The 576,716-nt window shown below is 34.6% G+C and overlaps 11 protein-coding genes, 4 long non-coding RNA genes and 2 pseudogenes across 41 annotated transcripts in view; 9 read left to right on the top strand and 8 right to left on the bottom strand.

The window, feature by feature from the left end:
* Positions 1-187,806, top strand: part of LOC106620796 (nitric oxide synthase) — a 263,001-nt gene extending 75,195 nt beyond the window's left edge. For 2 of the 3 annotated variants that reach the window (XM_070106373.1, XM_070106375.1), the window contains 17 exons: positions 2,425-2,561; positions 6,636-6,798; positions 22,064-22,155; positions 28,133-28,274; positions 37,552-37,691; positions 87,338-87,512; positions 92,900-93,081; positions 133,299-133,508; positions 140,550-140,694; positions 141,386-141,490; positions 142,984-143,048; positions 160,473-160,637; positions 176,053-176,227; positions 176,331-177,473; positions 178,830-178,954; positions 180,189-180,255; positions 184,063-187,806. In XM_070106373.1, the coding sequence (XP_069962474.1) occupies positions 2,425-2,561; positions 6,636-6,798; positions 22,064-22,155; positions 28,133-28,274; positions 37,552-37,691; positions 87,338-87,512; positions 92,900-93,081; positions 133,299-133,508; positions 140,550-140,694; positions 141,386-141,490; positions 142,984-143,048; positions 160,473-160,637; positions 176,053-176,227; positions 176,331-177,473; positions 178,830-178,954; positions 180,189-180,255; positions 184,063-184,170 (3,339 nt within the window). In that variant the 3' untranslated portion in view covers positions 184,171-187,806. The remainder of the gene's footprint in view (positions 1-2,424; positions 2,562-6,635; positions 6,799-22,063; positions 22,156-28,132; positions 28,275-37,551; positions 37,692-87,337; positions 87,513-92,899; positions 93,082-133,298; positions 133,509-140,549; positions 140,695-141,385; positions 141,491-142,983; positions 143,049-160,472; positions 160,638-176,052; positions 176,228-176,330; positions 177,474-178,829; positions 178,955-180,188; positions 180,256-184,062) is intronic. The other variant, XM_070106374.1, reaches the window with a different exon arrangement.
* LOC118683874 (uncharacterized) lies at positions 174,107-175,554 on the bottom strand. Of its 3 annotated transcripts, none has more exons than XR_011395117.1 (3): positions 175,356-175,554; positions 175,113-175,295; positions 174,107-174,534 (listed from the first exon to the last, which is right to left on the bottom strand). It is a non-coding gene; the product is annotated as an uncharacterized lncRNA (long non-coding RNA). The 3 variants fall into 3 exon arrangements; XR_011395115.1 differs by having other exon boundaries at positions 175,113-175,277; XR_011395116.1 differs by lacking the exon at positions 175,113-175,295.
* A 41,121-nt stretch (positions 187,807-228,927) lies between the features above and the next one.
* Nos (Nitric oxide synthase) lies at positions 228,928-262,639 on the top strand. Of its 4 annotated transcripts, XM_036378298.2 has the most exons (19): positions 228,928-229,160; positions 229,241-229,667; positions 230,264-230,400; positions 230,805-230,967; positions 231,433-231,524; positions 240,275-240,416; positions 242,406-242,545; positions 242,997-243,171; positions 243,311-243,492; positions 243,771-243,971; positions 246,299-246,443; positions 247,393-247,497; positions 247,771-247,829; positions 250,758-250,820; positions 250,921-252,217; positions 252,336-252,460; positions 256,529-256,595; positions 262,218-262,366; positions 262,438-262,639. In XM_036378298.2, the coding sequence occupies exons 2-18, from the start codon at positions 229,329-229,331 to the stop codon at positions 262,323-262,325; spliced, it is 3,540 nt and encodes a 1,179-aa protein (XP_036234191.2). In that variant the 5' UTR covers positions 228,928-229,160; positions 229,241-229,328; the 3' UTR covers positions 262,326-262,366; positions 262,438-262,639. The 4 variants fall into 4 exon arrangements, with proteins under 4 accessions (XP_036234191.2, XP_014095409.3, XP_036234036.2 ...); XM_014239934.3 differs by lacking the exon at positions 262,438-262,639 and having other exon boundaries at positions 229,316-229,667; positions 262,218-262,369; XM_036378143.2 differs by lacking the exon at positions 262,438-262,639 and having other exon boundaries at positions 262,218-262,369.
* Positions 262,640-280,940: 18,301 nt separating this feature from the next.
* On the top strand, positions 280,941-435,740 carry LOC106622250 (serine-rich adhesin for platelets). 13 transcript variants are annotated; one of them, XM_070106365.1, is made up of 11 exons: positions 280,941-281,906; positions 309,290-309,393; positions 311,964-312,134; positions 363,691-364,497; positions 386,105-386,261; positions 425,583-425,753; positions 426,034-426,147; positions 430,977-431,060; positions 431,224-431,325; positions 431,585-432,532; positions 432,933-435,740. In XM_070106365.1, exons 5-11 carry the CDS (start codon positions 386,171-386,173, stop codon positions 433,970-433,972), a joined length of 2,550 nt encoding a protein of 849 aa, XP_069962466.1. In that variant the 5' UTR covers positions 280,941-281,906; positions 309,290-309,393; positions 311,964-312,134; positions 363,691-364,497; positions 386,105-386,170; the 3' UTR covers positions 433,973-435,740. The 13 variants fall into 13 exon arrangements, with proteins under 13 accessions (XP_069962466.1, XP_069962469.1, XP_069962468.1 ...); XM_070106368.1 differs by lacking the exon at positions 309,290-309,393 and having other exon boundaries at positions 311,970-312,134; XM_070106367.1 differs by lacking the exon at positions 309,290-309,393.
* LOC138855974 (uncharacterized) lies at positions 333,348-341,266 on the bottom strand. The gene is made up of 2 exons (XR_011395111.1): positions 340,392-341,266; positions 333,348-335,123 (listed from the first exon to the last, which is right to left on the bottom strand). It is a non-coding gene; the product is annotated as an uncharacterized lncRNA (long non-coding RNA).
* On the bottom strand, positions 372,588-375,693 carry LOC138855972 (uncharacterized). The gene has a single exon (XM_070106363.1). The coding sequence runs from the start codon at positions 375,598-375,600 to the stop codon at positions 374,536-374,538; it is 1,065 nt and encodes a 354-aa protein (XP_069962464.1). The 5' UTR covers positions 375,601-375,693; the 3' UTR covers positions 372,588-374,535.
* LOC138856405 (uncharacterized) lies at positions 395,316-396,294 on the bottom strand (annotated as a pseudogene).
* Positions 435,741-445,376: 9,636 nt separating the features above from the next.
* On the top strand, positions 445,377-447,845 carry LOC118683742 (uncharacterized). Its single transcript, XR_004979632.2, has 3 exons — positions 445,377-445,489; positions 446,241-446,393; positions 446,488-447,845. It is a non-coding gene; the product is annotated as an uncharacterized lncRNA (long non-coding RNA).
* A 660-nt stretch (positions 447,846-448,505) lies between these two features.
* On the bottom strand, positions 448,506-481,675 carry LOC106622251 (uncharacterized). Of its 3 annotated transcripts, none has more exons than XM_070106364.1 (2): positions 481,524-481,675; positions 448,506-448,972 (listed from the first exon to the last, which is right to left on the bottom strand). In XM_070106364.1, exon 2 carries the CDS (start codon positions 448,933-448,935, stop codon positions 448,648-448,650), a length of 288 nt encoding a protein of 95 aa, XP_069962465.1. In that variant the 5' UTR covers positions 448,936-448,972; positions 481,524-481,675; the 3' UTR covers positions 448,506-448,647. The 3 variants fall into 3 exon arrangements, with proteins under 3 accessions (XP_069962465.1, XP_014096851.2, XP_036233109.2); XM_014241376.3 differs by lacking the exon at positions 481,524-481,675 and adding an exon at positions 449,289-449,379; XM_036377216.2 differs by lacking the exon at positions 481,524-481,675 and adding an exon at positions 449,193-449,216.
* Positions 477,118-481,084, top strand: LOC106622252 (ribosome biogenesis protein WDR12 homolog). 2 transcript variants are annotated; one of them, XM_014241378.3, is made up of 6 exons: positions 477,118-477,409; positions 477,468-478,090; positions 478,152-478,216; positions 480,268-480,514; positions 480,588-480,717; positions 480,784-481,084. In XM_014241378.3, the coding sequence occupies exons 1-6, from the start codon at positions 477,351-477,353 to the stop codon at positions 480,944-480,946; spliced, it is 1,287 nt and encodes a 428-aa protein (XP_014096853.1). In that variant the 5' UTR covers positions 477,118-477,350; the 3' UTR covers positions 480,947-481,084. The 2 variants fall into 2 exon arrangements, with proteins under 2 accessions (XP_014096853.1, XP_014096852.1); XM_014241377.3 differs by having other exon boundaries at positions 477,123-477,409; positions 480,585-480,717.
* A 6,280-nt stretch (positions 481,676-487,955) lies between the features above and the next one.
* Positions 487,956-489,217, bottom strand: LOC118681513 (uncharacterized). The gene is made up of 2 exons (XR_004977234.2): positions 488,531-489,217; positions 487,956-488,285 (listed from the first exon to the last, which is right to left on the bottom strand). It is a non-coding gene; the product is annotated as an uncharacterized lncRNA (long non-coding RNA).
* Positions 489,218-489,405: 188 nt separating this feature from the next.
* Positions 489,406-491,878, top strand: Ubc2 (ubiquitin conjugating enzyme 2). 3 transcript variants are annotated; one of them, XM_014245614.3, is made up of 4 exons: positions 489,406-489,648; positions 490,209-490,944; positions 490,999-491,083; positions 491,146-491,878. In XM_014245614.3, exons 2-4 carry the CDS (start codon positions 490,314-490,316, stop codon positions 491,156-491,158), a joined length of 729 nt encoding a protein of 242 aa, XP_014101089.1. In that variant the 5' UTR covers positions 489,406-489,648; positions 490,209-490,313; the 3' UTR covers positions 491,159-491,878. The 3 variants fall into 3 exon arrangements, with proteins under 3 accessions (XP_014101089.1, XP_014101091.1, XP_036222228.1); XM_014245616.3 differs by having other exon boundaries at positions 490,999-491,878; XM_036366335.2 differs by lacking the exon at positions 489,406-489,648 and adding an exon at positions 490,000-490,145 and having other exon boundaries at positions 490,999-491,878.
* Positions 491,879-527,298: 35,420 nt separating this feature from the next.
* On the bottom strand, positions 527,299-527,845 carry LOC138856025 (DNA-directed RNA polymerase II subunit RPB1-like). Its single transcript, XM_070106474.1, has 3 exons — positions 527,840-527,845; positions 527,670-527,699; positions 527,299-527,622 (listed from the first exon to the last, which is right to left on the bottom strand). The coding sequence occupies exons 1-3, from the start codon at positions 527,843-527,845 to the stop codon at positions 527,299-527,301; spliced, it is 360 nt and encodes a 119-aa protein (XP_069962575.1).
* Positions 527,846-538,098: 10,253 nt separating this feature from the next.
* LOC118683662 (uncharacterized) lies at positions 538,099-541,746 on the top strand (annotated as a pseudogene).
* A 7,168-nt stretch (positions 541,747-548,914) lies between these two features.
* On the bottom strand, positions 548,915-568,606 carry LOC106623912 (uncharacterized). Of its 3 annotated transcripts, none has more exons than XM_070106361.1 (8): positions 567,654-568,606; positions 564,666-565,205; positions 564,482-564,600; positions 564,330-564,407; positions 564,039-564,243; positions 550,669-550,953; positions 549,713-550,149; positions 548,915-549,606 (listed from the first exon to the last, which is right to left on the bottom strand). In XM_070106361.1, exons 1-8 carry the CDS (start codon positions 567,928-567,930, stop codon positions 549,247-549,249), a joined length of 2,301 nt encoding a protein of 766 aa, XP_069962462.1. In that variant the 5' UTR covers positions 567,931-568,606; the 3' UTR covers positions 548,915-549,246. The 3 variants fall into 3 exon arrangements, with proteins under 3 accessions (XP_069962462.1, XP_069962463.1, XP_036232687.2); XM_070106362.1 differs by having other exon boundaries at positions 548,915-549,603; XM_036376794.2 differs by having other exon boundaries at positions 549,713-550,146; positions 567,654-568,605.
* Positions 568,607-572,031: 3,425 nt separating this feature from the next.
* Positions 572,032-572,784, top strand: LOC138856024 (uncharacterized). The gene has a single exon (XM_070106473.1). The coding sequence runs from the start codon at positions 572,032-572,034 to the stop codon at positions 572,782-572,784; it is 753 nt and encodes a 250-aa protein (XP_069962574.1).
* Positions 572,785-574,777: 1,993 nt separating this feature from the next.
* LOC138856023 (uncharacterized) lies at positions 574,778-575,221 on the top strand. The gene has a single exon (XM_070106472.1). It carries the CDS (start codon positions 574,778-574,780, stop codon positions 575,219-575,221), a length of 444 nt encoding a protein of 147 aa, XP_069962573.1.
* Positions 575,222-576,716: the final 1,495 nt, after the last annotated feature.

The raw sequence follows: 576,716 nt of genomic DNA, 5'->3' as shown, positions 1-576,716 counted from the left end.
TAATAAATTAACATTGTTTAATATTTTTTAAAAGAAAGTATTGTATTCTGTTATAAAGTCGTCTTGTTTTAAATATTGTATTTTCCATTTAATAGAAATAATGGAAGAATTTTTTTGGGATTTGGGAATTCATTTGCTAGGTGTATTCAGATGCATTGCTTTTAATTTACTGTTTTTTTTACACCTTTTTGTTTTTTTTTTACATTTTTTTCTCTTTGTAGTGTCTAACTCAGCTGTGATAATGTGATAAATTTCCCTATTGGCAAACAGATGTAACTGAATCAGAGTCGCACAAAGAGATTTCGAGGAGATTAGCTTCAAATCTCCTCGGCGACGAGATTAACAAGTGCCATTTTTCTATTGTGAAATCTTGCTAAATCTAGTGTAATAGTTTGATAATCTACTCAAAAGCCTAAATCTCGGGATTAAATGTCGGTCGGAACATTTTATTAGTTATACATAAAATTACTATTATTAATTTACCTGTGAAGGGCATTACATCTTTTGTGCAGCCGAAGTTAGGTTTATCCTGTTGTTCAGTATTTTTGGAAATTTTTTTGGGTTTTCTTTTCTTTCAGATTGTAGCGATATCACAACAGAGTTTAATTGACATTCTAAGATTACATTTTTATGCTCTTGCAACATGTCGCTACATAGCATAATAGTTTTGGTCACCTAACGGTTGTTTGTATCACCTGAAACTAGGAATAGGGTCATATATATGATCAAGATGAAGAAGCGTGTTGAAATCCGGGTGTTGAAATGTACGCCTATCTGTGCAGCTGTATAGATCGCATTGAAACTTGATATATGCCACGTTTACAAACGTCTTTAATCGAAAACTTATAAATTGCCATAACTAAGCCGCAAATTAAGATGCGAAACTGTAATTTGGTACAACCAATCGCAATAATGAGGGGCAACTGCGGTTTGACAATTTTTAAAAAGTGGGCATGGCCGAATACGAGGTTTAATGTATTATACTATATATTTCCCAAACCATTCAAGTTGTATCGCTTAAATTTGCATAGGACAAATCATTGCGATACCTCTTCCGACAGCGGTAAAAGTGTGATAAATCAATAATTAAAGCGTCAGAAACATTAAATTTAACATCCAGGATGGCACCAGAGGGCTTTCTAGCAGCCGCTGTCAAAATAAGACGCTGGGCTTGGCCCTAATTAATATAAAACTTTGTACGAATAATGCCTTTTAGTAATGCCACCTCAGGTCTAAAAATAGTCACAATCGGACCATAACTATTCATGTTCCCAGCCACCGGAAGTGTGGAGCCCAGAGCCTATGACTAACTTTTTACCAAAATAAAATCGGTCAATGTGTGAGATCTTTTTCTGATAATAGTACCTATGTCTGCACATCCAAAACGGTTAAGTCGGTTCAATATTCTTTAACCCCCATATTCCTAATTGAAAGATTTTCGAGCTTCCGGCTGACTTAGACCCCATATATAGGCCAATATGTGAGATATCTTAATTAAATTGAGTGAGCGTGTCTTTCTCCTAACGGTGCACCTCTGTGCCTAAAATAAATAAAATCAGATGAAAAACTGCCTTAGCGACCATATAACTAATATCAGGATTTTCAAACATAAGGTTGACTACAGTTCTCATATATTGTTGATTGTATGTGAAATGCTTTAATGAAACTCAAAGCGCATCTGTTTCTGTTAATAATATGTAGTAATGCCAAAAATAAGACATCTTAGCAAAAGTAACTAAACGTATAATATTGGATATATGTACTTTAGTTTGATGCCGAAACTATGTGAAATTATGTTATACTACATATAAGAATTTCCGTTATTCTAACAAATCTTATTATATTAATGGCTTAACATAATTGAGTTGGTGTAGACCTTGGTTTTTATCTCATATCATCAATTGCGATCTTCTGCTTGACGTTTTGCACATAAACTCTATACTTGTATATAAAATATAGCCTCTTCGGTTAAGTTAGTATCAGATATATCTCATTTGAGGATACTTTTAATATAATTTGCGCTGACGGGAATTAAAATATAAATATGAAACTAACTGACTCAATGACCTATGACACCTGAAGGTATTGGATACTTGTCAATAAATCTATTTATTCTTTACCGCACAGCCTTCATGAAACGAACTTCATTATATACCATAATGTGTAGGTATGTTTGTTACTTATGCCGTTTCTTGAATACATAAAATTATTTGAAGTCGGCTGACGATGAGGTTTCAAGGTACTGTAGAGAAAGAGTTTGTACATAGAAAAATTTGTGTGTAAGGCTTGGAAAATATCATAAAGCTGTTGTACAAGTATATACCCCTCCAAATAATCACAAGGTCTTACAAAAAGCGAGGATGTAAATAATGAATTAATAACAGCGGCATAAACTTTTTAAATATCGTATGCTTTTATTTTTAGTCACTATCGTGTTCGAAGGCAACATGTATGAGCAGTGTTATGGCCCTGGGAACGGCCCCAGTTGAAGCAAGAAAGTCTGATGTAGTTATGGAACATGCTAAAGACTTTTTGGATCAATACTTTACATCAATAAAAAGGTAGGCGCTCAATATTTTAAATTTAAATTCTAAAACATATAATATTATGTTGAAAATTATTAAGAGTCCAAGAACATAAACAGTAAACTTAAGTATGAGTATTACTTTGCAGTCCAACATGTAGGGTAGGTAAATAGTTTATTGAGATTTAGCTGATTTGGGTAAAATTCTGCCCTTAGAATTATCATCCATGGTAGAGTTTAAAAATTAGTGAAATCGGAGTACAAACATTTTTACTTTTTATATAAGGCCTTTTTGTATGGAATAGCTAATTTGAAATCCTACCGTATTTTTGATTAAATTTAAATATTAAAATGATGTGTGGGCTCTTGAGCATACTATAGTTTTGTGCTAAAAATTAATAAAATCTTTTCACATTTTTTCATAGGCCTCTTAGTCACAATATATAGTTATCTCATTGAAATTTTATAGATATATTATACAAAATGTGAGTATAGGTTAATGACAAAAACATCTTTCAGACCTTAATTAAGTTGCCATGTATGTATGATATATTTCTATAAATATGGTGCTAAAATGGTGATACTGGTGGAATGGTGGAATCTTAGAGCTCAATTTTCACCGGTTTCCAGAAGTCTGATCAACCTGAAACTTTGTAGACGTGTCAGGGACCGATGACAATGCAATAGTTTGATAACAGTTTCCCTTTATTTTACTTCACTTATTTATTCCAAATCGCTAAAGCTAACTCAACCAAATTTGCTGAAAGGAAGCCCTTTTAGCCCTCTTTCATACGCTGTGAAAATGGGCAAAATCAGATAATAACCACGCCAACTCCCCATATTACATTAAATTTCACAAACAAGATGGTAGGGAAGAGCTTTATAGGAAGAAGTGTAAAAATTCCTTTAAATCGTGTATTTTTAGTATTTTTAAACTATTATTTATTAAATCCTTATTTTCATTTTACATTACAAAAATCAGAAAACATGAACAATATTGGAGATATATTTATAATGTGAGTTTTGGTTTGAAAAATAAGAAATAGAGAGAAAAATGGCGAAAACATAAGTAATATTTCAATTAATTAGCGTGTCTGTTATAATTTTCCAGTTGACAATTTCTTTTTAAGGCCATCAGAAATCTGCCATGATGTGGCGACCTCAACAACTTTGATATTTTTCTTCCATCACTTTTAGATCCTGGTGAAAACACTCTCTCTTTTATTTTATTTCACCGAAAATGTATCCAGATGATTGCGGAGATTATCTCACTTGATACTCATATTTTTTTTGGAATCTGAAAATTGTCAATGTGTTTTTCAATATTTTTTCATAATTTGATGCTTTATGGTAACTGTGAAATTTTTGAAAATCAACACAAAACTTTTCCAAGCTTCAATTTTCGGAACAGTCAAAACCTTGCTAAAATCTTTATTTTTCATTAATTGCCGTATTTAGGAACCAACAAATATTTCTCCGTTCAAAAACAAGTATGGAAGGGCTAATTTTATGCTCTTGAAACTTTCAAAGATCAATGTCGAGGTAATACCTTCAGGTGTTGGTAATATTAAAATATGTAGCGAAAGGGTTCAACTTCATTGTTCAACAAATTCGTGAATGGATTACAATAAAATTTGGTAAAAATATATTAAAATCATCCTCAAATGAAATATATGTGATATAAACTCAACCAACAAGGCTAATATTTTAATATATTGAGTTGATGAGAAAAACGTTAACAAACAAGAAAGGAACTTATTGCATTAGGGATACTGATATAATTCTATAATTTTTAATAAAACGTGTGCAGTCAATTTCATTAAAATCAGATGGAAAGTCGAAAATCAATATACAGGATATTATTGGGGCAAAAAAATGGAAGCGCTGACTACATAATTTTTGATATTGGTCAGATACAGTTATTTTCAACAAATTTTATAAATATAAACATATACAGGGTGGCTTACGAAACGTGCTACAAAACAAAAAAACGTAATAACTTTTTTCCTGTGTTAGTAATCGACCTACTTTTTTTTTTATTTGCCAGGTTTTTATTTAATTTTTCTAAAAATGAACGGTGTAACAATAACTGTCAATGGGCACCGTTATTTAAAGATTTTGAATTAGTTTTTGTACCCAGAATTGCGCCGAAACCGTATCCCTTTAAATAGCGTTTGATTCCAGCAAGGTGGAGCCAGACTGCCTATCCGGAGCTCCAACGAAAATTTGAAAACAAATTAATATCAAGAAACTCCACTTTCTGCTGGCCTTTAAGGTCCCCTGACCTGATTGCACCAGAGTTTTTTATGGGGTTTTGTCAAGTGTATGCCAAGAGGTGTACCAAACAAAACCCAGAAATTTGACTGAACTAAAGTAATCCATTAAATCGATAATTGGGGTAATCCCAACTTCAACCCTTCAGGCCGCATTGAATAATTTTCTAATTATGTGTCGCATATGAGCATGGAGGTCATTTACGGTCCATAACTTTTATAACTAATTAATTATATAAAATAAAATAAAATTTTCTATACAATAAAAAAATATAAATGTAATGCTTGGATTAAAAAAAAAAGTTATTACGAATTGTTTTTGTAGAATGATTCGTAAGGAATCATTTTTGGCACAAAGATGCTCTATCATTAAAAAAATACACTTTCTCAATTTCATTAAAATAACCCACATATTAAAATAACCGATATATGTGGTATAAAGTCACCTGGCAGTTCGAAGATATATTCATATTAGGAATATGAGGGTGAAGAGAAGTATTAAGCTTCAACCCATTTTTGACAAAAATTTATCAAAGAAACATTTTTTTCCGAATTTCATTAATATATCTCACATATTGACCTATATTTTCGGCAAAAAGTCAGCTATGCGTACTGGGGTCGACATATTCGGTATGTGGGGACTTGAACAGTTATGGTTCCATTTTGACAATGTGTAGACCCGAGATGGCATACCGAAATATTCATTAGAACTTGATTTGTGTACTAAAATGTGAAAGAACCAGATGGAATTTAAAATTGTGTTACATAGGACACACTGCAAAGTCATAGCAATACAACCCACCGGACATAGTTATGACATTTTGCGTCTTAGTTATGACATTTTTTGGGTTTTCGATTAATGGCGTTCTGTAGGCGTGACAGTAGTCTAATTACACCCATCCACGAACTCGTTTTCACCTTTTTGCTAGGAAACACGTATACCAAGTTTCATTAGGATGTCTCAATTTTTACTCCAGTTATAGCTTGAACAAACAGACGGACGGACGGTACGGTCATTTATATATACATACATAACTGTATATGTAACAGGATTATTTTTGGGTGATACAAACAACCATTAGGTATATCATACAAGGAGCAACATGTTGCAAGAGTATAATTCTTTTACCTCCAACGATTTAATAAATTGCTTTGCGATTCCTAACTTTATCTCGTATAAAAACGTTGAGTTCATTTTGAGAAAATAACTTTATCGTAGATGTTTCACCATCCCATTGACTCTCACTGGTAGATTGTACCGACTTCTATGCATTTTTCGACATCATTATTTCTGAGAGCATGCGAATTACTTTTGATACAAAAGCGGGCTTTTCTGTGAGGAAAACATTACAATTTGTAAGCTGTCACCCTTGTCCACATCTAATTTTTCACATATTATATTTTCGGTAAGAAGCCTGAGAATGGGGTTCACACGATGTTTGTATACGTGAAAATGGCCCCCAGAATCCTACTCATGACCATGAAACATAAACTTTATTGCTTACAAGCCGATAATTGATGACAATGTAAGATATGCAAAAATCTTAAAAATAAGAGCTCTTTAATACTGTTATGAATAAATTCATAAGCTGTGGAATTTTTTTTTTTTTTTTGTTTTTTGTAGAGCTTTGTGATTACTTTCCTCATTCTGTTCGCAACAACTAACGTAATGGACGGAGGTTTCTGTTAGTGAGGTCGATTTTAAGATAGTATGTCAATCGAATGTACAATCGGTATAATTTCTAATTCATATGAACATATGTATGCAATTTTTAAATAATTTTATGTATGATTTCATTTCATTAGCCATACAATTCTTCTCCATTTAACATTTTTAGAGCTTCAAGCGTCGCTCACGATACTCGATGGAAACAAGTACGTCACAATATCGAATCTAGTGGTTCTTATCAACTTACAGAAACCGAATTGATTTATGGTGCAAAATTGGCTTGGCGGAATTCATCACGCTGCATTGGACGCATACAATGGTCCAAATTACAGGTGACCCATTATATATTACGTTAAAGATAATAAATAAGTATCAATATACAAAATCATTAAACCTATAAATGTGTTTATGGTAGTGAAAATTAATTTTGATAGCAATTTATCTGATGTGTGACGAATACAATTATATATAATATATATAATTTGTAATAGAAATTGCTTGCATTCTAATATTTTATAATATATTAATACCAAACAAGTAAGGAAGGGCTTCGGATGTAACCGAACATTTTATACTCTCGCAAAGTTAAATGGTATACACGTTTCTTTATATTGTATATTTTAATAATTAGTAGTAGGAACTGTTGCCTCAGTTATTTACATTCACAGTGAAATTAATTAGAGCAATTTGTAAACTAAATTTACTCAAATTATGCGAAATCGTTCTTGTGTTTTTTGTATACGCTTATAATTGATTTTATATAGAATGCATTACAACTGTTTTTTGACTATGAACAACATTTTTTATTTATTATATCGATATTATTATACATGTTTAGCTTAAAAATACTAAATATTAACAACTTTAGAAATTATATTATTATATTAATTTGTATATAATATTTACAATATTAAAAATAAATTTTTATAGAGATTCTTATACATATATCCAAATTATTTTCTTTTCTCCTTATACTATTTAATTTTTATAATATATTTACACAATAATGTTTTATATAATAACAAATTATACATACAATAAAATTTTTCTTAATTAGATTATTTACATGTTTTTGTAAACTGAATTAACTCAAAATTTTATTATATTAATTCGTTTATAATATTTACAATATTAAGCACACATTCTTATAGAGATTTTTGTACATATATCCAAATTATATTTCTTTTCTCCTTATACTATTTAATTTTTATAATATACTAGCTGACCCGGCAAACGTTGATCTGCCATATACGTTATTTTTTAAAAGTATTTGTGTGTTGGGGATGTAAATTTAATTGAAAAAGGAATGAAGAGCTGTAGACGATTAAAGTTTTTTTTATTTATGTTAATAAGTTTACTTTATTTAAAACAAAGATTAATTTCCCAACGAAATCGAGTAAACAATATTTTTGCTCAGTCCGTACTTAGCTAATAGAAACAAACTGGAGGGTTTGCCCACTCGAAAACATGTCACAAAGATTTGTCCGTGGGAAAAGCATATTGTATCCAAATCTTAGCCACAAACAGACAACGTTTGGACTTGTGACTTATTGATCATCATTGCGAATCTATATCTAAAGTTAAGTGCAAATATTTTGTGAGTTAATGAATGTGCAAAAATTCGTCGGTAATTTTATGCATCCAGTATTTTAACGAATAGCAATTCCTCCATTGACAATATCTAACAGTTGTTATAAGAAGTTTCGGCAGATGAATCTTGAAGCATATGAACGCGCAAGTTTACTGACTTATGTACTTTTTCAATATTACGCCATAGTCGCGATGATTTTAAGCTAGCGTTGATTTCATTTGCATACGTTGAACGTGGAATAACGGGAAGCATCTGTCTGAAATCACCTGAAAGAAGTAAAGAGTTCCACCAAATAGTTTGTCGTTGTTTTTTATATCTTTCAAAATTCTATCCAATGCCTCAAACGAAAGTTTGTGTGCCCTAGTGCATTCATCACAAGCGACCATTAGCGACTAAACAGGGTGAGCTAAGATGGCGCCATCTATTTGATTCATGTAGCCGCACAGGTGCACGTTAATTAGAGACGTCAATCTAAGATATAGGTTGAACAGGTGAGTGAACTCGCTTTGTCATTCATTTCACGATATGGTGCTGGAATTCCTAACCTGATTAATAAATTACCGCACATGAGGTAACACATACCTTCTATCAAGAGTAAAGCACGATTATGTATCTCCTCATTCATCTCAATATCGTGATTTCTGAAACTGACACGAATTTGATGTAAAATATCTTCTGACGTATTATCCTTGTATTTGTGCCACAGGTTACATGGGTTTGATGGAATAACATGTCGAAATTATGATAGCGAATAATGTGCGTATCTGACTTGGAGATGCAGAGATAATGGCTTCAGCGATTGTCGTATCTCAATGACTATCGTTTTCTAATAAAAACCAGACAGTATTAACTGGGTTATAAATACTTTTTTCTATGGGAGAGTAGAGTTCAGAATTAGCAAATATACTACATAGGTACCAATAGATAAAGTAAGTTATTCTTTAACTACATTCTATATAAGTACAAAAATGTCGGATTAAATCCTCGTTCTTCGATAATATCTGCCCCAAATGACGTCGTCTGGAAACAACCATTGTATTTTTGAGTATTTGCAAGCAAGTGGCGTGATTCTTGTGTTTCGCCACAAAGCAATGAATACAATGGCTCGTATTGAAACGCTGCTCGATTCAAATCAGCACTTGATAAATATCTTGTTCTGCCTCGCAAATTATCTATTTGTTGACCTCTGTTGTTCGCTCGACGATTCTGCATTGCCAACCGAGCTGTTTCGCGGGCTGCTTCACTTTGTTCTCGTGATTGAGAAGCACGAAGTCGAACCATACTATGGCGGCGCTGTTCACGTGCAATTTCTTGTTCTTCTTCAGTCCTTCCATTTGCAGTATTTTGTATTCTTCTTGGATCACGGCTTTGTTGGGAAAGATTCGATCGTCTTGGTCGCGGCATTATTAATTAAACTTCACTTCACTCAAACTCAAACTCAAATTTTCAACCATACCGAGTTTTATAGTACACTTCACATTTTATACGAATGGGAAATGGCACTATCATTATAATTGTTAATTATTTATTTAATAGAAATAATTTTATTATTGATTTCTTACAAATATCAAATTGTCATCCATACGTCATTACATAACTGTCATTTGCGTTTTGTTATTCCAAGTCTGATTCTTGTTTGTTATACCACGTTTTATAGTGACTGACGTTTCATGTCAAGTCACACGGGAATGCTGTCGATCGGGATAAAAAGTATTCTATGTCCTTCTCCTGGCTCTAAGCTACCTCCCTGCCAATTTTCAGCTAAATCGGTTCAGCCGTTCTTGAGTTATAAGTGGAGTAACTAACACGACTTTCTTTTATATATAATATATAGATTTATACAATAATGCCTTATATTATATAATAACAAATCTATATATATAAAAATGAAACCCGTTTTCTGTTGTCACGCCATAACTTGAGAACGGCTAAACCGATTCGGCTGTTTTTTTGGTGTATTTTTCTAATACTCTGTAGAAGGTTTTTACGGAATTTAATTTTGCATATTTTAAAAAAACGGGTGTAACGAATGTCATCATCATTCACAGCCATAGACTATATTGAAAGAGCATCGTTTGTTCAGAAATGTGGTTACTTAATTAAATTCTATCACACTAATTTTTGAAAATTACTCGCCACAATTACATGTACCGACTTTGACGGTAATATTAATAATACCAGTGATGATTTCATTTTAATGTAAGTATTTAATAATAATAAAATATGTATAATATGAGTTAGATTTCAGAATAGAAGTTAGATTTCATATACTAACTGCAACCAAATACGAAATGTCCCCAACTTCCAGCCAATTTCAGCTCTATTGTACACGGACAAAATTAATTAATTGCCCGTTTTTTCCCAGTCGCACAAAATAATTATTTAAATCATAACTGGCTCGGTAACTGAGCTATATAGACAGAGAAATATGCTGAAATTAGTTTTAATAATAACATTCTACTAAATTACACTGCTTACTCAACATAATTTAATTATACTTTAGCCACAGCAAGGCGTGGCCGGGGTCTTCTAGTCATACATATAATTTAAATTTTCCTAATTAGATTATTTACATGTATTTCTTAAAATTTTCTCAAAAACTACTGTCAAAATTGGTATTCCATTCTAAAATTATATTTAAAAAAAATTCAGAACTATTACACTAAGTCCGAAAACTTTAGTTCGAAATAGAGACAAAAGTCATGATAGCTGTGTACTGTCTCAAAAGTAATTGCATTAACATGGGAAGGATCCATGTTTGAAAATGCCCAATCAATTTGTGTGCCGTCAGGTGTAGTTGAATATTATACACCAAGCAAGGAACTAAAATTTTTTTGTAGAGCAGATTTCCTATTGTAGTCCCTGTAGACACTAAACAATTATTGAAATCTCCAACAAGTAGCACATTTTTATTGCATAACACAGAAGTAAGGACTTCCTGAAGTTCTACAATTAAATGCCTGACAGAGAAAGCTGAATTTCTGTATAAAACCAGAATATTAATATTGAAACATTCAAATAAAACCGCTTCTAAAACTTTGCGGCCTGAATGCATTTTCTTTACAGAGTATTGCTAGCTCTGCATATATTATAATGCCTCGTTTATTTCTATTGCTTATTTCCGTGCTATCTATCCTCAGCTCGATAATTGGAGTAAATCCTGGTATATCAAAACTTTCGCAAGGATAACTCCAAGTTCACACAGTCTTTTTTTATATCATTAATGTGAACGTGAAGACCCTTAACATTATGAAATAAAATTTGATATCCTGATGTTCGGGAAATCATAAAATTGAAAGTTGTTGTGAGAGCTTTAATTGTGTTCAATTCCCTCAGTTCCCTAAATACAGGATCCGATTCAGAAAATTTGTTAGGAGGAGTGAAATTTCCTATACTGAATATAACTTCTGCAGAAGTAGCTCGTCTACAAGCGAAATATGTATATTAAAGCTCTAGGCATTCTGGGTCGAGTATGAACTACAACTTTATTATACCTATGTACCCTGACTTATATAAATAGTTATTCGCTCAGCCGGGACAACCGGAAACTGATTTCTTTCAATTAAAATTTGTTAATTTCTTTTATATTGAAAAGATTTTATAAACACACAAATGTTGTAAAAGAACCATGGAAATCAATTTGCATAAGTTGTCCAGCTACTCCATTAACCAAGCCATCACACGTGTTTATATTCACTGTAATCATATATTTGTCGGAGGTTTTTAGTGTCAATTCATAGGGCAGTCTCTGCGTTTCAGAAGTTGTAAAAAGTTTAACTTTTTCCAAAATATTCTCATTTTCACTTATACCAATTCCTTTACTTGAGTCTTTTCCAGTTGAAAAAATAACTTCAGTTGGGATTCGACTGAGCTTGAGGGCATTGAAATCATTTGTTCCTTTCACTGGACCAAAATAAATGTATGGCATCATCGGGAACTTCCTCGATATTAACTACTCAAGTTTCAATGCGTGATATGTTCTCATTTGTCATAGAACCAGATGCCATATGGTTCAATGCAATTGCAAAGGCCTGAACAAACTAAAGTGCTGTATGCATCATTGGGATTATGAGGGAATATCCACCTATCTCCAACAGGTGAGAGTTGCGTCAAATCACACAACACTATGATCGGTATAACACCGAAGGGGCTGTCTGTTTTGAAAATTTGTTTTACTCTCGCATCAACAGAGCTAAACATACGAGCGCCTCTAATGGATATTTCATCAATTATGATTAATTTTAAATCGATAAGCCTGGAATACAATAAATTAACTGTGTTATTGCTAAGTGGCCACAATTCTCTATTCAACCGATTAACAGGTAAAGAGAATATTGAATGAATCCATCCATTTCGGATGCTGCTTTACCCGCAGGTGCGCAAAGAAGAACTTTTAGGTAACTTGGTTAAGAGCTTGATAAATTGCAGATATCAAACGACTCTTTCCTACACCTGCACCGCCGCTAATGAACTCATAAAGTTTGCGTTTTGTTTTTAGCTGGTGCATCAAATGTGTGAAATAGGTCTTTGCTTAGTATTTAGACTTTGAACTAATGAAAATAATTCCTCAACTGGAATTAAAGGAGGTAGTTTAATAAGGCTAATGATACAAATCAGATTCAGTACTATTGTCTATTGAATCTTCAACATGCAAGTCCAGCAAATTTATATTTAGGCTTATATCTGGAAGTGCCAACACTCCAAACTCATTTTCCACGATAGGTAGTTCATTTTGAGCACCTTCCTCTAACTAGAACATTTTCAAGTTCTCTTTGCCCAAAAACATCATATTTTCTTTGATTTTCCTCAATTAGATTAGATAGTGTTATGCAAGTCTGTCTGTTTCCAATGAGATCTGGCTGTTCATTCCGCCATGGATAGTAACGCATTACCATTTCGCGGAAATACTCAACTTTGACCAAATCTGGGTTAAACTTTCTATACCGAATTATTCAAGTTTTGGTACGTTTTTTACGAAAACCGACACCGTCTTTAAGAGGCATGACAACCCCGTAAATTGTAAAATGGTAAATTATCGTCTTCCCTCTCTTCTTCTTCATGATCACTGTCTTGTGGTTTTCTACTAGATTTAAAATATTATATTTATACATAGATACAAAATCAGCTAAACGAAGAGTTTCTAACTGATCGGATTTTTGAACGCAACGGTCTAAAATTCCTTCAAACCTTATATTAAAAAAATTTTGAGAAAGAATTAAATGAAATCGTGATTAAATTACAATCAAATTTAATATCTTCTTGATTTATATTAAAGGCTAGAGACTAAGCTAGTCTCAGTTTTATTGCTTGAAGTAAAATATACATATGTATGAATGTGATATTAACTCGACCAAAGTGGCTAAATTTTATATTATAAGCTTATGTGGCAAACGTCAACCAGAAAATCGAAATTTATTGTTAATTAAACTAATTTTCCTAATTTCATTCTAATTCAGCATCAAACCACATAATTTAAAATAAAATCGTATCCACCTAATTTCGTTAAAATATCACAATGCTACAGACTAATGAAATGCTCCCACTGTTTTATTAAGGTACCTCACATACCATCACCAATCAAATAGAGTAAAGTCAGACGTATGTTCAAAAATCCTTAGTTACATGAAGGCTAGGTAAAATTTTGACCCGATTTGATTCATTTTAGGCACAAGGATACCTTGTTATAAGTAAAACACGCTCTCTTATTTTAATTGAGATAACTCATATATTGGCCAATATATGCGGTATAAAGCCACCCGGAAGTTCAAAAATCTTTATATTACGTATATGAGGGCTATAAGAAATATTGATCCGATTTAACCCATTTTTAACACAGAATCATGCTATTATCGAGAGTTTCATTTATTTAATTTTTTGTATCAATTTCAATTATATAGCCTACACATTGGCCAATACTTTCGGTAAAAAGTCAACTATAGGCACTGGGGTCCACATATTCAGTACCTAGTTGCTGGAAATGTTTTGGTTTGATTTAGAAAATTTATGGTCACAAGATGGCATACTTTAAACGCGTTATTCCTGCAAAGTTTTACCCCGATACAATCATTGTTGCTTGATTTGCACAGTGGAAAGTGCAAGAATCAGCTGGAATTTAAAATGGTGTTATATGGGAAGTTATAGAAGTTATAATCCGATTTCGCCCATTTTCGCACTATAACATACAAATATAAGAGGAATCCCAAGATATGGGTTTTCCCCTAAAAGTGGGCGGTGCCACGCGCACTGTATAATTTTGAGTACGCTTCGTATAAAGTCATCTCATACCATCCCAGAGATAAAGTTTAATATCTTTTAGTAGTATTTAACAGTACCGTTATATGGGGAGTGGGCGGGGTTGTCACCCGGATTCACCCATCTTCCCACTGTCAATAGAGATTCTAAAAATATTTGCCCTCAGTGAATTTTGTTATTATAGCTTTAGCGGTTTAGGCACAGTAAACGTATTAGGGGCGAGATCACGCCCACTTTTAAAAACATTTTAAACTGCAGATGTCCCTCCCTAATGTGATCCTGTATACCAAATAACATTTTTGTATCTTATTGTGGCGCTTAGTAATGGCAATTTATTTTTTTTTGATTAATGGCGTTTTATGGGCGTGGCAGTGGTCCGCTTACGCCCATCTGCGATTCTCACCGTCTAACGGTACCAAAAAACATGTGTATCAAACTTCATAAAGATATCTCAATTTTTACTCAAGTTACAGATTGCACAGACGACGGACGGACGGACAGACAGTGACCCGGATTTCAACTCGTCTCTTCATCCTGCTCATTTATAAATATATACATAACCCTATATCTAACTCAATTAGTTTTAGGTAATACAAACAATCGTTAGGTGAACGGAACTATTATACTCTGTAGCAACATGTTGCGAGAGTATAAAAATGTATGAAAATGAATTTTTATTTATAAAAAAAAAAAAAAACGTTTACTTCGGTTGCACCGAGGCTATAATACCCTCCACAAATACAAAGGTTCCTTACAAGAACTTTATTCGAATCATTCAATTTGTATGGTAGCTATATGCTATAGTCATCCGATCTATACAATTTCTTCGGAGATTGCATTATTGCCTTAAATAAGAATTCATGCCTAATTTTGTGAAGATACCTCGTCAATTGAAAGAGTTTTCCATACAGACATTTGATTCCGATCGTTCAGTTTGTGTGGCCGCTATATGCTATAGTGGTCCGATAGTGGTCCGATATCGGCCGTTTCGACAAATAAGCAGCTTCTTAGTGAGAAAAGGACAGATGCAAAATTTCAGATTGATAGCTTAGAAACTGAGGGACTATGTATATATTTCATAGGGTCTCCGACGTTTCCTTCTGGGTGTCACAAACTTCGTGGCAAACTTTATATACCCTGTTCAGGATATAAATATAATACAAGTATATAATATGATATAATTTGGAGTTTGTGGTAAATGTATTTACGAGTTTCCAATTTTTGCAAGTTAGGTTTACACAGTTATGCAGTCTGCCATCAAATTGTATAGTATGTCAATTTTCAGTTTGAAATTTAAATCAACTTGAAGGGTTAATGCTTTAGTTTGAAGTGGGCGTGGTTATTTCGGAAGACTATTAACCGAACTTATTGTCAACTAGTCAGTCAGAGCATAAACCACATATTAATGCTTGCCTTAAGCGCAATAACAAAGAAATTTTAATTCATTTGAGGATAGTTGGTAACTTTTAGGCAATAACTAACATTTTAAAGTACTTGTAGTTGAATTTACCATTGCGCTTATATTCTGCTTTGGATACCATCATATCCAATGCTGAAAGCGGTGAAACTACATATTTAATGTGAGACATTTTTGATTATATGCTAAAATATGTTTAGAATGTGTGCATCATCAAATTGCGACGTACATATAATATTTCATAGGTGCAAGTCAAAATTTATGCTGAATATCACAAAACAGCAAAATTATGGCAATTCATACAATTTTCACTAGTACCAAAATACTGTGCAATAGGAAGAAATTCAACGAAATAGTGATTACAATTTCAAATTTTATCTTTATAGAGATGGCAAAATTTTTGTAAACAACCCTTTAATCATTAAAAAAACGACTAAGAGACAGGGTTCGTATTTGCACATAAATACAAATACATATACTTATATGCGAGCATTTCAATATGAAGCACCTTTCAAGGAAAAGATTTTCTACTACTACGCAAGCAAAGGCTATAAAGAATATAAATTCACCGGTGGTGTGCCACAGGCATTTGTACTCAGACCGCTACTTTGGAACATAATGTAGCATGGAGTACTGCGGCTCAAAGTAAATGTTCACATCATTGGATTTGCAGATGGCATTGCTGTTGTGGTGATAGCTAAGCACGTAGAAGAAATAATTACGATAATCAGAGCAACAATATCGCTAATTGGTGATTGGCTTAAAGAATAGAGTTACCTTAGCTGAGAGAAAAACTTTCTTTCTGCTTATTACTGGCAGGAATCTCCATGAGACTGCTACATTAGCATAAAAGGTGTTGGTATAACTACACAACCAGTCCTTAAAAATGAGGGAATTGTTGAAAAAGCTTCATATACTTGTATTATATATATACAGAGCTTAAACCCAATTGATGCTTAATACCCGTGTAGTATGGGAGCAAGCACACGAAATAAAATCTTACTGACCTGGCCTTTCTTCCATTTATGCCATTTGTGCACTCAGAGTATGCTCGGTGTTTCGTACTATATCGAAAAATGCTGCGGGCATACAATCATTGTATTTCTTAGCCCAAAAGATGAAGATGTCTGTAATGAATTTGCTACCCAGAACCCTAAAATGAAATACTCGAGAGAGACGGTGAAGAGCAGTCAGCCGAAATGGACGTTAGACATTCCGACTAACATTGAGTCATGGCTAAGGCGTGGTAGACAAATCCTCACAGGACACGGCTGTTTCAAAGTATATTTGAAACGATTCAAACACGAGAGTGATGACATATGCGACATTTGCGGTAGAGCTGCAAAACAATCGATGGGTTATCTTTAGTATCGATAGTTTATTTTGATTATCAGCGGTTTATGCCCTAATCTAGATCAACAATTTTTATAAAATAGCAACATTTCACTGAATATAGCTACATATTGATACAAGTATAGTCTGGTAAGTGAAGTCTAATTTTGGATAACATCGTACCACTTAAATCATCTCTCAATTCTTGGCTTGTGGTTTAAATTTTTTAAAATAATATACAAGTTGTTACATATAAATATTTTTACACGTTAGAAAAAATGTTGCAAAAACATTCACAATTAGGTAAAAGTTTCTAATATTCTGAAATGCCAGCTGCATATAACCCCACTTAGCCATACAGAATCAGAATTTTTGACTCAACCTAAAGTATATAAATATAAGTTTCTTAGTCCATATTACATTGAGCTAGTGTATAAATAAATGTACCTCTTTATAACTCGTCAGAAGTTTATATAGATGAAAAATTTTATATGTAACGCTATTAATTTTTTTTCATTCTTTTGTTATGGTTCATGCTTTGTTTTATAAATAAAGCCAAATCTTATTTCATAAAAATGAAGAGTACAAAGCCAAAGTCTCTTAATTTAAACTAGCGAAAAGTGGATTTCCAAGAGAAAAACTATAAATACTATCGATAGTATTTATTTTTAGCTATCGAAACTATTGAGTGGTTTGCATACCAAAATGATTATAGTATATGGGACAGGTTCATTAGAACATAAGAACTTTAGAAAATATGACTTGACTTCATGATACTTTATATGCAACTAGAAGACCTGACCACGCGCTGCTGTGGCTAAGGTGTATATTAAATTATATTATTATAAATTATTCAATATAGTAAATGGTATTAATGAATAAAGACGAAAACGTTATTGGTGGTATAGTACCCATGGAATACGTGACAACAGGACCATTTTTCCATTAATTTTTAATGCATTGCGTATTTGGTTATAGTTTTATTATACCATTCCCAATTTCTAGCAATTATTCGGAATATATTTGTGGTGGTTAATTAATTTGCAATTGCATACGCATATTTAAGGTCAATCAAATCATCTCAACACTTCACCATAAGAACGATTATTTCAACTTTTGTTAATCTTGAATTTAGAAAAGCGAAGAATCATCAAACTCATTCCAAATTATGATTGAATTTTTTTTCTACACTTGAGCTATTCCATTAATTTTTTATTTTACACGAGTTTGAGATATACATATTAAAATCTTGATAATGATGATTTCGATGACGGTGCTCGATATGTTATATAAACATGTACATAAGTATACAAGTATGTTCTTTAATGTTGTAAATCATACTTGTATTTTTATTCTATCATCAATAATTTCCGCAACGCATGCGACGAAAGACGTTTTAGGGAACTTTTTTACACCTTGGGTTACGTTACTTAAGTTTTAGTAAAGATCCATAATCTTTTTTAGCAATAAATAAAGCCTATGTTACTCAGGGTGAATGTAGCTTTCCAATGGTGAAAGAATTTTTAAAATCGACACAGAAGTTTTTGAGCTTATTCATTACAACCCTTCCACTTAATAATAGTAGTGTATATCAAAGTGTATTGTACAAAATGAAATAAGTATTTGATTTAAGCTTATTTGACAATAAAATAGTAAACAATTCATGTATTTGACTATATTAACCCGTCTGTGCTTTTTATTGATCTTAAACAACATGAAGCCACTTGCTTTATATATGATAAATAAAAACGTAATAGAGATAGAAACCACTCTGTTGGTTCTCAACATTATAATGAATTCATATTTATTTTACAAATAATTACATACGTGTATAAATGCAACACTATTTACAAATATTAATTACTACTGTTTTTATACTCTCGCAACTTGTTGCTACAGAGTATAATAGTTTTGTTTACCTAACGGTTGTTTATATCACCTAAAACTAATCGAGTTAGATATAGGGTTATATATATATAAATGATCAAGATAAAGCGACGAGTGAAAATCCAGGTGACTGTGTGTCCGCCCGTCCGTCTATCTTTATGAAACTTGGTACACATGTTTGTTTGTACCATTAGACGGTTGGTATTGCAGATGGGCGTAATCGGACCACTGCCACGACCACAAAACGCCATTCATCAAAAACAAATAAATTGCTATAACTCCGCAATAAGATACAAGACTGTTATTTGGTACACAGGATCACATTAGGGAGGGGCATCTGCATTTAAAATGTTTTAAGCACCTCTACCTACAGTGTGAAAATGGATGAAATCGGGTGACAACCCCGCCCACTCCCCATATAACGATACTGTTAAAAACTACTAAAAGCGCTATAAACCAAGCATTAACCACGCCAGAGACATTAAATTTTATCTCTAGGATGGTAAGAGATGATTTTATAGGAACCGCGTTCAAAATTAGTCAGTAGGCGTGGCACCGCCCACTTTTAGATGAAAACCCATAACTTTTGATCTGCTTAACCGATTTTAGTCAAATTCGGTACATAACATTATTTTCATATTTCTAGTTCAGAGTGCGAAAACAGATTTTTTCATATCCCAGTATGCAAATCAAGCAATGATTATATCGCGGTAAAACTTTGCGTGAGTATTACATTTAAAGTATGCCACCTTGTGACCAAAAATTATCTAAGTCGAACCAAAACTGTTCAAGCCCCTGGGTACTGAATATGTGGACATTCTACCGAAAATATCGGTCAATCCACAAAGAAATCTCAAACGAGTATACCATTCGTCTTTGCGAGAGTAGAAAATGGTAGGCTACATCCGAACTTAGTGCTTCCTTACTTGTTAACTATAAATGTATGTGCATATGTGGCTACCAGTACCGCGCCAAAATATTAGAAACTCTATACAGTTGTCTAACCAACTGTTTAAATTATTAGTTTAAAAATTAGTTACTGATCAATGGCGAAAATGTAAAATTTCTATTTATCAGAAGATGAAGGTTTCTTGTTTGTTTTTTTCAATATTGGGAAGTAATTTCAATAAAGATCCTACATCGAGGCGTAGTCGTCCTCTTAGAGGGAGATTATTTCCCCCGCTTTAAAATGTAGCCCACCTATTCTTGATGACAGACTGAGTTTCACGCAATATATTGTACTTTTGCCCATTTCTCTCGTTACGAGTTGTCAGTTGGAGCGCAAAACATTCTAAGTTGCTTCCATAATTTGTTTTGCACAATCAGCAAGTATTCGGCATTTTATTTTATTTATTTAAAAAACAATTTGTTTTTCGTTTTAAAATTTGGTTACTTAAATTGCAAAATTTAAATTTTTGGATAAATGTAAGGGTTAAATCAATGACAGAAAAATTAAATGTCATATAGTTATATCACTTTGTTGAATACACTTTGGTGTAGATTAATTCAAAACTTGAATGTAAAAAAAAACATATTGATTTAATTATTGTTAGCAACCATTTTTTAGTGACTTCACAACATCTTTTTGAAGTGGATTATATTATGTTGTTAATACCTTGATATGGTTTGTGTGATGGTTTTTAGGCATAAAACTATTGATTGTCAATTTATTTGTCCTTTCTGTCTATCTCCATATTAAGTCATCATCATCATCATTTGGTTCTGCAGCTCTTTGCGAGCTATGGCCTGCTGAACGATGGGCCTCCATACTCTGTCTTTTGCCATATCTTTACAGTTTTTCAGTTGCAGTTTCTTCAGATCTTCATTTACTTCGTCCAACCATCTTGATTTTGTCCTCCTTCTTGCTTTGCTGTTGAATGCCTTCGTACCCATTACTTTTCTTTGAGCTCTTGAATCGTCCATTCTTTTCATATGACCTAACTATTTTATTAAGTATTCTCAAAAGGGAGGAAGGTTTTGGTAAGTTTACATGCAGCAAGACTATAATAACGTACCTTTTGTACACAATAGCTTTCCAAAGTCATCAAAAATATTGCAGAATAAACTCAAAATCTTCTGGTAGTAACGTGAACTCTGACAGTATCATTTTTTTTTTGTTTGACAATTGATACGGTCAACGGAATTTCCTAGGTCGCTCAAGACTGATGCTCCGTAGTTCGAAGTTCATTGATAGGAGAATTATTTTCGAACTAAAAACGCTAAAGCAGTGAAGATGTGAATTGAAGCTACTTTCCTTATTTTTTATTTTTGGTTCATTAAAACGATGTATTGTATTATAATTGTTTGCTAGCATTTGTTAGCTGCATTATTGCTGGTAATGACACATTAGTTTCCATGTCCGTCTATCTGTATATACGTGAACTAGTCCCTCAGTTTTTGAGATATCGATCTTAAATTTTCACTCGTTGTTTTCCCTCCAAGAAGCTCTCCAACGGAACCGCCAATATCAGACCCCAGTAGCATATATTATACATAGCTACCATACAAACTGAACGATCGAAATCATGTATTGCAATTGTATGGAAAACTTTTTGCTTTGACGAGATATCTTCACGAAATTTCGCATGAATTATTATTTAAAGCAATAATGCAATCTCTGAAGAAATTGTTTGGATCACTATAGGATATACTTAGCTACTACAAAAGCTGAACGATCGGAGTTAAGTGTTTGCATGGAAAGCTTTTTCATTTGACAAGATATTTTGTTGAAATTCGGCATGAGTTATTGCCTAAGGCAATAATGCAATTTGCGAAGAAATTGATCGGATCCCTAAGCATATAGCTGTCATACAAACTGAACGATCGGAAGTTCTGATAAAGAGCCTTATGTATTTGTGAAGGGATTATAACTTCGGGCCAACCAGAACAAAAATATTCCAGAACTACATTAAAGTGAAGGGAAATTAATTTGATTAAATTTCTAAAGCCACAAATTCAGATTCATAATGATTCTATCAAAAAAATTTCAGTAATAATACTCTATGGTTAATAGTAATTGCTACTAAGAATATTACTTTGAAGTTTTGATTTTCTAGTGGTGCATTAGCATTTTCATAGCAATTTTTATATACTTTATTCTCTCTCTATTTATTTACAGGTTTTCGATTGCCGTTATGTTACGACAACCAGTGGTATGTTTGAAGCTATTTGCAATCACATCAAATATGCTACCAATAAAGGAAATCTCAGGTAAGCTGATTTAATAAGAAGATGTTATTAGTTATAGTACAGGGTGAGTCCCGAATCGTGCTACAAAAAAAAAATAGTAATAACTTTTTTTCATGTAATACATTACATTTTTTGTTTTTTTTTTATTGTATAGACAATTTTATTTTATTTTATATAATTAGATACTTTTAAAAATTATAGACCGTAAATGACCTCCATGATCAGACATGCATATGCGTTCAATCAGATTTTTCATATATTATTATATTCATATATAATATATTATATTAGGTCCAGTAAAAGTTTTTTATTGATTAACTAAAGATGATAACCTTGTGTACATTTATCAGATTTAAGCGCCGTTTTGTTCGTAAACTTGTTGCCAACTTCATTATATCCCTCTCGTAGAAGGCTGTTTGCAAAAAACTCGGAGAGCCAATTTTCACAGTCTTCTCTTAAGGCCAACTTCTCACCATTAATTCGCGCTAAAAGTTTGTCTTTGACAGTTTTTCGATTGATTGACTCAGTACGTTGTGAGCGCTCGTCAAAGATGGACACCAGCAAAGAGAAAATTCGCTATGTCAAGGCGAAAAAGCAGCCAAAGCGGCTGAAAAAATTAATTTAGTTTATGGGCCCGATACTGTAAACGAACGTGTAGCACAAAAGTGGTTTACTAGGTTCCGTTCCGGTAATTTCGATGTTTAAGATGCACCACGCGTTAGAAGGCCTGTCGTCGAAAATTGTGATAAAATCATGGAAATAGTGGAAACAGACCGTCACGTGAGCACTTATTTAATTTCTGAGGAACTAAAGATAAGCCAGAAAATCGTTTGGAACTATTTACACATCCTTGGATTCCAAAAGAAGCTCGATATTTGGTGCCACACGAACTAACGCAAAAAAACATGATGGACCGAATTTCCATCTGCGAATCGCTTCTGAATCGCAACAAAATCGATCCATTTCTGAAGCGGATTCTGACTGGCGATGAAAAGTGGGTAATTACGACAACATCGAGCGCAAACGGTCGTGGTTAAAGCTTGGGGAAGCGGCCCAGACGGTGGCCAAGACCGGAGTGACGGCCAGGAAGGTGTTGCTGTGTGTTTGGTGGGATTGGCAAGGAATCATCTACTACGAGCTGCTCCCCTATGGCCAAACACTCAATTCGGCCCATTACTGCCAACAACTAGACCGCCAACAACAGAGGCCGTATTGTGTTCCATCAGGACAACCAGAAGCTCAGGGAGCTCGGATTGGCGGTCCTAATGCACCCACCTTATAGTCCGGACCTGGCACCAAGTGATTACCATCTTTTCCTGTCCATGGCGAACGCGCTTAATGGTGAGAAGTTGGCCTTAAGAGAAGACTGTGAAAATTGGCTCTCCGAGTTTTTTGCAAACAGCCTTCTACGAGAGGGATACAATGAAGTTGGCAACAAGTTTACGAACAAAACGGCGCATATTTGACTTAAATCGGACAAATGTACACAAAGCTATCATCTTTTGAAAAATAAATAAAAACCGAACGAACTTTTTACTTTACCTATTATATATCTTTGACTTTCCTCCATAACAGAGGAATATAGTTTAATTGCAGTGCCCATTTAAGAATGGTTACTAGGCCTTGAAACTTCTTATTACCCAATATTCATTTCTTTCTGACGCTACTTATATCTACAGGAATAAAATCTGTTTCGATTGCGCTTAGCTGTGTATACTCAACCGTATGATTTTCAGAGCTACCTGGGAAGTGGGTATCCATTAGTAGGCCCAAAGACTCTTCACTGAATACCGTCCAGCTGTGGTCTGGCTTCTGAATGTATCGGATTGTTGCATTATTTTCCTAAGCCGAGACGGTTCCGCGGTATTCTCGAGCTCATTACAAAAATATTTCCAAGAATTTTTTTTTGCTTTCCTAAGAACCTTTACTTTGTATGTCCTTAAGAAGTTGTAATATCTATCCCACCCATCTTCGCCTTAGGATAGTTTAGCTAGATTAAACTGCTTCCTGCAATTATTTTGCAATTGTTTGTGTTCGGAAGACCACAATGGCCTAATTCTTCCCCTTCTACGAGTTATTGGACAAGCCACATATAATGCTGGCCGACTCGATACGGTAAATTGATCAACGGGCATGTTTAGGTCCTCTTTGTCTTTGGGTTAGAATGGGGAATCATAGGAATACGTTTCTTCAGCTCTTGCAGGTGCACTTGCCAGTTCGTTTTTCTATGATTCCTCAAATTTTCTACACTGCCAACACTTTCTTTACATTTGCATTCAATGGTGATCCGAAAAGGAGTGTTACTCAAGAAATCTCCAATGGGTTATTTTAACTATTAGTTCTTCCGATAAAAGTGTTATGTCTAATATCGAGTATTCCAAAAGGCATCATGATCTGTAATTTTTTTTTGCATTGTATTCACTAATCTTTACGATTTCATCATGGAATGGATATACGCAAAAACAACGTTAACAAAATATTTAATTTTATTATCAAAATAATTGTTCCCCAATTGCAACTTTTCATGCCACTTTTGCCATTTTATGGTCGTTATGGTTATGGTAAGTGGTACGGTAAATAAATAAAACTGTCGATTCTGGTGCGAAGAAACCCCACAAATTATTCATGAACAACCATTACATTCACCTAAATTGACCGATTGGTGTGTTTTTTGGTCTGGTGGAATCATCGGTCCGTATTCCTTTCGAAATTAAGCTTGTGACATCGTTACTGTCAATGGAGAGCGGTATAGATCGATTATAACCAACTTTTTGGTTTTCGAAGACAATCCTTTCCTTATAATATTATGTATGTTTGTCAAAAATGGATTGAATCAGGTCAATACTTCTCTTAGCCCCCCTTGTATCTAATAGAAAGACTTTCGAACTTCCGGGTGACTTTATACCGCTTATTTCGACTAATATGTGAGTTAACTTAATAAAAGCTGGCGTGTTTTCTTTTTCTGCTAACAATATATGGTAATACCAAAAATACATAAAATCGTGTTTATATCACCCTTATCTCCCTTACACATAATACTGTATATGCTATAGTTTAATCTCGGAAAAACAAACCTTGGTCTAAACCTCATATCCCCAATATAATGAATACTTATCCTCTGGTTGTGGTTTTTCACATCATCATAATATATTAAATTCGGTTGAGTTAATATTACATCTTATATATCACATTTAAGGATGATTTTAATGTAATTTTAGCTGACGCGAAGTAAAATATTTAAATAAAACTAAGTGAGTTTATTACCTATAATATTTAGTACATAATATTCTCATGTCACGTTGTTTGTTCCCAAACTCCTCCGAAATGGCTGGACCGATTTGGTATAATTAACTTAAATAAAGTATACTTTAATTATCTACAACCCTTCATTTGGCTTCATTTGTAATTACATTCCCCAAGCACTTTAAGTGTTAGTTATTTTGAAAAATATTTCCTAAAAAAGTATTCGCTAAAAATTACATATGCATATGGCAAAACAACGCTTCTACAGACCGTACGGTAGGATATCCGCAAAATTGGATTTTTCCCGTATTAGCGAGTGAGCTGAGAATAAAGAAGCAATCTCTTACAATGCAGGGTTGTCAAACTCGAAATTTTTTAGTAATTAAAAATAAACTTGAATATATTTGAAATATTCTTAAAATAGTTGGATTTTAGTTTTGCGTTTTTACATTATGAAAAATTGTAACCAAAAAACTAAATGTGTGAAAAATATATTCAGGTTGATTTTTTAATTACTACAAAATATCGAGGCTGGTAACTCTGCGTTGCAATAGAGCGATCAGCTTACTCGTTTCTACGGGAAAGATCCAATTTTCGCGGATGTCCTACTGTACGGTCTGTAGAAGCGAACATGAGAAGCGGTGGTGAGTGTTCATTTACTTTGCTCTATCATAAGATAAGTCGTATTAGCTGATTTGGTCTACGGTTTTGCGTCGGTGACTGTTTCCAGCATGATAACACATCAAACGTTAAATTTTTTGAAAGTGTATGCGTGTGGAGAGCGACTCAATTGTCCCAGTCGTACGTTTAACTGATATTTTACGTTTTTCAGTTCACGTGTAATGGGGCCATCACTGGTTTCCTTTAAATTGTTTTTGAATGAAAATTGTGTGCTATATATTTTCTAAGGCTGATTTTGAAACTAATGAAATATTGTATATAAATATAGCAGTTTTAATTAGGAACAATTAACAATTGATATATCAAAAAATTACATATCTATATATGTAAATATTCGACATGAAAAAAAATTAAATTCTCACTCAATATGAGAGCGCATATAGAACCATTGATTTTTGCTTCATACATACATGGGTATACTTTCCGCGTGCGTCTTGCTCGCTGCGTAGTCAGACCACCAACACACGCAAAAATGGTCCACTTGGTACGGGTTGCCTCAAAAATTCTACAACTCAAGTTACACTTGGTACCGGTTGCCTACTTATATTCTACTACTAAAGTCACACTTGGAACGGGTTGGCAACTAATATTCTACTACTAAAACGTCCAATCGACTCAAATCTAAACACCCAGAAAAGATCGGTAACGCCGCCTATATTGCAACCTCAGAAGTGATGAGGAAAAGCAATAAATATGTATACAATAACCTTTTGTTTCGAAAATATTCTTGAAAGTATTCATTGATATTCTCCATTACAAATACATGTTCACAAAAAAGTTGTTAAACTACATTCCTTTTATTTACATCTCTGTGTCTAAAAAAGGCAGAGGTGATCTCAGCTGTGTCACACACATAGGAAAACAGCTGATTCTTTGGTTACTTGTAGGCTTAGACAATGGTCAGAAAGTAACTGGCACTGTCATCGTTTCTACGGTATAATAACTGTTGCAAGTCTGTGTGAAACACACGTATATTCAAGGCTGTCGATCATTGCTTTAAAGGAGAGAAAACATTATATAAAATATATTGAAGCATTGACCGATTTAATCAATTTTTAAATTTCACGTTGCTTAATATATTACGGAGATATGAGTAATACTATGTGAAGCAGACAAATGGGTTTGCAACAGTTAAGTTGAGGAATCTCAGAAGCAATTGAAAAACCAGGGAGGTATTCACAAAAAGAACTGACTGTAAAAGTCACAAAAATCTGTAGTTGTTTCTATTTTAATTTAGTCCCTATTCCTTGTTTTTCCCTGCTACCAAGTTTTTTTATACCCTGAACAGGGTATATTAGGTTTGCCACAAAGTTTGTGACACCCAAAAAGAAACGTCGGAGAGCATATAAAATATAATTATATATACATGATCAGCGTGATGAACTGAGTCGATTTAGCCATGTCCGTCTGTCTGTATATACGTGAACTTGTTCCTCAGTTTTTGAAATATCGATCTGTAATTTTGCACAAGTTCGTTTCTCCTTAAGAAGTTCGTTTCTCCTTAAGAAGCTGTTCATTTGTCGGAATCACCGATATCGGATCGCTATAGCATATAGCTGCCATACAAACTGAACAATTGGAATCAAGTGCTTATTTGGAATATTTTTTTATTTGACGAGATATCTTCACGAAATTCGGTATAGATTATTTTCTAAGGCAGTAATGCAATCTCCAAAAAAATTGTTCAGATCGGATCCCTAAAGTATATAGCTGCCATACTAACTGAACGTTCGGAATCAAAAAACCTTTTGTATTTTTGAAGGGTATTATAGCTTCAGTGCAACTGAAATTAATGTTTTTTTTTTTTATTTAATATAACATCGGATTCGTTGTCATACATTCTGCATTGTGAAAACTTTGTATTGAATAAAACTTTTGAAGCTTGACTATCCGCAACAAATTTAACTTGTTTATTGAATGTAGCTACATACATATGAGCGTTTGTGTTTACATTCACATACCTATATGTAGATAAATAAAGGTATCTCTTTTAATGTCTACTTATTTATGTTTATTTCATTTTCAAAAGATTGCTGATTTGTGATTTGCAAACTAACTTCTTTCCGGTTTATAGGTCGGCAATTACGATATTTCCGCAGCGCACAGATGGTCGCCACGATTATCGCATTTGGAATAGCCAGCTAATTTCCTATGCTGGATACAAGCAAGTTGATGGACAAATTATTGGGGATCCTATGAATGCGGAATTTACCGAGGTAAATGAGACTAAATGTGTATTTGTATTTGGTAAAAATAATTTGAGCTTATTAAATTCAGGCAAACTGTAAATACGTAATAATGGTTAAAGTCAGTCTGAGTGGTGATCATTTGGTTCACTCCACATACTCGGCACTGCAAACTTAATTGCTGTCTTTTCACCTCGTTACCAGCTGTCAAAAAAACGTTACATATTATAACCTAATGAATGTTATTAAAATAGTTAAAAATTATTATAAAAGAAAAGAAAATAAACTCACCACCCATAATATATCTGGAAGAGTTACTTGACACAAGTGGATCCCATTTTTTGTCCTCGCAAATCTTTAAATTTGTACTTAAATCATACTTTTTCTCTCTCATTTTAATAAGTTCGCCGCAAAAAGAGCAAAACTCGTCAGCGTATCATTTAAAACTTCTGGAGGACATTTTGAACTGGTTGTAACAGTGAACAAAATTATCAAACACGTTATTCCCCTGCAATGTGCATACACATACCAGGGATGTCCAACTTATTCCAGTGTTAGAGCGCCTCAAAATGAGCGCTTTGTATAATATTTTCCTATGTAGTCAGATCGGGCAAAATATTAATTTTTAGGCATTTAAATTTAAATACCCAACATTTAATAAGATGAAATATTGTATTATTATTACATGTATCCATTATGGATATAACATATGGAGAAATAATTTAAATCCTTTTTTGTGATTTTGTGATATATTATAACAACAGATTTTTGAACTTTAAATGCTTAATAAAGTGAATAAATGGAATAGCACTCAATTATTAAATGTGTTTTATTATTTTCAATTGAAAGTTAATACTACGAAGCATGGCATCACAAAAGATGTTATCACATACATTTCAATTTCGCGTTTTTCACATATTATTTGGGTAGGATTTCAATCTGGCCATTTCTCTCTTTCCAATTGCGTGAAAACCTCCTGAACTCAACTGTCAAATTTCAGGAGGTTCTGACATTAAGCAATTCCTCTTTCATTTAGTGACCGATGAGTTAGTCATCTCATTACCTCTGCACATACTGTCGTATACAATGAGCGCTGTAAGCAACACTACCTTCCTCTCTTTCGACGGAAACCGCGCGCGATCACCGACGCGAAAATTAAAAATGGTCGAATCGCTATAATTGCTTAAAAAACAAATATTTTCGATTTGTAATCGTCCTTTCCCATATACATATCTTTGCTTATAAATATAACCAGAATATATAATATTAAGTAAAACCCATGCTCAAAAAAAAGAGTTGTTTCTCCTGAATTAACGCCAAGATTCAGTACCAATTCTAACACTTAAGTTTACAGTATACTTCACTTTGAATGAAATACGAGCATACGTTAATAAAGAGGACAACCTTCAATTTATGCAACTGTGAAGTTTTTTATGCGATATTAAGTATTCCCGAATCTTATTATTTCATTATGTGTACGGACCAACGCACTATCTTTTGTCGTTGGAGCTTTCGTGTCCGTTCAAAGTGATTGTAGTTTTTTATTTAAATTTGGCATAAATCACGGCCAGGTGTAGCCTCACGTTTTTCACATTAAGAAAAGCTCAAGCTCATCATTGAAAACTTTCTTATAAAGTTTAGTTAGTTTCAATATGGTCGTTAATTATATGATCAGATGTCTCATTTCATCTACAGTACTATTATAAAGAGGAAAGATTTTTGTATATGTTTGTAATAAATAAACTCAAAAATTACTGTGCCGATTTCGAAAATCTCTTCACCATTCACTCTGAGCAACATAGGCTATATTTATTGCTAGAAAGTATTAGGGATCCTTACTAAAACTTAAATAACAACCCAAGGTGTAAACAAAAATTTGCGTTGCGAAAACTATTAATGATAGCCCAAAAGTATGTTCTACAATATTAAATTGTATATAACATATCGAGCACGGTCATCCAAATCTCTATTATCACTATTTAAATTGACCATATTAGGATTTTTACCCACTGTGAATACAAAAATACATAAAATAATTTTTAGAGAAAGTAAACTTTTGACCGTACTACCATGAAAATGTGCTTGAATATGTTTAACAATATAATACTCACTCTTAAAGTTGGTTTAGTTAATTTAGTATGAAATTTTAGTGTATAATTTTTGTTAAATAATAATATTATGCTAAAATTTAAGGTTTTAAAGTGTACCATGCATCTCAAACTCGTGTAACATAAAAAATTACCGAAGTAACTCCAGTGTTGCTAAAAAGTTTTATTGTAATTATAATTTGAGATGAGTCTATAATGGCTCACAAATGTTCTGGTTAAACGGCAACTGTCTGGTGATTTCCGACAGATCGGTCAATCTTCACTTTTCTAAATTAAAGTGTTGAGATTATTTGATTGACCATAAATATGGGTATGTAATTGCAAATTAATCAACCACCACAAATATATTCCGAACAATTGCTAGAAATTGGGAATGATATAATAAAACTGTAACCAAATACTTAATGCATTCCATTACGAGACAAATTCTTCTCTACTGTTCACGACCTTACTTAAATTCACAACAAGCTGAAAATTTGTGAGATCGTTTAAGATATAATTATAAATAAAATTTCAAAGTTTCCCTGTATGGAAAAAATTCTATTCAAAAAATAAATTTTTTTTGCGATTTTTTGTGATTTTCAGCAAAACGGTAGGTAGGTAAAGTGGCTGTCTTTTGACCCACCTAGGCCTTTAGGAGGCCCATTGTGATACCACCGGGACTGTGGTCCCCTCACTCTATTGGTTCTTCTCTGAACCACCCCGTACTTCTGATGAACTTCATCAGTGAGACAAGTTTTATCCGTTCAACCTCCGAGCCGTCGTTAAGAAACCCACGACCGATGGCTGCGATTCTTTTCCTATATAGCGCTGCGCAGTCACAGAGAAGATGTTTAATGGTCTCCTCTTCTTCTATTTCCTGACAGTTGCTACTTGTACAATAGTCGTTATATGGCGTACCAAGTCTATTTGCATGTCTGCCTATTAGACAGTGACCTGTTAGTAGTCCTACTAGAGTTTTTATATCATTCCGCTTGAATTTTAACAGTTGGGATGTGCGGCTAATATTCCATTAATGCCACGTTTGCCAGCTAGTTGAGCAAGTCAGGGACTAATTCCACTGACGCTCGGCTATATTAATGACATGTTTGTCGATTAAGTATCTACAAGTAGCCAGAGGCATATATATCTCCTTACCAGGATCTAGTTGTAGGGTGGTGCCTGTTGTGGCTAGTTCATCTGCTACACAGTTCCCGGGGAGATCATGGCATTCTTTCACAGTCTTCGACAAAATCCTATCAGACATCAGAGATTTCAAAGCTGTCTGTATATATAGATATATTCCTTGTTGTGAGCACACTCCTTGTCAGTACAAGAAGACTTTCTTTAATTTTGGCATCGATCAAGGGATTCTTGGAGCTCTTTTGTGAGCTTCTCATTGGTTGGAGGTTGCAGCTCCACCTTCCTCAGCAGGTATACAACGTGTCGCTTCTCTGCATACCTTGCCTTCGCTGGGTCGTCGATCCTAAAGGTAGGCTTTTCTCTGGCTGACCCACTACCGGCAGCATCACTTTTGGCATCTCCCGCCTTCCCCTGCTTAGCAGTCAAGCCTTGGCTACAGGGGTTGGTATGGGCTGCCTCCGGTTCTATTGCTATACTGGCGCCAGTCGTGGCTTCTGCACCTTTAGTGTTTGGCTTTGCTCCAGGACTGGTTCATATTTTGAAACCACGAGTGTAGGGGAAAGTATGTCCGCTTGCGCATAGTCCCGCTACACAAGTAAGGCTATCTTATTACGGAGGGCGCCAGGTATCCATAAGCTCCGTGCGTGACTTTTTTTTGAGGGCCCCCAGCCACCACACCACACCTTGATCCAGCCCTTTACACACCTCCTACCATAGTAAGACCTCCTATATGGATGCTGCACTATTGAAGAGTACCGAACACCCAGATAGGAAGCCTGACATTAGCTAGATACCTCACTACTGCAACAGGTGAACTGCTGCCAGCTCGTCCTTGCCTACATCGAGAAACTGTGGTATCTATTCCCAGTCGGCACCCTCGTTAAGGTTCAGCTGAGGATTTTTGCCAACCCAGCAAAACGGTAAATTTTATCATAAAAATATCTCAGACCAAAATTGTAGATCATAAAATTATAGATCAAAAAATTTATTAATATTTTTTTCTTACGAGTTACTATTTCGAAGACATAACGATTCAAAAATTTAGAGAATTTGTAATCGTTATAATATGCATGAGTTCGCCTCGTACAAGTTTATACATCTTCATCATCAAATATCAAATATCAATCAAAAAATTTATTAATATTTTTTTTCTTACGAGTTACTATTTCGAAGACATAACGATTCAAAAATTTAGAAAATTTGTAATCGTTATAATATGCATGAGTTCGCCTCGTACAAGTTTATACATCTTCATAGTTTTAATACAGCAGAACCTCGATAAGTTAGAGTCCAGGGGAAACACAAAATATTTTAAATTGTAGAGGTTTTAAGTTATCAAGGGTCTTTGTTAGGGATAGGTTTATATAGAAGTAGGTATGTACATATGTATGCATGTTCCCTTGTTCCTATTTTTACTCGAATGCGTCAGAAGGATTGGTTTAATAAAGTGAGTGTTGTTAGTTTTCTTTTTGAACTAATTTTAAGCCAGTTTTATCACACAGTAGGTTAGCCAATGTTTCCAGGACATTGATCAAAAACTTATGATTATGATCCACGTAAGTTGTTGTCTTGAGGCTAACCACCGCAAGGCTTAAAAGAATTTCGAAGAATCAAACAATAGGTGATATATGCATTGTTTACGATACTTAAAATATAAGATATTATATATATATATAAGAATATCAGGTAGTAAGCCACCCAGTTCCTTGAGTTATATGCCATTTTGACCCTCAGAGAACTTCTGTCTCCTGTTCAACAATATGAGGGCTATCTTTTGACTGCTATGGCAAATGAAATACCGCCAGTCTTGAAAGCTACGCTCTTGTGAAAACACGTGTTTATTCTAACCTACAAGTGCGTTCCAAAGTAAACAGGATTTAAAAAAAAAAGACAGAACAAATGGTTTTATCGGCAAAATCAATGTATTTTATTCAAAATAGTCTCTTTCTGCTTTAATACAGTTTTTCACGGTCCAAAAGCATGTCGAACGAGTGTTTTAGCTCGATGACCGGTATGGCCGCCAGTATGCCGGTGCAAGCCTTTTGAAGGGCCTTCACGTCTTCATAACGGTTTTCTTTCATCGGCAAATGCATTTTTCTGAAAAGGTAGAAGTCGCACGGTGACATATCAGGTGAATAAGGGGAGTGGTTGATTGTTAAAATGTGATTTTTGGTCAAATAATCGGCCACAAGCGTCGATCGATGAGACGGCGCATTATCGTGCAACAAATGCCAACTTCCGTCTTCGCGATATTCGGGCCGAACACGTCGAATAAGGCGCACCAAACGCTTCAAAACTCCAACGTAGAATACCGCATTAACGTTTTGGCCGGGTGGAACAAATTATTTGTGGGCAATACCCTTGGAATCATAAAAACAAATCAGCATTGTCTTCACTTTTGACTTCTCCAGGTGCGATTTTTTGGGTTTCGGCTCGTCCGGCCATTCCATTCAGCACTCTGGCGTTACGTTTCGTGATCATATTGAAAAAACCACGTTTCGTCACCAGTCACAATCTTGTAAAGGTAGTTCGGGTATTTTTTTGCCTCTTTAATGATGTCCTTTGAGTGTTGAATTCTGAGCAATTTTTGGTCGTCAGTCAATTTGTGCGGAACAAACCGTGCACACTTTTGTAAGCCCAAATGTTCGGTCAAAATGCGATAAATCGATGTTTTGGAGATGTTCAATTCTATTTCCATGAATTTCAATGATGATTTCGGCTGATTTTTTATGAATTGAATATGAAACATACTGACACTTAAAGCGCAATAACTTCACTTCCAATGGATGAAATGTTATGAAATTTTTACTGGAAGTCGATAAAGGGTAGCAGATTCTAACGCACTAGTCGACATATAGATGGCGGCACTAGATTTTACTTTGTTACTTTTTTACTGTTTACTTTGGAACGCACCTTGTATATCGTGGTGTTTTGAGTTTTATAATAAAAAGGTCTGAATATTGTTTTATTTGTGCTAAACTATTAGGTGAAAGTGAAGAAGTAACTTTGTTGAACGGGGTATGAAGACATTAATTAATTCAAGTATTAAAGGAACTGATGAATTTTAGGAATATCTAAAGAATCGGAAATCTGTGACAGTACATGAAAGTAAAAATTATACTGGGAAGTCTTCTATTGCTGCCTGTAATAAAATATAAAGTGAAGAACAAGAAGCCAGTACATCTACAGCAAGTTCACCTCGTACTAGATCACGTGTCAGTAATTCAGGTTTTTGTTTTAAAAAACTGTACTTGTTTTGTGGCCAGGGATCGAATGAAGAATATGAGTAAAAAAATCATTAGCTTTCCGCCGTTGAATTTAAAGATTCAATTATGAAAGTAGCTTGTATTCGTGCCAATGCTGCAGCAAAAGCTATTGTCGCTCGAGTCGAATTTGAAAATGATTTAGTTGCAGTTGAAACCAAGTATCATCATGATTGCTGTATTTCTTTCTAGAAACCCTCCATTGGAGGTAAAGTCGGTCATCCAAAAGATGAAGCTACGGAATAATTTCAAATTAAACAGGATCATAACGGACAGATGGAATAGGCCTACTGGGGAAACCACATTAAAACTCGTTAAGTACACTACCTAATAGATTGCGTGGAAACGTGTGCATATTATAACGATTACAACTTTCATACATTTTTGAATCGTTATATCTCCGAAACAGGGGCTCGTAAAACAAAAAAGTATTTTTTATAGATAATTTTATAATCTACACTTTTGTTATGATATATTTTTATGATAAACTTACATTTTTGCTGAAAATCGCAAAAAAATCATGTATTTGACCTTTGATCTTGAATAATATACAGGGGAAAGATGGGGAACTTTAAAAATTTATTGAAAATTATATTTAAACGATCTCACTAATTTTTAGATTGTTGTGAATTTATGTAACTTCAAATGTATAAATTTACCGGACTATTATTAATTAATAGTATTTTTCCGGATATAAAAATTTAAAAAATATAAAATTACTTGGATCTTAACAGACTCAGTAATCGGGCCACAAAGCGGCTACAAATGTAGATTTATTTCTATATATGTATAATAGTTGTTGCCAGGTGATCTGATGTTTTTTAAAGCATTCGCTAATTTTGTTGACGGAAGTAAAAATGAAATAAAAAATGCCAAATTGTGTTTCTTATTCTTTAGATATACCCGTAATGGCATCACATAATTCTCGGTGGAAAATTGGTTCACCCGTTATTATTTACAGTAATTGGAATCCAACTCGAATATGCAACGGTACACGTTTTTGGAAAAATTAATAGAAAAATAGTCCTGTTGTTATCTATTCCAATGGTATACATCTAACAATATAAAATTATTTGACGAAGAAATTGAAATTACTCTTAATATTCTTTTGTTACTTACGAGGAGACGAGAACAAATATTGAAAATCGTAATCGAGCGGTATATTTTTTAAATAAAATTTGACGCTCGGAACGCTATGAGAAATAAATTCATATTGCTTAAACTAATTGCGAGCAGTAAAATTTGCTTACGGAATCTTAAACATAGTTAAATAACGCATGTTAAAAGTTAATTAATAATATGGAAATAAAAAATTATTTTAGTTATTAATATTTTATTAAAATATAAATATTTTCCGACAAATCCTGAAAATTTCACTAATTTATTTTTAACGGTTGATTTAAAAACTATTTTTTAAAATTAAAAGTACCTAAATATTCATTTAAAAATAAATGATATTTAAAATTAAAATTTTTAAAAATCGTTTGAGGATACATTTTTCACTGCAGCTACTTATGGAAAATATACATGGACTTAATTTTTATGATCAAGTGGTTCTTCGTTATCACTTTTATCTGGAATGGTGCACAATGTAGTGTCATGGCTAGTGGGAGCCCTTATGCACAAGAATTTGCTGTAGGCACTTTACTCGACATGGGAAGGTCTTCAAGAATGTGCGGCCGGAGGAGGTGGTTAAAGCCCCGGAAAAGTTTGAGGTATAATTGAACCCCAGGCACCTCATATATAGTCTTCTTTGCGCGAGAACGGTCATACTCGAGTGGTGTAGTGCAAACACATCCTGAAAGCTAAATAGGGACACCCCGCAGTGTGAGGTATTTTCTCTACTGCTTTGGATCTTGGTGGTTAACGATCTACTTAAAGAACTCGTGATAGACTACGCTGACGACGTTGTTCTTATGGTTAAAGGAAAAATTATAAATATTGTCTACAAGCTAGCCAAAGCATATCTCAACGTGGTATCCAACTGGGCATATAGAAGCGGATTAGTCGTCAACCCGACTAAAACTGAAATTATTTTATTTACCCTAAACATCCGTTTTAGAGCATGTCTTTTAGATAACATAATTTTTTAACTCCGTTTCCAAGTTTTACTTTTTATGAAGTAATACTTAAATGTATAATTTTTTGTACTCACCATAAAATATCGCAATAAATTAAGTGCGTTTTTCTGCAATTCTTAAATTACTTGACAGCTTTGTGATCATTCTATGTTATTGTTTGGTCAATAGTAAATTTAGAGGTAACGTATTAAATTGTATATGAATGCTTGATTATGGTGATAATACCAAATATGCATTTGTAAATAAACATATTAATAAATATTATGTGGATTAGTACTTTAACTACTTACGCTTGACGGATATACCTGAATATATTATATAATACTACTTGATATGTTCCGTAATTTTCTAGCGGTGTTTTGCAAGCAGGATACAAGAAAGCACAATATTATAAATTATTGTTAGTGAAATTTATTCTTTGTTTATCACAATTTTATATGCAAATTCTGAAAGACAGAAATTCTAAGAAACCCTCTGTCTCACGCTAGATATATAATCGGTAGTTTTTCTGTATTCTAAGAATATTTTTTCGATGAAACCTACTATTATTTCTATAACTTTACAATCCATGGAAAGTTATATTTTGCTTTAAACATTTTATTAAATCACGAACTCGTATTTGGATTTTTTTGCATACTTTATAAGTACTATAGTCTATCCATATATTTGAGTTTCATTGTTAATTTTTAAATACCATATTTAATAATAAATATGTATCTGTCTTTTTACATAGGTTTGCATAAAATTGGGTTGGAAAGGTAGAGGGACAGAATGGGACATTTTGCCTTTGGTTGTATCAGCAAATGGCCATGATCCGGACTATTTCGACTATCCATCAGAATTGATATTGGAAGTCCCATTAACTCATCCAAAGTAAGTTCATTCTAAGTATATTGTACAGTGGCTCCAAACGATGACGTATTCCCATAAACATGTATTATATTTTATACACTCTACCGAGAAATTGCAACAAAATAAGTCTAAGTTTTCATATTACTATTGCATAAATAGTCAGAATAAAATTGTATACATTAAAACAGCGACAACAACACTCCACTCATTTGATTAAATCAACATTTACAACTCCAAAAAATATCTCAAAAGTCATATTATACTCTCGCAACATGCTGCTACAGAACATAATAGTTTTGTTCACCTAACGGTTGTTTGTATAATAGAAAACTAATCAATATAGACATGGACTTATATATACATATATAAATAATCAGGATGACAAGACGAGTTGCTTTCCGGTTAACTGTCTGTCCGTCCGTCTGTCCGTGCAAACGATATATATGTACATATATATCTTCTTTAGCACGCAAGAAAGGTTATTTTTGCAGATGGGCGTAGTAGGACCATTTTCTCGCCCACAAAACGACATTAAGCGAAAACTTATAAAGTACTATACCCAAACTACAAATTAAGATTAAAAACTGTTATTTAATACAGGGGAGAAGCCACTAAGGGCTGAAAAATTTAAATAAATTGGCATAGGACCGCCCCTAATTTATTAATGCACATATGTATTTATCTTATAAATTATATATCTACTTTAACCAAATTTACTCAGAACAAATCCTTTTGGTACTTGACAGTGTGAAAATTAGTGAAATCGGATAATAACCACCCGCGCACCCTATTATGACGGTTATGTTGAAATCTACATAAAGTGAGATAAATAACCAAATAAATACGTCAGAAGTATTAAATTTCACAGTTTCATCGGCCCCAATATACAAATTGGACAATGGGCGTGGCACCGTCCACCTTCAAGTGAAATCTTATACCTCAGGAGGTTCTCTACCCAGTTTAACTCAATTCGGTGGGCAATATTATATTGACATTGATACCTTACAGTGTTAAAATGGGCGGAATCGAAATACTACTACATTTACATATCAGAACATTTTAAGATCTATCTATTTCCTTCATTTTACAGTATACAAATAAACTCAAATGAAGTTATCGGAAGAAAACTTTATACAAATAGTGCCCCTAAGGTATGATATTTAACGTTTCAAAATGGTCGAAATCTAATCATAATTTATCAAGCTCTCGGATACCGAATATGTGGACCTGAGTGCCTATGACTGACTTTTTACTGAAAATAATAGTAATAAAAATGTATAAAATCGGGGGAAACTAACCTAAGCCCCATATAACTAATTTATTTAAACATTTATTTAATTTTTGCTGCTTATCTCATAAAAACATTTACATAAATCTCTTTAAGTATTAGAGATTTAGTTTTGTATTTCTTCATGTCATTTGTATGTACTTAGGAATAAAACAAACGTTTGATGAAATTATGAAATTCATAATATTAAAACCAAAGCACTAATAAACATGACGAACAAAACGCAAACAACTAATACACAGAAACTAAATATATATGTACATAAGCCAGACCGTACATGTTCATACAAGTACATAAACACGAACATATAGTAAATATATCATAAGCAAGATATCAAAAAACTGCTTGGTAGAAACACAAGAATAACACAGAGAGGGACAAAAGGTGGCAGCTGAATTTAATAGACTAAGAAAATATTAGGTAGGTAATATTAACTACCGATATAATCATTGTTGCTTGATATGCATATTGGAAAGTGAAAGAATCAAATGGAAAGTCAATGGTGTTATATGGGAAATAGGCGTGGTTGTAGTCGGATTTCGCCCTATAACATAGAAATATGAAAAGAACGTTATGCACCGAATTTGGTTGAAATCGGTTAAGCAGATCCCAAGATATGGGTTTTCACCTAAAAGTGGGCTGTGCCACACCCACTGTCTAATTTTGAACGCGGTTACTATAAAGTCATCTCATACCATCCCAGAGATAAAATTTAATGTCTCTGGCGTGTTTAGTGCTTGATTTATCGCGGTTTTAGTAGTTTTTAACAGTACCGTTATATGGGGAGTGGGCGGTGTTGCCACCCGCTTTCAACTATTTTCACACCGTCAATAGAAGTGCTAAAAACATTTGCTTCTAGTGAATTTTGTTATTATAGCATTAGCGGTTTAGGAGATATGCACATTAAACCTATTAGAGGCGGGACCACGCCTACTTTTTAAAAAAAGATTTAACTGCAGATGCTTCTCCCCAATGTGATCCTGTGTACCAAATAACAGTCTTGTGTCTTATTGCGGAGCTTAGTTATGGCAATTTATTTGTTTTTGATTAATGGCGTTTTGTGGGCGTGGAAGTGGTCCGATTACGCCCATCTGCAATACCAACCGTCTCACGGTACCAAGAAACATGTCTACCAAGTTTCATAAAGATATCTCAATTTTTACTCAAGTTAGAGCTTGCACGGACGGATAGACGGACAGACGGACGGACGGACAGACAGTCACCCGAATTTCAACTCGTCTCTTCCTCCTGATCATTTATATATATATAACCCTATATCTAACTCGATTAGTTTTAGGTGATACAAACAACCGTTAGGTGAACAAAACTATTATACTCTGTAGCAACAGGTTGCGAGAGTATAAAAATACACCTCTCGACAGGGCACTGGTAAAACAATAAGTAAACATATTACTACATACAAATCACTTAGTTATATACATGGTCTGTTCAAAAAGAATCGCTAATTTTGTATTTATAAAAAATTGTTTATTTATTCATGAATGTCTATTTTGTCCCCTTTGTGATCTTGTTCAGCTCTTCCTTCGATGCAGTTTTTATCTCCTCAATGGTAGCGTAGCGTCTTCCTCTCATGGGCTTCTTTAGTTTTGGGAACAAAAAAAGTCACAGGGAGCCAGGTCTACAGAATACGGTGGCAGCGACGTCATTAATGTGTTATTTTTGGTCAAATATGATGTTTGTTCCAAAACTATCGCGAATTTTGAATTTTCGCGAGCTGCGTGCATCTCATCTTCACCGATTAACAATATTTATTTTTTCCCCTTCAAAGTAATCCCCCTCGGATAGAATACACTTGTGCCAACGCGTTTTCCAATTTTCGAAGCTCTGTCTTTAATTCTGACTTGATCTCATCAATTGTGGCAAAACGCTTTCCTTTCATTGGTTTCTTCAGTTTTGGGAATGGAAAAAAGGCGTAGGGAGCAAATCTGGTGAATAAGGTGGTTGAGGCATGTTTACGGTATTTTTTTTTTGACACCTGAGCGATACTAATGCGACATTGCTTTTGCTGAAAACATAGCAATTTCGGAACAAACTTTGCTGCCACACGTTTCATGCCAACATCCTCTGAACAAGAAGAACATTTCAAGAACATTTTTTTTCACATTTTTTGAGACAAAGTGGACTCACCGATTGCCACCGTCAACATTTCAAGTGCCTTGGAGCACTTCATTTCATTTTTAACGCAAAATTTAATACATATTCTTTGATCCGCTTCTTTCAAAAATCAAAAATCGATGAGCAAACAAAAGTGTGACTAACCTTTTCTGTTGTCAAAAACAAACTACTGATCGCAATTGGCTTCTAATGCAATCACATGATAAACTTATATGTCCGATTATAACAAAGTATCGATAACCGAATGTACTCAGCCCGCGAAAAATTAAAATTCACCTTTTCTTTTGGACACACCTCGTAACTTAAGAATTTCCAAAAATATAAACCCCACCACATGAAGCAAGTATATACTAGAGCCACTAAACAATAATATGTGGATGATAATGATACGTAAGGTTTTCTGGTGAGATCAAGATCAAAACATATACTTATGTATTTTCTTAAAAAATACAAACATCAGCTACATTTACAGGCATTATTTCTTAATATACAATAGAAAAAATACTTCTGATTTTCAAGAGTTTTTGCCTTGTTGAAGGTCTTTTTTATGTTACTAACAATAATCTGCTAGCATTCCTGCCCTTAATTTCCTTTGATAGCGGTTTTCCATGAAGGAAATGCCTTAATGGAGCCTCTCGCCGTGTTCATCACTCACAGCACCCGAATTTGCCGGAAAATAATACAAATGAGAACCCAGCATATGTATTGTACTTTTAAGGTCCTAATATGACATTTTAGGTTAATTTTTTTATACTCTCGCAACCTGTTGCTACAGAGTATAATAGTTTTGTTCACCTAACGGTTGTTTGTATCACCTAAAACTAATCGAGTTAGATATAGGGTTATATATATATAAATGATCAGGATGAAGAGACGAGTTGAAATCCGGGTGACTGTCTGTCCGTCCGTCCGTCTGTCCGTCCGTCTGTCCGTCCGTGCAAGCTGTAGCTTGAGTAAAAATTGAGATAGACATGTTTCTGGGTACCATGAGACGGTTGGTATTGCAGATGGGCGTAATCGGACCACTGCCACGCCCACAAAACGCCATTAATCAAAACCAAATAAATTACCATAACTAAGCTGCGCAATAAGATATAAGACTGTTATTTGGTACACAGGATCACATTAGGGAGGGGCATCTGCAGTTAAAATTTTTTTTAAAAAGTAGGCGTGGTCCCGCCTCTAATAGGTTTAATGTGCATATCTCCTAAACCGCTAATGCTATAATAACAAAATTCACTGGAAGCAAACAGCACTTTTATTGACGGTGTGAAAATAGTTGAAATCGGGTGGCAACTCCGCCCACTCTCCATATAACGGTACTGTTAAAAACTACTAAAAGCGCGATAAATCAACGCCAGAGACGTTAAATTTTATCTCTGGGATGGTATGAGATGACCTTATATGAACCGCGTTCAAAATTAGACAGTGAACGTGGCACAGCCCACTTTTAGGTGAAAACCCATATCTTGAGATCTGCTTAACCGATTTCAACCAAATTCGGTACGTAACATGGGCGAAATCGGACTACAACCACGCCTACTTCCCATATAACACCATTTTAAATTCCATCTGATTCTTTCACTTTCCACTATGCATATCAAGCAACAATGATTATATCGCGGTAAAACTTTGCGTGAATTATACGTTTAAAGTATGCCACCTTGTGACCAAAAATTGTCTAAATCGAACGAAAACTGTTCAAGCCCCTAAGTACTAAATATGTGGACCCCAGTGCCTATAGTTGACCTTCTACCGAAAATATCAGCCAATCCACAAAGAAATCTCAAACGAGTATACCATTTGACTTTGCGAGAGTATAAAATGTTCGGTTACATCCGAACTTAGCCTTCCTTACTTGTTGTTAATTAATTTTGTAATTTTCCGATTTATGGTTTCCTAAATCGTTTTAGACAATGTTCAAAGAATACTTTTGAAAGTTTTTCCTGATGATGCAGTTTTTCTTCAAAACTCTTATTCCTTATAAGTTCCCGGATTCGTGGAAATATAAAGATAAGTGTGGAACTCAGGGACTGCATCGGTAAAGCTATTGCATAGAATTTTTTTTATCAACTTATGCAATTATAATTATTTATTTATTTTGTATGCAGTAATTTTTTTTTTCATTGATATTAAATAAGTTTTTTCTTTGATATTAATTCAAGTTACACTTTGTGAGCGTGGTGACCGATAAGAAAATTTTTTTTTTATTGAAAAAATAAGAAGTTAATATTGCTTAAAATATTTGTATAAACTTACAATATATGTGGGTTATTTAAAAAATTCCCTATTTAATTTTTGCCTCGCTGAGTTGGAGGCATTTCAGAAATTCAAATTCACTCAGGCCTAGCTGTATGTGGAATGGTGGTAAAAGAATGTCATCAGGGCGCACTAAATGATCATTTTCAACATTTTTATGGCCTGAAGTGAGTGATATACGCTTGGTACATACTTTCATTGTATAGTGATTTTTATTATATGATCATTTTTATGGCCTGAAGTGAGTGATATACGCTTGGTACATACTTTCATTGTATAGTGATTTTTTCTGTCTCTACTATTTATGGGAAGTCAATGAATAATCGCCGGTGATTTTGATAATTTTCAACATTTAACAAATTCATCAAACCCGGAGAGTTATTACAATATACTAAATTACCTGCTTTAGAAAAGTAAAGTTTTATTTCATTCAATCCAGGATTCATCTTGATTCCTCACAGCAAAGCCAAAATAATCTAAATAGCTCAATTAATGACGTGAAATTACGAATTTGAAATTTAAAAGTTAATTCTCCCCACACAACAAAAAATGTCGGGGTCATTAGAACATTTTCGTGGCATGCTTACAATGTAACGAACGTATATACAAGTATGATGTAAGTTAGTCAAATTGCAATATTTACCATATACAGTTGCATAAATGAAGTTATTTAGAACAAGTAAGAAACGGCTTAGTTCAGGTGTAACCGAACAATTCATACCCTTGCAACTTGGCAGCATTACAGCCTGGAAAATAACTTCAGGTGTTGGCAAAACTGTATTTTAAAAATGTCGCGAAAGAATTCAATATTAATATTTCGACGAAATCGTGAATGGATTATAATCAAATCCTGTTAACTTATATTATACGTCATAGACTAAATTAGTTTTATAACTGTATAGGGTATATAGGGGCATAAAAGGTCTGGGCTGATTCACGAAATTTTGACATTACTCGGATATACTCAAGAACATATTTTCAAGCAATTTTATGTAATATGTAGGTATATACCTCATACACTGACTGACATAATCAGTTAAAGGTTTGTTAGGTATAAAGCCTACCGGAAGTTTAAAAATATTATATGGTTGCCCAGAGCTCATTTATTTATAAATTTTATTTATTTTCTTATCTTAATTCATATGAATATATGATACATCCATTGTGACCAGAAAGTTTCCGGAAATTGTAAATAAAACGAAATATGTTTAATCTTCATCAATATTTATTTTGTTGCCTTTTAAAGCGATACATATATGCGATTTTTTCTAATCATCGAATCGAATCGATCTTTTACGGCCTCAATCGATTCGAAACCGGTTCCATGGGTGGTAACTTGAGTTTTGGAAACAAAAAAAAAGTCGCATTGGGCCAAATAAAATCGTTTGCAACTACAGCTCGGTGCGGTATTTTTGCAAAAAATTCAGCTCTTTTGGAACAAGTATTGACGCGTCTCATGCCCAAATTATCAGTCAAAATCAAACAAGCTGCTTCACGGCCGATGTTTAGCTTACGTGCTATCTCTTCTTCACTCGCATGACGATTTTCGAGCACGTATTCTTTCACTTTTTTGATGTTTTCGTCAGTGGTAGGCGTCGAAGGACGACCGGAACCAGGCATATCGTCGACAATTTCTCGACCATCCTTAAAGGCTTTGTATCAGTCGTAGGCTTGGGTTTTCGATAGAATATATTCCATTTCCGGAACCTTTCTGGTATAGTTGTGTTATACATATACATATCTTAATCCTGTACATCTTTATACTGTACCTAACGGCATTATTTACACATATCTTAAGCATAAATGTTCTCAACGGCATAACATAATTGTTTGTTATCTTTTTATTACTAATTTATGATCATTTGTGATCCTTTACATAGCCTTTACATAGCCAGTGCAATATTTAGATTATATATAATAAATACTACAGTCTCTATCCAATATACCCGAATTGAACATTAATTTCAAGTGTTGACAGGAATGGGTAATTGATAAATACATTTATGTACTTAAGAGTACATTCGAATATGCTGGCGACAATGAATATAACTATTTTTAATATGATATCTGTTTAAGTACAGATTTACAAAAATATCTAATCTACAATTGTAGCCTTTTAGAACTGTTCAGAAATCTGAACATATTGGCCGCCTTGAAAAGTTTTTACATTTCAAAATAATTCAAACATATATAAATCATGGGCATTTAAATTAGATTTTCTTTTTCGTAATTATTTTCTTAAACATGCTATTATTTTTATTTTACTATATTTTTTATTTTTAATATAATTCTAATTGACTAATATTAATAACTTATTTCCAAAGATATATCCTTCGACCGAATGTACATACGTGCCTTACTACATTACAGATACATTGTAGAATCATTATTACGATAATTCCACCAGTAATTAACTGGACTAGATTCGTAGTACTCATCCCGTAGTGCACCATATGATGGCATTCTAAATCCAATGGAAACCCCCAAGTAGTAGTTGGTCTCGGAATGTCAGCTATTTTGAAGGCCTGGATGAATCCTTTTAATTGAAAATCCTTTAGGAGAGGAATATGTGTTGTAAGATTAGTTCCTGGTATTTCAAATTCGATTAGGGAACTTTTCAAATTGAAGGCCCAAAGTTTTACGATTTCTGTTTTTCAAACGAAATTGGTATCTAATTTTAGGATACCTTGTTTGTCCAAGATGACAGTTTATTCACTAACATTGCAGTGTATCTATCTATCTTTAATGGCATTGAAAATATCCATGCGTTAAATGAAGATAGCTGTAACCAAAATTATTGCATTGGTATAATATTAACTTCACAGTTAAGTGAAATGCCTGTTTTTATACCCTGAACAGGGTATATTAAGTTTGCCACGAAGTTTGTAACACCCAGAAGTAAACATCGGAGGCCCTATAAAAAATATATATAAATTATCAGCATGATTAGCTGAGTTGATTTACCCATGTCCGTCTGTCCGTCCGTCCGTCCGTCTGTAAATATGCAAACTAGCGCCTCAGTTTTTGAGATATCGATCTGAAATTTCGCACCTGTCCTTTTCTAACAAAGAAGCTGCTCATTTGTTGGAACCACCGATATCGGACCACTATAGCATATAGCTGCCATACAAACTGAACAATCGGAATCAAGTGCTTGTATGGGAAACTCTTTCATTTGACGAGGTATCTTCACGACATTTGGCATGGATTATTATTTGAGGCAACAATGTAATCTCCGAAGAAAAAATTCAATTATTATTATTTATGAACAATCGGAATGAAGTGCTTGTATGGAAAACTCTTTCATTTGACGAAATAGAACTAATCGAGATAGATATAGGGCATCTTGCAGGTGCAATATTCGAAAGTAGTACTATCGTGGAACGGTTTACTCAGAGAAGTATCAAATTGTGTTTTAAAAGGGAAACAACACTTGTCCAATTAAAGTTCTTAAGTTAGCATGGCGCAGTTGTAAAATCTCTGTTCGTAGTCGATTTGCATCATCGACTGAATCAAATAGTGATTTTAATATAGTCTTACGACTATTATTTCTATTAAGAACTAAAAAGGTAAATACAAACTCATCGAAAATATGATTAACGAAACATACAATTATACAACCTTAGTACGAAAATGAAAACGGTGAATGGAGAACATATACAATTATTTTACAATTTTTAAGTTTATTGGAAAGTCATCGGAAACCTTCTAGAAATGACGTTTTAAACTAGAAAAATTTTCTAAATTGTGATCATAAAAATGGTCTTCTATGTGTTTATACATATGTTCCACAACTTTAAAACTTCTTCCCATAAAAAAACTACATACAAGTATATTAAATGAAAAGAAAAGAATAATGATATTGTATATTGCATTATTGCAAAAAATGTTCAACATATCTGTCAAATTAAAAATTCCTAATATTGAGACAGTGTATTATTCTATATATATGTCATCAAATTACAGTATATATGTTTATATTTCCGATTTAATCGAAAATGCTTAAATGAGACCATACGTTTTAGTAGGCCTCATACATCCAATATAATGACTTGTTCACTTTACACTGGAATAATGAATAAATAGTTTCTAAGCGCAGATCTGCCTCGAAAAATTTCAATGGCTGGCTGCGCTCGCTTACATGTTAATGTAGTTTTTGGCGATCGTACATGACAAACTGATTGTAACTTGAATAAATAATAACATCTCAATTGTCATTTGTCATAATGGTGATAACGTTTTTCCTTTTTTTTAAATACTATAACTCATTGATACTTGAATAAATAATAACATCTCAATTGTCATTTGTCATAATGGTGATAACGTTTTTCCTTTTTTTTAAATACTATAACTCATTGATATGGCGTAGTGCACATGGGCTCTCGGAACATTTTGCATCAAGCCTTATGACTCATTAACCGATTTGACCTTTTTTCAAATTCATTGTGAATTCCATTTTTTCAAATTCTTTCGGTGAGCTTCGATTATGTTATTTCAATATAAAATGTTTAATACAAACGCGTTAAATTATATTATTGTAAATAATTCAACACAGTAAAATGTTATTTATTAATAAAGACAAAACGTTATAGGTGATATAAAAATGGCATTTTGAACACTACTTCAAAATTTAAAAATGAATAATAAAAAATTTCTTTGAGTTGATATTAATCAACTTAAGATGTTGAATTTGTTTTTATTAATTTTATATTCAAGTTTGTAGCAAATGCGTTATTTCTAAAGTTGTTTGTTGATAGCATTAAATATAATAAAAGAAATAGGTAGGGCAAGTTATGTTTAACTTTTAATAAAAATATTTATAATTTTAATCCGCAAACTTACATTGTTTGGCTTTGAGACTTATTTATACCAGCGACCGTAAATAATGATTATTGTTGAGACTTTTAAATGAAAAAATCAATAACTTAGGATCGTCATACAAACAAAAAAGCACAGATAATGTCATGTAAGTCCTTTTTCGACGATTGATTGGTTAATTTCAGATTTTTATAATTTTCTTCACTGCATATGATATATTATAATAATTTTTGAGCAAAAAAATAAAAAAAAATAAATAATGATTCTTTAACTTTACAGTATACAAATCGAACATCAATATATATATCAGAATCTTACGTCCAAAATATAAGTATGTCGAAATCGCACTACAACTTATGCCAAAAATGGGTGAAAGCAGGTCAACACTTCCCTTAGCCCCATATACCTAACACAAATATTTTCGAGCTTCCGGTTCACTTTATACCGTATTTATTGGTCAATATGTAAGAAATCTTAATGAAATTCAGAAAGAATCTTTTTCTAATAACAGTGCATCCTCCTTTCTTAAATGAATGAAATCATGGCGATACTTTTCTTAGTTTGAGTTTTGCCTGAAGGTGTTCCTCCGCCTTTGTTCCGTGCAAGTTGCAAGAGTATGAAATGTTCGATTATACCTGAACTTACAAACCTTACTTGCTTTACTTATGAATTGTTATACTGTTAACATAATATTGACTATCTTATCTTTTAAGTTGGATCAAACTGAATACAGTGTGTTAAATTGTACTAAAATCGGTTTAGAAGTTAAGGAGTTTACCCTGGACAAACAACGCCCAAAAGAAGCTTTAAAACATGGTCAAATTAAGAAAATGATGTGTTAGAAATTGATATTTGTATATGGCATAAATAAGTTATCAGAAGAAGTTATATCGAATTTATTTTTATTTTATATTGTCGAATTGATTATTTGAATAATGATACGTTTTCGAAAACAGTTGTATATATGTATGTTCGATAACTTTATTTGTGTTTCTTTATAACGCCACCATTAATTTTTTTGCCGTTATGGTTCTATTTTATTTTTTGTATAAATTTTCTATTTACTAGAAAGTAATGATTTAAAATTTTAGTTGTCACTACAAAGGCAAAGAACGAATTTACAATATTAATGCATAAGAATAATATATGATTCATTGAACCTGGCGTTTATATTATAATATAGCTCTATTTAACGGACGCTCTATTATGAGGACATCTTCAGATTAACAGTCTACATTTGCCGGTTGCAACTTTTTTCTTATAGTCTTCATACACATGACGTTCTAATAACAGGACGCTCCTTTGTACGGACGCGGACACGAATTTTCTTAGGTAAAATAAGCTCAACATTTTTATGCCAAATGGGCGTTCTTAATATATACATATGTATGTATTTTGCCTCAAATGTATAATTCGGGGAATTACTTCAAACTCGTATGCATTGTAATTATAGAAATCATTACTGCCAGTACGCTTAAGTAACCTAAAGAAACATGAATGGATTGTAATAATGTGTTGTCTGTGAAAGAAAAAATTGAAGTTATTAACGCTGCGGCTAAAGAAAATTTGTCAGTTAGAAGTGCAGTAAATAAATTCAAGATCAGTTTGTATGGCAGCTATATGCTATAGTGGTCCGATATCGGCCGTTCTGACAAATGAGCTGCTTCTTAGGCAGAAAAGGCAAAATTTCAGATCAATAGCTTGAAAACTGATGGACTAGTTTGTACATATACAGACAGACGGACATGGCCAAATCAACTCAGCTCATCATGCTGAGCATTTATGTATATATTATATAGGGTATCAGACGTTTTCTTTTGGGTGTTACAAACTTCGTGGCAAACTTAATATACCCTGTCACCTCAGACACGTGATTTATACAGTATTGATTTTCAATACAAATATACAAAACAAATTCGTTCCACTCAAGACCAACAAGAGCAAATTTAATACAATTTAATAATAATAAGTGGAAATATATTTAAAACAAGTAAGAAAGGGCTAAGTTCGGATGTAACCGAACATTTTATACTCTCGCAAAGTCAAATGGTATACTCGTTTGAGATTTCTTTGTGGATTGACTGATATTTTCGGTAGAAGGTCAACTATAGGCACTGGGGTCCACATATTTAGTACTTAGGGGTTTGAACAGTTTTGGTTCGATTTAGACAATTTTTGGCCGCAAGGTGGCATACTTTAATTGCATTATTCACGCAAAGTTTTACCCCGATATAATCATTATTACCTGATTTGCATAGTGGAAAGTGAAAGAATCAGATGGAATTGAAAATGTTGTTACATGGGATGTAAGCGTGGTTGTAGTCCGATTTCGCCCATTTTCGCACTATGACATAGAAACATAAAAAGAACGTTATGCACCGAATTTGGTTGAAATCGGTTAAGCAGATCTCAAGATATGGGTTTTCACCTAAAAGTGGGCTGTGCCACGCCCACTGACTATTTTGAACGCGGTTCCTATAAAGTCATCTCATACCATCCCAGAGATAAAATTTAATGTCTCTGGCGTGTTTAGTGCTTGATTTATCGCGCTTTTAGTAGTTTTTAACAGTACCGTTATATGAGGAGTAGGCGGAGTTGCCACCCGATTTCAACTATTTTCACACCGTCAATAGAAGTGCTAAAAAAATTTGCTTCTAGTGAATTTTGTTATTATAGCATTAGCGGTTTAGGAGATATGCACATTAAACCTATTAGAGGCGGGACCACGCCTACTTTAAAAAAAAAGTTCTAACTGCAGCTTTCCCTCCCTAATGTGATCCTGTGTACCAAATAACAGTCTTGTATCTTATTGCGGAGCTTAGTTATGGCAAGTTATTTGTTTTTGATTAATGGCGTTTTGTGGGCGTGGCAGTGGTCCATTACGCCCATCTGCAATACCAACCGTCTCACGGTACCAAGAAACATGTCTACCAAGTTTCATAAAGATATCTCAATTTTTACTCAAGTTAGAGCTTGCACGGACGGACGGACGGACGGACGGACAGACAGTCACCCGGATTTCAACTCGTCTCTTCATCCTGATCATTTATATATACATAACCCTATATCTAACTCGATTAGTTTTAGGTGATACAAACAACCGTTAGGTGACAAAACTATTATACTCTGTAGCAACAGGTTGCGAGAGTATAAAAATTCATAAAGTATTAGAAACATTCCTGCAGGGAGGGGGCCCCCACTTTTTACCCCCGGACCTGGTTTTTCTCTTGACTGCCCTGTCTATATGTAATTATTATAACATTTTTTGTTCAAGTCCGAATAGTGCCGCCGCAATTCTGAATATTTAGAATAGTAGACAGATAAACTAGCTTCATTTAATGTTACAATTATTATATTCAAACCATTAAACACTGTACAATATAATCAGCACTTTAATTAAATAACAAGCAGAGATGCTGGCCTACATCAAAATAATTACCGCATGGTTCAATTCATTTGCTTTTAAAAAGAGTTGATAGCAGCTTAGTTAATTAAGTACCTAAGTATCTGTGCTCATTTGTTAAATAATTTGCATTTGGTTATTTCTTAGTAACACCAATTTTCATTTCATTCACACGTACGGCATTTATTAGTTATTAAGGAATACTGAAACGCTGCTGAGGAATCTACTCTATTGACCATAGAATATCTAATTCTTTTGAACGCTTAATTAAGCCGAATAAATTTAGTTTCAACATAACAATCAGCCAAACTTCCCTTGTTATGACAAGTGATTAACTTGACCTTTTTGGGCCATTTGGCACATATTTTGTTATATTCAATATTAATTTGCCTCTTTCCTTTATTAAGTCTTTATTTGGTCACAGGATAAAAAGCAATTGTTTTTTATGATTTATAGCGTTTACATTAACACAGGAAATTTGTCTCTTTTAAAAATTGACACTTGCAGTGCGTTCGAAAAACAACGTTTTTTCTTTGGGCGATCAGTTCGCAAAAAACTGTTTTTATTTTTTTGCAAGTTAAAACATGCAAGTTGAAAAAAAAAAACACTGTTCAGTCTAAGGGAAGTTGTTGTTTATGGATATATGGACGTAGGAAAACAAAATCGTGATTAGAGCAATGTAATACTTAGAGATTAATCAATTTTTGTATTATTCAACCCCTTTGGCTAAGAAAAGGACAAACATTTATTCAAAGGTTTGGTAAGCACCCCTAAAGGGGTTTATAGATGTTACTCTGCTCATGGATTTGGGGTTTTGAGGTGTTTCGCAGAAAATCTGAACACCGTTAGATACTGCAAGACAATGATTAAAACATAGGGGTAGACTAGATACTCAATGGAAACAAGAAAACCATATTGTTAGTTTAGATTGATCACAGTCACCAGCCTCCAATTCAATAAAAAATATGTGGGCCTTAATGAAAGCGAAAATATCAAGAAAACATTAGACGTCAACAAAAGATTATATTCGGTTACACCTACATACCTGGAGGTCGCTTCCTATGGAATATGCTGAAAATTTAATAGCATGTTTCATCAAAGATGCCAGACTATAGTAATAGTATTGAATAAACGTTAGCTATAACAATTTGGAAAACCAAAACGTTATTTTTTGAATTTACTGAAGTGTATTATTACGATACTAGTTATTTTGACAACAAGGGGAGACTTTTTCGAATCTATGTACTGTTCGTATATAAAGGTTTAACAAATTGTGGAAAACTGAACAGCTTAAAGCAAAGTTGTCAAATTCAAAATGGCGTATAAATATAAAAGATGGTGTGTGTCTACATACATATATGTATAATGAGAGGAAATGTCTGCATCTCATCATTTGTAGGGAAAATTAGAACATTTCTTCAACCTATTCAATTTGAGAATAACAATACACTTTTTACAACATTTGAAAGATATACATTTTCTTAAAGAGAGCTCGTCAAATGACAAAACTTTCCATACAAGCACTAGATTCCGATAGTTCAGTTTGTATGACAATTATATGATATAGTAGTCCGATTGACAATAATCTATGCCGTATTTCTTAAAGATATCTCGTCAATTGACAAAGCTTTACATACAACCATTTGATTTTGATCGTTCAATCACTGGAGTCCCTGATCGTTCACTTTGTATAATAGCTATGTAAATCCAAAGAAATCCGATCTGAACAATTTCTTCGGAGATTACATTGCTGTCTTAGAAAATTACTCATGCCAAATTTTGTGAAGATATTACGTCAAATAAAAAAGTTTCCCATACAAGCACTTCCGATCGTTGAGTTTATATGGCAGTTATATGATATAGTGGTCCGATATCGGCGGTTCCGCCAAATGAGTAGCATCTTCGAGAGAAAAGATCGTGTGAAAAATATCAGGTCGATATCTCAAAAACTGAGGCGCTAGTTTGCATATATACAGACGGACGGACCGACGGACCATCGACGGACGTGGCTAAATCGACTCAGCTTGCCCCGCTGATTATATTATATAAAACTGTGTAGGGTCTCCCACGTTTGCTTTTGGATGTTACAAACTTCGTTGTAAACTTAATAAATACTGTTCAGTGTATAAAAAAGATATTTTAAATTTAAAAAAATAAAGTGTGTTTAGGACATAAGAAGGTAAGCTTACACCAAATTTCGCCAAAGATAAAAAACCCAAAAATATTTTTATATAGGATTCGTAATTTTGCCGGAAAATAAAATAATAAAATTGTAATAAAAATCTCAAAAATGTACATTTTTACAGCGCTCTTTCAAACTAAATTGCTTGCTACTCTGTTCAGCCACAGATTCCACTGCTCTACTCTTTACATACACACATACTATACTTCACTTTAGTTCACGTCACTCATTACCGCACAGTACCTCATTACAATTACAATCGGTTAATTGTCTATTCTGCATCTCCAACTCAGCTTTTGAAATGTGATATTTCGTCGACAGGCTTAATATTGTTATTAGTGTCTTTATATTTTGTTACTATTTATTTCCCTTTATAGTGTGGTTGTTTTTATATTTGTTACACATTTTAAACGACAATTGAAATGTTGTTGTCATCGCAATCTCTGCTGACTACTATGTTGTATCCAAACACACAAGAATTGTTACCGTCATTTGACGACTCGTTCCTCTACATACTCGTATACCTCCTGTTAGTGCTTAGCTTCTGTTTATAGAGATCTGTACTTATATTATATTATATATGTATAAATGTAAAATGCATTTGCGTTTGCCCACATTTATTGTAATTACTTTAATTCGATAATTTCTATCTTTCAACATTTGTAAAACAAGGCAGATATATGTATGTGTGAACTAGGTACATTATAGGGGTACATGAGGTTTTATGATTTAAAATAAAAAGAAGGAACTGCTAGTATTTTGAAATCTTATGATTCTACATAAATAATTCTCGAATTTAAGTCACTCATGCGTTTTTCGTTCGGAGCAGGCAATTTTAATGTAAGTATTAAACACTGCTTTATAATTGTCTACTAGCTTCGTTATTTCAAAGTAAAAAACAAGTAAGGAAGAGCTAAGTTTGGGTGTAACCGAACATACTTACCTTTGGTTACACACAGGTATGCCCGAGAACACATTTTCAAGAAATCTATAAATAAATTACTCACACACTGACCGACATATTCGGCAAAGGTCTGTTAGAACAAGCAAAATCATTATAAGTAGCAGAATATAGTTTCACATATTTTCAGCATTAAACTATAGTTTTTCCAATATTATCCGTTCACTTAATTTTTCTAAGATATCTTAGACAGATATATTGTACTAATACGGTATATGGTAAAGCTAAACGAAAGTTTAAAAATTTTATATTAGGTATATAGAGATAGGGGTAATATTGACCCGATTTTACCTATTTTTGGCACTATTACATACTATTAAAAGAAAAATATGATCTTTGAGCTTAATTAAGGTATCTCAGATACCATCGCTAATATATAAAGAGTAAAGTCAACCCAATATTTGAAAATTCCGATATTAGTTACATGAGGGCGAGGGCAAGTTTTCCCGCGATTTTATTCATTTTAGACACAAAGACGCACCTTTACTAGAAACAGACGCTCACTCGATTTTATTGAGATAATTCACATATTGGCCGATATATGTATGTGATATAAAGTAGTTTGAAAATCTTTCTATTAGGTATATCGGGGCTAAGGGAAGTATTGACCTGATTCAACCCGTTTTTGACATACTATTGTCAGGAAAGGATTCTATCCTTATTTAAATTATATATCTCAAACATTGATCGATATTTTCTGTGAAAAGTCAGCCAGAGGCACTGAGGTCCACACCTTCAGTAACTGGTGGCTTGAACAGTTATGGTCCGATTTTGACAATGTTTAGACTTCAGATGGAATACATTTAAGGCATTATTTGTGCAAAGTTGTATCCCAATATATTCAATAGTATTTGATTTCTATACTGGAAAGTGAAAGAATCAGATGGTATTCAAAATTACTCATCCGATTTCACCTATTTTCACACTGCCGTAAAAGGTGTCGAAATAATTTATTCCATGCAAGTTTGTATAATAAAGCTTGAATGATTTGGGAGATATATACATTAAACCTATTAGAGGGCGGGCGCACGCCCAACTTTTAAAGAGCTTTAGGCAAGAGGTGCCCCTCATTAATGCGATTCGTTGCACCGACTACAGTTATATCTTAATTTGCGGCTTAGTTATGGTAATTTATAGGTTGTCAATTATTGGCGAATTAGTGCCAATGACAGACAGTCACCAGGATTTCAACTCGTTTCGTCATCCTGATCTTTTATATATATTGTGACGAACACTCATTATAGAAAAAAATCAAATCGACGATAAATTGGCAGAAGCAACTAGACAGCGACTTCGTAGTTGCCAGAATGTTCTCGATACGAAGTTTAGTTAAAGATCTACTACATAAGGGCTGCCAGATTGTGCAGCAAACACAGTTCTAGTTAGTGTCTTGTCGTGTTAAGAGCAATTGAGACATAAGCGAGAAGTTGTAAGCTCGAATAACGAGCAATAAGTGTTAAGTTGTTGGAATTAAAAATAAAGATAGGTATATAGCCATTAAATTCGGACTTTTATTTAACAATCCTGTGATCGAACTCAAGTGTGGTAGACGATTTATCGATAAATCCGTTACAATATATAACATATATATGTATCTATATCGGTTAGTTTTAGGTGAACAAATAATCGCTAAGTGAACAAAACTAATATACTTGTACTCTGTAGCAACATGTAGCAAAAGTATAAAAAACACTTTTATACATAACAGGAAATTCAAACACACTCCATTCAGCCAATTTAAAATTGTATTAGAATGTGATTACAATATATTTCGTGAATTTAAATAACTACTTACATTTGCAAATCTTCATAACCGTCGCGTAGCTTGGGTCTCCGACAATGGAATTTAGGTTACATTTGGCACAAACTAATATATAAATATAATCTCCCATAACTTCAATATATTTATTCCAATGATAATAATATATAATGACTTTCCCGAAGCTCTGCAAAATACCTGTCTATGGCGGTAATAGCTTCTTCATTCGAGGAAAAACGCTTTCCACGAAGAAATTGTTTCAGATTTCTGAAGAGGTAGTAGTTACTGGATTCTCAAGCAATTCGTACTTTTATTCGTTGAATTTTGTCATTGTTAAAACATCTTTGTGAGCAGCTGCATTGTCTTGATAAAAAATGATTTTTTTGAGTTGTAAATCAGGGGTTTTCTCAGGAATCTAGCTGATCCAAAAAGCTGCAATAATTTTCAGAGTCGATTGTTTTACCTTTCTGCAGATAATCAATCAACAAAATTCCTTTGGATCCCAAAAACTGATGGCATAACCTTCTGATCGTTGTGACTTCACCTGCTTTGGAGCTGAATAACCAGCTTCAGGATACTGTAGACGTGCTTATTTCAATTTAGGATCATGGTGGTAGATCCAAGTCTCATCCGTAGTTATAAAACGACGCAAGAAATCTGTTTTATTTTTTTTAAAACGCTCCAAATTATGCTGAGAAATTTGTTATCGATCCAATTTGAATTTGTTGAATTGTTAACATGTGCGGCACTAACTTGCCAAACAGCTTTTTCATAAGTAAGTCTCCATGTAAAATATAAAGTAATCGTTCGTCTGAGATGCCTATGGCATTAGCAATTTCACGCTTAGACAAACTTGGATCTTCACTAACAACTTTATGAACTTGCTCAATAATTTCTGGTGTGGTTAACGTTTGTGGTCGTAGTTCGCGTGGATCATCTTCAAGCCTAGTACGACCACGTTTAAATTCACCTACCCAAAATTCAACAGTGCATTTTGAAGGTGGGGTCTCCTTATAAACTTCTAACAATTGTTCATGCATTACCTTTGCTTTTAAACCTTTCAAAACAAAGAATATAGTCACTGCGCGATATTAAATCTTTCCATATTAAAAACATGACAGAAAGTGACTATCTCCGAATTGTAACAATATATCTCACAGATTGACCGTTATTTCCGATAAAAAGTCAGCATCAGGCACCGGGGTCCCCATGTTCGGTAATTGGGTAACTATTTCTCCAAGACACTAATTGTGCAAGGATTTATTCCGATATATTTATTGATTCTTGATTTGTATACTGGAAAGTTAAAGAATCAGATGAAATTTCAAATTGTGCTATTGGGAAGTAGCCGTGGTTGTAGTCCGATTTCGCCCATTTTTACACCGCTCCTTTTAAATCTTACAATAATGTTATGTACCGAATTTGGTTGAGCAGTTCCGGAAATACCAGCTGTAATTTCCCCGCGGTGCCACGCCCATCGTCCAATTTTGACACCGCATTCTATAAAACGTCCCTCTACCCTCCCGGATGAAAAACTTAAAGTCTCTGACGAATTAAGTTATTGATTTCCCGCTCTTTTAGTAGTTTTTAACCAAACGATTTCATTCGATTTCACATATTTTCACACTGTCGTAAGAGGACTCGATAAAGATTTGCCATGTGCAAAATTGGGTCATATAGCTGGAATGGTTTGGGAGATATATATTAGGGGCGGGGCTACACCCACTTTTTAAGTATTTTCAAACCACAAGTGTCCTTACTTAATGTGATTCGTTGTACCAAATTACAGTTTTCTATTTTAATTACTTCTGGCAATTTATAGGTTTTCGATTAATTGCGTTTTGTGGGCGTGGGAGTAATCTGATTACGCCCATCGATGTACAAAGTTTAATTGCGATATCTCAATTTTTACTCAAGTTACAGCTTGCACAGATAGACAGTCACGCAAATTTGAACTCGTTTCGCTGTCCTGATCATTTATATATACGTATGTATGCTAGAGACCCGTCCCGGCTTCGCACTGTGCAATGCTGATACACTACAGAAAAACTGTGAACGTTGTTTATAAAAACATAGCAGCCGGCTCTGGCTTCGCATGGGTATAAAATATATAGCCTATGTCACTCACTGAAAAAATTATTAAAATTGGGCCAGTAGTTTTGATTATTTAAGCGGAAAAAATGTAATTATTTACGACATCACATTAGAAAATTCAAAAAACAACAGTATTTCTACTCTTGAATCTTTTTATCTATTAAAAAAAACCGCATAAAAATCCGTTGCGTAGTTTTAAAGATATTTAAGCATACATAGGGGTATAGGGACAGAGAAAGCGATTTATACTATGCATTGATACATAAATCTATACCTATCTCGTATGACCTTGTCTGTCAACTGTTTCCCTTTATCTTTTCCCCGCATATCCTTATCTTTCAGTTCTGAGTCTGTCTTTTCCCCTACAAGGTCCTGAATGCAGGGAATTTTATCCTTTATTACTCTGTTAAACATTGTTCTGTCGGCGGAGCGCCCGTGGTACCATGTAGAGTAACATTGTACATTAAAACTAATTTCTGAATTTCTTTCTTGTAGCTATCGTTGTTTGCAGGAGCTATCTTTAAACGTTTCACTAGAAACATGTTCATATTCTCTACTTCACCGTTAGCCTGGGATCAGAGTGGGAGCGTAGTCATTAGCCGAATGCCGTTGGTATGGCAAAAACTTCTAAACTGTGGAAATGCAAATTTTAAAAATAGCTCTTTAATTTCATAAATAATGGTTTTGAATGATATCGATTATTTCTCGTAATTTTCGTGGGATTATTATTTAGTGCCCCGTAATAGTATGACACCAACTATTGAAAGCTGGATGATATGGGCTTAACATGTTCGCTTAAAAAGCGTCTTGTATCGCTTCGTCTAAGATAGTCATCTCGCTAAACTGTGATATGGAGAGTGATTTCCGTATAGATGTTGACCCCACTCGAAAAATATGCTCCTCCCAGGCTCAGTCATATGGATCAGCGTTATTTTCTTGTACTCTAATAATAATAAAATTTTTCCACACCTCATACGAAGGTCTGACTTTCATTTCCGGTTTGTGAATATCTTTTTTCAACCGGTGAGAGACTCTTACTGGCAACTGAAATGATGCGCAAAGTGTTTGCTTTATCAAACTTCACTAGTACGGCACCAAGGGCCACCGTGTTATTGCAATTAAACACGTTTTGTCCTGTGGGTTAAAATATGAGAGTTTCGGTACCGCCGAAATTTTCGCTTTTAATTCTTGAAATGCTCCTGCTCTCTGCCCAAAAAAAATGTGTATTTGCTTTACTATATACTTTCCTTAGAGGGTCTGTGCTGACTGCCAAGTCAAACTTATCCACGTATGTAGCTAAACCAAGAAAACTGCGTACTTCTTCTTTATTTTTGGACGCTTTGAATGCTGTGATAACTTTTACTTCTTCGGGGTCAACTTCGATCCCCTGATCCGATGATGTGACCCAAAAATTTTAGTCTTGAGTTTTCATTTTGTATTTCTATTCGTTTAGCAAGACATTATTAGTTTTCAAAATTGTCTTTACCATTTTCACTGCTTTGTCATGTTCTTCAAGGTTGCTTCCAAAAATTATTACATCGTCAATTTAGTTCAATGCATTTTGGCGAGGAGAAAATAGTTCTTCCGAATTCACCCCATATATTAAATGTTTATAAAATAATAAATATAGTAATTTTACTGCGGGACTCAGCCAACTCCAACTGATTATAGAAGTTTTTTAAATCAAGCAGAGAGAAATAGCTGACTCCCCTAAGTTTGGTCATAAAGTTGTCAAAAATCGGTAACGGGTAGTTTTCTCTCTGTGATGCTTTATTTGGCTGGCACATATCTATCATACCCGAATATCGCCATCATGTTTAAAGGCAATCACCACCGGTGATATCCAAGCACTTGAGCCAATTACTGATTCGATGATGTCATACTTTAAAGCCTCTTCCAGTTTCTCAGTTACTTTTCTTTCAGCGCGGAGGCAGCTGTCTCATGGGTTGTTGAGTTCGATAGTTGTGCCCGTCCTAACTAAGGATGGCAAAAATTTTTTTTTAATGATTAATTGCAAGAACAAAAAATTAATTTCAATTAATTGCAAGAAATTAATCGATTTATCGCCCTTTTCGATTATTTTTGTTTTTAATTTCAAAATAATGAAATAACTTCATTTAAAATTTTTTTTATTAACTAAAACCGCATCCACATATTACATATGTATATCACTTACAATAATTTTTCAAGTACGTTTAAAAACAATAGTTTTGAAAGCTTTTTGGAAATAGACGTTCCGCGTGTACTGATGTACTCGTACCAAAAACGAATATTTGTAGGAAAGCAGATACAATTTAGAATAAACAACCTTCATTTCTTTTCATGCCTCGGCAGTGTTTTGTTTCAGATCTAAAACTTCCCAATAAAGTAAAAACTTAACTTGTATTCAGGCATTATTCTGCCTCTGCCTTTTGCTATGAACTAATGATTTTTGAAAAGCCCATAGGTCTTAATTATTTTCATGTTTCTCTTCCACTTTCAGTTTCGTCTGCATCCTCCATTTCATTTCCCAAAAATCTAATTGTTCAGGCAACAGCTTTAGGATTTGCAAAATGTATTTTGTTAAACCGAGGATCGAGTTGAGTTGAAGATACTCCCTAAAAAAAGTGTTCGATTTTCCCAAATTCATCACCATATTTTTAATGGCTAAGCTCTATATGTTGAATTATAATGTTTGCGTTATTGGAATACTTCTGAATTAGACAGTGATGTGCCTTTACATTGAAATGAGTGATGTCACTTTAAGAATTGACTGGGTTCACGAGCAGAGATGCCGGATTGGTCAATTTTGAAGCGAGATGCAGCCCGAATTTCGATATAAAGAAAATGTTGCGATTAATTTAGTAATTAATCGATTAATGATAAGATTCATTAGAACAGGAAATACGATGCAATCAAATCACTTTCTGAAAAAAATACTCCATTAATGCTAATCATTTGAATAATATTGCCATCCCAAGTCCTAACAGAGATTGTTTACCATTTCCGATTGTATAAAAAGTAGTAATCAGTTCTGGACCGTTTTCTATCGAAATAGGGGCTTCAAAAACTTGAAATACCGTGAGTAGGCGATCTGAAGTATGTGCCCGAAATTGGTTCGCTGATTCCGTACGTGAGTCAAACATAACTGCATAATTCTTGATAATCTGATTGGCTAATTAGCTTTAATTTAGAGCCCGAATCGATGATCATAGTATAATTGTATATCCTCCCATTTTTCACGAGACCTCTCCCTCTTGCGACAACTCATCCCCTACTTTAACTAGCACAGTTTTTTCAGACCGTCGGGTACATTTATAATTTCCCTACTTATACTATCCGTAACCTTGTGCGGCATTTTCGATTAAAATGGCCAACTCTATCGCATTTCCTGCATTTCAAATTTCTGGAACACTTCATGCAATTTTCACGATGTCCTTTTTTACCACATCTTCCACACTCGAAGCCCATCCTTTGAAGTACTATTTTGTTGAGCTGCTTGGGTTATTATGATGGGGGTTATATACTGTGTTTAATTGTTGACTTGCTCATCAATACTACATGTTTTTATGACCTCATCCAAAGTTAGTTCGTTTTCCACTAACCATTTTTTTAAACCTAGCCGAGCCCAGACGTGCTGATTTTATCTTTTAAACAGATTTCTTAAATATGTTCTTTGGTCTCGTCAAATGAACATTTAGCTATTTGACGGCGTAATCTCATCAAAAACTCGGTAAAACATTCTCTCTCCAGCGGCGTTACAGAAACAAGTGCCTCTCAAAAGCAGAGTTCCGTTGTGCCGAAAAATACTCATTTAGTTTGGTTACCAAAGGCGTAAACACGTCGGTCTTCACTTGCTTGTCGTACGGTACTAAAGGAGTTCTGTATACCACTGCCTGGAGCTGGGGTCCTTAGAAATGTCGGAGTTTATTCTATTATTTCTAAAAGAGGGTTTTCCAATAAGAGTGATATGATATGATATGAAAAAAACACACTTATTGTTAAGGAAATTAAAATTTTATTATTTGATGTGGAGTACAATCGGTACAGTTAAGTTCTGAATATAACATCATTCAAACGGCTTTCACAACTTCTTTAGCAGTAACTAATGCCATGGACCCAATTTTCGAGTACTTTTTCCACTAAATCAAGTCGTATGTCATGTCATAGCATGTTCAATATTGACTTTTAAAGCGTGAAGAGAGTCTGGTTTATTGCTAAATACCAATGACTTCAAATAACCCAAAATAAGTAGTTTAATGGTGGTAAATCTCAGCTTCTTGGAGGCCATTCAATGTCACAATTTCTTGAAATTATCGAATCTCCAACTATTCTCGCAATAATTCGGTTGTTGCACGTACTGTGTGACACTCACCTGTTGGAACCAGATATTCTTAAGAACAACTTCTTCCAATCGCGGCTATAAAAAGTTGGTTATCATCTATACCGCTCTCCATTGATGTAATGGTTGTTCATGAATAATTTGTGAATTTTCTTCGCACCAGAATAGACAGTTTTGTTTATTTACCGCACCACTCAGATGAAAGTGAGTCTCAACGGAGAAGATTATTTTTTTAAAAAATCGTTACCGTTTTCAAGTTGTTCCAAGGCAAAATCAGCAAATTCACGACGTTTACGGTGGTTTCACTCCTTGAGAGAGAACAGTTCACCATAATAAATTCAATTTGCATAAGATGTCCAGTTGCCCCATTAACCAAGCCACCATTGTTTTTAGGTATATTCACAGTAATCATATATTTGGCAGTGGTTTTTAGAGTCAACTCATAAGGCAGTTTTGCAAAGTTTAACTCTTGGCAGGTATGGCATCATCGGGAACTTCCTCGCAATTAGCTACTCGAGTTTCAATGAGTGATATGTCCTCATTTGTCATAGTACCAGATGCCATATGGTTTAATTCAATTGCAAAGGTCTGATCCTCCCGTTGTCTCATTATTTCTGCTAATTCAAAGTATTTAAATAACTCCGACAAAGGAAACCAACTAAAGTGTTGTATGCATCATTGAGATTAGGATAGAATATCCACCTATTTCCAACAGGTGAGAGTTGCTTCAAATCACACAACACTATGATCATGATAACACCGAAGGGGCGGTCTGTTTTTGAATTTGTTTTAATCTCGTATCAACAGAGCTAAACATACTAGCGCCTACCATGGATATTTCATCAATTATGATTAATTTTAAATGGAGAAGTCTGGAATACAATAAATTAACTGTGTCATTGCTAAGTGGGCTCAACTCTCTATTCAACTGATTAACAGGTAAAGGGAATATTGAGTGAAGTGTCAACCCACCTATTCCAAATGCTGCTTTACCTGTAGATGCGCAAAGAAGAACAATTAAAGAGCTTGGATTGGATACAGGTGTAGAATTGTAACGAATGTTAAGAGCCTGATATCTTTCAGATATCAAACGACTCTTTTCTGCACATGCGTCGCCGCCAACAAACTCATAAAATGGGTTTTAGCTGGTGCATCAAATGTGCCAAATAGGTTCTTTGCTTAATATTTAGGCTTTGAAATGAAATGATGAAAATAATTCCTCAAATGGAATTAAAGTGGGTAGATTAATACGTTTAATGTTGCGATCAGCTTCAGTGCCAATATCTGTTGAATCTTCTCCATGCAAGTTCAGCTAATTTATATGTGGATTTATTTCTGGAACACTCTGAACTCACATTCCACCAGAGGTAGTTCATTTTTTGCATCTTCTTCTAAGTCTATTTCATTATAAAGATTTTCTAGAACATATTCAAGTTCTCTTTGCTCAAAAACATCATATATCCTTTGATTTTCCTTAATTCGAATACGATGTGTTATGCAAGTCTGCTCATTGTCGTTTTCAATGAGATCTTGCTGTTCATCGCCATAGATAGTAAAGCATTACCACTTCGCGGAAAATCTCAACTTTGGCCAAATCTGGTCTACACCTTCTATGCAAAGTTTGATACGTTATTTAACAAAACTGCGTCTTTAAGAGGCATGACAACCCCACTTTCCGGTAAATTGTCATCTTCCTAATCTTTTTCCTTATGATCACCATCTTATGCTCTTCTATTGGATTTAAAATATTTATACATAGATGCAAAATCAGCTGAACGAAGAGTTTCTTACTGATCGGGTCTTCAAACATAACGGTTTAAAATACCGGCTACGACTATTTCAGTCGAACCTGAAGGAAGGTTCTAAAGTTCCGCTCCAGGTTTTACCATTCGATCACGTTTCTCTAGTCGAGAGGCATTTATAAATATTTCTGCATTACTTGCTTTCGAAAGATGGAGCCCAAAGCAGCAATATACTGCAATCTTGTGCAGATATTTCTGCGCCTGATATGAATTTGTGATCTATATGTTTAAGTTTTTGCTTAACAGTATAACTCCCAGCATTTACTTCTGATATAGCTTCATTTAGGAGCCTAGAAAGGCATTGATGATATGTTGTACCTAAACGACAAAACTGTTGTCCTCTTATTTCCATAGTACAATACCAACTATGGTTATGATTTTGATAACCCAAATAACTTTCTAAGTGGCTGACCGAACCACCTGTAGGAATGTAATTGTCAATGAAACAAATGACATCAGTGAATGTTTGAGGACCAAGGAATACAATTAAATTAAAAGTTAGGGTCGGAAGTCTGTTCCGTATGAAGGGATTGAACTAATCTGGCATCCTCTGCAGAAGCAACAAAAACTTCTTCGTTGTTAAGTTCTGAAATCCAGTTCTCATTAATATGTAAATTGTGCTCACGATACAGAGGGGTACTCACCAAGAATTGCAAAGCTTCGATAATCTTTGCAGGGCGTATGGTATCGATCATGTAATTATGATTTTATTCCAAATGCCTTCTTAAGTGAATTTGTATCACATGAGCCTCATCAAAGGACCTTGGTAGAGATGTCACAATATTGCTAATAGAAATTGGAATATTAACAACAGCACCTTTAAGCAAACTCTGACCTTAATATCCTCAAGAACGGATTGTGGAAGGCAATCGAGGCATTATAAGGCGTTCTTTAATTGGGGTTAAATCTTTCAAACAATTCGGTATATCAGGAATGTCTAGATCGTTAGCTAAAGGTTAAAAAGAAGGGGGATTCGGGTTGCTTTGAGTAAGAGTTTCTAAATTTTATTTGCGTACTTGGTGTGAAAACCATAATCTCCGGCAGCAAATACATATTTCAGTAGGTCCATTCTTTATATTTTTAAAATTAAAGTTTTTGAAATCTTTTAAATTGCCCCTATAATTAGTTATTATAACATTATTTTTGCTTGTTAATCGGATACGTTGGGACTACATTTCGTTTTCAATTTGCCTATTGACCGGGTTATCTCTATGAAGGCGAACTTGCCTTTGTCTAAGACGTCTCTGATTCAAAATTTCTTTCCTTGCCTGTTCTCTCACGTATGCGCTCTAAATTCCTATACTCAGGATTTCCTGCGCGAAGATCTCTATGTTCCCTAGTGTTCCTACTTTACTTTTCAGAACTAACCTCGGGATTGTTTCGCCGAGATCTATGTCAACTAGTATTTCTCATTTTCACTCCAAAGCGAATTTGGGGATCTTGTCGCCTTGTCCAATATTGAACAGTATTAACAACTTGTTCAACAGGTCGTACCTCGGCATTTTCATGCCGAGATCTATGTCCCCGAGTATTTCCAATTTGCTCCTTAGGGTGAATTTGGGAATTTTGCGGCCTTATTCTATGTTGAACAGTATTTAAACTTTGTTCAATAAACCAAACCACGTAGTATTCCCGTCGTGATCTACGTTCTCGAGTGTTACTGATTTGTTCTTCAAAACGAATTTGAGAATTGCAGCCTCCATTCTATATAAAAATGTATCGATATTTTGTTCGGTACTTCTGTCCGGGATCTAATCTACGATTTGTGTGACTTTCAGTGTTCCTCAAATGGAATTAAAGTGGGTAGATTAATACGTTTAATGTTGCGATCAGCTTCAGTGCCAATATCTGTTGAATCTTCTCCATGCAAGTTCAGCTAATTTATATGTGGATTTATTTCTGGAACACTCTGAACTCACATTCCACCAGAGGTAGTTTATTTTTTGCATCTTCTTCTAAGTCTATTTCATTATAAAGATTTTCTAGAACATATTCAAGTTCTCTTTGCTCAAAAACATCATATATCCTTTGATTTTCCTTAATTCGAATACGATGTGTTATGCAAGTCTGCTCATTGTCGTTTTCAATGAGATCTTGCTGTTCATCGCCATAGATAGTAAAGCATTACCACTTCGCGGAAAATCTCAACTTTGGCCAAATCTGGTCTACACCTTCTATGCAAAGTTTGATACGTTATTTAACAAAACTGCGTCTTTAAGAGGCATGACAACCCCACTTTCCGGTAAATTGTCATCTTCCTAATCTTTTTCCTTATGATCACCATCTTATGCTCTTCTATTGGATTTAAAATATTTATACATAGATGCAAAATCAGCTGAACGAAGAGTTTCTTACTGATCGGGTCTTCAAACATAACGGTTTAAAATACCGGCTACGACTATTTCAGTCGAACCTGAAGGAAGGTTCTAAAGTTCCGCTCCAGGTTTTACCATTCGATCACGTTTCTCTAGTCGAGAGGCATTTATAAATATTTCTGCATTACTTGCTTTCGAAAGATGGAGCCCAAAGCAGCAATATACTGCAATCTTGTGCAGATATTTCTGCGCCTGATATGAATTTGTGATCTATATGTTTAAGTTTTTGCTTAACAGTATAACTCCCAGCATTTACTTCTGATATAGCTTCATTTAGGAGCCTAGAAAGGCATTGATGATATGTTGTACCTAAACGACAAAACTGTTGTCCTCTTATTTCCATAGTACAATACCAACTATGGTTATGATTTTGATAACCCAAATAACTTTCTAAGTGGCTGACCGAACCACCTGTAGGAATGTAATTGTCAATGAAACAAATGACATCAGTGAATGTTTGAGGACCAAGGAATACAATTAAATTAAAAGTTAGGGTCGGAAGTCTGTTCCGTATGAAGGGATTGAACTAATCTGGCATCCTCTGCAGAAGCAACAAAAACTTCTTCGTTGTTAAGTTCTGAAATCCAGTTCTCATTAATATGTAAATTGTGCTCACGATACAGAGGGGTACTCACCAAGAATTGCAAAGCTTCGATAATCTTTGCAGGGCGTATGGTATCGATCATGTCATTATGATTTTATTCCAAATGCCTTCTTAAGTGAATTTGTATCACATGAGCCTCATCAAAGGACCTTGGTAGAGATGTCACAATATTGCTAATAGAAATTGGAATATTAACAACAGCACCTTTAAGCAAACTCTGACCTTAATATCCTCAAGAACGGATTGTGGAAGGCAATCGAGGCATTATAAGGCGTTCTTTAATTGGGGTTAAATCTTTCAAACAATTCGGTATATCAGGAATGTCTAGATCGTTAGCTAAAGGTTAAAAAGAAGGGGGATTCGGGTTGCTTTGAGTAAGAGTTTCTAAATTTTATTTGCGTACTTGGTGTGAAAACCATAATCTCCGGCAGCAAATACATATTTCAGTAGGTCCATTCTTTATATTTTTAAAATTAAAGTTTTTGAAATCTTTTAAATTGCCCCTATAATTAGTTATTATAACATTATTTTTGCTTGTTAATCGGATACGTTGGGACTACATTTCGTTTTCAATTTGCCTATTGACCGGGTTATCTCTATGAAGGCGAACTTGCCTTTGTCTAAGACGTCTCTGATTCAAAATTTCTTTCCTTGCCTGTTCTCTCACGTATGCGCTCTAAATTCCTATACTCAGGATTTCCTGCGCGAAGATCTCTATGTTCCCTAGTGTTCCTACTTTACTTTTCAGAACTAACCTCGGGATTGTTTCGCCGAGATCTATGTCAACTAGTATTTCTCATTTTCACTCCAAAGCGAATTTGGGGATCTTGTCGCCTTGTCCAATATTGAACAGTATTAACAACTTGTTCAACAGGTCGTACCTCGGCATTTTCATGCCGAGATCTATGTCCCCGAGTATTTCCAATTTGCTCCTTAGGGTGAATTTGGGAATTTTGCGGCCTTATTCTATGTTGAACAGTATTTAAACTTTGTTCAATAAACCAAACCACGTAGTATTCCCGTCGTGATCTACGTTCTCGAGTGTTACTGATTTGTTCTTCAAAACGAATTTGAGAATTGCAGCCTCCATTCTATATAAAAATGTATCGATATTTTGTTCGGTACTTCTGTCCGGGATCTAATCTACGATTTGTGTGACTTTCAGTGTCTTGATTGATAATTAAATCCTTATAATAGTTTGATGCTTTTAAAAATTTAATCCTTTTTGTGGTTCTGATACAGTTCGGATCTTTTAGAACATATCTTTTAGACGTGTATCTTATCACTAACGCTATATGTATAGTAAATATTATTATATATAGTTACACTATTTGAAAATATGGTAATTACTTCTTTACTGTTCTAGAAATATAGCGTAACTAAAGATTTAACAACAGTATACTCATACTTACCATATAATATATAATATAATATATTTGTACACACAACATACATACGTATTTTTGAATGTATCATGTAAATACATTAGCATAATAATATGTAATATTTAATATATGTATATGCATTTCTTAAAGATTAGTATTATATTCTTCATACATTCATTATATATTAACATACATTTGTATATATGTATTATATAATTAAAATTAGGTACTTAAAATGTCATTTTGTTTAGGCTACAGTTCACCTCCGAAGTTTATCTATTATCGATTTTAAATGCAGGGTTTTTAATACTTTTGATAATGCACGACTAATATTTTTCGTTAAAATTTCTCATGCATTTTAAAATAGAGTAGGATTTTAGATCTGCTAAGAAAAAAATGTTCACCCTTTTCAGAGCTCGGTAAACTTAGAAATGTTATAATATAAATGTTAAATAAATAATATTGCGTTTTAATATACACCACTTAAAGACAGCCAAAAATTCTGAAATATCATGTTAGGCATATGAGAGCTAAGAGAATAAAAATACCGTTTATTACCAAATGTTATTAATATGGTCTTCATACTGACTAACATTAAAAGTTATTTCTTAACAGATTTTGGCACTAAAGTTCAGAATATTTAGAAGTTTGAAATTCTTACATATGTAGGGTAGTATTGGCTCGATATCTACAATAGTTTAGGCATCACGGCATACTATTATCAAAAAATATATGCTATCATTTCCGCACAGATTGGTCTATATATAATATTCAAACATTGTTGATCTTTATATTTATTAAGTAAATGGGGCTATGGGACGCGTATATTTGATTTACAAAGAGACCGGGATATTTGCTTAATTTGGTTAAAATTGGTAAAGTAAAGCTCCTATGAAGGCTTTCACCTTCATATAGGATTTGAAATTTAAAGCTTATGGTGTATTTAGTAGTTTTCAATATAACTTTTATATGGAGAGTAGGCGTGGATATGATCCAATTTTACCCATTTTCATACCGTTTGGGGAAGTGCTGAAAGGAATTATCTTCAGCAAGTCTGGTAAATAAAGCTTAAGAGTTTTGTGAGATATATACATTAAACCTATTAAAACTTAAAGTCAACCGAATAAATGAAAATCCGCATATTAGGTACATGGTACAATTGACTATTTTGGGAACAGGGATACACTGTTGCTAAAAAGAGATTTTCTCTGAATTTCATTATGATATCTTTCGTACTTACCGATATACTTGTATGCGATTAAAAAGTAAACCCGAAGTTCAAACATATTTATATTAGGTATATTTGGGACTAAGATAAATATTGACACGTTTCATCCCATTTTTGAAATTCAGTTATACCATTATCAGGTAAGGATTATCTCCAAATTTGTATTATATATCTTACACATTGAACAATATTTTCGGTAAAATATCAGTTTTGGGCACTGGGGTCCACATCTTTGGTATCTGGGAGCTCAAACAGTTATGGTCCAATTTTGAAGACTAAGAATGTCATACCTTAAGGGCACTATTTGCACAATGTTGTATCCCGATATATTAATTGGTGCTTAATTTATAAGTTAACAAAAGTTAACTAAGCTAGTCTTTTGAACTGCCAAAACTGCAATGTATGCTCGCGCATGATTCAAATGAACTGTATGACCGACAGCTACCACTCCCAACGCACATAAATATTCAAACATAATTCAGCGGTAGCCGACAACACCGTCGCTACCGAATAAAGTAACAGTAACCGATTATAAAAAAAGGTAACTGGCGCCCTACGTGAAAGAACAGCTCGTGAAAAGTGCTGTCAAAAAAAAAAAAAAAAAACCCCATCGTTATTGTCCCGGTACATGAATTCATTGTTACGAGAAAAGTACTAAATTATTAATCCGCAAATTGTCATTCCAACGTGGAAAAAAGAAGATTACAATCAACGTGGAAGAAGGAAGATCGCAACCAAGGAGGAAGAAAGAAGATCACAATCAACGTAGAAGAAAGAAAATCTCAATATAATTATGTAAGTGAAACCCCTTTTCATATCTGCCATATATCGACTCTTTAGTAGTATTTGTATTGACTGTAACTGTATGACTGTGTAATTGTCGATTTAACTAACGAATCAAACGTGGGCAAGAATGAATGAACAGCAGTTGCAAGGTATTACTTGTATATATGCGGCCGTAAGCGCCGCACTGCAGATTCAAAGAAAAGAATTCGAAGCCAGGATAGAGCAGCTTACAAACCAATCAACAACTGTGACAGCCCCCGAAATCAAGGCCTACGAGCCAATAAAAATTATAGACGGTATCGAATGTCACGAAGGGCTGGATGCAGTTAAGTCGGTTCTAGAGTTCGATGGCTCACCGGAACTATATGTGTCCTGGCGGGAGGCAGCATCTCAAAGAATGTCTGATTACAGACGCCAGAGCGTAAATTATTTGACGCAAGAAAAATATGATGAATCTCAATACGGTTATGATGCAGCGGCAGAAATAGAAGCTGAAAACGAAGCCGGCTATGAAACAGATGCTCTTAATTTGTTAGCGGAGAATCCCTGCTTAAAAAGCCAGTATGACATTGACATAGTGAATGCACCACCGCTACATAATACGTCGAATACAAAGGTGGAAATATTCCACAGTACCCTTGTGGAGATCGCCAGATGTCTTAAACTGCAAAGACAAATACAAGACGAAGTGGAACTTTTTCTTCAAACGGCCGTAGAATATAATAGAACGTTCCACTCTGTGATGGGCAACAAGGCGATTGAGATCCTCCATGCCAATTCACATATTTTCCCGAATATTGCTGCGAAGCTAGAAAAAGCCCAACAGGGGCAAATAGATCGGAGCGTCGCTTATCGCCAGAATATGAAGACCATAGTGTTGGAGAAAAATCCAACAAGAGCTTGAGCGACAAGGTCACCCATCCTAATAGGAACAACCGTTCTTATTAAGAGGAGGGTGGTTCACAAGGACAACCTCAAATGAAAAGTTATTTTGATACAGTTTCTCTAAATTAACAGACGGTACTCCTGGACGGTACTGCAATAATTTGGAACGAGACGACTTATATACGGCATATATCGAACTTAAACCAATATGGACAATACATACAAGAGATCACAGAATTGATTCATGTCTTTCCACAATCGTTAGGGACTTTAGGAGTTCACCATAGACATTCTTGGAGCTTACATTTTTTAGGATCGGCACTAAAGGTAATAGCTGGCAGCTCTGACTTTGATGACTTAACATAGACAATGGAATTACAATGACCTTGTCAAAGTTTTTTATAGTTTTTTATAGTAAACCCTGCCATTATTGACGCAAATGACTTGGATAGCTAGAGTTAAGGGTTTAGCGAATAAGGAAATAATAATATTTGTAATCAGCTTCCCTAGATCTAAGTTATTATGTGAAAATATTGCCGTTTTTCCCGTATCGCATGCTGGCCGTATATCGCACTTGTTAGAAAACACCTTAGCTGACTGTGAAGATAGCATCACCGTTGACACGCCAATGGTAACGTTCTGAGAAGGCGTAAATGGAACCTGCGCGCACTCTGGCATCGTAGCTCACTGTGCCACCAGGTCCAGTGATTTAGCCCCCATCTCTGTCATAGACGACGGTATAGTGGTCGTAAATGATGCGCTGGTCGAGGTGAGCGTAGATGATGGCCCTAAAGTGTTTGTGAACGGCACTTACCTTGTTAAGTTTAAACGCACCAACTGGTGACTTCAGCGCGGCTCAACGTAACCTACCATCATGCCCTGCTAAGCTTACCATTTCTTCACAAGTTGCGCGAAAAGAACTTGCAACTCATCTCTGAAATACGCATACGAACAATTGCTACACCATTCGCTACCGCCATCGTCGCAATCACAATTGAATTAATCGTCTTACTGACGCGTAGGCGACGAAAGGAAACTTCGGTGGATGTGCGGCGAGTATTGGAAAGGTTGGATATGGCCGAGGACGCCCATGTTTTGAAAGAGGGAGTAGTTAACAAAAGTTAACTAAGCTAGTCTTTTGAGCTGCCAAAACTGCAATGTATGCAGTTTGATCGCGCATGATTCAAATGAACTGTATGACCGACAGCCGCAATTCAATACCTTGCAGTAGCCACCAACCGTGTGACCGGCGGATGTAACGCAATACCTTACACAGTCTTAGGCGTCAGCAGAAATTTAGAAAAGCAGCGTCAATGGCAGTAGCGGCAATAGTAAGAGTAGGTCATAAATAAGGGAAATGTAATTATATTAAATCAGTTTTAGAACGGAACTCAAATTGTGTTTATTTAAAATAATATAGTTCCGTGGTAGGCGACAACACCGTCGCTATCGCATAAACGGAATATTAATTAAATAGTTCGTGGGTAGTCGACAACACCGTCGCTACCACTCACAACGTACATAAATACTCAAACATAATCCAGCGGTAGTCGACAACACCGTCGCTACCGAATAAAGTAACAGTAACCGATAATAAAAAAATTATTTACTTTTATATTAAAAAGTGAAAAAATTCGGTGGAATTTAAAGTTGTGTTATATGGGAAGTAGGCGTTGTTGTAGTCCAATTTCGCTCATTTTTATGATATGATCGGATGAAATTGGTCGAGCAGGTCTAGAAATATGTGATTTCGCCTAATTGTCTCCCTGACGCATTTAGTTATTGATTTATTGCACTTTTAGTAGTTCTTAACCAAACCGATATTTGAGGATAAAGGGTTGAAAATATTGACCCTTTGGGTTATATATCTTGAGTGGTTTGTGAAATATAAACATTAAACTTATTAGGGGGCTGGGGCATGCCCAATTTTTAAAAATTTTCAAATCACAGTTTCCTCTTGTTATTGCGATTTATTGTACTATATTACAGTTTTGTATCTCAATTTGCTGCTTAGTTATGGCAATTTATAAGTTTCTGACTAATGGTGTATTATGGGCGTGGCAGTGCTCCGATTACGCCCACCTACGAACTCGTCCTCGTTTTTTTCCCAACGAACACGTGTACCAAGTTTCATTAGGATATCTCAATTTTTACACAAGTTAAAGCTTGCAGAGACAGACGGACGGACGGACAGACATACATTCAGATTTAAACTCGTCTGTTTATTCTCATCATTTATATATATATATTTAACCCTATATTTGTCTCGATTTATTTTAGGTGATACAAACAACCGTTAGGTCAACAAAACTCTGTAGCAACATGTTGCGAGAGTATAAAAAATTATACGTTTCTTTATTCAATTAAGCTTAATCAGCTTAATAAATTTTATCACAAGAGAAATAAATTATCTCTGTCATTAATACAAATTATTCTTCTCATAACCTAGTGCTTATACATAAATGAAAATAAATCAATCACTTTACCCTCGTTTTCAACGTGCTTCCATTTGGAATATAGTCTCTTAATACAATGACTAATTTCATTATTATTTCCTTTATTTCATTTGAAATATATACATATGTAAATGTATGTACCATATATTCTGTTTATGCGAAATCATAAACATCCATTTCGCTCTTACCTTGGAATGGACTCTTTACTCTTTTTAATTTTTTTTTGTTTTGATTTTCTCAAATAATTTTTCCAATTTTTCCCAAATTTGAATTTTTTCACGCTGAACAGGGTATTTTAAGTTTGTAACGAATTTTGTTACACCCAAAAGAAACGTTAGGGACTCTATAAAATATATGTTTTTATAAATGATCAGAATGATAAGCTGAGTCGGTTTAGCCATGTCCGTCTGCCCGTCTCCTCTCTGTATATATACGATCTAGTCCCTCAGTTTTTCAGATATCGATCTGCAATTTAGCACCTGACCTTTTCTCACCAAGAAGTTGCTGATTTGTTGAAACATCGACATCGAACAACTATAGCATATAGCTGCCATACAAACTTAACAATCGGAATCAAGTGCGTGTGTAGGAAACTTTTTCATTTGACGAGGTATCTCCAAGAAATTTGGCATATGTTATTATCTAAGGCAATAATGGAATCTACCAAGAAATTGTTCAGATAGAAACACAATGGCATATAGCTGTCATCCAAACTGAACGTTCGGACCTAAGTTCTTCTTTTGTATTTGTGAAGGGTATTATATCTTCTGTGCAACCGAAATTAAGACACATATGGTTTGCATACTACAATGTGTACTATAAAAGGTCAGGAATTCATGTATCAGCATAGTGACACACATGGTATTCTATGAGTTTGATAGTTATCAAAATGATGATGAAAAAAAAATTAAATCAACTAAAACAAAATAAATATAAAGCCGGAAAATTACCAAGTTACTTCTAACCGCAAGTAATCTTAAGACATTTCATTACCTGTGGAGGAAACGGATATATGTATTTTACATTATCTCTGCGGGCATTAAAATGGACCAAGCAATATGAAATATTGATATTATCGACAGTTTTACGCTTGAAATCCTCTTACTTTTCGCTGGTTGTATTAAGACTTTGTACACTTCATTATTTAGAAATAATTAATTTTTGTATTTTTTTATGAAACAAAACTATAGTTCATGTTTTGGAGAATCCGGAATTTTGGAGGACACAAACAAATAATATAGTTACATATACAATTTTTCCTGTTACTATATAAACTGCTTTAAGAGCTGACGAGTTACAAGAAAGTATATTTTTTATCCATTTACATATGTAATATGAGATCAAGTAATTTACCCCTAAAATATCTTTCGAAAGACTACTTTGTTCCTTAATAATCCACTGGTTTTTGTTTAGTTTGCTGACCTTTTTAACCTATAGTGCCGTTCTCCTATCTGATATTAGCAATCCAACCGGGCTAAACATTCTCTCCGATTCGGTAAAATTAAAATCAATTAACGTTATATTCGTTTATATGCTCTGTAGACAGACTAATGCCTCTGGATGTATATAATATATGAGTATGTATGGTATGTACAATATACTATGAAATTCGATCACAACAGATGTTCAAATAATATGTTTCAATTTCATAATTTTACTCTCCAAAATCAGGAATATTAAATAAAAGGGTTCTAAATTATTTTATAATATTATTAAAATACTGGAAAGCCGGGCCGTCATAAATTCTGAATTGCGAGTGCATGCATAAATAACTGGGGTTATGTTATGTGCATCCGATATTTTAGAACATTAGAAATTCTTACCTAATTGTAATTTAATATCTCCGCAACATTCCTTCTAGGTAGGTAGGTAAGTAGAGTGGCTGTCTGAAGACGCTCCTAGGCTTTTTGCAGGCCCATTGTGAAACCCCCGGAACTAAGATACAAGGAAAAAAGTTTTATCTCGATGGTTCCGATTCTATAATCTTCTCCTCTTCCACCTCCTGACTGCTTCTACTATAGTCATTAAATGGCATTCCTAGTCTAGTGGCATGCCTGCCAATTAAACAGTGACCTGTTAGTACTCCTATTAGAATTTTTATTTCTTTTGAAATTTATAGTCAAAATATGCGGCCCATATTCCATTCATTCTAACGCATCAACCACCTAATTAAAGTTTTAAAAATAGTTAAATTTAACAGTTTGTATATTATTATATATTATTTTAACAAATTTCTGTGCTTACGAATTTGAAACCACATGCGCGAGTTATCAATGCTAATTCGGATATGCCAGTGTATCGATTCAGGGTGGCCTCTGTGATAGCATCTCAAAGGGAGTTGAGATGATAACTCGCGCAACTTGAGGCTATCATCACTGCGAGCAATCTGTCTGTTAAATCACCGGCTAATTACCCAACAGCCCTATCAGAGTTGCCCGATGTGCATGTGGTAGTTTCCGCGCTAATTCATTCAATGTATTGAGTTTCCGCAGCCGTGACTTGCTGTGATGTTATCCAAAATTAGACTTTACATTTGATATTACCAGACGACTTCATTAAGCAGCTTTATTAAGTGACCGTTTACAATTTTATGAAAATTTATAGTAAATCTAGTTAAGGCAGTAACCATCGATAGTCAAAATAAACTATATATAGCTGCCACACTAACTGAACGATCGGGATAAAGTGCTTATATGGAAAGTTTTTTCATTTGACAAGATATCTTCAAGAAATTCGGGCTGGATTATTACCAAAGGCAGTGGTTTAATTTCTGAAGAAATGGTTCAGATCGGATTACCACTGCCATACAAACTAAAGGATCGAAATCAGGGGCCTGTATGGAAAACTTTTTCATTTGACGAGATATCTTCATCAAATTCGGCTTGGGTTATTGTCCAAAGCAGAGGTGCAATCTCTTAGATGTGAAGGGTATTAAGCTTCGGTGCAGCCGAAGTTAACATTTTTTTGTTGTTAATTAACTTAACCAAAATACCTGTATGAATCTATGCATGAGCGTGTGTGTGTGCTTAGATTTGCTAATCCTGTTTGAATTTAAAATCTTATGCGGCCTTTCCGATGTTAATTTTTAGTATTTTTAAATACTTCCCTATTATTCTCGTCGTTAATGTAATATTCTCCAATTTCCAAATTTATTATAATTAACGGATATATTCATACAAATATTATTACTAATTAACAAGGAAGGAAAAGCTAAGTTCGGATGTAACCGAACATTTTTTACTCTCGCAAAGTTAATTGGTATACTCGTTTCGAATTTATTTATATATTTTAATAATTAAAAGTAGGAAATGTTGCCCCAGTTATTTACTGACAACACCATTTTTTATATGAATTTCAATTATATATTTTACACAGTGACCAATATTTTCGGTAAAAAGTCAATTATAGGCACTGGGGTCCAGATATCCAGTACCTAGGGGCTTGAACAGTTTTGGTTCGATTTAGACAATTTTTGGTCACAAGGTGGCATACTTTAAATGCATTATTCACGCAAAGTTTTACCCCGATACATCATTGAATGAATCAGATGGAATTTAAAATGGTGGTATTTGGGAAATAGGCGTAATTTTTATTCTGTAACATAGGCATGTCATGTTAGTGTTGTTACCAAATTGGATTATACTTGTACTTGTAATCAGTCAAGTAAATCCCGAGACATGGGTTTTGCGCCCAAAGTTGGGCGGTGCCACGTCCATTGTCCAAATTTTGTACTGGCTCCGATTGAGCTGAATTAGTCTATGTGTAAAATTTAAAGTGTCTGATTTGTTTATTTAATGAGTTATCGCACTTTTAGTAGTTTTAAACCGTTATATGTTGAGTGTTTGGGGTTATCACCCGATTTCACTTATTTCCACACTGTGGGTAGATGTACCAAAAAGATTTGTCCTGGGGGAATTTAGTTATTATAGCTGTAGTGGTTTAAGACCAACCGTTTGACGGTGCCAAGTCTCATCAAAATATCACAAATTTTACTTAAGTTACAGCTTGCACAGACCGACGGCCGGACAGATGGTCACCCGGATTTCAACACATCTCTTCATACTGATCTTTTATATATACATAACCCTATATCGAACTCGATTAGTTTCGGGTGATACAAACAACCGTTAGGTGAACAAACCTATTACACTCTGTAGCTACATATTGCGTAAAAACTGAGAATAATCTACCCTACCTACTTCTTTCATTATATTAAATACAAGGTGGGTTCCAAAGTAAACAGTAAAAAGGTAACAAAGTAAACTCTAGTGGCGTCATCTATATGTCGACTAGTGCGTTAGAATCTGCTACCCTTTATCGACTTCCAGTAAAAATTTCATAACATTTCATCCATTGGAAGTGAAGTTATTGTGTTTTAAGTGTCAGTATGTTTTTGTCATCGGTACGAAAATGAGCTTCGAACAAAGAGCCAACATTAAATTTTGTTTTAAATTGGAAAACTTTTACCGAAAAGTTTCAATTGATGAAACAAGTTTGTGACGATGATTGCCTATCCCGTAGCAGAGTGCACTTGTGGTTTCAACGTTTTCAAAGTGGTTGTGAAAACATAAATGACGATGAGCCGAAACCCAAAAAATCGCGTCTGGAGAAGTCAAAAGTGAAGACAATGCTGATTTGTTTTTATGATTCCAAGGGTATTGCCCACAAAGAATTTGTTCCACCCGGCCAAAACGTTAATGCGGTATTCTACGTTGGAGGTATGAAGCGTTTGGTGCGCCTTATTCGACGTGTTCGGCCCGATATCGCGAAGATGGAAGTTGGCGTTTGTTGCACGATCTCATCGATCGACGCTTGTGGCCGATTATTTGACCAAAAATCACATTTTAACAACCCGTATTCACCTGATATGGCACTGTGCGACTTCTACCTTTTCGGAAAAATGCATTTGCCGATGAAAGGAAAGCGTTATGCAGACGTGGAGGCCATTCAAAAGGCTTGCACCGGCATACTGGCGGCCATACCGGGCAACGAGCTAAAACACTCGTTCGACATGCTTTTGGACCATGCAAAAAGCTGTATTAAATCAGAAGGTGACTATTTTGAATAAAATTAATTGATTTTGCCGATAAAACCATTTGTTCTGTCTTTTTTTAAAAAGTCCTGTTTACTTTGGAACGCACCTTGTAGACTAACAACTTTCAATATTATTCATTTGAATGCAAGGTTAATAAAATAAAACAAGTAAGGAAGGGCAAAGTTCGGATGTAACCGAACATTTTACACTCTCGCAAATTCAAATGGTATACTCGTTTTAGATTTCTTTGTGGATCTTGTTCTATGTTGACCGATATTTTCGGTAAAAAGTCAGCTATAGGCACTGGGGTCCACATATTCATTACCTAGGGTCTTGAAAAGTTTTGACTCGATTTAGACAATTTTTGGTCACAAGGTGGCATATTTCAAACGCATTATTCACGCAAAGTTTTACCCCGACACACTCATTTTTGCTTGATATGCATAGTGGAAAGTGAAAGAATCAGATGGAATTGAAAATGGTGTTTTATGGGAAATAGGCGTGGTTGTGGTCCGATTTCGCCCATTTTCGCACTATAACACAGAAATATGAAAAGAACGTTATGCACCGAATTTGGTTGAAATCGGTTGAGCACATCCCAAGATATGGGTTTTCACCTAAAAGTGGGCGGTGCCACGCCCACTGACTAATTTTGAACGCGGTTCCTATGAAGCCAATTTATACCATCTCAGAGACAAAATTTAATGTCTCTGGCTTGTTAAGTGCTTGATTTATCGCGCTTTTGGTAGTTTTTAACAGTACCGTTATATGGGGAGTGGGCGGTGTTGCCACCCGCTTTCACCCATTTTCACACTGTAGGTAGAGGTTCTAAAAACATTTGCTTCCAGTGAATTTTGTTATTATTGCATTAGCGGCTTAGGAGATATGCATATTAAACCTATTAGGGGAGGGACCAAGCCCACTGTATTTTAAAAAAAATTTTAACTGCGATGCCCCACCCTATTGTGATCCTGTATACCAAATAAGAGTCTTGTATCTTGTTGTGGAGCTTAGTTATGGCAATTTATTTGTTTTTGAATAATGGCGTTTTGTGGGCGCGGCAGTGGTCCGATTACGCCCATCTGTAATACCAACCGTCTCACGGTATCAAGAAATATGTCTACCATGTTTCATAAAGATATATCAATTTTTACTCAAGTTAGAGCTTGCACGGACGGACGGACAGACGGACGGACGGACAGACAGTCACCGGATTTCAAATCGTCTCTTTATCCTGATCATTTATATATACATAACCCTATATCTAACTCGATTAGTTTTAGGTGATAAAAACAACCGTTAGGTGAACAAAACTATTATACTCTGTAGTAACAGATTGCGAGAGTATAAAAATACAACTTCAAAGGATTTTCGAAATTCGAAAGTTATTGTTATTTATACTTTTTTGCATGATTTTGGTAAATATTTATTTTTTCTTAACACGCCAGACCTATTTCGCTTATATTCGGTAGGATTGGGAGTAAAAATGTGGTCCTCTCCTTGATATTACTAATTTTTGCAAAAAACAATGTTTTTACAATAAAACAATTTTCTTAAACAAATTTAATTAGAGTCAACTTTTGAATGGATTAAAAATTTTTCATAACGTATTATTTTTTATTTAATGAAGCACCATACGCAAAAAGAAAAGTATTATATGAAAACTCTTTTGCCGCGCAGAAGTAAATATGTAGACTACTTAGAAGTATATATTTAGTACACCGAATCCGTTGAAATGAAGATAATACAAAACGAAATATGAATTAATATAAAGTTGTACTTCAGATTCGATTTTAACGAAAGATACTTATCGGATGTTAAAAAAGATGCAAGATTTGTTTTGGTTGTTTAGCAGAGCTGATTCAAAAAAGGCTTCCAGATAACTTGTGAATATTAAAAATAATTGCTGATACACATCCAAAAGTTTCTTCATCTCAAGTAAAAACTGATATGGAACCAATATTAAGTCATATTTAACGAACTCATATCTATGGTCATAAATATTACGGCAAGTAGGAGTGGAACCAATTAAAAATTAAGCAATGGTCAAACACTTCTAAGTCAGCAGAATAAAATTTTGCGTAAAATTTCTGTAAGCGTATCAAAACAGCCGGTTTCACGAATATTAAGTTCAATTTAATTTTAATATTACGTATATTTAACTTTGGACTTAAGCTCTCTGCGTTTCAACATTATTCATATTTGACATAATTTCGTTAAATAATTAAAAGAATTTTACAAGCTTTCAAAGTCGGTTTCTATTAAATGTTTTCTATATATATTGTCATTTCGACCTAAAGATGAGATTGTTGGTACCTCACCGGGGTTTGCATTTTTAACAAAGGTGTCATTATTCATCGAATGCACTGACAACGATTATTGCATTTCCGAACTTGCCTGCCTCAACTTGGCTAAATACTCGTGAATTTTTCACTATTATTGCGTCATGGGACGATCTTGGCCAAGGCGCTCCGATATCTATTATGAACAGTTTGCTGTCACAAAACGTTTGAACATTAAATAAAAAATAGTTTTTTCGGTCTTAAAATAGTTCCCCACCTAACTAGTTATTCATTTCAAATAATCTTCAATTAAATTATTTATTACCAGTATACTGACCTGGTTATAGTATTCTTATATGTGTGCAGTGCATAGTCGCTAGCACACGCGGAAATTCGGCTATTTTATAAATTTGTTTCTGAATTTCCCTCTGACTTTTTAGTTCCGTGGGAATGGTTAAAAATTGTATTCTTAACAATGCAATGTTGTGGCAAACTCTTTTTATTGCGGGATAGAAATAACTTTATGAAACGCCACATAGGTCTCCGTCAGTCCTTGGTATTCAGCCACTAATTGGAAGTTATTTTCGCCCCCTTACAGGTTTAATGTGCATATATATTAAACCGCAAAAGTTATAATAACGAAATTCCCTGAAAACGAACGCTTTTAGCACTTATATCGACAGTGTGCAAATGGGTGAAATCGGGTGACAAGCTAGCCCACTCCCCATATAACGCTACTGTTAAAAACTACTAAAAGCGCAATAAATCAAGCACTATACACGCCAGAGACATTAAACATTATCTCTGGGATGGCATGAGATGACTTTATAGGAAGCGCGTTCAAAATTAGTCAGTGGGTGTGGCACAGCCCACTTTTAGGTGAAAACCCATATCTTGAGATCTGCTCAACCGATTTCAACCAAATTCGGTGCATACCGTTCTTTTCATGTTTCTATGTCATAGTGCGAAAATGGGCGAAATCGGACTACAACCACGCTTACTTCCCATGTAACACCATTTTCAATTCCATCTGATTCTTTCACTTTCCACCATGCAAATCAGGTAACAATGATTATATCGGGGTAAAACTTTGCGTGAATAAGGCAATTAAAGTATGCCACCTTGCGGCCAAAAATTGTCTAAATCGAACCAAAACTGTTCAAACCCCTAAGTACTAAATATGTGGACCCCAGTGCCTATAGTTGACCTTCTACCGAAAATATCAGTCAATCCACAAAGAAATCTCAAACGAGTATACCATTTGACTTTGCGAGAGTATAAAATGTTCGGTTACATCCGAACTTAGCCCTTCCTTACTTGTTTTAATATAAGGTTTTGCCACAACTGAAGGAGTTTCCTAACCTTTGATTATTAAAATTTGCAAGGGTATAAAATTCTCGGTTCCGCCCTAGTTCCCATTATAGGGAATATATTGACCCAAGTTTCAACAAACGATATGTCAAAAGTTCAAACTTCCGTTTGGCTTTATATAAATGTAAGATATTAGATATACGATAGTTTAATGCCGAAAATGTAGGTCCCCGAATTTCCCAAGCTCACATGTACTACTTATGGCATAATTTTTTTCGTTAATTTGATAATTTAATGAAATTAATTGGACAGTTTTTCTTAAAAATTATGTGGTTTATCGCTGCATATGAATGAAATTGGTCTAGACCATTGTTTAAACCGTATAAACCTAGCTGCGACCCTATCGGTTTAAATGCTATTGTCTATTATTTCAGTCTTGCGACACATTCTATTTTGAAGATCATGAGGTGAACTGTAAATTCAGAAAATTACATTTAAGTTCATTTTGGGATTTATGCAGCACCGTTGGCAGCTTATAAAAGGTTTAGATATTAAGACAGAAAGAAGAAAATCTACATACCTGCTCTACATATGTGTATACCATACTTAATTATATGTAAGTTATTGTTAATTTAGCCTTCATGAGCAGAGCTTTCAAAATAGGTACCATAGATCTCCCTGTTTTAAAAAGCGTTTGACAAAAGCAATTTACGGATGGCAAAAGCAATACAATGAAATAAACTACTAATTTCTAGAATATAAATATAACTAAATATTATGTATTATTATGTAATATAAAGGTATACAAAAGCACGTAAGCTATGTGTATAAAAATATACCATAACAAAACTATTATACTCTGTAGCAACATGTTGCAAGAGTAAAATAAATATCAAAACACTGTGTTTGTAGTTTCAGGTACACTAGATTTCTTGACCAGCAAAGTGCTTCTTTCAAACTAATTTCAGTGTACTAGTTCGCACTTAGGATCCAACTTTTTACACCCGGACGGACGGAATTATATAAGTATTTTATTATTAATTAATTATGCCTAGATTAAGTAGAAGGTATAAGTCGTCTTCAGAATAGAAGACGTATGAGAGTTCTTCGTGGAAACTCTTTATATAGAGATAGTGAGCAGTCACAAGATACTGTGAGTCACGCTAATCGTAGATTAGATTCCGATGTACGTCTGTCCAAAAAATTATCAATACAAATCAACATAGAACCAGGTGGGAAAATCTCGAGGTACGGTCCTTTGAACTAAATTTAAATACTGTTCAACGTTGTTGTTCATGACGTCAAAATCCACAAATCAGCTCTGATGAGCAAAGCGGAAAAACTTGAGGACATATGTTCGGCGGGAGAATCCCAATATGTTCGATATGTTGAACTAGTTGTAAATACTGTTCAACATAAAGATAGATAGATAGATTCACAAATCCACTCTTAAGAGCAAATAAGGAATACTCGAGGTCATAGATCTCGGCGCGAAGACCCCGAGATTCGAACTCTTGAGCAAGTTGTAAATATAATACTATTCAACATAGAACAAGGCGGCATGATCCACAAATTCGCTCTGAAAAGCCAATAAAAGATACTCGATGTCACAGGTATCGGCGGAGAAAATCCCGAGGTACGTTATCATGAGCAAAGTAGGATTACTAGGGATTATAGTGAACTTCGCGCAAGAAATTCTGCGTATAGGAATTTTAGAGTGCATTCGTGATCAAATGCAAAGAGAACATGGAAGAAGAAATTCTGAAATAAGGAGAGAGGAGCGTGGTAGAGAAACACAACATCAACAGCTTAGTAGGAGGGGTGGGAGGGGTATGAGAGATGAAATTTTAAATTAGATCTTTTAATGCAAAAATTTCCTTCGGTAGATGGCAATTAGAATTTTTGTGCTACTTGCAAAAATGCGATTGTTAAAAAGAACGAATATGTTTAGCTACCGGTCTAGACTTTTTTGAAAATTGGAAGACTTATAAAACTACCCCCTTTAATTGAATTGGCCCTATGAATTGCCTAGAGCTTCAATTTATGTCGCTAGTAGTCGAGCTACTACTGCCGAAGGTCTATTCATCACAGGAAATTTTATTCCTCCCAACAAATTTTCTTAATCGGATCCTGTATTTAGGGAGTTATCCTTGCGAAAATTTTGATATACCAGGATTTACTCCAATTAACGAGCTGAAGATAGATAGCACGGAAACAAGCAACAGAAATAAACTGGCCATTATAATATAATATATGCAAAGCACGAATTTGTTTAAATGTTTCAATATTAATATTCTGGTTCTATACAGAAATTCTAGACAGCTTTCTCTGTCAGATATTTAATTGTAGAACTTCCGGAAGTCCTTACTTCTGAGTACTGCAATCAAACTGTGCTAACTATTGGTGATTTTAACATTTGTTTAATAGCCACAGGGACTACAATAGGAAATCTGCTGTAAGGAAAAAACTTTAGTTCCCTGCTTTGTGTATAATGGTGCTGGTACACAAATTGATTGGGCATTTTCAAACATGGCTCCTTCCCATGTTAAAGCAATTTCAGTTGAGACAGTACACAGCTATCATGACAGTATTTGTCTGTGCTGTGTCTCTATTTCGAACTAAAGATTTCAGACTTAGTGCAATAGTACTTCATTTTTTCTTCAAATATAATCGAATTAAAATGGTATAGCAATTTTGACAGTAGTTTTTTAGAAAATTTTAAGAAATTTAATTTTATAATAATTTGGATATATGTATAAGAATCTCTAAAAAAATTATGTTTAATATTGTATATATTATATACAAATTAATATAATAATATAATTTTTAAAGTTGTTAAGATTTATTATTTTTAAGCTAAACATGTATAATAATATCGATAAAATAAATAAAAAATGTTATTTATTGACCAAAAACAATTTCTTTTTATAATCCTCAAAACAGTTGTAATACATTCTATATAAAATCAATTATAACGTATACAACAAAACACAAGAACGATTTACAAATAGCTCTAATTAATTTCACTGTGATTGTAAATAATTGAGGCAACAGTTCCTACTTCTAATTATTAAAATATTGGTAAAGTAAAAAGTTCGTTCGGTTTTTATCTAAGAGATGGCGTTATTGTCCATAGTATTAGTGTTGCGTGTCGCATCATGTCATACTATACGGCGCTGAAAACGTGTTTATTCGCGCTAAAAGTTTGTCTTTGAGAGTTTTTCGAGCTCGTCAAAGATGGACACCACAAAGAGAAAATTCGCTATATTTTACAATTTTTCTTCGATCAAGGCGAAAAAGCAGCCAAAGCGACTGAAAAATTTTTTTTAGTTTATGGGCCCGATACTGTAAACGAACGTGTAGCACAAAAGTGGTTTGCTAGGTTCCGTTCTGGTAATTTCGATGTCAAAGATGCACCACGCGTCGGGAAGCCTGTCGTCGAAAATTGCGATAAAATCATGGAAATGACGTGAGCACTTATTTAATTGCTGAGGAACTAAAGATAAGCCAGAAAACCGTTTGGAACCATTTGCATAACCTTGGATTCAAAAAGAAGCTCGATGTTTGGCTGCCACACGAACTAACGCAAAAACATGATGGACCGAATTTTCATCTGCGAATCGCTGCTGAATCGCAACAAAATCGACCCGTTTCTGAAGCGGATTGTGACTGGCGATGAAAAATGAGTCACTTACGACAACATCGAGCGCAAACGGTCGTGGTCAAAGCTCGGGGAAGCGGCCTAGACGGTGGCCAAGACCGGAGTGACGGCCAGGAAGGTTTTGCTGTGTGTTTGGTGGGATTGGCAAGGAATCATCTACTACGAGCTGCTCCCCTATGGCCAAACGCTCAATTCGGCCCTCTACTGCCAACAACTGGAGAGGGGTATAATGAAGTTGGCATCTCGTTGGCAACAAGTTTATGAACAAAACGGCGCATATTTGACTTAAATCGCATAAATGTACACAAAGTTATCATCTTTTGAAAAATCAATAAAAAACCGAACGAACTTTTTACTTTACCTTATATATTAGGTAACGAGTAGGTATACCATTTGACTATGCGAGAGTTCGGTTACATCCGAATTTAGCTCTTTCTTACTAATGATTTTTACTTTTTATAATAATATATGATTATTTATAGTAATATATATTATTATATTTGAATATATAACTTATGTAACAATAATTTATTATTTATTTTAATAATTATTATTTTTTAGGAGATTTTAGGGGATTTAAATCAACTGTGTGATTATATAACTATTTAGTTGATAATTTTGCTTTTTTTCTTACAGATTTGAGTGGTTTGCAGAATTGAGTCTGCGTTGGTATGCTGTACCAGCAGTTTCGTCGATGCTTTTTGATGTTGGCGGTCTTCAGTTCACAGCGACTACATTCAGCGGATGGTACATGTCAACGGAAATTGGCTGTCGGAATTTGTGTGACATAAATCGTCGAAATATGTTAGAGGTGAATACTGAAGATAATTACCTATTATATTGATAAATCGTTGCGTAAATGTGTTAAATTAATAAATCATCGGTTACAACTTGAAATAAAAATTTTTAAAAAAGGGTGTGAAGCCGAATACTAAGCACTCTCGTAAGTTTTATAAATTAAAGACTTGTAAAACAGTTCGAGATGACCGAAGAACGTTATTATAAAAAGTCTTGCTTATGATAAATCGACATAATATCATCAGAGTTTTCACACATCAGAAGTCAAATATAGGTTGTAAATGTAAAAAACCTAGTGACAATAAAAATGGCATTATATGAAAAATAGTAGTGATTGTAGTGCAATTTCACCAATTTTAAACATAATATTAATCATAAGGATGTGATGGAAATATAATTAAAGTTTAAATCGGATCAGCTTAGAGATATAGGTCCCTATTATGAGTTGCAATCGATCTTTGATCTTCGCTTTTTGATGTAGCAAAGTGTGAGAAAATTACTAAAAATGTAATTTTTTTGCTTTTGTATTTAGTTTTGGTAACTAAGCTCTAGATTAATTGATTTTTTATTAATTTCATGAAAGTCTAAAGTCGTAAGTACACCGGAGCAACTTGAAAAGTTGGTTTCACTGATGGGAGAAAATCCCCAATTAGCTGAAGGCATTTGCTCAAAGGTTCAGGGAAAGAGTTCACGCCTTAACTTAATTGAGTAGGACCACCTACAAGACCGACAGCAAACAAAAGCTCAATATAGAGTAACAGGTGGAGGACTAAATGTATACACCAACTTTGAAGAGGCTATAATCGGTATACAGCTATACAGTTCGCGAAAATAAAAACGGGCGTGCACGAGACAAAAACCAAAAAAGTGCTTCAAAGCAGAGAGGCTAAAGTTGTTAGAAGTACAGACCAGTGCTCAGAACAATTTTTATGTAGAGCTAATTGCGAATGTAGAGGAAATTAAAAAAGTGTTACAGAAACACAAGAATGTATTAATAACAAGTAAGGAAGGGCTAAGTTCGGATGTAACCGAACATTTTATACTCTTGCAAAGTCAAATGGTATACTCGTTTGAGATTTCTTTGTGGATTGACTGATATTTTCGGTAGAAGGTCAACTATAGGCACTGGGGTCCACATATTCAGTACCTAGGGGCTTGAACAGTTTTGGTTCGATTTAGAGAATTTTTGGTCACAAGGTGGCATACTTTAAACGTATTATTCACGCAAAGTTTTACGCCGATATAATCATTGTTGCTTGATTTGCATAGTGGAAAGTGAAAGAATCAAGTGGTATTTAAAATGGTGTCATATGGAAAATAGGCGTGGTTGTAATCCGATTTCGCCCATTTTCGCACTATGACATAGAAACATGAAAAGAACGTTACGCACCGAATTTGGTTGAAATCGGTTAAGCAGATCTCAAGATATGGGTTTTCACCTAAAAGTGGGCTGTGCCACGCCCACTGTCTAATTTTGAACGCGGTTCCTATAAAGTCATCTTATACCATCTCAGAGATAAAATTTAATGTCTCTGACGTATTTAGTGCTTGATTTATCGCGCTTTTAGTAGTTTTTAACAGTACCGTTATATGGGGAGTGGGCGGAGTTGCCACCCGATTTCAACTATTTTCACACCGTCAATAGAAGTGCTAAAAACATTTGCTTCTAGTAAATTTTGTTATTATAGCATTAGCGGTTTAGGAGATATGCACATTAAACCTATTAGAGGCGGGACCACGCCGACTTTAAAAAAAAAAGTTCTAACTGTAGATGCATCTCCCTAATGTGATCCTGTGTACCAAATAATAGTCTTGTATCTTATTGCGGAGCTTAGTTATGGCAAGTTATTTGTTTTTGATTAATGGCGTTTTGTGGGCGTGGCAGTGGCCCGATTCGCCCATCTGCAATACCAACCGTCTCACGGTACCAAGAAACATGTCTACCAAGTCTCATAAAGATATTTCAATTTTTACTCAAGTTAGAGCTTGCACGGACGGACAGACGGACGGACGGACAGACAGTCACCCGGATTTCAACTCGTCTTTTCATCCTGATCATTTATATATATATAACCCTATATCTAACTCGATTAGTTTTAGGTGATACAAACAACCGTTAGGTGAACAAAACTATTATACTCTGTAGCAACAGGTTGCGAGAGTATAAAAAGCATCAATAAAATGAAAAGACAATCAAAGAACTGTTGCTGTTACAACTCAAAGTTGCGCTCCTGGAGATGAAGAAAAAAAGCTGCCAAGAACGTAACTTTATAATTTAATTTTATTTTAGTATAAGTGCCATGAAGGAATTCAAGTGACGTTTTTTTAGAATTATTTATTACTATTAGAATTAGGACTTTTTAAACTGTAAGAGAAATGATTAAGTGTTGTTTTTTTGCATGTGATGAATTTAACAAGAATTTGAAATTTTAAGTGAATTTGTGATAGTTGTTGTTATGAAATAGCCTGTATGTAAGAAACCAAAAATAGTTATTACTTTAATAAAATAAAATCTGGAGTAACTACTTCTGAATTTATTTCAATATTGTTTCTATCAATTTCTTGAAATTTCATTTCTAATATGTTCTGCTTCTGAGTTGTTAACAGATTCCATTTCAACAACTTCACATCATTGTCCTACATCGGTAATTTATACATAATAAATCAAGCACAACCTTGCAAAGCTGTATACTCGTTCATAATTTGTGTTGTTGCTGAATGAAGTACCTATAGCCCCCGGATTTTTCGCATTTACATACCGCATTTTCATTGTATGATCGCATACCTAGAATAGGCACATTTCAACATTTGCAATCATAAATTAATAATACATATGCGCATATGTAAACTTACAACCATAGCATTAATGCTGAAGAATTCAAGATCTCAAGATCATCCAGCATTTCTGGTAGCACGAAGCTTAGTTGTCGTACAAGTGTAGCCAGTTTCAGTATATTTGGTATGGATTTGGCTGCGTACCATGCTGCAGCATATCCTGTGTAGTGGACAACAAATTCACAAAGGCCTTTTTAGATAAACGAAACTTTTTTATAAAACTAAAAACAAATTTTCCTGAATGCTGTGAATGCTAAAAAAATTTGAAGATTACATTTACGCAGTCGAATCCATATCTATAGGTTGGAAGTATCCCCAATCGTTTTCTGGTTCTGGCCAGCTCAAACAAGCTTTCATCGTCTGATGAATCATCGAAATATAACTCCGTCGTACTCATTTTTACCTACATTTTCGTCAACAGGCTTTCTTTTCCCTTTATTTTCGCTTGCTCATATAGTAAACAAAAAGTCCCAGCTGTTAGAAATTTGCTATTGCGCACAACTCAGACATATCTGGGGACGTGCTCGACCGCTTTCAACCAAATTCGGTAGGTAGCATTATCTTAGCTGCGCGAAAATTGGTGAAATCGGACTACAACAATATTTTAAATTCCATCTGATTCTTTTTCCTTCTAGTATGTATACAAATTAAGCACCAATAAATATATCGGGATACAACTTTGCACAAATGCTTCCTTTGAAGTGTGCCAGCTTAACTTTTTATCGAAAATGTCGGTCAATCTGTAAGATGTATTATAGAAACTCAGAGAGGATCCTTATCTGATAACAATATGCCGGTTTGCCAAAAATGTTTTGAGAAATTCAATCATTCCATAGTCCCCATATACTTAATAGAAAAATTTGAGAACTTCCGGCGAGTTATCTTAATGAAATTCAAAGAGCGTGTTCTAATAACAATGTATCATTGTGCATAAAATGGATAAAATCGGGTGAAATTTCGAGATAACTTTTTCTGTTAATAATATGTGGTAATGACCAAAATAGATAAAAGCGGTTCAATACTATCCCTATCTCTCATATACCTAATATAAAGTTTTATTTTACTGTCAGTAACTGTATGTATATAAATCAATTAAGGCCTACTTCATAAAATTTATAAGATGTTTGCCTGTCTGCCAAAGTATCAACGCGTTGTAACGTTGTTGTTGGGCATAGCTGGTATAAAATCATCTGAAGTGATATACTGTCTATATCGTATATCAAAAGGCATCAATCGATATCAATATCATTTATTAATATTTCTCAAATACTTATTTACCGATATATACTCGGTGTAGATTCAAGTAAGGCATCGACTGTTCTCATTTTTTTAGGAACTTACGAAATATGGTTTGTAATGGGTAGATGCAGTCTTCTCGGACTGTACAGATATAAAAAAAAACAAGTCAGGAAGGGCTAAGTTCGGATGTAACCGAACATTTTATACTCTCGCAAAGTCAATGGATTGACTGATATTTTCGGTAGAAGTTCAACTATAAGCACTGGGGTCCACATATTTTGTACTTAGGGGCTTGAACAGTTTTGGTTCGATTTAGACAATTTTTGGTCACAAGGTGGCATTCGTTAAACGTATTATTCACGCAAAGTTTTACCCCGAGATAATCATTGTTACTTGATATGCATAGTGGAACGTGAAAGAATCAGATTAAATTGAAAATGGTGCTTTATGAGAAATAGACGTGGTTGTAATCCGATTTCGCCCATTTTCGCACTATAACATAAAAATATGCAAAAAACGTTATGCACCCAATTTGGTTGAAAGCGGTGCCACGCCCACTGACTAATTTTGAACGCGGTTCCTATAAAGTCAGCTCATATCATCAAAGAGATAAAATTTAATGTCTCTGGCTTGTTAAGTGCTTGATTTATCGCGCTTTTGGTAGTTTTTAACAGTACCGTTATATGGGGAGTGGGCGGAGTTGCTACTTGATTTCACCCATTTTCACACTGTGGGTAGAGGTTTTAAAAACATTTGCTTCCAATGAATTTTGTTATTATAGCATTAGCGGTTTAGGAGATATGCACATTAAACCTATTAGGGACGGGACCACGCCCACTTTTTAAAAATTTAGCTGCAGATGCCCCTCTCTAATGTGATACTGTGTACCAAATAACAGTCTTGTATCTTATTGCGGAGTTTAGTTATGGCAGTTTATTTGTTTTTGATTAATGGCGTTTTGTGGGTGTGGCAGTGGTCCGATTGTGCCCATCTGCAATACCAACCGTCTCACGGTACCAAGAAACATGCCTACCAAGTTTCATAAAGATATCTCAATTTTTACTCAAGTTAGAGCTTGCACGGACGGACGGACGGACGGACGGACAGACAGTCACCTGGATTTCAACTCGTCTCTTCATCCTGATCATTTATATATATACATATAACCCTATATCTAACTCGATTAGTTTTAGGTGATATAAACAACCGTTAGGTGAACAAAACTATTGTACTCTGTAGCAACAGGTTGCGAGAGTATAACAATAATTATCAGAACCGCTATTAATTTCTTATATTTATTCATTGTTTGTACGTTTTCCGTTTCAGACCATTGCTTTGAAGATGAATTTGGATACTCGTACACCAACCTCACTGTGGAAAGATAAAGCTGTCGTAGAAGTAAATATAGCCGTGCTGCATTCTTATCAAAGTCACAATATCACAATAGTCGATCATCACACGGCCAGTGAAAGTTTCATGAAACACTTTGAGAATGAATCAAAATTGCGGTAAGTTTATCTGTCAATATACAAGTGTTATGTTGTATGCACAATTCTGCTACTTAATTGTTTGCAAAATGCATAGCAAATTCAGTTTTAGGCTTAGTTTTTATCAACAGAAATAAATCTTTTCAGTTTTATTTGTTCATAATACTATACGTGAATTTATCTGCTTAGGGTACAAAAATTTCAAAAACCAAAACATAAACTTAAAACAAAAAGAAAGAAGTTCGGGTGTAACCGAACATTTTATGCTCTTGCAACATGCAATTATCATTGTCGGCTAAATACCTTAAATGGTTGGCAAAACTTTATATTAAACAAGTAAGGAAGAGCGAAGTTCGAGCGTAACCGAACATTTCATACTCTTGTAACTTGCAAGGATCAAATACGCCTTCAGCTGCATAAGGGAAGTTCCCACCCTATTTTATCCTCTTTCAATTTTATTAGGATAACTCACATATTTACCGATATATGCAGTATAAAATCCACCGGAACTTCGAAAATCATTCTATTAAGTATATGGGGGCTGAGGGAATTATTATCCGCTTCAACCCATTTTTAACAGACAGACACACTATTATCCCGAAAGGATTCTCTCTTAATTTCTATAATATACTCACCGATTGAACGCTATTTTCGATAAAAAGTTCGCAATAGGAACTGGGGTCCACATATTCGGTATATGGGGCTAAAATAGTTTCGGTCCGATTTGGACAATTTTTGGTTATAAGGTGGAACATCTCAAAGGGACTATTTGTGCAAAGTTTTATTAGGATATATTGATTGGTTTTAGATTTGTATACTGGAAAATGAAGGACTTATTGTATGCATTTTAGGATAGAATTATCTACCGAATTTGGTTGAAATCGGTTGAGTAGCTCCCGAGATATGGGATTTCATCTAAATGTGGGCGCCGCTCCGTCCATCGTTCAAATTTAACACCGCCTCCTATTAAGCCCTTTTGTACATCTCAGGCGTAACATTTTATTTATAGTTTTTAACAAATACGTTACATGGGGAGTTAGCAGGGTTATAATCTAAATTAACTAATTTTCACAGGATTAGGATACCAAAGAGATATGCCCCGAACGAATTTGGTTATTAAAGCTTAAACGGCTTAGAAGATATGTACATTAAAATTATTAGAGGTGGGTAATCTGCAATACCAACCTTCCCTGAGTGCCAGGGAATATGTGTACCAAGCTTCATCAAGATATCTCAATTTTTACGCAAGTTATTGCATAGACTGACAGACGGACATAGAGACAGTCACTCGGAATTTAACTCGTCTTGTCATCCTGAGCATTTTTACATATATATACGAGTATAACCCTATATCTAACTCTATTATTTTTAGGTGATACAAACAACCGTTAGTTTTGCTCACTATTATATGCTGTAGCTACATGTTGCAAGTAAGGACGGGCTAAGTGCGGCTAAATATCTTCAGATGTTGGCAACCTTTTATATTAAACATGTAAGGTAGGGCTAGGTTCGGGTGTAACATTTTATACTCTCCCAACTTGCATTGAGCCTTGGGGGAACTGAGTACCACTGAAAACCAGTGAGAAACATTGAGAACTAAAGATAGTCACAGAGAACCAGGGAGGGCCACTGAGAACAAGGGTGTACCAGGGCGAACCAGTGAATACCAGGGAGAACTAGTGAGAACCACTGAGACCATTTAAATCCCAGGACTCCAGACCAGAATTCGGAAGAGCTACCGATAAATAAAAATTATATTTTATTTCTGAAATTATGTATTATATTATATACATATACAATTATATCTGAATTAAGATCCTCCGAATCCGTTTTTTTAGTTATAGTTTCAAGTTTTTAGATTTAGTTATAGTTGCTATAGGAAATACTCCTGTGAAGGGTATTATTCATTCGGTACAGTCCAATTTTAAATTTTTCTTTCCTCTTGTACTCTTGCAACATTTTTTTTATAGTTTTGTTTACCTAACTCTTGTTTGTATTAGCTAAAAATAATAGATTTAGATATAGGGTTATATTTATATATATAAATGATCAGGATCATGAGACGAGTTGAAATCCGGGGGACTGTCTGTCTGTCCGTTTGTCCGTCCGTCGGTCTGTCCGTCCGTGCAAGCGATAACTTGAGTAAAAAGTGAGGACGAGTGTGTATATGGACGTAATCAGACCACTGCCACGCCCACAAAACCGCATTAATCGAAAACCTATAAATTGCCATAACTAAGCAGCAAATGAAAAACTGTAATTTGGTACAACTTTGTGACTTGAAATTTTTTAATTAATAGGTTAAATGTATATTTCTCCCAAACTATTCACGCTATATCACCCAAATTTGCATAGGACATATCATTTCAACACCTTTTGCAACAGCATGGAAATTAGTAAAATCAGATGATAACGCCCACTCCCCATTAAAAATGTTTTGTCAAAAACTATTAACACTGCGATAAATCAATAGCGAAATGTATGGAAGCTGGGTAATTCATGTATCGATATCGCACATTTTCAGCATTATACTCAACATATCCAATATTATACTTTTACTTAATTTTGCGAGGGTATCTTATGTATTGACATATATCGGTCAATACGGTATAAAGCCAACAGGAAGTTTGAAATTTTTATACATATTGTTATATATGGTATGGGAATATTTTGCTCCGATTTTATCTTTCGTAATTTTGGTATTGCAATATATTATATAATAACCAGAAATAGAGGCTTTCTGAATTTCATTAAGAAACCTTAATCCATACTTTAGGTATGTTATGGTATAGAATTATTCCCTTGATTTCTTCCATTTTAGGCAAGAGCCTACACTAACCAAAGATACTCCGAATTTCATTAATATTTCTTACAAATTGACCGATAGATGCGAAAGTTCGAAAATATTTATATAACGTTTTTGGAGGATGAGGAATATATTGACCCAATTTCACCCAGGGCATGCAGTCATCACAAAAATATTCTCTCCGACCTTTAATGCTATAACTCACAGATTGACCGATATGCTCGGTAAAAATCAGCCAATTGCACTGGAGTCCGGATATTTAGTGTCTGGGTTTTTGAAAAGTTATAGTCCAATTTCGACATGTTCATGCGTAAGATGAAATACCTTGCGTGCTCTATTTGTACAAAGTTTTAATCTGATAACTTCATTGATGTTTGATTTTTATGGTATACTGTAAGGTGAAAGAAACAGAAGGAGTTTAAGACTTTGTTTAATTTCGATTTCACCCAGTGCATGAGGAAATGCTAAAAAGAATTCTTCTTAACAAGTTTGGTTGATTTAGCTTCAGCGGTTTCGAACATATGTACATTAAATCATTTATTGGACGAGACCATGCCCACTTTAAACATTTTTAACTCACAGGAGCTCCTCGCTAGTGTGATTCCCTATACCACAATACAGTTTGGTTTCTTAATTTAGTGCTCAAGAATCAATGCAATCAGCCTTTCCATTTCTCTATCGCCGATATACATTATATAAAAGCAAGTGTACTTAAGTTTTGTGCATTAACTTAAAGTTTAAATATTCGAATTTTGGTGTCGAGTCATCTTTTGTCTTGAAACCCTGTCTTGGTTTTGAACTTTAATTAAAACTTATTATTTTTATGTTCGTTTTCAATATTATTTATTATTATTAATATTATATTAATACACTAATTAATTATATATCTACTAGATTTTGTTTTACTTACTTTTTTATTTAATATTCTTTTAATCTTTCTCTAATCTAATCTTTGTTGTTTATTTTGTCGTGTAAATTCCCCAACTGAAACATTATAGGCGAGTCAGATCAATACGTTTCATGCTGGCTTTGTGATGGGCTAGTCCATATTAAATGTGCTGGACTGACAGGTAGGGACTTAGATTCTATTGACGACTGTAAGGGATTGCGTTGGTCCGGTTTAAATTGTAGATCAATTGAAATCGATATAACCCTCATCGTAAAATTTAGGCACTACCAAAAATTGTTCAAATCTTTTTAGTGCCGAATCCTTCAAACCTGCCCCTAAGCATAAACATCCTTTCAATGAAGTAATACTTAGTTATTCTGTACAGAAGAGTACGTCCACTCCAATTGACCATATAAATCTCTGTTCTCCTTGCCCTCAAGGTGATAAGCCGTCAACTTCCAAAGAGTTCAATTCCCAAAAAGCACTACAAAATAGTAATAAGTGCCTTACAATTCCAGAGGCTCTCCTTAATTACTTATTAGCATCTGTTAAAAATTTGGTGGTTATTCCACCTAAAAAATCTTTATTTATTTCTAGACATGCCTTCACCAAGGTATCCGTACATAAAGTCTTACATTTCGTCGCGCTTAAAATTTGATGATATCAATATCCGTTAGTTTAACTTCAGTTATGATAGAAGTATATCATCGTTTAAAATAGATCTTAGATAGCTCATTCTAGCCACCCGTGGCTTTTGTACGTGAATTTAAGTCTAAACTTAGAAATCATAATGAGGAAAACATTATTAAATTACCGAAACCACACATATAAAAAACTGATTGGTAGAAATTCGCTGAGCATTTACTATCAAGAGGTTAGAGGTCTTTATACAAAACTAACCGACTTGTACTTAAACAGTTCCAATTTTAATTTTCATAGAATTGGATTTCCAGAAACATGGTTAACACTTCACATTTTTGATAATGAGATTTTAAACAGCGAATTTCAAATATTTAGATTTGATCGACTGAACATTTAAATTTAAATGTATTAGAGTCTATAATAATAGTTGCTTTATTTATTTAACCCTATCTTTTATACCACCCCATTAGGACTTATCGGTAACCCGATAACCGTTTTACAAGATTTAAATTTACCGTGTGCCTCATGGATAGCTATATATGTCGTACCGGTTTCCAATCGATCATATTTTAATGAGTTTTTGGAAAAAATTTCCGAGTTGGGTCTGAACCAATGGTAAATTGGTACATGCTTAGATTTAGTATACGTTGATACCTCTTCAAAGTATTCCGTTATTCAGAGTAGTCCACTTGTTCTACCAGAAGACTCGTATCATCCGGCTTATCTCTCGAAATCAAAGGCAATGTACGGGATAGTAATCATCAAACTTCTAGCTTCTGTACTCGGTTTAACTTTGTCAAAGTTAATTTTAACAAGTAAGGAAGGGCTAAGTTCGTACTAACCGAATATTTTATACTCTCGCAAAGTAAAATGGTATACTCATTTGAGATTTCTTTATATATTTTAATAATTAGAAGTAGGAACTGTTGCCTCAGTTATTTACATTCACAGTGAAATTTATTAGAGCTATTTGTAAATCGTTCTTGTGCTTTGTTGTATACGCTTATAACTGATTTTATATAGAATGCATTACAACTGTATTGAGGAGTATGAAAAGAAATCGTTTTTGGACTATGAATAACATATTTTATTTATTATATCGATATTATTATACATGTTTAGCTTAAAAGTAATAAATATTAACAACTTTAAAAATTATATTATTATATTAATTTGCACATAATATTTACAATATTAAACATACATTTTTATAGAGATTCTTATACATATATCCAAATTATATTTCTTTTCTCCTTATAAAGGGTGTTTTTTAGAGGTATAGAACTTTAAATTGCAATAAAACAACGATGGATTATTCGATTGACATAAATTTTATTTATCCGAAAGATAATCTTGTGGCATTACATTTTAAATATGATTTCTGGCATATGACCGCCACGGCTGGCTCGGTTGTAGTCCAATGTGGACGTCCAATATTCGATGACTTTTTCCAACATTTGTGGCCGTATATCGGCAATAATAGGAGAATGTTGTCTTCCATATAGTTAAGCGCTTGTGGCTTATGCTCATAGACCAATGACCTTACAGAACCCCACAGAAAGTAGTCTAGCGGTTTAAATCACAAGATCTTGGAGACCAATTCACAGGTCCAAAACGAGAAATTAAGAGGTCACCAAACGAGTCTTTCAATAACTCGATTATGGCACGAGCTGTGTGACATGTTGCGCCGTCTTGTTGGAACCACAGCTCCGGGACATCATGGTTGTTCAATTCAGGAATGAAAAAGTTAGTAATCATGGCTTTATACCGATATATAAGAAGTACACGGACCAATGATTCCATCAGCCCATAAAGCGCAAAAACAGTCAGTTTTTCTGGATGTAACGGTGTTTCGACATACACTTAAGGATTAGATTCACTACAAGTGCGGCAGTTTTGTTTGTTGACGCAGCTATTCAACCAGAACCAGTGGACGAGAAAATGAATGTAGTGCGCGATACGTATTCCGCACATAACCATTATTTTCGAAATTGCACTATTAGCAAGCTTTGTTCAGGCGTGAGTCTATTCATGATGAATTGCCAAACCAAACTGATAATAAATCACTTGACAGCTGTTAAATCGGTTGCCATCTTGAAGAGTAATGCCAACTTAAAGTGTATACCTCGAAAAAAGACACCCGTTACTATATCATTTCTATCATATATTTATACAATAATGTCTTAAATAATAACAAATAATACATATAATTTAAATTTTTTAACTTAGAATTTTTATATATTTTTCTTAAAATTTTCTTAAAAACTACTGTCAAAATTGCTATACCATTCTAATTCGATTATATTTGAAGAAAAAATTAAGTACAATTGCACTAAGTATGAAAACTTTAGTTTGAAATAGAGACACATCACAGACAAATACTGTCATAATAGCTGTGTACTGTCTCAACGGAAATTGCTTTAACATGGGAAGGAGCTATGTTTGAAAATGCCCAATCAATTTGTGTACCGGCACCATTATACACAAAGCAGGGAACTAAAGTTTTTTTCTTAGAGCAGATTTCCTATTGTAGTCCATGTAGCTATTAAACAAATGTAAAAATCTCCAATAGTTGCACAGTTTGATTGCATTACTCAGAAGTAATAATAATAACCCAACGATTACCCTCCTCCCGCCCAACCGACGCGAGGGGCGCAATCCGCATACGTGCGGAATTAGCCGAGTCAGAAAAGGCAAGAGAGTTTTTTAAGTGTTGAGATCTAAAACTGCTCAGCTACAGAAGCAAAAATTTCAACAGCCAAGATTTAAAGTTACAATATAATAAATTGTTACATTTTCATTTATTAAGTGAAAACAATAAAGTCTTTTTAATTTTGAAAAATGAGTCAGATAAGTCGAATGTGCTGGAATGAGAATTAAAATCATGACATATACAGCGGAATGGCTCGTTTAGTTCAAAATTTGATCTACAGGCTTTTAGCAGTAAAGGTCTAAACTGCCTCGAAAGGCGAACTGGGATATTAAATTTAATTTCAGACAGGAGAAAAGAACTACAAACTGTTATATTCAAAATTTTCACTAAGAATATTATGCCAAGCATTTCCCTACGACTAGAAAGTGTAGGTAGATAAATAAGTTTTAAGCGACTAGTGTATGGAGGTAGACTTACCCTAGAATCCCATCGGAAATGCGCAAAGGCGAAAAGTAAAAATTGTTTTTGAACAGACTCTAACTTGTCAGAATGGATTTGGTAGTTAGGGTTCCATACAACAGAGGCATATTCCAATATAGGTCTAACCAAAGTTGTATAAAATGTTTTAGTAATATACGGATCTTTAAATTCTTTAGACCAACGTTTAACAAAACTGAGGACAGCTTTTGCTTTCAAGACCATGGTATCAATGTGAATACTAAAATTAAGCTTAGGGCCCATATTAACTCCCAAATCAACATAATTAAAAACTTGCTCTAGAATATAGTGTTTTATTACATAAGAAGAGTGGTTCACAGATCTACGGGAAAAGCAAACCGTTTTACATTTATTGAGATTTAATGGCAAATCATCTCTATCACACCAAGCAACCAAATTGTTTAAGTCTGTTTGCAACAGACACCTTTCATCAGTTGAAGTGTATGATTCAAAAAGCTTTACGTCGTCAGCGTATAATAAAATTTTTGAGAATTAAGGAACAATTAAATATCTGACAGAGAAAGCTGTCTAGAATTTCTGTATAGAACCAGAATATTAATATTGAAACATTTAAACAAATCCGCTTCTAAAACTTGGCGGCCTGAGTAAATTTTCTTTACAGCCTTTTGTTCTAAAGAGCTAGCACTACCATGCTATGCATTTATTATATTATAATGGCCAGTTTATTTCTGTTGCTTGTTTCCGTGCTATCTATCTTCAGCTCGTTAATTGGAGTAAATCCTGGTATATCAAAATTTTCGCAAGGATAACTCCCTAAATACAGGATCCGATTAAGAAAATTTGTTGGGAGGAATAAAATTTCCTGTGATGAATTGACCTTCGGCAGTAGTAGCTCGACTACTAGCGACATAAATTGAAGCTCTAGGCAATTCATAGGGCCAATTCAATTAAAGGGGGTAGTTTAATAAGTCTAATATTACAATCAGATTCAGTGCCATTATCTGTTGAATATTCACCATTAATATTTGGGTTTATTTCTGGAAGTGCCAACACTCTGAACTCATTTTCCACGATAGGTAGTTCATTTTGAGCATCTTCCTCTAAGTATATTTTATGACAAAGACTTTCTAAAACATTTTCAAGTTCAAGTTCTCTTTGCTCAAAAAAATCATATTTTCTTTGATTTTCTTCAATTAGAACACGATGTGTTATGCAAGTCTGCTCATTATCGTTTTCAATGAGATCTTGCTTGTCATTCCGCGATGGATAGTAAAGCATTACTATTTCGCGGAAATACTCAACTCTAGCCAAATCTGGGTTAAACCTTCTACAAAAAATACAAGGTTGGGTATGTTTCTTAACAAAACTGCTACCGTCTTAAAGAGGCATGACAGCCCCACTTTCTGGTAAATTATGAGCTTGCATCTCTTCTTCTTCATGATCACTGTCTTGTGCTCTTCTACTGGATTTAAAATATTTATACACAGATGCAAAATCAGCTAAACGAAGAGTTTCTAATTGATCGGATCTTTGAACGTAACGGTCTAAAATACCGGCTACGAATATTTCATTCGAACCTGAGAAAAGGTTCTGAAGTTCCGCTCTAAGTTTCACCAGTGCCTGATATAAATTTGGGACCTATATGTTGAAGTTTTTGTTTAACAGTATAATTTCCATTATTTATCTTTGATATAGCTTCATTTAAGAGCCTGGAAATTCCCCTGTTAGACTTGTTAATATAATTAACTATATATGAACAGCAATGCATCCGGTATATATTGGATATCCATATTTGCTCAATAGAGGTCCAAAATCAGAGGGTTATAAGCATTTATAAAACGGACTTGTTATTTTCTTTTTAGAAAAATGTTGGGTTTTGTTAAACTTGATCTATGCGCTAACAAATAGTCATCAAAAGACGTATTTAATCTACTATCAGACAGGAAATGTTGAAAATCGTTTAAATTAGAAATGTCTTCTGTAGTCATATTTGAATTTAAAACGTTTTAAATTTTAAAAAAGCTTTCCTTGTGTCTTTCTGAACTTTGACTTATTTCTGTAAGAGGTAACAGTATTTACGTTGAAGGCTTTGGTGGAACGTTTCTGCCCAACGTACATACAAGTATATTGTTTCATTTACCTGGCGCTATAACTAAACGGTTAAAGTCCAAGTTTTATACAGGCATATTGACCAAAAGAGTTTCTTGAGCTCCTGGACTTAGCTCTGAAGGTAAAAGACTCGTGCAAATATAATATTATATTATTACCTGAGGTTGTTATCATGAGAAGTTTGTGCCGCATGAAAAGATTGAAAAAATCGGGAATCCTCTGAAGATGCAACAAACGGCACTTCTTCGTGGTCATTAAATTCTGAAATCCAGTTCTCATTAATATTTATATTGTGCACCTGTATGGTATCGATCATGTAATCATGATCCTCATCAATGGACCTTGGTAGAGATGTCACAATATTGTTAACAGAAATTAGTAGAAGTATATTAACAACAGCACCTTTAAGAGGACTCTGATCTTGATATCCTAATGGGCGGGTTGTCATAAAAGGCAATCTGGGCATTATGAGACGATCTTCAATTGGTGTTAAATCTTTCAACTAGTCCGGTATTTCAGGAAAGTCTAGACCGATAGCTAAACATATTCGTTCTTTTTAACAATCGCATTTTTGCAAGTAGCACAAAAATTGTAATTGCCATCTACCGAAGGAAATTTTTGCATTAAAAAGACGTCTCTGATTTAAAATTTCATCTCTCATACCCCTCCCACCCCTCCTACTAAGCTGTTGACGTTGTGTTTCTCTATCACGATCCTCTCTCCTTATTTCAGAATTTCTTCTTCCATGTTCTCTTTGCATTTGATCACGAATGCAACTTATTTTTTAGCCCAGCCGCGAAATGTTTTTAAAAAAACAAATTAAGCTGATGAAATTCTTTAACCTTGAGTCTATTGGATTGCGATTTTGTTATTATTGAGAATTTAATTACCGAAATCTGTTTACAAATAGTGATTGGCGATATTTTGCTATTGCTTAGAGTTACTTTTCAATTAAACTATTATGTTTACTCTATAGTTAAGTGCTATGTGTGAGCGGTGGCGTTAACTCCCCCACCTCTAAGTCGAAGCGTCCCGTCTTCGAATATAATGCTGTTAAGTGGTTGATTTGATTTGACAACCTCAATAAATTTTCTTATTTTTCTTTAGAATTTTTTAATTTTAATAATTTTCCATCGCTTTGTGCGCCAGCTATTGCTTTAAATAATTTACATATGTTTTTTACTTTTGGATATTTAATGTAAATAACTATTAAATTGTTTTTTTGTGCAATTTTTAAATCGTATACATCCATAAGATCTGATATTGATACATTAACTTTTTCTTAGTTTATTATTTCTTTTATTTCTGCCATATCTAAAATTAATGGATTTAATATCCCTACTTTTGACAATGCAATTGTTTCTACTGTGTTTTCAAGTTCATTTATTATTAGTTTATTCCTTTGTCTTAAAACAGTTTTTTCATTAGAGCTACCTTGTAATTGTTTTAATATTTGAGTTAATGGTCTTAAATAACTGTGAATTAGTTGTAAATTGGTTTTATACTCTCGCAACCTGTTGCTACAGAGTATAATAATTTTGTTCACCTAACGGTTGTTTGTATCACCTAAAACTAATCGAGTTAGACATAGGGTTATATATATATAAATGATCAGGATGAAGAGACGAGTTGAAATCCGGGTGACTGTCTGTCCGTCCGTCCGTCTGTCCGTCCGTCCGTCTGTCCGTCCGTCCGTGCAAGCTCTAACTTGAGTAAAAATTGAGATATCATTATGAAACTTGGTAGACATGTTTCTTGGTACCGTGAGACGGTTGGTATTGCAGATGGGCGTAATCGGACCACTGCCACGCCCACAAAACGCCATTAATCAAAAACAAATAACTTGCCATAACTAAGCTCCGCAATAAGATACAAGACTGTTATTTGGTACACAGGATCACATTAGGGAGGGGCATCTGCAGCTAGAACTTTTTTTTTAAAAAGTGGGCGTGGTCCCGCCTCTAATAGGTTTAATGTGCATATCTCCTAAACCGCTAATGCTATAACAACAAAATTCACTGGAAGCAAACAGCACTTTTATTGACGGTGTGAAAATAGTTGAAATCGGGTGGCAACTCCGCCCACTCCCCATATAACGGTACTGTTAAAAACTACTAAAAGCGCGATAAATCAAGCACTAAATACGCCAGAGACATTAAATGTTATCTCTTTGATGATATGAGCTGACTTTATAGGAACCGCGTTCAAAATTAGACAGTGGGCGTGGCACAGCCCACTTTTAGGTGAAAACCCATATCTTGAGATCTGCTCAACCGATTTCAACCAAATTCGGTGCATAACGTTCCTTTTATATTTCTATGTCATAGTGCGAAAATGGGCGAAATCGGACTACAACCACGCCTATTTTCCATATGACACCATTTTAAATACCACTTGATTCTTTCACTTTCCACTATGCATATCAAGCAACAATGATTATATCGGGGTAAAACTTTGCGTGAATAATACGTTTAAAGTATGCCACCTTGTAACCAAAAATTGTCTAAATCGAACCAAAACTGTTCAAGCCCCTAAGTACTAAATATGTGGACCCCAGTGCCTATAGTTGACCTTCTACCGAAAATATCAGTCAATCCACAAAGAAATCTCAAACGAGTATACCATTTGACTTTGCGAGAGTATAAAATGTTCGGTTACATCCGAACTTAGCCCTTCCTTACTTGTTCTAATAACGTTTCTATCATTTGTATTTCAAAATCCATATTCAAATCTTCAAATAATACTATTTTCTCATCGATTCTATAGTTTTTTATAATGTTCTCGAATAGCGATAAATTAGTCAAATGATACAGTGATCCATAATTTTCAAAAATTGCTGCATTTTCCTCCTCTATTAGTATTTAGTGTTCCCTTGTATAATCAATTATATCTGATGTGATATGTGTTCCCATTGTTTCTATAAAATTATAAAATTACACTTTAATATTATCCTTATGAATAATTCTGTTTCTGCTTTGTATTTTAACCCTATTTCCTAAATCCTCTATTACTATTTGTTTTTTATATTTGGGTTTTAATTTATTTCTTTCCCCATATATTTTTATACTCTCGCAACCTGTTGCTACAGAGTATAATAGTTTTGTTCACCTAACGGTTGTTTGTATCACCTAAAACTAATCGAGTTAGATATAGGGTTATATATATATAAATGATCAGGATGAAGAGACGAGTTGAAATCCGGGTGACTGTCTGTCCGTCCGTCCGTCCGTCCGTGCAAGCTCTAACTTAAGTAAAAATTGAGATATCTTTATGAAACTTGGTAGACATGTTTCTTAATACCGTGAGACGGTTGGTATTGCAGATGGGCGTAATCGGACCACTGCCACGCCTACAAAACGCCATTAATCAAAAACAAATAACTTGCCATAACTAAGCTCCGCAATAAGATACAAGACTGTTATTTGGTACACAGGATCACATTAGAAAGGGGCATCTGCTGTTAAAACTTTTTTTTAAAAAGTGGGCGTGGGCCCGCCTCTAATAGGTTTAATGTGCATATCTCCTAAACCGCTAATGCTATAATAACAAAATTCACTGGAAGGAAATGTTTTTAGCACTTCTACTGACGGTGTGAAAATAGTTGAAATCGGGTGGCAACTCCGCCCACTCCCCATATAACGGTACTGTTAAAAACTACTAAAAGCGCGATAAATCAAGCACTAAATACGCCAGAGACATTAAATTTTATCTCTGAGATGGTATAAGTTGGCTTTATAGGAACCGCTTTCCAAATTAGACAGTGGGCGTGGCACAGCCCACTTTTAGGTGAAAACCCATATCTTGAGATCTGCTCAACCGATTTCAACCAAATTCGGTGCATAACGTTCTTTTTATATTTCTATGTCATAGTGCGAAAATGGGCGAAATCGGACTACAACCACGCCTATTTTCCATATGACACCATTTTAAATACCACTTGATTCTTTCACTTTCCACTATGCATATCAAGCAACAATGATTATATCGGGGTAAAACTTTGCGTGAATAATACGTTTAAAGTATGCCACCTTGTGACCAAAAATTGTCTAAATCGAACCAAAACTGTTCAAGCCCCTAAGTACTAAATATGTGGACCCCAGTGCCTATAGTTGACCTTCTACCGAAAATATCAGTCAATCCACAAAGAAATCTCAAACGAGTATACCATTTGACTTTGCGAGAGTATAAAATGTTCGGTTACATCCGAACTTAGCCCTTCCTTACTTGTTCTAATAACGTTTCTATCATTTGTATTTCAAAATCCATATTCAAATCTTCAAATAATACTATTTTCTCATCGATTCTATAGTTTTTTATAATGTTCTCAAATAGCGATAAATTAGTCAAATGATACAGTGATCCATAATTTTCAAAAATTGCTGCATTTTCCTCCTCTATTAGTATATAGTGTTCCCTTGTATAATCAATTATATCTGATGTGATAATTGTAGCATACAACATCAACAATAAAATTTGTTTATGTGTTCCCATTGTTTCTATAAAATTATAAAATTACACTTTAATATTATCCTTATGAATAATTCTGTTTCTGCTTTGTATTTTAACCCTATTTCCTAAATCCTCTATTACTATTTGTTTTTTATATTTGGGTTTTAATTTATTTCTTTCCTCATATATTTTTATACTCTCGCAACCTGTTGCTACAGAGTATAATAGTTTTGTTCACCTAACGGTTGTTTGTATCACCTAAAACTAATCGAGTTAGATATAGGGTTATATATATATAAATGATCAGGATGAAGAGACGAGTTGAAATCCGGGTGACTGTCTGTCCGTCCGTCCGTCCGTCCGTGCAAGCTCTAACTTAAGTAAAAATTGAGATATCTTTATGAAACTTGGTAGACATGTTTCTTAATACCGTGAGACGGTTGGTATTGCAGATGGGCGTAATCGGACCACTGCCACGCCTACAAAACGCCATTAATCAAAAACAAATAACTTGCCATAACTAAGCTCCGCAATAAGATACACGACTGTTTTTTGGTACACAGGATCACATTAGAGAGGGGCATCTGCTGTTAAAACTTTTTTTTTAAAAAGTGGGCGTGGGCCCGCCTCTAATAGGTTTAATGTGCATATCTCCTAAACCGCTAATGCTATAATAACAAAATTCACTAGAAGCAAATGTTTTTAGCACTTCTATTGACGGTGTGAAAATAGTTGAAATCGGGTGGCAACTCCGCCCACTCCCCATATAACGGTACTGTTAAAAACTACTAAAAGCGCGATAAATCAAGCACTAAACACGCCAGGGACAATAAATTTTATCTCTAAGATGGTATAAGATGACTTTATAGGAACCGCGTTCAAAATTAGACAGTGGGCGTGGCACAGCCCACTTTTAGGTGAAAACCCATATCTTGAGATCTGCTCAACCGATTTCAACCAAATTTTCTTTTTATATTTCTATGTCATAGTGCGAAAATGGGCGAAATCGGACTACAACCACGCTTACTTCCCATGTAACACCATTTTAAATTCCATCTGATTCTTTCACTTTCCACTATGCAAATCAGGTAACAATGATTATATCGGGGTAAAACTTTGCGTGAATAATGCAATTAATGTATGCCACCTTGCGGCCAAAAATTGTCTAAATCGATGTTCAAACCCCTAAGTACTAAATATGTGGACCCCAATGCCTATAGTTGACCTTCTACCGAAAATATCAGTCAATCCACAAAGAAATCTCAAACGAGTATACCATTTGACTTTGCGAGAGTATAAAATGTTGGGTTACATCCGAACTTAGCCCTTCCTTACTTGTTTCATATATAACTTCCCCTCTATGATAACTTTTTTGAATCCGTTTTTTATTATGGTACTTCAACATTTTTTCCTGAGCATTGTTTAATATTTCTCTCATATTTCCATGTGTTTCTTTGTTAAATAAAACATTATAAGGTTTTTTATCTGTTACCGAGTGTACTGTTATGTTATACTGCTGAACTGCCCTCATAATTGATTCGTAATCACTTATCAAATTATGTTCTTTCTTCAAACATCGAGAAATCTCCACCAGTGTCGAATGAACCCTTTCTACTTGTCCATTGCTAGTACTGGGACGTGGTGCACAATAATAAATTTGTATATTAAATCTTTCCATTAAAGACTTGAACTGTATCGTACTAAACCCCGGTTCGTTATCTATAAATATACTTTTAACATCTGGAAATGTCTGCAAAAGTTCCAAAACCTTATCTTCTAAATTTAGTTTATCTTCAATACACTTGATAACCAAATATTTGGAATAAGAATCCAAACACGTAATAAGCTTTAATTTTTGTGCAAAAAATATATCAATATGGAGTTGCTCTCCTTCTTTTTCTGGTATTAGTGCTTCACCTATTGGAATTAATTTCGGATGCCTTTCATACTTATTACTATTACATATATTACAATTTTTCGCATATTGCTTCAATTGTTTTACCATTAACGGCCAATAATATTCTTGCCTAATTTGAGCCATATTTTCTCTATAATTTCTATGTGCTCTATTATGCGTTTGTTCAATAATTGCCCCCTGATCATCTCTATTAGTCACATCATTAGCGAATAACTTTGTATAAAAAAATTTTATCGCTGGAAATGCTTCCCTTAACAGATTTTTTATTTCATAAAGCACTTGAGATGTGCAGTGTATTCCCGTAACTATTTTTGGATTTATATATTCTTTCAAAACACCAATTATATTTTGTGGTATGTCGTACTCGATTAAAAATCGCTTATTATTAAAATAAGAAATCGTCTCCAAGACTGTTATTCTTGCTCCATCATTAATCAATATTTGCTGTTTAAAATGATTTAATGGTTTCTTTGTTTCGTGAATGTGATACTCATCACTACTTTCTGCTGAATGTTGAGTATTCGTTACTGAATCACCTGAACGATCTGACTCCTCAGGGCTAGTTATGTTATTTAGTATCTGTCTTGACAATGCATCAGCAACGACATTTGTTGCCCCTGGCTTATAAATAATTTTTGGTGAAAATTCTTCAATAAACGATCTCCATCTTTTAATTTTAATATTTGGATTCCTTTCAGAAACCGCAAATGACAAAGGTTGATGGTCAGTGTGAATTTCCAAATCACTAACACCGTATAGATAATTTCTTAATGTTTTTAGTGCCCACACTATGGCAAATAATTCCTTTTTATTTGTTGCATAATTCATTTCTGTAGAATTTAATGTTTTTGATATAAATATAATGGGCTTACCCTCCTGTGATAACACAGCTCCCAAAGCCACATTCGACGCATCAGTAGTTAGAACGAACTTCATATTATAATTAGGTTGCGTTAATTGCACCTGTTGAGACAATAAATTTTTCAATCTTTCACAAGCAGTTATGCCACTCTGATCAAGATCAACACTTTTCTTCTTTGACAAGTATTGAGAAATCTTTCCATTTTCTCCCTGTAAATATTTAGTTAATGGCTTCGATATTGCCGCATAATTTTCTATAAATTTCCTATAGTACCCTGTTAATCCCAAAAATCCTCTCAACTGTCGTAATGTCCTTGGTACTGGGTAATTTTGAATAGTTTCAATTTTTTTTGGATCTGTTTTAATAATATCCTTAGCTACTACATATCCCAAAAATTCAACTTCCATTTGATAAAACTTTGATTTTTCAGACGATATTTTCATGTTTACCCCCCTTAACATTTCAATTATCAAATTCAAATGTTTTTTGTGTTCTTTTAAACTTTTTGAAAAAATTATAACGTCATCAATATACACATGACAGAACTTCCCTATATATTCTCTCAACACATTATCCATAGCTCGTTGAAAAATGCTCGGCGCATTCTTCAATCCGAACGGGATTCGTAAAAACTCGTATTTTCCATTATTAACCGAGAATGCCGTTTTTTCTATATCGTTTTCTTTCATTAATATCTGGTAAAATCCAGACTCCAAATCAATTGTGGAAAAGTATTTTGACTTTCCTAAATTTGTCAGTATTACTTCAGGGTTTGGCATCGGGTACCTATCCGATATTGTTTTCTCGTTATTTTTTTGAAATCGATCACCAATCTCAATTTTGGACTTCCGTCGTCATTCATTCCTTTCTTTGGAACTACCCATACTGGAGAGTTGTATGGGCTTTTACTTTCCCTGCTTATTCCCTTTTGCAACAAATTTTTAATTTCCTCATTAACAAATCTATTCACTGACATTGGATAAGGATATTGCTTTGACCAAATTGGTCTATCCTCAGTTATTCGTATTTCCGCCTTTACATCAGTACGAAAAGGCAGATCTAAGTTTACATTCCTATGTATTTCCAAAATTTCCTCAATTGCTTCATTTTGCAATGTTTTTATCATTTTTCTTTCATCATTCAATGCTGATGGTCGTCCGATCTTTGAAACTTGATCGGGGTTGTTAATCAATAAATTATGTAACACATGTCCGCTTTCGGAAACATGCCCAATTTCTTTTTGGTTTATTTTTTTCCCAAAATCAGCCCTTAGTAAGCGTTTTGTTTTTTGTTGCCGGTATTATCGTCGGCGGGCGCCTTAAGATTTTTGGATCCCAAGGGGTTTAAAATTTTATTTCTTTTACTTTTATTTTCACATTTTTCTTTTCCGTGGCCGGTATTTACATCGGCAGGCGCCTTAGGATTTTCGAATCCCAAGGGGTTTAAATTGTTTAAATCATCCAGAAAATGTATTTTTTCTATTTGGCTATCACCATATAACAATACTCGATTTGGAATATCAATTTTGGCCTTGATTTTATTTAAGAAATTTATTCCAATTAGGAGATCACTCTCTAAATTATCAATTTCATAAAACCGTTCCTGAAACCCAAACAGATTGACGTTGTGGTAATATTGTATGATGGTCGAACCATTAATGGTCCTTACCCTCTTCTTAATTGCTAAAATATTTTTATTAGTATATATTCCCGCCCGTATATATGAACTGGTTGCCCCCGTATCTATTAATATTCTAAATATTTGCCCCGTTTTTTTATCCGATTTAATAATATAGGGCAAATCGAGATTTACTCTAAAAAATTATTTTCGTTTAAATTATTAATCCTTTGTACCTTCTGCTGAGGTTGAGAGCTGATTTGAGCACTATCATTTCCCCTTTTTGGTACGTTATTTGGTTAGTAATTTGTCTGATAATTACCCCTATTTACCCTTACCTGCGACTGGCTTGTTCGCATTGGGCTAGGCCTATTTAATATATGGAAAGACTGATCCACGTCCATCGGTTCTGGACAATTTTGTGTAACTTCATTTATCTGTGGCGTCCTTATTGGATACCTTAAATTATTTTGAAAATTGTGAGCCCTCTGATTTCCCTGTGAAGGACCCCTTGAATTTATCATGTGACTATTTCTTGAAAAATGCAAAGCAAATTGTGCTCGCATTTGATTTGAATATAATTCTTGCGCCTTAGCAAGAGCGTTTGGCAAATCTTTTGGTGCCAGCGTAAACAGAATTTGATCCAATGGGGGATTAAGTCCCGTTATAAAAGTACGTAGGGGTGTATCCCTATTTTTAATATTCAATTCCTTTGTTATGGCAGAATTCGTGCCATGAGTCATAATTGTTTTGTTAGTTAATAACGTTAATTTTTTATTTACCTCGTTATAAAATTCTATTAAGGTCCTGGAACCTTGTCTTAGTATACTCATCTCCTGCTCTATTACATGACAGGGTTTCTTATCGGCATATGCGAAGTCCAATCGACTCAAAATAGCGTCGAAGTTAAGGACAGTGCCGTGGTTTGTCAAGATGTCATTGGCATCCTGCGTTAATTTATTTCGCAGTATTGTTAAAGCTGCGAAGTATTTTTTACTCCCCCTGGTATAAAGCGACATAGAGTTATTGGCGGCTTCACGCCAGCTAACGTAATTATTTATTTTTCCCTTAAATTCGGGAAGAGATTTTATGACATCTAAACTTTCATCACAATGAATGGTCGAGTCGATACTCTCAACCGAATATTCAGTTACATTATTATTAGATTCCTAAGCTGGAGCCTAACTTGCTCCAATTCTGTTCGCAATGAAGCAGTACTAGCTGCTATTAACCTAGACACCACATCCATATTCATCGAATTATTACCGTTATTTGCCAAGGCCATTACGGAAAACTTTTTTGTTACTTCTTCCAGTTTTTTTTTATTTAAAAACAAATTCTTTTATTTATTTATTTATTATTATTTTTTCCTTGGGCACTTGGAATGATTGTGATTGTCCCTACACTTATCACACTAATGTAGTCTTTGGTATCCTAACTTAGAGGGACTATTTCCCATTAGTATTTTAAATATATGACATTATACTTAACTATATTTATTCCTGGTTGCTGCCTGGTCACTATCACTGCTAATAATTATTTGTTATATCTCCTTGTTGATGCCTGGTCACTACCACCGTTAATAATTATTTGTTATATCTCCTTCACTTTCAAAAGTTTTTTTATTTTTTTTTTTATATTTTTTCTCGTATTATTTTATTCACGATACTTATTTCTTGTAATTAAGCAACTGGAGATTTTTGTCTCCTTTATTTGTTACTCAGTTTTTTCGGTTTTTGTTTTACTTTTCTCGTATTTATTACGATACTTTTTTCTTTATTTTGGACAACTGGAGATTTTTGTCTCCTTTTTTAGTTGCCAAAAAATTTTTTATTTGAGTTCAAGAGATTTTTTTACATCTCCTGGCAGGATCGCCACTTATTTTTTAGCCCAGCCGCGAAATGTTTTTAAAAAAACAAATTAAGCTGTTGCTTCAACTTTATTCTGTCATCTTTCCAGAAGGCCTTCTTACTTAAGCCTATTTATACTATTCATTATTGTTGTCAAAATTGCTATACCATTCTAATTCGATTATATTTGAAGAAAAAATTAAGTACAATTGCACAAAGTATGAAAACTTTAGTTCGAAATAGAGACACATCACAGACAAATACTGTCATAATAGCTGTGTACTGTCTCAACGGAAATTGCTTTAACATGGGAAGGAGCTATGTTTGAAAATGCCCAATCAATTTGTGTACCGGCACCATTATACACAAAGCAGGGAACTAAAGTTTTTTTCTTAGAGCAGATTTCCTATTGTAGTCCATGTGGCTATTAAACAAATGTAAAAATCTCCAATAGTTGCACAGTTTGATTGCATTACTCAGAAGTAATAATAATAACCCAACGATTACCCTCCTCCCGCCCAACCGACGCGAGGGGCGCAATCCGCATACGTGCGGAATTAGCCGAGTCAGAAAAGGCAAGAGAGTTTTTTAAGTGTTGAGATCTAAAACTGCTCAGCTACAGAAGCAAAAATTTCAACAGCCAAGATTTAAAGTTACAATATAATAAATTGTTACATTTTCATTTATTAAGAATGGAATGGAATGGAATGAGAATTAAAATCATGACATATACAGCGGAATGGCTCGTTTAGTTCAAAATTTGATCTACAGGCTTTTAGCAGTAAAGGTCTAAACTGCCTCGAAAGGCGAACTGGGATATTAAATTTAATTTCAGACAGGAGAAAAGAACTACAAACTGTTATATTCAAAATTTTCACTAAGAATATTATGCCAAGCATTTCCCTACGACTAGAAAGTGTAGGTAGATAAATAAGTTTTAAGCGACTAGTGTATGGAGGTAGACTTACCCTAGAATCCCATCGGAAATGCGCAAAGGCGAAAAGTAAAAATTGTTTTTGAACAGACTCTAACTTGTCAGAATGGATTTGGTAGTTAGGGTTCCATACAACAGAGGCATATTCCAATATAGGTCTAACCAAAGTTGTATAAAATGTTTTAGTAATATACGGATCTTTAAATTCTTTAGACCAACGTTTAACAAAACTGAGGACAGCTTTTGCTTTTAAGACCATGGTATCAATGTGAATACTAAAATTAAGCTTAGGGCCCATATTAACTCCCAAATCAACATAATTAAAAACTTGCTCTAGAATATAGTGTTTTATTACATAAGAAGAGTGGTTCACAGATCTACGGGAAAAGCACACCGTTTTACATTTATTGAGATTTAATGGCAAATCATCTCTATCACACCAAGCAACCAAATTGTTTAAGTCTGTTTGCAACAGACACCTTTCATCAGTTGAAGTGTATGATTCAAAAAGCTTTACGTCGTCAGCGTATAATAAAATTTTTGAGAATTAAGGAACAATTAAATATCTGACAGAGAAAGCTGTCTAGAATTTCTGTATAGAACCAGAATATTAATATTGAAACATTTAAACAAATCCGCATCTAAAACTTTGCGGCCTGAGTAAATTTTCTTTACAGCCTTTTGTTCTAAAGAGCTAGCACTACCATGCTATGCATTTATTATATTATAATGGCCAGTTTATTTCTGTTGCTTGTTTCCGTGCTATCTATCTTCAGCTCGTTAATTGGAGTAAATCCTGGTATATCAAAATTTTCGCAAGGATAACTCCCTAAATACAGGATCCGATTAAGAAAATTTGTTGGGAGGAATAAAATTTCCTGTGATGAATAGACCTTCGGCAGTAGTAGCTCGACTACTAGCGACATAAATTGAAGCTCTAGGCAATTCATAGGGCCAATTCAATTAAAGGGGGTAGTTTAATAAGTCTAATATTACAATCAGATTAAGTGTTATTATCTGTTGAATATTCACCATTAATATTTGGGTTTATTTCTGGAAGTGCCAACACTCTGAACTCATTTTCCACGATAGGTAGTTCATTTTGAGCATCTTCCTCTAAGTATATTTTATGACAAAGACTTTCTAGAACATTTTCAAGTTCAAGTTCTCTTTGCTCAAAAACATCATATTTTCTTTGATTTTCTTCAATTAGAACACGATGTGTTATGCAAGTCTGCTCATTATCGTTTTCAATGAGATCTTGCTTGTCATTCCGCGATGGATAGTAAAGCATTACTATTTCGCGGAAATACTCAACTCTAGCCAAATCTGGGTTAAACCTTCTACAAAAAATACAAGGTTGGGTATGTTTCTTAACAAAACTGCTACCGTCTTAAAGAGGCATGACAGCCCCACTTTCTGGTAAATTATGACCTTGCATCTCTTCTTCTTCATGATCACTGTCTTGTGCTCTTCTACTGGATTTAAAATATTTATACACAGATGCAAAATCAGCTAAACGAAGAGTTTCTAATTGATCGGATCTTTGAACGTAACGGTCTAAAATACCGGCTACGAATATTTCATTCGAACCTGAGAAACGGTTCTGAAGTTCCGCTCTAAGTTTCACCAGTGCCTGATATAAATTTGGGACCTATATGTTGAAGTTTTTGTTTAAAAGTATAATTTCCATTATTTATCTTTGATATAGCTTCATTTAAGAGCCTGGAAATTCCCCTGTTAGACTTGTTAATATAATTAACTATATATGAACAGCAATGCATCCGGTATATATTGGATATCCATATTTGCTCAATAGAGGTCCAAAATCAGAGGGTTATAAGCATTTATAAAACGGACTTGTTATTTTCTTTTTAGAAAAATGTTGGGTTTTGTTAAACTTGATCTATGCGCTAACAAATAGTCATCAAAAGACGTATTTAATCTACTATCAGACAGGAAATGTTGAAAATCGTTTAAATTAGAAATGTCTTCTGTAGTCATATTTGAATTTAAAACGTTTTAAATTTTAAAAAAGCTTTCCTTGTGTCTTTCTGAACTTTGACTTATTTCTGTAAAAGGTAACAGTATTTACGTTGAAGGCTTTGGTGGAACGTTTCTGCCCAACGTACATACAAGTATATTGTTCCATTCACCTGGCGCTATAACTAAACGGTTAAAGTCCAATTTTTATACAGGCATATTGACCAAAAGAGTTTCTTGAGCTCCTGGACTTAGCTCTGAAGGTAAAAGACTCGTGCAAATATAATATTATATTATTACCTGAGGTTGTTATCATGAGAAGTTTGTGCCGCATGAAAAGATTGAAAAAATCGGGAATCCTCTGAAGATGCAACAAACGGCACTTCTTCGTGGTCATTAAATTCTGAAATCAAGTTCTCATTAATATTTATATTGTGCACCTGTATGGTATCGATCATGTAATCATGATCCTCATCAATGGACCTTGGTAGAGATGTCACAATATTGTTAACAGAAATTAGTACAAGTATATTAACAACAGCACCTTTGAGAGGACTCTGATCTTGATATCCTAATGGGCGGGTTGTCATAAAAGGCAATCTGGGCATTATGAGACGATCTTCAATTGGTGTTAAATCTTTCAACTAATCCGGTATTTCAGGAAAGTCTAGACCGATAGCTAAACATATTCGTTCTTTTTAACAATCGCATTTTTGCAAGTAGAACAAAAATTGTAATTGCCATCTACCGAAGGAAATTTTTGCATTAAAAAGACGTCTCTAATTTAAAATTTCATCTCTCATACCCCTCCCACCCCTCCTACTAAGCTGTTGATGTTGTGTTTCTCTACCACGCTCCTCTCTCCTTGTTTCAGAATTTCTTCTTCCATGTTCTCTTTGCATTTGATCACGAATGCACTCTAAAATTCCTATACTCAGAATTTCTTGCGCGAAGTTCACTATAATCCCTAGTAATCCTACTTTGCTCATCATAACGTACCTCGGGATTTTCTCCGCCGATACCTGTGACATCGAGTATCTTTTATTGGCTTTCCAGAGCGAATTTGTGGATCATGCCGCCTTGTTCTATGTTGAATAGTATTATATTTACAACTTGCTCAAGAGTTCGAATCTCGGTTGCTTCGCGCCGAGATCTATGACCTCGAGTATTCCTTATTTGCTCTTAAGAGTGGATTTGTGAATCTTGTCGCCTTGTTTTATGTTGAACAGTATTTACAACTGAACAACATATCGAACATATTGGGATTCTCGCGCCGAACATATGTCCTCAAGTTTTTCCGCTTTGCTCATCAGAGTTGATTTGTGGATTTAGACGTCATGAACAACAACGTTGAACAGTATTTAAATTTGGTTCAAAGGACCGCCCCTCGAGATTTTCCCACCTGGTTCTATGTTGATTTGTATTGATAATTTTTTGGACAGACGTACATCGGAATCTAATCTACGATTAGCGTGACTTACAGTATATTGTGACTGCTCACTAGCTCTATACTTGTATAAAGAGTTTGCATGAAGAACTCTCATACGCCTTCTATTCTGAAGACGACTTATACTTTCTACTTAATCTAGGCATAATTAATAAATAATAAAATACTTATATATAATACTTATATAAGTTCGTCCGTCCGGGTGTGAAAAGTTGGATCCTAAGTGCTAACTAGTACACTGAAATTTGTTTGAAAAAAGTATTTTGCTGGTCAAGAAATCTAGTGTACCTGAAACTACAAACACAGTGTACTGATATTTATTTTACTCTTGCAACATGTTGCTACGGAGTATAATAGTTTTGTTATGGTATATTTTTATACACACAGCTTCCGTGCTTTTGTATACCTTCATACTACATAGATATTCCCTAACGTAATAATACATAATATTTAGTTATATTTATATTCTAGAAATTAGTAGTTTATTTCATTGTATTGAAACTAAGTGCTCGGAAAACCCATCCTTAAATTGCTTTTGTCAAACGCTTTTTAAAACAGGGAGATCTATGGTACCTATTTTGAAAGTTCTGCTCATGAAGGCTAAATTAACAATAACTTACATATAATTAAGTATGGTATACACATATGTAGAGCAGGTGTGTAGATTTTCTTCTTTCTGTCTTAATATCTAAACCTTTCATAAGCTGCCAACGGTGCTGTGTAAATCCCAAAATGTACTTAAATGTAATTTTCTGAGTTTACAGTTCACCTCATGACCTTCATAATAGAATGTGTCGCAAGACTGAAGCAATAGACAACAGCATTTAAACCGATGGGGTCGCAGTTTAGCTATTACCACATAAAAAGGGCCTTTAGCCCTTTTGTTACTGCACTTATAATATTTATTTCATGCGATTTTTCCTAGAAAGATATTTTTGCTCTATACAAAGTTCAGCACTTTAAAAAACTTTTTGATATTCTTGTCTTTGATATAAGTCCAACATGATAGCAGAGAAAATATAGCTATCCACTGATTATTGCAAAATATAAGAATATTTGTATATAGAAATCTATATCTATATCGATTAGTTTTATGTGATACATTGACCGATGTTTTCGGTAGAAAGTCAACTATAGGCATTGGGGTCCACATATTCATAGGGGCTTGAACAGTCTTGGTTCGATTTAGACAATTTTTGGATACAAGGTGGCATACTTTAAACGCATTATTCACGCAAAGTTTTAGCCCATTTTCCCACTATACACACATAGAAATATGAGAAGAATGTTATGTACCGAATTTGGTTGAAATCGGTTAAGCCGAACCCAAGATATGGGGTTTCACCTAAAATTGGGCGGTGCCACTGTATAATTTTGAACGCTGTCGATAGAAGGGCTAAAAATATTTGTCATCAGTGAATTTTGTTGTTATAGCTTTAGCGGTTTAGGAGATATGCACATTAAATATATTAGGGGCGAGACCACGCCTACTTTAAAATTTTTTTAACTGCAGAGGCCCCCCCTAGTGTGATTCTGTACACCAAATAACAGTTTTGTATCTTATTGCCGAGCTTAGTTATGGCAATTTATTTGTTTTTTATTAATAGCCGTTTTGTGGGAGTGGCAGTGGTCCGATTACGCTCATCTGCAATACCAGCCGTCTTATGGTACTAAGAAACATGTGTACCAAATTTCGTAATGATATCGCGATTTTTACTCAAGTTGCAGCTTGCACAAACGGATGGACAGACAGTCACTCTGTACTCTGTAGCAATATGTTGCGAGAGTATAAAAAGTGAAATAGAGATCTTTCTATGATAACATGGCCTGACTATAATGGTGACATTGAATTGAGTGCCTCGCATTTTAATAATATTATTACGAAATTATTTGAAAATTATGTTCCAATAGTAGTTGTTAATAAAAGTAAAAGTACAAGTCCGTGGTTTTCAAAAGAGTTATATAAGTTGAAAAATTAAACATTAAACAAGTAAGGAAGGGCTAAGTTCGGATGTTACCGAACATTTTATACTCTCGCAAAGTCAAATGGTATACTCGTTTGAGATTTCTTTGTGGATTGACTGATATTTTCGGTAGAAGGTCAACTATAGGCACTGGGGTCCACATATTTAGTACTTAGGGGCTTGAACAGTTTTGGTTCGATTTAGACAATTTTTGGTCACAAGGTGGCATACTTTAAACGTATTATTCACGCAAAGTTTTACCCCGATATAATCATTGTTGCTTGATATGCATAGTGGAAAGTGAAAGAATCAAGTGGTATTTAAAATGGTGTCATATGGAAAATAGGCGTGGTTGTAGTCCGATTTCGCCCATTTTCGCACTATGACATAGAAATATAAAAAGAACGTTATGCACCGAATTTGGTTGAAATCGGTTGAGCAGATCTCAAGATATGGGTTTTCACCTAAAAGTGGGCTGTGCCACGCCCACTGTCTAATTTTGAACGCGGTTCCTATAAAGTCATCTTATACCATCTTAGAGATAAAATTTAATGTCTCTGGCGTGTTTAGTGCTTGATTTATCGCGCTTTTAGTAGTTTTTAACAGTACCGTTATATGGGGAGTGGGCGGAGTTGCCACCCGATTTCAACTATTTTCACACCGTCAATAGAAGTGCTAAAAAAATTTGCTTCCAGTGAATTTTGTTATTATAGCATTAGCGGTTTAGGAGATATGCACATTAAGCCTATTAGAGGCGGGACCACGCCCACTTTTTAAAAAAAATTTTTAACAGCAGATGCCCCTCCCTAATGTGATCCTGTGTACCAAATAACAGTCTTGTATCTTATTGCGGAGCTTAGTTATGGCAAGTTATTTGTTTTTGATTAATGGCGTTTTGTGGGCGTGGCAGTGGTCCGATTACGCCCATCTGCAATACCAACCGTCTCACGGTACCATAAAACATGTCTACCAAGTTTCATAAAGATATCTCAATTTTTACTCAAGTTAGAGCTTGCACGGACGGACGGACAGACGGACGGACGGACAGACGGACGGACGGACAGACAGTCACCCGGATTTCAACTCGTCTCTTCATTCTGATCATTTATATATATATAACCCTATATCTAACTCGATTAATTTTAGGTGATACAAACAACCGTTAGGTGAACAAAACTATTATACTCTGTAGCAACAGGTTGCGAGAGTATAAAAAAAAACCGGTTCACTTGTCGACTATTTTAAATATTCTGTATTGCGTCGACAGTATTTTGACCTAAACAAAAAATGTTATAATATTTACTTAAATAAGGTAAAAAAGAATATTGTACGTAATCTAAAATCGTTTTACGATTTTGTTATTTCTAAACTCAGGATTTACAAATTTCCGTCGGCGATGAAATACAAATCTATAATTTCAAGTGACAATGACGTTATATCCAATATGTCTGCAGAATCAGGACAAACTACTGTAGTAATTCTCCTAAATTTTTTTCCTTTCAGCACGTGTTGTGTCCGAATAATTTAATTAACGCTCCAATTATTTCTGAAGAAGACGTCCTACTTAATTTAAATAAGTTGAAACCAGCTTTTAGTTACGGCCCAGACATGATACCCTCATGCTTCCTTAAAAATAGTGCCAAATATATTTACTTGCCTTTATATAAATTTGATTTTCTGGTCTTTCAGCCAAGATTTCTTTAATGGGTAGCTTCTTATCTTTATTACAAAACACAACGAGTGATATTTGAAGACACTCTTTTTAATACAATGAATGGCTCTTCAGGTGTTCTGCAAGGTAGTCGTCTTGTCGTTTCTGTTCTTGTTGTTTATTAACGATATCTTTTCTGTAATCATTTTATTATACGCCGACGACGTAAAGCTTTTTGAATCATACACTTCAACTGATGAAAGGTGTCTGTTGCAAACAGACTTAAACAATTTGGTTGCTTGGTGTGATAGATATGATTTGCCATTAAATCTCAATAAATGTAAAACGGTGTGATTTTACCGTAGATCTGTGCACCCCTCTCCTTATGTAATAAAAAGCCATAGTCTAAGGGAAGTTTTTAACTTTGTTGATTTTCTGGATAAGCTTAATTTTAGTCTTTATATTGATACCATGGTCTAGAAAGCAAAAGGTGTCCTCAGTTTTGTTAAACGTTGGTCTAAAAAATTTAGAGTGGATCTCTATTTTGTTCAAAAACAATTTTTACTTTTCGTCTTAGGGCATTTCCAATGGGATTCTAGGGTAAGTCTCTCCCTCTATGCACTAGTCGTTTAAAACTTATAAATCTACCTAAACTTTTTAGTCGTAGGGAAATGCTTGGCATAATATTCTTAGTGAAAATCTTTCCTCCTGTGTGAAATTAAATTCAATATTTTATCAGTTTAGACCTTTACTGTAAAAATCTCGTAGATCAAATTTCGAACTAAACGAACCACTCCGTCATATAAGTCATGATTTTAATTCTCATTCCTGCACATTTGACTTACCTGACTCACTTTTTATAATTAAAAAGACTTTATTGCAAAATTTATTAAATCGTAACTATAAATCTTAGCTGTTGAAATTTTTCTTTCTGCAGCTGAGCAGTTTTAGATCTCAACACTTAACAATTTTTTTTGGACTTTTCTGACTCGGCTAATTCTGCACGTATGCGGATTGCCCCCTCGCGTTGGTTGGGCGGGAGGAGGGTAATCGTTGGGTTATTATTATTATAATAAATTGCGACTTTTCACCTGATTTTAAACCGTTTAGGTTAGTCTTCAAAGTTATAACATTATATTAATGGTTTAGCGCTCAAAATAAATGGCATTCGCCATGGTCGAAACCTCATATCCTTAATATAATGAATTTACAGCCCGATTTGGACAGTTTATGCGCATAGGATTAAATACCTCAAGGGCACTACTTGTGCAAAGTTTTGTCCCGTTAAATTCATTCGTGTTTGATTTGTATTCTGGAAGTTAAAGAATAAGATGGAATTTAAAGGTATGTTATATGGGAAGTAGCCGTGGTTGTTGTTGAAATTGGTCGGGTAGTTCCTGAGATATAAGATTTCACGTAAGGGTGGGCGGTGAAACGTCCATTGTTAAATTTTTACGCCTTTATTCAGTGAGTATATGGGAAGTGGGCGTGGATTTTACCAATTTTCACAGCGTATAAAAAAAAACGTGTTTCCAGCAAGCTTGGTTAAGTTAACTTAAGCGGTTTGAAAGATATGTACACTAAACCATTTAGGGGCGCCCAATTAAAAATTAAAAATTGTGCCAACAGGTGTCCTATGTTACCTCCTTTGTATAAAGTCACAGTTAGAGACATATCTTAATTTGCCATAACGCACTTTATAGGTTTAAGTTGAATGGCGTTTTTCGGGCGTGGCAGTTGTCCGATTGGAACAAATGTACTAAGTTTCATAATATATGTATCTCGATTTTCACTCAAGATGTCGTTTGCAGCAGATTGACAGTCACCCGGATTTCAACTCGTTTCGTCAACCTGGTCATTTATATATATATATATAACACTATATCTATCTTGTTTAGTTTTAGGTTACACAAACAACCTTTACTTTGCTTTATATTGCGAGAGCATAAAACTAAGTGAATCTATATACCTTCAATATAAGTTAATAAGATACCAAATTTGATTGTAATTCATTTACGACTTTGTCCAACAATGAAGTTGAACTTACATTTTGAATATAAAGGTTTGCCAACACCTAAAGATATTTAGCCGGCTTTCGGCTGTATAATTATTTGTCAAATCTTCATTTGTTTTGTTGGCGACACCAATAAAACTTCGACCGAAAATATTTGAAGTTCGTAATACCAAAAAAGAATGGGTTGGTCTAAGCTTGAATTACTTCAACTTCAATTCAACTGAGGGAAGCTTAAAACCGTAAAAGGGGTATATATGTATATACATACATTAGTTGTAAACACAAATTCCACTTCACTGTCTTTTCAAAACAGCAGCTTTTTTAAAAACTTCTTTACAGAAAACGATTTATGTAGCTTTTTAATAACATTTAATCTTAAAACTTCATAAGATTATTTGAATTTTTTTAATTTAATACAATAAGTTGTATAAGAGATGCTACTTTAAATCAACATTCTATCTGATAAGTTTAAGGATTTATAAGTAAGTCTAGCCGGCTTTGTTATACCGTATGTTACGATCTTAATAACATGCATCTGCGTCCTTATGCATATACTTCTGTAGCGCAGCCTTTAGTTTCAGTGATCCACATACTTGTAGATGCTTTTTATTATATACCTTTTACGTATTTATTTAACAAAAACGTTTTTGAAGCTTCTTTATACATCAATCTTTGTACATATATCAGGGCATTTACTATATAAAAATATATAAGCTTGTCCAAAATTTGTCATTTGAATTTAAGTTGTCTTCTTCTAAACAAAAAGTAATACAACAATAAATAAAAACTACAAATTTATTCTCAATAATGTTTTGCTACTTCAATTATCTGTTGTTTTTACGTCAGCGTATTTTTCAAAATTTTAATGATGCCACGAGCAACTCCTACTTTTTTTAAGCAGTTTTTAATTAAATGGTTTTAAATGCTCTTTTACTACTTCTACTGCGAATTGGCTTCTCCGTACAAATCTTATCTTTCCATGTGCCAGCCGTTGACTTGTTAATGATAACCTTCAGTGCCTTAAGGTGGCAGAAGTACTTACAGTTTAATGTATTTTTTTGCAAAATTTAGAATTTTTTTCATATATACCGTAATGAACAGAACTATTGGCACAGCGAAATACCAGATGTTTATTTAATACTAATTATAAAAGAAAATAACTACTTATTATAGCGAAACAAAATTATTGGCACACTCCATAAAATCAGGCTATTTCGTTTACATTTTATTAATCGTCGCAACCCTTTTTAAAATCCCGTTGTGTTTACATAAGCAACTGCGTTGTCAAACGGTATTGTATCTTTATTTATAGTTAACTTTGCTTTACTTTTATTAAAATGAGCAGCAAAAAATATGAAATCAGTGTATACCGTACGCTGAGATTAGTGAAATAATGGACAGAAGCCGATATACCATACGGAGTATTGTTAAACGTTTTAAAGGTGCTGCATCTTTGCAAATCAAAGATAAAAAAGAACTCCAGCATATTCCACACAAATCCCTACAGAAGTTAAGGAAGTGATGAGAAAAGATATTGATCCAATAACGGTCCGGAGAGCACTGCGTGAAGCCAATTACAATTCTCGCCTAGCTAGACGCAAACCTCTCTTTTCGAAAGCGAACCAAAGGAAGCGTTTAGCTTATGCGAAGGAATACCTAAGCAAGCCAAAGGACTTTTGGGACTGTGTACTCTTCTCAGAAGTTCAATATTTTTCAATCTGACGGTCGGCAAACTTTGTGGAGAAAGCCTAACATTTAATCACAAAAAAGGAACCCTGCTGCTACTGTAAAATATAGAGGTGGAGGAGTATTGTATGCAGTTCTATGCCCGCTGCAAGTGTCGGAGAGCTGGAATTCATAGATGGTATTACGGATAAGAAATATTATATGGAAATTCTGAAGAGAAAAATAAAAAGGAGTGCCGGAAAATTTAAATTGTCAGGGTTATTCACATTTTAACACGATAATGATACCGAACATACTGCTTATGATGTACCGGATCCGCATCAATCGCCCGATTTAAACAAAATAGAAAATTTGTGAGCAGAACTAGATAGGCACGTTAAGAAGGAAGCAATATTAACAAAAGCCAAGTTGAAGGTGGTACTAGTGGAGGAATGGCAGAATATTGGGGCAGAAACGAATTTTTTGGTATTCAAAATTTATTTAATATGTGGTAAAAAACAGTGGTAAAGTTAAAGTATTTTCTGTGCCAATAGTTTTGTTCATCACTGTATGTATGCATCTGTTCTTATGTACACACATACCTATGTATATACATACATATGTGGGTATGTAAATATTTATATAGCTAATCAGCTAGGCGGTCTTTAAAATGAGCCGGCAGTTAATGGAATTTAGCCTTTATTCTCTTCTTGCGAGACCAATAAGAGTGATATGATTTTCTTTAAACAAAACACACTAATTGTTAAGGAAATTCAAATATATTTTATTTAGTGTGAAATATTTTATAATCGATACAATTATGTTTTGAATACTACATCATTAAATGGTCTTCATGACTTCTTTTGCAAGAACGAATTCTATAAACTCAATTTTCGAGTACAATGTTACAATTTCTTGAAATTATCGAATCTCCAAACATTTCTCGCAATAATTCGGTTGTTGCACGTACTATGTGACACACCGTTGTTGGAACCAGATGTTGTCAAGATCAATTTATTCCAAATCTGGCCATAAAAAGTTGGTTATCATCGACCTATACCGCTCTCCATTGACAGTAACGGTGTCACCAGCTTCATTTCGATAGAAGTACGGACCGATGATTCCCTAGACCAAAAAGCACACCAAACTATTGTATTAATTGTTTATTTACTGTACCACTCAAATGAAAGTGAGCCTTAACGAAGAAGATTATTTTCTTAAAAAATCGTTTAAAAGGCAATTAATAATATTTATATAAATATAATAAGTAATGAAGGGCTAAGTTCGGTTGTAACCGACCATTTCCTACTATAGCAATTAAAAAAAAAAAATGCCGGGGACATATTTTCAGGCGTAGCCAAAACTTTATATTAAAGAAGTAAGAAAGGTCGAAATTCGAATCAGACCGAACATTTTATACTTTCGCAATTTACGCGGTGAGAAAATAACTTCTTGTGTTAGCAGAACTTTATAATATTATAGGTAAGGAAGAATAAATTCGGGTCCGAACATTTCATAGACGTTGGCAAAACTTTATATTAAACAGTTAAGGAAAAGCTAAGTTCGGATGTAACCGAACATTTTATTTTCATGAGACTGGTAAGGACCAGGAGTAATACTTTCAGGTGTTGGCAAAACTTTATTTAAAAACTGTTGCGGAAGAATTAAATATTCATTCTTTTCCGGAATCTTAAAGGGATAACAATCAAATTTGGCATTTTATTAAGGGGGTATTCTAGTCTTGAAGCCCGAATTTTGAGCGTTTTTTTGCAATTGATAAAGAAAAGCATTTGATATTTATACTCTCGCAACATGTTGCCATACTTAACTTGACCCAAATTTGCACAGGACAATTGTTGTCAACCCTTCTTACGATAGTGTGAAAATAGATGAAATCGGAAGATAACCCCGCTCACTCCCCATGTAACGATTTTGTTAAAAACTACTAAAGGTGTGATAAATTAGTAACGAAATGGGTCAAAGACATTAAATTTTGCATCCAGGATGGCACAAGAAGGCTTTATAGGAACCGGTATCAAAATTGGATACCGGGTGTGTCACACTTAAGGGTGAAATCACATTTCTCGGCACCTGCTGAATCAATTTCAACTAAATTTTGTACATAACATTCTTTTAATATTCCTATGTTACAGTGCGAAAATGGAGGAAATCGAAATTGGACTAAGACCACGCCTACTTTTCATATAACACAATTTTAAATACAATCTGATTGTTTCAAATTCAAGTATACATATAAAACACCAATTAATACAACAGGACAAAACTTTGCAGGAGTGCCACCTTATTACCAAAAATTGTCAAAATCGAACTATAACTGGTCAAGCTCCTAGGTACCGAATATGTAGACCCCGGTGCCCATAGTCGACTCTTTGTTGAAAATATCAGTCAATGTGCGAGGTATATAATTAAAATTCGTAGAGTAACCTTTCCCGTTAACAGTATATCTGAATGTCAAAAATGGGTTCAATTGAGTCAATTCTTCCCTGCGCCCCCATATACCTAATGTAAAGATTTTTGAACTTCCGGCTGACTTTATACCGCATATATCGGCTAATATGTGAGTTATAACAATGAAAATGAGAAAACGTGCTTTATTAGTAACAGTGTATCTTTGTACCTGTAATCCAGCATTAGTATGTGGCATGTTAATAGCATGTAGCATTAGCAAAAACTCCTCACCCCCTACTCCCATATACTACATATAATGATTTTCGATTTTATACTTTCGCATCATGTTATTACAGAATAAAATAGTTTTGTTCACCTAGAACTAATCGAGATAAATATAGGGCATCTTGCAGGTGCAATATTCGAAAGTAGTACTATCGTGGAACGGTTTACTCAGAGAGGTATCAAATTGTGTTTTAAAAGGGAAACAACACTTGTCCAATTGAAGTTCTTGAGTTAGCATGGCGCAGTTGTAAAATCCCTGTTCGTAGTCGATTTACATCATCGACTGAATCAAATAGTGATTTTAATATAGTCTTACGACTGTTATTTCTATTAAGAACTAAAAAGGTAAATACAAACTCATCGAAAATATGATTAACGAAACATACAATTATACAACCTTAGTACGAAAATGAAAACGGTGAATGGAGAACATATACAATTATTTTACAATTTTTAAGTTTATTGGAAAGTCATCGGAAACCTTCTAGAAATGACGTTTTAAACTAGACAAATTTTCTAAATTGTGATCATAAAAATGGTCTTCTATGTGTTTATACATATGTTCCACAACTTTAAAACTTCTTCCCATAAAAAAGCTACATACAAGTATATTAAATGAAAAGAAAAGAATAATTATATTGTATATTGCATTATTGCAAAAAAGTTTCAACATATCTGTCAAATTAAAATTTGCTAATATTGAGACAGTGTATTATTCTATATATATGTCATCAAATTACAGTATATCTTTATATTTCCGATTTAATCGAAAATGCTTAAATGAGACCATACGTTTTACTAGGCCTCATACATCCAATATAATGACTTGTTCACTTTACACTGGAATAATGAATAAATAGTTTCTAAGCGCAGATCTGCCTCGAAAAATTTCAATGGCTGGCTGCGCTCGCTTACATGTTAATGTAGTTTTTGGCGATCGTACATGACAAACTGATTGTAACTTGAATAAATAATAACATCTCAATTGTCATTTGTCATAATGGTGATAACGTTTTTCCTTTTTTTTTTAAATACTATAACTCATTGATATGGCGTATCAGTAGTGCACATGGGCTCTCGGAACATTATGCATCAAGCCTTATGACTCATTAACCGATTTGACCTTTTTTCAAATTCATTGTGAATTCCATTCTTTCAAATTCTCTCGGTGAGCTTCGATTATGTTATTTCAATATAATATGTTTAATACAAACGCGTTAAATTATATTATTGTAAATAATTCAACACAGTAAAATGTTATTTATTAATAAAGACAAAACGTTGTAGGTGGTATAAAAATGGCATTTTGAACACTACTTCAAAATTTGAAAATGAATAATAAAAAATTTCTTTGAGTTGATATTAAATACAAATCAACTTAAGATGTTGAATTTGTTTTTATTAATTTTATATTCATGTTTGTAGCAAATTCGTTATTTCTGAAGTTGTTTGTTGATAGCATTAAATATAATAAAAGAAATAGGACAAGTTATTTTTAACTTATAATAAAAATATTTATAATTTTAATCCGCAAACGTACATTGTTTGGCCTTGAGACTTATTTATACCAGCGACCGTAAATAATGATTATTGTTGAGACTTTTAAATGAAAAAATCAATAACTTAGGATCGTCATACAAACAAAAAAACACAGATAATGTCATGTAAGTCCTTTTTCGACGATTGATTGGTTAATTTCAGATTTTTATAATTTTCTTCACTGCATATGATATATTATAATAATTTTTGAGCAAAAAAATAAAAAACCATAAATAATGATTCTTTCACTTTACAGTATACAAATCGAACATCAATAAATATATCAGAATCTTACGTCCAAAATATAAGTATGTCGAAATCGCACTACGATAACATTATTTGTGTTTTTTTATAACGCCACCATTAATTTTTTTGCCGTTATGGTTATATTTTATTTTTTGTTTAAATTTTCTATTTACTAGAAAGTAATGATTTAAAATTTTAGTTGTCACTACAAAGGCAAAGAACGAATTTACAATATTAATGCATAAGAATAATATATGATTCATTGAACCTGGCGTTTATATTATAATATAGCTCTATTTAACGGACGCTCTATTATGAGGACATCTTCAGATTAACCGTCTACATTTGACATGACGTTCTAATAACAGGACGCTCCTTTGTACGGATGCGGACACGAATTTTCTTAGGTAAAAGAAGCTCTATTAAGTGGATGCGGCGCTCTTTTAACCGGACAGACACACTATTAACGAACATTTTTATGCCAAATGTGCGTTCTTAATATATACATATGTATGTATTTTGCCTCAAATGTATAATTCGGGGAATTACTTCAAACTCGTATGCATTGTAATTATAGAAATCATTACTGCCAGTACGCTTAAGTAACCTAAAGAAACATGAATGGATTGTAATAATGTGTTGTCTGTGAAAGAAAAAATTGAAGTTATTAACGCTGCGGCTAAAGAAAATTTGTCAGTTAGAAGTGCAGCAAATAAATTCAAGATCAGTTTGTATGGCGGCTATATGATATTGTAATCTGATATCGGCCGTTCCGACAAATGAGCAGCTTCTTAGTGAGAAAAGGACAGAAAAATTTCAAATTGATAGCTCAAAAAGTGAGGGACTAGTTCGTATATATACAGACAGACGCACAGACAGACGGACATGGCAAATTCAACTCAGCTCATCATGCAGATCATTTATGTATATATTTTATATGATCTCCGAATTTTCTTAATATACCGTGTTCAAGGTATAAAAAGTATTGTCTCAAATTGAAACAATGAACGTTTGAGAGGCTTTCTATTTTATGAAAAAAGCTTGGAAATACTTGAATACGAAACTAACTACGGGATTCGTAAAAACTGAGTGGTTGAGTACTGATTCTGCCAAAGATTTGCCATTGGCGCAAATAAGACGAGTTTTTTTTGATCCAGAAATTATTTCCCCTGCTGAAGAGATACTAAAGCTATACTTCAACAATTTGCAAGAAATAACTATCAGGGCTTTGAGCAACTGAAAAATATTGAGTCAGTTTACCAATCTGAACTTCTAAAGCAGCAAAAAGTAAAAACGCTTTAAACAAAAAATTACAAATTTCTTCTTAAATAAATATATACATATGTATGTGTATATACTTGCAAACATTTTTTGAACATTATTAAATAAACAAAATTATTTAATTTTAATTTAATTAATATAATATATTTATTAAGGACAATCTATTAAGCGAACAACTCTATTAACAGGACAGAAAGGCTGGTCCCGTCAGTGTCTGCTTATGGGAGATCTTGCTGTATATATAATATAATATATTGTAAATTGATTTTATTAAGTAAAGTTTCCCTCTACCATATTTGTATGCTTGCAACATGTTGCTACAGAGAATAATAGTTTTATTCACCTAACGGTTGTTTTGAATACCTAAAACTATAGATATAGAGTTATGTATAGCAAGTTAAGGAATGCTACTTCTTTGCATTAAAATAGCTGACACTAAAGGAACACCTGCATTTTTTTTACAAAAAAGGTCACGTAGTAATCCGCAGCAGCATTTTTGGCGACAGCAGCAATCAACTGCGTAGGTTAAGCTAAGAATATACATGTAAAATAAAACCAGACTCAATTTGGAGTTCAACCGAAACGGTTAAGAGCACTTTCAATTCATTAAAAACGGTTAAGTGCATTATAAATTAATTTACCATATAATACATATTATATAAACGTTCAGAATGATGCGACGAGTTGAAGCCCGGATGACCGTACGCCCGTCTTTCTGTGTAAGCTGTAACTTAATGTAGTTTTGTTAAAAACTACTAAAAGTGCGATAAATAAGTAACTAAATGTGTCTGAGACATTAAATTTTACATCCAGATGGAGGAAATCGAACAACAACCACCCATGTAACTCAAATTTACATTCCATCCGATGTTTCCACTTTCAAGTATGCAACCCAAGCACCAACGAATATCTCGGGATAAAACTTTGCAGAAATAGTGCGTTTAAGATATGCTGTCTCAAGTCTTAAAATTGGTAAAATCGGAACATAAATGTTCTAGCCTCCATATACCGAAAATATAAACCGTAGTGCCTATAGCTGAAAATTTAAACCATAGATACCGCTTTCAAATGTAATTCGTTGTACTAAATAACAATCTTGTATCTTATTGTGAAAGATGCACGTCCATCTGCAATACCAACTCTCCTTGGGTGCCAAGGCACATTATATAAATATTTAACTCATACACTGACCGACATATTTAGCATAGGATTTGTTAAAATAACGGGTAATATATGGGGGTTAGGATAACTCGTTGACCAAAATCACATATTTTATGCATTAAACGATTGTATATTATGTCCAATATTAAACGGTTAGTTAATATGCGAGATAAAGTCAAACGGAACTGATATTAGTTATATGTCGGATAGGGCAGCTTTTCACCTGATGGTGGCCCATTTTATGTACAAAGATAGATTGTTATTAGAAAAACATTTTGTTTCAATTTCATTAAGATAGCTCAAATATTGACCGATATTTGCGGTATAAAGTCTACCGGAAGTTCGCAAATTTTTCTATTGGGTATATGAGGACTAAAGAACTTATTGATCTGATTCAACCCATTTTTGGTACACGGGCATATTGTTACCAGGTAGGGATTTTTTCTGAGTTTCTATAATATATCCCACAGATTGACTGATATTTTTGATAAAAAATTCACAATATGAACTGGTATCGATTTGGTAAATTTTTGGTCATAAGATGGCGCACTTTAAAGGCTATATTTGTGCAAAGTTTTATCCCGATACATTCATTGGTTCTGAAAGTGTATACTGGAAAGTGAAAGAATCAGATGCAATTTATAATTTTGTTATAGAAGGAGTAGACGTGGTTGTGGTCCGAATTCGCCCATATTCGCAGGTTCCGAGACATAAAGCCCTCTTCTATGATCTCGGGTGCACAATTTTATGTTGATGACGCATTTATTTATTGATTTATCGCGCATTTAGTAGTTATTATAAGAACCGTTATATTGGGGGTGGGCGGGGTTATCATTCAATTTCATCCATTATTACAGTACTTACAGGGGTGCTTAAAGGATTTGTCCTTTGGTTATAATACCTTGATGATGGGCGTGGCATCGCCCACATTTAGGTGAAAACTCATATCTCGGGACCTGATCGACCGATTTTAACCGAATTCGGTAGGTATTATTATCCTAACATTTTCCTTTCACAGGAAAATACAACTTTGCACGAATAGCGCATTTGAGGTGAGTTATGACTAAAAATACCTATAGTTGACTTTTTACCGAAAATATCGGTCAATGTTCGAGATATATAACTAACATTCGAAGAAAATGCTTTCCTGATACTAGTATGTCTGCATGTCAAAACTATGTTGAACCGGATCAATAATTCCCTTAGCCCCCATTTACCTAATAAAAAGATTTTCGAGCTATCTGTTGAATTTATACTATATGCGGTATGAATATGAAATCTTCGGTTACACACGAACTTAACTCTTATTTCTTTTTCTAAATAAGGTATTTTATATAGTTACTCAATGACTCCTTTAAGAGATATAGCTCGTTCTAACCTTGCTTTCACTTACCTTTCTTTTCAGCAATGGCTGTCCAGCTGATTGGATATGGATTGTACCACCTATGTCTGGTTCGATTACGCCTGTCTTCCACCAAGAAATGGCTTTGTATTATTTAAAGCCATCGTTTGATTATCAGGATCCAGCCTGGCGTACGCACATATGGAAGAAGGGACGCGGAGACGGCAAGAGCAAAAAACCGAGACGTAAATTTAATTTCAAACAAATTGCAAGGTGAGGAAAGGATTTCTGACTGTAAATATATGTTGATACACTTCTACTGGCATATGTATAAATAGGCATAAGGGAATAAAAAGGAAAAGCAAATATGAGGAATGAATTCAAATTAAGCAATGTATGCACGGAAATGACGACAATAAAAGCGCGAGTGACGATAGCAAACTGCCGTATGTGTATATGTAAGATTGTCATAAAGCGAGCGCAAAAAATTGTTCTCTATTGGCAATGGTAATTACTGGTTTGCTTTGTTTTCATATTGTCGTATTTACGCATCGTCACAAACGAAATCTCTGGTGTTCTGTTTGTCGTAGTCCCACATTTGTTTCAGTGACACATTCGTACATACATATGCTTGATACTGGATTAACTTAAAGAACGCCATTCAGTGCAGTTTATTTACAAATTCTTACAAACGAGTAAGCCATTTCTTCTGCCAACAAATTTTATTTGTTATAATATGTTGTTGTAATTCAGTGATCGTTGCGTCAGTAACTCGAAAGTTTATTGGATTAAATTGACAATGCAAAATGTGTAATATTTAAAGTGTGACGTTGTGCGACGGCTGACAATCGTATTATCATAAACCCACATATGTATGCAAATGAGTCCTTATTTGTGTCGCATACAAAATGCGAACCTTAGCACTATTGTATGTATGAAGTGTAATCAGATTTAAAGTAACATTTAAAGTGTAAATGTACATGTGTTTGGACTCAGAAAACAACGGGCCTTGGTTTGATTTAACATCTACAGCAATGTCGCGTACGAACTGCACATACCTTATTTTTGTTTCTTTAATCCTTCAAATATGAATAAGAATAAAAAATAGATCTAAATTTACTTTTATGTATAAGAAATGAAAATACAATTAAATAAAAACCAGTAAATTCCATTGTTTAATTTAAACTTTTTTTATCATTAAAATCATTGAATATGATGAGACGTTCTATTTTTGTGTATTGAAGCAGATGTCGATGGCAAATCAGTATAAAATATTTTCTTAGAATTTTTAACTTTGAGTGATTTAACAAGGCAAAAATATAGTTAAACAAGTAAAAAAGGGATGTAACCGAACATTTTATATCAGTGGTATAGGAGATATGCAAATTAAACTTATTAGGGGAAGGGACCACGCCCAATTTTAAAAAAATTTAAAAGTGCAGATGTCCCTCCCAAATGTGATGCTGTATACCAAATAAGAGTCTTGTATCTTTTTGTGGAGCTTAGTTATGGCACCTTGTAGGTTTGCTTTTAATGGTGTTTTGTAGGGCTGGTAGTGGTTCGATTACGCCCATTTGGAATGCAGGCCTCTCTTAGGTACCAAGGAACATATGTATGTAGCAAGTTCAAGATATCTCAATTTATACTCAAGTTATCGCTTACACAGAAAACTTTACAAACATACTACAACCATACAGGTGAAACTAATAAAAGCTCCTCCGAATTCTCGACTCTGCAAACTTCATTTCTTTGTTTCCCCTCAGTACGGTAGTAATATAATATAAAACGAAATATATTATGACTTAATTCACATATCTGTATATCTGCAAACTAGTCCCTCAGTTTTTAAGCTTTCGATCTGAAATTTTGTACCTGTCCTTTTCTCACTAAGAAGCTGCTCATTTGTCGGAACGGACGATATCGGACCACTATAGTATATAGCTGCCATACAAACTGAACAATCGGAAGCAAGTTCTTGTTTGGGAAACTTTTTTATTTGACGTAATATCTTCACGAAATTAAGCAGGAGTTATTGTTTGAGGCAACAACGTAATCTCCGAAAACCTTGAACAGATCGATCAACAATGAAATCTCCGAAGAAATTGTATAGATCGGATGACTATAGCATATAGCTGCCATACAAACTGAACGATCGAAATCAAGTGCTTGTAAGGAAAACTCTTTCATTTGATGAGGCATCTTCGCGAAATTTGGCATAGAATATAATTTAAAGCAATAGTGCAAGCTCCGACGAAATTTTACAGATCGGATGACTGTAACATGTATCTGCCATATTAACTGAACGATCGGAGTAAAATCTTTGTATGGAAAACTCTTTCATTTGACGAGGTATCTTGACGAAATTTGGCATGAATTATTTTCTAAAGCAAGAATATAATCTCCGTAAAAATTATTTAGATCGGATCGCTATGTCATACTGCTATCATAAAAACTGCTCGATCAGAGTAAAGTGTCTGCATGGAAAATTTTTTATTTTTTATTGCCGATTCAAGAAATTAGATCTAAATCAAGTTATGGTAAAGAACCTTTGTATCTGTAAAGGATATTATAGCTTCGGTGCAACCGAAGTTAACGTTTTTTCTTGTTTGTCCTGCTTTTCAGCAGGTAGATTAAAGTAAGCTTGATATGCTTTGCAAATCTTTAAATTTTTACTTAAATCATACTTTTGACGGCAACAGCGCGCGAAGACCGACATCATATGGACGCGAAAAGCAAAAATGGTCAAATCGCTATAAATAATTGATTAAAAACAAATATTTTCGATTTGTAAACATCCTTTCCTATATATATTTGCTTATATAACCAGAATATGTTAAGTAAAACGCATGCGCCAAAAAATTATTTTTGTTGACCAGTGTATTTTCTTCTTTCTTTTTTTTTGATGCAAATACTATTTAAACTGTTTTATTTTTGAATAAACCTCAATGAAAAATTGATAGCATATACCATTATTAATTCAATAAATACCCTTTAAATTTATAAGTCAATAAGAATATTAAAATATTTGTATATAGGTATTGTACAATGTATAGTATAGGCGGATTTAAATTAAAAGTAGACATTTATTATGTGTACTTATATAAGTATTTGGATATTTATTATAATTAGTATTTGTGTACACACGATTCCTCTGCATGGCCATAAGATTTCGCGTTTAATATAAGTACATTTAACGCCAATACTTTGACAAAAGTGGATGGTAAAGTTTTTAATTGAATCGCCATGCATTGCATGGTAAAAATTGGAAAATGCGTTATAGTAATATTAAATAACGGTACATTATGCGCATCATAAAATGAAGACAATACATACATAAGTACAATGCAACGTAAATTATGTCCTTAACAGGGTAAATTAAGTTTCCCACGAAGTTTGTATCACTCAAAAGGAAACGTCGGAGACCTTATAAAGTGTATCCCATACAAATGATCAGCGTGGCGACCAGGGTCGATTTAGTCATGTTCGTCAGCATGTCTATCTGTGTATAGACGAACAAGTTCGTCAGTTTTTGAGATAGAGGTCTGAAATTTTGCGCACGTAACTTTCCTCTTAAGAATCTGCTCGGATATCGGACCTATGGTGGTCATAAAACACACCGATCAAAATCAAGTTATTGTATGTAAACTTTTTATTTGACAAGATATTGGCATAGAATATTGTCCAAAGCAACGCTAAAATCTCCGATCATATTGTTTAGATCGCACAAGCCGTTGAAAATCAATCAATCAAAGATCGGTTTATACCCTATATTGTAAGCTTGGGTGCAGTCGATTTTAACGTTTTTTCTTGATAAAATAAAATAACAAATAAGAAGGTATTAAGTTCGACCGAAACCATTTTGTTTCGGAATGTGATTTTAGAAGTTCTCAACCAATGCCTTTTTATTCCGTTAACTGATTTCAATAGTAGCTCACATACGAACTAAAATGAAAGTTATTTAAGACACAGCCAACAAAACTAACCGACTACAAAAAGTTTCACTATTCCAGTGCATATGGAGTATATACCATATACGGACATTTATGTATGTGCATATGCGTGTATGTAGGTATATTTTGTAGGCAGACAACCAAATTGGAAGCGAGCTCCAACATCAAAGCAAACCATTGCGTATTGTTGTTGTACAAATATTAAGGACAATAAATGAGCATCAGTTTGGTGCAGGTGAAATTGAAATTCATAGCTGATATAGCCGGTAGTATACATATACAGTTCCGCACATGTGCAAAAAATGCAAATTCACTAAAAGCAAATAAGTGTAATTGCAAAGCGTCAGCATTTTGATTGAGAACGCTCGTTTGTTGAATATACTCGTATATATTTTTTTAATAAAATCACTATGAAAATGTGAAAAATTAAATTCGTCAACATTAATGACACGACCGGATAGTAAAAGTACGGTACACCAACAAATGCTAGTATTAATACATACATATGTACATTTGTACAAAGATACGTTTTCATGCGAAAGAGATGTCTGATGCAAAATCAGAATGACAGAATGGGAGCACATCCAACAATGCACAATGCATGAAAATCTAACAACAAATGAAAATCAGGGCTGCTTTAGCGAATAAGAGGGAAACAATACGACTCACAGTCGGCGACAAACTAGCATGGTCGGCGAAGTCAGTACGCTACTGCTTTTTAGTTAAACTCTGGCAACATGTTGCAACATAGTATAATAGTTTTGTTCACCTAATGGTTCTTGTAACAGGTAGATATAGACTTATATAATATAATATATGTATTCATACATGATCAGGATGAAGAATGAGCTCAATTCCGTGTAACTGTCTGTTGGTCCGTGCAAGCGATAACCTGATATCTCGGTAAAACCTGGTACATGTATTCCTTGACAACCTGAATGGACGGAATCGGACAATTGCCACGGCCACAAAAGGCGTTTAATAGAAATACAATAAAGGTCTACAACTATGGTCAAAATTAAGATACAATACAGCAGTTCGGTACATAGCATCGAAGTATTAATATGCATTTGGGGCTTAAAACTTTTTAAAAAGGGGCATGGATCCGCCTCCGCAAACTATATCAACCTAACCTAACGACTGCAGCACTAATGTCAACTAAAGTTGGTGAATAACATTACCCCGACATTCTTATGCACACATGGCCAAACAACTGTAACCACGCTTTCGATATACCACAATCGTAAATTTTATATGATATTTTAATTCTTCAGTATATACATATGTATAACAATCCCCACCAAAGTTACCACAAGAAAATTTTGCACAACTGACTGCCTTTCCGTTCGTTCGCTCGTAGGTCCGTGCAAGCGCACGGATATCTTGAGGAAACTTGGCGTTCTGGGAAGGTCAGTATTGTGCGATGAGACCATTGCCACGACCAAAAAATGCCGTTAATCTAAACTCTCTAAAATACTATAACTAATCCGTAAATTAACATACAAAATTGTAATTTGGTGCAGCGGATCGCATTTGGGAGAAGCTTCTGCAGTATAATATTTATTGGGCGTGGCCCCCTAATAGGTTTAATGCATCAATAATATAATTAATATATTTCTTTGTGTGACTGCGATATGCTTATAAGAAAATTAAATTAAAATTAAAACGCGCTTTTCTTTATTAAGATATTCTTTTATCGTTCTTTTATGCTGGCCATTTAGTATTGTCATGTTAAAGACAGTCGATGTTTTCTTTTAATTTTTCTGATGTTGTATATGATAAAATTCAGTTTAAGGTAAAAAGCCGTGATTGTTTCGTTTGAAAACACAAATTAAGGAAAGTTGTAATTATTTCCAGGTCTCTTAAAATGCAAATATGGCACTCACTGAAAATGAGCATCAGCAGAAACTGCCAACGTCTCACCAAAATAATATTTTTAAGGTTACCGATTCTTTTCTTCTAATATTTTTCATGCTTTAATGTTTTTTTCAGAAATCTTAACTTTGAGCTTCTCAACAGAAGTGTTACAAAATTAAGACATTTGAGAGCTTAAGGTTAAATTCATGAAAAAACGGCTCTTTACTGAAAATTTCAATTGCATACAAGTTTACATGTATGTACATTTAAGTACAGAAAAACTTTTAAACTCGCTTTCCGTGTGAACTGAAAGTTTAAAACTTTTTCTAGCAGTAGCTACAGGGCCAATTTGTTTCACTTGACTTTGTCATAGATTTGCTTCAGTAACTGTTTAAGTTTTTTTACTTGGTCTATTGAATGCTGTTTTTTACTGTTATTACAATATTTTGTTGTCTATTGGCCTTAAACGCGATATGCAAATCCGGCGTGTAGATTTAATCATATATGCATATATAAAAAAAAAGATTATATATAAGTAGATACATATGTTTACATATACATGTATATATAAATACATATGTATGTAAAATCAGATATATACTATCCATACATATAATACATACTCGTAGATATATATGTATATCAGAAATCAAATTTTTTCTTCAAGTTGCAATTTTATTAAAATTATGCTTTGATATTTCTTTCTTAATTATACCCAGAACAGGGTATATTAAGTTTGTCATGAAGTTTGTAACACCCAGAAGGAAACATCGGATAGCTTATAATTAGCCATGTTCGTCTGTCCGTCTATATATATACGCGAATTCAGTTTTTAAGATTTTTCACCAAGAAGCTGCTTATTTGTCAGGACCGCCTAAATCGGACAACTATTGTATAAAGTTGTTATACAAACTGACCAATCCAACGCTAGTCTTTGTACAGAAAACTTTGATTAAAATCAAGAAAAAGTGCTTTTAATATATTCTTTATTCTTTTATGGCGCGTTTCTGTAATAATTTATACTAAGGTGAGAATAAAATATATTTTAAGTGAGGTATGGCATAGCAAATTGGTATTTAATGTTCTCTAATGTTTTCTCTATAGAAATTGGCGGTTGGACAAAAAACAGAGAGTCCAATAACGTGTATAATAGTCATAAAATTATTTAGTGATACATATTTACTTCATCCAAAACATGCTATAAGACAACTAGAATGAAAGTTTTTAACATACTTGGCTTACGATTCATATATATTGTTCAGTTTAACTTGATGCTACATAGGGATCTACAAGATTAAGCGAAAGAGTAATGACTTTAAACTTTATAATCATATATATTTCATATATAATCATATGTTATTCAGAAGTTTTTCCATTGCCTGCCAAGGATTAGTGTGCCAAAGTTCAAAATTAAAAAAGAGTTATTGAAGTATTTATATAGACCACATGTCGAATTGCAATGATCAGTGCATATGTATACATATTTCGGTTTTTCTTCCATTTACAGGGCTGTGAAATTTACATCGAAATTATTTGGACGCGCTTTGTCAAAACGTATTAAGGCGACTGTTTTGTATGCAACCGAAACTGGCAAGTCCGAGCAGTATGCAAATCAGTTATGTGAATTATTGGGACACGCGTTCAATGCACAGGTGAGTGATAAGTGAGATAATATCTTGAACTTAACTACACGTTGTACGAGAAGAAGTTCTGAGTTATTTTTGAGGTTCCTTAATCTTTCTTGGTCTTACCAGTATATTTAGGCATAATAGAGTAGCTTTGAGGTCACCCCTTGAAACTATCCCGTATAAAATTTTAGTCTACCTATTTAAATCAATATTCGTTAGTACCAGTTAGTAACAACAAATAAAATTAAGCAAATACTTTTTTATAATATAGATTTAATACTTTCCGATAACTTTCGAAAACCGAAAAGTTATACGGCTCACATTAGGATTGAAGTTATCGGGCTATAAAACTATATTTTATTAAACGTGTTTGTGAAAGCTATCTATGGTGGACATGGCGGAACGGTTTCATACTTTTTATATCCATACCATTTTTAAGATAATTTAATTATATGTTCTACCTAAAATTAGTACTTTAGTCCAAAACTCAAAACTTTCAGAATTGAATAGACTATTTATTTATGCCAGGTTTGTATGATGTACTATGATTTGTAATCAACATGTACAGAAAATTGAAGTTGGTTTTATATTATATATTGTAATTAAAGGAAATATACGAAATTCGAAAATTTAACATGCTGCAAGACTTTGATAATCATTATTAATTTTGCTCAATATATTTAATCACAATTAAAGCTCTCGACCATTGTTTCAGATTTATTGCATGTCAGATTACGATATCTCTTCCATTGAGCATGAGGCTTTGTTGATTGTAGTAGCATCTACATTCGGTAATGGAGATCCGCCAGAAAACGGAGAGGTGAGTGCTTACGCATTGAAAAATAAATAAATAATATGGAAAGAAAGATAACTCAAACACGTTTGTATTTGGTATATATTCGTATGGAAAAATAGCTTATGTTGTATATGGGAATTTTTTTTTGATAAACAATTGAATTTATGTAAGTTACTCTTCCATGATACATAACAATATTGAAATAAATTAAAGGAAGTTTAATAACCAAATATACATTTTTATACTCTCGCAACCTGTTGCTACAGAGTATAATAGTTTTGTTCACCTAACGGTTGTTTGTATCACCTAAAACTAATCGAGTTAGATATAGGGTTATATATATATAAATGATCAGGATGAAGAGACGAGTTGAAATCCGGGTGACTGTCTGTCCGTCTGTCCGTCCGTCCGTGCAAGCTCTAACTTGAGTACAAATTGAGATATCTTTATGAAACTTGGTAGACATATTTCATGGTACCGTGAGACGGTTGGTATTGCAGATGGGCGTAATCGGACCACTGCCACGCCCACAAAACGCCATTAATCAAAAACAAATAACTTGCCATAACTAAGCTCCGCAATAAGATACAAGACTGTTATTTGGTACACAGGATCACATTAGGGAAGGGCATCTGCAGTTAAAACTTTTTTTAAAAAGTGGGCGTGGTCCCGCCTCTAATAGGTTTAATGTGCATATCTCCTAAACTGCTAATGCTATAATAACAAAATTCACTAGAAGCAAATGTTTTTAGCACTTCTACTGACGGTGTGAAAATCGGGTGGCAACTCCGCCCACTCCCCATATAACGGTACTGTTAAAAACTACTAAAAGCGCGATAAATCAAGCACTAAACACGCCAGAGACATTAAATTTTATCTCTGAGATGGTATAAGATGATTTTATAGGAACCGCGTTCAAAATTAGACAGCGGGCGTGGCACAGCCCACTTTTAGGTGAAAACCCATATCTTGAGATCTGCTTAAACTTCCTACTTCAACCAAATTCGGTGCGTAACGTTCTTTTCATGTTTCTATGTCATAGTGCGAAAATGGGCGAAATTGGACTACAACCACGCCTATTTCCCATATTACACCTTTTTCAATTCCATCTGATGTTTTCACTTTCCACTATGCAAATCAGGTAACAATAATTATATCGGGGTAAAACTGTGCATGAATAATGCAATTAAAGTATGCCACCTTGCGGCCAAAAATTGTCTAAATCGAACCAAAACTGTTCAAACCCCTAAGTACTAAATATGTGGACCCCAGTGCCTATAGTTGACCTTCTACCATAAATATCAGTCAATCCACAAAGAAATCTAAAACGAGTATACCATTTGACTTTGCGAGAGTATAAAATGTTCGGTTACATCCGAACTTAGCCCTTCCTTACTTGTTTATGTTATATTTGTGTGTTTGTTTTTTTATGTACTCGTTCTTAGAACCTACTGTTCTCTTATTTGCAATTTTCTCTGATTTGGTTTGATGTTTTTATTTTAATTTCATGATTGCAGCTTTTCTCACAGGAATTGTATGCATTGCGGGTACAAGAAGGCAGTTGCGATGGTCACGACTCCAGGTGAGTTCTTTTTGAGAAACAATGTATAGTAAAATTTAATCGCTACCGATAACGAGACTAATGAATATAATTTTGGTTGTATTGAAATTTAATGCCATCTGTGTTTAATGCATTTAACTTGGAAATGTTATTCTAAATCTTAGTTTGGCTTACAAGTAATTTCATTTGGTATTTACTGTGTTATTGAGTTTTTCCCTTTACATTTTTATACACTCGCAACTTGTTGCTACAGAGTATAATAGTTTTGTTCACCTAGCGGTTGTTTGTATCACATAAAGCTAATCGAGTTAGATATAGGGTTATATATATATAAATGATCAGGATGAAGAGACGAGTTGAATTCCGACTGCCACGCCCACAAAACGCCATTAATCAAAAACAAATAAATTGCCATAACTAAGCTCCGCAATACGATACAAGACTGCTATTTGGTACAAAGGATCACATTAGGGAGGGGCATCTGCAGTAAAATTTTTTTTTAAAAAGTGGGCGTGGTACCGCCCCTTATAAGTTCAATGTGCTTATCTCCTAAACCGCTAAAGCTATAATAACCAAACTCACTGGGAGCAAATGTGTTTGGTACCTCTATTGACGGTGTGGAAATGGGTGAAATCGGGTGACAAGCTGGCCCACTCCCCATATAACGGTACTGTTAAAAAATACTAAAAGCGACATTAAATTTTATATCTGTGATGGTATGAAATGACTTTATAAGAACCGTGTTCAAAATTAGTCAGTGGGCGTCGCACCGCCCACTTTTAGGTGAAAACCCATATCTTGGGATCTGCTTAACCGATTTCAACCAAATTCGGTGCATAACGTTCTTTTCATATTTCTATTGTATGTTGTAGTGCGAAAATGGGCGAAATCGGACTACAACCACGTCTATTTCCCATATAGCAAAATTTTCAATTTAATCTGATTCTTTCACGTTCCACTATGCATAGCAAGCAACAATGATTATATCGGGGTAAAACTTTGCGTGAATAATACGTTTAAGGTATGCCACCTTGTGACCAAAAATTTTCTAAATCGAACCAAAACTGGGCTTGAACAGTTACTAAATATGTGAATCCCAGTCCCTATAATTGATCTTCTACCGAAAATATCAGTCAATCTACAAAGAAATCTCAAACGAGTATACCATTTGACTTTTCGAGAGTATAAAATGTTCGGTTACATCTGAACTTAGCCCTTCCTTACTTCTTAATATTTCATTGCTTTTGTGTGCTTTGTAGCAATGTGCTTGTGTTCTTTGCATTTTAAATTGCGTTGTAAAAGGTACATAGATATTAGGGTGCATAAATTGTTCTGCAAATCTAATTTTGTGTTTTCTCCTTTTTCACTTCTTTCGGTGCTCCGTAAACAATAAATGTTTGCACTATAAATCATGAAGGATTATGCAGCTTTATTGTTTTTCATTAGTAACAGTTCGAAAAAATTCAAATTTGCAACTTGAAAATATTTGCTAAGGCCATCAAAAATGAAAATCACAAAATTAGTTACAATATGCATTGTGCGTATTATGCAAACTGTATAAGCCCTGCTTTACCGCAACTTTGAGGAGAACAATATGAAACCGAAGCAATAAATACGAATATATTTAGGGCTATTGTTGAAATTGTGCTATCTGAAAGTATTAAAAACGAATTTCAATTGTAATTTTTTGACAGCATTTATTATTATTTATGAGCAAACAACAAAAAAGCGATACAGATTTATTTACAGCATTTATTTCTGTAGTTGAAAAATTTTTTAAGTGTTTACTTTTGATTTCTTTTCGTACTCATACAAGAATTTCTTCGAGTCGGTCACTTACATATGTATGTATGTATGCGCGTTCTTCCCAAATTTCCATCTGCCTTTATACTTTATCGACTTCTTACTAATAAAAATTTAGTTTTCTAGTCATGATTAGGGTTCTGCGCATCTTTTTTGTGCATACAAAAATCACGTGATCTTCACCCTCAGGCTCCTTACCGAAATTACGCGAAAAATGATGTGGAAAGTTTTAAGGTTTTATTAAAAATCAATTGTGGAGATATCTAGAAGTACAGTATATAAAATGTTCTGTTTTACTCAATTAAAATTTAGCTTTCGTTTTCAAAGTAATTTGCACTCAGAAACAATGATGTCCAAAATTCCCAGATATCGGTACAGTCTACAAAAGTTATTTTCCCAAAATGAACTCAGTGATACGTGGGCAAGTTAGGAATGATAAAACAATTTGTTAAAGCATTAGACTTGGAAGGATATTCTTTTAGTGAAATTTGTAGAAAATTTCCGAACTTAGTGTGGAAAAGCTTAAAAGTGGAATATTCGATGCAGCAAAGAAATGAAAGATACAGATTTTAACAAAGTTACGACTGTTCTGGAAAGTGAATCATGGAAGAGTTTTATGTTGATCATCGAAAATTTTCTAGATAACCATTAAGTACCACATTATAAAGAAATTGTGGGAAATATGCTGGCAAACTGTCATACTCTAGGAGTAAATTTAACTATTTCCGTAATCAAATGGATACATTTTACGATAATTTTGGATATTATCGCGAGTGTCAGAGAGAAAGATCCAATCAGGATCTAGAAGTTTTTGAAACAAAACTGACATAATAAATACAATACATATGTTATTTGGTTGCAAGTTTTATGATTTTTGTATTGTAAAATGGAAATGAAGATTAAAAAAAAACGAGAGCAAATCTTGCAAAACCATTGATAGTTTCATGAACTGTAAGCACATATATATTCAAAATCGATCTTATATCAAGGGCAACAAAACCATTGTAGAACAGTGTAATATACCATACATAAACTTATGTACTCTATATATTTCTTGCTATTTTGTGTATTTTTCATTCGTTTGTGACATGGAGAAGCACACACGGTAAATTTTAATTTCCAAAATCTTCAGGAACTCAATGATATTTTCAACAGGTTGCTACCAGGCATTTCGATCGATCTCTTCTTACAATCAATCGTCCCAACGAATTTTGTCGATACTTTGATGTTTTTGACTGAAGCAGCTTCAGTTCAGCATCCGTTGGGTTCTTCTGGTTCATCGGTGCTCATATGACTTATTCCTGCAAACTACTTACGAATCATTACTGCGCCTAGCGCTGAGCCCGTTTAGTACTGACAGAAATTTTCCATAAAAAATATTGTTGTGACATAAACATAGTATTGTCATTCAGCTACAGTGACTTTCAGACTGATTACTTAATGATAACTTAAACAGAAGAAATCATTTAAACAAATATCAAAAGTACTAAACCTGTAGAGAAGACAGTAATAAACAGTCTCAGTTTGAGTTTAACTACGAATTTCTTTCTTTTTTAGTTAATGGCAATCAATTTAATTATTTGCAAATCTTATGTATAATCAAAGTACTTGAAACTTTTGTCATAGAATTTTTAATATTATAAAAAGAAGACTCAAGTTCAGCTAGAACTGAATAAAGAAATGCTCTCGAAAGGAGTGTGAAATATAGTTAGATATCTGAAAGACTCTATGTATCTGAAGTAAAGTGTAAACTCCCATCTCTTATTAGTGAATATATTCTTGCGGCCACAAAATTTTGATATTTTTCTATAGAACGTTCTTAACCAAATATAAGCTTTCTGGTAAACGGACACGGACAAAGTACAAGCACACGAGTTTCGAGCTAAGCGGAAAGAGTCATTTATGCAAGCGCAGTTCAATTTTAAAAGTGTTTATGTTTTATTCGTACCGAATTTCGTCCATTTAAGAACATTTTGCATTTTAAATATGAAACCATTAATATGAAGTTGGCATAAGGGGTCCAGTTGTTGGTGGCCATCCATGCCCGTTTATAAGAGTTTTTACTGTACTTACGTGTTTTTGAAGAACACAGTTTTCGGGAATAAATATGGCCTAATGCTTTCTATGATTCATGATAAAAAAACAAAATGAAGTTAGTGAAAATGGAAAATGTTTGATATAGGTACTTATGTCTGTTGTGAAATAAATTGTATTGTATATAATTGAACATGCATACATGCATGCAGGTATATTTGAAATGAAGTTAGTGAAAATGGAAAATGTTTGATATAGGTACTTATGTCTGTTGTGAAATAAATTGTATTGTATATAATTGAACATGCATACATGCATGCAGGTATATTTATATTAATATTTTAGGTAAAGGGTGTTCTTTAGACAAGTAGTTGTCAAAAAGAAATAAAACACATATAATTAATAGTCAAAGATTTAGCTTTATTATAAATTTATATTGGTCACCGAATCTATTTTGAACCCCGCAAACCAAGATCCTTCCGCAAAATCTTCCATAAAGTGTATGGGTACAGCTCCAATTATTGCGCGCGATCGTGGATGGACTCATTCAGGTATTCTTTGATACTCTGCTCCACAGCAACAATAGAGTCTTCGGTGCGCACTGTATGGCGTATCTGAGGATGCGTATTATCAACTAGAGTAAATGTGTAAATTACCGACTATGCTGAGCGATTATGTCGACCGACTATTGAACGCAGGACGCGATGCGTAGAGGGGACCGAACCATTGTTTTAATAATAAATTTGCAAACGTTGTTCCGGAGTAAATCTGTGCATTATGAAATGGCAAACCAAACAAAACAGCTGTCGAACATACCAATTCCGAAAAAAGTTGTGCCTTATTGAAAACCACACGTCTAAAAAACAACCGATATTTACCGTCACCTGAAATGTAAAACAACGTATCATCAAAAAAATCGAAATCAGGTTTTTGTTTGATTACAATTGACTACATATTTCCAATTACACATTTTAAATTTTTTGCTATCAGATGTAACCAAATTCAAAGTGTAATTCAATATAAGTTATTATACTCTTTCAACATGTTGCTACAGAATATAATAGTTATGTTTACCTAACGGTTGTTTGTATCACCTAAAACTTATCGAGATAGATATAGGGTTATGTATATACAAATGATCAGGACGACGAGACGAGTTGAAATACGGGTGACAGTCTGTCTGTCCGTCTGTCGGTGCAAGCGATAACTTGAGTAAAAATTGAGATACATAACTTGATAAAACTTTTTACACAGATACCTTAGTCCCCAAGTTGGTATTGAATATGGGCGGAATTGGACCATTTCCACGCCCAAAAAATGTTATTAAACGAAAACTTTTAAAGAGCCATAATTAATCCGAAAACTAAAGTGCAAAATTGTAATTTGGTAGAGGAAATCGCAGTATCTAGGGATACCTGTGGTATAAAAACTTTTTAAAAGCATTGCTCTGCCTCTAAATAATTTCATGAACATATCTTCCAAACCGCTTAAGATATATCAACCTAACTTGCTGATACCGATTTCAACTAAATTTGGTGTATGAGGTTATGCAACATTCCTATTAGACACTTCAAAAATGGGCGGATGACAATCACGCCTAATTCCCATATAACAAATTTTTAAGTTCCGTCTGATTCTCTCACTTTACAATATACAAATCAAACATCAATAAAGTTATCATAATCAAACTTTGCACAAATAGTGTATTTCATCATATGTGCAAAAATTGTCGAAATCGCACTATAATTTGGGCCAAAAATGGTTAAAAGCAGGTCAATACTTGGCTTAGCCCCCAAACAAAGTGTGTTCAAAGGAAAAGGTGAATTTTGATCAATATCTATTTTGTCCCCTTCAAAGTAATCCCCTTTGGATATAATATACTTGTGCCAACGTTTTTCCAATCCTCGAATCACTTCTGAAATGCGCTTTTCGGTTGGCCATCAGCTCTTTCTTAGTTTTGGGAATAGGAAAAAGTCGCGGGGAGCCAAATCTGATGAATACGGTGGTTGGATCATTGTTGACGTCATTCAACAACTCCTAAGCGATACTAATTCGACATTGCTTTTGCTCAAAATTTAGCACTTTCGAAACAAACACAGTCAACACTTCATTCCATTTTTACCACAAAATTTAATACATATTCTTTGATCCATTTCTTTCGAATTTCAAGAATCGAAGAGCACATAAAAACGTGACTAACCTTTTCTGTTGTCAAAAACAAACTACTAATCGAAGTTGGCTTTTAATGCAAGCACATGATAAACATATGTTTCCAATTATAACAAAAACAAAAAATCGATAATCGAATGTACACAACCCGCCAAAAATCAAAATTCACCTTTTCCTTTGAATACACCTCATATACCAAACATACATATTTTCGAACCTCCGGTTCACTTTATACTGCATCTATCGGTAAGTATGTAAGAAACCTTAATGAAATTCAAATATAATCTTTTTCTATTATTAATAGTATACTCTTTCCTTAAATGAATGAAATCACGGCAATACTTTTCTTAGTTTGATATAAGGTTTTGCTAAAATCTGAAGGTGTTCCTTGCAAGTTGCAAGAGTATGAAATGTTCGGTTATACCCAAACTTAGCTCTTCCTTACTTGTTATTATTATGTATCGTTTTTTCCCTCTCCACTAAACTTATTGCATTTCATATGACGTGAGCATACATGATTTCTTTGAAGTCATATACATGATTTCCTTGAAGTCTGAAGCATTTATGTGTGAATGTCACATTGAAGTCATGACTAAATGAATGTACACATTTTTCTGGCATAACACTTACGAGTAATGAAAACTCGCTCTGTATACACAAGCAAATATACCTTTTTAAGGCCTTATTTGTATGCACTCACTCCACCACAGATCCATTTGCTTGGAAAGTTATGAGCAATGATTTAGCAAGAATGAGGAATTGGGAACTTGCATTTGTTAAAGCAAAGAATTTTTAAGTAGGTTGATATATTAATTTTAAATATTGTAGTTACACTCTAACATTCAGAGTCCTGTTTTGTACTAAATATGTATGTTTCGATATACACATATGAACAACAGCTGTTAAACTTTCAATCCAAACTTAAGAATATCCCACGGAACCACCGGTTAAATATTACTTCGTGAGTGTTAAGATACAATATTTTAATTTCCTCTATTTTGCGGACTGACGGACGCCTAATCTGTTGAAAAAAACTCAGTTTTATCATTATGAAAGCTGACAGCTTTCCATTTCTCAGTGGACCGACACATGAGTGTCGTAAAATTTCCACCGTAAAACTTCGACCGAGTGTAGTTATTAGTTTTTCCCTTGTATTTAAAAAACGAGGGTAATAAAACAATACATGTGTGAAATCCTCTATACACCAATGTCGTTGCGGAATCTATGGCTCATGTCCACTAAGTATTTCAGTCAGTTGGAAATTCAATCCCCCATGTCGTCGGTCTACCCATGATTGGATGTTCGGTATCAGTCTGTGGGTCCAGCGTTGTAGCTTTGGATGACTATTGCCTCCGCTGGTGCCACATTTTGATGCTCTTGTTTCTCTTCTCTGTCTATGTCGATACTGTTTTAGGTGCTGATATAAATGGCTCGAGTTTTTCTCCCTGGACGTCAATGGGCGTCATAATGGCTAATACTTTAGCAGCGTCTGTCCGTCCGTCTGTCTGTGTAAGCTGTAACTTGAGTTAAAATTGAGATATCGTAATGAAATTTGGTACACGTGTTCCCTGGCACTCAAGAGGTGTTGGTATTGCAGACGGGTGGAATCGGATGGGACTGCCCCCGCCCCCTAAAAGGTTAAATGTTCATATCCCTCAAACGATTCAAGCTAAAATAACCAAATTCGCTTAGGACTTATGAGCAATCCTACCGAGACTGTAAAAATGGATGCAATCTGATGATAGCCCCGCCCACACCCCATATTGACCAAAAAATATTTGTTTAATTGTCAGAAAAGCGGAATGGTTTGTGCCATATTTTTCGTATATCGAGCACATCACACTTTTCTCACAATTATACAAATATTTTTCGGTCAATATTTATGTCAGTTTATATAAGGAATTATTTTTCCTTTTTAGTTTGAAGTGGTATAAGAGCGTGTTTTTTAGTATTTTAAAACTATATTTATTTATAATTACAACTACAAGCATAATTGCAAGTACAAATGGGTGGGCTGTAAATATAGGTCGAAGACCTTGTCCATTGAGTGTGGAAGGTGGTCGGAAGCGACGGCAGTAAATCTCCCGCAGTATATTCTCACAACGCCACACTTTCTTTTAGTATTACGCTTTTATTTTCTGCTTCAGTATTTAACGTGAGTATTTCTCTGCTGTCAGGCAGTTATCCAGCGAATCGTACTATAGCAAGCTTGTGACGCGGTGAGCTCCTGTGTCCTAACATATATGAAACAAAATAATAAGCATTTTGTAAAGTTCAGAGTGTGCAAAAATTTAATTCGAAGGGTATTATACCAAAAACATGCTTTTAAAGCACATTAAACTAAAAAGTGAAAAATAAATATAGTTTTAAAAAACTAAAAAACACGTTTTTAAACCACTTCCAACTAAAAAGTGAAAAATAATTCCCTATATAAACTAAGAGAAATATTGACCAAAAAATATTTGTTTAATTGTCAGAAAAGCGGAATGGTTTGTGCCATATTTTTCGTAGATCGAGCACATCACACTTTTCTCACAATTATACAAATATTTTTCGGTCAATATTTATGTCAGTTTATATAAGGAATTATTTTTCCTTTTTAGTTTGAAGTGGTATAAGATTGTGTTTTTTAGTTTTTTAAAACTATATTTATTTATAATTACAACTACAAGCATAATTGCAAGCACAAATGGGTGGGCTGTAAATTTAGGTCGAAGACCTTGTCCATTGAGTGCGGAAGGTGGTCGGAAGCGACGGCAGTAAATCAATATAATAATAAATCAATAATTTAACTTAACCTATACACTGCTCTAATAAATGAACAGCGTCGAAAAAGAGTTAGAAGTTGTAGACAAAAAATTTAGCTCCCTTAGTATAAATAAAGAAACAATAATGACTGAAGGAAAAGATAAGCGCGACCTCGTCATGCAAACCATTAGGCTGATTCAACCGTTTGACGGCAACATAAACTACTTAGCGTTGTACATCGGCAGCATCGACAGCATTGTACCTCGGTACACAACAATCTCTTTAGAAGAGGCTGCATTTTATTTCAACTGCATTACCTGCACTCTAAGAGATTCTGCTCTGGATATTGTAAGCCGGGAGCAACCATGTGATTGGACAACACTACGACAAGTGCTCATTGATGAATTTGGCGAACATACACCTGTGTCCACTCTTATTTTGGAAATAAGTAATATAAAATTTAAGAATAGCGTAAAATTATTATATTTGATAGACAAAAAACCGCTTTTTCTACTTAAAATGGCCACTTCGAATTTTTGAGAATGCCATTCGGTTTAAAAAATGCACCAGCCACTTTCCAAAGGCTCATGAATACAGTTTTGGAAGGTCTAATTGGGAAAGATTGCATGGTTTATTTAGATGACATAGTAGTTTTCAGTACATCTCTGCAAGAGCACATCGAATCGCTCGATAATGTGTTTCAAAGATTAGCTGAAGCGAGTCTAAAAGTACAGCCGGACAAAAGCGAATTTTTAAAACAAGAAACCGAGTTTCTTGGCCATGTTATTACCCCTACTGGCATAAAACCAAATCCAAATAAAGTCGTGGCAATTTTAAATTATCCAATTCTCAAAACGGAAAAGGAAATAAAACAATTTTTGGGTTTTAGCGGGATTTTACCGTAAATTTATTCAAAATTTTTCAAAAATAACAAAACCTTTAACGAATTGCTTAAAGAAAGGCAATGTGGTGAATAGTTCAGATAAAGAATTTATCAGAGCCATAGAAACTATTAAGTTATTAATAACAAAAGAGCCGATCCTGGCGTATCCAAATTACGAGAAGTTATTTACGTTAACGACAGACGCCTCTAATGTAGCATTAGGAGCAGTGTTAAGCCAAAATGGGCATCCGATCTGTTTCACCAGCCGTACACTTAATGAACATGAGTTGAATTATTCGACAACAGAAAAATAGCTCTTGGCAATGGTATGGGCTACGAAATACTTTAGACCGTATTTATACGGCAGAAAATTCTTAATAAATAGTGATCATCGCCCTCTGCAATGGTTACATAATTTAAAAGAGCCAAATGCAAAACTGCAACGGTGGAAGATTAGGTTGAATGAATACGATTTTGATATTAAATACATTCCAGGTAAAGAAAATAATGTTGCCGATGCGCTATCTCGGGTTAGAATTAAAGAATGTAACGTTAATGAAGAAACTGCTTCGAATGTAGCCACAATCCATTCCGCTGACGAAGACTCCGGCGAGTTTATTAGAATTGCCGAAAGGCCATTGAACTTATTCAAAAACCAAATTAAGCTAATAAGATCTAACCAAAATTGTACTAACACATGCAAAATATTTTCTAACAATTTTACTACTATATATTATACGGAACTAACAACTGAATATATAAAGGACTTAATTAAAACTCATTTGTTAAAATACAACAATACTTATGACCGATGACGACGACTTTGTACAATTTCAAAACATTTATAAAACTCTGATTACTTCAAACAGATTTAAAATTTACCGAACGATGAAGGAATTAGAAAATATTGAAGATTATTCTGCCTTCAAATCCAAAATATTAGAAATTCACCTCGAAGGACTGCATCAAGGAATCGAAAAAGTAGCAAACTGTTTCAAGCAAAAATACTATTACCCTAATTACCTTAAAGAGATATCTAAATAAATTAATGAATGTGAGTTATGCAACTATTGCAAAAACGACCACATCTCGAACAAATTACCATTTAAAGTTACGCCTCCTGTGTATGAGACTCGAGAAAAGTTTGTAGTAGACTTTTGGAAATGGGATGATGAAAATTATCTAACATGTATTGATTTGTTTTCCAAATTTGCGACAGCTGAAAAAGTATCAGCTTTAAATTGGTTAGAAACTAAGAAAGCCCTCCTAAAGATTTTTAATTTTATGGGACCTCCGAAGATATTAAAAATAGGCCAGGACCAAGGTATCAATAATGTTAGCATAAAGCAGTGGTGTCAACAATTGAATATAGCAGTCGAAGTCACAACTGGGAAAACTGGTATTGGTGACATTGAGCGGTTTCATAAAACAATGAATGAAAAATTGCGAATTATTTGTAGTTCTGGGGATAAAGAGTTGAAATACCTTCAAATTGAACAAGCATTATTTACCTACAACCATATTATTTCTAATTCCACTACAGGTGAAAGTCCGTATAATATATTTTTTAATAGAAAACATCCAAAAACCAATCCCTAATTAATTAAAAGAAGAAGGATAAATAACATAAATCAAAACCGACAAGAAAAAGAAATAGATACGAATTTTGTTAGCGCCGAAACCTCTAGGAAAAGATTGGATAAAATTAGTAACCCTTATAAAAAAGTGCGGCTTGTTCAAACTGAATCTGATGGGGAACATCATGTAGTAAAGTTTACAAACAGGAAAGTAAGAAAATATAAAAGCCAATTTAAAAGAAAGAAAAAATATGTATAGCTGATTTATGTTTATAATTAATAGTTTTAAGTATTTTGTAAAAACAAAAAAAAACCAATGGGTTAAAGCATTTAGTAATATTATTGAGAATTATATGAATTTGTTAATTTTTTTTTTTAATTCTACAAATTTTGTAAATAATAAAAACAAAAATCTGCAATGAGGACATTGCAATATTTTTAGATGGGAGGAGTGACCTTGCTACACTCACTCAAATAATAAATATCTCTAATACGCTCTCATACAATATGAGTAAAATCAATCAAGGTAGAAGTTGTTATCGAGAGTTTAGTTTAGTTCTTAAGCAAACATTCAAATGAAATAATGTAAATTAAGCATACAATTGTTAATAAATATAAAATTAAATCGTATAGTTTAAAAATATTACTTGTATATATAAATGTTTCCCTTTAAAATGAGAATGTCTAATTCTAATGGAATTTATGTCGAATATGTCGGTCAAATTATGTACTGATAAATTTGATTGGACATGTTTCCTTAGTCCTTGTAAATACATACATATGGTATACGGAAAGGAAGGATCAACGGATATTCAAATACTATTTAATTATGGTCAAAAGTGCTGCTCAAAGCAGTAAGTTCAATAAAAAGAATTATTTAAATACGCAAAGAAAGCACGTTTTTTAGTCTCTCTATATAACATCACTATTCTTCGTCGTCGAATTGTCAAATTAATTGATTTCATCATTATACGGCAAATGCATGTGCGATTTTTCTTGAACCGCATACACTTCTGCGCTATACTGAATTCAAATTAACAATTAGAACAATTTAAATAAAAATACTAGGATCAAAATTTACAAAGGAAATATATTTAATCCATGAGAAAAAAATAATTATATAAAATAAATTTTCTAACTTTTCGCAATTTTCTATTTCATTTTGCTTCCCAAAAGAAACACATAGTCGCCACATACTTGTGGCGTTTGTATTGTAATACAGCCGTCAATGCTAAATTCACTAGTGTCCTTAGTACATAATTGTCGTCTATGGACTTACTCCAAATGAGCACGACTTATTAGAACTGTATTCACCAAGCTAGCATATAAAATAAAATCAAAATGTTTTCTTTGGAAATGTGATTCCTGCAATTTGAAAGTTAGTGTCGTCACACTGAAAGTGACGACGATGATAGCATTACCATGAATATGCCTAAATGTCTGCTCGACGACCAATGTTTAAAGCTCACCACGTCATTTGAAAATAAATTCAACTGTCTTAAGTCGGCCATAGAAATGAAAATCATAGATGTTAGGAAGGATGTCACAAACTTAACTCATCAGAACAAACACGTAAGTCGAATTTGTTTATGCTGAATATTAAATAATCTAAGAAGCAGACGGTAAAGACCATCTCTATGAGGGTAGAACCGTCATCCAGACTATACTGTCTCCTGATTTATTTTCAAATATACACAGTTTTAAACTTTGTCGCCTAGGTCACTACTAGTTAAGGCTCCACCTTCTTCTGTTGCTCGTACAATACCAAAGTTTGAACCGCCGAAACCTGTCGATGGATCTGCCAAAGTGATTTTTAAATCTGATCTTACTGCTAAGCTGACACATCTCAAGAACCTCTGCTCTCAGCTAGATACACTGGTGAAAAATAGCGATACTTCTAAAACAATAAGATATGTTAACGGTGTTTCGAAACTAGTTGGAAAGAATTTTCGTCCGCTCAATCAAAAGAAAAAATTCATTAACAGACCGTGAGAGAACTACGCACCAAATTCGGCAGTTTTCTAACAGCGACAGCAATCAGCAGTATTGATGCTTTATGCATCACTGAATCATGGCTCCGCCCAGCCATCCATGCTGGGGAACTTTTAGACGACTCATTTAATATTCGTTAAGAAAGTTAGAAGTAGTTCCACAAGTAATATCGAACGTCGTGCAGACATCCATTGGTCTAATCTGTATTAATCACTTTTCCTAGACAACAAAATCAGAGTCTTCTATGACATAATTCAGGAAGGTATCTCAATTTATGTTCCAGTTCATACACAAAAACCTAGTCATTTTCCTTACTGGTTTATTAATGAATTAAAACATAAAACACTCCACCTATAAGAAAATCAATCAAACTAAATTATATAAAATTTAGCGAACTTAGGCGAGAATGAATAAAGCTCTATATTCTATGTGTATTTTGGAAATTTTTCAAAAAAAAAGAAAAAGCAATAGTGATATTCCATCCACTATGTCCTGGCAGACTCGGGCATCGAGATTAGCGATATGTGTGCATCCTTCTTCAAGAGTGTGTGCAATCAAGATTCTCTTTGCTGCCATTAGTGAGCTGTCTCTGAATACGAGAAAGGGCGCTAGTCCGGATGGCTAGCCAAATATCTTCCACTAAAATTGCGGTACCAGCCTCAGTGAACATCTCACACAAATATTAAGCTTTTTACTCCAAAATGGTACATTCCCAGCTACTTGGAAATCTTCCTACGTCTGTCCTATTCACAAGGATGGTCCAAGGTTTGATATCTCCAACTATAGGCCAATTTATATACAATCTGCTCCGTCAAAACTCTTCGAAAATATATTTTTTTCTCAATTCGCTGCATTCTTTAAGAATATTATCACCAGCAAACAGTACGGTGTCGTCAGTAGGAAGTCCACTACCTTCAGCTTGTTCATTTATGTTAATATGCTGCGGGTAAGGAGTTCATATCGTCTACACGGACACGGCAAAGCATTTGAAAGGGTGGACCATAGTATCCTTCTAAATAAACTAAGCAGATACGGCATTCAAACTAACGCACTGTGTTGGGTCCACTCATATCTAATTGGAAAGCAATTTCAAGTTAAAGTTGATGGGCGTCTATTTACCAAATTCGAGGAGTGACCCAAAGATCACATCTGGGTCCAACTCTCTTCAATTTTTTTGTAAACGATATTGGTCATACTTTCTAAGATAAGATAAGATAAGATCTCCAGGCTTTGAAAGTGTTAGGTTTTATAACTAGAACTACCAAGGATTTCACGATTCCCAACTGATTACTACGCTTTTTTTCATCTCTGGTTCTTCCAGTTTTGGAATACGGTATCGTAATTTGTTGTCATTTCACCAACACCCCAATAAAACGTATGGAAAAATTACAAATGAAACTCTGTAAGAGCGTGGGTTACCGTTATGTCCTCTGGTTAAGATGCAATTGTCACCTAAAACCTACAAAAACTACCAAGAACTATGTATTCGACGGCCCTTATATCCGCGTTGCCCAGCTCGATAACACTCTGCTCTACGAAGTGGACTTTTGTAATGGTTCACTTAGAACCTTTATTCCAGAAATCAAATTACGTTTATTACAATACCCCTAGTCCCATGATCGAATTAATTACAATAATTTAGGTCCCCAGGGAATACCAGCATTATTATCATTGAACCAGTATATTTTGAGGCTAACCAAAAACTCATTATACAAAAAATTTAATTTAATAATTTTATTTTGTTCGGTACGAGTTTATAAGTGCTATGTTTTAAACACCTTTTAAAATGTGCTAAATTAAGGCGAAATGTAAGAGTTTGAAATCCCACTAGAGAAAAGGTGTTATAGGGTATTGAAAACATCGCCCTGTGAAGTAAACACAGTTTTTGAGAATTGCAATACACTGTATCGCACACAGGCATTTTGCCCTGGATTAGTATGTTTACTAGCCAACTAACGGGATGACGGCCAAGTTGTAGATTTTTCTCTAAATACATTTTAAAAACCGTCCGCACGTGAATGCGTGCCAAAGGATTTGAAATACTCTTGGAAACTGATTTGGTTATTGTTGTGCCGCATTATTTTTTTGCTTGAAACCTATTCAACAATATTTATTTATTGGTGTTTTTTTCTCTTTGTACGTGGCCCTTATATCGCGGTAATAGTTCTCCTTATTGTGGATGCGAAAATATTGTATGTGTAAAATGCCATTGAATTGTTGCCTCAATAGTATCATTTTCTTTTTCATATTTTCCAAACTTATACACACCTATAGCAATGTTAAAAATATCACAATGGATTAATGGTATTGGAGTTAAGCAGAGCAAGTAAGGACCAAGTTGGCCAAGTGACATAAATTTATAATGGAGTATTTTATGGTTACTATATTATCGCTTAAGTCTTTAATTTAATTGAGATATATTATTGATTTTGAGATATAATCAGATATTACCTCAACCAAAGGGTATATGTAGGAAAAGAAACTGCAGATACCGTTATATTAAGGGTTGGGAGTTAGACTGATTTTATTCAGAGATGTGCTTTCACTCTCCGATGCCCTGTACCGAATAACCGTTTTGTATCTTAACTTTAGGTTTAGTTATAACATCTAGGTATATACAAAATACCGTCTGTGGGAAAGTTAACATAAGTTAATATTTCGACTGCTCGAGGATTATCATTTTGGAAACTTAAATGTTCTTTTTTTTTTTTTGTTCTTTCTTCATTTATATTCATCATTAGAGCTGAAAATATGGGGATATGAACAGCAAGCAAATAAATATTCAGTAGATATTTTAGATTGCACCGAGAGACTCATTGTTAACCAAAATAATTCACTCATTCCATTCGTTGAAAAATAATATTACTTGTTACACGAGTCATTCCCAAATGACAAATTTGTTCAAATTGGGGTTTATATGATTTTAATTGTAAGGGTATAAACTGCCTGCAACTGAGAATCAAGCTAGATTGAACTGCAAATTGATGAATTTTGAAGATCTTAATGACTAGCAAGTGTGGATAATAGAGTAAACGACTATTATGGTATATGGTGAAAAATTTAATACAGAATTACATCGAAAAGCCCTGTTACTCTCAACAATCTTTATTATAAATCATAGTTAAGTACCAGAGATATACATATCATTCCTATCACATCAAGTAGCTAGAATGTTGAAGTCTGTTTGCAACACAAAACCTTTTATGTGATTTTTGAATCACAGAGGAAGCATCGGACCAAACGAGAGCGATATCAATTGAATTTGATATTTATTAGATACTTTATCTTTAAATGCCATTATTTTATTTAAGTAGGAAGATATTCAATAAAATAAGAAACTAAGGTTTATGAATAAGATTTGAAAGATTGAAGTCTTAAATAATGTGCTATATATTATATCAGTATGCTTATTATCTTAAAAACCAATATTTTGGCACGAGATCTTTAAAAGGTGAAAAGTACATCCAGTTGCCTCAGTTTCCGATGTTTCAATAAATTTAAGTAAGAACGTTAGTATTAACACAACGTTGTTTGATGTCTAAAATGGATGAAATCTGTTCCCTTATTCCACCTTCACTCAAGGACCCCATATAATAGATTCCCTTCCCTTGGTTGCCTTATACCGCTTATATCGGTATGAGTGAAAGATATTTCAATAATTAAGTGAGCATATTTAATTAATGAGATTCGGTCCATACCTTCTCCAACAATAACATAGTTATCCTAAAATTATAATTGACACAACTTATAATATTACTTAAAAAGATTAAAAACATATAAAAAATGAATAACTTTAACCGCCAATAATTGACGAAGGTTCGGGTAATCAAATAGAAAAAGCACTATTAAACTGTTTTCAAAAGAGTAATTCATGTTGTAAGATATTAATTTTTATTATATTTACAATTGCTAATTTAATATTAATGAAAACGTTAAATTTATGCGTGCCTCAGGTTAAAAAGTTGTTCTATTTGAGTGTACTAGAACAGGATTTTTACTGCGGTTGATATCTTTATACCTTGTGACAATCCTTAAATAACCTAATTTTTTCTATTGGTCCTATCGCCTTTTTCTCAACAAACACGCATTTGACGTAAAGTATACGAGCACTTAAGATAGCTGAACCCAGTGGGCGAACTATTTTATTTTCTATTTTCAATTTTGTTTTCGTAAAACAGCCTTTTTAAATTCCCATATGCATTTCCAAAGTAATTTTTCCACTTCAATGCGTATTTTCAGCATTGGTGTTAGCTCATCAAAATCCTTTATGAAAGCCAGTTCAAGGCAAGATTTAATCAAGTTGCCTTTACAGCAAGTAAGGAAAATCGATCGCTGGGATTCCCTGCGAGGGTCGACATCAGAAACTTTTACGGAGGAAAATTTCGGGCCCTTGTCAAATGTGAGGTATGTATGTCATGATCCTTTATACCCATATGAATGTTTACATAGTTATATACTTATACTTTATAAAACAGGGTAGACCAAAGTTGTTTAAATTAGTGATAAAAAGAAGAGTAAGTGGGATAATTATGCCTCATGTAATTAAGTATACATATATTTATATACAAGCGTATTTAAAGGAAAACGAAAGTTTAACGAAACTTACGTACTGCACCGTTTTCTAAGGAAAATATATCTAGCAACACACAAATCAATAATCACACTAACTAGCGAACAAATTTAAAGAACTGGTGTCAAAATAATAATTTTGTAACCAATAATTTGACCTACGATTGTACTTGAAATAGAAGACAACAAACATTTTTGCTAAACATATAGTAGGTACCTATTTCTAATAGTAATTTATTATGAAATCACTTAAATCACAAGTCATGTATATTTTTTTTTTGAACCTAAATTCTGAGAGCAGACTAATAAAAATTCTTCTTCTATTAAATGTTTTCATGAAGATAAAAAATTATTATTAGACAAATCGGCAGCAATGTATGACGAAGTAGGTTGACTAACAAGAAGCTGTGATAGTAAGTGAAAGTAAAAACGCTGCATACTCGTACATGTACTGGAAATTGCTTTCATAAGCTTAACACTAAGCCTTGTACTGTTGTTAGCAACCATGAAGTATCTCTAATATTTTACAACCATTCCTTTTGTCGTGTTTATGCAAAGAAGGAGGAGGAGCATTTTTGAACATTGAATTAATCCAAGCTTAGTGAATATACACTTGTTTAATCAGCATAATGTACAATAATAAGTTTATAACTTCCTTGGCTTACAATATTTTAAATCTTAGAAATAGAATAGTCTTAACAATTTCATTATTCAGCTTTTATATTAAGTTTTACAAAATAAAAATAAATGGTGTCAAATTACTTTAAACAAGTTCTTGTTGTCTGGCTCAGTTGACTAAAAAATTCGGCAATTTCGAGTGCCTTTAACTTAAGCGTTAAAATCTTAGCATCTTTCTGAGTACTAATCATACAGTGACTACAAAGTCTGTTTCTATAAAAAATTGTGCTTACACTAGAATGCCTCACTAACTGCAATATACGTTTTTATGTGAAAGTATAAGAAATATATAAAGGTTTGCAATCAGTGGTCCGTGAACCATCAGTGGTACGCAGAAGCAAAAATATGGTCCGCGAATGATTGAAAGTTTTTATATAATTAAATAACAGGCTGTGAGCCGTTGGTCGCGCGAAGTGAGTGAGAAAAGCGAGGGTAGTCGGGTGGGGCCAACCACTCCGGCAATGTTGGGATCGCGATCCCGGCTGACAACGTTAGTAAAACATAAAAGCCCTAATGCAATAACAACGCACTTTATCATATATCGCCAGGCATTAGCTTCTAAGCTCTTCCTGGATACCTTAATGATACACTGCAAATGGCCATACAAGTTGTAAATGTTATCAAAAGCAGCGCCTTTAATATATTATAAATGGATGATTTCTTGAAACAGTTTACTAATCCAGCATATCAGATGAATTTGGCTTATCTTGTGGATATTTTTACACACTTAAATAAAATGAATATGCAACTACAAGGTTCTGGATATAAATACTTAGTAAACCTTCACGCTTCTAATTTAAAAGATGAATTGTTCTAAGAATATTATTTTTGCTTTCTGTGTAAATTATTGTTGAGTTCATAATTGAAGTTTAAGATTGATTATTACAGTTTTTTATTATACATACATTGTGTGCCCTACTAGCTTGAATAATATTAAAGTGGTCACTGACCACGGAAAGGTTGGGATACCCTGTCTTATACTGACACTGGAGCGTCGTAAATCAATCTAACAGTATTATACAACAACCGATTTGATAAGCTATTATTGGGAATAATTATACATTATTTATATCGTAATGACTCCATTTAATAGTAATAACACAATGAAACAACCCCTTCCACAATGATGGTGCTAAATGCAATGATATTGAAATACTTCCGGTAGTCAAACCGAAAAGCGGAACCTTTGTTGATTCGACACCAAAGTTTCTAATATGTTTCTGCACTCATTAATTACCAATACTTTAATCAAAGTAACTAAAATTTCCACTTGTCTTAGGGGTGCCCATAAAAATCTGAACGCATCCAAAGGAAAGTTAACGCAATTGTATCCGCATCAAGAAAACTTTACGAATTTCCGGAGTATTTACTAGATGTATGTATATAGACTATAACTGCTTTCGATACTGTAGTGAACTTATTCAACGTCAAACAGCCCATACATTGGCTGAACGAAATAATCTGGCGTTATCCAAAGCATTTATAATATCGTTCCATCTACCTAAACGTTTTAATCCGATCGGCATAGAATAATATATCCTACGATAGTATTAGATATTTCGACTTTTTCTCGCTTTTAGTGAATATGCCGCAATTATTTTGATATGAAAGTACATACGTATGTACCAAAAACATATGTATGTATAATACTTATGTGCCAAATACCCTTAATATCACGTGTTTTATAATTAAGTACGGGAAAATAAAAATACAATTTAGAAACTGAGTGCAGCACTATCAAAGTTCTATGATACAAAATTATTATTACTTTCAATAAGTTTAATTTACTGAGATGGAAATGGCGTCCAACAAATCGATCACCTTGGGAATGCCGAACGACAAAGAAAAACCAAGACGAGTATGCGTAAATTTTAAAGTTAATTTAGTTAATAAGTCATAAATACATAAATATCATCGCCTCATAGGTCTTCGTACTAACTAGTATCACATTCTCATTGACAGTAAATATATTTTACTTATAAGTAGCAGTGAATCCACTCAAACCACTACGATGTCTAGACATTGCCGCTTATTTTGCCAAGAGAAATTTCTATAATGGGTACATGTTGGTGCAAAACTTGTATCTAAAATAGAAAGAAACTTAAAAATGGAAACGGCTTTACCTTTATGACTTTCAATCGTTAACTGACTGATTGAAACATATTATAATATATTGAGTATAAAATACTTGTGGTGTTTTAGTTTACACAATAATAACTGTGATAGAATTCTACATGATTTCACAGCTCTACAAAAACAAACATTTTTTGTTGCCCTGAATATTGCAAATATTGATTCTTTCAAGTGTCCAGATTATGACTTCTAAATATCGAATGTGCTCTTGTTTTTAAGATAATTGTATATCTAATATTTTGATAATTATCAACTTGTTACTAGTAAAAATTTAGTTTTCTAGTCATGATTGCACCTCTTTTTTGGGCATACAAAGTTTTTCTAAAAATCACCGTTGATATATCTAGAATTACAGTATATAAAATATTGTGTTTACTCTTTGAAAATTTCGCTTTTGTTTCAAAAGTAATTTGCATTGACTACTCAGAAACAATGATGTCGCCAAATACCCAAATATCGGTACAGTTATCAATAAATATGACAGGGAGGGAAAAAATCTAAAAAGATATTACCTCAAACTGAACTCAGTGATTTAATACGGGGTCAAGTTAGGAATGATAAAACAATTTGTCAAAGCGTTGAACGTGGAAGGATATTGGCTAAGTGACATTTGTACAAAATTGCCGAACTTAGGATAGAAAAGCTGAAAAGTGGAATATTCGATACAGCAAATGAAAGCTACAGATTTTATCCAAGTTACGACTGTACTGGAAAGTGAAAGAAAGAAAGAATCGTGGAAAAGTTTTGTGTTGATCGTCGAAAATTTCCTACATAACCATTCAATACCAAACTGTGAAGAAATTATACAAACTATGCTGACAAATTGTCAGTCTCAGCCATGTATGTGCATGTTCAGACGAAGACTCTTTTTGCCGCGCAAACCGGTTTTCGGGGCGAGGGGATGACGAGAAAAGACGAAGTGATCGTTCCGCTCGTGCTCGGGTGGCACGCTTTGTCTTCCTTTCTGTAAAAGCTCGCTGCTTCGCAATTCGGAACTCCTTTTCATTTTGAAATTCCTTTCATGATAGCAACAGCGCTCGGTTTCATAGGAATATTTACATTATATTCGTAAATTAAAAGGTTATTACCCCTTTTTTTAAAGTGAAACGTTTATTACATCGTCACAAACTCTTTCGTCTGTGTGTTGCATTTTCTCATTTAACAGTGAAAATGTCCCGTTCTGCTATTTTTTAGTTTTAGTTACCATAAAATATTGGTTACATTTAAAAACTTTGAAACTCATGATGAAAATGGAATTGATAATAGATTTTTATTTAAATGTCTATAATGTGAAAACAAGTTTCATTTTTAACGTGGCTTCATAAAACCACACAATCATTTTATTTTTATGTTAAATTTAAATTTTATACTTTTAATTCAGTAAGAAACGATTAATAGTTAGGGTAGGGGATAACAAATAGTACCCTTGATATCTTAAAAGTTCAACCCTGGTTTTTAGGGTATTTCAAACAAATATTTGTGTTTGTGAGGATTTTTTTGCAAATCTTAACGTAATTAATTGTATAAACATATTTTGTCTTAGGGCATAGTATAGCTCAGAGATTTGTTGTGAAAAAATTATCTAATTATATGTAATGTTGAATAACAAAAAAGGTTTTTCCCATATTAATTTTATGAGATACTAATAGCGTTTCCTTTCTAGATGAAGTTGCCTCACTTTGTTATATGGCAACAATATATTAATGCTCCATTACACCTTGTAAAAATATTCCAATTATATTATACCTATATAATACAGGAACAAAAAATCTGCCAACCAACTCGTTCGCTATATTCATTATGAAACTTAACAAAATTGACCGATTCATTACAATTAGAAGAAAAGCTTGATTTGAAAAAAAAAATTTGAAATGTCTATCAACCAGTGAGGAAGGGCCAAGTTCGGGTGTAACCGAAAATTTTATACTCTTAACAAAATTGACCGATTCATTATAATGAGAAGAAAAGCTGGATTTAATAAAAATATCTATCAACCAGTGAGGAAGGGCCAAGTTCGGGTGTAACCGAAAATTTTATACTCTTGCAACTTGCAAGAATCAAAGCCCGAGGTGCTGGCAAAACTTTATATAAATAATTTTGCGAAAGAATTAAACATCTATTATTCGATGAAACCGTTTCAAATTTGGTATATTCTTGACTTATATTGAAGCCAATTAAGGTACACTTAGTTTTATTACTATATTCTGGTTCGCGTCAGCTAAAATTGTACTAAAAACTAAAACCTTCAAATGAGATGTACTGTATATCATATACATATTATTCACTCGACCAAAGAGGCTAAATTTAATATATTGAGTGATGTGGAAAACGTCAACCAGAGGATCGGAATTCATTATATTAGAGGTATAAGCTTTAGACCTAGGTATAGACTAATTCCATTCTATTTCAGCGCTTAACCACTTAATTTTTAGAAAACTTGTCCCCGAGATATGTTATTTCACCTAAAAGTGGGCGGTGCCACGCCATACGTCCAATTTTGACTCCGGCTCCTATAGAGTCCTCTCATACCATATCGGAGGTAAAATTGAATTTCTCTGGCGTATTTAGCCATTGATTTATCGCGCTTTAACACTAAACCTACCAGCATTGCATGTATAACTATTCCTACCATGAGCGGTCAAATGACGGATTTTGAAATTACTTATATCTCTTAATATAAAATGAAGAAAATAATTATTTCATAATTAAAAATATAGTTTCTTTTATTTAAAAATAAATCATCTACATTTTATTCCTTATATACAACACTTTTTACAAATTATAGGCTTCTCAATCGCACATTTGCCGCATACGTACTTTTTACATTTTAGACAGAATTTGTTTGTCTTATTTTTTTTGCAATATCTTATCTGACATGTTTTCCGATCACTTGTTTGTGCACTAATGTTTCTGGCTGCTTTTGCTGGCTCTTCTTCCTTGCCTGGCTGTTGCACTTTTTGATATTCGCTTATAAGTTCTTCTCCCAATTGAAATAAAAAGTTTTGCCTTGATATTAGACTTCCCGTTGTTTCTTTATATAATATCCATGCATTTATCCCGGCTAAGTCTAGGATATTGAAAAATACTTGTAGTGGCCATCTCCGAGATTTAGATTTTACAGAGTATTTTCTGGCCATTTGGTCTGTAACATCTACACCGAATTTGGTGTTATTATATAATCTTATTGTCTCGGGTATACAGGCATCATTTTTTTCAATTTTCACCGAATTATGCATTGAGCTAAGAATCAATACCTTTTTATTTTGTTTAGCCTTATAAACTGTCAGAGTACAATTATTTGTCCGATATAATTTTGTTGAGAAACGTGTCATATTGTCTTTTTTCTGTTTTGCCAATTTTGGTAACTCTCTTTTATTTGCTCGAATTGTTCCAACAACCGTAGTTTTTTTTCTAAAAAGTTTAGTCGCTATCGAAATGCTTGTAAAAAAATTGTCCATGGTTATATTTCTTCCCCGACCTGTATACGGTTCTACTAATTTCAGAGCGACAAACTCCCCAAGGGGAACTGAAGGATCTCTGCTTCCATCTTTTCCCAAATAAGGAAAGCCGTTTATTATATATTTGCTATTTACATCGGACGCTAGCCAGAATTTGATGCCAAATTTGTCGGGTTTATTTGGCATGTACTGGGTAAATCTGCATCTTGACTTTGTTGGAAACAATTGTTCATCTATAGTAATATATGCTCCTGGTTTATAACAGTTTTGGCTATTCTCTACGAATTTGTTCCAAACTTTAGAAATCAAAGCGAATTTATCGGTTTGTAAGCGATGACTTCTTTGATTTCTTTGATCAAACCGAATAAACCTCATAATTTCCGTAAATGCATTTCTGCTCATAGTATTTGAGAAAAATGCTGGTCCCCATTTTTTGTTCCATAGGAGTGAAATATCTAAATTTCTTGCCTCATATGCACCTCGTGCATACAATAATCCGATAAATGCATATAATTTTGCAGTAGATAGATTCCATTTAGTTCCCAACACTCGAAATGCCTCGGCTTCCGTGCAGTTTCTTATATGTTCGATTGTATTATGATCAACAATAAGAGAAAATGCTGTAAAAAATTTATCTTTCATAATAGTTCGTTTACAATGCCCGGTTGGGCCTGATGTTTCTCTAAAAATATTATGCATCTCTGTTCTTCCAGGATTAGACTTCTTTTATTTCTTGCCATTCAGTTCCGTCTATAGCAGTTTCGGTTAGCTCTTCTTCATTCTCACTTTCGGAACTAATTACAAATATCCTTCTCTTTTGTCTTCTACGTATGTTCAAAATGTTTTCTTGGTCACTATCGGTGTCAGAGTCGTTGCCAAATAAATCAAAATCATTTTCCTCTTTGTCATCTTCATTATCAGAAAATTCCCGTTCATCTTCCGAACACTCTTCGTCAATATTATTTATATTCTCTAATAATTTGATATTTATCGAATGCCTTGACATTTTTAGGCTGATATAGATGCACACAAATAATGAAATAAAAACTAAAAAATGTGGTTCGTTGAAAGAGTAATTTATAACATCACTATTTCCACTATTTCTTTGGTACGCTCCAAGTACCATCCAAATCCTTTTACAAACAACTGAACTCAATCTTATGCTAACTTATGCTTATATAGAAAATTAGTATGTAAGAGAACTGACGAAAATAACAAAGTTGTTATTGCATACGGCAAAATGGCCTGACTAAACAACAGTAGAATGGTATGATATGCCAAAGCCAAACGCATCACCTGATAATGGTGATTCCTGTCTGTTCTTCATTCTTCACAATGGTCTGACCCAAACAACGGTAAAAATGCCGAAGCTAAAGTGCGTCAGCTGATAATGATGATGCCAGATTGCACCTAGAGAATGGTGCTGCCAAATTGTATAGCATAAATCTCTCAAGTTAATGGAACTTATGATGAATCGTTAACAGTATCTATTTTTTAATTTCAGATTTGAGTTTTCGAGAGTATTCTATTACAAAAACATATAAATCGTTCAGTCGGTCAAATGACCGCTCGTGGTAGTTAAAACGGTCTACATAGTTATCTCAAAAATCAAAGAATCGAAAAAGTAGTAAATATTAAAAAAACAATTGTATGCATATTTTAGGAAAAGTCATGAAGTTTAATGGCGGTATAATAACGTGGTGCTTAGAAAATTTTAAAGAAAATTTGAAAACGGTCATTTGACCGCTCGTGGTAGGTTTAGTGTTAAATAATTTTTAACAGTACCAGCGGAGAGTGGGCATTGATTTCATTCATTTTTACAGTATCGGTAGTGTTACTTAGGGGATTTGTCCCGAGCGAATTAGGTTATTTGAATTTGGATGGCTTAGGAGATTGGTACATTAAACCTACTATAAGGCGGAGTCAAGCTCACTTTAAAAAAATTATAGCCCACAGATGCCCTTGCTACTGCAATCCCTTATACCAAATTACAGGTTTATATCGTAATTAAGTGCTTAGTTATGGCACTTTATAGATTTTCGTTTATTGACGTTGTGGACGTGGCAGTGGTCTGATTACATTCCTTACGCCAAGGAATAAGTGTACTAAGTTTAATTACGATATTTAAATTTTTCCTTAAGTTACAGCTTGCACAGACAGGCGGACGGACGGCTCAGAATTCAACTCGTCTCGTCATCCTGATCATTTATATATACATAACCCTATGTCTATCTAGATTAGTTTTAGGTGATGCAAACAACCGTTAGGTGAACAAAACTATTATACTCTGTACATGTCGCAAGAGTATAAACAGATTGGATCTTGAAAAAAAGGCCCAGTAAAAAGAGAGAACTATCTCCTCAGCTTATGATTCCGGCGCCAGCAAATTTTATAAAATGAGACGTCAGAGATCAAACAGAAAAGAAAATCACACGACTTAAACCAATATCGAGGGACTGTGAATACCAAAAAATTTATAATAATGGGGATAACATAACGAAGCAAATAAAGGATTTTCTATTAACCTTTTAAATAATAACACATATAAAATCAATACATCAGACGCTGATGATTATAGAAAGTTAACCAAATTTTATTTATCCTGAATTTACCATGGTTTTCTAATAAAAAATAATAATTTAATAAAAATAATAATAATTAGATATGTTTCTTCTTACTTTCAATGCAACTGAAAATATTAATAACATATATGGAATTAAAACAATATTACATTCTGTCGTTGTCACTGAGGCTGTAAATCAGTCAAAGATCATACTACAGTACAAATTGGGCCAATCATATTGGCATTCTCACAACTACTGTGGTAAGCAAGCAAGAGGTCTGAAATATGCAGGAAAGCATAAGACCATAGAGTATCAAAAACTAAATCAATTTATAAATTATAACAGTACCGTTATATGCGGAGTGGACGGGCTTGTCACCCGATTTCACCCATTTTCACACCGTCATTAGAGGTGCTACAAACATTTTCTCCCAGTGAATTTGATTACTATAGCTATAGCGGTTTAGGAGATATGCACATTTAACTTATTAGGGGCGGGACCACGCCCACTTTTTAAAAAATATTTTAGCTGCAGATGCCACTCCCTAATGTGATCCTTTGTACCAAATAACAGTCTTGTATCGTATTGCGAAGCTTAGTTATGGCAATTTATTTGTTTTTTATTAATGGCGTTTTGTGGGCGCGGCAGTGGTCCGATTACGCCCATCTGCAATACCAACCGTCCTGCGGTACCTAGAAACATGTGTATCAAGTTTCATGAAGATATCTCAATTGTTACTCAAGTAACAGCTTGCACGGACGGACGGACAGACAGTCACCCGGATTTCAACTCGTCTCTTCATCCTGATCATTTGTATATATATAACCCTATATCTAACTCGATTAGTTTTAGGTGATACAAATAACCGTTAGGTGAACAAAACTATTATACTCTGTAGCTACAAGTTGCGGGAGTATAAATATAACTCTCAACTTTTATCTGAAAAGTTTATCTAACGATCATAGGAATAATTATTCTCTTTGGAAGGTTTGGTACAAAAATCTTTTTTCGACCCATAATTCAGCATTATCCAATCATAAAGACAGATCAGACGTGGACTAAAAGCAATAAGGAGAAAGCAACTGTTTTTTCGAATTGCCTTGAAAGTGTCTTTAAACCATATGACACATCTAATGCAGCTGAAATGGATCCTCATGATTCCGACAATTACACCGAAATCCCTCTAGTAACTAACTAGCGCAGAAATAAAAAAAATGATTTCTACAAAATCACCTGGGTTTGACCTTATTATCAGCGAATACTAAAACAGATTCCTCAAAATGTTATAAATAAAATTACTGCTATAATGAACGCTACTCTTAATCTACAATACGTATATATTTACTGGAAAACTGCATGATATTTTAGCTTGAATGGTTTGAGAGATATGTACATTTAACTTATTAGAAGGCGGGGCCACGCGATTTTTTTTTTTAATTTTTATCCCACAGGTGCCCCTTTGTCCTGCGACCTTTTGTGCCAAATTACAGTTTTATATCTAATTTTAGTGCTTAGTCATGACACTTTATGGGTTTTCGTTTAATAACATTTTGTGGGCGGGGCAGTGGTCCGATTACGCCCACCTACGAACTCGTCCTTACGCCAAGGAATACGTGTACCAAATTTCATTACGATGTCTCACTTTTTACTCAAGTTACAGCTTGCACAGGAAGATGGACCGACGGACGGACAGACAGCATATCTCGTCCTTTACACGATGTCAACACATTGCCACTTACTTTGCCGAGAGAAGTTTATATAATTGATGCTTGCTGATAGGAAAGTTGCACGAATAGCAAGACAAAATTACATAATAAAATTGAACTTAACATGATGACCTACGCGATGTGAGTGAGTGGTTAGCATTCTCTCTTTCTCTTCAAGCAAATAAGCTAAACTAATATATAACAAGTCAGGAAGGGCTAAGTTCGGATATAACCGAACGTTTTTGAACTCTCGCAAAGTCAAATGGTATAATCGTTTGAGATTTCTTTGTGGATCTTGCCGCCTTGTTCTATGTTGACCGATATTTTCGGTAAAAAGTCACCTATATGCCCTGGGGTTTACATATTCAGTACCTAGGGTCTTGAACAGTTTTGGTTCAATTTAGAAAATTTTTGGTCACAAGGTGACATACTTGAAACACATTATTCACGCAAAGTTTTACCCCGATACAATCATTATTGCTTGATTTGCATACTGGAAAGTGAAAGAATCAAATGGAATTTAAAATTATCACCCGATTTTACCCATTTTCACACTGTAGGTAGAGGTGCTAAAAACATTTGATTCCTGTGAATTTTGTTATTATAGATTTAGCAATTTAGGAGATATGCACATTAAACCAATTAGGGGCGGGACCACGCCCACTTTAAAAAAAATTTAATTACAGATGCCCCTCTTTAATGTGATCCTTTGTACCAAATAATAGTCTTGTATCTTATTGCGGAGCTTAGTTATGGCAATTTAGTTTCACACTCTTTGAGGAAAATCAATACTTTGTATGTGCACATTTGCCTTCTGTCACGGGTTGCTGTCTTTTATTCATGGAATGCATAGAACTTTGTATAAATTCAGGAGGTATATTTGCCCATATTTCCTGAAGAGCATCCTTAACCTAATTTTTATACTCTCGCAACTTGGTGCTAGAGTATAATAGTATTGTTCACCTAAGGGTTGTTTGTATCACCACAAACTAATCGAGTTAAATATAAGGTGCAGTTTGAAAATTTGTTAAAAAGAGGGCGTGGTCCCCCTCCTAATGGGTTTAATGTGCATATCTCCTATACCACTGAAGCTATAATAACAAAATTCACTGGGAACAAATGCCTTTAGCATCTCATACTAAAAGCGCGATAAATCAAACACTAAACGAGCCAGAGACATTAAATTTCATCCCTGGTATGGTATAAGATGATTTTGTAGGAACCACGTTCAAAATTAGATAGTGGGCGTGGCACTTTTAGGTGAAAACCCATATCTTGGGATCCGCTTAACAGATTTCAACGGAATTTGGTACATAACATTCTATTCATATTTTTATATTATAGTGGGAAAATGGGCGAAATCGGATTACAACCACGCCTACTTCCCATATAACACCATTTTAAATTTCATCTGATTTTTTTACCTTCCAGTATGCAAATCAAGTATTAATGATTATATCGGCGTAAAACTTTGCGTGAATAATACGTTTAAAGTATGCCACCTTGTGACCAAAAATTGTTTAAATCGAATCAAAACTGTTCAAGCCCCTAGGTACTAAATATGTGGACCCCAGTGCCTATGGTTGACCTTCTACCGAAGATATCGGTCAATCCACAAAGAAATCTCAAACGAGTATACCATTTGACTTTGCGAGAGTATTAAATGATCGGTTACATCCGAACTTAGCCCTTCCTTACTTGTTTCTTCTAAATTTCCGCATTGTTTGAGGTCACCATAAAATATTCGTTTGCTTTTGAGTTGTAGAAAGAAAACGTTTTGAAAAATGTAAGTATTTTAATAATTTTCATTAGATATTATACTATAGATAATAAGTTTAAATACAAAATTATTTTCAATAGGGGCTCGACTAGCAAAAGACAGCATACAAAACAAAGCCAATTTGAAACCATTGTCGAATTTATGCAATCAAATCCAAATTTGGTGAGAAGATACATAAAATGTGCAGATGCTAAACAAACAAGTAAAAATTTGTAGGGGCGGTTGAGTAAAGAACTATAGGTAATGGCTAAAGGTAACTTTCTGTGTAAACCAAATAACTTTAACTATTATAGGTTGTAATGAAACACCTATGAATTGATTTTTATTTATTTAGCTTGCATTTAAGATTGAGGCGGATTACAAGACTCACCTTAAGGCAAAAGCTCGCAAAAATAAACCTCATATGTCGGGACAGGTAGTGAGATTGCAAAAGTTAATTCAGTCGAATTAAAGGCATTCGACTTATTGCAGATAAATAAAGCTAGATGGAATATTAGGTGTTCAAAATTACGGTGTATGAACAACTAAAGACACACTAAGCTACAAATGTGAAACCACAGCTTCAAGCAATCCGATCGACATACATAAGTGATTTGCAGAATCTTGAAGAATTATCACTATTTACTGCACCTTCTCGCTCCCTAACGTCACCCAAATGTAGCACTGTGTTTTTCCGAACCAGATTCAAAAACAATCCTTCGAAAATTCACGTAGATGGTCAAACCAAGAATCACAATAATTGTGATACGATCTAAAAAGACATTAATTACAATTTAAAATCGTTTACGAAGTATAATAAGAAATTTGTTGAACAAATGGAAGAAAAAACATAACTAGAAAGACAAAAACTAAAGTTTGAACAATTAAAACATGAGTATGAAATCAAAAGCGAAATGGAGAAAAAAAAAAAAGAATTTCCGAACTTAAAATTAGGGAAAAAATGTTAAATGTTAATATTCCTTATAGAAATAAATCGAATACCATATAATCTTTTGTTACTTTTTTGTCATTAATCAGATTAATTTCCTTTGCATAGTTACGAACACAAGCTTATTTTAAATCGGTCTCGAATTGTTTGCGCCATTCGCGAAAACTCGTCTTGTTCCATGTTGGGTATCGCTAAATTATATCGATGTTCGTCAATTTCAATACCTGTTCGTACTTCAACGTTGTATGCAAGGCAATTGGTATGCAGGGCACAACAAGCGTTCAAAATTCTAATAACTTTTGGTACATAGTGAAGCTCTCTTTCAGCAAGCAGGCATCGAAAAAGCCTTATCAAAATTCCAAACACACGCTCGATTATTGATCTTGCTTATGTAAATTTTTCATTATACAAACTTTCCAGTGAATTTTCGTCTACATTACGGTAAAGTGCAGGAAGCCATGGCTCCAATGGAAGTTCAGGATCACCTTAAAAAGAGAATATAATGAGTATATAAAAACTCGTGATAACCCATATGTTTGTGAATATAAAACGTTAAGTATATAACCAATAAGTATTAGGTAATTTATAAATACAAGTACAAGTTGTATGCATAAAATCAGGGACCAATTATCCATAAATATTTATCTTCATTTTGGTAGTTGGATAGCATATATTGTCGTTCGTTTGAAAGGCTCCATACGTGGGTATCATGCGGCGTTCCACAATAGACTCAGAAATATAATCATAAAGTAAAATAAACAGGTATGAATAAAAACTCGTAATATAAACTGACTACCATAGCATTGATGCTATGCTTTAGCTTTCGATTAAAAAAGATATGTTCATCTTTTACTGGTCTAACCATCTGGATGTGAGTTCCATCAACAGCACCTATTATTCCTGGTAATCCACTATTTGAGTAGAAATACTTTTTAGCTTCACGCTTTTCTTGTGAGTTCATTTCAAATTTTATATGTTTCGGACACAATGTTTTTTCAATCGCACTCAATACTTCTGCAATATATTTAGATGTAGTGGATTGTGCTAACCCTGTAGTGCTAACCCTGCAAACCGGTCTTGCCCTATTTGATGCTGATAGCCTCCGTGGCCAAGGAATTTTAAAGTAGCAGCAAGTTTTACAGCTGGACTTACTGCCGTGGATCGTATAGACACGGTTAGTTCCTGATTTATACTTGTTAAGACGGAATCAAATGCTTCCATGGATAGCCTAAAGTTTTGTATGAAGCTGTAGTCCCAAATGCAAAAGCAGTTTATAATCGAAATATATATGCACTTAACAAATTACCTATTTTGTGATTATGCCATAATATTAAATTAATGTCTTAAAGATCTTCTCGCAATCTTTTCCTCAACAATTTCTCCGTCCTCCACCCATAATTCAACGGAATCAATTCTTTTGAAATGTACACTTATTTAATTTTATTTTGATATTTAGCATTCGTAAATTTTGTCACAGGGTGGTACAACTTTCGGATAAATATAAGCCTAATGCGAAATTTGTACAGAATGCTGAAACATATTCCAGTCGAAAAATTAATTAGAATAAATTTTCGATTCGAGTTACAGAATAGGGCCTCTGGGCCGCAGTGACTCACTCGAAAGTTACTACATTTTCGTATTCATTTAGTGCCGACTGGCACTGGCTAGCATTTACTTAGCTTTGGTAAACATTATTTTTTTGTTAGTTCGGTAGAAAAAGAGTTTTGAGTCGAAGTACATCTGTAATTTTTATAACTATGTACTTATGTTGTAGTAATTTTAATTGGTGTTGTTTTCGTGTGGTTCCGGAGTTAAATTTTTTGGTCACCCCTGATGTTTAGCGTAAGCCCAACATACACCAAATTTTTGTACAGTCGGTTCTCCTTTTCACGTGATAATGGACAAAGGTTTTGTACGCGCAATTTTGTAATAAAGATACTTTGAAATACAAATTATAAAACATATTCACACATATTTACATATGCTCAATATTTACATTTCAGATTTGCGGTATTTGCATTGGGTTCTTCCGCTTATCCCAATTTTTGCGCCTTTGGCCAATATGTTGACAATGTACTCGGTGAGTTAGGCGGTGAAAGATTGCTAAAGATAGCATATGGTGATGAAATGTGCGGACAGGAACAAACTTTCCGTAAATGGGCACCTGAGGTATTCAAAGTAAGTCATTATAAACTTTATATTAGGAATTTCTAAATTACTTACATATGTATTATGAACTTCAAAACTACAACTTGGAACAAATTTTTTAATTCATTTAAAGCTCGCTTGTGAGACGTTCTGTTTAGATCCAGAGGAGAGTTTGTCGGATGCCTCATTGGCTTTACAAAATGAATCATTGACCGTAAATACCGTGCGTTTGGTTCCCTCGAAGCCTCGTGGTTCTTTGGAGGAGTTGTTATCCAAATTTCATAACAAAAAAGTTTATTGTTGTCCTATTAAAGAAGCCCCAATTAATCTTACCAATATTGGAAATGGCGAAAGGACTACTATTCTTCTGAAGATTAGTGTGCCCGGATTGGAATATGAACCAGGCGATCATGTTGGAATATTTCCAGCAAATCGGGAAGATATTGTTGATGGCATTTTAAAACGACTCACTGGTGTAGAAAATACGGAGGAGGTCTTGCAACTGCAATTGCTTAAAGAGAAGCATACATCGAATGGCATTTTCAAATTATGGGAATCCCATGATAAGGTGCCACCAGATTCAGTTCGTAATTTATTGTTGCGTTTCTTCGATATAACCACACCACCAACGCGTCAAATGCTCACTCTTCTCGCTGGATTTTGCGATGACAATCAGGACAAGGAGCGTTTGCAATTGTTGGCTACTGATTCTTCGGCATATGAAGACTGGCGACACTGGCGCTTGCCACATTTACTGGAAGTTATGGAGGAATTCCCTTCCTGTAAACCACCTGCAACGCTGGTGTTGGTTAACTTAATGCCGCTGCAAGCTCGATTTTACTCGATTTCCTCTTCGCCACGAAAAGTCAACAATGAAATACATTTAACGGTGGCCATCGTTCGATACCGGTCAGAGGATGGTAGTGGTGACGAGCGTTATGGCGTTTGTTCAAATTATCTAGCCGGCCTAAATAATACTGACAAATTACATATGTTTGTGCGTAGTGCACCTAGCTTTCATTTACCTCCCAATCACGAACGCCCTATTATTTTGATTGGGCCAGGTACTGGCATAGCACCATTCCGCTCTTTTTGGCAGGAATTCGAAATGTTGCGTGAGCTTAATGCGGATGTACCGCTGCCTAAGGTTTGGCTCTTCTTCGGGTGTCGCAATCGAGAGGTTGATCTGTATTCGAACGAAAAAGATCAGTTGGTGCGTGAAAACATATTAAATCGCGTTTTCCTGGCTCTTTCACGTGAGTCTAACATACCGAAGGTAAGACCAAAATAATGACTTTTCTCCTATTAAGTTTATTTTTATAACAACAGAGAGTATAACAGTTTTGTTCACATAGCGATTGTTAAGTCCGAGTGACTGTCTTTCTGTTCGTCCTTGCGAGGCTCTTCTTAGATATCTTGATGAAACTTGGTGTACAAGTTCGTTGGCGTTCATGAAATGTGAAAGTATAGTTTGGTACAGAGAAGGACAGTAGCGAGATCATCTGTTGGTCAAAAATTGAGCACGCCCCAGCCTCCCAATAAGTTAAATGAACATGTCTTATATACCACTTAAGCTGTATCAACTACTTGTAAATTTGCTCAGAAAAAATATTTTAGGCACTTGCTTTGACATTGGGAAAATGGGTGATGGGACGATTGCCCCGCCCACTTCTCATATAATGATTATGGTCAAAACTACTAAAAATGCGATAACTCACTTAATTGTCGAAATCGCACCACAAATTTTCAAGCCGAATATGACTTTTTACCGAAAATATAGCTCAATTTGTGAGATATACCATAGTATTGAAATTTCGAGCGAATCTTTATATGATAACAGTTTGCCTTATGACTTAAATCGATAAAATCGGGTGAATACTTCCTCTAGACCCCCATCTAATATCAGAACCTTTAAACATCCGGTTGATTTTATGCCTTATATATATTTGTCAATATGTAAGGTACATATCTTTATGAAACTCGAACGGCTTTCTTCATAGTGGCAGAAAGTGGATAAATCTGTAAATTCGGTTTATATAGCTTCAGTGGTTTGGGAGATATGTGTATGAACAATAAATGTTTTAGGGGGTGGGAATACATCTGGTTTTCAGATATTATCAAACCGCAAGTGCCCCTCCCTCATAAGATTCGTTGTAACAAATTACAGTTTTGTATCTTAATTTCGTCTTAGTTATGGTACTTTACAGGTTTTCGATTAAAGGTGTTTTGTGGGCGCGGCAGTGATACAATTTCACTCATCTACAATACCGTACTTATTATGTTGCTAAGGAAACCAATCTTGTTAAAGATGTCTTAATTTTTACTCAAGTTTGTAACTCAAGTTACAGCTTGCATGGACAGACAGACGACGGACTCATCTCGTTGTCCTGGTCATTTATTTGTACAAAACTGCATATGTATATCGATTGGTTTTAGGTGATACAAACAACCGTTAGGTAAACAAAACTATTATACTCTGTAGTAACATGTTGCGAGAGTATACAAATATCTCATCTCTCATTTCGATCAAAGTGTATCCATTCCTTACCTGTTCGGCGTTTATTGTTTCTACTCTTACGCTTAACAACACCGATCGCATTATTGAATTAAACTTCGCATATCTTTGATATAGACTTACGTTCAGGACCTGATTGAAAAGGAATTCGATTCACTTTACAAGCTGATTGTCGAGGAGCAAGGTCACATTTACGTTTGTGGCGACGTCACAATGGCCGAGCATGTTTACCAGACAATCAGGTAAATGCGAAAAAAACAAAACGAGCGTCAAGTGCTCAAAAGATGGATTGTTCGAACTTTTTGGTTGCAGTTGAAAACACGATTAATCACAGACTAAACCTAGTTCCTATAAACAAAATTGTATGTTTGTATTGACGTCAACACACTGTTTTTATGCCATACCGTTATATGACAAATACATAGCTTGTAGGCACCCACAAGGGACTTTCAATTGACTGCTCCCTGATGTATTGCTGGTTTTCTAACTAACGACCTACTCCAGGAACTACTTCAGTACCAGTAATACAGTACAAATAATAGATTAAAAAATAATTGGATTAACATATATTAACATAACAACTAATTTTGTTTGTTTCGTTATCCCAAATACGGGATAAAAAATTTTTTTTGGAAAATTTGGATTAAAAAATAAAAATTTAATTTTTAATTAAAACATCGGGATTAACAAATAAAAAATTAATTTTTAATCCCAAATTTTTGAATTAAAAACTTCGTAACCCCTTTTTTAATTTAACCCGCTTCTAATTAAAATCGCAAGTTAACATGTTGACATGTAGATTTATGTTCAATTGAATTCACACAATAAAGGAGTTACCTAAAAATAGTAAACAAGACCACCTTCAATTCTAAGCTTCAGCATTACTTATACTTTAAATACGGCTGCATATGTACATACTATGTGCTTACTGCAATAAACATATCAATTGACACAGAATATTACACATAAATAGAGCTGCCACAGCGGTTACCACAGACTTGGAGAGTTGTTGACTTTGGTTAATCCTTGACACATTTCATGTACGCTTTGCCTCAGCGAGGGTATATAATACTTAATTTTTCCAAGCACGTAATTTTTTAGCTTTTAAGTGAACATGTATTGTACCTTAGGGTGTTTGTCAATTCCCAAGTTGATTTTTTTTTGCAAACGCCACTAGAAGTTTTAGTTTTTGCTCTAGAAAACGTATCCAACTCAAACAAACTCTTTATTTTCAATTTAAACCATCAAATGTAGTGACGCTTAGTAATTCAGTAACTAAGCATTCATACAATCCATTTGAAAAATAACGGGCACCCAAAAATAACTGTACATACGTTCATACGAGTGCATTTATATTATATTTTGACATACATTCACACACACAAGGACACATTTGTTTGTAACATTTTTACAACAATTTTCACACCTTTCATATGTAGTTTTCATCTGGCATTTCTGAAATTCTCATTTTTGCAGGAAGTGCATTGCCGTAAAAGAGCAAAAAACTGAAACGGAAGTTGAGACATTTATGCTCACATTGCGGGTAAGTCAAAAGCAAGTATGCATGCAAGGACGTAAATGTGAAATGCTTTCAATCGTGCAGTACGTGAATGTGCCTTGGAACTAAAACAAGTACATATGTATGAGCTATGTTTGAATTAGAGGTAAATATGAGCTGGTGTGAATGTACGAATTTCGTATTACGTGGCATTGCTGTTCTTTAGTGTAATTTAGCTGGTGGGTATTTTGTCGACCGAAGTGCGTAGTTTCCAAAAATTCATCTGTTTTGAATTGTTCGCGCATATGTATATGCATATGTACGCGCATACATAGCACATGCAGAAATGTACGGTTTTATCTGCGAGTACTTTAAATTGTTCTGTTGCCCTACTATTCCACAACAGTATGCCAACAAAATAAAAACTTTTCACATTGTGTGTAAATATTTACGGTTGTGAACCTACTACCCACAATAAAGTTGATATAAATAGAGCACGGCACTGATAATAAGTTTAAAATGTGAAGATGAAAAATGTACTTAAATTGAGAATAGAGTAAAAAAACAAAAAAAAATATCACGGGTTTAGATCGGTTAATTTGTATGGTAGCAATGATACAGGGTTCCGATCTGAACAATTTCTTCGGAAATTGTACTGATAAATAGTAATTTCAAATTTGCTTAAGCTATCTTGTCAAATTAAAAAGTTTTCAATACAAGGACATGATTTTGATCATACAGTTTGTATGGTAGCTATATGCTATAGCGGCTACGACAAATGAACAGCTTCTTTGGGAGAAAAGTACGTATGCAAAATTCTCAGATCGATATCTCAAAAATTGAGGGACTAGTTTGCGTATAAACGGACAGACGGGCGGACGGATAGACACATAGACAGATAGACACGGCTAAATCGACTCAGTTTGTCATGCTGATCATTTATAAATCTATTTATAGTGTCTCCGACGTTTCCTCTTGGGTGTTACGAACATCGTGACTAACTTAATATACCCTGTTCAGGGTATAATTAAGATATTCTCTGAAACTTCGTAGATATTGTAACTCTGGTTAAACAAATTTAGGAAATTGGAAGTAGTCTCGACCCAAAAAAGATTTTATTTGGGCATCTAACTATAGCAGTAGTCAACCAAACTATCTGGACAAATTTCTTTTAGCACCTTATCATGTTGTGTAAAAAAGGGTCGTATTATACGGGGTGGGTGGGCGTTATGGTGAAAACTGGCCAAACAGATTTTTCATAAGAAATTCTTCAAGTAAAATATGAATGGCATTAGCAAGTTCACGCTTAGACAAACTTGGATCTTCACTAACAATATGAACTTGCTCAATGATTTCTGGTGTGGTTGCGGTGTTTGGTCATTTTTCGCGTGGATCACCTTCAAGCCTAGTACGACTACGTTTAAATTTACCGGTTCAACGGTGCATTTTGAAGCTGAGGACTCCTTATATACTTCTAACAATTTTTAATAAATTTCCTTTACATTTAAACCTTTCAAAACAAAGATTCTAATCACTGCGCGATATTAAATTTTTTCCAATTAAAAAAAAATACTCTGTCACGTCAATTTCAAATGGCTTGTTAACAAACCATTAATTGACAGAATGACTTGTAACTTTGCATGTGTTCTCACGACAGATGCACCAACTTAAAAAAATTTTGAGCTAGTAGTGCGTTTTCTCTTGGTGAGAGCAAAAACTTTGCAACCAACCTGTATTTGCCCGGCATTGCTCTATTTGTATTGTGTCTCAACTAAGTGATATTGTATGCATAAATCATTTTTACATAGTGCTCTTGAAAAAGGTTCAAAAACTGTTGATACATGTACTAATAAAGCTATAAGAAGAACCCTTGGTTGTATCACCAAACAGAAGTCTCTTTGGCCACAGTATGATTTGCAAAGGTATTTCGACTTTCAGCTGCCAATATACCTCGGTACCGCTAACGATTCGCTCTTGCCTATTATGGCTTCCACTTTGAAATTGTCGATCATAAAGAGCTGATTCCAAAAAAAATCACCAAAACATAATAAAAGTATTCTACACTACTAAAATGCAAAAATAACACGGCCATCTTTTTACAGACCAATGGAGGAGGTTTTTTGGTACCCTTACAAAATATTTGAAATATTGTTAATATAGTTATAAAGCACAAATTCGGGTTTCGTGCAAAATATGGCACTGTTATCAAATAAATAGAGCTGCTATCGAAATCCGAATGGCATTCGAGCACAGAGAGTACTGTTTGGCAATATTCCTTGCTGTTGCCTTGATAAGGTGTGTTATGAAAATATAGGGCAACGTTCGAGAGTAACCGAACATTTTAAAGACATGCGGAAATACTCTTAGGTGTTGGCAAAACTTATAATAAACATTTATGTAAGGGTTAAGATCTGGTGACACCGAACATTTTCGCAATATGTCGGTGTAATATTTTCAGGTGTTGACAAAATTTAATCCATACTTAACAATACATATAATATTATATTATAAATGTTAATGTAAATTTTTGTTATGCTTTCATACCCAAACCACTTAACCGAATATTATAAAACTTTGTACACAAATGTACTTAATTTCATCAAAATGTCACACATTTTGGCAAACCGTTTATTAATGTCATGTGGAAAGTGCTATATCAGGCTTAAAATTAGCTAGAAATTCGGAAATTACTATTTACCCACATTGGTATTAAATTAACTTTTGGCATTATTCAAGTCTACTCGATATTTCTTTCTACCCACTGAGAAGACTCACACAGTGACCGACATATTCGGTATAAAGTCTTAATAAAATAACGAAAATCCAAAAATATATGACATATGTATGTACAATTAAAGTTAATTTGGTTGATATTAATATAAATATCCGTATAAAATGGTCGGATGCACCCGAACTGTGAAGGCCTACATTACTTGTTAGATGGTAATTTGATACATATTGATAAGTTTATATGTATATAATATTAGCTTTACCCGCATTGAATCTCTTAATTATATATCAAAAATCATATATGTATGATACAAGGTGCGTTCAAAAATAAACAGTAAAAAAGTAACAAAGTAAACTCTAGAGGCGCCATCTATACAATATGTCGACTAGTGCGTTTGAATCTGCTATCCTTTATCGACTTCCAGTAAAAATTTCATGACATTTCATCTATTGGAAGTCAAGTTATTGCGTTTTAAGTTTTGCAAATTGCTCAGAATTCAACATTCGAAGGACATCATTGCAAAATATTATTATTAATAGCATTTTCTTTCCTCGATGAAAATGGTGCCTCATTATATGGTAACATTATATAAATGTTCTATTTACATGACAAAATAACAAAAAAATGCCAATCAACTCTTTCGCAATATCCATTATTGAGCTTAACAAAATTAACCGATTCATTATAATTAGTAGAAAAACTTGATGAAAGAAAAGTACTATCATAAACGAAAAATAAAAATCGCCTGGGCTACTTCCACTCTTGCACTTTTTTCTGGTTAGAAGGCAACATTTTGAGAAAAGAACACACAACTTTGACAGCCCGGGTATAGGGCAGAATTAATGCAACATTTTTGTGAGGAAAGAAAACGCTATAAGTACATATCCTATGGGCTTTCTAATATCATTGGGAATATGTGTACAAAGTTTCAAGACGATCGGTTAAATGGTTTCGGCGAGAAAGGTTAACAAACAAACTTGCATTCACATTTATAATATTAGTATGGATTAGTATGGAGATATGTTCATGTTGGCTGCGTGTGGTATGTTTGATCTTTAGTAATTAGTAAGTATATTAGTGCAAAATGCTTTAAAAAAATGTGTATATTATATTCTTTAAAGGATGCAAATCGTTATCACGAGGATATTTTCGGAATCACGCTACGCACCGCGGAAATACATACGAAGTCTAGGGCAACAGCACGTATACGCATGGCATCACAGCCATAGATGGAAAATATATACAAATACGCAGGCGCAAGGCCATACTAATAATTTATTGCCGTAAAGTTTAGTTTAATTTTTTAAGCATACTGTTTATTCATATATGTACATCTGTTAAGCCGTACTAGAAGACAAACAAAACCTTTTTCAAATTTGAATGGGCCATAGAATTGCTCGAGAAGATGCTATGAAACTTAAAATAATTAATTATATAAACCTTATATTCAAAAAATATGTAAAACAAATCAAAACCCTATAACTAAAATAAAGTACTCTCACTAATGCATACAGTTACATTAATTGGTAACTATCTCGAATAAATTACCATATTTTTATTAATAGTGCATTACAACACGTCGTTCGTTATATATGAGTAGAAACACATCATCCCCCCCCCCCATTTTCCACTTGATTATCGAATTTGAATATGAGTATTTTTTCATAAAGCAGTCACCATGAACAAGTAGTCTCCCGCTCAGTTTTTTTTTAATTTTAGTTTTAACAACAATTTTTTTTAATTTAAAAGTTTTACTACTTTTAGTTAAAAAATTAATATATATTTAAAAAACTATTGGTGACTTTTTAAAGAAATTTTGAAGAGTTAGAGTTTAATACTTGAACTTTGAAGACATAAGTATGAATTAAAATTTTTTTTTCATATTGTTTATTAACTTTTAAGTTAACAAATAAAAATTTTAATGACTTTTCCATCAAAATATATAATGAATAGATAGATAATAGAATAAATGCCCTGAAGTCAACAATCCTGAGAAGTGAAATGATGTGATCGAAAATGAGGAAGAAAAAGATCCTACTCTTCAATGCAAACCGGTAGATAACAAATTAAACATTGATAAGTTTAATAAATTATTAAAGAAAATTGGTGGAACTCCAATCAATCAATCCAAATCAAGAGATTCTAAAGTGATGTAGAATGTTACAAAGTTGTGAGTAAATTTACAGATAATATTAGGTCAAGTGAAAGTTCGTTCGGTTTTTTTTTTTTGATTTTTCAAAAAATGATAACTTTGTGTACATTTGTCCGATTTAAGTCAAATATGCGCCGTTTTGTTCGTAAACTTGCCAACGAGATGCCAACTTCATTATACCCCTCTCGTAGAAGGCTGCGTCCGTATTGGCAAAAAACTCGAAGAGCCAATTTTCACAGGCCTCTCTTGAGGCCAACTTCTCACCATTAAGCGCGTTCGCCATGGACAGGAAAATATGATAATCACTTGATGACAGGTCCGGACTATAAGGTGGGTCACCAAAGACGTGTGTGGCCTGGAGCTGTCCTGATGGAACACAATTCGGCCTCTGTTGATCAAAGATGGCCTCTTTTGGATGAGTTCTGCCTTCAAGCGGTGCAGTTGTTGGCAGTAGAGGGTTTGGCCATAGGGGAGCAGCTCGTAGTAGATGATTCCTTTCCAATCCCACCAAACACACAGCAAAACCTTCCTGGCCACCGTCTGGGCCGCTACCCCTAGCTTTAACCACGACCGTTTGTACTCGATGTTGTCCCATTTTTCATCGCCAGTCACAATCCGCTTCAGAAACGGGTAGATTTCGTTGCGATTCAGCAGCGATTCGCAGATGGAAATTCGGTTCATCATGTTTTTTTGCATTAGTTCATGTGGCACCCAAACATCAAGCTTCTTTTTGAATCCAAGGTTATGCAAATGGATCCAAACGATTTTCTGGCTTATTTTTAGTTCCTCAGAAATTAAATAAGTGCTCACGTGACGGTCTGTTTCCACTATTTCCATGATTTTATCGCAATTTTCGACGACAGGCCTCCCGACGCGTGGTGCATCTTTGACATCGAAATTACCGGAACGGAACCTAGCAAACCACTTTTGTGCTACACGTTCGTTTACAGTATCGGGCCCATAAACTAAATTAATTTTTCAGCCGCTTTGACTGCTTTTCGCCTTGATCGAAGAAAAATTGTAAAATATAGCGAATTTTCTCTTTGCTGGTGTCCATCTTTGACGGGCGCGAACTTTTAGCGCGAATAAACACGTTTTCAGCGCCGTATTGTATGATATGATGCGAGACGTAGTAACACTAGTACTATGGCCATCTCTTAGATAAAAATCGAACGAACTTAACCCAATATTAATAATATAAATAATGAAATTGATCCAAAAGAGCTTTTACTCAATAACTTTAAATCTGATAAAACTAGTAGAGCTGCTAAAATTCAGGGTTTGACTACGCTTCCTACAGATTGGTCGATTAAAATGATAAGGAGAGAGTTTAAAGTTTCAAACGAATAGAAACAACTCTAAACAATGTAACCCTCGATAGTATTGAAGCGTTTTTTCTATCCGATGATGATGAAAAGAGCATGTGATGGTTTGGCAGGAAGTTTTAAAATCAAGCATTTCGTGCAAGTCTTCAACGGAGAAGCGATACGCACATAACCAATGCAACTTCATTATTTGAATGGGGTAAGAATAAATTTAAAATAAATAAACTTTAGTTTTTGCTCTCAAGAAGATCATGACTCCCATGGGAAGAAGTTTAAATTACGTTATGACCGATGTGTAACCATTAAAAATACACGCCAATATTAACATTACAAAACTCTTAATAATACATGATTCGAGTGCAAAGTTTTCGCCAAAGACATTAAAATCGGTACCAATAAAGTTTAAAAAAAATTGAGATAAAGCAATACATATAAGTTATAAGAATTAATTTAAAAATTATTTAACTTCTTTGTTTTTTATTTATGAAAAAATATTTCATTTATTATCTGTCAATTGTTATTATATTAAATTAATCATAAAATAACGACATTTTTAATTAAAACATTAAGTATTATTCCTTCTTTATAATTACTAAGTAAATCTGAAGATAAGTCAATGACGCGCGGCAGCGCGCTTTACCGGCAGCGATTTCGTTACTTTCATGTTTATTGCAAAATATTGAAAAAAAACTAATTTTCTGAGGGAGAAGTCATTAAAATTTTCCTTTGTTAACATAAAAGTTGCTAAACAATATGAAAAAAAAAAATTTTTAATTCAAACATATTTTCTCAAAGTTCAAGTATTGAACTTTAACTCTTCAAAATTTCAATTCAATTCAATTCAAAAATCACCAATAGTTTCTTAATTATTAATTTTTTGACTAAGGGTAGTAAGAGTTTTCAATTAAAAAAAAATTGTTGTTAAAATTTAAATTTAAAAAAACTGAGCGGGAGATTACTTGTTCATGGTGACTAGTTTATGAAAAAATACTTACATTCAAACACGATGATCAAGTGGAAAATGGGGGATCCACTTGACGTGAATCACATTCATTTTAAATACATAAAAAACTAACTACAACTTGTACTAAACACTAATACCACACTGTTACAAAATGTAAAATATTTAAGATATTTAGTTTCAATTTTAGAGCAATAAGCATTATTTAAACGCATTCTATATCAAATAAATTCTTATTAAACTGTTAGTACCTTTGCACAAATGTAAGGAAAATAGTAAACACAATGACATACTGTTATCTATATTTATCTATTAATTACAGCATACTTATACTTAAAATATTGTATTTATTAGTTACAAGTATTTTACAAACGTTTGAGTAATATGTTGTGTCCTCCAAATGATAATAAATGTTGCAATACTTGTATGTGTTTGCACTTTCATCTTCATGTTGCCATTTAGTAATCACTTCTGCAGTTGGAGATATTTACTATAATTAATTCATTACTTTAAAATCATGATAATCGTAGGGAAGTAGTGTACATTAACTTTTTCTGATCATAATTTAGGTTAGCAATGAGTTAAAAGTACATACTTCATATGCGTACAACCGCTAGGTGGGTATGTATGGTATTTACCGAATTTTGCAATGTTAACCAAATACCAACACTATTTTATTGCTCTCATTCAGTTTGCAATACAATCGGAATCGAAATACCTTTGTGCTAGTGTAGGTGCATTTCTGATCAGTTTGGATTTATATATAATATATACATATGTACGTAGCTCTGATTAAAAAATGGACGTGGTTTTTGATACAGAAACTGAACGATCGGAATTAAGTGCATGTATGGATGTCCAAGGCAACGGTGCAAGCGGAAAAAATTGTTCAGATCGAATTGTTATATCTTACCATAGTCATTAAACTTACCGATCAAAATCAAGTTCTTGTAAGGAATATTTTATATTTGTAAAATGTATTATAGCTTTGCTGCAACCGAAGTGCACCTATTTTTCAGGAGAACATAGCACAAAAGCTTTAAAAAGTAGTTAACTCGAAATTAAATTGAGGACAGGATTATGTATTTCATAGTTCGATTTCGGCAGAATACAGATTTCCGTTGCCACAATTAAACTGATTTAGTTCAGTAAGCAATCAAATCATATTTGAAATAGAGTGTAAGTGGCATTGAGCTATAAGAATGTGTGATTTGACATTTTTATTTGAAATGAGCACTACTCCTAAGGTCTGTAACTCTTAAAATATTATAGTCATGATAACTTTGTGTACATTTGTCCGATTTAAGTCAAATATGGACGAGCTCCCTGACGCGTCCCCAAAGATGTGTGTGGGTGGCCTGGCGTTGTCCTGTTGGAACACAATTCGGCCTCTGTTGATCAAAGATGGCCTCTTCTGGATGAGTGCCTTCGAGCGGTCCAGTTGTTGGCAGTAGAGGACCGAATTGAGGGTTTGGCCATAGGGGAGCAGCTCGTAGTAGATGATTCCTTTCCAATCCCACCAAACACACAGCAAAACCTTCCTGGCCACCGTCTGGGCCGCTTCCCCTAGCTTTAACCACGACCGTTTGTACTCGATGTTGTCCCATTTTTCATCGCCAGTCACAATCCGCTTCAGAAACGGGTAGATTTTGTTGCGATTCAGCAGCGATTCGCATATGGAAATTCGGTTAATCATGTTTTTTTGCATTAGTTCATGTGGCACCCAAACATCAAGCTTCTTTTTGAATCCAAGGTTATGCAAATGGATCCAAACGGTTTTCTGGCTTATCTTTAGTTTCTCAGAAATTAAATAAGTGCTCACGTGACGGTCTGTTTCCACTATTTCCATGATTTCATCGCAATTTTCGACGACAGGCCTCCCGACGCGTGGTGCATCTTTGACATCGGAACTACCGGAACGGAACCTAGAAAACCACTTTTGTGCTACACGTTCCTTTACAGTATCGGGCCCATAACCTAAATTAATTTTTTCAGCCGCTTTGGCTGCTTTATCGCCTTGATCGAAGAAAAATTGTAAAATATAGCGAATTTTCTCTTTGCTGGTGTCCATCTTTGACGAGCGCTCACAACGTACTGAGTCAATCAATCGAAGAACTGTCCAAGACAAACTTTTAGCGCGAATAAACACGTTTTCAGCGCCGTATAGTATGACATGATGCGACACGTAACACTAGTACTATGGACAATAAAAATTAAACCCGTTTCCCGTTGTCAGGCCATAACTTGAGAACGGCTAATCGATTTGGCTGTTTTTTTTGTAGTTTTCAAATACTCTATAAAAGTTTCTTACGGAAAAAAATATTAAGAAAATGTCTCAGAAAGATTAAAAAAATACATTTAATTTTGCATATTTTTAAAAATGCGCGTAACGAATGTCATCGCTATTAGCTATATTGAAAGAGCATCGTTTGTTCGGAAATGTGGTTCTCTAATCAAATTCTATGGCACTAATTTACTAATTTTTGAAAATTACTTTCCACAATTAAATGTACCGAATTTGACGGTAATATTAATAATACCAGTGATGATTTCATTTTAAGGTAAGTATTTAATAATAATAAAATATGTATACTATGAGTTAGATTTCAGAATAGAAGTTAGATATCATATACTAACTGCAACCAAATACGAAATGCCCTAAACTTCCAGCCAATTACAGCACTATTGTACACGGACAAATTTGATTAATTGCCCTATTTTCCCAGTCGCACAAAATATTTATTTAAATCATAACTGGCCCGGTAATTGAGCTATATAGACAGAAAAAAATGCTGAAATTAGTTTTAATAATAACATGTTACTAAATTAAACTGCTTACTCAATATAATTTAATTATACCTTAGCCACACCTTGGACTTCTAGTTTTATATAAATGTCCTATAAATAAGTAGGAAAATTGGACAATTCGAGCCCTTCTTTCGTACAACGGTCTTAAAAATGGTAAGCATGCTAAAATTCTTTGTCTTTTTTTAAATCATTCATATGTACTAAAATATAAATTGAATTGAGGGCATGGTACCGCATACTTTTGGATGAATATTTATTCATCACCAATAACTACTCATGGAGGGGCCCATTTAGTCAACACCTACAATTGGCAAATAGGGTTGGTAATACGAACATACAGTCTATGCCTCCCAATTGTCAACCTCGCCTTCACGTGTCACCCCATGTTTAATAGAAACGATGCTCTGACGACCGAGTATTAATTCCGACAGATTAATGACGACCTTCAGCAAGAAAAAGAGGATTACGCTCATTACTAGAACGAACCGAACTGTCGCGACTATGCAAAGAGTTCCAGCACTACCAACTTTTCGTGCTCGGCTCTGTGAAATCAGATGGGCTGACTCGAGCGAAATCACAACAACAACTGGACCAAAACTTCTTTTTTCTGGTAACCATCCCAATCAAGAAAGAGAATATGGCGTAGGATTTCTCCTCTCCAAGTCTGCTGCAGCACCCTTTATATAATAGAAAGCGCACGCAGTTAGGAACATCTCGGTAAGATTGCGTACAAAAGCAAGGACATGACAATGGTCCAATGTTATGCAAGGACGAATGTTACTGATTTTGCAGCGAAGGTTGCATTTTACAGCAGTATTTTTAACCGACATCAACAGAGGTGACATAGTTATCACTATGGGCGACATCAACATTTTTCACCACACATCTGGATGAGAGCGAGATAATCAATTGCGATTAAATCGCTGAAAAACAACAAAGCTCCCAGACCAGACACCATCAACCCGGAACTACTTAAAGCTGACCCTAAGATAAGTGCTCTGATTCTGCTACCCTTAATTAAAAACGTTTAAAATTCCGGAAAAATATCATCTGAGATTAAAAAAGGAGCTATTACTTTTCTTCCGAAGAAGAGTAACCTATCCGAGTGCAAACCCTGTAGAGGTCCACGTTGCTTAGCACGGGCAATAAAATCATAGCGCATGTTATTCACAATCGGTTCTCCAACTCGCTGGTGAAGGGGCTACGAAGAGAGCTGGCTTTTGCCCACGTTGCTCATAAAAGCACCTTGAGAGTAATTGCCGAGCAATTCTTTGAGTAATAGCGTCGAAATTCAAACTTGTGTAAGAAAAGGCTGTGTTTTATTACCGCTCTTATTTAACTCAGTGCTTAACCTTGTAATGCGACACCTGCGCTGTAAACAGCGGTATTTCCAGGGGTTTGAATGGCCACTTGGAAGATTTGGACTATGCTGACAACATCTGTCTGCTGTCATATAAATATTGAGATATATTAGCAAAACTTCAAGCAGTAAACCACGCTGCGGAGTGAACAACAGACATAATATATGAATAATAACTATCCTACCAATTTTTAAATTTTCATTATGCATATTATGTGTATGTAATTACAGCTATTTGAAAATTAGTTAATTCACCCATAACGGTCACATTAACACAAGCAACAATGAAGGCATAAACCAAAACTTGGGAATAATTTCTGGGACAGATATCGGCAGCCCACAGCCCATCGACCACCACCTAGGCGTGCCCTTAAACAGTATACAACGGTCAATATGTGAATTACAATTCGAACTAGTAGAGCGCTTTTGAATAATAATTATAAGCTTTATACCGTATATATCGGTCAATATGAAATATTTTTTAGCAAAATGAAATGAACGTGTAATGTCGGATATACTACAGTTTAATACTGAAAATATTTTAAATCAGTCCGCGAATTACCCAAGCTCTCATATACTACATTACAACATTTTTGTTATTCTAGGTGACCTTATTACACGAATATGTCGACCAATGAGTTATCTTCACAAAATTTTCTCACTATACTTGATTAATGCGAAAAATTAATGCAACCAGCCCAAACCTTCCCCTAGCCCCAATATAACATATATAGCAATTTCCGACTTTACAGTTGAACCGGAATAGTGGTTTCCGATTTTCCATCTAACCTTAAACCCTTTGTGTTGGTAAAAATGTGTGATATTTTAGTGAAAGAGGATATGTTTTCTTAAATATATTCGGTTTGGCGCTAAATGTGAATGAAAGTCATCTAGAACTTGGTCTAAACCTAATATCCTCAATATAATGACTTGGTTTGCCATTTCCATGAAAATAATAACATATATTGGAATAAGAACGAATAGCTTAAACAAAATACGAACATGTTATTTGTAACTTAAGTATAACATAATACATGTGTGGTTTATAAACATACTTTTTTTATACATGTTTACATACATAATTTCTCCAACGTCTAAATTTAAAACTCTCCTGAGTTTAACATTAAATCAATTTAAACGGAGTGTTGATGTTTTCCTTCAAATTTTTTGTATGATTTAAACTATTTACATTTTGTAAATTATTAAATATAAATTTAGGTTCATTTTTATGTCGTAGAGATTTATAGTTTTTAATATATCCTTCTAGAGGGTTATATATTAATGATCAAGATGACGAGATGAGTTGAAATCCGGGTGACTGTCCGACCGATCGTCTGTCCGTGCAAGCGATAACATGAGTAAAAACTGAGATGTGTTGATGAAACTTGGTATACATATTTCTTGCCACCCAAGGGAAGTTGGTAATGGGCCATTGCCACGCCTAAAAAACGCCATTAATCGAAAACGTATTTAGTGCCATAACTAAGACGCAAACTAAGACACAGATCTCAAATTTGGCACTACGAATCACATTTAAGAGGGGCATCTGTGATTTGAAAATATTTAAAAAGTGGGCGTAGCCCCGCCTCTAGAAAGTTTAATGTATATATCTTCATAACCAATAAAACTATATCACAAATTTCCACATAACAAAATCTTTCGACCCCTCTTACGTGTGAAAATATATAACCCAATATCTAACTCGATTAGTTTTGGATGATACAAACAACCGTTAGGTGAAAAATCTATCATACGCTGTAGCAACAGGTTGCGAGAGTATAACAAAGGTACGTTTGTAAATTAATTGAAATTGAGATCTCTTATAGAAAACGTATTTGCACATACAAACAGTCATATTTTTATCATAATTTTATTTGGGTCAACTATTATAAAGTATATACTTTGTGTTTCCAATATATATTTTGTAACAAGAAAAACAATATTACTTAACAAAAAGAAAACATAACGTGAAGGTACGGTGTTTATGGTTAGATTTCGGTACCTCTAAGCGCTAGGCAAAACATCTATCTAAAATCTAAAAATATTTTTTTCAATTATCTTGTAATGAAATTAGATCGGCTCCAGCATTAAAAGGGTTACTGCAGCAGAGAAAGACGTCGGCTACATTGTGAATAAACGTAAGTGTTGGATCTCCGATCACACATGGAACCTCATAAACAAACGCAAAACAGTAAAAAAAATTAGCTAAATTTCGCGTAAGCCCGGTAGTCTAAGGCAGAGCTGCAGCAACAATAGCCAATGCCAAAACTGATAAATAAAGAAGGAGTGACAACTTAGCAAACAAATCGCAAGCTGCCGCCAAAACACAAACACGAGATCTTTACCGCACGGTAAGACAATTAACGAGCACCGGCTTCAAAACCAATAAGCCGCTTAAAGATAAAGATGGGAAGTTAACGGCCTCCAAGGACAAGAAAATTTACATCTGAGAGCAGTACTATATACCAAGTTGCTTTCACCGCCATCGTCGCAGCCCATCATTCGTGCGACTGCCAACGCCACACTACAAGACGTGAAATTTTCACCACACATCTGGATGAGAGCGAGATAATCAATTGCGATTAAATCGCTGAAAAACAACAAAGCTCCCAGACCAGACAACATCAACCCGGAACTACTTAAAGCTGACCCTAAGATAAGTGCTCTGATTCTGCTACCCTTAATTAAAAACGTTTAAAATTCCGGAAAAATATCATCTGAGATTAAAAAAGGAGCTATTACTTTTCTTCCGAAGAAGAGTAACCTATCCGAGTGCAAACCCTGTAGAGGTCCACGTTGCTTAGCACGGGCAATAAAATCATAGCGCATGTTATTCACAATCGGTTCTCCAACTCGCTGGTGAAGGGGCTACGAAGAGAGCTGGCTTTTGCCCACGTTGCTCATAAAAGCACCTTGAGAGTAATTGCCGAGCAATTCTTTGAGTAATAGCGTCGAAATTCAAACTTGTGTAAGAAAAGGCTGTGTTTTATTACCGCTCTTATTTAACTCAGTGCTTAACCTTGTAATGCGACACCTGCGCTGTAAACAGCGGTATTTCCAGGGGTTTGAATGGCCACTTGGAAGATTTGGACTATGCTGACAACATCTGTCTGCTGTCATATAAATATTGAGATATATTAGCAAAACTTCAAGCAGTAAACCACGCTGCGGAGTGAACAACAGACATAATATATGAATAATAACTATCCTACCAATTTTTAAATTTTCATTATGCATATTATGTGTATGTAATTACAGCTATTTGAAAATTAGTTAATTCACCCATAACGGTCACATTAACACAAGCAACAATGAAGGCATAAACCAAAACTTGGGAATAATTTCTGGGACAGATATCGGCAGCACACAGCCCATCGACCACCACCTAGGCGTGCCCTTAAACAGTATACAACGGTCAATATGTGAATTACAATTCGAACTAGAAGAGCGCTTTTGAATAATAATTATAAGCTTTATACCGTATATATCGGTCAATATGAAATATTTTTTAGCAAAATGAAATGAACGTGTAATGTCGGATATACTACATTTTAATACTGAAAATATTTTAAATCAGTCCGCGAATTACCCAAGCTCTCATATACTACATTACAACATTTTTGTTATTCTAGGTGACCTTATTACACGAATATGTCGACCAATGGGTTATCTTCACAAAATTTTCTCGACTATACTTGATTAATGCGAAAAATTAATGCAACCAGCCGATATAACATATATAGCAATTTCCGACTTTACAGTTGAACCGGAATAGTGGTTTCCGATTTTCCATCTAACCTTAAACCCTTTGTGTTGGTAAAAATGTGTGATATTTTAGTGAAAGAGGATATGTTTTCTTAAATATATTCGGTTTGGCGCTAAATGTGAATGAAAGTCATCTAGAACTTGGTCTAAACCTAATATCCTCAATATAATGACTTGGTTTGCCATTTCCATGAAAATAATAACATATATTGGAATAAGAACGAATAGCTTAAACAAAATACGAACATGTTATTTGTAACTTAAGTATAACATAATACATGTGTGGTTTATAAACATACTTTTTTTATACATGTTTACATACATAATTTCTCCAACGTCTAAATTTAAAACTCTCCTGAGTTTAACATTAAATCAATTTAAACGGAGTGTTGATGTTTTCCTTCAAATTTTTTGTATGATTTAAACCATTTACATTTTGTAAATTATTAAATATAAATTTAGGGTCATTTTTATGTCGTAGAGATTTATAGTTTTTAATATATCCTTCTAGAGGGTTATATATTAATGATCAAGATGACGAGATGAGTTGAAATCCGGGTGACTGTCCGACCGATCGTCTGTCCGTGCAAGCGATAACATGAGTAAAAACTGAGATGTGTTGATGAAACTTGGTACACATATTTCTTGCCACCCAAGGAAAGTTGGTAATGGGTCATTGCCACGCCCAAAAAACGCCATTAATCGAAAACGTATTTAGTGCCATAACTAAGACGCAAATTAAGATACAGATCTCAAATTTGGCACTACGAATCACATTTAAGAGGGGCATCTGTGATTTGAAAATATTTAAAAAGTTGGCGTAGCCCCGCCTCTAGAAAGTTTAATGTATATATCTTCATAACCAATAAAACTATATCACAAATTTCCACATAACAAAATCTTTCGACCCCTCTTACGTGTGAAAATAAGTGAAATCGGACGATCACCCCGCTCACTCCCCATATAACGGCTTTGTTAAAAACTACTAAAAGTGTGATAAATCTATAATTTAATGATCCAGAGACATAAAATTTCACACCCGAAATGATATGAGAGGGCCTTATAGCAGCCAGTGTCAAATTTGGACGATGGGTGTGACACCGCCCACATTTAGGGGAAAATGCATAGATCGGGACTTACTCGACCGATTTCAACCACATTCGCCTGTTTCCCATATAACACAATTTTAAACTCTATTCGGTCTTTCACATTCCAGTATACAAATCAAGAACCAATCAATGGATCCTGGTAAAACTTTACCCAAATAATGCCTTTGAGATGTGCCACCTTATAATCAAAAATTTCCACATCGGCGCAAAACTGTTCAAGCCCCCAGTTACCGAATATGTGGACCCCATTTCTTATTGCGAACTTTTAAAATATCGGTCAATCTGTCAGATATATTACAGAAATGTGGAAATAATCATTTTCTGATAAAACCATAACATTAAATCAATTTAAACGGAGTGTTGATGTTTTCCTTCAAATTTTTTGTATGATTTTAACTATTTACATTTTGTAAATTATTTATTTATTTTATTATATGAATTTCAATTATTTATCTTACACATTGACCGATATTTTCGGTAAAAAGTCAATTATAGGCACTGGGGTCCACATATTCAGTACCTAAGGGCTTGAACAGTTTTGGGTCGATTTAGACAATTTTTAGTCACAAGGTGGCATACTTTAATCGCATTATTCTCGCAAAGCTTTACCCCGATACAATCATTATTGTTTGATTTACATAGTGAAAAAGGAAAAAATCAGATGGAATTTAAAATGGTAATTTTTAAAACGCCCATTTTGGCACTATACACACATAGAAATATGAGACAAATTTTATGTACCAAATTTGGTTGAAATCGGTTAAGCAGGTCCCAAGATATGGGTTTAAACCTGATAAACTGTATGTAAATGCTAAAATTCCTTACCACTGGTGGGGGGCAATGATAGTCTTACATTCAGTGAGAATAAATGCATTCTGACTTTTGTTTAATTTTTGAAGGCTTTATATACAATTTTTAAAACTATCTTAACTAACTAAATATATGTGTATGTGTGTATGTGAATATGTATATTACTCATTGTATATGTTACGTGATAAGGGTTGTTGTCGATGCACACAAGCAATTGCCTAAATGTATTTTTAGAACCAATTGGGTACAATGTGTACATATAAACATGTGCATGATCTTATCTTAAACATACATATTGCATGCGTATTTCATGTGTATTGCATTTTATGTGTTTTTTTTATGTATAAGTGTCTTTCACTGCCTTGGCATTGCCGATGCTAAAAATAAACATGTTCAAAGATATTTGAACATATTGCCGAGGGAAAGAAATTAATTATTTAAATTTAGTGGACTGTATGTGTTTGTTATGAATATTCTACTAGTGATTAGGAATATTTACAATTATTCTGTCAGCATGATTCGCTTTACAATTATAACGGCAATATACTATTAAAAGGCATAATATTGTAATTATTATTAACACTAAAGAGAGGTGTCCGCTATGATTTCTTAAATTTAATTCCCTTAAATTTAGTTCGTCGTTGGCGATCTTCGCAATGCCTTCCCGTAGCTTTCTTTGATCTTCTTTGTTGATTACACTGCTTATTTGAAGAGTTGTTATGTGGTCTTCTGCTATTTCCTTTATAGTTGTCACAATCGGGTCCAGCTTCGGATTTACGTCGCTCTGCATCTTAAATATTTGCATGCCGAATATGGTGATACCTTCATATCTTGCTGTACAGCCCGCTTTGATTGAAAGAATCCCTTGTGGTGGAATATTCAATATCTGAGTTTTGCCTTTTTGACAGTCTAAATGGATGGTGGAATTTTTAAACACCTTAAAGATCCATGTATTTTCTTCAAAGAGTTCTGTCCAGATTATTGATTTATTTACTTCCTCATATTTGCAATTGCTATGTCCGCTTTTTAATAATGCTGAAAGTTCGCATGTTTGATCTAAAGCAGGTTCCATGGTGATTTTCCTTTGCATATTAAATGGTTGTTAAGACTTTTTGAACACCTGTTTACTTCTGCTTGTGATATTAAAAAGTATGAATTAAGTCCAAAGTTGTAGACTAAAAATTCTTTTCGTAGTTTTGCTTTTAATATTCTTCCATTGTATTCATATGGAATTACTATTAATTTGTATATTTCTGATGATTCACTTTGTATTAAAGGTAGTTCCGCCTTTATGACTAATTTTTTGTCCACAATTAATTCACGTGTTTTCAATAAATTATATACATCCCTTAGTTGTGTGTTGGTTTGTTGTCCAGGTAATAAGAGCTTTACTGGCAATTTGTCTTTTATTAACATCAGTTCTGTTTGTAACTGCGTTGGAGTCAACAGCGTTGGATTTATTCTTCCGTGATTTAAATCTATCAGTAATTCTATTACTGCTTTTTGTATTTTTTCACATTCGTTCATTAATATCGTGATTTGTGTCACTAACATTTAAAATTGAATGGCCAATTGGCCATTGAAATGCCTCTTCAAACTGAGATAAAAGCTTGCAATGATCTTTTATTCTAACAATGCAATTTGGCAACATATTATATTGCTCGAAATATGCATTGAGATCATAATATATGAGCAAATCCCAGGTAGATGTAATTACATCCATTTTTCCTAGTGAGTCAAGGTAAATTGTAGTATTTTCAGGAAGTTTACTGACTGTTGCACTTCTTTCTTGGGAATAATGTATGTTCATACCGAGAGTATTTGTTGTCATGCAAAGGATCGCGAAGATTAAAAATCCAAATCTATTTATATGTTGCTTCTTTTTAGGCTTGATTGTGGTTGTTGAAGTTTTTACATCTTTACTCTCTTCGTTATTGTCTGTCTGTTTGATAAGAGGACATAATTTGTGAATTGGTCTTTTCAATGTGTTATTGGAAAGCTTTAACGTTACCACTCGAACATGACCATCACTTCCTGGATGTGTTTTTATGACTTTTCCAAGAGGCCACCTGGTAGGCTGTGTATTTTCATCTTTTATAATTACAACATCTCCTTCTTTTATATTATTTGTTGGAATTTTCCATTTATTTCTTTGTTGGAGTGTGTGCAAATACTCATTTTTCCACCGATTTAAAAAATCACGATGAATTTTTTGTGTTAATTTCCATTTATTTAGCGTGGAAACGTTCACATCTGTTCCCGAAGACGGGGTAGATATTATTGGTTTTCCTATCAAGAAATGTCCTGGTGTTAACGCGTCTGTTCCATTATCATCGTTTATCGCATATAATGGACGCGAATTTAACGAAGCTTCTATTTGAGCTAGAACTGTTGACATTTCTTCAAAAGTTAGCTTAGTGTCTCCAAAATGTGGGCCTGCCGGGGGCGAAAAATGCCAAGTTATTTGTTCATTAGCCAAAATAGATGATACTTCGTTGTTTTTTTTAACTGCATCTTTAAATACTTTATCAATCCATCTATTGGCTCCCACAAAATTTGTTCCGTTATCAGAGTAAATGTGAAGACTTTTTCCTCTTCTGGCAAAAAATCGTCTTAACGCTGCTAAAAAGGCTTCTGTGGACAAATCACTTACAGCTTCTAGATGTATTGCTTTTGTTGAAAGACATACAAAAACTGCAACATATCCTTTGAATGTTTTTTGTCCGCGGCCTTTGGAACATCGCATCTGGAACGGCCCAGCATAGTCAACCCCGGTGTAGGTAAAAGGACTTGATGGTGATACTCTGAAGTCAGGTAAGTCGCCCATCATTTGTGTTGCTGTGACTTGGTTGTATCGTATGCACTTGCAACATTTCCGTATACAACTTTTGATTGCATTTTTTAATCCTATAATCCAATATTGTCTCCTTATTACTGCTTCTGTTAATCTGTTTGCACCATGTAGAGTGGAAGGATGAGCATCTTTGATTATTAGCGAACTCAAATAGGATTTGCTTAGAATTACAAGATGCTTCTTGCAATACGATAACTCTGCGTTTGTTAGTCTTCCTCCAACTCTCATAATGCCATTTTTATCTAAAAATGGATTGAGGTTGATAATTTGACTTGCATTGCTTATGTGTTTGTCATTCACTAATTTATTCATTTCGTCTTTGAATAACTGCTTTTGAGTTTCTCTAATGATTACGTTTCTTGCTGATTGAAGTTCTTCTGCAGAAAAATTTACGGTTTGATGATTTCTTTGTTTTTTCTCAAATCGTAGTATATACGCTACAACTCTTTGCAGCTTCAACCAATTAGAATATCTGTTAATTAAATTCTCCATAAATTCCGATGTTTCATTATTTGTCGTTAACAATGTTTTTGTTGCGTCGTTTGTTTTGATTGTTGGCCATTGATTTTCAGATAATTGAAGCCATTTTGGACCATACCACCAAATGTCTACATTCAGTATTTTGTCTGCGGAAATTCCTCTTGATGCGATATCTGCTGGGTTGTCTTTAGAGCTTACATGTTTCCATTTTACTTGAGAAGTAAGTTGTTTGATATCTTCAACACGATTTCGTATAAATTTGTCCTTGTTCTTTGAATTTTCAATCCAACCCAAGGTTATAGTAGAATCACTCCATGCATAGAGTGTATGATTAATAGTAATGGTTTTTGTCACTTTACTGATCAATTTAGCTAATAAGTGTGCTGCGCAGAGTTCTAATTTCGGAATTGTTTTCCGATTTTTTAGCGGGTTTACTTTTGTTTTTGCTGTTAAAAGTTGAACACTGTTACCTTTTTTTATGTATATTGCTGCTGCATAAGCCCTTTCTGAAGCATCACAGAACCCATGTATTTGAATCTGAGAATCCATACAAGTTCCTATCCATCTTGGAATCTGGACGTTTTCTATTAAACACAATTTTTCAATGAAGTGCATCCATTCCTTCTGTAGATCTTCTGTGAGTTGGTTATCCCAGTTGGATTGCAGAGACCAAAGTTTTTGAATATATAACTTTGCAACTATAATTATTGGTGAAAGCCAACCCAGTGGGTCAAATATTTGTGCAAGTTGAGAAAGAACACTCCTTTTTGTGACACTTTTTGAGTTTTTAAAATTTATCTTAAATTGAAATTGATCTTTTGGTAGGTCCCAATGCAGTCCAAGTGTTTTTACAGCTTTATTTTCTTTTATTTGTATGATTTCATTGTCTCCATTGTTAGAAATGTTATTACTGATGCTGTTGTGATTTGATAACCACTTCCTAAGATGAAATCCAAATTCTTCAAGGTGTTTGCTGATGTTTCGTTGGATGTATTCACATTCTTCTACTGAATCTGCGCCTGTCATAAGGTCATCCATGTAGAGGTCTTCTTTTATTATTGTTTGCAATTTTTCAATTGGACACTTATTTGCTATTTCAATTAATGTACGCACAGCTAGATATGGTGCTCATGCAGTTCCGTACGTCACTGTTGTTAGCTCATATTCATCTATTTTTATACTCTCGCAACCTGTTGCTACAGAGTATAATAGTTTTGTTCACCTAACGGTTGTTTGTATCACCTAAAACTAATTGAGTTAGATATAGGGTTATATATATATAAATGATCAGGATGAAGAGACGAGTTGAAATCCGGGTGACTGTCTGTCCGTCCGTCTGTCCCTCCGTCCGCCCGTGCAAGCTCTAACTTGAGTAAAAATTGAGATATCTTTATGAAACTTGGTAGACATGTTTCTTGGTACCGTGAGACGGTTGGTATTGCAGATGGGCGTAATAGGACCACTGCCACGCCCACAAAACGCCATTAATCAAAAACAAATAACTTGCCATAACTAAGCTCGGCAATAAGATACAAGACTGTTATTTGGTGCACAGGATCACATTAGGGAGGGAAAGCTGCAGTTAGAACTTTTTTTTTAAAGTAGGCGTGGTCCCGCCTCTAATAGGTTTAATGTGCATATCTCCTAAACCGCTAATGCTATAATAACAAAATTCACTACAAGCAAATGTTTTTAGCACTTCTATTGACGGTGTGAAAATAGTTGAAATCGGGTGGCAACTCCGCCCACTCCCCATATAACGATACTGTTAAAAACTACTAAAAGCGCGATAAATCAAGCACTAAACACGCCAGAGACATTAAATTTTGTCTTTGCAGATGGTATAAGATGACTTTATAGGAACCGCGTTCAAAATAGTCAGTGGGCGTGGCACAGCCCACTTTTAGGTGAAAACCCATATCTTGAGATCTGCTCAACCGATTTCAATCAAATTCGGTGCATAACGTTTCATGTTTCTATGTCATAGTGCGAAAATGGGCGAAATCGGACTACAACCACGTCTACTTCCCATATAACACCATTTTAAATTCCATCTGATTCTTTCACTTTCCACTATGCAAATCTGGCAACAACTGTATCGGGATAAAACTTTGCGTGAATAATGCGATTAAAGTATGCCACCTTGTGGCCAAAAATTGTCTAAATCGAACCAAAACTGTTTAAGCCCCTAAGTACTAAATATGTGGACCCCAGTGCCTATAGTTGACCTTCTACCGATCAGTCAATCCACAAAGAAATATGACACGAAAATGTAAATAATTAGGAAAATGATATGAAAATAAAGTTAAAATGTCATATATGTCAGTAAAAATAAAAAAGAGAATAAAATAATATCTTTGATAGGAATTAAACTAAGGCAAAATATTTCACGTTCCAATAAGGATGTGTGCTATACAAGCAGCACTACAGACAGTATTTAGATATTTATGTGTGGATGTATGTCCCTCAATACGCCTTTTATAAAAAATCAAACATTCATGCAAGCGACAAGAAATCGCAGACGCACCATCATTGACCGATATGATTCGAGCAAGCTCGCGCCATATTTTCTAAATATTTCATATAGCAACGACAACAAATTCATTCATAAGAAACGCACGTATGCTACAAAACGAAGTGCGATTGTTTATAGCTTAATTTATTAACATTCTCTGATCCTGGTTTTCGGGCATACAAAATCCTACTCGTACAATAATTGAAGCCGAACCAGAGAACTTAAAAGAACGAGAAGGTGCAGGTTCGACAGGGAACATTAGTCAAATTTCAACAGAGGAATTCACCCCGTGAAATATTAACATTGTTTTGATTTTAGCATAATGGAATCTGTAGACTTACAGCTTTGTCAACATGATCGATCAGATGATGATCAAGATTTATAAAAATAAAAAATTATAAAAAAGTATATACTTATAGTCGGATAGGATTTAAACTTAAGAAAAATATTTGATGCTGCAATGAGGAATTGTGCAATACAAGCAGCACCACAGATAGTATTTAAACATGGTAATCTAATGTGTAAGCTCAAACAGCTATCGTCGTCTACTTGATCAGCATAACGAGCTAAGTCGATTTACTTGTCCGTCTGTCTGCATATACGCGAACTAGTCCCTCAGTTTTCATACTCTTGCTACAGAGTATAATAGTTTTGTTCACCGAAAAATTGTTTGTATCACCTAAAACTAATTGAGTTAGATGTAGGGTTATATATGTACATTGTGACCAGAGAGTTTCCGGAAATTTGTCATTTAAAGTGCCCGCACTGAATATTGTTCAACACCTATTTTTGTTAAGTTGGTAGCACTGTTCTTAACTACTTTGCCAAAAATAAGCGCGATCTCTCAATCAGTTTGATTGCAGCAGCTGTTGAAATCAGTCGACTTCAGTAGTGTTTTGCGATTTTTACAATGTAAAAAAATATTGAACAAAGAATTTGCATCAAATTTAGTGTTGCGAACCAAATTTCGTGTGCGGAATCGTTGCGAATGTTAGAATAGGTTATTGTCAATGTATTCTATCGAAAACCCAAGTCTACGACTGGTACAAGGCCTTTAAGGACGAGAAAGCGTCGAAGAGATGCCTCCTTCCGGTCGTCCTTCGACGAAAATCGACATGCGTGTGTTAGAGAGCTAACACGTAAGCTAAACATCGGCCGTGAAGCAGCTCGTTTGGTTTTGACTGATAATTTGGGCATGAGACACGTCAATGCTCGGCTTGTTCCAAAAGAGCCGAATTTTTTTGCAAATAGACCGCACCGAGCTGTAGTTGTGAACGATTTAAAGACCAAAAACGATTTTTTTTGTTTCCAAAACTCAAGTTTTCGTCTTATTTACAATTGTCGGAAACTTTCTGGTCATAAGTTATATATAAATGATCAGGATGAAGAGACGAGTTTAAATCTGAGTGACTGTCAATCCGTCCGTCCGTCCGCCTGTGCAAGCTGTAATTTGAGTAAAAATTGAAATATGTTGATGAAACATGGTACACATGTTTCTTGGTACCGTAAGAAGCTTGGTATTGTAGATGGGCGTAATCGAAGCACTGCCACGCCCACAAAACGCCATTAATCGAAAGTTAATAAATTGCCATAATTAAGCTGAAAATTAATATACAAGACTGTTATTTGGTACAATGAATAAGTTTAGGGAAGAGCATCTGCAGTTTAAAAAAAATGTTAAAAGTGGGCGTATTCCCGCTCTCTAATAAGTTTAATGTGCATATCTCCTAATCCATTTAAGCTACAATAACCAAATTCACTGAGGACAAATATTTTTAGTATGGGTATCGACAGTGTGAAGATTTGGTCGAAATCGGGTGGTAACCCCACCCACTTCCCACAAAACGGTTTTGATTTAAACTACTAAAAGTACGATAACTCATTCAATTAACCAGTCAGACTGGTTGAATTTTACAGATAGGATGGTAAACTTGAGATTTAAAGAAAGCAAAACCAAAAATGAACAAGCGGCGTGGCACCCATACCTAGGGACCTGCGCCTACTTCCATACAACACAATTTTAAATTCCATCCAATTCTCTCACTTTCCAATTGCACATCAAGCAAAAATTAATGTATCGGTATAAAGCTTGCTGAGTAACTTGACTAAAAATTATATATCTCGATGAAAATACATGTTTCTTGGCAAAAGGAACAGTTCATCAATGGGAGTAGTCGAACCACTGCTACGCCCACAAAACGCCATTAATCCAAAACGTATAAAGTGCCATATCTAAGCCATAAGTTAAGATACACAACTCAAATTTAGCACAACGTATCATATTAAGGACATGCATCTCTGGTTTGAAAACCTTTAAAAAGTGAGCTTATCCACGTCCTCTAATAAGTTTAAAGTGCATATCCCCTAAACCGCTAAAGCTATAAAAACCAAATTCGCTTATTGCAAAAGTTTTTAGCACTGAGTGAAAATAGATCAAATCGAATGATAATCCGGCCCACTTTCCATATAAAGGGTTTGTTGAAAACTACTAAAAGTATGACAAAATGATAACTAAATGATTCTTTCACATTCAAATTTACAAATAAAGCACCAATTAATATAAAGGGATACAACAATAGTGCTATTAAGGTACGCAATCTCAGGTCTAAAAAAGTTCATAATGGGACCATAACTATTCAAGCCACCACATACTGTAAATGTGGTAAATACTTTCCGTAGCCCCCATATATCTAATATAATATTATATAAAGATTTCCGAACTTTATACCGCATATCTCACCAGTATCTGAGATATCTCAATAAAAATGAGAGAGCGTTTTTTCTAATAACAGTGATCTTTGTGCCTAAAATGGATAAAATTGGGTGAAAATTTTACCTAGTTCCTATATAATCTCAGAATTTTCGAGCATCCAGCTGACTTTATTCCATATATTATATGTAGATTGATGATGGTATGTGAGGTACTTTAATGAAACTCATGAGCATTTTATTAGTATGTGGAATGTTAATATTATTTGGTATGGCAAAAATGAATAAAATTGGATCAACTAAGATATACTACTATTATGATTTTCGTCGTTCCAACAAAATGTATGGCGAATATGTCATTCAGTGTGTGAGCTAAATATTTAAAAAGTTGTTTAAAACTATGTTTCCAAAAATATCTGAGCAATATCCACATTAATGCAATCAGCTCGTCCCAATAAACCAAATGAAGATTTCAGTCTTTCCACCTGACTTTAAACTATTCATTTTAATAATATTAAATGGACAAGTTTACTTAAAAATTATGGTTTAGCGCGGAATAAGAATGAAATTGGTTTATACCTTGACCTAAACCTCATATTCTTAATATAATGAATTCCGATCCTCTGTTTGACGTTTTCTACATCAATTCAATATCCTTGTATATTAAATTTAGCATCTTCGGTCGAGCTGATATCTCATTTAAAGATGTTTTTACCATATTATTTGCTGAAGCGAACTAAAATATAGCAATAAAATTAAGTCCAAGTTAATGGCCATCAATGTAAGTTAGGAAGATACTAAATTTCATTCTAATTTATACACAATTTCGTCGAACAATGAATGTTAAATTCTATCGCAAAATTTTTTTTTAATATAATGGCTTTGGCAACACCTCAGGGTATTTGCCGGGCTTTTGCAAGTTGCAAGAGTATAATATGTTGGGATATGTATATGAAATGGACGTGTTGTTTTCACTATAAGAATCTGCTTATTTGTCGGAATCACTGATATCGGACCTCTATAGCATATAGCTGCTAACGTTAGGTTTTTAAGAGGCCCGTTGATGCATATTTCAGATAGTCTGTTGCTCACTGACTAAATTTCTAAAATCTTTATTCTCATATTTGCCTTTATCCTTTGTTTTGTTGGTTATTTTAGGTTAATATACGAGGTTTTTTGCTGCTTTCATAACAATTAATTATCGCCCAGAAGGTTGTAAGCCGTACGTCGTAGGCTGAGGTCTAGCCTATACAGGTAGCTTGTTATACCTCAAGCTGAGATTCATTGACTATATTCTTGATTTGCTTATAATCAGAGACCATATGCACTAAGCTGAGTATCTCAACATTTCTTTAATCCATATGAAACGTGAATCTTCATAATAATCATCCCATTATTTGAGATCGCACAATCGGACCAGCTGTACGTAAATTGCTATTATAAGTTTCCAGAGTTGGTGAATATTATTAATTTAAGTAAAAACAGAAAAAATCCAACGAAATCGTGATTATCGAATATGCAATGACCTCACCCACAATATTTACATTAAGATATTGTTTGTCGCAGATTTTAAGCGACTGCCTATTTTTTCCATCTGTTGATCATTATACTTACTTGTATAGTTTTTTATACCCTGAATAGGGTATATTAGGATTGCCGCGATGTTTGGATCATTCCGAAGCAAAAGTCGGAGACATTATAAAATATATATAAATGATCAACATAATAAGCTGAGTTGACTTAGCCATATCCATCTGTTCGTCTGTTTATCCGACTATCTATACGCAAACTAGTCCCTTTTTTCTTGTTTTGACATACGATTCAGTAGAACAATTTGTGGCGTATAAGCTTCGACAGTCAACTAAACCAAAAAATTTTAAAAACTGAAAATGCGCAAATGCTGCTGAACGAATCAGTGTTTCAGATATGAATCGAATTTATTGCACCTGTCCTCTTCTCACAAAGAAGCTGATCATTTCTCGGAAAGGTCCATATCGGGCCACTACAGCATACAAAGTGAACGATCGGAATAAAGTGCTTGTATGAAAATCTTTTTCATTTGACGAGATATATTCAAGAAATTTGGCATGTATTGTTGCCTAAGGCAGAGTTACAATTTCCGAATAAATTGTTCATGTCGGACTGCCATAAGATATAGCTGTCATACAAACTGCCCGATTAGAGTTCTTGTAAGGAATCTTTTGTATTTGTGAAGCGTATTATAACATCAGTGCAAGCGAAGTAAACATTTTTATACTCTTGCAACAAAGCATAATAGTTTTGTTCACTTAATGGTTGTGTGTATCACCTCAAACTAATCGGTTATGTATACACAAATTATCAGGATGTAGAGACGAGTTGAAATCCGCGTGACTGTCTGTCCGTCCGTCCGCCCAAGCCGTGCAAACTGTAACTTGAGTAAAAATTTAGATATCTTGATGCAATTTGGTACACATGCTTCCTGGTACGGTAAAAAGCTTGGTATTGTAGATAGACGTAATCGCCATCTGCCATACCCACAAAACGCCATTAATCGACAACCAATAAATTGCCATAACTAAGGTCCGCAATAAGATACACGACTGTTATTTTGTACAACGAATCACATTAGGGAGAAACATCTGAAGATGGGCGTAGCTCTCCCTTTACATATCTCCTTAACCACTTAAGCTATAATAACCAAATTCACTCAAGACATTACAAATGGGTGAAATCGGATAACCCCACCCACTCCCCATATAACACATTTGATCAAAACTACTAAAAGTGCGATAGCTCATTAAATAAACTAGTCAGAGACGTTGAATTTTACTTTTAGCTTGTGCAAGCCCCCATATACCTGTTCACGCGCGCACTAACCAAAAATGTGGACCCCAATGTCCATGGTTGACTTTTTACCGAAATTATCGTTTAATGTATGAGCTAGTTATTGAAATGAGGAGAGAATACTTTATTGATAATATTTTGCCTGCATGTCAAAAATGGATTGAATTGGGTCTTAACCCCCATATACCAAATAGAAAGATTTTCGAACTTCCCGCTAACTTTATACTGAATATATCGGTCAATATGTGAGTTATCTTAACAAAATTGGGGCGTGTTTGTCTAATGACGGTGCATTTGTGTGCCGAAAGTGGATAAAATCGCATGAAAACTTGCCGTAGCCCCCATATAATTAATATCAGGATTTTCAAACATGGTATGTGAGGTATCTGAATGAAACTCACGGAGTATTTTTTTCGTAGGAAATCTGTAGTAATTCCAGAAATAGATCAAATCGGATCATTACTATCCCTATCTCCATATGTACATATAAGAATTTTTGTACTTTTTACAATCCTTATACAGAATATATCTGTGTGAGTTATTGATGTGTAAAATTATTTTAATATATGTTTATACTTTAACAATGTCAAAGGTTGATGCAACAAGCTCAAAAATTTCTCTGCCCCCAATAAAACCCGTATAGTGATTTACAACTGTGCAGCTGACTTTAAACCGTTTAACTTTTTTTTATACTCTCGCAACTTGTTGCTAAAGAGTATAATAGTTTCGTTCACCTAAAGGTTGTTTGTATCACCTAAAACTAATCGAGTTAGATATAGGGTTATGTATATATAAATGATCAGGATGAAGAGACGAGTTGAAATCCGGGTGACTGTCTGGCCGTCCGTCCGTGCAAGCTCTAACTTGAGTAAAAATTGAGATATCTTTATGAAACTTGGTACACATGTTTCTTGATACCGTAAGACGGTTGGTATTGCAGATGGGCGTAGTCGGACCACTGCCACGCCCACAAAACGCCATTGATCAAAAACAAATTGCCATAACTAAGCTCCACAACAAGATACAAGACTCTTATTTGGTCCGTGCAAGCTCTAACTTGAGTAAAAATTGAGATATCTTTATGAAACTTGGTACACATGTTTTTTGATACCGTAAGACGGTTGGTATTGCAGATGGGCGTAATCGGACCACTGCCACGCCCACAAAACGCCATTGATCAAAAACAAATTGCCATAACTAAGCTCCACAACAAGATACAAGACTCTTATTTGGTATACAGGATCACATTAGGGAGGGGCTTATGCAGTTCAAATTTTTATATGTGGGCGTGGTCATGCCTCCTAATAGGTTTATTGTGCAGATCTCCTAAACCGCTAAAGCTAGAATAACAAAATTCACTGGAAGCAAACGCTTATAGCTTCTCTATCGACGGTGTGGAAATGGGTGAAATCGGGTGACAACCCCGTCCACTCACTATATAACGGTACTGTTAAAAACTACTAAAAGCGCGATAAATCAAGCACTAAATACACCAAAGACATTAAATTTTATCTCTGGGATGGTATAAGTTGACTTAATAGGAACCACGTTAAAAATTTGACAGTGGGCGTGGCACCGCCCACTTTTAGGTGAAACCCCATATATTCGGGACACAACACTCTTCTCATATTTCTATGTTATAGTACGAATATGGGCGAAATCGGATTACAACCACGCCTATTGCACTTTCTACCTGACACTGTTCGTTAAGCTGATGAAACTCTGAGGGCTGCGGTGCGGTATACTATTGCAAATACTGCTGGATTTGTACCCAGAAAGTTAATCTGGGGTCCAGTCTAACGCCTACGTAGTTGACTTCTTTTGGTGTCCTTAGGGTATCCGTAGTCGTTTGCATACTTATTTCGAGAGGTATGTGCTTATTTGTTAGCAGTAGTAGCTCTTTTGTTTCTGTAGCGAGCTGGAGGTTGTGTGAGTCAAGCCATGCTTGCGTCCGTATCATGACCTGGTTTAGCTTCCGTCGCTCATATTTTGTGTCTCGGGCTGTAATTACTGCTCCGATGTCGTCCGCGTAGCCAATTAAGTACGATTCGTCTGGCATTTCAAATTTTAGTATGGCCTCGTAGCTGATGTTCCACAAGTCTGGGCCTAAAATGAATCCTTGTGCGGCTCGTAACGTAATCGCTATCTGTCTGTCCCTCTCTGGTTTGGTACAGCATTTTTCTATTGCTGAGGTAGCTCCGCACCACAACTCTGAGGTAGTTGGGGATTCTAAACCTTTTTTTGAGAGCGTCGATCATATCTGTCCATCTAGCGCTGTTGAGGGCAATTCGGTCGTCTAGAGTCGCCTACGCTCCTCCAGCTTCGATGATGGCTGCTTCGAGTCTGGGTTTAAGTAGACTTTCATAAAGCTTTCCGGTTGTGTCGAGCATACATAACGGACGGTATGCCTATGGTAAGTTGGGTTCACCTTTTCCCTTACTGATTAGCACCAGTCGTTGTTTTTTCTAAGGTTCAGGGAATATTCCGGCTTCGAGGCAGGCGTTGTACATATTCAGAAGTACTGCCGGTCGCTCTGCAGCGATTTTTTTAAGGATCTCTGCTGGGATCCCTTCCAGGCCGGGTGATTTATTTGTCTTGAGCCAGTGGCCAGCTGCAGCTCTTCGAGGGTAACTGGGGGATTTGTGGCAGCGGTTAAGTCAGGTCATGAAATATATACATAAATGATCAGCATTATGAGTTGAGTTGATTTAGCCATGTCCGTTTGACTGTCCGTCTGTCCGTCCGTAAAATTCAGGTTAAGAAGAGGCTCGGGTGTGTCCTTGCTTCAGAATAATCTGATTTCCGACCTTGACGTGGAGAGGGAAGGATATCTAGGAAGCAAGAGACTTCTAGAGGACAGGGTTGAGATAAGGTGGCAAGACCGTTGGGACAATAGCTCTAACGGTAGGGTGACCTATGAGTACATCCGGTACGTTAGGTTTGTAGAAGAAAACCCAGTCTTCCGATTCTGTCTGAGCCTGGGTTTTCTGCTTACGGGGCATGGTCCTCTGAACGCATTTCTGCATCAGAGGCGCCTTTCTGAGACGCCTGAGTGTATGTGTGGGGCGCGTGTTGAAGATTGGGCGCATGTTATTGCGCTCTGCCCGATATACTTGGACATTAGGAACCTTGAGGGAATGGGGATTAGTTGGACTAATGGATGATTAGATGTCAGCAGTGTGATCTTCACTAGTCCAAATACCGAGCAGTTAGGGTCGTTTGATAGGTTTGCGCGTGAATTGTTTAGGCGGCGGAGACAATTAGCTGAAAAAAGGGGTTAGATTTCTTGGGTGAAAGATGAGGGGTAGGGATTTAATCCCTGGTCACCAGTACAGAGCAGTATGGAAGCTCAACTAGTAGTAGCTTCGACTACGAGGTGTGACCGGAGACTTAATTTTGGTACCACGGGGAGCAGGGGCCCTTGGAGTTCGCTCCAACCTGCTCATGCGGACTGGCCCTTCGGGGAGTATCGTGGTGGTTGTGGTTGATGCTCAAATGCGGGAAGAGTGTTTTAATCACTCAATGTGGAGTTGCACTGCAACCGGGTGCCGGACCCAAAGTACAGCAGAGGTGTTAGATAGGCCTCGAACCCCACCAAGGTGTGTAGTGTGTCCATTCCACACTACCAATCGGTACTGAAAAATGCCTAGCATTTTCGGGGCGCTGATCAACGCGGACGTTGTCCGTCCGTAAACAGTGAAACCTGGTAAAGAGAGAGTTCAAGGGACCATGATCTTTTTCTCGCTTATAGAAGTTTCTCACTAACACGACAACACGTTGATTTTTCATTTAGACATTATAAGTTGTTGTAAGAGCTGTACTGTTCGTGCATGAGTTATTTTCTAAAGCAACAATGCCAGTTCCGAAGAAATTGTTTACGATCGGAATCAAGTGCTTGCATGGAAAACTCTTTCATTTGAAGAGGTATCTTCACGAAATTTTCGTTGAGCTCTGCAATAATCGGTCTGGCTATGTGTGCAGTTGCCCCATCTTACTGGAACCAAACTCTATTTATGCTGGGCCGCATCAGACATAAACAGGCAATTTATCAAGTTATTGCCTTCTTCGGCCATTTCAATCATTTCTTCGTGAAATTCCAGTCGCCGGCTTCTTATTTATCCGTTGTAATGACCGTTTGCTAACTCCAAGTTGCGCCGGTAAGTTGCGAGTCGAAACTCTTGGATTTGCCTGAACTAACTATGCAACAGCCTCGATTGTTTCCTGAACTCAAACATACGGATATCGATGGTATGCTCTTCTTGCGATACTTCCAGATTCGGCAAACATGTTTACCAACTTCATAATGGTTCATCTACTCGGGGAGTGTCACCAAAATCCCGTCTGAATTCCTTTTAGATGGAAATGACGGGCTGCGAAGCATGGTACCGCCGTTCAAACCTTCTTTTCAGTATCCCAAGCAAGCAACACTAATTAAGGAAGAGCTAAGATTTGGTCAATTATAGTTAAAAGTGCATGAAATATTCCTGATAAAAAATAAGTAAGTAGTAAAATTTAATCAGAAACATTTAAATAATACTAAAATATTTGTGCTACTGAACATGTTTCAGGTTGTCTGCAAGAATTTATTATTCATCATATTTCGTGTCTTATTAACTTATGTTATAGGTCGTAGACTCACTTAGTTTCGTTACTACATTTTGCTAAATTTCTTACCCTTACAACTTTCAAGGATCAAAGCCGTGGAAATACCTTCGGGTGTTGTCAAAACTTCATATTAAAAAAGGTGTTGCGAAAGAGTTTAACATTCATTACAATTTCCAATAAAATTTGGTATTTATTAAGTTATTTTATAGGTCTTGGACTCAATTAGTTTTATAACTATATTTTACTTCCTGTTAGCGAAAATTATATTAAAATCATCCTCAAATGAGATATATCTGACATAAACTTGACAGAAGAGACTAAACTTAATATATTGATTTGATGTACAAAATGTCAACCAGAAGATCTGAGTTGATGATATTAGGGACTAAACTTAATATATTGATTTGATGTACAAAATGTCAACCAGAAGATCTGAGTTGATGATATTAGGGATATGAGATTAAGACTAAGGCCTAGACCAATTCCATTCATATTCAGCGCCAAACCATTACTATAATAAGGTTTGTTGGAATAACGGAAATTATAATAGGTAGTACAATATAATTTCACATGTTCGGTATTAAACTAATATATTATATAATATTATATATCCAATATTATACGTTCAGCTAATTTTTCTAAGATATCTTACATATTGACTGATATATATGCTATAAAGCTTTTAAAGGAAGTTTAAAAATCTTTTATTAGGTACATGGGAGATAGGGATGGTATTGAGTCGATTTTATCTATTTTTGGCATTACTACATATTATGAAAACGGATGCTCGCTTAGTTTCATTAATGTACTTCACATAACGTCTACATTACATACGGAGTAAAGTCAACCGGATATTTGAAAATCCTGAGATTAGTTAGACGGGGGAAAGGGCAAGTGTTTACCCGATTTTATCCATTTTAGGCATAGAGATGCACCGTTAGGAGAAAAACGCGCACTTAATTTAATTAAGATAACTCATATATTAGGTAAAGTAAAAAGTTCGTTCGGTTTTTTATTGATTTTTCAAAAGATGATAACTTTGTGTGCATTTGTCCGATTTAAGTCAAATATGTGCCGTTTTGTTCATAAACTTGTTGCCAACGAGATGCCAACTTCATTATACCCCTCTCGTAGAAGGCTGCGTCCTTATTGGCAATAAACTCGGAGAGCCAATTTGCTCAGGCCTCTCTTGAGGCTAACTTCTCACCATTAAGCGCGTTCGCCATGGACAGGAGAAGATGGTAATCACTTGGTGCCAGGCCCGGACTATAAGGTGGGTGCATTAGGACCTCCCATCCGAGCTCCCGGAGCTTCTGGCGCGTCACCAAAGACTTGTGTGACCTGGCGTTGTTCTGATGGAACACAATTCGGCCTCTGTTGTTCAAAGATGGCCTCTTCTGGATGAGTGCTGCCTTCAAGCGATCCAGTTGTTGGCAGTAGAGGGCCGAATTGACCGTTTGGCCATAGGGGAGCAGCTCGTAGGAGATGATTCCTTGCCAATCCCACCAAACACACAGCAAAACCTTCCTGGCCGTCAATCCGGTCTTGGCCAACGTCTGGGCCGCTTCCCCGAGCTTTGATCACGATCGTTTGCGCTCGATATTGTCATAAGTGACCCATTTTTCATCGCCAATCACAATCCGCTTCAGAAACGGGTCGATTTTGTTGCGTTTCAGCAGCGATTCGCAGAAGGAAATTCGGTCCATCATGTTTTTTTGCGTTAGTTCGTGTGGCACCCAAACATCGAGCTTCTTTTTGAATCCAAGGTTATGCAAATGGTTCCAAACGGTTTTCTGGCTAATCTTTAGTTCCTCAGCAATTAAATCAGTGCTCACGTAACGGTCTGTTTCCACTATTTTCATGATTTTATCACAATTTTAGACGACAGGCCTCCCGACGCGTTTTGCATCTTTGACATCGAAATTACCGGAACGGAACCTAGCAAACCACTTTTGTGCTACACGTTCGTTTACAGTATCGGGCTCATAAACTAAATTAATTTTTTCAGTCGCTTGGGCTGCTCTTTCGCCTTGATCGAAGAAAAATTGTAAAATATAGCGAATTTTCTCTTTGCTGGTGTCCATCTTTGAAGAGCGCTCACAACGTACTGAGTCAATCAATCGAAAAACTGTCAAAGACAAACTTTTAGCGCGAATAAACACGTTTTCAGCGCCGTATAGTATGACATGATGCGATACGCAACACTAATACTATGGACAATAACGCCATCTCTTAGATAATAATAATATTATATATGGTTGATATATGGGGTATAAAGTCAGCCGGAAGTTCAAAATACTTTCTATTATAAGTTACAATGTGGCACACCTCAAAGGCACTATTCATGCAAAGTTGTATCAGGATATATTGATTGGTTCTCGGTTTGTATACTGGAAAGTGGAAGAATCAGATGAGATTTAAAATTTTGTTATATGGAAAGTAGGCAAAGTCTTAAAAATGCAACGTATATCTCATTGAAAAGCTGAGAAAAAATCGTAAGCAATGGGCTGTCTAGTTAATGAAATAATTTTCTTCGTATACGCAAATGTTTATAGGTACGTTTATCGGGCTTTGAAATTTTGAAGCTCCAAAATTTTTCACATTGAGTCGAAATAAAGAATACATGTCCAATAATTTTCCCCAAAGAACACAAAAAAATGTTTTATCCAAAAAAAATATGTTTAATGTAAATTTTCGATCGAATATAATTAGTATATTGGTGCTGGGGTAATTTGTAATGGGATTTCACAATTTTCTGCATTAAACTATAATATATCCAATATTATACGCTCTCTTAAGTATTATGTTATTAATACCAGAAAAAGATGCTTTCAGGAAAAACATATTGACCGATATATACGAAATAAAGCCAATCGGAAGTTTGAAGTTTTTAATTAGGTATATGGTATATTTTTATATTTGGTATCGATCATTAATGGTAATTATTTGCGATATTTTTATAAAATTCGTTGACATATCGCATACAAGTAAGTCAGTATGATACCAGGTATTATATGCCTTTAATACATTTTAGCCTTCAATGTCACGCTGGTGCTTAAGGACTTCGTAAGAATGGCTATAAAAATTTTAAGACGGGGTTGGCATCACCCACTTTAAGGTGATATCCTATATCACAGGAATTATTCGACCAATATCTACCGATTTTAGTGCATAAGTTTTTCGACGTTCCTATGCTACATTGTGAAAATGAAATCGGATTACAACGACAGCAACTTGCCATATATCTCAATGGGGAAACTTTAGTATACTCTAACACTTCACTACAATGTTTCTACATATTTATTTTATATTAATTATTTAAATATTTGCTTTAAATAAGCATTTTATTTTTACGTATATTTTCGTTATACTTGTATGCACAATAACAAATTGGTTCCATGTTGACAGATAATAATATCTAAATGAATGAAAGCAATCAAAATAAATAAAATACAGAATTACTCTCTACAAAATATTGTGAACGAAATTTTGCATTTTAATAGAATAAAAAGGTTTTATGGCTTATGTGTATGTTTTATTGCATGTATTGTAATGATTTTATAAATGGATCCTTATGCCGATTTGCTATATTTTTCCTCCATATGTATTCATATATTAAATTTGAAAAGTCTTCGCTATTATTATAATTATCTTTGATAAAAAAGTGTCACTGGGACTCTATCCTTTGCGTATGGGTTCCATCCTCTGCAACAAACGGATTGTCTAGGTCGCTATGATTAACGCATCGGTGCTAATACCCGTAACTGAACAGGCAGTCGTACGCCTTTCAGCAATCAGTACATATTATGGGACCTTGTGCCATGTATCTCTGTATTAAGGGCATCAGCCCTTCAGCAGACCTCACATTTTCAGGACACCCTTCCAGCCGAAGGTCGTCACCCCATCCTCTACCATCCCTAGGACCCAGTGGCCTTCCACTCTCCGACCTAAAATGAAAAAAATTAAATAATTACGTATCAAAAATAAACAATAACGTATTTATTTTGTTGTATTTTCGTTTAACGAATTTGCTTTCGCCTATTTGAACAATTTTACCGGAGTTTACCTACCGGTATAAAACTGGTCACAAATGGTAGCGCTAGATAAAATAGGCTCCCTGAACTGTTCTTTCGCACTTCCGCATGCGACCTATGTGATGCAACCGAATACATTAAATAAAAAGCTTGCGGCAGTGGTATATTAATGTTTTCGAACCATGTCCCATTCGACCTCGACACCGCAGTTCGTTTATGGCAGGCACCTTTCCGGCATCGGAATACACCAACCGAGCTATTATCGCTCATCGATACCAACATAGGCATTCTATGCGTACGACATAATTTTTTTTTTTAATTAATCCTTCCTCCTCAGCAAATGAAACACATTTCTCGCGAGTGTCGAAGTTTTGTATTATTTTAGCAAAATTCCACATTTGATTTCGGACAACATTCGTTTTTCTTACCACACTACGGCTGGTTGACGGTTCGTTAAATTCTATTCAAAAGTCTTAAGTAATATTTGTAACAATTTTGAAAGAATGAAAATAATGATAAAACGGACAAAAAAAGAAACGGTACCTTGTTTAGTTGTAACAATATCCATTATAATCCGTTATAGAAAATGAAGTTTAAAGAGAGCGATATACCCTCTTTAACATTACTTTTCTTTGGTTAGATTTCCTATTTGCATTGGGGACCTTTGGCCGCGCTTTAAAAAAATAGCCCTGGCCGAACCAACACCATGGTTTATCAAGAGAAGGGAATGAACAAAATTATAGTTCATGTATTTGGGGTATAATCCTCCTTGTTCGTTTGCAAAATATAAATATATATATATCTATAATAGATATGGCAACACTTGTTATCTGTCAACATGGAACCCATTTGTTATTGTGCATATAACGAAAATTATGTGAAAATAAATATGTAGAAACATTGTAGTGAAGTGTTAGTGTATGATAAGTGCATAATATAAAAGAAAAATTAACTATGAATTGAGAAATTGTAAGATAAATTTGTGAAAGTTTCAACTTAAAATGCAAATATCTCGAAAACTATACCTTTTCGGCGGCAATATTTTATTTAAACATTCTTGATCTGTAGAGTCTCCTCTATCCAACCATACCCATTTTAACCCTAAAATCGTAGGATGGTATACTAAAGCCGACCCATCTCAATTTTAAATTCCATATGATTCTTTCATTTTACAGTACATACTTGTACATCTATGAATCAGCAATGAAGCTATCGGATTAAATCCTTACAAAAATAGTGCCTTTAAGTTATGCCTCAAATCTTAAAATATTCGAAATCGGAACATAACTTTTGAAGCTGGAATACGATTACCTCAGGGCCTATGGTTGACTATATACCGCCGATTTGCGAGCAGACGGCCAATTCGCAAAATATCTTAATGAAATGATCTGATACTAAAACTTAATAATTTTTCCTTGTATAAAATATATGGTTTATGTCGTTAAATATGTAAGATATCTGAGCAAAATTGTAATCATACATATGCTATAGAGTGGTACGAATCTGAGTCGGTCAAAAGAATTACCTTAGCTCCCATATACCACATACAATGAATATACTATACGTTCAGAGAGTTGCTATAGAGTGGTACGAATCTGAGTCGGTCAAAAGAATTACCTTAGCTCCCATATACCACATACAATGAATATACTATACTTTGCGCGATAACACATGTTAACCGAACAGCTTATACTCTTGCAACTTGCAAGGATCAAAGCCATCGAAATGCTTATAGGTGTGGGCCAAGGTAGGAAGGGTTAAGGTCGGGTGTAAAAGAACGTTTTGTACTCTTGCAAGTTTTGTTACGTATGACGTGTATGGCTTTACGACATATTATTAACAGAAGAAGATGCTGTTTGAGTTTCATTAAGGTACCTCACTTACCATCACCAATATATAAGGAGTAAAGTCAGTCGGATGCTTCTAAATCCTGAATATCAGTTAAATAGGGGTTAGGGCAAGTTTTCACCCGATTTTATCCATTTTAAGTGAAAGAAGCAGTATTATTAGAAAAACACGCTCCCTCAATTTTATTAAGGTAACTCACATATTTGCGTCAGCCGGAAGTTCAAACATCTTTATATTAGGTATATGGAGGCTAAAGGAAGTATTGATCGGGTTCAATCCACTTTTGACATACAAGCATAATATTATCAGGAAAAGACAATTTCCGAATTCCAATAATGTATTTCACAGATTGACCAACATTTTCGGTAAAAAGTTTACAATAGAATTTGGGGTTCACATATTCGGTAGCTAGGGACTTGAACGGTTGTAGCCCGATTTTGTCAATTATGGGTAATAAAATGGCGCATCTCAAAAGCATTATTTGTGCAAAGTTTTTTTCGGATACATTGTTTGGTTCTTGGTGTGCATACTGGAAAGCGAAAGAATCAGATGGTATTTAAAAATGTATTGTATGGGAAGTACCGCGTTATTTTTGTAAATTTTCACTGTAATATAGGAACTTACTACCTGCCGAATTTAGCTGAAATCGATAGAGTAGGTCCCGAGATATGGGTTTTGGCTTAAACGTGGTCGGTGCCACTCCCATTGTCTTAGTTTGATACTGGCTCCTCTAAAGTTCTCTTGTACCATCTTATGTGTAAAACTTAATGTCTCTGGCGCAGAGGACGGGGTTATAATACGATTTCCATTTTCACACAAAATTTGGTTATAGTAGCTTTAGCGGTTTAAGAGATTTGTACATTAAACTTATTATAGGGCGTGGTCATGTCCACTTTAAAAAAATTATAGCCCACAGATGCCCCTTTCTACTGCAATCCCCTGAACCAAATTACAGGTTTATATCGTAATTGAGTGCTTATTTTTTGGCATTTTAGAGGTTTTCGATTAATAGCGTTTTGTGGGCGTGGCAGTGGTCCAATTGCGCCCATCTTTCTCACATTTTTACCAAGGAATAAGGGTATCAAGTTTCATTACGATATCTTAAAGTTTACTCAAGTTATCGCTTGCACAGACGGACAGACAGTCACTCGCATTTCAACTCGTCTCGTAAGCCTGATTATTTATATATTATATATATTTAACTCCATATCTAGCTCGATTATTTTTAGGTGATAAAAACCACGGTTAGGGGAAACATCTATCATACGCTGTAGCAGCATGTTGCAGGAGTATAAAAATATTGCGAAAGAATTGAACATTCATTATTCAGCGAAATCGTGAATGTTTAACAATAAAATTTGGTATCCTATTAACCTACATAGGTATATTAAAGATAATGAACTCACTTAGTTTTATTAAAATATTTACAAATTATTAAATTATATTAAAGTCATACTAACTGAATTATATGATAAGCTCAACAGAAGAGGCCAAATTACATTTGTATATTGAGTTGATATAGAAAACGTCAACCAGAGGATCAAAACTATTTGAATTATGAATATGAGGTTTAGACCAATTCCATTCATATTCAGTTGTAAAACACATAGTTTTCAAGGAAATTTGTTCATTTAATTTCATTAAAGTATCCTACAATTTGACCAACCTAAATGGTTTAAAGTCAGGTGGAAATTCTAAAATCATAATATACTTGTATGCTATATTAGGTGCTGATAATAAGCATTTATTTGGACATTGCAAGCAACTTTATAAATATATAACTCACATACTGAACGGAATATTCGTCATAAAGAGTGGGGATACGTATTGCATAAGGCCAACCGATAGTTTGAAAATTGTATGTATGAGACGTATTGACCCGATTTTATCTATTTTATGCAATATTTTATGAGGTTCATTATGGTACATTTGCCATCACCAATATATGTATGTACATACCTATATGCAGTAAAGTTAGCCGGATGTTTGAAAATCGTGATGTTAGCTATATAGGGGCTACGGAAAGTTTTCACCCGATTTTATCCATTTTAGGCACAAAGGTACATTGTTATTAGTTAGTCAGATTGGCCGATATGTTCGATAAAATGTTCACTATAGGAACTGCAGTATTCATATTCGGTACATGGGGGATTGAATAGTTTTGGTCCGATTTGAACAATTTTGTGTCACAAGGTGGCATACTTCACTGAATATGGAAAATAGGCATGGTTGTAGTCCGATTTCGCCCATTTTTTCACTGGAATATAGGATAATATTACGTGGAAAATTTAGTCGATATCCGTCAAGTAGGTCTTGAGATATGGGTTTTCACCTAAATGCGGAACCGGTATATGGGGAGTGGACAGGGTTATCATCCGATTTCACCTATTTTCACACTATCGTAAAAAGGGTTGAAAGTATTTGTTGTGTAAAAATTTGGGTGATAAAGCTTAGTTGATTTGGGTTATATATTCAATAAACTTATTAGGGGGCGGGCCACGCTATTTTTTTTTTTCCTTACTTGTTTTTGTGTAATTTTGTGGATACTTCAACTATTTTCTATTTATTTCGCTTAAAACAACAAAGGCACTTAAAATTATGTCGTTTTTAGTTTTATTAAGCTATTGAATAAAATGTATGTAGACGAGAGTCCAAACAAAAGTGGTGATCGAATTAGCTGATGTGGTGATGACGTATGCATAAAACAGCGTTAACGAATTGGCTGTCTAAACGAATGAGATGGGCGCGATGACCCAGTCCTGTTTATTGCTTGGTGGTGTCGGGTGTCGTCGTGTTCTGTTCTCCGATGTTGAGTGGGATGTTGTGTTTGTGTGAGGTGAGATACTTAACCTTAAGTGCTGCTCTCCTATCAGATATTAGCAATCCAGTCTGGCCAAGCATTCTCTCCGACTCTGTAAAATTAAAATTAAGTATCATGATATTCGTTTATATGCACTGTAGGCAGACTAATGCCTCTATGTATATTGTGAAATTCGATCACAACAGAATGTTCACAGAATATGTTTTAATTTCAAAATGGCTTTACATTTTTTTTTCACGGTTCTAATTCTTATTAAAATAATGGAAAACTGTGGCGTTACAAATTCTGAATTGCGGCTGCATGTATGAATAACTGAGGTTATGTGCATCCGGCATTCTGGAATATTGGAAATTCTTACCTAAATGTAAATATTTCCGCAACATTCCTTCTAACGCATCCATCACCTAATTAAAATTTAAAAAAATAGTAGAATTTAATAATTTGAATATTATTTTAAACGTTTTCTGTACTTACGAGAATGGAAAAATGGTTTTGAGGCTACCGTCACTGTAAGCCACCTATCGGGTAAATCACCAAGTAATGACCCAACAGCGCTTTAGGAGATTTCTGTTAAGTTTCCTAAAATTTCTAACCGAAACTCTTACGTGTGATCGTTCATCCCTTTCTTACGCATTGGGCTTAGGAGTTGCACGGTGATGTGTGTGTATGTGTCAGTTTCCGCGTTAATTCCGTTATTAAGTAAAATTATGTAAACAAGGGACTACTAGGTAACATTAAAAAATAATCTGGCTCCGTCAGCGACTAAACTGAATTTAAAAGGTGGCTACTGCTTTATTCAGGATAATGACCTGAAGTTTTGGTTGTTAAGGAATGTTATGTACGACGTGAAAAAAGTGCTGTCACATCCTCCTCATAGTCCAGACTTCAATCCCTTTTAACATCTGTGGGCGTATGAGGAGAGGAAGTTACAAGGGGGCAAAGTTAATAGCCAAAAAGGAGGATAAGACTGTTCTTCAGGAAAAGTGGGCAAGTTTACTTCCTGAACTTACACAAAATTTGGTGCATTCTATGAATAACAGACTGCAGACCATGATAGATATCAAAGGTGCACATATAGAGTGTTGAAATGTTTTGCAAATGGGCTATTAAATGCACTGTCGCGTAATTTGTTTTGACAACTAAATACCTGCGAAATTTTCATTTATTAAATATTTCTCTACATCGTATTATTCTTATTCACAAAAATAAATCGGTAGTGTCGCATTGTCTGTAACAAACATTCGAGTTCTATATGTAATTAACTATAGCGTTTAAGCTAAGTAGTACATTGCTTTCCAATATACCGTCAAAGTAATGGTAATTCGAAATTGACGACAAATTGATTTTTTTTCCGAAATTCTTTAAAAAGTAGTACGCCTAACCGTATGTTCATTGAGACATTAGCCTGTAAAACTTAAATGACCGTTTGACTTTATAATTTCAAAAGCTTCCTTTGAATTGTTGGGTTACGATTTGCGATTACGCTTTTGACAGGTTCCGGTAAACCGTGTTTAAAAGAATTTAGGGCGATTCTGCTATTCCTTTCACTATTAACTTCAGGGCTTATTTGCATTGAAATACAGTGCATTGTTGAACCGACACAATTGAAAAGTCACATCCACATGCTCTTATCTTGTCGATTAGTTCTACAACTGAATTCTTCTCGCCATAAAAGTCGATTAAAACTTGTTTAATAAATGGCTTAAACAATTTGGTTGCATGGTGTGATAGAAATGATTTGCCATTGAATCTCAATAAATGTAAGACGATGTGCTTTTCCCGTAGATCTGTGCACCCCTCTTTTTACGTAATAAAACACCATATTCTAGAGCAAGTTTTAAACTATGTTGATTTGGGAGTTAATATGGACCCTAAGCTTAATTTCAGTCTTCATATTGATACCATGGTCTTGAAAGCAAAAGCTGTCCTCAGTTTTGTTAAACGTTGGTCTAAAGAATTTAGAGATCCGTATATTACTAAAACACTTTATACAACTTTGGTTAGACCTATATTGGAATATGGCTCTGTGGTATGGAACCCTAGCTACCAAATCCATTCTGACAAGTTAGAGTCGGTTCAAAAACAATTTTTACTTTTCGCCTTAGCGCATTTCCGATGGGATGCTAGGGTAAGTCTACCTCCATACACAAGTCGTTTAAAACTTATTAATCTACCTACATTTTCTAGTCGTAGGGAAATGCTTGGCATAATATTCTTAGTGAAACTTTTGAATGGAACTGTTTGCAGTTCTTTTCTACTGTCTGAAATTAAATTTAATATCCCGGTTCGCCTTTCGAGGCAGTTTAGACCTTTACTGCTAAAATCCTGTAGATCAAATTTTGAACTAAACGAGCCATTCCGCCGTATATGTCATGATTTTAATTCTCATTCCAGCACATTTGACTTATCTGACTCACTTTTCAAAATTAAAAAGTCTTTATTGTTTTCTCTTAATAAATGAAAATGTAACAATTTATTATATTGTAACTTTAGATCTTAGCTGTTGAAATTTTTATTTCTGTAGCTGAGCAGTTTTAGATCTCAACACTTAAAAAACTCTCTTGCCTTTTCTGACTCGGCTAATTCCGCACGTATGCGGATTGCGCCCCTCGCGTCGGTTGGGCGGGAGGAGGGTAATCGTTGGGTTTATTATTAAAAAAAAAAAAAAAATCTACAATAGATTTCCGTTCATTCGACGACACCTTCTTGCGCTACCCGTAATTATACCCTGAACAGGGTATATTAAATTTGCCACGAAGTTTGTAACACCCAGAAGGAAACGTCGGAGACCCTATAAAATATATACATAAATGATCAGCATGATGAGCTGAGTTGATTTGGCCATGTCCGTCTGTCCGTCTGTCTGTATATATACAAACTAGTCGCTCCGCTATCGATCTGAAATTTTGCACCTGTCCTTTTCTCACAAAGAAGCTGCTCAGATATCGGACCACTACAGCATATAGCTGCCATATTAACTGAACCATCATAGTAAAGTGCTTGTATAAAAACTCTTTCAATTGACGAGATATCTTCAAGAAACTTGGCATGGATTATTATTTAAGGCAACAATCTGATCTCCAGAGAAATTGTATAGATCGGATGACTATAGCATAGAGCTGTCGTACAAACTGAACAGTCGGAATCAAGCGCTTGTATGGGAAACTCTTTCATTTGCCGAAGTATCTTCACGAAATTTGGCATGGATTATTATTTAAGGCAACAATCTAATCTCCGAAGAAATTGTATAGATCGGATGACTATAGCATATAGCTACCATACAAACTGAACAATCGGAGTAAAGTGCTTGCATGGAAAATTTTTCACGAAATTAGGCACGAGTTATCACTTAAGGCAACAAATTATTCTCCGCAGAAATTGAACGTTCGGAATCAAGTTCTTGTTAGGGGCCTTTGTATTTGTGAAGGGTATTAACGTTTTTTCTTGTTTAGTTTTTAATGTTATCCATTAAAAATACTTTATATTCGGCTGGAAATCACTCCAAAATAGGCACCATTAAGTCGATTCTTTCAATAAAATTAAGAAGAGCGCCTCTAATAATTTTAATACATAGTAGTAATACTAATAGAGGTTGTCATAATATTTACATAAGTAGAAATAAAAGTATACTAGTTGTTTTCCGTGTGCGTATCCCCGCTGCTGTCTTTCCTTGGCGTTGTATTTTGTTGTCGCTGTTTCTGCATGAGATATCTTCCCTTTTGAGTTTCAAGTTTTTTTGCTTTTTAACTTCCCGCTAAGAAAATTGAAAATTTTCTAAAAATCGGGAAGATATTGGTTTCACCCCATTTTGCAAAAATCGAGTTCTCAACAGATCTCGACGTTTTTAGGGTCGAGGAAGCTTCCCCGAACATTTCTACGATGATGTCCGTATGTCTGTATGTATGTGTGGATGTATGTGTGTGTGTGTGTGGATGTATGTGACCCTCTTATAACTTTTAAACGGCTCAACCGATTTGAATAAACTAAACGGCATTCCAAAGGGTTTCATTGCACTTGAATTTCGTGTGAGTTTGGACCCAATCGGACTAGTAGATGTTGAGAAATCTCAAAAATAATTTTGAAAAATCGTTTTTTTCGAATTTCTTCCAAACGACTTGACCGATCGACACCAAAAACTAATCAGTTCTAAACCTTGAAAAAACACATCGTTTGCCGCAAACCGTCAAAATCGGTTGATTTACTTGCGAGATATCGAAAACGAAAAATTTCGAAAAAATCGTTTTTTTCGAATTTCTTCCAAACGACTTGACCGATCAACACCAAAAACTAATCAGTTCTAAACCTTGAAGAAACACATCGTTTGCCGCAAACCGGGTCGAAATCGGTAGATTTACTTGCTAGATATCGAAAAAGAAAAATTTCGAAGAGCTCAAAAGCAGTGAAAAAAGCGAAATTTGAACGTTAGCGTATGAAATTAGAGGGAAGTTGCAGGGATGGCCCTTGAGGCCAACCGTTTTCCACATTTTTTTTCAGGTTCTAAGTTTCAAATTGTGTGTTGTGTTCGGATTTTTCCAACTGCACAATTGCAAGTGTTTGTTTTTTTTCTTTCACCGGCGTCGTTTTCTTGACACATTACTCATTCAATTGTTCTATATATTTTCTTGGTTTTTTTTTCGCTGATACTTATTTTGTTTGCATTTCAACAGTAACCCGCATATATCACGTTAGCGATACCGGTACATTCAAATGGTACAGTTGCATAATTTTGCACAAATAGTGCATGTATGTACATACATACATATGTAATTTCGACAAAATTTTCAATTTAATTTCAAATATTACTGTAGTTCGTGTAATTGCTTTTTGTTCTTTCCGATTTCCGCTTATTATTTTTTGAACAGTCACAACGGTTTTATTTTAGTTCTTTTTCACTTCTCATATTTTTCATTGTATAAAATCAGCTCAGGAGCTTACCTTATTTCATTTTTGGTCCGCACAAAACCATTAATTTTTTCTCACTGGTTAATAAACAACTTACATGAACCCTTGCCCACCCGCATATTTTCACTTCGGTCACTTTCTATGTTCACGAATATCCAATGTTCACTTTGAGTTATGGTTATTAAAATATTCGGCTGTTCTGTGTTAATAAAATATTTGATCTATATCAAACACTCAAGGTAACAATACGTCGATTTTTATGAAAATACATTCTCCAAAGAAATGTTTCCAACTTCACTAATATTCTCGACTATGCACTCATGTGCAGTTTTTGTGTTAGCACACGCGCCAACATTTTTATACTCTCGCAACATGTTGCTACAGAGTAAAATAGTTTTTAATTTCGCGTGATTCGTTGCCGTCTGCGCCAGTTACCATAGATTATATAAATAAGTTCTTTATTTGTATGATGTCAAATTTGAACTTTACCGTCCGTCGAAAGACTCATAGCCCAATACGAATGGCGGGTGGAGTAGAAGAGTCTTCGTTGTCCGTAAAAAAAAGTTTCGTGTCCGCTTATTATAAGTTTTTATACTCTCGCAATCTATTGCTACAGAGTATAAAAGTTTTGTTCACCTAACGGTTGTTTGTATCACCTAAAACTAATCGAGTTATATATATATAAATGATCAGGATGAAGAGACGAGTTGAAATCCGGGTGAATGTCTGTCCGTCCGTCCGTCCGTGCAAGCTCTAACTTAAGTTTTTTGAAACTTGGTAGACATGTTTCTTGGTACCGTGAGACGGTTGGTATTGCAGATGGCCGTAATCGGACCACTGCCACGCCCACAAAACGCCATTAATCAAAAACAAATAAATTGCCATAACTAAGCTCCGCAATAAGATACAAGACACAGGATCACATTGGGGTGGGGCATATGCAGCTAAAATTTAAAGTGGGCGTGGTCATACCTCCTAATAGATTTAATGTGCATATCTCCTAAACCGCTAAAGCTAGAATAACAAAATTCAGCTTTATCTCTGGGATCGTATGAGATGACTTTATATGAACCGCGTTCAAAATTAGACAGTGGACAAGTTTCACTTTTAGGTGAAAACCCATATCTTAGGATCTGATTAACCGATTTCAAATTCGGTACATAACGTTCTTCTCATATTTCTATGTGTGTAAAGGGCGAAAACGGGCGAAATCGGATTGCAAATCAAGCAACAAAGATTGTTTCGAGGTAAACCTTTGTGTGAATAATACGTTTAAAGTATGCCACCTTGTGATCAAAAATTGTCTAAATCGAACCAAAACTGTTCAAGCCCCTAGGTACTGAATATGTGTACCCCAGTGCCTATGGTTGAATTTTTACCAAAAATATTGTACAGTGTGTGAGATATATAATTTAAATTAATATAATCAAATAAATAAATGAATCTCTCTATAATAGTATGTCTTTGTGTCAAAAATAGATTGAATCGGATCAATACTTCCTTTAATATAAAATTTTGCTAAGACCTGAAGTATTTCCGGCTTTGATCCTTGCAAGTTGCGAGAGTATAAAATATCGGTTACACCCGAACTTAAAACTGCTTTACTTGTTTATACAAGTAGATAGGTTCACTGTATATTCTTCCTTAATACCTTCGTATTCGCTCTGTATTTGTATTATATTTACTATATTAGAAGGCTATGCTTTTTGAACTTGGAATTTATTTCCCTTTCCATGGTCATTTAAGTTTAAGCGTCTTCTATAGCTTCGTATTGTTGTTTTCAAATTGCTTATCTCGCCAATACATAGCCGAACAAACAAAAGTCCATAAATATATGATAATATACAATCACGTGCATTTGTTGTTAACCATGTGACAGGAATGACTATGAAGCTATTTTGTTGTGATTTCAAACATCAAAAAGTGAACTCAGCCGAAGCACGGTCTTATCTTTGTTGTCGGTTTTTATGTTATTGTTGTTTTTGTGCTAAGCCTTGACGCATGGTATCAACAGCTAGCAGAGGCAGACAAACAATTCGCAAGATGTGAGAATTTACATAAACCCTCGGCTCGCGCAACCTAAGTACAGTCGGTGCGGTGCTGGTCGCCAAATAAGACAACATTTGCCAAATACGGACTTATATTAATTACATATTGCACAAAAACCGATGCATTAAGCACATTGCATTACTATTACTAGTTGCAGATGGAGTCCTGTATTTAAACGCAAAGTTAAAATAATTATAATTAAAAATAAATTAAGCCAATTAATGAATCGTCAATAATTTACAGTGAACAGTTAAGGAAGCAGTGCTTCCGCGAATACAAAAACAAGGTAATTATCCAGCTCGTGTAATTGTGTAGTGCCTTCAATGATCGTTTCTGCAAATTAATTCAAATATTCTTATATAAAAGATATTAATTGAAAAATTCCGAAATCACAAAGTTCCAACCGTAAAAACTGATTAAAAACTTGTCTCAAATCAAAAGTCCTTTGTAATATATGCACCAATCGAAAATGTCGTTAACAACTTTGGGTAAACAGAATGACCTCTCTTTGGTTATTGATGAAGGACTCGCTTTGCAACTGGCCGAATCGCAAGTCGATAAGGGAGAAGTGCTGGCAAACCGCTTGGAGGATATTAGCGTTCATTTAAAGCAATTGAATCATCTCAATCAGTATATAAAATTAACCGAAGAGCTGAATGAACACAAGAAAAATGACGCATGTCCATCAACATCAAATGGCTGTCCGATTGCGTACATGCAACGCCCAATTCGTTTAAAGAATATTGAAGGCAAATCGGAAGTATATGACAAATTGCATTTGAAAGGACAAAAGGTAAATAGAAGTGTGAAAATATAAAACATTTTTTAATAATATCAAAATACCAAAATGTTTTAAATCAAGAAAAACGTCAACTAAGTAATTTTAAGTTTGACCTTGAATGTCACCTAAGTGGTTAAGATAATCAAAAATTTTCTAAAGACTTTTTTGATACAAACATTTGATTATGCTCGTTCAGTCTGTGTGGCCGCTATATGTTATAGTGGTCCGATATCGGCCGTTCCGTCAAATCAGCAGCTTCTTAGTGAAAAAAGGACAGGTGTAAAATTTCAGATCGATAACTTAAAAACTAAGGGACTAGTTTGCATATATTATATATATATATACGGACAGACAGACGGACATGGCTAAATCAACTCAGCTCATCATGCTGATCATTTATGTATATATTTTATAGGTTCTTCGACGTTTACTTCTTGTTGTTACAAACTTCGTGGCAAACTTAGGGTATATTAAGTATAATTATAATAGTAAAAATTTTACTAAAAAAGTGGTTTAAGCTTTACATATTTTTTAATTAATTAATTTAAATAATACAACTAGAATTTTTGAAAAATATAGTAATTAATTTTTCCTTTTATTTACTAAAGAATTTATCATGCTCAAAATCGACATGTATGAGCAGTGTTATGGTGTTCTACACAGTTTCGTCAGAGCCACGCCCTCAAGAAGAAGTGCTCGAACAAGCTAGAAACTTGCTAGAGCAATATTTTACTTCAATGAAAAAGTAAGTACAAATATATTGAATTGTATTTACATATGTATGGTGCTATACCGTTGATAACTGCGGAAGAGTCTGGTTTATTCTAAAAGCTTTTTTATTAAGTAAGGAGAAAATAAGTTTGTATGTTAAACTTCTATATCTTCTTTCTATCTCATATTCTACATATATATATGGTAATTTCCGATTTCCTAAACAAAGTTTAACAAATTTTGTAACACTTTGAAGCGTCGGTCAATATTTCATGTGTATGTTCAGTATGTTATATCTTTGTTAAAACTTCAACTGAACTTATAAATTAGCTATGCGACTTTAAGATTCAATGGCTAAATCATTAAAAGCATTAAACACTATAACTCAAGTTTGCAATGTAAATTATATATGTTCCCATAAAATTTGCATTATTACAGGGCATCTAGTATGCGGCATGCGGCTCGCTGGAGGGAAGTGCAGTTGAGTATTGAAGCAACTGGTGAATATCAATTGACCGAAGCTGAATTAACTTTTGGCGCGAAGGCGGCTTGGCGTAATGCTTCCCGTTGTATTGGACGCATTCAATGGTCAAAATTGAAGGTAAAATGCCACAACTATTTAGAGTTAAAGAATCAGTAATCAGTAAATTTAAAACTACTAACCGGTTAACGTGGAAATGGAAACAAATAAACTTTACTGCCGAAAAACTCAAGTAACATAACACATTACTGGTTGCTCTTTACAGACTTTAAGTAAAAAAATACCTAGAAAACTGCCCTTATTCAAACTTAGCAATTTTTGAAGTTCAACTTAATACACTTTTTGGTTGGATTTTTAAAATATTGCAATGTTAACATTTGTATTGGGTAGCTAACAAGTATCTCTTCTCATTCTAACATTCGATTATAATTGATAATTATCCGTTTAAAGTATATATTTTGTATATTTATAGAAACAATTATTTACAAAATTTTTTACCAAGATTCATTCAATTAGATTCTTTAGTTTATTTCTTAAATGAATCAAAAGATGAATGTACATTTTTTTTTTCTTATACATTTATAGGTATTTGATTGTCGTCATGTGACCACTACAAAGGGCATGTTCGAGGTCTTGTGCAATCATATCAAATACGGCACAAACAAAGGTAATATTCGGTAAGTAAAATTATTGTGTTAAAATAAAAAGCTTAAGTATTCAATCATAAAAGTGGTTGCCATTAATTCGTTTATATACGCAATAATATTTTACATATCATATAAAAATATGTATTTGTAATGCCAAATTTTTTTTATAAACTATGTGTGTAGGATGTTGTCTCTAACAAAACTCATGTTTACCTTGTATTGGATTATATTGGGACAATAATACAATCTACAATTATATGTATATATATACTTCCAACCACCTCATTTGCAATCAGTCAGTATAACGAGCTTAATTTAAATACAAGCTAGCAACTCACTATCACATGATATAGAAACGATTAAAATAATAGCGATTGAAATATATGAATACTAACTAAAAAATAAATAATAAGCAAATTTAAATACTATTTTTAAGAGATTTTTCTGAATATGCTCATTAGCAATTAGCATTATAGTAAAATTGAAAATACAAAAAACATAAAGGGTGCGATACCAGCAACAGCCAGGAATAAAGAAAATAGTTTTATGTTATTATTCCAAAATTTCCAGGAATATATGTCAATCAATCTTCGCTATGTTTTTAAGACGGATAATTTATATGTGTAGTCAGTGAAAACCTTCAAATTGCGTTTGAAAAGCAGTTTTGTAGCGCCATATGCATTAGGTTATTATATCACCCTGTGCTAAACACACTTTTGGGTTACTGCTTTATTAATTGAGGTCAATTACAAAATTAATTTTTTTTTATTTATAAATATTGATCTTTGATTACACCAACGAATACTTTCGAATGAGTCAGTAGAGAGATGGCAAATGATGAGATTTTTCTGTAATCAAACGTCCCATCAAATTGAATAATTAGAATAAGAAATGAAAAAGTTTCAATGCGGGAGTGGCCCCGCCCACAATTAGGTAAAACCACATATCTCCGGACCTACTCAACCAATTTTTATTAAATAAATATCACTATCCCGATGTCCTAAGATATTGTAAAAATGGATGCAATCGGACTACAACCATGCCTACTTACCATATACATATGTAGCATAATTTTAAATTCCATATGATTATTTCACTTACCAGTACACAAATCAAGCAAAAATTAATATATTCATATTGAAACGTTGCACAAATAGTGCATTTGGGGTATATCATCTCGAGTCTAAAAATTGTTAAAATCGGACCATAACTCTTCAAGCCCCCGCATACCAAATATGTAGACCCCTGTGCGTATGGCTGACTTTTTGCCAAAATATCTGAGAGAGATACCTTCTGCTCAACGCAAAACGAGACTTTATCCATAACTCGACCAGGACATGACATATGGCCATAATTTTTTTTGCTTAGGTTGGCAGGACTGTTATATAATATGTTTACATGTCAAATTTGAGCGCGATCTGTCACATAGTTTTTTTTAAGGCACTATAAACAAGTCAACCTCGAGTGTGTTTTTCGATTTTTACTATGGAAATTAACGTTGAGCAAAAAGTTTTTGTTTGAAATTTTGTTATTCCAATGGAATAAGTGCGACGGACGCAATGAAAATGTTGCAGAAGGCATATGGGGAGTCTTGCCTATCACGTGCACGTATTTTTGATTGGTATAAGTCATTCAAGGACGGCCGTACATCGCTGGAGAACTTGCGCCATAATCGTCGTCCAGCAACGTCAATAAACGAAGAAAACGTCGAAAAAGTAAAGAAAATTGTGTTGAAAAATCGTCGTGTGACTGAAAGAGAGATAGCTAGTGAGCTCAACATATCAAATGGATCCGCTCATAGCATTATTCACGATGTTTTGGGCATGAGACGTGTGTCTGCTCGACTTGTTCCAAAATCCAGCTCATACGTCTCGTCTTGTACGCGATTATTTGACCAAAAACAACGTAAATATTGTTCCGCAAGCACCGTATTCAGCCGACATGGCACCGTGTGACTTTTTTCTTTTCCCTAAACTCAAATTACCGCTTCGTGGAAAGCATTTTCAGTCGATTGAAGTCATAAAAGAGAATTCGAAGAAGGAACTGAAAGCTATACCTAAAGCGGCCTACCAGAAGTGTTAGGAAGATTGGAAAAAAAGGTGGCATATGTGTATCGCCTCTAATAGTGACTATTTTGAAGGGGATAAAATAAATATATCGGGTCAATACTTCTCTTAGCCTCATATATGTACCTAATGTAAGGATTTTCGACCCTCCAGTTGACTTTATACCAGAGCTCTTGGTAATCGACATTATTCGAATAACTATTATGATACAATTATTCGAATTTTTGTGTTATTCGGTTAATATTCATAGAAACGGTTACAAACCAGATATTCGAGTAATCGGTTCTTCGAATAATTTTAATAGGCCTACTTTGTACCACATACATATATCAGAAATGTGGGAGTTATATTAGTAAAATTACTATCGTGTATTTTTTTAATAACAGTGTATCTTTGTGTCTAAAATGGCTAAAATCGGCCGAAAACTTGCCTTGACTGATATTCAGGATTTTGAAACATCCAGCTAACTTTACTCCATATATGTATGTATATTTATAAAATCTCTTGAAAATATGTTCTCAAGTTTACCTGAACAATGTCAAAAATGTATGCCATTCCATTTTTATGCGCTTAATCATCCTATATAAATATTTCCGACTTTCCACCTGACATTTTATCGTTTAAGTTGATCAAAATGTGTGATATTTTAATGACACGTTTTATTAAAAGTTATTATATAATATTAATGGCTTGGCGCTCAATATAAATGGAATTAGTCTTGGTTTAAACCTAATATTCCTAATATAATGTGTTTAAATGACTATAAACTCCCCTTCCAACTACACCGCTTCATCAGGGTAAATAATGACACATCCTAATACAACACACCACACCTTGGAACACAACTCGCACTCACAACATACACGACCACACTGCACACGATGTCACCACAGAAGTTGCCACCATACACGATGACACCCCACACAATCAACCATAAAAGAGGGATTGGATCTTCAATTCACCACATTCGAAATAATTCCGATCTCTTTTGCGCAAAGTCACCGTGTAATCGCTATCTCCGCTACCGACCTCTTTAAAATCTTGGTATTAACTTTTAGTTCAAAGGTTGTGAAAAATAACATTTAATAAAAAAAATAAAAAATAAACATTTTTAATTTAAACCTAAAAAGAGTGTTTTATGAAAAGAGGGAAATAACGTGTCTTTCGTGAGTACTAACATTGTAGCATAATTATTCATTGTCCTTCGAGCCATAGTGAGAGGCACTATGGAGTGAAAAATCATTAAAAAAAAAATAAAAAATTTAGTTACATATACACAGTGCGGTGACCAAATACGAACCAAACAAAATAAACATAAACATACATATATAACTTATCGAAAAGTTTGAAGTGCTGTGACAAAAACCAAAAGTGCGGTGCACAATAATAAATACATATATTTACCAAAAACAAATGCGGTTAATTTAAGTTATTATAACAATAAAGCGCAAACGAAAAATAATATATGTACATGCATGGCTACATAATTATTGTATGCCTATAAGCTTACCTTTTTGTTTTCAAACACACATATTCCACCAACATAAAAAACGAACACATAATTCAAGTATTTACATGCAAATATTTTCCGGCAATACCCCTTATTTTTTACAAAAACAGTAAGCAGGATTGTCTAAAATAAGTAAGCAAAGGCACAAACATATAACAAAAATTAAAAGACAAATAAAGAGAACCAAACAAAAACGCATTGATCTCTCTATCGAGCTCTCAATTACACACAAACAAAAATAATATTTAAATATATATACATATTAAAACATAACAATTATAAATGTACATATTTTCAAAGTCCACAATTGGCATGCATCCCGCAATACCCCTTGTAACAAACAAGCAGGATTGCGTACAAAAAAGTAAAAGCACATTGATCTCTACAACGAGCTCTCAATTTTCCTAAAAAATAAAAATATTACATACGCACAAACAATTCGTGCATACTTATGTACAAAGTGTATTGATCTCTTCAACGAGCTCTCAATTTCACGAGCACATAAATATATACATATGTACACACAAGTCTGTGTATTAGGGTGTACCTAAATACATCAACATAAGGACATAAAAGTATTGTTAAATTAAAAGTGTGATTCTTAATAATTAAATTAAGAAAATTTAAATTACACTCACAACAAAATATTTAAAATGAAATAAAAATTAAAAAATTTATTTCGCATTTAAATATTTATCTCGTCCGAAAAAAACTCGTATATACGTAAAAGAGTATTCGGTATTAATTATCATTCATTGCTGCGTTTAAATCAGTTTACACTATATAGTAATAAATAACATAACAAAAATGGTTAATGACGATAAAAATCAAATTACCCCTGCAGAAGCTACACGCGCAAGACAGGTTACCATAAAGCAAATAAGAGGCAAAAATATTTGTGCCACCAAATTCATTTCTGAGAGTGACAGATTAACACGATACTGCACTCGATTTTCATCTCAAATTTCAAGACATCTCTGAATCATTATTGGAAATAAAAAAACAAAATATTGACAATTTTTGGACTCGTCTCCAAACGGCTCATGACGCCATAGTAGATTATGACTATTCAGATCTACCACACGATTTTAAATCATCGCCTTACGCACTATACGAAAACTGCTTAGACTAGTACGAAGAAACAAAACCTATGATTTCTGATCAATTAAAGCTAATAAAAGCGATGGCACCTACTCCACATCCGAGAGTAGAGCTGCCACAAATTCAAAGTCAAGAGGCAAGTTCAGCCATCCATCTCGAGGTGCCCGCATGTGACACGGAAATATTTTATGGAGGTTATGAAGAATGGCCGTCCTTCCGGGACATGTTCACTGCCGTATATATCAATCATCCAAAATTATCAAAAGCACAAAAATTGTATCACCTCCGATACAAAACAAAAGGTCAAGCAGGCGTCATAGTCAAACAGTTCGCACTAAATGACGACAATTTCAATTTGACTTGGGAAGCTGTAAAATCCAGATATGAAAATGAAAGAATATTGGTCGATAACCAAGTAACGGCACTAAGAAACTTGCCTAAGATTCAAAAAGAAACCAGTGAAGAGTTTATAAGACTACAATCCACTGTTTCAAACTGTTTGTCGGTTTTATCGACATAAAATATTCCCACAGACAGCTGGGACCCTATACTGGTAAACATAGGCACTGCCGCATTACCAGAAAAATCGTTACTTTTATGGGAACAATCGCTCTCATCACGAAAGAAATGCCCCACGTGGCAACAAATGAAAGACTTTCTAACTACCCAGTACGAAATCGCTGAAAGGGTAGACAAAAAGCTAATTAAAACCAAAATTGTACAACACGACCTAAAAAGAAGCTTCAATAGACCCCAAGCTAGTAGCAAAAACAAATTAAACAGAAGCTTGTACAAAACGCAATCGTTCACTTCCGAACAGAACAATCATACGTCATGCGAACTATAATGCTACACTACAGCACATTTCCCAGCTCACCCCAAAAGAGCGCATATATTAGTATAAAAAGAACTTCGGGTTTAGTTTCAACTACAAATCCCGAAAACCACAATACCGAAAATTGTCAAATGACACCATGGTGCTCAAAGGCACAAAACACTCAAACGCTACACAGCGAAATACAAAATAGGGTATTACTACCCACAGCAGTCATCTCCATCGAACATCGAGGAGAACTCTACAAACTTAGAGCCCTAATAGACCAAGGATCACAACGATCTTTCATAGCGTCTAGGGCACAAAATAGGCTACAACTGCCAACAAAACAAGCCAACTTTGAAATTACAGGAATAGGCGGAAGAGTATTTCAAAACTCTAATAAAATCTGCCCCATTACCATATTTTCCCCGCAAGTGGATAAGAGAATTAAAGCAGAAGCTATAGTCTTACCGCAGCTAACAAATATGCTTCCAAGCTATCATACAAATAGCAAGCATTGGCAAAAGGTTTCACACCTGAAGCTAGCAGATCCCAACTGCAATACCCCCGCTCAAATAGATATAATAGGAGGCAGCGACCTTATACCGCAAATAATACTTGAAGGCTTTAAAAAAATTCCAACGACCCTTCTAGCCCAAAATACTATATTCGGTTGGATTCTAAGTGGACTAGTTACTGAACCAGTTTCCACATCAACAACTCAAGTTGACCAAAATTCAAAAGAATACCTTAATTCACAATTAAGGAAGAAAAATGCTTCCTCATATCAATTACAACCCCAAAAGATCAGTATTGTGAAGACTTCCACAAAGCCACAACTACTCGATCATTATTGGCCGGTACGTCATACGACTACCACTAAATTCCCAATGTTCCAACACTTCACGAATTAGCAGAAAAAACCAACCGCCCAAAATACTATATTCGGTTGGATTCTAAGTGGACTAGTTACTGAACCAGTTTCCACATCAACAACTCAAGTTGACGAAAATTCAAAAGAATACCTTAATTCACAATTAAGGAAGAAAAATGCTTCCTCATATCAATTACAACCCCAAAAGATCAGTATTGTGAAGACTTCCACAAAGCCACAACTACTCGATCATTACTGGCCGGTACGTCATACGACTACCACTAAATTCCCAATGTTCCAACACTTCACGAATTAGCAGAAAAAACCAAGTCAGAGTCCCTTCTGACAAGATCAGGTTTAAAAACACAAATATGTATTTTTTCGACCCCGCAGGATGGCTTCTGCTAATAATGATACAAAAATCCTGCTTCAAAAATCTTGAGTTATGTGGGGTGCTACTACTTGCCAAAATCGCACTTAACATAACATATAACAAAATTGTCCTAAGAAAGTCGAAAAATCGACACATCTCTTACTATAGTGCCTGATAGTTGACAACATTTTCATAATGTATAAAACTTCAAAAATAAAGTTAAGGGATCACCATATTTACAATGTGATACACCGACGCACCCAGACTTACAAAAAGCAAAGGTCGCACTTATCGCAACTATCTAAGCGCTCATCAAACGGGTAGTTTATGGGAACCACTTGTAAAAGTTGTAAATCTCACTGCAAAAAGTGGGAGAAAATCATAAATCTTACTCTCGCAAGGTCCCTCTTCAAAAGTTTGAAAGGAGCACCCATTCTGGCCATATGAGCCAGGCGTGGAGTCGCTATCCTATAAGTATAATACAGAAATAATAAATAACCGCCAATAAATATAATGTATCTAGAAGTATCACATAATAATAAGTCGTCAAGCCAGAAAACTCATATTAAGGGTATATCAATATGACCCCCTTACGCACAATAAAGCTGCTTATCTTATCTAAGCACTAGTACCAGCATAAAAATACAAAATTTGATATAAAACCAAATTCACCTATGTTATACCTACAGATAAATATGGATATACAATTACTGTCTTATCATGCATACCGCGCCCTCGGCTACTCCAACTGCAGTACGCCGTGATACCTGGGACATTTACAGCATATCTGTATTACAAGCAAAATATTCGCCTAGGGGGCCCAGGATGTTTAAATGACTATAAACTCCCCTTCCAACTACACCGCTTGATCAGGGTAAATAATGACACACCCTAATACAACACACCACACCTTGGAAGACAACTCGCACTCACAACATACACGACCACACTGCACACGATGTCACCACAGAAGTTGCCACCATACACGATGACACCCCACTCAATCAACAATAAAAGAGGGATTGGATCTTCAATTCAGCACATTCGAAATAATTCCGATCTCTTTTGCGCAACGTCACCGTGTAATCGCTATCTCCGCTACCGACCTCTTTAAAATCTTGGTATTAACTTTTAGTTCAAAGGGTGTGAAAAATAACATTTAATAAAAAAAACTAAACATTTTTAATTTAAACCTAAAAAGAGCGTTTTATGAAAAAAGGGAAATAACATGTCTTTCGTGAGTGCTAACATTGTAGCATAATTATTCATAATGAATTTCGATTATTTGGTTAATGTTTTTGACATCAACTCAATATATTAAATTTACCCTCTTCGGTTTATATCACACATATCTCATTTGAGGAAGATTTAAGTAAAATTTTCGCTGACGGGTAGTAGGATATAGTAACAGTGAGTCTATGACCTTCAAAATAAAGAATTTGATCTCTTCACGATTTTGTTCAACAATGGAGTTGAACCCTTTCGCTTCATTTTTTAATGCCAATTCATGAAGCTATTTAGCCTGCTTTGATCCTTTCTAGTTGCTAGGGTATGAAATGTCTCTGTCGTAAGTCAACTTTTGTCTTTGATTTTTAAGTCTTTATATTATATCATGTAAGTTAATTTGATTCATACTAATATTTGCACCTCTTAGAAGACACACACACACATCAGTTCAATCGTTAGCCGTTAACGGCAACTTTCGAATGACATTGTTTTTGGGGATATCTTTTTCTTACTTTCGTTTTTTCCCTATAAAATTATTACATTTACACAGGGGAGGAATTGGCATATAGAAAGTTCAAGAAACGATAACTGAAATATAATAAAATAAAATAGGGCTGAACCAAGTAATCTGTGAGTGTTTGATATGCTATTCAGATTTACTATTATTACTATTATTTGTAAATTAAATAATTTATTTTGGTTTAGTTTTTAGTTAGTATGTTATGTTTTAGAGAATTACTGAACTTTTATAATGTTTCTTAAATGTTATTGTGATTTTAAAATAAATTATTATTATTTAATTTTGATCGCAGTTCTGCAATTACGATTTTCCCTCAACGTACGGACGGTATCCACGATTATCGCATTTGGAATAGCCAACTTATTTCCTATGCTGGTTACAAACAAAGCGACGGCTCGGTTGTTGGTGACCCCATGAATGCTGAATTCACTGATGTAAGTTAATGATGCTATAAATATATATAAATAGATTTTGCTTTATTTTTCTTAACCAACAAAATTACAACATTAAATGTTTAATTCATCTCTTAAATATATTAAATTATTCATCCATTATTTTCATATTCATTTTCTTCTATTCTCTCTATGAGCGAGTGAAGATTATTACCTACACCCATATACATGTTAATAAATAGAATATCATTCTTATCATTGATGCAAAAGCGTATCGGGCATCGGGACAATAAAATATAAATGTAATTATTTTTTTTTTTTAAAGAATTAAAAAAATAATATAATAGTACGCGGTAAATGTAAACGATATAAATAGGATAAAGTGCTTTGATAGTTATTTAAAGCCAGTTAAAATAATTTCATCAGATGTAAATGAATGATAGATCTTTTGTTTCAATTTATGGATAAAAAAAGCAAAGATAAATTAAATTAATAGAACAAAAAGCTGGTCATTTTAAATATATACAATATGAGCGATGACCATTTCACACAGCAGACTCATTAGTTCGTTAAAACTCATCTTAAGGCCAGTGGGTTAGACTATACTTTTCGTTTTTTCATTTGGAGTATAAACGCATAAGTTGTTAAAGGAGCCGACTCAGGAGCAAGCCACATACAATTGGTCGTGTGAAAAACACGAGTTCTCCCAATTTAAACTGGCGATAGAACGATTGACATTGTGCCGGCACCAAAAAAAAATTCCTGTACTTGGGACGCGACACATATATTCCTATGTAATCCCTCACACCCTAGAATTTAGAGAAAACTGTAAAAAATCGAAAAAAAACACGAAAATTGGGGGTTTTGGTAATTGAAAAATGTCTGGGAATTTTTCGAGCTCAGAATCGATTTCTTACTTAAATGCCATGATGGCATACAAGCCGTTAACCCAGGAACTTTGGCAGACGGTCCTGTTGCCCGCAGTCACCACGTGGAGGTGCCCTGGTTACAGGCACAAGTAATAAGTGTTTTACGATGCAGGGACACGGAATCCCAGTATTGGGTTTTTTGGTATTTACATAGACTTTTAATGGCTAGTGGTCTGAATAAACTTCAGATAAGTATTGAGCGGATCGAAGAACATGAAAATCATGCTTAGTTTAAATCTAAAAAATTACTGATATAAATGAAAAGCCTTCACAGTGTTGAGTTTGGACAATTTGGAAGTAGTAAACGATTGAAATTTTATTGCGGAATAGACAAATATTGAATTCAAGGAAAAACTTGTTGTATTGTATATATTAGTATTGTAGGTATAAACTTATGGTATAACTATTATAGTAGTAAATGCTATTAGAACTTACCCTTGTTGTTTAGTATTCATTGCCGCTAATAAGCGATATTTAGCTATAGCTGAGATATCTGATTTCTGGCTCGAAATATAATATTTAAAGAAAAATCATGTAAACAAGTTCATATGTATTCTAATCAGGGTTGCAAATATTGTATTAAAAAACAATTGACTTAACATTTTAATTATTATTTCTTATTACTATTTAATCCCAAGTTTATAATTAAAAATTAAAAAAGGAAATTGATTAAGAATTTAAATTTATCGCGTTGAACTAAAGCTCACACAGAACCATCATCCTCAACACTCTAGAGCAGTGGTCGGCAAACTTATACCTTCAACCGATATATTTTATCAGTTTTTAATCCAAGATTATTAATTTAATTCTTACTATTACATTAAAACATAAAATTGTCAATTTTCAATTTTTATTGCAATACTTATTGGATTAAAAATCAACTTTTCCATTTTTATTATAATTTAATGTTTAAATTTTTAATTTTTAACCAGTACATCTTGGATTTTATTTTTAATTTAATAGTAAAAATTTTAAATTTTCAACATCTTAAATAACCAATATGGGATTATTAATTAAAAATCGAATATTTTATCCTAAAGTTTTGAATTAAAAAACTCGCAATCCTGATTCTAAGTTTTCACACCTTGTGTTTTCTTTCTAGGTATGCTTGAAAATGGGTTGGAAAAGCAAAGGCACTGAATGGGATATTCTGCCATTAGTAGTTTCCGCCAATGGAGAAGACCCGGAATTATTCGAATACCCAGCTGATTTAATATTAGAAGTGCCCTTTTCGCATCCAAAGTGAGTATATAAGTATCGAAATACATTCAGTCAAATGTTTTATATAGAAGAAATCAAAATACCAAAATAAATAGTCCCAGTTTAAGCCGAATATTGAGTTAAGGTATACCAAAATGTGGTTAACAAAAATGTTTTAAGGGTTTTGGTACAATATGATAATAATGAAAATTAACTTTATTTGTTCAATATAAAAAAAATAATAATAATGAAAATAACTTAATTTGTACTTGTAAGAAAACAAAAAAAAAAGTAATCGTCCCCTAGTATATAGTGTTAATAAGTGTATTGAGTATTATAATATTTGTTTGATTTGTTGATGTTCACTCGCAAGTAGAGATATTTTTAAAAATTCACAGCAATTACAATATATTTTTTAAAATATTTGAATGACTATATCAGTATTTAGTATTTAAAAAATATCATTATTAACGTCTTCTCCCTTCCTTTGTAGGTACGAGTGGTTCACTGAACTGGATTTGCGCTGGTACGCTCTCCCAGCTGTCTCATCCATGATGTTTGATGTGGGCGGCATTCAATTCACCGCCGCTGCATTCAGCGGTTGGTACATGTCCACTGAAATCGGTTGCCGCAATTTGTGTGATACAAATCGACGCAACGTATTGGAGGTTAGTAATCGGAATAAACCATAAATATTTCATGTAAAAACTGAACACTATATTTTCATTTATGGAAAAAAACTCATAAAAATCTTCTAATATATAAAATGTTAGGTTTTACTTATTTTTAAACCTACTTACTCTCCAGACCGTTGCGAAAAAAATGAAACTTGATACACACACAACTTCTTCCTTGTGGAAAGATAAAGCTCTGGTTGAAGTTAATTTGGCTGTCTTGCACTCATTCCAAACTCGCAATATTACAATTTTGGATCACCACACGGCTAGTGAGAATTTCATGAAACATTTCGAAACTGAATCAAAAACACGGTAAGAACAAGAGCAATTGGTGAATATGAAAATTAAATTTCTTCATACATTTTTAAAAATCTGATAGTATTTATTGTTTGCAAACATTTTTACTACTAGCATATATTTTTGAATTATGTGGCTTCTTATATTGTAGCTGACACGCAACGCAAACATTAATTTATGGTAGTTAAATTTTAAAGCAAACTTCAACAATAATATAATATTTTATTGAATGTTAATATATTACATTTACTACTATTAAACGTAAAACATAAATTTCCAAAACTTTATTTTAGCAACGGGTGTCCAGCTGATTGGATTTGGATTGTTCCACCACTATCTAGTTCTGTAACTCCAGTTTATCATCAAGAATTTGCACTGTACTATTTGAGGCCTTCATTTGATTATCAACATCCCGCTTGGAGGGTGCATGTGTGGGAGAAAGAACGCGGCGAAATCAAGCCTAGGCGCAAATTCAACTTTAAGCAAATTGCAAGGTAAGCGTAATTATTTTGAAACATAAAATTTAGAAGGTTCAATAAATGAAGTGGGTACTAAGATAGGTAAGAAACTTAAAAATTAAAGCATATATTATATTGTATATACAACTGTATCCAAAAATAAATAATTAAGTTATACAAACACATATATTAGTAACATCATATTATTTTAAAATATTTGAATGAATACGTACGTTGCAAGACGGGTATATGTTAGCAAACATGTAAATTACTTGTTACTGTTCACGCTTTCTCACTCTATCCAATTACAATTATCGCATGTTGGCACTTCCTATGCGACTTCTAAGTGCCGTTTCACACAGGGATTCAAAAGAGTCTGATGTTTTTCAAATTTTCTTTTGGTGTCGCTCTGGGCATTCACACGGTCAAAAAGAGTCCAGCAACTCGAGTCTAGTTTTTCTGCATTCCTTTTCACAAAATTTTCGTAAATATTTGTGCGGTTCGACTGCGCAACACTGCGTGCTGCGTATTTCATTTGTATGTTGAGATGATGGTCACACATTTTGCTTGCAATGAATTACCATGAATATGGTAGAACAATATGCATATTACAAGTACCTATCCGCTAAATAGTTTCAAAGAAATACTAAAGACGGGAATTCCCTAATCCACAAGAATGTATTGAATATCCGCTACTAATATTTTCAAGGCCAAATTTATAATAGGAATTTCCTAATCTTTAAGTATTAAAAACTCATAATTTCTTTACTCCGTATTAAAAATTCATAATTTCTTTACTCCAAAATCTATATCTTAATTTTCTCCTTATTTACAATTTGTCATAATATTTCTATTATTCTATGCATACGTATTTGCATATTACATACAAAAATAGATAACAGAACTCAAATTTGCGATCGAATTCATTTGAAACCGAGCGCTCTTGCAACCATTCAAAAATTTGAAAGTGAAAAGGAATGCTGAAAAGGGTAGCAACGAGCTGTTACGAACAAGAACACAAAGCGTGCCACCCGAACACGAGTGGCACGGTCCCTTCGTCTTTCCTCGTCGTCCCCTCGCCCACAATAAACTGGTATGAGACTCTTTTGAGTCCCTGTGTGAAACGGCACTAATATAATAAATATAAGGTATACATATGTTATGGTTATGTTAACAGTATGACATACATGAGTTACGGAATCTGTTTACAGTGTGTTAGATGAATGCAATATAAGACAATTTTCGGGAAAAGTATTTATATTTTAACACTAACTTTATTATATATATATATAGCATTAAAAAAAATTCAAGACTCCTTTTTTTACGGTCGGAAGACCATTAGAAATTGCTTTATATTTCACAGGATAAACGACAACTTCCTGACCTGGCTGTATAACAGGGGAGCCAACTTAAACGATTGTGGTAACAGCTATCACAAAATCATTTTTTCCTGTAATATATGTACATATAAGTATCTTCCACTTGGATGAAACGTTCTTTCTTTAGGATGCTACATAATATGATCTAGAAAATTTAATAGTTATTTAAATACGTTAGGTTAGGTTAATTTAGGTTATGAGGTCGATCCTAACATGGAGAACGCCGCTCCGTTGTGTTACTTAAAAATACGTTATTTTATTCTAAATAGTGTTGATATCAATATCTAATTAACTCTCCCAAATTTGTAATTTATTTGCAATATTAAAAGTTTTAGCTATAAAAAGAAAACACAAATCAGTATGTCAAACTTTATGAACGTTTCGCCTTGGAATTTCATCTATAGAGATATTAAAGGAAATTATTTTCATTGAAATAATTATGAAAATGAAGCTTACCTGTTGTAGCGCAAAATTTTCCGGCGTCCAATGTAAACACTTCTTCCTGAAGAATTGCATTGAAAAGCATATTTCAGCATGTTATTTTTTGATCGTCTGCTTTATGAAGATTAGCCTTAAATGGATTACGGAGCTGTTTGAATCTGTTTTAAAATATTATTGTTATAATATACTTAATGACTAATGCCTATAAGACAAAAAGAAAGATTTTCATAAGAGTATGAACGAAGGAAGAACAAGTATTTTTGAAATTGCTAAAAAAGTCTTTATTATGGTATTTGACAGAACTGCTTTTTTATAATATTGGAGCACGCCTTTATGTTTTGAAAAAATTACCAAAGACTGGAAAGTTAAAGTTTATATCTGTATTGCTTCTGAATTCGCATTTCGAAAGTACATAATAATATTTTTTAAGAAGTTTATAAACTTCCAAATTATTTATAACACTTGGTAAAACACTCAATTTAAATTGCAATTAAATTAAAATCAAAAAGAATGTTTTGCATATCTTATGTATTATAATTTCAGAGCCGTTATCTTCACATCCATTATATACACGCGTGCTTTGGCCAGACGAATTAAAGCCACCGTCTTGTATGCCACTGAGACCGGCAAATCTGAACAATATGCTAAACAATTATCTGAGTTGCTGGGACACGCCTTCAATACACAAGTAAGTTGATACATATTTACATACAATATATGTATGTATGTTTAAGAATTGAAAATAAAGTAGGTTATAGCAATAGAGGAAACCACACCTCTACGAAAGCTACCCAATTTTAATAAATATCGATTCTTCTAAGAATTTTTATGTGTAAAGATATTTTTCATCAACTGTCACTAAACGAACTGAATCTGATAATGATACACACAAACCGTTATGTGTAAATATTTCCTTTATGCGTATTACCTGTCCTGAACTTTCAATTCTGCCAAAACCATTTCCAATGAACACATATATTCTCATTTAGAGTCTAAATGCATACATATGTAAGAAATGTCTTCGTCGCATTCCCTAACTGCGATCTAAACAAGTGATTATGTGCATTTGTGTGCTTCCACAGCTTTAACGACTTGTATAAATAACCAATTTAATAGAGATTTGGCTCAGATCGATAAGTTGAAACGAACTGGTTAGTTTGGCGGGTGTATGTGACTGTGTGATTGCTTTACTGTTGTTATTGTTCTAGCGGCAAAAGTGAACGAAAAACATCCTACCATTAGGATGAAAATGTGTCTTTCGGTTTGAACATAATTGATGAGAGTATTTGTTGATACACGAGGTGGTTCACACATCCGACGACAACGAACAAACATTACTTCACACACACACACACTAAGTTAGAAAGTGACTAAAAATCATGATAATGATAAATGGATGATGGATGATGACCGCATGACCTAGATTCACCAATGTTCGGACTTCGACAAACTGCAGTAATTCCCCAGGCAAATTTCTGTAATTGAAACGCTTCTTAGAAAGAATGTTGGAGAGAGAATTTTCTTATAGTACGCAGTACAGTTAAGACTTAATCGACATGCAGTTTTAAAATAATCTCGATCTTATCCTGATATATTAATTAATTTATTTATCCTTTGTTGCTTTAATTTTATTTTAGATCTACTGCATGTCAGACTATGATATTTCCAAAATCGGGTACGAGTCTCTCCTTCTAGTAGTTGCTTCCACATTCGGCAATGGTGACCCTCCAGAAAATGGAGAGGTAAGTTAAAGTAATAAACGTAAATTAAGTATGCTTTGTAAATCTTTAAACAGTGCAAAGTAGCAACGTATATATATTTGCACTTATACTGACACTAATAAGCTTATAATGTTTCCCAGCTGCTTTCAACTAATTACACAGTTTTTTCTTCCACTTGTCCTTATTTTTGCTGACATGAACTATTGATCCGTCGTCATTGCCATTTGTATTTTGTCCTTCATCAACTACTTCAATTTATTTGCTGCGTCATTGCAATTTGGGAAAACATAACAGCTATTCTCGCAAGATTTGTACGACCTGCGTGAGAACGCAGCAACCAATAAGGATAGAGAGTAAGTAATACACATTGCAAAACTGCTGTCCGTTGGTTTAACCCATAATTTTACTAAAGATTTATGATTTAATTGTAAATGATAAGAGATTTTTATCGACTTTACTAAAGAGAACAGTATTTCATAGTAAATCCCCAAAATAACAAGTAGAGAAGTAGTTAGCTAGTGAATCGAAATTCAACACGTCTCGTCATACTGATCATTTATATATGTATAACTTTATCTCGATTAGTTTTAGTTGATTAAAATCGTCTAGACCAAATTTTGAACTAAACATTTCATTTATCAAACTTACTTTTTAACATTAAGTAAATCATACAATATGTTTTACAAGGTTGAGTTTAAATAGGCACATACAATACTGAAAGGGCATTCGGTTCAGAAGTTCACCCACTTGCTGATGTTGATTCTTAGAAATTGAGAGAGTATACAAGTATAATGCTTAGCTGCAACCGAGCATAGCTATTTCTTACTTGTTTTTATAATCTTGCAACGTGTTGCTACAGAGTTAATTACTTTTGTTCTCCGAACGGTTGTTTGTATCACATAAAGCTAAACAAATAAGTATGAAGTTATATATACATATGTATATAAATGATCAGGACGATGAGACGAGTTGAATTTCGAGTGACTGTCTGCCCGTAGCTGTAACTTGAGTAAAAATAGAGATATCGTAATGGCACTTGGTACACGTGCTACTGGGCAGAAAAGTGAGAACAAGTTCATAGCCACAATCGAACCCTTGCCACGCTCACAAAGCGCCATTATTCGAAAAATTTTAAAATACAAAACTATAATTTAATAGAACAAATCTCAATAATAAGGGGCACCTGTGGTTTGAACCTTTTTAAAAAGTAGGAGTAGATCCTAATAGCTTAAATGTAATCGATAAATCAATAACTGAAATCACATGCCTCCGGACCATCACCAATAATTTCAACCAAATTTGGTACCTAGGACTTGGTTGACATTCCCCATACAGTGCGAAAATAAACGAAATCCGATTAAAACCACGCCTACCTCCCAAATTGTACAACATTAAATTCCTTCTGATATTTTCACTTTCCAGTAGACAAATCAAGCACAAATTAATATATCGGAATACAAATTTGCACTAATATTGTATTTATGGTTAACATTGTCAAAATCGGATAATAAATATTCAAGCCCCCAGAGACCGGAAATGTGAACCCCAGAGCCTATGGCTGATTGTGTACCGACAATATCAGGCATTGGGGAGATATTAGGTAAAGTAAAAAGTTCGTTCGGTTTTTTATTGATTTTCAAAAGATGATAACTTTGTGTACATTTATGCGATTTAAGTCAAATATGCGCCGTTTTGTTCGTAAACTTGATGCCAACGAGATGCCAACTTCATTATACCCCTCTCGTAGAAGACTGCGTCCCTATTACCAAAAAACTCGGAGTGCCAATTTTCACAGGCCTCTCTTGAGGCCAACTTCTCACCATTAAGCGCGTTCGCCATGGACCAGAAAAGATGGTAATCACTTGGTGCCAGGTTCGGACTATAAGGTGGGAGCATTAAAACCTCCCATCCGAGCTCCAGGACAACAAAAGTAGTTTGCTAGGTTCCGTTCCGGTAATTTCGATGTCAAAGATGCACCACGCGTCGGGCCTCCCGTCGTCGAAAATTGCGATAAAATCATGGAAATAGTGGAAACAGACCGTCACGTGAGCACTTATTTAATTTCTGAGGAACTAAAGATAAGCCAGAAAACCGTTTGGTTCAAAAAGAAGCTCAATGTTTGGGTGCCACACGAACTAACGCAAAAAAACATGATGGACCGAATTTCCATCTGCAAATCACTGCTGAATCGCAAAAAAATCGACCCGTTTCTAAAGCGGATTGTGACTGGCGATGAAAAATGGGTCACTTACGACTGAGCGCAAACGGTCGTGGTCAAAGCTCGGGAAAGCGGCCCAGACGGTGGCCAAGACCGGATTGACGGCCAGGAAGGTTTTGCTGTGTGTTTGGTGGGATTGGCAAGAAATCATCTACTACGAGCTGCTCCCCTATGGCCAAACGCTAAATTCGGCCCTCTACTACGAACGAACTTTTACTTTACCTAATATGTGTGTACGTCAAAACTTGGTTATAGCCATAATCTACAAAATAGAAAGATTTTCTAACTTTCGGCTGACTTTATACCCCATATATCGACCAATATGTGAGTTATCTTATTGTAATTAAATTGAGTCAACGTGTTTTTCGTCCAATGCACCGTTAGGAGAAAAACATATACATACTCTTGAAATGTTCGGTTGCACTCGAACTTAGCTCTTCCTTACTTGTTTTGATAACAAATCTTTTGTGATTGAGCTTTTATTCTTTCATGTGTAATTCGAGGTTGATGTTGAATGACTTTGTTTTCTGTAATATTCGTAAACGCTGTTGGCGAAAAGCAAACACAAACAATCAATGTGGTATTTTGTTCGATGTTTCTGTTAACAAATCCTGGAAGTGTGCTACAGATTCAGCGAATCATAATCGTGTGTACATATGTATGTGCAGATGTACATTATACAAATGAAAATGAGTTGATGAATTTTTATAAAAATAATCACTCAAACACTGCTTTAACGCCACATAAGCACAACATTGACTGTAAACACGCTTCATAAATACAACACTGACGACAACCATCGGACGCTATTATGTAAGTTGTAACAATTTTGCTCTTTGATTTTGGACGTGTTTGTACCCTTGCAACAATTTTTGTGTATTCGTCAATAAATTGAAGCAATTTTACACAATATGACATACAATAGTTAAGGGGTGGTCACAAGCGTCGTATTTTAGAGACTTAGAAAAAGCTTGTGAACTGCCCAACTATTTTTTTTAAAGAAATATTAACTACAATTTTACAATTTAATGAAAAAATTTTTTGTTCATCTTTCTTTATATAGCTTTGATGTCACTTCCTCTAAATATCAAGGACTTAACCAATCAAAGCCCTTGAAGAAATTAAGGTTAGTCAGCACTTCAGTATAAATTATCTTTCTGGAAATATGCGTATTTGAGATAAGGTTTGAATTGCTTCAGCATATCTCTACATTTTTATTATTAAAGCTTCGCCGTTTTTGCACTTGGTTCTACGACCTATCCGAATTTCTGCGCATTTGGAATTTATCTAGATAAAATTCTTTGTGAACTTGGTGGCGAACGACTTTTTGAGGTCACATGTGGTGACGAAATGTGTGGTCAAGAGCAAACATTCCGTAAATGGGCACCAGAAGTTTTTAAATCTGCTTGTCAGATATTCAATTTAGATTATGCAGAAGGCTTGTCCGATGCCTTCCATGACGATACACTAACAGCGAGTACTGTGCGCATGGTGCCATCACAACGAGAAGGTACTGTTGAACAACTACTTTCTAAATATCACAATAAGAAGGTGCAACGCTACAAGATGAAATCAGCACCTCGCAACCTTACTAAAATTGTTGAAGATGAGAAGCCTACTATTTTGGTAGAAATTTATGCCCCTGGCTTGGATTATGAACCAGGTGATCATGTAGGGATTTTCCCTGAAAATCGCAGTGACATCGTAAATGGTGTGTTGAAGCGTCTTACCGGCTTCGAAGATCCCGATGAAGTACTACAAGTACAAGTGATGAGAAAGAAAAAAACTCCCAATGGCACCTTCAATTGCTGGGAACCCCTGGAAAAGATACCTGCAGAAACACCACGTGCACTTTTGACACATTTCTTCGATATAACTACACCAGCTCAGCGAGAACTTTTGAACTTGTTAGCAGATTTCTGTGATGATAACTATGATACCGAACGTTTGCAGAAGCTTGGCAATGATTCCGCAGCATATGAAGAGTGGCGTCAATTGCATTTACCCACATTACTGACTGTTTTGGAACAATTTCGTTCCTGCAAACCGCCCGCTGGTTTGCTCTTCGGTAACCTCATGCCATTACAATCACGTTTCTATTCCATTTCATCGTCACCACGCAAGGTCATTAACGAGATACATTTGACTGTGGCCTTTGTAAAATACAAGAATCAATGTCGCAATGAACGTTTCGGCGTTTGCTCGGGCTACTTGGCCAACATGGAAGCGCAAGAGCCCCTATACTTCTTTGTTCGAAGCGCGCCCGGTTTTCATTTGCCAAAACATACATCAGAACCAATGATACTTATTGGACCTGGCACTGGAATTGCGCCTTTCCGTTCATTCTGGCAAGAGTTGGAAGTATGGCGGGAGTTAAGGATGCAACGCTCGAAGGTATGGCTTTTCTTTGGTTGCCGTACACGTGAAATGGACTTATATGCTGAGGAAAAAGCTTGGCTGGAACGTGAGAAGATCTTGGATCGAGTATTATTGGCACTGTCACGTGATCCAGAAACACCCAAAGTGAGTCAAATTGTATATATGTGCATATATAGGTACTTATACTTATAAATGTATCTAGTTAGATACATATGGTATACACATATACTTAATTTGTTGCTATTCGTTTCTATTTTTTCAGACCTATGTTCAACAGCAAATTGAAAAAGAATTTGATTCCCTCTACCAACTAGTTGTCGAAGAGAAGGGGCATGTTTACGTTTGTGGTGATGTTACAATGGCTGAAGATGTCTACCAAACCATTAGGTGAGCAAAATACTCGTATAGTGCAAGCACTGTTGTAATTAATCTGTAGAATTTGACATTCACTGCGAGTGAGCTATTTTATTGCGGGCTGCCCTGTGAATTCGATTAATGATGTTTTGGAGAAAAGGATGATAATAAATAGAAATTCTTTATTATCTTTAAATAATTGCGTGAAAAATTAAAGGGAGAAAATCTTGCAGTAAGTGGCAAAATTAATATGAGATCGAAAGAAGTGATAACTTCCTAACAAAACACTTTTCTTATTTTCAAAACATGCTATTATCGAGAGTTTCATTAATTTTTTTAAATTTAAATTTCAATTATATCTCTTACACATTGAACGATATTTTCGGTCAACTATAGGCACTGGGGTCCACATATTCAGTACCTAGCGGCTTGAACAGTTTTGGTTCGATTTACACAATTTTTAGTCACTAGGTGGCATACTATAAATGCATTATTCACGCAAAGCTTTACCCCGGTACAATCATTGTTTCTTGATTTACATAGTGGAAGGGGAAAAAATCAGATGAAATTTAAAATGGTAATTTTTTTAAAACGCCGAATTTCGCCCTACCTATAAACCCATAGAAATATGAGAAGAATGTTACGTACTGAATTCGGTCGAATTCGGTTAAGCAGATCCCAGGATATGGGTTTTCACCTAAAAGTGGACAGTGCCACGCCCACTGTCTAATTTTGAACGCGGTTCCTATAAAATCATCTAATACCATCCCAGAGATAAAATATAATATCTCTGGCATGCTTAGTGCTTGATTTATCGCGCTTTTAGTAGTTTTTAACAGTACCGTTATATAGGGAGTGGACGGGGTTGTCACTCGATTTTCACACTGTCAATATAAGTGCTAAAAACATTTGCTCTCAGTGATTTTTGCTATTATAGTGTTAGCGGTTTAGGAGATATGCACATTAAACCTATTAGGTGGTGAGACCATGCCCACTTTTTAAAAAACTTTTAAACTTCATACCACCCTCTCTAAAAGCCTATGACTGATATTATAGACTTTAAATGAGATTCCAAATAAAAATTCATTTGAAGTTCAAGCGACAAATGTTACCAGTCACTGAGTAATGGGGAGTAGCTTCGGCTACACAGTCTTACCGGAGACTCAACTCTGGTACCACGGGGAGCAGAATGCCCTTGGACTTCGGTCCAAAATGCTCATTGGGTCTGGCCATTTGGGGAGACTCGTGGTAGCTGTGGTTTAAACCTAAATGCTGGAAGAACTGAATTTTCAGCTCAAAAAAAGAAGTTGCACAAGCAAGTGGGTTCCGTACCCGAAAACGGAAGAGGTTTTAGGTCGGCCTCGAATCCTACCAAGATGGTCAGTGTGCCCCTACACACTAGCCACTGGTAACCAAATAAATACTTGCAAATAGCTCGTATTATTTGGGGCGCTGATAAACGCATTGTTTTGATACGTTGTGCTTTTCAGCACCGTGAGGTTAAACCGTCGACGGCAGGTACTCACGTAAAACACACCGGACGTTGTGGAGCTAAGTTATAGCAAATTATTTGATTTATGGCGTTTTGTGGGCGTGGCAGTGTTATAATTACGCGAGTCTGCAATACCAACCATCTTACGGTTTCAAGAATCATGTGTACCTAGTTTCATAAAGATACCTCAATTATTATTCAAGTTACAGCTTGCACAGACGGACGGACGGACAGACAGTCTCCCGGATTTCAGCTCGTCTCTTCATCCTGGTCATTTATATATATATAACCCTATACCTAACTCGATTAGTTTTAGGTGATACAAAAACAACCTTTAGATGAACAAAGCTATTATACTCTTTAGCAAGATGTTGCAAGAGTATAAAAATATTTAACTTCTTAATATGTATATGTACAAACCATCAAACCATGTACAAATATAGACAATCCTAAGAAAGCCTCTCCAAGTATGAACTCTTAACCCATTTTCGGCGGCATCTAGATCCACTGCATTGATTTTATTCAAACTTTATATTCTTCTTGAAATGAAAACAACTCGAAGGTTTAAATTTTTTTACCACGGCCACGGAAATGTGGTCGAAAAGTCGACCTTCAGCCGAAAACGATACTCACTAATGTAAAACAGTGTTTTATTATTATACATCATTTATTTTGTTCGATGTTTCAATTTCACATTACATTGTATACAAAATGAAAAACAAAAAAACATACTAATAAGTTTTTAAAGAATTTTATTGAAAATTTAATATCTTAACGATTTCGTGGAATTGATTGAAACACAAAATATGTATGCATTTGGTGCATTTATAAGACGAATTTTTGGGACAATTTTGACAACGACGAGGCTTCTCTAATTTGTCAATGCCATGGCCAACTTTGTCTTTACAAACATTCGATTATTGTATGCTCTTCGGTGTGGCATATCAATATAATATTTTTTGTCGCCTTTCTATCGTTTCACACGATGCAGAGGTTAAATTGCCTCGTGATTCTGCCTCATAGGGCTTTCTGCACATTATTGTTTTGATCAAATGTGTAGTCTAGCCAGCCGCGTTCTTTCTTCTTAGATGATGAGACGTCAATAAGTTGTGCTTTATTCGTACGATTGTCACGAATGGTCTCGGTAGCATAATATCCCAACGAGGTGAGTTGCCTCATCAGTTGATGAGAGGTGAAAAAGTTGTCAAACCGAACACAATGTTCACGTGGATTATCAAGTAGTTTCAATAACTTTAGTACGACCATTTCACCTAAGCCGCAATTTTTGTATTCGGGCTCTCGATTCTTATTTAAAATGCTGTACGGAATATTCAAATACAAATGCAGGGGAGCGTACCTGCGAATCACACCTGGAACACTTGTTCGGGCTCGTGGACAACAACCGACTAACTGCTTACCTGGACGGGTTCCTTTTTATATTCATCACCTAGGAAACTTCTATATAATTCTATTCAAGAAATATCTAGTAGAAAGTCCTCGAATATTCCTTACTTGAAAACAAGTTTCCAGAAGATTTTTTTACTTTCTGCTCTGTAATCACGAAAAACTCTATGCACTGTAACTTGTTCGTAAAAGTACGCAGAAATCTATACAAAACAATTTTCTGTTGAATTTATAATGTATTAGTACATTAGAACATTGGAGTTCACCAAAAGCATTAATAAAGAAATTTCAAAATGAGTCGTATCGTTTTCAGTTGGTGGTCGATTTATCGACCAGTACATTTTGACATCCGTCATCATTCTATACTACAACCAATTTGGTGCAAAAAACATTTGGCGTAAAATATGCGAAGAAATATCACAATCGGAAAGTTTATTTTTTGCAAAATTTTTTTTTATTTTTTCCGAATTTTTTAAAAGAAATTTGGGAAAATAGGTTTTTTGATAATCAGGTAAAATTTAAAAAAACTAATAAATTAGAGAGGTACGAATTTTTGTCAAGCATATAAAGATGCAACATGACACACAAATATTGCTTTGAGGACATACCTATATTATTCATTTTCGACTCGTCCTTTTTTCAAAGTTACTAGTCGAAAAATCGACCATTAGCTGTAAATGGGTTAAGTGTAACGGGAAGGTCCTGCGACTTACATTTTTCTATTTTTTCTTATTATTGTGTACTATATATCTAGCATCGTACTACTTGAAAAAATACTTCCTTACATAGATTTTGTAGGAAATTGAAAAAATCGTATTGGACCTTTTTTGTAGAGCATTATTGGTATTCTGTACTATCCATCATGTTGCACTAAGCACCTAAAGGTTCAATACTATATAGGAAAAATGTGTGCATAAAAATATATTTAATTCATTTTAATATACATATGGATATATAATTAGTATTTCAAACATTGGCTTTTATTTTGAAAATCATATGTCAGAAACATATAGTACTACTTACCATATATCCTATCCTCCTATCCTTCTTCACCTGATTAACAATTTCTTATTGTTCCCATAATATCCTATTTTATTAATATTCCTATAAGTATTGCGTATATTATTCAACTTATGATTATTTAGCAAATGGCGATACAATTTATTTTACTTATATTTTATTTTTCATGTTATTTGCTTTCACAGGAACTGCATCGCTATAAAAGAACAAAAAACTGAAGCGGAAGTAGAAGCGTTTTTGCTGACATTGAGAGTAAGTATACTTAAGGAAAGCATACAACCTTTACTTATCTTTGATTTCTTGTCGGTGGTTCATACTACCAGAAAACTATACCCTAAAGTCAGGCCGTGGCTCCCAAACAGGATAGTTTTGAAAAGTTAGAAAAGAAATGCGATAACAATCATACTCTGCAAGCAAATTATTTTGTAATATTTACCATCGAAAGTACCATTTCAAGGAACCATTTTCAAATTTTCTTTAACAACTTTTTAAATTTAATATACTCGTTGGTGCTTGATTTGGGTTTTGGAAAGCGAATGAATTATATGGAATACAAAGTTTTGTTATATGGGAAGTGGTTGTAGTCCGATTCCATTTATTTTCACAATGTGACATATGCCTAGATCACCATGATTATCTTATATACCGATTTGGTTGAAATTGATCAAGTAAGTCCGGAGATATGTGATTCCACCTAAATGTGGGCGGTGCCACGTGAATCGTCTACTTTTGTCACCGGCTCCTATAAGCCTTTTCGCTGCAATCCCCTGTACCAAATAACAATAAATATAGTGCTTAGTTATGGCATTTTATAGGTTTTCGATTAATGATGTTTTGTGGGCGTGGCAGCGGTCCTATTACGCCCGTCCATGAATTCGTCCATGCTTTTTTTTGTCAAGAAACACGTATACCAAGTTTCAATAAGATATCTTAATTGTTACTTTCTTGCACAGAAGGACAGACAGACAGACACTCGGAATTCAACTGGTCTCCTCATACTAATCACAACCCTATATCTAACTCGATTATTTTTAAGTGATATATAACTATTATACGCTGCAGCAATATGTTGCAAACCCTTAATGCAAATTTTTCAATCAAATTCGGTGCATAACATTCTTTTCGTATTTCTATATTATAGTGCGAAAATGTGCGAAATCGGATTACAACCACGCCTATTTCCCATATAACACCATGTTAAATTCTATCTGATTTTTTCACTTTCCACTATGCAAATCAAGCAACAATGATTGTATCGAGATAAACCTTTGTGTGAATAATGCGTTTAAAGTATGCCACCTCGTGCCCAAAAATTGTCTAAATCGAATCAAAACTGTTCAATCCCTTAGGTAGTGAATATGTGAACCCCAATTCCTATAGTTGACTTTTTACCGAAAATATCTGTCAATGTGTAAAATATATAATTGAAATTCATATAATCAAATAAATAAATGAAAGTCTCGATAATAGTATGCCTTTGTGTCAAAAATTGGTTGAATCGGATTAATACTTCCTTTAATATAAATTTTTGTCAACACCTGAAGTAATTTCCCGGGCTTTGATCCTTGCAAGTTGCGAGAGTATAAAATGTTCGATTACACCCAAACTTAGAACTTCCTTACTTGTTTTATTAATATATTTTACTTCGCGTCAGTTAAAATTGCGTAGACCAATTTCATTCATATTCCCACTTTTTTTTAAAGTATCCATTTTTTTAAAGTATCACACATTGTTTTTGGTGGACAGCCGGAAATTATTGCGGGCAGAGAAAGGAATTGGCTGGTTGAGTTGACATTGCTGAAGTATACTTGAAATCATATTTTCAAGCAATTTTAAAAATATATAACTCACATATTCAACGGCATGTTCGGCATAAGGTCTGTTAGAATAACGAAAATCAATATATTGAGTATTTGGGAGTTGGTGTACTTCGTAGACTAAATTCCCATATTTTCGACATTAAACCATGGTGTACGTGCATGTATGTGCAATATTATACGTTCTGCTAATTTTATAATGATATCTTACTTATTGACTGATGGCGTAAGGCCAACCGGAAGTTTGAAAATCTTATATTAGGTATATGAGAGATTGGGGTAGTATTGATTCGAACCTATTAACAGAATAAAATGCCCCCTGAGTTTCATTAAGGTATTTCACATACCATATCAAACATAATGGAGTAAAATTAACCGGATGTTTGACAATTCTGTGGTTAGTTATTTGGGGGTTAGGACAAGTTTTCACCCGATTTTACTCATTTTAGGCACAAAAATTAATTAATTTATTAAATTCCATTATAAAGAATATACATCCACTTAATTTTATTAAGGTAGCTTATAATTTAGCCGATACATGCGGTATGAAAAAATAAACCGGAAGTTCGAAAATATTTCGATAAGGTATGTGGGGGCTAAGGGAAGTATTGACCCGCTTCAATTCATGTCTGACATACTAGAAAACTATTATCACTAAGAGTCACTCCCCGAATTCAACAATATATTTCACAAATTGACTGTTAATTCCGGTAAAAAGTTAGGACCAGGAACTGGGGTCTCCATATTTCGTAACTGGGGGCTTGAACAGTTATGGACCGATTTTTACTATGTTTAGACTTGAGATATCATATCTCTTTGGGGCTTGATTTGTATACTGGAAAGTGGAAAGCGTGGTTGTAGAACGATTTCACCCATTTTCGCACTGGTCGAGTAGTACCGGAGATATGTGGATTCGCCTATATTTTGGCGGTGTCACGCCCATCGTCCAATTTTAGCATCAACTCCTTTAAAATCCCCTTACACCATCTCGAATGTAATATTTAATGTCTATGACGCATTTAGTTATTGATTTATTGCACTTTGTTTTAGTTTTTAACAAAACCGCTATATGGGTAGTGGGCAGGGTTATCATCCGATTTCATGCTTTTTCACACCGTCGAAGGAAAAGCCAAAAATATTAATTCTGTGCAAATTTAGGTCATATATCTTACATGATTTAGGATATATGTATATTCATTAAGAGGCCGGAGCCACAACCACTTTGAAAATGAAATTTCAACCGTAGATGCCCCTCCCCAATGCATTTCACTATACCAAATTATAGATTTATATCTTAATTTAGTGCTTGGTTATCTCATTTAATAACATTTTGGATAATAGCGTTTTGTAGGCGTGGCAGTGGTCCGATTGAGACCATCTAATATACCAATCTTCTTATGGTGGCAAGGAATACGTGCACCAAGTGATCATTTATATAAAATATACAATATATATATGTATATATAACCCTATAACTAACTCGATTAGTTTTGGGTGATACAAACAACCGTTAGGTCTCTTATACTCTGTAGCAATATCTTGCAAGAGTATAAAAATGTGGCGAAAGAATTCGACATTCATTATTCGACGAAATAGTAAATGGATAACAATCAAATTTGGTATCTTATTAACTTATATTGAAGGTCATGTACTCACTTAGCTTTAATAGTATATTTTTTAATTGTGTCAACGAACATTGTATTCAAATCATCCTTATATGAGTAAACTGTGATATAAACTCAACCGAAGAGGCTTAATTTAATATTTTGAGTTGATATAGAAAACGACAACCAGAGGATCGAAATTCATTATATTAGGGATATGATTAAGACCAGTTTCATTTATGTGCTAGTAAGCGCCAAATCATTAATATACAATAACATAATAACTTTTAAGAAAACGTGTCCACGTAAATTCATTAAAATATCACACATGTTCACTACTTTAACGGTTTAAAGTCAGGTGAAAAATCGAAAATCATTATATAGGGTGTAGTAGGGGCAGAAAAGCTGATGGGCTAATTGTATTAATTTTTGACATTGTCGAAATACTTGACGACATATTTTCAAGCAATTTTATACTAAATATATAAATATAAACATATATATGGAGTAAAGTCAAGCCGGTGTTTTAAATCCTGAATATTGGTTATATGGGGCTAAGACAAATTTTCGCCCGATTTTATCCATTTTAAGCACAGAGATATACCGTTATTAGAAAAATACGCATCCTCAATTTCATTTAAAACCTCTTACATTGACCGATATATGTGGTATAAAGTCAACAGGAAATTCTAAATCCTTTATGTTAGTTATATGGGGGCTAAGGGAAGTATAGTACATACCTTACAGATTGACATATTTTCCATACCCTCTGGGGTCCACATATTCGGACACAAGATGGTATACCTCAAAAGAACTATGTGTGCAAAGTTGTATTACAAGATATTCATTTGTGCTTGATTTGTGTACTGGAAAGTGAAAGAATCATATAAAATTTGTAATTGTCCTATATGGGAAGTAGGGGTGGTTGTGGTCCTATAGCACCTATTTTCTCAATGTGAGATATGGAATGTCGGGATAATGTTAGCCATCCTATTTGGTTAAAATTGGTCTAGTAGGTCCGGAAATATATGTGTGTCATATAAAACCCTCTTGTATTATCCTGGGTGTAAAATTTATTGCCTCTGGCGCGTTTAGTTATATGGTGAGTGGCCGGGTTATAACCCGATTTCATCCATTTTCACACTGTCGGCTTGGGTTCCTATAGCATTTGCTGTAAGCGAATTTAGTTGTTGTAGCTTTAGTGGTTTAGTTGTGCATTAAGCCTATTAGAGGGCGGCGCCAAGCACAGTTTATAAACATTTTTAGCTCACAGGTTCCCCTTGCTATTGCAATCCTCCATATATACTATAATTTAGTGCTTGGTTATGGCATTGTATAAGTTTTTGATTAATGGTGTTTTGTGGGCGTGACAGTCGTCCGATTACGACTATCTACGAACTCATCCCTTCTTTTTTGCCAAACTCGTGTACCAAGTTTCATTACGATACGTAAATTACTCAAGTTATCACTTGCACATGCGGACAGACAGACAGTCACTCGGAATTAAACTCGTCTTGTCATCCTGATATGTATAACTCCATATCTTACTCCATTATTTTTAGGTGATACAAACAGCCGTTAGGTGAACAAAACTATTATACTCTGTAGCAACATGATGCAAGAGTATAAATATAAACCAATATCATCCCCAAATAAATGAACATGCAAGAATATATTTTCTTATAAATAAATATTTACTAAAAATGGTTTGTTGTATTTTGTGGTATTGGTATTTTGTTTCAAAGCATTTTTCATAACCAATATTAAAAAATTATATCATTCGAAATTACATTACTGTACTCATAAAAGTAGCTTCTGCTGACTAAATACATATGTCTAGATTTAAATATTTGTATGTATTTACAAACCAACTCGTTAATAAAAAGTAACCACAAATTTTAAAATAAAGATGCTAAGTATTATTGTAATTTAAACAAAAAATTTAGTTCATATATAAATATGAAGGTACGCATCACTCTATTTACTTATACTTGTATATACAAATTTGTTTATTAATTAATACTCAAAATTAAATAGCTTAATCTTATAATGTAGAAAAAAAGCTAATTTTTGAGATAACAGGAGGAAAGAGAGAGAACATTATGTACAATTCGCTTGGTCGTTCGTTAGTGATAAATAAAATAAACTGATATAGGTTCTATCAGTTTCCCTATATTTTTACTGAAATTTGATCTAAAAGTTTATATGAAATGTATTGAGTAGGAGCGGTGACATTTATATGTATATTTTCCATAATTTATAAAAGATATGAAACCTTTGCATTATTTGATTATTAGTTAGTCATTTAAACTATATCGAAATTCATGGAAATAAGTTATTAATTAAAACAGTTATAGATTGTTTAGTTTAGTTTATGTTTAGTTATTTTTTTTTTCAAATATTGTAATCGGTTTCTAACATTTGAATTCATTGAATATTTTGCTTCATTTCAGCATGAGAACCGTTACCACGAAGACATATTCGGTATAACGTCGCACGTTGGCGAGGCGCGCAACAAATCATCACTACGACGGGGTTCACGAACATTAAATGCGTTATAGAGCAATCTTCGATCTGCAGAACTCGCCATCGAGAAACAAAGGTAGTGCCACTCACGACTGGTCTTTATGATCATCAGAAATATAATAAATATTTAATTTTTTCAACTTATAGGTATAACAAAAAACCTTGCAAAATATTTAATGTTTTTTATTTTGAACAGACTTTTTTTCCTCTTTCATAAAATTTAGTTTATCCAACCTTTTTTGATAAAAAATTATTCATATTATTATTTTAGTCATACTGCTAAAAAATATTTATACATTTTTGAAATCTGTCAAACATACTCGTCTACAATTCACTAATATTATTAAATTAAAAATATAAATTAAACAATAAATACACAAATGACTAAAATGTTTCATTTAACGGCTTTATATTTAAATATAATATATATGTATGTATGTAAATATTTATATCACTTTCGGATAGGTTAGTGACACAAACAAGTGGTTGTCAAAAATGGTAACTGTACATAACGCACCTGCTTAAGCGCACCATTTTCGCAGCATTGTAAAATATTAAATATTAAATGTATAAATCCACATTATATACCTAATTAGTATATATTTGCTTTCAAAGGCATATGATATCTCTCTGTAAACTTTATAACTTTTTTAGAAAGTGTTACATTGAAATCAGCTGAGGAATTGAATTGTGGGGTTCCCCTTTTATGTTTCTTTTTACAATATCAACTTTCTCTTTAAACAACACTTTCATTGAGGTATATGCTTAATTCTTACATTTCTATATTTAACTAACTCGTACATTTCGTCTCGAGTAATTTGCTTTACAAATATTTTGATAAAAAAAAAACCTAACACGGTAAATTTTAGGTCATGAAATCCACTTAAGAGATTTAAATATCCACTGACTATTTCTTGGTTTAATATTATATTTATCGGCTTAAATTACAAAATTTGTAATAAATACAATTCTTAAATAAATCAAATAAGTTTTATTCTACAATACATCTGCATTAAACCAAATCAATATAGTCAAACAATATGATCAAACCAAAGATAGCAGCGAAGTGCGTTTTGGGCGAAGAGTTCAAAAGATGTGCCAATTTTATCCAAAAAGATATGATATTTTAGTAGAACTTGCGAAGCGTGCTAGGTTGTTAAGGTGTTAGAACTAATTCCGACTAAATTTCGCTTCTCTTTTATTTCTTAACTTGATGATCTAAGCCAGATACTAAGACCGATATTATTGAATTCAATATTCATTAAATAAGTGTTGATCGGGAACTAGAGGATAATATTATGCCCATAATGTTATACAATTTTCACTGACCGCCAAGTAAACTGTTTTTTGCAATATACTTTTATATTATTGTTAGACTCGCTTTAAGTTTTACTACCTTTACAACGTACCCACGTAGTACATTTGTGGATATACCAGTTAAAATTCACATAGTGTCTATAAGAGAGTTTCACAAAAATGAAATATCGTATATATGTTTAGATTTTCAGGATCTAAATTACTGAATGTGTAATTCCCATTTATTATATGGATGTAAATAGCAATAATAGCGATAAAATAAAAAGTCACGTAAAGAGATTAAAGTTGGTATTTAGAGACACCTGATTCACATCTTTCCTTAGAATAATGTTATATTATATATATAAATTATTAAAAAAGTTGTATATTAAGTTCATATAAATTTAGTAGTAATCAAGAGCTAATGAAGATATCGGAATGATAATTTACACAAATAGTGCCCTTAAGTATGCCATCTCACGTCTACACATGATCAAAATTGGATCATAATTTATCAAGCCCCCTAAGTTGAGCTAAGTGCCTATGGCTGACTTCTTACCGAACCATAGACCCCACATACGTAATATAAGGAATTCCAAACTTCCAAACCGGTCGACTTTATACCATATATGTATTTCGGTCAATATGTGAGTTACCTTAAGAAACTGAAAGAATCTTTATACCCTTGATTGAGCATGGTATTTTAAGTTTTACCACGACGTCTGAAATTCCTTGGTGCCCTAGGGAGGTTAGTATTGCATATGGCGGAATCAGCCTGTTACCACTCCTACAATGTACCGTTAATCTAAAACCTATAAAGTACTTAACTAACCATCACCACTTACGTTGAATTTGTATCACATTATCTCAATAGAAGACATTTCAATTAAATTACTAAAAAAAAAATATTAATTAACATATGTTATACGGTAACAAAAATTATGGATATCGGTATGTTCAAGAGCTCTTAGCATTCGACTAATCCAGTGTTCGAAGTTCGGTCTCCTGCGACTTTTCGAATAGCTGCCCTGCTGCGATTGTTTGAATAAATGAAAATTGTTGAAAATAATTTAAGAGCCCTAGTATGTACCTTCCCCCAGCGCTAATATCATGAAAATAGAGATTTATGTTAGGTTTACTTTAATATAAATATACCGGCCTAAGTGATTATAAGACCTATAGCTTAAGTTATATACCTCATATAATTATGATTCATAATTTCGTCGAATAATGATCATTGATTCATTTATTTACTGTGGGGTGAAAATTAAAAAAAGAAATGGTCGTAGCCCCGCCCCTAACAGGTTTAATGTACATAACTTACAAACTTCAAAAGCTATATCAACCAAATTAGTTTAGAACAAATATTTTCGTTACATACTCCGACAATGTGAAAATAGGTGAAATTTAAGTATATAGATTTTGTGCATAACATTATTTTGATTTTCTCATGTTACATTGTGTGGCGGTCTGTAATTTATGAAATCAGAATGGCAGGTGTTAACTCCTTGGTACATATTTCTTTATACGTATCCATCATACGTCAAAGTTCATAACAACACATGCCTTCCATAATATGCCAGTTTGAATTCCGTTAGTTTTTTCAACTTTACGATCGAATCGAAACATAGAACTTCGTATTTAGAAAATCCTCGAATGCTTTGTTATGTTTAAGATAATTGAGTATAGTTTTTACTTTATTAACATGTAACGGGTTGGTAAAATTTACTAACCCTCGTACCTATTCTTCCTTAATTATCTTTTGTCAAACAAGCTTGAAAAAAGGCATATATTATTAATTGGTTATTTTCTCAACAAGAAAGAGAAAAACATTTATGTATTTGTTCTACAAAAACGAGTAATCTCATACATTTGTATACATATAAATATTAAAAGATAAAAAACCTCAATGCAAAATCGTTGAACTTGTAGGCGCACCTTAGTTTCAGGATGATTTTCATCGAAATCGTAAATTGGAACTCAAATCACGCAGTCGTCCCAATAACACGATACCCAAGCATTTATTTATTTGCATAATTACCTACACAAAAACACGAATCTGACGACAGCCAACTGCAAGGTGAAATCATAAGTAGGCGCCGTTGGTTCGAGCCTATATAAATTATAGAAATTTATTTTTTAGTGAAGGAGAATAAAACAATTTTTTTTACGATTTTATTTCATATAGCACGATTCAAAATTTTTCGGACTTTAATTTTATTTGTCAGTTTTAATATCATATCAAAGATTTGAGGAATTCCCTTTTTGTGGATACAAGCAAGTTTACTGGTCAGATTTGTAAAAAGCTCAAATTTAGTAGAACGATCCACGTTTTTTTAAACGGTTTTTTCTGGAACCAATCTACCGTGTAAAACCAGATTTAGGTGTACATATATAAAATTTATGACATGACAATATATTAAGCCTTTGTACAAACATGTGTAATATAAATATTTTTTTACTCTGTCAACGTTGTGCACAGGATAAAACTCTTTTAGCTATCTTATGGTTGGATGCAATACCTAACACTTATGCAGATACAAGTATATATGTAGGTATAGAGTTACACATATCAGAATAAGTAGGATGGCGGGGAAAATTGCTGAGATTTTCAAAAAAGGAACGATAAACTGTGTTAGTAGATACTATTTCGCTTACACATATAATATATTAGAATTTTTATACTCTCGCATTTTGTTGCTACAGAGTATAATAGTTTTGTTCACTTAACGGTTGTTTGTATAACCTAAAACTAATCGAGTGAGATATACGCGGTTATATATCAATGATGAAGAGACGAGTTGAAATCCGGGTGACTGTCTGTCCGTCCATCTGTGCAAGCTGTAACTTGAGTAAAAATTGAGATATCTCTATGAAACTTGGTATATATGTTTCTTGGTACCGTAAGACGGTTATTATTGCAGAATCGGTTCACTTCCATGCCCACAAAACGCCATAAATCAAAACCAAATAAATTGCCATAACTAAGCTCCACAACAAGATACAAGACTCTTATTTGGTATACAGGACCACATTAGGAAGGGGCATATGCAGTTAAAAATTTTTTTTAAAGTGGGCGTGTTCATACCTCCTAATAGGTTTAATGTGCATATCTCCTAAACCGCTAAAGCTAGAATAACAAAATTCACTGGAAGCAAACGCTTATAGCACCTCTATCGACGGACAACCCCACCCACTTCCCATATAACGGTACTGTTAAAAACTACTAAAAGCGCGATAAATCAAGCACTAAACAAGCCAGAGACATTAAATTTTATCTCTGGGATGGTATAAGATGATTTTATAGGAACCACATTCAAAATTAGGGGCACCGCCCACTTTTAGGTGAAAACCCATATCCATCTGATTTTTTCACTTTCCAGTATGCAAATCAAGCAACAATGATTATATCGGCGTAAAACTTTGCGAGAATAATACGTCTAAAGTATGCCACCTTGTGACCAAAAATTATCTAAATTGAACCAAAACTGTTCAAGCCCCTAAGTACTGAATATGTGGACATCAGTTCATATAGTTGATTTTTTACCGAAAATATCGGTCAACAAGAACGAGGCGGCAAGATCCACAAAGAAATCTAAAACAAGTATACCATTTGACTTTTCGAGAGTATAAAATGTTCGATTACATCCGATCTTAGCCCTTCCTTACTTGTTTATAAATATATTTACTGATTATTATTAATTTAATACTTCTCCAATCCGTTACTTTTCTGCGTTTGTATAACATACAACTTATAACACATATATCGAGCAATTAATACATTTAATTGCTGCTGGGTTACCTCTTAACAATATAGTGACATATGCTCTTACATGATAACAGTCTCGCAACATGTTATACTGAGTATATTACTTCTGTTGCCCTGACAGTTCCACCCAACATCTAAAACTAATCGAGATAAATAGATAACATATTTATAAACGGTTCAGACACATCTGGGATTTCCAAAGGATGAAATTTTCCGTTTACGCACTACAGTGCTAAAATGTTCAAAGTGTTAAGACTTTTTATTAGTTAGACTGTATATACCACTGTGTCAGCTATACAGATGACTCAAAATATTTTAAGCATACTTGTATTGTAGTTCTCGAACTAGTCCATTAATTATATAATAGTGTATAAGGGTATTCTGCACCAGCATTCTTAATTCAAATAAAATGATTTCTGAATCTATTTCATCTACTTTGGACTTAACTTTGAAGTCGTGAAGGAATACGTGTACCAAGTGTTATCTCAAAATTTTCTCAAGTTATCGCTTCCACGAATAAATGGACAGAAAAACTTCCGGAATTCAATTCGTTTCGTCATTCTAATAAATTTCGGTTTATATAACTTTTACTTTTACTTTTGGCTCGGCTTTGTGCAATTAATACTTTTTCATTATAAGTAAAACTGCAATCATAAAAGCAAAGGTATCAAGTTCAAAGAAGAAATGCCACATAGCAAATTTTCAAAAAATGGACAAGTTAACAAAGTATGCGAACATAAGAACAATAGCAAAGGGCTAAAGCAGTAGCCGTAGATGACTAGGGTTCATCACCTGAAACCGGAACAATAGAGTAATGAACTTTCGAAAGCAGCAAAATTGCTTATTAAGCAACACTTGCACTTTTGAAGCTTCGTTCAGTGTACGTTCAGAAATACGCTATACTCATAAGAAAAAAATATTAAAGTAAAAAAGTATGATGTGTAGTATGCATACAATCTTCTAAACTATATTTAAATTTGTATACTCTTGCAATATATTGCTACAGAGTATAATAGTTTTGTTTACCTAACGGTTATTTGTATCACCTAAAAATAATCGAGTTAGATATAAGGTTATGCATATATAAATGATCAGGATGACAAAACGAGTTGAAATCCGGATGTCTGTTTGTCTGTAATCCCAAACCATTCAAACTATATCACCCAAATTTGGTCAGGACAAATCTATTACAAACCTCTGCCGACAGTGTGAAAATGGATGAAATCGGATTATAACCCCGTCCACTCGTAACCCCGTAACTGTACTGTTAAAAATATTGGGCAAGTAATTTTATACTGTCATTGCTACATTACAGTGTGGGGAAATCAGACCACGGCCACTTCCCATATTACAAAATTTTAAATTCCATCTGATTCTTTCACTTTCTATCAAGAACCAAGCAAATGTATTTGCACAAATAGTGCTCTCAAGGTATTTTCTTTAATGCCAAAAATTGTCAAAATCCGTGACGTTTTGCTGAAAATGTCGGTCCATCTGTGATATATATTTTTGAAATTGAAATTTGAAAATATCCTTAGGTATTTTGCGAAACAATTCAACATTCATTATTCGACGAAATCGTCAATGGATTACAATCAAATTTATTTTACTTCGCGTCAACTAAAGTTGTATTAAATTCATCTCTGGGATATAAACGCAACTGAAGAAGCCAAATTTAATATAATGTGTTGATATGAAAACGTCAGGCAGAGGATCGTCATTACTTATTTTAGGGATAGAAGGTCTGGACAAAAGTGAAGACTAATTCCATTCATATGCTCAAATTATTTACTTCAATATTTTCAAGAAATCCTTTTTATTTAATTTTATTAAAGTTTCACACATTTTGTCAGGTGGAAAGGCGGAAATTATTATACAGGCTATATTGGAGAAAAAGAAAGGGATGGACTGATTGAATTAATTTTGACACTGCTGAGGTATACTTGAGATCATATTTTCAAGCAATCTTATAAATATATTGTATAATACACACATTGAACGACATGTTCGGCATAAGGTTTGTAAGAATAACGAAAATCAATATGTATATGTAGTATTTGGGAGTTGAGGTAGCTCGTAGACTAAATTCACATATTCCCGGCATTAAACTATAGTTATATGTATATATATAATTTTGAACAAGACTTTGCACAAAAAATGCTTTTGAGGTATATCATCTCAAGTCTAAAAAATGTCAAAATCGGACCATAACTGTTCAAGCACCCAGTTACAGAATATGGGGACCTCAGTACTTGGTGCTAATTTTTAACCTATGAGATATATTATTGCAATTCGGAGAGAGTCCCTTTTTGATAATAACATGTAAGTATGTCAAAAATGGATTGAGTCGAGTCAATACTTTCCTTAGCCCCCATATACCTTATCGCAATATTTTTGAACTTCCGGTTTACTTCGTACCGCAAATATCGACTAATATCTAGGCTGTTTCAATAAAATTAAGTAGGCGGGGCCACGCCTACTGTTAAAAATTTTCCAACCATGGATGCCCCTCTCTAATAAAATCTTCTGTACCAAATTACAGATATATATCTTAATTTAGTGCTTAATTATGACGTTTTATAAATTTTCGATTAATGGGGTTTCGTGGGCGTGGCAGTGGTCCAATTAGGCCCACCTACAACACCAATCTTTTTATGGTGAAAAAGAACATGTGTAACAAGTTTCAGCAAGGTATCTTAATTTTTACTTAAGTTATAGCTTGCACGGTCGTTCGGACGGACAGACAAACATCGGAATTTCAACTCGTCTCGTCATCCTCATCATTTATCTATTTATAATCCTATATCTATTTCGACTAGTTTAAGCTGATACATTGCATTAATTTGGACATTGCTCAGATATTCTTGAGAGCAAATTTTCTAGTACACTGAACGACATATTCGCCATAAAACTTGTTAGAAAGACGAAAATCATTATAGTAGTATATGGTAGTTGAGAGTAGTTTTGACCCGGTTTGATCTATTTTTTCCAATACCAAATACTAATAAAATGCTCCCAAGGTTTCATTAAGGTACCTCACATACCATCTCCAATCATATGTAGTAAAGTCAATCGGATGTTCGAAAATCCTGATACTTGTTATATGGGGGCTACGTCAAGTTTTCGCCCAATTTGATCCATTTTAGACACAAAGATACACTGTTATAATTAAAACGCGCCTTCTAATTTTTATTGAGATAACTCACATATTGGTTTATATATGCGGTGTAAAGTCACCCAGAAGTTCGAAGATCTTGGTATATGGGAGCTAAGGGAAGTATTGACCCGATTGAACCCATTTTTGACATACAGGCATACTATTTTGTGGAAAGGATCCTTTCTAAATTTTTATTATATATCTCACACATTGACCGATATTTTCGGTAAAAAGTCAATTATATATACTGGGGTATACTTAATACTTTGTGCAAAGTTTTATCCCGATACATTAATTTTTGCTTGATGTGCATACTAGAAAGTGGGAGGATCAGATGGAATTTAAAATTGTGTTATATGGAAAGTAAGCGTGGTCAAAGTCTGATTTCGCCTATTTTCGCACTGTAGCATAAGAATATCAGAATAATGTTTCGTACTGAATTTGGTTGAAATCGGTCAAGTAGGTCCCGAAATATGGGTTTTCCCATAAGGGTGGGCAGTGCCCCTTGCCCAGTTTTTGTTTTGGCTCCTATAAAGCTAAATTGTACCATCCTATGCGTAAACGGCTCTGACTTTCTTATTTTATGAGTTATCGCACTTTTAGCAGTTTTAATCAAAACCGTTGTATGGGGAGTTTCCACGATTTTACCCATTTTCGCAGTGTCGATAGGGGTGCTATAAATATGTGCTCTGTAGCAACATCTTGCAAAAGTATAATAAGAGAGGCTAAGACCTTCAAAATAAGTTAATATGGTACCAAATTTGATAAAAAAAACCTTTGATCCTTGAAAGTTGCAAGAGTATGAAATGTTTGGTTACACCCGAACTTAGCCCTTCTTTACTAGTTAAAATATGCTTAATAAAATGGCGTAAGCTATTTTTAAAACGTTTGAGACCATTAAATAATAATTTCTTATTTTTTTCAGTTTAAGCACTTCTTTCCTGTCAGCAACAGCTATCCACATTTTGAAATAACAAACTTGTCATAGCCAAAGTATATCTATCCGTACGTAACACATGGAGGCATTTGCATTCGCACTTGAAATCACACCAAAATATTGTATATATTTATGTATGTATCTGTATATATTAACTCATCAACACTCACATATTCTAGTTTAATATTTCATGTGATGACACAATTGATATACGTGAATATGTATAAATAAGTATATTTGAACATACCTATGTACTTTCTTACAATACTTACAAAAAGGTCTACTGTCAGCCGTCAACTAACAATTGATAATGTCTGTTGAAACGGAATTGCTCAAATGAATTTCAAATGAATAGAAAGGTAATATGATATTCACAAATGATAAATCCAAGCATGTAAGTATTAGAATTGGACGGAAAATAAATAAATATAAAAACATGTTAAAGCTAATATAAATTTATGGATGTCTATTTGCTATGAGTAAACGGCGTAAAAGAAAGGTCTGCTATATGTACATACCGTTATCCATAATTACCAATCGTTGGCCCACTATCAAACTTTTTTTTTCTGACAACAGAGATCGCGTTTTGACTGATAAATTTCAAATATTGGGTGAGTTCTTAGATTTTCGTAGAATAAGCTGTAATCCAGTGTTTATATTATATTACAACTTAACATATTTAAGATAAAATTTAATATATAATATTATTTATACTATATATCAGTTTTGTTCATATAATATATCAGATTTTCGAACTCACTATACCATATTGTTATATTGAGAAACCTTATTACATGTTTTCCTTGTCACTCTTATCAAGACAATACTCAAAAAAATCTCCGGTGGACCGATTTCTAATAGTCTTAAAGCTTATGTCTCATAAACTATTAAAACAATGTCAACCAAATTTGGTGGACTAATTGCATTTTATGTTATGGTCGAAACTTCTAAGTGCGGTAACTTCTAAATAACAATGACGGTAATTATGAATTTAAAAGTAAAGATTATGTTGCAGACTTACGGACCAGTTTGAAATTGTTAAAAGAATTTCGTTCGTTAACATTACCACCCGTTTCCACTCATGCATTTAGTTGAATACCGAGCAACGGCCAGACTACGTGATTTTGCAATAAAATAAAACCGAAATATTTTGTTATGTGATTCGGTATATAACCCCAGGGTTCTGACGAATTCCTAAAAATATCTATCTCTATTCATTATCCAATTTGAGAGCTAAATTCGAGTCCAGCAGTCGTAGAGGCCTTCTGAAGCTCAGTTTATATTACTCAGGATGCAGCAACTCAGAGGTGGTCTGCACTACACACCATTTATGTAACTGCCGATAAATCACAACTTAAGAAAAAAATGTTTCAAATAATGGAGTTTAACATTTTTTTGTTTTACTTAGATTTCTACAACAACAAAGTTATCGAGTTGAATTCGTACAAGAGAGTATACAAATACCTCACTGAAATGGTAAATATATAAATTGTGTTATCAATATATTTATGTTAGTTATACAGTCGACGCTCACAAATTATAATCACTTTGTTTTTAAGGTGATTCTAATTTCTGAAAAATTCTGTTTGTTTGTGTATGCATAAGCAAAAAAATTGGTTAAATTAACTTCAAAAATCTTGAATTAAACAATTTTTATTTAATTATATCAATAAAAACCAGAAAAAAAGGCAATCATCCAGTTCTTGTTTAATTAAGCATATACAAGAACTATGTATGTATGTATGTATTCGATAAATCAAAAATAGATGCAACAAAACAAAGCACAGAAATACATTCCAATTACATTAAATATATTTTTTCTGTTTTCACCAATACTCTTTACTTGACTTATAGTCAGTTATATTTGTTGGTTTTTTACGTTTTTTTTTAACCTGAAACAACAATATCGAAGAACCAAGATTAAATGATTAACTCTTTCAAACAAAATACGCTCAGAAATTCGAATTTTCGATACTAATTTCAGAACGTTTAATGTATTGCAAACTCTGATTCTAATTTCTGGAAAATGAAATTTTAATTTACTTACGATTCTAATTTGTGAGTGTCGACTGTAATAATAATGCACGTAGGCATATACAACACTGTACGTGACAATGACAGAAAATTTTTCCATCTGGCATCACTGCGTTAGCCAACTCTCACATTACTAAAAATACTAGTCCGCTGGCTAACTTAGCAAAAACCAGTGTGGTTTGAATGTCAAGTGTGGTTTTGATTTTGATAATTCAAAGAAACTATCGCTGTTTCCCGTTTACATACATTCAAATCTTTGCGGAAGGGTTATCCATTTAGTATAAAAATATACCAAATATCTAGTTGAAATTAACAATATAAGAATTTTCGAGAATACAACATTTTAAATTATAAATATACCATAAATTTGAACCAAAAGAAAAGGATGATATGTGAGCTTTTTATTTAGGATAAGACTAAAACGTCAGATAAATGGAAAATAGACCCTAGACCGAATATAACAGATTGAATATCAGATCGAATATACGCTATTATAAGATATGCATCCTTAGAAAATTGTACTGAAACATTTCCCGTTCGGATCAATGTATACACAGCAAGTCACGGCTACCGAAACTTCGATAAACAATTAACGCGGAAACTACGACTTACACACCGTGCAACGTTGGGTATTTAATCGGTGATTTAATCGACAGGAGCAGGGTACAGGGTAAGGTCAACTAGATGTAAGAAAATTACTATATTATTTTTAACGGCTTTATGATATGATACCTAATTCTTCCTAAAAAAGTCTGCCAAATGTATATACCTGCTTTTGATAAAAATATTTAATTTCTCTCTTAAACAAGGCTTATACCCTAATTAAGTAAGGGCTAAGTTCGGCTGTAACCGAACATTTCATACTCTTGCAACTTTCAAAGATCAAATCCGGGAAATTTCATATTAAAAAAAAATGTTGCGAAAGAACTTAACATTCATTCTTCGACGAAATCGTGAATGAATTGCGATCAAATTTGATATTTTATTAATTTATATTATAGGCAATAGACTCAGTTAATTTCATAACTATATTTTATAAATTATATTCAAATCATTCTCAAATGAGATATATCTGACAAAAACTTAATAAAAGAAGCTAAATTTAATTAATCAACTCAGTATGATGATATAAGGAATATGAGATTAAGACCAAGGTCTAGACCAACTCCAATCATGTTCAGGGGTTTGTTAGAATAATGAAAATAAGTATATGTAGTATAATATAATACGAGGGCTGCTATATAGCTGGCTGGCCTAGGCAACACTAAGTGTTGCCAGGTGCAATCTGACATTTCCATTGGAAAGTTTCACATTTTTTAGCATAACATCACTCAGAACGTTTTGTCATTTAATCGTGAATTGTTTTATTTACAGGGAATTAAAAAATTCATCTCGGCCAAAAAATGGAATTAACTCGTGAACATTTTCGTGCGATCATTTTTCACAACTTTCGACGTGGATTATCACGACAAGAGTGCATCGATGACCTAAAATCTTTGTTTGGCTATGAAGCACCATCCTATAGCACTGGTACAACGAATTCAATCATGGCCGACGCTCGCTCAAAGACGAATTCCGTGAAGGTCGTCCAAAAACAGCCGTTGTGCCAGAAAACATCGATGCTGTAAGTGAACTGATAATGCAAGACCGTCATGTAACATACCTACAGATAGAGGCATGCCTATGCATTTCTCCCACCAGCATACATTCGATATTGCATGAACACCTGGCTGTAAAAAAGGTTTGTTCTCGTTGGATCCCGATCGCTCAAAAAAAGGCTCGTGTGGATTGGTGTAAAGAAATGCTGAAAAAATACGATCGCGGTGCTTCAAAAGACGTTTATAAAAGCGTCAGAGGTGACGAATCATGGATCTATGCGTATGAGCCCGAAACAAAACAGCAATCGACCGAAAAAAAAGACCATTTTCGTTGATAAATATTCGTAATTTCATTATTAGGCCAGAAATATATTTAGCAGCCCTCGTATAATTTCATAAATTTTCAATAAACTAATGTATATGCAATATTAATTTTGCTATTTTGGAAGTTTGAAAAGTTTTAGTTTTATTAGGTACATGGGAGATAGGTGTGGTATTGACTCGATTTTATCTATTTTTTGGCATTACTACATATGGATAACAAAAGCAGATGCTCACTGAATTTCATTAACGTACCTCATATACCATCAACAATATATCAACCGGATGTCTGAAAATCCTTATTAGTTTAATAAGGACTAGTGCAAGTTTTCATCCGATTTTATCCATATTAGGTCATCAGAGATGTTCCGTTAGAAAAAAAAAACCGCTCACTCAATTTAATTAAGATAACTCATATATTGGCCGATATATGGGGTATAAAGTCATCCGGAAGTTCGAAAATCTTTCTATTAGGTATATATACACTCAGCGAAAAAAAACCCACGCACTTCACAGAGTGGCTATATATAGCGCAAAACTTAGGTTTATGTTATCTTAAACTAGACAGTTTTTTTTGAGAGTCAAGCCTTTTCATTCACTTTATGTTTAAAGCATTTTTATATAATAAACTTATAATTTAACACTTGTTTTAGTGAAAAATGCAAGCACACAGAAATAACAAACCACAGAACTAAAATTTGTTGTGAACAATAATAAAATTTTTAAAAATTTATTATATTTTATATGTTTTGTATATAAAAAGGAATTCATAGCAAAGCAAAATAACATTATTTATTAAAAACAAATTCTTTGTATTTTGTAGAACGCCCCCTATTCCTAATAACCTCGGCTATTCGTTTAGGCATGGAATGAAACAAGCGTTGAAAATAACTTTTATTAATTTCTTCATTCCAGACAGCTTCAATAATTTTTTTCATTTCTTTTAGACTTTTTGGACGCTTTTCTTTTATCCCTTTGCCCATATAATGCCAGCAGTTCTCAACTGGATTGAGATATAAACTGTTTCCTGGCCACGTCAGAGACTCAATTATATAAAAGTATTTTTGGTTTGTAACCTGTAAGTGTTTGTAAAGAATTATTGAATAATCTATTTCAATATTTTTATATTTTCCTAAAAACGCTAACATTTCCCCAGTCTGATGCGGTCCAAGTTTTGTATGATTTTGCCCACTCTAGCCGTTGTTTCTTCCTTCGAGTAATAAGAAGTGGCTTTTTGACTGGACGTCGCGCTCGTAATCCAATTGACTGTGTAGTTATTTTTACCCCAGTAGTTTTGTTAAATATTGAATTGATTGTTCCAGCATGTTGAAAGCGATCAGTAATGCATATCCGTTTAATTTGTCGTTTATGACGAGATTTTACTTTTTACGGACGCCCACACTCCAACCACTTAATGTCCATTTCACGAGCTATATGACGTTTGGATAATTTATTTTTATATAAAGCTATGATTTCTGCATTCTTCTCTGACTCAAAAGAAATTACCGCAAATACTGAAATAAACACGTGTAGACACGGTTTCAGAAATAACGTTAAACCAATGTAGTCATATAATAAAAAAGTCAAATCAGACAAATAGCGTATTTTGAGCGAATAGTAACAGTTTAAAAATGGAATATTAGAAAATTTTCGACTGCGTGAGTTTTTCTTTTGCTGAGTATATAAAGTGGCTAATCGAAATACTCCAATCCGATTCAACCAATTATTGACATAGAGACATATAATTATAAAGAAAGGACCTTTCCTAATTTCAATAATATATTTCACACATTGGCCGATATTTTCGGTAGAACGTCAGCCATAGACTCTGGGGTCCACATTTCCGGTTTCTGGAGGATTGAGTAGTTATTGTCCGACTCTGACTATTTTTAAAACTGAAGTGTCATACCATAAAAGCAATATTCGTGCAAAAACATGATCAGTTAATGTCTCTTAAGATGTTCGGGTAATGTTGGTTCATTCTGTTCTTGTAATTTATTAATGATAGAGAGAGTTTTCAAAAATTTTATTATAAACTGATAATGTAAAATGCTTAAATCATATACTTTAATTAATGAAAGGTGTCTGCTGGAAACAGGCTTAAAAAATTTACTTGTGGAAATGATTCGCATAATATCCATGGAGAAACTACTGAATCAATCAATTCGTAGTTCTCAAATTTCGGAATCTTTTTTGACGAAGGTTTGCAAAAAAATTACGCATGACATTTGCTCAAAATTGTTTTAGCTTCATTAAATGTTTATATTCCCAAAATATTCAAGCTACAAGTAATTTGGGTTATTTTCAACACCTCTTACGACAGTGTGAAATTAGGATGATAACCCCGCCCACTCCCTATTTAACGATTTTGTTAAAAGCTACTAAAAGTGCGATAAATCAATAACTAAATGATGTACCAAAATTGGACGATGGGCGTGGCGCAAACATTTAAGTGAAATTACATATCTTCGGAAATACTCTACCGATTTCAACCAAATTGGACAGCTAACATTATCCTCCGATCCTATGTTACAATGTGAAAATGAGCGAAATCGGACTACAACTACAACTACTTCTGATATAACACAACTTTAAATTCCATCTGATTCTCTCAGTAAGTAAAATATAGTTATAAAACTAATATAGTTATAAAACTAATTGAGTCTATGACCTATCATATAACTTAATAAAAAGGCGAATCTGATTGTAACTCATTCACGATTTCGTCGAATAATGAATGTTGAATTCTTTCGCAATAGTTTCGATTACAAAGTTTTGGAAACCCCCGAAGATATTTCCTCTGCTCTGATCCTTGCAAATTGCGAGAGTATTAAATGTTCGATTCCGCCCGCACCGAGCCTTTCCTTACTTGTTTTTCTTTTAGTCTGTCGACTTATATCCGCATATGTATATTTTTTTATTAATTCAATTAATTTAGTCAAACTGTAAGTGGGCGTTACCAATCCACATATTCATAAGTTGATTGTTGTTAAAATTTTTAAATAGAGGAATGCTCGGTTGTCTGTGATTTTATATTCCTGTATTGTGTCTTGCGTAAGAATTGGAATGTTTTCTCAAAAGTTTACTGTTGGTCATGGGTCAAGGTCTACAACGTGCTTCATAGTTTCAGACAAGATTGTAAAACTAGCAACATTTATCTTCATAATTAGTATATCCAAACGAACAAGTACTTAAATTTTTAAAATGTGCCTTGTACAAGCTTCAGCACTAATGGGTTAAACCAACAAGTTCGAGTATTTGTTGCAAATTATGAGTACATTTGTCGCTTTATTTGCCTCGCGCGGTGAGCCTCGTATATGGCTAGTACGTTGTTGGATTTGTATGTCTATGTAAGTATATTGTTGAGAAAGAAGAAAATAAAGATAGTGAGACTAATGCAGGCATAGGTATCATCTAACATATTTCAGAAAACAGTAAATATGGGAAGTAAAAAAAACGATTGTTTTTGTAACCAAGCGACGATGGTAAAGGTACCATGGAATTGCCCTATCTACAAAATATGGTATATTATAATATTGTACTTACATATGTGCATATACAGTAAGGAACAAAAGTGTTCAGAAATCAATATTGAAATTTTTCTATTGTAAATTCTTAAGCGGTGCATTATTTACCAGCTGGTAATGTTTTTTTTAAAAGTTACTGGACTTTTACTAATTCTTTGAATAGAAGGAAACAGAATGAGCGTGTGAACAGTTTGGTCCGCTGTTAGAGCTTAGGTAAAATAGAGTTTCAAGTTTAATTTTAATGCTTTAGTTGCCTTATGAAGGGAAAAGCCCTAAATTCTGCTTTGGAGAAAAACGTGCTAGAAAATATAAAAAATTGTGTTTCTTACCCACAAAACGCTAGAAAATATAAAATTGCTCTTAGACCAATAAATAAAATAAAACAACAAAATGATTGAGAAGTACCACGAAAGAGTGGAGGCCGTCCGCCAAAGGTGCTCCAGAGAAGCTCCAAGCAAGTCATTTTAATTAAGTAAGTTTAAGTTTTTGAATTAAGTTATTGGTTTCGAAAGCAAATTATTGTATATACCTTTTTGAATATATTTATAATTTTTCATATGTAATAAAAAAAGCTTTAAGAGAAATAATAGTATTTTCGTGAACAGTTTTGTCCTTTACTGTATGTATATAAGGTATATGCGCACAGTCTTCAGAAATTGTGGTGGTGGCTTTTATACTCTAAAAAGCGCTTGACCGCGTTTTGCTCTCGCCACCACAATTTCTGAAGACTGTGCGCATATACCTTATATATATACAGTAAAGGACAAAATGTTCACGAAAATACTATTATTTCTCTTAAAGCTTTTTTTTTATTACATATGAAAAATTATATAACAGAACAGGGTATATTAAGTTTGCCACGAAGTTTGTAACACCAAGAAGGAAACGTTGGAGAACCTATAACATATATAATAAATGATCAGCATGATGAGCTGAGTTGATTTAGGCACGTCCATCTGTCTTTCGGTCCGTCTGTATATATGCAAATGCAGTCCCTCAGTTTTTAAGCTATCGATCTGAAATCTTACACCTGTCCTTTTTTCACTAAGAAGCTGCTCATTTGACGAACCGGCCGATATCGGACCACTATAGCATAAAGCTGCCATACAAACTGAACAATCGGAAGCAAGTCATTGTATGGGAAACTTTTTTATTTGACGTAATATCTTTACAAAATTTGGCATGAGTTATTTTCAACAACGTAATCTCCGAAGAAATTGTATAGATCAGATCACTATAGCATATAGCTGCCATACAAACTGAACGATCGGACGATTTGACGAGGTATCTTCACGAAATTTGGCATAAATTATTATTTGAGGCAATAGTGCAATATTCGAAGAAATTTTACAGATCGGATGGCTATAACACATAGCAATCATATTAACTGAACGATCGGAGTAAAGTGTCTGCATTGGAAAACTTTTTTATTTGACAAGGCATCTTCACGAAATTAGATTGGAATCAAGTTATTGAAGGGAACATTTGTATCTGTGAAGGGTATTGTAGCTTCGGTGCAACCGAAGTTAACGTTTTTTCTTGTTGATGTTGTAGTTTCGAGTCGAAATTATTGCAATGCTAACAACCAGAGCGGAGCGTGATAAAACCGGCCAGAGCAGCAACAGCTTGTTTAAGCGGCCGAAGTGGCAATCGCTATTTGATCCGTCAGCGTCCGCTCATTTTTAGTAGCTTCGTTTAAGCTTAACTGTTTTTGTTGTTGCTGGTTGCATTGCCTTTTTAAGTTTTATTTTTCAAATGCCATTCACAACGTAATTGCTTTCGCTGAGACATTGAGACTTGAACTTGTCAACCGCGCGTGGCTTAACTTCCCCTTTTATTATTGTTTTAGTTATTGTAAACCACTTCACTGCGGTGTAGCCTCTCCACTCAATATGCATGTGTACCTACATATATACCATACTTGATAACAATCCATATTAACTTAGGTTTGCCTGTGCTCTGAGCTCACCGCTCTTGATGATCAGATCTCAGATTTGTATTCGCGCTCGCTCGCAAGACACAGGTGCGCGGAGCGTTGGCGCTCATCAGTAACCACTTCACTGGGGCCATTTACTTGTTATACACACTACTTTTCCATTTGTATGTTGATCTGTTTGTATATTTGTATATTGTACATGTAATATATGTGAACTGACGTTGAATTTACTAGCTGGCGAACATGCTCGTGTCTTCGGTTACCTTAATTTGTTGGCATTTCAAAGTTAGTTTATTGCGAGATTTCAAGCGCTTGAGTTTTTCCGTTTTTTGGCTTGTCGTAACAAAAGCGATGCCAAAATTAAGTTTCTGTGTTGTATAAAGCAAATAAATATATATAACAAAATATACAAATAAATAAATAAAGAAAATAATTGAATAAGTTTTACTCTATTGTGAATTATAACTTTTGATACTAAAACAGTAACCAGAAATATTACAGTAAAAGTAAATATTGCGAATTCAGCAGAGCATCTGGCAACCAAAATTAATAATATAAACTTAATTAACAAAAGAAAAAAGTTCATATATTGCTTAAAAATGTACGACGGTGGCATAAATTAAAACATATTAAGGAATGATCGATTTCATTTCGGTGACTAAAAGATATATATAAAAAATAAATTATATCTCAAATAATAAAAATTAAATCAACGCAATATATTATATGTTTCTCCACTTAATTAAATTAACACAGTTAAGAATTTCCTTATAAAAATTCAATATTAAACTTAAATATATGTGAAAACGGAAAGCAAAAATAAATTTCTTTCATTGATTTTAGTATTCAAATTTCAAAAACGTGCAAACTAGGTAATAAATATTTATTTATTTTTTCTTTTCCGTGGCAAATGCTAAAAAAATTGTGCCGCAAAAATTTGAGCAAAGCTGTGAAGTGAGTTCAACAATAAAATTTTCTTCCCATTGGCGGTAATCAAAATAAAATAATTTCGAGACATTTGAACTGGGACGCATAAAGGAGGTAAAACAATACGTATACATACATATATTTTTTCTGCAGCACTGAATTTTAATTTTTATTCTCCTAATTAATCTACATAAACAAATGATACTACACATGTTCGTTTGTAAGTACTTAAAAATTAGGGGAACTATCTGTTTCAAGATAAATTCATATGTGCTTAAGTACCATCTGATCAAATTTGAAATTATCGCCTTTGACATAGAACCCTGCGCCGATACAAGCACGCCTACGCTTAATAAAATTTTTTTTGGATGTAATCGTCATTAACTATTAGGAATGTGAAAGCTTCTATCTTAGAAGGGAACGGTAGATATTAGATTAAATTCATCGTTAAGGTTTACAAATAGCAGTAGTTATTATGTCATCGCATATTCCACCTGATTTTGGTCCTGAAAAAAATTTTGTTTTGCTTATGCTTAGAACCCGAAAATTCGCCGTTTGCCAGTTTGTCAAAGGCTTCAAAATAGTATTTAAATGCTTGCTATTACTATTACTTAAAATTTAGATAGTGCAAAAATAAACAATTTTTTGGTGTTATTTTTCACAATAAAACAGCAAAGGCAGCCAAATAGTTAGAACTGGATGCCGTTGATGTGATATTTATAATCGCACATAAGAACAACAAATATAATTGTAATAATAATAATATGACCACTATGCAAATGCAAAGAAAAATACCTCCCATGACTGTTGGCAACGGAAGTACACATGGATTTATTGCAGCTTTTTTGGGCAAACATTCGAAAACAAAGCTGAGTTAAAAAAAGCAAGGACCAATAGGTGGCAAAGCTGAAAGTGTAATTTTGGGTTTAACTTTTTGTTATAAGTCGTTAGCTTTATTATGAAATATTATTAAATTTATAGGTGTATATGCAACTGTTGCCACCATCTCATACAAATTTATGGATAAGTTAATTTGCATAAACACATATATTTTTGCATGCCATAACTTTCCGGCTATAAAACAACTAGCGCAAAACTAAATTTATGTTTTCTTACTGGGCTGCCGTTTTTTCTGTTATCCATCACCCGGAATCGCCTTCAGCGCCACCGAATGAAATGGAAGTACAAATTCGTTTTCCGTTTTATGCTAGTGCGGTCAGAAATTAATGTTAGTATGTCGCCAGCAGTTGCATGTTGTCATCTGTTGCTACTAAACATGTATTCGCTTCAGTTTTTCTCTAAGGTTCTTTGTTTTATTATTGTTTATTACAAGCTGTACTAGGCGTGCCCCGCTACGCCACTTTTTATACTCTCAACATGTTGCTACATAGTATAAAAATTTTGTTCAGCTAACGGTTGCTTGTACCACCTAAAACTAATCGAGATATATATTTAGTTATCATGTATATATATATAAATTGTCAAGATGACGAGACGAGTTGAAATTCGGATGTCTGTCTATCTGTGCAGGTTTTAGGATAGGTTAGGTTAAGAGGTCGATCGTAATAAGGATTTTACTTTGACAGCTTCGAACGCCGGTCCGTTGTAGTACCTAAAACTCCTAAAACCTGGACCATAAAACCCTTACAGATCGATAAAGCGCTTTGAGCCTATCACAAATTTGTTGAGACGGTTAATATTAGTGTGGGCTATGTCTTCTGGTTCGCCGAAGGTAAGATTACCAAGATGTCTCAGCCTCAGTCTTGCAAAGGCCGAACAATGGAAGAGTAAGTGCCTGGGTGTTTCCACCTCACCCACCTCACCCTCCACAACTTTGACAACTAGCGTCCGGTAAGATTTTAAGCCTTCTCTTACCCCCACCTAAGTTATTGTAGCCTTATATAGCTAGACCGGTCTCTCGTCGTCACAAGCTATCATCTTTATTTGGATCTGGTATTATCCGGCATCCGAACAGGATGTGGGCGGACGTGGATTGCAAAATATCACCTCCAACGCCACATTCGTCAGTGGCGCTTGCACCCACTGAGGATTTTTCTTTCGGTATCTCTCTTATCCAGTGCACCAATGGTAACGTGATTCCGGGATATATATATTAAAACAACTAGATGATATTTTTAGTGAGGATATATACTCCTTGGCAGTGGTTAACGCTCTCAGCACTAGTATTTGTACTCTGCTTTCGGAGTGAATGCTTACCTCTCTGAAAGATGCTGCACTTTGTAGCTGTTCGTCTACCGCCGACATGATAGCAGCCACCTCTAGCTAGAAACACTACAGTGATCTTCTAGCCTAAAGCTAAGATTGGCGGAGAGCTCCTTCGCCCCATCCGTAAAAAGCTCACCGTTTCTCGCCTCCAGTGACTTCTCCCCAACTACACCTCCCTCGTCGGTATGTGAGCAGAGAAAAAGCCGCCACGAGTGGCAACGCAGTGATCCAAGTTTTCAGGAATACAGTTAAAGGAGGAGACAGTTTCGGAGATTCCTTGTTCGGATCTCTTCATATACCCAGCTTCCCTGAGCCTTAAAGCACGGTTCGCAGCCATACACCTGCCGACAAATTCAAAGGGTGCTATGTTTAAAATGGCATTAAGTGCTATTGTTGGTGTAGTCCCTATTGCATCAGAAATGCCGATGAGAGCAGCTCTTTGGACGCCCTCAAGCTTTTTAGCAAGTGTAGTCTTTTCGAGCGCCCTCTACTAGGCAAACATACCATAGAACATTATTGGCCACTTTGATGGGCTTTGTTGAATATTGTAATATTTGAAGATCTGATCTTCGTTAGTTTTAGTTTTCAGAGGACAGGACCTTGCAAGATGCTCGGAGATCTGATGTTTGTTAGTTTCGATGTCCGCCAAAGAATTTTCCTTTACCTCTCTCAGTTTTTAGAGGACAGGACGTTGTAAGAGTAGTTCTACTTACATAGCTGAAAACCTCGAAGAGTTTATCAATCGTACTCGCAGATAAGATCGAATCCTTGTCGGGCGCTATTGGAGGAGATGATCGAAGTTTCATGCAATACAGGTTCCAAATGATATTTCTGAGACTTCTATAGGTTCTAAACTCCGGGCGAAATGCGTACAAGCCGAAACTAATGCATTTGTAATCAGAGATGGAATGGACTTTTAGACCTCTCCATTCCGATGTCAAGGGAGCGATTGCTCAAGCTTCCACCCTGTAATAAAAAGGTTTTCACCGCACATAAAATCAAAAAGTCTCACCCCTTGCATTTATGTTCAAGCTTCCTCAGACGGTGTGCCTAGAAGCCTGGCTCCGGAAAAGCCGGCGCTCTTTAGCACAGTCCTCCAACCTCGCAGTGACGGTAGGTAATTAGGTCTTTGTTTTTAATACAGAGATGCCATTGCTAGTTAACTAGCTAGTTTTTAGATAAAGTCAACGTCAGCCTCGTCCTTGCCTAGACGAAGCAATAGAACGGCGGAGGCCGCCTTTGCGTGCTTGAATTGGATTTGAAGGATCTTCATTCTTTAAACTCTTTTCTAGCAGGGCGAGTTCCGCACCATCATCGTTACCCGCAGCCTCCTTGAACAGGCGCTCGAGACTTAAGACGGATCAATCAATTGACGATCCGACCCCGTACTTACCGAGTCCAAGAGGATAGGGTCAATTTCCATTTTCCTCCTTCTCTTCCGTCCCCGCTGGAGGCAGCGGGTCATCCGCACTGGCTTTTGTCGGGAGTATCCTAAGAACCACCGTCTCGAAGCCATAGTTTATGGCCCCCTATGCGACATTTAGAGGAGCGAGGGACTTCCGGTTTAGGAGTATCAGCGCTTGCCGATATGAGTGCTGGTAAGTCAGGTACTTTTCAGAATTTGTGATATTTCAATTAAATGGTATTGGTCTCGACCTTGGTCTAAACCTCATATCCCTAATATCAAGAACTGGGTGACGTTTTCTATATCAACTAATTCTATATCACTCTTAATGAATATTGAATTCATTCGCAACATTTTTATACTCTCGCAACCTGTTGCTACAGAGTATAATAGTTTTGTTCACCTAACGGTTGTTTGTATCACCTAAAACTAATCGAGTTAGATATATATATATAAATGATCAGGAGGAAGATACGAGTTGAAATCTGGGTGACTGTCTGTCCGTCCGTCCGTGCAAGCTCTATCTTAAAAATTGAGATATCTTTATGAAACTTGGTAGACATGTTTCTTGGTACCGTGAGACGGTTGTTATTGCAGATGGGCGTAATCGGACCACTGCCACGCCCACAAAACGCCAAATAAATTGCCATAACTAAGCTCCGCAATAAGATACAAGACTGTTATTTGGTACACAGGATCACATTAAGGAGGGGCATCTGCAGTTAAATTTTTTTTTTTTAAGTGGGCGTGGTCCCACCTCTAATAGGTTTAATGTGCATATCTCCTAAACCGCTAATGCTATAATAACAAAATTCACTGAAAGCAAATGTTTTTAGCACTTCTATTGACGGTGTGAAAATAGTTGAAATCGGGTGGCAACTCCGCCCACTCCCCATATAACGGTACTGTTAAAAACTACTAAAAGCGCGAGCACTAAACACGCCAGAGACATTAAATTTTATCTCTGGGATGGTATGAGATGACTTTATAGGAACCGCGTTCAAAATTAGACAGTGGGCGTGGCACAGCCCACTTTTATGTGAAAACCCATATCTTGAGATCTGCTTAACCGATTTCAAAAAAATCCAAATTCGGTGCGTAACGTTCTTTTCATGTTTCTATGTCATAGTGCGAAAATGGGCGAAATCGGACTACAACCACGCCTACTTCCCATATAACACCATTTTAAATTCCATCTAATTCTTTCACTTTCCACTATGCAAATCAAGCAACAATGACTGTATCGGGATAAAACTTTGCGTGAATAATGCGATTAAAGTATGCCACCTTGTGGCCAAAAATTATTTAAATCGAACCAAAACTGTTTAAGCCCCTAAGTACTAAATATGTGGACCCCAGTGCATATAATAAACATTTTTTAATTTTTCGAGCATACATACATTAATAGTTTTTCGCCACACCATATGTCTTTCTATTATTTCATATATACAATATTTGGTCTCATCCGACCATAAAACTGATTCCAAGAACGATATCGGCTTGCTTATATAATATGTTCCTTTGCGAATGCAATGCGCTTCATACCATTTGTTAAGGAAATGGATGCCTTTTTGCGTGCTATTTTCCCATGGTAACCAACCTTTTTTTATTATTTTTCTTGCTGTGTCGCTGCATATTGTTTTTTTTTTAAATCGTATTTTTACATCTTCTGCTATTTGGGAAGCGGTTAAACGCAGATTAACTTTTACAAGAGATACAACGTTGCGTGTTTCCCGATCAGTCAATATTCTCGGACGTCCAGATCGTGGCTTTGAAGTAATAGTTCCCGTTTTTTGAAAGTCTGGATGACGTAGCGCACTGATGACATTGTTCTGTTGACAACTCGTCAAATTTCACGAAAGCTTCCCTTAATTTTAATATTATTTTTCGCACATCAACACTTATTTCTTTGCCTTTTGCACTCATTTCGATTAAAGCTGAATAATTCGAAAAATTTTCACACAAATTGCAGATTGCACAAAAAATGATCAGGTCTTAAACGCGTGGAAACTACAATAAACTAATGTAATAAGCAGTGAGCGGACACTTTTACTGTTTATTCAAACAGTACAGGCAAACGTAGAGCGAGGAGGTATTGTTCTATGCAATGCTTGGAGTGATTGTTGATGTTTGATTTTTTTCTCAGCATTTAACTTAAAATTATAAAATGTAATACGTAATTTGGTTAGAAGACATGTGTATATTGGTTGGAAAGTGGTATTTCTTAATTCTGTTAAAAAAACAATCGAATAGGGCAGAATTCTGTATAAACTAAACTCCTTATAATGTTGTTTGTTAACAGCCGAATTGTTGTGTGGGACTTTACGGCTGAATACACATAAGTATATAAACAGATGATGATTAACAGGGACTACGAGCAGAATACTCTAAATGAGGTACACCCTAAATGGTATTGTAAGTCGATATCTAATGTTTTCTCGTAGCGTTCCATTTTTTTCATTTCATTCAAACTGTTTTTGGTTTGGATAATCAATAATGGTAACGATAGCAATACAAGGTGCATTCCAAAGTAAACAGGACTTTAAAAAAAAAGACAGACACAATGGTTTTATCGGCAAAATCAATTAATCAATTAGAAGTCGCACGGTGCCATATCAAGTGAATACGGGTAGTGGTTGATTGTTAAAATGTGATCTTTGGTCAAATAATCGGCCACAAGCGTCGATCGATGAGACGGCGCATTATCGTACAACAAACGCCAACTTCCATCTTCGCGATATTCGGGCCGAACACGTCGAATACAGCGCATCAAACGCTTCAAAACTCCAAGGTAGAATACCGCGTTAACGTTTTGGCGGGGTGGAACAAATTCTTTGTGGACAATACCATTGGAATCATAAAAACAAATCAGCATTGTCTTCACTTTTGACTTCTCCAGGCGTGATTTTTTGGGTTTCGGCTCGTCCTCATTTATGTTCTCACGACCACTTTGAAAACGTTGAAACCACTCGTACATTCTGCTACGGGATAGGCAATCATCGCCATAAACTTGTTTCATCAACTGAAACGTTTCGGTAAAAGTTTTACCAATTTTAAAACAAAATCTAATGTTGACTCTTTGTTCGAAACTCATTTTCGCACCGATCACAAAAACATACTGACACTCAAAACGCAATAACTTCACTTCCAATAGATTAAATGTCATGAAATTTTTACTGGAAGTCAATAAGGGATAGCAGATTCTAACGCACTAGTCGACATATAGATGGCGCCACTAGAGTGTACGTTGTTACTGTTTACTTTGGAACGCACCTTGTACTGTTACAAAATTATTAGCGAACTCCATACACAAAAAATAAATAATTTTATAGAAGGAAAAAAGGAACATGTGTATATCGTTTAGACAAAGTAGAGTCGCTAGATTTAAAGAAAGTAATATATGCACATTACAATAACCATTATTTTTGAGTTGTTTGTCTGCGGATGACGGTAAAGTCAAAGTCGGTAAAGACGGTGTCTTTAAGAAATGACGATAGGATGATTATAGGGGAGGGGGGGGTCTAAAATCTGAAAAAATCGATGACGTAATTTATGGACGGCCCCATAGAACAAAACTCTTTAGATTTTTCTGGCGAGTGTATATAATAAATATTTCGAGCTCGACAACGGATAGCTGTGCCCTGACATTCTAGGGTCTAAGTATCCCTGCGGTCGACGTCGCCAAGACCATGCTGCAATGTGTGGTGCAAAATTAATGGATAGGCCACCACCACTATCTCATTGATGTGATGTTCCGACGTATTACGGTCTGACACACGGAACAGACTGTGCGAGGAACCAGGAGTTGCCTTGTGGCCCTCGCACGGGAATTGGAGCGGGATGAATGTTGGGTGGGTTTGGTCGGACTAGGAGATATGCCTAGTTGAATTGAACCTCCGGGCCCGAATTGAACTCACTGTCAGCACGGATCAGAAGGATACAGAGCAACCCTGCTGCTAGGTGTTGCTATAAAAATTATGACAGTTTTAAATTATTACTTACCGATCCAAAAAGGGTCGGGTGAAAGCCCTTAGCTGGATAAAATCGGGGTCAATTCCGGCATCGTAGAACCGGCTGTTGTGGGAATTGTCCTGGTAACAGGAACGATCATAACAAGCCGTCGAGAAGTATCGAAATAGTTTTAGCAATAAAGCCATGTTTACCACGATTGCCTTCTTTATAATGTTAGCAACATTTATTGAATTGGTAAGTACGGTATAACACACTTGTTGCCAGGGAATACGATAATGCCTGTTGCTTTTGTGCACAGCACCTTCGAATCATTTCCTCGAAATCGTATAACCGTCTTTACGGATGCGTTAACCTGCATTTAAACTTGCTTCGATCAACAACAGTTAACAAAAAAGATATTTTCTTAAAGCATATGTCATTGGTAAATGTTTCACTATTAGGGAAAACCGCATTTATATTTTGCCACACTTAAAAGTATCATTAAATAAATATAATGATTTAAAGTCACTTGGTGACGAAAAATTATTCCTAAGTAAAGTTTTTAAATTATATTATTAGTTAGTTAGTTATATGGTTTATATTTTTTAGTAATTGCATTGTATTTTAAGAACACTGTGTCAAATTTTCAGGAATTAAAATTTGTGTTACATGGAAAGTAGGCGTGGTTGTAACTCGATTTCGCCCATTTTTGCACTGTAACATAGACATGTTGGGATAATGTTATGTACCAAATTTGAAATCGGTCAAGTAGATCTAGAGATAAGGGTTTGCACGCCCATTGTAAAATTTTTGTCTTGGGTCCAATAAAGCTTAATTGTACGAATTTTTGTACTCAAAGTTTAATGAGTTATCGCACTTTTAGTAGTTGTAATTAAGACGGTTATATGGGGAGTGAACACTCTCACACTGTCTGTAAAAATGCTAAAAGGATGTGTTCTGAGTGAATTTAGTTATTATTGCTTTAGTGGTTAAGGAGATATGTGTATTAAGCTTATTAGGGGCGAGGCCACGCCCACGTTTTAAAATTGTTCTAAACTGTTGTACAATGTTACAGTATTGTATAATATTGGAGAGCTTAGTTATGTCAATTTATTGGTTTTTGATTAATGGCGTTTTGTGGGCGTGGCAATGGCCCGATATGTGCAATGCTTTCCTTCTTATGGGGCCAGGAAACATGTGTACTAAGTTTCATCAAGATATCTCAATTTCTACTCAAGTTACAGCTTGCACAGGCAGACGTCCGTCGGGACAGACATTCACCCAGATTACAACTCGTCCCTTCATCCTGATCATGTATATATACCTTATATGTGGCATCTATATCTAATTCGATTAGTTTTAGGGGATACAAACAACTGTTATGTGAACAAAACTATTATGCTCTGAAGCAACATGTTGCAAGAGTATAAAAAAAATCGATTCCGTATCCGCACTTATCCACGTAAATTTACTGCAAAAATGTATGTGCGAGTGATATAAATGAAATTTGTAAATCTTGAACTCTACCACCGGCCATCGAGCTCACGGTTATCAGCGAAACACGATTTGTTACTTGATTGACGTAGCTCGTGTTTCTCCATTCAAAACCTCGGCCTCCATCGAACAGTGCAGTATTTTTTTTTTTGATTTTATCACAAATCTTCTCCTTAACATTTCCATACAATTGCTTTTTATGATTGAAGCTTGGTCATTCTTATGTCAAATATGAAAACCGTTTTTGTTTTTACAAAACTTATATTAAGTAATATAATCTCACGTTGGCGTTAACATAGACAATTTCTGTTTTTTTGTGCTATTCCAATATGTTGTATATATGTATATTAGACTGCTTTTTTTTGTGAACTATTTTTTTTTTCGATCCCATGGTGAAATTTTGTTGGAAATACCAAACAAAAAATTCCCTAAAAATTTGGGACTTTAATTTTAATATTAAGTACTAGACCTAGGCCTGTAAAGATTTCCCATATAAAATACACGTAAAACTGGATTTTTTTTCTTTTTAATTTTATAACTCAGCGGCAGTTGATGGGATTATCTCACCCGTCATTAGGTATTCCTCAGAATTGAACGCTCTACAAAAGTCTCCATTGCGGTAAAGTTATAACTTGCACCTGCGGGGTAGTACGGGCCCCCAAACCTAACTTTTCCATGAAATTCGCGTTTTTTTGGAATTATCTCGTAAACAACACTAGATACAGAAAAATTTTAAGTTGAAGTGGTATGACCTCACCTGAGTTTCAGAAATCCATAAAAATTCCATACTACTTCAACTTAAAATCTCTGTATCTCAAAAAGTATTAATATTATCGATTTGGTGCCAAAGACTTTTTTGTAGGAAAATAAATTTCCTACAATTTTGTTATTAACAATTTTTCTGTATCTAGTGTTGTTTACGAGATAATTCCAAAAAAACGCGAATTTCATGGAAAAGTTAGGTTTGGGGGCCCGTACTACCCCGCAGGTGCAAGTTATAACCTTTTCTCACTAAGAAGCTGCTCATTTGTCGGAACGACCGATATCGGACCACTATAACATATAGCTGCCATACAAACTGACCGATCAAACTCAAGTCCTTGTATGACAAACTTTTTTATTTGACAAGGTACCACCACGAAGTTCGAAATAATTAAATTATTACTCGCAATTACAATTTGCGAATAAATTATGTAGATCGCACAACTTTAGTATATAGCTGGCATATAACTGCCCCATCAAACTCGGGCCCTTGTATAGAAAACTTTTTTATTTCATCAGATCGGACAACTATAGCTTATAGCTGCCATTCAAACGAACCGATCAAAATCAGAAAAAATATAATTTTATAAGGTAGCCCACGTTAACGTTTTTTCTTGTTGTAAGCGTTAAACACATTTGAAAATTTGATAGTTATCGTTATAGGAAATTCTATATCTCTAATAATACTTTACATAAACACAAATGGTAGATACGAATATATGTTGAAAAGTATTATTGATATTATTATGCTATTGGTTAATAGTTAAATGTTAGAACTAATACTTAAAATCCAATTAATTGATATGCATTCTACAAGGTTTAAGAGAATTTTTCGAAATACTAAATATGAGAGTACTGCTTTAATGCGAATTTTAACGTTGAGCTTCTAAACGTGTATTCAAAATATTATTGAATACGGGTAGTGGTTGATTGTTAAAATGTGATCTTTGGTCAAATAATCGGCCACAAGCGTCGATCGATGAGACGGCGCATTATCGTGCAACAAACGATTCGCGATATTCGGGCCGAACACGTCGAATACAGCGCACCAAATGCTTCAAAACTCCAAGGTAGAATACCGCATTAACGTTTTGGCGAGGTGGAACAAATTCTTTGTGGACAATACCATTGGAATCATAAAAACAAATCAGCATTGTCTTCCATTTTGACTTCTCCAGGCGTGATTTTTTGGGTGTCGGCTCGTCCTCATTTATGTCCTCACAACCACTTTGAAGACGTTAAAACCACTCGTGCATTCTGCTACGGGATAGGCAATCATCGCCATAAACTTGTTTCATCAATTGAAACGTTTCGGTAAAAGTTTTATCAATTTTAAAACAAAATCTAATGTTAACTCTTTGTTCGAAGCTCATTTTCGCACCGATGACAAAAACATACTGACACTCAAAACGCAATAACTTCACTTCCAATAGATTAAATGTCATGAAATTTTTACTGGAAGTCAATAAAGGATAGCAGATTCTAACGCACTAGTCGACATATAGATGGCGCCACTAGAGTTTACATTGTTACTTTTTTACTGTTTACTTTGGAACGCACCTTGTATAATGGTTTTCGAACTTCCAGTTGACTCAATACAACATATAACACGGCCAATGTGCTAGTTATTTTATTGAAACTGAAAGAGCGTGTTTTTCTAGGAACAGTGTATCTTTGCGCCTAAAATTTATAAAATCGCGCGCACACTTGCCTTAGCCCCCATATAACTATTATTCAGGATTTTGAAACGTCCAGTTGACTTTACTCCTTATTTATGTTTATATATATATATTTATAAAATTGGTTGAAAATAAGTTCTCAAGTATACCCGAGCAATGTCAAGAACTAATTCAATCACCCCTTCTATTTCTTTGCCCAAAATGGTTTTAAGATAATTTTCGCTGACGCCATTAATCAAAAACAAATATATTGCTATAACTAAGCTCTACAATAACATACAAGACTTTTATTTAGTATTCAGGATCACATTAAGGAGGGGCAAGTGCAGTTTAAATTTGTTTTAAAAAGTGGCCGTGGTCCCGCCCATATCCCCCCCATATCTCCTAAAACGCTAAAGATATAATAACAAAATTCACTGAGAACAAATTTTTTTAGCACCTCTATCAACAGTGTCAAAATAGATGAAATCGGGGACAACCCCGCCCACTCCCCATATAACGGTACTGTTAAAAACTACTAAAAGCGCGAGCACTAAACACGCCAGGGACATTAGATTGTACTCTAGGATGGTATGAGATAACTTTATAGGAACATCGTTCAAACTTAGACAGTGGGCGTGGCACCGGCCAATTTTAGGTGAAACCCCATACATAAAATTCTTCTCATATTTCTATGTTATACTTCGAAAATGGGCGAAATCGGATTACAACCACGCCTATTTCCCATACAACACCATTTTAAATTCCATCTAATTCTTTCACTTTCCACTATGCAAATCAAGCAACAATGATTGTATTGGAGTAAATCTTTGCTTGAATAATGCGTTTAAAGTATGCCACCTTGTGATCAAAAATTATTTCAATCGAACTAAAACTGTTCAAGCCCTTAGGTACTGAATATGTGGACCCCAAAGCCTATAGTAATAAGATATATAATTGAAATTCATATAATAAAATAAATAAATTAAACTCTCGGTAAGAGTATGTTTTTTTGTTAAAAATGGGTTGAATCGGATCAATACTTCCTAGAGCCCTCATATACCTAATATAAAGATTTTTGAACTTCCGGGTGACGTGACGTGTTTTACTCATAACAAAATTTTTCCTCGACCCAATGTAACTAATATCAAGATTTTCGAACATTAGTCTGACTTTACTTCATATGATTGGTGATGGTATGTGAGGTACCTTAATGAAACAGTGGGAGCATTTTACTAGTCTGTGGCATGTTAGTAGTATGTGGTATGTGTGGTGGCCAAAAATTGATAAAACCGGGATAATACTACCCTCAACTTCCATATACTACTTATAATGCTTTTCATTATTCTAACCAGTTTTATGCCGAATATGTCGGTCAGTGAATATTAATATTTCTTTTTTATCAATATTAATATTCTGGTTATTCAGCTTTCTCTGCCAGACATGTAATTGTAGAACTTCAGGAAGTCCTTACTTCTGAGTTATGCAATCAAAATGTGGTAATTTTTGGAGATTATAATATTTGTTTAATGTCTACAGGGACTACAATAGGAAATCTACTCCAAGAAAAACACTTAATTCCCTCCTTGGTGTAGAATATTCAACTACACCTGCCGGAACACAAATTGATTGGGCATTTTCAAACATGGATCCTTCTCATGTTAATGCAGTTACTTTTGAGATAGTACAGAGCTATTGTGACAGTATTTGTGTTTCTATTTCGAACGAAAGTTTTCGGACTTAGTGCAACAGTTGTTCCTGTTTTTTTTTAATATAATCGAATTAGAATGGTATAGCAATTTTGACAATAGTTTTTAAGACAATTTTAAGAAAAATATGTATTATTGTATAAATATATGATAGAAATTATATTATATATAATTTGGATGTAAATATTTATAAGAATCTGTTTTAAAAATTATGTTTAATATTGTAAATATTATATATAAATTAATATAATAATATAATTTTTATTTTTAGTTGTTAATATTTATTATTTTGAAGCTAACCATGTATAATAACGTCGATATAATAAATAAACAATTTTATTCTATATAAAATCAATTAAGCGTATACAACAAAACACAAGAACGACTTTTAGATTTGTAGTAAATTTAGTTCACAAATTGCTCAAATTATTTTAACTGTGAATGTAAATAACTGACGCAACAGTTCCTACTTCTAATTATTAAAATATATAATGAAATGTCAAACGAGGATACCATTTAACTTTACCAGAGTATAAAATGTTCGGTTACATTCGAATTTAGCCCTTCCTTATTTGTTATTATTGCTAATACCTGTAGATATTTAGCCAGCTTTGATTCTTGCAAGTTGCAAGAGTATGAAATGTTCGGGTACACCCGGACGTTGCTCTTCCTTACTTGTTTATTTACGGTTTCTGATTTATTGAATTACTATTTTCATTCATTGGAGCAGTAAAGTGTTTTAGCATATTTTCCTTAGTTTTGGAGAACTATATCATAGTTTGAACATTTCGGGCTTCCTGTACTAAAATTTGCAAATAATAATATTACTGGCATATAATTTCAAAACGTATTTTTTTTTTAATCTTTCTTAAGATCAAATTAATTTTCTTTTTCTTTTGTCAACATTTAAATATATAACAAAATTTCCAATGAAAAGCTACTTCCAAACGTAAAATTCGATTTTTGCCAAAAAATAAATCAATTAGTGTTACAAGTACACAACAAGATGCAATGCAATGTTGCACAAAGACTTTTGTACCAGTAATTATAGCTCTATCGCCACATTCCCATTTTCCATGACGATTACATTCCGTACGAAATAAACAGTCCTAAGACGGGTTGCTGATGTTTTCGCCAGCTACACACATATGCCTTGTAATTAAATTAGGGTAAAAATAAAAATAAACCGTACTAAAATTAGCAACAAACAACTTAAGTAGCCAAGTCACCTAATAAAAATGTAAAAATATTGCAAAATCCAATATAAATTATGAACAGAAATAAAAAGATAGTCTACATAAGCATACAAGTCTATAGTCACTAATCACACTTGAATAGAATTTTTTTCAGGTTTCTCGATATACATAATTTCGTAGTGACTGCTGTAGATGTTATCACAAACTATTTTGTTTCGATTTTATGTTGAATATTTTGTTCCTAACTAATTTAATAATTCATATAAAATGTCTACCCTCTAATTTATTAATAGCTTAAGTAATTATTTTGTCACCTACTCTAATTTTATGTAATTTATGATTTGAACAAAATGTTGGCCAAAAGGCCACTACGGCTCCGTTTATATATCTCCAGCCTTCGAGCTCCTCAAACGTTGCTGGTTGATTGGCGTAAACCTTTGATTTAGCATACACCCAGAGAAAATAAGGTAGAAGCGTTAAATCGCATGATCTTGACGGCCATTTGCCGGGCCATTTCTCGAAGTTAACAAGTCGCCAAACTTTGCACCGTCTTGTTAGAAATAGAGATCGTTCAAGTAGATTTCTTCAAATCCTGGGGAAAAAAATTCGGTCAACATCGTGTTATAACGCTCGCTATTGATGGTAACGGTATTTTCTGCAAATAAGCAGCTTCCTGGGGAGAAAAGAACCTGTGCAAAATTTCAGATCGATATCTAGTCAGATCGCGTATATACAAACGGACAAACAGTTGTACATGACTAAATCGACTCAGATCGTTAAGTTGGTCAATTATGTACATAGGTATGTACATATTTTATAGGGTCTCCAACGTTTCCTTCTAGGAGCTACAAACTTCGTGACAAACTTAATACACTCTGTTGGGGTATAATTATGATAATTAAATGAACTAAATACAGGTGAAAAATGACGAAGGTCATACGTGATTGAAAAATAATATAATATATTTTGCCTATAAAAGAAGTACACATTCCTATAAATTCGAAAATAAGTAAGACTTAAGCGAAAATTCGGGAAAGATCACATATTTCGCCATTCCGTAGAATATGCGACTTTTGAAAAAAAACGAAAACATAGTACCATATATATTTCAAATTCCTCTTAAACCTTTTTACACATACACAATCGCAGGCATTGACAAATGTGCTTTCAGTGATTTCGTAGAAATGTGTTGAAGCGCTGTTACTCAAATGACTTGTTTGGGTTTTTTACCTGAATTTAAGAAGTTAGTCATGGTTCTTTCCCGAAAATCATCATTCATACATTCTTACGTACGTCATACGATTTAAACTTGTTTTTACTTCTGCAGAGATATTTTCTTTAAGGTATCACAACTACTATGTTACGAGTGCTCAACGCATTATCTTCTTCATGAAATCACGAGAAATACCACACTTTTTCTCGTTATAGGTATACTTGTAAGTAAGGGAGTTAGTTACTCAGAGTGAGAGGGGTTAACTCCCACAAACAAACAAACTTTATACTGCGCAGCTTCCTATTCTTCCGATTAATTCGGAAAATATCATTTAGTATCGTTGATGCAACGCTGTGTTCTCCACTTGTTATTCTATATTACGAAATTAACTCAATGTACCATTTGTTCGATAAAAGCTTCTATAAATTCAAAAATTATATGAAAAATTTAGTTTTGATATTATGCAACTATTATAAAAGGAAATTTTTGTATTTTTTTTTTTAATAAATTAAAATTTAGGGAGAATATTTCGATCACCAAATATACAAGATTGTAGATCGGTGATAACTAACATTTAATCGCCGCAATTGGGAGAAGTTGATCTTGACAACATCTGGTTCCAGCGAAACGGAGCTACGTGCCACACAGCACGTGCAACAACCGAATTATTACGATAAAAGTTTGGAGATTTCATTCAATGGCCTCCAAGAAGTTTTAACACCATTATATTTCATTCTTGTGGGGTTATTTGAAGTCATTGGTCTTTAGCAATAAGCCAGACACTCTAAAGCGCTTTGATTGATTAGTTTTAGGTGTTACCAACAACGTTAGATGACAAAAATCATTGTACTTTGTAGCAACATGTTGCGAGAGTATAAAAATTATATAATATTTTAAAAATAATCTACCTATATATGTATGTATATAGATTATACTGATTGTTTCTACTGTACAAAGCGATACATTTCTTGGGTGCACTATGTGAAAAGTAAGGTAATCCTACAAGTATATAACTCTCCATTGACAGTAACGGTGTCATCAGCTTCATATCAAAAGAAGTAAGGACCGATGACTCCACCAGACCAAAAACCAAACCAAAATGTCAAAATGGGTGAATGTAATGGTCGTTCATGAATAATTTGTGGATTTTCTCCGCACCAGAATCGACAGTTTTGTTTATTTACCGTACGACAGGTGGTCGATTATTAGGACCATAAAACGGCAAAAGCGCATGAAAAGTTTCAATTGGAGAACGGTTATTTTGATAATAAAAAGAAGAAAAAACGTTAACTTCAGTTGCGCCGAAGCTATAATACCCTTCACAAATACAAAGGCCCCTTACAAGAACTTGATTCCGAACGTTCAATTTGTATGGCAGCTATATGATATAGTGATCTGATCTGACCAATTTCTGTGGAGAATAATTTGTTGCCTTAAGCAATAACTCGTGCCTAATTTCCTCGTCTCCTAATACCTCTTCAAATAAAAAAAATTTCCATGCAAGCACTTTACTCCGAACGTTCAATTTGTATAGCAGCTTATGCTATAGTCGTATACAATTTCTTCGGAGATTAGATTAATGTCTTAAATAATAATACATGCCAAATTTCGTGAAGATAGCTCGTCAAATGAAAGAGTTTTCCATACAAGCACTTCATTCCGATTGTTCAGTTTGTATGGCAGCTTTATGCTATAGTCATCCGATCTGAATAATTTCTTCGAGGATTGAATAATTGCCTTAAATAATAATACACGCCAAATTTCATGAAGATACCTCGTCAAATGAAAGAGTTTTCCATAGAAACACTTGATTCCGATTGTTCAGTTTGTATGGCAGCTATATGATATAGTGATCTGATCTGACCAATTTCTGTGGAGAATAATTTGTTGCCGTAAGCAATAGCTCGTGCAGATATATGCTATAGTCGTATACAATTTTTTCGGAGATTAGATTAATGCCTTAAATAATAATACATGCCAAATTTCGTGAAGATACCTCGTCAAATGAAAGAGTTTTCCATACAAACACTTGATTCCGATTGTTCAGTTTGTATGGCAGATATATGCTATAGTGGTCCGATATCGGCCGTTCCGACAAATGAGCAGCTTCTTTGTTAGAAAAGGACAGGTGCAAAATTTCAGATCGATATTGCAAAAACTGAGGGACTAGTACGCGTATATACAAACTTCGTGGTAAATTTGATATACCCTGTTCAGGGTATAATGAACAATTTGTAAACGTTGTGCTTGCGTATATTTTTTCTATGATAAAACTGTAAACATAACTGATTACAATGAAAACAAATACAGATCATGACATATTAGAAATGGCCGAAACGACACTTACATATCACGACATACCACCCCTATTGGAAAACCATATAGGTACATATAGAGTTATGTACTTCGTTTTGCCGTAAGTTCTGTTAAAAATTCAGGTCGTTATAGAAATTAAGCTATGTTATACACTATTACATTTTTTAATAGAGTCTATTTTATTTATTTTTTGAGACTCTCAAAACTTCTGTGCGGTATTCGACAGGCCATGTTCTTCCAATCTGACCAAAAACTGTAGTCCAATGGATTCTGGACTTTTTTGCCGGAGCAGAATCTTGCAGATGAAGATCCAATGCTCTCCATCAAAGAGAACATTGCTTAACTGCTTTATAACACCTTTGTATATTTTATAACAGAATTTAAGGCAAGACTAATTAAATGAATGATCACGATGAAGAGACGAGTTGAAATCCGTCTGTCCGTGCAAGCGATAACTTGTATAAAAATTGAGATATCCTAATGAAACAGGATTCATGTATTACTTGAAGAAGGGCAACGTGTTTATTCCCATTCTTTTGGTTATAATGTGTGGTGGTGCAAAGGAAGAAAATGCACCGTTAAACAGAAAGTGAAGCCAATGTTTTGCTAATAACTCTTCTGTGACAAACGATTCATATACAAGTAACCATATACTAGTAACATCTATGTACATACGAGTATGCACCTACGTATATAGCTGCTGCAGGAAGACGGTGCAAGCGGAAATCTAGTGACTCATTCCAAGAGACAACAATCACATATAAAGCCGTGCAGCTGCGTCTTTAATTACAGACAACATTGTTTGTTGTTATTCAAACGCATGCACATACAACTACGCAAGTGGGCATAACATAAACTGTGTATGAAGGGTAAACAAAAAGTCAAGAGTAGCATACATACATTCATATATGCATGAATGTCATTCCTACTTTTTCTGTCCACTTCTTCTCAGCACAACAGCTTCGTGCTTTTTGGTGCTGTCCAGCTGACCACTTGACGAGCTTCGTTGTGCTTTCTTATCAAGCTTGAAGTGTTTCAAATAGCCCGATACCCAACCGGCTGTGGCTTTTTTTGCTTAGTATTTTTTATTATTTTTTGCACTTTTCTTAAGTTTTGTGTTGTAGCTCACATATTTGTTTAAAGTGTTTATAACTTACACTTAGCTGATTATTCCACGGAAAACTACCTACAAATTTAAAGGAAAATGTAATTTAAACAGGTAACAGGTAATAGATGTAGAGACTAAGTGAGAATAGAATCGAAAAATATATATATATTCTATATATGGGATAGTTGTCATAATTATATAATACAACGTTTCTCTCCTTTTGTACCGGACAGTTTTATTGTCTTGCAATTATTCTTACGGTCGAACGAAAATCAATATAACCCTTAGTAAGGGTTACCCGATGACATAAACCTCTTTATCAAATATGACTGGAATCAAGGAAAAAACATATCATCGTAGCCATACTGAAAGTACTTCACCATTTCAAAAAACATGACTCTATTCAATTCACTCTTTTACAAGTATTTGCTAAAATCACAAATATTTTAAGCTTAGAACATTCCACCATTAAATTTGCACGTAGAAGTCATTTGCTGTTTTTTTAAGCAAATATTTTTTATAATAAATTCAGCAAGTCTTATTTAGAAAAAATACTTGTTTCGCTATTTACTGCTTACGCTTTCGACTTCGACTCATCATCTCATCACCAGACTATCTTTATTGCTTTTTTGTTTTTAGTAGTCAAACTATTTGAGAAATTCGTCTTATACTATTATGGTTTACCTCTGGCATAAATTTCATTGATGATGATGTTACGGCTTGTTTATTTTGGGTTGATTTTTTCAATGCTCTCTCAATGAAAAATCGCACTTAATACATATACATACAGTGTATCACAAAAATAAGTATGCAGTGTGTTTATCTGTTTTGACATGCGAAAAAAATTATTATAACTATTATTTTTTTTTATATTTTTCTATAATTTTTTGAATAGTAGAACTAGTTTTATTTGTTATTTTTCCAATTTGCTTTTGACTTTTTTTTTCTTTATGTAGTTTTATTATAACATCTTTTAAATCTTGTCATAGTTCTCTTCCGCGCGGCGCCATGATCAAAATTTAAGTTAATTTACGGTTGAAATATTATTAAAACTTGGAAATCTTTTATCTTAAACAAAATATAACTATTTATTGATTTTGAAGGGGACGAATACTGTGCGCCAGCCGAAAACATACTGAAATGGTGAATTGCATACATACTTATGTGACATGATATTTGGTTTTTACTGGGGTCCAACGGTTCTTAATAACGGGAAATGTGAATGACATTGATCTATCATACTCTAGAAGGCGATGTTAAGTGTAATTATTATTGGTTAAAAACACAAAAACATTTATTTTTATTTTGCAATTGATATGACTTTTTTTACGCACATATATACTGCATACTTATTTTTGTGATACACTGTATGTATATATGTACATGTTTTAGAAGCATATTTACATACGTTTAGCGCATTCGATTGTATTATTTTTGTTTGTATGACGTGTTTAATTATGTACATTTGTCAAATTAAGTGATTTTTTAACAAACGAAAAGTTAGCAAAGTGGTGAAACTCGATTTTAAGGAGCAGCATTTTTAAAGTTCAATATCGAAGTGATTAACTGTGGCTTGTTCATTAACTAAAATAGAAATCATACTGTTTCTAGAAAGCCAATCAAAGTTAACTTATGTGTTGAAACAAAGAAAGTTTGTCAAACTTCACTGGATGTTACTATATAATTCTCAAATGGTATGTAATCTGAAATGTTTTTTCTTTATTTTGAGTAATAGAAATTCAAATTCCGTAAATCCCGAAACAGTTTATTTTGTCATTTGATCAACACTACAACATAACTCCCACCTACTAATAGTACAAGTATGTAATATAAATGTGTTAAGTGTTTCTACGCAACTAAAATCAGCGAAGAACTTTGCTAAAGACCTGTCGTCTTATTTAATAATATTTTAATAATTTAATTGTTCAATATTCACAAACACCATATTGACTTACACTCTCTTCTCGTGAGAACATAAGTACCTATTTCAGAAGCTTAATTTAAAGCTAATAGGAGGCTCTCAGCTTGTCCCATATCGATTGTCTAATATTGTCTGGAAGCTTTTCTCCTCGATATGAAATATTACGAATTTATGGTTTGAGGATATTGCTTTATGAATTAGTATTTGAAATCCAAAACAACTGTTATTACATGTCTCTAGTCAACATGTCGTTACAGATTACAATATGGATATATTATATAATATATACATATATAAAGGGAGAGCCAATGACGCTATCGAAATGAAACTTTACACAAATAGTGCCCATAAGATATGTCATCTCAAATTATGTAAATCGAACCATAACTATTCAAGCACCCAGATTCTGAATATATGGATCTCAGTGCCTATGAGTGATTTAATAACGAAAATTTCGGGCAATACATGAGTTATTTTAATAAAATTAGGTGGGCGTGTTTCCTAACATATAACTAATATCAGTGTTTTCAAACATCCGGTTCTCTTTACTACCTATGGATTGGTGATGGGTTGTGAGATACCTTTATGAAACACAGATAGTATCTTTTTCTGTTAGCACTATGTAGTAATGTCAGAAATACATAAAATGTATTCAATACTGCCGCTATTCCTATACAACTAATATAAGATTTTCAAACTTCACAAAGTGCTTTGTGTCTATAACAAACTTGTTTAGACGGCTAATATACCTACGTTTCGGCTAAGTCTTCTGGTTCGCCGAAAGTGTGCTTGCCGATATGTTTCAGTCTCAGCCTAGCAAAAGTCGGACAGTGGAGGAGAAAGTGCCGGGATGTTTCCACCTCACCCTCCTTCATACAACTTTGACAACTAGCATCGGGTAGGATTCTAAGCCGTAGCGTATGAGTGCCAATCGGACACCTCCTCTGCCTTACCGCCCTTAGCGACGGTAAGCCAAGCACCTCCGGAATTTTTATCCACGCCCTTTACGCCCGAACCTGCTCTACATCCCTTCAGCAAAATCAACTGAACGTAGAATATACAAGTATATATGAAATTATTTTATACTACATATAATGATTTTCGTTATACTATCAAACCTTATGCCGAATATGTCATATACCGACCATGTGCGTTATTTATTTATACAATTGCTTGAAAATATGTTCTCGAATATACCTGATTAATGTCAAAGGTTAATGAAACAAGCCCCCAATATACCCTCTTTACTGATTTTCGACTTTCCAGCTGACTTTAAACCGTTTAGGTTGGTGAAAATATGTAACGTTTTAATGAAAATAAGTACTTAAGTTTTCTTAAAAATTATAAAATTATATTAAAAATTGAGCGTTGAATATTAATGGATGGATAATGTAACTTAATAAACTACCAAATTTGATTGAAATCTATTTAGGATCAATTCGTCAAATGATGAATGTAGAATTCTTTCACAACATTTTTATACTCCCGCCACCTGTTGCTACAGAGTATAATAGTTTTGTTCACCTAACGGTTGTTTGTATCACCTAAAACTAATCGAGTTAGATATAGGGTTATATATATATAAAAGATCATAATGAATAGACGAGTTCATCCGAGTCCGTTCATCCGTCCGTGCAAGCTCTAACTCGAGTAAAAATTGAGATATCTTTATGAAACTTGGTAGACATGTTTCTTGGTACCGTGAGACCACTGCCCCGCCCACAAAACGCCATTAATCAAAAAAAAAAAAATTGTCATAACTAAGCTCCGCAATAAAATACAAGACTGTTATTTGGTACACAAGATCACATTAAGGAAGGGCATCTGCAGTTAAATTTTTTTTTTAAGTGGGCGTGGTCCCGCCCCTAATAGGTTTAATGTGCATATCTCCTAAACCGCTAATGCTATAATAACAAAATTCCATCTGATTCTTTCACTTTCCACTATGCAAATCAGGCAAAAATGACTGTATCGGGATAAACCTTTCCGTGAATAATGCGATTAAATTATGCCACCTTGTGACCAAAAATTGTCTAAATCGAACCAAAACTGTTCAAGTCCCTATGTACTAAATATGTGGACCACAGTGCCTATAGTTAACCTTCTACCGAAAATATGGGTCAATCCACAAAGAAATATCAAACGAGTATACCATTTGACTTTGCGAGAGTATAAAATGTTCGGTTACATCCGAAATTAGCCCTTCCTTACTTGTTTAATTTAAAGTTTCGCCAACGAATAAAGATATTGATCCGTGCAAATTGCAAGAGTATAAAATGTTTGGTTCCACCCGAACTTAACCCTTCCTTACTTGGTGTACCCTGAACAGGGTATATTAAGTTTTCCACGAAGTTTGTAACACCCAGAAGGAAACGTATATATATATAAATGATCAGCATGATGAGCTGAGTTGATTTAGCCATGTCCGTCTGTCTGTCCGTCTGTATATACGCGAACTAGTCCCTCAGTTCTGAAATTTTGCACCTGTCCTTTTCTAACAAAGAAGCTGCTCATTTGTCGGAACGGCCGATATCGGACCACTATAGCATATAGCTGCCATACAAACTGTACAATCGGAAGCAAGTGCTTGTATGGGAAACTTTTTTATTTGACGTAATATCTTCACGAAATTTGGCTTAGTTATTTTCTAAAGTAACAATGTAATTCCCGAAGAAATTGTATAGATCGGATGGCTATAGCATATAGCTGCCATACAAACCGAACGATCGGTGTAAAGTCCTTGTAATGAAAGCTCTTTCATTTGACGAGGTATCTTACCGAAATTTTGCATGGATTATTATTTAAAGCAACAATGAAATCTCCGAAGAAATTGTATAGATCGGATGACTATAGCATATAGCTGCCATACAAACCGAACGATCGAAATCAAGTGCTTGTATGGAAAACTCTTTCATTTGACGAGGTATCTTCACGAAATTTGGCATGGAATATAATTTAAAGGAAATGTGCAAGCTCCGAAGAAATTGTACAGATCGGATGACTATAACATATAGCTGCCATATTAACTAAACGATCGTAGTTAAGGCTTTGTATGTAATACTCTTTCATTTGACGAGGTATCTTGACGAAATTTGGCATGATTTATTTTCTAAAACAAGAATATAATCTCCGAAAAAAACTATTTAGATCGGATCGCTATGTAATACTGCTATCATATAAACTGCACGATCAGATTAAAGTGGCTGCATGGAAAAAAATTTAATTTTTTATTGCCGATTCACGAAATTAGATCAGAATCAAGTTATTGTAAGGAGCCTTTGTATCTGTGAAGGGTATTATAGCTTCGGTGCAACCGAAGTTAACGTTTTTTCTTGTTTTTAATTATACTTGCATCCTTATGTCACAGTGTGAAACCTGACGAACTCAGACTACAACAAATATGATTCTTTCACTTTACAGTTAATTTTTCAAACACCATTGAAGATATCGGAATTAAACTTTGTTCAAAAAGTGCCTTTAGGACATGGCATCTTGCGGTTGAAAAGTTTAATAAAAAGTTTTGATAACTCCTGAAGGTATTTTCCCGGCTTTACTTGTAAATTTCGAAAGCATAAAATATTAGGTTACACCCGAACTTAGTTACTTGTTTTTATTTTTTTTTTTACAAATATTGCTGTTGTCGATATAAATCATTATTATTTATTGTGTATTAACTTGTTTGTTTGGTGAATTGTTAGCAGTAATTGTTTTGCACTCTGTTCACAAAACCCCCAAAGTGATATAGCCCAATTATTTTAAGTGAACACAACCTGATCATTATATGTACATGTTTATGTCAGCTGTGTGTTTTAAGTCAAGGAAAATTCTCACTTGAAAAGCGGAGTTTTGGAGGAAAATATTTGGGTATATTATTTATACATACATTTTTTTAAGTCCTTATTTATTTTATTTATTTTGAATTCTTAAGACAAAAAAGAGAAGAAATGTAAACATAAATATTCAGTGTTGTGCATTTATTCTAAGCAGGCTATCTTTCTATATAGTTTATAACATACATATCTAAGAGCGCTATAATAATACCAATACCAGATTATTATATTTCTAATAGCTGAATACTATTTTTATACTCTTGCAACATATTGTACAGATTATGTTAATAACTAAAGAAAGTATCTTAAATGTCTTACCGCTGGTGGCGGACAGAAAAACCTTTATAGAGTGAGAATTTATTTCAATTTTTTTCATTTTTCTTGCCTTTATATGCAATTTTAATTCTATCTTAACTAACTAAATGTATATGTGTATGTTTGTATGTTATTGCACGCGACATGGGCTTGTTGATTGTCTACTCAGTGCATGTGCGTGTGTGTATATGTATGTTTTTATATATAGATAATACAAGCATAATATAATACGTGTTCGTTTTCAAATGTACAAATTTATGACTAAATATGTTTTTGTGCGTACCTATTCGATTTACAATTATATGTGCATCTTAAGTAAATATGTTTGTATTGTTGTGTGTTTAATGCATATATGGTTTGTAAGTACTTTTTGTACTATCTCAGCATTATCAATGATAAGCATGTTCAAAAATATTTGTACAGAGTATAATAGTAGTATATTAGTTTTGTTCACCTAACAGTTTTTTGTGTCACTCAAAACCAATCGAGATAGATGTAGAATTATATATAAACGATCGGGATGATGAATTAAATTGAAATCCTAAAGCACCTTACATGTTAGAAGCGGTACTTTTTGGCTCTAAAAGGACAATAAACAAGTAAGGAAGGGCTAAGTTCGGATGTAACCGAACATTTTATACTCTCGCAAAGTCAAATGGTATACTCGTTTGAGATTTCTTTGTGTATTGACTGATATTTTCGGTAGAAGGTCAACTATAGGCACTGGGGTCCACATATTTAGTACTTAGGGGTTTGAACAGTTTTGGTTCGATTTAGACAATTTTTGGCCGCAAGGTGGCATACTTTAATTGCATTATTCACGCAAAGTTTTACCCCGATATAATCATAGTTACCTGATTTGCACAGTGGAAAGTGAAAGAATCAGATGGAATTGAAAATGGTGTTACATGGAAAATAGGCGTGGTTGTAATCCGATTTCGCCCATTTTCGCACTATAACATAGAAACATGAAAAGAACGTTACGCACCGAATTTGGTTGAAATTGGTTAAGCAGATATCAAGATATGGGTTTTCACCTAAAAGTGGGCTGTGCCACGCCCACTGTCTAATTTTAAACGCGGTTCCTATGAAGTCATCTTATACCATCTTAGAGATAAAATTTAATGTCTCTGGCGTGTTTAGTGCTTGATTTATCGCGCTTTTAGTAGTTTTTAACAGTACCGTTATATGGGGAGTGGGCGGAGTTGCCACCCGATTTCAACTATTTTCACACCGTCAATAGAAGTGCTAAAAACATTTGCTTCCAGTGAATTTTGTTATTATAGCATTAGCGGTTTAGGAGATATGCACATTAAACCTACTAGAGGCGGGACCACGCCCACTTTTTAAAAAAAGTTTTAACTGCAGATGCCCCTCCCTAATGTGATCCTGTGTACCAAATAACAGTCTTTTATCTTATTGCGGAGCTTAGTTATGGCAAGTTATTTGTTTTTGATTAATGGCGTTTTGTGGGCGTGGCAGTGGTCCGATTACGCCCATCTGCAATACCAACCGTCTCACGGTACCATGAAACATGTCTACCAAGTTTCATAAAGATATCTCAATTTTTACTCAAGTTAGAGCTTGCACGGACGGACAGACGGACGGACGGACAGACAGTCACCCGGATTTCAACTCGTCTCTTCATCCTGATCATTTATATATATATAACCCTATATCTAACTCGATTAATTTTAGGTGACACAAACAACCGTTAGGTGAACAAAACTATTATACTCTGTAGCAACAGGTTGCGAGAGTATAAAAAGAAACCATTATTTGCAGCGAGAAAAAATCCGCCATATATGCAATTTTCAACAAATCAAAGGATTCTTCCATCACAAAATCAAAAACCGTATTTCTATTTTATGTTAAACAAGTAAGGAAGAGCTAAGTTCGGGTGTAACCGAACATTTTATATTCTTGCAACTTGAAACTTGGCTAAATACCTTCAGGTGTTGTGTTATATTAAAAAAATCAAAAGGTTCCACTTAATTATTTGACGAAATGGTGAATATATTGTATTACAATCCAATTTGATATCATATTAATTTATGTTGAAGGTCATAGGTTACGTTAGTTTTATTACTATATTTTACTTCCCGTCAGCGAAAATTATAGTAAAATCATTACAATAATTTTTGACATTGCTCAGGTATACTTGAGAACTTATTTTCAAGCAATTATATATATATAAACATATGTAGTAAGGTCAGCCTTACGTTTCAAAATCGTGAATATCAGTTATATGGGGGCTAAGGCTTTGAAAATCTTTATATTATATTATGTATATGGGGGTTAAGGGAATTATTGATCCGATTCAACCCATATTTGACACAAAAGTATATTATCAAAGAAACATTTTCCGTTGATTTCAATCATATATTTTACAGATTGACCGATATTTTCGACAAAGAGGCAGCCATACGCAGTAGAGTCCACACATTTGGCGTCTGGATTCTTGAGAAGTTATAATCCGATTTCGACAATTTTTAGTGTAAGATCAAATACATTGAGGTCACTATTTTTGCAAAGTTTTATTCGGATACATCCATTGGCTATGGACTTACAGCTATGGACAGAGATTTAGAGCACTTTATTATTGTGAAATACAATACTTAATAAAGTTACATCTAAAGAAAGTAAAACCGGTATATTATACAAACACCATTTATTACTTCACTAACCACTAAAATAATTCAAAATACTTAGTTTTTTATAATAAAAATCTAACGTTTGTTTCACTTTACATTATTAAGTCAAAATTGACCTGAACATGTATTTAGCGCACTTTCAAAGATCTGTAAAGCAAAATAAATATTATTAACAAGTGGCGTGAAATTCTTGGATTTTATATGTAACCGGGTTAATACTTTGTGAATAACCGTTATTATTAATCACCGCTCCACATCTGCGTGGTAAGTCTCTATTAACCTTTGGCATCTGTGCTTCGGAATAGAGTTTCATGCTTCCTGTACTAATGCCCAAAGCTCGTCGCAATTTTTAAATTTTCTTTGCCCAACTTTTCCTTTGACATCATTCCACAAGTTATTGATCGATCTTAGATCTGGACTTTGCGCTGGCCAATCGAGAAGTGAAATTTTTTCTTATGTAAGCCAGTTTTTTACCACTTTTGTTTGTATGTTTTTGGATAAAGATCCAATTGACTGGCTTAACATCATAGTTATATGGCTCCATTGTATTCTTTAGTATATCAATATATGCAAATTTATCCATATTCCCTTCTATTTTTACTAGTGGTCCAACTACATGCCATGAAAACGACCCCCAAACTTTTAAATTGTCTTCCACCGCGCTTTACGGTCTTTTTTTGTATATCTTGAATTGATTTCTTGGTTTTTCTCTCGATGCACAAATGTTTTTCCATCAGGACCAATGCGACTTATTTTAGTTTCGTCTAGAATAGTATTTTTCTTTTCCGATTTTATTAAAATTTGTAATAATATTAAATATAAAATACAACTTCACAACCGAGAGTAGTTGTTTGTTAGACCAAACACAACTAATGACCGAGAACTATAACTGCGCTAAATCATTGTCCAATGAATTTATGACAATATTTAACAAAAGCAAATGAACAACATCTGAATGGAAATAAAAACGATTATTTGCATACGCATTTAAAGAGGCGAGAGAAACAGTATTGATCTACTAATGATAAATTCATAAAAATATCGCTCCCTTACAAGTAACAGTAATATTTATAATTATCAATGCAAGTGCGCTAAATCTCTGTCTATAGCTATATATACTGGAAAGTGAAAAAATCAGATGGATTTTAAAATTTTGTTGTATGGGAAGTAGGGTGGTTTTGTCGGATTTCGCCCATTTTCACACTGTTATGTAGGAATGTCAGGATAATGTTAAATATCGCTTTTGAGATAGGTCGAGTAGATCCCGAGATTAAGATTTTCACCTAAATGTAGGCGGTGCCACGTCCATCATCCGAATTTGACACCGGCGCCTACAAAGACCGCTTGTACCATTTCTTGGCATTTTATAGGTTTTCTATTAATGGCGCTTTGTGGGCGTGACAGTGGTTCGATTACGAACTCATCCTTTCTTTTTTAAAAACGAACACGTGAACAAAGTTTCATTACGATATCTCAATTTTTTCGCAAGTTACAGCTTGTACAGACATCTATATGACTATCTCAAATATTTTTAGATGATACAAACAACCGTTAGGTGAACAAAACTACTATACTCTGTAGCAACATGTTGTTAGAGTATAAAGACAAATCATCGTCTACTGTCTAAACGGTTGAATACACTACAATCATCACTATAATTTCTCAAACCATATGGCAAAAAACTACATTACTCTAATAACATCACCTGTAAGAATATAAAAATTAGGATTATACATAGGTACACTTGCTATGTTACAAATGGAATGCTTTTGAATGTAACAAAAAAACATGTATGGCCTTTATATGGTTCGGAAGATTTAACAATAGTTCACATCATCGATAAGTGCACAGGTTTACAACAGTGCATACCCTCTGACCTATTCGATTGGACAAACAACAATAACATTAACCTTTTTGTAAAATACTTTTCAATTAGCAAGTTAAATATTAACAAATAGGAAAGGCTAAGTTCGGATGTAACCGAATATTTTATACTCTTGCAACGTGCAAGGATACCTCAAGACACTTTTTGTCCACAGTTTTAATATTATTCATTGGTGCTTCATTTGCATACTGGAAAGTGAAAGAATCATATGGAATTCAAAATTGTGCCATATGGAAAGCAGGCGTGGTTGTAGTTCGATTTCGATAAGTGGCTTAGGAGATATGTATATTAATTCTATTATAGTCGGGGCCACGCGCACTTATTCAAAGTTTTAGCCCACAGGTGCCCCTGCTAATCCCTTGCACCAAATAACAAGTTTATATCTTAATTTAGAGCTTAGGTTTCCATTAATGGCGTTATGTGGGCGTGCCGGTAGTCCGATTACGCCCCTCGATAAACTCGTCCTCACATTTTTGCCAAGAAACACGTTTACCAAGTATCATTACGATATCGCAATTTTTATTCAAGTTACAGCTTGCACAGACAGGCGGAACATACATCCGACGGACGGACATACATCCGCATTTCCACTCGTCATCCTGATCATTTATATATAAATAATATATAAAATCTTAGAGGCAAATTAAAAAAAGATACAAATGGCGTGTTAAGCTCCTCGTAGACACAAATCGGTCGATGGTAAGTGCATTCCTTCAATAATGTACACATAATATATGCGTTATAAGATACATGAGCAAGCAAACACAAAAACCCAAACCTTAAAAGTTTAAGGTACAACAATTTTGAAAAACAAGAAACCGACCTGTAAGCCCGTTAACAACACCAACAAAAACGATTACAAAAAAACAACAACAGCAAGAATAGTAACCATAGTCAGCACAAAGGAGCAAAGAAGTCCCAGCAGTGCGAATAAAAGTGTAAATAAAAAAGCCAAGTACAATGAATAAATAAAATTGAAATGCCTGAGCACAGTGCCCTAGCAGATTCGTTTATAACAAGACTTCGCGATGAAGACGACGTCGAGCGGACAAAAGCAGGAAGTGAATGGCAATTGAATGGCAAAGCGCACCATAGCGTCATCAAATGCGTCAAATTAAAAAGGCAGACCAGACGGTCTTTCAGACTAAAAGGAATATTTTGTATATGCATACATGCTCACATATTCATTCATACATTTTTGTGTGTATGGATCTGTACAGTCCAATAGTCAACTCAGCAGGAACTTTGCTATTTGATAACAGTGTGGCAATGTGGAAGCAACAATGGAATTCCAACTATTATGGTATGCATCAATGTGGCGGACACACCCTTAGAAAAATTATGTACACCACCCTGAGTATCCAGGACTCACTTTCATACTGAGAAAAAAGCACCAAAGTTATTATTTTTTTAAACATTTTAGTTCACATACTAATACAAAAAAATGTTTAAACTTAACATACATTTAATATTTATAATATTTTCTGAGACCATGTAAAAATTTTAGAAAATAAAAACTTGAACGAAAGTAAATCTTAGAATATTGCGAGGTAAATAAAGAATTTTATATTATATTATAGGACAGGTAAAAAGTTCGTTCGGTTTTTTATTGATTTTTCAAAAGATGATAACTTTGTGTACATTTGTCCGATTTAAGTCAAATATGCGCCGTTTTGTTCGTAAACTTGTTGCCAACGAGACGCCAACTTCATTATACCCCTCTCGTAGAAGGCTGTTTGCAAAAAATTTGGAGAGCCAATTTTCACAGGCCTCTCTTGGGGCTAACTACTCACCATTAAGCGCGTTCGCCGTGGACAGGAAAAGATGGTAATCACTTGGTGCCAGGTCCAGTCTATAAGGTTGGTGCATTATTACCTTCTATCCGAGCTCCCGGAGCTTCTGGAGCGTCACCAAAGACGTGTGTGGCCTGGCGTTGTCCTGGTGGAACACAATTCGGCCGAATTGAGCGTTTGGCCATAGGGGAGCAGCTCGTAGTAGATGATTCCTGGCCAATCCCACCAAACACACAGCAAAACCTTCCTGGCCGTCAATCCGGTCTTGGCCACCGTCTGGGCCGCTTTCCCGAGCTTTGACCACGACCGTTCGCGCTCGATGTTGTCGTAAGTAACCCATTTTTCATCACCAGTCACAATCCGCTTCAGAAACGGGTCGATTTCGTTGCGATTCAGCAGCGTTTTGCAGATGGAAATTCGGTCCATCATGTTTTTTTGCGTTAGTTCGTATGGCACCCAAACATCGAGCTTCTTTTTGAATCCAGGGTTATGCAAATAGTTCCAAACGGGTTTCTGGCTTATCTTTAGTTCCTCAGCAATTAAATAAGTGCTCACGTGACAGTCTGTTTCCACTATTTCCATGATTTTATTGCAATTTTCGACGACGGGAGGCCCGACGCGTGGTGCATCTTTGACATCGAAATTACCGGAACGGAACCTAGTCAACCACTTTTGTGCTACTCGTTAGTTTACAGTATCGGGCCCATAAACTAAATTAATTTTTTCAGCCGCTTTGACTGCTTTTTCGCCTTGATCGAAAAAAAATTGTAAAATATAGCGAATTTTCTCTTTGTTGGTATCCATCTTTGACGAGCGCTCACAACGTACTGGGTAAATCAATCGAAAAACTGTCAAAGACAAACTTTTAGCGCGAATGAGCACCTTTTTTAGCGCCGTATAGTATGACATGATGCGACACGTAACACTAGTACTATGGAGAATAACGCCATCTTTTAGATAAAAGCAGAACGAACTTTTTACTTGACCGAATATTTCATTTTAGGAGGTTTTCTTCACATGCAAAATAAAAAATCGTGCAACTGTTGAAGTTACTTAATCGAAGCACATGTCAAACGTACAAGTATATCTTGGCACAAGTGAGACAAATTGGTTGTTTTGAAGTGAAGCTTTTGGTTCTATTTTTTAATTTTGCAAGTATAAGATTTCCTTCGTTCCCTGGCTAATTTATCAGTTTGGGAGCTGTGGTATTCTCAGTTATTCAAGTTTTTTATTAGTCCAAGTAAGTAATAAATCGCCGTCTAATCTGTATTACAAATTTTGATAGAAACGTCTGCAAGATTAAGGTTTTCCATCATCCGTTGAGAATTCTTGCGTAAGAGGTTATGTTCATCAATTGAACTTTTCGTGTCGGAGAGACCACTGACCGTTTGAACCTTTTCTTACCATATAAATAATTATAATCTGCCATTTGCTCTTCTTCACCTTCATCCTCGATATCACTATTGGAATACCATGTAGCAGTATCATGGTCAGTTGGAATGAAATCAGCATGACCATTCTCCGAAAATACTTCGGAAATATGATCTCGAGAAGGATAGTCCTGCACGATCAACGCATTCTTCTTCCAAATCGCTTCCATTCTCATCCTCCTCGAGCCATTTTGCCATTATTTTTTTCAGCAGAATTATTCATAGGTTTCCTACTTCTACATGTTTTACGATTAGCCGACATAATGAATCAATACTGATGAAAAACCTAAAAAATTAATCAAATTAAGCTTTCTAACACTTGTGCACCAAAATCTTCTTACCACGCGTTTTCCACGCGATTGAGGAAGATAAACGAACGTGAATGTGTTTGTTATGAGGCGTGTAAATATTGAGTGAGTCTCGGGGACTCAGGGTGTGCGAGTGAGGGTTAATGGAATAATCCTATGCAACCATTTATACTCTCGCAAGGTAAAGTACTATACGTTTTTTTCGTTCCGTATATATTTTAATGAAAAGCATTGTAAAATATTCTCCCTGAATTTCAATACTACAATGTCCAAAGTAAACAGAACCTTTACAAAAAAAGACAGAGCAAATGGTTTTATCGGCAAAATCAATTAATTTTATTCAAAATAGTCTCCTTCTGCTTTAATACAGCTTTTAGCACGGTCCGAAAGCATGTCCAACGAGTGTTTTAGCTCGTTGACCGGTATGGCTGCCAGTATGCCGGTGCAAGCCTTTTGAATGGCCTCCACGAATGCATAACGCTTTCCTTTCATCGGCAAATGCATTTTTCCGAAAAGGTAGAAGTCGTCCGGTATCATATCAGGTGAATACGAGGAGTGTTTGATTGTTAAAATGTGATTTTTGGTCAAATAATCGGTGACAAAAGTCGATCGATGAGACGGCGCGTTATCGTACAACAAACGCCAACTTCCATCTTCGCGATATTCGGGCCGAAGACGTCCAATACGGCGCACCAAACGCTTCAAAACTCCAAGGTAGAATACCGCATTAACATTTTGGCCGGGTGGAACAAATTCTTTGTGGACAATACCCTTTTAATCATAAAAACAAATCAGCATTGTCTTCACTTTTGACTTTTCCAGGCGCGATTTTTTGGGTTTCGGCTCGTCCGCCGCCTTCCATTCAGCACTCTGGCGTTTCGTTTCAGGATCATATTGAAAACACCACGTTTCGTCACCAGTCACAATCTTTTAAAGGGAGTTCGGGTCTTTTTTTTCTTCTTTAATGATGTCCTTTGAGTGTTGAATTCTGAGCAATATTTGGTCGTCAGTCAATTTGTGCAGAACAAACCGTGCACAACCCTTTTGTAAGCCCAAATGTTCGGTCAAAATGCGATAAATCGATATTTTGGAGATGTTCAATTCTATTTCCATGAATTTCAATGATGATTTCGGCTGATGTTTTATGAATTCACGCACAGTTTCGATGGAGTTTTCGGTGATCACGGATTTTGGTTGGCCCACATGTTCATCGTCATTTATGTCCTCACGACCACTTTGAAAACGTTGAAACCACTCGTGCACTCTCCTACGGGATAAGCAATCATCGCCATAAACTTGTTTCAACAATTAAAACGTTTCGGTAAAAGTTTTACCAATTTTTAAACAAAATTTAATGTTGGCTCTTTGTTCGAAGCTCATTTTCGCACCGATGACAAAAACAAACTGACACTTAAAACGCAATAACTTCACTTCCAATAAATGAAAAGTCATGAAATTTTTACTGTTTATTTTGGAACGCACCTTGTAGAGCTAATAGACTGACCGGTATATTCGGTAAAAAATCAGCCATATGCATTGGTGTCCACATATTTGGTGTCTGAGTCATTGAAAAGTTATAGTCCGATTTTGAATATTTTTTGGCTTTAGATTAAATACCCTTAGCAAACTATTTGTACAATGTTTTACCCTAATAACTTTATTGCTGTTTGATTTGTATACTGTGGAGTGAAAGAATCAGATGAAATTTAAAAATTTGCTATGTGGGAAGTAGGCGTGGTTGTCAACTAATTTCGCCAATTTCCATAGCGTGCAAAAGTAATAATAGGATAACCTTACACACCAAATGCAATGGCTAAAATTGGTAAAGTAGTTTCTGAGATATGGAATTTTACCTAAAAGGGGGAGGTGCCACGCCCATTATCCAATTTTTACAATGGCTCCCCTAAAGCGTCTTCCTGGCATACCGGCTTTGAGATTTAAAGGTCGTGGATATTTTATTAAGTGAACTATCGCACATTTAGTAATTTTCAACATAACCATTATATTATATAAGGAGTGGCGTGGTTATTATCTGATTTTCTCTAGTTTTACAGTGTATAAAGAAATACTAAAGAGATTTCTTCTCAACAAGTTTGGTTGAAATAGCTTTGAAAGAAGTATGAGCTAGTCAATCGGAGATCTGCGGTTATTTGGGCATGTTATTGGTGTTCGCTGCTTTTAGCGATTCGGGCTTATCGTCCCATTACGGTCTCTTTTATTCATCTCGAACACATTTTTTTAACGGTGTCGTCACTTTTGTGTTTCGAGAGCATCAACTCCCTACTTATGTATATCTAAGTAAACAAATACTTTTGAATTCAGTGAATGCGGATTTGTCACATTGGCTTCACAAATGAGCTCTCCATGGCAGAACGGACATAATGTTGCTCAAAATTTAGTGTATTTTGTATCACAGGAAATATAAATATGGACGCAAGAAGCAGAATTGACTTGTTGTCGTAAAAGAAATTCAGCAGATATGTTTACACCACCGTATTTCGCAATTGGTCTAAACCGTATGATTAAATCTTCGGCCTTCCGACCTTCTCCCATGTCATATGTTGTTCATCAATTCAAGCAAGACTGAAACATTTTTCGATTTCTTGACCGTCCAAAAAATTTCATAATTTGAAAACATAAATTTTTTGTTGAAATTAAATAGCTAAAATTTCCTTCATTTCGTTCGAAAACAATTACCGGAATTCTTCGAATGTGCTATTTGATAAAAAGATCAAGAGGATCTTCGCTATCTACATATAGTAGGTACGTTTGTCATCCATTTGTTATTATTTCTTATAAGCCAGGACTTTTCACTGAAATATTTTGAGCTAATTCTATGCTATGGTGAACCGACCTTAACAATAAATTGGCTACTGTAATAGGCCTTAGATAATAATATATGTCAAAATTCGAAGGGATATATTGGCAAATAAAAAAGTTTTCCATACAAGTCAGTGTGTATGGTCCGATCTAAACAATTCGTTCGGAGATTGTAGCATTGCCTTGTATAACATTCCAAATTACATAAAAATATTCAATAATAAAAAAGCTTTGCATGTAAGTATTTGATTTTGATTGGTCAGTTAGTATGGCAGCTGTATACTATAGTGTTCCGATCTGAAAGTTCTTTCGATCTTTCTTCGAAAGTGGTAGTTGTATAAAGTTGTATAAGCTATGCCGAAGTTTTCCATGCAAGACATGGCTCAACGACTTAGCTCATCACGCTGTTTTTTTTACATATATTTTATAGGCTCTCCAACGTTTCTTTCCGGATATTACAAACTTCATGGTAAACTTAATATACCCTGTTCAGGGTATGACTTTTAGGGGTGTGCTTTAATTTTGACCATTGAATTTTTGTGTACCGTGAACCATTTTCGGTGAAACTTTTGAAATCAAAATATAATAAACAGTTGTATGTTATTTTCTTATAACTAAATACGTATGTGAATAATATTATATATTTAGTATATAATAAACTTTTATTTCTGATATCTTTGTTTGAAGAAAAATAGCAGTTTCAAAAAATGCTTTAATTTTGGCTGTATGTATGAAAGACAATGATTGTTGTAATAGTTGGTATATAATTTGCTGAACTTAAAATATCTGAATACAATGATTTAGGTTGTACGTCCGTCATTGTATTCTCCAACAACCTGATACTGTATTAAAAAAAATAACATATGTTGCTCCAGTTTAAAGTTTCATGATATTTTCCATTTGGGACACGTCAGTTTGAGGAATGTTGAACATGTCAAATATCTTCCAAATGAATCCGATTCAATCTACCATAATCAGAGCAAATTCAATTCATGAATATTTTAACGAACAGGCGGTGTCCAGTGCAAAAGAAGTGAAATTAAAATTTTCAACAACGTTTTTGTCATTTTGACATGCACGCATAACATTTGAACCCTTGAATCGGTAGTGAAGGAATGCTAACAATGGATAATAGTGAATGGTCTACGTATTGTCGCCTAGTGCCGCAAGAAAAGCTATTGCAAAAATATAGCAAACGAATGATATCGAAAAGTTGCATAGTTATTGGTGGCGTAGCATCGCTAAGTTGTACGCGCCATTAATACTAATTTATATTCGAATAAAAACATAGTCTGTTAGCTGCTGATTTGCCTGCCGCACTCTTGTGTTTTAATTTTTGTTTTTTGCGAAAACCATTTTTCGTTGGGCTGTTTTGCTAAGAAAGCGTGTGTATTTGTGTTTCATTAATTAAAATTTTAAGCTTGCAGCCGTGGGTTTGATGGTGTGAGCTTAGATATTTTATACTCTTGCAACGTGTTGTTACAGAGTATAATAGCTTTGTTAACAAAATGGTTGTTTGTATCGCCATAAACTAGTCGAGTTAGATATAAGGTTATGTATATATAAATAATCAAAATGAAGAGACGAGTTGAATTCCGCGTGACTGTCTGTCCGTCCGTCGGTCCGTCTGTGCAAGCTGTAACTTGAGTAAAAAAGTGAGATATCTTAATGAAACTTGGTGCACATGTTTCTTGGTACCATAAGAAGGTTGGTATTTTAAATGGGCGTAATCGGACCACTGCCACAAAACTCCATTAATCGCAAACCAATAAATTGCCATAACTAAGCTCGACAATGAGACACAAGACTGTTATTTGGTTTAACGATTCACATTTGGAAGGAGCATCTGCAGTTTAAAAACTGTTTAAAAGTAGGGTGTTTTCGCTCCTTAATAGGTTTAATGTGCATATATCCTCAGTCTTACTTAAGCTATAATATCCAAGTTCGCTGAGGTCAAATATTTTTTGCATCCCTATCGACAGTGTGAATATGGATGAAATCCGAGGATAACCCCACCCACTCCCCATATAAAGCTTTTGATTAAAACTACTTAAAGTGCGATAACGCATTAAATAAACAAATAAGAGATTTTGAATTTTACACATATGTTGTTACAATTAAGCTTAATGGGAGCCAATACGATAATTGGACAATGGATGTGGCACCGCTCATTTTTAGGTGAAACCCCATATCTTGGGATCCACTTGACTGATTCCAACTAAATTTAGTAAGCAACATTATCCTGCCTATGTAACAGTGCAAAATTCGGATCAAAATCACGCTTACTTCCTATGTAACACTAATTTAAATTCCATCTGATTTTTTGACTTTCTTTATTCAAATAAAGCACTAATGAATATATTGAAATAAAACTTTTCAAAACCAGTAAGGTATAAACCTCATATCCCTAATATAATGAATTCCCGTCTTCTGGTTGACGTTTTCTATATCAACTCAAAGTATTAAATTAATTTTCTCCGGTTGAGTTTATATCACATAGGTATATCACTTCATCACTGAAGATGTTTTCAGTTAAATTTTAACTGACGCGAAGTAGAGTATAATAATACAACTAAGTGAGTCTATGACCTGTAATATAACTTAATAAAATATCAAATTTGATTTAATTCATTCAGGATTTCACAGAGCAATGAATGTTGAATTCTTTCGCAATATTTTTTAATATAAAGTTTTGCCAACACGTGAAGGTTGCCGGCTTTGTTCCTTGCAAGTTGCAAGAGTATAAAATGTTTGATTACACCCGAACTTAACCCATCCTTACTTGTTTTAAATTAGTTTTCATTTAAGTTTGAGGCATATGCTTGTCAAATGCATTAAATTACTTATTAGCAGTTTTGTCCGAAAAATTTGTTGAGTGTTTCAAGCATAGCATTCAAGATGTGGCAGCGTTTGCACCTGTCTTATTGTTGCTGTACATGCATTCATTCATATATGCATATTCAATACATGTATGCATATAATTGTACATACTCGCACCTAAATTATTTTAAACAAGCAATTCTATTAGTTAGACGAGTGGCGACAATGTGTGCCAGTACAAAAGTTAATTTAATCGTACAAAGCATTTAGTTGACAGTAAAAACCTTCTAACGCGGCCTTCGCTACACATAAGTAGGTATTTATAAATGTACACATTTCATTATATATGTACAGTATATACCCTATATACAAACAAAGTGACACTGTTAAGTTAGGTCGCCATCCTTAGACCCATATGAATGCATACTTACATATTATACATATGCATACAACATATTTGCGCAAGAAAGACGTGCTACGACCATTAAACTAAGGTTAGTGACTGTCACCATGTCTGGCTGTCGCTGATTACTAAAGTAGGATACCAATGCGGTAATATGAAATCGGTGGAAAAAACTATGCGCTAACCAAATTGCACTAGAGGAAATCTGCTTAAATAACAAAAAAATACGTTAACTTCGGTTGCACCGAAGCAATACTTGTAATACCCTTCACAAATACAAAACATTCCTTACAAGAACTTTGGTCAGTCAGTTTGTATGGCAGCTGTATGCTATAGGGACTCGATCTTAATAATTTCACATAAAAGCACTTTATTTCGATCGTTCAATTTATATATCAGCTATATGCTATAGTGATCTGATCTACATAGTTTCTTCGGAGATTGCATCTTAGGAAAAGCCCATGCCAAATTCCATTAAGATATCTTTTCAAAAGAAAAGGTTTTCTATACAAGCACTTTATTCCGATCATTCAGTTTGTATGGCAGCTATATGCTATAGTGGTCCGGTTTCTTGGTGAGAAAAGAACGTATGCAAAATTTCAGATCGGGAACCTAGTTCGCATATATACAGACAGACGGATATGGATACGTCGACTCAGCTCGTCAGAGCCTCCGACGTTTCCTTTTGGGTGTAACAAACATCTTGACAAATTTAATATAATAATATAATAATAGGCATATTAATTTGGTGATATTACTCATGAAACTAGGTTGGTACTGTATTTTTGGAAAAGGATCTTTTATCTGCCTCGTTCGATTCTATTTGTCTAAGAATTTGACTGTATATATTTTACCTAAGGTGATATTTTGCTTGAAGATTCTCCACCTACCTTACATGAGATCGGGAGCCACTAAGCCCAGCGAAGGTAGCTATGACCTCACTAAGGTAATACAGGTACCAAAATTAGAAGAGTTTCGAAACTAATTTAACAAAGCTGCAGTTTGGTCATATTAAAGAGAACATTGAGTGCAACGCTCAAAATTAATGGCAGACCATTTTGTTAGTTATAACTCGTGGCGAACGTTTTGAAAATTCAAAAAAAATATTTCAAAAGTATTTTACCAAATCTGATTTGTATATATATAAATATATTATCTTCTTTACTTTTATTAGCTTATTTTTAAAATTACAGAAGTTTTCTTCGGTTGCAACAGTTCAGCAGACGGAAATATATTACTTACGGTGTAAGTATAGGTATGTAATTACTGCAATTAATGGGTTTAAGATACATAACTCCCAAATCACTAAAGCTTAATCAATCAAGCTTGCTCGGAACAAATATGTTTAACATTTTCTTTCGAAATTCTAAGAATAGTTGAAATCGAATTATAACCTCGCTTCTCCCCATATAACAGTTATGAATAAATGAAAGCGTCAGACAAACTAAATTTTGAACATTGATCGGGAGAAAGGAGCTAGGCCTATATAGCTAATATCAAGTTTTTCAAACATCAGGTAGACTTCACGCCTTATATGTATAGTATATTGGCCAATATGTGAAGGTGTATTAATAAACTCAGAGACCATCTTTTTCTGCAAATAATATGTGGTAATCCCAAAAATGGCAAAAATCGGTTCAATACTACCGCTATCTCCCATACCCCTAACATATATACCGTATATATAAGTCAATATGTAAGATATCTTAGCAAAATTAACTTAAGCGCTGGTTCGCCGCGGTCTGGCATAAACTCGTTTTTCTTAAAACCACATTTTTCCAATTGATGGAATGCCTACCAGACGCAAAAATTTAGCAATCGCTATGAAATTTTGCATACATGTTCATCAGAAGTTTGTGCAAAAAAATTTAAAATTGTTCATTTAAAAAATAATTTGTGACAAAAAAGAGCCAAAAATCGAAAAAGAAAATTTACATTTTTCATGTTTTCTCCTTCGTTCTAGTACCACGGATGTGGAAAAGTGTACAGATTAAACAAATATATTTTTCCTTTGCGGACGTTTCGCTACCCTCCTTTCCCCTATTTACTTGGATCACCAAAAAAATGCTCCAATGAACTTTTCCGACAAGTGTACGAATATATCAACCTATTATGTGTTCCGAGAAAAATTTCTGAAAAAACAACAGGTTTTCGGGCTAACAAGGTAGACACCCCTTTTAATGTCGATAATATGTGAAATTGGTCTACGAATTACCCCGCCTGACATATTCTATATATATACATATAATGTGTGTCAGTGTGTAAGTTAAATATTTATAAATAGGTTGAAAATAAGTTCTCAAGAATACCTGAGCAACGTCATAAGTTGGTGCAATCAGCTCAGACCTTTTTCTGAGAGTAAGGAGTTAGTGTAGATCTTGGTCTAAACCTCATACACCTTTGGTTAGCGTTTCTCATACTAACCCAATATATTAAATTTAACCTCTTCGGTTAAGCTTATGTCACATATATCACATTTAAAGATGATTTAAATATAATTTTTGCTGAGGGAACGTAAAATATCGTTATGAAACTAACTGTTTTGCCAAAACCCGAAGGATTTCCCCAGATTTTATCTTTGCAAGTTGCGAGAGTATAAAATGCTCGGTAACACCTGAAAATAGCCTTCCTTACTTGTTTTGAATTACACTCCATGAAAGATGTGCCAAAAACATTTGGTAATACTTTCAAAAAAATTTTAAAATGAACACGAAATATTCTAGACAAAAAATTGATCAATGAAAAATAACGCAAGATCTTTACGGAATTAAGCTGTTTAAATGTAGTATATAAATTCGGGACCTGAACAAGTGAGACCAACAGATTTCTCCAAGGAGTTGAAAAATATCCGGTTCAGAGAAATTTTAATAAATTTTTATACTCTTGCAACATGTCGCTACAGAGTATAATAGGTTTGTTCACTTAACGGTTGTGCGTATCACCTGAAACTAATCGATTTAGGGTTATATATACTCATATATAAATAATCAGGATGACGTCACGAGTTGAAATCTGTCTGTCTGTCCTTCCGTGCGTGCAAGCTGTAACTGGAGTAAAAATTAAGATATCTTGCTGAAACTTGGTACGCATGTTCCTTGGCAATCAGACCACTACCACGCCAACAATGTATACCTGTAATTGGGTACAGAAGATTGTATTGGGAAGAGGCATCAATGGTTGAAAAATTGCCTAAAAGTGTTCGTGGTCCAGCCCCTTAATAAGTTAAATCTATATCTAAGCCACTTGACACTTGATGATAACCCCACCCACTCACTATATAACGATTTCGTTAAAAACTACTAAAAGTGCCAAAAATCAATAACTAAACGCGTCATAGACATTAAATTTTACACCCAGGATGACGCAAGAAGGTTTTAAAGGAACCGTTCTCAAACTTGGACGATGGGCGTAGCACCGCCCACATTTAGGCGAAATCATATATCTCCGGGAATGCTTGACTGATTTCAATAAAATTTGGTACATAAAACTATTTTAACTACCCCATGATGAAATGAGCAACTTCTTACCATTAAGCGCGTTCGCCATTAACAGGAAAAGATGGTAATCACTTGGTGCCAGGTCCGGACCATAAGGTGGGTGCATTAGAACCTCCCATCCGAGCTCCAGGAGCTTCTGGCGAGTCACCAAAGACGTGTGTGGCCTGGCGTTGTCCTGATGGAACACAATTCGGCCTCTGTTGATCAAAGATGGCCTCTTCTGGATGAGTGCTGCCTTCAAGCGGTCTAATTGTTGGCAGTAGAGGGCCAAATTGAGCGTTTGACCATAGGGGAGCAGCTCGCAGTAGATGATTTCTTGCCCATCCCACCAAACACACAACAAAACCTTCCTGGCCGTCAATCAGGTCTTGGCCACCATCTGGGCCGCTTCCCCGAGCTTTGGCCACGACCGTTTGCGCTCGATATTGTCGTAAGTGACCTATTTTTCATCGCCAGTCACAATCCGCTTCAGAAACGGGTCGATTTTGTTGCGGTTCAGCAGCGATTCGCAGATGGAAATTCGGTCCATCAGGTTTTTTGCGTTAGTTCGTGTGACACCCAAACATCGAGCTCCTTTTTGAATCCAAGGTTATGCAAATGGTTCCAAACGGTTTATTGGCTTATCTTTAGTTCCTCAGCAATTAAATAAGTGCTCACGTGGTCTGTTTCCACTATTTCCATGATTTTATCGCAATTTTCGACGACAGGCCTCCCGATGCGTGGTGCATCTTTGACATCGAAATTACCGGAACGGAACCTAGCAAATCACTTTTGTGCTACACGTTCGTTTACAGTATCGGGCCCATAAACTAAATTAATTTTTTCAGCCGCTTTGACTGCTTTTTCGCCTTGATCGAAGAAAAATTGTAAAATATAGCGAATTTTCTCTTTGTTGGTATCCATCTTTGACGAGCGCTCACAACGTACTGGGTAAATCAATCGACAAACTGTCAAAGACAAACTTTTAGCGCGAATAAACACGTTTTCAGCGCCGTATAGTATGACATGATGCGACACGTAACACTAGTACTATGGACAATAACGCCATCTCTTAGATAAATACCGAACGAACTTTTTACTTGACCTAATATATTATATTACCGTATGCCGGGCTGTTGCAACCGAAGAAAACTTAAAATAAGCTTATAAAGGTATTAAAAATAATATACATATATAAAAATCAGATTTCTTAAAATGCTTTTGAAATTTTTTGTTTTTGAATTTTCAAAATGTCTGCCACAAAGTATAACTAACAAAATGGTCTGCCATTAACTTTGGGCGTTGCACTCAATGTACTTTTTAGTGACGTCATAGCTACCTTCGCTGGGCTTGGTAACCAATTTTAACTTCAAAAGACCTTATATCGGAACTAGAACTATTACAACAGTTTATTTTGCTTTTGAGCCAACCACTCAAATCCCATCATTAAAAGTAAATAATACTTTATTATGTTTTACCGTGTGTTAATGGTTAACTATTTAAGTACTCATTTAATCAAACACTTTTGACCGTTCTCTTCATGCTTTTGCCTTTCTCTCTTGTAATATTTTTTATCAGCTTTTGCAATTTTGGAATTGTTTATTGTTATGAAATAAAATAAACACACAAACAACAATCTTTAAGTTAAGCGTTTTTACAAGCCGAGCACAGCAATATTGCAAACATAATTTTAAAAATAGATACGATTATGTTACTAGGTCCATTTATTTTATACTGTTTTTAAAATATTTCGTCATATACTAATTCGAATAATTTATTACTAATAGACAAATTAGCAAAAGGTACCTAAACCCTTTAGTGGGTGACGTTCACTCTATATCGGCAGTTTTTTTTTCTAAAAATACAAAAGTTTTACTCCGTGGGCTTACTGCTATGTCCACTTTTTATATTAGGGTCTTCTTCATTAATGAAGTTGATAACCTTTTTAAGCGTGTAAAATATATAGGTATATAAACTGTATAATAAAAATCAATTTACTCTTTTTCCATTCTATATTCCTATAAAAAGCGGTGGTTACTAATTTTCGGTTCCGCCAAACGTTAGTACCTTGCATACTGTTTATTTTGATTGTATTAATAGTCGTCTGCCTTATCGGTGAACCTAGTCACGTTTCCTGAATGGCGATGACAAAGCAGCGACAACAGTAGAATACCAGCAGGCGGTCTAAATGGGCAGCGGAGCAAAAAACCTTCAAATCCGGGGCACAATCGTCCAAGTACAAAACAAATAATGAAACTAAAAATTACAATTTATGCGAACGCAGAAATATGCGTTGTCCAAACATCAGCGAGTTATGCTTTATATTGTATATTATATTTGATTTTATGTAAATATATGTTTGTAAGGTAAACTTGGATTTGTTATTGCAATACTTATTGCGCATGCCCGACGCGCTTGATCGAGAGTCAAGTAAACGGTAAAGTATGCAATTACGGATTGCCATATATCAATATTTATTTCTATTCATTGTTTTTATTCCACTAAACAATTTTATGAGTATTTATGAGTGATTGTACCCTACACTAAAATAAATATAGGATATTATACGTTTTTTGTGTTATTCGATATATTGAAGTTTGCATTTCAATAGTTTGCTTATCTCATACATATTCGGAAATATTGATTACCAAATTATTGATAGTTGATAGCATAGGGATTCGAATTTTCTTAATAGACTATACTTGCAATAATAACGTACTTTACGTATTACGGATTTTCTGTTCACTCAACTCTAGGAAGGCATCTCTACTAATCTTATAACCAAACAAGCTCACCGGGTTATAATCTTGCATCATGTTGCTACAGAGAATAATAATTTTGTTCACCTAACGGTTATTTGTATTATCTAAAAATAATCGAATTAGATATAGGGTTATATATATATATAATATATATATAATTTCCAGGATGACGAGACGAGTTGAAATCTAGAAGTCAAGCTGCAACTTGTATAAAAATTTAGATATCGTAATTAAACTTTGTGGGAAAAAAGTAAGGACGAGTTCGTAGATGGCGTAATCAGACCACTGCCATGCCCACCTATTAAGTGCCATATCTTAACACTAAACTAAGATACAAAATTCGGCACAGGGAATCACAGTAGCAAGAGGCACATGTGGGCTAAAAATTTTGAAAAACTGGGCGTGACCTAGCTCTCTAAAATGTTTAATTTACATATGTCCGGATTACAATCACGGCTCCTCCCCAGTGACAGATTTCGGCTTACTGCTGCCCTATGCCACATTTGATACGCCGCTATTTTGGGTAAAATTAATTTTACTAATTTCGATCCAATATATTATGTTAAAATAACTTTATTAATCGAAATATAATTTTATAAATTAAACTAATAAGCATGACAGATAAATAAGTTATAAACTTTAAACAGGTATATTATATAATAAATACTTTTGTTTTTTTTTAAATTAATCAATTTGAAAATTTGGTCCGCGCTATCAATATATAGTAATGCCGGAGCATTAAGTCTATCTTGGCCCATGCTTGTGGGTATATAAATTTTTACCCTTTTTAGAGTCGAAATAGATCTTTCTCCTGAACAATTTGTCGCCGGAATACCCAAACAAATATAACATCTCGAAGACTCCGTGAACGCAATACATTGCATATTTTTTGTGCAAAGCGTACATCTTCCGTATTTGCTAAGGAATCTTTCAGTTGACAAAGGAATACATTCATTGCCTAACGTCATTTTCAAATCGTCAGGATTGACTAGTTTAATGCCAAGATTTTTCAATTTATTTCTATCTATCTCAGAAAAATCTTTAAAAAAATGTATATTTTCATAAAGCATTTCATATGCACTTTTACGCCCAGCCAATTGTACACTTAAAGTATCTAGAATAGGTTAATACACATTTGTGCGAAAATTTTATTGTCCAGAAAAATATGTTCCTTCATTTACCCGTAACTTAACTGTCTGAATTTTTCTTGTTTTTTTGCGACGTGTATCACAACAATAATAATCGTGAACCCCACATAGTGCTTTGGCTTTTTTTTTCATATTCAGAAAATTGTCTGTCTCTCATGTCTTGAAGAAGCAGACCCAGCGAACTATAAATCGGAACAATGATAAATCAGCTTGAGATTCTTGAAGTTTTTTACTAGCAGCATTGAAACGTACTAAAATTACATTCCAAACGGTGAATAGGATGGCTGTTTCTAAATGCTGTAATTATGAAATGAAAAATGAAATTCGTGAGGAAGATGATGAATCGAATGATTTTTTTTTTTTTGATAAAAATTATTTTTGTAAACAAAAAATGTTCTGACACTTTTGAATGAGCTGAGTTGAAAAGTTATTCAGATTTAGTCATTTCAAAACGCTTCATGCACGTGAGTTATTAATCTCACTAAAGGGACAGAAAGTAAAGAACATTACTCGGTAAGGACTATGATTGATCTAATTAAAAATTAACATCTTACCTGCACAGATTGGGAAGTATATTAATGAATCGAATTATAATATATTCTATAGAAAATTAGGTATAAAAAGTAATCTGAACCAAATTTTGAAATTGATTATCTTTACTTTTTAAAATTAAAGTTCTGGCATTTCAAAAATTTTTCCGCTTTTCAAATTATGCCGCCCTAGGGCCTCGAAAATATCGGTCAATCTGCAAGATATGTTATCGAAATTCGGAGCAAATCCTTTCCTGATAACAGCATGGCTGTGTGTAAAAAATTGTTTAAATTGGATGAGAAGGCTTCTCTTAGCCGCCATATACCTAATGCAAAGATTTTGGAACTTCCGCTTTACTTTATACCGCATATAACGGCCAATATATGAGTTATCTAAATGAAAACGAGAAAGCGTATTTTGCTCATAACAATGAATCTTTGTCCCTAAAATGGAAAAAATTGGGTAAAAACTTGCCCTAGCCCACATACGAGTATAACTAATATCACGAATTTCGGCTGTTACTTCGTATAGATTGGTGATGATAAGTGTACCTTAATGAAACTCTGGGAGCATATTATTAGTATGTGTCATGTGATATTGCCAAAACAATCTTAGACCAAATATATCTAATATACAATTTTCAAACTACCGGTTGGCCTTAAACACATACCGAATTTAAAAAAAATTATGTGGTTTACCACTGAATATGAATGAAATTAGTCTAGACCTTGGTCTAAACCTCGTATCTCTAATATAAAGAATTTCAATTCTCTAGTTGACTTTTTCCACATCAACTCAATATATTAAACTTAGCCTCTTTGGTTGAGTTTATAATATATCACATATTTCTCATTGAAGGATGGTTTTAATATTATTTTCGTTGACGCGATTAATTGCGATGATTGTTATCCGTTCACGATTTCGTCGAATTATGAATGTTGAATACCTTCGCAACATTTTTAGACTCTCGCAACCTGTTGCTACAGAGTATAATAGTTTTGTTCACCTAACGGTTGTTTGTATCACCTAAAACTAATCGAGTTAGATATAGGGTTATATACATATAAATGATCAGGATGAAGAGACGAGTTGAAATTCGGGTGACTGTCTGTCCGTCCGTCCGTCCGTCCGTCTGTCCGTCCGTGCAAGCTCTAACTTGAGTAAAATTGAGATATCTTTATGAAACTTGGAAGAAATTTTTCTTGGTACAGTGAGACGGTTGGTATTGCAGATGGGCGTAATCGGACCACTGCCACGCCCACAAAACGCCATTAATCAAAAACAAATAACTTGCCATAACTAAGCTCCGCAATAAGATAAAAGACTGTTATTTGGTACACAGGATCACATTAGGGAGGGGCATCTGCAGTTAAAACTTTTTTTAAAAAGTGGGCGTGGTCCCGCCTCTAGTAGGTTTAATGTGCATATCTCCTAAACCGCTAATGCTATAATAACAAAATTCACTAGAAGCAAATGTTTTTAGCACTTCTATTGACGGTGTGAAAATAGTTGAAATTGGGTGGCAAATCCGCCCACTCCCTATATAACGGTACTGTTAAAAACTACTAAAAGCGCGATAAATCAAGCACTAAATACGCCAGAGACATTAAATTTTATCTCTGAAATGGTATAAATTGGCTTTATAGGAACCGCGTTTAAAATAGTCAGAGGGCGTGGCACAGCCCACTTTTAGGTGAAAACCCATATCTTGAGATCTGCTTAACCGATTTCAACCAAACTCGGTGCATAACGTTCTTTTCATGTTTCTATGTCATAGTGCGAAAATGGGTGAAATCGGACTACAACCACGCTTACTTCCCATGTAACACCATTTTCAATTCCATCTGATTCTTTCACTTTCCACTATGCAAATCAGGTAACAATGATTATATCGGGGTCAAACTTTGCGTGAATAATGCAATTAAAGTATGCCACCTTGCGGCCAAAAATTGTCTAAATCGACTTAAAACTGTTCAAACCCCTAAGTACTAAATATATGGACCCCATTGCCTATAGTTGACCTTCTACCGAAAATATCAGTCAATCCACAAAGAAATCTCAAACGAGTATACCATTTGACTTTGCGAGAGTATAAAATGTTCGGTTACATCCGAACTTAGCCCTTCCTTACTTGTTTAATATGAAGTTTTGCTAACAATTATAAGTATTTCGTATTTTTCCAGCTTTGATCCTGCAAGTTGCAAGAGTATAAAATATACGGTAACACCCAAACTTATTTCTTCCTTACTTGTTTAATATAAACTTTTGGCCACCTGAAAATACAGGGTGATATGATTTTAAAAAAAACACACTAATTCTTAAAGAAATTCAAATATTTTGTATTTAGTATGAAGTACAACCGATACAATTCACATAAGTTCTGAATTCCTTCAAATGGCCTCCACGAATTCCTTTGCAGGAACGAATTCGATGAACCCAATTTTTGAGTACTTCTTTCAATTGTGGCCATAAAAAATTGGTTATCATCGATCCAAATCGATCTCCATTGACCGTAACGTTGTCACCAGCTTCATTTCGAAATAAGTACGGACCGATGATACCACCAGACCGAAAACCACACCAAACTGTCAAATTATGTGAATGTAATGGTTGTTCATGAATAACTTGTAGATTTCGCACCAGAATCGAAAGTTTTATTTATTTACCGCACGGCAGGTGGTCGATTATTAGGACCATAAAACGGCAAAAGCGCATGAAAAGTTGCACTTAAGGAACGGTTATTTTGATAATAAAAATTAATAATTTGTAAACGTTGTTCTTGCGCATGTCTTTTTATGATGAAATTGTAAACATAACTGCATACAATGAATAAAACATTGCAGATCATGACATATTAAAAATTACCGAAATGGCGCTTAGAAATCATATCCTCCCTATTGGAAAACCCAATATTTCCCATTTTGATCTTTTCAAATGGCGAGAGTATAAAATGTTCGGTTACATCCGAACTTTTGTGTTTTTTTATGTTTACTTTTGCAGTTTGCATAAGACTCATAATTCCTAGTTGGCGCACTAAAGAGTAATGATAAAGTTGTAGATTTACAATCATTACACGGGTCGATTTACCAATTATTTCAAATTCGATAGGAAAATATGATGGCAAGGAGGCTTAAAAAATTCAATTATTTACAAACATAGTAATATATTTATTCTTGCATGCCACATAGAAACTGACAAATTGGCAGCTCAAGAGACCAGTCAGAAAGAGAGAGAGAATTTTTCAATATCGTAGTACAAGAACTTAGCAACATACAACTCTGCGTGAAAGACACTGGTGGCAATATTGAAAAAATGTTGGGAATTTGCAACGAAATACTGGCCTTAAAGTAAGGCAGTAATATTTTGAAATGAAAATACGATCTGAGTGTAGAAACCGTAAAAACGAGTTGGGAAAATAACCACATCCGCCTAAGTTGGTTATTTTGGTACAAGCTTGTTGCGTATTCATTTAGGAGTATCTTACTTTCCACTAAATATTTCAAGAAATATGTGAATACCTAGAAATTCACCTTTCTTCTAAATTTTTTGATAAATGAAATTTGAGGCAATTTTACACGCAGCAATCAACGTAAGTTTGAACATTTAAAAGCCTGCCACCAAATCAGTTTGTTCAATCAAATCTCTAATTGAACAAAATGAAAAGAAAAGAAAAAAGAAAGAAAAGATATATATATTATAGTCCAACTGCATCGGATCAATAATTCCCTTCACAGGAGTATTTCTTATAGCAACTATAACTATATCTAAAAACCGGCCAAGGGTCACTTTATATGGCAACTAAGTAGAGGCTGTAGTGGTCCGATCGGAATAATATATTTTTAGATTCCAGCCTTGACTTGGGCACTAATCTATAAGATCTTCAACGTTTCCTTCTAGGTGTTGCAAACTTCGTAGCAAGCTTAATAGACTTTTTTCAGGGTATTAAGATTTGTTCGGTGGCAGATGAATGTTTAAATCAAAAATACGCCGACTATCTCAAATATGTTAAGCTAATCTAAATGAACTCACAACTTATATACCGCATTATCGAAATACTTAATTATTACACCAGCAATACATGTTGCTCAAATCGAATATACATATACATATTAAATGTATTTCAACTTAATCAACTTGTTGGGTCACCGATTGAGAACCAATGCATTATACGGTCATATGTTCTAATACACTTTTTGCTATTTCTTGTTCTCTATTTATTTGCCTAATATATTCAAGGGCAAGCATTAGAAGTCTTTCACCTCAATGCAGTTAATAATTTCATTGTGTACATACTTACATATTTATTTGCTTGCTTGCTCTTGCTTTGTACATTTATGCTACCGCTATGTTTTCGTCCACGCAATTACGTGAATATTTGTTTGTGCAAGTTAGGTTTTCTTTTAATAAAACCCGTAAAAAAATATTTTTTCAATGGAGCATAAGTCCTTTATTTATGAGTATAATAATTACACTGAATCTTAATTCTATTTTTACTTAACATTAAGCTTAACTTCTAAAGCAGCGCTGCCGATGTTGTTTACGGGAAACGGTTGACATTCCGTTCCCACGGGAAACAAGTGTTCGGTCAGCACTTTTTTATTGCGCGTGCAATATGGCCTTCAGGTGAAGAGTCGTATTGCACTTTACGTTTAGTTAGTTAGGAGTTTGATATTTTTAGGGAGGGATAGCTTATTTGGTGCTAACTCCTCCGCCCTTAAATTCGAACGTCCTCGTTCGACGCTCTTACAAAAAATCTTGACAAATTTTGAATACCAATTTCATTTGTATTGGTTTCAGTTACATTAGAATTATTTTTAATTCTCATTTTTTTGAACATTAATATTATTAAAATTAATATTACAAACATTGACAATATATTTATTGAGAAAAATACATTATTTTGTTTTTTTAATAGATTCAAATGTATAGTCTCGTTAGTTTGAAATTTTTTTATTGATTCTAATGACAATATTTCTTCTAAATTATTATATTTAGATAATGGCTGTAATATTGCCGGTAATGGCTTTTTTCCTGTTATCATATTAGAGTTGTACAATATTCCATCTATTTCTAAGCTAGCATTATGATATTTTATTAAATATGTGCCATTTACCATTAAACTTTCATTATTAATTTTTATTACATCATTAAATTGATTTAAAAATATTAAGTCGCTTGAAATTTCTTCGACCGATTTTATATGTTCATTATTGATTTTCGTACAATTTTCCGTTTTACTATTTAATAAATGTGTGATACATGCATCATCTGATATATCTTTTACTGCGTTTTTAGGGCAAATTGATATGCTGTTATATGATTTACAATTCGTATATATGCCATAAACTTTGTTTGGACATAATAATATTAGTTTAAACATTATTTTATTTATTACTTCGTTTTTCTTTATTGGTCGTATTTCTGTAGACCTACATTCTTCAGTTCCCGTTGTCGGTAAACTTATTATATAAATTAAACAATTTTCGTTTGCTGCTAATTTGACTTCAGCGAATTCTAACGCTTCGTCTATATTAAAAAATGGTATATTTTCATTTTCTATAATTTTTTTTGTTATGTTCATTTCTTTATCTGACAATATAAATGAATTTACTATATTGGCTTTGGCCCAATGAATTGCGTAAGCCGTATTGATTAATTCTTCTTTTATAATTTCTAATTTGAATTTGATGGTTAGAACTAAGTCATATTCCATCTTTTTGTCTTCTTCAATTGCTTTTGTTAATTTATTTGTGATATTAATTAATTCATTTATTTTGTTATTCATTAATTTATTTATAATAACTTGTTGGTTATTATTTTCTAAAACATTATTCATTTTGTTAGTTAAGATCTCATAGTCGCTATGGTCAGGATTTCCTGCTATCCATTTCCACGCGGTACCTATAAAATCTAGTGATCTCTTTTGTAATTTTTTATTAATTTTAATTGAATTTAAGTAGGTTTTGGATTGGTTTAGTAGGGATGATAGAATGGGATGAAGAGGGTGTGCCATTAATTTTTTTAATACTATTGTTTCAAGAGTACTAATTATATTTTCGTACTGTTCTGTCTCTATGATATGAATAATTTTAAAATTCCCTGTTTGCAATTTTGCTGGTCCGTTGTCTATTGTTATCAATTGGGAAGAACTGTAATCTAGAATTTGCACATTTGCTGTAGTTACCGCAGCAAAAAATCTAGAAAGGAGAGGATAAGGTTTTATTTTTCAAAATAGTATTTTTTATTTTTTTTATTTTTTTTTTTTTTTTTTTTTTTTTATTATTATTATTATTCTTTATCCTTTTATAAGGCTTTTGTGGACTATTTTGCCGGATTGTGTTGTAACTGTGGAGTTATGATTTTCTTTTACTATTTCTTTTTTATATTTTGAAGTCAGTTTATTGCCGTATCTTTTATTAATTTTGATATAAATTGTTTGTCCAATGTTATAGTTATTAAATGGTTTTCTGTGTTTATTGTGAAGAGTTAAATCTTGTTCCTGTTTCTGTCTCAGTCTCTGTATATTATTTTGTCTTGCTTTTTCATATTGCTCAGGGTTGGTATATATTCTTCGTCCAAAAAATGATTCGACAGGTTTTTGTCCTGTAGTTGAATGTATGGAATAATTGTATTCGTAAACTGCTCTATCTAGAAGTTCTGGAAAGGATCTTTCTATATTCTCTGATTTTAAACATCTTATTATTTCTGATAAAGTGGAGTGGAAACGTTCAACTTGTCCATTAGCTGTGCTGGTGTGTGGAGGTATTCTATGTATATTAATCCTAAGTTGGTCTTTTAACATAAAAATTATTGAGTTGGCATTTAAAGATTTTTCGTTGTCTATTATAATATTCTGCGGTACTCCAAAATTGAAAATGATTTGTCTAAGTGGTTCTCGTATATCTTCTGAAGATCTTGATTTTATTAGTTTTGCTTGTGCGTATTTGGAAAATTTGTCAACTGCTGTTAATATTAAATTTTTGTCGGCTATGTATATATCTATATGCACTATTTGTCCTGGATATTCTGGAATTGGGGTTGCTTGAATTTCTGGATTATTAGGGTGTCTATCGTATTTGTTTACTGCGCAAATGCTGCATTGTTTAACTATTACTTTGATTTTTTGTAACATTTTTGGAAAATAAAATTTTTCTAAAATTTGTTTTTTATTTTCTATTGCATTTCGATGAGCTCTTTTATGTTCTATTAATATTTGGTTTTCCTGTTCTTCATTCGATTCTAGGTTTTTAACTTTTGTTTGTGTGTGTCTAACTTTGTAATTACTAAAATGTATTGGGTAAATTTCTTGAATTCTGCCGATTATTTCTTCTGAAGTAAATATTCCATTTATTACTGAAGGGTTAAGTCTTCTTTTTAAAATTGCTAACAAGTCTTCAGTTGAGTAATTTGGTTTGGTTATTATATGTCTATGGTAAGTTGGGAAGGGTAATTTAAATTGATAGCTATTTTCTTGTCCTATTAATAGGAAGATTTGGTTTTTGAAAACATTAATTGGGGCTTCTACTGAGGGAATTAGATTATGAGATGAGCTGTCATCTGAGTTTGTAGCTACTGATAATGAGTTTATTTGAAATGGTCTAGAGAGTGCATCCGCTACTATGTTGGATTTTCCAGGTTTATATTTTAATTCATAATTATATTCTTCTAGAATTGATTTCCATCGCTTTAGTTTTGAATTGTTGTTTTTGTTACTAAGTGAATAGGTTAGTGGTTGATGATCAGTATGTATTATAATTTTAGCCTGACCATACAGATAATTTCTAAGAGAATTGAGTGCCCAGATTATGGCAAGCATTTCTTTTTCGTTAACTGCATAGTTTTCTTCTGTTTTGTTTAAGGTTCTAGAAATAAAAGTAATGGGTTTACCGTTTTGTTCTAGTACTGCGCCTATTGCATATTTTGAAGCGTCTGTTGTAAGATTAAATTCTACATTATAATTGGGATATTGGAGTATGACGTCTTTTGAAATGAGAGCGGATTTTATTTTGTCAAATGCTTCTTTGGATTCTTCTGTTAATTGAATACTAATTTTTTTTGAAATATTTTTCGAAATTCTGCCTTCTTCACCACGAAGTAAGTTCGTAAGTGGTTTTGCTAATTTTGCGTAGTCTCTTATGAAGCGTCTATAGTATCCTGAGAGTCCTAAAAATGATCTAAGGTCTTTAAGTGTTTTGGGATATGGGACATTTTCTATGGCTTTTACTTTAGATGGGTTTGTGGAAATTCCAGCAGATGAAATTATAAATCCTAAAAATTCTACTTTATCTTTATAGAATTCGCATTTGTCTGCTTGAACTTTCATATTGGCTTTACGGAGTGTATCGAAGATTGTGTCTATATGTTCTGAGTGTGATTTTGCGTCTTTGCTAAATATTATTATGTCGTCTATATAGACATAACATATTTTTCCAATGTGTTGTCTGAGTATATCATCTAATGTCCTTTGGAATATGGATGGGGCATTCTTTAGTCCGAATGGTAGTCTAGTGAACTCATATTTTCCGTTGTTCACCGAAAAAGCTGTTTTCTCCACGTCAGATTCCTTAAGAGGAATTTGATGGAAACCACTTTTTAAATCGATTACCGAAAATACTCGATTTTCCCCTAATTGTGACAGTACTTCGTTTATCTCTGGTATGGGATATCTGTCTGCAATAGTAACCGTATTTAGTTTTCTGTAATCAATAACCAGTCTGAATTTTTTCTCGCCTGATGCGTCGTCTTTTTTGGGTACAACCCATATGGGTGAGTTATATGGTGATCTGGATTTCCTAATAATACCGTCTTCTAGTAATTTATTTATTTGCTTTTCTACTTCTTGTTTTAAACTAATCGGATATGGGTAAGATTTTGAATAAATAGGTGTGTCTGAATTTGTTCTGATTTCTGCTACTACTTTTGTTGTATAAGTTAATTTTTCGTTGGGTTCCGAAAATAAGTGTTTGTGTTTTTGTATAAGTTGTTTAATTTCGTTCTTTTCTGAAGATTTCATATGCTCATCACGGATTTGGATTGAATTAACATCTTGAGCCTTATATTGATGGAGTTGAATTTTCCGTCTATTTGCTACATTCATAAAATTTTCTCTAGTATGTATTACTGCTGATAATTCTTTTAGACTATCATGTCCAAGTATTGCATGAAAGGTTGAAAGAGCTGGTAATAAGAAGAATTTTAATTTGCATTCTTCTATATTAAATAAATTTAAAAAGGTGTGATGCGTAATTTTTATTTTACCGCCAACAGAATTTGCAAAAAAATGGTTATCATTTCTTTTCGGATTCGGTACTAAATTTGATTGTATATAATTTTTATTTGAGCCGGTGTCAATGAGAAATTTAAGGATTCTTCCATCGCTTGTCTTGCATTCGAAATAAGGAAGCGATGAGGAGGCTAATCTAAAAAATGGACGTCTGCGTATTCATTTTCGTTGTACTGATCGTGTTGATCTTGTTGTTCATATGTGTTATAGTAGTCCTGCCATTGTTGGTCTTGGTATCCGGGGTTGTAATCTTGGTTGTTATAGTCATTATAAGTTTCAGTTGTAGTGGGTTCAATACTCTGAGAGATGTGGTTTACTCTTTGAATCTTGTTTGGAACATTTTTGCTATATTGGTGCGACTGTGCGGGTGGTGGTCGCTTTTGCGGGTAATTATTGTTATTTGGTCTATTAATATAATTTGCGTTCCTAGTCTGTAGTGATTGATCAACTTCCATGGGTACGGGTGGTTTTGGTTCTATTGGTCTTGGCGGTGGGTTATTAAATGTCTGGTTGTTGAAAGGTTTATTAAAGTAAAATGGTTGTAAATGTTGAGATTGCCTGTATGTGGGTTGTTGGTAGAATTGTTGCTGGTAAGATGGCTGTTGATAAAAGTTTTGCTGGTTCTGAGATTGTGAAGGGAAATTTGGTTGAGGGATGTAGGCAAGATTTGGATAAAAAGGATGATTCTGTGGTTGGAATTTCCTTGGAGGAATGAAGGGTTTTTGTTGAAGTGGAATTTGGCGAAAATTTGTTCCTTTTGGCATATTGTATTGGTTATTGGCGTGGATTGATCTATAATTTTGATTCTCCAGTTTTGTACAGAGGTGGAGAGCTTCGGGTAAGTCGGAGGGTTCTTTCATTCCGAGAAGCCTTGAAAGATCACCTGATAGTCCTCTTACAAAGGTATCCAGTGCTTTGTCGCGGTATGTATTGGTGAGTACATGCATAGCTTCGGTGTTGATTTCCATGCATGATATCTTGTTAAGGATGAGGGAAAGGTGTGTGTAGACCTCAGCGTAAAACTCTTGAATTGTTTTGCGTCCTTGTATCAAGCAGGTCATCTGATATTCAAGGGTGCTAAGGTCTCTCTTATCTGCATAGTGGGTTGTAAGGCAGCGAGAGATCGCTTTCCAATTTAGTGGAGTGTTATAAGCTTCAAGTGCAGCATCCGCACTTCCAACTATTTTATTTCTTATGACGTTCAAAATACCGAAGTATTTTGGCGTACCTATTGATGGTTCGTAGATTTTAAGTATCCTCTCTACGCTTTTTTTCCAACTACTAAATTCAGTATGTTTGCCATTAAATTCCCGTAAGGAACGAACAACATCTGGCACTTTGTCCATATCTGAAATATTGTCCCTAAAGCGTTCGTCGATTGTCTGGTCTGTCATTATTTGTTGTATATTATCTCTGTGTAGAATTGAATTGTCTGTCTGGAGGATTTCTGTCATGAGATTTCTTATGATCTCCCTAAATTCTGGGGTGGCATTGGCAGGCTGGGATGGATTGGGTGGTGCTTGCGCACTGGGGGGTTGTCTAAGGACAGGAGGTCTAATAATCGAATTTTGATTCATTTCAAACGTTTTTTCTTTCACTTAAAAAAATTGTATATATTTTGTTTTATTTTGATCAGTCTCTGGAGGGTCCCTTTTGTGGTGAATCGCAGAGCTGTGTTTAAGTTATATGACCGGAGGGTCCCCCTTAAAGGTGGTGAATCGCGGAGTTATTGTTTTGTTATAAATGTGTTTTTCTTACAATATTATAGACTGTACAAGTCTTTGTTTATAAGTATATATATTTTTTATTTTTTTATTTATTTGTTAATAATCTCTGGAGGGTCCCTTTTTTGGTGAATCGCAGAGTTATTTTTTGTTATAAGCTGGAGGGTCCCCCCGTAGGTGGTGAATCGCAGCTTGAATATATTTGTTATTTTATAGGGTGTACGACCCTGATTTTATGTTTAGATATTTTGAAATTAGTCACAAATATTTTAAAATAAATTGATATAGTAGTAATAATATTTGTAAGTGGTAAAACAATTACAATGTTGCAAACATAATTTGAATTATGGTATAGAATTCTTAAGATTTTACATTTATTAGAGCTATAGATCTAGCTTTTTTTCTCTTTTTTCTGAATTTATTTATTATTTTATTATTTATATATATTTAAAACTTACAATAATAGGATCATCGTTCTGGTGAAGCGGCTGACGTCTTTTCCCTCGTCGTCCTTTTTGCGTCTGCTACTCAGGGGCCTCCTTCTTCACACTTTTTAGTCGGTAATTTTTTCCTTTGTTGATTCGCTGGTATTGTTCACTTCCTCTATCTTGGAAATGACAATACTTGTCCCACGGTGGTTTATTTTATTTCCTCTTTTTTTCTTGGCACTTTATATTTATTTATTTTTTTTATTTTATTTTTTTTTTTAAAGTTCCTTATTATTTTCGTGGCACTTTTTTTGTGACACTTTATATATTTTTTCTTTTTATTTAAAGGTTCCTTATTATTTACGTGGCACTTTTTTTGTGGCACTTTATATATTTTTTCTTTTTATTTAAAGGTTCCTTATAATTTACGTGGCACTTTTTTTGTGGCACTTAATATATTTTTTCTTTTTATTTAAAGGTTCCTTATTATTTACGTGGCACTTTTTTGTGGCACTTAATATATTTTATTTCACACGCGGACCGCTTTTCTTCATTGGAATTACCGAAACTAACTGCTCGGGCGCCAGTTAGGTTTTCTTTTAATAAAACCCGTAAAAAAATATTTTTTCAATGGAGCATAAGTCCTTTATTTATGAGTATAATAATTACACTGAATCTTAATTCTATTTTTACTTAACATTAAGCTTAACTTCTAAAGCAGCGCTGCCGATGTTGTTTACGGGAAACGGTTGACATTCCGTTCCCACGGGAAACAAGTGTTCGGTCAGCACTTTTTTATTGCGCGTGCAATATGGCCTTCAGGTGAAGAGTCGTATTGCACTTTACGTTTAGTTAGTTAGGAGTTTGATATTTTTAGGGAGGGATAGCTTATTTGGTGCTAACTTGCACATTAGCTAGTCCCTTTAAACATGTACTAAGCCTAATATGTAAGCAGCCTCTTCCAATGCTGCGTACCCATTTTTTATATTTCTCTTTTTCTTAATAACAATAATATATTATATACCAGCATTGCTCGCACACAGCACAGCACACCAGTTTGCCGCTGCTAAGTCTCATCCAGGGATAATGGGATGCCCAACTCTTTCCAGTGTGAGAGCGCCTCAAAATTAGCGTTTTTTATAACATTATCCATTGTAGCCAGATCGGACAAAATAATAATTTTTGGGAATTTAAATTAAAATACCCATCATTTATAAAGATTAAATATTATTATACATGTATCCGTTAAACATATGCAGAAACTTTTTATACTCTTTTTTTGTGATTTTGTGATATATTAAACAGTTGATTTTTGAACTTTCAATACGTAATCAAAAGAACAAATGTATTAGCTCTCAATTAATAAATGTTTTTAAAAATTTTCAATTGAAAATCAATACCACTTCGCATGACATCATAAAAGATATCATCACATACATTTCAATTTCGCGTTTTCTTTCATTTTCATTGTTTTCCAATTTTTGTTAGTGATCTTCAACAGCAGCACAAATCTCTCTGTTTACATATTTTTCTGTAGGATTTTAATCTGGCCGTCCCTCTTTTTCCAATTGCTAAACGTCAGACCTACTGAACTTTGACAGTTGCTTGAGTTCAGTAGGTTTTGACGTTTATCAATTGCGCTCTAATTTCCAGTGAGAGACGAGTAGGGCATCTCTTTATCTCTGGTCTCATCGTTACCACTGCTTGCAGCTCATATTTGTATGATCGTTTCATACCCATACATATAACTTAGTTTGATACATTTTTTGCGGTAAAATTAACTAATCACTTATTGCTTAACTACTTACTAGAAGTAGAAGTATTGTTATTTAAAATAGTTTTGAAGCCTTTATAAAGCACATACAAGATCCTGTTCTGCAATGTCTTTAGATGAGCTAAGACAACAATGCGCCAGCACCAAGAAATATTATGCGCATTAAAAATATCGTCGACGCCAGCTTGCGACCAGGTGGAAAGGCTCTTTCAGCTGCGGAAGACAAATGCCGTTTGGGCATCCTGGAGTCCTATTTTAAGCAGATTCTCTCAATTCAAACTGACATCGAAAGATTGGATGCTGATGATAGAGGACGTGCTGACCTGGAAGAACTTTACATCACAACTAAATTGATTATCCAATCGCAACTGGCAGAAGATAACAACGTTTCACTTTCGGAAACAACTTGCGTGTACAATCAAGTTCAAAACTTCCAACTTCCACTACTTAAGCTTCCTATGTTTGATGGCAAATATTCAAATTATCAAAATTTTATCACCTCGTTCAAGCAAATAATTGATCGTGAGTTCAATTTAACTAACATTGAAAAATTTAACCATTTGCGAAATTGTCTCGAAGGTCAAGCCTTAGAAACTGTAAATGCGTTTCAAGTGACAAATGAAAACTATCCGAAGGCGTTAGAACGGTTGAAGGTACGGTATGACAGTAAAACACTAATTTTTTTGGAAGGAATAAATTTGTTATTTGATTTACCAGAAGTTATGAAACCAAATGGCATTCAGCTAAGAAGTTTAGTTGATAAGGCTTCAGCTATTAATGGTTCCTTGACCACGCTAGGTACCGACAGCCAAGGTAACATCTGTATTGTAACCCGGCGGATGCTGCCTCTAGAGGATGTATTGTAAACGAATTTGTTAATTTAATATGGTACACCGGACCAAAGTTTCTATACGAAAACTCAGATAAATGGCCAAAGGACAGCTGCGACGATATCGACATGGAAGTTGTCAATAGGGAGAAACGAAAATCAGCATTCAATACAATTGTTAGCACCAACTACATTTTGGAAATTGTGAATCAGCAGCAAAATACCGAAGGATTCCAAATACTCAAAGTTGGGGGTCAATTGGAATCAGCAGATATTCCAGAAGAAAGGAAGCACCCCATGCTGTTTGCAGGCAAATGCAAATTTGTTGTGCATTACGTTCGCCATCTACATCGGAAACACTACCATGCATGACCAAAGGCACTCGTAGCACTGATAAGACTTCAGATTTCGATAGTCAATGCGTGCGATTTAGCAAGACGCATCGTCAGATCATGCACCCATTGTATCCGTTACAAGCCGAAGCTGATGAACCAAGTATTGGGACAGTTACTGTCGAGCGATAAACTCCATCTCGCCCTTTTGCGCGCTGCGGGTTTGATTTCTGCGGACCAGTCAACGCATATTTGCGTATTCGAGGCAAAATACCTTATAAAGCGTACACTGAGATATTCGTTTGTTTAGCGACAAAGGCGGTTCACATCGAACTAGTATCGGATCTATCCACGGACGCATTCTTAGCGTCATTGAAGCGCATGATTGGAAGAAGAGGTCTACCCTCTGACATCTTTTGCGATAACGCAACAAATTTTATGGGTGCTTGCAACAAACTAGCTGAATTAAAGTAATTTTTATTTAAAATCGAAAACAAGGATGCGATTATAAAATATTGTGCTAATGAATTTTTGAATTTCAATTTAATTCCTCCCAGAGCACCTCATTTCGGCGGTATTTGGGAGGCAGCAGTCAACTCGACTAAGGGCCACCTCAATCACACCATCAAAAATGCAAGACTCACAGCCGACGAACTAACAACAGTCCTGGTTGAGATGGAAACTGTGTTAAATTCTCGGCCAATAACACCAATGTCATCGGATCCAAACGATTATGAAGTATTATATAATATTAACTCCGCGGCATTTTATTATTGGTAGTGCACTTAGGGAACTCCCAGAGCGGAGATTGTCAGCTAACATCAGCAACGTACAACGATGGAATCAGGTCACAAGCATTAAACAGATGTTATGGAACAGATGGTCAAATGAATACATCAACGAACTTCAAGTTCGATCAAAGTGGTTTTCGGAGCGACCAAACATCAACAACAACTCAATGGTTATGAAGACAACTTACCACCTCAAAAATGGCACATTGGAAGAGTTATAAACTGTATTTCAGGAAAGGACTCTAAAGTGCGTGTGGTGGACATTCGAACAACGAAAGGAATCATTCGGCGACCAATTCACAGCTAGCACTTCTACCTGCCAAACCAATGCATTATACGGTCATATGTTATAATACACTTTTTACTATTTCTTGTTCTCTATTTATTTGCCTAAAATATTCAAGAGCAAGCATTAGAAGTCATTCACAATTGTATTTGCTTTGTGTACATACTTACATATATATGTATTTGCTTGCTTGCTCTTGCTTTGTACATTTATGCTACCGCTATGTTTTCGTCCACGCAATTATATCAATATTTGTTTGTGCAAATTAGCTAGTCCCATTAAACATGTACTAAGCTTAATATGTAAGCAGCCTCTTGCAAAAAAGTCTTCAGAAAATGTTTGATTATCTTAACCACTTAGGAGATATTCAAGGTCAAACTTAAAATTACAAAAAAATCACATCTTTTTTTACTAATTTTTTTTTTTTTAAATTTTCTAAAGACTTTTTTGTAGAGCGTCAAATTTCCAATAAGAATATAATTTGGTTCAACAATCCTTTAAACCGGTTCAGAGTTGCAAAATTAAAAGACTAAAGAAAAATTGTTTCCGTGTTATTTAAATGGGAAATAGAAATCTGCGATGCGCGACCTCTTAATATTATTATTAAGGGTTCTGGTTTTCACAGGCGTCTTTTTACATCTCCACGAAAGTTTTTACGTGAGGATTTCGAAAAAAAAAATTAAATATTTTTTTTGAATCAGCCTAATGTATATAATATAATATAATACATAATTTCAGAAATACAATATTACTTATATTTCTCGGTGACTCTTTCGAGTTCTAGTTTGGAGTCCCTCGTTCTTTGGGTTTTCAGTTCACATTTGGAAAATATGTTCATACATATGTTATAAACCTTTGATGTCAATTATATTTAGCTACATGCGCACCCTTCTTTTCTTCAAGCCAATCGAATATGTTTAAACACCCCCTTTGCAATTTTCGGTTTGAAGGTGAGGCAAGAATTCATCACTACAAAAGATTGTCAAATTGTCAAGAACTATCTGAGTAGTCGGCAAAGATCAGTCCAGTTTCGAGGTAAAAATTCTAAGTTAAGAAGAATTAAACAGTGGGTTCCGCAGGGTGGTGTCCTCTCCCCGCTACGGCTTAACTTCTATATTGTGAGACTCCCTCAACCATCAGAGGGAATTTCCATCACCTCATATGCAGACGATTGTACAGTTTTGACGTCAGGCAATGAAATCGCCACCATATTAACGAACTGTACGAAGGAGTACAGACTGGATATTAATATCACAGTCGATAGCGTTAAGATTCCAATAGTCAACAACCCTAAGATTTTATGCGTTACATTCGACAGCTTGTGCCCCTTCACTCTATATATAACCACGAATAATGCTAAAGTCCGGAACCGCAACAAGTCGCTAGTCAGCACCTCCAGGGCAAAAGACAAAGGAACATTGTTGGCAACATACAAGGCAATCGGCCGTCCGATCATCAACTACGCTTAAGGCGATATGGTCGCCAAGATGTAGTGAAACGCAGACGGAAAGATTTCGAACATATCAGATATATACTGTCCATAGTAAACCCTTCATGCTTCTGGTCAAGGAACACAAGCAATCTCTAAGCAGTTTCCCTTGAGATTATTTCGCAGAAACCGTAGTTGGAGTGAAACTACCATCCATGACAGACTCGAGTTGAACTCCTTCTTATCCAGAATTCAGCAATGAGTTACCGCATGACCCTAATCACCTTTTCGAATGCCCAATTAATTCCACTCATCTAACACCTCTCTCTCTAGAGTCCGATCCTGTCGAAACAGTACGTTGTCTGCGTTTATCGTTAGATGACTTCGATTACAACCAACTTGAATCTTACCACCTATGCGGCGATTAGATAACCGTTACAACATCACTGTCAAATTGGTAATTGACATTTCGCAAAAGTTTATGTTTTCATTTACCCGACATCTATGTCATTTTGTTCGCTCACTGCGAAAGTTTTATTTACTTTATTGCTTTACATAAAAAACTAGTTGAAATTTTTATATTATACATATATTATATTAGGTCAAGTAAAAAGTTCATTCGGTTTTTATCTAAGAGATGGCGTTATTGTCCATAGTACTAGTGTTACGTGTCGCATCATGTCATACTATACGGCGCTGAAAACGTGTTTATTCGCGCTAAAAGCTTGTCTTTGACAGTTTTTCGATTGATTTACTCAGTTTGTTGTGAGCGCTCGTCAAAGATGGACACCAACAAAGAGAAAATTCGCTATATTTTACAATTTTTCTTCGATCAAAGCGAAAAAGCAGCCAAAGCGGCTGAAAACATTAATTTAGTTTATGGGCAAGTGATTTGCTAGGTTCTGTTCCCGTAATTTTGATGTCAAAGATGCACCACGCGTCGGGAGGCCTGTCGTCGAAAATTGCGATAAAATAATGGAAATAGTGGAAACAGACCGTCACGTGAGCACTTATTTAATTGCTGAGGAACTAAAGATAAGCCAATAAACCGTTTGGAACCATTTGCATAACCTTGGATTCAAAAAGGAGCTTGATGTTTGGGTGTCACACGAACTAACGCAAAAAACATGATGGACCGAATTTCCATCTGCGAATCGCTGCTGAATCGCAACAAAATCGACCCGTTTCTGAAGCGGATTGTGACTGGCGATGAAAAATGGGTCACTTACGACAATATCGAGCGCAAACGGTCGTGGTCAAAGCTCGGGGAAGCGGCCCAGACGGTGGGCAAGACCGGATTGACGGCCAGGAAGGTTTTGCTACGTGTTTCGTGTTGGATTCGCAAGAAATTACTACGAGCTGCTTCCCAATGGCCAAACGCTCAATTGAGCCCTCTGCTGCCAACAACTAGACCGCTTGAAGGCAGCACTCATCGAGAAAAGGCCATCTATGATCAACAGCGGCCGAATTGTGTTCCATCAGAACAATGCCAGGCCACACACGTCTTTGGTGATGCGCCAGAAACTCCTGGAGCTCGGATGGGAGGTCCTAACGCACCCGGACCTGGCACCAAGTGATTACCATATTTTCCTGTTCATGACGAACGCGCTTAATGGTGAGAAGTTGGCCTCAAGAGAGGCCTGTGAAAAGTAGTTCTCCGAGTTTTTTGCCAATAGGGACGCAGCCTTCTACGAGAGGGGTATAATGAGGTTGGCATCTCGTTGGCAACAAGTTTACGAACAAAACGGCGCATATTTGACCTAAATCGGACAAATGTACACAAAGTTATCATCTTTTGAAAAATCAATAAAAAACCGAACGAACTTTTTACTTTACCTAATATAATATTGATCGGTAAAATAGTTTCTAAGTCTATCGACTTCATAATATAATATACACATCCTTCTTTATATATGTATATAGATGTGTACCAAGCTTCATAATGATCAGTTCAGTGGTGTCACCGTGAAAGCGAAATAAACATTGCATTCATATTTATAATATAATAATATACAAATATGTATATGTACATTTACATATAATATATAATATATTATCGATACGTTCAATTCTAATTTGTTCACACAATAACATTTTTTAATCTTCATCATTATTTAACAAATTTCTAATTTTTATAATACAAAAATCCTAAATGATATAAGCTCCAATTCAAAATGAAATTTCAAATAAAGGTGAACTCATTTACACAAGTGACAGTAACTATGTTAATTTCGTCCTCTTCTGCTAGTTTCGTGAATTAAAAAAAAAATGGTATAAAATTAAAAAGCAAACCTATTATCCTCAGCCTATTTGTAATGCAATCATTTTATATGCTGTGTAATTCAGATGGATAGATATGTTGCAAACTTTTTCTTGCCACTACTGCATGGTTAATGGGTAGTTCCCGCTTAAGTGGGCATTCCAATTTATTCCTAAGCAGCGTGTTGGCTAACTGACGTTGATTTTTAATGCTCAGCCATGCGAAGACAAGCAATGAAGAGAATGAGTACAGCGAGCAAGCATAGTCGCTTCCAAACAACAGCCTTACCGTGTGCACGAACGAGGTGTGTTCAAAAAAAAAATTAATTTTGATTTTTCCCGGGTTGTGTACATTCGATTATCGATATTTTGTTTTGTTATAATCGGACACATATGTTTCATGTGCTTGCATTAGGAGCCAATTTCGATTAGTAGTTTGTTTTTAACAACAGAAAAGGTTAGTCACGCTTTTGTTTGCTTTTCGATTTTTGACTTTTGGAAGAAATGGATTAAAGAATATGTATTATTTGAGTTAAGAAATGGTATAAAGTGATCCAAGGCACTTGAAATTTTGACTGTGTCATTCGGTGAGTCCACTTTTTCTCAAATAAGTGTTGATAAGGGGCCGAGAAGATGTTGATGACGATTAGCATCCTGGAGATGCGCCATCAAAACATAATAAAAATGTTCTTGAAAATCGTCGAACCACTATAAGGGAAGTTGCAGAAGATGTTAGCATATCAATCGGCTCATGCCATTCAATTTTTTGGAATATTTTGATCAAAAGCAATGTCGCATTAGTATCACTCAGGAGTCAAAAACAAAACCGTAATCATGCTTCAACCACCGTATTCACCAGATTTGGCTCCCTGCGACTTTTTTCTTCTAGCGATTTAATACAGAGCTTCGTCTATTTCATTGATTTTTGCTTTCAGCTTAAAGTTTTGTACAATTTCGAGCAGTCGACGAAGTTGAGTTAAGGTTCGTTAGGACTACAGCCTCCTTATATTTAATATAGCCTGAACGTGTTTGCATTTGATTTCTGTCCATATGAATACATGATGACAGTTTATTGTCTGTCAACCACACCATTTGTCAAGTTGACACAGGGTTCCTCCCATATAAGCATATATTATATATACGTTTCAAAGCAGTAGTACCTCGATATTCCAGGTCCAAAGGTTAGAATTAGAACGAATCCTAGGTACTTTTTGCTTCGATAGCTTTGTTAATAACTGAGCTCTCCTACAATACTATTAAAACCATGGCTAGTAAAAAACATAAACTTTCCCATACAGAGCTTCATACACTTTCCTAAACTTAGGAAATTTAATATTAGCGACGAGAATCCCAAAGCAAACCTACAAAGCAGAACTATTATTTTTGCTATAATCAATATAAAATTAACAAAAATAAAACTTGTTTTTATATTTAAAATAAAATAAATACGAACAATAAGTACCACTAACCTTAACGTTTTAATACACATGAAAGAATAAAGTTTCATACCCTAAGAAAATGTCCAATCTTCAACCTTCATTCCTTACATCCCTTAAATACATATTTATAAAAATAATATTATTGACTTTCAACCGCAAAGTTTGCTAAGGAAGCAGCTAATTTAATACACCAACTTATCAAGAAGTAAATCAATAAGAAAAAAATATAGAAAGCATATACTATAAATACATGATGTGGGAAATATAATTTGCAAACCACAATTAAAAGCATAACTAAAGCAACATTTTACTACATGCTAATTATACAGGGTGGCTCACGAATCGTGCTACAAAAACAAACCGTAAAAACTTTTTTTTTCATTCAATGCATCACATTTAGTTTTTTGTTTTTATTGTATAGCAAATTTTTTATTATTTTACATAATTAATTATTTGTAAAAGTTATGGAACGCAAATAACCTCCATGCTCAGCCACGCATATGCGACACCTAATTAGAAAATTATTCATTGCAGCCTGAAGGGTTGAAGCCGGGATTGCTCGATTATCGATTTAATTGGCTGCTTCAATTCAGTCAGATTTCTGGGTTTTATTTTTTATACCTTTTGGTTAACATAACCCCCTAAAAAAGAGTCTGGTGCAGTCAGGTCAGGTGACCTTGGGGGCCAGAGGAAAGTGGATTTTATTGATATTAATTTTTTTTCAAATTTTCGTTGAAGCTACGCAATGAACGGTCTGGCTCTGTGTGCAGTTGCCCCATCTTACTGGAACCAAACGCTATTGAAAGGGATACGACTTCGGCGCAGTTCTGGGTAAAAAAATTCTTAAAATAACGGTGCCCATTGACAGTTACAGTTATACCGTTTTTTCAAAGAAGTATGTTCCAAAATATACTTTGGTGAAGTTCCGCACCACACAGTGACTCGTTCTCACTCTATATACGGCAATTTTGCTTGTTTACCTTTCCGTTTAGATCGTCATGAAACATAAACAGGCAATTTATCAAGTTATTGCTTTCTTCGGTGAATTTAATCATTTATTGGCAAAGTTATAGGCGAATAGGCAAATCTAGAGGGTTTAACAGGCTTTTTATTTGAACTTTGTACGGAAACAGGTTTTAGTCATAACGAATTATTCGTTGTAATGACCGTCTGCTAACTCCAAGTTGCGCTGAAAAGTTGCAAATCGAAACTCTTGGATTTGCCTGAATTGACGACGCAACAGCCGCGATTGTTTCTTGAGCGCGAACATACGGATCTCAATGGTACGGTCTTGCGATACTTCCAGATTCGGCAAACATGTTTACCAACCTCATAATAGTCCATCTACTCGGGAGAGTGCCACCAAAATTCTGTCTGAATTCCTTTTGGACGAGAATGACGGACTGCAAAGCGTGGTACCTCTGCACTATCTACACCGTCTTTTCGGTATCCCAAGCATTAATTTTTAAAAAATATAAGTAATAACCTGCCAAATTAAAAAAAAATAGGTCGATTTCACACACAAAAAGTTGTTACGGTTTGTTTTTGTAGCACGATTCGTGCGCACTCTTTATATTATATACATATGCACATATATATGTTCATGTTTTGTATGTATGAACTTTATATTTATACGTATACAAGCAAATAATTAAGATTACGTCATCGTTTTATGTTTGGCCGCGCTTCTGTGCGTTGCTGTAAATTAGGGAATATGGAATCGCACGTTATTTCTCGTAAATTGTATAATATCCAAACGAAATACGTGTATGTTTTCCCGCTTAATTGAACCTGGTTAATTGGTTTCCCTGCATACTTGGTTAACAATATGTGTTATTGAAAAACATATACTTTAATTTCCCCCGGTTAATTGCATAAAAAGATTTCGTAAACAAAATAATCTGGCATTGTCACACATATGATATTTCGCAGCTTTTGTGAAAAGCAGCAGTTGAAAACATATGTTTATCGGTGAAGATACAATATTTTTGCTGGTGCTGATGTTAAGGAGCATGTTATTTCTCCTAGATTGAATAACATCCAAAAAAAATTACATACTTGTTCAATTAACATTTTAAAAATGTAACGTTCTCTAAATAAGTGAATGCAAGTGCTGCATATATACAATAATATGAATTGTTTTTGTTGCTAAAGTTTTTTTTTTTATAAAAATTATCTCTAAATTTATAAGCGCACCGCCTTGTTTTTATACTCTCGCACCCTTTTGCTACAGAGTATAATAGTTTTGTTCACCTAACGGTTGTTTGTATCACCTAAAACTAATCGAGTTAGATATAGGGTTATATATATATAAATGATCAGGATGAAGAGACGAGTTGAAATCCGAGTGACTGTCTGTCCGTCCGTCTGTCCGTCCGACCGTCTGTCCGTCCGTCCGTGGAAGCTGTAACTTGAGTAAAAATTTATATATCTTTATGAAACTTGGTAGACATGTTTCTTGGTAACGTAAGACGGTTGGTACTGCAGATGGACGTAATCGGCCACTGCCACGCCCACAAAATGCCATTAATCAAAAACAAATAAATTGTCATAACTAAGCTCCGCAATAAGATACAAGACTGTTATGTGGTACAGAGGATCACATTAGGGAGGGGCATCTGCAGTTAACTTTTTTTTTTAAAGTGGGCGTGGTGCCGCCCGTAATAAGTTTAATGTGCATATCTCCTAAGCTGCTAATGCTATAATAACAAAATTCAGTGGAAGTAAATGTGTTTAGAACCTCTACCTACATTGTGAAAATAGTTCAAATCGGGTGGCAACTCCGCCCACTCCCCATATAACAGTACTGTTAAAAAATATTAAAAGCGCGATAAATCAAGCACTTAACATGCCAGATACATTAAATTTTATCTCTGGGATGGTATGAGATGACTTTATAGGAAGCGCGTTCAAAATTAGACAGTGGGCGTGGCACCACCCACTTTTAGGTGAAACCGCATATCTTGGGATCTGCTTAACCGATTTGAACCAAATTCGGTGCATAACGTTCTTTTTATATTTCTATGTTAAAGTGCGAAAACCGTCTCACGGTACCAAGAAACATGTCTACCAAGTTTCATAAAGATATCTCAATTTTTACTCAAGTTAGAGCTTGCACGGACGGACGGACGGACGGACGGACAGACAGTCACCCGGAGTTCAACTCGTCTCTTCATCCTGATCATTTATATACAGCTGTGTTCATAAAAATAGCAGTGCTCAAGAGCTGCAACTTTAAACTTAATTTTATATATAAAAAAGTAAATGAATGTTCACAAATTTAATTTTGTTTTAACTGTGTGATTATTTTAAACAAAAACAAATCAATTTGTTATTCAAATGTTGTTAATTGTTTTTACATTATTAATTTAAACAAAAAGGGCTGTTTACAGCTGTTCATAAAAATAGCAGTGAGTAATGAAAACAGTGGAATTAGTTGAAAAAAACATTGTTGAACTCCAAAAAACTATTTTAATTTGTTTGCTTGGGTTAGTACTTAGTCGTGTACCCATTATTTTTTATTACGGCCTGGCATCTGCGAGGCACAGAATCCACCAAGTCCTGGCAGCGCTTGACAGGGATCCGCTCCTATGATTTTTGAACAACCTCCCAAAGGTGTGATCGAGTTGTTGGATTTGCAACATATCGTTTAACATCTTCCCATAGGTTTTCAATTGGATTTAAATCCGGAGACTGCGCAGGCCATAACATAAGATCGATCCGCTTTGATGCCATCCAGCTTTTGACCAGTTTGCTTGTATGTTTGGGGTCGTTATCTTGTTGAAACCTCCATTATAGTGGCATTTCCCAATTGGCATAAAGAAACATAACATTTTCTAATATGTTAACATATACAAATCGATCCATGATCCCATTAATCATGAATATAGTACCCACTACACTGTAAGAAAAACATGCCCATACCATAATACTCAATCCGCCGTGTTTAACTGTCTTCAAAGTGTACCTAGGATCGCACTCTGTGTTAGGTGTACGTCTGACATACTGTCTGGAGCCCTTTCCACCAAATAACACAATTTTACTTTCGTCACTCCATAAAATATTACGCCACTTTGTAATGGGCCAACTAAGGTGACTTTGGGCGAACTCCAAACGTGCTTTGACATGTCTGGTGGCTAACAGTGGAACTTTTCGTGGATGGCACGCTTTGAGATTTTGTTCTTTAAGACGTCCCCGAATAGTAACGCCACTAACATTCAAGCTTAAGACATTTTTTATCTTGCTGGACGATGCAAAAGGCTGCGCCCTGCTATATCGCACAATAGATCGGTCCTCATGAGGCGTGGTTTTACGTTGGATACCACGATTTTCGGGCATTTTTTTAAAGTTTAAAGCATTATGGGTCATTTTAGCTGAACATCCACATATTTCTTGGATGTCTTTATATGTTTTTCCCAGGTTTCTTAGTTGCTCTATAATATATCTTTTTTCAGGAGTACAATGTTTGCCCCTGCCCACTAAGTTAAAAAATATAAATTTATTTTAGTGTTTTCTAATGTCAATAATAGTCACTAACACAAAACCAACTTTTTATCAATTCAACGTCTTAACAAAATTTTTTTGGCATATCAAGATACGCATTGCTATTTTAATGAACAGCCAAAGACTGGTGCTTCTGGCAAAAAGAGTTGTTCATTTGCTTAAATCTCGCAAATCTAACGGGATTTTTTCATTTCTTCCTTATACACATTCCATTCTACAACAACAATGCGTAGAAGTTGGAATAATCATAACGGAACTTGAAAAAAAATAACATTACTTGATTGCATTTCTCGCACTGCTATTTTTGTGAACACAGCTATATATATATCCCTATATCTAACTCGATTAGTTTTAGGTAACACAAACAACCGTTAGGTGAACAAAACTATTATACTCTGTAGCAACAGGTTGAGAGAGTATAAATATCTGCTTAGAAAAGGAAGTAGTAATCGTTGCTTAGACCCCATTACTCGGCACTTTGCTTCAATTTAGTTTTTAAAATATTAATATAAATGGTTTTATAAAATACATATTTTATTCAATAAACTCCATTCGACCCACTCCGTTGCTCGCCATATACCCCCAAATCATTACATCGCCTCTTTGGTGTTTCATCGTTGTTATCAAGTTTCTTTCATTAAGCTCTGTAAAAGTTTTTCGCCACACCAACTGACGCGATTTGATGTCTAATATACAAAACGTTCTTTCGTCTTCGAAAAATTGTCAAAAAATCTCGTGGCTTATATAAATATTGCTTGGTGAAAGCAAGTCGCTTCTGTCTATTTATCAACGAAATGAAAGGTTTTATACTTGCAAAACTACCACGACAACTAGCCTTTTTGAGAATTTTCCGCACGGTATCATCACAAATTGATTTTTCGTACTTTTTTCTAGTATAAGTAAGTAAGCTTAGGGTTTTGCTGTACAGATTGCAAAACACTTGTGACGCAAATCTCTTCGTCAATTTATAATTTTTTACTACTCTCTGGATTGAAGAATGGATTCGCCCGACAATTTTACCGATTTCGCCTTATGTTTTGTGCCCTTTCCACAGTTAAATGTCTAATCGATCGACGCTTGTGGGCGATTATTGGACCAAAAATCACATTTTAACAATCTGAATTTTAATTCACCTGATATGGCACGGTGCGACTTCTACCTTTTCGGAAAACTGCATTTGCCGATGAAAGGAAGGCGTTATGTAGACGTGGAGGCCATTCAAAAGGCTTACACCGGCATACTGGCGGCCATACCGGGCAACGAGCTAAAACACTCGTTCGACATACTTTTGGACCGTACAAAAAGCTGTATTAAAGCAGAAGGAGACTATTTTGAATAAAATTAATTGATTTTGCCGATAAAACAATTTGTTCTGTCTTTTTTTTAAAAGTCATGTTTACTTTGGAACACACCTTGTATACATACCGGTCGTATGTATGTATGTGAATATGAAATAGGCTGCGAATAGAGTAAACGAATAGGTGTATGAAGGTTTGACGTTAAGTGCTTTGTAGGAACAATAAAAGCCACAAATATAATATTAACTTATTAACAATAGCACTAAAGCTACAATGCTGAAAGCGATGATTACAAGCACATATATGTATATATGTTGTATGTGTTAAGCTAATTTACAGGCAACTAAAGTTGCTAGAAGGTTATGTTATGTGTGAACTACAATAGTTGAAACATCCGGCCGCATCAGCATTTTATGCATTTTACTATTAGTCTTAACCATCGTAAAGGGTCTTAACAGCATATTGAAATCTATCATATCACTGTCATATAAATAATGACACTAATTACCGTGCGATAAATGTAGATACATACTTATAACTATTTCCCAATTCAACTTCCTCTGACTATGATTTGCAAATATTATACATATATGCAAATTCATAATTTGAAATAAACGGAGTGCAGTTACTATTGAGATTAGACAAATTTAAATATAATCAATTCTTATTTTCTACGGGGTCAAAATTTAATTTAATTAATCAAATTGGTGATTATGAGATTTTCCTAACTCCTATCTTGCATAACCCGCTATGTTGTACACACTGAAGCTCTCACAACTGAACGTTGTAAATTATCATTCGCTGCTCTAATATGCATATCCTATTTTGGATGTCTTTAAAGAGTAAAAAAAAACTTTTTATTTGGTTTGCCTACACTTTTAGTACTTTATTGAGTGGATTCATTTTGGAGAGAGTAAGCTCTCAAATTACTAAAAGTGGTTTTGATTCAGTGATGGAAAAGTACACACAATTGTTCATTTATCTGCCCCTTCAGCTCTAGTCGGCACTTTGCGCAAAATCAACTACTTTTAGCATATATTCCAATCATTATTTATGCTTTGATGAAATGCGGAATTTAGTGCCGGTCGACATAACACCACTTCGCTGCATCTTCGATGCTTAGTTTCGGTAAAACTGCTATTACTGTGATGTTTAATCTTTCAATTTAGCGTTTTGATCAAAGATATTCCCGAAAATCGTCAGTCGTGAATGCCAAACCTCTATCAGAGATAATTTTACCTGGATTACCAAGGTAGGCTCTCAAAAAGAATTACAGTGAAAGCTCTATTAAACGGACGCTTTATTAAGCAAACATCTCCATTAATCATACATATTGGCGGGTCCCAACATTTTATTACTCTCGCAACATGTTGCTACAGACTATAATAGTTTTGTTCACCTAACGGTAGTTTGTACAGAGAACTTAAAAGTTGTTTTAAAAGTTGTTTTAAGTTCTCTGGTTTGTATCACCTAAAACTAATCGAGTTAGATATAGGGTTATGTATATATAAATGATCAGGATGAAGAGACGAGTTGAAATCCGGGTGACTGTCTGTCCGTCCGTCCGTGCTAACCCGTATGGTATTTATATCCCTTTTTAAACAACAGCTTCTCTTAGACTGGCAGTGGTTTTTTTCAAAAAGGAGAACAATAGCTTTGTCCTCTCTTTTAGATGTCACGTGATTCCACAATGGTTAGACAACCTATTTACAAATGACAACTTGTATTTAAATACTTTGCATTGTTTTGTATGATTTTGAAAATTAATAATGTATAAATCACGTGTCTAAGGTGAATATTTTCATTGGACAACTTATCAGATACATCAACGGAATAGTTTTGTGCAACATTTTTTGTAGCGAAGAAAATGATTTATTAACTAAAGCAACAATATAATCTCCGAAACATTGTTTAGATCAGATCACTATAGCATATAGCTGCCATACTAATTGAACGATCGGAATCAAGTTCTTGTTTAAAGCCTTTGTATTTGTGAAGGGTATTATAGCTTCGGTGCAACCAAAGTTAACGTTTATGTCCCTCACTGCGGCGAATATTGTCTTCATTCCATAGATAACGCTGTCAATATGACATAGAAAGTGTTTCTTTTGAATGCAATTTCTTCTCTACCGCAATTTTCATCAATTTCTTCATGTAGGTCGTTTCCGTGTTTTGTTTTCTTGCTATTGGTAACATCGACTCGACATGCTCTAAATTACCTGCAACAATTTTGCATTAATTATAAATAAATTGCTTTCCACTGATCGCGCAGAAATTGCAAATCCACAAGAAGGTTTCCTATATTTCTAAGTTCAGCGTTTATGGTGCATTGATTTCTTGAAGAACCAATTTTCTTTCATTGATTGACTGCAAGATTTTAAACCGTATGAAGGCTCTCAAAACGCACTTAAATTTGCTCATATATTGCAAAACTCCAATAACATTCCGACGAGTTTCTGCCGTAAGGTTGAGGTTTTTAGCTTGCGTTAAAGCGTTTATCAATCCGGGAAGATGGTTCGCAAATGGCTTGATGGCTACGATTCTGGCAGACCATCTTGTATTAGAAAGACAGTGAAGTAAATTGGGTATTTTCGATTTTAGAAATTCCCAACGCTTTGTTCTGCCACTGACAATATTGTAACATTTTTGAACGACACCAAAAAAGTTATTTGCTCGAGGACAGCATTTTGCCGAGACGACTTTAACCAAGTACAGCTTGTGGGCACTACAGGGCGAAAAAAGTGCATACCTATTTATTTTTACGTTGGATGTGATTTGCGCTCCTCTATATTTATCGCTCATACTCGTATTACTACCATTATCGTAGCCCTTTCCACGGTAATCTTCCAAAGGAATTCTGTAATTTTCCAATGTTTTGCAAAATTAAGCGGCATTAGCTTTGCCGGTTTTTTCCTAACAATCATCGAGATTCATTCAGCATCTAGAAGGATATAATGAAAAATAAATGTTGTTTCCTAGGGACCGCTTCGAGAACTCCAGGCCCAGGGGGAATCACTCCTCTTTCGTCGGGCCAGCATAAAGAAGGCGAAAAATAATAAATGAAATATTAATATATCATGTAATGTGCCAATAACATTATTTAAAATATGCTTGCAGAATTCTTCAAGTCAAATTACTGTGCCAACTCTACTAATCCCAACAATAGAATACAATGAGTGATATTTAGTGATACTCTCTCTGATGCAATTAATGTCTCTTGAGATGTTCCGCAAGGTAGTCATTTTGGCCCGATTCTGTTTTTGTTAATCATTAACTATTGTATATCTCTTGTTATAGAGTATTCAAACGTTTATTATATGCCGACGACGTAAAGCTTTTTAAATCATGTATTGTACTTCAACTGATAAAAGGTGTATGACTTTTTGGTTGCTTGGTGTAATAGAAATAATATGCCATTGAACCTTAAAATTTAAGAGTTTTTAGTTAGCACCCATCTCTCTATGTTTTATAAACCTATAGTCTAGAGCAAGTATTTAACTTTGTTGATTTGGGAGTTACTATGGATCGTTAGCTGAATTTTGGTCTTTATATTAATGTCATGGTTTTGAAAGCTTAAGCTTAAGGTGCGCCTACTGGAAGTAATGTGACAGTATTTCACGATTTCATATTTGCAGACTACCAATTGCAGTTGCGTGAGAGAGCGGGGGTCATGTTCTGTTTGAAATATCGTGCAAGAGAAAGCAGTCTTTAACTTGGGTGCAGTGCTTGCTCACTCTGGACAAACGGAACCGTGAGACCACTTCACAGCAGTGTTTCAGGCTATTTTTGAATAGTGCGAAGGAGTTTCGGCGTCGTTTCGTGAGCGTCAACGAAAAATTGATCTCCTGGTACACCCCAGACTCCATGGAACGTTTGAAACAGTTGTCTTCACCTAGTGAAGCTGAATCAAACAAGGTGAACCTTTTTTTGGTATTCACAAAGTATCATTTGCTAATGATAACAGGGTCTGTCGCTCAATTGTAGAAAAACGGCGGAGAAAAAAGTAGTTAGAAGATATGGTAATAAGATACATCCTATTTTCTATCAAATATTATTTTATTTGGCATTGGCTCAATAATATAAATAAGTGGATAAGCCACATTTGATTGAAAATTGTGGTAGATAGAAAAGATCCTAAAATAATTTTTGCATTAATTTCTGAAAACAGCCTCTTTCAAGTCCTTTTCAATATTGATAATTTTTTGAAAAATGTTTACTTTTGGTTTTTCTTTATATTTATCGCTACTTATGTGAAATATTTTAATTCGAAACGCAACGCGATTGAGTGTAATTGCTTTAGCAAATTAGTATTAAAACTTAATTTACATATGTACGCCCATGCTTTAAAACAATTGAAACAGGAGCATCTACCACAATCTCTTGCATGTACTATATTTTGTTTGCACCAATCTGAAGAAGGTGAGGTAATATATCAAAAGAACAATCTTACAGAAATTTAGTTACTTTGTATTATCTATATTTTACCTGATATATGGTAATTGATTAAAACTCATCATAAAAATTTAATACTAAAGCTACGACGCTCACAAATTGTGTGTGTTTTAAACGTTTAAGAGCAGTAACTTTCTCAAATTTGAACATGTTTCTTCCTTATTTTGAATTTAGTTGATGCCCTATAAGCTTTACTGGGTGTTATTTTCAGCTTTCCCATACTATTTTGTGCTTCCGATTGGTTTTGGTTGATACTCATAGTAGTTGGCAGTATCGAATTTCGAACTGTTGATTATGTTACGGATATTTGCAATGTTGTTGTTTTATTGGTTTAATTTTTGTTGCCGATGCTTACCAAAATCAATGCAATATTTTCTTAACTATAATTTCCCATTAGTGGATTCTCTAGGTGTTATAGGAAGACTTAAGTCTATAATTTAAATAGGAGTTATACCGACGTTGTTAAAATAAATATTATTGTATTAAAAAATTTATGTACTGTTACATAACTATTTATATTTGTTTTAAGTTAGGTTTTAAGGTGAACAAGCATGGTTAAGAGAATCTTGCCGTACTTGTCTCGAACTGACGAACAGGAAATTCGTTTTCCTCTGTCGGATTACTTTGTGATTTGTATTACTTTGTAATGTAATGTACTGTTACTCTGATAAATAAATAAATAAATCGCACAAACATGTGAGCAGAAACTATATAGCGGTATAGGTATACATATGTATGTAAATGGAATGCGAGGCAATTCAAGAGCAAATAAAGAAATTGGAATTGAAACATGGAATAGTAAAATAGACATAAAAATTGAATATAATATTAGGGTGGGCACAAATTTACAACCATCACCGAACCGTGAATCAATCTGATTCACCACAATCAATGTCCATAATAGCAAGTTTTAAGAATGCGCGTCGTTTCTCTCCTCGTTGCACCTCGCCATAAAGGCCAATGTCCACTCGCTTTACCTTCACTCGGCACCATACTCGCCATGAAACGTTAGAATCGCATATGAACACCAAGCCCCCTTCGGCTTCGTTCGTTGGTACCATTTTACTCAGCGAGTCAATGTAGGAAGATACTCGGTAATCCACCTGTTCCTAAAGTGGTACTAGGCTGCAGAAGTGGCGATTGGCATTCTCTATTTCTTTAGCAATTAAACCATAGCATTGGTCTTGTTGTCCGCGGAAGCGACAATTGTTGATAAAGCGTAAAAGCCAGGCAACGGCTCTTACCAATCTTTTAAACCAAGAAAATTTATTATAATCCAAAAAATTACAACACTTCCAACGACTATAACCTGTTCAGAGGGCCAAACTTGCTCATCCTGCTATAGCAATTGGTGGACCACGTAACCAACGCGCCGCTGGACTAAAATTGATCATTTATACGCAAAGTTTCGTCGGCTACACAGAGCTTGGAATTGGAAATGCTTGTATTGGCCAATATCTCTGTTATTCTATGCTGTCCGAAAAGCTTATAACGACGTTTCTTACTCTGAATATATTTGATTACCGTTTTTGAGTCACTCCAGAATGCAGTTATTGATGTCGAGAGAGTGTTCGTCGCGGATGCACTGCATTAAACGAGTGACCTAAGCAGCTGCCTGAAGTTCAAGTCGTGGCCCAGTAAAACGTGAGACAAAATCTCCCATGTATACCTGCATTTTTTCGATTTTTATTTTATTAGTTCTAATCGATAAATAAAAAATACCACTTTGACAACTTTTCGAAAATTATTGTTATTAATACTTGTATAATGTATTTTTTAGACGATCTTGATTTTGTCTCAGTTCTCATTGGGACAAATTTCGGTTGTTCGGTGTTTAATGTGAGAAAAAAATTAAATATATTTATCCACAAACAAAAGAAATATACGTTCACGCTATTAATTCAATTTTAATTTTTTTTATCTTATATACTTGTATTTATACTCTTGTAACATGTTGCTACAGAGTATAATAGTTTTGTTCAACTAATGGTTGTTTGTAGCACCTAAAACTAATCAAGTTAGATATAGGGTTATATATATAAATATATATATAAATGATCAGGATGAAGAGACGAGTTGAAATCCGGGTGACTGTCTGTCCGTCCGTCCGTCCGACCGTCCGTGTGTGAAACCTGTAACTTGAGTAAAAAATTAGATATATTTATGAAACTTCGTACACATGTTTTTTGGTACCGTAAGATGGTTGGTATTGCAGATGGGCGTAATCGGACCACTGCCACGCCCACAAAACTCCATTAATCAAAAACAAATGAATTGCCATAACTAAGCTCCACAATTAGATGCAAATTAATTTTTTTAAGTGGGCGTGGTCCCGCACCCTAACAGATTTAATGTGCATATCTCCTAAGCCGCTAAAGCTATAATAACAAAATTCACTGAGAGCAAATGCTTTTAGCACCTCAATCGACAGTGTGAAATCGGGTGACAACTCCGCCTACTCCCCATATAACGGTACTGTGAAAAACAATTAAAAGCGCGATAAATCAAGCACTAAATACGCCAGAGACATTAAACTTTACCTCTGTAATGGTATGAGATGACTTTATAGGAACCGACTTCAAAATTAAACAGTGGGAATGGCACCGCCCACTTTTAGGTGAAAACCCATATCTTGGGATCTGCTCAACTGATTTCAACCAAATTCTGCACATATCATTCTTCTCATATTTCTATGTGTGTATAGTGCGAAAATGGTAAAACTTTGCGTGAACAATGCGTTTATAGTATGCCATATCGTGACCAAAAATTGTCTAAATCGAATCAAAACTATTCAAGCCCTTAGGTACTGAATATGTGAACCCCAAATGGACCAAAACGGTAACCGTGATTGGAATGGAAACATACAGCGGTAAAATAAACATAGAAATTAAATATAATATTAGCGTGGACACAAATTTACAATAATCTTTTGCTTCTGGATTTTTTCACTCTATTTGGATAATACAAGTATAATTTTTTGGATATGATATCTTTAGTTTTTTTTTAAAGCAAAATGCCGTTTTAGGTAGACTGGTCGTATAATTCCTTTTTGATTTTTTTTTTTTGGGAATAACCAGCAACTAATAGTCGTTTACTAATTTATATAAAATGTCACCCTTCATAAAATAGGCATCATAATTTTCCCTTTCTTGCAGAATCTCTTATATTAGTCGCAGCTCATCGGCTTGCGCTTGCGCATATTTGATTTTTTGAGTGACGTCATCTATAGTAATTGTTAAAATCGGAAATCTGCTTAAAACATCTACGTGCTTCATACTTGAAAAAGAACGATGTTCGACAGTATAGTCGCACTCCTGTAACAGCATTATCCATCTGGCCACTCTTGTTCATAATTCTTTCTTATCAAGTGTTTTGGCAAACGCATTGCAGTCGGTTATAATGGTAAAATGCAGACCCAATAAATAAATTTTAAACTTTTTAAGAGCCTATTGTATATTACAGCGGGACTTCGAGTTCATAGCTACTAAATTTTCGCTCAGCTTTCATCGTATTTTTTTGCATATAATATACGGGGTGCTATTGGCCATCATCAGAGGATTTCTGCAATAAAACAGTGCCGTAACCATTTATGGACGCGTCGGTGTGTACTTGTGTTTCATATGTCCCATTATGAACGCTTAAAACTGCTTTTTGAGTAAAGAAAGTTTGAAGTGTTGAATTATTTTTTTTATTTGTCCCCCATATTAAATATCATATTTTGCTTTTCGAATCATTCAGTAACTTTGCAATCAATGTAAAGTTCCGTATGAACTCTCTAAAGTATCTGGCTAGGCCGAAGAAACTATCTAATTGTTTCAAGGCCTACAAAATTCTACTCGTTTTTGTAATTTCTTTTTGTTAATTTGAATTCCATAATCTTGGCACAAGTTTAGAATCATTTCTAAAATAATTAGCTATTCTTTTTTGTCGTTTGCAGAGATTAAAGCGTCGTCGCAATTGCTTCTTTTGTCAAATCGCGAAGTATAGCATTTACATACACCTTCTAAAAACGCCAGGAGAGTTGGGCAATCCAAAGGAAATCTTGCGTAATTGATATTGACTGATATGTGTTACGAATGAGGTATACTTACGGCTTGCATCACAGACGTCTACATGGAAGAACTCGTTTGTTAAATCAATCGTACTAAATACTGGTAAATATGCTTATCAACGAACTGCCTTGCAATACAGCGTAGGCCCTTATAACTGTCGAACTTGTTTGAAGCTTCGCGGAAAAATATTAAAACTCCCGTTACACATTGCTTCTGTCACATATGTATATTTTGAATATACGCAACACAATTTTAAGTTTCATCAATTGGTATTCAGTTTTTGTGAGCAATGGGACCAAAATGAGAACTGGTGAAAAAGTTGAAAGGAAAAACAACAAGTGAAATTATTAAAATTCTCCACAGCCTTGATGTTAACCGCAGATTCGTGAAACGTACTGTAGCTCGATTGCAAAAAGTGGTAGTGTTAAAATATCAAAAAAACCTGATCGCAGTTTCACGGTCAAAACTCCAAGTCTGATGAAGACTATACGAACAAGGAAAAATTGTACAATTTCTGGAAGGCAAATGGCTAAGGATCTCAACGATAGACGAAAAACCATCAGAAACATTATTAATAAAAATTTGGGATTGAAGGCGACAAAAGCTAGTGACAAGAGAAATAATATTTGCTACTGCGGCGGCACGCAAATTGCGAGATTGTGTTTTCTGATGTAAAACTTTTTGTGTTACAGGTAAGCCACAACTCCCAAAAGGACCGCGTTTATGCAACCAGTATGTGTGAGACTCGAGCTGATAAAAGAGCTTTTGAAGGTATCAAAACACAACGTCTGTTATCGTTTGGAACCTATCAGCAAAAGAAAAACTCTCTCTTCTTTTCATTGACAAAGGCGTAAAAATTAACGCAAAATATTATTTGGAGGAAGTGCTTCTGGACACTTCTCTGCTTATGTACTTGTATTATATTTAGTCTGTTTGACAATAATACATACTGTTTTCAACAAGAATCTGCCCCGGTTCATAAAGAAATGTTCAGCAGTGGTGCAAATGACCCCCTTCTTCCCCGAATTTGAATCCTTTGGATTTTTGTGAATTGAGATATATGATGGGGAAATTAATAAATGTAAAAACTTAAAACTATACCATTTTAGGGAAGGTTTGAATAAAAACAGACATATTGCAATTCTATAGTTTAACTACTAAATAAAACAAGTTTTCATCCTTACTTTAATACATATATGTATGTACATTTGTTATTTTTTGTGGCAAATTTGGTGCGAACAGTTTTTAGGACCCTGTAAGTGGAAGTAGTCTAGGTGCAGATACAATTTGCGTATCGTCTTTTAACACATTGTAATATTTACATTCGTAGTTTTAGTATTGTTAGGTATGTACAGGGTTTCCAATAAGAGTTACAATATATGATTTTTTTTTCAAAAAAACAAAAACCAATCTAATTGTGAAACAAATTCAAATGTCTTTTATTTAAGGTAAAGTACAATTGATATAATTAACATAAGTTTTAAATATAACATCATTCAAATGCCCTCCACGACTTCTTATGCAGAAACGAATTTGATGAACTCAATTTTTGGTTATCATCTATCTATATCGCTCTCTACTGACAGTAACGGTGTCACCAGCTTTATTTCGAAGGAAGTACGGACCGATGATTCCACCAGACCAGATTATGACATATTAAAAATGGGCGAAATGGCACTTAGAATAATAATAATTTTAACGACTATACTGTTTGATAGCACGACGCGACAATTTAAATTGAAAATGTTATAGTCTACAAACAAACAAAGCAAACCACATCTTATCTGTCATTCCTAGTTCCTTCGTCATTATAACTTTACATGTTTTTAAAATTTGTAAATTACGGAACTCGAAACATTTTACACCTTTTTCTCTGGCTTTGTAAGCAACTTACACCTCAATTATAACATCGAATATCCATTTTCACTTTACTATTATTCACTGTTTTTCTGAATCTACTTATTCCTTGTTCTACTGTTTTTATCTCTGTTTATATCACTATTTATTTTCTTGTTCTTGACTATTAAGTTTTCTTCATATTTTAATTTTACTCACACCATTTCGTTTAGTTTTTGTTTAAATTCCGTTATATTATTAGCGCCATACAAAATGCTTTTGTTTATATAATATATTTAAATCTCTTATACCATCGATCATAACTGAATGAAAGCACTAATCTCGACATTTCCCCGTGAAGCGATTTCGATCATTTAAAAAAATATTCTTGTACTCTTTCGTTTTTCTTTATTTTCCTTTCAGTTAATTGTTTATGCATTGTAGCGCTGTACGTTGCTGTTTGCTGGTTCTCAACAATGTATTTAAACTTTTCTTAGGAAACAATTCCCTTTCATTGGACAGAAATAATTTCGCTTCATAATAGCTACTGCCTCCTCGAATTCGTTGATCTAAACTTACACTGGTAAATTGTCTGTACCGTCGTTGTTTCCCCTACATCGCGAAAATTCATTGCAAACCTGGACCACTGTGATAGTTGCGCTCTTCTGTTTTTCGGTATTATTGCGCCCTCGTTTTCTGATGCATAATCGCCGCTTAAAAATTATACAAAAGAATCGTCGTTTTCTCATTCCTGTCTGCTCGTTGATTTTTTATTTAGATCATGTTGATGTCCATTGCGCTTCTACGCCAATTCGCCGCATTTTCTTTTTCTGTAGTCACTTGTGTTGCCTTCGGTTTCGGAACTATCGTCATTTTCATTGTCGTCATTATCGCCTTCTTCTTTATTGTTTGCACTAAGCAAACTCCCCTTTTTTGGAGGATATGCAACTGTATATTTTCCTGTTTGCAGGTCAGTTGGAGCAAGTTGCAAATAGAACTTATTTTCCCGTCGTCGTGATCGTCGTAGTTAAAACCTTTAAATTTGCGTAGCCGCTGTCTATTTCATCTATTACCTTCGTATTCGAAAATAAATCTGTGCATTGCGGTAATGGTCTCTTTTCGCATTCTTCTTATATTTTCACGCACTTTAGAAAAGCTTTGCAGATTCGCCATTTTAAGACATCCATTGTGAAATTCCCTGACTCTAGGGTTGAACCCCCACATTTGTGAATTTAGTTAAGTTTATTACTAGATATAATTATAGTTTAACACTTTTAGCTTATTTATTAATTTATAGGTAATTTTAATTGTTCGAATTTAATTTCAATAACTTCTTTGAGCGACTTGGTCCCTCCGCTGTCACAACTATCTTTCTTTTTGTTCGCCTTCTGAGCTGCCACAGTAGTAAAATTTTTATTTCCGACTTTAAGAATGCGATATTTGAAGTGTATAATATACAGTATGACATGCACAATACCCTGCAAGCCATTGCTACCGAAACTTTAACACATTGAAAGAATTATCGCTGAAACTAACACATGCACATGAAACTCATAAGGCTTTTGCGTTAGAAAGAATAATCAACTGGGCATTAACAAACTCTTAGAAACTTTAACAGAAAGAAACCCGTGATTAACCCGAGAGATGCAGTATAATTATTAAGTCTGGGAGACTTATTTGTTAATTTATGTATACACCTAAGAAGTAGTACAAAACACACGTATTAAAAATACGTTTAGCACCAGTAGTATGGAGCACCTGTTGACTAAAAGTTATGAAAAAAGGATTTGGCACCGCCCTATAATAGCTTTAATGTATATATCTCCTTAACCACTAAAGTTACAATAATTAAAGTCGCTTAGCACAAATCTTTTAAGAACACCTATAGATAATGCGAAAATGGATGAAATCTCAAGAGACATAAAATTTTACACATGAGATGGTACGAGAGGGATTTATAGAAGTCGATGTCAAATTTGGACGATGAGCGTGGCACCGCCCACATTTAGGTGCAAATCCATGTCTCCGGACCTACTCGACCAATTTCAACCAAATTCGTATGACATTACAGTATGAAAATAGGCGAAATCAAACAAAAACCAAGCCTACTTCCCATATAACACAATTTTAAATTGGATCTGAGTATTTTACTTTCCAGTATACAAATCAAGAATTAATCAATGTATACGGATTAAACTTAGCACAAATAGTGCCCTCAAAGTATTTCATGCTACACCCAAAAACTGTAACTTTTCAATAACCTAGACGCCACATATGTGGACTCCAGTGCGTATGGCTGACTTTTTGCCGGTCAATCTGAGAGATATACTGGTAAATATTATTGAAATTCGAGTAAAATGTTTCTTTGATAATAATAAACACTTGTATCAAAAATGGGTTGAATTAGATCAATACTTCCCTTAGCCCCCATATACCTAATATAAAGATTTACGAACTTTCAGTTGGCTTTAAACCACATGTTTAGGACAATGTGCTCAATATTTTAATGAAATTGAAAGAGCGTATTTTCTAATAACGGTGTATCTTTGTGCCGAAAATGGATAAAATCAGGCGAAAACTTGACTTAGACCCCATATAACTGATATTCAGGATTTTAAAACGTTCGACTGACTTTACTACATATATTTGTTTATATTTATATATTCATAAAATTGCTTGAAAATAAGTTCTCAAGTATAACTGAGCAAAAAATTAATGCAATCAGCCCTTCTATTTCTCTGCCACCAATATATCCTATATAATGATTTCCGACTTTCCACCTGGTTGGTCAATATATGTGATATTTTAATGAAATTAAGGGGATACGTTTTCTGAAGAGTTAAAAAATTATATTAATAGTTTGTCGTTTAATATAAATAAATTAATCTTGGTCTAAACCTCATATCCCTAATATAATGAATTGACGCTTTGGTTGAAGTTTTTCATATCAACTCAATATATTATGATTTTAGCATAATTTTCGCTGACGGGAAATAAAATATAGTAATAAATCTAAGTGAGTCTATGACCTTCAAAATATGTTAATATGATACTAAATTTCGACTGTAATACCTTCACGATTTCGTCGATCAATGAAGTTGAACCTTTTCGGTACTATTTTTAATATTGCCAACACCTAAAAGTGTTTAGCCGGCTTTGATCCTTGCAAGTTGCAAGAGCAAAAAATGTTCGGTTAAGCCCGAACCTAGCCTTCCTTACTTGTTACTAATAAAGTTTACCCTCTTTCAAGCTTATGCAGAGTAAGACCGATTGTTTCAAAAGTAAGCCAATCAACATTTTCTGATTCAAAAAGAACTTTTTACGAATATTTGAACCATAACCTAACAATGATTGTGAATGAAATTCGATGCGACCGCCATGGAATGCAATGGAAGGACAAAGTCTAATTACTATGTCGAGATAAAAACGAATTAATTTGGTTAGAAAACAAACACGACCTGTAAATAATTGATTTTCATACAAATACATTTCTCTGAGTTCAAAGAGTGATAATACAGTGCAGAAGTGCCATTGATTAAGTAATACATTCGGGTCATTGAGGCATATATATCAACTTCTAATCGCTTAACATCCAGCTTTTTATTGATTCCGATTGAAATGGTTTTCCCATTTTATTCCAGCATATCATTTGGTTGAAGAGATCATTACATTTTTAAATGTTTGTCAATTAACTTAATACTTGAAAACTTTTTAACAATACACTTCTATTTACTTATTTATTTATTTATTCCAGGATACAAAGTACATATTACATACAAAGTATGTACCTATAGAGGTGTTACAAAACACCTGTACATAAGCCTGGTAATATTAGTTTATTATAATTAAGTAGTAATCTATTAATAACAATGTCATTTTTAATGAAAAACAAAAGAAAACATATTGTTTTTAAATATCAGTGTCCACAATCCACTCAGTTATTTTCTTTTTGCTTGCTTTGTTTTCAATCTTTAACAACTTTAGACCCAGCGGTAACATATTGTAGTATTTAATTGCCATATATTTCGAGTCTTGTAAGATATATTTTTATATATCTTTGGTAACTGTAACGGTTTAGCTCTAGCCTTACCTTTATATTCATTAAATACCTCTCTACAATTGGATTGGGAATGATAACATAGTGACTAAGAAATAAATTTCTTTTTAATACCCAGTACGGGTGTTCTCTCATTTTTATCACATTAATGATTAATTAATTTATCTTGTATTTTTATTAACAATTTTGTAACACTCTTATAACTACCTCCCTAGGCAATAATTCCATAGTTGACTATAATATCGAATAATGCGTAATAAATTATTTTTGGTGCTTTCTTGTTCAATATATTATATTTTTATACTCTCGCAACCTGTTGCTACAGAGTATAATAGTTTTGTTCACCTAACGGTTGTTTGTATCACCTAAAACTAATCGAGTTAGATATAGGGTTATATATATATAAATGATCAGGATGAATAGACGAGTTGAAATCCGGGTGACTGTCTGTCCGTCCGTCCGTCTGTCCGTCCGTCCGTCCGTCCGTGCAAGCTCTAACTTGAGTAAAAATTGAGATATCTTTATGAAACTTGGTAGACATGTTTCATGGTACCGTGAGACGGTTGGTATTGCAGATGGGCGTAATCGGACCACTGCCACGCCCACAAAACGCCATTAATCAAAACCAAATAACTTGCCATAACTAAGCTCCGCAATAAGATACAAGACTGTTATTTGGTACACAGGATCACATTAGGGAGGGGCATCTGCAGTTAAAATTTTTTTTTTAAAAGTGGGCGTGGTCCCGCCTCTAATAGGTTTAATGTGCATATCTCCTAAACCGCTAATGCTATAATAACAAAATTCACTGGAAGGAAATGTTTTTAGCACTTCTATTGACGGTGTGAAAATAGTTGAAATCGGGTGGCAACTCCGCCCACTCCCCATATAACGGTACTGTTAAAAACTACTAAAAGCCCGATAAATCAAGCACTAAACACGCCAGAGACATTAACTTTTATCTCTGAGATGGTATAAATTGGCTTTATGGGAACCGCGTTAAAAATTAGTCAGTGGGCGTGGCACAGCCCACTTTTAGGTGAAAACCCATATCTTGAGATCTGCTCAACCGATTTCAACCAAATTCGGTGCATAACGTTCTTTTCATGTTTCTATGTCATAGTGCGAAAATGGGCGAAATCGGACTACAACCACGCCTACTTCCCATGTAGGTAGGTAGGTAGAGTGGCAATGACGCACCTAGGCCTATAGGAGGCCCATTGTGATACCACCGGGACTAATGTTCCCTCACTCTATCGTCTCCTCCCTGAACCAACCTGTGCTCCTGATGAAGTTCATCAGTACAAATAATTTTATATTAGCAACTTCTGATACGTCGTCAAGGAATCCACGACCGATAGTTGCGATTCTTTTCCTATATAGAGCTTTACATTCGCATAGAAGATGCTTTACAGTCTCCTCTTCCTCTGCTTCCTGACAGCTTCTACAATAGTCGTTGTATGGTACACCTAGCCTACTTGCATGTCTACCAATTAGGCAGTGACCTGTTAGTACTCCCATCAGAGTTCTTATATCATTCCTTTTAAATTTTAGTAGTCGGTTTGTGCGATTCACGCTCCATTCCTGCCACGTTAGTCTGCTGGTTGTGCAGGTTATTGATTGTCTCCACCGAGACTCAGCTATATTTATAGCATATTCGCCGATTAGGTGTTTGCAAGTTGCCAGAGGCATAAAGATACTCTCTTTTTCAGGGGTTAGTTGCAAAGTGGTGCCTGTTCTGGCTAGTTTATCTGCTTCGCAGTTACCAGGAATATCGCTACGTCCTGGAACCCATTGCAGATTTATTGTGAAGTAGGATGTCAGATCCTCTAATAGATCAAGACAATCTTTCACTAGCTTGGATGAAACCATTGGAGACTTGAGTGATTTCAAGGCCGCTTGGCTATCCGTGTATATATATATGCTCCTTGTTGTGAGCACACTTTTTGTCAATACCACTAGGCTTTCTTTAATTGCTGTGATCTCCGCCTGGAAGACACTGCAGTGGTCTGGCAAACGGAAGGCGATGTTGGTGTTTAATGCTGCGCAAAAGACACCACCTCCCACTCTATGATCCAGTTTGGATCCATCCGTGTAGATGCTAATTTCTGTATTCCTGTCCACCTCGCCCCTTTTCCACTTCTCTCTTGTGGGGTAGGCAATATTGTGGACCGAATTTAGCTTCCGTTCTGTTGGATTACGGAAATCCGTGGTTTTGGGTAGAAACGGGAATATACTGAGTATCCTTGAATGCCCCTTGTCGCATGCGACTAGTTGGGAGGATTCCCTCAGTCTAAGAGCTGACTTTGCTGCCACTTGTTTACAGAACAGGTCTGTTGGCAGTAAGTGTAGAATGACGTTAAGAGCCTGACTTGGCGTTGTTCTAAGAGCTCCACTAATGCATATGCTGGCTGCTCTCTGTATGCTTTCCATACGCTTTACCGCGTATTTCTTTTCCATTACTGGCCACCATACCAATATACCGTATGTCATGATTGGTCTGACTACTGCTGTATAGAGCCAATAAGTTACCCGAGGTGTAAGTCCCCATTTGGGGCCCACCATCCTTTTACAGGTGTAGAGTGCTGTGGCTGCCTTCTTCACCCTAGCATCCAAGTTTTGTTTCCATGAGAGCTTCCTGTCTAAGATTAGTCCCAGGTAGCTTGCCTTATCTCCAATTGTTAGTCTGCAACCATTTATTATTGGCGCCGTAACTTCTGGAGTATTATGTTTTCTGGTGAACAATACGAGCTCTGTCTTACCAGCATTTAAATTTAATCCGCACGATACTGCCCAGCGATTTATATCGTCCAATATCGTTTGCATAAGGTCTGCGAGAGTATTCGGGAATTTGCCTCTGACCGATACTGCCACATCGTCAGCGTAGGCCACAACATGTACCCCCTTCTTCTCTAGATCCACCAGCAACTTATTCATTGTCAGGACCCGGAGAAGTGGGGATAACACGTCTCCTTGAGGCGTACCTCTTTGGACAGATCTGCACATCGTTGACGCTCCCATCGTTGAAATTATTGACCTGCTCAAGAGCATCTGTTCAATTAATTTCCTGAGAGGTTCAGAGATGTCCAGATCCTTAAGCGCACTCAGTATGGCCCTAGGCTGGATATTATTGAAGGCTCCTTCTATGTCTAAGAAGGCAAATAGAGTGTATTCTTTGACTTCCAGAGATTTTTCAATCTCCGCCACCACAGAGCTTAGTGCTGTTTCTGTGGATTTTCCTTTAGAATACGCATGCTGTGAACCAGCCAACTTTTCCGGTTTCAGTTTGTTTCTTATATGTAATTCTATAAGTCTTTCCAGGATTTTTAGAAGGAAAGAGGAGAGGCTAATCGGCCTGAAGTCCTTTGGACTTGTATGCGAGCATTTGCCTGCCTTTGGTATGTATATTACCTTGACTTCCCTCCAAAGTGTAGGGATATAGTTTAATTGCAGCACCCCTTTAAGGATGGCAATTAGCCAATTCATTATGTGATTCTGCGACTGCTGCAATTGAGCCGGGAATATACCGTCTGATCCCGGCGACTTGAAGGGCTTAAAGCTGTTTATTGCCCAGCGTACGTTGCTTTCTGACACTATGTTTATGAGAGTGGGGCTCATTTCTGCTCCACTGTCTTGAGTATATTCTGCAGTATGGCTTTCAGAGCTGCCTGGGAAGTGGGTATCCATTAGTAGCCTCAAGGACTCTTCACTGGATACCGTCCAACTTCGGTCTGGCTTCTGAAGATATCCGATACTATGCACCGATTGTGCCATTATTTTCCTAAGTCGAGACGCTTCCGCCGTGTTCTCGATATCATTGCAAAACGATTTCCATGAATTTCTTTTTGCTTTCCTGACTTCCTTTTTGTATGACCTAAGGAGGTTGTAATAATAATCCCAGTCTGACTCATCTTGGGAGTGCTTTGCTAAATTGAACTGCTTTCTGCATTCTTTCTGTAGCTTTTTAAGTTCTAGAGACCACCAGGGGGGCCTTATTCTACCCCTGCTTCGTGTTATTGGACAAGCCACCTCTAGTGCTTGCCGGCACGATTCCGTGTGTCGATTAACGAGGATATCTAGATCCTCCTTGCTATTGGGCTGAGACGGTAGAATCATAGGGATACGTTTCTCTAGCTCTTGCATGTGCACCTGCCAGTTCGTTCTCCTATGATTCCTGAAGTTAATGCCTTTATCGGCCCTTTCCTCTATTGTACATTCGATATATCGGTGATCCGAAAAGGAATGTTCTTCGAGAACCCTCCATTGGGTTACCCTGTCAATTAGTTCTTCCGACACAAGTGTGATATCCAGCACTTCTTGTCGGTTTCTTGTAATAAATGTTGGCGTGCTTCCCTTATTACACACCAGTAACTTAGTACCTAGTAGGTAATTAAAGAGACACTCACTTCTGTCGTTTACATCTGTGCTGCCCCATATTGTGTGATGCGCATTTGAGTCGCATCCAAGTATCGTCATGCACTTGGATGCCTCACTATCCCGTACCACCTCTTTTACCATCAGAGGTGGCACCAGCTCCTGCTCATACGGCATATAACACGACACTAGCCGGTAACTGCTTGAGCCCGTTTCCCAGCTTACTGTTGCTGTGTCGTTGTTGCTGTAATTATGTAATATAAAAACATTAAGGTTTTTCTTTGCCATTATGCAGGCTCTGATTTTACCTTCACAGTTAGCCATCAGCAACTTATAGTTCGGCGTCCTCAGTCCGCAAATACGCCCCCCATTAACCCATGGCTCCTGAATGAGGACAAATTCAGGCTGTTTCATTGCCACGCGGTTAATTAGGGCTGCTGAAGCTAGTTTGCTATGATGGAGATTAATTTGTAGAAGACGCATTAACTATTGTTATATCTGCGTCTTCCTGAGAGTCGCTTAAAAGCTCTTTCTCAGTATACAAGCTTGAGAGTCTGGCCGCAAGCTCAGACCCGGAAGAAGAACACTCACCTTGCTCCATGCTTTCCGCGTCGCTCGAGGACTCCATGGGATCTTCCTCTACTTCGCATATCTCTTTCCCCGATGCCAGATGGTCTGCAGCATCGGCGTCCGACTTGTAAGGCGTTATCCTTACTTTCGTGAACCCGTAATTTATCTCCCCGCCACTCTTCGCCAGCGGTTCGATGGACTCTTTCGTTAATAGCAGCAGAATCTGCATCGTGGCCCTTTTGGTCTCCACGCCAGATTCCGCTACGCTGTCCTCAAATGTCTTGACATACCTCCACCCTTCAGTGGGTAGGCTCGGGTTGCAGGCTCTTATGAGCTGCATAATTTGGTCCGGCTGAGTTGGTGTAGCCGGAATCCATACCCTTGCCCTTGGTCTGGATGGTATGTCCTTCTTGTCCACTGCTACCAATTTTGCCCCGGGGTATACCTCTCCCACCTTGGCTATAGCAGCTTTGTATAGTGCGACCGATCTTTCGTCGTCGCACGCAATCATTTTGATCTGGCCCTGGTACCAGCCGGCATCTGCGCATGACGGTGGCGGACCCGGATTGCTTAATAGCACTTCCAGCGCCACATTTGTCAGCGCAGCCTGCACCCATTTCCATTGGGCTCTGGGGATTCTTCCTTCGGGATCTCCCTCATCCAGAACGCCAATGACAATTCGGTTCCGGGCCACTTCTGCAAATGATTTTGCGGGCGTTACACCCTTGGTCTTCGGTCTCTTAGCTGACGGCTTTGCCTCTTCAGCTGACCTCTGTCGCTTGGCTGCCTTTACCGGCGGCTCCAACTTGAAGTTGGGTATGACTGCTCTCGCGCAGTCAATTGATGCTTGGAGCTCCTTCGTTAGCTCCTCTTTCGTTGGCGGCTTTAGCTCTACCAACCTTAGTAAGTATGCGGCGCGTCGTCTCTCCGCATATTTTGCCTTTGACGGGTCCTGCATGCTAAATGCAGGCCACTCCCTGGCAGATGCACTTCCGGCGGCAGACCTTTTGGCATCTCCTCCCTCCCCCTGCTTTTCAGCCGTGTTTTGGCCGCAGGGTTTGAGTTTGGCTGCCTCCAGCGCTACCACTTTCTGTGGGCCAGCTTTAGCTTCTGCCCCTTTACTAGTGCTTGCCTTGTCTTCTGGACCAAGCTTCGCTCCTGTCCTGTTCGTGTTAGTTGAGCTCGCTCCAAACGCTGCTCTTTTATGGGAGCAACTCGCTCCCTCCGGCTTTTTTCTTGGAGATCCGGGCTCTCTCCGATTTTTTGTTTTCGTTTCCCATGTAACACCATTTTCAATTCCATCTGATTCTTTCACTTTCCACTATGCAAATCAGGTAAAAATGATTATATCGGGGTAAAACTTTGTGCGAATAATGCAATTAAAGTATGCCACCTTGCGGCCAAAAATTGTCTAAATCGAACCAAAACTGATCAAACCCCTAAGTACTAAATATGTGGACCCCAGTGCCTATAGTTGACCTTCTACCGAAAATATCAGTCAATCCACAAAGAAATCTCAAACGAGTATACCATTTGACTTTGCGAGAGTATAAAATGTTCGGTTACTTTCGAACTTAGCCCTTCCTTACTTGTTTTATTTATTTTTATTTTTATTTATTCAATTTAGATATAGTATACAAATATAATATCTAAAAAAGAGAAAACTGGCTGCCAGGGCCTACGGCTCAGCTTTTCGAAATGGTATTGTTATTATCATTATGTTATATTATGGTCTTTGTCACGTGCGCAATTTATTTATTTTGATTTATGTACATATATTTTTATACTCTCGCAACCTGTTGCTACAGAGTATAATAGTTTTGTTCACCTAACGGTTGTTTGTATCACCTAAAATTAATCGAGTTAGATATAGGGTTATATATATATAAATGATCAGGATGAAGAGACGAGTTGAAATCCGGGTGACTGTCTGTCCGTCCGTCCGTCTGTCCGTCCGTCCATGCAAGCTCTAACTTGAGTAAAAATTGAGATATCTTTATGAAACTTGGTAGACATGTTTCATGGTACCGTGAGACGGTTGATATTGCAGATGGGCGTAATCGGACCACTGCCACGCCCACAAAACGCCATTAATCAAAAACAAATAACTTGCCATAACTAAGCTCCGCAATAAGATACAAGACTGTTATTTGGTACACAGGATCACATTAGGGAGGGGCATCTGCAGTTAAAACTTTTTTGTAAAAAGTAGGCGTGGTCCCGCCTCTAATAGGTTTAATGTGCATATCTCCTAAACCGCTAATGCTATAATAACAAAATTCACTAGAAGCAAATGCTTTTAGCACTTCTATTGACGGTGTGAAAATAGTTGAAATCGGGTGGCAACTCCGCCCACTCCCCATATAACGGTACTGTTAAATACTACTAAAAGCGCGATAAATCAAGCACTAAACACGCCAGAGACATTAAATTTTATCTCTGAGATGGTATAAGACGACTTTATAGGAACCGCGTTCAAAATTAGACAGTGGGCGTGGCACAGCCCACTTTTAGGTGAAAACCCATATCTTGAGATCTGCTCAACCGATTTCAACCAAATTCGGTGCATAACGTTCGTTTCATGTTTCTATGTCATAGTGCGAAAATGGGCGAAATCGGACTACAACCACGCTTACTTCCCATGTAACACCATTTTCAATTCCATCTGATTCTTTCACATTCCACTATGCAAATCAGGTAAAAATGATTATATCGGGGTAAAACTTTGCGTGAATAATGAAATTAAAGTATGCCACCTTGCGGCCAAAAATTGTCTAAATCGAACCAAAACTGTTCAAACCCCTAAGTACTAAATATGTGGACCCCAGTGCCTATAGTTGACCTTCTACCGAAAATATCAGTCAATCCACAAAGAAATCTCAAACGAGTATACCATTTGACCTTGCGAGAGTATAAAATGTTCGGTTACATCCGAACTTAGCCCTTCCTTACTTGTTTAATTAGATTTTCTTGCTTAAGTCTAGTTCCTTGAAAAATTGGTTTATTATATCGTTGTTAGTTTTTGTGATGTTTGTAAGTAGTCATTTGGAGCAACTTGCCCGAAGATTCTTTCTCGCGTCGATTTTAATTTTTTGCAGTCGTGGATTAGGTGGTCTGTGGATAATAATCCTTTGCAGAAGGGACATGGTTTTTTGTGAGTCCCTGTCAAGAGGTGTTCGTCTGTCAATTTACTGTGGCCTATTCGTAGGCGAACCATTATTGTAGACGGCTGCCTAGGGGTTGTTCTTGGGTATGTTGCCCGTATGCCCTTAGGATTTAATGTGACGTATCGATGGGGGTCTTGCTGCCACTCTATTTCCTTTTTATCAGCTAAACTGTGAGCAATGTAATTAGACAAATCTTTTGGTTCAGTTGTGTGAAAATTTAGGTACGCTGCTTTGCCTCCGGAACGTGCGGCGGAGTCGGCGAATTCATTTCCGCTGATACCTATATCACTTGGTGTCCATATAAGTTTTGTTTTTTTGCTGTATCTGAGAAGAAAATTTCTGATGTTGTTTAATAAGGGGTTGTTGTTGTAAATGTTTTTCACCGCTTCGATGACGGACATGCTATCAGTGCAGATTGCAAATTTCCCTTTGTTGTGGCTTGCAAAATCCAATGCTTGTTTAATGGCTGTCGCTTCCGCTGTAAATATCGAACAATATGGTTCGAGTATGCCTCCGGCGATCAATGATCCGTCTTCATGTACTACAGCAAATGTTGTTGTAAACTCGGTTTTGGAGCCATCCGTGAATATCATATTCCAGTTTTGATTTTTATATGAAATCGATAAGTCGTGGAATAATTTTCGATGAATGACAGGGTTGACATCGTTTTTATTATTTTTGTGGAATGTGATGTCGTAGCTCGATGACTCAAGCATCCACGGTGATTTTTGGGAGGTTTTTGCTTTTGTGCCGTGCTTACTGATTTGTAGCATTTCGCAATAACTGACACATCTGCGGATAGTTGATTTTTTTTTTATAATTGCGTTTATGGGTAAAGGCGTTAATAAATTCCGTATTTAAGATTTTATTTTGTGAGTTAATCAGCTTTGGGATGAGCTTATAGGTGGCATCACGCAGTCTGTCTTTTATGGATGGTAGTCCGGCCTCCGCTAGGACCCATTTTACAGGAGATGTTGGAAAAGCGTTGATACTACGGCGCACTGCCTGGTGGTATGGGGCATTTATTTGGTTTAGGTTGGTTTTTGCGCACCATCCGTAAATTGGGAGTCCATAATCGATTTTTGATAGTATTAGTGCTCTAGTGACGTTTATTAGTGTATGAATATTTATAAAAGATTTATTTGATGTAAGATATTTGATGATGTTTAATCTGGCAGCCAGGTTTTTTCTTATGCTAATACATTGTTTTCTAAATGTAAATCTTTTGTCGAAAATAATTCCTAATATCTTGAGATCATTTACAATTTCGATAGGTTTGTTTTTGAACATAAGATTAGTAGGGTGACAATTGGTTTTTTTGCAGATGTGTAATATTTTACATTTTTCTATAGAGAGGGTCGCGCCAGAGTGCAGTCCCCACATTTGTAGTTTTGTTAATATGTTTAAAAATATGTTATTTAAAATTTTTATATCTTTGATTTTAGTGAAAATTATAGCATCGTCTGCATAGAGCGAAAGGCTTATATTTTTATGTTTTAGTATTATATTTGATACTTGTTCAAATGATATGATAAATAGTACTACTGAAAGTGGTGATCCTTGTGGAATACCATTGTATAGTTTGAAATGGTTTGACAAGGTATTATTTATCCTTACCCGAAAAGTGCGATTTGTCATGAAGGCCTTTATAATGTTAAATGTTTTCTGACCAACGCCCCACTTTTCAAGCTGTGACAATATGGTATGAATTCCTACCCGATCAAACGCCTTTTTGAAGTCTGTCGATAATACAGTGACATGATTTTTTGTCGAAAGAGCGTTTGACGCGTAATGTTGGATGTGAAGCAGAGAGTCTATCGTGCTTTGCTTGCTTTTGAATGCCACCTGATTATGACTTATTAATTTGTTATTGGTTAAAAACCACATTAGTCTTTTAGCCAAGATTTTTTCGAAAATTTTACTCATGCATGGCAACAGAGAGATTGGGCGGTATCCGCAAAAGTCATTTGTAGGTTTATTGGGTTTGGGTATAGGTAAAACAATTGCAGAGCGCCACGTGTGAGGGTAGCGGTCAGAATCGAATATATTGTTAAAGGTGTGTAGGAGTTGTATTTTTGCGTCGGTGGGAAGATGTTTGAGTATGGGGTAGGATATTCTGTCATATCCTGGGGTGTTCCCCTTTGAATGCTGTAGAGCTAGTTCCAATTCTATGAAAGTGATTTCAGAATCTAGATCGATTGCTGTTTTTGATGTTGGCTGAAAAATGTATGATTTGGCTATAGTAACGCTTTTCGCAGCCTTGTACTCTGACGAAAATTTTGAGTCATTTGAATAATTTGACCACGTTTCTGCAAAAGAATTTGCTATTTCTATTGAAGAAGTAAGTAGGCTTTGATTGTAGTTGATTGACCTAATTGGTGTATAGGGGACTCCTGTTAACGATTTTATGTCAGCCCATAATTTCTTTGGTGTTGATGCCGGTGATATGGAGGCTGTAAATTTTTCAAAGCTTGCTTTTTTTACTTCCTTCACTGTGCGCCTGAAAATAGCATTGTCTCTTTTGTAGCATATAAGATTTTCGATTGTTTGGCAATTTTTGTAGTTATGCCAGCTGTTTTTTTTTTTTTTTGGCGTAATATATTTAATTCGGAATTCCACCAATGAGTAGAGTTTTTGTGGAAGGACGGACTTGTTTGGGGAATGGATTCGTTAGCAGATTTCTTTATGGCTTTTGTGATTTTGGCAATTTCTTGATTTATGTTAAGGCACTGGAGATTTTTGCAGTGATTTTTGGATATTGATTGGTATAGGCTCCAGTTTGCTCGGTCAGTAATGAATTTTGGGGTAGGTTTACTTTTTTCAAAGTGAAAATTTGTTGAGACGTTAGTTTGTATCGGGAAGTGGTCACTGCCATACAAATTGCTATTAATGCTCCAGTGGCATCTTGGAAGGAGGTATGCCGAGACTATGGTGAGGTCAACGTGCGTGAATGTTTTGTGGGTGGAGAAATGAGTAGGGGATCCGTTGTTTAGGACTGCTAGGTTCTCCTTAAGTACTACGTTTTCAATTTTGTTTCCTCTACTATTTGTTTTATTCGATCCCCATAGTGGGCTCCACGCATTAAAGTCGCCTGTCAAGATTATATGGGAATTTACTTGGTAAATAATCGATAGGTGCGTATGTGTTATCTGTAAAATGCGTTTTTTCGTTTATTTTTTCTGTTTGGTTTCTAGTGATTATTCCTGTAAAATCTAATGAGTGTTTGTGTGTTTCGATTGAGTTTGGACTTTTGTTTTTGTGAATTTCTGTATTAAGAATTGATTTTGAAGTAGTTGGTTGAGGATTAACTAATTCGTTGCTTTGTTGTTGTCCATAATTGTAGATGTTATGTTTTGTGAGAGTGACGTTTGCTGATTCAGCTATTGAATCTATTGTGTTTCTGTTTACTGCCGTAATGGAACGATTATCGTGAGTTGCTGATACCAATACCAGCGTAGGTGTGTGTTGTGGTTGTATTGGAGATGTTTTTTTTGTAGTGTTGCTTTGCTTCGCTCATGGAGCATTTGTTTTGTGTTTTTATTTTTAGTATCTCTTTTTGCTGAATGAACTTTGGGCAGTCTCTCGAAGAGGCTGCGTGCTTATCAGCGCAATTCGCACATTGGGTACGAATGCAAGTCGTTGGGGGGGGAGATTGCAGTTTACGCAGCTTGGATTATTTTTGCAGTGTTTGGCTGTATGGCCAAGAATCTGACATGATTTGCATCACCATGAAACGTCAATTTTACTTGGTAATTTGTGAAGGTCAAATGATAGCAGCACTACTCCGCTAGGTAAAAGGGTACCATTTACGTTTTTTTAAATCTGTAGACATCTATTACGTTTTGGGTCTTTAACTCTTTAATTATTTCTTCATCTGAGATATTGTTTAAGCAGGGGGCAAAGATTGTTCCCTTGACAGTATTTTGATTAGTATGTAACTTGCATGAGATAGAGCATATTCCCGGTAATTCTTTTGTACGCACAAAACGATCGGCAATTGCTTTTGATTTTACTAGCAGCAGAAGGTTTCCGTCTCTTATCGGTTGTATTTTTATAATCTCTTTGCTTATTGCGTACAGTGCTCTGTTCACAATGAAGCAAGAGTAATCGGACAATGACGTGTTCCGATCAGCTGCGGACACTACTATGAATTTGGGGGTTAGCTCTTTTACCACTAGCAATTCAGGGAAAAAAGTCAGTCATACGCACTAGGCTCCACATATTTGACGTCTGGGTTCTTGAAAAGTGATGAACCGATTTCGACCATATTTGTGCAAAGTTTTATCTGGATAAATTGATTGATTCTTAACTTAAATACTGGAAATTGAAGGAATCATTCGAAATTTAAAATTGTACTATATGAGAAGTAGGCGTGGTTGTAGTCCGACTGTGATATCAGTTTTAGATGACACAAAAAAACCTTTAGGTTTATACTAACTAATATCACAGTCGGACTACAACCACGCCTACTTCTCATATAGTACAATTTTAAATTTCGAATGATTCCTTCAATTTCCAGTATTTAAGTTAAGAATCAATCAATTTATCCAGATAAAACTTTGCACAAATATGGTCGAAATCGGTTCTTGCAACATGTTGCTACAGAGTATAAAAGTTTTGTTTACCTAAAGATTTTTTTGTGTCATCTAAAACTAATATCACAGTCGGACTACAACCACGCCTACTTCTCATATAGTACAATTTTAAATTTCGAATGATTCCTTCCATTTCCAGTATTTAAGTTAAGAATCAATCAATTTATCCAGATAAAACTTTGCACAAATATGGTCGAAATCGGTTCATCACTTTTCAAGAACCCAAGCGTCAAATATGTGGAGCCTAGCGCGTATGACTGACTTTTTGCCGAAAATATCGGTTAATCTGAGAGATATGTTATTAAACTTCGGAGAAAATGTTTCTTTGATAGTAATATACCCTAATGTCGAAAATGGGTTGAGTCGGATCAGTACTTTTTTAGCCCCCATATACCTGATATTAAGCTTTTCTAACTATCAGTTGACTTTATATCACATGTATAGGCCTGAAGGTAAGTTGCAAGAGTATGAAATATTCGGTTTCACCCGAACTTAGGCCTTATCTACTTGTTCAATTAAACTTTTTGACGCCCAATTTTACTGAATGAATATACCAAATTATGCAATTAACTTTTCACTTTGCTGTTAAATGAAAGTTGATTAGCGCCCAAACGGCATTAGGAACGTTCTTTTCGGAGACATGAAGTTCATGATATCAAAACATATTTTTATACACTTGCAAAATGTTGCACAGAGTATCAAAGTTTAAAGGAATTTCTAAAGTTTGGAAATACTTTAAGAAGTCAGGTAATAAAAAGTTTGCCAAATGCCTGCAGTGTATTAAGGAGCATGGGACAAGAGCTATCTTCTTGACCACCTAAAGCGGTTTAATTCAAATATAGAAAAAGATGAAGAAGAATTTCTTTCTCAAAATACAAAATATGTTATTCTTTGTTTATTTACATAAATTTAACTTCAGACCTAAAGCGGTTTAATTCAAATATAGAGAAAGATGAAGAATAATTTCTTTCTCAAAATACAAAATATGTTATTCTTTGTTTATTTCCTTACATAAATTTAATTTCAGAAATCAATTGATTAAGATTTGGAATTTTCGGTACATTGTGTGTAATATAACTACACACAATATTTGTAATAGATATTTATGTTTTTTAAGTAATTTTCACATAATATATTATTCACAAAGTAGTTTATTCCTGTCGTTCGTGTGTATAATAATTGATTATTTAGAGTGACACGAACCGCGTGTACAAAATATTATATCTAGTTGTTATACATACATAAATACATATTCAAATAGTCAATAAAATTATGATTAATTAGCTTATTTCAAACATTCTCAAACCAATTACAGACAAATTTATGAAGTACATAATAAAGGATATGTTACGTAGGCTCAAAACATTGCTTTGTAATTTGTATATTTTTAACCACTTTTCTTTCCTTTTAGTTAATTCATTGAATTAATATTTCGTATAGTTCTAATTCATTGTAAAATCGAATTCAATATTCATTATTGGACAAAATTATTTTTGGATCACAGTCGTATTTGGTATCTCTAAGCTAAAAATCATATAATCACTTAGGCCGATATATTTATATTAAAATCAATCTAACTAACACAAATTTCTATATTCATCATATTAGTGCAGGGGAAAGGAACACACCGATATCCATAATCTTTGTTGCCGAATGGCATACTGTTATTTAATATGCTCTCACTTAATTTAATTGAGATGTATGAGATATAAGCTCAACCAAAAGGACGAAATATTGGGAAAAGTAACGGGAGTCGCGGATACCTTTAGAAGTAGGTATTAGGTGTTTGGATTTAAACCGAATTCATTCTTCGGCAGCGAGTGTTGAGAAAACCACTTGGTTAAGCGGTTAAGAAAATAGTTAATTTCATTACAATATTGCACATATTGACCTAATTAACTATTCAAAGTCAACTGGAAAGTCGGAATCACTAATTAGGAAAAGAAGTTCTCTGATTTTCATTAATATATCTCAAAGATTGGCTGACATTTTCGGAATAAGGTCAAACAAAGGCACTGGGATCCAAATATTCGGTGTATGGGGGAATGGGAAATTTATAGTACCATTTATATCATTTATGGTTCTAAGATGACATACTTTGAACGCACTTATATACACAGGTTTAGTGATATATGGGAAGTAGGCGTGGTTGTAGTCTGATTTCGCTATGTGGAACAATGTTATGCACCAAATCTCGTTGATATTGGTCGTACAGTTTCTGAGATATGAAATTTTATCAACAATTTTTACAATGAGTCCAATGCAATATTTTCGTGCCATCTGAAGTATGAAATTTAATGCCTCTGACGTATTTGTTTAGTAAGTAACCTTTCTTTTAATAGTTTTCGACATAACAGTTATATGATGGGTGGCCGCGGTTATCATAGCAAGAGTATAAAAAAGCAAATATAAACAAATAAAATTGTGCCAATTTCAAATGATTAACACGATGGAATTTTAGTGGTATTTAGGTATTTTCATAAAAATATCATCTGATTTGATATTTGAACTTGCATTTATTTACTGATTAGGAACTATAAAGCTCACGATTGGTAGATCAATGTAAAAATTACAAAAGCAGCTTTTATTCTCAAGACACTTTGTCTACTTGTCTAATTGCCAATTCACTTATACTTCACACTTTTTATACTACATAAACTAATTCAAATAGATTTTCAGAAAGATAGTATGTTATACATATATTTTAGTGTATATGTATAAATGGCTTTTAAAACTAAAAAACGAATGTGTTCATATACTTGATTACAAATTAAATTATTATGAATATTCTTGCCATTTGTTTCCCTCTTACACCTTTTGCTCGGGTCCTTTGGATATCTGTACTACTTTTATATCGAAACATGTATCATTAAAATAATGAAACGTTTTCTTTTAAATCTTCTTTCGTGTGGTAGTGGTTTTCTAGTTAACCGTACAGAGTGAATGATTCAAGAAAAGGGTTGCCTATAAACGGCTTTTTGTAATTTTTAATTTTGCACATCATCGAAGAATGATTTTTTATTTCGTTGCAAATTGCTTCTACGTTTTATACCGTGAACAGGGTATATTAAGATTACCCCGAAGTTTATAACATCCGGAAAAAACTGTTTGTGACCCGATAAAGTACATAAGTCAAAGCGTGACGAGCTGAGTCGATTTGGCCATATCTATTTGTCCGTCTGTCTGTCTCTATTTACGCGAAATAGTCCCTTAGTTTTTAAGATATCGATCTGACATTTTGCACAGGTCGGTTTCTCCGCAAAATAGCTGCTATACAAACGGCTCGGCCAAAATCAAGTTTTTGTATGGAAAACTTTTTTATTTGGCAAGATATCTTGCACATATTATTGGCCAAGGGAACGATGCATTCTCCGAAGAAATTGCATAAATCCGACCCCTATAGCGTGTAGTTAACATACAAAATTATCGATCAAAATAAAGATAAATACCATATCATTTTATACCATCTTATGCCATAAGAAATATGTATACCTATATGTATTATATAGTTCCCGAAAAGTTACTATAATTTTAAGCTTTTTACATTTTTCCTTCGACTTTCTTTATACTGATTTTAGAACCAATTGGTGTAATAAAGGTGCTGGATAGAAAAACCCTTTTCGGATAAAAAATTATTTAATAACAAGCAAATTAGCAGTTACTCCGCTAACGTAGGGAATTATTTTTTCTTCTATTTTAGCTTTTCATCCACATTAACCATTTGTGACCGCAATTCCTAAGATACTAATTCTCGCGCCAAACGAAAATGTGTAACAGACGAAACAGCCGACTTTGGTTCAATAACCTTGCCATTTTAATTTGCTTGATGTGCAGTGGCCTTATCTGTACAAATGCCGGTAAGTCAACCGTACTGAAATTTTTAATTTGAAAACAATTACCATCGGCGCCTTAAGTATTGTGCATTCAAACATATATAACAAAATTAGCTCTATTCGTTTACTCTTTACGGGGTTGGTATAACAACGTCATTCCAAGAGATACTTTGAGCGTAGCGCCCATTTGTACAGGTAAAGTAATCGTTGAGGTAGACGATTAGACACATGCAAACTAATTTACAGCTAACGATGTGTCAATTGCGCTCAACCAATCGCCGTTTGTGTTCATGTCCTTCGGTATCGTGCACTAGGCAACCCATTTGACACAATTAAAATCACATCAATTAGAAAAGTTAACAGCTGACAATTTGAAATGGTAGCAAATGTCACTCTGATTGCTGTTGTTGATACTGCAGTTATATAGTACTCTGTTCGATTGTTGGTTCGAGCCAGGGTTGCAATTAATGTGTTAAAAAACTAATAAAACTAAATAAACATTTGAATTACATTTTTTTTGATTTTGTAATCCCAAATACGGGAATAAAAAATAAAAAAATTATTTTTAGTCCCAATTACCGTTTGAGAAAAAAAATCTAATTCCGCAAAACGGATTTAAAAAAAAACAAATTAAATCTCATAAACCAGATTAAAAACATCGGGGACAAAAAATTAAAATCTAATTTTTAATACCAACATCGGGTTAAAAAATAAAAGTTAATAATAGAAATAAATTTATACTAAATATACATATAAATATATTGTATATGGAATGTATTTTCTTTCAGATTGCATATAGTAGATATTTGGGGCATTTGCAAATATTATACGAAAGTGTTATATACGCTTTTGATTGAAAAAGTTATTGTTTTAGTGGCAGTGCTTACTACCACGCTTTTAAGCAATTGTGTTCGTGTTAGAAGGTGTATCCAGCTTATGGACTATAGTTTTCTCTCATTTAGCACTTTGAGATTTTGATGATACGTTGTTGTAAATAGATGCCCGCATCACCTGTTAGAAGCAGTTTCCACTTGCATCAAGCAGAAAGTGAGGGTATACTAAAACTATTATTATGGGGACAGCTCTTAGTTACATAATTTAGAAATGGTTATGACAACTATTTTCTAATTTCTCAGTATTATTCTAAATAGAGGATCGCCTTGTCTTAAAATAAAATCTAATCAAAAGTCCTAATCTATTTAATTTTTATAATTTCTATTTTTTCGCAAATTTTGAAGAACAGAATAAGGGACGTGAAGCAAATAAAAACGCTCAGAAAAAGAACTATTAACTTAAACGTGAAATTACGTTTAAGCTATTCAACGAAATTAAATATTCTGTATTGTTAGCGGAAAATTGTCGACAATTATCTTTAATGTACAATAAAGCGCAGGCGCAATTATGCACTCTGTAATGCAAATGCAAAATTTCATATTAGTGAAACTAGATTCAGTTAAATTTGAAGACGTGATACTTTTAAAATATGTTGAAATAACAAAATGTTTATACTTTTCTTACAATAAAAGAGATGTGACAGTATTATACATATATCGTGCATACGTATGAACGCACATATCTTTCTGTGATTGCTCTTTAAAGTTTGAATGCGCCAGTCTTTTATTAAGTTGGTCGTCCTCTTATCAGTGCGCATTTGCTCATTTATAATTTCAATTTAACGCAAACAAAAGACAACGCTTGTCATGCCGCAAAGGTGCAAAAGTGTGCCGCCTTTGTTTGTAATTTCTTAATTGAATAAAAATACTTACATATGTACATATGCGCATACTTACAAAAGCACAGTTTTATAAGAGTAGAAAGTTGATATAGTTGTATAGGTCTATTTGCAAACTCGTATACAGGTTGGGATTTGAAGGCGAAGATATGTGGGAATATCATTCCGCTGTTCATAATAATATGTACTATTTAAAGCATACGTTATAGTGGAGCTAGCAATTGGATATGAAATAATAGTAAAATTTTCTGAAAAGGCTTGCCTAACCTTTATAAAATTAATAAAAGGAGTCAATCCGTTTTCTTCTTTATATTTACCATAGGCTGTTGGTGCCACTAATTTTTATCAAAGTCTGCTATAATTTATGTTAGAATGTACATACATTCATTTGAAAAAAAAAAAACATATATAAAACTAATCAAGATAGATATAAAGTTATATATATATATATATAAATGATAACGATGACAAGACGAGTTGAAATCCGAGTGACTGTCTGTCGGACGGACAGACGGTCTGTCTGTGCAAGCGGCAACTTGAGTAAAAATTGAGAAATCTTGATGACACCCAAGGAAGGTTTTGCAGATGGGCGGCATCGGACTATTATCACGCCAACAAAACGCCATTAATCGAAAACGGATAGTATTTTGAACTTCAGGCTGACTTTATACCTCATATATGTACAATACGTGAGTTATCTTAATTAAATTGAGTGAGCGTATTTTTAAAATCGGATGAAAACCACCCTGTGAGATACCTTAATAAAACAAAATTAGCATTTGTTTCGGTTAATAATATGTAGTAATGCCAAAAACAGTAGGTACTTTCCTGGGTTTGATCCTTACAAGTTGCAAGAGTACGAAATTTTCGGTTACACTCGAACTTAGCCTTCTTTAGTTGTTTAAATATTATCTTACTTTGTTTACTATGAATCCTTAACCTAAATTAATATGTTCCTATTGTTAAGAATAAATATTTACAAATATTATTTGTTATCTACATTAATTAATGATAGTATTTCATTTGTTTATGTACGTATGTACTGTTTCCGTGTTGTCGAGGAAAAAATGTAAGCATGTTAAAGGATATTTGAATAATAATATAGAAGAATATTAGACAGATCACCTTTTTTTCTCCTTGTTTAATAAAACAGCTAAGAAAGGACTAGATCTGATTGAAACTAAATGTTTGATAACGTCACAAATTGCTAATTCTAGATTAAGGGTCTGTAAACTTGCAAAAGAAAGTCGTTAGCGCCTTGTTCCCCATCTTTTGTTTTGATTTGATGAGAGAAATGTAAAGCAGAAATAGAGAGGAGAAATAGCTATCTCCAGAGAGGGAGATGACGGTATGCACACACATATCCAAATACAAGTTTTGCTTTAAGTAAAGTTTTTTGATCGATTTTATTTTTTTACATATAGGTATTAATTTCTTAAAACTCATTTCGAGCCTCAGAAGAGATGCTTAATAAATGATTGTAAACTTTTACAAACATCCGAATGAACGCACTTTCACGTGGTGACTGAATCAAGAAATTCCGTAACGGAAAAAAACCTAACACGATCACAAAGTATGCGCAAAAGGTTTGCATACTTTTAGGCGTATTTTCGCAAATCTCAAGCGGAACAAATCAATTGAAGAGCAGGGAGATTCAAAAATAATAATATATATGATACAATTTTTTTAATAGCAAATAATGAAATGGAATTTAATAAAAATTAAATTAATAAAAAATAAATTATTCAATATTCGGTGTCATAATATTAGTAGCATTATTATTATTTTGGTAAATAGCTACACCAACTTTTGGAACAGTATATCGTTTGAATTGGGGTTTTTTAGGTATTTCAATCGGGTTATCAATGGTAACAAATGGCCGCTTATCTTGGCTGGCGATTTCAACATCAACTTCGCTGATAAAAAATCAGAGCGGTTGACAACTTATCTTTGGAAAATTGGATTTGAAAATGAATAATAATCCACAAGAACCCACAACAAAATATGGAACCACCATTGACGCGGTATTTTTCAGATATTTAGAGGATATCAAGTCTCAAACTTATGTTCCTTATTTCAGTTACCATATACCTATAGTTTCATAATAAAAATTCATCAATAACAGACATGTATTGTAAGATAAAACAAGTAAGGAAGAACTAAGTTCGGATGTAACCGAACATTTTATACTCTCGCAAAGTCAAATGGTATACTCGTTTGAGATTTCTTTGTGGATTGACTGATATTTTCGGAAGGTCAACTATAGGCACTGGGGTCCACATATTTAGTACTTAGGGGCTTGAACAGCTTTGGTTCGATTTAGACAATTTTTAGTCACAAGGTGGCATACTTTAAACGTATTATTCACGCAAAGTTTTGCCCCGATATAATCATTGTTGCTTGATATGCATAGTGGAAAGTGAAAAATTCAGATGGAATTTAAAATGGTGTTATATGAGAAATAGGCGTGCTTGTAGTCCGGACTATGACATAGAAATATAAAAAAAACGTTATACACCAAATTTGGTTGAAATCGCTTAAGCAGATCCCAAGATATGGGTTTTCACCTAAAAGTGGGCAGTGCCACGCCCACTGTCTAATTTTGAACGCGCTTCCTATAAAGTTATCTCATACCATTCCAGAGATAAAATTTAATGTCTCTGGCGTGTTTCGTGCTTGATTTATCGCGCTTTTAGTAGTTTTTAACAGTACCATTATATGGGGAGTGGGCGGAGTTGCCACCCAATTTCAACTATTTTCACACTGTAGGTAGAAGTTCTAACAACATTTGCTTCCAGTGAATTTGGTTATTATAGCTTTAGCGGTTTAGGAGATATGCACATTAAACCTATTAGGGGCGGGACCACGTCCACTTAAAAACAAAATTTAACTGCAGATAACAGTATTGTATCTTATTGCGGAGCTTAGTTATGGCAATTTATTTGTTTTTGACTAATGGCGTTTTGTGGGCGTGGCAGTGGTCCGATTACGCCCATCTGCAACACCAACCGTCTCCCGGTACCAAGAAACATGTCTACCAAGTTTCATAAAGAATCAATTTTTACTCAAGTTAGAGCTTGCACGGATGGAACAGACTGTCGGACAGACAGTCACCCGGATTTCAACTCATCTCTTCATCCTGATTATTTATATATACATAACCCTATATCTAACTCGATTAGTTTTAGGTGATACAAACAACCGTTAGGTGAACAAAACTATTATACTCTGTAGCAACAGGTTGCGAGAGTATAAAAAAAACATTTTAAACAATATTAACTTTTCATTTATTCAATAAAAGAAAAAATTTGTTTTCTTAACGGTCACCTTATTTATTTCTTTAACTAACATTGATTAACTTTTCCTATATTCAGGATTAAAATTAACTAAATATTCTAAAAATGAATACGTATAAACAGCTCTGGTAACGAAATATATATCAGTGGAAATTTAGTATACAAGATGAGTTCCAAAGTAAACAGTAAATAAGTATCAAAGTAAACTCTAGTGGCGCCATCTATATGTCGACTAGTGCGTTAGAATCTGCTATTCTTTATCGACTTCCAGTAAAAGGTTCATGACATTTCATCTACTGGATGTGAAGTTATTGCGTTTTAAGTATCACTATATTTTTGTCAACGAAACGTTTCAATTGATGAAACAAGTTTATGGCGATGATTGCCTATCCCGTAGCAGAGTGCACGAGTGGTTTCAACGTTTTCAAAGTGGTCGTGAGGACATAAATGAGGACGAGCCGAAATCCAAAAAATCGCGCCTGGAGAAGTTAAAAGTGAAGACAATGCTAATTTTTTTTTATGATTCCAAGGGTATTGTCCACAAAGAATTTGTTCCACCCGGCCAAAATGTTAATGCGGTATTTTACCTTGGAGTTTTGAAGCGTTTGGTGCGCCGTATTGGACGTGTTCGGCCCGAATATCGCGAAGATGGAAGTTGGCGTTTGTTGTACGATAACGCGCCGTCTCATCGATCGACTTTTGTCACCGATTATTTGACCAAAAATCACATTTTAACAATCAAACACTCCTCATATTCACCTGATATGATACCGGACGACTTCTACCTTTTCGGAAAAATGCATTTGCCGATGAAAGGAAAGCGTTATGCATTCGTGGAGGCCATTCAAAAGGCTTGCACCGGCATACTGGCGGCCATACCACATGTTTAATGAAGGGTTGTTGCATACATTCAAAAAGAACATAATTTCATTAAGCTGCAAGTGGGTGCCCACTCATTTTAATATCCGCAAAGGCACACAGGAAATGGTTTGCGGTTACGCTACAGCATTGTTGTACATTCAATTTACAGCGAACTTTCAATAACTAGAACCTTTGGAAGTAATTTATTATTTAAAACATGAAACATACGATAGTGAAAATAATTATTCGTTATATAGTGGAAAATATATCAAATTCTGTATGTGAATTTATTTAAGACATACGTGTTGGTTTCATTATTTTGAGTGGCCAGAAGTTCACTGTAATATTATATATTTCTGTTTGCATGCTAGCGCAATGCAAAATAAATATTAAAATCCTTATTCTAAACTCTAGTGACCACTTTCGATAATACGGGTTTGAAAAATCACATCAACTATAATATAAAATTGTGGCATCGTCGAAAAATAAATGTTCAGTATTCCATATGCGAATACTCGCCCACTTATATTCACTACATTTCCACAACTTCGACTTCAATGTGATTTACATTTATATATAAAGGATAATAATGCATTCTTCTAATCAAACATCTGTGATTTACATTTATATATAAAGGATACTAATGCATTCTTCTAATCAAACATCTGATGTATTATTTAATTCTCAATGATCTGTATACCCAACAAGGCCATTTATTATTAGCAAATAAGATAAATAGTCCGACTAATGTATGGGTTGCTCGAATTCTGTCCTTCTTTTATCTGAAACATTGATTTAACTAGACGTTCAAACAGCGGTAACTTACAAAAGTAGACAACGAATAGAGAAATTTATATATACATATGTATATGGTTGGACCAATATTAGTGACAATCACGGTTTTATAAAATGGAAGAATGGTTCAATTTAAATACGCAGAATACTTTACTAAACATGTTCTCTTTAAACACCATAGTTTTTGCTTATTTGCTTCAAACCACAAAGGTTTGACCTTTCCGGCAATGGCTCTTTGAATCTTCCGTTTTGATCCTACTGTACTCGTTCGTCCTTTGCATAGTTGTAAGTTTTTGACTATTTGTTAATATTATAATATCTACTCCTTTTACAATTGCAATGTTTTACAATGACTTTGATCGTACTGATCGGCTTCACTCATTCTTCGTAGTTAATGTCATCTCGCCGACAGCGAAAGTAATACCATGTTCCGACCGACGCTTAATCACGAGATTAAGACTGTTGAGTAGAGTATCTCACTAATCTACTAGATTTATCAAGATTTAGAATACAAAAATGACAGTTGTTAACCTCGTCAAAAAGATGATTTGAAGCTAATTTACTCGAAATCTCCTTGTGCGACTCTAATTCAGCGTCATCTATTTGTCAGAAGAGAAATTTATCACATTATCACAGGTGATTTAGACGCAATAAAGAGAAAAAAATGTAAATAACCAGTGAATTAAGAGCAATGCATCTGAATTTACCTGTCAAACGAATTCGCAAATCAAAAAGAGGCGTCCATTATTTCCATTAAATGGAAAATGTGTAAAACAAGACGATTTTTATAACAAAATACGACATTACAATGTTTTCCTTTAATAATTATGAAGCGATGTTAATTTTTTTAATGTCAAAAACAGCTGTTTTACAAATCTCCAACGGCCGTGAGAACAGTCTAGATTAGTGAATAGATTAAATGTAATATAATCACTTAAAATTTTTGTTCGAAACATGGTATAAGGCAATAAACTAACAATAACCATAATAGGCAACGAACTCTGCACAGATCCATGAATTATGACCAATGTCGCATGGAAAAGTGGCAAATGTACGCAACCAATGTTTGCAGCACTATCAATTCCGCAAATGACCCATAACCACAATGACGATATCATCGTAACACTTTTCCGCCTATTAACACAGTTGAATGATAATACATAGTGATGTTGATATTGAAGATCATGTTGATATTAAAGATGATGTTAATGTTAACATAGATCAAGGGGTCAGCAACAATTGGAATGAAAGAGCGAGTTTGTCAAAGTAAAGATGCTGGTTGTAGTTGTAAGTAAGTTCCAATTGGTTCGCTTAAGTGTAATTTAGTTTGTGCCAGTTGATTAAGCACAAAAAAATATTGCAGCAATATCCAATATCTAAATTGTGGTTTATGAATTAAAATCAGAAAAATCGAAAATTTATTTGAAAAACAATACTTTAGTCAATAGAATATATTGAAAGGATGCATATTTAAATTCATATAATTTTTCATTATTTTCAATTTCCTTAGCCACGATATCTTGATTTGCTGAACTATGTCAATGTCGCCGTATGTCTCGTACAGCTTATCGTTCTATCGACTCCGGTATTCACCACTTTCAACGCGCAAAGGCCCATAAATAGGCCCAAAATATTTCCCTCGAAAACCCGTAACGCCGACTCATCAGATGTTGTCATTATCCATACTGTACGTAGAACGCGAATGGTGAGAGACTTGTAGAGTTTGGTATTTTTTCGTCAAAAGAGGACTTTACTTTTCAATTACCCACTCAGTCTAAATTGGCAGCTGTTGCTAACATTGTTGTTGGTGTTTATGTTGGTTCCAAAATAGACGATATCAAGCCAAGTCGCAAATGCGATGAATAGTTGTTTTATGACAGGAGATATTTCATCTACCAGACACATACGCCTAGCTTGCTCTTCCAGTCCGGAAAAGGCAAAACTAACGGCGCGGCTTTTGCAGCTGGACATTCTTATAGAAGATTGTATATTTTCTACTTAGCTCTGCACCTCGTGTTATTTTCTACAGCAATAAATTGTATAAGTCACACGTTAAGGAGTCCCCCTGTCTGAAACCATCGAGGTCCGAGGAGATGCTTCCCGATCCTGACAGAACTTTGATATTTCTTAACGTCAGTGTACACAACCGTATTAGCTTTCCGGGGATACCAAATTCAGACATAGCGGCATAGAGGTAGCTCATTTTCATGCTGTCAAAGGCAGCTTTTAAATCGACTTTGAGGTGGTGAAAATGGACACTCTTTTCATAGGTATTTTCCAAGATTAGGCGCAAGGTGAATATCTGATGAATTGTAGAATTTCCTAGCCTAAAGACTGAAGTCCAATGAGTTTGTTGGAGGTTCTTTAGTCTATATGAAAATACGCCCTTTAGGACTATGTATGCGATATGGAAGAGACTCTGTGTGTGTGTGTGAGTGCTCTCAAAAAACAGGAGTGCAAGACGAGTAGAAAACCGGTCGGCTGTCGGTTGTGATTGCAGCTTCTCGACGTCGAACCATCCTTGTATACATCGACAGGTTTACTTTGCTGCACAGAATTGGGTGCGTATCTTTGCGACCACAAGATAGTGGAAGAGTGGATGTTAGGTCCTGGGAGCGTATGTACATCAAGAACTATAGAAGCATGTCGTTCATATATGATAATATGATTTGAGTTTTTCGATCCGAAGAGAGTCAAGTAGCTTAATGGATTTTCTTGCGCTGGAATTTAATATTACAAACAACTGGAGCGTGGGCCCAAATCAGTGTTATGTGGAAGTACTTTGCTTTGATATGGATTGTGGCTAGACGTTCATCCACCGGAGTAAGTGCCTCTATACCAACAAACTGCACCGAAATCGGGTACAAGGGTTGCTCACGTTTTCTGGGTGCGTGAGGGAGACGCGAGCGTACGATTATAACTGCCTACCATGATTAAACTTTAAACCAACACCATCAAAGTACAATATAAGTAAAGAGCGACGCTCTTGGAATATAATGACACGTTTATCACTGCATTGGTGGAAATAACTTTGTTGCTCATAATAATAACAGTAATAATAGTTTTGTGACGTTGGGGCTCATCTGCGCGATTATTAAATGCACAACTGCACATGGTATATAGGCAGAGGAAGAATTATCCACATCAATTGCTTGTAGGATTAACATTATCGTCGTAAGGCTGTATATATGTATACTGCAACATGTTGCATGTAATATTGCACTTCGAATGTAAATGGCCATTAATGCGAAAACAAGACTTTTACACCCGTGACCTTAAACTGTGAAGGCACATCTCTTGGCAGCAAATGTGTGAAAGAACAAGGATGTTGGTGAATTTGTTACTGTTCCGAACAGTAGCCATTACGCCGCATTATGTACTTTATATGCACATGGCATCTTCTATATAAATACATACGTACATGTGCATAAAAGCATCTTAGTTTAATAGTCTTGCCTTCCGTTTCCTGAAAGCTATTTTCTGCTTACTGGCCAACTATTTTTGTTGTTGTCTTAAGAGGGAGTAGGAGGAGGGAGATGAAGATTAATTTCTGTGCCAAAAAAGGAAATAGCTAGAGATTTCAACTTACTCATAAAGTTTTGCAAAATCGCACGACCGAGTATTCATATGTATGGTATGAAGCTACAAGGTGCAATTCAAAAGTTTCAGGACTTTTATTAAAAAACGAATATTATTTGTTTTTTTTTGTAAATTTATTGGTCGCCTTCAAAATAGTCTCTTTCCGCCTGAATACAACGTTTTGCACGTTCAAGAAGGTTATCGAATGACTTTTTTAGGTCATTTGTCGGTATAGCGTTGAGGATGGTCAACGTCAGCATAGCGGTTTCCTTTCATGGCCAAATGTAGTTTTCCAAAAGGGTAGAAGTCGCACGGTGCCATATCAGGTGAATACGGGGAGTGGTTGAGTGTTAAAATTTGATTTTTGGTCAAATAATCGGTCACATGCGTCGATCGATGAGACGGCGCATTATAGTGCAACAAACGCCAGTTTCCATCTTCGCGATATTCGGGCCGAATGCGACGAATACGTGCCACCAAACGCTTCAAAACTACAAGGTAGAGTACCGCATTAACGGTTTGGCCGGGTGGAACAAATTCTTTGTCAACAATACCCTTGGAATCATAAAAGAAATCAGCATTGTCTTCATTTTTGACTTCTCCAGGCGCGATTTTTTGGGTTTCGACTCATTTCTCATTTATGTCCTCACGACCACTTTGAAAACGTTTAAACCACTCGTGAATACGGTTACGGGATAGACAATCATCGCCATAAACTTCATCATTTGATGAGTTTTGGTAAAAGTTTTACCAAGTTTAAAACAAAACTTAATGTTAGCTCTTTGTCCGATGCTCATATTCCGACCGACACTACATATGTAATGTCACATGTAGCGCGATATCTCAGCTGTTATATAAATTTTATACGAAAACACTGAAGAATACACAATTGATCGATAACAATTTCAGATGGCGTCACTAAAAGCCGCGTTGTTTAATAAGTCCTGGAACTTTTGAATTGTACCTTGTATGTATATGCTGGTTTTAGCCCGCATATTGTCCTCTAAACTTACTTACGGCTCTCTTAAAATCATATGACAAAGATTTATGAAGTTGGCTCAAATGAGTTATGGGTTGAAAAATTTATGTAATTTCGAGTGCTCAAGCATTTTCGGAGCGTACGAAAATTACAACTAAGATGGTCCAAATGTGTTGATGAGTTTGATAAAACAAATTTACTGTTATTGCTCGGGCGTGTAGCCAGTAGTAGAATTAGTTTAACTGTAAACTTTAAATGGAGTATAAATTTGCTAAACATGTCAATAGCTCAACTCTCGTATTAAAAACCACTACCATACATAACTGTTAGGGTTGTCCTTATTTCCAGTCATAGAAATATATATGTACTCCTATATACGGATATCAAAATAACTTGCTTATCTTTCATTCGTTATTTTTAAAATAAAACTCAAAAAGAGAAAATTCTTTTCTTAAATGGTAATTGAAATAAATAACGCTATCCGAAAATATTAAAAAGCGATCAACCTGGAAAGAGGTGACAATTATAGGCAAATGCCAAAATAATAATACAATTTGTAAAACGTTCATAACCCTTAAAAACAACTTCAATTATCTCAGTCAAAATAAGTATGAACAATGCATATTGTTTGGTACAATTTGCCATAAATGGCAAAATTTCCGTACTGTACTCGAATATCATTTCTTATATTTTAGACAGCATCATTATTTAAGGAAATGCTCTAATATCCGTTTTATCGGCCTAAAGTTTATTTTGTAGTTTTTTTAGTTTAAATGTAAATAAGTGGCGGGGCTTAAGTTAGAGCGAAACATATTGTACAATACCATACATTCACACGTTGTGGGCATGTATAGTGCATTAAAGACATTGTGGCGGAAAATTTTGTTAAAGAGTTTAAAAGCTTTTGCTTATTATATTTTGTTTGCCTTGGTACACAAGACCTTTACATACTAATAACCTCGAATATCTCAATATTACTATATATATGATATGAAGTATTGTCCAATCTTTTCGAGCACACTAGTTATATTTCCTTACCACCATAATAATGTTTGAAGCATAGTTTAATAATGGGGAATGGATTTTATTATATATTATATTATTAACTTCCATAAATATGTTTAGCTTTGTTTTATATTTCATACCTAAATTAATTAAGGTGAAGTTAACATAGGTATTAAGAAGTATTATGTATGAAATTAATAAATACCTATAATAAAATTTTCCATCTGTATATATGTATGTATATATTAATAATCAGCGTGACGAGCTAAGTTGACTTAGCCATGTCCGTCTGTCTGTCTGTACGCGCACTTATCCCTCCTTTTTTAACATATCGATCTAAAAATGTTTACGCGTTTCGCTTTCTCCAAGAAGCTGCTCTTTTATCGGTTCGCTAATATCACACCACTTTAGGATATAGCTGACAAGATATCTTCATAAAATTTGCAAGGATTATTGTCTAAGGTAGCGCTTCAATCTGCAATTAATTTGTTCAGATCGGACCATTATTGCACACAGCTGTCATAGATTTTTGCCAAGACAATGCTACCATCTCCGAACAAATTCTTCAGATCAGAACACTATGTATATCAAATAGCTGCTGTTTAAACTGACCTATATCGAATCAAAGACAAAAAATACCAAAATTTTATGTTCAATTCACACCACATACCTAAGTATAAATATGTAGTATGTATCGATACGAGTATATATTTTACCATTGATTATTGTTTAGTTTGTCCACACAACTGTAGTGTATCAACACATTTAAACTAGACGATATGTTCTCTGAATTATATTTACGTGGTTATATAGTAGTTGATAGTAGGTTTCATCGTTCCAACCTATGCGATATTAGTCGTTGTTTAGGAATAAGTTAATTTTACAAAAGATATGCCTCGAATATCATAAGGGCTAACAATGCGCCCATACGTTTATGAAGCGAAATTATAATTTCAATCTACTTAATTGTACTAACATCAAAGTTCATTATGTAAATCCCTCACATTTTTCGAATTGTTATTTTTTGCATATATTATAATAAATACCAATCCTATTTAAACTATCAGCTTTCCGAGTATTATAGACACATCCTCTTCTACTAGTCTCTAACTAAGAAAATTCTCTCGAAAATTCGATTCTGTATATCGCTGAATGTTTTTCACTTTAAACACAAATGAAGCATGCATAGCTATTGAAAACAAGAACCATAAAAGTAAAACAAAATGAAAAGGAAATGTAGGAAGTTGCTGACTACCCTTGACTGTAATACAAAGAACGTACTGACAAGTCGTTAGACTTGCTTACCAGAGTCAACGTTGAATTGATGCCATCAAAGGAACAACTAGCCACCGTTACCGTTAGACCACACCAAAAGGGCCATATTTTCCAAGAAGAGGTGGGATGTTAAAAACTGTGAAACCGTTGGGAACGGTAATTTTATTGTGGTCACGTTTAAGTCTAGCATCTGTTTTATGTTGTTACACATTTTTAAAGTTGATCAGCAGGAAATCAGAAACGAAAAATAAAAGTTGTAGCAAAATTTTTTCAACCGAAAAAAATGAGAACAAAAAACTAAAGAGTTGGAAGTTCGATACTTGAACAATTTTAATATTCACAATGGAGTAAAAAGTGCAATAAAACTGTGTTGATCCTGAGGTGCTTACTTGCACACTGGAAAAAATAAACAAATCCACATGGAGCGAAAATCGTCCTTCTGATAATTTGGAACGGTGTAATTAAGAAAGAAGCATTCTTTGACTAAATATGCTCCAATGAAAGCAACTATCAAATCTTAGGGAAACACTGCAGACTAAATGACTTTGATCTATATTTACTTGGAATCCAATGTGCTGACGCATGACCAAGTGATTTACGTTCAGAAAGAAAGTAATTTGTGAAAGAAAATTATAATATGGAAAATTCAATTTCTAATATCACAGTTGTGAATAAATAGTATATACTTATATATCGAATCATCATTCAATGACTACCTTAAAAATGTTTATATATAATATAATGCATTAACAACATCTCTTTATCGATTATAAGTATGCTTTGGACAACATAAAAAATATATACATAGCTCTTTACGTTCTGGTAATCCACACACATTTACTATAAAACGTGACCAAAATAAGCATAAAACTAAACATGCCAATAATTTACGACCGGCAAAAGCGTAACTTATATAAACATTATCAAAATAAACAAGTAAGGAAATGGTATAATCTTTTGAGATTTTTTTGTGGTTTGACTGATATTTTCGGTAGAAGGTCAACTATAGGCACTGGGGTCCACATATTTAGTACTTAGGGGCTTGAACAGTTTTGGTTCGATTTAGACAATTTTTGGTCACAAGGTGGGATACTTTGAACGTATTATTCACGCAAAGTTTTACCCCGATATAATCATTGTTGCTTGATATGTATAGTGGAAAGTGAAAGAATCAGATGGAATTGAGAATGGTGTTATATGGGAATAAGCGTGGTTGTAGTCCGATTTCGCCCATTTTCGCACTATGATATAGAAATATAAAAAAAAACGTAATACACCAAATTTGGTTGAAATCGGTTAAGCAGATCTCAAGATATGGGTTTTCACCTACAAGTGGGCGGTGCCACGCCCACTGACTAATTTTGAACGCGCTTCCTATAAAGTTATCTCATACCACTCCAGAGATAAAATTTAATGTCTCTGGCGTGTTTCGTGCTTGATTTATCGCGCTTTTAGTAGTTTTTAACAGACCCGTTATACGGGAAGTGGGCGGAGTTGCCATCCGATTTCAACTATTTTCACACTGTAAGTAGAAGTTTTCAAAACATTTGCTTGTAGTGAATTTTGTTATTATAGCATTTGCGGTTTAGGAGATATGCACATTAAACCTATTAGGGGCGGGACCACGCCCACTTAAAAAAAAGAATGTTAACTACAGGTGTCCCTCCCTATTTTGATCTTGTATACCAAATAAGAGTCTGGTATATTGTTGTGGAGCTTAGTTATGGCAATTTATTTGTTTTTGAATAATGGCGTTTTGTGGGCGTGGCAGTAGTCCGATTACGCCCATCTGCAATACCAACCGTCTCACGGTACCAAGAAACATGTCTAAATTTCATAAAGATATCTCAATTTTTAAGTTAGAGCTTGCACGGACGGACGGACGGACGGACAGACAGTCACCCGGATTTCAACTCGTCTCTTCATCCTGATCATTTATATACATATATATAACCCTATATCTAACTCGATTAGTTTTAGGTGATACAAACAACCGTTAGGTGAACAAAACTACTATACTCTGTAGCAACAGGTTGCGAGAGTATAAAAAGAAGAGAATGCCACGATAACTTCATAATAAAGTTTAAATGTACGCTAGTAGCCATATCGACATGCATGCCATACCGAATAATGTGAGGATTAAGTAACAAAACAAACGGTAAGTTACCTAAATCCCACACTTCGTTATTAAATGTTTGGAAGATTTAACGGAAAGGTTATTCCTTTTCAGAGTGATATCCGACTTACATATGTATGTATGTTCTGTCCGAAAAGCGTAGGAATTCAAGTGTTAAAATAAATGACACTCAATGGAATGCAAGAAATAACGGTACCGGTCCGAGGTTAAGGACGCAAATGCCAATGTACTCAAGTACTGGAGTGTAGATATGCTTGTATAAAGAATACATGGTTCTATATTTCAAAAATAACAACTACCATTGCCAACTCATTCCTCTCAAATGTATGCAGTGAAAATTCTTCCTATAACACCTAGAGAATCCACTAATGGGAAATTATAGTTAAGAAAATATTGCATTGATTTTGGTAAGCATCGGCAACAAAAATTAAACCAATAAAACAACAACATTGCAAATATCCGTAACATAATCAACAGTTCGAAATTCGATACTGCCAACTACTATGAGTATCAACCAAAACCAATCGGAAGCACAAAATAGTATGGGAAAGCTGAAAATAACACCCAGTAAAGCTTATACGGCATCAACTAAATTCAAAATAAGGAAGAAACATGTTCAAATTTGAGAAAGTTACTGCTCTTAAACGTTTAAAACACACACAATTTGTGAGCGTCGTAGCTTTAGTATTAAATTTTTATGATGAGTTTTAATCTATTACCATATATCAGGTAAAATATAGAAAATACAAAGTAACTAAATTTCTGTAAGATTGTTCTTTTGATATATTACCCCACCTTCTTCAGATTGGTGCAAACAAAATATAGTACATGCAAGAGATTGTGGTAGATGCTCCTGTTTCAATTGTTTTAAAGCATGGGCGTACATATGTAAATTAAGTTTTAATACTAATTTGCTAAAGCAATTACACTCAATCGCGTTGCGTTTCGAAATAAAATAAAGCTTTACGTCGTCGGCATATAATAAACGTTTGAATACTCTATAACAAGAGATATACAATAGTTAATGATTAACAAAAACAGAATCGGGCCAAAATGACTACCTTGCGGAACATCTCAAGAGACATTAATTGCATCAGAGAGAGTATCACTAAATATCACTCGTTGTATTCTATTGTTGGGATTAGTAGAGTTGGCACAGTAATTTGACTTGAAGAATTCTGCAAGCATATTTTAAATAATGTTATTGGCACATTACATGATAAATTAATATTTAATTTATTATTTTTTGCCTTCTTTATGCTGACCCGACGAAAGGGGAGTGATTCCCCCTGGGTCTGGAGTTCTCGAAGCGGTCCCTAGGACACAACATTTATTTTTTATTATATCCTTCTAGATGCTGAATGAATCTCGATGATTGTTACGAAAAAACCGGCAAAGCTAATGCCGCTTAATTTTGCAAAACATTAGAAAATTACAGAATTCCTTTGGAAGATTACCGTGGAAAGGGCTACGATAATGGTAGTAATACGAGTATGAGCGATAAATATAGAGGAGCGCAAATCACATCCAACGTAAAAATAAATAAGTATGCACTTTTTTCGCCCTGTAGTGCCCACAAGCTGTACTTAGTTAAAGTCGTCTCGGCAAAATGCTGTCCTCGAGCAAATAACTTTTTTGGTGTCGTTCAAAAATGTTACAATATTGTCAGTGGCAGAACAAAGCGTTGGGAATTTCTAAAATCGAAAATACCCAATTTACTTCACTGTCTTTCTAATACAAGATGGTCTGCCAGAATCGTAGCCATCAAGCCATTTGCGAACCATCTTCCCGGATTGATAAACGCTTTAACGAAAGCTAAAAACCTCAACCTTACGGCAGAAACTCGTCGGGACGTTATTGGAGTTTTGCAATATATGAGCAAATTTAAGTGCGTTTTGAGAGCCTTCATACGGTTTAAAATCTTTCAGTCAATCAATGAAAGAAAGTTGGTTCTTCAAGAGATCAATGCACCATAAACGCTGAACTTAGAAATATAGGAAACCTTCTTGTGGATTTGCAATTTCTGCGCGATCAGTGGAAAGCAATTTATTTATAATTAATGCAAAATTGTTGCAGGTAATTTAGAGCATGTCGAGTCGATGTTACCAATAGCAAGAAAACAAAACACGGAAACGACCTACATGAAGAAATTGATGAAAATTGCGGTAGAAAATAAATTGCATTCAAAAGAAACACTTTCTATGTCATATTGACAGCGCTATCTATGGATTGAAGACAATATTCGCCGCAGTGAGTGACATAAACGTATCGTTTTCATTTTTATGGCAGTTCCGTGATTAACAAGAAAAAACGTTAACTTTGGTTGCATTGAAGCTATAATACCCTTCACAAATGCAAAGGCTTTAAACAAGAACTTGATTCCGATCGTTTAATTAGTATGGCAGCTATATGCTTTAGTGATCTGATCTAAACAATTTTTTCGGAGATTATATTGCTGCTTTAGTTAATAACTCATTTTCTTCGCTACAAAAAATGTTGCACAAAACTATTCCGTTGATGTATGTGATAAGTTGTCCAATGAAAATATTCACCTCAGACACGTGATTTATACATTATTAATTTTCAAAATCATACAAAACAATGCAAAGTATTTAAATACAAGTTGCCATTTGTGAATAGGTTGTCTAACCATTGTGGAATCACGTGACATCTAAAAGAGAGGACAAAGCTATTGTTCTCCTTTTTGAAAAAAAACCACTGCCCAGTCTCAGAGAAACTGTTGTTTAAAAAGGGATATAAATACCATACGGGTTAGACTTCAGAGATCTGGCATAAAAACCGTAATGTAATCAAACCCCTATTTCTAAAAACAAACAATGTAATATTTAGAGATGAATCAATATTTGGCTAAGATAAGGACAAACATTTATTCAAAGGTTTGGTAAGCACCCCTAAAGGGGTTTATAGATGTTACTCTGCTCATGGATTTGGGATTTTGAGGTGATTCGCAGAAAATCTGAACACCGTTAGATACTGCAAGACAATGATTAAAACATAGGGGTAGACTAGATACTCAATGGAAACAAGAAAACCATATTGTTAGTTTAGATTGATCACAGTCACCAGCCTCCAATTCAATAAAAAATATGTGGGCCTTAATGAAAGCGAAAATATCAAGAAAACATTAGACGTCAACAAAAGATTTCATTCGGTTACTCCTACAAACCTGGAGGTCGCTTCCTATGAAATATGCTGAAAATTTAATAGCAAGTTGTCATCAAAGACGTCAGACTATAGTATTAGAATTGAATAAACGTTAGCTATAACAAAACGATGTATTTTCTATAATTATATCAGTTTCCTAATAAACACTACCTACACTTTGGAAAAACAAAACTTTAGTTTTTGAATTTACTGAAATGTATTATTACGATACTGGTTATTTTGACAACAAAGGGAGACATTTTCGAATCTATGTACTGCTCGTATATAAAGGTTTAACAAATTGTGGAAAACTGAATAGCTTAAAGCAAAGTTGTCAAATTCAAAATGGCGTATAAATATAAAAGAAGATATGTGTCTTACATACATATATAATGATATGATATGTCTGCATCTCATCATTTGGAAGGAAATCATTTTGCCGTTAAGGGAATTTCGGTTTCCATTTCACAGCTAATGTACTTGTATCTAATATATATACTCGTATAATCAACGTAAAGCTTGATATTTACGTCCATAAATTAACATATAAACGTGAATATAACAAAATATTTTAATATATTACGTATCACAAAACATGTACCATATATTTTAAGCCAACCTAAACCTCAGTCTAATTTGTTTTCCTGTACCTATTTTATATATAATAAACATACTGATTTTTAATAATTTATTCAGAAGTCGATCAGAAAATAATATTTTCGAAGAAGTTAACTTTAATTCTGCTAAGAAAAATAATACAAATAAACACTCTTTCTAAACAAAACTTATACTACCTATGTGTCTTTAAATAAAATTCAATAATATAACAACTCCCTATACAGTTATTTCTTATAGACTAGTGCAGAAGCCTTTGAAAATTATAAAAAAAGAAAGAAATTCATAATAGTAAAGACCTTTAAAATCATTCTAAAAGTAGCAGATGTTTGGTAAATTAAGCAGGATTGAATCGCTTAGTGTGGTCTTTTCTGCGTTTTCTGAGCAAATTTACCATTGTAACAAATATATTTTTAATACCATTAGAAAGAAGAGATTTCCACAATCATAAAGCCTACTCACATTTACAAAAAATCGAAAATTTTTCTTGATATTTTTTGATTGAAAATTAAAGCTTTTTTTCGATATTACGTCAATATAAAAAGAAACAAGAAAAAATGTTAATTTCGGCTGCACCGGAGCATTGCATTTGTTATAGCCTAAAAATGTACATGATAAATCTGATCTGAAAAATTTCCGTGGATATTCTAAAGATGCATTGAATAAAAATCTATGTCAAATTTCATGAATTTATCACGTCAAATTAACAAGTTTTCGATGCAAACACTTGGTTCCGGTCGATCAGTTTGTATAACAGCTCTTCGAAAATTACATTGTTTACATTACAGAGATCTCGTCAAATGACAAAACTTTCCATACAAGCACTATATTCCGATAGTTCAGTTTGTATGACAGCTATATGATATAGTAGTCAGATTGCATTGTTGCTTTAGACAATAATCTATGCCGTTTCTCTTGAAGATATCTCGTCAATTGACAAAGCTTTGCATACAACCATTTGTTTCTGATCGTTCAATCACGTCAAATAAAAAAGTTTCCCATACAAGCACTTAATACCGATCGTTGAGTTTATATGGCAGCTATATGCTATAGTGGTCCGATATCGGCGGTTCCACCAAATGAGCAGAAAAGATCGTATGAAAAATATCAGGTCGATATCTCAAAAACTGAGGCGCTAGTTTGCATATATACAGACGGACGGATCGACGGACCGTCGACGGACACGGCTAAATCGACTCAGCATGTCACGCCTATTATATTATATTATATAAAACTGTGTAGTGTCTCCGACGTTTGCTTTTGGATCTTACAAACTTCGTTGAAAACTTAATAAACACTGTTCAGGGTATAAGAAAAGATATTTTAAATTTAAAAAATACAGTATGTTTAGGACATAAGAAGATAAGCTTACACTAAATTTCGTTGAAGAAAACTATTTTTTGTACAAGATAAAAAAATCCAAAAACATTTTTCTATAGGATTCGTAATTTTGCCGGGAAATAAAATAATAAAATTGTAATAAAAATCTCAAAAATGTACATTTTTACAGCGCTCTTTCAAACTAAATTGCTTCCTACACTGGCTACTCTGTTCAGCCACAGATTCCACTGCTCTACTCTTTACATATACACATACTATACTTTACGTTGGTATGGACGACAAACACTACTTCATTCGCTAGACCGATTGTAACACAATCATGGAGTATAAGCAATCACTCATTACCGCCCAGTACCTCATCACAATTACAATCGGTTAATTTTATATTCTGCATCTCCAACTCAGCTTTTGATATGTGATATTTCGTCGACAGGCTTAATATTTATACCCTGAACAGGGTATATTAAGTTTGCCACGAAATTTGTAACACCCAGAAGGAAACGTCGGAGACCCTATAAAATATATACATAAATGATCAGCATGATGAGCCGAGTCGATTTAGCCATGTCCGTCTGTCTGTCTGTCCGTCTGTCCGTCTGTCTGTATATATACAAACTAGTCCCTCAGTTTTTATGCTATCGATCTGAACTTTTGCACCTGTCCTTTTCAAACAAAAAAGCTGCTCATTTGTCGGAACGGCCGATATCGGATCACTATAGCATATAGCTGCAATACAAACTGAACAATCGGAATCAAGTGTTTGTATAGAAAACTCTTTCATTTTCCGAGGTATAGTCACGAAATTTGACACGTATCATTATTTAAGGCAACAATGTAATCTCCGAAGAAATTATTCAGATCGGATGCCTATAGCATATACCTGCCATACAAAGTGAACAATCGGAATGAAGTGCTTGTATGGAAAACTCTTTCATTTGACGAGGTATCTTTACGAATTTTGGCACGGATTATTATTTAAAGCAATTATCTAATGTCCGAAGAAATTGTATAGATCGGATGACTATAGCATATAGCTTCCATACAAACTGAACAATCGCAATGAAATTTGGCATATACCTATTATTATTTAAGGCAATAATCTAATCGCCAAAGAAATTGTATAGATCGGATGACTATAGCATATAGCTGCTATATTAACTGAACGATCGGATAGTGTTTAGCTTCTGTTTATAGAGATCTACTTGTATACTTATACAAGTATATGTATAAATGTACAATGCATTTGCGTTTGCCCACATTTATTGTAATTACTTCGATTCTATAATTCCCATCTTTCAACATTTCTAAAACAAGGTAGACATATGTATGTGTGAATTAGGTACATTATAGAGGTACATAAGGTTTTATGATTTAAAAGAAAAAGAAGAAACCGCTAGTATTTTGAAATCTTGATCTATTGAACACTGCTTTCTAATTGTCTATTAGCTTCGTTACTTCAAATTAAAAAACATGTAAGGAAAGGCTAAGTTATGGTGTAACCGAACATACTTACCTTTGGTTATACATAGGTATGCTCGAGAACACATTTTCAAAAAATCTATAAATAAATAACTCACACACTGACCGACATATTCGGCAAAGGTCTGTTAGAACAAGCAAAATCATTATAAGAAAGCATAATATAGTTTCATCACTCACTCGATTTTATTGAGATAATTCACATATTGGCCGATATATGTATGTGATATAAAGTAGTTTGAAAATCTTTCTATTTGGTATATCGGGACTTGATTCCACCCGCTTTTGACATACTATTGCCAGGAAAGGATTCTATCCTAATTTAAATTATATATCTCCAACATTGACCAATATTTTCTGTGAAAAGTCAGCCAGAGGCACTGAAGTGCACACCTTCGGTATCTGATGGCTTGAACAGTTATAGTCCGATTTTGACAATGTTTAGACTTATGATGGAATACCTTTAGGGCATTATTTATGCAAAGATGTATCCCAATATATTCAATAGTGTTTGATTTCTATACTGGGAAATGAAAGAATCAGATGGTATTTAAAATTACTCATCCGATTTCACCTATTTTCACACTGCCGTAAAAGGTGTCGAAATAATTTATTCCGTGCAAGTTTGTATAATATAGCTTGAATGATTTGGGAGATATATACATTAAACCTATTAGAGGGCGGGCGCACGCCCAACTTTTAAAGAGCTTTAGGCAAGAGGTGCCCCTCATTAATGCGATTCGTTGCACCGACTACAGTTATATCTTAATTTGCGGCTTAGTTATGGTAATTTATAGGTTGTCAATTATTGGCGAATTAGTGCCAATGACAGACAGTCACCAGGATTTCAACTCGTTTCGTCATCCTGATCATTTATATATATTGAGACGAACACTGATTATAGAAAAAAATCAAATCGACGATAAATTGGCAGAAGCAACTAGACAGCGACTTCGTAGTTGCCAGAATGTTCTCGATACGAAGTTTAGTTAAAGTTCTACTACATAAGGGCTGCCAGATTGTGCAGCAAACACAGTTCTAGTTAGAGTGTTGTCGTGTTAAGAGCAATTGAGACATAAGCGAGAAGTTGTAAGCTCGAATAACGAGCAATAAGTGTTAAGTTATTGGAATTAAAAATAAAGATAAGTATATAGCCATTAAATTGGGACTTTTATTTAACAATCCTGTGATCGAACTCAAGTTTGGTAGACGATTTATCGATAAATCCGTTACAATTTATAACATATATATGTATCTATATCGGTTAGTTTTAGGTGAACAAATAATCGCTAAGTGAACAAAACTAATATACTTGTACTCTGCAGCAAAAGTATAAAAAACACTTTTATACATAACTGGAAATTCAAACACACTCCATTCAGCCAATTTAAAATTGTATTAGAATGTGATTACAATATATTTCGTGAATTTAAATAACTACTTACATTTGCAAATCTTCATAACTGTCGTGTAGCTTGGGTCTCCGACAATGGAATTTAGGATACATTTGGCACAAACTAATATATAAATATAATCTCCCATAACTTCAATATATTTACTCCAATGATAATAATATATGATGAATTTCCGGAAAATACCTGTCTATGGCGGTAAACTGTTTCAGATTTCTGAAGAGGTAGTAGTTACTGGATTCTCAAGCAATTCGTACTTTTATTCGTTGAATTTTGTCATTGTTAAAACATCTTTGTGAGCAGGTGCATTGTCTTGATAAAAAATGATTTTTTTGAGTTGTAAATCAGGTCTTTTCTCAGGAATCTAGCTGATCCAAAAAGCTGCAATAATTTTCAGAGTTGATTGTTTTACCTTTCTGCAGATAATCAATCAACAAAATTCCTTTGGATCCCAAAAACTGATGGCATAACCTTCTGATCGTTGTGACTTCACCTGCTTTGGAGCTGAATAACCAGCTTCAGGATACTGTAGACGTGCTTATTTCAATTTAGGATCATGGTGGTAGATCCAAGTCTCATCCGTAGTTATAAAACGATGCAAGAAATCTGTTTCATTTTTTTTTTTAACGCTCCAAATTATGCTGAGAAATTTGTTATCGATCCAATTTGAATTTGTTGAATTGTTAACATGTGCGGCACTAACTTGCCAAACAGCTTTTTCATAAGTAAGTCTCCATGTAAAATATAAAGTAATCGTTTGTCTGAGATGTCTATGGCATTAGCAATTTCACGCTTAGACAAACTTTCAATGATTTCTAGTGTGGTTGCGGTTTTTTGTCGCTATTCGAGTGGATCATCTTCAAGCCTAGTACGACCACGTTTAAATTCACCAGCCTAAAATTCAACGGTGCATTTTGAAGGTGGGGACTCCTTATACATTTCTAACAATTATTCATACATTACCTTTGATTTTAAACCTTTCAAAACAAAGAATATAATCACTGCGCAGTATTCAATATTTTCCATATTAAAAACATGACACGTCAACTTCAAATGGCTTGTAAACAAAGAATTAATTGACAGAATGACTTGAAACTTTGCGTGTGTTCTCACGACTGATGTACCAACTTAAGAAAAGAATTTGGAGCTAGTAGGGCTTTTTCTTGGTGAGACCTTGTCCACTTAATTTTATAAAAAATATCACACATTTTGACCAACCTAAACGGTTTATTGTCAGGTAGAACGTCGGAAATCATTATATAGGATAGGCAGACAAATTAAAGGGCTGATTGCACTAATTTTTGACATTGTTCAAGTATAAGGTAGTACTTTTTTTCAAGCAATTTTATAAATATTTGTATATAAACAAATATATGGAGTAAAGTCAGGCGAATGTTTCAACATCCTAAATATCAGTTATATAGGAGCTAAGGCAAGTTTTCTCCAGATTTTATCCATTTTAGACACAACTGTTATTAGAAAAACATGCTCTCAATTTCATTTAAAAAAACCTGCACATTGACCGATATATGTGGTACGGAGTCAACTGGAAGTTCGAAAATCTTTATATTAAGTATATATATGTGGGCTAAGGGAAGTATTTAGCGCGCTTTTTGTAGTTTTTCATAAAACCGTTATTTGGGGAGATGGCGGAGTTATAATCCGATTTCATCTATTATGCACTGTCGGCAGAGGTTCTCAAAGAAATTGTCTTAAGCAAATTTGATTATTGTAGCTTTAGTGGTTTAGGAGATATGTACATTAAAACAATTAAAGCACGAGTGCTCCTTGCTCCTTATATAAGGTTGGCCGTTATTTTCCTTCCGCTTTTTTGCTCTTCATTCAATGCTTTATAAAAAGTGTTACAGTGATCGGATTTAGTTAAAATATGCGCCGTTTTGTTCGTAAACTTGTTGCCAACGAGATGCCATCTTCATTATACCCCTCTCGTAGAAGGCTGCGTCCCTATTGGCAAAAAACTCGGAGAGCCATTTTTCACAGGCCTCTATTGAGGCCAACTTCTCACCATTAAGCGCGTTCGCCATGGACAGGAACAGGTGGTAATCACTTGGCGCTACGTCCGGGCTATATGGTGGATGCGATAAAACCTCCCATCCGAGCTCCCGTAGCTTCTGACGAGTCATCAACGAAGTGTGTGGTCTGGCGTTGTCCTGGTGGAACACTACACCCTTCCTGTTGGCCAATTCTGACCGCTTCTGGTCGATCGCCTGCTTCAAGCGGTCCAGTTGTTCGCAGTAGATGGTAGAATTAAGCGTCTGGCCATATGGGAGCAGCTCATAGTGGATGATTCCCTTCCAATCCCACCAAACACACAGCAAAACCTTCCTGGCCGTCAATCCCGGCTTGGCCACTGTTTGGGACGATTCACCGGCCTTCGACCACGACCGTTTTCGCTTGATATTGTCGTATGTGATCCATTTTTCGTCGCCAGTCACCATCCGCTTCAAGAATGGGACGAGTTCGTTCCGTTTCAGCAGCATATCGCAGGCGTTGATTCGGTCCAGAAGGTTTTTTTGCGTCAAATTATGCGGCACCCAAACATCAAACTTTTTTTTGTATCCAGCCTTCTGCAGATGGTTCAAAATGGTTTGGTGACTAACTCCCATCTCCTGGGCGATGTCACGAGATGCCATATGCCGGTCTAACTCGATGTATTCCATGATTTGATCGGTATTTGTCGTCACAGGTCTTCCGCCGGCTGGCTTATCCATGGTGTCGTTTTCACCGGCTCTGAATCGTCGAAACCATTCCTCCGCGGTTCGAAGTGATAGAGTACCATCCCCCAAAACACCATTAATCTCACGGAACGTTTCTCTAGCGCATTTGCCTTTAACGAAGGAAAACTTTAAAATAGCCGAAATTCGGCGTTAGTGAACTCCATGTTTACACGTCTATAACTATTGAACGCAATATCCAAACTAATCACGCATAGCGCTGTTTTGTAGGTTATGTCAAGACCTTTCAAATTATGTATAGTGTTGCCAGATACGAGCTCTGTAGCTTAATTTAGTGTTTAGATATGACATTTTATAGTTTTCGATTAATGCCGTTTTGTGAGCGTGACAGCGTTCCGATTACGCCCATCTACGAACTTGTCCTTACGTGTTTGCAAAGGAACACGTGTACAAAGTTTCATTATGATATCTCAACTTTTATTCAAGTTACAGCTTTCACAAACAGCCGGACAGACACACGGACAAACAGCCACCCGGATTTCAACTCGTCTCGTAATCTAGATCATATCATAAATATATATAATAAATATATATCAACACATATGTATATGTACAAGTTGTGTTCAAAAAATAACGGGAATTTTCGTTTTTGAGCCCAATATTTATTAATTTTTCTACATTAATGTTGTCGCCTTCAAAATATTCCCTATTCAATATTATGCGCTTATGCCAGCGCATCTTTCAATTGTGGAAACACTCTTTCTTTAAACGTCATCTATCTTGACGACGGCTCTATAGGGTTCTCTTTATTTGAAATAGTAAAAAGTCACACCAAGCCATGTCAGGCGATTATGGATGCTGGGACATCATTACATTATTTTATACAGATCATGTTAAACAATTTTGCCTAAAGAATATGGGTCTAAAACCGGTTTCGAGCCAGGGATTTTTAAGGTGAAGTTTATCTTTTAGAAATTATAAAATTTTCTTCGTAATTTTTGAGATATCCGAATGAAATTTAATGCATAGGTGCATTCATATATATATATATGCATATTCTATTGATCATTTATCGGAATCGACAAATTGGACAACTATATTACATATCTTCCATATAAACAATAATTCAAATGTTTTTATTTTCCGGAATCCAAATCCAGATAATCGGGCAACTATAACATACATACATATATCTTCAATATAACCGATTATTCAACGAATAGAATGCCTGTTATTCCTTAGTTTGGTTTATACACGAAAAATTAATATAAATTTGACAATAATTTCAGTAGAATATCCGTAGGCAAACGGTATTTAAATGACAAATAGTCCGATTACTAGTCGGACAAGAGTCGAGATATGAACAGGCATAGGCAGGTTCCCCGATACTCCCACAAAACTTAAAAATGTAATATGTTTTGGTATTTAAAGTGACTTAAAAGTTAAATACTCGTACCATCCTTCTCAAATACTGCGATAACAACTTGAATGATTATCATAGACCACGATAATACTCATCGCGTCATCCCAATCGGATCGGGACGGATATTTAATGATATACAATCCTAACCTGCGTCAGCATTTTCCACAACTCTTTAAGTGATGTTTTATGCCTTAAATAACACCAAATCTTAGTTATACCATGTAACTTGTATAGTTTCCTAATATAATTAATTAAATACAATAATAATAAACCAGAATTAAATTTAATGTGCCATGAAAAATTATTTCGATGTAAGGACGATATAAATGGCCACTTCATGTACGCACTCATATTAACAAGCAAAGTAATGGAAGCAGTAGTAGTTGCTATGGGCGTAATGTTGCATATAATAGACAAACACATGGTATCATTTATCTCCTCACAGCTTACGGAAAAGCGTCTTACTTCCAGCAACATACAAGTATTTTGTTTACTTACTGCTTCTCTTCGCGCGGCTACGACTGGGCCACCGTCTAATTCACGAACATGAGTGGTTGTGTATTTCATTTTTCCGGGCAGAATATATGATTTATAATCGAGCATTAATCACAGAAAGTGTTTACTATTCTAAGTAGAAAACGCTTGAATATGACGTTTTTCATAAGCCCCCATCCCCATATACAGATTATGTTGAATATTGCTATGAAGTGACTATCTGTTCGTCCGTCCGTCGAACAGACTTCGGTTCAAATTGAGATATTTTGATAAAACACTCTCCCTTGACAGTTAAGGGAGGGTAATATTGCATATGGGCGGAATCGGGCACGTTATAATTTAACATAAGAGTATGGATGTGCCCTTATGTATACTTACGTATCTTACAAATCACTAAAGGTATACCAACTAAACTTGCTGAGGACAAATCCTACAAGCCCGACCACATACTATGTGAAAATGGAGGAAATCTGGTTATAACCCCACTCATGGTGTACGAGTATGTTCGAAATAAAATGGTTATTTCGAAATAATTTGTTAATTCGGACTATTAAGACATCGGGAATATTAAGACATATATTCAAGTATTTTAAAATTCGCTGCTAACACCTATAACAAAAAGTTTCAGGAATGGTATAAAACTACGTGTTAAGGTGCAGACCAATATGGCTGAAAAGGCCGAAAACTTTTGAAGCTAATGTTTTAAAAAAGTAGCCTCGATGATATTTTCAAATATTAGAAAAAAAAATCCTCTTCTTGGAAAAAAACTATATTAAAATCGACCTCAAATGAGTTGAAATGTAAAACGTCAAGCAGAAGATCGCAATTGATGATATTAGGGCTATGAGATTAAGACCAAAGTCTAAACCAACCTCAATCATGTTCGGCGCTAAACCATTTACAGCAAAGGTTTGTTATACAATAAGTATAATGGAAGTTATAAAGTCAACCGGAAGTTTTAAAATCTTTTATTAGGTATATGGTAGATAGGTGTAGTATTGACCCGATTTTATTTATTTTTGGCATTACTATATATTATTAACAGAGACAGATGCTCTCTGAGTATCATTATATGAGGGCGAGGGCAAGTTTTCCCCAATTTTATCCATTTTAGGCACAGACACACGTTAGGAGAAAAACACGCTCATACAATTTAATTAAGATAACTCAGTTCGAAATACTTTCAATTAGGTATATAGGGGCTAAGGGAAATATTGCCCAATTCAACCCATTTTTGACATACAGAAATACTATTATCAGGAAAAGTTTCTCTTTTAATGTTTATTATATATCTCACACATTGACCGATATTTTCGATAAAAGTCAGCCATAGGCTCTGGGGTCCATATTTCCCGTATCTGGGGGCTTGAATAGTTATGGCCTGATTTTTAGACTTGAGATGGTACCTTAAAAGAACTATTTGTGCTATTCCAATATATTAATTGGTGTTTGATTTACATACTGGAATGTGAAAAAAATTGATGGAATTTTATACTGTGTTATGTTATGGTTGCAGTTCGATTTCGAACATGGGAATGTCAAAATAATCCTTTGTAACAAATTTGATTAAAATTGCCACCCCCCTCGTCCAATTCTGTTACCGGCTCCTATAAAGCCCTCTTGTTTCATCATCCATGTAAAATTTTATATCTGAGGCGCCTTTCGTTATTGATTTATAGCAATTTAGTAATTGAGAGATATACACATTAAACCTATTAGGGATCGGTGCCACGCCCACTGTTCAAAGATTTTCAAACCACAGGTCCAGCCTGTGATTGCGATTCGTTGTACCAAATTACAGTTTTGTCTCTTAATTTGCGGCTTAGTTATGGCAACTTATAGGTTTTCGAGTAATGGATTTTGTAGACGTGGTAGTGATCCGATCACACTCATCTACGAGCACGTCCTTTCAATTCGACCAAGGAACCCGTGGACCTGGATTTCAACTCGTCTCGTCATAAATGATCAGGATGAAGAAACGAGTGGAAATCCGGGCGACTGTCTGTCCGTCCGTCCATCCGTCTGGGCAACTATATGCTATAGTGATCCGATTTATACAATTTCTTCGAAGATTACAATGTTACCTTAGAAAATAAATCATGCTAAAGTTTGTGAAGATACCTCGTCAAATAAAAAAGTTTCCCATACAAGTACTTGATTCCGATTCTCAGTTTGTATGGCAGCTACATGCTATAGTGTCCGATAAATGAGCAGCTTCTTAGTGTGAAAAGACGGGTGCAAAATTTCAGATAGCTTAAAAACTGAGGGACTTGTATATATACAGACAGACGGATATAGCTAAATTAACTCAGCTCATCATGCTGGTCATTTATGTATATATTTTATAGGGTCTCCGACGTTTCTTTCTGGGTGTTACAAACTTCGTGTAAACTTAATATACCCTGTTCAGGGTATAAACATAGCAGCTATTGAAATAAATAAGTGTTGATATGAAAAGAATAACTGCTCGGTGTTAAATTAAGTAAACAGCTAAAGCTATTTATATACTAGAAAGCCATGTATTCGTGGTCGTATACATTTGTACATATGCAAGTGTATGTAGGTATATACAAGTACATCTGTGTACCGAGTTAATCTTGTCATGCTTCGATGCGAAAATCATTTGATATTTTATGCAATTACATTTACACACATACTTTCACGTATTCTATGAGCATAGATACATGCATATATTTATGTATGTATGAATATGTGCACTTCAAAAAAAATCTGGCTTAATTCAAAGCATTTGAGCTAATCATAATTTTTCATTCGTTGCTTCGCCGACAAACATTTGGATGGCAACAAGTCTCATGCTTTGAACACAACGACGACTGCACGACAGCGAAATTTTCTTGCCTGTAAATGTCGTCTTGAAGTCCGCCTGTTGAACATTTTGAAGATGACAGGCACACAATGTCGTTGTTGCCGTTTTAAAACCTTTCACTTAAATGAAATTTAAATATTTTGTTCAAAGCAAAATAAGTAAATAAAGTTTTAAATTGGCGACAGCGACAACTGCAACAGTCGGGCTGTTGTTTAAAGTGTGCCCATAAGAAAGTGTGTATGATTTCAAATGAATGTATACGATATGCTGCAAAATTTTAAAAAAAATTTTTACATCTAGAGGCACACGCCGCCCTAATGCATAGTATACTAAACATTTTTTGAAAAATTGTGAATAAGGGTAATAATAAGAATACTCAAAAATATTTAATTTAAATATTAAATAATATTTAGCAGTATAAAATGTAATAATATAAATAAATTAATTTTAATCAATATGGAATTACATATACCTTTTACCTGTCTCAACGCCGACTAAGACACACAGCTCATTCAACAAATTACCGCAATTGAGATAAACTAGGAAATGAGCTTGCAACAATCAAGCGACAACAAAGGAGCCACGCGACAAGCAAAAATAAATGGGATAATAGAAAAAAGATGACACCAATTGTTTATTATAAGATATTATTAGATCTACATTTGTATGTATGTATGTATGCACTGTCTTGAAAAAATAACTGTTGCTGCATAACGCTCCAAATTTCACACAACTAACTATAAATAAAACAGCATTGAATATAAGATTACAAAGGGTGGAAATTGGGGCGGATATGATGTTGTAATAAAAGAAATACGAATATTCTAACATCAATGCTCCTCGAAGTAATACATGAAAGTCCAACCAGATTGTAAAGTAAGCATGCGTTCACGCACGGACTCTTTGGTCCCCAAACTGTTTTTTTTGTGGCGAAGGGACGACGAGGCAATGCGAAGGGACCGTGCCCCCCATACTCGGGCTTTGTGTTCTTGTTCGTAACAGTTTGCTACCACGCAATTCGGCATTCTCATTCATTGTAAATTTCTTTTCATGGTTACAAATGTATTTGAATGTAATATGCAAATATGTTTACTTTTAATTTTCAAATATTTGAATTATTATTATTTATTTTTTGTATGTAATATGCAAATTGGTTTGCAAATATGCACAATATAATAGAAAGAGATTTTGCCAATAATGAGCAATAGAGTCCGCGTGCTAACGCAGTCTAAAATTAAATTTAAGTACTTGGGATGTGTGCCAAACGGTAGAAAAATAAAAATTCTGACAGATCAAAGTGAAAGTTTAACGTTTTCCGTGGTGAATCCAGAATGTCAGAATTTTACCTAGCTCCCGAGCTGACAATTTATAAATAAAGAACTGCTGCATACATAACAAGTATGGTATGTTATTAATTCGGAGTTATACATTTGTTTAAGTTATTATTTATTCCATTATATACAGAAATGGTAATCTAAATAAAGAAAGTTCCTGACTCCTTTTAAATTTTTCAGATATATAGCAAACTAAAATTAAGATGAAAGAATTAAGTAAAAATAATATTTTTGTAATTGATTAAAAGATCTTAATGTAAATGTACATATTTATGAATATATAATATAATATAATCATTGTATATATGAAGATATAATTATGTATGTAGTACATATGTGTTCCGCATGCAAGTAGCCTGCACGTTGCCAAATTGATAATGAATTTTTCCTAGCTTCATTAATATTGTTATTAGCAAGCAATATAGTTAATAAATTAAATAACAAGACAAACATTCAAACAATGCAATTGCGTTCGTTTTGAACTTCAAATGTCAAAATTTTACTTTCCATTTATCACAGTAAAATGAAAAATTTGTTTACATCAAGCAAATTTTTCCACCCCAACTCAGCGCAAGAAAAACTGTTACCGTTTGGCACACAGCCTTATGTACGAATTATTTACGGACCTTTTAAAATTTCACATCCCTCAGCCATTAAACTTAAAATTTGCAATTATGCAATCGATAATTTGAGTATAAATTGAGATATCTTTATGAAACTTGCTGCAGAACATATGCTCCTTGGCACCCAAGAGAAGTCGGTATTGCAGGTGGGCGTAATCTGCTACACCCACAAAACGCCATTAAAAGAAAGCTTATAAAGTACCATAAGTAAGCATAAGATACCAAACTGTAATTTGGTACAGGAGATCACCCCCTAAATGGTTTAATGTACTTATCTTCAAAACCGCTGGGAGGAAGTATTTATGTTTATCACGCTATGAAAATGGGTAAAATCAGATAATAACCACGCCCACTCTCCACATAACAATTATGTTGAAAACTAGTAAAAGTGCGATAACTCACTGAATAAATGCGTCACAAACATTAAATTTCACAAACAAAAAGATAGGAAAGAGCTTTACAAGTATATGACGAGGTTTAAAAATTTAACAATGGGCGTGGCAAATTTGATACGTGAGGTTACCCAGCTATTCCTATCACACACTGTAAAAATGGGAGAAATCGTATAACGACATGCATGAACTATCCATACTACAAAAATATTCCTCTAAAACTATGGAGCTAAGAGCATCAATTTCCATGATGTCATTTGAATAACAAATTTACTCAAACACATCCTTAAAGAAAGTAAAAACACCACGAGTGCCTAAATAATAAGTATGGTTTAAAATACTAAAAAACATGCTTTAAAAGCACTTTAAACTACAATAAAAGGTCAAAAATAAATATAGTAAAAAAAAATTATAAAAAACACGCTTTTAAAACACTACAAAATAAAAAGTGAAAAATAATTTCTTTTATAAACTGACAGTATTATTGTGGGAAAAGCGTGGGACTGTTTGTGCCATATTTTTCGTATATCGAGCAGCTCTCTGCTACATACGCATTTCGGCATTCCTTATCATTCTGATATACCTTTCATGTTTGCAACAGCGCTCGTTGTCAAAGGAATATTTTCATTATTTTCGAAAATTTAAATGTTATTACCCCTTTCTAGTATGTAATATTCATATATGAATGCAAATATGCATAATATTATATATAATGATAATGAGCGACAAAAGACGGAGACGAACGCCATTATGCAACTGATTTTTATACTCTCGCAACCTGTTGCTACAGAGTATGATAGTTTTGTTCACCTAACGGTTGTTTGTATCACCTAAAACTAATCGAGTTAGATATAGGGTTATATATATATAAATGATCAGGATGAAGAGACGAGTTGAAATCCGGGTGACTGTCTGTCCGTCCGTCCGTCCGTGCAAGCTCTAACTTGAGTAAAAATTGAGAAATTGTCTAAATCAAACCAAAACTGTTCAAGCCCCTAAGTACTAAGTATGTGGACCCCAGTGCCTATAGTTGACCTTCTACCGAAAATATCAGGCAATCCACAAAGAAATCTCAAACGAGTATACCATTTGACTTTGCGAGAGTATAAAATGTTCGGTTACATCCGAACTTAACCCTTCCTTACTTGTTCTAATTAATTTTACAGCTAAAAACTGACATTTCATGTTCTAATTAGAAACTAACGAAGACACCTTCTTTCGATAAAGTTAACCAGAACTTAGCTGACAGATGGTTACTAACAAGATATTGATAAAACCATGTTGCCAATAAAGTTCTGGTTAAGCGCTTAACCTCAATGTCTGCGCTAAGTATGTTAAATGTGAAAAGTTTTCAAATATATTTCGATTATTAAATTTACATTCACATTTGTCAAAATGTGTTCGCAAACAATATGAAATATTTTCAATTTTTTTCAAAGATATTCATTATGATTAACGAAGTACAGTATCCCCGGATAGTTGTAAAATTTTTGGTTCAATTAACCAGAGAATCAATTAACCGATACTCCTTTAATTGAACAATAACTAGGAACCATTTCGAAAACACAAGCTTGTGTCTTAAGAGCGTTCGGTGAAAAGCGGCGATAGAAGTTAATCATCGCTAGAAAACGTTGTAATTCAGTGACAATAATTGATTGTTTAAAATTACGTAGAACCAGAGTTGCTGTTTATGTTACGGGATTAGAGAACAAAAACAAATATTAGTCATCGAAAATCGTTTTATCGTTTTACAAAATATTTAAAAGATCTTAATGGAGATCTATACACTTTTAATGCGTTTGAACCAATTGTCGAAGCACTTTTGCCACTCTGGTTGAGTTATCTCCAAAACAGTCATTCGGTGGCAAGTCAGGAATATACGGTGGATGATCATCAAATCGATGTTTTGAGTGCTCAACAACTCAGTGTTGTTTCAGTCGATGTATGAGAGCTCGCATTGTCGTGATGAAGAGTGATCCATCATCGGCGGTTGGTTTTCCTGATTTCTTAAAAGAAAACTGAACCATTTGCTTGGAAGTGCTTCGTACGCAAACTACTTTTGTTGGATTCGGCTTATCTGGAAACACCCATAGAGTGGACTGCTGTTTACTTTGGGACATATACGTGTAAGTCCACGATTCATCACCTGTTAAAATGTCGTGTTTCGAAGCGAATTTTGAAATCTAAAAGGCAATACCATTGCTGACAAAATGTCTGAGGAATTGTAGTTTCGCGACGCCGAATTCCGTTTTGCTAACGTTGATGGTAAAGTCAACAGCCACGTCCACAAAACTCCTTTAATCGAAAGCGTATAAAGTGCCATAACTTAGCCGTAAATAAAGACACAGAACACAAATTTAGCACAACGAATCAGATTGAGAAGGGGAACCTGTGGTTTTAAAATCTTTAAAAAGTGGGCGTGGCGCCGCCTCCTAATATGTTTAATGTATGTATCTCCCAAAACAATAAAGCTATATCTCCTAGATTTGTACAGGTTCAATTCTTTCAACCCTTCTTACGATAGCGTAAAAAAATTAAATCGGATGATAACCCCGCCCACTCCCTATATAACGGTTTTGTTAAAAACTACTAAAAGGGTGATAAATCGATACCTGATTCTCTTTCCCTTTCACATTCCAGTATACAAATAAAGCAACCTCAGAAATATATTATATTATATTATAGAAATTTGGCGAGAATCATTTCCTGATAATACAAGTAGTATGCCTATATGTCGAAAATGCATTGAATCGGATCAATAATTCCCTTAGTACCCATATACCAAATTAACCCCCATATAACTAATACCAAAATTTTCCAAAATCTAGTCGACTTTGCTCCTTATATAATTTATTGGTGATGGTATGTGAGGTACCTTAATGAATGTAAGTTAATAAAATACAAATTTGATTGTAATCCATTCACGATTTCGTCAAATAATGAGTATTAAATTATTTCACTACATTTTTTCATATTACACAATACCTGAAGGTGTTTAACCGGCTTTGATTCTACAAGTTGCAAGAGTATAAAATATTCGGTTACACCCAAAACAAGGACTTCCTTACTTGTTTTAAACTATATGTATTCACGTATTCTCGAATAGTTCTATGGTATCACCCGCTCCGATCCGCTAAATTAATCAACAAAATCGTCGGCAGAACATCACTGCAAAAGCTGAGTTTGATTCTCTGCTGAAAGTGGGCATTTATTGCCCACGGTGCGTGAGTGAAAACGTGTCTTTTCGATTGGAAAAAAGCCGTTCACCAACTGCCCATAAATAAAGAAGGCATTTGTAAAACTGCGATAACGACTCCAATCGGCCTCTACGACTTGGTAGTGCTCATCCCTGCATATGACCTTTAGTTTACGGAATGCTGTATTAACGCTCCAAATGCTCCTTAATGAAGTTCTCCGTGATTTACACTTCGTGTTTCTTAATCTCAATGATGTATGCATTGTCTCCACTTCAGATGATCATCGACGCCACCTATGCTAAGTTTTTCAACGATTTACGAAAAACAACCTTACTCTCAACGTTAGGAAATCGGAATTTGGCGTCTCGAGAATACGATTCCTCAGAGATTTTGTCACAAAGATGGTATACGACCACTGCCAGAACTTGTTATATCTTCATTTACTACTTAGTTATGCCATTTTATATGTTTTCGATTAATGGCGTTTTGCGGGCGTGACAGTGGTCCGATTACGCCCATCTACGAACTCGTCCATTCTAATATATAATATATATTATATATAATATGCATAAGTCCATATCTAACTCGATTATTTTTAGGTATTACAAACTACCGTGCAAGGGTATAAAAAGTGAAGAGTTGTATATAAAAATTTTGTTCCTAGCGAACTAGGTCAACAAGGATTTTCATCAATTCATATTTGCATCACGAGTAACACAAGTCTGTCCTCAAATAATTTTTAGCTGCTCCGATTGTAATTCGGGCATGAGAGGGTTAAGCCATACGTGGTGTTTTCACTTTCTTTAAGGATGTGTGTGATTAAATTTGTTATTGAAATGACAGTTTTAGGCTTTCTTTGTTCTTTGCAGTGCCTATCAAACTGTTGATTCTTTTGTCACACAGTGCCATTAAGTTTTAGTGCTACAGAAAAAATTACAAACATACAAACATTCAGGCATGCATACATACATACATACATACATACAAACTTAGCAAGCTTAACAAGCACTTTTAAACATAGAATTCGCGTAAAAAGATTTTATGTTGAATATGCGCGTTATGTCAATCGATCGAGTAGACATTTATTTTTGAGATCGACCCAGAGCTTGAAATGTTCTAGAAAGTCAGCACCATTAATTGCTTGGGGAACGTTAACAATAACGAATTTCCATAAACACGCTCGTCGTAAATATATTTTAAGTTTGAGAACCGCCTCATCGAATACAGAGACTTTATATAACGGAGACATATCCACCGGTATCTATTAAAAATTTTTATTTTTTGGCGTATTGTACTAGTATATTCGAAAACGGTATGTCTTGGTGGTTTTAGACTGAGCCGAGCAGGATTTCTTCAATAAGCCCTGTGCTCTCAGCATTTAGTTGTCTTGCATGGGGTCCACGTGACCGAGACCAAGACCGCGAACGAAAGGTTAAGTTTGTTATTTAAAAGGTTAAGCAGTTTAGCTTAAGCCTGCTTATTTCTGCTATTTTAAGTTTTATGTTAGAAACTTCTCTAAGCGCCAATTGTTTCGATAATGGAGTCTGTGATCTTGAGGTTTCACAATAGCGATATTAGTGGCAATAATCACTGTCTGTTTACCTGATCTGGCCTGCAGGGTCATCGATCGGCTATAATCATAGCGTTAAGAACATGTTCCAGCCGCCCCTTTTGACCGTCCTAAAAATGTTCAATCATTTTCTCATGAATGTATTTGTATTTAGAATTTGTTGGTGCCGAAGGTCTATCAGCTTATTAGGCGATACACTAACTAGAACAATATCGAATTACCTATTATCGTTGGAAATTAGAACAACGCTAAACCAAAAGTCCAGGGAATACAAATACGCTTAGATGTAGCTATTGCTGGCAACGGTAAGCTTTGAATTTGGAATATCCTAAATATTAACAACGGAGTAAGGATTACCAGAAACCTCAAGGCTATCTTTTAGTGTTAAATACGTAATGACATAAAAAGTAACATGAAAGTAATAACGGAAAGGAATGAGGGTATAAAAACGTATGATAGCTAGAGTTACATTTTAGGTAGGAGATAAGCGCCGAAGATTGAAATTAAACGCCTAAACATTGCTAAGAGGGTGACTGTCTGTCCGTCCAAGCGATAACTTGAAAGCACAAAATGGCGTTAAGTTAAAAATTATAAAAGGCTATTTAATATACAATAGATAAAAATTAAGACACAAAACTGTAATTTCGTACAGAGACCGAAGTATGGGGGGCATGGAGAATTAAAACTTTTTAAAAAATGTGTTAATATACAGTGGGAAAATGGATGAATTTGGGTGATAACCACACCCACCCACCATATAACGGTAAAAGTGAAAAATACGATAACTCACTAACGAAATAAGTCAGTAGCAGAATTTCACAGTCACGATGGCTCTGACGGTAATCATAGAAGTTGGTGTCCAAATTAGGCCTTTAGGACTTTCGTTTACAATCCAGTTAACCAAGAATGGTTTGTCCATACGTTCTTTCGCGTTTTCTTAGATAATTTTTTATATAAAGTTTTACCTACTATTGCAAATATACTATCATATAAAAAAATTCATTTATTACAACTCATTTACATTTCTTTGCATGTCCTAAAACCTCCACGTACACTTATATATCCAACAATTCAACTGTCACAACAATGATTTGCATATGAACTACAATACTACTAGCTATGCGTTACTACCACGTAATGCCAATCGAAACCATAGGCAATGGGGGCGACCACTCGCCAATATTGAGGCTAAGGCGTGATATTTCCGCCAAACTGATACTGCAGGAGCAACCAAAAGAGATCAGCTCGACAGTTGAACCAGTACCAGCCGTGGTCGACCAGCCGCAAGGTGAGCAAATAATGTGACACCAACAAAGTCAATTTCAAATCGAAAGATGTCAAAACATGCCAGAATGCCAGGGTTAAGCACTTGCCCATTATCGATCTTCTTGGATATGTTATCAAAAACATTAGGTTACTGAGTTGTCTCGCATTAATTTTTTCCCTTGTATTAAATTGGTTTTTGCTAACAAATGCATAACTCTGTTGCGGTTGTGTTTTCTTAGCGGTTTATTTGGTAGTCTTTTCCGCTCTCTAACATTTGTCTTTCCATTTGTTCATCGTCGCAGGTCAGTGTTTGCTGGACGGTGTCCTTGTGATGGAAACGACTGTTACATGTGAAAAGCAAGTAGGCTGTCGAGCCATACAAAAGACAGGACAGTGTTGTCCTGATTACAAATGCGGTAAGTGATAACAAACTGTTTGTCATTTAACTTCTTTATGATTTAAAAAAGTCAGTACATCTTTAAGAAGTTAGAACTATATATTTTTATACCCTGAACAGTGTTTATTAAGTTTGCCACGTAGTTATTAAACGCAGAAGTAAACTTCGGAGACTCTATAAAATAAATACAATATATGTACAAATGATTAGCATAACGTGCTGGATCTACTTAGCCTTGTCTATCTGTATATATGCGAACTAGTCCCTTAGTTTTTTAGACATCGATCTGAAATTTTTCAAGCGCCTTTTTCTTCCCAAGGAGATTCTCATTTGTCGGAACCGAATATCGGACCACTATAGCATATAGCTGTCGTACAGCGAGCGAATAAAATGAAGTTATTGTATGGAAAAGTTCCTTAGTTGTTCATCTGACCGAAGAAAAATCGAGGAAAACAAACCGAAGCATTTACGTGATGAACCATACGATTTCATACATTTGAGTTTTAATATATTTTTTTTGAACACTTTTTGAACCAAATCTAAATGCGTTTATAAAACATGCCTATTTTCTGAAAATACAAAGTAAACAATAAAGAATTTGCATTAGAACCTGCGAATAGTATTGGAAGAATACTGATAAACATATTTTTTATTTAATATTAATTCCACATACTTGAGAACCACAATACAACCCTTTGTCATTTTTTAGAAAATTGCATGTTACAAAAAACAGTGTTCGTGGTTGTCGAAATTAAAAACGAGATGAGCAGTTAACTTCGGTTACACCGAAAAAACTAATAGATATAAGATAAATAATACCCTTCACAAATAAAAAGTGCTACAGGCTACGGTGGTCCGATATGAACAATTTGTCTTGAACAATAACCCATGCCAAAAACCGTGAAGAAATAAAACCACTTTCCTTACAAGGACTTTATAGCAGCTATATGCTATAGTGATCCGATATCGATATTTTAAGAAATGAGCAGCTTCTTAGGGCGAAAAGAACGTGTACAAAATTTTAGATCGTTACCTCAAAAACTGAGGGACTAGATCGCGTATATACAAATATACAGACGAATATGGCTAAATCGACTGAGCTCGTCACACGAAACATTTATATACATATATTTTATAGAGGCTTCGACGTTTCCTTTTTATATCTTATTCAAAACGTTACAGTATTGAGTTAACTGGTAGTAAACAGATATTGATAAGGAAAATATTTAGAAATTAGAAATGTTTTAGATAATATAAATATTTTTATAATACAGACATTGTCTACATTAAACTAAAAAAAACATCTTAGTAAGATAAGTTATATATAAATTAAAGAAAACATTAACGTTATTACATAATTTAATTATTAATAATTAAAAAAAATGTACGTTTACGTTTCAAAAATATTCAAATTTGTTATCAGTGTTGCTATTGAACTTAGTGTAAAGGGGTTGCGTAAACGGATTTTAAGCTGATTTTTAGGAAAGTAAATATCTATTGTAGTTATTTTACATGTTATACCCCTGTTGGAAACATTGGAGACAGTATTAAAAACGAATTTTAGTAAAATATATTAATACAGCATTTTTAGTTTTTTTAATGAAATATTTTACATATTAGGTGTAGTAAAAAGAAATCCATTATTTTTGCATGAAATTTAATGCTTTAATTATTACTTTTCGTATCCAGCCTTACTCAAATGGTCCAAACGATTGGGTGGGCTTTAGTTTAGCATCCCACGATTTCAGGGTTAAGAGGGGTATGGTTGGATAGAGGAGATTCTCCAGATCACGAATATATATAATTATTGCCGCCGGAAACTTATAGTTTTCGAGATATTTGTATTTTAAGTTTTTAACTTTACAATTTCTCGATTTATGGTTATCTTTTCTTTTATATTATGCACTTATTATACACAAACTTTTCACTTCAATGTTTCTACATATTTATTTTATATTAAATATTTAAGTATTTGCCTTAAATGAGCATTTAATTTTTACACAATTTTGGTTATATGAACAATAACAAATGGGTTCCATGTTGACAACTAACAAGTGTTGCCATATCTATTATATATATATATATATATATAAAATATATATATATATATTTATATTTTGAAAGCGAATTAAAATGAACAATAAAAGAGGATGATATCCTAAATACGTGAACTATAATTTTTTTCATTCCCTTCTATTGATAAATTTGAATTGAGAGTTATGAACACGCCGGTGTTGGACCGACCAGGGTTATTTTTTTGAAGCGCGGCCGAAGTGCAAATAAGAAATCTCAACAAAAAAAAAGTAATGTTAAAGAGAATATATCACTCTCTATAAACTTCAATTTTTATTAAGGATAATTATAATAACAGTGAAGATTTTGAAAATTTGATATATGAATACATATGGCGTAAAAATATAGTAAATCAGCGTCATGATCCATTTGTGAAATTATCAGATGCAATAAAACATACGTTTAAGCCATAAAACCTTTTTCTTTTATTAAAATGGGAAATTAAGTTCATAATATTTTGTAGAGGGTGATTGTGTTTTTTATTTATTTTGATTGCTTTCATCCGTTTGGATATGGCAACACTTATTATCTGACAACATGGAACCCATTTGTTATTGTTCATATTACGAAAATTGTGTAAAAATACAATGCTTATTTAAAGCAAATACTTAAATATTTAATAAAAAATAAATATGTAGAAACATTGTAGTGAAGTGTTAGTGTGTAATAAGTGCATAATATAAAAAAAAAGATAACCATAAATCGAGAAATTGTAAAATGAAATTTGTGAAATTTTCAACTTAAAATGCAAATATCTCGAAAACTATAAGTTTCCGGCGGCAATTATATATATTCGAGATCTGGAGAATCTCCTCTATCCAACCATACCCCTCTTAACCCTGAAATTGTGGGATGCTAAACTAAAGTTTTCCCAAACTGTTTTTTTTGCAATGTTTATTTGGTTCAATAATTGGTCTTCCAGAGCGTGGTGCACCTTTGACATCGAAAATTGCGCATGATTTACTGTTACAGTATGAGGACCATAAACGCTATTCACATTTTCAGCCGCCTAGCTTGCGTTTTCGAACCTATCGAAGAAAAACTGTAAAATCTAGCTATTTTCTCTTTTCTAGTGTCCAGCTTTGGCGCGTGCTCAAACAAACCTGAATCCACCAATCACAAAAATGTCAGAAAAACTTTTTAAGTACGAAAAGTCATCTTTCTAACGCTATCCAGCCGAACTCGATCGGACTTATACAACGCGAGATAAAGATAAATAACGCCATCTATTGAAAAAATAATGGATTTCTTTACACCTATTAATATCTTTATATACTAGGGTTGCCTTTTATATTTCGGGATTATAGAACATCAACAAATGTTAATTATCAATAATCGCTTTATTGTTTTCAAAAATATTCTCAATTAAGATCTATAAACTTTTGCATGCGTTTTAACCATTTGTCGAAGCACTTTTGGCACACAGATTGAGGTGTCTCCTAAACATGCCTTCTCAACACATCAATCGCCTTGTCAGGTGTCGAAAAACGTTAACCTCTTAGTTTGTTTTTTATGTACGGGTATAAAAAGACGTTATTCGGTGCCAAGTCAAGATTATACGGTGGATGACTCATCAAATCGATGTTTTGAGTGCTCAAAAATGCAGTTGTTTCAGTTGATGTACCTATAAGAGCTCGCACTGTCGTGGTGAAGAGTGATCCGTTATCGGCGTTTGGTTTTCCTCATTTCTTGAACAAAAGGTTGTGTACCACTCAGAATTTATGTACTGCTCTGCGTTGCTCTAGTGGTATGGTTGCGAACTTCCTTAGTTGTTCTCAGTGAATTTTGTTATTATAGCTGTAGCGGCTTAGGAGATATGCACAATAAACCTATTAGGGGCGGGACCATGTCCACTTAAAAAAAATGTAACTGCATATGTCCCTCCCTAGAGTGACCCTGTATAGCGAATAACAGTATTGTACCTATATCAATATTGTGGACTAGGTCTGGCAATTTATTTGTTTTTGATTAATAGATTTTTGTGTGCGCGCCCATCTGCATAACCAACCGTCTTACGGTACCAAGAAATGTTTGTATCAAGTGCGAAAATCGGCGAAATCGGATTACAACCACGATTTCCCATATAACACCATTTTAAATTCCATCTGATTCTTTCACTTTCCACAATGCAAATCAAGCAACAATGATTAAATCGGGGTAAAGCTTTGCGTGAATAATGCATTTAAAGTATGCCATCTTGTGACCAAAAATTGTCTAAATCGAATTAAAACTGTTCAAGCTCCTAGGTACTGAATATGTGGACCCCAGTGCCTATAGTTGACTACTTACCGAAAATATCGGTCAATGTGTAAGATATATAATTGAAATTCATATAATAAAATAAATAAATAGAACTCTCGATAATAGTATGTCTTTGTGTCAAAAATTGGTTGAATCGGATCAATACTTCCTTTAATATAAAATTTTGCCAACACCTGAAGTAATTTCCCGGACTTTGATCCTTGCAAGTTGCGAGGGTATAAAATGTTCGGTTGCACCCGAGCTTAGAACTCCCCTACTTGTTCTTTCTCGCTTAATACGACAGTTAAAATTTGAGGTCCTTAAAAACCACTCTTAGACCAAAATTCGGGAACCTATTGAAATTCCTAACTAAAGGCAATTATATTTTACACATATCAAAACAATGTATAACCCATAAACATTTTTTTTGGGCCATTTATACCTATAAGGTTGAGTTTCTCTTTGTAATTATTCCTTCCTGTATTTTGTTCAAAACCCATATCATTGTTAATTTTTTTATTTTATACTTTATAGATTGTCAAAAAGATGGTAGAATTTATTTGAATGGTGATAAATTAGTAGATCCGGAAACACCATGTACGGTGTGCTATTGTCAAGGTGAGTTTTTCAAATTTTGGAAAAACAAATGTTTTAAGACTAACAATATAATACTTATGTAATTGATAAAAATGAGAATATATTATTATAAACGAACCTGTAAGTCTCTGAAATTATAAAACAATATACATTAATTAAATATATATCGATTCTTCCTTCACAGGTGGTGAAATACTATGCAGTTCTGTGACCTGTTTTCATCGTGATGATTGTAAACCCAAGTACATACCCGGCCGCTGCTGTCCGGAATATGACAATTGTCCTGGTAAATTAATTATTTCAATTACTTCTAATATAAATAAATACAGTTATTTACTATAGATAGTAGGACCAAAAGTCCTTGCTCTAACGTTTTACTCAAGTTCCTAAAAAAAATAAAACATATTGTAACTTTCTAAAGTACAATAACAAGAAAACTAATTAGCATGCGTTCATGACTATTTCATAATATAAAAAAATTCTCTCATTTCTTCTATATTATTTGAACCAAATAACTTGTTTATGGAAATGTAACTCAACCAAAGTATCCATTTTCGATCCAAGTCATAACGGAAATCAATCGCACAATCCATCAGCACCCAAAGAAACAAACGCCGCTATCGCTTCTTTGGGTCAGCCAGTACAAAAAACAGTTCCTCAAAATACGAAAATCACTATTAAGGAGATCACCAAACCGATTGAGATACGCATTACCGATGCTAACAAAGCCATACCAATTCAACAAATTTTCAAACCTCAAGCTACAATAACTACCAGAATAGCAACAACGGAGTCAACATCAACAGCAATAACTGACGGCAGCGCTGCAACGCAGATGACTGCAAGTGTACCCACCTCAACACCAATAATAACAACTGACTTGGAAGACAGTATCAGTGATGAGAGTACATCAACCGTAACTATAACCGGTTCAAATGTCAACAACGACAGCAACTCAAGCTTTGGTTTAGACAACAACCGCCAAATTATAATTCCAGTGAATGGGGGCATTAATAACGGCGAGAGCTTAAAGCTTAGCGCTTCTGTCGCTTACTCAAGTACAAAGCCCAATACTGTTAAGGTAGTTTTACCACAAAGCGCTGCAAGCGCTGAAAATAGTAATAACGATAAGGGTGAAGTTTCAGCGGTAGTGGAACAGCTTAATGAAGACAATAGTGAGATTCTCGAATTCGGAGCACAAGAGCTACCACATGATGCATTCTTTAATGATTCAACGAAAATAAATATCAAGCGTGAGAATTTAGCAACAACAGAACGAACAATATCAGCAGAGCCCATCGAGGAATATGATTTCCCACAGCTTTTGGTAGGTAATGGTGGTGGACAAAATGACAGTTTGCAGTCCCAGGGCAGTTTTGACTTTGAACCAGAAACAGCGGACAGTGATAATGTTTATCACATTATCTTGACCACTTCAGGACCACGCATGGATGGAAACACTGACGGTTTTGTCAATTTTAAGCAAAATGAAGGTACGTGCTTTGCATAGATTAACTGTAGATCATATAGGAATGTAGTAACTCTAAGCGGAATCAATGGTTATATTTTAAAAGTTCAGCAAGATATACCGGTACAAAGTAATGTTTACTACACCTTGTGAGTAAGACATTCAACATGTTGACAAAGATTTCCACTACAAGACAATCCGGTACAAAGTATCAGAGATTTCCATCATCATATTTTTGTTAAATACAGGTTGGGTTATAAACTTTGCATAGAAACAAATATGGTCTAATTAATTCATTTCTGAATAATCTTAGTTTTCTCAATATTTTGAGATAATCTTTGCAAGAAAGTAACATTAAAATTTTTGTCTTACAATTCAATAGCTCTTTAACTGTAAATTTTAATTACACATTACTTTCCATACAGATATTCAACTCCCTTCCTTTGAGATACAAGCTTCAGCCTCAAATCCTCAAGGCGCTGTAATACTACCCCCACCACAGCTTTCAAATTTCACTAGTTCACCATTGCATATGAAAAGTACAACTCAAAAGTACAAAGTACTAGCTAATGATTTAACTTCTACTTCACATAACATATTCACAAGCACAGAGCAGCTCGCATTATCTTTTATCTCTACAGAATCTCCAAAACATTCTTCAGAAAATGGACATCATGTAGAAGAGGAGGAAACCGCTTTAACAGTGGAATCAAATCCTGCATATCCTTCACTACCCGAAGATGATTTTAGTTTGAGAGATGTAAATTTTCCAATAAATGAAGGCGATGATGCTGTGGAGACAGACGAAAAGGAAGAACAGCGTAGTATCCCATTTGATGTTTTTAGGTCACGCAAACCGGTGGAGGAAGGTAGTGGTAATGGTGTTGAATTTATGGAAGCATCATCTACTGCAATTTATGAAGCATGCGTTGACTGTACAACTAAAAACTTATCAAAACTTTCAGCCAAGGTGGCTCTTTTTATGAATTCAGCTGAAGATCTATTTGCTGAAACATCTATTTATAACAATAGCGACTTTATATCCGATCGCTTCTCGCGTCTTGCAATCAATGCCACAAACTCCGATTCCAACGAATCAATTGAAATGCAATTGACTAGTGAATTAGGTAGCGGTGATTCAGCAGAAGTAAAGAAGAAGCTTGAGAAAAGACGTGAACCAACTACACCTCGCCCAAGACCAAGCTCCGCTGTGGCTATAGATATTGATGAGCTGAGTGGAAACCCTTCCGGTGATGGCAAAAGTGATCCAAACGTTGATCCCAAGCTTGATGCGGAGAGTATAAAGGCAGACGAGGATCTAGAGGATGGCATAGTAAAACAGGAAACGGGTCTAAAGGAAGATGTGTTGACAGTAATTGCGAAACCAAAAGAGGAGCGTACAGTTGAGGAGGTCCTTTTGGAATCTGAAACTGGCAGAATACAATCAGATCAGATAAAAAATTAAGCTAATTAAAGTTAAATAGTTAAAAAACTGAAAGAATTAGAATATAGATAAATATAAGAATAAGAGGGATCAAATATGTAAGTATTTTAAAATTAAATACATAATTGCAAAATATATTTTAGAAATGCATTAACACTTTAACACTGAATTATGCGTCATTTGTTAAACTTTTTAACGTCAGTAGAGTGTGTAACAAAAAACGCCAAAGTTTTCGATAGTTTCTCTTATTATTTACAATTGAACAAGTTTTTTTTTAACAAATGTTCAAGTACAATGTCTTTGTGACTGTAAAAAGAAATCTGATTTCTCAAGTCTTCACAAAGTTTGAGACACCCATTTATTTATAATAATTGGTATATTATGCCTCCAACGTAAATTTTATCCACTAAATCTAATAATATCACCTAAAGGTCTTTGTTCTCCAATTTTTTAAATTTTATTTGTATATACTTGTAACACCGATATATTGCACTAGTTACCACCATTTAAATTAATAATTACTGTATTCAAAACATATAAATCAGGTCTAGCATACTATCAATTTTCTGTTAATTTGTAATCAATACATTTTAACAACACCAAAACACAACAAGTAATGTTTTTGGTTTCACATAATTTGCTGCTCAGGCCATGTACAAGTTTTTGAATAGTTCTTATTATAAAATTTTCTTCAGTCTTCTTAAAACAAAAGTAGCATTTCTACGGTGCTTTAATAATAAAATAAATTACTAAATAATTAAAACAATATAAATATTCGTGACTATTTAAATCATTGTTATATTGTACAATGCTCTTTTATAAATTATTATTAACTATTTTTTGTTTATATACTTATGTATTTCTCTTGTTTTATGGCCTGTTCAAAATATTATTCCGAATGCATGTAAGGAGACTGTAAGCATTAATGTAACCCAAATTTTTATCTTTATGTCTTAGAAAAGCACAACTATTAAGTAATTTGTCAGAAGTTTTATTTGGCTAATCTTATACCATATTAAAATGCATTATTAGAGAAAGGGAAAGAATCTTGAGATAGATCAGTGAAACTGAATAAAAACTATAATATTTAACAGCAATTTTAAATATTTACCTTAAAATACTTGTACATTTATTTAAATTAAGAGTGTAGTTTTAAGGGCATCAGAACCATTTTCATTACGCAGAACGAATGATAAAAGAACGAAAAAGCAATAAAAGCTGGGCTCTTAAAGTGCAATAACTCAGATTTATTATGAAAATAAACAAATAGTCAATAGTGAGGAATTTAAATATATTGTTTACGTAAGACTAAGTCCAAGGCTATCACACGCAAAACATACATACAAATGAAAATTGAAGTTGACCCGAATTGAAAGTGCCCTGGAGACGGTCAAATAATTACGTCAACGTATATATTTGCAGCGTTCGGTTGTCATATTATAATCTAAAGACCATTTATTATTATTAGGGTATGCTGCAGTTTTATTCGAAAAAAAGAAAGCAAATAGAAAAAAGATCAATAGAAAAACAATGAGTGATGCGTGAAGAGATTACGCCAAATATCCGAGTATCTGTATCGCATAGATATTTAACTAACATAACTTAATCTTATAATCCCTATTAGTGGATCAATAACTCATAAATTATAATTTTAAATAATTAAATGTTGATTAAATTTTAACATCACCCCACCAAAATATTATATTATATAATATATTATAAAATTAAAACAACAAATCCAAAAAATTTAATCAATGTAAAATTTAACAATTCTCGTCTTTTAATTACATTTTAGCTTTTTGACTAAAATATAAATAGTTTTTTTTTCGACTTGTTCTTCTTTCAACTGTCACTATGCCAATGGGGTTTTGCTTGTCAAGCATGAGTGAAGACGATCAAATTAGCAGCCGTCTAATTAAAATATCAAAAATTTTGATATTCATCAAGCATAGCCGGCAAAAGCCGAAGACACCAATACACTTAAAGCGTTGATGGAATTATTTCACCGTCTCTATGGCACTTAATAGAAACATTATAAAAAATTAGCGTTCAGCAATAACAAGTCGTGAAATAATAGCTCATAATTTATTTTGAATAGTTACCTAATATTGTTGCCTTGGCAAGCATAAAAACCAATTCTAAGTGGTATTAGTTCCTGCACTTATAAAATAATTGAAGTGAAAAAAAAATAATAATATTTTCAGTATAAACACTTAGTTGATATGTTAGGTATTAAGTATCCACAATTCTAGTATGATATATATACAAATGTTCATATGTATGTACACATAGAATGTTTCTTAAAACTAACTTCAATATATGAAATATTAAGTTATATGACGTACATATGTGTGTAGATTGTATTATATTTTGATATTAATATAGTTAAATACAATGCCTGCGAACTAAAAATTTTAGGGTAAAATTCGCAAAAGAGAATGGGACGAACTAACAAAGGTAATTGTTGCTACTTTACCGAGTTGCGTTGTTGGTATGAATTACATACTTATACATTTTAAATCACTGAACATACATACATATGTACATATTATATATGCTTTGAAATGATTAAGGAATATTTAAATTTAAATAGCTTTTGTAATAGACTGAAAACAATTTAATACGATCAATTTGTTTTAAAATAGTTTAAAATCAAGATAAATATGGCTTGGTTAAAATTATTATTTGTCGGTTTATAATAGTTTTTATAATTTGCATGTCGAATCTTTTAATTTTTTCTTTTATATTCTTACATAAAATACGTCAAAGTTATAGAAAATAAAATAATATTTATTAAAAACTGTATACATTACATAACTTCCACATAAACTTAAATTTCATACATATATTTGTTATATCGTTCAACCTAAAGCAATTCTATGCAATTAGTTACCATATTTAATACTTCACAATAATCGATGTATTATATTCGTGATCGTATAATAAAAGATATATGTATATGTATATTTATATATGTACATATAACTACATACAAATGTATGTACATATAAATATATTATTATTTAAGTTTCAAACGTAACATAATTTAAACTTGTTAGCCAAAATTATACATATGTAAATATTTTTCATATCCATATGTAAAAAATTAACGAAAAATCAATAAAGTTTGAATTAAAATATAATAAGACTCAATCATCCTCATCAATACTCCTCATTTCAAATAAAATCTTTATATGATTTTAATGAGAATGGATATACTCGTACATACATACATACATACACTATTGTATGTAGAATGTTCCAATGGTATAAATGGTAATAAAGTGTGTACAAATAAATATAAATATTTGATACTTGTAACGCAAACAGGTACAATTTGCAATTTTCATCAGATGATCTTTCGTGTATCTTTTTGATTTATCCATTAGTTGTGTTGTATAAATAAATTAGCCGTTTCCATACATCAATCCAAATAAATAGCGTAACTGTTATTTGAAAAGCTAAAAAAAATTCGTAAGCAATAGGCTGTCTACTTATTTTTATAATGAAATGTTTTTCTTCATAGCGTTGAAATTTTGAAAATTCATACCACCAATCATGGCACCAACCGCCTTTAGGTGAAATCTTATATCTCAATAATTATCACAATTTGAAAGTCCATCTGATTCCTTTATTTCACAGCATACATATCGAGAGTCAGCGACGTTATCGAAACAAAACTTTGTACAAAGTTTATCGTCCATCTCACGTTCAAAAAAAACGAAATCAGACCTTTCATAACTTTTCAATCAGAAGTTTGAAAATCTTGTCTTATATTTGGTATACTACAGAAAAAGATGATCTCTGAGTTTCATTAAGGTACTTCACATACCATCAAATATATGCGGGATAAAGTTAACCGGATGTTTTAAAATCGTAATATTAGTTATACAAATATGGCGGCTAGGGCAAGTTTTAAACCGATTTTAATTATTTTATGCACAAAGCTACATTAAAAAAAACTATTATACTCTGTAGAAATAAGTTGCGAGAGTATAAAAATGAGCATGCCCTTACCACTTCCCATATATCGATGCTGTCAAAAACTACTTAAAGTGCGATAATTCTATAAATATGGTAAAAAGCCAGACATCCGAGATGGTACGAGAGGGTCTTATAGGAGCCAGCCTAAATTAGACGATGGGCATGGGACCGCTTACATTTAGATGGAAAGCCATATCTCGGGATCCACTCGAACTATTTTAACCAAATTCAGTAGGTGGCATTATTCTGATATTCTTATGCCTTAGTGTAAAGATGCAATCATACCTGCTTCCCATATTATACAATTTTAAATTCCATCTGATTCTTTCACTTTCCAGTATACAAATTAAGCACCCATGAATGTTTCTGGTAGACTCTTGACTCTTAACATTCTCAAAGGCAGAAAATAGTTTTTGTGACAATTATTATACAACAAAGATAATGTAATTTTCCCAATCGAAAGCAAGAGAATTTTTGAAGTTTCTAAACATAACTTGGAGTAAATTTTATGGCCCCAATTCAAAGCTGATATAGACTTTGAATTGAATGAGAGAAGTTCATTTAAATGTAAACAGGCAAATTTTTATACAGATTCGTCATGAACGAAATTTTTTAAAATAACTTTGTAGTAAAACGGTAACAAGTATTTAACGAAATGTTAAGACAATAAAGATTTTAGTATTATACTAGATTAGTATATGCATATATTTTTTTTTAACATTTGGTGTATTATGAGCGAAACAGTTTTGTGCTAATAAATTATGTGACTTGCACATAATACCATATTTTTTTATATACTTGTACTTTTGCTAAGAAAGGGCTAAGTTCGCGTGTAACCGAACATTTTGTACTCTTAAAACTTGCAAGAATCAAAGCCAGGGAAATCCAGTATTCGATGAATTCGTGAATAAATTACAATAAAATTTGGTACCTTCTTGACTTATATTGAAAATCATTAACTTAGACTTAACTTTATTGCTATATATTTGTCGCGTCAGTTAAAATTATATTATAAACATCTTCAAATGAATATATCTCATATATGTGATATAAACTCGACCGAAGAGGCCAAATTTAATTGATTGAGTTTATGTGGCAAACGTCAATCAGAGGTTCGGAGTTCATTATATAAGGGATGTGAGGTATAGACCTTGGTCTATACCAATTCAATTTTAATTCAGGGCTAAACTTCATCATTTTTAAGAAAACTTGTCCATTTAATTTTATTACAAAAAAAAAGTTAACTTCCATTGCACCGAAGGATTTCACAAATACAAAGGCCCCTTACAAGAACTTTATTCCGAACGTTCAATTTGTAGATATACGATATAGTGATCTGATCTGACCAATTTCTGCGGAGAATTATTTATTGCCTTACACTATGTTCGCACCGACACAAAATTCGTGTTTTCATAGACAAAAGAGGCGAAAAATTGTGTTTTCAGCCATACAAAATATGTCAAACAAAAACACAGTTTTCGCAGAAAACCCCTTGAAAACTTACATTGCACTCATTATAATCGGTGCCTGCTCTAGTTTAATCGATATTATTAGAATACATATTTTGCCAGGCCTAAATGTCAGTTGACAATTTGTTTACATTCCATAATTGACATAAACGTATCCTACAAGAAACTGCTGATGGGTTCACCAATACACTCACATTTGATATGTCAGTACTGTTAATTTACATTTGCATTTTTAAATTCAGAACTATCCACTGATTGGAGTAAGACGTACGCAGAGCTATTGAGAGGAGGGGATGGCATCAAGTGAAAATTTATTTTTATATTTTCATATTTTATTATATTTTTTGTTGTATTCCTTTTTGTATTTAAGTATATTATTATAACTAATTTTGATTAAAAGTTTGAAATTTATTAAAGAAATAAAAATTATATTATCTACTGCGCAAAAGAATTTTTCACTTCTGATAGCGTTTCAGTCATAACTGACAATTTTCAGCTATGACGGACTTATGGTCAGCTTTGACTGTCATATTACCCATCAGATGACCGTCACTGTTCTTGTAGGGTACCTAACAAATGTAAACAAATAGATGTGTGAACTGTCAATGTCAACTCGTGCCTAATTTCGTGAAGATACCTCGTCAAATAAACAAATCTTCCATGCAAGCACTTTACTCCAATCATTCAGTTATTATGGCAGCTATAGCATATAATAGTCATCCGATCTATACAATTTCTTTGGCGATTAGATTATTGCCTTAAATAATAATATATGCCAAATTTCATTGCGATTGTTCAGTTTGTATGGAAGCTATATTCTATAATCATCCGATCTATACAATTTCTTCGGAGATTACATTGTTGCCTTAAATAATAATCCATGCCAAATATCGTGAAGATACCTCGTCAAAAGAAAGAGTTTTCCATGCAAACACTTGATTCCGATTGCTAAGTTTGTATGGCAGCTTTAGCTATAGTGATCCGATATCGGCCGTTCCGACAAATGAGCAGCTTCTTTGTGAAAAAAGGAAAGGACAGGTGCAAAATTTTAGATCGATAGCTTAAAAACTGAGGAACTAGTTTGTATATATACAGACAGATGGACAGACAGACATGCCTAAATCAACTCAGCTCATGATGCTGATCATTTATGTATATATTATATTTTATAGAGTCTGCGACGTTTCCTTCTGGTTGTTACAAACTTCGTGGCAAACTTAATATACCCTGTTCAGGGTATAAAAATATTACATTTTAAAGTCAGGTGGAAAAACGGAAATCATTTTATGGAGTATATTAAGGAAGGGAAAGGGACGGGCTTGAATCATTAATTTGGACATTGCTCGTGTGTAAAAAGTCAACTATAGGCACTGGGGTCTACATATTCGATACCCAGAGGCTTGAACAGTTTCGGTTCGATTTAGACACTTTTTTGTCATAAGGTGACACACTTCAAAGGCAAAGTTTCATGCCGTTATATTAATTAGTGCTTTATTTGGGATGTGGGAAGTAGGCGTGACTATAGTCTGTTTTTTGCACTGTAACATAGGTATGTCAGAAGAATGCTATACACCGAATTTGGTTAAAACAAAGTTTTTTTTATAAGTTTTCAATTAATGACATTTTGTGGGAGTTTCATCAAGGTATCTTAATTTTTATTCAAGTTATCGGTTTACCTTACGGCTTGCGGAAACCTGGCGCCCTCCGTAATAAGATAGCCTTACTTGCGCAGAGGGGGCTATGCGATTATTGGCTCTATACAGCAGTTATCAGACCAATCATGACATACGGTATATTGGTATGGTGGCCAATAATGGAAAAAAGATACGCGGTAAAGCGTATGAGAAGTATACAAAGAGCAGCCAGTATATGCATTAGTGGAGCTCTTAGAACAACGCCAAGCCAGGCTCTAAACGTCATTCTACATTTACTGCCAACAGACCTGTTCTGTAAGCAAGTGGCAGCAAAGTCAGCTCTCAGACTGAGGGAATCCTCCCAACTAGTCGCATGCAACAAGGAGCATTCTAGGATACTCAGTATATTCCCGTTCCTACCCAAAACCATGGATTTCCGCAATCCAATAGAATTGAAGCTAAATTCGGACCACAATATTGCCTTCCCGACAGGAGAGGAGTGGGAAAGGGACGAAGTGGACAGGAATAGAGGAATTAGCATCTTCCAGGCGGAGATCACAGCAATCAAAGAAAGCCTTGTGGTATTGACAAAAAGTGTGCTCACAACAAGAAGCATATATATATATACGGATAGCCAAGCGGCCTTGAAATCACTCAAGTCTCCAATGGTCTCATCCAAGCTGGTAAAATAATGTCTTGACCTATTAGATGATCTGACATCCTACTTCACAATAAACCTGCAATGGGTTCCAGGACATAGGGATATCCCTGGAAACTGCGAAGCAGATGAACTAGCCAAAACAGGTACCACTTTGCAACTTACCTCTGAAAAAGAGGATATTTTTATGCCTCTGGCAACTTGCAAACACTTAATCAGCGAACATGCTATAAATATAGCGGAGTCTCGGTGGAGACAATCAATAACCTGCTCAACCAGCAGGCTAACGTGGCAGGTCACTGTCTAATTGGAAGACATGCGAGTAGGCTAGGTGTACCATACAACGAAGTAGAAGCTGTTAAGAAGTAGAAGAAGAGGAGACTGTAAAGCATCTTCTATGCGAATGTAAAGCTCTATACAGGAAAAGAATCGCAACTATCGGTCGTGGATTCCTTGACGACGTATCAGAAGTTGCTAATATAAAATTATTTGTACTGATGAACTTCATCAGGAGCACAGGTTGGTTCAGAGAGGAGACGATAGAGTGAGGGAGTATTAGTCCCGGTGGTATCACAATGGGCCTCCTATAGGCCTAGGCGCGTCGTTAGACAGCCACTCTACCTACCTACCTATCGGTTGCACAGACAGACACACGGACAGACAAACGTCCAGATTTCAATTCATCTCGTCATCCTAATCACTTATATATATATAACCCTAAATCTAACTCGAATATTTTTTGGGGATGAGTGTTAAGTAAACGAAACTATTATACTCTGTTGTAAGAGTATATATGTAAATGTATGATTGATTTGAAAAAATGTTGCAGTTTTTTTATACCCTTACCTATCTGCCCGTTCGTTTTCTGTGCAAGCGATAACCTTGCTACTTATGAAAATTTAAGAATTAATAAGCTAATTAAAAATGTTTGTAGTTATACCCGCTTTATAGTTATACTTGTACTCACTTTGGATAGTGAGGGAATGATACACGTTCAAATTTATCGCGCCAGTATTTATTCGTAATAAAAGCATTTTTTTTTTATATTTCAAAAATGGTTTTGCTTTATTATTTGTTTTATTTTTCGTACGGTTTTCTACAAAGTGTCGCAAGAAACCCAAAAACAAGCGTAAAGACAGCATTGTAGTAAAAATGTGAAGAATTCACCAAATCTTTGAAAAGGATTTATATAAGTACTAGCTTTTCCCGCGGCTCCGTTCATATTGAATCGTATTAAGTGAATATTAGATTATTAACAAAACAAAAAAAAATAACAAAATATATAGTATATACACGAAAACCACACCGCGATAATCATCTTGGTTGTGGTGGTGGTAATCTCTGATTTACGCTTTTTGATGCATTTTTGTATTCTTACATTTTGAAAATTTTCGACAAACAATCATATCTGCCGAAATCAAATTTTCTAATATTTTTTAATGATCCTCCAAAATAATTTTTTTTTTTAAATCCGTAAAAAATTTATATATTTTTTAGTAAAAATTATGTCCTATTTTCTTTCTAATATCATCAGGAATATGGGTATAAAGATTCATAGTGATCAGTTTAGTGGATTCGGCGTGAAAGTGTTACAAACATACTTACATTCACATTTATAATTATAAGTATGGATAAATATATAATAATTTTTAATAAACATCGCACGATTTTCAATTTTTTCAATACTTGGTTCCATAGTATCGCGAGTTTATAGACAAAATGTGCTAAAGGTTTAATATTGATCGCGCGATCCACTGTATATGTATATAAATATTGAACGTGTAGCAGTCGCCAATAATTTGTAAAAAGTAATAACATTGTCTGCAGGTTTATTCCGTCAGTAGAAGTTCGTGGAGCCAATAGAAAATCAGTTCGGTTTTACTCTAAACATTTCTTTCAAACAACCAATGCAACTTAAGCTAAAATTAGTCGGCTATCTACAATATATTAGGTAAGGTAAAAAGTTCGTTCGGTTTTTATTTAAGAGATGGCGTTATTGTCCATAGTATTAGCGTTACGTGTCGCATCATGTCATACTAAAAGTTTGTCTTTGACAGTTTTTCGATTGATTGACTCAGTACGTTGTGAGCGCTCGTCAAAGATGGACACCAGCAAAAAGAAAATTCGCTATATTTTACAATTTTTCTTCGATCAAGGCGAAAAAGCAGCCAAAGCGACTGAAAAAATTAATTTAGTTTATGGGCCCGATACTGTAAACGAACTTGTAGCATAAAAGTGGTTTGCTAGGTTCCGTTCCGGTAGTTCCGATGTCAAAGATGCACCACGCGTCGGGAGGCCTGTCGTCGTAAATTGCGATAAAATCATGGAAATAGTGGAAACAGACCGTCACGTGAGCACTTATTTAATTTCTGAGAAACTAAAGATAAGCCAGAAAACCGTTTGGAACCATTTGCATAACCTTGGATTCAAAAACAAGCTCGATGTTTGGGTGCCACACGAACTAACGCAAAAAAACATGATGGACCGAATTTCCATCTGCGAATCGCTGCTGAATCGCAACAAAATCGACCCGTTTCTGAAGCGGATTGTGACTGGCAATGAAAAATGGGTCACTTACGACAACATCGAGCGCAAACGGTTGTGGTCAAAGCTCGGGGAAGCGGCCCAGACGGTGGCCAAGACCGAATTGACGGCCAGGAAGGTTTTGCTGTGTGTTTGGTGGGATTGGCAAGGAATCATCTACTACGAGCTGCTCCCCTATGGCCAAACGCTCAATTCGGCCCTCTTCTGCCAACAACTGGACCGCTTGAAGGCAGAACTCATCCAAAAGAGGCCATCTTTGATCAACAGAGGCCGAATTGTGTTCCATCAGGACAACGCCAGGTCACACGCGTCTTTGGTGACGCGCCAGAAGCTCCGGGAGCTCGGATGGGAGATCCTAATGCACCCACATTATAGTCCGGACCTGGCACCAAGTGATTACCATCTTTTCCTGTCCATGGCGAACGCGCGGCCTGTGAAAATCGGCTCTCCGAGTTTTTTGCCAATAGGGACGCAGCCTTCTAGGAGAAGGGTATAATATAGTTGGCATATCGTTGGCAACAAGTTTATGAACAAAACGGCACATATTTGACTTAAATCGGACAAATGCACACAAAGTTATCATCTTTTGAAAAATCAATAAAAACCCGAACGAACTTTTTACTTTACCTAATATATGTATATTGAAATTGAATTTTATACTCTCACAATATGTTACAAGGGATCACGGTAGGCATCTACGATTAAAAAATTTTTGTAAAAGTAACTCGACTTCTAATAGGCTTAATGTATTGTATATACCTTAGTACTGAAGCTTTATCATCCACCATAATTACATATAACATACATACGTACACATTTCTTGATTATATACTTGTCTTTATTTTTACTTGTCTGAATAATTGCTGCCATTGCCGTATTTTTTAATACTTCTGCATAAAAACTTTTATACAATATCTTAGAATTTTATAATTTAAAGTACCATTGTCTGTAATAAAGTGCTTTTAACTGTGTCGTCACAAAAAATTCACAAAAGCATTCCTGTTTTTGCACGATTTAACCTTATCCAGGGCTGGTGTATCTCAGGGCATTGCGCAAGAGCCAACTCTATATGTCTTATTCACAGCAGATATATCAACAGCTAAAAATGGATTGACATCCACTTTTGCGGATGGCACAGCTGAAGCATTTGATCAACTTATCTTGGCATTGACTTGGATAGAATCTTCATCACATCAACCATGGCTCATCATAAGACATCAGAGCAGCAAATTTCAATTTTAAACTGCAGGTGAAAATAAAATTAGTTAATGATCAACTAAATATAAAATATCATCAAACAAACGTTAATCTATAAATAGTAAACAACATTACTGTTATGGATTCTTTAATTTCAACGGATTTCATTCACACTAAATCTAGAAGGGCCGTCACATGGTAACCAAGGGATGGGTACCCGACTAGTATTTCAAATATAACAGTTTTACGTAAGGTGCTATGGTTAATGTTCCCGTTAAATTTGGTTAATAGAGCTTAATTAGTATGCACAACTTTTAAATTAAACATTACCCTCCCGACTGTACACTACTATAAAATTCGAGTTAGATTAGCTTAAAATCGTTTATTATTTACATTTACTATTTTACACATCTGCAATGCCACTCTCTTTGGATTGCCAGTGTACACATGTACAAAGATTTATTAAGATATTTAAATTTTTCATCAAATTATCGCTTGAGCGGACAGACGAATGGCCAGACAGGCAAGAATACATTTCGTCTCATCATACTTTTATCATTTTAATAAAAGACCTGTATCTCGATTAGTTGTAGGAAACAACACCCTCATACTCTGCGAAACATGTTATAAGTGGAAATTGACAATGTAAAAACAATTGTTTATCTCAAACATGAAAGGAGCATTAACTTCTACTATATATGAATGTTAAAGATATAGATCAACTTTACGTACACATAAATATATCACAATAACAATAGTAAATGACAAAATCTGCTAATAATGATACAACTAAACTATTATAGATTTACAGAAGGGCAACAATATTAATTATGTCGACAACGAATGCGCAAATAAGCAGACATATAAAAAGAGACGAATTACTGGAAACTTTAATGGCTTTAGCGTAAAGCGAAATTTAGCTGTATATTCTGTTACGCAACATGCGCACGCATCAGGTAATAATTAACACACAAACAAAAATGGCACAAAGAAAATATAAATATATGTATACATATTTTATATCCAGATATAAAGGTGTTTTTTTTCTAGGTATAGAACTTTAAGTTGGCATTACTGTTCAAGATGGCGACCGATTTAACAGCTGTCACCTGATTTATTCTCAGTTTGGCTTGGCAATTCATCATGAAAAGCCTCACACACATTGTATAAGACTACAAGTAACCAAAGAATCAGCTGTTTTCCTATGTGTGTGAAACAGCTGTGGTCACCTGATCGAATATGCCTTTTTTGACATAGAGTTTTAAATAAAAGGATAAAGTTTAACAATTTGTTTATGAACATGTATTTGTAATGGAAATAATAATGAAAACTGTCAGGAATATTATCAAAACAAATAGATTTTATATATTTATTGCTTTTCCTCACCACCTCTGAGGTTGCAAGATAGGCGCATTACCGATCACAATAATATTTTTGATAAAATTGGAAACATTAAATAATATTTCAATACAATAAATAATAATTTAAATAATACTATGTAAATTAAATACTTACGAATTATAACAACCGAAAAATATTTGAATATGTAATAAAAACATTCTTAAAGTTATAAATTTTAAAACTTAACACGGCAACACACTATAGCAGATTTGTGTCATTTGGACGTTTTAGTAGTAGAATATAAGTAGGCAACCCGTACCGAGTGGAACATTTTTGCGTGTGTATTAGTGAAAATCTTAGGATTGGTTACTTGTAGATTTATACAATGCTCACGCCTGAACAAAGCTTGCAATTAGTGCAATTTTATTTCGAAAATAATGGTTCTGTGCGGAATACGTATCGCGCACAACGTTCATTTTATCGTATGATGCGATGAAGCGTACTTCTGGTTGAATGGATAGGTCAACAAACAAAACTGCCGCATTTGAAGTGAAGCTAATCCTCAAGTGAATGTCGTGGTGGAATCATTGGTCCGTACTTCTTCAAAAACGATGATGGCCAGATCGTTACAGTCAATGGTGATCGGTATATAGCCATGATTACTAATTTTTTCATTCCTGAATTGAACAACCATGATGTCAAGGAGCTGTGGTTCCAACAAGACGGCGCAAGATGTCACACGGCTCGTGCCATAATCGATTTATTGAAAGACACGATTAGTGACTGCCGCCTAATTTCACGTTTTGGACCTGTGAATTGGCCTCCAAGATCTTGTGATTTAACACCGCTAGACTACTTTTTGTGGGGTTATGTAAAGCCATTGGTCTATGGTCCATGTGTTATTGCCGATATACGGTCACAAATGTTGGAAAAAGTCAACCAAAATTGAACGTCCAGTTTGGACTACACCCAAGCCAGCCGTGGCGGTCGTATGCCAGAAATCAAATTTAAAATGTAATGCCACAAGATTATCTTTCGGATAAATAAAATTCATGTCAATAAAATCATCCATCGTTGTTTTATTGCAATTTAAAGTTCTATACCTCTAAAAACAACACCCTTTACTATTGATATGTCTAGCAAAATATAAATTTCATAAGGTGGCGCCTATATATTGTATTAGATAATAAAATATATTGATAAGTTTTACAATCTCGTTTTTATATCTATTACATTACTTACATACGTATGGCACAATCAGCCAACCAAGTATACACACATATCTACTCATTTGCAATGAAATTTAGTGCTTACGAGGTGGATAATTAACATGCAGTGAGAGTACAACAGCTGCTTCGCCCCCATGACTGCCCTTCTCTTTTGGATTACATCGCTGCCACTTGTGTTTGTATTGAATTTCTTTAGACAACGCAAATTAACTTCATGATCACGTTCAACAGAGACAAAGTGAAAGCGGAATTAGAAACATGTATCTACTTATCATGATGTATACATTCATATATACCATACACATATACATACACCTACCACGATAGAAAGAAGGAAATAAGTTAAAATGCCATAATTAACGCGCTTATTAGGTGGAGTATAATGCGATCTTCTTGGCGACAATTGACAACGTCAAATGAAGTTTACAGCTTTCACTTTTGCGCTTTGTCTGCATGTTCAGAAACTAACGATAATTAAAAATTGAAAGCTAACTTAAGTTAGTTTAAGTATCTTTGTATTTTTAAATAAACTAAAACAACTATTTCAGCAAAAATTGTCAGAAATATACATTTTTCAAAAAAACACAAAAATTAATTTAATTAAAACTTAGTTAACCATCCTTGTATGGTGCATCCCAGTTCACTTATTCCTACCAATCTGATCGACTTGCGATTGAAGGTTGTTTATAACTTCCGATGGCACTTGATCGCCGAGGATCTCGAATAGATTAATCCGCTGATTGCCGGGAATCGCCTCGTATGCGCCTAGTTCAATACCCTCTTGCACATTTTGAATTTGCGCATCTTTTGGTATGAGAAAAGTCAGTTGTGCTTGTCGAATGGCTTCGTTAGTATAGGCTGCACCTTCACGTTGAGGATGGGCCAATGCGAAAGCCATTAGAATGCTAAACACAATGAGGGTTTTCATTTTATAGATTATTGCTGTTTATATCAGTTGTCTGGAACTGCAATAAAGAATTTAGATTGTTTATTAATATATTCGTTTCATTAAAAACTTGATTTTTTATTAGTAAATTTTTCACACAAGCAATTTTTTAACTTTTTTACTAAAAAATAATAAATTATATGTATATCTATATATATCTATATATGTTCCTTGAAAAGCACTCCACTACAGATGTCTATACTTATAGTTTTGTTTATCATTTGTATTTATTTTATTACAACAAAGCCTCGGAATATTTTAAAGTTATAATATCAGTTTCAGTTTGCGCCACACTTTTAAGCTATTTTAAGAAATATCGCAAGACGATCTCTTACCAAGCGCACGTTTGACACGTAAATGTTTTGCGATACCAATGCGCTTGGCGCTTTTTATAAACTCGGCGCCCAACTGCGCAGCGTTATTTTAATTTATTTTCATGCATATACTACTCATACCTTAACTTACAAACATACAGCCATCCTTACCGACAACGATTATACTTGTATGTGTGTTTGAACGTGATATAAATGGTTAGCTATTTCATTCATGTCCACTTCATTTCCAAGAAGAGTAAGGAAATGCTTAGAGTTATTTGTTTCAATTAGAGGGTCTGTTGCTAGTACTCAATATTTTTCATCACCACAGGTACCATTTATTTTCTATTATATAATATATTACTTCCTATATCTTTTATTAACGAAAGTACAACGGATTCAATTGTGTAGTGTTGATAATATCACATTCAAAGTCATAGTAAGATGTGACTCTTAAGTAATAAAAATTTCAAAAGAAAAAATATTATATAAAAATTTCCGATCGTATAACAGAGAAAGAACCTATTGGAATATTACTGTGGTGAAGCTTTAGTAGTAAGCGTAATTTTAACAGGATTCCATTGATTTTTTTATAGTGAAGAAATGGGATATTTTCACCAAATCGATAAGATAATCTAAAAATCTTAATGAGATACTATATGGAAACTGTTTTAATAGGGTAGTAATGATGCCTTTCAGTTCTTCAAGAATTTACTTTGCACGGTAACGTATATCACAAACTGTATATCACGAATACCCACAAAAGTATTGTACTCTACGCAAGTATATGGTACTGTCGCCACACACATTTTTTTTTTGCTAAAAAGATGTTACATAATAATCCCATGACATATCTTAAAAACAAGTAAGAAAATGCTATGTTCGGGTATAACCGAACATTCCATACTCTTGCAACTTGCAAGAATCAAATCTGGGGAAATACCTTCATGTGTTGGCAAAACTTCATATTAAACAATTAAGGAAGAACCTATTCTATCAAACTCGGGAAAGTATCGCCGTGATTTCATCCATTTAAGGTAAAAGGATACACCGTTATTAGAAAAATATTCTTTCTGAATTTCTGTAAGCTTTCTTACATATTGACTGATAGATGCGGTTTAAAATGAACCGGAAGTTCAAAAATATTTATGTTAGCTATATGGAGCTAAGGGAAGTATTGTCGCGACGTAGGATGAAATACCTGGAGAGCACTAATTGCACAAAGTTTTACTCTGACAACTTAATTAATGTCTGATTTGTATACTGTAAAGTGAAGGAATCCGATGGAATTTAAAGTCCGATGTATTAGAAGTGGGCGTGGCTTTTATCCGATTTCACAGTACGTATTCAGAATATTTTAGTAACCTCACACACCGAATCTAGTTGAAATCGGTCAAGTTATTCCTGAGATATAAAATTTCACCTAAAGGTGGGCGGTGCCACGAACATTGTCTAATTTTTATAACTACTCCTATGAAGCTTTTCCACACCATCATGGTTGTGAAATTCAATGCTTCCGGAGCATTTATCCAGTGAGTTATCCCACTTTTAGTTGTTTTCATTATAACCGATATATGGGGAGTGGCCGTGGTTATTATCTGATTTTATCCATTTTCACAGATTTTGAAGAGATGCTAAAATTACTTCTTCTCAAGAAGCTTGGTTTACCCCATCCCATTATCGTTTTGTATCTAAATTTAGTGCTTAGTTATGAAATTGTAAAGGTTTTTGTTTAATGGCGTTTTAGGGACGTGGCAGTGGTCCGATTTCTCCCATCCCAATACCATCCTCTCTTGGGTGCCAAGTCACTCGGAATTCAAATCTCGTCATCCTGTTCATTTATATATAATCTCGATTAGTTTTAGTGATACAAACGGCTGCAACATATTGCAAGAGTATAAAAATGTTGCGAAAGAGTTCAATTTTCGAAGAGTTCATTATTCGCGAAATCGTGATAAATAAAAAAGTTTAAAATTATATTAAAATAATCCTCAAATGACATACAAGTATATCTGACTTATCTGTTAAGTTTAACCGAAGATGCTAAATTAAATATATCGAGTTAATGTGCAAAAGTCAACCAAAATATCGAAATTGATCATATTAGGGATATGAGATTAAGATCTAGACCAACTCCATTCATGTTCAGTGCTGAACCATTAATATAATAATAAGGTTTGTTGGAGTAACGGAAATTGTTTTATGAAGTATAATACATTTTCACATATTTTCGCCATTACACTAATGTATATCCATTATTATATATCCAGTTAATCTTGCTAAGATATCTTACATATTGACCAATATATACGGTATAAGGCCAACCGGAAATTAGGTATATGAAAATTAAGTGTAGTATTGATCTGATCTTATCTATTTTTGGCATTACTACATATCATTAACAGAAACAGATGCTCTCTGAGTTCCATTAAGGTACCTTACATATCATCAACAATATATAAGGAGTAAAGTCAACCGGATGTTTAAAAATCCTGATATCAGTTACATGGGGACTAGGGAAAGTTTTCCCTTTTACTCACAGAGATCCACCGTTTGGAGAATAACACTCACTCAATGTAATTAAGATTTCTCACATATTAGCCGATATAAGGTCATACGGAAGTTCGAACATCTTTATATTAGATAAATGGGGGCAAATGGAAATATTGACCTATTTAATCACGTAAGTGATTTCAATTGTATATCTCACACATTGACCGATATTTTCGGTAAAAGTTAGCCAAAGGTTCTGGGGTCCATATTTTCCTTATATGGGGGCTTGAATAGTTATGGTCCGATTTTGACAATTTTTAGACCTGAAATGGCATACCATTGGTGCTTGATTAGTATACTGGAAAGTGAAAGAATCAAATGGAATTTAAAGTTATCTTATATGGGAAGTAGGCGTGCTTGCAGTCCGGCTTTGCCTATTTTCGCATTATAACATGGGAATGTCAAAATAATACTATGTACCAAATTTGGTTGAAATTGGTCTAGTAGGCCCGGAGATATGTTATTTTGCGTAAATGTGTTCGGTGCTACGTCCATCGTCCAATTTTGACACCGGTTCCTATTCAACCGGCTTTTTAAATGATGTAAAATGTAATGTCTCCGGTGCATTTGGTTATTGATTTATTGCACTTTGAGTAGTTTCTAACAAAACCGTTATATGGAGAGTGGACGGGGTTATCACAAATTTTCACGCTATCTCAAGAGGTATTAAGAGGATTTGTCCTGTGAAATTTGGGTAATATAGCTTGAATGGAGATACATGGATTAAATCTATTAGAAGGCGAGGTCACACCTATTTTTTAAAAAAAATTTACACAGGTGCTCCTCGTTATTGAGATTTGTTATACCAAATTATCTTATCTTAATGGAAATTTATATGTTTTAGATAAATGGCGTTTCGTGGGCGTGGCAGTAGACCGCTTACGTCCATATACGAACCCGTCCTCCCGATCCGAACACGTGTGAAAAGTTTCATTACGATATCTTAATTTTTACACAAGTTACAGCAGACTGATGGACGGACAGACAGACATCCGGATTTCAACTCTTCTCGTCATTCTGATCATTTATATTGTATGTACATAAACCTATATCTATCTCGATTAGTTTTATTTGATACAAATAACCGTTAGGTGAACAAAACTATTATACTCTATAGAAACATTTTCCAAGAGTATAAAAATGAAGCTTGATAAAATAACAAAATTAAAAGAAATGTAAACGGAACCATTGGTAGATATTCATTAAATGCCAAATTTAAATGGGACGTATTGCCATTGTTAATTTTTTCGACACTTGTTTATCAGTAAACGGGTCAGTGCGATCATGTACAATTTAATTATATCATGTACAAATGTACAATATTTTTATACTCTCGCAACATGTTGCTACAGACTATAATAGTTTTGGTCGTCTAACTGTTGTTTGTAAAAATAATACTAATCAAGATAGATAGGTAGTTATAGAATTGAGTTCAGGTCTGTCCGTGCTTGAGTATAAATTGAGATATCTTGATGAACCTTGGCACTACCATATAAGGAACCGCCATAACTAGACCCCGTCCCCTAATAAGTTAAATTGTATATCTCACAAACCACTAAACTGTATCAACCAAATTCGCTTAGGACAAAGTTTTTTTGCACATTCTTCCACACAGGGAAAATAGATTAAATCAGGTGAGCCCACACCCCATATAATGGTTATGTTGAAAACTGCTACAAGTATATATAATGTAAATGTGGTGTGTGTAATTATACTTTGTATTCTCGAAAAAACCTTTATACAAACAAGTAAGGAATACTTAGGGGCTTGAACAGTTTTGCTTCGATTCAGAGAATTTTTGGTCACAAGGTGGCATACTTTAAACCTATTATTCACGCAAAGTTTTACTGGGGTTCACATATTCAGTACTTAGGGGCTTGAACAGTTTTGGTTCGATTTAGACAATTTTTGGTCACAAGGTGGCATACTTTAAACGTATTATTCACGCAAAGTTTTACCCCGATATAATCATTGTTGTTTGATATGCATAGTGGAAAGTGGAAGAATCAGATGGAATTGAAAATGGTGTTATATGGGAAATAGGCGTGGTTGTAGTCCGATTTCACCCATTTTCGCACTATAATATAGAAATATAAAAAGAACGTTAGCACCGAATTTGGTTGAAATCGGTTAAGCAGGTCCCAAGATATGGGTTTTCACCTAAAAGTGGGCGGTGCCACGCCCACTGACTAATTTTGAACGCGGTTCCTATCAAATCATCTTATACCATCCCATTTTTTAACAGTACCGTTATATGGGGAGTGGGCGGAGTTGCTACTCGATTTCACTAATTTTCACACTGTAGGTAGAGCTGCTAAAAACATTTGCATCCAGTGAATTTTGTTATTATAGCATTAGCGGTTTAGGGGATACACACCTTAAACTTATTAGGGGCGGGACCACGCCCCCTTTTAAAAAACCATTCTAGCTGCAGATGCCCCTTCCTAATGTAATCTTGTGTACCAAATAACAGTCTTGTATCTTATTGCGGAGCTTAGTTATGGCAATTTATTTGTTTTTGATTAATGGCGTTTTTTGGGCGTGGCAGTGGTCCGATTACGCCCATCTGCAATACCAACCGTCTTACGGTATCAAGAAACATGTCTACCAAGTTTCATAAAGATATCTCAATTTTTACTCAAGTTAGAGCTTGCACGGACGGACGGACAGACAGTCACCCGGATTTCAACTCGTCTCTTCATCCTGATCATTTATACAAGTATATGTACATATAACCTTATATCTAACTCGATTAGTTTTAGGTGATACAAACAACCGTTAGGTGAACAAAACTATTATACTCTGTAGCAACAGGTTGCGAGAGTATAATAAGGCTCACTGTTTCGGACATTTTTACTTACTAATAAAGTAAATTCGAATGGACGCTTATTTTTCTAAAACCAAATCTAAACTCTTAAGTTGAGAGACAAGTCTGCAAGTAACCGATTGATATTCAAGGCATTTCAATTCCGTTTATTCTTTTAAAAGTTGTATAAACTTGTACTTAATACATATTACGCATAATCGCTGCCACACTTAATATGAGTACATTCACCAAAATAAAAATAACAATCGGCTTGGCCGCACCATCTTCAGAGACAAGTCCACAACTAAGCCACACTTAATCCGAGTACATTCCCCAAAATAAAAATAGCCATCAGTTTGGCCGCACCATCTTCAATGGACAACATCAAGTTTAACCAAATTTCTATTACGTAAGGTCGCGGTAATACGCGAGTTTGTAGTATCATATACCCTACAAGAAACTGCTGATGGGTTCACTAACACACTCACAGTTTTTATGTCAGTTGTGACGAACAGTTAACTTGTCAACTGATTGTCACTGTTATTGTTAAATAGGGACATCTTCGAATTATATTGCTTACATGTGTAAGAATGAAACAGCTGAATGATTTAGTACTGTCACCACTGGCAGTCAAATGATAAGTGAAATGACTGTCAATGTTGATGATTGTAAAAAAAAAACGTTTATCCACAATATTCATCATTTTTCAACAGTTATCTCTTTGCGTAAAAGCAACCCTTATTTTTTCAGCTGTGATTGTCATATTACTGGTCAGATGACTGCCACTGTTCTTGTAGGGTATGAATAGTAACTACAAATATTATATTTAATTTTCAAGTAAACTCGCAATTGTACACGTTCAGTCAGATTTAAGTGTATGCATGTTTGTTGGCTGCTTTTGAGCAACAGTGCCTACTACTGCCGAAGTTGCTGTAATGCTTTTGCCTCTCGAGTGTCTGAAAACCACTTCTCCCATTAGTGACACTTCATCGGAGGTGAAGAGACCAACGATGTGCAAGTATACTTGTAAAGTCCAATGAATAGTTCATCGCAGATATTATATCTTTTATACAAACATACATACATACGTAGCTGTTGGAAGTCGTAAAATGGTAGAGGTACAATTAAGCGATTTGCTAACAAGGATCCTAATTTTAACAATGATTTTTATTAGTGATAACAATGATCTATAAATCGTTAATATAACTTAAAGAAAAAAGCTTGTCGTAAAGCTTATTTCTAAATATGAAGGAAAATTTAATACACTCATTTATGACCGCCATTCCGCAGTGACCCTCTACTACGTATTTCTCTCATGTACAATCTTTTGAAATGTGTTGGATGTGCGGAATAAGCTAAAATATTTATCGGGTATCTTCAAAGCTCTCACTAAACCAACTAAAAGAGATGACAGCGTATATATGTATGTATATATATAAATAAGTCCTTTTTGAGAGAATTTTTTTTTATAGTCTATAAAACTAGTTATCTAGTTATTATATAAATTATTTAGTCCTTACTAGGCGGAACCCTAGCAAATAAAAGAAGTAAGTTTCTATAAAATAATAATTTTGAGCTGAGGAATGGGAGACTGTCAATCTTTTGGTTGGCACTGATATTCAATATGATAGAAGTTGGGGACTCTGTTCTGGACGTTGTTAGGGTTAACCAACAGAGTCTCAAATTTATTGTAACATAATCGTTGAAGGTAATGAGATGTATGCCATGTACCCAGATGTTAATGCCAATGCCCGAACCTTAACCGACGTGTCGTTGATAATGATAATTCCGTGTTCAACATAAGTGACTGGGTTCAGATTGCTCAGTTCGATTCCGCAATGTGCCACTACACCTGCATGTAGCTTTTTAGTGCATTAGCTCCCAGATTATTGTACAGGCGTACAAGTAACAAAAAAATCACATGGTTGTCTAAATTTTCACACAGCTAAGATGGCCTGATCGAAACACTGCGATTTTCCGGCACAGAAATTTAAATAAAAGGAATATAAAACAAGTAGGGAAGGGCTAAGTTCGGATGTAACCGAACATTTTATACTCTCGCAAAGTCAAATAGTATACTCGTTTGAGATTTCTTTGTGGATTGACTGATATTTTCGGTAGAAGGTCAACTTTAGGCACTGGGGTCCACATATTTAGTACTTAGGGGCTTAAACAGTTTTGGTTCGATTTAGACAATTTTTGGCTACAAGATGGCATACTTTAATCGCATTATTCACGCAAAGTTTTATCCCGATACAGTCATTGTTGCCTGATTTGCATAGTGGAAAGTAAAAGAATCAGATGGAATTTAAAATGGTGTTATATGGGAAGTGGGCGTGGTTGTAGTCCGATTTCACCCATTTTCGCACTATGACATAGAAACATGAAAAGAACGTTATGCACCGAATTTAATTGAAATCGGTTAAGCAGATCTCAAGATATGTGTTTAAACCAAAAAGTGGGCTGTGCCGCGCCCACTGACTAATTTTGAACGCGGTTCCTATAAAGTCATCTCATACCATCCCAGAGATAAAATTTAATGTCTCTGGCGTGTTTAGTGCTTGATTTATCGCGCTTTTAGTAGTTATATACCGTTATATGGGGAGTGGGCGGAATTGCCACCCGATTTCAACTATTTTCACACCGTCAATAGAAGTGCTAAAAGCATTTGCTTCCAGTGAATTTTGTTATTATAGCATTAGCGGTTTAGGAGATATGCACATTAAACCTATTAGAGGCGGGACCACGCCCACTTCAAAAAAAAAATTTAACTGCAGATGCCCCTCCCTAATGTGATCCTGTGTACCAAATAACAGTCTTGTATCTTATTGCGGAGCTTAGTTATGGCAATTTAGTTGTTTTTGATTAATGGCGTTTTGTGGGCGTGGCAGTGGTCCGATTACGCCCATCTGCAATACCAACCGTCTCACGGTACCAAGAAACATGTCTACCAAGTTTCATAAAGATATCTCAATTTTTACTCAAGTTAGAGCTTGCACGGACGGACGGACAGACAGTCACCCGGATTTCAACTCTTCTCTTCATCCTGATCATTTATATATATATAACCCTATATCTAACTCGATTAGTTTTAAGTGATACAAACAACCGTTAGGTGAACAAAACTATTATACTCTGTAGCAACAGGTTGCGAGAGTATAAAAAGAAATTTTATTGCGAACATGTGTTTTCAATAGAAAATATTAATGAAATTTCGAAACAAAAGTTTATTGCTTTTTCTCACAATCTCTGATATTATTCTGTATAATATTGTACTTATCACTAAATTTATTTAAAACAATATAAAATTCACAATTTACGAAATCTGAAAAGCTTCTACAAACTATTTACAAGCACAAATATTTTATAAAATTTCTTGATAAAATAGAAAATATTTCATAATATTTTGATGGGATAGATAAAATTTTGATCAAAACCAGGCAATATTTGAAAATTAATTGAAAATATAGTAGAATAGATTATAGTCTTTGGAGGAATTTGGCTGTTTTTGTAGTCGAAAATTAGTAACAAACCTGCGCCAAAGACTTAATTTTTTTTCTCTGAGTTTCTTTCACTCTATTTTCAGTCATTCCAAAAATATTCGCCTATATATGTATGGATAAAGAACTCTTTACCTGTAGGCTCAAGTCCCCGATGCTGGCAGAGAAATGTGGCCCTCGGAGAAGCGATGCAATTTTCAAGCGTTTGAGCTTTCCGATCACACTCTGCGACAACTTCAACTATTATATGCAATATGAAACTTTTTGTGTGTCAGAAAAATTTTTAATTTTCTTGCAAGCGAACTTAATTCCAGGGAACTTAGTAATGAAATGTAAAGCGTTAGTGGAATACCCCGACACAAAAAAATGACTTAAGACAAAAGTGTGCACCAATGATAATAAAATTTACAACTAATAAAAATGTGCCAATCGACTAAAAGGATAAAAAAAATGCAAGGACATCGCCTCGATCGCCTAATGAGTATCGTGGTGCCCAGGTCCGCTTCCACGGCTCTCTATGGCAGGCTATGATCTTGTTTGGGTTTAATCCTGCGGCTCATCAGTCTTAAAAATTGTACATAGACTAGTTGTATTGAGTTTTGGCTAGCAAAATTACCCTTACAATTTCACTTACGCCCTTGTCGATCTTTACAGACTGCACAGCAACAAATTTCGAGAATTTGTTAATGCATATAAGGAAAAAGTTCTTATCAGTAGTATCTGCGAAAGGATTGGTGTCTCACCATGAGCATTTCCCTTCTTTTCCCAACCAAACAAAGGCCTACTACATGAGACTTGCCATACAAAAGTATTATGGCAGGGGACCATCGGGCTACTTCATCTTGTATGCAAGTCCCTGTAGTAGGCGTTAACGCCCTTGGGTATGATTAAGTCCACAAGCTCGTCTAGAAAAAAGAAGAAAAGTTTCAGTGGAATGCGCGCTGGTTCCCGTACCCTCTGGTTTCGAATCGAAAACAATTCAACTTATCCGTTGTACCCGCTCGCTGAAACGTTCCCTCTGCGCTTTTGCGGTTGGCTTACGTCTCCTATCCTCTTGGCTTCTCGGAAGACTAGCTGCGAAAGAGTATCTTTATACCCTGAACAGGGTATATTAAGTTTGCAACGAAGTTTGTAACACTAAGAAGGAAACGTCGGAGAACTTATAACATATATACATAAATGATCAGCATGATGAGCCGAGTTGATTTAGGCATATCCGTCTGTATATATGCAAACTAGTCCCTCAGTTTTTGAGATGTCGATCTGAAATTTTACACACGTCCTTCTTTTCTCACCTGCTGCTCTTTTGTCGGGAACGCCGACATCGGACAACTATAGCATATAGCTGTTATACAAACTGACCGATCAAATTCAAATCCTTTTATGGGAAGCTTTTTTGTTTGATGTAGTATCTTCACGAAATTTGACATAAGTTATTTTCTAAGGCAACAACGTAATCTTCGAAGAAATTGTAAAGATCAGATCACTATAGCATATTGCTGCCATGCAAACTGAACTATCGGACGATTTGACAAGGTATATTCACGAAATTTTTCATAGATTATTATTTAACGCAATAGTGCAATCTCCGAAGAAATTGTACAGATCGGATGGCTATAACATATAGCTGTCATATTAACTGAACGATCGGAGTAAAGTGCTTGCATAGAAAACTTTTTTATTTGACGAGGCATCTTCACGAAATTAGATCAGAATCAAGTTATTGTAAGGAACATTTGTATCTGTGAAGGGTATTATAGCTTCGGTGCAACCGAAGTTAACGTTTTTTCTTGTTCATGGTTTGACTCGACCTGTTATGCGAGAGCCAGAGAACAAAGGCAAGTCTTTGGACATTCCCAAGGCCGGTTCGTGGACATATTGACCTTGTTTCTATTCGACCTCATCACAATACTAGCATATTGGCAAGCCACCCCGTCTAAGAGTGCCTAACTTCTGCTCGATAACATGTATTGTCCCTGTATATCAAATCAAGACTTTTGTTGTTCCAAATGAAGCCAGCACAGCATCAGTAACACTTAATTTTTCTGTTTTTAATAATGATCGCTTAGCAGCAGATTGCTCAGCTGGAATACTACTTGCATAATTTTTCTAAGTTGTTCAAGGTCCATATTATTACAAACTCAGAATGCGTGTCTTAGGGCTGGTATTCGTGTACGACTGTCACAACATGTTGAACACATTGAACGTTAAACAAACAAACACATTAGTTCATGCTCAACCAACTAAGATTAAAAAATAAACATCGTCGAAAGACTCAGCTGATCGAATTCAGTCAATCTTCACAAGAAAACTAAAAACTAAGAACACAAAATAAACTTAAAACTAACAAAAACTGAATTCACAAATGCTGCGCAATCATTTCATGGCGACCAAGATACATGTGTCATTATAAGCATAGCACTACAAACTCAGATTGCTATCCGCATTGCTCTCTGGTTACATAAATAATCCTTAAATTTATTATACTTGTAGTACTGAAGTTAGGAAAGTACATTGTGGCAAGTACAATAGAGCATTTAGAGTATTCATACTATGTACATATGTGTTTATGTACATAGTATGAATAAGCGAGGTAGCTCAGAACCAGGGGACGAAATAGAATAACTTAGAATATAATACTTTTTACCTAATTATGTGAAAAAAATTGTATGTAAAAATTATATTTCAAATCACAAACATATATCAAAATTTATGTAAGAATCATTTGAATATTACAATACTTCAAAAAAATAGAATAACAACAAGGAGATATTGCTAGAGTACAGTAATTTTTGTATACAGATATGTATGTGTGTATGTTTATGAATTACAGTCAACCCTTCTATAACCCGGTGAGTGCGTACCGCGTTGTATGGAAACCGCGCTATAAGAAACGCAGAATTGGTACAAATCACATAATTTGTACCGCATTATATGGAGACCAATAAGAAGAAGATAAATTATAAATTATTTTTATTAAATTGACGAGTTTATATAAAGAAATGATAAAAAAAGTAACTAAGAAACTGTTTTCCAACAAAAACAAGAAAGACTTTTGTAAAATTTAATCTATCAAATTTAGACCTTTTTTCACATTTTGTAAACCGACATTTGGTTTTCCTTATTTAAAAATAGTTTATAGAACTTGGCGTGTATAATACATTTTTAAAGTTTGAATGAGTCCTTGGTCCAAAGGTTGGAAGTGCAGTTGGGAGGAAGGAAGACAATTTTTACATTTGGATGATCCAGTTGAATGTTGTGGCAATCAGCGTTATTAAGAACCAATAAAACTTTGGAATATAAATTTTTTTCCATCGTATGGGTTTCCACTGCCGAAATAAAATAATTATAAATGATGAGATAAGCCGGAGATAATATTATATTTATGTAAACATATCAGCACAGCTTATTCTAAACATTCTTAGGCTACGCGGAAGGAACTTATGGGATGCTGTTGACGGACACCGCGTGCTAAGAGTACCGCGTTATAGGAGGGCTGTTACATTTTCAGCTCCACGTTATATGGAAACCGCGTTCTGAGAGTACCCCGTTATAGGAGGGTTGACTGTATATTGGTTGTTACTACTGAAAGAGCTCACAAATATTCTCAACGAATTGCTCAAAACAATGCAAAATTTAAAGGGCAACGATGAACTGTTCGGTGGTTCTATTTTACTACTATCTCGTGGTTTCCGACAGACCGCTTAGCTTTTCTTAAGACAATGAGATTAGCGATTGTTTAAGGTAGTAGTCTGGTAACTAGCATTTTTTTTAATGGTAACAATTAAATTCAATCAATTTAATATTGTAATATAATATATTATTAATAGATGGATAGAAAATTTTTATTATCCGAGCCGACCGAAAAAAACGCGTTTAAAGTTTCAACAACAGATTAAAAATGTTATGTAATAACAACGCGTACTACTACAAGACGTTCACGTATAGCTACTATAACTTCGGCAATATTTCGATTTGCGTCCTAAAAATTTTGCAGTGTATTCTTAATATGTATTACTTTCGAAAAAACGTCGATTTTTCCAAACCAAGTTACCAGGCTGTTAACTTAAACAACTTATTGTGAAGTGTTGAAACACTTCGATTGACCATTATTATATAATAATGCGCGTACAACTGCAAATTCCTTCACCAGCTCAAAAACCATATATTCCTAACAATTTATGGATGTTGGGAATGGAAGAATATAACTGGAATCAAATACACGATGAACTAACCTGCCAGACATTTCAGCAGCTGTGCAGCTTACAAAAAACATGGATTATTGACAGTATTTTCATGGGAATAAAATTTAATTACTTGGGTCATAAATGGTATTTCAAAATATTCAAGAAATACCCGGAAGGACATCACATAATTTTCGGTTAAAAATGGGTTCACCTTATTTGAATCCACCTCAACTATGCAATGGTACATGTTTGGTAATCAAAAAGATCACAGAAAATATTATTAAAGAAACCATTTTGGCGGAAAAATTTATTGGAGAAATGGTCCTGTTGACACGTATTCCAATGGTATTCGATTCCGAAGAAAGTTCGCCAGGATAGTGTGGGAAAGCCATAAAACCTAACTGAACTGAACTAAGCATAGGATTTAACGAAGAGTGCTTAAATTTGAAAATGTTTTTAAATCAAAAGTATAAATATTATTATTAAAAATTAAGAATAAGTAGATTGTTCCTAATTCTCTTTCATTATCAAATGTTATCAATTAACAACTGTGAAAATTACTCGTTTGTTACGAACATTTTAAAATAAAATTAATAAAATAAAAAATTCAACATCTTACGTTGATTTGTGCTCTATAGCTACTCAAAAAAAATCTGTATAAATTATTTTAAAATTGTGAAAAAAATTTGTACCCCGTGGATTTTTTTTCAATTTAAATTTTGCTTCATTAAGTAAAACAAGAAAAAACCTCAACTTCCGTTGCACCTATAATACCTAAATTGAAGCTATAATACCCTTCACAAATACGAAAGACTCTTTACAAGAACTTTGGTCCGAGGTAGATATATGCTATAGTGACTCGATCTGAACAATTTAATCGGAGATTGCACCGTTACCTTGTACAATAGCCCATTTCGTGAAGATATCTCGTCAAATAAAAAAGTTTTTCATACAAGCATACCGGTCGTTCAGTTTGTATGGCAGCTATATGTTAAAGTGATCCGATCTGAAAAATTTCTTGAAAATTGCCATTGTTGCTATAATATAATCTATGCCAAATTTCTTGAAGATATTTCGTCAAATAAAAAGTTTCCCATGCAACCACTTGATTTTGATCGTTCAGTTTTTATGGCAGCTATATGCAATAGTGATCCGATATCGAACGTTCCGACTAATTAGCAGCTTTTTGGCGAAAAAAGGACGAGTGCAAAATTTCAAGCTGATATCTCAAAACTGAGAGACTAGTTCGTATAACTATACTCACAATTTGTAGGAATCAAAAACATAGAAATATTTGCGAGTGTAGCCTAGGTTAAAAATAAAAATTTAGGAGCGCATTAATCAAAAGTGGGTAAATATTTCCAAATGTGAACAAAATTAAAAAAAAAATGTAACATTGGTTATTCGACGAAATTTTGAATCGATTACAATCTAACCGAGGTGCAATCATCATTATTTTGGATATGTGAGGTTATGGAAAAGATATAGAAGGATTTTATAAATTTTTAGCACCAAAAATTCCCTTATTGTCACTAACCAATATAATGGGCATAGAATAAAAAAATATGAACGAAATATTTGATTTCAATTACTTTGGTCAAGTTACCTTACAATTTGGTAGGTATTTTATTAGGGAAGTACTGAACTATTTTTATCCATTTTTAACACCCACTTATATTAATATCAAGACAAGTTTCCAACTTTTTTTCATAAAAAATTGCTTGGCACCTTGAAAAATTATATTCATATCGGGTTTTCCAACAGGGATGATATGATTTCTAAATTTTTAAATTGACAGATAGGTGTGGTTTTAGGTCTGGTGGAGGCATCGGTATGTCCTTCTTTCGAACTTAAGCTGGTGACACCGTTAATGTCAATGAAGAGTGGTATAGATCGATGATAACCAACTGTTTATGACCGCAATTGGAAGAAGTTGATATTGACAATGTCTGGTTCCAACAAGATGAGGCTACGTGCCACACAGCACGTGCAAAATCCGAATTATTGTTAAAGAAATTTGGAGATTCCATAATTTCAAGAAATTGTGACATTGATTGCCTACAAGAAGTTGTGATTTAACACCAATAGACTACTTCTTGCGGGATTATTTGAAGTCATTTGTCTTAAGCAATTAACCAGTATTCGAAAACTGGGTTCATAGAATTCGTTTCTGCAAAAGATGTCGTGAAGGCCATTTGAATAATGTTATCTTCAGAACTTTTTTTGTATTGATTGTACTTCACACTAAATAAAAAACATTTGAGTTTCCTTAACAATTAGTATGTATTTTTTGTAAAAAAAAGCATATCATTTATATTGGAAAACCCTTCATTATGTTATATGAGAGGTATGAGTAATTTAAGGATGTCAAGATTATTATGCATTAAGTTTCGCTAAAACTGCGGTCATTGTCCAATTCTTATACTTTTTCATATACAAACCTGCTGTGCTTTCCTTACGGTAAACATAAGATATAAAAGCCACCATAATATCGATTTATACAGGGTGTTCAAATATCTTTGAACACTCTTATTTTTTAGCATCGACAACGCCAAGGCAGTGAAGGACATATATATATATATATATATAAACACATCAAATGTATTAACATGCAATACGCATACATTCCATTCAATAGTCGATAATAAAAACATTCCTACAAGAACAGTGACAGTCATCTGACTGGTGATATGACAGTCACAGCTGAAAAAATTTTGTAAGCGCCCAGAACAAAGTTGCTATCATTTTCATAAGGGCCTTGTGCAAAAACTGATGTAAACAAACGTATGTGTGTGAGTTTGCATCCCTCTTTAACACATGGGTATTCGGAATTGATTCACTATATCATATCATAGCTGCAAATTGTCAGTTATGACTGAAAGTCTATCACAAGTGAAAAATTCTTTTGCGCAGTAGATAATATAATTTTTTTTTCTGCAACAAAAATATAATTAAACAAGTAAGGAAGGGCTAAGTTCGGATGTAACCGAACATTTTATACTCTCGCAAAGTCAAATGGTATACTCGTTTGAGATTTCTTTGATATTTTCGGTAGAAGGTCAACTATAGGCACTGGGGTCCACATATTTAGTACTTAGGGGCTTGAACAGTTTTGGTTCGATTTAGACAATTTTTGGTCACAAGATGGCATACTTTAAACGTATTATTCACGCAAAGTTTTACCCCGATATAATCATTGTTGCTTGATATGCGTAATGGAAAGTGAAAGAATCAGATGGAATTGAAAATGGTGTTATATGGGAAATAGGCGTGGTTGTAGTCCGATTTCGCCCATTTTCGCACTATAAAAAGAAATATGGTTGAAATCGGTTAAGCAGATCCCAAGATATGGATATTCACCTAAAAGTGGGCGGTGCCACGCCCACTGACTAATTTTGAACGCGGTTCCTATAAAGTCACCTCATACCATCCCAGAGATAAAATTTAATGTCTCTGGCGTGTTTAGTGCTCCCTACTGTGATCCTTTGTACCAAATAACAGTCTTGTATCTTGTTGTGGAGCTTAGTTATGGCAATTTATTTGTTTTTGATTAATGGCGTTTTGTGGGCGTGGCAGTGGTCGATTACGCCCATCTGCAATACCAACCGTCTTACGGTACCAAGAAACATGTGTACCAAGTTTCATGAAGATATCTAAATTTTTACTCAAGTTACAGCTTGCACGAACGGACGGACAGACAGTGACTCGGATTTCAACTCGTCTCTTCATCTTGCTCATTTATAAATATATACATAACCCTATATCTAACTCGATTAGTTTTAGGTGATACAAACAACCGTTAGGTGAACAAAACTATTATACTCTGTAGCAACAGGTTGCGAGAGTATAAAAAAGAAAGTTAAAGATGCCATCAAAACTCTTGGAAAATATCAAAGAGAGTTCGATGCGAATCACGAAAAACTAACGGCAGATGGTATTGAAAAAGAAGACTACGTCATTAAAAATGGCTATAATAACACGATAACTAAAATTGAGAAAATTCTCAGGGAATCTAAGATGAAAAGTTCAGAAAAAAAGTCTTTGATTGAAAAAAGATAAAACAAATCAAGAAGTTCAAGTTCAACCCCACGGCTTAAATCAAAAAACGTCCACTTTCATAAGGAAAATTGAAAACCTCAGAAGAATAATGGATAATCATGCATGGACGAACATAATCACAAAAAGCATACGGAAACTGTCTTTTTTGACATTCAAAATTTTCACAATAAATCAGACTTCAATAAAGAAGTTAATGACATGTACGAAGAGATAATTCAAGTAAATTTCCAAAAGCTTAACAACTGTAAAAAAACATTACAAAAAGAAAAGCCTAAAATTACTTACCGCTCTAATTTGGAATTAGAAAAATTAAAAACCCCATTATTCTACGGCGATATCAAAAAATGAGCAAATTTTTATAACGTGTTCCAAGATGTGGTACATAATAACGAGCAGTTATCAAGCGCAGAAAAAAATCTTTGATTAAAAGGCGAAGCTGCGCGATTAATACAGCACCTGCAAGTATCGACAAAAATTTTGAAGCAGCGTGGAGTCTACTAAAACATAGGTATGACAACAAAAGAATTCTGTTCACAACGCAGTGGGACAGAATATTGGATCAACCAATTGTAAATAGCAACAATGCGGAAAGTGTAAATGAATGTCTTAACGCTATCGATTCACTAGGAATAAGCACTGAAGTTTCTGATCCTTTTATTGCACGTATAATTGTCCGTAAATTAGACAAAGAAGGTCTGAAATTATAAGAGCAAACAGTAAAAAAGACGAGAGAAATACAACAATTATCAAATATAAGAGATTTTTTGGATCAACACATTCAAACATTAAATGCAGTGGCTGATAAAGAACAGGTTTATGGCAATCGTAAACAACATATGTTTAGGGTCAACTACACAGTGACTAATATAAGACAGCCGATCAAACAAATGTGTATCTACTGTAAAATGTTAGCTCATACTTTACAACAATGCAGGAGATTCAAAAATATACCCATTGATGATAGGCGTAAATATTTAAAGGATAACAAAGTCTGCTACAAGTGCCTAATACTATGTTCGCACCGACACAAAATTCGTGTTTTCATAGACAAAAGAGGTTTTCACGCGAAAACTTGTGCTTTCATCCATACAAAATCTGTCAAACAAAAACACAGTTTTCGCTGAAAACCCCTTGAAAACTTACATTCCACTCATTTTAATGGGTGCCTGCTCTAGTTTAATCGATATTGTTAGAAGACATATTTTGCCAGCTCTAAATGTCAGTTGACAATTTGTCTACATTCTATAATTGGCCTAAACGTACCCTACAAGAAACTGCTGATGGGTTCACCAATACACTCACATGATATGTCAGTTTTGTTAATTTACATTTGCATTTTTTAATTCAGAACTAACCACTGATTGGAGAAAGACGTACGCAGAGCTATTGAGAGGAAGAGATGGCATCAAGTGAAATTTTATTTTTATATTTTATATTTTTTGTTGCATTCCTTTTTATATTTAAGTTTATTATTATAACTAATTTTGATTAAAAGTTTGAAATTTATTAAAAAAATAAAAATTATATTGTCTACTGCGCAAAAACATTTTTCACTTCTGAAAAGTTTCAGTCATAACTGACAATTTTCAGCTATGACGGATTTATGGTCAGCAATGACTCAGAAAAAAACAAAAAGAAAATAAGGCTCTTAAGAAAATGATAGAAACTTTGTTCTGCGCGCTGACAAAATTTTTTCAGCTAAGACTGTCATATTACCCATCAGATGACCGTCACTGTTCTTGTAGGGTACATAACAAATGTAAACAAATGTCTTTAGTAGTATCATTGAAAACGGAATAAAGAAAGATCGCGGTGTTCTTGGTCAAGCGACTAAATTCGGCGACAATATCCGGCATAATAAAACCAAAAGTTGCCGAAAAAATAATGACAGCAGTAACAAATTTGGAAAGAAACTACCAAACGAGATTTATTGTAGAAATTCCGTTCAAAAAGATAAAAAAATTAGGAGAATCGCGAAGGCAAACAGTAGCGCGTCTAATTTCTATGGAGTACAAATTCAAAATTAATCTTAAATTAAAAGAAGAATATCATAAATTAATCAAAGAATATATAGACCTTGGTCATATGACACAAGCAGATAATAAAGAAAAAGACAATATTTATTTAAAACATCAAGCTGTTATAAGAAAAAATAATTTAACAACAAAAATTCGAGTGGTATTTGATGCATCAGCAAAATGGTAGAAGTCTAAATGACATTATGTGTACAGGACCTAAACTACAAAGAGACATATTCGATATCATATTCAAACGGAGGCTTTGGCTAGTTGTTATCACCGCTGACGTAGAGAAAATGTTCAGACAAATTAAAATATCAAAAAAAAAATCAGCCATATCACAGAATCTCATAGCGTAAAAATCAAAAGGAAAAATTAGATGAATATGAGCTAACAACAGTGACGTGCGGAGCTGCATCAGCACCATATCTAGCTGTGCGTACATTCATTGAAATCCCAAATAAGTGTCTAATTGAAAAATTGCAAAAAAAAGGAAGACTTCTATATGGCGCAGATTCAATACAAGAATATAAATACATCCAACAAAGCATCAGCAAACACCTTGAAGAATTTGGATTTCATCTTAGGAAGTGGTTATCAAATCACAGCAGTGGGTCAGTGTTACATTCAAAAACATTGGTGTCTGCAATCCAACTGGGATAACCAACACACAGAAGATCTACAGAAGGAATGGATGCACTTCATTAAAAAAATGTGTTTAATAGATCCAAGATGGATAGGAACTTGTATGGGTTCTCAGATTCAAATACATGGGTTCTGTAATACTTTAGAAAGGGCTTATGCAGCAGCAATATACTTGTACATAAAAAAGGAAACAATGATCAACTTTTAACAGCAAAAACAAAAATAAACCCGTTTAAAAATCGGAAAACAATTCCAAAATTAGAACTCGGCGCAGCACACTTATTAGCTAAATTGATCAGTAAAGTGATAAAAAAAACATTACCATTAATCATACAATCTATGCATGGAGTGATTCTACTATAACCTTGGGTTGGATTGAAAATTCAAAGTAAAGTGGAAACATGTAAGCTCTAAAGACAACCCAGCAGATGTCGCATCATGAAAGCAGACTTCTGGTAGTATGGTCCAAAATGGTTTTAATTATCCGAAAATCGAAGGCCAAAAGTCATTATATTATAGGATTAAAAAATGCAATCAAAAGTTGTATACGGTAATGTTGCAAGTGCGTACGATACATTCAAGTCACAGCAACACAAATGATGGGCGACCTACCAGACTTTAGAGTATCACCATTATTACTTTTTACCTATACCGGGGTTGACTATGCTGGGCCATTCCAGATGAGATGTTCTAAAGGCCGTGAACAAAAATTATTCAAAGGTAAGAAGCTGTAAGTGATTTGTCAACAGAAGCTTTTTTTTGCAGCGTTTAGACGATTTTTTGCCAGAAGAGGAAAAAGTCTTCACATTTACTCCGACAACGGAACAAATTTTGTGGGAGCCAACAGATGAATTGATAAAGAAAGATGCAGTTAAGAAAAACAATGAAGCATCATCTATTATAGCTAATGAACATATAACTTGGCATTTTTCGCCCCCGGCAGGTCCACATTTTGGGGAATGTGAGAAGCAGGAGTTAAAGGTGTGAAGTACCACTTAAAAAGAGCGGTTGGAGACACGCGCCCATTATATGCGATAAACGATGATAATGGAAAAGATAAGTTAACACCAGGACATTTTTAGATAGGAAAACCAATAATATCTATCCCCTCTTTGGCAACAGATGTCAACGTCTCCACGCTAAATAAATGGAAATTAACACAAAAAATTCATCGTGATTTTTAGAATCGGTTGAAAAATGAGTATTTGCACACACTCCAACAAAGAAATAAGTGGAAAATTCCAACAGATAATATCAAAGAAGGAAATGTTGTATTTATAAAAGATGAAAATACACAGCCTACCAGGTGGCCTCTTGAAAAAGTCATAGAAACACATCCAGAAAGTGATGGTCGTGTTCGAATGTTAACTTTAAAGCTTTCCAATAACTCATTGAAAAGACCAATCCACAAATTATGTCCTCTTATCAAACAGACACACAATAACGAAGAAAGTAAAGATGTAAAAACTTCAACAACCACAATCATGGCTAAAAAGAAGCAACCTATACTTGTACATAGATTTGGATTGCTAATCTTTGCGATCCTTTGCATGATAACAAATACTCTCGGTATCTTATGAGCTCGACGGATATTTCTAACAATATTATGTGTTGCTAAATTGCATTGTTAGAATAAAAGATCATTGCCAGTTTTTATCTCAGTTTGAAGAGGCATGCAAAGTCATATCATTATCACTAGGAAGGCGCTACGAAGACTTAAGTCACTATCATAATTTAATTATAGACAATAAAAGGCATAAAAGAGTCCCATTAGAATGGGTTGGTTCTATTTATAACATGCTGGTTGGATTAATATATAACGACGACCAAGTGATAGAAAGTAATTTCAAAACGTTACTTTCTATTCAACATCAGATCAATCAAATCATCAGGTTGAAATAACCAAAATAAATCCAACGCTTTTGACTCCTACGCAGTTACAAACAGAACTGATGTTAATGAAAGACAAACTGGCAGTAAAGCTGTTAATACCTGGACAACAAACCAACACACAAATAAAGGTTGAATATAATGAACGAAAACACGTGGATTATTTATGGACAAAAAATTAGTCATAAGGGCGGAACTACCTTTAATACAAAGTGAATCATCAGAAATATACAAATTAATAGTAATTCCACATGAATACAATGAAAGAATATTAAAAACAAAACTAAGAAAAGAATTTTTAGCTTACAACTTTGGACTTAATTCATACTTTTTAATATCACAAGCAAAATTAAACAGGTGTACAAAAAGTCTTAACAACCATTTAATATGCAAAGGAAAACCACCATGGCAACCTGCTTTAGATCAAACATCAAACCAGCTTTCAGCATAATTAAAACGCGGACATAGCAATTGCAAATATGAGGAATTAAATAAATCAATATTTTGGACAGAGCTCTTTTAAGGAAATACGTGGTATTTAAAAATTCCTCCGTACATTAAACTGTCAAAAAGGCAAAACTCAGATATTGGATATTCCGCCACAAGGGATTCTTTCAATCAAAGCTGGCTCTACAGCATGATATGAGGGTATCACCTTATTCGGTATGCAAATATTTAAGATGCAGAGCGACATAAATGCAAGCTGGACCCTATTGTGACAACTATACAGAAAATAACAGAAGACCACATAACAACTCTGTAAATAAGCAATATAATCAATAAAAAAGATCAGAGTAAGCTACGAGAAGACATTACGAACATCAACATCGACAAACTAAATTTAAGGGAATTAAATTTAAGAAATCACAATACGGGCGACGACGAATATTCGTCGTACTCGGCGACGCCGTCGGTGATTAGAACGCACGATTGTATATGAACATAGACACGCGACGGCGACGAATTTTGTGCGCCATGATCGTCGACCGCGGCGGCAAAAACGGCATCATCATATCAAAAGAAAGATTATTTGCAGTAGAAATCCTGAGAATTTTCAAGAAAAAATTAAGAAAATGTCTGCGTTGGCAATATTTAGATTGTTTGTGTTTGGTTTCGTCATTTATTGTGATATTTTTGAGCACGGGATACACACTAGCTGCGACGAAAATCGTCCGTATATGGTTTTACACGGCGGCAACACTCGGCGAAAATTCTTCCGACGGCGTCACCGAGTACTACGAATATTCGTCGTCGCCCGTATTTTGTTTAAGCTATTTAGTGTTAATAATAATTATAATATTATGCCTTTTAATGCTATTGTATATTGCCGTTATAAATGTAAAGCGAATCATGCTGATAGAATCATTGTCAATATTCCTAATCACAAGTAGAATATTCATAACAAACACATACAGTCCACTAAATTTAAATAATTAACTTCTTTCCCTCGCCAATATGTTCACATATCTTTGAACACGCTTATTTTTTAGCATCTACAATGCTAAGGAAGTGAAAGACACTGTACCCAATTGTTTCTAAAAATACATTTAGGCAATTGCTTATGTGCATCGAAAACAATCGCTTATCACGTAACATAAACAATACGTAACATACATATTCAGTTAGTTAAGATAGTTTTAAAAATTGTATATAAAGCCTTGAAAAATTAAATAAAATGCATTAATTCTCACTGAATGTAAGTCTTTTATTGCCCCTGCCAGTGGTAAGGAATTTTAGAAACTACATATACAGTTATTCACACAGGAATGCACACGAACCGTGCTACAAAAACTAAAAAAACCTTTTTTTTTGTGTGGGTAATAGACTTACTTATTTTTTTTAGTTGGCAGGTTGTTATTTAATATTTTTTTAAAATGCATACATGGGATACCGAAAAGAAGGTAAAGGAGGAGTGAAATGGCCGAAGAAGACAATAACTTGATAAATTGTCTGTCTGTTTATGACTGATGAGGCCCATTTTGATCTAAGCGGAATGTTAACAAGTAAAATTGCTGTATATGGAGTGATCCAAATCCACAAATAATCCACGAGACGGAAATTCACCCAAAACAAGTCAGAGTGTGGTACGCAGTTTCATCAAGGTGTATTGTCGGGCCATACTTCTTTGAAGTAATCGGTGTAACAGTAACTGTCAGGAGACACCGTTGTTTAGAGATGTTGAATAAGAGAAGGGCAAGCATAGAAAAACTCTCAATAACATGTGAAAAAAAAACACTTTTGTTAATTCATGAAATAAACTTAACTTATTAGCTTTTGGTGAAAATTTTTTAGTGAAATTGATAGAATCATGTTACGGGAAAATATTTCAGTAATTTTTAAATAAATACTTTTATCTATTGGCAACATAATTGCCAATTAAGGCCTGCTTTACCAATACCCGCTTAATATTATCATTAACCGCTGGTAGCTTAACTGGATAATAGCTTTAACTGACCGAACCGTTTTCACCAAGTTGTGGTTAGCTTACCTACAGATAGTTTGATTATTGAGAATGCGTATGGAAAACAGTTCACAAAACTAGCATTGTGTAGACGCAAAATTGTGTAAACGTTATGAGCTACGTATGTGCATGTTAAGACGAGGACTCTTTTTGCACCCAAGCTAGTTTTCGTTTGCGAGTGGACGACAATACTGCGTTTACATGGGGACTGCTTTGACCCTCATTATCGACAAATTCTCTTTCGGTGTCGCTCTGTGCGTTCACACGAGCAAAAAGAGTCCAGTATTTTATGTAAATACATATACAAAAGTAAAGTTACCATTTTTATTAGAATAATTTTATGTATACTCGTATATTATTACATTTAATACCGCTATAAGTTATTAAAAATTCAAATTGAATATTTTTAAGTACCTTAATTTTCTTCTTTTTTCATTAATTTTTCAAAATATTTCTGTTATTCTATGCATAATACATATAAAAAATAGATAACAGAATTCAAATTTCTGAACAAATGGTATATATTCATTTGAAACCGAGCGAAATCAAAAGAATTTGAAAATGAAAAGGAATGCTGAAAAGGGTAGCAGCGAGCCGTTACGAACAAGAACACAAAGCGGAGCACGAGTGGCACGGTCCCTTCGTCTTTCCTCGTCGTCCCCTCGCCCACAATAAACCGGTTTAGGTTACAAAAGAGTCTGTGTAGGAAGTGCTCCAAGGAAAGACAAAGAGACCCTTCCGCTCGTGCTCGGGTGGCACGCTTTGTGTTCTTTTCCGTAACAGCTCGCTGCTACGCAATTTGACATTCCTTTTCGTTTACAAATTATTTTCATGATTGCAACAGCGCTCGGTTTCAAATTAATATTTACATTATATTCAAAAATTCAAATGTTATAGTATATACAAATGTATACAAATAATAATAATAGTTCTGACGTATTTTTATGAAATTATAGTGAAACGATTGTGAAATTATATCGGAGATACTCGTATATTTGTAACATACTTATGTAAATAAATATAATAGTTAATACTAGACAAAATGTATATCAGCACTATTATTAATATAAGAATAAGAATTAAGAATTTATTTATGTTCTTACATTGTTCATAAATATATTCTTAATTCTTATTCTAATATTAATAATAGTGTTGATATACATTTTGTCTAGTATTAACTTTCCCAAAAACTAGGAGATCTGATACACAAAAAATTCAATACTCACAGAATCAAATTGAGGTGTGTAGTGCCTGTCCCCCGTAGTAACGAAACGAGTCTTGATGTCCCGTATAATGGTCTCAGGTATCTTAGTACAAAGTGGAGATTCATTCTCTCTTCGGGCAGAAAGAGGTCAGGAATCAGAACAGGCAGGGTTGTTGGAGGGATACCATTTTTCCTGCCCGCTTAATGGAGTCTACACTTATACTTATTAAGTTCTTTTCATCTTCCCAGTCTGAGCGAACAGTCTGGTTGGCGACAACCGGTAGAGTTTGATCGTCCTGGACGAACTCTTCGAAATGCGTAAGCAGTAGGGCCCTTACAATATCTTCTGCGCTGGGCATATAGATCTCATCAAATGCCATTAACATGTTGGTATTTTTTCTTACCAGAGCCTTATGTAGCCTTGTCACCTTTAGTGTTGAAGAGACGTTATTACACATCTCTCTAAAGTAATTTAGTTTAGCTTAATTAATCGCTTTATTATAGGATATTAGGTTAAGCTTGTATTCATCCAAGTTACCGGTACACTTGGCTTTGTAAAATAGCTTACGGACAGTTTTATGAACCCGGTTGTTTTTAACTAACAGCTGCAGTGGCTGCCCTATTCTATGGGATGCTTGTTGACATCACACCCCAGAATTGGGGTGAGCTTATTCCTCCTGGAATGGTTTGCCTGTTTATTTTCTGTGGTGGGGGCACCGATGATTTCTCTCCGGGAAATGAGTCACCACCATAACGCCTTCCAATTCTTCTTATCTCTATTAGCCGCCTTAACAAGGTAGGCTGAAGACGCTTTTTCAATATGTGTGTTCCTTTTTATTCGTAGTTATGAGTTGTGGGCATCAAAACGGACTAGCTGCCCAATTGGGATCATTTGTGACTTTACAAATATCAAGCTGATTACCTAACTTAATCTCACCAAAGGCAATCTTAAGGATGCCCAGGTTATCCGACAGGAACCTACTCGCGATGAGGCAGAAATCAGGTTTTTTAGACTAAACTGGGCACCTTCTGTGTAGATGATGGTCATCGAATGGGCTTCATGATGGCTCTCTGGACGTGCAACACTTCTAGGAGTACATGCGTAGAAGGTAGCCCCCCTCCCGCGTGCTTGGAAGCATTAGCAGTAGCAACCTACTTGGCTGAAATATTGCTGGAGTGGGTACATCCCTAGTCGACCAGCATCTTCTTGTCCGCCCCTAGTTTTCCTGCTACAGTCTTTGGCTTCCTGGGCCTTATATTTATGGCACTGAAGCTGTAGTGTTGACGCAATCCCTTTTTCCGGAGTCCTCTATGCTGCTACCGAACATTCGCCAAGCTGTGGTATTAATACTCTTGTTTTGATTTTTAATAAGCCCCAAGCTAGTTTGTTTGCTCTCCTAGGAAGAAAGAGAGCTTTAAATCTAACCTTTATGGAGGTGTAGTGATAATAATTTTTTTATTGCGCATTGTATTTCATAATCTGTGGATCATACAAACTTGGTAAGATATTTAATTACAATAGGGCGGTAGATAAGAAATGCACAAAGTTTCTACTCACTCTTGATAGAAAGCATTGTAGGTACATGATTGGAATGCTCACTGATTACAATCTGATGGCGACACACGCCTGCAGAATGGGGCCGTCAAATCGAGAAGACTGCAGGAAGTGTCAAGAGCAAGGTACCACGGAAACAGTGAAGCATCTCTTGTGCTCTTATTCTGCAATAGTAAGACAACGATTCAAGCATCGCTAAGGACCAAAACTGGTCCAATCCCCACAACAGCCGGTTCTACGATACCGAAATTCATCCGGTTTTTATCCGGCAATGGAATCGATGGCATGTGTTCAAAAGTGAACGGTTACCTCCAAGAACCGATCAACTTCTGACAGGCACTGAACGCCATTCACAGCGGAGCTATTAACACCTTCATTGAATCCCTACCAGTAAATGGCGTACTTGGAGTCCAAACAGCACTCATTACAGAACAAAAACTCGAGTTGCCGCACGAAACAAAAGTGGCCCTAGCGCAACTTCGCTCTGAATACTGGAGCAGGTTAAACTCCTACCTATCCAGATTAGACCCCACTGACTTCACCCCTCTCTCCCTATGATCCGAACCCGTCGAAACAGCTCGTTTCCTGGGCCCACCGTGACAAGAATAACTGGTTTATTCGTGGCTAATTAACGGACTTTACCAGCCTAACCTAATTCAAAATGGTCGCATTGTAATTTGAATAAGAAATGACATGCGACTATAACAGTGTAACTACCGAAAAATACTTTCACTAATTCAATGCCTTATATATTATATTACTCTAAAAATTACTAAACATACTCTCAGTTCAATATTAATTAAGGCATTTCAAACTACTAACTATTATAAAGAAAGAATTTATATAATATGCGTTTAAAACATCAAAACTGTCTGATAATTTATCGGGAGTTCTGGATACAACAAATAATAGACTATTTTCCATCTCTACATTTTCTTAAATAATTTAATACCCGCTGCAACCATTGTTTAATCAATCACAGATTTCAAGCATTTGTTGACAATATTTGTTTGACATTTCAACCAACATGTGTATCATTGAATTGTCATAATAAAATCCAATCTTCGTGACTTTTTGTGCCAAAAAATACATGAAATTCGCGTTTTTCAATAAAACATTATTAATTAATATATTTTATTAGAAATATATGCTTTAAAACAAAAAACTTTAACGTCTTTAATACAAATTTATAAAGCTTTTAGATAATGGAAGTAGAAAACGGCGAAGCACAAATTCAGGTGCGGCTTAAAACTAAACAAGAGCAGTAAGTAATAAAATGACCATAAATTATAAAATATCGCTATTAAAATAGTAAATTTTAGTTTAGCCGTACCAGATGTTCCGTACACAATTGAAGGAAACTTGACTACCGCAGACTTGAATACATTTGTAAATACTTTGCTGGAGCAGGATGCTCTGAATAGTGAATACAACTCACCGATTGAATTTGATTTTATTGTGTTTGATGAATATTTGCGTGGTCGTTTGTGTGATCACATACGTGAAAAAGAAGTTTCTTTTGAAGATACTATTGACATGGAATATGTTGAACGTTTTCCCGCACCAGAACCTCAGGAATGTCTGTTACATGATGATTGGGTTTCCGCTGTAAAAGCCAGTGACAAATGGATATTAACCGGATGTTATGATAATACCATAAACATATGGACAGTGAAAGGCAAACATGTATTAACCATACCTGGCCATACACAGCCTTTAAAGGCAGTTGCTTGGATATCGATTGATGATCAACGTGGAAAATTCGTTTCTTGTTCACAAGATCAGACTGCCATGCTGTGGGAGTGGTTGGTTGGAACGAATTCGGTTGAATGCGTCTCGGTATGTAAAGGACATGAGCGGGGTTTAGATTGTGTTGATGTTAGTCCGGATAAAACAAAGTTTGCTACAGGCAGTTGGGACACAATGTTGAAAATATGGTCGGCAGGTACTAACATATTTCATATAATGCAAAAGTAAATATTTATTAAATCGATTTTTAAAATTAGAAATAAATGAAAGTGGTGAAGGTACGGTCTCTACTAAGAGACAAAAAGAAAGTGGCACAACAAGGGTAAGAAAACGGAAAAAATAACATTGCTTCTTATTTTATACAGCTGCGGTCACCTAATTAACAACGCTGCTGTTTGAAACATGTTACTATTCATAAGTCAAAAAGTTAACTGGAATAATTTAAACTTTTGGAGGATAATTAACCAACATTTCACAGTTTTTAAAATATTATGTAGTTTGTTAATTTAATTTTATTCTGCATTATGTTTTTCACTATTTGAAAAAGGATCTACCAAAACCCCTCGGTCACATATCTAACAATGCTTGATTTTGTTTAAATTTTTTATTGAAAAGCTAATATTTTGTGGAAAAGCCATTATTTCGAATAACTGCTTCACGTCTGCGAGGCATTTATTCAAGTAACTACTCGCATATGTTTTTGGAAATTGCTTCGGTTTTAACTGCTTCCAGAGATTCTCAATGGGGTTCAGGTCTGGTTTGCACGAAAGCCAGTCTAATAAAGAAATCGTGTTCATGGTTAAGTTGACCGCGCCGTATGTTTGGGGTCGTTATGTTGCTGAAACAGCCAAGTAACAGGCATATTGTCGTCAGAATAAAGAAACGTTACATCTCTCAGTATAGAAATTTACTGTTGCTGATCCATATTACCCCAAATTTTTGTTATAGGTCCAACACCCGTCCATGACGTAGCACCCAATATCAGTGTATTACCGTCGCCAGCTTGACACGAGTGTATTTGGGGTCAAACTGTTCACATCGCGGACGCCGGACGTAAGTTTTTTCATCTGGTGACAGTCTATTTATTTTCGTTTTATCCGAAAATATGACTTTCACTCCTTTGGAGTCCAATGACAAATTCAAGTCGTCTTTTACGATTTCGATCTGATAGCTGTGGCTTCTTCCGAGAAATCGTCCCAAAGAGTCCTTTTTCTCCTAAACGTCTTTTGACAGTTTCAACCGATGGTGAACTATCATTTTCCCCAAAAAATATACACGCGAATTTTATTTGCTGATTTTTTAGTTATTTTTTTTTTGATTCGCTTACGATTCGCTCTTCATCTCTAGCGGTGGCCTTGTCTTGTGTGGCACTTTTGCTATGGTTTTGTGTGTTTTAAAATACTGAACAGCGTTGAAAACCATTCTTTTAGAGATCTTTAGCTATCTCAAAATAGGACTTTCCATCGTTGCGCATGTTAATAATAATAGCTCTCGTACTTTCGTCACGGGATTTGTTTCTGCCCATTTTACACCAAGCTAAATATGCGCTATAATTGGTAAATGTATAGTTTAGGTCCCCCGACTAAGGAGGCCGAAGGCCGTCAGAACAGAAAGGAGTTTGACGCGATTGAATTATGAACACCCCGGTTTTGTACCGACCAGGGCTATTTTTTTTAACCGCGGCCGAAGGCCTCCAGTGCGGCGCAAAAGAAATTGTGACTGCTACATTTCTTCAGTATTTTTTTTTCACAAGAAAATGTTTAACTCGCTGAACTGGTAATTACAGCTAAATGATCTAAAATGATCATAAAGAATTTTCCCGCTACAACAAGAACAACAACTAAGTGACTTGAAAAATATGTGCAAAGTGCGTTAAATATATTTGCAAATATATACCTAAATTATTGAAAAAATTTACTTTCCGCTCCCTCATTTATATTTTCGTCAAAATAAGACGATTTAAAAAAAAATTTCATTTTTAAAGTCTCCTTAGTTGGGGGACCTAAACTATACATTTACCCTATAATTTACAAATTTATTGTAATATGCATAAATTAAAAAAAAACTTACCTTAACTTACCCAAATTATTTCTAAATCTGAATAAAACAACCAAAAGTAGTGTTTTCATACTACGCCGCCAATAACGTGAACGACTGCAAGCTTAAAAAAAAAGAAGTGAGGTTCGTAAGCTAACGGAACTTTTTTCAATGAATTTTGACAACACAAGCGAACCATTTTAAAATGGAAATCAACCAAAAAGTTTGCCAGATTAAAGAAATATTGGCGTTAGAACAAAAAGATTTATTTGGTGATTATCGTTGTTAATTAGTTGACTGTAGTTGTTTTAAAAAAATATAAATTATTGTTTAAAGGTTCCTGATATTACTCTGCAAGGACATCGCGAATGTATATCTTCTGTACAATGGATGGACGCTGAAACAATTTTAACAGGCAGTTGGGATCATACTTTGAAAATTTGGGACTTACACCTTGAAGGCATTAAATCAGAAATTTCTTCAAATAAATCAATTTTTGATGCAAGTTATTCAAAATTAAATCGTCTCATTATGACCGCATCAGCGGATAAAAACTTACGACTTTACGATCCACGCACAAACCGTAAGTTTAAAAATCATAGTATACGAGTACATACAAAAAAATTTACTAGTCAATTTATAACTTGTTATAGAAGGCAACCTTGTTCGTAACACATATTTTGGGCACAGTCAATGGGTGCAAACAGTCATGTGGTCCTCAACGGAAGAATACTTATTTATATCTGGTTCATATGATAATCAAAATAAATTATGGGATTATAGAAGGTAAAATCAAGCTGTAGTAAAGTAAAATTATTTCATTAACAATGTTTCTTGTAAACATGTTCGTAGCCCTAAGGCTCCGCTCTACGATTTGCTTGGACATGGAGACAAAGTATTGGACATTGATTGGTCAAATCCAAAGTATATCGTGTCTGGCGGTGCTGACAATACTGTGAGAGTTTTTAAGTCTCGAAAAGCAGCGGTGCCCGAAACAATGGATGATACCAAATAAAGGCAACTGGCCTGTACCCATGAATTTTCTAAGAAAATGTATCCATGTATGGTTTTTACTTTTAATAGTTAAATTAAATTTTGATAAAACGAAGAACATAAATATTGCAGCAATAAATACTAAGAATTGACAGTAAAATTTCCATTAATGTTTTATATTCCATGTAAGAGCTACACTAATCAAACTATTCATGAATGGTACGTTGTTTTTGAAAATGACTATTGATAGTATGTTAATGGAAGCTAAAGTTAATATCAGTACCCAAAAATACTATTTTATATAAACATTGTATACCATTGAGTATTATTAAAACAAAACTAAATAAGGCTGTTCAGCCAGAAAATGTACATGAAATGAGAAGGCGCGAATACATTTCCTATCCTATCCTATGATTTTCAGACTTAAACTAAACACATTAAGAGAAAATACAAGCAATCAATTATACTAATGATATAATTAGATAAATTTTTATCATTTGAGCATTCATCTTTCTATTATTACTACCTCATTTTTCAGTTTTTGTTTTATTCTTATGTTTTTCCCTATATAAATAACGATAAATTAAATCGTAACTTACATTTCAAATCTGTCAGCAAAAATCCTCTTGCTTTGTTTCTGATAACAAAACCGATCAAATTGGTTTCCGTGACACCCAAAACCGATACAATTTCTGTTTCGAACGTCAAACCATTAATATCTGAATACATGACACCTACTACATTTTTTATCGGTTTCAATTCTGATTCCGACAACTATCAGATTCTACAACACCCCTAAATTTCTGAAATTGAGTTCAAGAGCTAGGTAAAACTTTGACAACTTATGCTGGAAACAGTCACCGACGCAAAACCGTAGACCGAATAAGCTGATACGACCTATCTTATGAGAGCGCGATGTAAATTAGCACCATGGTACCCCTCTACGATGATTAATATCTCAAACAGTCACCGACATTCCTCCCTTCCGTACGTCAGCTGATACGACCTATCTTATGAGAGCGCAATGTAAAGGAACACTCTTCACCGCTTCTACCGTCCGCTTCAACCATGCCCAACTCTTTCCAGTGTGAGAGCGCCTCAAAATTAGCACTTTTTATAACACTTTCCATTGTAGCCAGATCGGAGAAAATAATAATTTTATATTATTTTTTTGTGATTTTGTAATATATTAAACAATTGATTTTTGAACTTTCAATACGTAATCAAAGTAATAAATGTATTAGCTCTCAATTAATAAATGTTCTTAAAAATGTTCAATTGAAAATCAATACTACTAAGCATGACATCACAAAAGATATCATCACATACATTTCAATTTCGCGTTTTCTTTCATTTTCATTGTTTTCCAATTTTTTCTTACCGTCGGTAAAAACGAGTGAGCTGATCGCAGGGTTGATATATTTTAGTAATCGGAAAATTAACTTGAATATATTTAAAATATTCTTACACTAGTTTAAAACGACAGTAGAACACATTTATTTCTAAATAGTAGACTATTTTTAATAGTTCTATTTTAGTTTTGAGCTTTTACATTATGAAAAATTATAACTAAACAACTAAATGTGTGCAAAATAATGTATACAAAATGAGCAATGACTACATTGGTAAAATTAAAACAAAAAAAAAACTGAATTCTTCGTTACCTCTGCGGGCATAACTTTTGACAAACTATGTTTAATACGGGCGGTAAGCTCGGAAGGGCGGAACGTCGGTGACTGTTTCCAGCATTATAAAAGTGGCTACAGATGTGCATTCACGAAGAAGCGAATTCATTGGATGATAAGTAACTCTTAGATTCGAGTAAAGTTCAAATAAGCGTAAAGAAAAATTAAAAGTCATATACCTATTTCACTTTGTTGTTCCTCAGGAGGCCTACATTCACCCATATAATATACATATACAGTTCTAAAACAATCTACTTTTCGTAAGGTACACTTAATGAAAAGTAATTACAATAACAATATAAGTTGAAATAACCAACTTGAAACAATTTAAAAAAACTTAAATAAATATAAAAAAACAGATACAATTCAATTGTATTCATTAAAAATAATAGTAATCAAAACATTCTACTAAGTAATAAATAATATTTACAAAATATTCTAAATCACCTACAGCGAAATATGTACTTATTAAAAAACCTTATCAAAGGAATAATGGTGGAGAAAAGGTTACTATGCCAGATACAAGAAAACACGTAAAAAACAAGAAAAAACATGAATGGCAACACACTGTAGCAGATTTGAGGCATTTAGACGTTTTAGTAGTAGAAAATGAGAAATGAGGGGGGGACAACTCGTGCGAAATGTCAATTTGATACTTTCAGACATATCTTTTGACAGAAAAGTTCGATGTACGCTTTTGTAAGCGTTCGTTCACATAAAAAATTTTCGACGCCAAGCAAAGCAAAATGGGCAACTCCCATGTTTTTACACTTTAATAAACAACAGACGCCATTTTTAATGGAGAAAAACATTTCGCTTCGTTGGTTGAGTATGAGTATAGATGTTCTGTTCCCTAGGAAGTCTATTTTCACCTTTATACTATATACATTTCTAAATCAGTCTCCTTGTAATAATTTAGACAAAAATAAATCTATAACAAGTGAAGAATTTCTGCTGTAAAAGAACATTTTATACTCTTGCAACTTACAAGGATCAAAGGCAGGGAAATACCCTCAAGTGTGGGCAAAAATTTATATTAAACAAGTAAGGAAGGGCTAAGTTCGGATGTAGCCGAACATTTTATACTCTCGCAAAGTCAAATGGTATACTCGTTTGTGATTTCTTTGTGGATTGGCTGATATTTTCGGTAGAAGGTCAACTATAGGCACTGGGGTCCACATATTTAGTACTTAGGGGCTTGAACAGTTTTGGTTCGATTTAGACAATTTTTGGTCACAAGGTGTCATACATTAAACGTATTATTCACGCAAAGTTTTACCCCGATATAATCATTGTTGCTTGATATGCATAGTGGAAAGTGAAAGAATCAGATGGAATTGAAAATGGTGTTATATGGGAAATAGGTGTGGTTGTAGTCCGATTTAGCCCATTTTCGCAATATAACATAGAAATATGAAAAGAACGTTATGCACCGAATTGGGTTGAAATGGGTTAAGCAGATCTCAAGATATGGATTTTCACCTAAAAGTGGGCGGTGCCACGCCCACTGTCGAAATATCAAGTTACAGCTTGCACGGACGGACAGACGGACAGACGGACAGACAGTCACCCGGATTTCAACTCGTCTCTTCATCCTGTTCATTTATATATATATAATATATAACAATATATCTAACTCGATTAGTTTTAAATGATACAAACAACCGTTAGGTGAACAAAACTATTATACTCTGTAGCAACAGGTTGCGAGAGTATAAAAATGTAGCGAAAGAGTTCAAATTCATTGTTCGACGAAATCGTGAATGGATTACAATCAAATTTGGTATCATATTATATTAACTTATTTGGGAGGTCACAGACTCACTTAGTTTTAATACTATATTTTACTTCTCGTCAGCGAAAATTATACTAAAATCATCTTTAAATGATGTACTTATACATATGTTCATATGTATGTGATATGAACTCAACCGAAGAGGCTAAATTTAATGTAATAAGTTGAGGTCAAAAACATCAACCAAATGATCGGAATTCATTGTATAAGGGATATAAGGTTTAGACCAATACCAATTTCATTTATATTGAGTGCCAAACCATTAACATAATTTTGTAACTTTTAAGGAAACGATCCCACTTAATAACGGTTTAAAGTCAGCGTAAAAGTCGAAAACCGTTGTATTGGATATATTGGGGGCAGAAAAATAGAAGGGCTGATTGAATTCATATATGACATTGTTCAAGTATTCTTGAGAACATATTTTCAAGCCATTTTATAAATATAAACATATATATGGAGTAAAGTCAATCGGTTAGTTACTCGAATATATTTATTGATACTTGATTTGTGTACTGGAAAGTGAAAGAATCATATGCAATTTAAAATTGTGCCATATGGGAAATAGGTGTGGTTGTAGTCCGATTGCGCCCATTTTAACATATAACATAGGACCAAAATAATTTTATGTACCAAATTTGGTTGAAACTGACAACAGCTAATATAAATTTAATGTCTCGCTTTTAGTAGTTTTTATCGAACCAGTTATATGGGGAGAGAACGGGGTTTTCTCCGATTTCATTACTATTTTCTACTGTCGGTAGAGGTTTTACAAGATTTTTTTCTAAGCGAATTTGGTTAATGTAGCTTTAGTGATTTAGGAGATAAGTATGTACATTAATCCTATTGGAGATCGAGTCACTCCCATTTTTGTGGTAGTATTCCGATTACGCCCATCTACGAACTCATTTTTCCAGACCTTCTACAGACAAACTTTTGGACAATTATAAAATAATTCGGTCAGACAATAGGGATGGAAACATGTTTTTATGAATCGATTCTCGATACCGATTTCGATTTTATACAATATTGAACGGATTTCTCGATAAATCGTCTAACTATAACTCACTCTTGAGCTCGATCACTGGATTGTTAAATTAAAGTCCCAATTTAATGCTATACACTTATCTTTATTTCCAATTCAAACAACTTAACACTTATTGCTCGATATTCGAACTTACAACTTATTGCTTATAGCTTAATTGCTCTTTACACGACAACACTCTAATTAGAACTGTGTCTGCTGCACAATCTGGCAGCCCCTATATAGTAAATCTTTAACAAAAGTTCGCTACTAGAACATTCTGGCAACTACGAATTCGCTGTCTAGTTGCTTCTGGCAGTTTATCGTCAATTCAAATTTGTTATGGTACTCGTGTTCGCCACAACATTTTTCGATTCAAAGAAGTGATTAGTCGAGCACAATAATCGATTATTTCGATTTTAATTTCAAATATCAATCATTTGTATAGTTATTAAATTTATTTTTAAAATCGCAGTGCCACAGCCCAAAAATAATTTAAAACACTGTTTTTCTCACTCGTTGTTCTAGTGCGATCATAATTTGCAACTTTTAAATCAATTTTGTATGCTTTATTCAGATGTTTAAGTAAACTAGGCATACTGTTATTATATTTCAGCTGCTTCGCAAATTTATTACACTGGACATTAGATCCATTATTTCTCACATTTTCGGGACACACTTCCAGCCGAAGGGCGTCACTCCCATCCTCTACCATCCCTAGAACCCAGTGACCTTCCACTCTCCGTCCTAAAAAAGAAAAAATTAAATAATTAAGTATGAAAAATAAATAATAATGTATTTATTATTACCTTTGTTATATTTTCGTTTCCCGAATTTGCTCTCGTCTATTTGAACAATTTTACCAGGGCCGCCAATTTTACCTAGCGCTACCTGGTGATTAACCTGGTATAAAACTAGTAATTGTACCAGTCACATATGGTAGCGCTAGATAAAATTGGCTCCTTAATAAAACTGTTCTTTCGAACCTGCGAATGGGTCCAGTGCGATGCAAATGCATACATTATATAAAAAATTTGAGGCAGTGGTATTTTTGCGTTTTCAAAACACATGTCCCACTCGACCTCGACACCGCAGTCCGTTTACGGCAGGCACCCTTCCGGCATCGGAATACGCCAACCGTGCTCCTATCAGATAAGGATACCAACACAGGTATCCTATGGGTACGGCATAATTTGCTTTTTGGAATTTTATTATTATTTTTTTTTTTTAAATTTTGCATTATTTTAGGGAAATTCCACATATCCTTGATTTCGGACACTGTGAGAACATTGGTTTTTTTTACCACACCACGGCTGGTTGCGGGTCGTTACAATCTATTTAAAATTCTTAAGTAATATTTGTTATATTTTTAAATTTTTAATAACATACCTGATGTATTTGCACTCATTTTCTCAAAAATTATCACGATTTAAATAAATATGTAAAAATTATAAACACTTGCGGAATGATTTATATGCACAATATTCACCAATTCAATTTGAATATGAAAATAATGAGAAAACGGACAAAAAACGAAACGGTACCTTGTTAAGTTGTAGAAAATTCCGTTATAGAAATTGAAGTTTAAAAAGAGTGATATACCCTCTTTAACATTAATGTTTTTTTTTAGATTTCCTGTTTCCACTGGCGGTAGAGGTTTTCAAACTTCTTTCCGCAATAGCTTCAAAAAAATAACCCTGGTCGGTCCAAAACCGGGGTGTTCATAATTCAATCGCGTCAAACTTCTTTCCGCATTGGCGGCCTTCAGCCTCGCTTCAAAAAAATAACCTTGGTCGGTCCAACACCGGGGTGTTCATAATTCAATCGCGTCAAACTATTTTCCGCACTGGCGGCCTTCGGCCGCGCTTCAGAAAAATAACCCTGGTCGGTCCAATACCACAATATATCAATAGAAGAGAATTAACAAAATTATAGTTCATGTATTGGGGGTATAATCCTTTTTTATTATTCAGTTTTATTCGCTTTCAAAATATAAATATATATATATATATATATATAATAGATTTGGCAACACTTATTATCTGACAACATGGAACCCATTTGTTATTGTGCATATAACCAAAATTGTGTAAAAAAAAAATGCTTATTTAAAGCAAATATTTAAATAATTAACATAAAATAAATATGTAGAAACATTGTAGTGAAGTGTTAGTGTATAATAAGTGCATAATATAAAAGAAAATTTGACCATAAATCAAGAAATTTTGAAATAAAATTTGTGAAATTTTCAACTTAAAATGCAAATATCTCGAAAACTATAAGTTTCCGGCGGCAATAATTATATATATTTGTGATCTGGAGAATCTCCTCTATCCAACCATACCCCTCTTAACACAAATTTTTAATTTGAAATTTGAAACCAACGCAATTGCGACGTTTAAATTTTTATCTTGGTTGATATATATGAATATTCGCAAAATTTATAGAAAATACTTCTGTTTGCTAATTACGAGACTCATTAAACTGCTCTTTACAAAACACTTTTCTGCAAAATTTAAGTTCAAACTTCTGAAATTTTCAACCTATTTATTGATTTGAAGATTGTTTAACGTTCTTTTGTATATTAAATTAATTCGTATATATATTATATATATCCAATAGGATGATGGCGATTCCGCTGTGGCAGGGCATCCATACAAGTTTTATAGGGAAGAAGCTTAATGGTATTGCTCATGAGGTCATGCCCTCCTTGACTAGTTTGGAGCTCACAGTCAGTGAGCTCAAATCCAGTATAGCCGCTCTGAAGAAAGCTGCACTTCGGAACAGTACTTCTGCTATTACCTTGATGTCAGCCACATCCACTTGAAAGACACTATAGTGGTATTGTAGCCTGAAACTAGAAAAATCTGAGATCTACACTAGGGTCATCCATGCGGAAAAATGTAAGTAAGTTTTCAAATATTCCAATTGTAACCCGATGGTTGTATAGCTTTTCTATAGCGGATCGAATTCTTCTATTGAACTTTGTAGCAAATCCAAATTTACTCAATAAAAATGATTTTTCCAATTTTTTGCAAACATTTATATAAATAAGGATCTTCTAACTAACTTCATTATAAGTATAATATCACTTTTACTTACTTCAGTTTAGTTTGTTAGTTTAATTTCCGCTATATTAAGCTAACTCCTTCATTTTTATTCTTCCTTTATTTTTTAACAGTAGATTCAAATCCGTTTCCACGACAGTCGGGTCTACGTAACCCGGAACGAACCCGAATTTTTATTCGGCCAAGGACTGTCAACTGGGGAGCATTCTTCAAAATTATTTCAGGTATGTTTTTGGGTCGGCTTTAGTATACCATGCCACGATTTTAGAGTTAAAAGGGGTATGGTTGGATAGAGAAGATTCTCCAGAATATATATAATTATAGCCGCCGGAAACTTATAGTTTTCGAGATATTTGCAAATTTTATCTTACAATTTCTAGATTTATAGTTAATTTTTCGTTTATATTATGCACTTATTATACACTTACACTTCACTACAATGTTTCTACATATTTTTTTTATATTAATAATTTTAATATTTGCTTTAAATGAGCATTTTATTTTTACACAATTTTCGTTATATTCACAATAACAAAAGGGTTCCATGTTGACAGATAATAAGTGTTGCAGATAATGTGTTGTTTTAGACCATACCCAGCACTTTAGTTGGATTCATCATGAAAAATTTTAAAATTACACTATCATCGTCGTCATTTTTTTACTGTTTTACAAACGATATGCAGCTTTTCTTCAAATTGGCAATGCTCAGTTAATCAAGCAATTGGCAACGCGCCATAGAATTGTCAATAGACACATCGGCGAAACGAACAAAGTAGCATTTGCCGGTATACTATGTAACACTATGACTATTTCCCTTGCACTTTTGTACGCCTAGTCCTTTGTGGAGTTGCAAAAATTAGCAGCATCAACGTTAATACCTATTACTTCAAACAATAGAAGGAAGGAAAAGCGAAGAGAAGCAGAAACGCGAGAGAATAAGCGGAGAGTCAAAAATACAGAAAAAAATCAAATAGTTGACTCTTGGGGTATCTGTCTGATTTTCGTTTCTTGGAGGAATAGAAGAACTTTTTTAAATTTTATAAATAAATCTGAAAAAAAGTATAATAAAGGATTTAAATCACAAAAAAAGTTATATAAAATAAGAAATATTTTGGAGAACAACGGTCGCGAGACCAGTGATTCTTTATTAAGGCAAGTACTTTGTAACAAATATAAAAAAAAAATTTACTAGAGGCTGTGTAATAAAGAATTCATTCGTAACAAGTGTATGCCTGTGCAAAGTTGTGATGAGTGAAATATATTCAAGATAAATTGCTTCCGGGTTGATCAAATTGTTAATAAATGTCAAATATTTTAGTTAGCAAATTGGATTGGGAAGAAATTTTCACTCTATTGAATCTTTTGCAATGGTTGCAATATACACATACGAATGTAGCAGGGCCCTTTCTAACAGACAATGCAGTTAATGCAAGATACTTTCATTTTCTTTTATCGTAACTTTTTATTTTGGCAATCGTCCGAATCATGATTTATTTACAACAGTTATTTGTCATCGTTCCACGCATTGTAGTATGCTGCTTTTTTTTCGTTTCATAATAAAATTCCCAAAATGGCCGCTTACTCTACCTTTGCTGTTACTCGTACCCATCAACTTGTTATGTTGATGGTGAGGACCTAATACCCTAGAAGTAGTACTTGCGACTTTTCACGCTTAGTATGTATATTATATTTGTAAATTCTTTTATTTTTAGGTCACTCGCTTTGCGCCGCTGATTTGATCTTAGTTATTCATCAGTAATTAATATATTGTGTAAAAAATACCAAATTAATAAGAAACCTTAATTAACGATTCCATCATGTCCTCAACATCAGCGGCAGGTGGCAGTAGTGGTGCAGGCACTGGGAGCTCCACGACAACCGCCGCTACCTCTCCCAACGCTAGCAATAGCATACACGCCAGCAGTGGCCGAGGACGAAACAGCAATACTGCGGGAGCCAATGCTACAAATTCCGGTGCAGGTAGTTCGAATGCCAATCTCAACGTTGTAAACAGTGTCGCATCTGCTGCTGCAGGTTCTGGAACAGGAGAAGAAGCGCGTAAGGATCCAAAACCAAATCCAAAAATTTCCAAAGCATTGGGTACCTCAGCTAAGCGTATTCAGAAAGAATTGGCTGAAATTACACTGGATCCTCCACCAAATTGCAGTGCTGGACCAAAAGGAGACAATCTGTACGAATGGGTTTCAACTATATTGGGACCGCCTGGATCAGTGTACGAAGGTGGTGTATTTTTTCTTGATATACATTTTTCACCGGAATATCCGTTCAAACCACCAAAGGTGACATTTCGAACACGTATCTATCACTGCAATATAAATAGCCAGGGTGTCATATGCTTGGATATTCTCAAAGATAATTGGTCACCAGCGTTGACTATATCGAAAGTTCTACTCTCTATTTGTTCCCTGCTGACTGACTGTAATCCTGGTGAGTTGAAATATAAATTTTACTTTACATTCGCTAATGAAAATATAATTATAGCGGACCCCTTAGTGGGCAGTATCGCCACTCAATACTTGCAGAATCGTGAAGAACACGATAGAATCGCTCGACTTTGGACAAAAAGGTTTGCCCAATAACGGGCAACAAATGTTTTTTATACATTTAATTTAACCTAATTTTTTACAGATACGCAACATGATTTCCTAATCTTGTAAGTCCCAACATTAAAATAAAAATATAAGCAACAGTAATAGAAATCTAAAAAAAACTAATGACTGCAGCAAAAAAAAATTAATAATTATTGAAGCGAAACTAATATTTGCGAACATCATGCAGGTGAATAATAATGGTAAAAATTATACTTTTAAAAGGAACTTAACTTTGAAAAATTTTTTTAACACTATCTAATATATATTAGCAATTAATTATAAAAACTATAATATAACACAAAATATTAAACAGATATTGTGTAGGGAACAGCGATGGCAAGGGTATGGACGTATTCGATAAAATTTAGTTTCAAGTTAAAATTAGCGCACTTTTTATGTGAGTTTTTTCCAGTCAATACAAAGCGTGTAGGAAACGAAGAAATACGAATATCAAAAAATCGGTATATAAATCATGTTTTATTTTGTGTAAAAAATAAGCAAAATTGCTATTTCAACGTACAACAATAAGTAATAAATGAACCAAAACTGCTGATTCGATGTCAAAATAAAAATTACAACAAGAAAGCTGCATAGATATACACAATTAAAAAATACACAACTTAAGATAACATGTAGAAGCTAATAAATCTGTTCGATTAATTGTATTGTAGCATCGGAACTGAGAAGCAGGTGACAAATTCTTGTCTTTAAATTGTAAACATAATCGCGAGCATCAAATAAAAACTATTAAAAACGCTCATATAATTAAATTATTTGATGTATTTTTTATACTCCCGCAACTTTCACAAGGATATAATAGTTTTGTTTGCCTAAAGGTTGTTTTTAATACTTAAAACTAATCGAGATTGATTGAAAGTTATACATATGTTTATATAAAAATTATCAATATGAAGGGACAAAGTAAATTCCGAATTTCAGTAATATATCTTGATTGTACACGTTGATTGTATAATGTATATGTCAAAAAAAAGCTATATCAACAAACTTGCTGAAAACATATCCTTCTAGTATTATCGCGTTTGAATCGGTGTAAAATATTGGACAACGGCCGTGCCATCGTCCAATTTTGGATGAAATGCCGTATCTCAGGATCTGTACGACCTATTTCAACCAAATTTGCTTGTTAGGTGCATTTGGTAAAAATGGGTAAATCGGATTGAAAGCGGGCCTACTTCCCATATAAATCACAAATTTTTATTTCATCTGTTTTTTGTTTTTTAACAAAATAGATGTATAAATCAAGTACCAATGAAGATATGGGAATAAAACTCTCCACAAATAGTGTTGCAAGTTGTCACACGACAGTTAATCTAAATCCCGGGCTCGGAGTGCCTGAAAGGGCCCGTATTTTTCAAAAACTTAAGTAAATAGTTGAGAATTATAATGCTTTTAATAGGTCGTTAATTCGAACATTTAACCGCGTGAAAGCTATTGCCGCTTTAATTTGCAAAACATTGAAAAATTACAACATTCCTTTAGAAGATTGCCCGGGACAGGGCTACGATAATGGTACTAGTATGAGCGGTAAATGTGAAGGACGCAAAATCACATCCAACCTAAAAATAAGTATGCAGTCCTTTCGCCCTGTCGACTCTGTTGAATGCTGCCCTCGAGTAATCAATTTTTTTGGTGTCGTTCAAAAATGTTTCAATATTTTTAGCAGCAGCACACAACGTTGGGAAATTCTAAAATCCAAAATACCCAATTCATTTCACTGTCTTTCCAATACAAGGTGGTCTGCCAGAATCGATGCCACTAAGCCATTTGCGAAAAATCTTCACGGGTTGATAAACGATTTGAAAAAAGTTAAAAAACTCAACTTTACGGCAAAAACTCGTCGAGACGTTAATGGAATTTGAAATACATCAGTAATTTTGAGTGCGTTTTGATGTTCTCCATATGGTTTAAAATCCTTCAGTCTATCAATGAAAGAAACTTGGCTCTTAAAAAGTACACATATGTACACATGTATGTCCCTTAATATGTCTTTTGCAAAAAATTAAACATTCGTGCAAGTGACAAAAAACGTAGACGCACCATCATCGACCAATTATATTCAAGGAAATTCGCGCCTTATTTTCTAAGTATTTCATATTACAACGACAACAAATTCATTCATAAGGAACCCGCGTATGCTACAAAACGAAGTGCGAATGTTTATAACTGCACTGCGCTCTTTTTTCTTTGCGCCTGGTCAAACACATTTGGTTTCCATATGGAATTCCTACCACAAATGCACGAAAATGAAATGAAAAAAGTTTAAATAAAAATGAATGAAATTTAATTTGAAATTCAGTAAAATTAAAAAATCAGCAAAACTTCAATTTTACAATCGATCCTACCATTCCCCTCGAATTTGTACATATGTATATACATATGTTACCCATTAGCTGTTTCCTCACGATGATGCTAAACATCAGAAATTAAAGAATTTGTCTGATGTTATCTTCAGAAAGTAGAATTGGCAACATGACCTATTAGTGAGTTAAAATAATATTTTAATTTTTTTCATATTATGCGCTATATATGGTATTAAATTATAAAATTTATATAAACTCGCTATCATATGAAATCTTTAACTACATCTATATATTCTAAGCACACTCCATATAGTACTTTTATATGTTTACTTATTATCATTGTTTCATAGTTTGTCGATTTAGCCCATTTTACCTAAAAACGACGCTATGGAAATGCAGCCCAATTGATAATCGTAGTATTTCAAAAGAGCATAAGTCAATTTTCAATAGCAAAGCGCTCGAAAAAGGACAAACGAGACAACATAGCCGACCGACATTGTCGATTCAAACAAATTTTGTCAACTCCGCGACTATGCGCAAAATTCGGCGTCAATATGTATGCGAGCTCATATGTATATATGTATGTATGTTTGTCGACAAAATCGTCATTTGGTTTTTTTCAACAACACAATGTCCGCGCGAACTCACCGTTATTTCGTTGGCTTGCCACCATGCACAGAGGCGTGTCAAGTGAGGGCCCATAATATATTAATATGTTGCTTAATTTGTATTGAAAAATACTAATGCATTATGACTTATTGACGTAATATAATTAATAGATACGTAAAAATATAAATACAAATAAATTCATACCTGTAATCGTTTTTAAAATAAATCCGATTAATAAAAATATATCTGAAATAATTATGTGGCAGTGCGCCCCTGACCCCTTCTTGCTTGCGATCGTTCAACTTGCTTCTCGCAAAAAGCAAAGTTTTGACAAAAGTCATTGCTTGCGTGGGGCAAGAAGAAGCAAGCATCAGCGTACGTGTATTTAAGAATGTATGTGTGATTATCACATTTGTGTAAATACGCATAATAAGGAAATATTCAATAACCCTATACATATGAACATATTTTTCTGAAATATTTTAATTATCTCAGGAAGTAAAATATGCTATTAAAGTAATTGAATTCAGATATGCTTAGATTCCAATTAATAAAATAAAAAAAATTAAATAAAATTTAATTTACATGAGTTTTAGGATTCGAACTTATAGGCTCGTATTCGGATTGCACTTAACCCCTTCCCGCTTACGACCTCCGCCACCTCAAAAGTGGAAACGCGGCCGCTTAGCCACCGTTTTATTGTTATCCTTTGTTCAATAAGCAATTGCTCACGCAACGCACATACATAAGTTGGAAAAATAGCCTATTAAATGTTTATTTTATTATGAATTCTGGGGTTTTTACCGGTAATACAGATTTTTAATTCAAAAGGCTTTTCATAATTATAAATTTTGTCATATCATAGAAATTGAAAACATAAATCTAAATAGGTATGCGCAACGATTTTTCATTTACTAATATTCGTTGTGTCTATTTATAGCATTTCGCATATTGTGTGGTGTATTTTTCTTTTTCGAAGTTATATTTTTCGATGTTCCTTCATCTGGAATTACAAATTAGTACACAAAAACATTTCAGTTAACATTTGCTCCTCTATTCATTAACATTCTCTGATAAAACCGTGGAGTGGCCGTGTTTACACTTTTGTGGTGGCTTAGGTCGTAAGCGTGAAGGAGTTAAGCTCAATCCGAATACAAGCCTATACGTTCGAATCCTAAAACTCATGAAACTTAAATTTAATTTAATTTTTTATTTTATTAATTGAAATCTAAGCATATCTCAATTCAATTGCATTAATAGCAAATTTTACTTCCTGAGATAATTAAAATATTTCAGAAAAATATGTTCATATGTTTAGGTTTATTGAATATTCCCTTATTATGTGTATTTACACAAATGTGATAATCACAAATACATACTTAAATACACGTACGCTGATGCTTGCTTCTTCTTGCCCCGCACAAACAATGACTTTTGCCTACACTTTTTGCTTTTTGCGAGTTGAACGATCGCAGGAAAGGAGGTCAGGGGCGCACTGCAACGAAATTTTCAGATAGTTTTTATTAATCGAATTTGTTTTAAAAACGATTATAAGTATGAATTTATGTGTATTTATATTTTTACGTATATTATTATTTTAACACGAAAATAAGTCATTAATGCATCAGGATTTTTCAATACAAATTAAGCAACATAATAATTACTATGGCTCCTCAGTTGAAACGCCTGTGTTTATGGGTGCAAGCCAACAAAATAACGGAGAGTTCGCGCGGAAATTGTCAAGGATGTCATCCTTGACATTGTGTTGACACAACATACATACATATGAGCTCGCATACATATTGACACCAAATCGTCGCGGAGTTGACAAAATTTGTTTCAATCGACAATGTCGGTCGGCTATGTTGTCTCGTTTGTCCTTTTTGCAGTGGTTTGCTATTGAAAGTTGACTTATGCTCTTTTGAAATACTGCGATTACCGATTGGGGTGCATTTTCATAGCGTCGTTTTTAGATAAAATGGGCTAAATCGACAAACTATGAAACAATGATAATAAGTAAACATATAAAAGTACTATATGGAGTGTGCTTAGAATATATAGAAGTAGTTAATGATTTCATATAAATGTCAATATTATATAAATTTTATAATTTAATGCCATATATAGTGCATAATATGAAAAAAATTAATATATTATTTTAACTCGCTAATAGGTCATGTTGCCAATTCTCCTCTCTGAAGGGAACATACGACAAATTCTTCAATTTCAAATTTTTAGCAAATGTTGTGAGGAAGCAGCTTGTGGGCAACATACAAATCCGAGGGGGATGGTAGGATTTTCAGTAATACAAATTGTAAAATTGAAATTTGCTGATTCTTCAATTTTACTGAAGACATTTAATTTCATTCATTTCAGACTTATGAATGAACGCACTTTGCTTTGAAGCAGACGCACGTTCCTTATGAATGAATTTGTTGTCGTTGTAATATGAAATACTTAGAAAATAAGCCGCGAGTTCGCTTGAATATTATTGGCCGATGATGGCGTCTACATTTTTTTTGTCACTTGCGGGAATGTTTGATTTTTTGCGAAAGACATATTGAGGGACATACATACATATGTACATATACTTATGCAAATATATTTGGACATGCGAATGAAGGAAGGCAATTTCAAGAATATTCACATATGGACATATGAACATTTGAAGCAAGTAAACAATAATAGCTGTTTGAGTTCACAGATTAGACAAAGCGGCTTAAATCAGAGAACTTAAAACAATGAGAAGGTGCAAATTGAATTTTGTATGATGCTCGATTGGTTGGCTGAAAATTTGAGATCAAGGAGTTCACCACTTTCTGTATAGTTTTGCTGTTATTTAACAGAAATGAGAATTTTTAACAACGTTCTCTGACAAAATACGTATCTACCAATATAAAGAGAAAAATTAAATGAAATGAATGAGAAAACAAGAAATACAAATGCCACTTCACATATGCATGATTATTTTTTGCCATATAAACGATTTTTATGATGAAAAATTGATAAATTATTATTTTTTTGCATAAATGCTACATTGATAAAATGTGAAAGATTATGCAAAAAATGATATTTTACTATTTTCATAATTTTCTGATTTCAATTTTTACAGAATTAATAATTTATGTATGTACATCAATATGTTATATTATATAATATAATAATATATTATCAATTATCAATAAATACATGTGAGCGCACTGCTCTATATGTAAGTATGTATGTACAAATATGCATATGACCGCGCAAAATAAGTAATGCATACACAAATCTACATACATTTAAGCGTACAAATGTAAGTACGTCAGCCAATAGGAAAAATACAAACATTGTTGTACAAAAACAACAATTGTCTCAAATAGCATCAGCACCAGAAATCAATATAAGCCAAATCCTAAATTTGTAGTAAATCACACACCAACAACATTTTCATTCATGAACGCTGGCGCACAAGCAATAAGCTAAGTCGTTTCATTCATAAAAGCAAACGCCTTACACATCTCCCCGAGCATGCGTTTGCCTACAAGCGTCTTTTCGCGACAATGGCAAAAGCTAAAAATCATAAATTGAACAAATTTCTGATATTCCCTCTAGAAGGGAAAAGTGACAACCCCTCAAATATGAGTATTAAAATAGTGTAGAATAAAAGTGACAACATAGTAAATTGGCGATTTACAATTCAAGAAACTTTTTAAAGAAAATATTCAATATTCCTCTGATTTATGTATACAGTAAACCCTGGTTAAGTATCACTCCTCCAATCCCTCTTATCTGCCGGTGTCTTGCTGCATCTCACTTTTTTTCTAAATTTTTTAAAGAAAACGGTAATTTTTTTTAAATACATAGAAATAACCCGGCACTTAACCGGGATTGACTGTATTTGTCAAAGAATTTACGTAAGTACGTTCGAATTTTTTGTACACACATTGACTTTGCACTTGCCAATATGCGATATATGTTTGTAAGAGTGTGTATGGCACATCTCGGATTTTCTACCAACAACACAATGTTGTGACGCTTTGTGGTCGCGTCAGTTCTTCGACAGATTGACTCTTTGACATAAAAGCAAAAAATGTGTCAACGGAGATTTCACATGAAGTAATGAGTGTACATATCTACATAAAAATACATACAAATGTGTAAACGACATAATATATGTATGTCCTGTTACATATGTTTACACATGCATTTGAAAAGAAAAATTGAAGCATGAATGTGAAATACCGATGGCAAAACACAATTCTGTACTTTTATGACTCCATAATGGTGTCAAGTACAATTAATGAATTATTTTAAGAAATATATCAAAATACTTTATTAGTAATAATTTAAAAGTATTTTGATATATATTTCTCATAATAAAGTAAAAATGAATTAACATAAAATAATTTAAAAAATAATAAATAATAGTTCAATAAAAGGGAATATATTTCAAATGGCATATCAATATGCCCAGTTTTGCTCACATATTATATTCTCTTCAATATTCGTCGGTTGGTTATGTTAAAGAGAGCGTATGTGTACAGCTGACCGCTGTTATAAAAGCGAAAAATGTTATTTGTTTCTCGTGCATCTGTGGCAGAGAATGTTGATGAGTAGAGAAGGAGCAAATGTTAGCAGTACTAAAATGTTAATTGCTAAGAAGGAACATCGAAAACGCGCAAGTTCGAAAATAAAATGTCACCACAGCTGTCAATTTACGCAACGAACTACACCACTCTATAAGCAAAATGTATATACATACATATGCACAGATGTTCTTTGATATGCGCATAAACAAAAATTGAAATAATAAAAACGAAAGAAATTGACTTCTGACAGGAAAATTTAATAATCAGGGAAATAATATTAAAATAGAATTCAAATATCAATTCATAAAAAAGGGTTAAAAAAAAAAAAGGACTATATAATATATGATTGGATTTGAACTTAGGCAAAATATTTCACGTTGCAATAAAGAAGTCTGCTATACAAGCAGCACCACAGACAATATTCAAACTCTTATGTCTAATCTGTGAACTCAAACGGCTATTGTTGTTTACTTGCTTCAATGTTCATATGTCTTCCTTCATTCGCATGTCCAAATATATTTGCATATATGTACACATATGTACATATGTATGTCCCTCAATATGTCTTTCGCAAAAAATCAAACATTCGCGCAAGTGACAAAAAAACGTAGACGCACCATCATCGGCCAATAATATTCAAGCGAACTCGCGGCTTATTTTCTAAGTATTTCATATTACACCGACAACAAATTCATTCATAAGGAACGTGCGTCTGCTTCAAAGCAAAGTGCGCTCGTTCATAACTCTGCGCCGCGCTATTTTTTCTGTGCGCCTGGTAAGCCACATTTGGTTTTCATATAGAATTCCTACGCATATGCGAAATAAATGAATGCAATTGAGTAAAACGAGAAAAATTCAATTTTACAATTTGACAGCCACCACTCCTGAAAAATCCTACCATCCCCCTCGCATTTGTATGTCCACAAGCTGCTTCCTCACAACATTTGCTAAAAATCAGAAATTGAAGAATTTGTCTGATGTTCACTTCAGAAAGGAGAATTGGCAACATGACCTATTCGAGTTTGAATAATATTTATATTTTTTCATATTATGCACTATTTATGGCATTAAATTATAAAATTTATATCAAATTGACATTCATATGAAATCATTCACTACTTCTATATATTCTAAGCACAGTCCATATAGTACTTTTATATGTTTACTTATTATCATTGTTTCATAGTTTTTCGATTTAGCCCATTTTATCTAAATACGACGCTATGAAAATGCAGCCCAATTGGTAATCGCAATATTTCAAAAGAGCATAAGTCAACTTTCAATAGCAAACCACTGCAAAAAGGACAAACGAGACAACATAGCCGATCGACATTGTCGCAAAATTGTCGATTGAAACAAATTTTGTCAACTCCGCGACGATGCGCAAAATTTGGCGTCAATATGTATGCGAGCTCGTTTGTATGTATGTATATAAATATGTATGTTTGTCGGCAAAGTCGTCATTTGGTTTTTTTCAACAACACAATGTCCGCGCGAACTCGCCGTTATTTCGTTGGCTTGCCACCATGCACATAGGCGTGTCAAGTGAGGGCTCATAATATATTGATATGTTGCTTAATTTGTATTGAAAAATACTGATGCATTTATGAATTATTTTCGTAATATATTATATATATATATATATATACCAATAAATTCATACCTATAATCGTTTTCAAACTGAATTTGATAAATAAAATATATATCTGAAATAATTATGTGGCGGTGCGCCCCAATCCCTCCTTGCCTGCGATCGTTCAACTCGCAAAAAGCAAAAAGCGTAGACAAAAGTCATTGCTTGTGCGGGGCAAGAAGAAGCAAGCATCAGCGTACGTGTATTTAAGAATGTATGTGTGATTATCACATTTGTGTAAATACGCATAATAAGGAAATATTCAATAAACCTAAACATATGAACATATTATATTTTCCTGATATATTTTAATTATCTCAGGAAGTAAAATATGCTATTAAAGAAATTGAATTATGATATGCTTAGACTCCAATTAATAAAATAAAAAAATTAAATAAAATTCGTTTTAGGATTCGAACGTATAGGCTCGTATTCGGATTGTGCTTAACCCCTTCCCGCTTACGACCTCAGCCACCACAAAAGTGGAAATGTGGCCGCTTAGCCACCGTTTTATTGTTATCCTTTTTTTAATAAGCAAATGCTCACATAACGCACATACATAAGTTGTAAAAATAGCCTATTAAATGTTTATTTTATTATGAATTCTGGGGTTTTTACCGGTAATACAGATTTTTAATTCAGAAGGCTTTTCATAATTATAAATTTGTCATATCATAGAAATTGAAAACATAAATCTAAATAGGTATGCGCAACGATTTTTCATATAGGAATATTCGTTGTGTCTATTTATAGCATTTCGCATATTGTGTGGTGTATTTTTCTTTTTCGAAGTTATACTTTTCGATGTTCCCTCTTGTGGAATTACAAATTAGTACTCAAAAAGTTTTCATATAACATTTGCTCCTTCTCTACTCTTCAACATTCTCTGTCTGTGGTGAACTCCTTGATAAATTCCTACAAATTGTTCGCTGTCGAACCTGCACCTTCTCATTGTTTTAAGTTCTCTGCTTAAATATTGTCTGTGGTGCTGTTTGTATAGCACGCTTCATTATTGCAACATGAAGTATTTTGCCTAAGTTCAAATCCTATCAGATATATTTATATACTATTTTTTTATTTTTATAACACTTTTTTATTACATGATATTTCAATTATATTTTCATATTATTTCCCTCATTATTTACATTTTCTTTTCATAAGTCAATTATTTCCCTTTTTATTACTGTATTTTTTGTTCATGTGCATACCAAAGAACATCTGTGCATATGTATGTGCAGAGAATGTAAAATATAGAGAAGGTCCAACTACGGACCAGCGTGTGAATTGTCAAAACCTAACAAAATGCGATGAGGGTATTTCACCACAGTCGGCTCGGAAGGAGAAATTTTAACAGTGGCACGTGAACAGAGCTGAGCATTGTATGAAAATTATACTCAGAAGTTGGCATTGATATTACAGCCGCATGTTAGCTTATATTTTTATACGTTTATATGCAATCATATTCATAGATATGAAATTCATTTTCTGAATATCTATGATATCATGAAAAATGTAATACATTTTAATTAAAATATGCTACTTCAAAGGAATATTTGCAGTTGCTTTTTAGATATTGCTTATGTTTGATATTATGAAATATAAGTACATATGTATGCATATGTATGTATCTGCTATGTTTTATTTTATGCATACATACATAAGTATATAACACACTAACATAATATCTTAAAAATCTTAATATATTTAAATAGTAATATATGCAAATCACACCTTTCATGATTTAAAGCTTACATACATACATATGTATGTACTTATGTAAGTAAAATTCAAATTCAAATCAAGTTATTATCATTTATCAGTAATAACATTTGCGCGCACTGCTCTATATGTACATACATACATATGTGCTTATGACATTGCCACACAAATAATGGATACACAAACCTACATATATATATTCGTACACATGTAAATATGTCACCCGCAAAAACTACAAACATTGTTCTACAAAAACAACAATCGTCACAAGTCAATATGTCAGCCAAATAGGCGAAGGTCAAATTTATAGTAAATCAAACAACAACAACATTTTCATTATGAACGCGGGTGTACTTTTAACAAGCAACCTCGCTTCATTCATAAAAACAGACACCCTCACATCTCCCCGAGCACGCGTTTGCCTACAAGCGTCTTTTCATGACGATGGCAAAAGCTAAAAATCATAAATTGAACAATTTTCTGATATTCCCTCTAGAAGGGAAAAGTGACAACCCCTCAAATATGAGTATTAAAATATTTTAGAATAAAAGTCACAACATAGTATATTTGTCGATTTACAATTCAAGAAACTTTTTAAAGAAATATTCAATATTCCCTTAATTTATGTATACAGTAAGCCCCGGGTAAGTATCGCTCCTCCAATCATAAAACATAGAAATTATTTTTTTGGTACCACTCGCTTAAGTACCACAATCGCTTATGTACTACAAAGCACAAAAAATCTGCAACTTTGGTTTTGGCACTTAATCAGGATTGACTGTATTTGTGAAAGAATGTAAATATTCGAATTTTTTGTACACACATCTGTCCGTATATATGCACATGACTTGTTGACTTTGTTTCCATTTACGCATGCCACGTTGTATATGAATAGGGGTTGATTTTGCACTTGCCCATATGCGATATATGTTTGTAAAAGTGTGTATGGTTTCCCATGAACAATGAGTGTACATATTTACTTTCAGATGTTCCCTCTAGAAGGGAAAAGTTGCAGCCCCGCAAGCCCACAAAATACAGAAAAAAAGTGACAAAAGTGGCAACAAAGCTTTTGTCCATTTAAAATATTTAACAATTCAAAAATATTTTTCAATTTTACTATATTTTTCCATGACAAAAATCTCCGTCAATATGTATGCATGTTCATACATAAACATACATATTTACGATAGTTTGTAGGCAAAGCTGTTAGAGCGTCAAGGGAAGCGGTGACAATCGGCGGCCGTTCGTTATTTTTTTTCGGCATAGCTCGGATTTTCTACCAACAACACAATGTTGTGACGCTTTGTCGTCGCGTCAGTCCTTCGACACAGTGACTCTTTGACAAGAAAACAAAAAACATGAGCTTCGGCCATTGGTTGTCCGTGGCAACGGAGATTTTGCATGGAACAATGAGTGTACATATTTACATACATATGTTACATGCAGACAAATAAATAATTATAATGGGTACTTTCATATTTGTTTACATGCACGCATAATTATACATATATTATGTATAAGAATATTTGCGACCGCTTGGTCTTTTCTTATCAGATTATGTCAAGCAAGAGGTGTACAAAATCTAACCCAGAAATCTGACTGAGCTGAAGCAGTCCATTAAATAGATAATTGAGGCAATCCCGAATTAGGTGTCGCATATGCGTGGTTGAGCATGGAAGAATAATTAATTGTTTAAATAAAATAAAATTTTCTATACAATAAAAAAAATAAATGTAGTGCATTGACTAAAAAGAAACTTCTTACGGTTTAATTTTGTAGCACGATTCGTTAGCCACCCTGTATAGGCAGAATATATTCAAATTATATGAAAAGTCGTTTGCGCATTGTACATTTCTTAACATTGAAATTAGCATTATTTTTCTCAATTAACATTGAAAATGCTCAATTCTGCTATTTTTCAGTCCCCTGATGTTCGGTGGTGAAATACCCTCATCGTTTTCAGTACCCCTTCCAAAAGTGGTGAAATACCCTCATCGTTTTCAGTACCCCTTCGAAACGTGAAATATTTTGCTAATGGCCGCACTGTGAACCTTCTCTATATTTTACATTCTCTGGTATGTGTATACATTTTGCTTATAGAGTGGTGTAGTTTCGTTGCGTAAATTGATAGGATGGTGAAATTTTATTTTCGAACTTGCGCGTGTTCGATGTTCCCTCATCGTAATTAACATTTTAGTACAGCTAACATTTGCTCCTTCTCTATTCATTAACATTCTCTGGTTTTATTGTTATCCTTTGCTTAATAAGCAATTGCTCACGCAACCAGAGAATGTTGAAGAGTAGAGAAGGAGCAAATGTTATATGAAAACTTTTTGAGTACTAATTTGTAATTCCACAAGAGGGAACATCGAAAAGTATAACTTCGAAAAAGAAAAATACACCACACAATATGCGAAATGCTATAAATAGACACAACGAATATTCCTATATGAAAAATCGTTGCGCATACCTATTTAGATTTATGTTTTCAATTTCTATGATATGACAAATTTATAATTATGAAAAGCCTTCTGAATTAAAAATCTGTATTACCGGTAAAAACCCCAGAATTCATAATAAAATAAACATTTAATAGGCTATTTTTACAACTTATGTATGTGCGTTATGTGAGCATTTGCTTATTAAAAAAAGGATAACAATAAAACGGTGGCTAAGCGGCCACATTTCCACTTTTGTGGTGGCTGAGGTCGTAAGCGGGAAGGGGTTAAGCACAATCCGAATACGAGCCTATACGTTCGAATCCTAAAACGAATTTTATTTAATTTTTTTATTTTATTAATTGGAGTCTAAGCATATCATAATTCAATTTCTTTAATAGCATATTTTACTTCCTGAGATAATTAAAATATATCAGGAAAATATAATATGTTCATATGTTTAGGTTTATTGAATATTTCCTTATTATGCGTATTTACACAAATGTGATAATCACACATACATTCTTAAATACACGTACGCTGATGCTTGCTTCTTCTTGCCCCGCACAAGCAATGACTTTTGTCTACGCTTTTTGCTTTTTGCGAGTTGAACGATCGCAGGCAAGGAGGGATTGGGGCGCACCGCCACATAATTATTTCAGATATATATTTTATTTATCAAATTCAGTTTGAAAACGATTATAGGTATGAATTTATTGGTATATATATATATATATATATAATATATTATATTACGAAAATAATTCATAAATGCATCAGTATTTTTCAATACAAATTAAGCAACATATCAATATATTATGAGCCCTCACTTGACACGCCTATGTGCATGGTGGCAAGCCAACGAAATAACGGCGAGTTCGCGCGGACATTGTGTTGTTGAAAAAAACCAAATGACGACTTTGCCGACAAACATACATATTTATATACATACATACAAACGAGCTCGCATACATATTGACGCCAAATTTTGCGCATCGTCGCGGAGTTGACAAAATTTGTTTCAATCGACAATTTTGCGACAATGTCGATCGGCTATGTTGTCTCGTTTGTCCTTTTTGCAGTGGTTTGCTATTGAAAGTTGACTTATGCTCTTTTGAAATATTGCGATTACCAATTGGGCTGCATTTTCATAGCGTCGTATTTAGATAAAATGGGCTAAATCGAAAAACTATGAAACAATGATAATAAGTAAACATATAAAAGTACTATATGGACTGTGCTTAGAATATATAGAAGTAGTGAATGATTTCATATGAATGTCAATTTGATATAAATTTTATAATTTAATGCCATAAATAGTGCATAATATGAAAAAATATAAATATTATTCAAACTCGAATAGGTCATGTTGCCAATTCTCCTTTCTGAAGTGAACATCAGACAAATTCTTCAATTTCTGATTTTTAGCAAATGTTGTGAGGAAGCAGCTTGTGGACATACAAATGCGAGGGGGATGGTAGGATTTTTCAGGAGTGGTGGCTGTCAAATTGTAAAATTGAATTTTTCTCGTTTTACTCAATTTCATTCATTTATTTCGCATATGCGTAGGAATTCTATATGAAAACCAAATGTGGCTTACCAGGCGCACAGAAAAAATAGCGCGGCGCAGAGTTATGAACGAGCGCACTTTGCTTTGAAGCAGACGCACGTTCCTTATGAATGAATTTGTTGTCGGTGTAATATGAAATACTTAGAAAATAAGCCGCGAGTTCGCTTGAATATTATTGGCCGATGATGGTGCGTCTACGTTTTTTTGTCACTTGCGCGAATGTTTGATTTTTTGCGAAAGACATATTGAGGGACATACATATGTACATATGTGTACATATATGCAAATATATTTGGACATGCGAATGAAGGAAGACATATGAACATTGAAGCAAGTAAACAACAATAGCCGTTTGAGTTCACAGATTAGACATAAGAGTTTGAATATTGTCTGTGGTGCTGCTTGTATAGCAGACTTCTTTATTGCAACGTGAAATATTTTGCCTAAGTTCAAATCCAATCATATATTATATAGTCCTTTTTTTTTTTAACCCTTTTTTATGAATTGATATTTGAATTCTATTTTAATATTATTTCCCTGATTATTAAATTTTCCTGTCAGAAGTCAATTTCTTTCGTTTTTATTATTTCAATTTTTGTTTATGCGCATATCAAAGAACATCTGTGCATATGTATGTATATACATTTTGCTTATAGAGTGGTGTAGTTCGTTGCGTAAATTGACAGCTGTGGTGACATTTTATTTTCGAACTTGCGCGTTTTCGATGTTCCTTCTTAGCAATTAACATTTTAGTACTGCTAACATTTGCTCCTTCTCTACTCATCAACATTCTCTGACGCAACGCACATACACAAGTTAGAAAAATTGTCTATTAAATGTTTATTTTATTATAAACTCTGGGGTTTTTACCGGTAATTCAGCTTTTTAATTCAGAAGGCTTTTATAAATTTTGTCATATTATAGAAATTGAAAACATAAATCTAAATAAGTAGGTATGCGCAACGATTTTTCATTTAGGAATATTCGTTGTGTCTATTTATAGCATTTCGCACATTGTGTGGTGTATTTTCTTTTTCGATGTTTCCTCATCTGGAATTACAAATTAGTACTAAAAAGATTTCATTTAACATTTGCGCCTTCTCTATTCATTAACATTCTCTGCTTAAATGTCTAGAATCTGAAAAAAAGTTTCACTTTTACCGGGGTTTCGTAAAACAATACAATCTTTTTTTACTTATTATTCAAGGAGTCAGTCGGTGTGTGTAAGTATAAACACATTAATATATTAAATTTGTTAATAGTTGTTCGATCATTGTATAGGATGCCTGGCAGTAAGTGTGTTGCCGGTTGCAGTTTAGAGGTGCCGCTGTATCCTTTCCCATCAGAAGGAGAAATGTCGAAGTGAGTTTTATACATATATAAAAATAATAGAATATTATCCTACGTACATATATTATTATTATATCGGTATATGTTAGTATATAAGATAATAATAGTGCAAATAAGTAAACAAAAAGTGAATAGGGTCGTCCTAAATTGTTATCTTTATAAAAAAGTTAAGTTATAAAAACGTGTTGTTAAATGTTATAAAATTAGTTTGAAAGTATTTGTTTATAGTGCAAGTTCATTTCAAAAATATTTTCCAATGCATTTTAATGTCTTTTGTAATTAAGTGTGTTTTGAGAACTCGTTAGTTATAAAAGTAATTAAAAATATTTATATTCTGTAATTAAGAGTGCTTTGAGAACTCGTTAGGCATAAAATTAATTCAAAAAAAGAGCAAGTAGTATATATTTTACATTTTTTCTTGAATGAATGACATACATATTTATGTATATATTTTTATTATAAACGGAATAAAGTAAAATAATTATGGACAGTCTAGTTAAAATTTTTTAATTGTTTTAAAATAATCCTACAAATATTTTTTAATTATATGATTTTGCGTAACATTCATTGTATACAAGTGAAGTCTTCACTTGTTAATATAATATTACACCTAAGTCTGTTCTGTCACGTTGTTACATTGTTGATATGTTTTTTTTTTTATAAGTATTTCGCTGTGGGTGATTCAGAATATTTTGTAAATGTGATTTATTACTTAGTATATTGTTTTGATAATTATTATTGTTGTTCCTGAATTTTACCTGAATTTTTACATTTATTTTAAATTTTGTTGAAATCAGTACAAGTAGGTTGTTTTCACTTGTATTGTTAGTAAATACAAATGAATTGTACCTGATTTTTATATATTTATTTTGGTTTTTGTTTAAATTAATTCAAGTGTATTATTTCGAATTACATATATTTTTTAAGTCATTATTATTCATGAACTGTATCTGATTTTATATATTTATTTTTGTTTAGTTATATTTATTATTACAAGTAGATTGATTTAGAACTGTATATATTATATGGGTGAATATAGGTCTCCTGGGGAACCAATCACCCAAATAAGGTGGTGAGGAAAAGAAATAAATATTCAATCAAATTTTGTTTCGAAAATATTCTTGAAATCTTTCATTAAAGTTTTCCATACCTTTTCATTAAAAATTGATTATACTACATTTCTTTTATTTACATCTCTGTGTCTAAAAAAAGCAGATTTCGATCAGGTGATCTCTGCTGTCTCAAATTCTTGGAAAATGGCATCTGTATTGCTACCATTGTATAGGTAGATTTATACAATGATTGCTACACAACTCATCTTTTCTTTCTTTCTTTTATAACTCGTTAAAACTTATTTTGTGAGCTGTGCGCATTGTATAATCCTACAAGTAGCCAAAGAATCAGCTGTTTTCCTATGTGTGTGAAACAGCCGTGATCACCTGATCGAATATGGCTTTTTTTGACACAGAGTTTTAAATAAAGGGATGTAGTTTAACAATTTGGTAATGAACATGTATTTGTAATGGAAATAATAATGAAAACTTTCAAGAATATTTTCGAAACAAAAGATTATTATATATTAATTGCTTTTTCTCACCACCTCTGAGGTTGCAATATAGGCACGTTACCGATCTTTTTTGGGTGTTCGGTTCCCCAGGACTAAACCGGTAAACTAACAATTTGAATATTCAACAGACAAAGAGTTTTCACTCACAAAAACATAAACATGTAAGTTTAAAAAGATAAAATTGGAAACATTTAATAATATTTCAATACAATAAATAATAATTTAAATAATACTATGCAAATTTAATCTTAAGGAATTAAAACAACCGAAAAATGTTTGAATATGGAATAAAAACATTCTTAAAATTATAAATTTTAAAACATAACACGGCAACACACTATAGCAGATTTCTGTCATTTGGACGTTTTAGTAGTAGAATATATGTTGGCAATCCGTACAAATTGTGACTTTAGTAGCAGAATATTGGTTGGCAACCAGTACCAAGTGTGATTTTAGTAGTAGAATTTTCGAGGCAACCCGTACCAAGTGGGATATTTTTGCGTGTGTATTTAGTGAAAATCTTAAGGTTGGTCACTTGTAGATTTATACAATGGCTGTGTGCCAAATGGTAGAAAAATTAAAATTTTGACATTTTTCGTTATCAATCCGAAAGTCAGAATTTTAGCCAACTCAGAAGCTTGGTCAAATTATGACATCTTATAAATATGATTACATATGTATGTATATGCATTAACGAAGAAACGAATTTAAGGCAAGGATGACATGATGCGAGACTCTCTCATTTTCGCTGATTTTTCTGTTATTCTCTTTCCCTGATTATTAAAATCAGGGAATTTCGAACAGCTGATGTCAAAAAAGGCGGGATGCCAGAAATAAACCCGCTAAAAATAGCTAACAAAAGCAGTGCGAAAAGAACGACACAAATACTTTTGAATAACGTGCAACTAAATTTTATTTGTTAATTTAATTTAAAACGTTCATTATAAAACCATGATATTTTATTATGACTTGTATTGTTTCTTTGTTATAATTTTTTTTATTTATATGCTAATTTTTTATGTTATATGCATTTTTAAAAATTTTATAATATAAATACAAGTATATAGGGATGTATATGCGTTATATAGGCCTACTTGGGGACGGAGCACCTAAAAATAATATCGAAATGCAAAATACCCCCAAGTTTTTTTTATAATACCCAATCCATTTTCGTTCGACAGTGGCATGATTGGCAAATGTTATAAAAAATGTGGGTTTTGACAGCTCTCTCTCGATTCAAAGAGTCTCGCATCATTTCATCCTTGTTTAAGGAACCGTTGTATAAACACGTAAGTATATTATAAAATATGATATTTATTCGTAATTATAAATTTATTTATGTTATTATTTATACCATTCAATACAGGAGTTTTACTTTTTAATTGAAAGTTCTGGTCTTCTTCAGCATTTTTATTATTTAAGGTAGAAGTAAAAATAATATAGTAGTTGATTAGCAGATCTAAATGTACATATGTACGTGGGTATGTATGTATACTTTTGTAGAAAAGTCGAAAAAATATTTCAATTGACTAAAGAGTGGATAAGCTGCGAGTCTCAGTGGAAGAGTATGGTCTACTTCAGAAGATCAATGTGAACATAAGTCGAGATATGATGGAAATATTTAAAAAACATCTCTCATTAATTTTTACATTTTGCAATACGATGTCATAAAGTATGCAAAGAAAAAATATTTAATAAATTAATTGAAATCAATAATCTCTTATATAAGCGCTTCATTGAAATAATTTCTAAAAGTTCGGAAGTTAATAAAACAACTAATAATAAGCTTTCCAATCTGTCAATGTCAAAAAGCATCAACTTTATTTGTGATGGGCGATTTTCTCTATCACTGCGCACCAACTGCCGGTTTATACTATGTTCGCACGAATTGAAATCCTCTTGAAAACACAATTTGTGGATTGTGGAACCAAAGTCGTTCTGACCGACATTGTGTGTTTTCGATGAGTTTTCAAAGAGAGAGAGAGAGAGAGTTTCAAAACATGATGCAATGTCAAAAACATTTCGGACTCGGATTCGGCCAGATCGGATAACTATATCATATAATTCCTTGTTCAAATATCTTTGAACATGTTTACCTCTTATATCTTACATGTTTACGTTCCTTTCGAATTCCGAGTGTTTTTGAGTTTACTTACGTTTAGTTCTTCGGACATTTGTTTTTCTTACTTTTTCTTCTCTACTGTTTGCTTACGGAAACTTTTTGAATAAATGCGCATCTGCTTCCACGTGTATAATTGCTCCGGGGCCTCAAAACATCGGACGAATCGTTTCGCCATACTCGATCGGGACCTGGTAAAAAGAAACAGAAAACTGGTGAAAGTGTCTCGATTATGGATATTCCAGAGCTTCCTGAGTTAAAAGTTGACGACCCAAAATTCGTGATTGAAGCTACTCACACGGCCAAACCCCTTTTTTCCTTTTCTTGCTTTGCCATTTATCGTGCTACAAAGCAAATTAGCAGTCAAATTCACTTTATATCTACCCTCCGAGATGGAAAATTGCTTCTGCTTGTTAAGAATAACGAAGTTGCGAAAAAATTCATGAAAGTAAAAGAACTGTTGAACATATATTGCATTTCAGCCACCCTACAAGAATCTCTCAACTACGTAAAGAGCACAATATTTGCTCCATTTCTAAACAACGTATCAGAGAAGGAAATAGTAAATGAGCTCAGCTCTCAAGGTGTTGTGTCAGTTTTTAAATTTAATAAGTTTATTGAAGTTGAACCGCACCTCTCGGGGGTTTTGTTACTAACTTTTAACTTCTAAAAGTTACCGAATAAAATCGGCGTTGCCTGGTGTAAGCTTTTGGTACGTCAATATATAAATTCGCCAATGCGTTGCAAAAACTGCCAAATTCTTGGTCACATGCCAAAGCGTTGTAACCATTCCCCTCTTTGCGTAAATTGTTCTTTCCCTCCTCATGCCCCAGCCGATTGCGAACGCATTTTTTGCATCAACTGTTACCAACAACATGCATTATCCTCTAAAGACTGTATCAAACTCTTGCAAGCGAAAGAAATTATAAAAGTTAAAACAATAAACAAATGTTCAATGCGCGAAGCAATAAAAATTCATAAGCAACAAACAACACCAGCTGTTTCATCCAGTAACTCATATGCTCCAACAGCATCCAATTCATGCATTATTAGTTCCAGCGAAAATATAGAAACAACAAACCGAAACGTTGACTCTCCCACCACTGTTAACACCAACAAAATTAATCCCCCTAGCAACACTCAAAAAACAAATTCAGCAAAATACATCAAAAATATCACTCGATTTACCAACTTTCCATCTTTAGAGCATCTCAACGACACCAAAATCAAACGTAACTAATTTTTCTCTCCACTCCACAGACTCTGATATCTCACTTGGAATCTCTTCCTGCAATGAAATCACCTCTAACCTAACATCTTATATTAGTTAACCTTTGTCTCAAATAGTCTCACCATACTCCCAAACGAGCTCACCTTTCTCTCCGTCTTTCAAATTCCAATCTCCACCTTTCGAACCTCTCCCATCCTTTTCAAAAGTACTTTCTAACACTCAAAAATCAACAACATACGAAGATGAAATTTAATACGCAACATCTAAACATACACACAAATAACAAATATGATAATAATGACGCCAAAAAGTCTTGAGCACGGCCTGTCCTAAGTATCTAGAGATGAAAAACTTAAAGGAAAAATTAAGAGATATTACAAGTAAATCTTAATCATTGCGCTGCAGCACAAGACAAAACAGACGGTGCTAGAAGAAACCATAGATGTCGCCCTGTTATGCGAGCAATATACTTAGCGTTCGGAAAGCACTTGGATTAAAGATATAAGTGGCAAGGCAGCAATATGGTTATGCAAAGGACAAGCTTTCACATCGTGCTCCAGAGGAGCCCAAAACGGGTTCACATGGGCGAATATACAGGGAATATATGTTGTAAGCTGCTATGCTTGTCCAAGCGCGTCAGTAAATGAATTCGAAGACTTTTTCCTTGAACTGCCCTAGAGACTAGAAGCATATCTCCGATAAAAATAGCGGGAGATTTTAATGCATGGTCTACTGCTTGGGGTATCAGACGCACGAATCATCGTGGACGTCTTATACTAGAATTCTTGAGCCAAACGAACCTTACAATAATAAACAGTGGCACGCAAAATACCTATCAAAAAGACAATAAAGGTTCCGTAATAGACCTAATGTTTGCTAACGACGCGCTTAGCAGGCATATTAAGTGGCAGGTGTCAGACATTTACACAAATAATGACCACATGGCCATAACTGCTGATGTTTTGTTCCCCCGTTAAACGGAACCCCTCAGCAGAAACACCTCTCGAAAACGAGGTTGGAGACAAAAGGAGTTCGATCCTGACGTTTTCGAGAGCGTCTGGAGTGCAGCAAAGGCACCAGGCGACGACGCCGCCCACTTGGTATCCGCTGTGTATAATTAATTAGTTGCAGCATGCGACGCAACTATGCGCAGGACGAGATACAATAACAAACGAAAACCAGTATACTGGTGGAACGAAGAAATCGCCACGCTGAGGAAGCTCTGTCACTCATCTAGACGTCGCTTACAGCGTAACCAGGGAGGCGAGAATGAAAATCGCCTCAGAGCAGTATTGAAACGCAAAAAAACTCCTGAAGTCAGCAATCATAGCAAAAGAGGTTGTTTCGAAAAGCTTTGTGAAGAAGCAAACATAGACCCCTGGGGAACCTCGTAAAAAATATGTATGTAAAAATTTAAAAATATGTCGCAGCCACCTAAGAACGCACCATTTATGAGGAAAGTCGTCGACGCATTATTTCCAACACAGGAGACCATTCCCTATGGTATGCGAAACGATGTTACAGAACCCCCTCTATTAGTCACAGAAGAAGAAATATTGGCTATCGCGAAAAAAATTAAAAACTCCAGAGCGCCTGGAATAGATGGTATACCAAATAATATTGGAAGGCGTGTTTCCCGACCAGTGTAAGGTTCAGCATTTGGTTCTACTCCCAAAACCTAAAAAGCCACCGGACGAAGCTTCATGTTATCGACCATTGTGGATGCTCGACACGATTGGTAAAGTGTACGAAAGCATTGTAAGAAACCTCTTGGAGTTAGCAATCCAAAAAGCCGGCGGATTATCAGAAAGACAATACGGCTTTATAAAAAAGAAGCCCACTATTGACGCACTAAGAGAGGTCGTTGATACTGCGAAAATTGTAGTTAGTGGCAAAGATGGAAAGGTGGCACAAAAAAGTATTGCGCGCTAATTACTCTGGACGTGAAAAAAGCGTTCAACTCAATATCTCGTAAATATTATAATGAGCTATTTAAAAATCGCATATTGCTATTCGACTCTAACGAGGGCACTCAGAGCTACACCATCTCGAGTGGAGTACCGCAAGGCTCGGTCTTAGGTCCTCTACTATGGAACTTGATGTACGACGGGGTACTAAGAATACATCAACCAAAAAACGTGGAAACAATAGCGTATTCGGATGATCTCCTAGTGGTAGCAGTGGCAAAGCACCTAGATGACCTCAGGCTCAAATGCAATGATTGCATAAATGGCCTGCGCCAATGGTATGCTACCATGAGTTTAGAGCTGGCTGAGCAGAAAACGGAAGTCTTGCTCATAAGCACAAGGAAGGTGGAAGAAAGGTTATCACTCACCATAGGGGGGTGCGAGATTACTTCACAGCCACAGCTGAAGTATCTGGGAGCAATACTAGACTCCAAATTAAAATTTAAAGAACACCTGGTGTATACTTCCGGTAAAGCAAACAAAATTTGGCCAATAGAGGCTGCGTGCGTTCCAGCCGACGGTTTTTAATATCAAAAGCAATGAGTTCAGTAATATTATATGCAGCACCAATATGGATACAAGCGCTAGACATAAAATCATATACTAGGACAAATAAACGCAGTACATAGGCTTTCCGCAATCCGAGTAATAAGTGCTTTCCGTACCAGCTGTCAGTGCCGTCTTCAGGAGTAAAAAAAGAGGAGAGAACCAAAAGCCTAACAATCGTGGATAGACAGACGACATGTTGACCTGAATTTCCACCTAACCCAAATACTGAGTGGGCATGGATGCTTTAGAAAGTATATATTCCAAATAAATCATGATGTTAGTCCGTATTGTCCGACGTGTACAGAGTGCATAGAAGACTCTGAGCACGTATTTTTTCAGTGCCCCCGCTTTTTAAATATTAGGGAAAAGTTAAAATCTACTCTCGGCGGTAGTGTAACGTTGGAAACTCTGATAACACATATGTGTCAAGCTGTCAGCGAAGCGGCAGCACTAATTATGATAAAACTGAGATACTTGCAACAGATTAGGAGTCAGTCAGTCCGTGCCGTAGAGGAGACTTAAATTTCATTTTCTCTCCCATGAAGTAATACTTAATCCGGTGGTTCCGTGGGAGAGATATGAAATGGGAGTAGGTTAGGTTTAGCGGATTAAAGTTCCGCATTTCGGCCTTCGATACTTCCCCCTGCAATAAAAAAAAACCAAAATTTACTCATAAAAGAGCAGAATCCAGATGTTATTTGTATTCAAGAAACACATATCCCAGCTACTCCCAGCAACAACATTTACTTTCCTTAACAATACAGTGGTTATTTTTCGAATTTACATACCATACAAACCAATAAGCAAGGCGTTTGTATTTTAATAAAAAAAATCATACCACATGAAATTATAGATTTAAATTCCACTCTATCAACAATAGCTCTTAAAACCAATTTAAATTTTTGTTTTACTATCAGTAATACGTATATACCACCCCAGCAAGTTTTTAACGAAACTGACCTAAAAGATTTATTTTCCCAATTATCCCCACCGGTTTTGTGGACAGGGGACTTCAATGCGTGGAACCCACTTTGTGGTCCCCGTAAATCAAATACCAGGGGTTTAATAATTGAGAATTTCATTTTAAACAGCAATCCAATCCTACTTAACAATGGGACCCCTACACAATTTTTTACCCATTCCCTAACGAACGTCGACCTTTCTCTATCCTCTCCCCAGCTCTCCCCCAGAATCAGTTGGGAAGCTTCCTCTATTCTCAGAGGTAGTGACCACTTCCCCATATCAATTTCCCTTCAACCAAACTTTAACTTTGACAAATATAAACACCTCCCAAAATATATAATTTCACGCGCAACTGGAACGTGTTTCAAAGTGAAATTCTAAAAGGCTTACCCATCATTCCAATCGACAACATTAACCAAGCCACCTGCGTTCACAAAACTTGTTCGCTTTGCTGCAAATAAGTGGATTCCTCAAACCAAATGCAGGTTTTCAAAAGACTTTCCTATCTGGTGGAACAAGGATATTCAATATATGCGTGATAAAAAAATTTAATACTGGAATACTTTCAAGAGATCAATGTCTGAATTAAACCTTAATAATTATAAAAAAAGCAAACGCCCTTTTTAAAAGAGCTGTAAAGATTGCTAAAGGAAAAGTTTTGAGGTATGCACTTCAAAAATTTCCCCTGCTTCGACTACCAAAAAAATATGGTCAGACATTAAACTTTTGACTAGAATCCCTCACAGTCCTATTAAAATTATTAAAACAAACCAAAGTCTTCTGACCAACTCCGCAAACATCGAGGCAACTTTCGCTAATCTTTGGTCTACATATTCGCAAGATAGTAACTTCTCTGCAGAATACATCGCAGAAAAACAACATTGGTTATCTGCCACCTATACAGCAACGAATCACTCCGCATCAGCAAGCGAATTAGAGAGCGAATTAGAGTCCGCTTTACAACATGCTAAAGTCAAAACACCAGACATCGATAAGATATCTTACCCGATGCTTGCAAACCTACCTACAGCTGCCAAAAAAAGACTACTCAGCCTGTACAACACAATTTTCCACCAGGGATCATACCCACATAACTGGCGAATAGCTACCATTGTCCCAATTATTAAACTAAATAAACCAATGAATTTGACTAGTTCTTATAGTCCATTTCCTTGCAATCCTGCTGTAAAACTTTTGAAAAAATTATTGCTAGGCGACTTTCATAGTTCGCTACAAAAAATAGATTTATAAATCACAATCAAACGAACCACAATGGATTCACTTATTCAACTCCAACACTATGTATCTGACGCTCTCTCCACTAAAAATCATGCCACTATCCTGGTCACTGATTTTTAGAGAGCTTTGGATCGCTTAGGAATCCATCAGCAGCATGGAAGACTGGAAAAGAGACTGATCCAAAAGTCAGGCATAATAAACAATGTATTATCTAGTTTGCAGCCTCTTAAAAATGGTATACCGCAGGGCTCACCGCTATCGGTGGTGCTATTTATTATCGCTTTTGATAAGCTAACTGAAATATGCCTTATACTAAAGGCATTAAATTCACAATGTACGCAGACGATGCTATTATTTATTGTAATATAAAAGATCCCCATACTGCTTACAATATTTTTAAGAAAATACTAACTGAATTAAAGAAATGGGGGATGTAATCTGGTGCAAAAATTTCCATTCCAAAATGTAAATTACTACATATTTGCAAAAAGACAATATGAATATCCACAATTAATTTTTGAAAATATTGGAATAGGATCAGTAAGCAATTTAAAAATTTTAGGAGTATACTTTGATAAAAGGTTTAATTTTCGGTATCAATGTCTTAACCTAAGAAATAAGTTAACAAAAAGATTACACATAATTAAATATTTAACTAGTAAACGATCTTTTATTCATCCCAACTCCCTAATGAATGCTACAAGAGCCATAATACTCGCTAAAATCGACTACGGTTTACCCATTTTTGGATGGTGTGCAATTCGAACCAGAAACTATTAGAACCTTCTTATCATACAGCGAGCCGTCGGAGTTTTCTTACGTCACCTATTAAGTGTATCTTGGCGGAATGTGGCCTACCAACAATAAGGGATATAGGGTATACGAAGCAACGATGCAACTAATTTGAAAACTGATATACTCTCCAAATGCCAACATACCTAAAACAGTAATTTATGCGTCACGACATTAACTGAACTTCAGGCTAAAATCCACTTTACGCCGATGTATTAAATACAGAAAACACTTAAACATACATCCGCCCCAAAAGTGCAAAGCATTCAATTAACAGCCGGAGTGGTTGTTAAAAAAAGAAACTATCAACATGACTCTTCACACCTTTAAAGAGACCAACATCAGTAATGTAGTATTTCAGAAACATTTTTTAGAGTTAATGAAAACCTATGAAGAAAACAATTGGACTGCAGTTTATACAGACGAGTTCAAAGCAACATACAGTTTTTGCTCTCACCAAAACAAACGAGAATTTATAACAGGCGGGATTCTTCCGTGTTACTCGTCGGTGTTTACAGCTGAGGCTTTGCCGTCTCAAAAGCACTAAAATATGCGATACATAACAAAGGCAAGTTTGTTATTTGCTCGGACACCTTTTCTTGTTTATCTGCTGTTTGTAACATCGGCAACATTATTTCGAATATCCGTGACCTGTGCATTAAATACAGCCATAAAGTCGCACTACTCTGGGTACCAGGACATGTTGATATTATGGGAAATGAACATGCAGGCCACGCAGCTCGGTTTTTTGAACCAGCCACATGACAGAAACGACCTCTGTAATATGTTGGATGCTACGTTCACGAAATTAGACACACGGAATGGAAACATTTCGACCATCGGTAATCAACCTTCATCCCTACAAGGACAAAAGTTGTATATCTTAGGGAAATATCTCGCCCAAAAGCTACCTTCTTCACACGCCTAAGGATTGGCCACACACAACTCACACATCAGCACCTCCTTACTCTTAAAGCAAAACCATCATGTCCTTTCTGCACAAGTACGTTATTTCTTCACCACATCTTCAACGTATGCTCGGCTTTAGCGAGTATTGGGCAAAAGCACAACTTTTTTCCAAATTATCAAGAAATGTTCAAAATTCCTTCGTTTGTAAATATTGCGAGTATTTATAACTTTATCACCGATTGTAACCTACAAAATAAAATATAATTGAATATTTAGTTTGTAATCTTAGATTTTTTTCTCAGAGTCGATGGTTTTAACAGCTCGTACTCTTATATTTTTTAAATTAGGTTTAATACTACTTTGTATATTGCTCCTAATAAATAAATACATACATACAAACATATGTATGAACACTACAAGAACATCTGACCGGTAGAAATGACAATCACCGCTCAAAAAATTTTGTCAGCGCATAGAAAAAACTTTCTATCATTTTCTTAAGAGCCTTGTGCAAAAACTAATGTAAACAAACTCATGTGTGTGATCTCTTTTTAACACATGGATATTGCAATATAAATCGTGTCTCTTTTTAACAATAACAGGTAAATTCATACACAGACTCTTTTGTAACCCAAACCGGGGTGGTTTATTGTGGGCGAGGGGACGACGAGGAAAGACGTTTGTGTTCATGTTTGTAACAGCTGGCTGCTACGCAATTTAGTCTTCCTTTTTATTTTGAAATTTTTCCCATGGTTGCAATTGCGCGCGGTTTCAAATGAATATATATGATAAGTTAGGAAATTTGAATTTCGTTATCTATTTTTTGTATGTAATATGCAAATATGTATGCAGGGAATAATAGAAATATTTTGAAAAATTGTGAATAAGGAGAAAATTATAATGCTCAAAAATATTTAATTTAAATTTTTAATAACATATAGCGGTATTAAAGTAATAATATACGAGTATACATAAAATAATTCTAAAAAAAATGGTAACTTTACTTCTTTATATTTACATTAAATATTAAGATGCTTCCTTATTTATTTCTTTTAACCGCAAAGGGTTAAGTTCGAATATTATGTTATTTATAACTAGAATTGGAATTAATTCAAAGCTGTTTTATAATAAATAGAAAAATATATGGTGTAAAAAAATTATGGATTTTTAATACATCCCAAAAGGTTAGGAAATTCCTGTTATAAATTTGGCCTTGAAAATATTAGTAGCGGGTATTCAATACATTCTGGTGAATTTGGGAATTCCCGCCTTAAGTATTTTGAAACTATTAAGCGGGTATTATGCATATTGTTCTACCACATTTATGGTAATTCCTTGCAAGCAAAATGTGAGACCACCACAAACAACTGAAATGTGCGTAGTCGAAGCGCTTAAACATTTGCGAAAATTTTATGAAAAGGAATTACAGCAAGAGCCGATTTGATTTGCTCGACTATTTTTGATCGTGTAAACGCACAGAGCGACACCAAAAGAGAATATGCCGATAATGAGCGTCAAATGAGTCCCCATGTAAACACAGTATGTTGGGTTAATTGACCGTCAGTATTGACATAACAAATGTGAGAGGATTGGTGAACCCATCAGCGGTTTCTTGTAGGAAATTAACATGCAACACGCATGCAATAATAAAGGCTTAAAAAAGCATAAAGCAAAAATCTTAACGAGATGCATACATACTTAAGTATGTAGAAGGTGATTATAGGAATTGTAAACTAAATGGGTATTCTTAAAAATATATTTGAGATTCCATCACATTTCACATAAAATAGATAACCTATGAGCACACGCACACTTATTGAGTTGTACAATTATAGCACAAACAGTCACCGACATTCCTCCCTTCCGTACATACCGCCCGTATCAAACCAAACTTGCCAAAAGCTATGCCCGTAGTTGCAACGCAGAAATCAGTAGTTCTCTTTTGTTTTCATTTCACCAATGTTGCCATTATTCTATTTGTATACGCAATTTTTCACACATTTAGTTTATTAGTTATAATTTTTCGTAATGCAAAAGCTCAAAACTAAATTCCAACTATTAAAAATAGTTAACGTATTTATAAAGAAGTGTATTCGACTGTGATTTTGAGTTATTTTAAGAATATAGCAAAAATATTAAAGTTAATTTTTTAATTACTAAAAAATATCAAGATTGGCAAACCTGCGTTTGCTCTCTCACTCTCAGCTCTCTCGTTTCTACTGAAAAAATCCAATTTTCGGTGGTGACTGTTCACTTATATTGCGCTCATATAAGATGGCGGTCGTATCCGCTGATTCGGTCCACGGTTTTGCGTCGGTGACTGTTTGTGCCATTAAAAACCATCCCATGTCAAGTGACATACACATACATTTAATTAGATAAGTAAGATATCTAAATAGTATCTAAGGACAAGCAATTAAGCATGATGATCTTTATTTTTCCCTACCAGCGGTAAGACCTTAAAAGACGGGTAAAAGTAAGCTAACTGGTTATCGTTAGGTTCTAGCATCGGGCAAATTTCACCTCTTTTACTACACGTCGGGTGATTATCTTACTCGCTCTCTCTCACTGCTTTTCTGCATACAAATATGAACAAAATTGAAATGTTTACATTTTTCTGCTCGTAGTTGCGACTATTGTATAAGCCTACAAGTAACCAAAGAATCAGCTGTTTTCCTATGTGTGTGAAACAGCTGTGATCACCTGATCGAATATGCCTTTTTTGACACAGAGTTTTATACAATGACAGTAGATTTATACAATGGTCCCATTTTTTACATTTCTCTTTTTCTTAATAGCTACATTATATACCAAGGAGCAATAGCGTAAAGTAAAGGGTTATTCTTCTTTTATGAACCGTTAAAGGTATATAACTTACATACTTATGTACATATGCACTAATACAAATCGAAATTATGTATTTAGCGGTATTGAAATATTGTTTGGAACATTAATTAAGGAGAAGAATTTTGTAAATAAAGCTAGTCTATTGGCTGGCCACACATAGTATCATGACTCTTTGTATTTTTTTATCGTTGCTTAAATTTTTCGCTTTTTGGATATTTGCGCGGTTACGAAAAAAGCTTTGTACTTCTACATTTTATGGCGCCCTACGTGTGGCACGAGTGAGTTATTTGTTCTTTCGCACATCATTTCGGAGTGTGGTCAGTATTAGACTGCACATTGGACATTATAATAATAATAATAATAATAACCCAACGATTACCCTCCTCCCGACCAACAGACGCCAGGCACGCAATCCGCATACGTGCGGAATTAGCCGAGTCAGAAAAGGCAAAAGAGTTTTTTAAGTGTTGAGATCTAAAACTGCTTAGGTACAGAAACAAAAATTTCAACAGCTAAGATTTATAGTTACAATATAATAAATTGTTACATTTTCATTCATTAAGAGAAAACAATAAAGTCTTTTTGATTTTTAAAAGTGAGTCAGATAAGTCAAATGTGCTGGAATGAGAATTAAAATCATGACATATACGACGGAATGGCTCGTTTAGTTCAAAATTTGATCTACTGGATTTTAACAGTAAAGGTCTAAACTGCCTCGAAAAGCGAATCGGGATATTAAATTTAATTTCAGACAGGAGAAAAGAACTGCAAACTTTTCCATTCAAGATTTTCATTAAGAATACTATGCCAAGCATTTCCCTACGACTATAAAGTGTAGGTAGATTAATAAGTTTTAAACGACTAGTGTATGGAGGTAGACTTACCCTTGAATCCCATCGGAAATGCCCTAAGGCGAAAAGTAAAAATTGTTTTTGAACAGACTCTAACTTTTCAGAATGGATTTGGTAGTTAGGGTTCCATACAACAGAGGCATATTCCAATATAGGTCTAACCAAAGTTGTATAAAGTGTTTTAGTAATATACGGATCTCTAAATTCTTTAGACCAACGTTTAACAAAACTGAGGACAGCTTTTGCTTTCAAGACCATGGTATCAATATGAAAACTGAAATTAAGGTTAGGGTCCATATTAACTCCCAAATCAACATAGTTAAAAACTTGCTCCAGAATATTGTGTTTTATTACATAAGGAGAGGGGTGCACAGATAGGAATAGCACATCGTCTTACATTTATTCAGATTCAATGGCGAATCATTTCTATCACACCATGCACCCAAATTGTTTAAGTGAGCGTATAATAAAAATTTTTGAGAATTCAATTACTGAAGAGATATCGTTAATAAACAACAAGAACAGAATCGGCGCAAGATGACTACCTTGCGGAACACCTGAAGAAACATTAATTGTATCTGGAGGTGTGTCCTTAAATATCACTCGTTGTGTTCTATTATAAAGATAGGAAGCTACCCATTGAAGAAATCTTGGCTGAAAGCCCAGCAGATCAAGTTTATGTATGAGAGTCGAGAGGTTTACTTTATCAAAAGCTTTGCTAAAATCTGTGTACCTATATAACATGATACATGGTTTACAAATTCAAGTAAGTTTGTTATAGTCGAATTCCCTTTACAAAATCCATGCTGAGGTGAGGAAATTAACGGAGAAATCGAAAAGGTTGTATGGTCAGTGATGATAGCTACAAAAAGTTTAGGCATAACTGATAGTTTTGCGATGCCTCTATAGTTTTCAATGTTGGGCACTTTTATGCAAAGGAATTATAAATGACTGTTTCCATAGTGAAGAAAATATACCGCGTTTAAGAGAGGAATTAAATATACTTGTCAAAGGCATGTAAATATATTTGCCACTATTTTTTAGGAAGCATGAGGGTATCATGTCTGGGCCGTAACTAAAAGATGGTTTTCACTTATTTAAATTAAGTAGGACGTCTTCTTGAGAAATACTTGGAGCGTTAATTAAAGTATTCGAAAAAAGATTTGGAAGAATTATTACAATCGTTTGACTGGAAAAATTCTGCAAACATATTGGATATAATAACATTGTCAGTTGAAATAATAGATTTGTATTTCATCGCGGACGGAAATTTGGAAATCCTGCGTTTGGAGTTGATGAAATCATAAAACGATTTTGGATTACTTAGAACATTCTTTTTTACTTTTTTTAAGTAATTATTATAATTTTTAACATTTTTTCAAAAAACGCATGAAAACATGACCGATTGCTTCGGTACGATATAGTCATCGAAAGCTTTCCACGAAGCACACGGTAAATTGAAATCTAGTAATACGATTATTGAATCTGCATTATTTGCCATCGAAGTAGCACTATTTATTAAAGAAGCATACTGCATGTATACAGATAAGTCCGAATGGGGTGGTATATAAGACAGGGTTAAATAAATAAAGCAACTATTAACATAGACTCTAATACACTTAAATTCAAATGAGTCGGTTCCTGGAACAAGAACATCTTCAGATGGGATAGAGGAATGTACGGCAAATAGAACACCTCCACCGATTCTGTTGAGTCGATCACATCTAAATATTTGAAACTCATTATCAAAAATGTGAAATGACCATATTTCTGTAAATCCTATTATATGGAAATTAAAATTGGAACTGTTCAAATACAAGTCGGTTAATTTTGTATTAAGACCTCTAACATTTTGATAATAAATGCTTAGCGAATTTCTACCAATCAGTTTTTTATATCGGTGGTTGCTTTTGGTAATTTAGCAATGTTTTTCTCAGTTTGACTAGTAAGTTTAGGCTTAAATTCGCATACAAAAGCCCCAGGGGGCCAGAATGAACAATCTAAGATCTTTTTGAATGTTTCAAGAGATACGTCTATTTTAAACGATGATATACTTCTATCATAATTGAAGTTAAATTTACGGATATTAATATCATCAATTTTAAGTTATTAGGGGGAGCCTCTGGAATTGTGAGACACTTATCTATCAATCTAAGATTCTACCTGTCAGTAATGGATGTAGAATAAATTAGTGTGTTTAGAATATAATAATAATAAATTCAATTAAGAACAAACGCAATTTTTTTTTATCAAAGTTCAAAACCAAGACAGAACACATAAAAAGCTACACGCAAACAGCTGTGAATAAAGAAGTAAATGAGATAAATAAAGAGAGAAAATAGAATAAAATAAAACAAAATTAAACAAAAAGCTGACTCAGCACCAAAAATTGGAAAATTTAAACTTTTTAATAATGCACAAAACTTAAGAACAGAGTTAAATCACTAAATATTGTATTAAATCACTAAAAAATCAATTCAAGTTTAAGAATTTTGCAAAATTAAACACAAAAGTTCACAGCAAAAAAGTTACAGCTTGAAGTGTTGCCACCTATTATCGTCATTTAAAATAATTTTGAAGCCTCTATAAACCATATACAAGATCATGTTCTGCAATGTCTTTCGAAGAGCTAAGACAACAACGCGCCAGCACCAAGAAAAATTTTACGCGCATTAAAAATATCGTCGCCGCCAGCTTGCGATCATGGGAAAGGCTCTTTCAGCTGCGGGTTACAAATGCCATTTGGGTATGACAACAAAACACTAATTTTTTTGGAATAAATAAATCCGTTATTTGATTTACGAGCAGTTATGAAACCAATAATGAAAATGGCATTCAGCTAAGAATTTTATTTGATAAGGCTTCAGCTATTTATGGTTCCTTGACATCGCTAGGTACCGACAGCCAAATATCGCAAGCTATGCTTATTCAATTAATTTTGCAGAAGTCTGATAAACAGACCAACAAAACGTGGACGGAGTCCCTAGACTTCAAAACGCTGCCGTCATGGGAGGATTGCATCGCAGTTTTAGAAAGACATTGTCAATACCTGTTGAACAACACGCATGTTAGTATTTCGTCAACTCAAGGTGCTTACAAGTCCTCCACCTCAAAATCAAGGAATCAACCACGAGGCTATACATTTTCTTGCTCCAACATATCGTGTAATTTCTGTTCCAGTAACAATCAGGTTATTAATTGCGAACGCTTAAAGTCAATACACATTACTCAACGTTTCGATCATGCAAAGAAAATTGGACTTTGCATCAATTACCTATCAAAGGGACATCAAGTAGCCAATTGTCCATCATCACACAGGTGCAAGGTTTGTGCACGACAACACCACAGTTTACTCCACCACGGTTCTACTCCAGGCCAAAAACCACCTACTCAGGTATTTACAAAACAAGAGGCCGTCGCGCATACACGAAGAAATAATTCATCGTTGGATAACGTCATCCTTGCAACAGCAAAAATTTTCGTTCGTGATGCATCGTAGAGCTACAGATTGGGTACAGCACTGCTAGATTCCTGTTCACAGGTAAATTTTATCAGAGATGATTTTTCGCAAAAGTTTCTACATTGGCTGAAGATGCATTCTTCAACACTTTGGACTTTTGTTGGTAATTGAATTTCGGAAATTCAAGATTTAACCAAAGGTGACATGTACCAAAGCGTTGTAACCCGGCGGATGTTGCCTCTAGAGTATGTACTCTAAAGAAACTTCTTAATTCAATATGGTACACCGGACCAAAGTTTCAATACGAAAACTTAGATAAATGGCAAAAGAACAGCTGCGATGATATCGACATGAAAGTTTTCGGTAGGTAGAAACGCAAATCAGCATTCAATACAATTGTTAGCACCAATTACATTTTGGAAATTGTGAATCAGCGGAGTAACTACATCAGCAGCAAATTTTAATGACTCATTAACACTTTCACCTCAAGAGTTACATCACGTCTTACTTTGCATAGTTTGGAATATTTGACATATACCTACATTTCATACATCCTTCTCTATACTGTATTTCAAATATGCAAAGTTTATGAACTGTTAAAGGTATATAACTTACAAACTTATGTATATATGCACTAATACAAAACGAAATTATGTATTTAGCGGTACTGAAATATTGTTTGGAATATTATTAAAGGAGAAGAATTTTGTAGATAAAATTAGTCTAATAGCTGACCACATATAGTGTCATTACTCGGAATTTTTATGTTTATCAAAGGGTTTTTAGCCCTATTAATATAAAGAAATTGATGAAGATGCCACAATTAATATTGTAAATTAAAAAAGGGAGAAAAGTTTGATGCTGGCTGAGATGACATATATGATCCAACGCTTTGGTATTTGTACTACCTAGACTTCCTTTAATACTGCGAAATATCGACAACATTCATTTTCAGCGCACACCTTTTTCTGATGTCCGTCCACTTCAACGATTACAACTAAACTATGTCTGAACAACATGTCGCACAAGTGTATAGTGAACTGACTTGCTACCCGGTATGCATACAAGTCTGCATGTGTCTATCCCGCTTTACTGAAAACAGTTTGCTTGGTTATTGCTATGGTTACCTATAAGTTACAAAAAACTGGTTCATAGGTTATTTGTTTGGTTATACATTGGTTACATAAAACTGGTGCATCGCTTACCTCGTCGCGTGCTATGAGTTATTTGTTTAGTTATTCATTGGTTACCACTGCATAACGTATCGGTTACCTTTTTCCTTATAAATAAAACAATTGAAATTCATATTTTATTTTTATTTATTTAATTTCTTTTAACATCTAGAAGAATTATATAATTTACTTACTTGTATTCAGTAAGCTGTCATTACCTGCCACAACAAGATAAAATGACGATAGTTCACGTACAAGCCGTAGAACTGCGGTACATCATTCTTTTATTTCTTAACCGATTTACGAACAACTTCTATGTCTTACACTTGGAATATTTCCATTCGATACGCAGCAAACATGGCGAAATGCGTATTCGATTGAAATCGGGCATCTCATAGTAGACATTTGCGAATTCTTGATCCTCCGAGATGACAATCCTTTGCATATATGGTAAATAGCAGTGTTGACTGTTACCTTCCACAAGGTGGTGTGCTCCAAATGACACACTTGTCGGTTCTGCATCGCCAGTAAGGAATACTGTTAGAAAGGATGTTTTGGATTCTTGAAAATATTTATGATTTCCCAATGTTACGTTATTTGACGATACACCAGCAAAATGGAAAGTGTTGAGTGTAATCTAAAAACAAATAGAAAAATTAAATGAATAAGTTGATTTAAGCTTACCTGTGTAGCGATCACCCATGCTCTGCGTGACTGCGGACATGCGTTTATTAATGTGGAAAATCTTTCCTATGATGAATGTTGCTACTCTTACAACATAATTTTGAATTTAAAAACAAAAAGTTAGTGGTGTAAGAGGTGAAACTTTACAAGTGTAGTAGTGTATTGGTTACCTCCATCCTGTAGGGGAGTTTAAAGATTCTGGATTGAGTTTAAACACTCCCATAAAACCGATTGTTCAGTTCTTTTGTTTTCCGATATCCTGCTTTAAATTTAAAAGCTAGAGCACATAATTTTGCAGAATAGTCTTCTAATACAGTACTGGGGATAAAAATCCGGTCAGTAGGAAGATTTGAATTATGAACTAAAATATTCCTCCAAGTAAAAAAGTAAAAATGAGAGTTTATTTGCATTTGTAATAAGCGATAAAAGAAATTATAAGCCAAAAAATATTAATGTTAATGCTTTTTAAGGAACGAATTTTTTTTTAAATTTGGTCTTATTATTACAATTAAGAATATCCTACATTCTAATCACAAAATTTATTAAAATTTTAATACCACAAGGCTTATTTTTATTTTATAATTTTACTCTATTGGGAAATATCTCAATCAATACTTTATTACGCCTCCTCTTGCCTTAATCACAGCCTTAATCCTTGCTGGCATTGACGATATATGCTTTTGCAGCAATCCGACCTCCATTTCTTCAAAAGGACTGAATCCCTCACCGTTGGCTCTTCCTTCAATGACATGAATCAATTTTAGTTGATTATAAGAAAAATATCCCCTGACCATCCTGCTTACTGGCTGGCGTACTGTTGACCCAGACTTTCTCCATACATGGTGGATATTATCTGATCCAAAGATATTCAACTTGGATTCATCCGAGTAAATTACGGTCTGCCACTGATCCACCGACCAATTTTCAGGCTCTTTCGACCATACATACCGCTCCTCATTCGTTGCCTCGAAAATGTTTTTTTTTAAGGACGTCGGCCGTTGAATGCCTGCCTCTCTGAGTCTCTGGCGAATCGTTGACGCATCCACTATCACTACCGTCGCATCACTAAGGTCCTTTTAAATATCTGACGAGGATTTAAAGCGATCCAGTAAGCACGACCGTCAGATGAGCCTGTCTTGAGCGACTGTCCACTTTCGGACCCTTCCAAACTCCTTTATTCGAAAAAAAGAACCCGTCTCCCGATTTTTTTTTTATGAAATCTGCTACATTAGTCTGGCTGAATCTCACAATGCTCGAAATTTGTCTGGAGCTTTGATTTTGCTGCGATAAGGCTATTATTTGCCCTTTAGTGACATCGGTCATTTGTCATCGTTTTGGCATGTTTTTTATATTACTGCACTTTCACCAGCTTTTTAAAAACACAATTGGTATTTTAATAATGAAAATCAACTCTTTATGGCACTATATAGGTATATAAGATGCAAACCAATCCAATTCGGAATAGCGAACTGACTCCAACTTAAAGTGGTAGCAACTATCTGGCCGGTTTTTATGCCGAGTACTGAATATAATTACTGAGCAAGAACAGTAAAAATAAAGAAAATCGGACAACTTTGTATCTCCCATACAACCAATTATTCAGAAAAGACGAACCGAACGATGTTTTAGACCCGTAGTCCCTTAGGTAAAGTTGTTCAGAATGATCCATAGAACATTTCCCGCATTCGCGATTTTATAGAAAATAATCGACCCGTTTAGTATATACGCTAGTTTTAGTGTTGATGGCCTAAAAAACAATAAACAACACACAATTTAATAAATATTTATATTGAAAAATCTGGTGTAAAAAATTAGTCAACTGGAATAAATACCCAGTATCAATATTTATGGCATACTTTTTTGAATGAGGACTACATTGCAGATGCATCTATAACTGCCCGAGTACAGTTGTCATTCGAGAACAGAAATTGTAACGGGTGTTTTTTTTCGAGGTATAAAACTTTAAGTTGGCATTACTGTTCAAGATGGCGACCGATTTAACAGTTGTCAAGTGATTTATTTTCAGTTTGGTTTGCCAATTCATCATGAATAGACTTACGCCTGAACAACGCTTGCAAATAGTGCAATTTTATTTCGAAAATTATGGCTCTGCGCAGAATACGTATCGCGCACTACGTTCATTTTATCGTATGATGCGATGAAGCGCACTTCTGGTTGAATGGCTACGTCAACAAACGAAACTGCCGCATTTTGAGTGAAGTTAATCCTCAAGTGTATGTCGAAACACCGTTACGTCCAGAAAACTGACTGTTTGATGCGCTTTATGGACTGGTGGAATCATTGGTCCGTACTTCTTCAACAACGATGATAGCCAGAACATTACAGTCAATAGTGATCGGTATAGAGCCATGATTACTAACTTTTTCATTCCTGAATTGAACAACCATGATGTCAAGGAGCTGTGGTTCCAACAAGACGGCGCAACATGTCACACGGTTCGTGCCACAATCGATTTATTGAAAGACACGTTTGGCCTCCAAGATCTTGTGATTTAACACCGCTAGACTACTTTCTGTGGGGTTATGTAAAGTCATTGGTCTATGCGCATACGCCACAAACGCTTAACCATTTGGAACACAACATTCGCCGTGTTATTACGGCCACAAATGTTGGGAAAAGTCATCGAAAATTGGACTCCAGATTGGACTACATCCGAGTCAGCCGTGGCGGTCATATGCTAGAAATCATATTTAAAATGTAATGCCACAAGATAATCTTTCGGATAAATAAAATTCATGTCAGTCGAATAATCCATCGTTGTTTTATTGCTTCACTTTAAACGAGCATATCTTCTACCCTCCGCAGTTCCTAAACAGGGTATATTTAGTTTGCCACGAAGTTTGTAACACCTAGAAGGACGGAGATACGCGAGCTACTCCTATCCTTTTCTCTCCAAAGAAACTGCTCATTTGTCTTAATATCTTCCGAGGTAATGCTACAATATCCGATTTTTTTATAATTGAACTATTACAGCTGCAAAACAAACTAAACGATCAAAATCAAGTTCTTCTATGGAAAACATTTTTATTTAACAAGATGTCTTCAGAAAATTCAGTACGAATTATTGTCAATCTTACAATCTCCGAAGAAATTATTCTGATCGGACCACTTTAGCTACATGTATAGCTGCCATCAAGTTCTTGTGTGTAATCTTTTCTAATTGTAAAGGGTATTGTGACAGATTTCTCGATAAATCGTCTACCTTGTAACCCAATATAAAGTTCGATCATTGGATTGTAAAATAAAAATCTCAATTGAATGACTATACACTTATCTTTATTCCTAGTTCCATCAACTTAGCGCTTTAATATTCATTATTCGATCTTAAAACTTTTAACTTATATCTCATTTGCTCTTAATACGGCAGCACTGTAAATAGGATTAGCAGCCCTTATATAGTAGATCGTTAACAATACTTCGCCACTCGAACATTCCGGCAACTACGAATTTCGCCGTCTGGTTAATTCTGGAAATTTTTCGTCGATTTATTTTGTTCTGGCATTTGAGTTCATCACATTGTATGCACATAGCATTTATATCTTTTATCTCGTCTTCTAGGAAGCTGTTGACTTCTTTAGCTACAATGCATTTAGCAAACTTGGTAATCCTCTTCGTAGCTAATTTACGAAAACTAGTCGAACAAAACCTTTGCTTTAATTTCTCCAAAGTTTTCGTGATTCTCAAGGGCCCTCCGCTTTGACTGTTGTGTAACTCGTCTTCTAACCTTCGGAACAATCATAAGTGCTTTTTGCCCATCTTCTCTTTTTCATATTCGATGCAAGCAGCCACACATTAATTTTAAACTGCACCACTCCACCCAATATGCTTTTGAGATTGAGCTTTCTGAAGCTATTTCTTAATAAAGGTAAAGATAAGATTGGTTATTATATTACAGTAGTATTTATATATATAATATATAAGTTAAATTAGATAAAAAATAAACTTTTTAATTTAGATTGTTTTATAATTAACGTAAATAATAAGGTGGTTAGATACTTGCCACTGTGGCTATAGTAGGTTTTGTTTTATTCATTTCGTCTGTTACTTTTCCAGAATGCCGTGTGTACTGAATAAACGTCAAATTCAGAATATTCTTCTAGAACACATTCTTTCAAATGGTGAAAGTGTGGAACAAGATGAAAAATGCAGTGATGGATCCCAAACTGTGATGGCACCCAGAGCAGCCAGGACTTGATAACGAATTTGGCTTGGATGATGATATGGTATAGTTACGTACCTACCTACTGCAAATGCTTTCGCATCGACCCAACTGTTATGGCAGAACCAAAGTGGAAGAAAAACTTCAGGATGAAAGAGCCGAGTGAATATAAAGGAGGTGGCATTGAATTTTTTTTCATTTTCTAGACTGTGCTGCCATAAACTGTTTTTTATTATATCGATAGCTCCAGAAAGAACATCATCCAGAATGGGATAAATCGGACACAAAAGATAACAATCCAGTGATCGAACTTAAGAGTGAGTTATAGGTAGACGATTTATCGAGAAATCCGTCACAATTGGTGTCAGAAGTGGAATTGTCAAATAAATTCTCAAAGAGAAAATCGTTTTAAAATGGAATACTTTAAAGATCTGAAGATTCCATAACTGAAAAAGGAGCTGGGAAAGCGTAGTTTAGCAACAAATGGAGAATAACAATCACGGTTACGAGAAGCCATTGAAGCAAAAAACGTTAATGTTGACGAAATAAAAGAAAAAGAAGAGACTCAATGTTCAACAGAGGTTGTTTTGGCTGCGTTGAAAGCATTTGGTGAACGTGTACCAGCAGAGTTAGAAGCGCATGGAGAGCGTATGTTAGCACTGTTTAAACCGATGTCAGCGCAGTTGGAAGGGCACATTATCATACATAACATATATCATTAAAATATTAAAAACTCCAAAGTGCCTGGAATAAATACCAAATAGAGCTCTAAAAAAAGCCATGGCTTTGAGACTCAGTTTGTTCATTAAAATGTACAATGCGTGTATATTGGAAGGCGTGTTTCCCGATTTATGGAAGGTGCAACGTTTGGTTATACTCCCAAAATCGAAAAAGCCACCTGAATAACCCTCAACATATCGACCTCTGTGCATGCTCGATACGATTGGTAAAGTGTACGAAAGCATAGTAAGAAACCGCTTGGAGTTAGCAATCCAAAAAGCCGGCGGATTATCAGAGAGACAATACGGTTTTATAAAAAAGAGGTCCACTATTGACGCACTAAGTGAAGTCGTTGATATTGCTAAATGTGCAATAAGTGGCAAAAGATGGAAAGGTGGCACCAAAAAATATTGCGAACTAATTACCCTGGATATGAAGAATGCATTCAATTCTGTGAAATGGGCAAATATCATTAAGGCTCTGCACGAAATAGGCGCTCCCCAAAACCTCATAAATATTATTATGAGTTATTTTGAGAACAGAAGGCTGCTATGTGACACAGATAAGGGTACCAAGAGCTACTCTATTTCAAGTGGAGTACCGCAAGGTTCGGTTTTAGGCCCCTTCTTTGGAACCTGATATACGACGGGGTGCTAAGAATACGCCAACAACAATCCGTGAAACTAATCGTCTATGCGGATGACCTCATAGTGGTAGCAGTAGCGAAACATCTAGATGACCTCCGGGTCAAATGCAATGATTGCATAAATGGTATACGACGGTGGTTCGCAACCATGAGTTGGCTGAGCAGAAAACAAGTCTTGCTCATTAGCTCCAGGAAAACTGCTGAAAAAATATCGCTCACCGTAGGAGAATGGCAGATAACTTCACAGCCACAGCTGAAGTATCTTGGTGTAATATTGGACTCAAGGTTAAAATTTAAAGGGCACTTGGAAAACACGACGGGTAAAGCAAATAAAATCTATAATTCTTTATCTAGAAAGATGGCAAATAGAGGCTGTGTGCGTTCCAGCCGACGATTTTTAATAGCTAAGGCAATGAGATCAGTTATACAGTATGCAGCTCCAATGACCAACATGTGTGAGTCCTCTATCTATATATTAAATCGGAAGCTGTCAGCGAAGCGTCAGCTCTGATTATGACACGATTGAGACACTTACAACAGATTAGGAGTCAGTCAGTCCGTACAGTAGAGAAGACTTAAATGTCTTCTTCTCTCCCATGAAGTAATGCTTTGTCCAGTGGTTCCGTGTGAGAGATTTGAATTGGGAGAAGGTTAGGTTTAGCGGATTAAAGTTCCGATTTCGGCTTTCGATGCTTCCCCTTACTATAAAAAAAACGCCTCGTATATCAATGAAGGAAGAGTAGGAATCGTGTGTACCAGAGTACAAGGTCCTCACAGTCAGAAGCTTGTACAGTGAAAGAAGCTTGTATACCAGCACAATTGGAAGAGCAGGATAAAATTGAATCTGAAACGCATGACTATTTGCAAGAATCTTCAGAATTGCAAGGTGTAATGCATGAAGTGGAGTTGAATAAATGTACAACAAGTGGAAAATAACTACAGGAAGGCCAGTATATTGGGCAGAGCGGAGTAGTTTATTGTTGATATGTGGCTGTTTGCATCGAGTATGGAGAAGCAAAGATGGGCAAAGCTCTCGAGCACTTATGGTTGTTCCGAAGGTTAGAATTTCTGAAGTTCTCAACGAGCTGCATAATGGTCCAAGTGAAGTGCACTTGAGGATCACGACGACGTTAAAGGAGCAAAGGATTGATATTCAAGAGTCATCATCAGATGAAGAAGTACAATTCAGGTGCGCCAGTTAAGCAAATTGGCGTGAATGTAGATGATCCATTTCCCACCAATAGTCATGTTGTGGTAGTCAAGGGTTATTTCAACGAATGGAATTTATTCCAAAAAGAGAAGGACGGCCAAGGAAGTTAACACCATCTTAGAAGACGAGATGAGAGACATAAATGCTTTGTTCTTGGCATCGCAAATATGTCTAATCGGGACGATCAGACTTAGGGGAGGGCAGTGTAACGAACACGGGTTATATAACAAAATCTAACCGACAGCGAAGTTAGAGTGCTGCCAAGTTAAGAGCAATTAAGATATAAGTAAGAAGTTGTAAATTCGGATAATGAGTAGAAAAGCTTTAAGTTGTTGGAATAAAAAATAAAGTCATTAAATTGTCACTTTTATTTAACAATCCAGAGATCGAACTCAAGAGTGAGTTATAGGTAGACGATTTATCGAAAAATCTGTTACAGTATTATAATGGTATAGAGAATTTGAAACTAGTGATCTAACCATAAAATTCAATGTCAAGAATCGATTCTTGATCAATTTGGAATGTAAAGGTCGACTCCGAAAATCGAATATTTTATGTGAAAAATTGATACTCGATAAGAATTAAGAAATCGATTCAGAATTCGCAGCATACTGACTTATTGAAGAAAAAATAGCAGTAGTAGTATACGTATTAGGTTTAAGTAAGATAGACTAGCGGATAGAAAAGTGAGGAATAGCATGCAGGGAAAAATATAAATTAAAACAGAGAAAGGAAGAAGGCGATACTATTGTTCGCGATTTAGTATAGCTAGTCATATTTGTAAGAAAGGTGTAGTCAAAACAACACAAAAATTAAATAAGTTACGAAACACATTTGCAATGATAAATTTTAAATGTTGCAAACAGACTTAAACAATTTGGTTGCATGGTGTGATAGAAATGATTTGCCATTGAATCTCAATAAAAGTAAGACGATGTACTTTTCCCGTAGATCTGTGCACCCCTCTTCTTACATAATAAAACACCATATTCTAGAGCAAGTTTTTAACTATGTTGATTTGGGAGTTAATATGGACCCTAACCTTAATTTCAGTTTTCATATTGATACCATGGTCTTGAAAGCAAAAGCTGTCCTCAGTTTTGTTAAACGTTGGTCTAAAGAATTTAGAGATCCGTATATTACTAAAACACTTTATACAACTTTGGTTAGACCTATATTGGAATATGGCTCTGTGGTATGGAACCCTAGCTACCAAATCCATTCTGACAAGTTAGAGTCGGTTCAAAAACAATTTTTACTTTTCGCCTTAGCGCATTTCCGATGGGATGCTAGGGTAAGTCTACCTCCATACACTAGTCGTTTAAAACTTATTAATCTACCTACACTTTCTAGTCGTAGGGAAATGCTTGGCATAATATTCTTAGTGAAACTTTTGAATGGAACTGTTTGCAGTTCTTTTCTCCTGTCTGAAATTAAATTTCCTTTCGAGACAGTTTAGACCTTTACTGCTAAAATTCTGTAGATCAAATTTTGAACTAAACGAGCCATTCCGCCGTATATGTCATGATTTTAATTCTCATTCCAGCACATTTGACTTATCTGACTCACTTTTCAAAATTAAAAAGACTTTATTGTTTTCTCTTAATAAATGAAAATGTAACAATTGATTATATTGTAACTTTAGATCTTAGCTGTTGAAATTTTTGTTTCTGTAGCTGAGCAGTTTTAGATCTCAACACTTAAAAAACTCTCTTGCCTTTTCTGACTCGGCCAATTCCGCACGTATGCGGATTGCGCCCCTCGCGTCGGTTGGTCGGGAGGAGGGTAATCGTTGGGTTATTATTATTATTGCCACACAGCTCACGTAGAATATATTTAACACGTTTCTTCCAAAAAAAAGAATATTTTTATATTAATATGGACAAAAATTGGCTTGATCCATCTCATCTATTACACTGTATGTGACGAAGGAAAATTTAAAAAGAGTTTTCGTAAAGCAAATATTATTGTATAATTTCGATTGCAGTATTACTGAATTTTTCGTCGTTGACAGAATTTTAAATACAACGGTTATATTTACATACAAGTATTATAAACAACTGTTTGGAACCGTCGGTAGTAGAATACTTGAATATACTTGTATATATCTTACACAAATATGATTTTATTTTTTAGTATTATTCGCAAGTCTACAAACTCCTTCGTATTTATTAACATTTTAGCCACGATCTACTTTAATTTTAGAAAAAAATTACGGTATCTGACCGCTGCTGTATTAAAAACAAAATTAAGTCAGGAGTGTACTTCTGGAAACCAACCAATACTTTTGTATTTTGCTATAACCGTTATTCCGAATGATTACTGCACATTCCCTGCAAAAAATTGTGCGAGTGATCTTTAAAAAGAGTATTGCCGGATACATCTATTCTCTGAAGGTTATAATTTGGAATGAATTTGAATATACCTTTAGGATAGTATTAGGTAGTAATTAATCCCAAACAAATATATTTTGGGTATAGTTAGAGATAAATGCGTTGGGTCTTTCATGCACTCTTTTGTCGCTCATTAACGGCAAATTCTCTTTTGGCGTCGCTCAGTGCGTTCAGACGAGCGGCACGAGTTCAGGAACTCGCGTCGAGTTTTTCTGTTATTCCTTTTCATAAGTAACATAAATTTTTTTCTGTTAAAAGAAATGAATATGTGTGAACGGGCACTTTGCTTACATTTCTATTCAGTGTTACCATACACAAGAATTTACCCTTTTATGTATATAGCTGTTAACGAATAAAAGCGAGAATTTTATGTTTTATATACCATTTAAATATACAATTTAAAAATACTTAATAAATTAAAATAAAATTTAATATACATTAAAAACCTAACATAGGGATTTACTTAAAAAATTGCATTTCTTTAAACCGAGGGAAACTTTGAACCTAGTTGACAACACTGTTTCCATAGTTCTGTTATATTCCGTGATTTGAAATCGAAAAATCAAGCGTATGTGTACTGCAAGTGAGATTGTGAGAATTAAATTGATTTTTAAATAAAAAAAGAGATTCGGAAAGAGTACAACAAGATTTCACAGTGAAACCAAAGAGGAGAAATATAAAAATGAGCAATGTAAGTAAATGACATTTTAGAAGAATAATAAAAAAAGAAAGAGAAACTACGTTTAATGCTCCAAACAGTCACCGGCGCGAAACCGTAGACCGAATCAGCTGATACGACCTTTCTTATAAGAGCAATGTAAATAAACACTCACCACCGCTTTTACAGACCGTACGGTAGGATATCCTTGAAAATTGTATTTAAAAATAAACTTGAATATATATATTTGAAATATTCTTAAAATAACTCAAAAGCACAGTGGAATACATATATTAATAAATAGGTACTCTATTTTTAATAGTTGGATTTTAGTTTTGAGCCCTTAGGGGCCGTCCATAAATTACGTCATCGATTTTTTCAGATTTTAGACCCCCCCCTATAATCATCCTATCGTCATTTCTTAAAGACACCGTTTTTACCGACTGACTACCGAAAATGATGATATATGCGATAAATGAGGTGGCGAGACAATTGAGAATGTAGAGCGTACGTTGTTCCATTGTCCGCAATACGAGCAAGAGAGACGATTCCGCAAGAGTGTCTTCGGTATAGACCCAATCCCCGAAAACTTAGTTGACCAAATGGTGGAATCAAAAGCTAAATGGGATGCGGTGTGCGAAATAGTCGCCAAAATTATGAAAACCCAAAGAGCCCGAAAGCAGCAGCGGAGAAGAGAACTCCAAAACTTAACGGACCACTACAACGCGGACCAAACAAACGCATTAAGACAAAAGTAAAAAAAGCATAAGGGAAGGGTTTGACGACAAACATTGCACGGGGCGGGTTTAATACCAACAGAGGTGGGGCCAAGTAAATGCAACTTGTTACTGAATGCATTGAGACTACTACAAACGTATGAGCACTCAACTCAACCATCCTCCCGACGGAATACTTGACGGTGGAACGGGGGGGAAAGGTACATGACGGTAGGAGGTTTAGTTGGATTAAAGTTCCACACTGACGTGGGGTTCAGGCTTTCGATGCTTCCTCCTCGTAAAAAAAAAACATATGTGCGTATGACATTGCCGAACAAATAATGCATACACAAACCTACGTACATATATGCGTACAAATTTAAATACGTCACCCGCAAAAATTACAAACACTGTTCTACAAAAACAACAATCGTCTCAAGTAACATAGGCAGCACACACACATGTCAATATGGCAGCCAAATTGCTGTAGCCCAAATTTATAGCAAATCACACAACAACAACATTTTCATTCATGAACGCAGGCGTACTCTTAACAAGCGAAGTTGACTCATTAAATAACTTGACTCATTAAATAATCATAAAAGTAAACGCCACTACACATCTTCCCGAACATGCGTTTGCCCACAAGCATTTTTTCGCGACGATGGCAAAACCTAAAAAGCATAAATTGAACAACTTTCTGATGCTCTTTCTGGAAGGTCAACCTGGCAAACACAGAAAAAAGTGACAAAAATGGCACATAGCTCTTGTCCATTTAAAATATTTTACAATTCTAAAATATTTTTACATGGCTCGCAAAAATCTGCGTCAATATGTATGCATGTTCATACATAAACATACATATTTACGATGGTTTATTGGCAAAGCTGTTAGAGCGGCAAGGGAAGCGGTGACAATCGGCGATCGTTCGTTTGTTGTTTTCGACACAGCTCGGATTTTCTACCAACAACACAATGTTGTGACGCTTTATCGTCGCGTCAGTTCTTCGACACATTGATTCTTTGACATGAAAGCAAAAAAAGTGAGATTTCGCATGAAGCAATTAGAAGGTGCTTTCCAAAGTCAACAGTAAAAAAGTAACAGAGTAAACTCTAGTGGCGCCATCTATATGTCTAGTGCGCTAGAATCTGCTATCCTTTATCGATTTCCAGTAAAAATTTCATGACATTTCATCTATTAGAAGTGAAATTATTGCATTTTAAGTGTCAGTATGTTTTTGTCATCGGTGCGAAAATGAGCTTCGAACAAAGAGCCAAGATTAAATATTGTTTTAAAATGGGTAAAATTTTTACCGAAACGTTTCAATTGATGAAACAAGTTTATGGCGATGATTGCCTATCCCGTAGCAGAGTGCACGAGTGGTTTCAACGTTTTCAAAGTGGTCGTAAAGACATAAATGAGAAATGAGCCGAAACCCAAAAAATCGCGCCTGGAGAAGTCAAAAGTGAAGATAATGCTGATTTGATTTTATGATTCCAAGGGTATTGTCCACAAAGAATTTGTTCCACCCGGATATATAAACAGTATGCGTTCTTTAATATTTGTTTATGCCTAAGCCACACATATGGTTTCCGTACTTCAATGTGTACTACAATAAAAGCTTAGGAAACCACGTACCATACCATATCAGCATAGTGACACACATATGGTATTTTAGAAGTTTGACACTCATCAGCTGATGCAAAAAAATTTAAATCAAATAAAAGAAAATAAACATTTAGCGGAAAAATGGATCCAATCTTAGTTAACTGCAAACAAAATTAAAATATTAAATTATATGAGGAAGAAAATTAAATATTTAAAATTAGCAATGTTGGCTTTGAAAAGGAGCAAATTATACAAAAGGATTGCCTTAAAAAAGAGGAATTTGAAACGACACCGAACCTACTGGTATTTGGTAAGTACGCAGAGACTTGTTTTCAATGTATAAATAATTTTTGAATTCCTAGGTGAAACGCACCAATTTTTGGGAAAGTGATGTTGGACAGCCGGGAGACTTTCTTCTATTTAGTAGATCTACTAAAAAATGTGCGCAAAAATAACACCTTCTACCTTTACAAAAACGAATTGTAGCTCTGTATGCATTAGCTTCTTCTGCTGAGTATAGAACGATTGGAAGTCTCTTTGGAGTGGGACGCTCTACGGTAGGGCAGAGACGTTTGTAAGGAAATATACGAAGTGTACCAAAACAAAGTGTTTGATGCATATCCTCCAACGGACACGAAAGTCGACGAATTAAGACGTGGTTTTAATCGTTTGGGATTCCCCCAATGTTATGGCGCCATAGATGGTTGCCACATAGAAGTCAAGCCTCCAAAGAACGAAGCCTGCGATTATTTTAATTTTAAAGGACGGTATTCAACGGTTTTATTTGCATCGGTAGATTATAGATGCAGATTTACATATATTAATGTTGGGATACCAGGGTGAAGTAATGACTCCACCATATTTGAACAATCGGGTTTAAAAAAATGTCATTGCGATAGTGAGGAATTTAAAAGCCACACAACCGTGATTGGAGATATTGAGGTGCCCATACTCCTTATTGGAGATTCAGCTTTTAAATTATCAGAAATTGTTATGAAACCATTTCCATTTTCAACCGAACAACCGAAAGTGAAAAAGAATTCAATAAACGTATTTCATTGGTTCGACGGGTGGTAGAAAACGCTTTTCGACATTTAAAGGCCCGCTTTAGACGCATTGGTCGAGGTAAGAAAGTTCCACTATTGATAATTTATAATTGATATAATTGATACTATAAAAATAAACAAAAACAGGTCTGGAAGTCAGTATAAAAAACGTTAACATAATTATAAAGGCTTGTTGCGTTTTACATAACATATGCAACAACAGAAATGACAACATTAATCAGAAATGGATTGAACAATTAATCACCGAAAATAGCGCAAGGCAGCCTCGATGGAGCCATGCAGATAGAAATGACTGCAGCAGTGGAATAGCCATCAGACAAGCAATTATGACATCTTATTTACAAAATGTGTATTCTTAACATTTTCATTCACAGAATCAACACATTTAAGTTATTTGGTTTAGTATTTTAGTTAATATATGGTTATTATATTCTAATATATTACATTACAGTACGACATATTTTTCACACATTTGATATTCTTAAAATTTGTTTCTCTCTCGTTAAGTATTTTTATTTAATATAGCCAAAAGAATGGTGTTGGTTTGTTCCATTAAATCAAGAGCCTTCTCTTCGTTTTTAATAGATTTATTAAGATATTCTTCCATTATCTTTTGTTCCTTTTAAGCGAGTTCGAGGAAGTCTTCATCATTGTTTCTCTTTCTCGTTTTTGCAGACGATGAAGTTGATGGTATCTTTTCTATTTCATCATCATTTGCCAACGTGTCCCCCAAAACGTCCAATGAAACGGAATCTGTGGAATAAGAAGTTTTTAATCATATGTTTATATGTACATACATACATGTATTTGTTTCATTTGATATATGTATGTATGTACACATGTGCATACTTATATAAATTAATAAATAAATCAATTTAAAAAAAACCTTTGTCAATGCTCTCTTCCTCCAGTTCTTGAGTGAAATTGGATTTGTAGCCGCCTATTATTTTGTGAACGTCTTCGTAGTATTCCCAATTCGATGGAGCACTTCCACTTGGGCCAATCATCTTCATTTCCTGCCTAATATATTTCATTAATACAAATGGTACTATTTTGTGAAATTGTTGACAAACCTGTACTTCTTTGCCAAATTGTTTATGCGATTTCGCAGTTCGTCCGTTGCAAGCAAAACTCCATGTTTATTTTCCAGCTGCGTGTTAATTTTAGCATAAATATGGCTATTTTTATGCATTCCATGCAACTGTTGGTTATATTGGGCCCACACCTCAATTATTTTTTTAATGGTTACGTATCAAACGTACTTTTTTCTTTTCTTTTCCATTGTTATTTTTTCCTTTTCAAGTTTGAATTGAAACTCTTTTTGATCAATGTCAAAATGGCTGAAAACATACATATGATTATGACAGAAGAGCTTAAAGCTCTGGATGTGTTCAGTGTAATCCATCGTAGTACATTGCACAACACCACATAATTTCTATGGTTTCTTAAACACCATTGTAGTACAGACCATTGTAGTACAGTAAGCAAATGGAGTGCTTTGGAACAAAAATTGAAAATACGGTTGACACACATATGGTTTCTGTACCATACTACAATATGTACTATATGTGTGTCTCTGGCATTAGAGGCACACATAATTATATACATATATTTATGCTTATGAGCATATTTGCGACCGCTTGGTCTTTTCAGATGTTATCAAAGCTTTTAATGGCCAAAGCTGTGATACCAAATATATATAATTCCCTTCGATCGTCAGAGCAGTCGAGGTCAATATGGCGGCGCTTATAGTTCGTATCAGCTGACCGTGTAGTGTATAGACTATAGATTATTCAATCTGTGTGGATGGGCGGTATAGCACATGCGTGATCAATATAGTCAATTTTAAACTATAGTTTTGAACCGTGGTAGCTTTCGGTCATATTACTCCCGCTTCAATTATTCAAACACGTGCTTCAAGTAAACACCTCTCTTGTATCTGTCATTAACATTTTCGAATATATTATTATTTTATTGAGTACACTTCATACTACAGACTGTTTTACCCATTTATGCCAGTGCTCCACATTATTTTGTTTAGTGTTATCAGTGTTTAATGTAAATAGTGTTATTTTTTTGATGTTGGTAAACAACGACAATCCTAGTGAGACCGAAAAACTGGTTAGTGCACTGGGACTCAAAAGAGTCTCAAACCAGTTTATTGTGGGCGAGGGGACGACGAGGAAAGACGAAGGGACCGTGCCACTTGTATTCGGGTGGCACGCTTTGTGTTCTTGTTCGTAACAGCTCGCTTCTACCCTTTTCAGCATTCCTTTTCACTTTCAAATTCTTTGAATGGTTGCAAGAGCGCTCGGTTTCAAATGAATTCGATCGCAAATTTGAGTTCTGTTATCTATTTTTGTATGTAATATTCAAATATGTATGCATAGAACAATAGAAATATTTTGAAAAATTGTAAATAAGGAGAAAATTAAGATATAGATTATGGAGTAAAGAAATTATGAATGTTTAATGCGGAGTAATGAAATTATGAATTTTTAATAATTAAAGATTAGGAAATTTCTGTTATAAATTTGGCCTTGAAAATATTAGTAGCGGATATTCAATACATTCTTGTGGATTAGGGAATTCCCGTCTTTAGTATTTCTTTGAAACTATTTAGCGGGTAGGTACTTGTATTATGCATGTTGTTCTACCATATTCATGACATGAGACACTATGACAGTGATACAAAAACAAGTGGAGATACAAGTACAATTCGAGAATCAGTTGTTAATCCAGATGAACACTAGTGTTTCTGCAAACGTACGTTATTGGCGGTACCTAGAAAAACTCAACGCACGAAGAGCTAACGCAGAAGAAAATCCTTCATCGGTCTATACATCATATGTGAGACAATCATCTCATGATCTTTTTAAAACCTTAGTTGAGGATAACCCATTTGGTTTTGCGTGCACTGTTTGTGATAGACTATGGTTCAAAAATGATTTGAAATCTCCACCATTGTCGTGCTGGGAAATTTTACAATAAATATGCAACGCCTTCGTGTTGGAAGACATTTTTGTGTGTGCGACCTGTAGAACTTCGTTAAATGCTGAAAAAATACCAAACTTGGCTGTGTACAATGGATTTAAGTATCCGCCTAAGCCCAATCTTCCTGAATTGGATTTAGTGTCCGAGCGATTAATATCACCGAGATTACCCTTATGCAAATTCGACGGCTAAGATACGTACTAGGTCAATATGGAATCACTGGACAAGTAATAAATGTGCCCGTTAACGTTGATAACATGGTTCAAACTCTGATTTGAAATATAGATGATGATTACTGTATAAATGAACACATAAAAAAACGATTAATGCACATATCTAGTTATTTTCACGGATTGGTGGAAAAAGGGATTGTTAAAGACTGGCTCAGTTATCTTGTAGCTACTCTACCTTATAAGCATTATAACATTAAAATTAGTCAAAATTACTTGGGCGAGTTAACCGATGAGAGTGAAAATCCAGTTGTTTCAGACCATATAGGTGAACCAATCGAAATTCAAGATAGTCTAGTTGCTGAACAGCATACTCGTTTATGGTCGGAGGATAAATATTTATAAATTGTACCGGGAGAGAATAAAAGACCTATAAAGTTGTTGTTTGACTCTGTTAGATTTAAATTTGGTTGAAATGACAAGACATATGAGTGTTAATATTTTAAATACAATAGAAATGTCCAGTCAAGAAGCTGCATGGTTTCTTCTTAAGGAACCGATGTCTAAATCAACGCTTAAGGTTGAGTTTATACCTACGATGTGGCCTCAGGAACGTCATCGTATTCGAAAAACAGAGAAAGAATTAGAAAGACTTACTGATAACGATACCAATATTTGAAAAGCAAATTGTTTCGATAAATAGAAGATATTCCCTTGATCCAGTTTGGTGCTTGGTATGCAGTCAAAACTGGTTTTGGATGGATTCAATCAAATTTATGAAGATAACGAACAACTGATTTTAGCTCGTCGTAAAGAGTTCGAAGCAAATTTAGATATTGACATAATTATTGAAGCATACAGAAAATTATGTCACTCTGAAGAAAATGAGGAAGACCGTGGTATTTTGCCGCTTATACAATAAGATGCAAATCTATTTATTGAGTTTTATAACAATCCAGACTCAGGGTTTAAGCCAAGTTTAATGAGGATCTTTTTGTGGCAAGCATAGACTTGGACCAATTTCCCGGAAGAAAAATTTGATAGATAAGACAGTCTTTTATGAGTTAATTCGACGAGCGATCACTCGTCAAATATCATTACTCAATTACATGATTAATCATCTGCATACGCCCAGTCGTCCACCAATGCAAGTATTTTTAACTGGACCTGCTGGTAGTGGAAAAAGTAATACCCTTTTAATGGTCAAAGTAATCTACAACCGTTTTACAGATAACTGTGGAACTCTCAATGCATATATTGTTGCAGCATCAACTGGTAAGGCTGCAGTGGCAATCGATGGAACTACAATTCACACCGCATTGAGTATTTCAACCGAAGGACTGAACGCACTCAGCACTGAAAAAGCTAATTTGTATCGATCACTATTTCGGTATGTAAAAATTCTAATCATAGATGAGTGTAGTATGATCGGCGCAGAAATGCTTATCAAAATAGACGAGAGATTGAAACAAATCACAGGCAATTACGGTAGCTTAGATACTCTTATGATTGGTGACTTGCGACAATTTCCACCTGTACGCGCTACTGCAATTTACAAGCAACCAAAACAAAGTATCGCAGGGCCCAAAAACTACAATTTTATCCGTTACATGAGGTTATGCGTCAAGAGCATCAAGTGTTTTCGTCTATTTTAACAAAAATTGGTAGTGGATCACATTTAAGTTTAGAGGAAACAAATATTATCGAATCAAGGATGTTTACTGAAGACGAAGCTAAACGAATGTGTCCATTAGGAATACGATTATTTTAGGAAAGTTGAAAATTATAACAATTCAATCCTATCGACGTATGATGAAAAATACGAGTCAATTGCTGAGGACATAATTATGAACTGTGATGACCCGGTACTTGCTCAGAAATATTTAGATGCATTTGCACAACAAACACCCGTTGATGCTGCCTCATAAAATAATTTTTGTTTATGATTTACCGTACGTCATAACAAAAAATATTGACGTTTCAGATCGAATCGCTAACGGTAATGTAGGGAAATTGATCAAGATGTATCAATTTGACAATACTTCATTAATAAGCGTATGTTTACTGTTCCCGGACAAGAATGTGGAGAAAAAATCCGACAAAAATTTGCTCATCGCATCGAGGAATTAAATATTAATAGATACTCTGTGCCAATCAAGTTATTATCAACTTTATCACCAATGAACGTTCGTCAACGTAATACTGCAATAAAACGAACACATTTACCATTATCAGCTTTCAATGCATCAACGATTCATTAAGCGCAAGGGGAACGTATAGTGAAGTTGTTTATCATTACGAAAAAAGTCATGCTCAAGATTTAGTTTACGTAGCTCTTAGCCGCGTATTTCTGCAAGTCTGACAAAACACACTTGTTTTATGTAAAATATACATTGAAAAATTTACCATAAAATATTGGTTACATTTATAAACTGTGAAACTCAGGATGAAGATGGTATTGACAATAGAATAATTGACAATAATTGAAAATAGATCAAATTGACTTAACGACAGTAATTAATATTGTTTTCAGTTCTTTAATGTTTGTATATCATCTAAATAAATGTTAAGAATTGTAAGAGTATCCTAAAACACAGAGTTGAATAAAAAAGTATTACTCGGAAACCTAATCTGCTTGTATCATTTTCCATTACCATTCCGATTTTCCAAAACTAAATTGAAAATGATCATGCGATTTCAATACCGTTAATAGAATATTATTCCACAAATTATGAAGTTAATGTCTACGATATGAAAATAAGTTTCACTTTTACCGTGGTTTAATAAAACCACACAATAGTTTTTTCAGGCGGAGTTGTCACCAGATTTCACCCATTGTCACACTGTCGATAGAAAAACATTTTTTCTCAGTGAATTTTGTTATTATTGCTTTAGCGGCTTAGGAGATATGCACATTAAACCTATTAGGGGCGGGACCACGCCCACAAAAAAAAATTTAGTTACAGATGCCCCTCCTTAATGTGATCCTGTGTACCTAATAACAGTCCTAACTATCTTATTGCGGAGCTTAGTTATACCAATTTATTTGGTTTTGATTAATAGCGTTTTGTGGGCGTGGCAGTGACCCGATTACGCCCATCTGCAATACCAACCGCCTTACGGTACCAAGCTAAGATTGACGGAGAGCTTCTTACAGAAAACTCTCCCTCTAACCTTCCCTTTTAGCTTCAAACAATCTGTGAAAAATCTCACTACGGCTTTTCTCCAGCGACTTCTCCCCATTCACATATCTCTTGTCGGTATGTGAGCAGAGAAGAAGTGACGCAGTGATCCAATTTTTCAGGGATGCAGTTGAATGAGAAGAGAATTTCGACGTGTCCTCGTCCGGACCCCTTCATATACCTAGCTTTACGGAGCCTTGGAGCATACTTTGCAGTCATACATCTACCGGCAATGTGTACGGGTGCTATGTTTCAAATGACATTAGGTGCTATTGTTGGTATAGTCTATAGTGACCCGGAGATGCCGATGGTAGCCGCTCTTTGGACGCGCTTTAGCTTTTAAGCAAGGGTAGCTTTTTCGAACGCCCTTCACCAGACGAATACGCCATAGAAAATTATTGGATTGACTATGGTTTCGTAGAGCCAAAGAGAGTCCTCACCTTTTCTTTATAGCCTCTCTGCAGCAATATAAGGCAACCGATGCCTTTCTTACTCTCCTCCTCAATATTTGGCCTCCAAGAAAGGTTTCTATCGAGGTTTAGCCTTAGGCATTTCACCACCAAAAGAGGGGAGAGGCACGTTTGGGATCTTATACCTATATAATAAAATCATTTCAGTTTTACTTGGGTTGACGGCCCGCTTCTATTCGCCCATTGAGGTACCCATCGGTTACCTCGAAGACGGTATTTAGGAATTTTCCTTTAACCATAAGAAGAACATCGTCAGCGTAGGCTATTACCCGATAGCCTCGTTACTCGAGTTCTTTAAGTAGGTCGTTAACCTCCAAGATCCAAAGCAGTGGGAAAAGTGGGAAAGAGATGCTTGAGGTTTTATTCAATCTTTTCAAATGCTTTAACCACAGACTATGGCCGCACATTGTTGAGGCCTTCGACACATGGCCTAATCTAACGCAGTTCGCGTAGATGGGGGCCAGCCAGTTGCATGACACAATGACCGTACGCTGCAGTTGTGCCGGTATGCTGCCATCAGGGCCTAGGGACTTGAAGATTTTTAATGAACTCAGCGCCCAGGTATGGTAAGGCAAGATCCAAGAAGGCTGTACAGGCTCTTGCGACCGCTGCCCGTTGATCGCAGGTTGGTAGTCGTTTAACCCGCTTCTTCAACACTTCCGTCGCTCAGCATCCTTTTAACCTACTCAAGTGTGCTAGTATGCTGCTCAGATTCTTGCTCAGCCTGCTTGCCTCCGTAGCGCTCCAAAATCTTGGCTGTCAACTGACGGTATGACTTCAGCTTTTTAGCTGTCGTCACTTGCTTTCTCACAGGGTCCTTAGCCTTCGCAGAGGTTTCTCTACTAATGCTGGTGATTCCGCTTCGCACTTTCGCCCTAGCTTTAGTTTTTGTCGGCAGATTACCATCGACTCTCCTTGACCTACCGCCCCTAGCGACGGTAAGCCATGCACCACACTTTTTGGAGGACGATTTCGTTTTCCTAGGTGGTGGTGTCCCTCCCGAACTACTTTCTCCCTCAACTTACACCTACCACACTAACTTAATGATGACGGAAGGGGAACGTAGTCCGTACTTAGGCCACATAATACCACGACCACCAGCCTAGGTTCTACAATACAATAAATTTCTTTTAGCCTTAGATTAGTAAGCTGTACTGATTTTTACAGTTCAATATTAGCAGTTTACTTCTTATGTCGAAATTTATTGTTTCCAAAAATATAGCCTGGTAAATAATTTGAATTTATACGTATTTTTAATAATATTAAAATATTTCATCTAACCGATAATGTTTAGCAACCAAAACATATGGAATGTGCAGGGAGTGAACATTTTTCACTTTCTTACATATTATATTTGGGTTAGGTGCCATTATATATAAATATAGTGTTTGTAATATGGCTATAACTATGTTGTCTATGTCAGTATGTAAATAAATCACTCATTTGTTAGTATGAAAATCTCATTTAAGTATTTGTTTGCTAGAATCACCACAGCCGTTCTAAATTAGTACGTTGGAGAGTCTAAAATGTTAGTTCTCAATTTTTGTCATATGATCTGTTTTTTTACAAATACATTCCATTTACTAAGAAATCTGCCTCATGTGAATAAGGCGCCTTTCCGCCCATGCGACGTGTGCGCCGACCGACTGTACGCATGCGGCAACCAATTAGTATGGCCAGAGCTGCTGTAACAAGTAAACCAAGCGTTAAAGAGAGCATAGCACCACCCGGTCGCTCAGACTGGCCGTCATGATCTCGAAATTCGAAACCAAGATTGTCATGTATTAATTTATATTGTTCGTGAACGGGCGAGGGGACAATAACGCGTTGTTTTTGCTCCTCAAGAGCTAATTCTATTGGATCCAGCTGACTTTTAACCTTTTCACTTTGCGGTAGGTTGGCCTGCTTAAAATATTCTTGCTTCTGAAATTAAAATGAAACAATCAAATATATATCCATAAACATAAACTCTTCGGGAAAGTTTATCGCCATATTAGTCAGCTTCTGAGTTCTCAAATTGCTGACTTACCTTTTTTGGTGGATATGTTGACATTTCTTCCTCCTTGTAATCATTATTTTGCTCTTTAACTTTGTCGTTAGTGGCTGATGTTTGTATAGTGTTAGATTTACGTTCTCCTGATACAGATTTCGAAACAACCGGTGACCCATTCGGTAAAGCCACAGGTTCCACCGACTGCTGTTGAGAACCAATAATTTCTGTTTTGTGTTGTACCAACGATACTACTGCGGGAGCATTTAGGTATCCTACAGATTGTTCAGAGTCTTCTTTGACTGGTGCCAGAATTGCTTGTTGTTGTTGATCGACTAAGTTCACATTGTATGATGGTCCTGGCTGCAATGGTAATGGCATTGCTTGTTGATGTTGTGGTATGGGCGTCTGCGGCGTAAGCGCCATTTGCTTTGACTGTTGAATTTGCCACTGCATGTTCGACGGCATCATGGCTACTACGCAAAGTTTTAACGTGTTAATTTGAAATATTTATCTGTATTAAAGTGTATGCATACTACATATAAAAATCATTATTATAACAATAAAATTCACAAAATGAGGTAATTACTCAGTAATCAACAGAATATATTTAAATAACCTACTCTCTCCTATCTGTTCGAATTCGGAACGATCTATAAATTTACAAATTCGTGGCAATTTGGTGCTTGGTGTACAAAGTGGATTGGTTTGGTTTGGTTGTTTATCTAGAGTATTTGCTTTCCAGAGGAATAAACGTTGTTTAGAAAAAGAAAATATTGAATATTGATGGTAGTTAAATATTTAAAAGGTATATCTAGTTTGAAACCTCGTTATATCTAATTCCATGACTATAATAAATGAAAATAAAAGTAAGCAACAGGTGGCAATGGATGTCCATAAACATCACTCCTGTTCGTAAATTACTTACGGAAACTTAATTGTTACTCTAAAATAAGGTATGTAGATATTATTGTACAATAGATACTAATACATACCAATTGGCACGACATATTGTTGTTGAGGTGGAATTTGCTGTTGTTGTTGCTGTTGCTGTAGGTATATATCGCCGGGTGCCAAATCTGTTAATTGGGATACGTAAATACCGTTACGCTGCAAAGTTACTGTATTATAAGCTGGATTCAAATTGATGTTTGGATTGTTGTTTGCATTTGTATTAGCATAACTGTTTGTCTGCCCACTATTGGGACTATTGTTGGCATTTACACCTGTTGTCGGCACTTGTATTCCACCTTTGTGGCTGAAGATGCGATTTTTCATATCTAATCAGCATACAAATTATACATAGATAACAATTTTACATTAACAGATCAGATATATTGATAATTTCACAGCTTGGTAAAACTATGATGCATATGAATATATAGAGTTATGAATATAAAACACTACGTATATAAGCTTTGACAATTTTATTTAAGTAAATATTTATACATAATCAAGGTGCTCATAGTACCCACACTCAACAACATCTCCTTACTATATGTACTTATATAGTATGTACTCGGCACACCAAACGCTTCAAAACTCCAAGGTAGAATACCGCATTAACGTTTTGGCCGGGTGGAACAAATTCTTTGTGGACAATACCCTTGGAATCATAAAAACAAATCAGCATTATCTTCACTTTTGACTTCTCCAGGCGCGATTTTTTGGGTTTGGGCTCATTTCTCATTTATGTCCTCACGACCACTTTGAAAACGTTGAAACCACTCGTGCACTCTGCTACCGGATAGGCAATCATCGCCATAAACTTGTTTCATCAATTGAAACGTTTCGGTAAAAATTTTACCAATTTTAAAACAATATTTAATGTTGGCTCTTTGTTCGAAGCTCATTTTCGCACCGATGACAAAAACATACTAACACTTAAAACGCAATAACTTCACTTCCAATAGATGAAATGTCATGAAATTTTTACTGGAAATCGATAAAGGATAGCAGATTTTAGCGCACTAGACATATAGATGGCGCCAGTAGAGTTTACTTTGTTACTTTTTTACTGTTTACTTTGGAACGCACCTTGTATGTAACTGCATGACGTCTGCGTTATGCAATACAGTTTTTTATTAGATGTTCACAATAGTTCTCACAGTTATGATCAGGGATGGACACGACCCCAACCAAATGACCGACGTGCTGCCCTTCCGTACTTACCGCCCGTATCAAACAAAATTTGTCAAAAGTTATGCCCGAACCGGCGATCCAGTGTGATAACGCTCTAAAATTAGCGTTTTTTATAACATTTTGCATTGTAGCCAGATCGGACAAAATAATAAATGTTGGGCATTTAAATTAAAATCCCCAACCTTTATTAAGATTAAAAATTATTATATTTATATCCGTTTAACACATGGAACCACTATTTAAATACTTTTTTGTAATTTTGTGATAAATTAAAAGAATAAATAGGAAAGAAAAAGGTTTTTTAATATTTAATACTTAATCAAAAGAATAAATATATTAGCTCTCAATTAATAATCGTTTTTTTTTTATAATTTTTAATAGAAAATTAATACTCTAAGCAAGGCATCACAATAGATTTCATCACATACATACATTTAAATTTAGCTTTTTCTTTAATTTTCATGGTTTACCAATTTTTGTTAGTGATCTTCAATAGCGGTGATCTTTCAAATCTCTCTGTTCACATATTATTCTTGGTAGGATTTCAATCTGGCCGTCCCTCTTTTTTCAATTCAGACCTCCTGAACTTTGACAGTTGCCTGAGTTCAGGAGGTTTGTGCCATTTTACACACACACTCTTTTGTAACCCAAACCTGTTTATTGTGGGCGAGGGGATGACGAGGAAAGACGAAGGGACCGTGCCACTCGTGTTCGGTTGGAACGCTTTGTGTTCTTGTTCGTAACAGCTCGCTGCTACCCTTTTCAGCATTCCTTTTCACTTTCAAATTCTTTTAATGGTTGCAAGAGCGCTCGGTTTCAAATGAATATATACCATTCGTTCAGAAATTTGAATTCTGCTATCTATTTTTTGTATGTAATATGCAAATATGTATGCATAGAAAAATAGAAATATTTTGAAAAATTGTAAATAAGGATAAAATTAAGATTTTAAAAAATATTCAATTTAAATTTTTAATAACATATAGCGGTATATAATGTAATAATATACGAGTATACATAAAATAATTATAATAAAAATGGTAACTTTACTGATTTATATTTCATAAAATATTAAGATGCTGTCATATTTATTTCTTTTAACCACAAAGGATTTAGTTCGAATATCATTTTATTTAAAACAAGAATTGTAATTAATTCAAGGATGTTTTATAATAAATAGACCAAAAAATATGGAGTAAAGAAATGATGAATTTTTGATACTTAAAGATTAGGAAATTCCTGTTCTAAATTTGGCATTGAAAATATTAGTAGCGGGTATTCAATACATTCTGGTGGATTAGGGAATTCCCGTCTTAAGTATTTCTTTGAAACTATTGAGCGGGTATTATGCATATTGTTCTACCACATTCATGCTAGTTCATTGCAAGTAAAATGTGGGACCACCATCCCAACATACAAATGAACTATGCAACACTCTCTAAGTGTCGCGTAGCCGAACCGCATAAACATTTGCGAAAATTTTATGAAGAGGATTGACAGAAAATTCGGTTCGAGTTGCTGGACTCTTTTTGCTCGTGTGAATGCACAGAGCGACCCCAAAAGAGAAGTTGCCGATAAAGAGGGTCAAAAGAGTCCCAATGTATTAGCTTAAATACAATACGGGCGACGACGAATATTCGTCGTACTTGGCGACGCCGTTGGACGGATTTTCGCCGAGTGTTACCGTCATGTAAAACACAATACGGACGAATTTCATCGCAGCTAGTGTATATTCAGAGCTCAAAAATATCCCATAAATGACGAAACCAAACATAAACAATCTTAATATTGCAACGCAGACATTTTCTTAAATTTTTTTTGAAAATCCTTAATATTTTTACTGAAAATATTCTTTCTTTGATATGGTGATGCCTTTTTTGCCGCCGCGGTCGGCGATAAAATTAGAAATAGCTCTATCTCAAAAATCGTCATGGTGGGCGAAATTCGCGGCATCGTCGAGTACGACGAATATTCGCTATCGCCCGTATTGTGTTTATGCTATAAAAGCACACTTTCGACATTTAGCAAGTGCTTTATCATTTAAAGTGAGAGATGAGTTGGAGTTTTATCTATGACGTATACGATCACTTACGCTCTTTTAGCATATGCGCATCCCTGGTTATGATTGTGACATTGTTATGAATTGAAACAGAACTAAGATTTTAATGAAAAATCATCCAGATTTATACCGATAAATTCGAAAAAATACCAATATAATATAAATAATAATATTGCTCTTTTGGTATTCGTTTATAATTTTGTTCTTGTAACATATCTTTGTATTAGAATTGTGATTTCGATACCAGTATATAGTGCTATTGTAAAATATTTAGTTTACAACTTCAAAGCAAGACTTCTTCTGGAATATTTAAATAGCAAATGGAAAGGTTGTAGAAACTAAAATATGAATAACTGTATTGATTTCCGTTGCTGTGTTTAACATCATAGATGTCTCGAAATACACTGCCCTTCATCAGGTTAGCACACTTTAAGTTTAAATAATTTTGCTTAATTTCTATCAAAACTAAAGATTCTACAATTCTAAAATTACCGACTATTTAAGAATCATTTTTCTAGTAAATAAAAAAACAGTTGGTGTTTCACCTTTTTTCAATGTTCCTTAAAAATATTTTTTCGAAATGCATCATCTTGTCTGTGTGTAGAACCCAGTGAACATGGTAATCTTATAATATTAGGTAAGAGAGCTCTACTAAAACGTTGTGGTGGTTCTGCCAATCACTTAAAGCGATTTCTTCCGTAGTAAGAAGTACTTTCAAAAACCCCAATATTGTTTGTTTCAAACTCGTTGGTTTCAAAACTGTTAACTTCTGAAATAAATGTTGCGATCATTCCCTCTTCATTATCCATTTCGGATATTTCAGAGTTACTGTCATTGCAACTTTTAGTGAAAAAATTAGGATCAACGATTTCGTCATCAAAAATGCTTGTATCGTCATAAATTTCGTCATCATATAATTCATTGTCTTCTTCCAATACTCTACTAATATCCTGTGTGTTTAGATCTGTAGAATGTGCCATTTTTCCTTATGTAATTAAAAGTGCACATTAAAAATACTGAAATGTTCGTCTGTACTTCCCATTTTAAAATTTTTTTCTATTTGAAATTACGCTCAAATAGAAGTGTAGTAATTTTTTTTCTATGAATATTTCCACGTACTAATCCCACAAAAAACGACTTGTGGTAAATTTTACAACACTACTCTAATTTCTCTGCGTTACTCTTCAGTGCCACAAACAGAGATAAAGAGATGCTCAACTCATCTCTCACTGGAAATGAGAGAGCAATAGCTAAACGTCAAAACCTCCTGTACTCAGGCAACTGTAAAAGTTCAGGAGGTCTGACCTTTAGCATTTGGAAAAAGAGGCATGGCCAGATTGAAATTCTGCAGAAAAATATGTGATAGGATTTGTTGCTGCTGTTGAAGATCACTAACAAAAATTGGAAAACCATGAAAATGAAAGAAAACGCGAAATTGAAATGTATGTGATGAAATCATTTGTGATGCCATGCTTAGTAGTATTAATTTTCAATTGAAAATTTTAAAAAACATTTAATGATTGAGAACTAATACATTTATTCTTTTGACTAAGTATTGAAAGATCAAAAATCAATTGTTTTAATATATTACAAAATCAGAAAAAAGGGTTTAAATAGTTTCTGCATATGTTTATCGGATCCATGTATAATAATATTTAATCTTTATAAATGTTGCATATTTTAATTTAAATTCCCAAAAATTATTATTTTGTCCGATCTGGCTACAAGGGAAAATGTTATAAAAACCTAATTTTGAGGCGCTCTCACACTGGAATAAGTTGGGCATTCCTTTATCCCTGACCACAAGGGAAACCATACTAAAATAATAATATATATACTAAATAAATAAATAAAGAGTGTAAAATATATTACCACGTCGCATGTTTAAGGTTAATATTCTTTAACATTTTCATGCAAGAACATATTTTTCAACTTATGTATTATGTTTGTAACGCACAAAAAGAAACGTCGGAGACCCTATGAAGTATATATGTATGTATAAATGATCAGGGTGACGAGCAGAATCGATTTTGCATTGTTCGTCTCTCTGTCTGTCCATCTCTCTGTATATACGTGAACAAGTCTCTCAGTGTATAAGATATTGGTCTGAAATCTTGCACACGCCCCTTTCTCACCAATAAGCTGCCATATAAACTGAACGATTGGATTCAAGTGCTCATTGGAAAACTCATTTGACGAGGCATCTTCAAGAAATTTGGTAGATATTAATATCCAAGACATCGCTACACTCACAGAAGAAATTATTAACATTATCATTATCATTAAACATTATCTTCGCAATTTCCTTTAATTGTATTGGAAATTTCTCCGAATCGCTACTCAATCAGATCTTAGAGATCATTCTCAACAAGGTGGAATCGACTCATTATTAAAACAAGAAAAAACGTTAACTTTGGCTGCACCGAAGCTATAATACTTTATATTGTATATTATATACTTTATAAAAAGATACTTTTTTCTGATTTCAATCGGTCAATTTGGATGACAGCTATAAGCTTAAGTGATCTGAACAATATGTTCGGAAATTGTAGGGATGGTTTTGATAATAATATCTGCCAAATTTCTTGAAGATACCTCGTCAAATGAAATAGTCTTCCGGACAAGCACTTAATTCAGATCGTTCAGTTTGTACGGCAGCTCTATGCTACAATATGCGTTCCAAAGTAAACAGTAAAAAAGTAACAAAGTAAACTCTAGTGGAGCCATGCTGACTAGTGCGTTAGAATCTGCTATCCTTTGTCGACTTCCAGTAAACATTTCATGACATTTCATCTATTGGAAGTGAAGTTATTGCATTTTAAGTGTCAGTATATTTTTGTCATCGGTGCGAAAATGAGCTTCGAACAAAGAGCCAACATTAAATTTTGTTTACTTTTACCGAAACGTTTCAATTGATGAAACAAGTTTATGGCGATGATTGCCTATCCCGTAGCAGAGTACACGAGTGGTTTCAATGTTTTCAAAGTGGTCGTGAGGACATAAATGAGAAATGAGCCGAAACCAAAAAAATCGCGCCTGGAGAAGTCAAAAGTGAACACAATGCTGATTTGTTTTTATGATTCCAAGGGTATTGTCCACAAAGAATGTGCGCCGTATTCGACGTGTTCGGCCCGAATATCGCGAAGATGAAAGTTGGCGTTTGTTGCACGATAATGAGCCGTCTCATCGATCGACGCTTGTGGCCGATTATTTGACCAAAAATCACATTTTAACAATCAACCACTCCTCGTATTCACCTGATATGGCACCGTGCGACTTCTACCTTTTCGGAAAAATGCATTTGCCGATAAAGGGAAAGCATTATGCAGACGTGGAGGCCATTCAAAAGGCTTGCACCGGCATACTGGCGGCCAGAAGGAGACTATTTTGAATAAAATTAATTGATTTTGCCGATAAAACCATTTGTTCTGTCTTTTTTTTAAAAGTCCTGTTTACTTTGGAACGCACCTTGTATAGTGGTCCGATATCGGCCGTTCCGACAAAAGCTTCTTGGTGAGAAAAGGACAGGTGCAAAATTTCAGATCGATAGCTTAAAAACTGAGGGACTAGTTCGCGTATATGCAGACGGACGGACAGACAGACGGACATGGCTAAATTAACTCATCATGCTGACATTTATATATATATTTATAGGGTCTCCGACGTTTTCTTCTGGGTATTACAAAACTCGTGGCAAACTTAATATATCCTGTTCAAGGTATAAAAAATGGGCAATCCTCGAAGCACTTCTGAAAGCGCTTTTCGTTATGGCCATCAGCTCTTTCTTCGATTCTGACTTGATCTCATCAATTGTGGCAAAACGCTTACCTTTCATTGGTTTCTTCAGTTTTGGGAATAGGCCGCAGGGAGCCAAATCTGGGTTTGAGCAAACCCATTCATCATTCAACAACTCCTGCGCGATACTTATGGCCAAAAAAAATGGAGAAAATTGAATGGCGTGAGCCGAGTGATATGAACATCCTCTGCAACTTCCCGATTTTCGGGATTTTCGAGAACAATTTTTTGTACAGTTTCGATAGTTTCTTCGCTTGTTGACGTGGTCGCCCCTCCATGATGCTCATCGGCATCAACATCTTCTCGGCCTTCTGTAAAGCGCTTGTACCACTTATAAACACTTTTTTGAGACATTTTTAACGCAAAATTTAATACATATTCTTTGATCCATTTCTTTCAAAATACAAAAATCAAAGAGCGCACAAAAACGGGACTAATCTTTTCTGTTGTCAAAACCAATCTACTTATCGAAATTGTCTTCTAATGCAAGCACATGATAAACATATGTTCCGATTATAACAAAAACGAAATATCGATAATCGAATGTACACAGCCCGCAAAAATCAAAATTCACCTTTTCCTTTGAACGCACCTCGTATGTACCTTCGTAATATCACTACAACAACATAATGTTATTAAAGTAAGTAAGGAATGCTCAGTAAGTTAGTGTATCCCTTTTAGTTTTAAATTTGACCATTTTCTCATAGCAATAGAAGCTTTTATTTTTAAAATTTCACCCGATGTGATTTGAAATCCAATTAGACACAAATATTTAATTTATGAAGATATTTCAATTTGTCTCCTAATGCGGAAGATTTTGACTTAAGTATGCCTACATATCGGGATTATTTGAAAATATTATGTAACCAAAAATTAGTTAACTCTATGTAAAACATTACAGTTGCATACATGAAAGATAATGCACGGAAGCTTAAATAACAAGTAAGGAACGGCTAAGTTCGAGGTGTTGCCAGAACTTTATTTCAAGCAAGTTGGGAAGGGCTTAGTTCGGGCGTAGCCGAAACTTTTATACTCTTGCACCTTGAATGAATCAAAGCCGGCTAAATACCTTCAGGTGTTGGAAAAACTTTATATTAAATGTTGCGAAAGAATTCAACATTCATAATTGGATGAATTCGTGAATGGATTAGAATCAAAATTGAATATGATAAACTCACATTCATTAAGGTAGCTCACATACAATCACCAATATATAAGAAGTAAAGTCAACTAGATCATGAAAATTTTGATATTAGTTATATTAGGCTAGAGCAAGTTTTCACCAAGTTTTAACCATTTTAATCACAGAGATTCATTGTTATAAGAAAAACTCGCTCTCTAAGTTTCATTAAGATAACTCACATATTGACCAAATTTGCGGTATAAAGTGAGCCGCAAGTGCGATAATTTTTATACTCTCGCAACTTGTTGCTACAGATTATAATAGTTTTGTTCACCTAACGGTTGGTTTTATGACCTAACACTAATCGAGTTAGATATAGTGTTATGTATATATTATACAAATGAACAGGATGAAGAGAGGAGTTGACATCGGGGTGACTGTCTGTCTGTCCGTCCGTCTGTGCAAGCTGTAACTTGAATAAAAATTGAGATATCTTTATAAAATTGGTACACATGTTTCTTGGTACCATAAGACGGTTGGTATTGCAGATGGGCGTAATCGGACCACTGCCACGCCCACAAAACGCCATTAATCAAAAACAAATAAATTGCCATAACTAAGCTGCAGAGTAAGATACAAGACTGTTTGGTATTATTAGGATCAAATTAGGGAGGGGAGCTGCGGTTAAAATTTTTTTAAAGTGGGCGTGGTCCCGCTCCGTATTAGGTTCAATGTGCATATCTCCTAAGCCGCTAAAGCTATAATAACAAAATTCACTGACAACAAATGTTTTTAGCACCTCCACCGACAGTGTGAAAACCCCGCCCACTCCCTATATAACGGTACTGTTAAAAACTACTAAAAGCGCGATAAATCAAGCACTAAACACGCCAGAGACATTAAATTGTATCTTTGGGATGGTAGATAATTTTATAGAACCGACTTCAAAATTAGACAGTCGGCGTGTAACTGCCCACTTTTAGGTGAAAACCCATATCTAGGGGTCTGCTTAACCGATTTCAACCAACTTCGGTACATAACATTATTCTCATATTTCTATGTTATAGTACGTAAATGGGCGAAATTGGATTACAACCACGCCTGTTCCCACGCTCTGATCCTTGCAAGTTGCGAGAGTATAAAATGTTCGGTTACACCCGAACTTAGAACTTCGTTACTTGTGTTTGTTATTGGGAAGGGAATTATTGATCCGATTCAATCTTCGAATTTCTATAATATATCTCAGCGATTGGCCGATATTTTCTATAAAAAGTTCGCAATAGGAACTGAGGTCCACATATTCCGGTACCTTTTTGGTTACAAAATGGCACACCCTAAAGGTGTCTTGGGGGTTAAATAGCTTTGATCCGATTTGGACAATTTTTGGTCATAAGCTAGCGCACCTTAAAGGCAATATACTTTAACAATATGAGACTAGAAAGTAAAATAATAAAATGGTATTAAAAATTGTGTTATATGAGAAGTCGGCGTAGTTGTTGTCCGACTTCGCATATTTTCGTACTGCGACATAAGAATGTCAGAATAATGCTAGCTACCGAATGTGAAGCAGGTCTCGAGATATTGGTTTTCATCTAAACGTGGGTGGTGCTCATCATCATCATCTTGGGTGTAACATTTATTATTTCTGATGCATGTAGTTATTGATTTGCACTTTTAATAGTTTTTAACGAAACCGTTATATGAGGGGTGGGCGGAGTATAATCCGAATTCACCCATTTTCACATTGTCGGTAGAGGTGCTAAAAGAATTTGTCCTAAGCAAATTTGGTAATTATTGCTTTAGCGGCTTACGAGTTATGTACATTAAACCTATTAGTGGGCAGGGTCACGTCGAAGTTGTGCAACGTTTCATCAAGATATCTACATTTTTACAGAAGTTACAACTTGCAAAGACGACGAACAGACAGTCATCCGGACTTCAAATCGTCTTTTCATTCTGATCATATATATTGTATATATACTTATATCTATAAAAGTATAAAAATGTTGCAACATTCATTGTTCGACGAAATCGTGAATGGATTACAATCAAATTATATATTTTATTAAGTTAAATTATAGGTCATTGACTCACTTAGTTGTATTACTATGTTTTACTTCGCGTCAGCTAAAATTACATTAAAATCATCTTTAAATGATAAATATGTAGTATAACCTCATTCAAAGCTAAATTAAATAAATGAGGTCTAAAAGGAAAACAGCAATAATAGGATAGGAAATCCCATTTTCATCATGACCTGATCATTTATATCTACATAACTCCATATCTATGTTTTCTATCGAGTCTGTTGTAAGAGGTAATTGACAGATATGTGTTATTGTGACACTACTAAGAATTTACATGTTCATGTGCTGAATTTTATAATACCATACACATATGTAAGTGGCGAGGGTGTATTTAACGAAATCCCAAATAATCATACGACCAGGAAATTTTTCGTCATTATATACAAATCCGATTAATAAAGTTTGGCGATAGCATTGACAAATGTAGTATATATTGTACATATATAACTAAGAATTCAATTTATTTAATGTAACGGAAATATGTATATATAATATAAGTAGTTATCGGAACAGCTTTAATGCATATGTATGTAAGTCAAAACGGTTTGTTTTTATTATCTTAATACATTTTTGTTCTGCACTATTTGGTCTGAATTCTAAACACAATTTATATGTTTGAGTTTAAGTAATTTAAGCAATACGCCATAACTTAAAAAATTTAACATGTATAAAATTAAGTTCAAGCCATAATATGGCACTGTCTTAAAAAACTCTTACTCAAAAGACTATCGATATGATTAGTAAATATATATGTATATCAAATACAATTTAAATTAAAATGCATGTATTACCTGGGCAACATATACTTACATACATATGTAATGAAAAAGGAAAGGAAGGGCTAAGTTCGAATATAACATTTTATATTATCGGAAAGATCAAAGCCGGAGATATACTTTTAGGTATTCACAAGGCTAGATATTAAAGTATGTTGCAAAAGAATTCAATATTCATTATTCGACGAAGGGGTGAAAGGATTACAATCATGTTTGGTATATTATTAAAATATATTATAGGTCATAGAGTCACTTAGTCTCATTGCTATATTTTGCATCATATCTGAGATATTGGTTTAAAAATCAACTGAGTAAACTCAAACTAGATGTAAACTCAACCAAAAGGCTAAATTTGATATATTGAGTAATGAGAAAAAAGTCAAACAGTGAAACGGAAATCAGTTTAATGGGAATAAGGGGCTTAGACCAATTTCATTCATATTCAGCCCTATGTTTATGAAAACTTGGAAATACCACAAAAATTGAATTGAAAGTCAGTTGGAAAGTCGGAAGTCATCATATCGAGTGTATTAGAGCTAGGAGAAGGTCTGGACTGACAGGGTTAACTTGTGAAATTAATGAAGTATATTCGGGGATATGTTTCTATGAAATTTTATGAAGAGAACACACACTGAAATATGTGGCATAAAGTGTGCTAAAATAATGAAAATTACTATATGTAGTATATGGTGACTGGCGTAATTCGTTCACCAATTTTATTCCATTTTCACCATTTTCTACATTAAACTATAATATAACCAATATTATACGTTCACATAATTTTATCTTAAAAATTTACCGATATATACGGTATAAAGGCAACCGGAAGTTAGAAATCCTTATATAGAGTATAGGGGGCTAGAGGTAGTATTGACCCGATTTTATCCATTTTAGGCATAGGCCAAACTGTTAGATGGAGATGCTGTTTTAGTATTTCTAAGATAACTCTCATTTTCACCGGTATATACCGTACAAAGTCAACCGAAGCATCGAGAATCTTTACATTGGGTATATGGGGGCTAGAGTTATTAACCCGATTTTTGGGTGGGGTCATAATCCGATTTCGCCCATTTTTACACTGTGGACCGAAAATATTTGACCTGATTTGATTTTTGGATCATTTAGCTTAAGTGGTAGATAGGTATATTAAACATATTTAGGTCCTGCTTACTTTCTCAAAATTTTTAAAAGTTTATTTATGACACTTAATAAGTTTTCGAATAATGGTTTTGTTGGAGTGGTAATGGGGCGATTCCGCCGATCTGCACAACCAACCTTCTCATGGTGCAAAGAAACATGTGTTCATTAATATATCTGAGTTTTGCACAAGTTACAACTTGCACAGACCGAATTTCTACTCATCGCGTTATACTGACCATTTACTTATATATACATAGCTCTATTTATATCGATTAGTTTTAGGTGATGCAAAGAACCGTTAGGTGAACAAAGCTATTATGCTCTGAAGCAATATGTTGCGTGAGTATAAAAATTACACCCACAAAACTTCTATAACCGAACAACCTGGAAAAATTACAAATTACGATATTAATAAATAAATACACTTTGAAAATTAAAACAATTAGTGCTTAGCTTAATGGGCATTATGGTAAAAATATTAAACATATATACATATGTATGTATTTGTATATATGGACATCTCAGAACTAAGCCAAAATTTACAGTGATGAGTATAAGACTGATGGTCAAGGTACGAATTACGAACCTCAAAGCAAATAAGTACATTATACCATAAGTACATATTAGAGACAGTATGACCTACAGTTAAACCCTTGCATACTCGCCCAACAACGCGTCAACGACTTGATTACCTGAAAAAGTTGTATCGAAAAGATTTCTTTTTCGTAAAAAGTTGGACCAGAATTTTTAATTAAATTTGGGATGGTAAAGATGGTAAATTTTTTGTTTTAAGTATAGAAAGAGGGATTTCTGTTGTCATCTATGAGTAGAATTCCGATTGAAATCTCCCGAACAACAACGCCGACTCTCATTTTGAATTACGATATAGTTAGTAAAGTAGTATCAGGAACACTAATAACAGCCAAAAAAAAGAAGAAATTATTGCTTATGTCTGTGACAGGATTGTACAAATTACTTGAAATCTTTAGACTATGTGGAACGTCTTTAATTGGATGGGATTTGCTTTATGAGATGAGATAAATTAAGATATACAAATGTTGGATTACAACACGGGTTTTTTATTTCTTTTATTTAAGACTTCTTTTAAAGAACTGAAAAAGTTTAGATATTTGACTACTGAGTCAGTTTTCATTCATTGCAGATTCGATTTTCATAATAATATCAGTAGTATTCTATAAACATTCAAAGTAATCCTGTATACGTAGAATGTACAAATACATACCATCATTTATTGCTTGCTCTTCCGGACGAGGAGTAACCGCTTTTCGAGTTTCCCAAGCCGCAGCATCCTCACGATTATTTATCAGCGGGGGTACAACCCTGGGCAGGTTTTGTTGAGCTATCTGCTGCGCCTGCTTCTGTTGTCGTTGACGTGGTTGTGACATAGATTCTAATTGTGTTTTTGTGACTTGTTGTAAATGAGGTGGCTGATATTGGGGTACCGAGGCAACATGTAAAAATTTAAAAGGTTAAGTTGGTAATATTCGTTTATAATGAGAACCAAGAAAACTACCTTTTGGCCTTCACTTTCTACATCGATCGCGGAACCAGCGAAAGCATTCGAGTTTGATGTTGGGGTAGCACCTGAGCACTAATCATTTATACCAAAGAGAGATGCAACAAACATAATTTTAAAAAAAATTTGAATAGTTATTGAAAACTTACTTCCGGCCCCTCGTCACTACCATCTTCGCATTGTGGTATACCATCACAGGCATTATAGACAGCAATACATTCACCGGAATGACAGAGGAACTGAAAACGTCCACAATAAGTAGGATATACTAGTAAAAATTAAAAGAAACCATTTGTATATATCTATGCAACGTTATACATATAGTATACACACCATTTTGTGAAAAAGCTGCGGTCATTGGTGGTATTCGGTCTGTCGCTGTTGCCAATACATTCGATTTTCCGCTAGGAGTGGCTGTAGCGGAAGGTCCTACCATATATACCGCGGACATGCTGGCAGGCACCTTTCCTGATCCAACTGCTCCAGAAGTCATTTTATGATGCGTTTCAGGTTTTACTTTTAACCGTGTCAATTCCCACTCTTGTTGCGAAAAATTGTTGGTACCAATCACTTGTGTTGCACTTGGAGCCTTTGTAGTATTTTCATTCAAATTGTGTGCAGTCAGCACAGCACTGGTATAATTAGTATGGCGAGTGAATTTACAATGAAAATTCTCGGGTGGACCACACTCGAAAAGGTAACAATAGCCGTCACTTTTATCTTCGAAGACGTATACGTCACAGGATTCCGTTTCACAACAGAGACGTTGACATTCCTCAGTGGTGTCGAGCTCAAGACCTTGCAAGTACTTGCCACCAAGTGTTTGTGATTCGCCTGTGCGAATAATAGTGTTTTTGTGGATTTCATATTTGCCTTGAAGAAAAAGTTGGATTGTTAAATAAGAATAGTAATATTTGAGGAAGTTTCATTCGTGTATACTTTTTCTTTGTATGCATGTGTAGAAACATTTTTAAGTTTAAGTACAAATATGAATATTGATTTAGATATGTCTGTCTATATGTCCGATTGTTTATGCCGTAGCTACTCAAGTAACATTTGTAACAAATATATTAAGGAAACTCCGAGGATAAAAAAATTTTAAAAGAGTATGCATGTCGTTCACATTTAAGGAAATATTCACGTTTGGTGGCGTTTTCATAAATCTCTTTTTGATTCAGCGTTAACAATTTACGTATCCACTTGTAAAAGCGGTCCTACTTAATTATTAAGAACTACATATGTACATATATGTTTTTATTGGTTGAAGATAATAGCACTGTTTTGAAAAAAAAATTCTGTCCTTACAGTTTTCATATATTGTCATGATGTCAAAAATGGATTAAATCAAGCCAATACTTCCGCTGGTCTCCATTAACATATGTATTTAATATAAGAATTTCAGACTTATTAGCACGTTTGGTTGAGTTTATATGACATAACACATTTGAGTTAATTAGGTTAATCTCGATTTAATTATTTCGGCAAAATGTAATATAGAAACTAATGACTATGGCCTCTAGTATAAGTATCTTATTAAATATGATTGTAATTTATTCACATTTGCAACATTTTTAATATTTTACCTTCTTTCGGCCTACCACATTGCAAGAGTATAAAATGTTCGGTAACACCTGAACTTTGCCTCCCTTACTTGTTTTCTTTTATAGTTATTTTGAAGTATGTATATTAAATACAGTTAGTTCAGTAAATTGAGAAACGGTCGGACACTAACACATGTATATGTAAATGTAAAGTTCGGTCAAATTTATCATAGAAGGCAATGACTTTTAAACATAATTACAAGGTGCGTTCCAAAGTAAACAGGACTTTTAAAAAAAAGACAGAACAAATTTTATCGGCAAAATCAATTAATTTTATTCAAAATAGTCTCCTTCCTTTAATACAGCTTTTTGCACGGTCCAAAAGCATGTCGAACGAGTGTTTTAGCTCGTTGACCGATATGGCCGCCAGTATGCCGGTGCAAGCCTTTTGAATGGCCTCCACGTCTGCATAACGCTTTCTTTTCATCGGCAAATGCATTTTTCCGAAAAGGTAGAAGTCACACGGTGCCATATCAGGTGAATACGAGGAGTGGTTGATTGTTAAAATGTGAGTTTTGGTAAAATAATCGGCCACAAGCGTCGATCGATGAGACCGCGCATTATCGTGCAACAAACACCAACTTCCATCTTCGCGATATTCGAGCCGAACACGTCGAATACGGCGCACCAAACGCTTCAAAACTCCAAGGTAGAATACCGCATTAATGTTTTGGCCGGGTGGAACAAATTATTTGTGGACAATACCCTTGGAATCATAAAAACAAATCAGCATTGTGTTCACTTTTGACTTCTCCAGGCGCGATTTTTTGGGTTTGGGCTCATTTCTCATTTATGTCCTCACGACCACTTTGAAAACGTTGAAACCACTCGTGCACTCTGCTACGGGATAGGCAATCATCGCCATAAACATGTTTCCTCAATTGAAACGTTTCATCTAGGAGGTCGATAAAGGATAGCAGATTCTAACGCCCTAGACATATAGATGGCGCCGCTAGAGTTTACTTTGTTACTTTTTTACTGTTTACTTTGGAACGCACCTTGAAGAGTAAAAAAGTCAGAAACGCAACAATAATGGGAAGTGTTACGTTAGTTATTCCAACATAATTAGCAAAGTGCGTTCGTTTTAAAAAATAACAAAGAAAGAAATAAGCAACTCTCTTGGTACATCTAAAGCTCATACATGCTTTTGGAAATAAGCCAGTTAATCCGCAAATCCTTTGGAAGTCAAACTTTCTTTTAAAATAATAAAAAAGTAGGTGTATGAAACTGGTTCGCATATCTACGGTAGATATGCTGTTATTGTTACAGCAATCCACACTGAATCTACAACATTTAGTAGAGCTTGCATGCGCATATTTTTTATGACGTGATGTCCGATAGATCGTACAATGAAAAAATATTGAAAAAGTTAGAAGTCAGACGGAATAAATGGCATTCAGTAGGCAAACTAAATGATTGCCTGGTAAAGTTATATAAATATATCATACAAATAGTGCAGATACAAATGAACAATCCAGCAATTAAATGCATAGTAATAAACTACAATTGGAAATTATAAGAAGCCCCATCAAATATTCAACCAATGAGAAATCGGAATGAATAAAAAGCCCCCAGTTCAAACGCGTAAAGAAGCGCTCAGCCGTTCAATTTCAATTTTAAATCAAACAATGGTATTCTATACCTAAAATCAACGTCACGCTATCAAAACACTTCATGTAGTATGTGCTTATGTATGTTCGTTGTTTGTTACTTTATTTACCCAAACATAGTTCCAAATCCATTCGTTTTTCCAAGCGATGCGTATCGAGGTCTACTGTTGCTGTTGTGAATGGGCTGCCAAATACACCTGTTGTCTGTGTGGCAGCCCAACTTGCATAACCGTCGTCGACTGTAGTGTTGATAACCTTGGAATCGCAGCTGATGTGTGAGACATTCTGAGTAAAAATTAGGAGGAGTATGGCGGCTTCCGCGGTTTGTCGCAGAAGACGTGTTTCGGGACTGATCGCGACGCCCATCAAAATGTGATTACGAAACATTCAATGCGCAGAAAAAATATACGGTTGAAATATCCAGCTTAACGGTACAATTGGATATATCCTTTGATTTTTGCATATAAACAATTATCTGTTTATTTTGTTAAGATTTATTTGATAATATTCTTCGATTGGCATGATTATATTACATTTATATTAAACATTGATATCATTATGCGAGCTGCGTTCATAGTCATCTGAATTCAGATTTTATATGAATTCTTTATATTTGTATGTATGTATATATGTAGGAGTAGGTACCGAGATCTAATTTTTAATTGCGAATTGATTTGATATTGTTGTTTTCACTTATTTTCATCAATCGCACTTTGTTTTATATTTTATTTCAGTTGTTTAATTTATTTTTGTATTAGTTACATTTTTTCATATTTATATTATTGTTGTCACTCTTGGATGTTATGGGAATATATTGATTTTTCCACACACTGTTTTACTAGGACCATGTCTTTTTTCAATTATATCTTTTTGCAACATTTACTCATTTAATAACCGTAGCATTACATACATTAACTTAATTTACATAAATTAAGTATTTTTTACTTTACAATCCGTTATTATTAATAACGAATCCGTTATTATTAATAACGGATATGCTAACTACTATTTTGTTAACTGACTCTTTTACTCTCAACCACTTTATGTGCACAACCAGAGTATGTATCTAATCGCCCTGAAATATTCCAATGGAAGTGGTATTCCAATGAAAGCTTATGTAGAATCAAAAACGACGAGTTTTTGGGGGGCACGAGTGTACGTAAGTAGTATTGTAAATAGGACTAATAATTATAAAGGTTATTTGTATAAATTTTAAAGATTACAGCCTTCTAAACCGGCATAACTGCGAAAACACACATAAATAAGATCTTTACGTTTCATAAACTTTGAAGAATATAAAACCTTATATTGGTTTCGTTGCATCTGCTATTATTGCAGAACTATTTTTATACCCTGAATTGGGTATATTAAGTTTGCATCACCCAGAAGGAAACGTCAGAGACCCTATAAAATATATATATATAAATGATCAGGGTGATGAGCTGAGTCGATTTAGTCATGTACGTCTGTCTGTCCATATGTATGTATATACTCGAACTAGCTGAACATTGTCAGAATCACCGATATTGGACCACTAAAGCATACAGCTGACATAAAAACTGACCGATCAAGTTCTTATATTTTTTTTGTGAATGATATTATAGCTGCCGGTGCAAACGGAATTAGGGGTTTTTTCTTGTTTTTATATTACTTTAAATGTTTCGGGACATTTGTGAAACACTATACTTTTATTTTCTCATCTGGTAACTTAATTCTGATGGAAATGTAGTCGCAGCATAAGACAAGTAATTAAGTGGAATTACATTATATTTTATGCCAAGAATTTTTTCTCTTCAAGCTCAAATTTTCGCTGTTGTCTTTACATTTTTCTGTGATAATTTATTACAGAAATAACGAATATTCGTTTTAAGGAAACCCGCTTATAACGAACAAGCAAATTTTTTATATTAAGTACCTTAAATAACGAACAATGGGGATTTGTCAGTATTCGGTTTAACGAACAGCATGAAAAAGACATATGCGTATGTATGTATGTAGAAAGAGCTGAAAAAAAAGTGGTGAAATCAGAATACAAAACAGGACATGAAAAATAACTCAAAAGAAACAATTACTATATTAATGTTTCTTTATGCTTTGTGTTTATTTCCTTTAGAAGTAAGTGTAAGAGCAGAGTAATTTTATTGAAGAGTATTATCTTTCTTTTTCGTCATGCTTAAGGCAAGATGAGGATACTTTGGCAATGAGGAATGGAATAAAATTCTTGATTTTTTCTTTTCAAATAAATATTTTTATTTCTCAGTCAGCGATTTGAATGGATGGTTTGAACAAAATTTCATACCGAAAGTTTTCGAACAAAGTATCCAGTGGGCAATTAGTAAAATCTCGAATTCATAAAACTTGTTGACTGAACTTTAGAAAGAAGCCATCAAATGTAATCTTCGTTTTTCAACGAAGCAAACGACGATTTATATATTTTTTAAATAGCAATAGCTTATATTACTGATATATGTATGTACAAATACTTTGATCTCATGAATTTATTTTTAAGAACACTACTTCCTTTGAGGTAACATGCATAAACGCATTGAATGGTTCCTTTTTAAAGAAATATTTCAATTTTCGACTACCTCATTTATATTGAAAAACATACCTACTTAAGTAAGTACTCGACTTAACGAAAAATTCGATGTAACGAACTTGCCTGACAATTAATGTGTTCGTTATTTCGGAATACTGCTGTATTCGCTATTAAACAGTGTTAAATTAAAAGTGATAGCAATCTACAGACATTTTTTACTTTTACAACGACGACCAAAGTTAGTTTAGAACAAGTAAGGAAGGGCTAAGTTCGGATGTAACCGAACATTTTATACTCTCGCAAAGTCAAATGGTATACTCGTTTGAGATTTCTTTGTGGATTGGCTTATATATTCGGTACAAGGTCAACTATAGGCACTGGGGTCCACATATTTAGTACTTAGGGGCTTGAACAGTTTTGGTTCGATTTAGACAATTTTTGGTCACAAGGTGGCATACTTTAAACGTATTATTCACGCAAAGTTTTACCCCGATATAATCATTGTTGCTTGATATGCATAGTGGAAAGTGAAAGAATCAGATGGAATTGAAAATGGTGTTATATGGGAAATAGGCGTAATAGCATCCCAGAGATAAAATTTAATGTCTCTGGCGTATTTAGTGCTTGATTTATCGCGCTTTTAGTAGATTTTAACAGTACCGTTATATGGGGAGTGGGCGGAGTTGCCACCCGTTTCCAACTATTTTCACACCGTCAATAAAAGTGCTAAAAGCATTTGCTTCCAGGGAATTTTGTTATTATAGCATTAGCGGTTTAGGAGATATGCACATTAAACCTATTAGAGGCGGGACACCGCCCACTTTTTAAACTGCATATGTCCCTCTCTAATGTGATCCTGTGTACCAAATAACAGTCTTGTATCTTATTGCGGATCTTAGTTATGGAAATTTATTTGTTTTTGATTAATGGCGTTTTGTGGGCGTGGCAGTGGTCCGATTACGCCCATCTGCAATACCAACCTTCTCACGGTACCAAGAAACATGTCTACCAAGTTTTATAAAGATATCTCAATTTTTACTCAAGTTACAGCTTGCACGGACGGACAGACAGACAGTCACCCTGATTTCAACTCGTCTCTTCATCCTGATCATTTATATATATATAACCCTATATCTAACTCGATTAGTTTTAGGTGATACAAACAACCGTTAGGTGAACAAAACTATTATACTCTGTAGCAACAGGTTGCGAGAGTATAAAAAGGATTTTAAACTATTTCATTTCAAATTTTAAAAATAATAGTGTTACAAATAAATATACATATTTTATTATATTACTATTTTTCTTTCTGTATAACAATCCATTTATAAATTTGATAATTAATTTGCTAATTTAAAGACATATACTTGTATATGTATGTGTAGATTCGGGCCCACCCTAATGTTATATTTAATTTCAATGCTTATTTTACAGTTGTATTTTTCAATTCCAATTTCTTTATATGCTCTTGAATTGTCTCACACTCCATTTACATACATACATTTCCCGCTATACAGTTTCTGTTTTCTTGTTTGTGCGATTTGAATGTATATGTATGTCATTCTCCCTTCGCATAGACAGGTAGGCACAAACTACAATACATATGTTAAGTTATCTACATGCTTGTTGTTTGTAAACTGCAGTGTACAGTACCCCTATTCTCCTGTGCTGATCTGTACGGTAATGGACAATATGTGTGCATATAAGTTCTGGCAAATCATATTCGAGCTTTGTCATCGATCAGCCAGCCAGGAAGGTGGAAGGACACACGCGGTAAGTTAAACATATTATAATTCTTTGTAAGTGCATAATTTAAATGCTTGTGTATTTAGAAATAAACCATAAACCAAATACGCGTTAAATTCGCCCGACCTCATCGATGACAAATTCTTTATTTCTCATGACCAAACGTTTGCGTGTTTGGTTTGTGAAATTAATTTTCGATGCGTATGTCACCTCGCCGCCAGACTTCAACCAGTTCGCCAGGCATGGATGGCAGTGCTCCTTCATCACCTGCAGCATCGTCAAAACCCAGCCAAGATAACAATGCATCAGCCACCGCCAACATAGCCACTGATTTACCAGCTGCTCCTACAGCCATCGAAGCCACCACTAGAGCATCATCAAAACCCAGCCAGGGTAGTAATGCATCCGCTGCCAATGTATCCAGTGATTTACCAGCCGCTCCTACAGCCACCGGGGCCATAACTCGAGGATCATCAGCTGCCTTCGCACGTCAAGAAATTATTATTGCCGCTCTTCAGAAACGCATTGCCATGCTAGAGAGTAGTTTGTGTGATATTAGGGAGCACCAATCGCGTGGTGAAGCGTCGAATTTGGATACATCCAACAACAATGTTGCCGCCGAGGTTTCATTATCGCAAACATTGAGGACAACAGTACAATTGGGAACCGTTCAATTAACGGAACAACATTCGTCGGCTATAGTGAACTGTACAGTACCGTTGTCGCAGCCTACCGATTCCCATTACACTCCGCCAAACTTTGGAATAGGTACAGCTGCTACAAACCACATGTACAGTTCAATTCATTTGGGGATGGATACACCTTCGATCCAGTCTAATTCAACGACAATGCCTACATTCGCCAATATAAATGTAAGTTCTACAGCCGCTCAGTCATCAAGTTTGCTCAGGAAATTGCAGAATTTGCCAGACTTTTCTGGACAGTCGGAAGATTGACCAATATTTTATACGGCTTTCATCGAGTCAACCGCGATTTATGGGTACAGCAAACCGAAAATAACCAACGGGTATTAAACAGCCTGAAGGGTTACGCGCGTGAAGCGATCAAGTCACTGCTGATCCACCCGAACAATGTCGGCAATATAATTGAGTTGTTAAAATTTAGATTTGGGCGCCCGACGCAGTGGATCTATTTCGGAGAATGCAATGTCGAAAATTATACCATTTGCAACAAATGTATGTAACATCTATATCTTTTTGCAATCTACACATGGTGGGGAATTACATTTGTCAAACCCTACATTACTCGACGAACTTGTGTCAAAATTGCCTATGAGCAAACGCGTTGAGTGGGCAAATTTCGCAGCGCTTCTACAGCTATATGCAACAATGAAACATTTCAGTGAATGGTTATCGAAATTAGCCAATATAATTTGTACGGTTTGTGTTGATACTTCGTCCAAGGAATGGAAGTACCGCCCGGTTCTGCACACAGTACGGCAGCAACGATCAATGAGATGTCCAATTTGTCAGGGGCAGCATAAGCCAGCAGAGTGTGTGCGTTTTCAAGAATATTCAGTGCCAAACAGATGGATAGAGGCGAAACGACATCGCTTGTGTTTTGCTTGTCTCAATTCGGGTCACAATACATGAAATTGCCAACGTCGCAAGCTATGTTCAATTGAAGGTTGCCGGAGAGTGCATCATAAGCTCCTACATGAACCCGTGAGGAATACTACAAATTCGTAAAGTCAATCAACCACGCCTTTCTCTCCTGCGTATACCCAAGCAAATCGTAGGCCTACATCAACGCAGCATACACTCGACAGCCAGCAACCATCAAAAGTTCTGTTCCGTATTTTGCCGGTAACCCTGTACGGAAACCAAGGGCGTGTGGACACTTACGCACTCCCGGACGAATGTTCATCCATCACAATGACAGACAGTGCTCTTGTTCGAGACTTGGGGATGCGTGGATGTGAGCAACATTTGGTTTCAGTGGTTTGGAGAACATGCCGCGCAGGAGTCAACCTTTGTGGAAGACTTGCTTATTAGTGGTGTCGGTATGCAGAAACAACACAAACTCCGCAATGTGTATGCTGTATCAAACTTGCAGCTTCCTCTACAGAGTTTAATCACAACTTTAACATGTAAGCCGGCTTCCAGTACAACCTTATGCCCAGGTCAGGCCCAGACTCTTGATTGGTCTTGATCATTGCCATTTTGGATTGCCATCGACAACTATGAAGGTAAACCCGCATGGTTCATTTATTGCCAATACGGAGTTGGGATGGGTGGTGTTTGGCCCAACTTCAACTACCCTACCATCCCCAGCATCGTGTTTGTTTATGAACCGCCAAGCTGATCAGTCTCTCCACAATATGGTAGCTGACTTCTTCAAGACCGAGAATTTCGGTGTCAGAGCCGCACTCCCTATAGAGAGTGAAGCGGACACTCGGGTCAGAGCTATCCTGAAGTCCGCCATATGCCGCGTTGAAACAGGTCTCATATGGAGAACTGACAACGTAAGGTTACCTGACAGCTACAACATGGCGTTGAAACGTCTAGTCAGCGTAGAGCAAAGAATGCTTCGAAATGCAATTTTCGCCACTCAATGCAAGGACCGCCTACTACAGAAAGAAATATGCCCTGAAACTATCGCCAGTAGAAGCAGCTATACCTACCCCTAAGACTTGGTATTTGTCGCACTTTGCCGTTGCCAATCCCAACAAACCCGAAAAGCTACGCATAGTATTTGACGCCGCTGCTGCGGTAAATAGAATCTCCCTCAATTCACAGCTCCTGAAGGGTCCACAAGAATATCGGCCTTTGCCGCCGATATTATTCCACTTTCTTGAAGGCGCGATCGGCGTATGTGGAGACATGAAGGAGAATGTTTCACCAAGTCCTTATATGAAAAGACGATAGATGCGCACAGCGGTTTCTCTGACGTGATGGTGACGCTTCTCATCCCCCGGACGTTTACAAAATGTGCGTGATGACGTTTGGTGCTGCCTGTTCACCATGTGCCGCAGATTATGGCAAAAAAGTAAACGCATTGAAGCACCAAGATGATCGCAGAACCACTGCCCGTGCGGTTAAGGCGATATTGGACCACCACTATGTCGATGACTTCGTTGATAGCTTCTGCTCGGAAGAGGAGGCTATCTCTATATCCCAAGAGGCCCGAGCGGATTGGGATGCTGGTTTTGAGCTTCGCAATTTTACATCCAATGCATCGAAAGTAGTTGACGCACTCAACGGTACTGATGTCTCACGTCCAATTGATAATAAAGAAGATTTCGTTGGAGAGCGGGTACTTGGTTTGTTTTGGCAGTCATCGTCAGATTGTTTCGGTTTTAAATTGAAATTCCATAACGTTGGTGAAGCAGTGGTAAAGGAGAAAGACGTCCTACTAAAAGAGAACTCCTAAGCAGTGTTATGTCGATTTTCCACCCTCTAGGATTTAGGAGCAACTTAGTCATTTGTGCCAAATACTTATGCGTGAGTTATGGAAACACGACATTCAGTGGAATGACCCGTTGCCAAACGACATTAACGCTGTCTGGGAGAAGTGGCGTAAGCAACTACCAGAGGTTGCGAAATACGCCATACCTCGTCTTTATTTTGGAAATACCTCAAATACTTCAGCTTCACGTATTTGTCGACGCTAGTGAAGATGCCTTCGCCGCTGTTGCCTATCTTCGATCGCAAACTTGATCGGGTAAAATTGATGTAACATTCGTTTCTTCTAAGTCAAAATGCGCGCCAATGAAAACTCTTACCGTGCCATGGCTTGATCTCCAGGTAACTGTTTTAGGCACTAGTCTCATGCACACAGACTGCATTCTGTGGAATGACTCAAAAACGGATATCAAATGGATTCGAAGTGAGCACCGTCGTTACAAGCCTTTCGTAGAGCATAAAATAGCATACACTACAATTTCCAATTGGAAATGAAGCTCAACGCAGCTGACGAAGCTACTCGTATAAATGATTGCATGAATTTTAGTCCAGTGACGCGTTGGTCCCGTGGTCCCCCATTCCTACAGCAGGATGAGCAAGTTTGCCCTTCCGGAGATGTCATAGTCGTTGGAAATGATGAACCTGATGAAGAACTACAGTCTAAATTTGAATTAGTCCTCGTGAGTCGTAATTTTTTGAACTTTAATAATTTCTCTTCATTTAAAAGATTGGTAAGAGCTGTTGCCTGGCTTTTACGCTTTATCAACAATTGTCGCCGTCGCGGACAGCTATACCAATGCTATGGTTTAACCGCTAAAGAAGTAGAGACTGCCAAAAGCCTTTTATGCCGCCTAGTACAACGTGAAGTGTATACAACAGAGACCCAGTCCATCGAAAACGGTCAGGAAATTTCCACTAACAGCCCGTTATTACAACTTTCGCCATACATAGACCAATTAGCGCACGGCGTCGTATTATTCTTCCGCCAAATCATGCATTTATAAGGCTGTTAGTGTTACATCATCACAGCCTCATGTACCACCAGAATTTAGAAGCTACCATTGGAGATATCCGTCGCAATTATTGGCTGCCACGACTAAGAAGTTTGTTGCGTAGTGTGATTGTCAGTTGTGGTGTATGCCGTTTAAATTAAGCTGCTCTGGTAGCTCCATAGATGGGTTTGCTTCCTGTGGACCGACTCACTCCCTATGTGAGACCGTTTAGCTACACAGGACTCCATTACTTTGGTTAACTGTCACTATTCGACGTAGCACTGAGAAGAGATGGGTGGCACTATTTACGTGCCTTACTGTGGGAGCTGTGCACCTAGAACTGACTCATGACTTGAGTACCGACTCCTGTATCATTGCTATACGTATTTTGTGAACCAACAAGGTATGCCCTTAAGGATTAGGTCGGAAAATGGAACGAATTTCGTTGGTGCTGACCGAGAAGCCAAGCGA

This window comes from Bactrocera oleae, chromosome 3 (assembly GCF_042242935.1).
Source record: "Bactrocera oleae isolate idBacOlea1 chromosome 3, idBacOlea1, whole genome shotgun sequence".
NCBI classification, from domain to species: domain Eukaryota; kingdom Metazoa; phylum Arthropoda; class Insecta; order Diptera; family Tephritidae; genus Bactrocera; species Bactrocera oleae.
The sequence above is the reverse complement of the archived record's forward strand: the minus strand, read 5'-3'. Positions and strand labels throughout refer to the sequence as shown.

Bases quoted from the DNA above. Each gene is read 5' to 3' on its own strand.
- Nos (XM_036378298.2), top strand. From the start codon at position 229,329: ATGCACCAATCGAAAATGTCGTTAACAACTTTGGGTAAACAGAATGAC. The intron at 229,668-230,263 runs GTAAATAGAAGT...TATTTACTAAAG, and splicing joins TGCATTTGAAAGGACAAAAG to AATTTATCATGCTCAAAATC. The intron at 247,830-250,757 runs GTAAGTAATACA...TTCTTTATATAG, and splicing joins GCAACCAATAAGGATAGAGA to CTTTGATGTCACTTCCTCTA.
- LOC138855972 (XM_070106363.1), bottom strand. From the start codon at position 375,600: ATGCAGGACCCGTCAAAGGCAAAATATGCGGAGAGACGACGCGCCGCA.
- LOC106622250 (XM_036377393.2), top strand. From the start codon at position 386,171: ATGTGTAACAGACGAAACAGCCGACTTTGGTTCAATAACCTTGCCATT. The intron at 386,262-425,582 runs GTAAGTCAACCG...CAATACTACTAG, and splicing joins CCTTATCTGTACAAATGCCG to CTATGCGTTACTACCACGTA. The intron at 432,533-432,932 runs GTACGTGCTTTG...CTTTCCATACAG, and splicing joins CAATTTTAAGCAAAATGAAG to ATATTCAACTCCCTTCCTTT.
- LOC106622251 (XM_070106364.1), bottom strand. From the start codon at position 448,935: ATGAAAACCCTCATTGTGTTTAGCATTCTAATGGCTTTCGCATTGGCC.
- LOC106622252 (XM_014241377.3), top strand. From the start codon at position 477,351: ATGGAAGTAGAAAACGGCGAAGCACAAATTCAGGTGCGGCTTAAAACT. The intron at 478,217-480,267 runs GTAAGAAAACGG...TATTGTTTAAAG, and splicing joins AAGAAAGTGGCACAACAAGG to GTTCCTGATATTACTCTGCA. The intron at 480,718-480,783 runs GTAAAATCAAGC...ACATGTTCGTAG, and splicing joins AAATTATGGGATTATAGAAG to CCCTAAGGCTCCGCTCTACG.
- Ubc2 (XM_014245614.3), top strand. From the start codon at position 490,314: ATGTCCTCAACATCAGCGGCAGGTGGCAGTAGTGGTGCAGGCACTGGG. The intron at 490,945-490,998 runs GTGAGTTGAAAT...ATATAATTATAG, and splicing joins GCTGACTGACTGTAATCCTG to CGGACCCCTTAGTGGGCAGT.
- LOC138856025 (XM_070106474.1), bottom strand. The intron at 527,623-527,669 runs GTAAGCTTAAAT...ATTTGTTTTTAG, and splicing joins CATGGGTGATCGCTACACAG to ATTACACTCAACACTTTCCA.
- LOC106623912 (XM_070106361.1), bottom strand. From the start codon at position 567,930: ATGTTTCGTAATCACATTTTGATGGGCGTCGCGATCAGTCCCGAAACA. The intron at 564,408-564,481 runs GTAAGTTTTCAA...ATAAATGATTAG, and splicing joins GTAGTGACGAGGGGCCGGAA to TGCTCAGGTGCTACCCCAAC. The intron at 550,954-564,038 runs GTATGTATTTGT...TATGCTGATTAG, and splicing joins AGAGCAAGCAATAAATGATG to ATATGAAAAATCGCATCTTC.
- LOC138856024 (XM_070106473.1), top strand. From the start codon at position 572,032: ATGTCACCTCGCCGCCAGACTTCAACCAGTTCGCCAGGCATGGATGGC.
- LOC138856023 (XM_070106472.1), top strand. From the start codon at position 574,778: ATGTGCGTGATGACGTTTGGTGCTGCCTGTTCACCATGTGCCGCAGAT.